Genomic DNA, 576,716 nt, shown 5'->3' with positions numbered 1-576,716 from the left:
TTTCTTAAATAATCAATTACTTTTAAAAGGATGTGTATACCAAGTGGGCACCAAATATCTTCTCAAATTTTGGAACCCTTGTGGACAAAGAACCTTCACCTCTTATTCTACAGTGATTTGTGCGTGATACTTACATTTTATAAACAACTGCTGAAAACCCAGCTTCTCAAAGATAAAACATCTTTGCAAGGAATGTAGCACAATCTAATGTTGAAACTGTGAACTACCTTTAGCTAGTAATTCACATGTTGTCTAACAGACAGCAAGTAACACTGTTTGCCTCTATACATAAATACGCACAGCACCCCAGGACTCTGCCATGGTGCACTGGGCACCCAACACAGAGTTTGGGAATCACTTGACTCCATTCTTTTTCCATTTTTTAGTCTGTTTATTCATTTGCAAAATATAAGCATCTACTTTAAATGTCTAACAACTACCACTGTTAAAACTAAGGTTAAGCAAAATATAGCATTTCCTGTCATGTTATAACTGACTTTTCTTTCACTCAAGAAGTTGTGTGTTTTCTTCACATTCTTTATCTGTGGGGAACACAGCAGACTAGATGGCCCCCAGTAGCTAGGCATTTCAAATGCATGCCTGAGAGAGTATAATGAAATCTTTTGCTCTATTATGTATTTAAATAAGAACATAGTTCTGAACTATGCTATTTTTTAGCAGATACTTAGATCAAGACTAAAAGCAGCACAGAAATAGGTATAATTTGGGTTGGGCACAGTGACTTATCCCTGTACTGCTAGCACTCTGGAAGGCTGAAGCGGGAAGATCACTTGAGTCAGGAGTTGGAGACTGGCCTAAGCCAGAGTGAGACCCCATCTCTACTAAAAATTAGAAAAACTAGCCAGACATCATGGTGTGCACCAGTAGTCCCAGCTGCTCGGGAGATTGAGGGAGGAGGATGGTTTTAGCCCAGGAGTTTGAAGTTGCAGTGAGCTATGATAATGCCACTGCACCCTACCTGGAATGACAGAGCAAGACTCAATCACAAAAAAAAAAAAAAAAAAGAAAAAGGTGTAATTTGGTACCTGTTTTACTAATTGTTAACCATTCTCAATCACTCCTTGGTCTAATTCTATTTTTTCTAACCAACTGTTATTTCTTTTTTTTTCGATTATATTTATTTCATTCATTCAAATTCTTGTCATTGTAGTCATAAGTCCTTTGGGTAATAAAAGTGGCTTTCACTGCAGTTTTGGGGGGTTTACCATAGCTTGAAATGGAAAGCCTTTGTTTTCTTCATCTGTGTCAATACTTTCTCTTTATGATTACCGTTGTCATCATCATCATCATAAGAACTTTGTATTTTATTGGCTGACGTCAATAGGCAGAGAGGTGACTTCCCTCTATCCTCTGTTTTTAGCTTTTTCCTGATTCATTTCCATAGGCAAAGGAAAAGGGGAAGAGAGAGAAAAAGAGAGAGGGAGAGATCTCTTATATTGCCTGCAAGATTGTCTCTTAATAACAACAAAAAAGACCTCCTCCTTCCCACCCTCCACCCCAGTCTCTCTGCGAAGCTTCTTTCGTCTACTGTTTACTAACAGCTACATACAGCTGATACAATCTGTCTCTGATATTAAGCTACGGAGCTACAAGCTAGCTTGTAATGGAGACCATACTCACCCTTATCAGAAATAAATGCAAGTTATCAGAACATACTTTTAAAAACCTCTTTCAGAATAAACAGAACTCGATTTCAGAGAGTTGCCACAGAGTGGTGTCCCACCGTGCACACCAGGGGGCAGCGCAGCAGTGGCCTCCCCTCCACCCCATTTTGACAGCCTGAGGTTGAACCTCCCTCTTCTTTCTTGCTAGGACTTTTCTATAAATCAGATGTCAACAAATATATTGGATTCTTGACACTTTAATTATTTTAACATTTTGAAAGAGCTAGGAACACTGTCCACTCCACTATAGCTCCTTTCTGATTACCTGAGGGAGAGGGATTAGCTGGATACCTGGTGTGAGCAGGTGATCTAGAAGCCGCATCTGTGTGTGGACACTTTAGCCGGCACACGGCCTTCACTGGGAGGGTTGCTAGATGGTGCACAGTAAAAACTAAAAGCCTAGGAAAAGCACGGGCCTAGGGGCCAGAACAGAGCAGGGTGAGTGGTTCCTTCTGCAGGTAAGGTGGGAATTTTTTCTTATCCTACTCCTGGGGATTAAAGTCTAAACTTCGTTGCAACAGTGACTACTTCCCCATTAGAGGGCCTCCTGCTCCTGCAGAGCTGACTTCCTGAGTGATACAGGGAAGAAACAGAGAAAAAGCAAGACCAAAGTTCTGAATGTGACCCGCTTGGCTGAATGGGAGGGAATTTTCAGAAGTAATGAGGGGGATCAGGCTGCCTTCAGATTCCCCTTGGACCTGTTTTCTTCCTTTTTCTTCCTGACTCACCAGGTTTCTTTAGGAAAGCCTGGTGAGAAGGGATTATGAAGCAGACAAGGGAGCCAGCCTTTTTTGGCAACACACGGCATTTTGATTTCGGATTCTGCAAATCTTCAAGAACAGACTCAGTGTGCTAGGGTTCTAGGCTGGAGTCCAGCGGCAGTTCAGCTGCAGATGAAGCAGATCAGATGGTTGGTGCTGTCAGCCAGACACCCAAGGACATTCCTGCAGCTACACCTCTCTGGAAGTTTGAAGATGTTGGGACAGGTTTGCCTTCTGAAACGTGCAAATATCACCAGCTGGGAGTGGCAGATGCCAAGAGGCCTCAGAAAACAGATCTCCATCTGGCAGTGGGTTAGGCTTCCCGGGACACTGATTAGAATAGTTTGAAACAAAGTGGAGGAAACACCGGCTTGGCTTTTTACATATTGTTATGGTCTCTGGGTCATTTCCTGCCTTTGGGATTCATTTCCTTTCCTGGTTCAGCAAAATTGAGGAATGATAAGAAAGATTGGGGCATCCGGCCCAGTGGAGAGGCAGCTCTGCCACCAAGGAGGGCTCTCTCTGCCACCAAGAACTTTGGCTCTGCATTCTCCCGAGCTCCTGTGCGCTCACAGTGAGCCCAGCGTGGGGGAAGCCTTAGGAATGGAACAATAAATTAGAAAAGGGAGCTATCTCCAGTTGAGTCAGATGAATCCTCTTGTTCCTAGAAAACAAAAAGGGAAACACTAGATTGGAAGGGAGAAAATGGTGTTTTATCCAGGAGAGCTCTTTCCCACCAGCACCCCATTCAGGGAGATAGCCCCCTCAAAGGCAAGAGGCCAAAAGCAGTTCCAAGAGGTCTCACCTCACGCTCTGGGGTCAGCCAGCAGGCCTGCTAGGTACATGTGACAGTGATATCTGCTATACAGCAATGAACTGTTTTGTTTTATTTCACTATGATTTATTTTGCATTTTGTTCCAATAAAGATTTAAAGTAGCAACAACTGCTTTTCTGTCAGCCTTTTCATGCTCATTTGGGGCACTTTGAAGCAAAGATGAATTGTTACAAAATCTCTCTGCAGCTCCCAGCATGCCCTGAGCACTCACTGTAGCTCTGCAGTGTGAAGGCCTCTGGAGGCCAAGGCAGACCTCCTTGCCCCAAGGGCTGCAGTCAGTAGAAGTGCTGTGACTCCTGCTGCCCCTTGCCAGTTCTCTAAAATGGTGTGTCTCCCTAGATAGGGATCCACCATCAAAACTAAGTTCTTTCTGAAAAGCCAGCTTACACAGCCCTTGTATACAGCCCACATGTCCAGAATCAGTCTGTCTCTCTAGACTGAGAGGTCAAAGTTCACAGCTTTAGGGGAAGGGATAATTTTTGCTTCAACTCTCAGTCTAAACACAGCTAACCTAGAATAAGTGCTATAGTCAAAATAAAGGAAGTTGCAACTAGTAATCAACTTTTATCCTAATGCCACCTGGTCCCCAGAAACAAGAACCAAAGCTTCCCCTCTGTCAGTGTAAACAGTCTTTGCCCAAGGCTGCAGATGCCACCACTACAGAGGGCTGGCAGTGCTGGGGCTGCTGCCGTGGGGTTATCACTGTGGCTCAGGCGTCAATCAAACTGACCTTTCCAAATCACACCATCTCATCAAGCGTTCACAGAAACGGTCTCCTGTGACCGTCACAGCAATTGCTCCCAACAACATTAGGAAGTTCTAGACTAAAGGAAGTAACTAAGTAGCTAGGGCAGAGCTGGCCCTAAATAGCAGGGTCAGAAACACGTGTATTTATGTATGAATCCAACAAGAAGTCTGCCCTAATCTCCCCCCAGAAAAAAAGCACTCTGGGAAATTAAGGCATTATATTTGCCTGCAAAAGTTGGGTCTAAAGCATTATATTTGCCTTAAAAAGCTGGGTCGAAGACATTTGTAAATAATTGTTTTAAACTTTCAAGAGTCTGACTGCATGGGTCTGGCAAGAGGCCAGGAATCTGCATTTTTACCAAGCCCACTTATTGTGCTGGTACAGGTGGTCTACGGCTCAAACTGTGGAGAACGGTGCTGTAAAGGATTTGTGAGTCATTGTCGCACTCGCATGGATGAACAGGTGAGCATCGCACCTGGATTCCAGGAGGCTTTGGCACGCTATGTGACCTTGGGCAAGGCAATTAAATTCCTTGAGGCTGAAGGACTCAGGACTAGATGAAGACCTCCAAAATTCTAGCTGGGAACTGGCTTCTAAATTATGGCCCAATGCCTCCAAAGTAGGAGGGCGAGTCCCAAGTGTCACAGAGACCAGGATCCCAGGCATGCCCTGAACACTCACTGTAGTTCTTCAGTTCAGAAAACCCCAGAGGCTGCAGAGCACCCAATTACCCCAGGCCTGCACTCCGAGGATGCTGAGATGTTGGAATGCAGAGAAAGAACACCTTTCTTTGCCCTCAGCCAATATCCAAGTAGGAGAAAGAAAAAAGGAGACCAGATTAACTTAGTGCTTAATATGCTTTTTTGGGGGGCTGTGGGGGCGAGACAAAGTCTCACTTTATTGCCCTGGGTAGAGTGCCAAGGCGTCTTAGTTCACAGCAACCTCAAACTCTTGGTCACAAGTGATCCTCTTGCCTCAGCCTCCCAAGTACAGGCGCCTGCCATAGTACCCAGCTATTTTTAGAGACAGGGTCTCACTCTTGCTCAGGCTAGTCTTGAACTCCTGAGCTCAATCTACCTGCCTCAGCCTCCCAGAATGCTAGGATTACAGGAATGAGCCACCAAACACAGCCTGCTTTATTTTTAAAATCATGATTAATCCTAGTATCACTAGTCCCATTTTGAAGGTGAGGAAATTGAGGATTAAAGAAGTTAAATAACTTTCCCAGGCTCTTAAGTCACATGGCTTTGAATGCTTCAGCTAAAATTTGAATTTATGTCTGCCAAGATCCACATTCTGTACTCTTTCCACATAAAGTTTACTGAAAGTTTAGCTGTGGCCATTCTGAAGGCCTGGATGTTTTGAGACCCTCCAAATAGCCTCACCTCTCCCCGACCTCTCCCCATGCCTGTTGCCCACTCTGCTTCAGACTCTTCCCCTTGGCCTTGGTCTTCACTCCGCCCCTAACCTCCCACTAACCCCTCAGCTGCACTTACTTCTTATTGCCACAAGTACTCGTCTCCCAGGGATAAAACCTACTGCCTCGTGGCCGGGTGCAGTGGCTCGTGCCTGTAATCCTAGCACTCTGGGAGGCCACGGCAGGTGGATAGCTTGAGCTTAGGAGTTCGAGACCAGCCTGAGCAAGAGTGAGACCCCTGTCTCTACTAAAAGTAGAAAAATTATCTGGGTGCTGTGGTGGGTGCCTATAGTCCCAGTATTCAGGAGGCTGAGGCAAGAAAATCACTTGAGCCCAAGAATTAGAGGTTGCTGTGAGCTAGCTGACACCAGGGCACTCTAGCCAGGGCAACAGAGTGCGAGTCTGTCTCAAAAAATAGAAATAAAATAGGCTGCCTCTTCTCCTGGGTCCAGGTGGACTTTCTGGTCTACAGCTACTCCAGCCACTAATTTCGAGATCAAATCAGCAGGGTTCTGGAGAACTCTGTTTATACCCAGGGGTTTCATTAATTGAGAATCTTCAATTGCTTCAGAGGCACTTACAGATTTGAGCACGCACGCACACACATATACACACACAGTTCTCTTCTCAACCGAGGGCAGAAATACAGGAAACTTGGGTTATCCAATGCTCTTCCTTTAGGAGATGGCCCATCAAACCTCAGCCTCCTCATAATAGTGATTATCCTGAGATGCTGGGCACCTCCTAGAGAGAGTAAGGGAGAGAGAAGACAGACTGTTTGGATTCTGTTCTCCATAACCCACCCACCCCCAACTTCCTGCCTCTCAGCTGCCTTCTCCTTCCAGCCCATCTCCTGGTTCTTGAAATGATTCATTCTTCCCACGATTATTGGGCCTTTTGCCCCGTACAGCCCTCTCTGTCTTTATAGATAGAATGCACTAAAATTAAGCAGAAGGCCACTTAGGCGGAACAGCAGGAAAAACTTCCTATGGCGAGAACTCTTAAAAGGCTAAATAGCCTTATAAGGCAAATGAAGGAAGGCCTCACTGCACAAGGCAAAACAATAGAGCATATCTTGGAAAGCTATTTTTAGAAGTGAGGAGGATGAGGGAACAGCTACTTCCTCAATTTCATATGTCAATCTCCTCACTCTTGGCCTGATTTCATAGACTGATTTCACATGAATTAATGCCCTGTGTTACGTCTTAGCCATTCTAAGGCCAAAGGAGCGCTCAACATTTATCCATTTTGAAATAAAAAGATGAAGCTCTGTCCAGCAGAGGGGTAGCCCACTCATGAACTGGGCGCTATATACCACTGTGGAACATTCTGAATGTTGGTGTACTGTCACCACCCTCTCATTTTTTTTATTTTTATGTTTTTATTGAGACAAAGTCTCACCTTATGGCCCTTGGTAGGATGCCGTGGCATCATAGCTCACAGCAACCTCCAGCTCTTGAACTGAAGTGATTCTCTTCCCTCAGCTTCCCAAGTAGCTGGGACTACAGGCACCCGCCATAACGTCTGGCTTTTTTTTGTTGAGATGGGGGTCTCACTCTGGCTCAGGCTGGTCTTGAACAGCTGAGCTCAGGGCAATCCACCTGCCTTGGTCTCCCACAGTGCTAGGATTACAGGCATGAGTGATCACGCAAAGCCCTTTGTCACCATCGTCTTAAAGACCAGTGCCATAGCCCTGCTTAGAAGGAGTCCTCATACATTGTAACCAATAAAGCATTTTCTGAGTACCTACAGTAATTTAGTCTCAGGGATCTTAACATTTTTAAGATTTGTCCATATAGTTTAATCCCTTGTTCAAATGAGGGCCTTAATTTTAAAAGGAGAGCTACGATATTTGAGTACATGCACTAAGAATCCTTGTGGGCATATTCATAATCTATATTTTAGTTAAATATGTGAGAATTTGTTCAGTGGGCGGGGGTCAGCCAATCTCAAGGTGTAGCCCGATGTCTCACCCTAGATGTGACAACTAATAAGCACCCCACCTCCAGGCACAGCTTTGGTTGCTATGCTGTTACATGTTCCTAGATTTGAGTCATTAGCTCATTAGTGTCCATTCAACCTGGCCTTCTTAAGTAATCCCCTAAAACTTTGTACATAATGCTACCAATTCCTGTGCAGAATTTTCTCTGCTGTGGCTCCTGCTTCATCTTAAGCTGGTGGCTTGGACAGTCTAATCTCAACTGCTTATGATGTCGATCCCTTTCATCTTTCTTTTCAGAGCCATTCGGCGATGTCCATCTTTCTGACAGCCAAGAACTTTGGAAGAATCTCTCACCTCAGGCACTCACATTTTTGTGTCCAGATTGGCAGACTTCCAAACTCAACAGAGGCATCATAGAATGAAACTCTCCGTGGAGGGTTGGAGGACAAATTGAACAAGTTCACTGGACATCTGAGAGAAAGAAGAAAGGTCCGGGATGCTCCAGGCTTTCAGACCTGACAGCAGAAACCGGAATTCCTTCCTCTGTTACCTGGGCTTGAACGAAAGGCATTTTTTAGTCCAGAGACCTTTGGCCTGCACTCTGAATGGGACGCTCAGTGGGTGGAGCAATGTTCTCAGTTGACATCAAGGTCACACTGACCTCTGGCCCCACTGCCTTCCCCAACCTGGGAAGATACAAAAGCAGTTGTGAGTTTGCTGAGCCACCTGGAGTGTATCTGCAAGATGTAGGACGTTCTAAATCATGTAATCCGGCCCTGTCTTTATAAGGAAGTGTAACGATGTCTTTATGTGCTCCAGGAGAAAACAAGGAGAGAAAATGAGAATTAAAAGGAAAAACCTACCGGTGTGATGAAAATATGTCAAATTGTATATAAAACCAGTGTATGGTGCCCCATAATTGCATTAATGTACACAGCTATGATTTAATTAAAAAAATTAAATAAATAAAAGGAAAAACCTGACTAGTAGCTGCTTTGGATAGCTGGAAGAGAGGTAATCCTCAGAGAAGAGGTCCCAGTTCTGAGAGTTAGACATAAGGAAACCTCCACTACTTGTCTCTGTTTCAGAAGAAATAAAAACCAAATCATAAATCTAGAGATAAAGGTACATTTATCTGGGGAGAGGACTAAACAAGCTGTTATACTTCAAACTGATCATAGGACTGCAAAAAGGACTTTTAACTTGCTAGTAGATGCATTTCTTTCCTGCAAGTCAGATTAGACACCAAGAGAGGTTACAAAAAATTTGCTTGCATGCAGGCTAAGAAGCATTTTTTTTTTTTATTAAACCATAGCTGTGTACATTGATATGATCATGGGCATCATTCACTAGCTTTACAGATCATTTACCAAGTTTCACATATACCCTTGTAAGATGCACCCCTGGTGTAATCCCACCAATCCCCTTCCCTCTACCCACCTCTTCCCTCCCTCCCCTCCCTTTCCCCCTTCCCCCTATTCTTAGGTTGTAACTGGGTTATAGCTTTCATGTGAAAGCCATAAATTAGTTTCACAGTAGGGTTGAGTACATTGGGTGCTTTTTCTTCCATTCTTGAGATACTTTACTAAGAAAAATGTGTTCCAGCTCCATCCATGTAAACATGAAAGAGGTAAAGTCTCCATATTTCTTTAAGGCTGCATAATATTCCATGGTGTACATGTACCACAATTTATTAATCCATTCGTGGATCGATGGGCACTTGGGCTTCTTCCATGACTTAGCAATTATGAATTGAGCTGCAATAAACATTCTGGTACAAATATCTTTGTTATGATGTGCTTTTTGGTCTTCTGGGTAGAGGGATTACAGGATTGAATAGCAGATCTATTTTTAGATCTCTAAGTGTTCTCCATATCTCTTTCCAAAAGGAATGTATTAATTTGCATTCCCACCAGCAGTGCAAAAGTGTTCCCTTTTCTCCACATCCGCACCAACATCTCTGGTCTTGGGATTTTGTGATATAGGCTAGTCTCACTGGAGTTAGATGGTATCTCAGAGTAGTTTTGATTTGCGTTTCTCTGATGATTAAAGATGATGAGCATTTTTTCATATGTCTGAAGGCCGCGCACCTGTCTTCTTCAGAGAAGTTTCTCTTCAAATCCCTTGCCCAGCCTGCGATGGGATCCCTTGTTCTTTTCTTGCTAATGCGTTTGAGTTCTCTGTGGATTCTGGTTATTAAACCTTTGTCAGAGACATAACCTGCAAATATCTTCTCCCATTCTGAGGGCTGTTTGCTTGCTTTACTTACTGTGTTCTTGGCTATGCAGAAGCTTTTTAATTTGATCAAGTCCCAGTAGTGTATTTTTGAAGCTGCTTCAATTGCCCGGGGGGTTCTCCTCATAAAATACTCGCCCGGCCCGATTTCTTCAAGGGTTTTCCCTGCACTCTCCTCTAGTATTTTTATAGTTTCATGTCTTAAGTTTAAATCTTTGATCCAGTGAGAGTCTATCTTAGTTAATGGTGAAAGGTGTGGGTCCACTTTCAGTCTCTACAGGTTGCCAGCAAGTTCACCCAGCACCATTTGTTAAATAGGGAATCTTTTCCCTACTGAATGTTTTTAATTGGCTTATCAAAGATTAAATAACGGTAAGTAGCTGGATTCATCTCTTGGTTCTCTATTCTGTTCCAGACATCTACTTCTCTGTTTTTGTGCCAATACCATGCTGTTTTGATCACTATTGATTTGTAGTATAGTCTGAGGCCTGGTAGCGTAATTCCTCCTGCTTTGTTTTTATTTCTGAGTAACGTCTTGGCTATTTGAGGTTTTTTCTTATTCCATATAAAACGAAGTATTGTTTTTTCAAGATCTTTAAAGTATGACAGTGGAGCTTTAATAGGGATTGCATTGAAATTATATATTGCTTTGGGTAGTATAGACATTTTAACAATATTGATTCTTCCCAGCCATGAGCATGGTATGTTTTTCCATTTGTTAATATTTTCAGCTATTTCTTTTCTTAGAGTTTCATAGTTCTCTTTATAGAGCTCTTTCACGTCCTTTGTTAGATAAATTCCCAAATATTTCATCTTCTTTGGCACTACTGTGAATGGGAGAGAGTCCTTAACTGTTTTTTCAACTTGACTGTTGTTGGTATATATAAAGGCTACCGATTTATGAATGTTGATTTTGTAACCTGAGACGCTGCTGTATTCCTTGATCACTTCTAAAAGTTTTGTAGTAGAGTCCCTAGTGTTTTCCAGATATACTATCATATCATCTGCGAAGAGCGAAAGTTTGATCTCTTCTGACCCTATATGGATACCCTTGATCACCTTTTCTTCCCTAATTGCAGTGGCTAAAACTTCCATTACAATGTTAAAAAGCAATGGAGACAATGGGCAGCCTTGTCTGGTTCCTGATCTCAGTGGAAATGATTCCAATTTAACTCCATTCAATATGATATTGGCTGTGGGTTTGCTGTAGATGGCCTCTATCAGTTTAAGAAATGTCCCTTCTATACCGATTTTCTTAAGTGTTCTGATCATGAAGGGATGCTGGATATTATCAAAAGCTTTTTCGCATTGATTGAGAGAATCATATGGTCTTTATTTTTTAATTTGTTTATGTGCTGGATTACATTTATAGATTTACGTATATTGAACCAGCCTTGAGATCCTGGGATAAAACCAACTTGGTCATGATGTATAATTTGTTTGATGTGTTGCTGGATTCTGTTTGTTAGGATCTTGTTGAATATTTTTGCATCTATATTCATTAGTGATATTGGTCTATAATTTTCTTTTCTTGTTGGGTCTTTTCCTGGTTTGGGGATCAGGGTGATGTTTGCTTCATAGAACGTGTTGGGTAGTCTTCCTTTTTTTTCTACATTTTGGAACAGGTTGAGTAATATAGGTACTAATTCCTCTTTAAAGGTTTGGTAGAATTCAGACGTGAAACCATCTGGTCCCGGGCTTTTCTTTTTAGGGAGGTTTTGTATGGTTGATGCTATTTCCGAACTTGATATGGGCCTGTTCAACATTTCCACTTGATTCTGGCTAAGTCTTGGAAGGTGATGTGCTTCCAAGTATTGGTCAATTTCCTTCAGATTTTCATATTTCTGAGAGTAAAGTTTCTTGTAATATTCATTAAGGACTTTTTAGATTTCTGAGGAGTCTGTTGTTATTTCATCTTTGTTGTTTCTGATTGATGAGATTAGAGATTTTACTCTTTTTTTCTGATTAGGTTGGCCAAAGGTTTATCTATTTTATTGAGCTTTTCAAAAAACCAGTTTTTTGATTTATTGATCTGTTGTATTATTCTTTTGTTTTCAATTTCATTTAATTCTGCTTTAATTTTGGTTATTTCTTTTCTTCTACTGGGTTTGGGGTTGGAATGTTCTTCCTTTTCCAGTTGCTTGAGATGTCCCATTAAGTTGTTAACTTCCTCTCTTTCCATTCTCTTGAGGAAGGCTTGCAGTGCTATAAATTTCCCTCTTAGAACTGCCTTTGCGGTGTCCCAGAGGTTCTGATAGTTTGTGTCTTCATTGTTATTTTGTTCCAAAAAATTGGCTATTTCTTTCTTAATCTCATCTCTGACCCAGCTATCATTCAGCATAAGGTTATTTAACTTCCATGTTTTTGTATGAGTATGCAGATTCCTGTTGTTACTCAGTTCAAGTTTTATTCCATGGTGGTCCGAGAAGATGCATGGAATAACTTCTATTCCTTTAAATTTACTGAGGTTAGACTTGTAACCTAAGATGTGATTGATTTTGGAGTAAGTTCCATAGGCTGATAAGAAGTATGTGTATTCAGTTTGGGCTGATGAGAAGTATGTATATTCAGTTTTGTTGGGATGAAATGTTCTGTAGATGTCTGCTAAATCCAAATGTTGGATGGTTAGGTTTAAATCTAAGATTTCTTTGCTCAGCTTCTTGTTGGAGGATCGATCCAACACTGCCAAAGGAGTGTTGAAATCTCCGATGATTACGGAGCTGGAGGAAATCAAGTTGCTCATGTCTGTTAGAGTTTCTCTTATAAATTGAGGTGCATTCTGGTTGGGTGCATAGATATTAGTAATTGAGATCTCATCATAGTGAGTATTACTCTTAACAAATATGAAGTGACCATTCTTGTCCTTCCTTACTTTTGATGGTTTAAAGCCTATTGTATCTGCAAATAAAACTGCAACACCTGCTTTTTTCTGATTACCATTTGCCTGAAATATGGATGACCATCCTTTCACCCTGAGTCTGTATTTGTCTTTTAAGTTAATATGTGACTCTTGTATGCAACAAATATCTGGCCTGAGTTTTTGTATCCAATCAGCTAACCTATGCCTCTTTAGAGGACAGTTTAAGCCATTCACATTAATGGAGATTATTGATAAGTCTGTGAAGTTTTGGATATCGAGTTTTTCAAAAGTCCAGTGGGCATTTTTAATCCTTTCGCCAGTGTGGAAATTGGAGTTTGATCTGAAGTTTCTGAGTGAGTTTACTTTTGTGATATAGAATTGGGTTGGTCATTATGGAGGATAGGTCTGAGAATATCCTGAAGAGCTGGTTTTGTTATGGCAAATTTCTTCAACATATGAATGTCATTAAAGTATTTAATTTCTCCATCATAAATGAAACTCAGTTTAGCTGGATACAAGATCCGGGGTTGAAAGTTATTTTGCTTTAGGAGATGAAAAGTCAGTGACCACCCTCTTCTGGCTTGAAAAGTTTCAGCAGAGAGATCTGCAGTCATTCGAATATTCTTGCCTTTCAAGGTAATGGTTTTCTTTCTCCTGGAAGCTTTGAGGATTTTCTCCTTCATATTAACTTTAGTGAAGTTAACTATGATATGCCTGGGGGACGTCTTATTGGGGTTGAGTTGTGCTGGGGTTCTGAAGCTGTCCGCTATCTGAATTTCAGAATCTCTAGGCATGTCTGGAAAATTCTCTTTCATAATTTCATGCAGAAGGGCCTCTGTGCCCAGCAAGGCCACTTCATCTGTTTCTGGAACCCCTATGATTCGGATATTCACCTTCCTCGAATTATCCCAGAGCTCTCGGAGAGAATGATCTATTTTTGCTCTCCATTTCTCTTCCTCTTTGAAAGTTTGGGAGCATTCAAAGGCTTTATCTTCGATGTCAGAAATCCTTTCTTCTGCTTGCTCCATTCTGTTGCTGAGGGATCCTACTGTATTTTTCATATCTTTGAGGGCTGCAAATTCTTGCTTCAGTGTGTCTAAGTCTTTGGTGATTTTGTCTTTAAATTCGTTAAATTCTTGAGACAACTTTTGAATTTCTCCTTGAATTCCTAATTCCACTTTGTTAATCTTGTCTGCAATCCAAATTCTGAATTCGATTTCTGACATCTCAGCCAGTTGTTTATGAATGGGATCGTCAATTGCATCTGCCATATCTTTCCTTGGGGGGGGGGTTGATCTATTCTGGTTATTCATGTTACCAGAGTTTTTCCGCTGATTCCACCCCATGGTTGTTTTACTCCCTCTGATTTTTTCCCCTGGGGCTTTGTCGAGGGCCTGTACAGTGTTGTGGCCTGAGAAACTGGGGCCCTGTCTGGTGTGGTGAGGCTAAGTGGTTCTGTCTTGTTTTCAGCTGGTTTCTGTTCCACCCTAGTGAAATAGATACTTTGGATTGAAGTCTCAGCTTTTGTTTGTATCCTTGTGGTCGCAGCTTTCCTCAGTGGGGTTGACGTGCATTCTACAACCTTATCTCTTAGTGCAGCTCAAATCCACCAGGTTACTTGCTGAATTTTTGTCCTTTAACTCTCCTTCTGGATGGGAGCCTCTGTGGAAAGCTGGCTTCAGTCAGCCATCTTATCTCCTCCCCCCTAAGAAGCATTAATTTGGGCTGTCTGTAGTGAGCTAGATTCCTAGCACTGCATGCTTTCTCCAAAAAAGCAAAAGATGAGCAACCAGAGCAGTTTTGGGAAATTCAGGTGTGTGCTCCATTGGTAAAATGAGAATAGCGTGGTTCAGCTGGCCCAGAGCAGCTCCAAATGAAATCAGTTGTGTGTAGCTTTGGAGGTGACCAGAGGGGATGGGGCCACGGAATCGGGACCTTTGAGAGCAAACATGACACCTCAAGGCAGTGCTATGGGCAGGAGGACAGGTAAAGCTGCCTTCCAGTGCCCATGGCAAGTTAAATATGTGTTATCTGCTAATAACCCCAAGGGACAGGAGTTATGTGCCAGCTAGAGATCTGGCAGGAAAGACAGGTATGTAGCTCTTGGATGACATCCAAGGAAACCAGGTGAGGGCCTGAACCATGGCCAGCAAAGCAGGGTGTGTGACACCTGAGGAAGCTGGGTGGGTGTTAGTAGCCCAGGCAGGGGAGAAAGGGTGTGGTGTGTCCATGAAGGGTGGGTATGAACATTCCAGAGCCCAGAGAATGTTTATGGAAGGCGCTCCAATCAATATGGAACACAAGTCACTCTTGCTGTCCTACAACCTTTCTCCAGCTCAGCGTCTGAGTCTTTTAAATCCACAATACAAGGAAGTTCTCGGTGATGTTGAACCTAAGAGATAGCCACAGGTTGGACAAGACGGCCAAATCTTCAACACGTGGCCAAGAAAGCAAGGTGAGCATTCAAGGAGTCCTGTTTGACCTGAAGAGGTGGCTGCCTGAATCATAGTAACAAAGTTAAAGGACTCCAGGTCTCACACACTGGATTTCCTGTACCTCACTTATGGAAAGGCCCTCAATCACTCTATGGTGTGCTTTCCACCCTTTTCTCTTCCTTCTTGCCCTTCTTTCCACTTTTCCCCAGGCATCTGCTGGGGCCAGCTCATACCATCTCCCAACTCCATGTTCAGTGATGTCCTATAGACAGCTTACCACCAGCCATGGCAGGAGTATTTATACCATGGAAACTGGCAAATGCTGCATTTGAGAGAGAGCTTTTCTTTCTTTTTTTTTTTTTCTGGAGAACCAGTTGTTAAACCTACAAGTGCACCATGCCTATAACTGAGCGTTTTTATGTGGGAGGGCAGGGTAGTGAGCTGAGGGGAACAACGTAAGAAGTTTAGAGAGAGGGATGGAAAGGCCTGGAATGTTTGGAGGAACACAGTGGATTGCCAAGTTTGGCTCTGCCTCCCTCACAGCCACATACACCCACCCCTTGCTCAAGCATTGAATTCAGTATTGAACAGTCATTTAATAAGAACCTGCTCTGTGTCTACAGTAATAGGGAGGCAGTTTTCTACTGATTTGGAGGGTTGGTTACCATCCTACTCAAACATTTTTTGATGTCTGTGGTGCAGAGTACAATAACCCAGGTATACTCTGTGTGTGTTCTGTACACCATGCGATGCATATTAACCATCTTTCCTATTATGGGTTTAAAGTGTTTTCCTATGTATTCAATCTTGCTCTTCCTTGCTCTGTGTAACACTGTGTGTTCTTCTTCCCCCAAATATGCTTCCCATTGACCTTTGGATTCAGTATCTTATTTCTTTTGAGAATATGTCTGAGCCAGATTATTATTACATCTTGTAGAGTAGAGAATTTTTTTTTTTTTACTTTAGAACACAAAAGATCACCTGGGGAATCTTGTTCCAATGCAAGTTTGCATTCAGTTCTACCTCCCACAATCATCTTTCCCTTGTACCTCTTGAACTTTATGAAGTGCCACTGACATATACTGGCATCTCTAGAAGGAACAGCTCCTTGAAAGATATTGGACCAAGAATAGAAATCTGGGCCTAGCACTCGGGGAGGCCGAGGCAGGTCGATTGCCTTGAGCTGACAGGTTTGAGATCAGCCTGAGAAAGACTGAGACCCTGTCTCTAAAAATAGCCAGGCATTGTGGTGGGTGGCGATAGCTCCAGCTACTCAGGAGGCTGAGGCAAGAGGATCACTTGAGCCCAAGAGTTGAGGTTGCTGTGAGCTGTGACTCCAGGGCACTCTACCAAGGGCATCAAAGTGAGACTCTGTCTCAAAAAAAGAAAAAGAAATGTATGTACAGAAAAGCTGAATTTGTCCGGAATAGAATTCAATCCTTATTAGAACAGTTCAGGGACTGACTGCATCTAAACAACCTGAGACGTCTTTGTGAAATATTGATTTCTAAGCCCCTCCCCCAGATATTCTGATTCATTACTTATGAAGTGATGCTCAGGAATCTGTCACTTTATTGTTATTTTAATGCTACCATGTGATTCTGGTGAGCAGCTTTGGGAACCACTATATCAGATTGCTGGAATGTAGTATTTATGCTACACTTATGGTTCATTAAAAATTCCTCCCATGAATCAACTGTACATCTTTAACTACATGTGGCCAGTTTTCAATCCTTCTTAAAGGACCACAGCATCCTACTAGTTAAGTAACTAAGAGCTCCGGGTGATTGTAGAGGCTTGCCCCCCTCTGGCTTCAGTACAGGCCTTCTGGCATTTGTTCGTCCATAATTAAAAAGGATGAAAAGCCAAGAAGAGCAGGGTGAATAGCCTTCATCCTCAGACCAGCCATAATGACTCCTTGTACTTTCCATGAACATCAAGAGCTGTGACAGATTTGAGATTTTATCCTAGCATGATAACAAGTTAGCCTGCCACAGATTTATGGATGCTAGCAGAAGACATGGGGGGGGGGGCCAAAGACAAAGGACTGTATTACACTCAGCACAGCAAGCAACATAAGAACCATGTTCACATCAGTTCCCTTTGACCCCCAGGTCCCAGGGAGGTAATAGAATAGGCTACACAGATACTGTACACACAGATAAATTTACTGTACATCACAGCTGAAGAACCCCAATCTTTTACAATGGGTTTGCAAGCAAACTTAACCAACTTCACCCCCAAAGGAGACATTGTCTTTCTTATACTCTACAAAAAACAAACCATCTTTCTGTTCTTCTTCTAAGGCTGTTCAATACACAAACATCCCTGAAAAAATAGCCATAAACAAAAAGCTATCAATGCCTCTGCTTGAAGACATGTAGAAATATGAAAGACCCATGGAGAATTATCTCCCCATAATATACACTCCATGCTACTATTCTTAGCCCATCTGCAACATGGTGAACCCCTAGAACCCGAACAAAGACTGCAGTATCCATGTAGAGTTCCTTCGACTCCCTCCCAGCTATGATGACTTTCGACTTGACTGTGTCCTCTGGGGGAGGTAGCAATGTGTCATCATTAGAAGTGTTGTCTCTAAAGTCAGACTAGCTGGTCTTACATTTCAGCTATGACACTTATTAGGTGTGTGTCTTTAGGAAATTTATGTAACCTCTCCATCACTCAATTTCCTCATCTACAAAATAGGAATGTAATAACATCATCCTCAAGGTTAGTATAAAGATTGAGTGAGATAAAATATATAAAGTATTTAAATAAAGTTAGGTAACAAGTCTTCCATAAATGGTAGCCATTGCCATTACCACTCATTATTTTTTGTTCTTGAGACAGACTCTCACTCTGTTGCCCCAGCTAGAGTTCCATGGCATCAGCCTAGCTCATAGCAACCTCAAACACCTGAATTCAAGTGATCCTCTTGCCTTAGTCTCCCCAGTAGCTGGGATTGTAGGTGTCCACCACAGACCACTCATTATTATTGTTCTCTCATGACTTTTCATCTCATAGTGGACCTACTTGCTCACATAAGAACCCTAACATCCTTTAGCCTCTTTAAGCTTAATTAAAATCAGCAACCCTAGTTTACACCCTTCCAGTGCAACGTGAGAGCCAGTTGGGTTTTCTCTGTTCCACCATTGGGTAAACTATGGCCCACAAGTCAAATCTAGTCTGTCACCTATTTTTGTAAATAAAATTTTTGGAACACTGTCACATCCACTCATTTCCATATTGTCTAAGGCTGCCTTTAGTGCTACAATACCAGAGTTGAGTAGAAAAGCCTAAAGTATTCACTATTTGGGCATTTAAAGAAAAGTTGGCCTCTCCCTGCTCTAATCTACCACAGTCATACACCAACCCATCCAACAATCTTTAGGATGGGTTCCTGATCACCAAGGAGACTAGGTAAGGGTGGGAATGAATCACTGACACCTCTTTTCATTAGAAAAACAACTCTAAAATACTATTAGAAAGGCACTGATTTAACGTGTTGAGAACATTACTTTATATTACTCTTTCTGAATGAGTCTACTTGCATAGTCCATCAATTGGCTAATGCCCATTTAACAAACATTAGTAAACTGTCTTTGTGTAAGAGTATTAGCTTGAAAACAGAAGACTTTTTTTAAATGGAAACCTCCCTTTATTAAAGGAGTTTATCAAGGAGAACTCTAAAAATGAATTAGCCTTTCAAATAAGAGTAAATATAGATAGAATTTATCACTTTCATTTTCTCCACAAATATCTTTGACAAGTTAATAACCCCCAAATGAAGACAGGCATTAGATGAATATTTACGATGGCTGTGAATATTATCCATGACCTGTGCATTCAGTACGGACTGTCAGAAGTGAGTCACGAGGCATGTCTGGTCATTATAACTGAATATGTTCTGGATGACCACTTTATATGAGCCCTCAACAATGAGGATGTCGATTCCTATGTAGAATTTTCAACTTCTTTCATAAAATATCCTTTCAGAACAGGGATACAGAAAGTTATCTGAGAAACCAAGCTCTGACCAAATGGAACATATAGATACTTTTACCATATTCAGATATGAGACTTTAATAGCCTTCTGAAAACATCCCCAAACCCAAAAATGATAAAAGAGAGAATGGAGAAGAAAGGTTTAATAATTAGTGGGGAGATTGTTATGAAAAAATACAATATTTTATAAATTCTAAAGAAATGTCTTTTATTCCCATACTCTAATATGACTGTTTTCTTTTTTGTGTACTCCCATTTAGACTTGGCCTAAATGCATACAAATGTTCACATTCAGTTGACTCTCAATGGGAGTTTGTCCTGCCAGCAATAATTTTTAAATGTACACAAAGATTTATCTACAGGATTCTTATCGCAAAGGTATCAACAGCATCAAATATTAGAGCTTGAAGTGATTTCCACCCTGGCTTCCCATTCATGTCACTTGGGAAGATTTAAAAATACCCTCTGGGCCCACCTGCCAAAGATTTCAATTTTTTTTTTTTTTGACGGGGTCTCTCTCTATCTCTATCTCCATCTCCATCTCTCTCTCTTCTCCTCTGGGGTAGAAAGTGGTGGTGTCATCATAGCTCACACCAACTTCAAATTCCTGGACTCAATATGTCCTCCCACATCAGCCTCCTGAGTAGCTGGGACTATAGACTACAAGCAGAGCCAATTTCTCCATTTTTTTGTAGAGATGATGTGGGGTGCAAGGTAGGAGGTTGGATGGGGAGTTGTCTCACTCTTGCTCAGGCCATTGTCAAAGATCTTAAGCAATCTTCCCACCTTGGCCTCCCAAATTGCTAGAATTATAGGCCGAGCCACCCTGCACCTGGCCCAAAGATTTTACTTTAATTAGCCTGAGGTGGGATCTGAGTGTGGGTATTATTTTAAAGTTCCCCAGGTAATCTCAAAGTGCTGCCAAGTCAAGTTGGTCTAACCCAACTCTTAATTTTACAGATCAATCACTGAGACCTAGGAGTGCACCTCAAGTTTGCTGCCCTTTTCATAGCCAAAAGTCCCCCAGAACCCCCTAAATCCCAGCACATACACAGCTGGTGAAGGCCATCTTTGAAAAAATATATATTCAGCACTTTCCTTGGGTGGAAGTGTAGAGGTAAGGGTGGGTGGGTTTGCAGGGTTCTGAGAATAAGGATTTAGCCTTTTTCAAGAACAAGATAAAACTACCTTGAAATATTCATCTATCATTCCATAATATAGTACTGTTCCTTAATTGGTGCTGTGCCTTTGACCTAGTTAGTATGCATTGTCCAAATGTTTGAGACTGTGTTCTCTTGGTCATCCTGTCTTCAGTTGAATATTCAACAGGATGAAGACCGTGATTTAGAATCCTCCTGAGAGAGTAGGCCCCCAAACTGAGGGTTTGGCATGCTCCCTCTTTCTCTTCGCCATGTTGTTGCAATTTAAAATGCTTCTGTGTCATCTCTCCCTTTGGGAATTTCCTCTGGAGCTGGAGATTAATCTTTATGCAAATATTAAATACTTTGAACATTCTAGAAAGGGAAGGAATTTGTTTAAGCAATCCTGTTATTGTTGTTTAAAAGAGAGATAAAAAACAGCTGTTATGATTTGTGCTGCATTCAAATTCTACTGTGTGGTTCTTATGATATGAAATTATATTTAATTTTTCCTTGAGATTTATATGTGCCTTTGCCAAAACCTCTCGGTTCCCATGAATCTCCAGATACATCAACTTAGCACCCAGCCTGTTTGTACTCCCTCCGAGAGCTGAAGGTCATTCTGGGAAAAGACAGATTAAAACATTTCTCTCTTGGAATGTTAGTTTGACTGAGATGTTATTTAGATTTTTTAAATAGCCTAAATGCCTGGGGTGATCTGAAAGGAAATGCTGCAGAGTCTAATGTTGCCTAATAAATAGGGCAAGTCATGCTCACTCAGGCACAGCCCTAGAGGAAAAACAAAGTTCTCACTCTTGTCCTGAAGGTCAAAACTCCCTAGCTTAGCTTCTCGCATTCTCTCCTCTGTGTCCTCATGAGTCTCTCAACAGTAGACTGCTGGTTAATAATTCTTTGTATTTAACTTTCCCTGCTCAAATCACCACGTGGTTTCTCTCACCTGGTCTGACTTATGCTGATATGAGATCCATGGTAGACACTGAGCTCTGCAAAAGCAAAAGTTAGTGCTGCAGAGCTGGGACCAGGGCGAGGTAAGTGAGGCCCAAGGGTGTGTGGGTTGTGGGTAACTCGGGGCAAAGTCACCTGAGGGTGATTGGCTCCTTAGTTTTTCTCCTCTGCTTGCTTGCTTGCTTTCTCTTTCTCTCTTTCCTTCTTTCTTTTTTATGATCTGCAGCCTCCACAGAATTCTAGTAGATGCTCAATTAGCACTTAATGGAAAACTGAATTACTTTTTCTTTCACAGAATCATTTCCTTAATGCAGTTTAAGAAAACTCGGGGGGCGGGGGGGAGGAGGCTTGGCACCTGTAGCTCAGTGGCTAGGCCACATATACCAGAGCTGGTTGGTTCAAGCCCAGCCCGGGCCTGCCAAACAACAATGACAACTATAACAAAAAAAAAAAAAAAAATCTGGGCATTCTGGCAGGCACAAGTTCTAGCTACTTGTGAGGCTGAGGCAAGAGAATCGCTCAAGCCCAAGAGTTAGAGGTTGCTGTGAGCTGTGATGCCATGGCACTCTACCGAGGGTGACATAGTGAGACTCTGTCTCAAAAAAATAAAGAAAACTTTGGGGCTCGGCACAGTGGCTCATGCCAGTAATCCTAACACTCTGAGAGGCCGATATGTGGGGATCCCTTGAGCTAGTTCAAGACCAGCCTCAACAAGAGCAAGACCCCATCTCTACTAAAAATAGAAGTTAGCCAGGCCTTATGGCAGGTTCCTATAGTCCCAAATCTTGGGAGGCTGAGGCAGAAGGATTGCTTAAAGCCAAGAATTTGCCGTGAGCTAGGCTGAGGCCACAGCACACTAGCCTGGGCAACAGAGTAAGACTCTTTTTAAGAAAAGGAGAGGTGGGGGCGGCACCTGTGGCTCAAGGACTAGGGTGCTGGTCCCATATACTGGAGGTGGTGGGTTCAAACCCGGCCCCCCCCAAAAAAAAAAGAAGAGGAGAGGGGAGGGGAGGGGAGGGGAGGGGAGGAGAGAAGAGGGGAGGGGAGGAGAGGGGAGGAGAAACATTTGGGTTAAGACATGGTATAGTGTGGTGTTCAAAAGCTAGACTTCAAAGCCCTGTAGTTACAGGTTCAATCCTAGCCCTACTATGACACTGATCAAGTTACTGTCTTAAAAACTCAGTATTTAAGCTATAAAATAGACATAAACAATAATTGCTACTTCATAGGTTTGTGGAAAAGATTAGATAAGATTATGCGTATGTGTGTAAAGGATTTAGCTCAATGCCCTCAACTGGTAGTTTGTAGGGTTAATGGTAGGCTAAAGTCACTCCTCATTCAATTAGCTCAAAATTCTCCTTAGTCTGAATCACACCCAAATGAATTAAAACCCAAAATTAAGTTGGATGTGGTGGCTTGCGCATGTAATCCCAGCACTTTGGGAGGCCAAGGTGAGCAGATCACCTGAGCTCATGAGTTTGAGACCAGCCTGAGCCAGAGCGAGACATTGTCTGTAAAAATAGCTGGGCATTGTGGCGGGCACCTATAGTCCAGCTACTTAGGAGGCTGAGGCAAGAGAATCGTTAGAGCCTAAGAGTTTGAGGTTGGTGTGAGCTATGATGCTACGGCACTCTACTGTGGGCAACAAAGTGAAACTCTGTTTCAAAAAAAAAATTAATTATGCCAGTAGTCTTTCAGATGGGTTCTAAAATCACAAAAATTGAACATTGCCTCTCTCTGTACCAACAGCCAACCAAGCCAAAGTAAACAAAGTTTAAGAAGGAATGTACAAAGATGGAGACCTTACTTCTTTCATGTTTACATGGATGGAGCTGGAACATATTCTTCTTAGTAAAGTATCTCAAGAATGGAAGAAAAAGTATCCAATGTACTCAGCCCTACTATGAACTAATTTATGGCTTTCACATGAAAGCTATAACCCATTTATAACCTAAGAATAGGGGGAAGGGGGAGAGGGAGGGGAGGGAGGGGGGAGGATGGGCAGAGGGAGGGTGATTGGTGGGATTATACCTGCCATGCATCTTACATGTGAAACTTAGTAAATGTAGAATATAAATGTCTTAACACAATAACTAAGAAAATGCCAGGAAAGCTATGTTAACCAGTGTGATGAAAATGTCAAACGGTCTATAAAACCAGTGTATGGTGCCCCATGATCACATTAATGTACACAGCTGTGATTTAATAATAATAAAAAAAGAAGGAATGTACAAAAAGCATAACAACAGCATTGATCTCCTTTCCCATGAGAGAGGCTTGGATTAGAATAAATGTTCAGTCTGTTCTTTTTTTGTTTCCATTTCAAAAGGTTAAAACTTTATTCAAATTCAACTTGGTAAGAATATTTAGTGCCTCTTTCATGTTCCAGGAATTATAGTAGGAATTAAAGATTCAGAAATAAGATATCCTCCTTGATCTCAGTCAAAGGTCTCGAGGTATAGAAATAAGCATAGACACAGAGCAAAGGCTGTTTTGAGTGGTAGTCACTCTAACTGAAGTAGAGTTCACAGACCTCATAGGAGAAAAATGGCAGGGACATGGCAAGAGAATCCTTCCCAGAAGAGAAAAAGGTAATATCACTATTGCCATTGCACTGCAGAAGTAGAAAGGAAACAGAGACATGGTCTGCGTTATTCAAGTGACTAGAGCAAGATGGTGTCTTGTCTGAAACTCGCAGTTAGTGTATTTGTATAGGTTGAGCCTGTCTTGGCCCATCTGGGCTGGTACCACAAAATGCCGTAAACTGAATGGCTCATAAACAACAGAAACTTACCTCTCCCTGTTCTGGAGGCTGGAAGTCCAAGAGCGGGCTTCAGGATGGTGAGTGCTAGGGAGGGCCTCTTTTGTTACAGACTGTAATTGCACATGGAAGAAGGGGCAAGCGGGTTCTCTGGGGCCTCTTTTATAAGGACAGTAGTCCCAATCATGAAGCCGTCATCTATGAAGTGGCCTAATCGCCTCCCAAAGTTAAGATTTCAACATATGAATTTGGGGTGGGGACCCAAATATCCAACCTACAGCCAAGCTGCTAAGATCGACATGATAGCCACCACTTACTGAATCCTTGTCCCATTGCTCAGCCATTTTATATCCCTCAATTCATTTTTAAGGTTTCAAAAAAAAGCTGAACAGTAGAAATTATTATCACAGTTTTACAGATAAAGAAACTACTGGTCGTGGAGGCTCATGCCTGGAGTCCCAGCTCAGGCAGGAAGATTGCTTGAGCCTAGAAGTTTGAGGCTGCCATGAGTTATGAGCACACCTGTGAATACCCACTGCCCTCCAGTCTGGGCAACATAGTGAGACCTTGCCTCTTAAAAAAAAAGAGGGTGGTGCCTGTGGCTCAGTGGGTAGGGCTCCAGCCCCATATATTGAGGGTGGCAGGTTCGAATCTGGCTCCAGCCAAACTGCAACAAAAAAATAGAGCTGGGCGTTGTGGCGGGCACCTGTAGTCCCAGCTGCTCAGGAGGCTGAGGCAAGAGAATCACCTAAGCCCAAGAGCTGGAGGTTGCTGTGAGCAGTGACACCCACAGCACTCTACGAGGACACCAAACTGAGACTCTATCTAAAAAAAGAAGAAAGAAAGGATGGAGGGAGGGAGGGAAGAAAGGAAAGAAGGAAGGAAAGAAAGAGAAAAAAGAAACTGAGGCTCTAAGAAATTAGGTAATTTTCAGTCACACTAATGAAGCCCAAATCATGTTGCCCAGTTCTGCTCTTGACCTTTGTCTGATTTCTAGAAATCCATTTTCTGCTGTACATAAAACCACTCAGGGACAACCAGCATTTGTAAAACTAAACAAACCTGACCTTAATTCCTTCCTTATACCCTAGCAACCATATAGGCTACATTCAACCAGGTTTTATTCACAACTGAAAAATTATATTTTAACAGAAACGTAGACATTCTACCCAAACTTAATCGGCTGCCTATATTACAGTGCTATAACAGTTCTACCAGATTATTAATCACAGCTACAAAGAATAACCTTAGAAAATGTTCTTGGATTTCATACATCCTTAGCCCAATATGTAAAACACCCACAGCACAGAGCCTGACACCGAGTGGGCAATCACTACACATTAGTTCCCTTCTTCTTCGCCCTCTCTGGTGTCAGTTGTAGAAATGAAATAGTGATCTATGCAGGCAGATGAAGAGAAAGACAACAGGGTGGACAATTACAGGCACATGACCAACCCTCATTGGTCATGGCCCTTTCTCCACCACCTCTTGAGAGATGGCATTGACAGTTATGGTTTCACCCAGGAACTGACCTTGGCCCTTCCATTCACTTGGCCAGGGACTTTTCATATCAGAGAGGTCATTCCCAGCCAATAGATATATTTTTCCATACTCCCCTTAAACAAGCCAGTATTAGTGTTAAAATAAGCTCACTATGGGTGACCAAGGGACAGACTTGGAAAGTATGAACCTAGAATAGGAAAAGTAGCCTGCATAAGATAGGAAGCCCTGGAACAACTTCACGCACAGACCCCCAAGAAATGGCTTTGAGGTGGAGAGTGGAGTGAAGTAGCGTCTATATCATGACACATTGGTTTAGATGTTGGTGCTCCAAAAAGAGCACTTATGACAGGGGTAGGGAACCTGTGGCCTTAATCACAAGTGGATTTCTGGATCTTTAAGAGAGTGCAGCTTTTTGACTGAATCCAAATTTTACAAAACAAATTATTTTATTTTTATTCATACATTTTGTTCATCTTTTATATTTTTATTTTATTTTTAAAATGAATGTATTTAAGGTTGGGCACAGTGCAATCCTAGCATTCTGGGAGGTTGAGGCAGGGGGATTGCTTAAGCTCAGGAATTTGAGACCAGCCTGAGCAAGACTGAGACCCCATCTCTAAAAAATAACCAGGTGTTGATGCCCCATGATTATATCAATGTACACAGCTATGAATTAATAAAAAATAATAATAATAACCAGGTGTTGTGGCAGGTGCCTATAGTCCTTGCTATCAGGGAGGCTCAGGCAAGAGGATCTCTTTGAACCCAAGGGTTTGAGGTTATTGTGAGCTATGACGCCACAGCACTCTATGAAGTTGACAAAGTGAGACTCTGTCTCAAAAAATAAAAGAACATATTTAAAATATCAAATAATTCAATTCAATTAATTAAATTAAATAATTCTCCCAGATTGAGCAACACAATTAGAATATTAGTAAGCCCCAAAGACTAAATTGTTGGCTGCTCATAATTTGGTTCTAACTTCCCCTACCTCACTGGCACCACTACCTCAGGAAGCTGGTTGGTGCGAGTTTGTAGGGGTCAAGGACACCAATCTGTTATCAGCTCTTGAAAACAGTGAACTCTGTTTCTGTTTGAATCAGAATTGTGAATAGTTGCACAGCTTGACAGTATTTTTTAATTCTGTCTGCTTAGCAGCCCATCACATCAGAGAAAACCAAGAGAATGCTGAAGGAAGAAAACAGACTTTTTAATGAGAACTGGGAATTACAATATTATCTTGTTTCTGCTAAAAATAAGAAGACTTGCTTGCTTTATGATGCCACAATCTCAACATTAAAGAAATTCAATGCTCATCAGCATTATAACACTTACAAGGACCACAAATAGTTTAAATTACAGGGAGAGGCACAAAGGTTGTACTCATAGTGCAGAAATTAAAAGATATAAAACAAAAGGAAAGACAATTCTTTCCAAGAGCCATAAGACCTGGAAATAATGCCAGTGAAGCAACTTATAAAGCAGCTTATATACTCAGGAATAAAGGGAAGCCAATCAGTGATGTAGAAATTGTGAACGAGTGAATTGTCAAAGTTATAGGACGCTTAGCATTTCAAAGTACAAACAACTGCCTTTCAAGGAAAACCATAACTGATCAGCAGTATGAATTAGTCTTCAACCTCACAAAATAATTCCATATACTCCAAAAGGAAAATATATATTATTCAATCACTTTGGATGCGTCAGCTGATACTACTAACTTGGGGCAAGTTTTAGAGGTCATTTGGGTCATAACAGATTATCTTTGCTACTCATTTTGGGCATTCTTGCAAGCAGACATGGAGAATGAATATCTTCAACAAATTTCAAGATAAATGCAATGAAGTTGGAATGAATTTGATAAATTTATTGTGTGTGTACAGATGATTACCTTTCATGACAGGAAAACACAAAGGCTTTATTGTACGGATAAATTCTCATTTCTTTTCATTGTATGCTGCATCAGCAAAATCTCTGTGCTGAAGTTACTTTTTTTTTTTGAGACAGAGTCTCACTTTGTTGCACTGGGTAGAGTGCTGTGGGATCAAAGCTCACAGCAACATCAAACTCTTGGGCTCAAGCAATTCTCTTGCCTCAGCCTCCCTGGTAGCTGGGACTACAGGCACCCACCACAATGCCTGGCTGTTTTTTTAGAGACAGGGTCTTCCTCTTGCTCAGGCTGGTCTCAAACTCCTGAGCTCAAGTAATCCACCCTCCTCACCCTCCCACAATGCTGGGATTATAGATGTGAGCCACCAAGCCTGGCCTCATAAAGTTACTATTTTAAACTTGTTGACTCTTTGCAACCAGTTATAAGTATTGTTAACTATATTTGCACAAATGCGACACAGCATCACCAGCTTCATAACACCTGACTTATGACGTGTGAGCACATATTTCTTGATTTGGGAAGGAGCAATAATCACATGAAGAGATTATTAGGTATGAAGTATTTTTCCTTTACATAGGAAGTAAGTACTCAATAAAGAAGAGCCACCACTATCACTATTGTTAAGACTTTATAGTTCACTGAGGATGTGACCCAAATACAGTATGCATCTGTACATACAAGGGGCTGCTGAGATGGATATTGTGGTAGGCTAAGAAGTGGCCCTCCCAAAGACACAGGTCCTAATCCCTGGAATCTATAAATGTTACTTTATCTGAAAAAGTAGGGTAGGCTTTGTTAGATGAAATAAAGTTAAGGATCTTGAAATAGGGGAGATTATTCTGGGTTATCTGGATGGACCCTAAATGCAATTACAAGTAACATTAGAAGAGAGAGGCAGAGAAATTTTTCACATGGACACCACACTCGTACAAACACACACAAACATGGGCATACACACAGATGGGGGAAAAAAGCAATGAAAATAGTGGAGATAGAGCAGAGAGACATTTGAAGATGCTTGAATTGAGGCCTAGAGAGACAAAGTCACAGCCAAGGCACATCAACAGCCACTAGGAGCTGGACAAGGAACAGATTCTCTGCCAGAGCCCCTGGAGGGAACATAGCCCTGCCAGTACCTAGATGTCAGCCCAGTGACTTGAGAAAATACATGTACATTACACCATGATTTGTTACAGCAGCTAACAGGAAACTAATACAGATATTAAGTGGCTTTTCAAAACTAGTAAAATTCATTAGTAATTTATTGCCCAGTAAGGGTGAGATGTGCTGTCCCAGCTAATGGGTATTAGTTGAATTTTGCAGTTTGAAGGTAGGCTGATAAACCAGTTTATCTGGAGGAGAGCCCTAATTTTTAGCAGATGCCAATTTCTATGATAGAAATACTTCCACCACAGCCCAATGTCAAAGGTTTTACATCTGGTTTGAAAAATTCCTTACCATTTAACAATTAGCTCTTGCAAAGCAGTATGAGCCAGCTCCAGTCCATACCTGTGGATTTGCTTTAAATCATGGGCAAAATTGCTCTAAAACTGTACTTAGCATAATTTAATTTCTCCTTGATAATTCTGAAGGGCACTTCATGGTATTATAGTTCCTGAGCGTCAACAGGGAAACATTAATTACTGTTGCACTGCGGACGTGCAGAGGTCCTGATCAACAGAACAAGGGGGAGATAGTTTCTGCAGGAGTAAGCAGGAAGAGGCCGCTGCAAAATGTCCTGTCGATTGCCAGTGGCGTGTTTTTATTCCTTGGGGAGCCGTGGAAGGAATCCAGTAGAGGCCACCACCTTCCCTAGGTAAAATTTATTATGGTATAAATTGTAATCGCAGTGACAGAAATCTTAATCATTTTCTTCCAATGGAAAAAGGCTTTATAACTTTCAAAGTGAATTGGACTTTAACCTTAAGCAAAAATAGAAGAGAGGCTTTATCTCAACCAGAAACAAATGGAGTGTGTAAAATGCAGGTTCTCTCTTCTGCCCAGTACTACTGACTTCTGAATTCCATTCCAGCTGTATTTATCTGGGGCTTGGGAAATTTTCCTAGTTCCTGGGAAGAAAGTTAACTAAAACATATGACATCCCTGGCAGGAGTCACAATTTCACATAAAAACTTTCTTGCGATAACTTCACATATTGCTTCCCCTGGTGGAATCACTATCTCTGGGGAAAGCTTGGGTCTAAAATGACAACTCTATTGAACGACAGTGAGGGCTGAATGCTAAATCCAGCAGCTTTTATTTCTCAAGGAGAAGCCTTCATCTCAAAATCACTTTTTATGCATGATGTTATGACAGAGATAAGTTATTCTGAATTGTTTTCTTTTTCTGCTTTTTAAAGCATAAAAGACATTTTGAAACTTTTCAAGTAGCCTAGCAGAGTGACAGGCCTGTGATCCCAGCTACTTGGGAGGCTGAGATGGGAGAATGGCTTAAGCCCAAGGGTTTAAATCCAGCCCAAGCAACACAGTAAGATTTCATCCCTAAAAAATCAAACAAACAAACAATAAAACTTCTCAAATAAACAAATACAATTACTACTTCTGCAACACGACTTCTGTACCCTATAGATGAACTACTACTCTGCAGGATTTGCTATCTACATGAAATTGGAGGTGGAGTCGTTACTGAAGAGAGGGTTGGCAGAGATTTGTAGTTATGTGATTCATTCCTGAAATAGACTGCTTATGAGAATCAGTGTGTTTTCAAATGTCAAAATGTACCAAATATGAGTGTGTGTGACGTGTGTGTATGGGTGCATGTACTTACAGAAATGAAGGTAAGACAGTTATTAGCCATCCTTGCTATTAGAGGGAAGTTAAATCATTTCAACATTAAAGGGTGAGGTTCTCACCTACATTTTACTGTGGATGCGCTACGTGGTATGTATGCCTTTCATGCGGCCAGAAATACAAGGGTTAGGATTTGAACCACTGTCTAGTGCTGGACCTAACAGCATGCCCCACGTATAGTACATTTTCAGAGCACATACATGTTGATCATCACAGGGAAGAAATGGTATTAAAAGGTTTGAGAAATCTCTATTGCAAGCATCACATTTATTACCTATGGAAAGGGTAGGATCTGAGGTAGGAGGGTGAAGGACTAGATTTATAAAGCTTCAGTCTCTTCTTTAGCAGCATGGAAGAAAGGTGAGGAAAAAGTCCAAGCCCCATGGGCTTCGTCATGTAAAAATGAATACCAGGTCAGACTATACAGGCCTCACTGCTGAATAGCACTCCGGTCACCTTCAAAGTCCTCCCCTTGGGAAGCTACACACTGGTGTCAGCACCTAGTCCACACTTCAAAGCAATTTTGAAACTTTTTCTGGAATGGGTATCAGTGCTGTCATTGTACGTGGTCTGACAAGTTCAAGAATTCATTCTAGAAAAAGTTCTTTGAAGGGTAGACCAGGAGCTGATGTCAGTGTGTAACTTCCCAAGGCGGGTACTTTGAAGGTGACCTTAGTGATGTTCAGCATCGTGGTTTCTAGGCTGAGTTTGCAAACTTACTTGTCTGACCTCCTAATTTGCTACAAGCTCAAGATAGTAAAACCAATGACCTAATCTTGCTACTGTACTGACTAATCATTTAACGTGGAAATTACCTTACAGAGAACTTTAAGAAAACCTATGCAGTACACATTTCCATGAGCCCAAAAGTTACTTCCTTCCCTCTATTGCAAGGTTGAGAGATCTCCAAAATCTACAAGTTCACAATTTTAACTAGCACTTTTCCACAAGTGAACGTGTTCAAAAATCCCTCCGGGGACTAATAATCAGGTGTCAAATACATACGTTAGGTCACAGGAGGAAGAAAGGGACAATGTGGAGAGATAGCAATCACAGGTGACTGATGACTCAAGTTTTTTATTGTATTTGAACATTTAATTTCAACTGCTACCTCAATAATTCCATACAGTGTTCTTGCTTTTGAATAAAATCAGTTTACAAGAAGTGAGATGGTCAAAAGTTGGCAACAACAAACAATGATTGGAAGAGATAATGATTTTGTGATACCCCACCCCCATGCCAAAGGGACCAGCCCGAATATAGACCAATGTTTGCATCCTGGTCGCCCAGTTACAATAATCCTGGGCAATTCATCTAATTCCTCTGAGCCTCAATTTTATCACCTTCTTCTTGAATGAGATAATATCACCTAATGCATAACATTTTTGAGAAGAAGCACAGTAGAAGCTCAATGACACGACCGTCCAACTGTCAGCAGGTCCATTGTGTGGGTTTCTTTGAGGCTCTGAGTTAACACAGATTTCTGTAGCAGGTTTCCACCAGAGGGTATGAGTATTCTGAAAGGCAGGAAGGATTGGAGGTGTGTGAAGGCTCCCCCGCTTGTACACGTCATTTGTACACTTCCGTCACCTCCGGGGGAGTCTCCTGGCTGCGGCTAAGCCTTTGCTGTGGTGATTCTTATCACTCGCTGTCCCACAATTTGGGGGAAGCCCTTCTATTCCAGCTCTGCTCCTCAACCAGCTTCATGCCAGATTTCCAGGAAGCCATCTAAGGAGCAGGCAGCCCCTGGTAGCAAGAGACCTTGCAGATGATGGCAGAGGTTCTTTTACCTGCTCTGTTTATCTTGTACTGGAGGCAGAAGGGCACAGTGACAAAGAGCATATATTCTGAAGCCAAACAGATCTCTTTGCAGTCTGCTTCTGTCATGGGCCCTGTCTAAGCCTCAATTTCTTAAACTGTAAAAGATGATCTTAATGATACCTACCCCGTAGGGTCATGAGGAGAATTTACGGCCCACATATATTAAATGCCGCCTCTATGCCAGGTACCATTCTAAGGGTTTTGCATAAATTCACTCATTTCTTATTTGAACTGTGTGAAGCATTGTTACCCCTCATTTGTCTCACAGAGGAACTGAAACACAGCTTCTATGCTTGCCCAAGAACCCAGAGCCATGATTAGTTTGCCTCAGTGTCCGTTTTTTAGCCACTGTGCTACCCAGCTTCTCTCCTCTACAGAGTAAATGAAATGATTCTTGTGCAGCTCTCAACACAGTGTCTGCCACATAAAACCTGTCCGTACATGGTAACCATTGTATACAGCTACTAGGTATCCCAGACTTCTTTGTGAATTCCTATACCTAAATCTCTGTTAGATCTGTTCACAGCGTTTGTAATCTGGTTCATCAATAGATAAGGTCACGATACAGTTCGTTCAGGGCCATTGTGGCTAAATTCTCCCAAGTCATTGGAAATTTCTGTGACTAGCAGAGCAGATTGCCTAACAGCACCTGCAGTAATTGTTATTTTTCATCCCTTGGGTAATTTGGCATTTGATCTCATCAAACCATTGAGAAATCTATTTTATGGGCAACTAATTTCAAAACTAGTGAATCCTGGCAAAGATGTGACCATTGTTTAGGTTAATAAATTTGTATGATAATTATAGGAGTTATAAGCTTAGCTGGATAATTGAAAGGAAATTCTTTTATGTTATGGGAGCATTCAAAGGGAGTAAGAATAGAGGAAAAGTTAGAGGATTAAAAGTAAAAGTTTACAAATATCGTAAGTGGAGAAAGAAAACCAGACGACAAAAAAAAAGAAACTAAGGAAGATGCAATTGCATTCTTACTGGATATACACACACACATTTTGTTTTTGATTTTGTTTTTTTGAGACCAAGTCTCACTCTGTTGCCCTGGCTAGGGTGCAGTGGCATCATCATAGCTCATAGCAACCTCAAACTTCTGGCCTCAAGCAATCCTCCTGCCTCAGCCTCCCAAAGTGCTTGGATTATAGGTATAAGCCACCTCACCCACCCTGTATTTTTATCATTTAATCCATGTCTTGTGTCTTTTCTAAAAGACCAAGACCATCAAAGGGATCATAAAATGATCCACTTTGCATCAATTTTGTTTGTAGAGGAAAGAATGAGTTCTCTTGGGCTCTACCACCAGATGGGCTGGAATTTTAATATCAGCCTTGATATTTACCAGCTGGGCAAGGTTGGGCTCGTTACTTAACCAATCTGAGCAGAAATTTACACATATCTAAAATGCTAAAACCAGCCTTCACCCAAAAAATTTGTTGGAAGGATTAAAGTATATTCATGTTTTATCACACAGCAAAGGTAAGTGATGGTGAGAATTTGGGGAACAGAGAACTCTTCTACACTATTGGTGGTAATGTAAATTGGTACAGCCATTAATGAAAAACTGTACAGATGTTCCTTAAAAAATTAAAAATAAAACGACCACATGATACAGCAACCCCATCTCTGGATGTACATTCAAAGGAAATGAAATCGAGATCTCAAAAGATATCTGCACTCTCATATTTATTGCAGCATTATTCACAATAGCCAAGATGTGGAGACACCCTAAGTGTCCATCAAAAGATAAATTGATAAAGAAAATGTGAAAAAAAATTTAAAAAAAAATAAAATGTGCTGTGTGTATAACACACACACACACACCCAAAATGGAATATTATTTGGCCTTTAAAAAGAAGGAAATCTTGGGCGGCGCCTGTAGCTCAGTGAGTAGGGCGCCGGCCCCATATGCCGCGAGGGTGGCGGGTTCAAACCCAGTCCCGGCCAAACTGCAACAAAAAAATAGCCGGGTGCTGTGGCGGGCACCTGTAGTCCCAGCTGCTCGGGAGGCTGAGGCAAGAGAATCGCTTAAGCCCAGGAGCTGGAGGTTGCTGTGAGCTGTGTGATGCCACAGCACTCTACCAAGGGGCATAAAGTGAGACTCTGTCTCTACAAAAAAAAAAAAAGAAGGAAATCTTGCTATTTGCAACAATATGAATGGACCTGGAGAACATTATGCTGAGTGAAATAAACCAGACACAGAAAAACAAATACTGTGTGCTGATCTCACTTATATGTGGAATCTAAAATAGTCAAACTCATAGAAAGAAAAGACTAGAATTGTGGTTTCAGGGAGGGGAGAGGGCCATGGAGAGATGCTGGGAAAAGGGTAGAAAGTTTTATTTATGCAAGATGAATACGTTCTGGAAATCTGTTATACAATAATGTCACTAGAGTTAATGATACTGTTTTTGTACGCTTAAAATTTGCTGAAAGAGTGGATCTGAAGTATTCTCATTACCAAAAAAAGAAGAGAGAGGGAGAGAAAAGAATGAAGGAAAAGAAACTGGTGACTATGAGAGGTAATGAATATATTAATTTGTGATTATTTGACAATGTATAGGTATATCAAATCATCGAGTTGTACATTTTAAGTATAAACTACTTTTAATTGTCAATTATAACTCAATACGGGAAAAAAGTTTATTGCATAGTAATGCTCAACAAATGGTAGCTAATATTATAATTTTTTATTGGTTTCTGTTTTTATAAATCTCGGCAGCCTAAATAAGAAAGCTTATTTGAGGCATATGTCCAGATATTTCTAAGAGCAGAAGGATTTTTTCATCCAAATTGTATGCATCAATATTGTTCACTTTAGTGGAATAAATTCTAGAATGGAGAATTGACTTCCTAATGACTAGACAAAATTAGTTGAGCAAATTACCCAATTAATTCAGGGAAAAAAAATGATTCAAAGGTTGTTTGTGAGTTTATTGCCTCAACCCTCTAATTTGTTTTAGTTATGGAGACATAGCCATTCCATCTCCAGTTTTGCCTAGAAACTAGAACTATATTTTGAAACAGGGACAATTGGATTTAGAAAATCACTTTCATACAAATAGAACTCATTTACAGCTAGTTATTCAAATAGCCAATGACAGCATAATAAAAATTTAGGGCCTTCATTTAATTAAATGCTCCAGTTTACTATTCCCTGGAAGTAGTTACACATATTTGGAAACTGCTCTCTTTCATGTTTTTAAAATAGCATCTAACGTTAAGACAGTGATTTATTAAGAAGTAACTTGCTGATCTGAAAGTGCTGATGTGATTTCAAAATGCATTTGGAATGAATCCAAGTCAATGAAGTTTATAGGCATAGATTTGGGAAATAAGGAGCTTATCATAGGATTTTCACAGCCACCTCAAAATGGCAAATGAAGATAAATTGCAGAAATCAGGACTGTGTATTGCAATCAAAAAGGAACCTTCCCACAGACTGAAACAAACTTGGACAACAAATGAATGGAAGATTAAACAAAGAAGTCTGAGTAATATTACTTGTTCCCCTGTGGTTAAAGCCTGACAGACACCATGAGTCAAAATGTAAACATATACAAGTGATGGTGGGCCTCAGTGGGTTTAGACTTGGGTAAACCACAGCTGCCTCTAATTTGCCATTGAAAGGTGTTTTGGGGAAATGAAACTAGCCACCTCCTTCTTTCATGCATGTGATATATTATTCATAATAAGTGAGCCCTTCTGACTGGTAGAGAACATTCTTAAAATATTCTAATGGCTTTTCTACATTCTGAAAAGTGTATTTATAATATATATTTCCTGTGCATTTTTTGCACAAAATACTCAAGAATTTTCCATCATGTGCTTAACTTTAAGTTCTACATTTTTAGATGGCTTCCTTTTTCTGAGCTATCAGCTTTATTAATTCACTATTCCAACATATAGATGGAAGCTCTCTCAAAATATACTAAGAAGCACATGGTGTAAATTAGCAGGTGGAATCAGCTAATGATAGTAAGCCGATGTTTATTTGTCAAACATGATGCTAAGTCCTGTAGAAGAATTATTTCATTTAATCAGCCATTTCAACCAGACAAAATCTCAGTATCCCAGATTATAAGAATAGAGTAATTTTTTTTTTTTTTTTGAATCAAGATCTCAATTTGTCACCCTCGGTAGAGTGCCATGGTGTCGCAGCTCCCAGCAACCTCAAACTCTTGAGGTCAAAGCCACTGTCTTGCCTCAGCCTCCTGAGTAGCTGGGACTACAGACACCTTTCACAATGCCTGGCTATTTTTAGAGATGGGGTCTCTCTCTGTCTCAGGCTGGTCTCAAACCTGTGGATTGCTCCAGCAATCCACCCATCTCGGCCTCCTAGAGTGCTAGGATTACGGGCATGATCCAAGAATAGAATAATTTTAAAATCCTAATGGTTGAGAAAGAATGAAAATACAAAACAACAATAGAAGGTTTTTTACAGGTGATTTCTTGTCAATTTGTAAAATTAAGGTTTTCCTAAAACTACATGCTGTACAAGGCAAATGTCTACAGTCAAATTTTAAATGACTTCTCTGCTTTATTAGCCATTTGTACCAACTTTTCTATGAAGCTTCCTTTTTGTATTTCTTATGGAAGACAAAAGGATTAAAAAAAAACTTTTTTCCTATTTTAAGCTAACTTTGACTAAATTATCCTATTTTCAGAACCCCACTACCCACTCTAAAAGATCTCCCATGATTTGGACCATTTATTCATTCCTCATAATTAACTACCTATTGTGCATCATGCCTTGGGAATACAAATAACATGGACTCCTCCCTCAAAAACACATTTCACCTATTAAGAGAGACAAGTAAGCAAACCATAGCAAATGCAAAGTGCAATACATTATATAATAGTGGTAGGGAGAATACAGGTCCAAAGGAGAAAGTAATTTTCACAGGAAAAAAATGGAAAATTCTGGAAGGCTTCATGTAAGCAGTGACAAAAGTTTTCATCTTAAATACAGATGAAAATCTGTGGCATTCAGTGGTTGTTCAGTTTACTTATATGTTCACTCTTCTTTTTAAAAAAATATTAAATACTTTTTTTAAGTATTGGATTATATATCTAATTTATCTACTATTTCATACTATTTTACATCCTATTTCTGACACTCTCTTACAGTGCTTATTATTTTTTTTTTCAGGAAGAGCAGAGGCAGCTGCCTTTATTGGGGTCACAGGCCAGCTGACTTCAATCAAAGGCCACACACTTGATCTTGAAGTCACCATCAGCTGCCATGTAGTTAATGGCCTCCAGGTTGAGGTGGTTAGGGAACTTGAATGTGTAACCATCTGGCAGCTTGATGGTCAGGTCTGCCTGGTCAAAGCTGATGCACACCTCCAAGACACTTCCAGGCTGGAAGGGAAAGACAGCCTCCTGCTGCTCAGCTCCCCAGGCCCCACCATCCTTGCTGTTGCACACGATAGTATTGGCATCCCCGTGGGCATCGAAGTGGGAGTTGAAATGCGGGCACAGGTTGTTGCTGTCTTTGCCCAGATTCAGCACAAAGCTCTTGGTGTTGGGGGCCACCTCGCCCCATACTCTGAGGCACTCCCCAGGTTTGAGATTCAGGTTGCTGGCGACCAGACCACAAGCCATGATTGAAGCAGGAGGATGTTCGAGGACCGGTGCCATCTGAAGATCTGAAGACTCCACCCCAGTCTTTTTCTTTTAAGAAACTAGTCAGATTGTTTTGCAATCAACATAAAAATTCTTTTCAAGATGATTGAAACTTATGATGCAACCTAGTGATGCCACACCTGGGTATATAACTCTCAGAAGGAGGCTTGTACAAGAATGTTTATTTTCATATTGTTTGTAAGAGAAAAATAATGGAAACAATTTAAAGATCCACCAAGAGAATGAATAAATTGTGGTCTTTTTTTTTTTTTTTTTTTTGGCTGGGGCTGGGTTTGAACCCGCCACCTCCGGCATATGGGACCAGCACCCTACTCCTTGAGCCACAGGCGCCGCCCAATTGCAGTCTTTTTATACAATGAAAAACTATATACCAGTTTAAATGAACTAGAAGATATACATAGTGCATGTTAGTGAGAAGTTGAGAAGGAAGCATAGAATATATCATTTAATAAATATGGAAAACAGGAAATTGACACTGTATTATTTATGGATACTACACAGTATGAATATAAAAATACAGGAATTAAAACTTTAAGTTCAGGATAGTTGTTATGTCTGCAGATAACAGGAGAGGAATGGGACACGTTGGTTACAGGGGCTTTAACTACATCTATATGATTTTAACTTGGAAGGGAAGGAAAAAAGAGAAGAAGGAGAGAGGAAGAGACAAACAGAAGAAATAAGACAAAATTTTATTTTATGACTGAGCTATGTGGTAGACATGTAATTTTTTGTTATATTATTCTGTATACTTTTTTGTATGTTTCAAATATCTATAACAAAATAAAAGATGTGGTAATCTTTATGATATTAGTTCATGGTGTTATTAACGAAATCTAACAGCCTAACAAAGACTTAGAAGTAAAAACTTACCAAACAACACATCATTTTCTAGTTCTACTAGTAAAGAAACATTTGCATCTGGGGAAGATAATATTTACAGTATCACTTCCCCACTCCTCTTCCCCACCCTTAAAAGAAAACAAATGGCATGTTCGGGTATTATTTTAAAAATTGCTTGTGCATTAATACTCCTTTACTGCTGAACCAATTTGTGATAGAATGAAAAAGCTCTTGAGAGTGGGGAAGGAGGCACCAGCCCTCAGACTATTTTGCTGGGCAGGCCTTTCTGACTCCACCAAGCACTGGAGTGAGTTACACTTGAGCTGCCAGTGGACCCCCACTGTCTAGTTTCTGGGGACCTTTTGAATTCTCCCACTTGATCTGTGTTTGTGTTGACCAGAACAATTGGTTTGGAACTCATGACCTGGGCCAATCACCCAGGGACCCACCAAGGTTGTACCCTGGTTGTGCTGTTGTGAGAGTGTGGGATTACCCTCTTCCAGTCATTGCCTGTGGGGAGCGGAGTGTCTTAGTTGCTTTTATATTTCCACAGTTGAGATTTCAGCCCAAAGCCATTAATTCACTAGGATTGGACAGAGACTAGCTGAATTCAGGACAGAGCCATCTAGCCCCATCACACCAAGCAGGTCCCCAGAGTTTCAAGCTATAGTACTGAATGGGACCTTTGTAAAGCTCAAGGAGAAAAACCACAATCACCAGTCCCAGTTCTTTGGTAAAGGGCTGTTTAATTAAAACTCCAGGAGCACTCAATTCAATTTCACCTTACCAGCTTCTCTACCCAAACAGTGAAAAATAATCATTGGGCGGAATCAGCAGAAAAACTGGCAACACGGATAATCAGAGTAGATCAACTCCCCCAAGGAATGACAAAGGAAACACAACAGAAGATCCCATTCATAAACAAATGGCTAAGATGTCAGAAATTGAATTCAGAATTTGGATTGCAAATAAGATTAACAGAATGGACCTAAAGTTGAAATTAGAAATTCAAGGAGTAATTCAAAAATTGTCTCAAGAATTCAATGAATTCAAAGACAAAATCACCAAAGATTTTGACTCATTGAGGCAAGAACTTGAGGCCCTCAAAGATCTGAGAAATACAGTAGAATCCCTCAGTAACAGAATGGAGCAGGCAGAAGAAAGGATCAGTGGGATTGAAGACCAAGCTTTTGAACACTGCCAAACACTCAAAAAGGAAGAGAAGTGTAGAGCAAAAATGAGTCATTCCCTGAGAGAATTGTGGGACCACTCCAAAAGAGCAAACATGTGCCTTACAGGAATCTCTGAAGGAGAAGAGGATGTTCCAAAAGACACAGATACTCTACTTCAAGAGATAATTGAGGAGAACTTCCCAAGCATGGCAAGAGATACTGAAATTCAGATAGCAGACAGTTTCAGAACCCCAGCATGACTCAATCCAAATAAAGCATCTAGACACATTGTAATTAACTTTGCCAAAGTTAATATGAAGGAGAAAATTCTGCAAGCAGTCAGACGTAAGAAAAGTATAACCTACAAGGGTAAGAATATTAGAATGACTATAGATCTCTCTGCTGAAACTTTTCAAGCTAGAAGAGGATGAGGATAGTCATCAAACTTCAATCTCCTAAAACAAAACAACTTTCAGCCCAGGATCCTGTATCCAGCTAAATTGAGTTTCATTTATGATGGAGAAGTTAAATACTTTAATGACATACACATGTTGAAGAAATTTGTCATAACTAAACCAGCTCTTCAGGATATTCTCAGACCTATCCTCCATAACGACCACCACAATGCTCTACCACCAAAGTAAACTCACTCTGAAATGCTTGATCAAAACCCTACTTCCACAGTGGTGAAAGGGTTAAAAATGTCCACTGGACTTTCAAAAAACTTGACACCCAAAATGCTACCAGGCTTATCAATACTCTCAATTAATGTGAATGACTTAAATTGTCTGTCCTCTTAAGAGTCACAGATTGGGTGGCTAGATACGAAAACTCAGGCCAGATATCTGCTGCATACAAGAATCTCATGTTACCTTAAAGAATAAGTATAAACTCAGGGTGAAGAGATGATCCAGGCAAACAGAAATCAGAAAAAAAGCAGGAGTGGCAATTTTATTTGCAGATACATTAGGCTTTAAACCAACAAAAGTAAGGAAAGACAAGGACGGTCACTTCATATTTGTTAAGGGTAACACTCAACATGATGAGATTTCAATTATTAACATTTATGCACCCACCCAGAATGCTCCTCAATTTATAGGGGAACCCTAACAGACATGAACAATTTAATATCTTCCAGCACCATAATAGTTGGAGATTTTAACACCCCTTTGGCAGTGTTGGATAGATTCTCCAATAAGAAACTAAGCAAAGAAATTTTGGACTAAAACTTCACCGTACAATTGAATTTAACAGACATCTACAGAACATTTAATCCTAACAAAACTGAATACACATTCTTCTCATCAGCCCATGTAATATCCTCCAAAATTGATCACATCTTAAGTCGCAAGTCTAACCTCAGCAAATTTAAAAGTATAGAAATTATTCCTTTTCAGATCATCACAGAATAAAAGTTGAACTCACCAATAACAGGAATCTGTATACTCATACAAAGACATGGAAACTAACCTTATACTGAATGATAGCTGGGTCATAGATGAGATTAAGAAGGAAATTGCCAAATTATTGGAACAAAACAATAATGAAGACATGAATTATCAGAACCTGTGAGATACTGCAAAGGCAGTCCTAACAGGGAAATTTATAGCATTGCAAGCCTTCCTCAAAAGAACAGAAAGAGAGAAAGTCAATAACTTAATGAGATATCTCAAGTTATCTGGAAAAGGAAGAACATTCCAACCCCAAACCCAGCAGAAGAGAAGAGATAACTAAAATTAGAGCAGAATTAAATGAAATCAAAAACAAAAGAATTATTCAAAAGATCAATGAATCAAAAAGTTGGATTTTTGAAAAATTCAACAAAATTGAAAAACCTTTAGCTAACCTAACCAAAAATAGAAAATTAAAATCTCTAATATCACCAATCAGAAATGACAAAGGTGAAATAACAACAGGCACCTCAGAAATTCAAAACTCTATTGTCAGAAATAGGAAAATCTGAAAGAAATTGACCAGTACTTGGAAGCACACCACCTTCCTAGACTTAGCCAGAAAGAATTGGAAATGCTGAATAGACCTATATCAAGTACTAAAATAGCATCTACTATATGAAATCTCCCAAAAAAGAAGAGTCTGGGACCAGATGGTTTCACATCAGAATGCCACCAAACCTTTAAAGAGTAACTAGTACCTACATTACTTAACCTTTTCCAGAACATTGAAAAATAAGGAATACTTCCCAATACATTCTATGAAGCAAATATCACCCTGATGCTCAAACCATGTTGGATAAAGACCTAACAAGAAAAGTAAATTATAGGGGTGGTGCCTGTGGCTCAAGGAGTAGGGCACCTGTCCCATATGCCGGAGGTGGCAGGTTCAAACCTAGCCCCGGCCAAAAAGCCAAAAAAAAAAAAAAAGAAGAAAGTAAGAAAAGTAAATTATAGACCAATATCCTTAATGAATATAGATGCAAAAATATTCAATAAAATTCTAGCAACACATCAAATGAATTATACACCATGATCAAGTGGGTTTTATCCCAGGGTCTCAAGGTTGATTCAATATACATCAATCTATAAATATAATACATCACATAAACAAAATAAAAAACAAAGACCATATGATTCCCTAAATAGATGCAGAAAAAGCTTTTGACAATATCCAGCATCCTTTCGTGATCAGAAAACTTAAGAAAATAGGTATACAAGGGACTTTTCTTAAACTGATAGAGGCCATCTACAACAAACCCACAGCCAATATCATATTGAATGGAGTAAATTGAAAACATTTCTGCTCAGGGCCAGGTGTGGTGGCTCACACCTGTAGTCCCAGCGCTGTGGGAGGCTGAGGCAGATGGATTGCCTGAGCTTAGAGGTTTGAGACCAATATGACCAGCAGTGAGCCAGAGTAAGACCCCGTCTCTACTGACAACATCAAAAACAGCCAGACATTGTGGTAGGCGTCTGTAATCCCAGCTACAGGGGAGGCAAAGGGACAGAGCATCGCCAGAGGAAAAACATTTAAAAAAAGAAGAAAGAAAATGAACAACAAAAAAGAGTACTTCAAACGAAGACGAATGAACAAGCAAGCTGAAATTAAAAATAAAAATAAATAAAAAGAAAAAAAAAATTTCCTCTCAGATCAGGAACCAGGCAAGGTTACCCATTGTCTCCACTACTTTTTAACATTGTAATGGAAATCTTAGCCATCGCAATCAGGGAAGAGAAGGCAATCAAGGGTATACAAATAGGGTCAGAGGAGATCAAACTTTCACTTTTTGCAGGTGATATGATTTTATACCTGGAAAACCCCAGGGACTCAACCTCAAAACTCTTAGAAGTGATCAAGGAATACAGTAGAGTCTCAGGATACAAAATCAATACAAATCAGTAGCTTTTATATATACCACTAACAGTCAAGCTGAAGAAACAGTCAAGGACTCTATTCCGTTTACAGTAGTGCCAAAGAAGATGAAATATTTGTGAATTTACCTAACAAAGGACATGAAAGATCTCTATAAAGAGAATTATGAAACTCTGAGAAAAGAAATAGCTAAAGATGTTAACAAATGGAAAAACATAACATGCTCATGGCTTGGAAAAATCAACATTGTTAAAATGTCCATATTACCCAAAGCAATATACAAATTTAATGCAATCCCTATCAAAGCACCACTGTCATACTTTAAAGATCTGGAAAAAATAGTACTTCATTTTATATGAAACCAGAAAAAACCTTGAATTGCCAAGACATTACTCAGCAATAAAAATAAATCAGGAGGAATCACGTTACCAGACTTCAATCTATACTATAAATCTATAGTGATCAAAACAGCATGGTACTGGCACAAAAATAGAGAGGTGGATGTATGGAACAGAATTGAGAACCAAGGGATGAACCCAGACACTTATTGTCATTTGATCTTAGATAAGCCTATCAAAAATGTAAATTGGGGGAAAGATTCCCTATTTAACAAATGGTGCTAGGAGAACTGGCTGGTGACTTGTAGAAGACTGAAACTGGACCCACACCTTTCACCATTAATAAAAATTGACTCTCACTAGATAAAAGATTAAACTTAAGACATGAAACTATAAAGATTCTTGCAGAGAGTGCAGGAGAAACACTTGAAGAAATTGGCCTGGGAGAATACTTTATGAGGAAGACCCCCCGGGCAATTGAAGCAACACCAAAAATACATTACTGGCACCAGATCAAACCAAAAAGCTTCTGTGCAGCCAAGAACACAGTAATTAAAGCAACCAGACAGCCCTCAGAATGAGAGAGGATATTTTCAGGTTATGTTTCTGACAAAGGTTTGATAACCAGAATCCACAGAGAACTCAAACTTATTAATAGGAAAAGAACAAGTAATCCCATTTTATTGTGGGCAAGAGACTTGAACAGAAGCTTCTGTGATGAAGACAGGTGCACGGCCTACAGACACATGAAAAAATGTTCATCATCTTTAATCATCAGAGAAGTACAAATCAAAACCACTTTGAGATACCGTCTAACTCCAGTAAGAACAGCTCAGTGCCTGTGGCTCAGTGAGTAGGGCACCGGCCCCATATACCAAGGGTGGCAGGTTCAAACCTGGCCCCAGCCAAACTGCAACAAAAAATAGCTGGGTGTTGTAGTTGGCATCTTTTGTCCCAGGTACTCGGGAGACTGAGGCAAGAGAATTGCCTAAGCTTAAGAGCTGGAGGTTGCTGTGATGCCAATGCCATAGCACTCTGCCAAGGGTGACAAAGTGAGACTCTGTCCCTAAAAAAAGAAAAATTTTTTCAAAAAAAAAAAAAAAGAGTGGTTCACATAACAAAACCCCAAAACTACAGATGTTGGCATGGATGCAGAGAAACGGGAACAGTTCTGTACTGCTGGTGTGTGCAAGCTAATATGTCCCTTTTAGAAAGAAGTGTGGAGAATACTCAGGGATCTAAAGGTAGATTTGCCATTTGATCCTGCAATTCCTCTACTTAGAGTATATCCAAAAGCCCAAAAATCACTTTATAATAAAGATATTTGGACCAAAGTCATGGAAAAAGCCCAAGTAGCCATCAACCCATGAATGGATTAATAAATTGTGGTATACGTATACCATGGAATATTATGTAGCCTTAAAAAATGTAGACTTTAGGGCAGCGCCTGTGGCCAAAGGAGTAGGATGACATCCCCATATACCGGAGGTGGTGGGTTCAAACCCAGACCCAGCCAAAAAAAAAAAATAATAATAATGTAGACTTTACCTCTTTTTTGTTTATATGGATGGAGCTAGAACATATCATACTTAGTAAAGTATCTCAAGAATGGAGGAAAAAGTATCAGTGTACTCAGTACTATTATGAAACCAATTTACAATCACTCACACTTTCATATGAAAAATAGATCACAACTATGGCCCAGGATGAAGAAGGGAGGGGGGAATGGGGGAGGCCAGATGGAGGGAGGGTGAATGGTGGGATCACACCTATGGTGCATATTGCAAGGGTACATGTCGGCTCTATTAAGTATAGAGTATAAATGTCTTAACACAATAATGAAGTAAATGAGGTGAGGATATATTAACCAGTACGATGTAAGCATTCCAAATTGTGTAAGAAATCAGCATAGTGTGCCCCATAAATGCATTAATATATACATGACCTACCTCTTTATGATTTAATAAGGAAAAAAAAAACTGCATACACTTAGACAAAGAACCTGCTAGAGACTCCCCACATGGGTCTTTCCCTCTTTTAGAAGCTCTGGTGCATTTTACTCCTGTATTCCTTTCAGTCTAATAAAATCCTGTCCTACCACTGTGGAGGGGGGGCGGTGAAGGAAGCTCTTGAGAGACAAAGTGAAGAAGAATTCTATCTATTCAACATTTATTTATGCATTTCTGGGGGTTTTTTTCTTTTCAAGCCCCCTCAGAATTTTTAAGAAAGAGGTTCACAGTTTAGTAAGTTTCCAGATTAAAAAAAAATTGCAGTGTTAATTTATTTGCTAATCACTAAAGTATTAGTTTCAGAAGCAAAATTAAAGCCTGAGGTTAGTATATGAAGCACCCAGGGCCACAGCCATATTTAGTCTCTGACAACAAAATAGGATAAAGGTCTAGAGTGGCCAAATTGTAGGGAAAAGAACCCAGGGCTGGAAGGAAAGAGGCTTAGCTCCTTGAGCTAACTTTGCCCACCAACTAGGAATGTGATTTTAGGGTGTTCATTTAACCTTTCTTAGAACCTTCATGTTCTTGTCCGTAGGTGAAATATTGAATCTGGTCTTTGGAAAGTCCTTTTCAAGGTCTAAAAGTCTCTAATTCAGTGTCTTAAATCATAGCAAGATATGAGCATTTAGATTAAACCATGGGTGATAAAAAATCTCATTAGATAGTTTCATAATTCTAATAAATGAGGTTAAGAAATATGTCTTTATGCATAAGTTTAAGAAAATAATTTTCTCCTACTCTCTGAAAGAAGGTAGAGGTGAAGACTATATATAACACAGAAATTAACATGGGCTGTTGATAATCTGCAAGAACTATGGAGAACTCTTGAAATGATATACATGGAGAACTCAAGTCAGAAAGTGGGAAGTATAAACACAGCCCTTCCATAAATCTTTCTGAAGCGTTATGTACTAGGCACAGTTAAACACTAAAAGTTACAGTCCCCGCCCTCAAAAAGCTCAACGTTTTCTAGGAAACGTAGAGTTAGAAGCTAATTCTTCTAATAGAGGCGTATACAGTGTGTGGCAGGGTCAAAGAGCACTTAATCCTAACTAGGGAAGTCAAGAAAGGCTTCCTGGAGAAAGTAAGGCTTAAACCGAACTCTAAAGGATGAAAAGAAATTAATTGAGGGAAGAAACAACTAGGAACCCCATATGAAATGGTACAGAAATGACATGCAAACAGGGTTATTTCAATAAAGTGCAACAGGGCTTACAACGAAACCTTCATTTAGATCATTGCCACATCCCCCACACTCTTGGTATGGCTGTAACTCAGAGTGTCAGGAAGTGGCAGGGGATTGAGAGGGGTGATCTCAGCAAAGGCCAGGTCATGAAAGGTATTGCAAGCTAACAAAAGTTTAGATTTTACTAATGGTAATGAGGAGCCACTGTATGCAAAGGAAAGAGATAAAATTCAATGTGAAGGTAGATCTCTCTGGTAGCTCTGTTGGTGTAGACTGCAGGTGGGAAAAACTAGAGTCAGGAAGACCAATTTTAAGACACCAATACAGTAATCCAGGTAAGAACTGACAAAGGCCTGGATTTAGGCAACTGTTCTGATTCTCAAACGGGCAAAAAGATGCTGAAAATTAGACTGATAAACTACATTTTCTCTCTAGAAAGCTGCAAAAACAAGGGTCTGGTATGGTCTTGAATGTGTCCCCAGAATTCCTATGTTGACAATCATCAATGTGATAGTATTAAGAGGTGGGGGTGTTGGGGTGGTTAAGGTGATTAAGGATGGGATGAGAGCCCTTGTAAAAGAGCTTAGGGGAGTAGCTCCCCCCCTTCTGCTTTTCTGCCATGTGAGGCCACAGCATTCATCCTCTCTTACCCTTCTACCTCCGCTATGTGAGGCCATGGTAAGAAGGCCCTCCCCAGATACCCAATGCCTTGACCTTGGACTTTCCAGCCACTAGAAATGAAAAATAAATTTCTGTTATCAGCTATCCAGGCATCTGTGGCATTTTGTTATAGCAGTGCAAACAAACTGAGTCAGGGTCAATGGGGAGCATCAGAACATGTATTGATCAGTGGATCATTGGGAGCCACTAACAATTCCCCAAAGCATCCAGACCTCTCCTGCATGCTGAGGCTGCTAAGTTCAGAGATCAAAGAAGCACCTGAAGGCCTGTGTGTTTTGACTTTTCCTTGCTGGCAGTTCTGTTTCATCTTGAGGTGTGGGCACACTAGTGCCACCTTTATGTGCTTTGATCTTCAACTTGCCCTTTAGCACAATAATCTAAATGAAGCTTTCTTTGTAAGTATTGTTAGCACTTCACCGAGGCCCTCACAACTCAGAGATGGGTTTTTAAATTCAAACAAGGTTAAACAAAAGACACTGAGCCTTGCCTTAAATTTTTTTCCAATTTCAAATGTGATGGCAGCTCAAGTAATTATGAGCCTTATGCTCTAATATATCATGAATTCAACACAATATTCCAGATGAGATTTGATCACCCTGTCAAAGCCTGTTGATTTTATTTTATATCCATTATTCTCAGGTATCATCCCTATAGGAATTTGTACCAGTTTCCAAGGGATGTCTGTGGATTCCCAAGATACTGCCAAGCCCTCCCTTCCATGCCAAGCTCTTTCCACCTTTGGCTTTTGCACAGCAGGGTCTTACCTAGAAGGCACTTTCCAGTACTCTTCACATGCCTGACTTCCCTGATTTTAGGTCTCAGCTGAAGGCCTTCCCTGACTACCCTTAAGTAGGGCCCTCTTGGTTTTGCTCTGATTGCATATTGCAAGGGTACATGTCAAATCTATTAAGTGTAGAGTATAAATGTTTTAACACAATAATTAAGTAAGTGAGGTGAAGGCTATGTTACCCAGTTTGATGTAAGCATTCCAAATTGTATATAAAATCAGCACATTGTACCCCATAAATGCATTAGTGTATACAGTTATGATTTAATAAAAAAAAAAAAAGATATTCATTACAGCCTGTAATCAAGTTATTTGTCTGATTTCTTGCTTAGTTTGCTTTGGTTTACCTCATCAGTCTTTGCATACATAGTTACGATCTAAAAAAACAAAAAAAAAAGGGCAGCGCCTGTGGCTCGAAAGGGTAGGGCACCAGCCCCAAATGCCAGAGGTGGCAGGTTCAAACCCAGCCCCAGCCAAAAAAAAAAAACTGCAATAAAAAAAGGAAGGAAATTTTATAAGACTATTAAAAAAAGAAGAAGAATTAGAATTCCTTAATGGCAAGGACTAGGTCTGTCATGCTCGCCACTCTCTCAGCAACAGGAAGCATAGTTCCTGGAACACAGTAGGGTGTCAGTTAATAGCTATTGAATGAATGAATGAATCCCTGACTTCCCTGCTCTGTCCTTGGCTCATTTATAATACGCCATCTTCCCTCAGTCTCTCCCCTTTGCTTTCTGACATGACCAGTCACCAACCTTCCTACCCACACATTATCCTACTTTACCCCTAACCCTTCACCCATGCTCCACTCGGTCTTCCAGCCTTTATTTCTCCCCTCAGGCTACACAATAAACGTGTGTTTGTCTTGGTTTCTGTTTGTCTTGTCTCCTGTTTCTCTTGCTGTCCCAGTGATGGACTAGAGGTGTTAACGTCAGCGACTCTTTGCTGCCTCTGCTATTTAAAAAAAAAAAAAAAAAAAAACAGCCAAACTCCTTGGCTCACACTTATAATCCTAGCATCTAGGAGGCTGAAGTGGGAGGATTGCTTGAGCCCAGGAGTTTGAGATTGCAGTGAGCTTTGATGATGCCCAGGGACATAGAGTTAGACTCTCTCTTAAACAAACAAAAAATCAGCCAAAATCACAGCTGCCTTAGGATCCTACAGCAAATTCTTGAGAACTGGCTCTAATTATCAAATTTACAGAAGGCACAAAGTTGTCAGTGTGGTCAATGTGATGGTGAATCAATATTACAATGATCTTTGCAAGTTGGGCAACCACATCCATGACATTATTTTCCAGCTAATTATTTTCCATAACATTATTCTCCACACTTTAAGGAGGAAGTATTGAAAACCTAAAATATATCCAAAAGAGGCTAGGTTTGTAAACTGTCAGAGTAAGAATGAGGCTAAATACACAGGAGTTTCAATCCTGGAGTCAACCCCTTGCTGTGTGATATTTGGTAAATTAACCTTAAGCCTTCGTTTCCCCATCTGTGACAATTAGCTAGTCACAGTGCCCATCTCAAGGACTACTGCAAGGATTAAATGAGTTGGCACACTTAAAATGCTGTCAGGCTCATAATTACCAAGTACTATGTGAGTATCAGATATTATTTTATGAAAAATGGTTAAGAAACTGGCATTTTGGGCGGCGCCTTGGCTCAACGGAGTAGGGTGCCAGCCCCATATGCCGGAGGTGGCCAGTTCAAACCCAGTCCCAGCCAAAAAAAAAACTGTAATAAAAAAGAGAGAGAGAGAACACACACACATGCACAAAAAAAGAAACTGGCATTTTCATTTATTATTCCTCAAGACCCTTGCTACGTAGAGTGTGGTCCGAGGACCAGCAGCATTAACATCACCTGGGAGGTTGTCAGAAATGCAGATTCTCAGGCCCCACTCTCTACCTGCTGAATTCGAGATGGTACAACTGGGCAAGCTGGGAAGGGAGGAGAGACATACCAGTAAGATAATCAATTCCATATAGGAACATAAATTAATTTTTCCATTTTTCTACCCACCCTCTCCTCCCCTCATGTCTCCCTCCTTCTCTCTCTTCCTCTTTCTTTCTTTTTCTTTTCTTTTCTATTATACTCTAAAAGAGAAAGACACACCAGCCAGCAGAAGCAGCACCAAGCACACCTCGGGGGAGGGGGTATCCTCTACCACGTGCAACACCATCTGAGCAGCTGCCCCTCAATGTCTCATGCCAGGGCAGCCTCATACTACAGCAGCCAACACTGCTAGCTTCCTCTACCCTCCACAGAGCAAAAGAGTCAAAGCAGGCTGAGGGGCGTGGGGGCAGAGCACGCTTGGTCTCCTGACAGGCAGAAGCAATACTAGCTCTTCTTACCTCTCTAGTCCCTGAGAAGAGAGCTTCCCAAAATGCAGAATCCCAATTGAGCTGCTAAACTGTGTCCCGCACCAGAGTCCAGAGGAATGTTCTCACCAGAGCTGGCCTCGTCCAACTGGGAGGGCAAATGAATGTAGGCAAGGGAGGAGAAAAGAACCTCCGGCTGCCTAGAAACCTCACACTGAAGCAGCTGGAAAATGGTGAGTCTGAGTTTCCATCACGAGACTTGCGAATGGGAACCCAACCATGCAGTCAAGTCTAGCTCAAGATGGCCCATTATATCTACCGTTGGAGACCTAGTCTCATGAAAAAAATGTGACATGTAAGAGAAACACTAAGAAATTGCTAAATGGACTGAAAGATATGCCAAGAAAACGTAGGAGAAATGAGTTCTTGCTTGACCCCACTTGGCAAGCAAAATACAGCTTATTTTCAGGGGCCATATTTAAAGAGGCTCTGTCTGTAATAGGAATACTGTGGCCATTAATGAGGAGAAATAGTTTCATCTATCTTGCTATCGGGATGAAAGAAATCTTAACCTGTTGTTTTGTGCAATTTTCTAACGTCATTTACAATGCATTGGGTTTCCTAACTACAGTACAAAACACTGTGTATCGGGGGCATGTCTTTTTCTCCCAATTTCCCCAAACAGAACTTAAAACACTGCATTGTATGCAGTGGGGACGCAACACTACTTAAACATATTAATGAATTTCAGGAGATGCTGATCTCACCAGGACTTAAATTGCTTTATAGTAATCAGATGATTAACAGCATTCATATGAAGAAAGTGAATGGCACTAAAAGAGCAGAATCTCTCACAATCCTCTTCTCCCGGTCTTAACCAGGACACTACACAGGAAGGCAGCAGGCAGGAATTGCTAGGAAAAAGTACAAACACACAAGGACCAAGAATCTTTGCTATCCCTCTCATTTGCTATGTGATCCCTTCTCTTAAGTTGCTTAACATTTATGATGGCTTCCATTCCCTTTTCTGGAATGGAGGTGGAAGACAAAAGTAAACAAAGCAAATAAGAATTATGGGATGGGGATCAAAGTGATAACTTGGCTGGGATTCATTTCTGCTGAATTCCTTAGCAGAAGAATCCCTGACCTAATCCTGCAAGTGTCACAGGCTTCCCATACTGTTCCACATAACAAATGTATTCTCCATTACCTGCTTTATTTTCCTCCTTTAGAAAAATAAAGGCAATGAAGGTCAGTGAGGCCTGATTGAATATTTGGAAAAGATCCTAAATCCATCAGAATCAGATCACCTCCACTGTAGCTCCTAACTGGCATTTTCGTACAGATGGAATAGACACAGAGCTCCAGTGGCCCTGAACAGAGGGGCCAGATCCTGACCATAGGGCATAAAGTGATTGTGAGGGAGAGGTCTGGAATGAATGGCTGCAGCTACCCCTTTGGGTACGCCACCCAAGCAGCAAAGATGCTCACTGCCAGGTGAGGGAATGGGATGGATTGTGAGGAAAAGAAGAGAATAGGAATTGCCCTGATTCACTATACTCTCGAGGTGCCAAAGTCACTGTCTTCATCTGTTTTGTGTTGAAATAACAGAATGCCACAGACTGAGTAACTTAAAAAGAAAAGACATTTATTTCTCACAGTTTGGCAGGCTGAGAAAGTCAAGGTTGAGGTACCACCATTTGGCAAGGGCCTTCTTCTTGTGCCATCTGATGGTAGAAGGAGAGGGAGGGAGAGAGAAGAGCAAGGAAGGGGCCAAACTCATCCTTTTGTTAGGAACCCACTCTTGCAATAGCTAACAAATTCTGGCGATAACAACATTACTCCATTAATGAGTAGAATGAGAGCAGAGACCTCATCACCTACTCACCTCTTAAAGATCTCTGTTGATTGAGGATTAAGTTTCCAACACATGAATTTTAGAAGACCCTTTACCATAGCAGTTGCCATGCTAGAGGAAATCAAAAAGGTCATGGAAGAATGGAACTAAAAGATACAAATAAAAATTAGAAACTTTATTTCTCATCATAATCTCTATCAAGTTCAAGATGTTTTTGTTTTTTGTTTTTTGAGACAGAGCCTCACTCTGTCATCCTTCGTAGAGTGCATGGCATTGTAGCTCACAGCAACCCCAAACTCTTGGGCTCAAACAATCCTCCTCCCTTCGCCTCCTGAGTAGCTGGGATTACAGGCACCCTCCATCGTAGCCAATTAGTTTTTCTATTTTTAGTAGAGATGGGGTTTCATGCTTTCTCAGGCTGGTCTTGAACTTCTGGACTCAAGCAATCCACCCGCCTAAGCCTCCCAGAGTGCTAGGATTACAGGCATGAGCCACTGCACCCTGCCTCGAGAGACTTTTGTAAGTGATAACAGGAGCCATTTAGTCCACCCCAAGTAACTGAGGGCCCTGGGAATTTAGCCATGTCAATGCAGTCTCTTCCACATTATTAAGAAAAATGGGAGCCCTTTAGAAAAAAAGAAGTAAGAAGGAGCCAAATCAGGACTCCTGTGTGATGGATACCTCATGATTTCCCATCCAAACTCTCACAAAATTGCCCCTGTTTGATGAGAAGAATGATCAGGAGCATTGTTGTGTTGGAGAAGGACTCTGTGATGAAGCTTGCCTGGGCATTTTTCGGCTAAAGCTTTGGCTAACTTTCTCAAAACACTCTCATAATTAGCAGGTCTTCTCATTGTGTGGCCCTCCAAAAGATCAACAAGCAAAATGTTGAGTGTCTAAGAAAACGTTGTCATAACTTTCCTCTTGACTGGTCTGTTCTTGCTTTGACAGAACCACTTCCCCCTCTTAGTAGCCATTGCTTTGATCATGCTTTGTCTTTCAGATTGTACTGGCAAAGGCATGTTTCCTCTCCGGTTACAGTTCTTTGAAGAAATGCTTTGGGATCTTGATTCCTCTCATTTAAGATGTCCATTGAAAGCTCCGCTTTTATTTTCAGCTCATCTGGTACAACAGTTGTGGCATCCATCAACTGGAAAGTTTGCTCAAATTTAATGTTTCAGTCAGAATTGTGTAAGCTGAACCAATACAGAAGTCTACACTGGCGGCTATTGTTTCTGATGTTGACTGTTGACCTTCTTCAGTTATGTAACAAGCAAGATTAATTTTTTCCTCCCATATTGAAGTGTATGGCCTCCCACTTCATCTTCAATATTATTGTGTTCCTTCTTAAAGCAAGTTAGCCATTTGTAAAGTGCTGATTTCACTGAAACTTTGTCCTCATAAACTTTTTGTAAAGCATCAGTGATTTTACCATTCTTCCACCCAAGCTTCACCCTAAGTTTGACATTTATTCAAGCTTTAATTTTAACAGAATTTATGTTTCTCTGATAGAGACTCTTTTCAAACTGATGTGTTATCCTTCTTAGTGCCTCCATGTAGATCCTGTTCAGATATGTTATAGCAAGTTGGTGCAAGTTCATTTTGATGCAAAAAATCTTTTGAAATCCATGCACAGTTATTTCATAATGAGCATTTTCCATGAGTTTTTTGAAGGCCCCTTCATACTTGAAGGAGTAAAAGAAGATTGTTTTCTTATAGAGCTACTTGTTACTAAGTCAATGGTCAATAATGTGGAGCAAATAGATCATGTATTGTTTTAATACTGCATTGTGGCTTAATCTTGGTCCAAAGAAAATGGGAGAGAATGACATTTCAATATCAGAAATCTGGTGACAAATATGAAAACTATATCAGAAGTGGGCCAGGAAGTAAAGAATTTAACAGGAACATAAGTAATACATGTGACCCCCAAATCTTCAGTTATTTTATAATGAATATTTTATTGTAAGCCATGACTTAGAGGGCTACATTATATTTGGGGGCTATATTAAGTAACAGAGAGAGGAGGAAAAAAGGATGGAAAATAGACTCTTATCAAGAAGGAAATGAACCAAGCAACATCATCAGAATGTGTAGAATACACTGAAGTCAATCCATTTAGAAACCCCAGAGACTCTTCACCCTTTAGGTAGGAGAACTGTTACTCTAGATCAGTGTTTTTCAACCTTTTTTATCTCACAGCACACTCAAACCTATACTTAAACTTCCAGGACACAATTAAATTTTGTTGATCAAAAAAAAGAGTAAAAAAACCAGAATACACTTACTGTGCTTTGAACTTCTTTCAAAAATAATTTAATTAATGAACTTTAAAATTTTTCACAGCGCACCTAAGATCCTCTCACAACACACCAGCTGAAAAATCACTGCTCTAGATGCTTCTTGGTTTATCATTTATAGCGCTGACAGGTAATGGAAGTTCAGTCAGAACTACAGGATCACATGCTATGATTTTGAATGTATTATGGAAGCATCAACTTGTCATTGAAAAAATAATGAATTTCACCAGAGCAAAATATGTAAAACTGAATACAGCATTTACAGATTGATGAATTGCTAATACAAACATTTGCAGGCCCAAATGGAGATCATTACCTAATCCAGGAGCATTATTCAAATAATAAAAGTTGAGTTCAAGGAAGTGGAGCAAGATGGCGGCTGAGTAACAGCTTCCCTGCAACTGGACACCATGAGTCTGGGGAGATAAGAATCCAGGCATCTCTGGCTGATGGGATCTCCCTATAATCATCCCTCTGAGCATACAGGGAGTCAGCAAGGGACATCTGGACCCCAAGAGGAGGACAAAAACAAGGACAAGTTGTTGCATGTCTTCGATCGACCTAATCCCATCGGCAGCCGTAAGTACAAGCAGCAGTGAGACTGCAAACCGGAAAGGCCTTACCTGTGAACTGTTTCAGTGTTTTTGGACTTGGCACTCAGTTGAACTGCCTTGGGGAGAGCATGAGCATGAGTGCGGAGAACTTTGGGCATTGTCTACGGCCCCAGACTGAGCCACTGAGCCAGACGGAGCTAATAGTGTTCAGCTGTGGGCCGCAGGGAGCCATTGTGAGAGAACTGCCCTGGCAAGCTCCGCCCTCAGGGTTGCAGAGCAAGGATCAGGCGGGCTCTAGTAACCTGGTGACTGAGCAGCCTAAAGGCAAGGACAGAGCTGCCTTACAGCCTTAACCCTCAGGGGCAGAGTGAGACCAGTTTTGGTGCACTGGAGCCTCGGGCTGTTGCCCTGGGTAGATTGCCATGGCATCACAGCTCTTAGCAACCTCAAACTCCTGGGCTTGGTGCCACCTGGACCTCCGTAAGAGCTGCGCTGTGACCCCTGACCCGCAACCTGCACCTGCTGGGCCTCTGCATGCCCTGACAAGGAACTGTGGGAGCTGCACAAACCTGCATCCTCCCTCCTGTACCCTCCCTGCCCCCACACTGGCCTGCTTGTCTGGCCAGGGACTCTGGCAGCCACGTGCCCTCTGGAGCCTTCGCTGCCTCTGCGCAGAGCCCTTCTCCTGGCCAGAGACTGCTGGAGCCTTGGGCTCTCTGTTCCAAAGTCACTGGGTGCCAGGCACTCTCAGAACCATGCACACCACCTCCCACCCTGGTGCTGGATCTGGGTGTGTCACACTCTGGAGCTGGTTCCACAACCAGAACTCCCTGGCTGGGGAAGCCCCAGATGAACTACACAGGGTCACTCCCTACAAAGATCCAGCAATAATAGAGTGATCCTGCTGGGGTCTAATCTTGGAGAGACACCTCCCCACCTCTGAGGACGGCTAGAGACGACAGTGAAAAACAAGCATGAGGTGAAATCAACTGAAAAACTCTGGCAATATGAATAATCAGAGTAGCTCAATTCCCCCAAGAATCAATGGGGCAGACACAGCACAAGATCCCATGCGCAAAGAAATAGCTGAGATATCAGAAATGGAATTCAGAATCTGGATAGCAAATAAGATCGAATTACAATTCCAAGCAGTAACCCAAAAGATATCTCAAGAATTCAACAAATCCAAAGACCAAATGACCAAAGATTTTGACACATTGAGACAAGAAGTTGCAGCCCTCAAAGATCTGAGAAACATAGTAGAATCCCTCAATAACAGAATGGAGCAAGCAGAAGAAAGGATTTCTGACATTGAAGACAAAGCTTTCAAACCCCCCCAAACTCTCAAAGAGGAAGAGAAATGGAGTGCAAAAATAGATCATTCTCTAAGAGAGGTCTGGGATAATTTGAAGAAAACTAATATTCATCTTATAGGGATCCCCGAAAGCGACGAAGTGGCTTCACAAGGCACAGAGTCTCTCCTCCATGAGATTATGAAGGAGAACTTTCCAGACATGCCAAGAGATTCTGAAATTCAGATAGCAGACAGTTTTAGAACTCCAGCATGACTCAACCCAAATAAGACATCCCCCAGATACATCATAATCAATTTCACTAAAGTTAATATGAAGGAGAAAATTCTGAAAGCAGCCAGATGAAAGAAAACCATCACCTACAAGGGCAAGAATATTAGAATAACTGCAGATCTCTCTGCTGAAACCTTTCAAGCTAGAAGAGGATGGTCATTGACTTTTAATCTCCTAAAACAAAATAAATTTCAACCCAGGATCCTGTACCCAGCTAAACTGAGTTTCATTTATGATGGAGAAATTAAATACTTCAATGACATTCACATGTTGAAGAAATTTGCCATAACTAAACCAGCTGTCCAGGATATTCTCAGACCTATACTCCATAAAGACCAGCATAATCCTCCACCACAGAAGTAAATCCACCCAGAAAATTTTGATCAAATTCCAAGTTCCACAGTCACAAAAGGATTAAAAATGTCCACCAGACTCTCGAAAGGCTTATCAATACTCTCAATTAATGTGAATTGTTTAAATTGTCCTCTAAAGAGGCACAGGTTGGCTGACTAGATACAAAAACTCAAGCCAGATATCTGCTGCATACAAGAATCACATCTTACATTAAAAGACAAAGATAGACTCAAAGTGAAGGTATGGTCATCTATACTCCAGGCAAATGGAAAGCAGAAAAAAGCAGGCATTGCAATCCTATTCGCAGATGCAATAGGCTTTAAACCAACCGAAATAAGCAAGGATAATGATGGACACTTCATACTTATTAAAGGTAATACTCAATATGATGAGACTTCAATTACTAATATTTATGCACGCAAACAGAACGCACCTCAATTTATAAGAGAAACTCTAACAGACATGAGCAACTTGATTTCCTCCAGTTCCATAGTAGCTGGAGATTTTAACACCCCTTTAGCAGTGCTGGATAGATCCTCCAAAAAGAAGCTAAGCAAAGAAATTTTAGATTTAAACTTAACCATTCAATATCTGGACTTAACAGACATCTACAGAACATTTCATCCCAACAAAACTGAATACACATTCTTCTCATCAGCCCATGGAACAAACTCCAAAATTGGCCACATCCTAGGCCATAGATCTAACCTCAGCAAATTTAAAAAAATAAAAATTATTCCTTGTATCTTCTCAGACCATCATGGAATTACAGTTGAACTCAATAACAACAGGAACCTGCATACCCATACAAAAACATGGAAGCTAAACAACGTTATGCTAAAGGATAGACGGGTTATAGATGAGATTAAGAAGGAAATCACCAAATTTTTGGAACAAAACAACAGTCAAGACACGAATTACCAGAACCTCTGGGATACTGTAAAGGCAGTCCTAAGAGGGAAATTTATAGCACTGCAAGCCTTCCTCAAGGAAATGGAAAGAGAGGAAGTTAATAACTTAATGGGATATTTCAAGCAACTGGAGAAGGAAGAACACTCCAATCCCAAACCCAGCAGAAGAAAAGAAATAACCAAAATCAGAGCAGAATTAAATGAAATTGAAAACAAAAGAATTATATACAAAAGATCAATAAATCCAAAAGTTGTTTTTTTGAAAAGATCAATAAAATAGATAAACCTTTGGCCAACCTAACCAGGAAAAAAAGACTAAAATCTCTAATTTCATAAATCAGAAATGGTAATGATGAAATAACAACAGACCCCTCAGAAATTCAAAAAATCCTTAACGAATACCACAAGAAACTCTACTCTCAGAAATATGAAAATCTGAAAGAAATTGACTAATACCTGGAAGCACGCCACCTACCAAGCCTTAGCCAGAATGAAGTGAAAATGTTGAACAAGCCTAAATCAAGTTCTGAAATAGCACCAACCATTTTCTTGGTGCTATTTTGTAGCAAAATCTCCCTAAAAAGAAAAGCCCAGGACCAGATGGCTTTCCATCAGAATTCTACCAAACCTTTAAAGAAGAACTAGTACCTATACTACTAAACCTCTTCCAAAATATAGAAAAAGAAGGAATATTACCCAACACATTCTACGAAGCAAACATCACCTTGATCCCCAAACCAGGGAAAGACCCAACAAGAAAAGAAAATTATGGACTAATATCACTAATGAATATTGATGCTAAAGTACTCAATAAGATCCTAACAAACAGAATCCAACAACGCATCAAAAAAATTATACACCATGACCAAGTGGGACTTATCCCAGGGTCTCAAGTCTGGTTCAATATATGTAAATCTATAAATGTAATTCAACACATAAACAAACTAAAAAATAAGGACCATATGATTCTTTCAATTGATGCAGAAAAAGCTTTGATAATATCCAGCAACCCTTCATGATCAGAACACTTAAGAAAATTGGTATAGAAGGAAGCTTTGCTTTTGAAATGAAGAGTTAAGAATCAAGGAGTAAATTAGTACAACAGCAAACATGGTTAATAGTAGCCAATGTATGTAAATTACCCTTACTATAGCTAGAAAATTTGTTTAGTTTTATTTTCCATAACCCACCTCAAAAACACCTACCAATAAACCAAGTTACATCTTTGAACTCAACTTTTATTTTTATTTATTTATTTTTTAACTCAGCTATACTTTGTTTTTAAATAGTTTCACTACAAAGAAATGATGAGTATGTGAGGTGATAGTTACGTTAATGAGCTTGATCATTCCACAGTATATACACGTGTCTAAACATCACATTCTACCTCATACATACACGTATATACAATTATCATTTATCAATTAAAAATAAAGTAAAAAGTCAGGCACAGTGGCTCATGCCTATAATCCCAACACCCTGGGAGGCCTGGGCAGGTGGATTGCTTGAGCTTATGAGTTTGAGACCAGCCCGAACAAGACTGAGACTCGTCTCTACTAAAAATAGAAAAATTAGCCAAGAGTGGTGGCACATCCCTATACTTCCAGCTACTCAGGATGCTGAGGCAAGAGATCTAGGAATTTGCAGTTGCTGTGAGCTAGGATGCCCCAGCACTCTACCCAGGGCAACAGAATAAGACTTTGTCTCAAAATAAATAACTAAAGTACAATTAAAAATTTGAAAATCTGTATCTTAAAAATCTGAATTTAAAAAGAAATAATAAAAATAGTCTTTATTCATTACATATAATCTTTACCTGGTATATGTTTCTTTGAATGTCTATTTTTTTTGCATCTAGTATGACTTTTCTTACTAATGTTAGATTCTGTTTCAATTTTAATACATCACAAAAGCATTCACATACATTTCTTTCACAAACTTTTAAGAGAAAGCTTCTCAGAACAAAAGACAAACTAAGAAACAACAAGCAAATTAATTTAAAAATACGCAACTCTTAAAAATGACACTTTATTTAGCTTAATCTTTATAAATTACCATGTTGTAACTGATCCTGTCACACGGTGCTTATTAATGTAAAAATATGTGACAGTTTAATCATTTTCAGTCTTGCAAGTTATTTGCAATAAAATTAGAAATTCGTTTCTGTTCTGCCTTTTTTTTTTTTTTTCCAAATATCTGTTCTTCTTATTCTGGTAGCCTCTGTAGCCCTCTATCACTTGGTGTGTGCTACTTCAGACAAACAGGTCCTATGCAAACCACAAAGATGGGACCTCCCCACCTTCAAAAGCACACTTCATGGCACAGTGGTACACATTTATTATGCCACTGACATTTTTTTTCCCCAGTTTTCAAAGTGATTAATGAAAGAGTGTCCCAGTGGAGGAGGGAAGCCCCCTGAACTTGCCAGGTGGCTTCTTGGCTTTGTGCTGGAAAGAATTGGAGAGCGAGCCAACTAGCCACAGAAATTTTACTTAGAGAAAGAGAAAGACAACAGATCCTACCCGATAGGGTCCTTTCCCAAGTAGGAGATGCAATGGTAACGTTTCTAAATGTTCAAAAGTCCTGTATGTGACCAACATTGTCTTCAGGTCAGGTCATAAACTGCTGTCACAGAAAGGTTAGCACAATTTGTAAGGCATCTGGATTAGTAATTTGCTGGCGATAGGGTCTGGTATTAATCAAAACGGCTGCACTCAGGCTCTCTTGACCTTCATTTCCTGCCTTATCTCTACATTGAGATCACCAAACATCTGGGTTGATTATCCTTAAATTACAGAATCACAAAGTTTTAGTCTGTGGCCCTTGAATTTCACCTCAGAGATTAACTTGACTTGCTGCTCAGTGTCACACATCCCGGAAGGCTTCCTCACAACCAAAACTTGGGTCCCGTTCCCCAATGTGTAATCCTGACTGTGTGTACTATAAGTCAAATACCAATAATGACGTCATGTCCTTTATGGAAGAGAAAATGATAATCAGCCTTTTGAAACACCATTCAGGGTTCCAGGCTATTCTAGTCCTGTTCTGAGTGAATAGGAAATGTGTTGATTGGATAAACAAAACCAAATTTTCCAGTAAGGGATTAAGACAAATGCAGCAGCATGGGAGCTGTGTGTACCCAAAAAAGAAGGTGCCTCTTCTCATCTCAGAAATACTTCCTATACAAGCTAAATTTGATGAAGCACATGTCTGCACCATGACATGAGCCTTCCACTACTACAGAAGAGAGTGGAAACTGAAAGAAATGCCACATGTTTCATGGTGTGAATCAGTTTCTTTCCAAATGACACTTCCTTTGAAAAGGCATAAATTTGGAATTTGACTTTTGGATACTGCTTCTTTTCAATTTTCATATATAATTGTGATGTAATTGATCTAATTTGCATTTCAAAGCCTTGAAAGCTGAGCTGACCACCAAAACCCAGCACGGAGATCTTTGTTTATGGACCAAAATAAACAGTAGTGTACTGAATTATTAGATGAGCTTTTGTTCTTCTCTTCAAATATTTGCATGAATTATTCAGACTTTATATGGATGGAGCTTTGAAATATTCAAATTTCTTGAACCATTTCATTATTTAAGATTCATATTTATTAAATCCCGTAGAATGTACTTTTGCTGGGAAAGTGAAGATTCAGTTCCATTATTCTTTCTTCAATAGGGAGCCTGTACAGGCCAGAGTCTCAGTCGGTAGCCAAGATACGAAGATCTGCAAAAACAATCTTCAGGGATTTTACACATAAAGGACAAGGCAAAGCTGTAAAATACATGTAAAACACAAGTTATAAAGTTGCCAAAGAGAAAGAGATACCTTCCATCCAGGGGCTAAAAGAAAATTTCAGAGAGCAGCTGACATTTCAGAAAGGCCCTGAGGGACCAACAGGAACTTCACCAGCAGGGGAACAGTGACGTGAGGGGGCAGAGAGCTCGGCTTCACCTGTGCTTCTGTTCTCGTCTTTGAAGCCTCTTTTAGGAATGACACCCACGCAGTCATCTCCCCAGCTATGATGCCAGCTTCTCTAGTCTAAACCTTGATCCAGCCTTCTTTCCGCTTTCCGAGGGCTCCCCCTCCTTCTGACTCCTTCACCATGGAGACACCACTCCCACCCATCCCCATTCAGCTCTCCTGGGCATTACGAGCGATCGACATGAAGCAGCACAGAGCAGCAATCACAGTCTCATGGGAACCCCCAACCATACACACCCATTCTTCTTCCCCTTGAATCCTGTTTGGTGAGAGATGGCATCCAAAGCTTGGAAACTTGGCCACAAATGTGGCCGTGTGACCCCACCCTCACCTGCAATGCTTCTGCGACACCCCAGATTATATTACTTAACTTGTCATTTACACAGCTTTCCTTACAACCTCATCACTTCCCTCTACTAGGCTCACAGTAACCTTATTGATCCTTCCACACACACATGAACACACACAACCTCACAGACACCTGGTTGCATTCCGTTCCTGTCTTCCTTGTGCTCTCCCCTCTATCCCTGGGTTGCCAGGATAGTTCCTACTACTTAAGTTCCAGTTCAATTAAAATCTTTTCTTTTGAATAGTTTCTTATTCTTCCTGACATAAATCTATTTAGCCTTTCTGGATTGGAGGCATTATCTGTATCAGCACAAACATATCAATCTTAAGTTTTGGGGATATAGCAAAGACTTCTTCCTTTAAGAGCAGACTAGGGCAGAGAAGAAATCTATGATTATTTATAAGTGAAAATTGTTAAGTTTGCTATGGGAGAAGGAGGGATCCAAATCACAAAGTTTGGACACAAACACTTCAAAATAATGTCACATTTAACTCTCTTGCTTCTCTGAAATGGTCTAACAGAGGGAATAATAAGGGATCATAAGAAGTGTATGCACAGGGCAAGAGAAGGGGTCCAATAGGATGTGTAATTAACTGGCTCTGAGGGAAATAAGAGGAATCAAGGAAGGGTGTAATTCTGGGAGAAAGGTGGTATCTACGATGGGACTTGGGAGATTGCAAGGGGAGGAAATTTGAATGGACAGCTGGGTCCCAAAGGGAATGTGTAGCCATACACAAGCAGATGTGTAGCTGGAGAGCTCATGGGGAATGTCACAGGATACAGACAGGGACTCTTCTGAGAGATTACCGAAGATGTGAGAATGAGCAAAATTAAGTGAAAGAGAGAATAAAGCCAGATCGCAAGGACCAGCCTCTGTGGGCCATCACAGTTACGAAAGAGGAGGAAATGAAAGCAGTTTCAAAAAGAGAAGAGAGAGTCGCAAGAGGTAGTGATCCAGGCTGGGTGGAGCATCCTTCCTATCAGCCAAGGAGAGAGACAGGTAAGAAGAACGGTCGGCATCACTGGATGCTGCAGAGGAATGAAGGGAAACCAGGGCTGAAGCAAAAACGGTTTCTCCTGGTGACTGGGAAACAGCCATGGTGACCAAGCAGAGAGCAGTTACCGAGAGAGATGAGAGTGGAGTTATAGATCATAGATTATATTACTTATAATATAAATAATAGATCATAAATGCCATAGAAGCAAACAAGAGCTTCTATTTTGGACTTCCAGCCAAGACAGTGCTTTGAGGACCACTATAAGCCAAAAGGACAATGATAACAGATGAAATGTAAAGTGGGAGAAATGCAAGGCATGTTCACACTCAAAAACATCTCTGTAGCCTAGAAATGGAGCAGAAACAATATGGTAGGCAAGTCACCGGCTAATATAGACCAGTCACCTGCTGGATTCTGTTAAAAGTAAACTGAGTCAGGGCGGCACCTGGCTCAAAGGATTAGGGCGCTGGCCCCATATACTGGAGGTGGCAGGTTCAAACCCAGCCCTGGCTAAAAACTGCAAAAAAAAAAAAAGTAAACTGAGGCCTTCAGGGGATAGACTCATATGGGGAATTAGGAACTAACCACCCCTCTGGGGAGGCAGAGAACTCACTTGAAATCAAGGGCTGGAATAGAGCTGCCCCTGGAAAGGAGCTATCTAGGGCTACAGGTTTATGCAAATCTGCATACCTCAGGAGGTAGAAGGTCAGATATAGTTTCAAAGCCAAAATCAGACCCTGAAGAAGAAATCTGGATTCATAATACTATAGGATAAAGCCTGTGTTTAGGTCTGGGGGTCCCAGAAAGTAGACTACAGAAAAACTATTACATAGGGAAGGTTGAGCCTGGAGGGACAGGAAGAAAGGAAAGGAAGGAAAGAAGGAAGGGAGGGAACTAATGCTAAGAAAGCCAAAAACGGAAGCAACAACACGGAGAAAAATTCACGCCAGACAAAAAGAAAATAATAGACATTTGAAAGGTACTTTTTAAAAATGAATCTGTTTAAGATTTTCAAAAGAATTAGGCAGAGGAATAATATTTATAAAAATTAAGCACGAACAGGCAGAAATAAAACAACTTTGCATGATTATGAAAAAAGAACCAATTAAAATATTTGGAATTAAGCCTTTCGGCCGGAGATGCCATCTTCCAGTAATTCACCAAAATGACAAACACAAAGGGAAAGAGGAGAGGCGCCGATACATGTTCTCTAGGCCGTTTAGAAAACATGGAGCTGGCCGTTTAGAAAACATGGCCACATATATGCGAATCTACAAGAAAGGTGATATTGTAGACACCAAAGGCATGGCACACAAATGTTACCATGGCAAAACTGGAAGAGTCTACAATGTCACCCAGCATGCTGTTGGCATTGTTGTAAACAAACAAGTTAAGGGCAAGATCCCTGTGAAGAGAATTGATGTTCATACTGAGCATATTAAGCAATCTAAGAGCCGAGATAGCTTCCTGAAACGTGTGAAGGAAAATGATCAGAAAAATAAGGAAGCCAAAGAGAAAGGTACCTGGGTTTAACTGAAGCACCAGCCTGCACCACCCAGAGAAGCCCACTTTGTGAGAACTAACGGAAAGGAGCCCGAGCTCCTGGAACCCATTCCCTGTGAATTCACGGCATAATAAGGATATAACATAGCACACAGGAGTACCAGTGGACCCATATTTTTAGGTGCAAGAACCCCATGAGCTCATGGCATAATAGGTGTATAGCATAGCACACAGGATAACCAATAGACCCCATGTAACAGTGATACAAGGTGCTGGAACCTATTTTCCAGGAATTCAAAAGTCAATCAACACTTTGTCACATTCAATGGCAAGGTGCCTCCCTGAGCTACTGGAACCTCTTCCCTATGATTTCATGGCATGGTAGATACAAATAATAGCCTATTGCTACTGTAAAAATGTTTCTTGTTCATTCACTAAAAGTGTGATATTTTTTTCCCCAAAGAAGTATTAAAGCAAATTTTAATGTGTCCTAAAAAAATAAATAAATAAATTTGGAGTTAAAATATAGTTATTAAAAATTTGTAAATAAAAGAAAAAAGAAAGAACAATGAGTGGAATGAATTAGAGAACTATAAAATTAGAAGACAGTACCATATTGATAAATTGACCCAGAAGAAAACACAAAACATAAGCACATGCAGAGTGGAGCCATGTACAATAAACTGAGGCCTCAACACACCACCACCAGGACTTTCTGATGGAGAGAATAGAGAACACAGGATGTTTCAAGATGAATACATTTATTTATTTATTTTAATTTTTTTTTGTTTGTTTGTTTGAGGCAGAGTCTCACTCTATCTCCCAAGGTAGAATACATTGGCTTGATCGTAGCACACTGCAGCCTCCAAGTCCTGGGTTCAAGTGATCCTCCTGCCTCAGCCTCCTGAGTAGCTGGGAGTACAGGCATATGGTACCACAGACAGTTAATTTTTCCATTTTTTGTAGAGACAGTTTCTAGCTCTTGTTCAAGCTAATCTCAAACTCCTAGCCTCAAAGGTTCTCATACCTCTGCCTCCCAAAGTGCTAGGATTACAGACATGAGCCATTGCATGTGGCCTATTAAAAAAAAAAAAGAACGTTAGCACAAATCCAAATAAAGAGGAAGAAGCTGATAGATAAGGAAAAAGGTTAATAAAACTTCTTAGTAAAGTATCTCAAGAATGGAAAAAATTATCTAATGTACTCAACAGTATTATGAAACCAATAATAAAAACACTTACACACTCATAAGAATGATAAAACACAAATATAGTCTAGCAAGGGGGAGGGGTGAGGAAGGAGAGGAAAGAGGCAGCTGGGAGGGTGATTGGTGGGAGGAGGAAGGGTATTTGGTGGGATCTCACCTAATGTGCATAATACAAGGGTATGTTTCAAAACAACCAAGAGTAAATTTTAAATGTCTTACCACAAAAAATAAGAGAGGTGATAACTATGTCAATCAATTTGATTTAAGTGTCCCACATTGTATATCAAATCATCACATTGTACCCCATAAATATATACAGTTATGATTTTCATTAAAAATTAATTTAAAAAAAGAACAGAAACACACCCATATCCATGAGGTGAACAACAAAACCAAAAGCTAGTACAGCGGGCCTTCATTTTCTGTGAGCTCTGCATCTACAGATTCAACCAACGGCAGATAGAAAATAGCTGGAAATCTCCCAAAAGCGATTCCTCCCCCTCCAGACCGTGCTCCAGTCCCTGTCCACCCTTCATGAGGTACAAAGATGGGGAAGGGGAGTGGTGATGAGTGAGAGAATGGTACATATGATTTGAGATACAAAAATAAAAAATATAAAAACAATCTGAAGAAAGAAAATATTTGGAAAATAATAGAAAATACAACAATAAAAATAATACAAATTAAAAAACAGTACAGTATAATTATATCATTTACATTGTATCAGCTATTAGAAGTAATCATAAAGATGGCTTAAAGTATGTAGGACGATGTCCATAGGGAATCTACAAATGCTACATATACCATTTTATTTTAGGGACTTGCATATCTTTGGATTTTGGTATCCAGGGAGGTTCTGTAATCAATCTCCCATGGATATTGAAGGAAGACTGTACTTTGAAAAACTAATAAAATCAACTCACTTCTATTAATATTAAGGATGATCAAGAAAAAAGAGAAGGCACAAAATACATTAGGAAACAAAAGGCAACATAAATAAGGATTCAGGTAAAATTTACAAATACAAATGTTTTACGTTTTTAATTCTTAAGAAAATATTATTTTTAAAAAACTTCTTGTTTATAAATTTGGACACATAGGTTCATTGGAAAGGTCATAAATATTTATAAACAAATATAAATTATCAAAATTAACAAAAGAAGAAATAGGGAGCCTAGCTAGATAAGAAAAAAAAACAGTAATAGATCAATAATCAATAAGTGGTTTTTGTTTGTTTCTTTTTGAGGTAGAGTCTCAAGCTGTCACCCTGGGTAGAGTACCATGGCGACATCATAGCTCACAACAGTCTCAAACTCTTGGACTCAAGCAATCCTCTTGGCTCAGTTTTTTGTATTTTTAGTAGAGACTGGGTCTCACTCTTTCTCAGGCTGATCTCGAACCTGTGAGCTCAAGCAATCCACCCACCTGGGGCTCCCAGAGTACTAGGATTACAGGTGTGAGCCACCATGCCTGGCCAATAAGTTTTTTTTTTTTTTTTGTCTTGAGATAGAGTCTAGCTCCGTCGTCATCCAGGCTGGAATACAGTGACTAAATCATAGTTCAATATATCCTCAAACTCTGGGGCTCAAGTGATCCTCCTGCCTCAGCCTCCTGAGTAGCTAAGACAACAGGCATGCACTACCACATCCAGCTAATTTTTCTATGTTTCATAGATATAGGATCTCCCTATGTTGCCCAGGCTGATCTTGAACCCCTGGCATCAAGTGATCCTCCCACCTCAGCCTCCCAAAGTGCTAGGATTACAATCATGAACCAGTGCACACAGTCCCAAATTGTTTTTATAAATGAGTTTTATCAAACTTTCAATTAAAAAATAATAGAAACTATAGAAACAGTTTTGTAAAATTGAGAAGAAAGGAGGTGCTATCTAGTTCACTCTATGATCCTAGTGTAGCCTGGATACCCCCCCACCTCCGCAAAATGGCAATTAAAAAAAAAAAAAAAAAAATTAGAGACCGGGCAGTGCCTGTGGCTCAGCGGGTAGGGCACTGGTCCCATATGCCGGAGGTGGCGGGTTCAAACCCAGCCCCGGCCAAATTAAAAAAAAAAAAAAAAAAAAATTAGAGACCAACAGCCAGGCATGGTGGCTCACACCTATAATCCTAGCACTATGGGAGGCTGAGGTGGGTGGATTGCTTGAGCTCACAAGTTTGAGACCAGCTTGAGAAAGAGTGAGACCCTCATCTCTACTAAAAATAGAAAAACTAGCCAGGCATTGTGGGAGGTGCCTATAGTCCCAACTACCAAGGAGGCTGAGGCAAGAGGATTGCTCGAGACCAAAAGTTTGAGGTTGCTGTGAAGTATGAGGCCACGACACTGGACCCAGAGTGACAGAGTGAGATTTTGCCCTCCCCAAAAATTAAAGACCAAACTCACTTGTAAACAGAATTTAAAAGGTCCTAAATAAAATATTAGTAAATTAAATGCAATAATGCACTTTAAAAAATTTAAAGATATCGGCGGTGCCTATGGCTCAGTGGGTAGGGTGCTAGCCCCATATACCGAGGGTGGTGGGTTTGAACTCGGCCCTGGCCAAACTGCAACAAAAAATAGCTGGGGGCTGTGGCGGGCACTTGTAGTCCCAGCCACTTGGAAGGCTGATGCAAGAGAATCGCCTAAGCCCATGAGTTGAAGGTTGCTGTGAGCTGTGACGCCTCAGCACTTTACTGAAGGCAATAAAGTGAGACTCTGTCTCTAAAAAAAGAAAAAAAAATGTAAAGATATAATCAAATATTTTATCCCAAGAATACAAGTATGTTTTGACATGAGAAAACATCTATAAATCTGTTCACAATATTGACTACATATAGGGAAATGAAACTTCGATGGGAACAGAAAAAACATTCTACAAAAGTGAAAAATCATTCATGTGTTAGTAAATTAGGTATACATTTTATTAGGACACTTTGTCCTGTGACAATTTCTTCATTCATTCACTCTTTATTTCCTTTCCCAAACCTCCCCCATTAAAAGCAAGGCTGCAATAAGCATTTTCATCCCACTTTCCTTGTGCACACTTAAAAGAACCTCTCAAGGACATGCTCATCATTAAATATTTGCAAATTGCAAAGGTTTGTACAAATTCACCTTCCTGCCAGCAGCATACAAAAGTTTCTGTGTCCCCACATCACTTTTTAGATGATTTCCCCCAAAACAAATGTGGACACATTTTATTCATGAATTGTACTCATATTTATTTTTGTTTTTTGTTTTGTTTTGTTTTGTTTTAGAGACAGAGTCTCATTTTGTCGCCCTCGGTAGAGTGCTGTGGCTTCACAGCTCACAGCAACCTCCAAATCCTGGGCTTAAGCGATTCTCTTGCCTCAGCCTCCCGAGTAGCTGGGACTACAGGAGCCCGCCACAACGCCCAGCTATTTTTTTGTTGCAGTTTGGCCAGGGCCGGGGTCAAACCTGCCACCCTTGGCATATGGGGCCGGCACTCTACCCTCTGCTAATATTTATTGAGACTATGTTTCAAGCACAAGAAAACAGTAGTAGGAAATGAGGTCAAAAGGTAGTGGGGTGTGGAGGATGCAGGTAGCACCATTGTGATAAATTTTACTTGAAGTGACATGCAAAGCCATTGGAGGATTTGATTCAGAGAAATGGCATAATGTGACTAATCTCTTAAAAGGATCGCCCTGGTTGCTGTGTCAAGAACGGATTAGAAGGGAGTGATGAAAGAAGCAAGGAGACCAGTTAGAAAGTTATTGCAGTAATTCAGATAAAAGATAATGGGGACTTGAACCACTGTAAAAAGTACTTCATTTAAATTTTTTGTGGACTTGGCACCCATAGCTCAGTGGTTAAGGCACCGGCCTCATACACCAAGGCAGGCGGGTTCGAACCCATCCCAGGCCTGCTAAACAACAATGAAAACTACAACCAAAAAATAGCCAGGCCTTGTGGCGGGTGCCTATAGTCCCAGCTACTTGGGAGGCTGAGGCAAGAGAATCGCTGAAGCCCAAGAGTTTGAGGTTACTGTGAGCTGTGATGCCACAGCACTCTACTGAGGGTGACATAATGAGACTCTGTCTCAAAATAAATAAATAAATAAATAAAATTTTTGTGCTTTCCAGAATTGGTGAGACCATGTTTATGACCTTAGAGGTAAGAAGGACCTCTAACAATACCCAAAATACAAAAAGCACAAAGAAAAGGATTAATAAATTTTACTATGTCAAAACTTTAGGGCAGCACCTGTGGCTCAGTGGGTAGGGTGCTGGCCCCATATACCGAGGGTGGTGCGTTCAAACCTGACCCCAGCCAAATTGCAACAAAAAAAGTAGCTGGGCGTTGTGACAGGCTCCTGTAGTCCCAGCTACTCAGAAGGCTGAGGCAAGAGAATTGCCTAAACCCAGGAGTTGGAGGTTCCTGTGAGCTGTGTGATGCCACAGCACTCTACCAAGGGCGATAAAGTGAGACTCTGTCTCTATTAAAAAAAAAAAAAAACTTTAAATTTGTTCAACAAAGTACCTATGAATTAGATCAAAATTTCAGGGAGAGACTGAGTGAAATATGGTAACATACAAAGCAAAGAATTTGCTCTTCTGTGTCCCCAAGAGAAAGACAAAACAGAAAAATGGGCAAAGAATATTAACAGCAATTCACAAAAGAAGAAACATGACTGGCAAACATCTGAAAAGACGCTCAGTCTCATCAGTTTTGAGGGAAATGCAAATAAAAATAAGGGGATACTCTCTTCCATACATTGGATTAATAATAAGTAAAAAAATATGATTGTTGACAAGGGTATGTGAAACGGAGTGTTTTCTCACTCTATTGCTGGGAATATAAATTGGCTGAGTTTTTTTGAAGAGCACACTGGGCAGTGGTCCATACCTCACATGCACCTATCTTTTGATTCAGTAATCCCACACCTACAGCATCCACCCTAGAGATGCTTGCATATGTACAAAAAAGGAAACAGATAGAAGGCTGTTCACTGTGCTACTATTTGTAGTACATAGTACAAACTGATAGCATGGCAATCTAAGTTATCATCCAAAGAAGGGTAGTTAAATAAACAGGATGCATGTGAGTTATAAAAAAGTAAGTAGCAGTTAAAAAGATTTAGAACACACTGACACAGAAAAATCTCCAAGAGACACATGGTTAAATTTTTCCTAAAAAAAGAACGTTGAAGAATATTCCATGCTCTGTGATACCAGTTTAGGTCAAAGCAAAATTCTCTCTTGCTCTCTCTGCATGGATATAGACAGATACATACACACATGCAGATAATGGCACGTATATGCATACAGATAGATAGATAAAAGCATACCCCAGAAAAGGTGCAAAGATATCCCCCAACTTCAGTGTTTGCCCTAAGAAGGAACCTGTAAGGGAGATTGAAAGAAGACTAGAGAGAAAAAGTTTTTATTTACCATCTGTTGTAGCTTCACTACGTGTAAGAAAAGACCTTCCCCTTTCTAAGTCACTGTCCCATGCGCGGCAGGCATCGGCCCCTGCTTTGCATTCCAGACTAGCTGCATTCCTGGTGAAGCTGTGACTCAGCCCAGCACACTCCTCACTGCAGCAATTCTGAGCTTTAGTCCGGGCTCAGCATCCACCCAGACAGACCATGGGCAAATCAGTTTCAGTTCCTTTCTCAGACCCAGCTCGTGCTGTGGGGCATTTACCTCGCAGTGGGGTGAGCATGAGGGTGCGTGCGAAGTATCCTTCTACAGACTGCCTCCTTCCACCTTCTCATTGCCTCTGGTGGCTAGCAAGGCCAGCTTTGGCAGGAGTGGGGGAGAGATTTCAGGGGAAATGCTTGTCTACTTTATGCAGGGCTCGCAGCAAAATGGCAAGCTGGGGATACCATTGCTGGAAAATTTTTAGTTCATCTAAGTGTTTCCCACCCATCTGGCAGACTATATACAATTTTTCTCGCTCTCTTTTTGGGAAAATGTAGGGCAGGCAAAATGGCCTTCCACCCCACATTGCAGCCATGGAGAGATGATCCATACACTAAGTACAGATTGAATTGGGGGACAGAGGAAGGGTCCCAAATGTCATGAACAAACTCCTACAGAGAATGCCACGAATACAAATGAAAACTTCACTCTCCAGTCTGTGGCATCCTAACAGGAGAGGGAGTTAGCTTGTGTACAAAACTGTGTAAATTACAAAGCATAGTATGTGCATACTACTTCCAAAATGCTGGATTCCTTCCTTCCTCCTTCCATCTTCCCTTCTACCCCCCAATAATCTGAAACCATCCTGTAACAATTACAAACTGGGGGAAAGGCAAACCAATCTGGGAAAGAAAAAAATAGCAGCTGCTCTAGATATCTTTTTCAGCGTTTGGCCGGGATTGTTTAAGTTATTTTTCATTTTCTTTTATTCCTGGCTGGCTTGACAGCCCTTTAGGATTTCAGCTGGTTCCAAACTCAGCACAATAAAGATCATTCCAGAGAAGTTTCATATTCCTAAGATTCCTTAAATTTCTCTTTCTTTAACTTAGGAAATGAGGTTGAACAAGGATGAAAAACAGCCCAGATTGCACCATTTCCTATGCAAGTTTCTTGCAAAGCAAGCTGTGCCTGCCTTTCTAACAAGAACAGAAGAGATGCAGTTCTGTATGGGAGGTGGGCGGTTGGGTCGTTTGGAGCAGCAGCCGTAGGACTGTTTGTCTTTTAAGAAGGCCCAGCAGGCCCAAAGGCTGTCTGAAACCTTTTGTAAAGGAAGGGGGAGGAAAAAAGGAGACTGCTCATGTACTAACCATCTTAAAATGCCAGAGGCTGCACTGTGTGAACTTCATTCGTTCACCAAATATTTATTTTGCACCTATGCTGTACCAGGTTCAGTTTCAGAGGCTGAAGAGAGAGCAATGAAGACACCCACGTGTCTGATCCTCTTGGTGAATTTCCACGCCAGGGGGGCCAAACCATGAAGAAGCTGGGAGATCACTGGAAGAAGCCCTCTCCCGGCCTTTGCTCTCAGCGGGGTTTCGAGTCTCTTCCTTCTCCCGTGTCCCTGGCTTATTATACCCTTTACCTTTCCCCTGTGTAATCACATGTCCTTTTGTAAACATCAAAGGAAAATAAGCTGGGAGCTGATGAAAACGAGACCCATGACTCATAGGAGGATGTTTTTCTATTTTTCATTTATATAACTCTCTTCTCAGAAGAACCTAGGTGCCTTTTCTTCTAGCTTGTTTCCTCTATGGTAGTGTATTCTCCCTTCAGCTCTGATTAGCAAAATCTGCTCTCAACCACCCACTGGTTTGGGCCTCCAGCTCACCGGGGCCCTCACAGTATTCTGACAATCATTTCTTCTTTCCCCAAGCAGCTCTTTTTGTTTCTTCATTTAGGCTATGTCAATAAAAAAAAACAAAAACCTTCATACTCCCCAGAGTTCCATACCTATACCCTAACCCAACCACAATGCTCACACCCTGTGTCTCAACAGATGACAGGGTCCGTACTTCTTAGAGAAAAACAAACTGGGAAAAGAACTCCCTCCATTTCCAATCACCCCACGTAGGAGATTATCTGTATCTGTATTTTTTCTCCCATTTAGGGCGAGCCCTGGAACCAGAGCTCGGGGTGCTCCCCTGTTGGTCTCCTCAGGGAAGACGCTCCATCTGTCACACCTTCTTCACCCTTCATCCATGTCTTCCTTCTGCTGGGGACTTTTTTTTTTTTTCAGGCTAACACAAAATTCCTGGTCTTTCCTCTTACAAACTTCCTGGTAAAAACTAGTCCAGAAACTCATCCAAGAAGGAAGAATAAAAAAGAAAGCAGGACAGGATCTACATAAAGATATTATTACTGGACTGTTGAATTTTTCAGAATTACCTCTTATGACTGTCACCTTTTTGTTCATGTTCTACTTTCTAGGATATTTTCCTCAACTCTCTCTTCTAATACTTCCAGTGAAACTTTTATTTGCCAATCACGCTGCTCATCCCAAGATTTCTTTGCATGTGTGATCACTCTTTTATAGCATTCTTGATCTTGTTTTAGGTAGGTAGTATCTTCTCAAATCTCATACTAATTCATGATTGTCGCCTGTTTCCCCTCCCCCCACAAATGACTTCTTCTCCCCAAATTATTTGTCAGTCAGCCTTGTGGGATACTAGTTCTTACTTGGTGTATGCTGATGACCATACACATTCATGCCAGCATTTCGGTATTCCAGACCATGCTCCTGAACTCCAGATATATATCTTTAATTGCTTAATCAACAACTCTCCTTTGACATCCCAAAGTCACCTCTAAATAAACTCACAGATTCCTCCAAAGTTGTTTCTTTCTTTTTTTTTCTCAGTAAACAGCACTACCACCCATGAAGTTACCCATATCAGAGACCTAGAAGTAATTCTTGACTGGTCCAATTTTTCCTCATCTATACCCAATATGTTAATTTCTAAAGAATCTTCCTTATTGTCACTCAATGTTGTTTCAATGTTACTTTGTTGAGAAATGTGGGTAGTGTAAATCCTGGCATCTCTCCACATATTTAATCACTCTATCTCAGGGAAGGTGGAGTGACCCGTGATTTGTACATTTGGAAGGACACACCAGGCATCCTAGTTCTGAGCCACCCTTCCTCCTCTTGGCTGCTAGTCACAGGAGGGCACACATTCTAATTCTCCAGGCATAGTCTTCCCCAGAGGATGTCACAGGATAGGTTCCCTGGGAAGCAGATTCTAAGATGAATGTTAATGTGTAGGAAATGTTATTGGGGGCTGGGCATGGTGGCTCACGCCTGTAATCCTGGCACTCTGGGAGGCTGAGGTGGGAGGATCACTCAAGGTCAGAAGTTAAAGACCAGCCTAAGCTAGAGGGAGACCCGCATCTCTGCAACAAATAGAAAAATTACCTGGGCATGGTGGTGCACAGCTATGGTCCCAGTTACTCAGGAGCCTGAAGCAGAAGGGTGACTTGAACCCAGGAGTTTGAGGTTGCTGTGAACTATGATGACACCACCGCACTCTCACAGAGTGAGACTCTGTTTAAAAAAAAATATATTATTGTGCAATGCTCTTGTGATCAAATTTTGTTGATCCCAAGGGAAAGGAAGAAAAGGAGAAATAAAAAAGAAGAAGGGAAGAGAGAGGATATAATGAAAAGAGTACACACAGGAAAAAGGGATGGGAGCAAGAGTGAGCAAAGGGAGAAGTTGAGAAGGAAGATGGGATTCAGTGTCAATGTAGGCCTCAGTTGAACTCTGGGAGCTCCAAAGCTGGGATGACATTTCAAAGTTGTCTGGTATTTGGGCTAGGGGACCAGACTTCATACTCCTCACTCTGATCAGTCTCTGGTTGTGGGCCACCCCAGGACTGGGGCATGGCCACGGGCTAGTGGTTTTCTTTAGCTAAGGTCATCCCTAAAGAGGGCTGCTAGCTGATGGTGTTTGTGAGCAGCACTCTTAGTAGTCAACGGAATAAGCCCTTTATTTCTGAAGAGGGATCGAGGGCACACAATGTTCACAGTAGAAACACCTGCCCTAATCTAGAGGTTTATTTAGAGTCTGATTTAGCTCTAACACTAAGCCAAGACCCCCATGTTAGATTTTTCCAGCAATAAATGGTATGTTCTAGAGTCCATCTGCCAAACTTTTGTTTTATTGCTTTGTTTGTTCAGAGGCCTACTCTAGGATGAGGGATGCTATTTAAACTTAAAATGTGTCCCAGTATCCTTACCACCACTCCAGTGGCTCAGCCATCCTCATCTCTTCCCTGAAATACAGCAGCAGTTTCCTGTCTATCCTAGCTCCATTATTAGCCCTCTCTAGTTTCTTCCCCACACATTCACCAAAGGGAAATTTCAGAAGCACAAATCTGATCAGCTCACTTCAGGTTGTTTAAAGCTTGTGCTTGCGGGAGGCGGAGCAAGATGGCAGCCCAGTAACAGCTTCCTTGCATCTGGGCACCATGAGTCTGGGGAGATAGGACTCCAGGCATCTCTGGCTGGTGGGATCTGCCTATCATCACCCCTGAGAGCATACAGGGAGTCAGCGAGAGACTTCTGGACCCCAAGAGGAGGACTAAAACAGTGGAAAACCGGCAAGTGGTCGCGTGTGTTCAATCCGTCTAAACCCGCCCGCAACTGTAAGTTCAGTAGCAGCAAGACTGCAAACAAGAAAGGCCTTACCTGTGAACTGTTTTGGTGTCTTTGAACTTGGCACTCAGCTGAACTGCCTTGGGGAGAGCCTGAGCGGGAGTGCGGAGAACTTTGGCCTTTGTCTAGGGCCCCAGTCTGAGCCGCTGAGCCAGACGGAGCTAATAGTGTTTGGCTCTGGGTCACAGGCAGCCATTGTGAGCGATCCGCCCCGGAAAGCTCCGCCCTCTGGGTCGCAGAGCTAGAATTCGGTGGGAGCTGGTAACCCAGCGGGGCGCGGTCTGAGCCGCCTTGCAGCCCTAACCCTCGGGGGCAGAGGGAGACCAGTTTTGGCACACAGGGTAAGTGGATAGCCACTTCAGCAGTGATTCCAGCGACAAGCACTTCCCTGGGAAAGCTGCTCAGCAAGTGAACAAGCTCAAAGTGCCTTTTAAGTGGGCTGAAGAGAGATTTAGGGTGTCTACCTGCTGGGGTTTGAGAAACTAGCAGCCTCCAGTCATATCAGAACTGTGATTAACATCTCATACCCCAGAAGACCACGTGTTGCCCAGACAATATTCAATAACATATACATACTGTTTTGTTTTTGGTTGTGTGTTTTTTTTTTTTTGGTTTGGTTGTTTTTTTTTGTTTATTTTGATCTTGTTGATTGTTGTTTTGTTTTTTAAGTTCAACCTTTTCCATACAGATCCTTTTTCTTTCTCAATTTTTCTAGTTTAATTATACTTCCCCATTGCTGCCTATTTCAATAATTAGAACTTCATTTTTGTTAGTGTTTCTACCATTATTATTTGGTTTTTCCAGCCAATTTTATCCCGTAAAGTTTTCTGTTTGCTTGTTTTGGTTTGATTTATAGCATTTTTGTCTTTCCTCTCTACTTGGTGGAGGTGGGGTACTGTGTCTGATCAGGTTAGCAAAGAGCTGCTGACCTCAAGGGAACCACCCAACTGGGCACCCCCAGAAGGTGGTTTGTTTTTTAAGGTTGTATCAAAGTACCCTAATGTACACCTATATTGCTCTGTCGCCCTCTTTCTGTGCCTCTCTTCTTTTTGTCAATATTCCTTTTACCCACCCCCTCTCCTTTCTCTATTTTTCTTTTTTTTTTTCTTATCACTAAGTCCTCCTTTCTTTCATCCCCTTTTTTGCTCTTCAACCTTCTCACCCTTCTGGTCCTGTAACCCTTAGTCCACAGGCACGAGAACTTAAAGAGCAAGAGGAAGTGAAAAGAAAATTAGGGCAAGGAAACAGATAAAAGAAATCACTCATGAGGAAGAATCAGCAGAAAACTCCAGGCAACATGAAGAACCAGTCCAGAACAACCCTGCCAAGGGACCATGAGGTAGCTACTGCAGAGGATTCAACCTATAAAGAAATGTTAGGAATGACAGAAAGGGAATTTAGAATACACATGTTGAAAACAATGAAAGAAATGATGGAAACAATGAAGGAAACTGCTAATAAAGTGGAAAATAACCAAAAGGAAATTCAAAAACAGAATCAAATAAGAGATGAACGATATGAAGAATATAAAAAGGACATAGCAGAGCTGAAGGAAATGAAACAGTGAATCAGGGAATTTAAAGATGCAATGGAAAGTATCAGCAACAGGTTAGACCATGCAGAAGAAAGAATTTCAGAGGTAGAAGACAAAGTTCTTGAGATAACTCAGATAGTAAAAGAGGCAGAAAAGAAGAGAGAGAAAGCAGAATGTTCACTGTCAGAATTATGGGACTTTATGAAGCGTTCCAACATACGAGTTATAGGAATCCCAGAAGGGGAAGAAGAATGCCCCAGAGGAATGGAAGCCATACTAGAGAATATTATAAAAGAAAATTTCCCAAATATCACCAAAGATTCTGACACACTGCTTTCAGAGGGCTATTGGACCCCCAGGTCGCCTCAACTCTAACCAAGCTTCTCCAAGACACATTGTGATGAACCTGTCCAAAGTCAAGACAAAAGAAAAGATTCTGCAAGCTGCCAGGAGTAAGTGCCAGTTGACCTACAGGGGCAAATCCATCAGAGTGACCGCAGACTTCTCTAATGAAACTTTCCAAGCAAAAAGACAATGGTCATCTACCTTTAATCTACTTAAACAGAACAATTTCCAGCCCAGAATTCTGTACCCTGCTAAGCTAAGCTTCAAAATTGACGGAGAAATCAAATCATTTACGGATATACAAACATTGAGGAAATTCGCCACAACAAGACCAGCTCTACAGGAAATACTTCAACCTGTTCTGCACACTGACCACGACAATGGATCAGCAGCAAAGTAAGAACTCAGAAATTAAAGGACAGAACCAAACCTCCACACTGATGCAAAAGATAAAACTAAGCAATGGACTCTCACAAAATAAGAAGAATAGAATACTACCACACTTATCAATTATCTCAATAAATGTTAATGGCTTGAATTCCCCACTGAAGAGACACAGATCGGTTGACTGGATTAAAAAACACAAGCCATCCATCTGCTATCTGCAAGAAACACACCTGGCTTCAAAAGACAAATTAAAGCTCCGAGTCAAGGGTTGGAAGACAATTTTTCAGGCAAATGGCATTCAGAAGAAAAGAGGAGTTGCAATCTTATTTTCAGATACATGTGGATTTAAAGCAACTAAAGTCAAAAAAGACAAAGATGGTCACTTTATATTGGTCAAGGGAAAAATACAACAAGAAGACATTTCAATTCTAAATATCTATGCACCCAATTTAAATGCTGCCAGATTCTTGAAACAGACCTTACTCAGTCTGAGCAATATGATATCTGATAATACCATAATAACAGGGGACCTTAACACTCCTCTTACAGAGCTGGACAGATCCTCTAAACAGAAATTAAACAAGGATATAAAAGATTTAAATGAGACCCTACAACAACTGTGCTTGATAGACGCATATAGAACACTCCACCCCAAAGATAAAGAATATACATTCTTCTCATCACCCCATGGAACATTCTCCAAAATTGATCATATCCTGGGACACAAAACAAATATCAACAGAATCAAAAGAATTGAAATTTTACCTTGTATCTTCTCAGACCATAAGGCACTAAAGGTGGAACTCAACTCTAACAAAAATGCTCGACCCCACCCAAAGGCATGGAAATTAAACAATCTTCTGGTGAATAACAGATGGGTGCAGGAAGAAATAAAACAGGAAATCATTAACTTCCTTGAGCATAACAACAATGAAGACACAAGCTACCAAAAACTGTGGGATACTGCAAAAGCAGTTTTGAGAGGAAAATTCATCGCTTTAGATGCCTACATTCGAAAAACAGAAAGAGAGCACATCAACAATCTCACAAGAGATCTTATGGAATTGGAAAAAGAAGAACAATCTAAGCCTAAACTCAGTAGAAGAAAAGAAATATCCAAAATCAAATCAGAGATCAATGAAATTGAAAACAAAAGAATCATTCAGAAAATTAATGAAACAAGGAGTTGGTTTTTTTAAAAAATAAATAAAATAGATAAACCATTGGCCAGACTAACCAGGAATAGAAAAGTAAAATCTCTAGTAACCTCAATCAGAAATGATAAAGGGGAAATAACAACTGATCCCACAGAGATACAAGAGATCATCTCTGAATACTACCAGAAACTCTATGCCCAGAAATTTGACAATGTGAAGGAAATGGATCAATATTTGGAATCACACCCTCTCCCTAGACTCAGCCAGGAAGAAATAGAGCTCCTGAACAGACCGATTTCAAGCACTGAGATCAAAGAAACAATAAAAAAGCTTCCAACCAAAAAATGCCCTTGTCCAGATGGCTTCACTCCAGAATTCTATCAAACCTTCAAGGAAGAGCTTATTCCTGTACTGCAGAAATTATTCCAAAAAATTGAGGAAGAAGGAATCTTCCCCAACACATTCTATGAAGCAAACATCACCCTGATACCAAAACCAGGAAAAGACCCAAACAAAAAGGAGAATTTCAGACCAATCTCACTCATGAATATAGATGCAAAAATTCTCAACAAAATCCTAGCCAATAGATTACAGCTTATCATCAAAAAAGTCATTCATCATGATCAAGTAGGCTTCATCCCAGGGATGCAAGGCTGCTTTAACATACGCAAGTCTATAAACGTTATCCACCATATTAACAGAGGCAAAAATAAAGATCACATGATCCTCTCAATAGATGCAGAAAAAGCATTTGATAAAATCCAGCAACCTTTCCTAATTAGAACACTGAAGAGTATAGGCATAGGTGGCACATTTCTAAAACTGATTGAAGCTATCTATGACAAACCCACAGCCAATATTTTACTGAATGGAGTAAAACTGAAAGCTTTTCCTCTTAGAACTGGAACCAGACAAGGTTGTCCTCTGTCACCTTTACTATTCAACGTAGTGCTGGAAGTTCTAGCCAATACAATTAGGCAAGACAAGGAAATAAAGGGAATCCAAATGGGAGCAGAGGAGGTCAAACTCTCCCTCTTTGCTGACGACATGATCTTATACTTAGAGAACCCCAAAGACTCAACCACAAGACTCCTAGAAGTCATCAAAAAATACAGTAATGTTTCAGGATATAAAATCAATGTCCACAAGTCAGTAGCCTTTGTATAACAGTCAAGATGAGAAGCTAATTAAGGACACAACTCCCTTCACCAGTTTCAAAGAAAATGAAATACCTAGGAGTATACCTAACGAAGGAGGTGAAGGACCTCTATAAAGAAAACTATGAAATCCTCAGAAAGGAAATAGCAGAGGATATTAACAAATGGAAGAACATACCATGCTCATGGATGGGAAGAATCAACATTGTTAAAATGTCTATACTTCCCAAAGCAATCTACCTATTCAATGCCATTCCTATCAAAATACCAACATCGTACTTTCAAGATTTGGAAAAAATGATTCTGCATTTTGTATGGAACCGGAAAAAACCCCGTATAGCTAAGGCAGTTCTCTGTAACAAAAATAAAGCTGGGGGCATCAGCATACCAGATTTTAGTCTGTACTACAAAGCCATAGTGCTCAAGACAGCATGGTACTGGCACAAAAACAGAGACATAGACACTTGTAATCGAATTGAAAACCAAGAAATGAAGCCAACATCTTACAACCACCCAATCTTTGTTAAACCAAACAAGAACATACCTTGGGGGAAAGACGCCCTATTCAATAAATGGTGTTGGGAGAACTGGATGTCTACATGTAAAAGACTGAAACTGGACCCACACCTTTCCCCACTCACAAAAATTGATTCAAGATGGATAAAGGACTTAAACTTAAGGCATGAAACAATAAAAATCCTCCAAGAAAGCATAGGAAAAACACTGGAAGATATTGGCCTGGGGAAAGACCTCATGAAGAAGACTGCCATGGCAATTGCAACAACAACAAAAATAAACCAATGGAACTTCATTAAACTGAAAAGCTTCTGTACAGCTAAGGAGACAATAACCAAAGCAAAGAGACAACCTACACAATGGGAAAGGATATTTGCATATTTTCAATCAGACAAAAGCTTGATAACTAGGATCTATAGAGAACTCAAATTAATCCACATGAAAAAAGCCAACAATCCCTTATATCAATGGGCAAGAGACATGAATAGAACTTTCTCTAAAGACGACAGACAAATGGCTAACAAACACATGAAAAAATGTTCATCATCTCTATATATTAGAGAAATGCAAATCAAAACAACCCTGAGATATCATCTAACCCCAGTGAGAATGGCCCACATCACAAAATCTCAAAACTGCAGATGCTGGCGTGGATGTGGAGAGAAGGGAACACTTGCACACTGCTGGTGGGACTGCAAACTAGTACAACCTTTCTGGAAGGAAGTATGGAGAAACCTCAAAGCACTCAAGCTAGACCTCCCATTTGATCCTGCAATCCCATTACTGGACATCTACCCAGAAGGAAAGAAATCCTTTTATCATAAGGACACTTGTACTAGACTGTTTATTGCAGCTCAATTTACAATCGCCAAAATGTGGAAACAGCCTAAATGCCCACCAACCCAGGAATGGATTAACAAGCTGTGGTATATGTATACCATGGAATACTAGTCAGCCATTAAAAAAAATGGAGACTTTACATCCTTCGTATTAACCTGGATGGACATGGAAGACATTATTCTTAGTAAAGCATCACAAGAATGGAGAAGCATGAATCCTATGTACTCAATTTTGATATGAGGACAATTAATGACAATTATGGTTATGGGGGGGACAGAAAGAGGGAAGGAGGGAGGTGGGTGGGGCCTTGGTGTCTGTCACACTTTATGGGGGCAAGACATGATTGCAAGAGGGACTTTACCTAACAATTGCAATCAGTGTAACCTGGCTTATTGTACCCTCAATGAATCCCCAACAATAAAAAAAAAAAAAAAGCTTGTGCTTGCTTTTCCATTGTTCCCAACCTTCTTAACAGGGCTGAGTACTAGTGAGATTTGATTTGGACTTGTCTATGTAGTCCGGTTCTCTTCATTCTCCATGGTTCCTTGCATTTTTTTTTCCTTGAAACAGAATCTCACTCTATTACCCTGGGTAGAGTGCTGTGGGCTCACAGCTCATAGCAACCTCAAACTCTCAAACTCTTGGGCTCAAGCAATTCTCTTGCCTCGGCCCCCTCAGTAGCTGGACTACAGGCACCCATGACAATGCCAGGCTAATTTTTCTATTTTTGGTAGAGATGGGGTCTGACTCTTGCTCGTGCTGGTCTCGAACTCCTGATCTCAAGCAACGCACACTTCTGGGCCTCCCAGAGTGCTAGGATTACGGGTGTAAGCCACTGCACCCAGCCCCTCACCTTTCTATTGATGCTCCAGCAAGAGAGAAGTACTCAAAGTCTCATTAGCAACCAAATTATTTATTTACTTTGCTTTTTCACTATTTCCTCAGATGAGAATATATTGAACTACTTTTTTTTCTGTCTCACTTGACTGTGAGCATCTTAGGAGCAGGGACACTTCCTTATTCTTACAATAGACAATAAGTATTAAATGAAAGCACGAATCTATCTGGAAAGAATTTATGACCTGTTAAATGTTTATTTATTAGCAGTGGCCACTGAACATACCAGAAAATGTTCAAGCTTGCTATTAAGAAATCACTCTGAAACAAGGAGGTACAATCTTTCACCTAGAAATTGTAGCAGTAATACCTAAGGCTAGCAAGAGTCTGGTGAGGGCAGCACCTGTGGCTCAGTGAGTAGGGCACCGGCCCCATATGCCGAGGGTGGCGGGTTCGGACCCAGCCCCGGCCAAAACTGCAACAGAAAAATAGCCGGGCGTTGTGGTGGGCGCCTGTAGTCCCAGCTGCTCGGGAGGCTGAGGCAAGAGAATCGCGTAAGCCCAGGAGTTAGAGGTTGCTGTGAGCCGTGTGACGCCACGGCACTCTACCTCAGGGCCCTACAGTGAGACTCTGTCTCTACAAAAAAAAAAAAAAAAAGAGTCTGGTGAAACAGGGATCTGATACACTTCAAGGATCAGAAAAGCATTTGGGCACTATGCAATAAGAGTCTTAAGATGCTTAAGTCATGTGTCCTAATAATTGCACATGGAGAAATCCATCCTATCCAATCAATAACAGAATTTAAATTTGTGTTCACAGGTGTTCATCATAAGGTTTTCCTATTATACTCCTGAATGGTCCGTGTATTCTATAATGAACATGATTTAATTTAAAAATGAGCAAAATGTTTGTAAAATGCAGACATGGTTAGAGTTAGGATTGCAGTCTGTGGGAGCAGCCCCCAGGATAGCCCAAAGGTCTTGACCTCCTTATATTCACATCTTAGGGCCAAAACCCTTATGTCATCCCCTTCCAATTGTGCCAGAATTTATCTGTGTGGCCAATAGAATACAGCAGAAGTGATGGCAAAATAAGGTTATAAAAGACACTACAGCATCTTAGTGTCTCTCTCTCACTAGGGGAAAGCCAACTGCCATGTCAGGAGGGCACACTATGAGACAGCCACAATGAGGGACAATGAGCCCTCTCGTCAAAACCGCTGGAATCAAGCTTCAGATAGCTGCAGTCCCAGCTAACATCTTAACTGCAATTTCCTGAGAGACCCTAAGCCAGAGACATCCAGCTAAGTTCTTCCTGGATTCCTTATCTAGAGAAATTGTGATAACAAATGTTTATTGTTTTAAATTGTAAAATTTTGAGTAGTGTGATTAACTGTCCAGGTTTTACCAGGACTGAGAGGTTCCTTGGAATGTGGGACTTTCAGTAATAACGCCAGGGAAGTCCTGAGCAGACTGGGATAATTGGTCATCTTAGGATTTTTTAAATGCAGCTTTATTCAGATATAATTTACATACCGTGAAGTTCACCCACTGAAAGTTCAATAGTTTTAGTACATTCACAGGGTTGTGTAACGATCACCACCATCCAATTTTAAAATCCTAAAAAATAAAAATCCCATACCCTGCAGTTATCGCCCTCTGTCCTTACCACCCTTATCCCCATATACCTCCTGTCTTTGGTGACCCTAGTTTCGAAAATAATTTATTATGTTGCAATAATTAATATAGGGTTATGGATAATGGAATGAAAGATTACTTTTTTTCTATTTTACTTTATACTTTTTGAATTTTGCAAAATTTCTTCAATAAGTATATCCTGGTTTAATATAAGAAAAAAGTAGTAATAAATATTCTATCTACTGGAAAGATGACATAAGGTTTCGTGGAACCGTTGCATTGGTCTATTCAGCATCCTCCTGTTCCCTGTTCTTCTGGTCACATCCCTACCCTGCTCCCTCCCTTAGGGAGCAACGTTCCTCAGCTCCAGGTGGTTCTGACCAGGTGGGCACATGACTCAGATTAGAACAATCAGATTTTCTCTTCTGTTACGTTGAATCCTGAGTGGAGGCACAAGTGGATAGAGGTATTTAATTGGGGTGGGGGCAGAACCCTAGAGAGATGGCTAAAGAACTTTTGTTTCTAAGATTTCTGTAATCTTCCTGGGTCCTGTTCTAACTCTGGGTCATTTAGCAACTCCTTTAATTCTATAAGCTTCATAAATCTCATATGGCTTCATAAATCTCTTTTTCATTTAAGTTAGTTTTTGTTGCTTGCCACAAAAAACCTCTAACGAATCCAAATCATAATAAAGAATATTTTGGGAGGGTACTCCCTCTTGTCCCCCCCACAAATATCCATAAATCTACCACTCCAACTCAACCATTTTTTATTTGTTCCCATTACTTGTTGATCCGTTTTCGAGTAGTTAGAATCATGATGTACACATCCTCTTATGTTTAGACTTTTCGTTGTTGTTGTTGCAGTCTGGCCAGGGCCAGGTTCGAACCAGTTACCCTCCGAATATGGGGCCGGCGCCCTACTCACTGAGCCACAGGCACCTCCCTTATGTTTAGATCATTTTACCAAACATTATACCTGCAAAAATATTTAATACTTCTGCATGGTCTTCTGTTCGCAATTTCTAATGTATGTTATTATCTTGTACTACTATATCATAAGTAATTAAATCCTGATCCATTGCTTGGCTATTTGGGCTGATTTTAGTGTTTTGCTAGCAGTTATAATATTTAAAATGAACATACATTGAACACTGCACTTCTGTTGAGTTCTTTCTTTCCTTAGGATAAATTTACCAAATCAAAAAATGGATTCAACAAAAAATTGTCGTTGTTCCTTTTAAGCATTTTACATTGTTGCACTATAAAGTGAAAGGTGCTTTTGTGCTGTAAGTTATTTTCTATTTTATATGTTTGAATTTCCATTTGTAAGATATTACTAGATGATGCAAATTCAGATGAATAGAAATTTGCTGTTTGTACATTATACTCCGTGTTATGACTGTTATATGGGTATTGGTGTGATTACAGCGTTTTAAATGGAAACTTTACTGATTATACACAAATAAAACAGCACAAAGTCAATTTTCACAAAGCAGACTCTCTGTGTAACTACCATGAAGATCAGAGAGGACTACTGACGTTCTAGAAGACGTCCTATGTTCCCACCCAATCAGCACCTTCTGTCAAGTAACCACAATCTTGACATCTATCACAACTTCATATCATCTGGTTTTAAATTTTAAACAGATTTCACCTTTTGTGTATGGTTTCTTTCAAGCAATATTATGCTTACAAGCTCCTTCCATGTCCTGTGTGGTAGTACTTCATTCATTCTCACCGTTGGTACTGCATGGTAGAGATTTACCATAGTTTATCTATCATTTTCTTTTTTTTTTTTTTTTTGTAGAGACAGAGTCTCACTTTATGGCCCTCGGTAGAGTGCCATGGCATCACACAGCTCACAGCAACCTCCAACTCCTGGGCCTAAGCGATTCTCTTGCCTCAGCCTCCCGAGTAGCTGGGACTACAGGCGCCCGCCACAACGCCCAGCTATTTTTTGGTTGCAGTTCAGCCAGGGCCGGGTTTGAACCCGCCACCCTTGGTATATGGGGCCGACGCCTTACCTACTGAGCCACAGGCGCCGCCCTCGTTTTCTTTTTTTTGAAACTGGGTCTCCCTTTGTTACCTGGGCTAAAGTACAGTGGCATCATCATAATTTACTGCGACTTCAAACTCTTGGGTTCAAGTGATCCTCTTGCTTCAGCCTGGGACTATAGGTGGGTGCCACTATGCCCAGCTATTTTTTTTTTCCTCTTTTTTGTAGAGACAGGGTCTTGCTCTTATTCAGGCTGGTGCATTATTTGTAATAATGCTTCTTTCCTTAAAGTCTACTTTGTATGTTGTTATCTAGCTATACCAGCTTTTTTTTTTTTTTAGCTTAGTGTCTGTACAATATGTCTTTTTCTTCTCTTTTAACCTTTTTGTTCTATATCAAGGTTATAACTCTTTTACCTTTTGTAAAAAGCATATATAATTATTTTAACCAGCATGACAGTCTTTGTCTTTTATAGACTATCATGTGTTTTTCACTTACAGTAATTAATGATATAATTAGGTTCATGGTTTACCATTTTACTATTTTTTCTATTTGTCCCACTTGTTACTTGACCCTTTTTATCTCCTTTTTTTCCCTTCTTTTGGTTTAATCAAGTAGTTTTGATTTATTATTATTTTTTTCTCTTTTATTATGTATACATTATATTATTTATATATACTTTACCATTCTCTTAATGCTAACCCTAAAGTTTACAACATACACCTTTAATTTATTATAGCCTAATATAAATTAGTATTTCTTACCACTTCTCAGACGATGTATCCTTGCTGGCATCCCCATCAGTGATCTCTACTACTCTGGTCTATCTGGGAGTGGTCATAAGTGCTCACCATTTATAGAAAATAACTCCTGTCTGGTTCTTTCCACATAGGTTCAAGGGATATAAAGTCTCCTGAAGTGAGGCCATTTCACCTTTTCCTACTGCCTTTTCCATTCCACATAATTGAGTCTTCTGCCCCTAAGGGCTCAAGCATCAGAAAATTCACATCTTTTTTTTTTTTTTTTTTTTGCAGTTTTTGGCCAGGGCTGGGTTTGAACCCACCACCTCTGGTATATGGGGCCAGCGCCCAAAAGATACTCTTTTTGTTGTTGTTGCATTTTGGTCAGGGCTGGGTTTGAACCCACCACCCTCGGTATATGGGACTGGTGCCCTACCCACTGAGCCACAGAAGCCACCTGCAGAAAAATCACATCTTAAGCCTCCTTCCAGAGAGGAAAAGAGAAAAATAATCCAAAAAAGGAAAATAAGATTTTTCAATCAATTTACTCTGCTACATATACTAACACTATGTTAGGTTCTGTGTCCTTGCCTTGGAATCAAACCATAATTAATTACATGATTTCCATGGGGAATTTATTGTAAGTTACCAACAGACTGTAGGAACTTTGAGAACCCAATATATTCAAAATGTATATTCCTTGTCTACCACCATTGTCTTGCTTCTCTTGTATTTGGGCAGAGAAACAGTTGTAGAGAGCAGTAATAAGGCTCATGATAACCACGGGAATGTTCGGGTCACTTTCTTTGCTTTAGGATTTTGCTTCAACAGGAACGTCTACGAATGGAGTGAACATGAGGAAATACACATAATCTCTTACCAAACTGTAAGATATTTCTGCGCCTTTCGTCTTCTTTGCTGGGATACAAATGACATAGGGAGAGGGAAGTAATGATTTTCAGAGACATATTTTCCCTGATGTACACCACAAAGCTAAAAACGCAGTTGTCAATACATATGCAGGTAAGGTTTAATTTAGGAAATTATATTTTGGGTATTATAGCACCTAGGCCAAAGAACCATGAGATGAGGCCTAGATTAATAAAATATTTATTTTAGGGACTAAATGGTGTGAATTTCAATCTAGACTATAGCAAATACTGTTTTTACTGAAAAGTAACCATATTTAATTCCTAAATGTATATTTTTCTTCAATTTCAACTTTGAATTCCAAAGAAAAACAAGGTAGTCCAGAGCCCCTACTATTTCTTATGCTCATTACCTTTCACCTAGACTAGTATAAACTCACCTTTTACTCCGAGGTTTCAGGCAAACTTTAATTTCAAGTGGTTGCCTCACACATCAAGCACTTTTTATAACGTGTACCAAAACTAAATTGAGCTCAAAGTAATTTTTTTTTTTCCAGCTAAGACGCCAGACACATACACCTGAACTGGCAGATTCGAATCCAGCCTGGAGCCCGCCAAACAACAATGATTGCTGTAGGATGGCGCCTGTGGCTCAGTGAGTAGGGCGCCGGCCCCATATACTGAGGGTGGCGGGTTCAAACCCAGCCCTGGCTGAACTGCAACCAAAAAATAGCCAGGCATTGTGGCGGGCGCCTGTAGTCCCAGCTGCTCAGGAGGCTGAGGCAGGAGAATCACGGAAGCCCAAGAGCTAGAGGTTGCTGTGAGTCCTGTGACATCATGACACTTTACCGAAGGCGGTAAAGTGAGACTCTGTCTCTACAAAAAAAAAAAAAAAAACAATGATCGCTGCAACCAAAAAATATCCAGGCATTGTGGTGGGTGCCTGTAGTCCCAGCTACTTGGGAGGCTGAGGCAGGAGAATCGCTTGAGCCAAGGAGTTGGAGGTTGCTATGATCTGTGATGCCACAGCACTCTACTCAGGGCAACAGCTTGAGGCTCTGTCTCAAAAAATAAAAAATAAATATAAAAAAACTAGCCAGGTGTTGTGGTGAGCACCTGTAGTTCCAGCTGAGGCAAGAGGATCACTTGAGCCCAAAAGTTAGAGGTAGCTGTGAGCTATGATATCACAGCACTCTACCCAGGGTGACAGAGTGAGACTGTGTCTAAAAAAAAAAAAAGTAATTTTTTTTCTCCAAAATCTCTCCCTGATTCCGCAGGTAGAATAATACTTGTCTTTTTGTTTCCCCAGACCACCATTCCCTATAAATGTTGACGCGAAGGCAGGACAATAAAGAGGTGTGTGCCTTGTGTGTGATTATGTGGCATATCGTAAGAGCACTTTGTTTCTCTAAAATAATGTGTAAGTGTGGCCTAGGAAGCTCTGAAAACTGGAATGATCAATAAAACATTACCATGGTCATAAAATGAGTTTTCAAAGCCTACTTTTCCCTATAAGACATCTTCCACACTTCATCATTCAAGAACTGATTATCCAGAATGTGTAATATACAAACCCTTTTTTCTTTTTCCTTCTTTCCCCGTCTGCTGCCAGATTTTTGGTCATTTCACAGCTCATTAGTAGTCTCTCTGGGAAAATAAAAGCAAATATAAGCCAGACTAGTATTTTCAACTTTCTATGTTCAGGTTTTGCAGGAACAGTTCTAATTATTGGTTAATATGTCACTTTTCCTTAGTAAGTATTTGGTTAGGCTCTTTTGGGCACTGAGGAAGAATTAACAAAGTTTAAAACATTGTCAGTACTCTTAAGACTCTTGCAATATTGGGGGCAGTGCCTGTGGCTCAAAGGGGTAGGGCACTGGCCCCATATGCCGGAGGTGGTGGGTTCAAACCCAGCCCCTGCCAAAAACTGCAAAAAAAAAAAAAAAATGACTCTTGCAATATAATTGGAGAAACAAGGTTTGTGTATAAAGTCAAATACTAATGCAAGACAATGTATATTTAAACAACAACATGAGAGAAGTTTGGTCACACAAACATACTATAAAAGAGAACTTTATAACAACAAAAAGAGAGAGAGAACTTTATAGACATAGTGGTTTAGAAAAAGGGAGAAAACAGTATGGACTGGCTAAGTCATTATGGAAATTCCCCCTAAGGTGGTGAGACTTGAGCTAGTTATCAAAGAATGGATGGAATTTCAACATAGGAAGGGGGGAGGGGTGGGGAGAAAGAAAATTCTGCACAAAGAAAAAAATTCCAAAAGGCTAGAATTCCAGAGTCTACAGTCCAAAGTCTATGCCTTTGAATGAAAAATTTTAAGCATAAAAAATATAGACAATAATATAAAAAGCTCCTGTCCTCCCCACTCAGCTTTGTCAAATATTAACTTATTGCCGTGTTTACTTCAGACCCACTTTTTGTTTAAAGTAAAGAAAAAATACAGAGTCAGCTAAAACCTTCTGCATGCTACGTCATCATCCTTTTTCCTCAGCAGGGGTAACCACTATCCTGAATATAGAGTTTATTATTACTATGAATATTTTCAAATGTTTATCACACATGGAAATATCTAGGATTGTCCCTGTGTTTAAGCTTAATATAAGTGGTAGGATACTTTAGGTATTTTCCCCTACTTTTTCTACTCAATTACCTTTTTTGAGATTTGTACATATGCTAGTTCCAGTTCTAGTTCTAGTTCTCATTCATTTTAACTAATATATAGTGTTCTACTGTGTGATCACTCAACAACGTACTTATTCATTCTCAGGTCGATGAAAATTCACGTCATTTCCAGATAGTTTCCTGTTGGAAACAATGCTTCAGTGAACATTCATTTACATGTCTCCTTGTGCATTTAAGGGAGTCTCTTGGGTATACATGGAAAAGTAGATTGTTAGATTATAAGATAAGGACATCTTTAGCTTATTAAATCTTTTTTTTTGTTGTTTTTTTTTGTTTTTTTTTGGCCGGGGCTGGGTTTGAACCCGCCACCTCCGGCATATGGGACCGGCGCCCTACCCCTTGAGCCACAGGCGCCGCCCAGCTTATTAAATCTTAATAAATTGACTTTTTAAGTGCTTGTACCAATTTATATCCCTCCCTGTAGCAAGAGTTCCAGATCTTCTCTACCTTCGCAAATCTCACAATACATCACAGCCTTGGAACTGCTGGAGTGCCCTTGAGTCAGTATTTCCTATAAGCTAGCTGTTTATGGGGGTGATGTTCAGTGTTGGATCTCACTATAAACCAGCCCAACCCAAGCTAAGAGGGGATATCAAACTCTGGGAGAGAATTTGGAAAGAGTAATGAAAGGAATGGTGTAATGGTTAAGGACTGGGTGCATATCTCATTCATTTTTGCATCCCCAATATCTTGTACAACCTGAAATTCAGATCAACCTTCAGTAGATGTTAAATTGACTAGAACTAATTATAAATCCTGATCTGTTTCTGGCTTTCACTTCTCTAAGCTTCAATTTCCCCATCTATAAATTATGGATGATAATAATTTAAGAAGTCATTCCAAAGATAAAATGAAATATAAATGTCAAGATATTTATAAGCTCTAGAGAGCCATGCAAATTAAGTTATAAAAGATTAGAAAGCTGTTTCTCTGTTGTGACTTTTTAGATATGGCCAGATAACATGTTAGTGGTTGAAAAGCATTGCCAGGCTTCTCACTGGCATTTTTTCCTGTCACCCTAATAATTCCTGGAGTCCCACATACCTAAGACTCTGTTTCAGGTCACATGTAAAGATACATAACAATCGAAAAGAGGTATTCTAATCTTTAGTTGCAATTCTGAAAGAACATAAAAAAGGAACCCATTCATGGTATAGAGCTACATTTGAATTCCATTCTATTCTCCCTACTCCTTAAATAAAAGCATAAAATCTATAGTACTCAATTTATTGGGCTTCTATTTTCTCCCTTCTCCCAACATTTTAAAGATTGACAGCTTCTGTCTGATCAAATTATCCTCTTTATCTTCTCACTTCTCCAGTCAGACCTCCACTATCCATTCCCTAAATTCCACTTCACAAATACAGCAAGGCAAGGCTGGGAAGCATTTGCCTGGAAGAACGAATACTTAACACCTTACTACATCATCACACAGCATACATTTCTATCCTGGAGTTTCAATGACATTATTTTTACTTTGTTTAAAAAACGACGTCTCTACCATGGAATACTATTCAGCCATTAAAAAAAATGGAGACTTTACATCCTTCGTATTAACCTGGATGGACGTGGAAGACATTATTCTTAGTAAAGCATCACAAGAATGGAGAAGCATGAATCCTATGTACTCAATTTTGATATGAGGACAATTAATGACAATTATGGTTATGGGGGGGAAACAGAAAGAGGGAAGAAGGGAGGTGGGTGGGGCCTTGGTGTGTGTCACACTTTATGGGGGCAAGACATGATTGCAAGAGGGACTTTACCTAACAATTGCAATCAGTGTAACCTGGCTTATTGTACCCTCAATGAATCCCCAACAATAAAAAAAAAAAAAAAGACATCTCTTTCTATTTCTTTTAAGAGGCCTTCTTTAAAGGAAAGGGAAAAAAGATTGCTCCCATCACTCTGCACCCTCAGACCTCACCCAGAGATATCATGTATGGCTCTTGCACTTCACATCTGAATGTGTTACTATCCTTGCAACAGCTCCTCTGTGAATGCCCTCTAATCTCCTCTAACTCAATATGCCTGAATGTGAACTCATATTTATTCCAAATTTAGTCTCCCCTCAGGACTTCCATATTTCCATTGTGGGCAAGAAGCTTGTGTATCGGCCAGGTGTGGTACTATCAGAAGAGGAAGAAGAAGAGAACGGGGCCAAAGAGACTAATTAAGCGCCACATAGCAGAAAACAAACTGCACTCCAATGTGCAGACACATGTTTGGGGTTTATGTGGAAGACAGAACACTCTCCTTAGGCAAAAGGATACATAAAGCCTTAATACTGGCATCAACAATACAAGCCTGTTACACTTTTAGACATTCTAAGTTCCTAGAAACATTTCCCAACGTTAAGACAGACATAGCTCCATATTTTAAACTTGAAAATGGTTATTCAGAGATTTCAAATAGAATAGGAGTTTATCCATTTGTAAATAAAATACAAAGTAGCAGGGGAAATTTCATGAATTTCCTTCCCGTTGTTCCTTTTACAATGAGAACAATTATTCCATTAACACATGTTAAAGCTATTCTGATAGTATCAGATGCTCAAATGAGAAAGTTCATACTACTCATTTTACTATTAACTTATGTTTGACTACTAACTTAAATATGTAGTTTTAAAAAGTATCTGTAAGTAACCCAGATGATTAGATCCCAGGGAGAAAGTCTGGCTTTAATACAGAGAAGAGGCAAGCCTTGATCCAGATGGGCTTTGCCATGAACTCAGTCTCAGTAAATGGCTCTGGAGATCTGGGTGGGTCAGTTTCAGAAATGGGTTTCCTCATAATCCACCTTGTGCTGTGAGCAAGTATCTTTTTGAGATAATGGAAAATCCTGGTATTTGAACTATTTAACTGGCTTTAAAAAAAATTTTTTTTTAATTTAACTGAGCTTTTATTTTTACTTTTCTGTTTTGATTAAGAAAAAATCCAGTTGATTAAACCAAATTAATCAATTATTTATTCAAAAAGATGAACTTCCTGCTTGGCACCTATAGCACAGTGGTTACGGCACCAGCCACATGTACCAAGGCTGGCCGGTTCGAGCCTGGCCTGGGCCAGCTAAACAATGACAACTGCAACAAAAAATAGCCGGGCATTGTGGTGGGCGCCCTACTTGGGAGGTTGAGGCAGGAGAATTGCTTAACCCAAGAGTTGGAGGTTGCTGTGAGCTGTGAAGCCATAGCATTCTACCAAGGGAGACATAGTAAGACTCAGTCTCAAAAAATAAAAAGAAAGAATTTTGGGTGGCACCTGTGGCTCCGTGAGTAGGGTGCCTGCCTCATACACCAGAGGTGGCAGGTTCAAACCCAGCATGGCCAAAAAGTGCAAAAAAAAGATGAACTTCCTAGATCTATGAATAGATTGCTTTACTACTATATAGGTTTTGTTGGGCAAGGGTGATGGAGTCCTCCTAGGGGAGTGATAGTAACATACAATAAAGCTTCTAATGAAAAGGCCAGCAGGATAACACCCTGGGGCAGTAAGCTACTCTGCAAACACAATATGTGTAACTATATTTGTTCTGGGCCAGCTCAGCCTGGCCCAAAAGTGGCCTCACTCTGTATTTGGGAACTAGGACATGAGGCAATGCTTCTTAACTGAGGGCGTCTGAGGGAAATGTTAGGCTGGATGTTATGTAAAATGGAATAGGGGAAACACTATGTTCTCCTCTGACGTGGGATAACATAATTAGGATTTTATCAAAAAGATGATCTCAGCCATCTCTTAGCCGTCACTTACCAAGCCTGTGCTTCCTTACAGTTCTTCAATACAGTCGTGCATCACCTAATGACGGGGACACATTCTGAGAAATGCATCATTAGGCAACTTCATGCTTGTGCGAACATTTATAGAGTGTGTTTACACAAACCTGCATAGTATAGCCTACTATACACCTTGGCTTTATGGTATAGCCAATTGCTAAAGAAGAAAGGAGCAGAACTAGGAGGGAGGAGTCTCGGACTGTAACACAGGTCTTAATACCTGTGAAGCCAGTGAGAAAAGGTGAAGGATTGGGTAGGAAGAGCTAGTGGGCAGAGCAGCTCTAAGAAAGCCTCCGTCAGGCCCGGCTCAGTAGGGCTCACGCCTGTAATCCCAGCACTCTGGAAGGCTTGAGTTTAGGAGTTCGAGACCAGCCTGAGCAAGAGTGAGACCCTGCCTCTACTAAAAATAAAAAAAATTAGCTAGGCATTGTGGTGGGCACTTATAGTCGCAACTATAGGGAAGCTGAGGCAGGAGGATCACTTGAACCTAGGAGTTTGGGGTTGCTGTGAGCTAGGCTGATGCCAGGGCAACAAAGTGAGACTCTGTCTCAAAAAGAAAAAAAAAAGGAAGAAAGGAAGGGAAGGATTGGAAGGAAGGGAAGGAAGGGAAGAAAAGAAAGGAAGGGAAGGAAAGAAAGAAAGAAGAAAGCCACTGTCGGGCCAATGGGGAGTCCCAGAACAATGACTGCCCAGTAGAGGAAACTGGTATTGGGTGGGAGCATCTGGGGAGAAGGCGACTTTTGTTATGTTATAATGGATCCCCAAAGTGTGGTAACTGGAGGCTGTCAGCCAAGTCACACTCCACATAGCAGGTACTTCCCTAAAGGGAGATCTGAGTGGTTCATTCTTGTGGTGCTATACCAATTTATTCCCATACATCATACTAAGTTCCACCTTCCTGGGATTCTTTGCTCAATTCTCTTACTTTTTTCTTTTCTTTTTTTCTTTTTTGAGACAGAGTCTCACTTTGTCGCCCTTGGTAAGAGTGCCATAGCGTCACAGCTCATAGCAACATCCAGCTCTTGGGCTTAGGCGAATTCTCTTGCCTCAGCCTCCCGAGCAGCTGGGACTATAGGTGCCCGCCACAACACCCAGCTGTTTTTTTGTTGCAGTTTGGCCGGGGCTGGATTTGAAACCACTATCCTGGGTATATGGGGCTGGTGCCCTACTCACTGAGCCACAGGTACCACCCATCTCTTACTTTTGTCACATCTAAATGGTGGAGTTTTCTAGAAACCCACTTTCTATCTATTCCATACATCTTCCCTATGAGGATTTATCTTGGGCGGCGCCTGTGGCTCAGTGAGTAGGGCCCAGGCCCCATATGCCAATGGTGGCGGGTTCAAGCCCAGCCCCGGCCAAACTGCAACAAAAAAAAAAAATAGCCAGGCGTTATGGCGGGCGCCTGTAGTCCCAGCTGCTTGGAAGGCTGAGGCAGGAGAATCGCTTAAGCCCAGGAGCTGGAGGTTGCTGTGAGCCATGTGACACCACGGCACTCTACCCGAGGGCGGTACAGTGAGACTCTGTCTCTACAAAAGAAAAAAAAAAAAGAGAATTCATCTTGATCTCCAATATCAAATACTGCCATTGCTGTATGTTGAAACTCTGTCCAGTGGTTGATTTAGGCCCCCATTCTCTCACTACGGTGTGAGACTTCTAACTGTTCTCTCATATGGACTCCCACCTTACCACCTGTCTGCAATTTAACTAATAGGCTAGTTCTAAGTCACAAGTAGATCACGTTATTCATGTGCTGAAAACCCATGAATAGTTCTCTTTTATTCTCAGTAAAAACAAAAAATCCAAGTTATTTAACACAATTTATATATTCTTTCATGGACTGCTCTCACTCCAGAAACTTCTGTTACCACATTCACCATGAACAGAACTACTTTTTCTTTTTTTTGAAGCAGAGTCTCACTGTGTTGCCTCAGCCAGAGTGTCTTGGCATCAGCCTACTTCACAGCAACCTCAAACACCTGGGTTCAAACAATCCTCCTGCCTCAGCCTCCCTAGTAGCTGCAACTACAGGTGCCCCCCATTCCCTCCCCAATGCCTGGCTAATTTTCTTGTTTTTGTAGAGATTGGGTCTTATTCTTGCTCAGGCTGGTCTATAACTCCTGAGCTCAAGTGATCCTCTGAGAGTGTTAGGATTCCTGGTGTGAGCCACTGCCCCTAGCCCAGAACTATTTCATTCCTAACACTTTGGCATGGAGTATATCATCTTACCTGGATAATTCTCTAAGAACCAGCTTAGATGGTTCTTTTGTGAAGACTTCTATAATCTAAAAAGACTAGATTTGGTGCTCTTCTAAGTGATTTTAGGAACTGTGACAAGGGGCAGGTGGAATCTTGGATGTGAATCCAGAGAGGGCAGTGAAACATTATGTAGATGTTAAACATTGGAAATGTAATACAAGGGAAATAATTAACATATCAGAACTTTTCTCAGCAAATATACTGTATGAGATAGAAAAGTACACTGATAAACAGTTTAGTGTGGGTGACAGTTTTCCTGAGGGGCATGATAGGCAAACATTCTCTTTTTTTTTTTTTTTTGTAGAGACAGAGTCTCACTGTACCACCCTCGGGTAGAGTGTCGTACAACCTCCAACTCCTGGGCTTAAGCGATTCTCTTGCCTCAGCCTCCGGAGTAGCTGGGACTACAGGCGCCCGCCACAACGCCCGGCTATTTTTTGGTTGCAGTTTGGCCGGGGCTGAGGTTTGAACCTGCCACCCTCGGCATATGGGGCCGGCGCCCTACTCACTGAGCCACAGGCGCCGCCAATAGGCAAACATTCTCAATCCAGCCAACCCCACACACACCCTCTAGTAGAAATCTGGGCGTTCAAAAATATGTGTGGCCACTTTTGTTGTTGATGTCATTATTGCTGGGAGCAGTATTGACATACGGGGGCAGGGACATCATAATGTATAGGGACCATCCCACACAAGAAAAATTCATCCCACCCAAAATGCTAATAAAACCTCCATTGCATTAGGATGTATGCAAATCTGAAACTGAGCTGGATTGCTCATAGTAAGAGTGGGGGCTGGGAACTGGCACCTGAGGAGCTAGGAGCCAGGCAGAGCCCTGCTGTGCCTGTAAATACATATTGAGTACATGTTTTAAGGAAATAAAAAACATATATTGGTCCCAGGCTGGGCGTGGTTGCTTATGCCTGTAATCCACCTCTGAGAGGCTGAGGTGGGTGGATTGCTTGAGTTCAGGAGTTTGAGACCAGCCTGAGCAAAAGTGAGATCCCTGTCTCTAACAAAATAGAAAAACTGAAGCAAGAGGATCTCTTGAGCCCAAGAGTTGGAGGTTGCTGTGACTCCAAGACAGCCTATCCAGAGGGACAGCTTGAGACTCTTGTCTCAAAAAAAAAGACCAACATATATATATAGGTTCCAAAAAAGAGCCAAATTATTAGTTCTAGGGGCATCTAATATTTCCCTTCTTTTTTGGGCAGGGCTGGGTTTGAACCCGCCGCCACCTCTGGCATATGGGGCTGGTGCCCTACTCCTTTGAGCCACAGGAGCCGCCCTTGGGGCATCTAATATTTCCTTCGGATTCTGCTCCTCTGTACCCATCTCACTGTAAAGTAATTCCCTGAAAACTTGTCTGTATTCTCAATCTGAGTTCAGAGAACATGTCCATTGCATCATTAAAACCTAATGTAGGGCGGCGCCTGTGGCTCAGTGGGTAGGGCGCCGGCTGTGGCTCAGCGGGTAGGGTGCCGAACCCATATGCCAAGGGTGGCGTGTTCAAACCCAGCCCCGGGCCAAACTGCAACAAAAAAATAGCCGGGCGTTGCGGCGGGCGCCTGTAGTCCCAGCTACTTGGGAGGCTGAGACAAGAGAATCACCTAAGCCCAAGGATTTGGAGGTTGCTGTGAGCTGTGTGACGCCACAGCACTCTACCGAGGGCGATAAGGTGAGACTCTGTCTTTACAAAAAAAAAAAAAAAAAAAAAACCTAACGCAGTATCTGGCCTGTGATAGGTGCTCAATATATTTTTTAGAATTTTGACTGCTCGAATCTAAAAATCAGCCCTGAGATCTTTTTGTTTCAGATCCACATATTTATCACTAATTTTACATTTCTAGTTGAGCATCTTATATATAGGTACAAAGCAGAATCTACTTTGATCCAGTGCTAAAACACTACCCCAGATAATACCAGTTACCCTTTTATGGTAAATGCTATCACAATCCTCCCAACTGCCCAAGCTAGAAGCCTGCATGCCCCTCACGACTCTGCACTTACTCAACATCCCAAGCCCATGAATTCTATCTTCCAATTATCTCCTGTATTCTTTCCCTTAGTAAGGGAACAGGGACAAGATTTAAACCAAGGTAGCCTGGGTGAGAGCTGTGCTAGGCTAGGCTACATAACCTCCTAGACCTCTGCAGCTAAAATGCATGATAACCCAACCAACTACAAGGTCTTCATGAGTCAGTTCCTGACCTTTTTAAAGCGTAACTTCCTATTCCTTTTTTTTTTGATATAGAATTTCTCTATGCCGCCCTCGGTAGAGTACTATGTGGTCACAGTTCACAGCAACCTCCAACTCTTGGGCTTAAGAGATTCTCTTGCCTCAGCCTCCCAAGTAGCTGGGACTACAGGCGCCTGCCACAATGCCTGGCTATTTTTTGGTTGCAGTTGTCATTGCTCAGCAGACCCGGGCTGGGTTCGAACCTGCCACCCTAGGGGTATGTGGCCTGCGCCCTTGCTGACTGAGCTACGGGTGCCTCCATCAGATTTAACCTTATTCCTAAACCTTCCTCATGTCTAGCCCCTCCTATTTTGTGAGATTGCAAACTCCCTGAGGACAGGCACTGTGGCTTTTCTTGTCTGTATTTGATAGCACCAGAATCTAATCCTGGGCTTTAACTAAATCTCACGGAGATAAGATTTTGGTTTAGCATTAGGGAAATTTTTTAAAAAGAATATTGTACACAGAGTATAGATCAGTGGCAAAGAGTGTGGTGTTTGGTGTCACACTGCCTCTGTTCAAATTTGAGCTTTCTGTGATGCTTTCAGCAGCTTAATCTGTCTGTGCCTCATAAAATGGAGATACCTAGGCCATCAGGTTGTTGCACGAATTAAATGAGGTAATACATGGAAAGTACTTGGCTCAGTTCCTTGTAAGTAGTTGGTAATATCAGATATTATTATTTTTCTATTAGTTATTATGATCAGTCACTAATACTATCTCACAATGAGATAGGTTGCTTTTGAGAATCAGTTGAGTACCCTTTTATTAACGGTAGTCAAGCAGCAGAAAATCTAGGAGAGATGCTATAGAAGCAACTCCTGAATTGAAAAGATCAGATGACTTCTAAAGATACTTCTTATCATAGAAAGAGGGAAACTCTTTCTCTGATTCTAGGAAAAGTATGATCATTAGTGGCACATCTATCAAAGTTGAGGAGTGTTAGAACAGGAAAAAAAGGCGCTAGATTTGGCTGTATGTATATATTACAAAGAAAAAATATTTTATTCTTTGTGAGCAGTTAAGTGCAAAAGCTTTTTATTTATGTTGTAACCCATAAGGTGAATCAGGCCCTTACATGAAAATCCACTTCTTTTCAAAAGGACTAGTATGGCCCTGCCAAAATGGAACAAACAAAACTTTAAAGACTGGTCCAGCCCTACTGAAATGTCTTTTCCTTTTGAAAGAAGTCTATTAGTGATGCGAGTGCTGAGTTATTTGAACAGATGATAATCTCAGCAAACAAAACAGTGAAACCATTAGAACTTTCTTGTGCAGTACTCAGTCCCCAGAATTTGGCTTGCGGGTTTAAGAAGGCAGAGAAAGGGAGTAGAACTGGTTTCTATTTGGGATAGTTTGTTAGGTCTGCTTATCTGAATCCTGGGCTAATTATCTTGGCCAAACAATTCTCCAAATGTGGACAAGCTGAAGGAAATCCTACTCTCTGGGTCCTAGGCAAGTGCCTTACACAGGTTTTCTTGTTTTTCTAAGAAACAAGGGTACTCACTTTTTTTATGTACAAAAATGTTAGCATGGTTTCTTTCACTGGGGATCCCTGGATAATCCATTCAAGGAAGTTAACAGGCAAAAGCAGGATCCTTAGCTATGGAATAACATTCATAGTTAGGAGCTGAATTCTCAAAATACAATAGCCTTAAGGTAAATCTATCAGAAGAAATTCAATGTTATGTACTTCTAGGGTAGGAAGCTGATACTCTCATATTACTGATTCTTTAAAACAATTAAAAACTAGATAATTGAAAGGCTATTTGTACAGATGAAGATGACCATCTTTCCAACTTCTTTTGGTCAGATACTCAATACAAGCAATTTGAGAATGTATTAAGTATACAATTTTACCGTAAACAAAAGGCCTGAAAAGATCTTCATTAAATACATAAAGCAGTTATCCACAAGAAGTTTTCTTGACTATTATTTGAATATATTGTTTGGCAGGTTCGATGAGACCTAGTTTCTCAGGAGCCACAAGGCATTAGGGAATATTAGTGGCTGGAAGCTGTTGCCTAAAGGGATTAGGAAAGCATTTCTGAAGCAAAAACCCAACCCTGGCATTGCTGTGCAATGGCCATCACCCAGTTGATTAAAGCTTTGGAAATGCCTACTAGGCAGTTTACTGACAACAGAGTTAACCCTGCATTACGTATCAACAGTAGGAGCTGGTGTCCACATAGTTTGCATGCCACACTCGCAATCTGGGTCCTAAGCAGGGTGGAGCCTTGGTAGGTAAGGTCAGAGTTAAAGAGCTTCCGGATCACCAGGTGTTTACATTTCAGGTGCGGTAGTGGACCTGGTCCACACTCCACCCTTTGCAGGTTTGCTAGAAGCTTGTCCAGTCGCCGCCAGTCTTTGATAATCCAGGGAGGTCAGTCTTGCTTTAGTTCTGCGCTCTGCCTGCCTCCCACTCCCTGCCCGCGTGGGAGTGGACAGCTGCTCAGCCAGCCTTCCCCGGAGCTTTCTTGCCCTGCCCGCTCCATACACCTCCCCTCTCCCGCACCCCGGCGGGCCAACTCCCGCGGCCCAAGTGTCCCGTACAGGAGTAAGCACAGCTCACTTTTCTAGGGGCCTTTTCTCAGGGTGTGTTGGGCGACCCCTCCCCGCAGTGCCAGAGACGCTGCGGTACTCCGTTGTAAACTATGTGTAGTTGATTCTAAAAATAATCATAATAATAAACGTTTGGGACACTAGCTGCCTTGCCAATTATACTACCTGCTTAGGACAAGAACCAGATACAGAAACGTCAAACTTTGTCGATGGGGGGAAAGAAGCGAAGAGGAGCCGCTTTCCGCCTGTCCTTTCCGCGGTCCCGGGGGCAGGCAAGCCTTCCCAGCGCCCGGCGTCCGGGGCCGGCGCGGGTCCGCGCTCTGGCACGCCGAGGCGGCTCAGCTCCCGCGGGCAGGCGCGCCGAGGCGGAGCGCGCACGGGCCGGGCGCGCGCGGAGCTTGGGAGCGCTCCCTCCGGGATCGCGGCTGCGCAGTCGGGACGGAGCCAGGAAAAGGGGGAGGAGGGCGGAGGAGCCGGAGTACGAGGAGGGGGAGGAGCGGCGAAAGCGGAAGCCATGTTGGAGTTTCACCCCGAGCGAGGGGCTGCGAGCGTTCTCCTCTCCTTGTGGGTGTGACCCGGCTCGGCGCGGCGGCCGGCTGCGGGGGGCGGGGACGGTTAGGCCGGCGGCGGCGGCGGCGGCGGCGGCGGCGGCTGCGTGAGGGGAGCGGCGGCGGCCGCAGCGTGGAGCCGCGCGATTGTGACCGCCAGGGGAGCAGGGGGCCGGCCGCGGCGCCCACTCTCCGTGTGGCCCCCTGAGCGCCCCCCCTCCCCTGCGCGGGAGGGAGGCCGGGGGCACCCGGGGCCCGCCATGAACCCCGGCTTCGATCTGTCCCGCCGGAACCCGCAGGAGGACTTCGAGCTGATTCAGCGCATCGGCAGCGGCACCTACGGCGACGTCTACAAGGTAAAGGCAGGGGCCGCGCGCCGCCGAGGCCGCGGGGTCCCGACTTTCCACGGGGAGGGCCGGGGGCTCCGCGAGCCTTGGCGTCCGAGTCCGCGCTGCCTTGGGAGACGCTGGCGCCTGGGAGCAGTGGGGAAGGAGGAGGAGCGGGCGCAGAGGGTTCTGCCGCCTCGGGTTGAACAAAGGGACAAATGTTTGACCCCGAGACCTCCTCGTCCTGACCTGAGCCCTGCCCTGGACGTGATCTTTGACACCTCCCCTCCTGCGCACATTTCCAGGGAAGGGCTGAACGGGAGCGAGCCACTGCGCTCTTGGCAGTGCAGAGGTCTGGGCGTTTGTTGCATTGGCGGGGTCAGTGCGACGAACCAGGCAGCCGGGGTTGGCGTTGTCAGACCTGCGTGCTTCCCAGTCCTGGGTTGTGTCCGCTGTAGGTTGAGAGCTCCTGTCTACTAGGTTGGTAATGGTTAATACGCTGCGCCCCTCCATCGACCGCCCTCAGCCTTTAGCTTCTTAGCATCTGCCTATCAGTTTATTTTAAGTTCCCAAGTAATGACTTTTCTTTTGTAAAAGAGATCTAGTTAGTATTGTGGGAGGGGGGATTTTTGAGGGGGAAGAGGAAAGAGCAACATTGTATTTGCCTAGTTGAATTGGACTGTGATGCCTTTCAAACTTGTTTTTGTCAATGACACATAGGAATCAGCTTTTTTTTTGTTTGCTTTTTGTTTTTTAAAGTGAATTGAGTACTTAGGATAGGTACTGGTTTGGCAAGTTTAGAATTCAAAGTCCATTAGTAGCATTCCTGTTGCAGAGGGACCACTTCTAAATGTGGGAAGATAAATCACTCTTCCCTGGCCAGCTCAACTTTTGGCCTCCCAGGGACTGCCAAGAAGAGAGGAGGATGGTGCCAAATGTGGCAGCAGTTTGGATTTAGTTGTGTATCTTATTACTGGTAACTGAAGTTGAACTCCTGCTGTTTCACTAACACCTGAGGATACACACAAAGAAACTTAATTTTACCTTGGAAAGTTTAGCCTCAACTTTATTATTTGAAACAGTGCATATGTGTTCTGAATTAGTCTTGTTTTGTGGATGGTTTGCTTTTCACCATTGTGGTTATGAGATCACTTATCCGGGTAGAGGATACAGGTGTATTGAGTACACCTACGGTATATAAGGCACTAAGCATCTGAGCACTTGAGTTGCAGCAGTAAAAGACATCCCAAATCTTACTAGGAGTTTCTGTTATTTTAGGCAAGAACAACATTCAGCAGCCATTTGAATACTTTATTGCAGTTTTATTTTGTGCTGCAGAGTATTCGGATTAGAGTTATGAGAGCATGTAACAGGCAGACCTGTTCTTGTTTGGGGAGTCAGAGGCTCATCACCTTTTAGTTGAGATCTGAAAGGTGATTAGGCATTCTCAGGGCAATGGAGAGAAGGGATTATGTCTGATAATGGAAGCTCTGAGGCCTGGTTTTGAAAGAAGGCCTGTATAGCCTGAGCAGCCAGAGAGGGAGAAAGGCCCTAGATCTTGCAAGCCTCTTAGCTCTGGTAAGGAAATTGGACTTCTCTTTAGGACAGCCGGGAGCTACTGCAGGATTTTAAGTAGAAGAGTAAAGTTAGGTTTAGATTTTAAGAGATCACCATACCGCAGTGTGAAGAGTGGAATGGAGGGAAAGAGCAGTTAGGCGGCATTGTGATAGTTCAGGTAAGAATAATGATGTTTTAGAACATGGTGATGACTGTGAAAGTAGAAGTGGATGGATGCCAGTAGCTAATGGCTGGCTGGGTAGGAGGGGAATTGTCTGATTATATTCAAGTGAAAAGTTAACTAAAACCTTACGAGTGTATAAGTCTTAGTGGCAGTGTGTGTGGTAAGTTTAGAGTTCTTTACAAGAATAATTGACCATGTATTTGCAATACAGAAGAACTTCCATAGTTGCCCACCTCCCTACATTGACCACCTCCTAAGTTTTCCTACTTTTCATAGACTAGACACCTACCCCATGTGTGTATCTGTACAGAAGGCGTAGTTTATGTTGACCACTTCCGTATGTTGACCAGTTTGTTACAGTGTCTTGGGTGGTCAACTTACCAAGGTTCTACTGTATTTAAAAATAAAAAACAGTTGAGCCACATGATTAAAAAGTAAAAAAAAAGGGCCTGTAATTTTTTAAGTGCAATAGAGACATAATAAATTGATTAATCTTGTCATTTGCTTAAAATAAATACTGGCTGACATTTATGGAGGGCTTATTACTTGCCGGACACTTTCCTAAGATTTTTCTGCTTATTCCTAACACTGACCTTGTGAGATAGATGCTGTTACTGACTTCATTTGAAGTTGAAGAAACTGAGACCCGGGGAGATTAAAGTAATTTGCCAAAGTTGGTAGTTAGCAGAGCTAAAATTCAAATCAGTTAAAGTCTACTTTCTTAACCACGGATGCCTCTCTAAAGATAGGATATGGGCAGATAATGTATTACCTCATTTCCAGTGGGAAACTGAGGGCGCACATTTAGTTCAGTGTTTGAGTTGTAGTCACACTCTAAGTTACTAGGGATCTTTAAGTAGTGGTTAATAATACCTAACTCCTGCTGTGCAGCCAGACCTCAGAGTTTTTGTAGTCTGCCAAGTGGACATCAGAATAGATGCTTGATCCCTGCCTGCCAGACCTTTCTAATACAAGGGACCAAAGTACAACTTACAACTTCATGTAGTTTTTGGCATCATACCCCACCTGCCAAGTCCCAATCTTTTTATTTTTTGAGACTCAGTCTCACTTTGTTGCCCTTGGTAGAGTGCTATGGTGTCATAGCTCACAGCAACCTCAAACTCTTGGGCACAAGCGATCCCCTTGCCTAAGTTTTTTTTTTTTTTTTCGATGTTTAGTGGCAATAGGGTCTCACTCTTGTGCAGGCTGATCTCGTACTAGTGAGCTCAAGTGGTCCGCCCGCCTCGGCCTCCAAGTGATCCACCTGCCTCAGCCTCCCAGTGTGGTAAGATTACAGGTGTGAGCCACTGCGTCTGGCCTCCCAATCTTAAACTATTGTATTTTTGTCTATAATCATGTTTACACTATAAAGATAGATACTTTTTTGTATTTGTTTTGCTATTTTATATTTCTCTTATTTATACTAATTGTGTTGATTAATTGGAGAGCACTACATTTTGTTTTCAAAAACCAGTGTGTATAATTTGCTTCTTAATTTGTTAGTATTTAGGTACTAAAAATAGAATGATTGGATTAAGTAGTGAAGTTAGATGCCTAATTAATTGTAGTCAATCTTGGAAGGTTGGTGTATTAAGGGGTTTTTATTTTGAAAATAGTATCCTACTCAACGTAATACAGTATTTATTATACTTAGGTGTCATGGTTTAGTTAAAAAGTGCTAAACTATGATGTGAATGATCTGGGATTTATTAGCTGTGTGATCTTGCAAAATCACTTAGCCTCTCAGAGCTGTTTTGTTGTGAAGGTATTTTTAATACCATAATATGCCCTTCTGCTTTTGTATTAAATAAATGACTCAAGTTTAACTCAAAGAATAAGTTATCTTCATTTTTTTCAGGTCAATGGAAGTAGACATTTATTTTATTTCTACAGTCTTAAAGTACTTAGATACAGTAAACAAACAAGGAAATCGTAGCTTACTTTTTTGTATGTGTGTTAGACAGAGTCTGACTCGGTTGCCCAGGCTAGAGTGCCCTGGTGTCAACCTAGCTCACAGCAACCTCAAACTCCTGGGCTCAAGGGATCTTCTTGCCTTACCCTCCTGAATAGCTGGGACTGCAGGTGTACACCACCATGTCCAGCTAATTTGTTTCTGTTTTTAGTAGAGATGGGGTCTTGATCTTGCTCAGATTAGTCTCGCTGAGTACCAGTGATCCTCCTGCCTTGGCCTCCCAGAGTGCTGGGGTTATAGGCCTCAGCCACCTCCCCTGGCAGACTTTATCTGTCATGAAGTATCTGCAGCTGGGGTTGCGTAGGGACCTAGCAGTTGACATTTAGAGCTCTTTCATTGAACCTCAGGAGGCCTCTGAGGTGCTCTGAAATTAGTAGGTGTCATGTTGTATGTATTCTTACTTTTCTGTAGAGATGTCTTGTAGCATTCATTGCATTCTCTACGACATGAAGGATCCAAAAAGGAAAAGAACAAATAATTAGTAGATTAATCTTTTGAAAGAGTTTTCTTGGCAAAAGTAGGTAGTTCGGTACTAGATCACAATGTCAGTATTTAATATGATTTTCATATGCATTGTGCCATCTTTTCTCAGTTTCCTAGTTTAAATTTGTTATTCCTACCCTTAAAGACATCATGTCTTTACTTCTAGAAAGAAACGGGGGATAGTAAAGCTAGAGATAGGATAAAGGCTAAAGAGGCTTTTTAAGGAGTGTTCTAGGAAGTAGCTCATCTAATGTCATGGCTTTAGCCTGGTCCCTGTCAGAAGCTCCCAGCACTGGTCTCCTGCTGGTGCTTTCTCCTGCCATTGTCTCAGCTGACATCCTTCTCCAAAAGGAGGCCTTTCCTCATACCCAACTTTTGTCAAAAGTCCCGGTAGTGACAATTTACTAAAAGGCTGGAACCCTTAAAATCATCTTTTACTTCCAGACTGGAGTTCGTAGACATTTGTCCAAGAATATACACAGGCATTTTCCAAGGGTTGGACAGGTTGCTTCAGGGAAAGCCGTACCATGCGTAAAGACTGAGGAGTCTCTGGTAAAGAAGTCTGCTAAACTTTGCTTAACCTAGCAAACTCCAAACCTACGAGTTTCCCCCCCCCCGCCCCCCCCCGTAATATCATTCCTTGTCCTTAGTACTAGTGTCTTGAAGAACATGCTTTGGAAACATTGATATTGGTTTTTATCTGTGTGTGTTTGGAAGCTGTTCCCTTTACTTGAGAAGGCCTCCAGGTAGCATTTACCTGGTAGTCTAGATTTGAAGTTGCTGTGAAAACTGAAAAGAAGAAAAACTGAAGTGTGGGGCAATGAAATCAGGAAACCAACTTGTATGTATTTAGAGAATTATGTGTTGGCTTATTGGTAGTTATGCATCTTTCAAGGTATTCTGTTTATCAAAGACTAATTCTTTCGTTATAATCAGCATTTGTAAGAACCTTTTTTGGAACATTTTCCTTTGATGAAGAACATGAAGAGCTTAAGCATTTAGAAAGGAAACTCAAACATGGTTATCTGCTGTTATGCTCACTTTCATTTCCATGGAGGATAAAGTCTAGGGAGATAAGAGGTAATGACCCCAAACTTCAGTAAGATCATTTCAAGTTGATTCAAATAGAATTTTCCAGCATCAGTAGCTGTTTGAGGTGAGGATTGGCAGTGGAACAGATAGGCAGGTAATTTCTCTAGAAAGCTTTAAAGCAAACGAATAAGACCCCAGATTGTCTGACTTTGATGTAGATCTGATTCTCTAAAGTAGATCTCTTTAGATTCTCTTGGAGATACTTACCTCCAAGCTTTGATCTGTGTATTTATTTGTGAAAGCACATCTAATACATTATTTTGTATTGAAAATAAACAGTAAGTTCTCTCATAAGAATACATTGAAAAACCATCCTGTATTGAACAGCTGTAATGAGAGGAAATGTGTCAGGGACTGTGAGTAGAGTAGCAAAAATGGCAAGGCTTGGAACTTGGTATTTATAGGAACATAAAATGTGTACCTGCTATTAGCTGTTGTAGTTTGAGACCAGAACCTTGTTGCCTTACTTATTCCTGTTGTATTAAACCTCTTACTTGGCCCTGAGAGATTTCCTAGACACTTCGTAATCTGCTCAACCTACCTTTCTGTAGCTTAGTATAGTAATTTAAGAACAGGATTCTGGAGCCCAGCTCCAGAAGTAAGTAAGGCCAGTTACTTACTCCCTCTGTGCCTCAGTTTCCCCCGTTGTAAAGTAGAGATGCTTAGGACAGTGCCTGATACATAATACTCAGACATTGTTAACTGCTGTTAGTATCTAGTATTACTTCTTATTACCTATTTCTTCTGCTACTGTTCTTCTGTCTGATCTGTTCTGCTCATGATGCTCTGCCTGCACTTGCTGTGTCTGTCCTGGAATCCTCTTCCTCTTTTTCCCTAGGTCTCATCTCAAATGTTGCCTTTTTTTTTTTTTTTTTTTTGAGACAGAGTGTCACTATGTCGCCCTTGTTACTAGTGCTCTGACATCACAGCTCACGGCAATCTCCAACTCCTGGGCTTAAGCGATTCTCTTGCCTCAGCCTCCCAGGTAGCTGGGACTAGAGGTGCCCGCCACAACACCTGGCTATTTTTGGTTGCAGTTGTCATTGTTGTTTAGCAGGTTCAGGCCAGGCTCAAACCCACCAGCCTCGGTGTATGTGGCCGGCACCCTACTCACTGAGCTGTGAGCACCGAGCCTCAAATGTCACCTTTTCATGAGGTCATTCCTTACTCTCTACATAAAATAGCACTCCTCCTCCCACTTTCGGGGATCCAAATTAGGGATGGATCCAGAGTTTGTGGGACCTAAAGTTGATACAATTTGGGGGGCCATCATTAAGGAAACAAATAGAATAAAAACTTTGGTTTGAAAGTAAATATTTAGAATGAGAAAAGATATCCCACTAAAATACTTTAACCTTGGGCAGCGCCTGTGGCTCAAAGGGGTAGGGCGCCAGTCCCATATGCCGGAGGTGGAGGGTTCAAACCCAGCCCAGGCCAGAAACTGCAAAAAAAAAAAAAAAAAAACTTTAACCTTAACGTCAGATCCCTTTCTTGTGAGATTTCTTTAGGCACTGAGTCAGAAATGCTCACATGAAATGCTTTTGGGGAACAGCTCCTCTTCTACCGAGCATGCTCGGTGTGTCTCAGTAACTCTCAGCTCGCAGAGAGGTTGTGCAGGCAAAGAAGCCTGAGCTTTAAGTTTCATTAGCTTCATGGAAAATTCAACTCTGCTCTTAATTTTTCTTTTTTTTTGAGATGAATCACTCTGTCACCTTGGGTAGAATGCTGTGGCATCATAGCTCACAGCAATCTCAAACTCTTGGGCTTGAGCAATCTTCTTACCTCAGCCTCCCAAGTGGCTGGGACTACAGGCGCCCACCATAGCACCTGGCTAGTATTTCTATTTTTAATAGAGATGGGGGTCTAGCTCTTGCTCAAGCTGGTCTCGAACTCATGAGCTCAAGCAATCCATCCCACTCTGTCTCCCAGAGAGCTAGGATTCCAGGCGTGAACCACCTTGCCTCGCTTGCTCTTTAATTTTTCATTATGGCATGTATCACACACATTTATTTGTTCATTGCCTATTTCTCCCACTAGAGTATAAATCCTGGTAATTTTATTTCACTCACTATTGTATCCCCAGGATGTAGAAGGGTACCTGACACAAGTTAGACACTGAATAAATAATTTGTGGAATGAATAAATGAACTGACATGGGAGATACAAACCATGACTACGTGAGTTTAGAGGAAGATCGTTGTTTCTGGTTGGGAGGAATTATATAGGCTTCACAGAGGAGGTAGCACTGGGCTAAGAGTTCTGGCAGTTATAAGTATAGGGTGAGTTAAGCGTGGTTTATTATTAGGCCCAAACAAAATCAGTGGGCTTAATGTGAATGTCTTCTGCATATTAAACAATGTTCATTTCTGTTGTATCCATTTGAAGTTACTGTCATTTTAAACCAAAGACACTTAGTGATTAGTGAATATGTGCATCACTAGGCTATTACATAGTGCTTTTATTTTGTTTTTTGAAAATGCATGTATGATTAAATTGGGCTCTTAGGAAGAAGTCTTTGTTCACCAATACAAAAAGGCCTTATGATTCAAGAGATGAAATCATGTTTCTTTTCTGCTTTAGTTTTGTTTTTTACAGTCGATTTTTGTTCTGGAAAATGCCATGTTTCAGAGTGCCAACCACCTGGACCTGAGATTGTAAGTCTAGGTTCCTGATGTAACAGTGTACTACCTACCTTAGTCTTTAAAGTCTGTAGAAGATTTATTTATTTATTTATTCATTCATTCATTCTGTGGAAGAATTTAAGATTTGACTTTAGGTATGTTCAAGTAAGACATTTATTTTGTTTGTTTAAACCAGGCATCCTCAAACTGCGGCCCGTGGGCCACATGAAGTGGTGTGAATTATATTTGTTCCCATTTTGTTTTTTACTTCAAAATAAGATATGTGCAGTGTGCATAGGAATTTGTTCCTAGTTTTTTTTTTTTTAAACTATAGTCCGGCCCTCCAACGGTCTGAGGGACAGTGAATTGGCCCCTTGTTTAAAAAGTTTGAGGAATGCCTGGTTTAAACTCTTAAAAAATTCTTTCTGTATAAATCATTCACCTTCCCTTGCTCAAAGAATCTTCTCTTCATTGTACACTAAAGTATAAACTTTTAAGTCTAACGCTCAACGCACTGTCCTTTTGTCCTGCGTTCCCTAGGAATGAGTGGGGTTTAAATGACTTGGAGGAGGCAGGGAGAGAGAGGAGGAAAGCAGAGATGTGAATGGGTCATTCTTGGTGAGTATAACCACATGGGAGAAGTCTTGCAGACTAGAAAAGAGGATTGACTGATGTAGAGGCTTGTGTAGGGAAGCATGGAGAAATAGATTTGCTAGACCAGGTAGGGCCAATTTGTAAACTTGTTGAAATTTTTCTTATGAAGTAGTAGGATGCTGGGCTTTTGTACAAGAAGTAACAATGTTGAAAGTGCTCAGTATTGTCTGGCAATTAGAAGACTGGATCAGAGAGGAAGGACAGAAATACCTGCCAGGTAGAATCTGTGGTTCTTAAATTTTTTGGTTTCAAAACTTGTTCACATGCTTAAAAATTACTGAGAACCTCAGAGTTATTTATGCTGTACCTATTGCTATTTACCATATGATGCATCTGAGATATTTAAAAACTATTAATTTGTTAAAAAGAATAAGAAATCTGTCACATGTTAACATAAAAAACTTTTTTTTAGAAAAATACTTTATTTTCCAATAAATAAGGAGAGTGGCATTGTACATTTTGCAAGTGTCTTTAATATTTGATTAAATAGAAGACAATAGCTTCTCAATTCTGCTTTTTCATTCAAAGTACTGTGATACTTTGAGCAAAAATGGTGTTCTGTGAAAAAAGTGGCTCTGGCAACTTGTATCTCACAGTCACACAAGTGCTGTTCTTTGAGACAACCTTTGTACTTTGCTGTGCACCAGCTCTGCTTTGTGCCTGGTTCCCATTTCATCACATGGAATTTTAAAATGGCATATATTCAAGGGTCAAGATTTAATAAAACTTACATTTCAACAAGGACATTGTTAAGTGAAACCTGCTATCTCTCCACCCCTCCCACCCAGTGCAGGGCAGTAAAGAATTTGGTGACTGCTGATGCATTGTGGGGCCATTTCTTTGATTTGTGCTAAGGCACCACCAGTTTTACTATTGTTGCTTTTGTATCAGAGTGCAAATGTCAACACAGTAAAAGGGAGCAAGTAACATTTTTGTATGAATGTGAAAATAGTTTTGACCTCTCAGACCCTTAAATCCCAGAGACCCCTAGGGAATCATGAAATTGTTCTGGAAGTTTATATAGAGTAAGCTAAGTGATGTAAATGATGGGTCAGGCAGTGAAAGTGGTAGTCAGGAATTGAAAGGAAAGAACAGATGAAAAGCATCTTGGAGAAAAATTTGATAGGACTTTGTGGGTAGATGGGGGGGAAGAGAAAGCTGATTCAAAGGAGACTTCAAAATTTTAAGCTTGATTTAGGAGCATGTTACTGCTTTATAAACGTTTGCTTAAATAAATTAATAGTGGGAGAATGATATCCAATGCAAAGATAGTACATAAAGTTGAGAAGGGGGAACAGTGATGAATTCTAGCTATGTTGATAGAAAATAAAGCTGTAACCTGTGGGGTTTCTTTTCCTTTTTTTCTTTTTTTGAGATAGAGTCTCACTTTGTTGGCCTAGGTAGAGTGCTGGGGTGTCATAGTTCACAGCAACCTCAAACTCTTGGGCTCAAGCGATTCTCTTGCCTCAGCCCTCAGTAGCTGGGAAGCTACAGGTGTCTGCCACCACACCCGGTTATTTTTAGAGATGAGGTCTCTCTCTTGCTCAGGCTGGTCTTAAACCTGTGAGCTCAGACAGTCTGCCTGCTTTGGCCTTCCAGAGTGGTAGGATTATAGGTGTGAGGCACTGTGCCTGGCCTGCTTTCTTTTCTTTTTTCTCCCTTCTCCCTCCCCCCTCCCGTGTGTGTGTGTGTGTGTGTGTGTGTGTGTGTTGTGTGTGTGTCAGAGACAGACTCTGGTTACTCTTAAGAAACACTAATAATGAGTTACTTCACTTTTCTATGAAAAGTAACAATTCTTTAGCAGTGTCTTAAGGACTAATAAGAACTAAAAAGAGTCAGTATCTTTCTCTCAGATTTTACTGAGGGATCACCAGAAAGATGTACAGAGATATGTCCTTTTGAAGAAAAATGCTACAGATTTGGAGGGTAATAATATAAACTATGAGTGGAATAGTAGAGTACAGGCTAGATATTTTTATTCTGGCATAAGTTTTTAAAATGCCTATTTTCTGATGATAGCACATCTTTTAAATAATAGACAATAAGAAAATTATAATAAAGTAAAATAACTAGTAATTTTATTTCCAAGAGATACTCCTAATATTTTGATGTATTTTCTTCCCCTTTTTGTATACATATTTTGCTAAGCTCGTATACTGTTGTATTTTTATGATTAAATTATAGTTTACATATAGTATACTCACAGATCTTAAGTTCCAGTTAGGTGAGTTTTGACAAATGTACACAACTGTGTTACCTATGCTCTTAAGAAAGAACATTTCCTCAACCCCAGAAAGTTCTCCTGTCCCCTTTCCCAGTCAGTCACAACCACCACACTGCCACTCACCACCCACTTACAGTCACTGTTGTGATTTTTATCACTATAAAAGCTCTTTTAGAACTTCATACAAATGAGTCATGAATGAGTTGCTTTGACACCTTTGATGTGTCTCTGTGCACATTGAGCTCTGTGTCCTTTCATCAGTAAATGCCTCCCTTGCCTTGCCTACTGTAGTTTTTTTTTTTTTTTTTTTTTTTTTTTGGCCGGGGCTGGGTTTGAACCCACCACCTCCAGCATATGGGACCAGCGCCCTACCCGCTGAGCCACAGGCGCTGCCCGTGCCTACTGTAGTTTTATAGGAAGTCTTGAAATCAGGTAGTGTGAGTCCTCCAACTTTGTTTTACCTTTTCAAAATGGTTTTATCTGTTCTAAGTCCTTTGCTTTTCTGTACAAATTTTAGAATCAGTTTTTTAAGCTAAACATAAAAGCCTGATAAGGCGGTGCCTGTAGCTCAGTGGGTAGGGCACTGGCCACATACACTAGAGCTGGTGGGTTTGAATCCAGCCCGGGCCTGCTAAACAACAATGATGGCTGGAACAAAAAAATAGCAGGGCGTTGTGGTGGATGCCTATAGTCCCAGCTACTTGGGAGGCTGAGGCAGGATAATGGCTTAAGCCCAAGAGTTTGAGGTTGCTGTGAGCTGTGATGCCATGGCACTCGACCGAGGGTTACATAGTGAGACTCCCAAAAAAAAAAAAAAAAGCCTGCTGAGATTTTTCTTTTTTTTTAAGACAGAGCCTCAAACTGTCGCCCTGGGTAGAGTACTCTGGCATCACAGCTCACAGCGACCTCCAACTCCTGGGCTTAAACGATTCTTCTATCTCAGCCTCCTAAGTAACTGGGATCACAGGCACCTGCCACAACATCCGACTGTTTTTTGGCTGCAGTTGTCATTGTTGTTCAGCAGGCCCAGGCTGGATTCGAACCTGCCAGCTCTGGTGTATGTGGGCTGGCGTCCTAGCCACTTGAGCTACGGTGCCGAGACTGAGATTTTGTTTTTACTTTTATTTCAAAATATGTAATTATAAACTCATAGGAAGTTGCAAAAAGTATAGAAAGATCTGCTGTACTCAACACCCAACTTCCCCCAGTAGTGATATTTTTACATAATTTAGTGAATTATCAAAACCAGGAAATTGATTAGCACAATATAATTAACTAAACTTTAGTCAAATTTTACTAATTTTTGCATGTACTTTATTTATTTATTTATTTATTTTCAGTTTTGGCCAGGGCCAGGCTTGAACCTGCCACCCCTGTTATATGGGGCTGGCGCCCTACTCCTTGAGCCACAGGTGCCACCCCTGCATGTACTCATTTTTAATGTCTTTATTTATAATTTGGTGATATTTTACCACATACATAGCCTGCTTGGATTTTGATTGAGATTGTATGAGATCTGAAGCTCAATTTGTGGATAATTAAGATCTTAAAACACATCGAGTCTTCTAATTTATGAATATAGTATATTTCCAATTATTTAGATCTTTATCTCATCAGTGTTTTGCCTTTGTTTTTCTTTTCTTTTCTTTTTTTATTTGAGACAGGGTTTTGCTCTGTGTCCTGGATAGAGTGTGTGGCATCATAGCTCTAGCTCACAGCAACCTCAAACTCTTGGGCTCCAGTGATACTCTTGCCTCAGCCTCCTGAGTAGCTGGGACTACAGGTGCCTGCCACAATGCCCAGCTAGTTTTTCTTTTTTTAGTAGAGATGGGGTCTCTCTCATGCCCAGAGTGCTAGGATTACAGTTTGCCTTTGTTTTTTATTAATTCATAGATTTTATTACTAGCTTTTTCTACTAGTATTATAGTAAAAGATATGGAATACTTCTTCAGGGTCACATGGTAATTACATTGTGAGGCACATTTTCAGTTTTTATTAAAATCTTCATTGTACTAGTGGTATTTGACTTCTTTTGGCTTAACCTTGTTCATTTTCAGCCCTGAACATATGGACTCCTTTTAAAATTGGCAAAAATGAAAGGAAAAGAAGTCTGGGAAAATGACTCTTTAAAAAGATAACCACTTCTGTTATGTGTCCAAAAATTAAAACAAAGACTTCATAAACTTGGTTTATTTTCACATTTGATTTACATGTGTTTTATGTTATATATATTTTAAGCTTATTAAAGGAAAATACACTTAGAATTTGCTTCATCCTTAAGTGAAAAGTAAACAATATTGTTAGATCGTTTAGGAGATTTAAAAAAATTTCTTTCTGATTTTGAGGAGCTTATGCTCTGAGATAAGGAATCAAAATATCCACAAATGTGGATTAAGCTCTTAAATCTAAGACAGCAGTTCTCAACCTGTGGGTCACGACCCACAGGAACTGTATTAAAGGTCTGTGGCATTAGGAAGGTTGAGAACCAGTGATCTAAGACAAGAAACTATGAAACTTCTTCAAGAAACATTGAGGAAACACTGCAGGACATTGGTCTAGGCAGAGATTTATTTGTGTAAGACCTCAAAAGCACAGGCAATGAAAGCAAAAATAGACATTTAGGATTGCATCAAGCTAAAAATTCTTCTGTACAGCAAAGGGAACAATCAACAAAGTGAAGAGAGAGCCCACAGAATGGGAGAAAATACTTGCAAACTATTTGTCTGAGAAAGGATTAATAACCAGAATATATAAGGAGCTCAAACAACTGAATAGCAGAAAAAAAAATCTGATTACAATGGGGAAAAGATTTAAACAGAGATTTCTCAAAAAAGGACATATAAATGGTCAAAGAAATATATTTAAAAATGCTCAGCATCACAAAGCTTTAGAGAAATGCCAGTCAGAACCATGACATCATTAAAATGGCTTGTATCAAAAAGACAATAACAGATGTTGGAGATGCTGGCGAGGATGGAGAGCAAGGGGAACCCTGGTTACACTGTTGGTGGGAATGTGAATTTAGTACAGCTAATTGTGGAGCTGTATCAATTATGGAGAACAGTATTGACATTTTTCACAAAACTAAAAATAGAACTACTTTATGATCCAGCATTTCTACAACTGGGTGTGCATCCAAAAGAAAGGATAATCAGTATATCAAAGAGGTATCCGCATTCCTATATTTATTGCAGCACTATTCACAATAGCTAAAATACAGAATCAACCTAAGTGTCCATCAGTAGATGAATGGATAAAGAAAATGTGGTGTACATATACAATGGAGTATTGTTTAGCCATAAAAAAAAAATGAACTGTCATTTTTAGCAACAGGAATGGAACTGGAGGCTGTTAAGTGCAATAAACCAAACACAGATGTTGCGTGTTTTCTTCATATCTAGGGACTAAGAAATGGATCTCAGGGGGATACAGAGTAGATTGGTGATTACCAGAGGCTGGGAAGGGGATTCCACAGGGTGGGAGTGAAGATGGAAGAGAAAAAGGGCCACTAAACTGTACCCTTAAAATAGTAAAGACCGTAATTATGTGTATATGTATATTTTAACCCTATACAAATAAAAATAAAGCTTGATAAGTACCATAGAACTTTAATATAAAGTTGAATTGATTTCCTGGAAGAGTGAATCTTGACCTGGGACTTAAAGAAAGTTGGGTTTGTATTTGTAGAGAACTGTGAAGTCATACCAGAAGAGTAAATATGGATAAAAATACTGCTAAGTGGGCAAAGAGGTAATAGACAGCTATTCTGACTCAGGAGCTATATTGGGAAATGTGATAGATAATATTTCAGATATTCAAGATACAGACAATGCCAACTAAAAAATTTGGAACTCTTTTGACTTACAGTATTTTACAAATTCATCAGAGCCAATCTTTCGAACCTTCTTGGATTGCTATTTGGATGGTATTCAGTGAGATTTCTTTTATTTTATCTTTTTATTATCGGTTGCTTTAAAAGTTATAGATTTTATTTTTATACTTTTGGTGGCTATCCTTAAAATTTCAGTATGCACAATTAGTCTAAAGTTAATTATCTGTCTCTATTCTCTTTCTGGTCACTATGCAGACTTCAGAGTTCTGAATTTCATACACCACCTTTTGGTTCTGTGCTGACTCTTTATTTTTGTTCTGCTCCTTTTACAGTCCCAGATAAATCTTTATAGTCATTTATAATAACAATAATAATATAATATAATATAATATAAATATATAAATATATTATATATATTATAATATAAATTACAAACATAATTTATAATAAATGATTATAAAGACTTGCTTTTGTACAGTCAGTGCCTTTTATTTTTTAATTACCTATGTGAGTTTTCAAGTTCTTCACTTACTATTTCTTCTTTACATCTTCTTCCTTCACTCCGTTTTCTTTGGTATTGACCAATACTTGGTAGGGTTTTTTCCTTCTTTTTTTTTTTTTTTTCCTTTTTAAGTGAGGGAATATGTAAGTTAGACTCAGTCTTTTTTCACCAAATGTCTTTACTTTTAAATCATAATTTAGTGGAATTTAGGACTCTCGGCTGACAATTGTTTTCTCAGCACTTTGTAGATATTTTGTTGTCTTCTAGTTACTGTTGCAGCTTAGAAGTCTGTTGTCAGTTTAAGTGTTCCTTGTAGCTAATCTATTTTTCTTCTTGGATTCTGGCGTCCTGCATTTTCACAGAGTTGCATATGGATTTAAATAAAAATATTGTTATTTTTCTGTAATCTGAACTGTAGCATATTTCATCATGCACTGGAAAATTGTGGACTGCTTTGTTTATTTACTTATTTTGAGGTAGAGTCTCATTGTGTCGCTCAGGTGGATTGTAGTAGTGTGATCATACCTCACTACAGCCTGTAACTCCTGGGCTCTAGTAATCCTCCTGCCTCAGCCTCCTAGTAGCTGGGACCTTAGGCATTTGCCACCATGCCTGACTATTTTTTTTCTATTTTTCTATTTTTAGTAGAGAAGGGGCTTGCTCTTGCTCAGGCTAGTCTTAAACTCCTGAGCTCAAGTAATCCTTCTACCTCGGCCTCCTAAAAGCGGTAGGATTATAGGTAGGGTTATAGAACCACCATGCTCAGTCTGTGAACTGGTTTATTTTTGGCTATCATTTCTTCCCTCATCTCTTCATTGTTTCTCGTTAGAGCTTATATTATATTCTTTATCCCTGTTCTATTTCTCTGTATCATATAATGTCATAATTTTTCCAAGTCTTCATTCTGTAACTTCGTTTATTAACTTCAGTTGTGTCTGTCTAATCTGCTTTTTGAAACTTGCAGTACTTTTCAAGAACTTTTTTTTTCAGTAACTTGAACTTACAGGAGAGTAGCAAGAATGATAGAATAATAAAAACAAAAGAATTCTATATACCCTTACCCAGATTTACCAGTGGCTATGCTTTGCCACGTTTGCTCTATAACTTTTTCTTTCTTTCTTTTTTTTTTTCTTTAAGAGACAGAGTCTCTCTTTGTCACCTTTGGTAGTGTGCTGTGGCATCATAGCTCACAGCAACCTCAAACTCTTGGGTTCAACTGATTATCTTGTCTCAGCTTCCCAAGTAGCTGGGACTACAGGCGCCCGCCACAACACCTGGCTATTTTTAGAGACGGGTTCTCACTCTGGCTCAGGCTGCTCTAGAACTCATGAGCTCAAGCAATCCACATACCTCGGCCTGTCAGAGTGCTACGATTACAGGCATGCACAGCTCCCGGCCTATATAGGTATATTAATCCTCCTCACAGCTGTATGAGGTAGGCATTATTTCCATTTTATAGAATATGGAAACTGAGACACAAAAAAGGAGGTCAAAATAGGCCCCAAAACATATATCTTGTAAGTGGTGAAACCAGAATTTGAACTCAAGTAGTCTTAACTCAAGAATTCGTGTTCTGTATTCACTGTGTTTTGCTATAGAGAGATAGATGAGACCAGAATATGTCTTGAGAAACTGTCTCCAGGGTATAAATTAAATATGATAGATTAAGGCAACCATTGAAGCTGTTTGAATAGAAGTGTATATAGTGAGCTGCTTGATAGCAGGGACTTCTTAGTCCTGAGGGGAATGGATTTGATGTAGGGTGGAGAGTTAATCCTCATTCTTACATTTTAGCTTATCTGGGAGATGGTGAATGGTAATGATGTGAAGTAGATTATTGACAGAAGTTTTGGGCGTAGATGACCTGGAAAGATGGGAAAGTTGAATGAAGCAAGATGTGGAATTAGATTTTGGACAGACTGGTCGAGGTAATATATTCAGGTAGAAAGATGCCCTCTGTCCCTTTGGGGGAAGTTGCAGACTAGTGTATTTGAGGAGACCTACGGGGAGATATAGTCAATAAGGAAAGAGCACACAGGAGAACGAGAATTCTTCAACGATGAGAGTGTTAAGAGGAGACATCTTTTCCTGAGTTTTTAAAGGAAGAAAAATTCTTACTTCTTACACTGAATATCTAAAGAATTCATTGATTCATGGTTTCAGTTTTTCCTTTGAAGTGTGATATTTGAGTGAATGAATCAAATTGTGATAAAAGAATTTTTCTTTTAAAGGAAGAAAAATTCTTACTTCTTACACTGAATATCTAAAGAATTCATTGATTCATGGTTTCAGTTTTTCCTTTGAAGTGTGATATTTGAGTGAATGAATCAAATTGTGATAAAAGACCTATGCTTTTAAAAAAATAGTTTATATATTTTTAAAATTTCAGAATATTACAGGGGTACACATGTTTTGGTTATACAGTTTTCTTTGTACGTATCGGGTCAAAGTTAAATGTGTACATTTAACTGTTAGGTGTGAATTAACCCCCCAACCTACTTGATTCCCATTGAGTTTTACTTTCCTCTGTGCACATGTAAGTGTTGCTTGACTAGTTCCCATTTAGTTTTGAGTTCATGTGGTGTTTGTTTTTCCATTCTTGAGATAATTCACTTGGAAGAATGGTCTCCAGCTCCATCCTGGTTGTTAAAAAGATACTAGGTCACCATTTTTTTTTAATGGCTGAGTAGTACTTAATGATATACAAATAGCACATTTTATTAATTCATGGGCATTGGGATTATTTCCACATCCTTACAATGGGGAATTTTGCCGCTATAAACATTCTAGTGCAAGTGTCTTTATGATAAACTATCCGTTTTTCCTTTCAGTAAATACTTAGTAGTGGAACTGCTGGATTAAATGGTAAGTCTACTTCTAGTTCTTTGAGATGTTGCCACCCTACTTTGCGTAGAGACTGTAGTAGTTTGCAGTCCCACCAACAGTGTGTAAGTGTTCCTTTCTCTTTGCATCCATGCCAGCACTTGTTACTTTGGGACTTTCTGATAAGAGCCCATTTGGGAAGGGGATCTATTTGGGAAGATGGTAGGTGATATGTCATTATAATTTTGATTTTCATTTTCTTGATGATTAGAGATGTTGACTATTTTTTCATGTGTTTGTTGGCCATTAGACAGTCTTCCTTTGAGAAGTTTCCGTTCGTGTCTTTTGCCTACTTTTTAATAGGGTCGTGTGATTTTTTTTTTTTTCTTGTTAATGTGCTTGAGTTCTCTGTAGGTTCTATTTATCAGGCTTTTTTTTTTTTGCAGAGACAGAGTCTCACTTTGTCACACTTGATAGAGTGCTGTGGCATCACACAGCTCACAGCAACCTCCAACTCCTGGGCTTAGGCGATTCTCTTGCCTCAACCTCCCTAGTAGCTTGGACTATAGGTACTCGCCACAATGCCCAGCTATTTTTTTGTTGCAGTTTGGCCGGGGCCGGGTCTGAACCTGCCACCCTCGGTATATGGGGCCAGCACCCTACCCACTGAGCCACAGGTGCCGCCCTATTTATCAGGCTTTTGTTGGACGTATAGCATGCACATATTTTTCTCCTATTCTAGTGGTTATCTACTCTACTGATTATGTCCTTGGCTGTGCAGAAACTTAAATTTGATCAGGTCCCACTTAGTTTATTTTCATTGTTGCTGTGATTGCTTTGGAGGTCTTCTTCATAAATTCTTTCCCAGGGCTGATACCTATATGAGTTTTTCCCGTGTTTTCTTCTAGAATTTTTATAGTTACATGCCTTAGGTTTAAGTCTTTTATCTATCCTGAATTAATTTTTCTAAGTGGTGAGAGGTGTGGTTCCTGTTTTAGTCTTTTATATGTGGCTTTCCAAGCACCATTTATTGAATAGGATTTTTTTTTGACAGTCTCTCTCTGTTGCCCCAGGCTAGATGCTGTGCTATCATAGCTCACAGCAACCTTAATCTCCTGGGCTCAAGAGATTCTCTTGCTCAGCCTCCCAAGCAGCTGGGACTACAGCCATGTTCCACCAAGCCTGGCTAATTTTTTTTTTCTTTTTTCTTTTTTTGAGACAGAGTCTCATTTGCTCACCCTCGGTAGAGTGCCATGATGTCTTAGCTCACAGCAACCTCAAACTCTTGGGTTCAAGCGATCCTCTGGCTTCAGCCTTCCAAGTAGCTGGGATTACAGGCACCTGACCCAACACCTGACTATTTTTTTTGAGACGGGGTCTGGGTCTTGCTGAGGCTGATCTTGAACTCTTGAGCTCAAGCAATCCACCTGCCTCGGCCTCTTACAATGCTAGGATTATAGACATGAACCACTGCTTGAATAGGGTTTATTTTCCCTGGTGTATGTTTTCTTGGTTTTGTCAAAAATCAGATTGAATATGAGGATGGTTTCGTCTCTGCATTCTCTGTGCTGATCTGTAGGTCTGTGTCACTGTTGGGTGCCAGTAACCGTGAGGCGATGCCTCCCACTTTGTTCTTATTAGGTAAAATTGCATGGGCTATTGGGGACCTATATTTAAGTACACAAGTCTATGGAAGTCCTGATCGTAGGTTTGGCATTACAAGTTACTATTTTCTAGTTGAAACATATTAAGAACGATGGAGTAAGTAGGTGTAGTAAGAAAATTACCCATGGTTGTTATCAGAGTTTTCTTTCAACACCTGTGCATTCTTCAAAGCTCTTTGTGGATTGCTGTATTTCTTTCAGTGCCTCAGAGGAGTTGGTGACTTATGATCTGCCTCTGACCCCATGCAGGAAGGTTCATGCTCTTCTCCCTTCACGTCATTCTTAGAAGATGACAACCCGGGAAGAACAAAATATGAAAGGTGCAGAATGATAGGAGATGCGGATGGGATATGTCATTATTAATTTTTTTTTCATCTTTCCCTTTGTACTCTCTGTTTTCCCTGTTCCTATCCCATGCTCCACCACCCATTCTCCTGTCAATAAAATCTCAGAAACTCCAAATCTTCAAAAAGCATTGAGTAGAGAACATAAAGCCTTTTGCAGAAACAAACCACACAGTGGTGCTTACTTTTTGAATGTCTTTGAGCTTGAGTAGTTATTCATTTTCATTTCGTAGTTATTGTGTTGATATTTTCCTTTTGGGGGCTCATGTTTCTAGTTAGTGCTATGATGTTTATTCACTAACACTGCTGGTCTCTGCTAATCATGTAAAATGTTTTGATTTGGAATGGTGAGGCTTTTTTCCTCCAGTAAACCGTGGTTATGTGAGGTTTGACAAACATTTTTTGTCTTTCAAAAACCAAAATTAGAGGTTTCTGTTGATTACTGGGGAGAGTTGCTATTTTTACAGTAGGTTTGTATTGTTTGTGTTAAGTTTCTTTAGCTCTTTCTATCATGTTATGATGCAACGTTTGAATTAAAATTTAGAGACTATTTCCATAATGTAACATTACTTTTTAAGGAAGGCATATATTAAAAAGGTGTGAAATTTAGAGTGTTTTATAAGATTTCAGGCAAAATATTTTTAAAAATATAATTAACTTTAGTGGGCTTCAGAAAAAACATCTGAAAACTATTTTCTATAGTAAAAGGATCTAGTTTTTTTTGTTTGTTTTTTTTAGCAAAATTGTAGAAATTATTCATTTACATAAGATTAGCAGTGTTGGAAGAGAAATACCTTTTCTTTAAACTTTTTAAACTTATAATATTTAAAACATTAATTTATTATTTCTTTAACATTAAAAAAACTTTAGAATGCTTTAGATTTACAGAAAGTCAGAACACTTTTAGATTTACAAAAACTTACAAAGACTCATATCTCCGTTTTCTTTTTTAACATTTTACATTACTGTGATACATTTGTCACAATTAAGGATCAGTTTTGCTATTATTTTTGTTAACCTCCACATTTTATTTGGATCTCACTCATTTTTCCCTGACTCTTATCTGTCCTTAGGATTTCATGAAGTATACTATATTGCATTTAGGCATTAGGTCTCTTAACCAGAATTTTCTGGTCTGTGACAGTTCCACAGACTTGTTTGGTTTTTGATGACCTCAACAGCTTTGAAGAGTACTCAGCAGGTATTTTGAGGAGTGTTTTCCACTTTAGATTTGTCTGATGTTTTTCTCCTTGTTAAGTTACTAGGGGGAGGATGAAGTGTCCATGTTAACATGACCTATGACTGGTGATGTTAACCTTGGTCACGTGTCTGTGATAGCGTTTTCAGGTTTCTATACTATTACATATAGCTACTACTTTTCTCGACTTTTCCATGCTGTATTCTTTGGAAGCAAGTCACTGAACATAGCCTCATACTTAAGGGGGAGGAGTTACATGTTACATTTTATCTCCTTGAGAGAGGGAGTGTTACATAAATTCCTTGGAATTCTTCTGTAGAAGTGTATCTTTGCTCCTGTTAATTTACTTATTTAGCTTATTTTATATCAGTATGGATTTATGAATATTTAATATTTTGGATTATAATCTTGTACTACATCATTTACTTTGTTGCTCAGATTGCTCCAGCTTAGCCATTGTGAGCTCTTGGTACGTCACCATCAGTTTTTTTTTATACTTACTTTCTGGCACTGTAAAGTACTTCAGGCTCATCTTGTATATTTCCACCATAGCCAGATAATCAGCTGTTTTTTCTCCAAGGAGCCTTGGTTGCTTTTATTGGAGAATGGCATTAGAAACCAAGATCTGGGTTCTGGAGTGTGATTGCTTTTAAGCACTATCGTAGATAGAGCTGGGAAATATAGGAAATGTTACTAACCCATGTATGCATACATATCAGTAATTATTTTTGTATTATATGCCTGTATCTGTTTAAAGCTAAACATGAGTTCGTACTGATGCTTCTTTTTCTGGGGTAGTACCACATGATTTTTTCTAGCTTATCTGTTGCTCTTCTCCCCAGTGGTAAGGAACCTGGGGTCCAGCATCTGCCATCCATTTACGTATTTGCTCAATCTCAGTATATGAGAAAGCTTTTAAGGAATTGCCATAACTCTGTTTCACAAATTTACAAACCAAACTGTTCTTATAGTATGTTTAAGTTGCTCATTTACTCTTTGAATTATATCATTTACTGTGTGCTGAGCATTGTTGTGCGAACTTTTACATATAATAACCAATTTTAGTCTTAATCCATGCTGTAATGTAAGGACTTTAATTATCCCTATTTTGCAGATGAGAACAGAAGGGCCCTGAGACAGAGCCAGCAGTTGAATCTGTCTCCAGAGTCCCTACATTTGTCTGTGCTGCCAGAAGTAGGTGTGTGAAAATGTGGGGCTAAATGTCCATGGTACTGATCATCATTTTTTAAAAGTGTTTTTTTGCTAAAGAAGGAGAGTTGGAAGTGATTCATTGATATCAGAAAACTCCCCAAAGTGTTTCCTCTGGATATTGAGGGGACAGTGGTTAGAAAAGAGCAAATTTCCTTAAAAAGGCAAACATGCAGAAATGGAATTATATACCATACCCACTGAATTAGAGATTGTGCTTATGAGGAAAGTAGTTTATGCTTTTGAAAATGTTACTTATTTTTAATTTTTTTTATCTTTTCTAAATCATTCCACGATGATTGCCAGATTATTTTTTCCGTCTGGTAGAGGCATGTGGTCCTCACCCTCTGCACATATGTCTCTTGCACAGAGGGGTAAGGAGTGGGTCAGAACTGCAGCTAGCAAAGGCGTTTTGTTGGCTGCCAATTAAGTCAGGAACCAAATTAGTGGAAGGGATTTCTTTATTAACATGCCAGAAACTTCTCATCTATTCTGTTTTACTAGAGCCTGTTTAACATTAGTTTCATTGCTTAGCTTATATAGATAAGCTTAGTTATTCTGGAATTTTGTTTTCAAACAGTGTAACTCTTTTCCTCAGCATCTGACTTAAAGTTTTTAACAGATTTATTGAGATATGATTACTAAACCATATAATTCAATGAGTTGCACAATCAGTATGATTCAAATTTGAGTCTTAAAGTCAGCTAAGATAGTGATAGACGGAATTTATTATTCTAAATGTTGTTGACTTAATAATTCTCTTTTGATATTAACTGCTGATAATGAACACCAAAAGTGATTGTTGTTGCCTAACATTATTAACTTGTAAGGATTGGTGTGACATAAAAACTATAGAAACTATCAGGACATGGATTAGTTTGTTTGGTCCTCATTGAAATAATGTGCATAGTTGTCTTGTTTTCACCATAATTCTTTCTGTTTTCTTTCTTTCTTTTTACTGGCTATCTCCTTTCTTCTACTCAGTTAAAAGGACATTTAATCCTATAAGCCTGTTTCAACCAAGTCATTAATTAAGTTGCAGCTAGATTGAACTTACTGCTTGTCTACCATAAATGCAAAAGGAAGAGATTTTTTTTTTCTTGTGTACTAAGAATTCCCATTTCTTTAGTGTGGAATGTTAAATTTCCCTTGTTGTTTAAAGTTAACCAGTTAGCATAGAAAATATGAAGAGAAGAAAACTTTAATCATTAATTCTTTTGCCTGTCCAGTTGTCCTACATACTTTTAAAGTGAAGTCTATTCATTTGGAGCTGTTTGAGACCCATAACTGTTTTTTTTTTTTTTTTTGGGACAGAGTCTGACTATGTTGCCCTTGATAGAGTACTGTGGCATCACAGCTCGCAGCAACCTCCAACTCTTGGGCTTAAGCGATTCTCTTGCCTCAGCCTCCCAAGTAGCTGGGACTACAGGTGCCTGCCACAATGCCCGGCTATGTTTTATTGCAGTTTTCATTGTTGTTTAGCTGGCCTGGGCTGGATTCGAACCCGCCAGCCTTGGTCTATGTGGCTGACACTATAACCACTGTGCTACAGGTGCCCAGCCGAGAACCATAACTTTTAAATTGCATCTAGGAGTAGTTTGGACTTTGAAAAGTATAAGCTGTCATTTCACAGAAAAGAAAACCTGATTGTCAATTGTACTTAAGTTATAGGCCATTGTGCCTGGCTCATGGAATTGCTAATAGCTTCTTGAACTTCTTAGTTCTCCAAAAAGTTGTTAGTGATAGAATTTAAGATTCTCTATAAAGTTTATGGCTTAGTTTTGGATAAATAAGTTACTTTTTATATACTGAATTACCATATGCATAATTCTTGATTTTCATACATGGTTCAAAGTATTAGATTGGTACACAGTCTTAAGAGGATTGAGGCACAGTAGGCAGGGTGGGAAATAGAGATGTACCAGCAGGTGGCAGTGGGGGTGGGACGTGGGGGCAATGTCTCAAAAACATTACTGAAATATTTTCTAAAGAAAACATATTCTTCTGAAACATTTGCCAAATATCCTTATAAGCTAAGGTGTTCTGGGATTGCTTTTCACTTCTTATCTCCCCCAAAATGGTTTCTGGAAATTATTTAATAGAAGGTTTTAAAATTCCTGTATACTAATTAGGATTTGGCAGTAAGATATATAATAAATTTTAAGTTTTAAGAGCAGGATGTTTCTTCCTGCATCTAGGGCGCACTTAAATTCAGAGAAGATAGGTGTATCTCTCTGCTTCTTGGTTTTGGCTTTTGGTGGGAGAGGTTGGTTGGGTATGTTTCTGTTTTCTAAGACTTGGCTTTTTCTATAGACATTAAGAATGTGTTGCTTATTGTGAAGTATCAAGACAGAGAGGAAAAAAATCATGTTTAACTATGAAGTGTCTTGATGCTTGCCACAATGATCATGTTGTTCTCCAGCAGATATTCCTTGAACTGCTCTTCTGTTGGGGTCTCCTTGAGAAAGTGTAAGGAATCTAGGAATAACTGTGTATGGTATTAAAGATGTAGAGACTGATATGAGGGGAAGAGGAATAATGTACTTAGGAAATATACCAGAATCTTGTGTATTCCTTGTAAAGAAACAAGAGATTAAAAACCCCTCACGGTGACAAAGTGAACAAGCTGGGCTTGCTCAAGATTGTTAGCACATATAAGGAGCCTCTCTGAGCATCTCATATGCCAAGAACTTTACAATAGCTCTCTGAAAAGACAGTTAGTTAGCAGACTCCCTTGTCTGGTGGCACAGTAGACCTCCCTCTACTCTGGTCTTGTTTTTTTCTTAAGACCTTTTCTGATTGTGTCCACTTTCTGTTTAATTCTTCTTTCTGGAATCTGTACTTTTTTTTTTTTTTTTTGTAGAGACAGAGTCTCACTTTATGGCCCTTGGTAGAGTGCCATGGCCTCAGACAGTTCACAGCAACCTCCAACTCCTGGGCTTAAGCGATTCTCTTGCCTAGGCCTCCCGAGTAGCTGGGACTACAGGTGCCCGCCACAGCACCCGGCTATTTTTTTGTTGTTGCAGTTTGGCTGGGGCTGGGTTTGAACCCGCCACCCTCGGCATATGGGGCTGGCGCCCTACTCACTGAGCCACAGGCGCTGCCTGGAATCTGTACTTCTACCATGTAGCTATTGCATGTACAGCAAGTGGATCTCATAGTTAATCCCAGTCTTTCTACTGACTGCCTATGACAGGTTTTGGCTATCATTTTTGGTTTCATATATTTTGTTATTGTGTTTGTTTTTCTCAACAATATCAATATCTGACCATAGTCTCTGTACTCAGTTCATCCTCTAGGCCAGTGGTTCAACAAAAATAATTTTGTGGTTGGGGGTCACCACAACATGAGGAACTGTATTAAAGGATCACGGCATTAGGAAAGTTGAGAACCACTGCTCTAGACCATACCGGAGTTTCCAGATTTCTGCTCTGATGTGGTCCCTGTCATCAGGGAATGAAGGTAATGGTAGGGAGATATTGGGGAGAACTTTGGTTCTGTTCCTAGTTCCCTCATTAGTTGGATAGATGGCTGTCATTTATAAATACTTAACCACCTAGAGCTGTAATTTTCTCTCCTTTTGCTTAAGTGCTCTGTGGTGTCTCTGTTGGAACTTGGTCACTCATGTTGATTTCTTTTTCTGGTTCAAGGGGTTTAGCCTGGCTCTTTCACTGCTGCTGTGTGCTCTTTCATGAATTTCCTTACACCCCAGTTAAAACTGAAAATCAGGATGCAGTTCCTACTTGTACTAAGAAAAGAACTTGGCTTCTATTAATACAAACCTTTGTGAGGTCTCTGAGCTGGTCACTTCAGAGACAGACAGAAGTTAATTCCAAGTAATGAGATAATGCAAGAAATCTTAAAAAATACTGAAACGGCAGTTCAGTACCTGGCAAGTAGATACTACTTAGATGGCCAAGTAATTAGGAATTTGACCTCTTAAGGCAGATTGCTAGTTTTAATTCAAGCTGTACCAGTTTTTAGCTTTATGATCTCGGATGTGTGATTTAACTTCTTTATGGTTCCATTTATCCATTTGCAAGATGAATGGTTAATGATACCTAACCTCAAAACGTTATTTTGAAGCATAAATAATAAAGCATTTGAATGTTAGCATAGTAACTTACACATAGTCAGTGCTTTATAAATGTTAACTGTTATTGTAATGATATTCCTGCTTGCCATTGTCATATAAATTTGGACCTATATTTGTGGTCCTGTTTTAGGAAAGCCCTTCTAGTTATTCCTAGAATTTTATTCGTCTATTTATTTTTATTTTAATATCAGCCTATGTCAATCATAGTCTGTTACATGATTCAAATTTTTTTGTTTTGCTATCCCACATAGCACTAATCAATCTGATGTTTTCTTTTCTTTCTTTTTTTTTTTTTTTTTTTTGCAGTTTTGGCTGGGGCTAGGTTTGAACCCGATGCCTCTGGTATATGGGACCGGCGCCCTACTCCTTGAGCCACAGGCGCCGCCCCATCTGATGTTTTCTTGTTTTTGTTTCCCCTAATTGGAATGTAAGCTTCATTGGATCAGGGACGTTCTCTGTCCTGTTTGTTGTTACACCTCTATCTTCTAGCATAGTACCTGAAACCCAGTAGAAGCTCAATAAATCTTTTAGAGTAAGATATTAATTGCTATAGTGAACTGTTCAGGGTATATATTCCTGAGGGGAGATGGTGGTGACTGCAGCTAGGTATGGTGGACATTTTGGTCTTCTCTGGAGTCATTTTGTGATCTTTTCCAGGTCCCTGACCCTGTGGCTGTCAGTTGATTTTGCTTGTGGAAATATGTTCTCTGACTTGATAATTTTTTTCTGGTTTGGTACATCACTGCAGTTTCCTAAAGTGTGTTTTCTGGAACATTAGATCCTTAAAGTGATCCTTAATTAAAGGATTAAGAGTCTCTAATCAGAGGAGTTGGGAAATGTTACAATTTGCTTCCTCCATTTGGAATTCACATTATATATTAGCATATTAAAGACTGACCAGTTGTGGTGGCTCACTCCTTTAATCCTAGCACTCTGGGGAGCTGGAGGTAGGAGAATCAAGGCTGCCCGGTCATTGAGGCCAGGAGTTTGAGACCAGCCTGAGCAACATAGTGAGACACGGTCTGTACAGAAAATAGAAAAATTTGTCAGGGGTGGTGGTGCATGCCTGTAGCTTATTCAGGAGGCTGAGGCAAGAGAATAGATTGAGCCCAGGAGTTGAGGTTGCAGGGAGCTATAATGATGCTACTGCTCTCCAGCCTGGGCAGCAGAGTGAGACCCAGTCTCCAAAAAAAAAAAAACCCCAGAAAAAAATAGCCAGGTATTGTGATAGGCGCCTGTAGTCATAGCTACTGGGCGTAGGGGTAGGAGTGAGACTGCTGAGGCTGGAGCATCACTTGAAGTCAGGAGTCAGGAGTTTGAAATTGCTGTGAGCTAGGCTGATGCCAATGGCACACTAGCCTGGGCAACAGAGTGAGATTCTGTCTGATAATTAAAAACAAATAAACAAAAGAAAAAACAAACAAAACTCAGAGAAGTCTTGCTGTGGATGTACTTTTTAACTTTGAACAAGTGTTTTCCTAAATTATTTGATTATGAATCTAAACAAATTATTTTTTATTTTTCTACCTAATGATTTTAACATCTAATTTCATGGAATATACTTTGGGAAGTACATAGCAAGCTACTGCTGAACACCTATTTCCTCCTTTTGTAAAATTATAAGATCAGGAAAATTAAAATGAAATGATGATGTGAAATACTTTATGAACTCTATATAGGGTGCCGTAAGGATTGTTGTCAAGTATTTAAGCTGCCTTTTATTAGTTACCATGTAAATACATAGCTAAAATCCTTGGAATCTAGAGGCATTGCATTTAGTTACTTTCTCTGCAGACTGTCAGATTTTTTCATTGCTAATAAGCCCAGTTCTTTCCCTTAGCATTGGTTTTTTAATTCTAATAGACTTCTGTGCTCATGAAGGTACTTGATGGATACCTGATATACTTACTGAATGAATGATGAAGCTCTTGCCAGATGAAAGCTACTGGTTCCATCCACTGTCTCACCAATCTCAGGTGGTCATCCAGAGGAACGAATCTTCAGAATTGCAACAATATAGTGTTAACACATAATAAAGACATTAGGCATAAGCATAGCAATGAACATAGCATACATAATAAGCATAAACATAAACAGTAGTTTTGTGTTCCTGCACCTAACACCATACCTGGCATGTAATTAAATCCTAGTAAATACGGTAGACCCTCCATAGTTGACCTAATTTTCATAGACTAGACGTGTACCACGTGTACATATCAGTAAAGTAGGCCTAGTTACTTATGTCAACCACTTATGTATGTTGATCAGTTTATTACGGTACCTCAGATCGTCAACTTACACAAGTTCTATCGTATTTAGTGACTAAACAAGATACTGAAACCATACTGTGTGTTCCCTTTCCTCATCCTTACTTCATGAAATGGAGTCATTGTTTAGACAGGGAATGTAAATTGGTACACTCATTCTGGAATATGCACCATGAAAACATTTGCATTTATGTCAGAGTGAGGGAGTCAAACTTACGGGCTTTCTGTGTACTCTACTTTAAAAGTAGACCTCAAATAACAACTTTAAGAATAGACATAAGAAGATACTGCTCAGATGTAGATGTCCATTTCCTAGTCCTTGCAGACTAGGAAAATTTAAGGTGTAAATTAAGGTGTAAAATTACATAGAGTGTATCTTTTAAGAATTACTATTTAATTACTGCCTTGTATTTATAAGGATGTTGGAGTCTGTCCATTTTTCTCCACGTTTAAGTAAAAAGAGACATAAGACATCAAAAGCTTTTGTTCTTTTAATCAATCTCTCTCTTTCTCTCACACTCTCTTTCTTTCAGCATTCGGGTTGTTTCCACATCTTGGCAATTGTAAATTGAGCTGCAGTAAACAATTTAGTGCAAATGTCTTTATGATGAAATGATTTTTTTTCTTCTGGGTAGATAGATACCTAGTAGTGGGATTGCTGGGTCAAATGGAAGGTCTATTTTGAATTCTTTTTTTTTTTGTTTTTTTGTGGTTTTTGGCCAGGGTTGGGTTTGAACCCACTACCGCCAGCACATGGGCCAGCACCCTACTCCTTTGAGCCATAGGCACCACCCTATTTTGAATTCTTTGAGGGTTCTCTGTATTTCTTTCCAAAGAGGCTGTGTTAGTTTGCAGTCTCACCAACATGCAAAAATGTTCCTTTCTCTGCATATCCATGTCAGCATCCATATGTAGCTTTGGGACTTTGTTATGTGGGCTATTCTCACTGGGATTAGGTGAGAGCTCAGGGTGGTTTTGATTTGCATTTCTCTCATGATTAGGGACAATGAGCATTTTTTTTGTATGTTTGTTGGCCATTCGTCTGTCATCCTCAGGGAAGATTCTGTGCATGTCTCTTGCCCAGTGATTTATGGGATTGTTTGCTCTTTTTTTGTCGATTAATTTGAGTGCTCTATCAACTCTTTGTCAGATTTGTGAAATGTAAATGTCTTTTCCCATTCTGAAGCTTGCCTTTTTGCTTTAATTGTTGTGTCCTTAGCTGTGCCGAAACTTTTTAGCTAATTAGGTCCCATTTGTTTATTTTTATTGTTGTTATGATTGCCACTGAATCTTCTTCATAAAATCTTAACCCAAGCTGACATCTTTAAGAGTTTTTCCCACATTTTCTTCTAGGATTTTTATCATTTTGTGTCTTAGATTTAAATATTTTATCCATTTTGAGTTCATTTCTGTAAGTGGTGAAAGGTACAGGTACAGTTTTCATCTTTTACACATGGTTATCCAGTTCTCCCAGCACCATTTATTGAATAGGGATTTTCTTCCCCAGTATATGGTTTTGTTTGGTTTATTGAAGATCAGATGGCAGTAAGATACTAGTTTCATCTCTTGGTTTTCTATTCTGTTCCATGTGTCACTGTCTCTATTTTTATGCCAGTGCCGTGCTGTTTTGATCCCTGTGGATTTGTAATGTAACCTGAAATCTGGTAGAGTGATGCCTCTGGCTTCGTTTCTATGATTAAGAATTGCCTTGGCTATACAGGTTTTTTTCTGGTTCCATACAAAATGAAGAATTATGTTTTCCAGTTTGTCAAAGTATGATGTTGGTATTTTAATGGGGATTGTATTAAATCTGTAGATTGCTTTGGCTAGCATAGACATTCTACCAATGTTGATTCTTTCGCCAAGACCATTTGGTCAGTAGCCAAAACCACGGTATGCGTTTCTGTTTGTTGATGTTTTCTGCTGTTTCTTTTCTTAGGCTTTCTGAATTCTTTTTATAGAGATCCTTTACCTCCTTTTTAAGGTATATTCCTAGATATTTCATTTTATTTATTTATTTATTTATTTATTTGAGACAGAGTCTCACTTTGTCACCTTCGTTAGAGTGATGTGGTGTCATAGCTCACAGCAACCTCAAATGCTTACTTTGGCTCAGGTGATTCTCTTGTCTCAGCTTCTCAAGTAGCTGGAACTACAGCCACCCACCACAACACCTGGCTATTTTTAGAGACGAGGTCTCATTCTGGCTCTGGCTGGTCTTGAACTCCTGAGCTCAGGCAATCCGCTTGCCTCAGCTTCTCAGAGTGGTAGGATTACAGGCATGAGCCACTGTACCCCAGCCTTAGTATTTCATTTCTTTGAAGCTACTGTGAAGGGAATTGTGTCCTTGATTTGCTTCTCAACCTGGCTGTTATTGGCATAACAAGGCTACTGACTGATTGGTGGCCATTTATTTTATACTTTGAGATATTACTATATTTTTTGATCACTTCCAGGAGTCTTACGGTTGAGTCTCTGGGGACTTCTACATATGTCATCAGCAAAGAGTGAGAGTTTGACCTCCTCTGTCTCTATTTGGACGCCCTAAATATCCTTCTCTTGCCTGATTGTATTGGCTAGAACTTCCAGTTATGTTGAATAGTAGTGGCGATCGTGGACATCCTTGTCTGCTTTCAGTTCTGAGTAGAAAAGCTTACAGTTTTATGCTATTCAGTATGATATTGGCTGTGGGATTGTCATACATAGCTTCAGTGAATTTAAGAACCACACCCCCATGCCTATTTTCATAAGTGTTCTTGTTAGAAAAGGATGCTGAATTTTGTCAGATGCTTTTTCTGCATCTATTGAGATCATATGGTCTTTGTTTTTGCTTCTGTTGTTATGGTGAATTACATTTATGGATTTGTATATGTTATACCAACTTTGCATCCCCGAGACAGAGCCTACTTGATCTTGATACATAATTTTTTTAATGTGTAGCTGTAATTTGTTTGCTAAGATTTCATGAAGTATTTTTGCATCCATATTCATTAGTGAAATTGCTTATAGTTCTCCTTTTTAGTTGGGTCCTTTTCTGGTTTTGGTATCAGGGTGAGGTTTGCTTCATAGACCATGTTGGAGAAGGTTCCTTCCTTCTCAGTGTTTTGGAATAGGTTCTGCAGTATAGGTACAGGCTCTTCTTTGAAGGTCTGGTAGAATTCTGGTGTGAAGCCATCTGATCCATGGCTTTTTTTGTTGTTTTTGGAAGCTTTCTTATTGTTTCTTTAATTTCAATGCTTGATATTCATCTGTTTAAGAGATTTATTTCTTCCTGGTTAAGTCTAGGGAGATGGTGAGATTCCAGATATTGGTCCATTTCCTTTACATTGTCAAATTCATAGAGTTTCCTGTAGTAGTTAGGGATAATCTCTTGTATTTCTGTGGTAACTATTGTTATTTCTCTTTTTTTCTTCCTTAGTGAGGTTACTAGGGATGTTACTTTTCTGTTTCTAGTCAACTTGGCCAAAAGTTTATTGATTTTATCTTTTTCAAGAACCAACTTTTTGTTTCATTAATTTTCTGAATAATTTCTTTATTTTCAATTTCATTTATTTAATTTTAGTTATTTTCTTTTGGGTTTGGGATTGGATTGCTCTTCCTATTTCATTTCTTTGAGATGATTCATTAGGTTGTTGAATGGCTGTCTTTATGTTTTTCGGATATAGTCATCTAATGCAGTAAATTTCCTCTTAGGATTGCCTTTGCTGTATCCCACAGGTTTTGGTAACTTGTTGCTTTGTTTTTCATATGTTTGAGGAATTTAATAATTTCTTCCTTTATCTCCTTTTTGGCCCAGCTGTCAGTCAGCATAAAGCTGTTTAATTTCCATGTCTTTGTGTGGTGATGGAAATTTTTGTTGGAATTCAGTTCCACCTTTATTGCCTTGTGGTCTGAAAAGATACAAAGTAAAATTTCAGTTCTTTTAATTCTATTGAGGTTTGACTTGTGTCATAAGATACTATCTCTTTTGGAGTATGATCCATGGGCTGATGAGAAGAATGTATATTCCTTAACTTTGGGATGGTATGTTCTGTATATGTCTAATAAACCCAGTTGTTCTAGGGTTGCATTTAAGTCCCTTGTTTCTTTGTTTAGTTTCTATTTAGAGGATGTGTTCAGTTCTGTCAGAAGGGTGTTAAAGTCTCCAGGTATTGGTGCTGTAGAATGACATATTGTTCAGGCCAATTAAGATCCATTTCATAAATCTGGGAGCATTTAAGTTGGGTGCATAAGTATTTAGAATTGAAGTATCCACTTGTATTGTTCCCTTGACTAGTATGAAATGACCATCTTTGTCTTTCTTAACTTCAGTTGCTTTAAGTCCATTTATATCTGAAATAAGATCATGACCCCTCCTTTCTTCTGATATCCATTTGCCTGAAATAATTGTTTTCTAACTCTTTACTCTTAAGTCTATGTTTCTTGGAGACAGCATATAAATGGTTTATGCTTCCAATCAGCTTGTGTCTCTTCAATGAGGAATTTAAGCCATTTATATTTATTGAGAGAATTGATACGTATGGTGAGGGTCTATTTGTCTTGTCTGGTGAAAGTCCATTGCTCAGTTTTGTCTTTTGTGTCATTATGGAAGTGAGGCTTTGTCCCTTTGTTTCTGGGTGTTTACTTTGCTAGTGGTCCATTGTGATGGTCAGTGTGGAGAATAGGTCTGAGTATTTCCTATAGAGCTGGTTGTGGCAAATTTCCTCAATGTTTGCATGTCAGTAAACAATTTGATTTCTTCATTGATTTTGAAGCTTAGTTTTAGCAGGATACAGAATTCTGGGCTGAAAATTGTTTTGCTTAAGAAGGTTAAAAGCAGGGTAGCTCCTGTGGCTCAAAAGGAGTAGGGTGTGGGCCCCATATGCCAGAGGTGGCAGGTTCAAACCCAGGCCCAGCCAAAAACTGCAAAAAAAAAAAAAGAAGGTTAAAAAGTAGATGACCACTCCCTTCTGTCTTGAAAAGGTTCAGCTGTAAAGTCCGCTGTCATCCTGATAGATCTGCCCCTGTAGGTCAATTGGAATTTATTCCTGACTACTTGCAGAATTTTTTCTTTTGTCTTAACTTTGGACAAGTTCATTACAATATGTTTGGTAGATACTCTGTTTATTTGACTTTTTTTTTTTTTTTTTTGAGACAGAGTTCTACCCTATGCCCTTAGCAGAGTGCAGTGGCATCATAGCCCACTGCAACCTCAGACTTGGGCTGTGGGCATCCTGCTGCCTCAGCCTTCCGAATCCACTGGGATTACAGGCTCTTGCCAAGGCGCCTGGCTGGGTTTTTCTTTTTTTCATGAATCAGGATCTCACTCTTGCTCAGACAAGTCTTGAACTCCTGAGCTCAAACAGTCCTCTGGCCTCAGCCTCCCACATTGCTGGGGTTACAGGTGTGAGCCACTGCATCCAGCACTTAGATGCTCTTGTTTATGTTGAGATGACCTGGGGTTTGAGATCCCTCTAAAAAGAATATGTCATAATCTTTGGCGATGCTTGGGAAATTTTTGGTTATCATATGCTCCAGTATGGCTTCCATTCCTCTGGGTCATTCTTCCCCTTCAAGGGTTCCTTTAATTCATATGTTTGAACACTTTGTGAAGTCTCATAATTCTCTTAAGCTGTGGTTCTGTGTTTTTGTTCTTCTACTCTGCCTGTTCAAATGCCCAGGTTAGCTCAAGAGCTTTATCTTCTAGCTCTGAAATGCTTTATTTTCTAAGGTCTAATCTGTTATTGATACTCATCTTTAAGTTGCCTGATTGACTCCTTCAATTCCTTGTATATCTTCGATACATCTTTTCTAATTTCTTTATGTCTGTCATTCATTATTTGGATTTCCTTTTGGTTGTTTTCCACTTTCCCTTTAATTCCCTTCATTGTTTTTGCCATCCCATATTTTAAATTCCCTTTCTGTCATTTCTATAATTTCTTTATAGATGGGAACCTTGTGATCCCTTTGGGGCATTGATCTGTTTTGGTTTTTCATGTTGCGAGAATTTTTCTCGTTTCCTCCTCATATGTGTTTTCTTCTTGTTTACTTCTTTCCCCTAATTTTGCCTGTCACTTTCTGCTTTTCTTTAAATAACTTTGTATCTGGGCTTAGGTGTTGAAGTTTCCCATTGAAGAGAAAAGTAAAGAGCAAGAAGGGATAAAAGAAAGAAAAAGCGAAAAAAAGAAAGGAGGGGGTGAAAGGAAAAATGTTGATAAAAAGGTGAGCAGAAGGACAGAAAGAGGAGTAATTTTGGTGTTCATCTGGGTGTTTTGACCTACACCCACAATTCCAGGACTCTGGGAGGCCAGGTCTGTCAAGGTTAGGAGCTCCTTACTAGCCTGAGCAAAAGCAAGACTCCCACCTCTGCCAAATATAGAAGAAAATGAGCAGTATGTCACAGTGGGGACCTACAAATACCACTCTTCCAAAGGCTAAAGCTAGAAAGACACCCTAGACTAGGGGCTCAAGGACTCCTAGAGCCTGGCCAATGCTGCGCCACCCCAGCCCAGGCCTCAGAGTGAAGCTTTGTTGCATAAATAGAATACAGAATGAAGTAGAATAAAACATCAGAAAAATAATGAAAATATAAGTTTAGAAGTAAAATTATAAAAGATGCAAAAAGGGGATATCTTAGTTATTGGCTGAGACTTTTATGTGGGAAACATGAGAAAAGTAGAAAAATCTCTATGAAAAGAGAAAAATAGAAAAGAAAGAGTAAAAGGGGTAGAAAAACTTAAAACTATGGATCCCTTGCTATCAAAGAAAGTAAAAGTAAAAAAAAAAAAAAAACAAAACAATACCAAAAAACTAAGAAAAAAATTGAAAATAAGAATATATATATGTAATATAACAGCAGTTGGTACTCTAAGAAAATGGAGAAAAGAGAAAAAAGGTGTATAATGTCATACATTGCTTGGGCACCAAGTGGTGCTTTTTGTTTAGGAGATTCAAAACACACATGCTGATTCTGCTGTATAGTTTGGGGTCCAGAAGCCATATCTAATTGCCAAGGAGAGGTTTTCCTGATTTATTTGTCCTCAATTAGGACTTGGTTGCTTTGCTAGCATTCGGTCCCTTATAGGGTTGGGAGTCTGAAACTCTTGCCAGACTACTTTTTCGAAACAGTACCCCTTGGCCACAAAGTGGCTTTCCCAGGGGAGCAGGAGCCTCCCAACTCACTCTAAGGGTGACTGCCTGAGCTCAGCAGGTATGCCAGAGCCAGCTGTGCACTAGGACCCTGAGGCTACTTCCTCTGGGATGGTGCTCCCACAGTGGTGGCACCCTGCCAATAGCCAAACTGATGAGAGCTCTCCCTCACTGGGCCACGGGCACTGTTCAGGATTATTTACTCACTTAGTCCCTCCCAAAGCAGCCCCAGCGACAAGTCCAGAATAACTGCAGGACAGGCTCACCCTTCTCTGGCCCTTCACTGGAGGACTGGCTAGCCTCTGCCTGCACCCTGGCACTCACCTTCTGTGCTGGTTTTCCACTGCTCCTGACCTCCTCGTTGGCTTGTGGAGACCCCCTGCTGATTCACTGTGCTCCCAGAGTGATGTTTTTGGGCAGGACACCCCTGCAGAGGTGGCTGGACTCTTCTCTCCCATCTCACCACAATAGCTGCTAAGGAGATGTCTATAGAACCTACTACCTCAGTATATGGGGCCGGTGCCCTACTCCTTGAGCCACAGGCACCACACGAAAATAATCTTTTAAATATCATTTTTATTATGTTTTAATATTTGTCTCTGGAAGACAAATACTGTTTTTCTTCACACACTTGTGTATTTGTTTCAAAATCATGTAATACAGTCTTTGGGTGTTACAGTGAAGTGAGTATAATGGTTTCCAATAGAGTTTATTATTATAATGTGTAGGCACAGAACCAAAATTTATGTAGATAGAAAGCATCGCAAAAAATTTAAGATCTTTATGGTATTACCAGTTGCTTTGTTATGATTATATAACTTTAATTTTCTGCAAGTATGAAATTCTGTCTGAATGACTGATATGGGTGCAAATTGTTGCATGAACACAGGGAACTCCCAATTCTTGATTCTGGCTTTTTGTGTTGTATCTTGGCAACCTATGAGGATTCCACTGCCTCTTTCAGTTAGATGATGCAGTATCCTGTTTTTGAACTAGGAGTCAGGTTTCTTGTTATAGGATGGGTTAGCGGCTCCCTCCTCAGCCATTCTATATTACCACCATGTACCCAAAACCTAGGTGTAAATAATAACTTAAAGGAGATCAAAGTTATTTCTCTGATGTAATCAGAAAAACTTAAAGAATATGGAAAAAAACATGTTGGGCATAAGCATCATTCTATTTTTCAGATTTGTGGTAAGAAGTACCTTTCACAATAGAAATACTTTTCTGCTGTTTTTAGTCTGTTGTTTGAATTAACACTTAGAAATTATCTACTTAAGTAATATTGATCCTCTTTAGTTATTTCTGCCTTTAATTGCACTGTCCTTATCTTAGTGCCTGTGAATCAGAGGTCTGTCTTTACATTTTTATGCTACTAGGTAAATCGCCATTTATATAGATGATAACATAAGCAGAGATTGCATGTAGAATCTGAATAATTACTTTTAGTCTGTTTCTGTCCACAATGTTTAAATTACCTTGTTTTCTTTATTACATAACTGAATGTATCTCAATATCTGCTACGTTTTATTTTTTCTTCTGATTTCTGCTCTCTGCATTTTAAACTTTGTTGGAGAAATTCAGACTGGCTGAATATCTATACTGAAACATGCAAATCCAGCTTAAAATAGATCTTTATTGAGGTTCAGTGCTATTACAGTTGACCCTTGAACAACCTGGGTATTAGGGGCACTGGCCTCCTACACAGTCAAAAAACTGTATAACTTTGCCTCCCTTGAAACTTAACTAATAATAACCTACTGTTGACTGAAAGCCTTATTGCTAACATTGAGTCAATTAATACATATTTTGGAATACTGTATTCCTTTAATAAACTACAAAAAAAATGTTAAGAAAATTATAAGGGGGCCAGGTGCTATAGCTCACACCTGTAATCCTAGTACTCTGGGAGGCCACGGTAGGTGGATTGCTTGAGCTCACGAATTCAAGATCATCCTGAGCAAGAGTGAAACCCCATCTCTAAAAAACAGCCAGGCATTGTGGTGGGCACCTGCAGTCCCAGCTACTTGAGAGACTGAGGCAAGAGGATGGCTTGAGCCCAAGAGTTTGAGGTTGCTGTGAGCTGTGATGCTACAACACTCTACCTGGGGCAAGAAACTCAGACTTTGTCTCAAAAAAAGAAAAAAAAAGGAAAAATTATAAGGGGTAGAAAATATATTTATTTGTAAAGCAGAAGTAGTTTATTGTAGAAGCCTTCATTCTCATTATCTGTGTGTTGAGTAGTAGGATGAAGAAGAGGAGGGGTTGATCTTGATGTCACGGGAGGAAGAAGTGGAGTGCCATGGGGAGAGGCAAGGGAGTCCAGCACTTGCAGAAATACGCTGTAATTTCTGACTCTTTTGCTTTTTCATTTCTCCAAAAACGTTTCTGTATGGTACCAGTCTTTCCACGGTTTGTTTTAGTTTCAGTGCCTGTATTATAGAAGGGTGCACTTTGTGAAAGAAGTCAAACGCAGTCTTGAGTAATTGACCCTCTTCTGCGAGATTGTCTAATGTCAATTTGTTTTTTGGCACTGACTCTTCTACATTGTCTTCTTTGTTGTCTGGCACTGGTTCAAAAGTATTCGTCTCCATCTAGTCATCTTCTGTAAATTCCTCCAGTGTGGTGTCTATATTTACTCTTTAACTTCTCCAACATCTGTTATCTTAAAATTCTTCACCTCCTGCCTTTTTTGCCATATCCACATCTCTTTCATGATTTCCTTGATTGGCTGTGTCAAAAATCCTGGGAAGTCGTGCACAATATCTGGACCTCGTTTTCTCCAGCAGGAATTTATTGTTTTGGTGTCTTTCACAGCTTTTTCTATAACAATTATATCTTCAGTGGTGTAATCCTTCGAAACTTTCATGATGCTCTCTCTATTGGAGTTCTTTTCCATAATATTGGCAGTCTTTTTACATAGACCATGTGTAATGACCCTTAAAGGTCCTTGTTAGAGGCTTAATTAGAGACAGAGACATTGTGTTGAATTCCTGGGGTTCTGGGTGGCCAGGGACATTGTTTAATATCAAAAGAACTTTAAAAGGAAGTCCCTTACTGGCCAGAGGACAAAGCATTGATGGAACCAGTCCAGAAGAAGGCTCTCTTCTTGTGTACAACCAAAAGACTAGCAGCTGGTGTTTATCTTTTCCCTCCAAGGAATGAGCATTAACAGCTTTGTAGATAAAGGCAGTCCTGATCATAAACCTGAGTACGTCTGTACAAAACTGTAAAGTTAGTCTGTTCCTTCCTTCCTTAAATCATGGTGCTTGCTTCTCCTTACTAGTAAATGTCATTTGTGGCACATTTCCCCCCAGAATGGGGCACTTTTATGTGCATTAAACACTTGTTCTTGCTGACCTCTAACAAGAAAAGGCTTTTTTTTTTTTTTTTTTTTTTGCTTTTAAACCCCAAATAGCTATTCAGGCAGATATCCTCAGTGATTTTCTTAATGGCATTTGGGAACTTTGCTGCCTCCTGGTTGGCAGAAGCTACCTCTCCTATTATCTTGACATGTTTAAAGCCAAACCTCTTTCTAAAATTATCAAACCATCCTTTGCTGCCATTAAATTTTCTTGCTTCAGATTCATCACTTTCCTTTTGCTTGATGTAGTCATATAATGACTGCTTTTTCTTGAATTGTGTCAAGTTTATAGGTATTTCTTCCATATATTACTTCTACACTCACCTAAAAGCAGCCTTTTCAGTAGCACAGAGTTTTCAAAATGCAAGATTTTTCTGCCTGTTATTGCAAAAAGGGCTTAAGAATTTCCTTTCCTTTTTTGTAAACACCTGTCCTTTAGCTAGATCCCTTTTTACTGCTATATGCAATTTACTGGAGAGACAGAGATGATTAGCATCGCAAGGCATTTTAAGTGGATTTTTGAAACACTTGTGCTTACTACTATAGCAACAAATAGTAGCTACAAAATTATTAAAGTAGGACAGTATGTACTACAGTTAATTTTATACAGTTATAATTTAATACTGTGTCTTTATACTTGCTTACGTTTCTCTTGACTGGGAATGGTGCCATGTACGGTCTGTAATGTATGGACAAATCTTGATGAATCTTAACTCTTTATAATACTTCGTTGATATTTTATGACAGTAAATGATAAAATAGCCTTGTATCTACACTTATTTCATTCATTCATTTTATAGCTTTCTGTTAATTTTTTGTATGTTTCTATTCTACCCAGTTCACCTGTGATTTTTCAAATTGTTGTAAATCTCCAAAAAGTTTTCTAATACATTTGTTGATAAAAATCTGTATATGTCCAACAAACATGAAAAAATGCTTAACATCTCTAATTATGAGGAAATACAAATCAAAACCACCATGAGATATTACTTAATTCCAATCAAAGTGGGTTTTATCAAAAGTCCCAAAACAACAAATACTGGAGTAAATGCAAAGAGATAGGAGCCCTCATACACTGCTCGCAGGAGTATAAACTGACACCACCTCCATGGAAAGTAGTATGGACATATTCAAAGAACTACAAGTAGATCTACCATTTGATCCAACAATTCCATTACTATTCTTTTTCCCAAAGAAAGAAAAGACATTTTATAAAAGCAACACCTGTGCTCAAATGTTTATAGCAGCACAATTCACAATTGCAAAGATGTGGAAACAACCCAAGTGCCCATCTATACATGAGTAGATTAATAAAATGTGCTGTATGTATGCCATGGAATACTACTCAGCCGTAAAAAAGTAGCGAACTAATATTTTTTTGTAACAATCTAGTTAGACCTAGAGACCATTCTTCTAAGTAAAATATTTCAAGAATGGAAAAACAAACACCAAATGTACTATCTATTAAATTGGAACTAATCAATCAACACTTAAGTGTACATATGGAAATAACACTCATCAAAAATCAAGTCAGTAGGAGGGTGGAGAAGGGGATGGGTAAATTCTCACCTGACAGGTACAGTGCACAGAAACTAGGGGACACTTACAACTTTAACTCAAATGCTAGAAACACAATTTATGTAACTAAATATTTGTACTACCATAATATTCTGAAATAAAATTTTAAAAAGGAAATAAAAAGAAAAAAATCTCTATATAAGTGGACCCATATAGTTCAAACCTGGTGTTGTTCAGGAGTCAACTGTACTCATCTTTGACTCCCTTTCACAGTCTCATCCAACACTTATTTTTTCTTCATCCAATACCAATTTTTAAGCCCTTAATTCTTCTCACTTAAGACTCTGCATTTGATTTTAAGAAATTAAGCATAAATCAATGAATTGTATTTGTATTGAGCACTTACTGTATATGTATAAGTGGTACCCTCATGTCCTGAGTATTAAAATATAAACAAGACAATGCAGGAGCTCACAGCCTTAACAGGGAAGAAAAATATACAAATAAACATAATACAGTGTTATTTTATTTGAGAAGCAAAGTTCTGCAATATGGTATAAATACTGATTCTGTCTGAAGACACCAAGAAAAGGTATGTGGAAATGCCCCTAAAATTTTTTCTTCTTTTATATTAAATGTCCCTTTCACCTTCATGAGAGGGGCCCAGTTCCAACTCTCTTTGGAAGTGCTCTAAACTTTCCCTTTGTTCTTAAATAAAATTTCTCTTTGTTACACTGAAAAAAATCAATAAATAAAAATTAAAAATACGCTTTATTGAGGTATAATGCTATATAATAAATGTTCGATAAAGTACATAACTAATATATTTAAGTTGTGTGACTTGATAAATTTTGATATTTGTATATACCTAAGAAACTGTTACCATAATCAGAATAATAAACATAATCCTCAAAAGTTTTTTTGTGCCTTTATAGAATCCCTTCTTTTTTTTTGAGACAGAGCTTCAAGCTGTCACCCTGGGTAGAATGCTGTGGCATCACAGCTCACAGCAACCTCCAACTCCCAGGCTAAAGCGATTTTCCTGCCTCCGCCTCCCCAAGGAGGCGTATTCTTGCTCCTGGTCAGGCTGGTCTCAAACTTCCTGGCCTCAAGAGATCCTCTCACCTTAACCTCCCAGGAGTACTAGGATTACAGGTCTGAGCTACCATGTCCAGCCTTATGCATGGTTCTTATTCATGCTTTTTGTGTTGTATTCAGAAAATATTTTCTAAACTCAAGGTTACTAAGAACATTTTTAGAAATGATATTGTATTTTTTATAGAAATTGTTCTTTCTATGTTCATGAGAGATATTTGTAATTTTCTTGTAACATCTTTGTTTTGTTCTGTTACCAGAATAATATGGGTCTTGATACGTATTATTTTCATTTTTGTGAAAGAGTTTGTATAGAATTGGTATTATTTTTTCTTGCAGTGTTTGTTGGAGTTTATCACTGAAGCCATCTGGGTCTGGAGGCTTCTTTGTGGGATATTTTAAAACTACAGATTGATTTCTTTTATAGATATCGGGCTATTCAGATTATCTATTTCTTCTTCAGTGAGCTTTGGTTGTTCATGTCTTTTAAGGAATTTATCTGTTTCATCCTAGTTGAAATTTAATTGCATTAAGTTGTATATAATATACTATCATTTTAATCTCTGTAGAATCTATAATGTTATCATCTCTCTCTTTTCTCTTTTTTCCTGATCAATCTGGCTGGAGGTTTAGCTTCTTTGAGATAATAGACCCTCAGTTTTATTGATCTTGTCAAGCCAACTTTGGATTTTATGGATTTTTTCCTTATTGTTTTTCTCTTCTGTTTCCTTGATTTCCACTCTGATCTTACTTTCTTTTACTTTGGGTTTCATTTGCCATTTGTTCTACTCTAGTTTCTTAAGATAGAAGCTAAAGTCACTGATTGCTTTTATTCTTTTCTTTTCCCCTAATATGGGCATTTGATGCTTTAAGTTTCCTTCTATATGGTAATTTTAGCTGTGTATCACAAATTTTGACATGATCTAATTTTATTTTCACTCACTTAAAAATACTACCTAATTTCCTTATTGATTTCTTCTTTGATCAATTTGTTTAGAAGTATTATTTAATTTTCAAATACTTGGAGGATTTTCCACAGATCTGTTAATGAATTTCTACTGTATTTGCATTGTGTTCTAAGAAAATATACTTTTATGATTTTGAATCTTTTCAAATTTATTCAAACTTGTTTTATGGCTATGAGTATGGCATAGTTTGTTAAATGCTCTGTTTGCCCTGCAAAAGAATGTGTGTACAATGGGAAAGGATGTTTGCATATTTTCAATCAGACAAAAGCTTGATAACTAGGATCTATAGAGAACTCAAATTAATCCACATGAAAAAAGCCAACAATCCCATATATCAATGGGCAAGAGACATGAATAGAACTTTCTCTAAAGACGACAGACGAATGGCTAACAAACACATGAAAAAATGTTCATCATCTCTATATATTAGAGAAATGCAAATCAAAACAACCCCGAGATACCATCTAACCCCAGTGAGAATGGCCCACATCACAAAATCTCAAAACTGCAGATGCTGGTGTGGATGTGGAGAGAAGGGAACACTTTTACACTGCTGGCGGGACTGCAAACTAGTACAACCTTTCTGGAAGGAAGTATGGAGAAACCTCAAAGCACTCAAGCTAGACCTCCCATTTGATCCTGCAATCCCATTACTGGGCATCTACCCAGAAGGAAAGAAATCCTTTTATCATAAGGACACTTGTACTAGACTGTTTATTGCAGCTCAATTTACAATCGCCAAAATGTGGAAACAGCCTAAATGCCCACTAACCCAGGAATGGATTAACAAGCTGTGGTATATGTATACCATGGAATACTATTCAGCCATTAGAAAAAATGGAGACTTTACATCCCTCGTATTAACCTGGATGGACGTGGAAGACATTATTCTTAGTAAAGCATCAGAAGAATGGAGAAGCATGAATCCTATGTACTCAGTTTTGATATGAGGACAATTAATGACAATTAAGGTTGGGGGGGGAGGAAAAGCAGAAAGAGGGAAGGAGGAAGGGGGGATGGGGCCTTGGTCTGTGTCACACTTTATGGGGGCAAGACATGATTGCAAGAGGGACTTTACCTAACAATTGCAATCAGTGTAACCTGGCTTATTGTACCCTCAATGAATCCCCAACAAAAAAAAAAAAAAAAGGAGGGCGGCGCCTGTGGCTGGGTGGGTAGGGCGCCGGCCCCATATACCGAGGGTTGCCGGTTCCAATCCGGCCTGGGTTGAACTGCAACCAAAAAATAGCCGGGCGTTGTGGCGGGCGCCTGTAGTCCCAGATACTCGGGAGGCTGAGGCAAGAGAATCGCCTGGGCCCCAGAGTTGGAGGTTGCTGTGAGCTGTGTGAGGCCACGGCAGTCTACCGAGGGCCATAAAGTGAAACTCTGTCTCTACAAAAAAAAAAAAAAAGAATGTGTGTATATTGTGCTGTTGTTGAGTAAGTGCTGTATAAATGTGAGTTAGGTTAAATTCATAGTATTGAGTATTGTTTATCTTTACAGATTTTCTTTCCACTTATATTAATTACTAAGAGAAGGTTGGAGGTCTCTGAATGTAATTGTAGACTTGGCTATTTTCTCTTGAAGTTCTACTGGGTTTTGCTTTGTGTATTTTGAAGCTTTATTTTTAAGTACCTAAGTATATAGGATGTTATTCCCTCTAAATGAATTGACCCTTTTATCAGTTATTATGAAATGAATACTTTATCTCTGATTATATTGTTTGTTCCAAAATTTATTTTGTTTAATATTGACATAGACATTCTAGCTTGCTTTCTACTAGTGTTTGCATCCTATGTCTTTTTCCTTTCTTTTACTTTTTAACCTACTTTCTCTTTTATATGTGCATTTTATAGGCAATGGACGTTATTAGCTGTGGATTACTGCGTCTTTTTATTGCTTTTTTCTTTTTTAATTCAATTTGACACTATCAGCTGTTTGAATTAGCTTAGTGCTAATTTTATACTAAATGTTATTGATATAATTGGGCCCTTGTATCTTACCATTGTTTTCTGTTCTTCCCATTTGTTCTTTGTACCTTTATTTTCTTTTTCCACCTTCCTTTGAATTGGGTATTTTTTTATGGCTCTATTTTATCTTATCTATTAGTTTAATAGCAGTATCTCTGTTTTATATTTTTAGTGGTTGCTTTAGGGCTTTTAGTATATGTCTTTATGATTGTCAATCTTCAAGTAATTTTATACGATTTCACATGTAGCATAAGGACCTAATAAACATATATTTCCATTTGCTCGCTTCTGTCATTTGTGCTGTTATTACCATGTATTTACTTATAAACATATTTACTTGTACGTAAGCTCCACAATATGCATTATTGTTTTTATTTTGATTGGTTATTTATCTTTTTAAAAGAAATTTTAAAATTCTTTTATATTTACTATTTCTAATGCTCTTTAAGTTCTGTGTGGTTATATATTTTTGTCAGGTACCATTTTCCTTCTGTTTGAAGAATTTCCTTTATTACTTCTTACAGTGCAGATCTGATGGTGATTTATTTTCTCAGCTTATGTGTGTCTGACAGTATTTTGCCTTAATTTATGAAAAGATTTGTTAATGGAGTATATAATTAAAGATTAACTTTTTTCCCCCAGTATTTTAAAATTTTTTCCCCAGTTTTTCACTGTGTGCTGGCTTGCCTTTTTTTCTAACCAGAAGTTTTCATTCTTATCTTTGTTCCTCTGTAATTGTAATTTTTCCCTCTTGCTTTCAATATTTTTCACTTTATCACTGTATTAAGCAATTCGGGTATGATGTGCATTACTGTCGCTTTTTCTCGTTGGGAGTTTCTTAAGATTCTTATATATGTGGGTTTATACTTTTAAAATAGATTTAGAAAAATTCTGGCAATTAATCCCAATATTTTTTTCTGTTTACCTGTTTATTAGGCCACTTGGAAGTATTCTACCAACTGATGTTCTCTACTAATGTTATTTCAGTTTTCTCTTTCATTTTAAAATTTCTATTGCTATTTTTTCAAGTTCACTGCTCTTTTCTTTTGTGGCATCTAATTAGTTGTTATTCTATCCAGTGTATTTTATATCTCAGTTACTTTAGTTTTTATGTATTAGTATGATTTGGGTCTTTTTCAGATTTCATGTTTTTATTTAACTGGTTTAATCTTTCCCTTCTTAACATATAGAATGTAGTTATGATAGCTATTTTAATGTGTTTGTTTACTAGTTCTGTTCTTAGATCTGTTTTATTGATTTTTTTGTTATATTTTTCTGTTTCTTTATATGTTCAATATTTTTATTGGATTCTAGACATTACGAATTTTACCTTATATGTTGGACATTTTTACATTCCTATTAGTATTCTTGAGCTTCCTGTGGTACAGTGAAGTTAATTTGGAAACAGATCCTTTTGAGGATTATTTTGAAGCTTAGGAACAGAGCAGCCTGTATTTTAGGGCTAATTTTTCCCTAAGTCAGTATTCTTCTGAGTGTCCTACCTAGGGCCTCTTAAATTTTGAGGTTCATGAACCATTTCTAGTCCTTGATGGGCTTTGGGAATTTTTCTCTCCTCCTCTTCTCGGGTTCTGTGCTAGGCGTTGTTTCCTCACAAGCATGTAGGGATCAGTATTAAGCAGAAATCTTGAGATGAAGATGGTCCTTCTGCAGATCTCTGAAGTTTTCATGTAGTTCTCCTTTGATATTCTGTCCTGTGAATTCTAGCTGCCTTGGTTTTCATGTATTCCTGGCTTCACCTTCTCAATTCTGCTTTGCCCTGAGGCCTGGAAACTATCTCTAGGCTATAAGCTGGGACAATTACAGAGCTCTGTAGGGTTTCATTTTTTTCTGTTTTCAGAGATCACTGTAATGCACTACCTAATGTTCCATATTTAAAGACCATTAACGGTTTAATATGTTTTGTTCATTTCTAAAGTGCCCCCCGCCCCCCAGGTAGAAGGGTAAAGCTAGTCTCTGCTACTGTATTTTGGCCAGGTGCTATACTTTTGGAAGCTAAAACCACTATTTATTCATTAGTTAAAGAGGAAATTACAGTGAAAGTTACATGGTATTTATGTCAATGAAAAATGATCAAGACTATGGATATAAATAAAGCAGGACTTGCTGAATAATTTACAGTTGTAAATTCATTTTATTAGAAAACAAGAACAACGGAGGTAAAATGATTAAGCATTCACCCCAAGGAATTAGAAAAAGCAGAATAAACTCATAGGCCCTAGAAATGTAAATAATAAAGAGGAAGAGGAATTAAATAGAGGGAAAAAGAGATGATTAATAAAACCCAAAGCTAGGCTGGATGTGGTGGCTCATACCTTTAATTCCAGCACTTTGGGGTGCTGAAGCAGAAGGATTGCTTAAGGCCACTAGTTCCAGTTCATCCTGAGCAGGCAGAGACCTGTGTACAGAAAATAGACATATTAGCCGAATGTGGTGGCATGTACATATAGTCCCAGCTGCTACTTAGGAGACTGAGGAAGGAGAATTGCTTGAGCCCGGGAGTTGGAAATTGCAGTGAGCTATGATGATGCTTCTGCATTCTAGCCCAGGTGACAGTGAGACCCTGCCTCAAACAGGCCCCCCAAACTAAAACAACCCCCCCAAAGATGTGAACCCCTATGACTATAATCCTAGAACTTTGGGAGGCTGTGGCAGGAAGATCACTTGAGATAGGATTTCGAGACCAGTCTGAATAACATAGTGAGATCCTACAAAAAATAAAAGAAATTATACGAGCATGGTGATATGTTCCGGTAGTCCCAGCAACTCAGGGGGCTGTGGAGAATTATTCAAGTCCAACAGTTTGAGGTTGGAGTGAGCTATGGCAGTGCTCCTGTGTAGCCCAGCCCAGACATCAGAGGGAGGCCCCTTTTAAAACGAAAACAACAGGCTCAGTGCCTATAGCTCCTGTGGTTAGGGCTCTGGTCATATGCACCGGGGCTGGTGGGTTCGAACTGGGCCAGGGCCTGCTAAACAACAATGGCAACAATAATAAAAAAATAGCCAGGCATTGTGGCGGGTGCGGCAAGAGAATCACTTAAGCCCAAGAGTTTGAGGTTGCTGTGAGCTATGATGATACGACATTTCTACCAAGGGCCACATAATGAGACCCTGTCTCAAAATAAATAAATAAATAAATACTAAAACAAAAACAAAAAGAAAACCAAAGCTGGATATTTGAAGATAGTGAACAAGACAATCCTGAGAAAATCATTGAAGAAATAGAAGAGAAATTATTTATTTGTTAATTATTATTGGGAACTAATTTAGCAGATACTTAAAAACTTATAAAAAGGACTATATGATCAATTTATGTTAATAGAAATGAAAGCCAGCTCGGTGCCTGTGGCTCAAGTGGCTAAGGCGCCAGCCACATACACCTGAGCTGGCAGGTTCGAATTCAGCCGGGGCCTGACAAACAACAACGATGGCTGCAACCAGAAAAAAGAAAGAAATGAAAGCCTAGAACACAGATTATTGTGTCTAGACTGGAGACTTGCAGTTTTCGAGAAAAGAGTTGATAATAGCCTGAACTCTAGGGCACTAGGAGTGGAAACAGAAGTAAAATGATTCAATAGACATTTGTGAATGGAAGGATGGGAAGTAATTGGGTTAGAGAAGTATTTTTAATGTTTTTTATCTCACATTATACTTGAACCTATAGTTAAACTTCTGGGGCACATTTAAAAAAAAAGAGCAAAAAAAGAATATACTTACTGTGTTTTGAACTCCTTTTGAAAATGATTCAATGAATGTTCTTTAAAATTTTTCATGGTACATCGAAGATCCTCTCCCAACACATCACCGCTTGAAAATCACTGGTTAGAGGGTTCTAGCTTGGGCAGTTGGAAGGTGTTGAGTGTTGTCATTACCCCTAAGAATAGCAGAGTTTTGGGGGATGGGGAGGGGAGGGTGAATCCAGGTACATGGGTATCAGTGGCATCATTGTCTGATTGGTTATACGCACCCTGAGCTTAGAAGAGAGGCCTGGGTGAATTGTGCCTGGTTAATGTTGCCACACAATTGGGTTCATGTATTTAAACTGACAAGTTTGTTTTTCTTTTTGTGAGCATGCCTTTCTTTAAATGTTTCCAAAAGTGTAACTTTTTTAAAAAACCAGATTAAACCCTCCCCCATATAAATATTATTTACCCAGCTAGATTGTAGATATGAGGACAAAGATCCCACTTAGAGCAGTTTCTTGTAATAAACACTAAAATGTATGCTTGTAACAGGAGCCCTTAACTTTTTGGCACAGTTACTACATAAGTGCTCAGATTTCAACGAGTGATGTGGCTGCAACTTAGATTTTGATTCTTTAAAGTCATTGCCAGGCTTATCTGACCTTACTGCCAAGCAGCTAGAATGGCCTTCACTGGAAGATAGCCCAATGTACCTTTCATTTAACTAAGTTCCTAAAATACTTAATACTTGAAAATGAGCTGCTCTCACTTACAGTAGTGAGGTGCTGCCTGCACATTCTTCCCTCCTCTTTGGCCTAAACAAAAATTACCCCAAAGTTAGAAGCAAAATGGTTCCCATGTTCTTTTTTTGTTCTGTTAAAAAACCATGTGCCATACATTGGAAACGGCCTTTCCTCTTATGCTTTTATTCTTTGGATTGAAGGCTGCTGCTTACTATCTCAAGCCTGCCAGTTTTAGCATAATCCCAGTCTGACCTGCATTAAACTGGCTGTTACTAAAACCTTTATCCACATTGTCAGAAGTATTTACTTCCTGTCACAAGTGGTTACTCTTGCTGACTTCTTAATGACTTACAAAGTACAACTATGTCTTGAACAAGGTAAACAATGTGGCCTTTTGTTACATAGTACAACATAAATTTTCAAAGGGCAGTGTGTTCTCTAGTTCTAATAGCTTGCTTGGAAATTTAGTACGAGCATATAGACAAATGTGATTGCATTTGTGATGTTGATGTTTCACAATTATTATTATTACTATGATTTTAGTTATTGCTTTAACTATCAGAGGAAAGGCTTATGCCATGATGGTATAAATTTTTTTTGGCCAAATGTTAACCAAGCCACTATTATCTTTTCATAATTGTATTTCAAATTTAATTACTAATTTATGATGTTTTGAATAAAGAATACATTGATTTACATGGCTCAAAAATCAAAATACTGCTTTTTAGAAAGTGTACCTTTCTAAAGTAATCTTGCTCCTACCCATCCTTGTCTACTCTCTTTTTAAGCCCATTTCATATAATACTTCTTATTAATTTCTGTTTATTCTTTCAGACTTTATGCAGAAAGCTAGTTCAAATATATATTATTTCCTCCTCTTTTTACTCGAAAGGTAAGATACTACTATTTTACACCTTGGTTTCTTTAAAAAAATTTTTTTTTGTACCCTGTAGTGCTTTCTTTATATTGGTCAGTACATAAAGATATTCCTTATCTTTTTGTTTTATTTTTACTGCATAATATTCATTTGTGGATATATGCCATAGTTTATTCAACTAGTCTCCTGTTGCCAGGCACTTTAATATGTTCAGCCATTTGCTATATAGATAATTTCATAGTGAATAACCTTGTATATGTATTATTTTGTATGTATGTTGGTGTTGTGATTGTTTAGATTCCAAGTGTGCTTCGTGTAAAGATAAATGCACCTGTAATTTTGACTGATATTATTGAATTCCCTTCATGCAAGACTTGTACATTTTGCATTTCCGCCAGTAGCATATGAGGATCCTTGAAATGTTCTTGTCCTTAATAAGAGAGTGGTTGGACTTAAACAGCTTTTGCCAATCTGAAAACAAATGCTATCTCACTCTTTTTTTAAATTTGCATTTCTGTTTTCATCAGTTAGATCAAGTAGCTTATCATGTTTGAAGGCCATTCGTATTTCTTTTCTTTTTTTTTTTTTCATGTACTTGTCTAGTTTTCTATTAGATTGTTTCCTCTATTTCTAAGAATTCCTTGTATAAGTTTGTATCTGGATTTTCTGTGTTGTTCCATTGATCTGTCTGTTCATTTGCCACTTTCATACTTTTAATTCTTAAGGAAAATTGATATCCTTATGATGTTAAAAATTTTCTAATAAGATTATAGTTTTTTCATTCGACTCTTCCATTTCTTTAAATGTTTTAAAAGTTTTCTTCATAAGTTTGTACATTTCTGGTTAAATGAAAATATACATTGCTGTTGGAATTGAAGTCATCTTTTGGGGAGCAACCTCTTTTTTTTTTTTTTTTTTTTGTAACCCTTGGTAGAGTGCTGTGATGTCATAGCTCACAGCAACGTCAAACTCTTGGACTAAAGTGATTCTCTTGCCTTAGCCCCCCGAGTAGCTGGGACTACAGGTGTCCGCCGCAGTGCCGGGCTATTTTCAGAGATGGGGTCTTGCTCTAGTTCAGTCTGGTCTCGAATTTTATAAGCTCAGGTAATCCACCTGCCTTGGCCTCCCGGAGTACTAAGATTGTAAGTGTGAACCACTATGCCTGGGCTGCATCTTCTGTTTTTGTATGCATGTTGTATATATGGAGACTATTGATTATATCTATATATTCACTTTGTAGCCTACTATTTTACTGAGTTCTCTATTGTTTGTAGTCACTAATTCTTTAAAGCACATTTGAAAGAGTTGGTAGGTGCTATATAGGATTTTTTTTTTTTTTTTTTAGTACTAAGTCAGTTGAGAGACCTGAAAGGTGGTGTGGCAGCGCCCAGAGAGGAGACTGGGAACAGAGAGGTTCAATGACTGGCCTGGGCAAGGCAGAGGTGGCATCTGCGCCTGGGGGCAGTTAGAGACCCCTTTTATATGGGGCTGTAGGGGGAGGTGGGCAAATTCCACAGCTTGCCAGGGCTTTGCTGAGTTCTTTGGCATGAATTTCTTGGGGTGAGGGGATAGGGCTAACCAGGTCTTTTGTGTTCTTTGTTTTAGGAGAAGAGAAAGAGGGGTGAGAGTTTGTGTGTGGTCACTTTAGGTCCCCCAAACATTCCGACTTTTGTTAAAGGGGTGATGGGGACTGTGGTCAGTCTTATGAAATGCTGTTGGCTGAATAGGATCACAGTTGTCCTCAAGGAGATGGATGAGTCAGGTGTTGGTAGGTGTGTGTGGGTGCGGGTTACATTGGGAAAGGGTTTGGTAGTGGTAGAAATTGGGTGGCAATTGTGGTTGATACCTTTTTTACCCCATCTTGAATAAATGAGGACAGGAATTGGATGGCACAAGGGGTAGTGGTTAATAACAGGATTGTAGTGAGGGACTCAAGAGGGGTAACATCCAGTATCCTTATGGACGGTCCAGCAGGGATCTCTCATTCTGAGAGCACAGGTGGCTAGCTTGTTTCTGGAGCCAGGTGATGTCCTCTTGGACCAGATCAGATTTGTTGGTATAGAAATAGCAAGTCATTTGTAAAAAAGCACAAAGGCTCCCTTTCTCTGCTGTGAGTAGATCTAAGCCTCTAAGATGGTTGGAGGAGGGGTAACTGGAAAGTAATAAAATCATGAGCAATTTAACTTTATCTCCTAGAGAACTGAGAAACTCTGGAATATATAAAGGGGGGTTACATTTTATTTTTTATTTTAATGATGGAGATAGGAGAGCGAAATAGAGGTCTTTAAAATTTAGGAAAAATAGAGGACATGGCTTTGGTATTTATTAGAATTAATTTGCTTGCCTGTGTTAGAGAGTAGGTTGTTTAAGGCCATCCTGGTGTGACGGAGTTGAGCCCATTTGCAAGTCAGACATGTTGGGTAGATGGAAGCCATTCCCACGGTTCATGAGTATAGAAAAATGGGACCACAGTTCCAGGAGGCAAAAGTAATCTCCTATTCTAAGGAGATTATACTCTGCCTTCTCGGACCTTTCTCTTTTGCTGAGAGGACACAATTCTGGGGTTTTAGTCAGAGATGCCGCTTGGGCATTTTATTTTAGGGACCCAGAGTTGTGGGCAATAGGGCTGTTCTGTAGAAGGGTGTGATCTTCTCAGGCCTTTTGAGTAACTATTTCTGGGGAAGTTTTAAGTAGCAGACAGTTTTAAAACTTCACTGCTTTGGGGGCTGCTGTCAGTCCTGCTTTCTCTGTTTTTCTAGCCTCTCTCCATTTTAGTTATAAAAAGACTATGAAGGCAACGTTCAAAAGTTCTGGTTGAGAGTCTTGAGGCCTTTTTCAAGTTTTTGGAGTTTATATCAAATATTGGAGCTAACTGTAAGATGAGGCATGTTGTTAAGATAGTTGGTCCTTTGCTGGTATTAAGATTTCAGTTAGTAAAGAGTTGAAAAGGCTTCAGATAGAAAAAAGGGCTGGATTTTTATCTTGCTTCTGAGAGATTTATTATGTCTTTTGATCTTTAAGATAGAAGTTGGGGGTGGTGCCTGTGGCTCATTGAGTAGGGTGCCAGCCCCATATACCGAGGGTGGCGTGTTCAAACCCGGCCCTGGCCAAACTGCAACAAAAAATAGCTGGGTGTTGTGGCGGGTGCCTGTAGTCCCAGCTACTCGGGAGGCTGAGGCAAGAGAATCGCCTAAGCCCAAGAGTTTGAGGTTGCTGTGAGCTGTGATGCCATGGCACTCTACCCAGGGCAACCAAAGTGAGTCTCTGTCTCTAAAAAAAAAAAAAAAAAAGGATAGAAATTGGTATGTAGTAGGTAAGAGAGTTTAGTGAGGTTAGACTTTTGCCAAACTCTGGGGCAGAGGGAGGCTGGCGGGTGGGGGGAAGCTGGCCAAAGGTGGGGTGAGGTGGTGGCCAGGTGGCCAGGCCTGTGAGCATTTTCACCTTCTCGGTGAAATTTCACCAGGCCTGCCACACTCCTGCTGGTGTTGTCTGCCGCCTGGGGAGCGTGATTGCCACCATGTCTGCAGCCCTGTGGGGGTGGGTGCAGCCCTGTGAGGAAGCCAGAAAGGTCAACAGCCAAAGGGTAAAGGGATTGGTAGTGGGAGTGGGAGGGAGGCCTGGAGGCCCAGGGGTGGGTTAGGAGGTGGAGGAGTGGTAGGAGCTCCAGGACTCCATGGAGGAGGGAAGGTGGAGAGGAAGAACGGGGAAGATAGAGGGGGAGGTGTTGGAGCAAGGAGTATGTGGTGAATAGAGCACAGTTTGCATAGGGAGTGGCAAGAGCGTAGGGAGGGAAGGGCCTGAATAGAGGGGATTTTATTTCATCTGCCATTTGTTTTTCTTTTGGAGGAAATTATTTAAGTCTTCTAAGATATTGAAATTAAAGGTCCCATTTTCCAATTGAGGTCAAAGGAGACAACGCCGGGGTGTTTCTGTTGAAGAGGTGGAAGGGCCAGCTCCCAAATCTCAGATGTCCTTCTCCAACCTGGATGAAAATAGGGCATGCCCTGATTCCCAAGATCCAAGATATAGATGAGAGAAGGAGACTCTGAGAAGGTCTCAGAGACTTGAGGTCCTGAGGACCTCACAAGAGGGCACAGCAGTGGGACTGAAATGAAAAACAAAGGAAGATTCAGAGAAGTCCAGTGTCCCCTATTTTTCTCAGACATTTGAGGTCCCCAGGACCACAGAAGCCTAAACTAGCATGCAGTGGTGGTAGTGAAGCAAAAAAAAAAGAAAAATAAAAGAAATGAAACCCCTGGTTGGGAGTAAACGGGAAGAAGCGAGAGCAGGTGAAGACATAGAGGCCTAGAGCAAGCCAAGGAAGCGTGTGTTAGAAGTTTTTAGGGACTTATTCACCCTTAAATGGCAGTTGGTGTAAAATTCTCGAGAATTCTCTCCAACAGGCAGATCGATGGCGTTGGATCTGGGCATGACCAGGACCAGATTCCAAGGAAACCAGGGTGGCTACGGAGGCTGGCAGCCAGCCTCCAGTCCCGGGTTTCAGCATCTTATGAAAAGTAGTGCAGAGATGAGACGGGAAGTGGAGAGGTTCGGGCCAGCTTTGTTGAAAGGAATGGTCAGCAAGTGCCCTGGGCAGGGCAAAGGTGGTGTCTGTGCCGAGGGCAGGGAGCAGAGACCCTTTTATGGGGCTGTAGAGAGTGGGCAAATTCAACAACTTGCCCAGAGGGCTGTTGGTGAGTTAGGGTCCTTTGGCATGAATTTCTTTGGGGCGTGGGAGAGGGCGAACCAGGTCTTTTGTGTTCTTTGTTTTGGAAGAGAAGGAGGAAAAGGGAGGTGGGTTCATGTGGGGCCACATTAGGGCTCTCCCAACAAAGACCTTATTACACTATACATTTTTCCTGGTATAGATATTGTCTCATGATGAACCCTAGCAAGTTACAAAGGGATTTTTTTTTTTTCATTTTGACTTGAAATCTCAAGTTTTTTACTTTATGAAAAATGGCCATTTATTGTGTCAAGGGTGATGTAAAATCCAAACACTGGTATATGTTAGACCTTAGTAAAGTCAAATAACAGAGTCAGTGTCTTTATTTTTTAATGATTTAGTAATATATTTTATAGAATCTTTATCAAGTGTGGTACAGTTCTTGTGATATTTTTTCCTTATACATATAGCACGTATAGGTGAGCTATAAGACTCCACTAAATTTGAATGTTTCAAGGCAGGATTATATGGTGAGTAACCAAGGGCTTGCACCAGTCGGCCCTTCTTTAGCTGGGCATTGTGGCAGGTGCTTGTAGTCCCAGCTACTTGGGAGGCTGAGGCAAGAGAATCGCTTAAGCCCAAGAGTTTGAGGTAGCTGTGAGCTGTGACGCTACGGCACTCTACCAAAGGGCAACATGGTGAGACTCTGTCTCCAAAAAAAAAAAAAAGTTTTCTGGTCTTTTACATTTTACCTTAGTAAGAAGGGTTCATTGGTATAAGAAGTGAAGAGAGACACTTGGTTCTGGGCTAGTGTTTTTGCTAAAACTGTTTTATGAAAAGTGCTTACCCTGGTAGATTAATAATTTGTGGTGTGAAGTTAAGGCACATTGTCTTGAGTGGAAAGTATTCTTAAAAATTCAGAAACAAACTAAATTGACTTTTATTTTACCCAAGGGGACTCCAGATTATTAGGCTGTTTGTATACAAATACTTAGAATGCCATTCCTTGTTCTTCTGATATTTTAATATTTTAAGTATCCAATATTTAAGTATACCTGTACATACTATATCATCTTGAATTTTTTAACAGCTCTAGTCATATATATACTAAAGTTTTCAGGCTTTAAATAATGCATATGTATCAAAATAGTTTGAAGAGTAACTGAAATCTCCTTCTTTCCTCTTCCATTTAACTGAACAGATGAAAGGAATTATTTGATAAAGTGTTTCTCAGAGTCCTTTGTAATATAGCATGCTTGGATTACTGATCCTTTAGTTTTTTTTTTCCCTGGAGACAGTCTTACTTTGTCTCCCTCAGTAAAGTGCTGTGGCGTCACAACTCAAACTCTTGGGCTTAAGCGATTCTCTTGCCTCAGTCTCACAAGTGCCTGGGACTACAGGCACCTGCCACAGTGCCCGGCTATTTTAGAGACAAGGTCTCACTCTGGCTCAGGCTGGTATCAAACTTGTGAGCTCAGGCGATCCACTCGTACTAGGATTACAGGTGTGAGCTGCCACGCCCGGCCCAGGATTACTGATTCTTTGTATGATGAGTGTGAGAAAATTGAAAATTGGACTACGTATAGAGCATTCTGGTAGATTTTAGTAAGTTTTGTTATGTCATGGTAAATGGTAATGGGTAAATAGAGTAATATGAATGTCTTTATGTTGGGGAAATTACATTTATCTTAAAGAATGAAGGCTGTAAGCCATTAAAGATGAATTAGGAGACACCTAATAGTAAAAAAGGGAGCTGATAGTTTAGTCAGGTCACTTTTTTTTTTTTTTTTTGTAGAGACATAGTCTCACTTTATGGCCCTTGGTAGAGTGCCGTGGCATCACACAGCTCACAGCAACCCCCAGCTCCTGGGCTTAAGCGATTCTCTTGCCTCAGCCTCCCGAGCAGCTGGGACTACAGGTGCCCGCCACAGCACCCGGCTATTTTTTTGTTGCAGTTTGGCCAGGGCTGGGTTTGAATCCGCCATCCTCGGCATATGGGGCCGGCGCCCTACTCACTGAGCCATAGGCGCTGCCCGTCAGGTCACATTTTTAATTGCTCTATTGTAAGAAGTTTCAGAAGCACTCCATTTTCTTTTTTAGATAAAGTAGATAAAAAAGCAAGTACAGATAATGGAAAAGACTGCTATATAGCCTGATTAAAACCATTATGAGGTAACTGTGTGTATGTGCGTGCTCGCGGTCACTCACGCAGATTCTTTGATAAAATTCACTTTTATGTGCTTGTTTAGATTTGTCAACAGCAAGCTATTAGTTTCCACTCTTAATTATTTTTCACAAATACAGAGCCTCTTGCAGATGGGTTTGTTGCACATTATGATATTACTACTTTATTATGAGTTGGTATTATTTCTTGAATAGCCACAGTGGCATCTTTAAAAAAAAAATTAAACTGGGTATTAGAATACAAGAAGGTTGTTTAATTTCCTCAGTGTATATCTGAACCACTAGCAGTATTTGCTCTTGACACTAAATTAAATGATACATTCTAATTAATATATTAGAATTAATCTTTGGTCTGTTTTCAGTTCAGATATTAAGAGTTATATTGTGAGTTTCCTATTTCTGGGAGAATAATCAGAGAGCTTACAATCCTTCTGCAGTATATGGGGCTGGCGCCCTACTCCTTTGAGCCACAGGCACCACCCAGTAATCAGAGAGCTTAATGGATTCAAATTCCTCTGGAAGGAATTCTTGAGACTTCCAACTTCCTTGCTTTAGCACTAAAGATCTGTGTGAGATTTTCATGGGAAAACACTGTCACATCAAAATGTGGTACCTGAAAATATTATTTGTGAGCACTGATGAGATTAGTTCAAGTTACTATCAAAGATCTGGGTTCTAGCTGCTGCTGCATCCAGCTCTGTTTAGTCTTTTTTATTTTTTTGAGACAGAGTCTTATTATGTCGCCCCTCGGCAGAATGCCATGGCGTCACACCTCACAGCAAACTCATACTCTTGGGCTTAAGCGATTCTCTTGCCTCAGCCTCCCAAGTAGCTGGGACTACAAGTGCACTCTGCATGCTCAGCTTTGTTTTTGTTTGCAGTTGTTTAGCAGGCCCGGGCCAGGTTTGAACCCGCCAGCCCCGGTGTATGTGACCAGCACCCTAGCTGCTGAGCTACAGGTGCTGAGCCCTCTGTTTAGTCTTATCTTTGTCCACATACCTGCATTCTCCCTATCTTATTCTCTGAATTGGTCCACTTCTTTTTTTTTTTTCCCCCATAATCTTTGCTTACGTTTCTTTTTCCTGTCCCTCTGGCCAAGCTCTTTTAAACTTATTTGAGAATATGCTGTCTTGTAACTTGGCAGCCTGAGTGAACTCAGGTCCCACTTTGTTGGAGGGGGATGGCCCTGCTCTGTTATAGCCTGCCCTTTAAAGACTTTTCTACATACCGCTGGATTAAAAGTGCAAAAATAATTACCTGAGCAAATATAATGTGGCTGTTGCTAATTGTTGTTCTGGAGAACCACAGCCTAGAGAAAACCTAGCATAGAGTAGAATGTTAACTATTTATTTGTCTTCATTCCCATTAAGTTACCTTAGTTTAGGTCCAACTAATGGACGGCCATTAGTTTAGGCCGTCCTCATTTCAGCCTGCTCTGATGCAATATGTCCTTAGAAGTTGTTCTGCCTTTCACTGGCCCTTCCTTCAGTTTATCCCCCGAAATTACTATAGTATAGTTAAAGCAAAAGCCCAGAGTAACCGAAAGAAGTTAGATGTTGAAGAATGTTGGGAAACAGAGGAGAAATGTGAAAAAAAGTGGTGTTCATATTGATCAACCTCTTGTGTTAGACAAATTTTTAGCGAGAGGAAGAGTAAAGTTAGAAGAATTTTTGTATAGTGTGACAAAAAAAATGTTTTTAACATTGCTAGGAGTGCTTTATAAGAGTAACATTCAATAACTAGATGAAGTTAAGTCAGACGGACTACCTGTGGAAAAGCACGTTTGTCCTTATTTCACTGATTTTTATGAAAGGTACACAGTTAACCCTTGAACAACACGGGTTTGAACTGCATGGATCCACTTACGTGGGTTTTCTTCAAGCAAGCTGAAGGTGTACAACTCATCCGGAGGGGCTGACTTTTCATCTGTGCAGGCTACTGTGAGACTTGAGTATACACAAATTTGGGTATATCCAGGGCTCCTGAACCAAGCTCCGGATTATACTGAGGCACAGTTGTATATGCAGCACTGAAATGTAGGCACATATTCCAGTAAATTTTTTTATTTATCCCAGATTTAAACATAAGTGGGTTTTAATTAAAAAGTGAACTTTCCAGTTACATAATCTTTTGTGTTATATAAATCAGATAGATTCTGATTGCTATAGGCAAAAATGTCATTCTGAAATGGACAGATACTAAGTTTATGACTGATATATTCGAAAGGTATATTCTTTCGTAAGATAGAAATTATCTTAAGAGGCTTCTAAGAAGTCAAAGTTTTTATTGGATAGAATATTTTGTGTGTTTTTATTATGTACTTTATTTGGACACCATTATCTGCATAAAGTTTTAGTTTATATATTTGGCACCAGTTTTGATAGTTTTATTTTTTACCCATTATATTTATAGGTAAAGCTCTTGGTGATTTAATTAAAACACATTTTCTAACAAGCTCACTTACCAGTTTCTCGGTCCTAAAGCAGATTAGAAGGGAGAGGGGAGTGCTTTGTCTAAGAATCACATTTAACAGTAAGAAGTAACCGCTGACAACCTGATGAGAGAAAACTAAAACATGTCACATTAAATAAGCAGAACAGTTCAGATTTATTTACAGAAGTGGTTGTTAACTTTGAGTTATGGGTACCTGTCTTACTCCATTTTATGTTGCTATAATGGAATACCTGAGACTGTAATTTATAAAAACCTAGATTTTTATAAACTGGAAATTACAGATGTATTATTTTGCATTTGCATTAAATAAGCTACATTTTACCATTTAAACAGTGATGCCTTGGAATCTTTTTGTACTAGTGAGATTATAAGTATTTTTTCCCAATTCCATGTTCAGAAATGCCATGGTGGTAGCTTGGGATCTGCCTTGGTGGGAGTGTTTACACTATCAAAACCGTATAAATGAAGTTTCTCTCTGCCTGCATTCCTTAAGCTGGTTTTTAAACATTTACCAGCACACACAGATTTTCATTTACTCATCCAGCAAACCTTTGAGTGCTTATTATGTTTCAGGCACTGTTCAGGGTGCCAAAGATGTACGGGGAATAGATAATGTTTAAGTGAATATACTTTTCCTAAATCTTGAATTTCATAATAAATTATGGTGGTTTTGAGAGTTCCTTAATTAAATAATGGTGGGAGATGCAGAGTCTAACAGCGAAAAAAAAAAGTCAGTTTTCTTTATTGCAGAACCTTCATCATCTTTTAATGTGCTGTTGTGTACATTACAGGAGAAGAGAATATAATCAGTATTATTTTCAATACTTAACCAAGGAAGTCTCTCTTTTTTTTTTTTTCCTGAATATATTTCACATTTTTCAGAAATACTTTTTGCTGGTGCAAGGCAATCACATCCCAGAGGCCAGGAATTGGTGAATAAAGGCCTGGGATGTAAGGTCAGAGTAGGGGTGGGATTTCTGAAGACAGAACCTGGCCACTGTCTGTAAATCTGTGGTTGATTTGTGGGTTGTGGATTAAATTATTTTATTCATTAACAGTATTTAAAAGAAAAAACATTTTATGTAATGAGAAAGCACTGTTCTATTTATATTGTTATTGTTCTTAGAATATTGTTTTCCCTTCTAATCTGCAGTTTCCGATTTGGGGACACGTAATGATATGTGCATGTGAACTTCTGCCGCCACCTGCTCTCTGCTGCTTTATTTCTTCTCAGCCCCAGGCGTCTGTTCTTCCAGAGCTTCCCCCTGTATTAGGAGTCTCTTAAACCCCATCCACCTCCCATTTCACTTTTTTACTTTTTTTGGTTCATTTACCAGGCTACAGTGTTTCTCAAGGTGTGGTTGATATTTATTCATCCGTCACCTGGGTGGTACTGAAACCATAGGCTCCTAGGGCTCACCCCAGATCTGCTTGTGTGGTACTGTGTCTAAATGTGGATTCATTTTTTTATTTATTCTCCTTGGGACTGTGTCTCCTGAATCTGAGGTTTTATCTATTCTGAAAAAATTTCAGCCACTGTGTCTTGGGATACTGATTCTCTGTTTTTTTCTTCTGAGACTTTAATTACATGTATATTAGATCTCCTTACCCTATTCTTTTTAAAATTTATTACATTTTTTTGGAGACAGAGTCTCACCTTGTCATCCTAAGTAGAGTGCTGTGGCGTTAGAGCTCACAGCAACCTCAGACTCTTGGGCTCAAGCAGTCCTCTTGCTTCAGCCTCCCAAGTGGCTGGAACTACAGTGCCTGCCACTACACCCAGCTAGTTTTTCTATTTTTAGTAGAGAGGGAGTCTCACTCTTGCTCAGGCAGGTCTCAAACTCCTGAGCTCAAGCCATCCATCAGCCTCAATCTCCCAAAGTGCTAGGATTTTAGGTGTGAGCCACCACTCCCAGCTAGATCTTATTCTGTTCTTAATGTCTCTTAATCTTTCATATTTTCTATTTCTTTCTCTCTGCTGCTTCAGATCTGTCATTTAGTTTACTACTTTTTTTCTGTCTACTCCAATTAATGTCTCTAATTTCAAGTATTGCATTTTGTATTTCTAGAAATTCTATTTTGCTCTTTTTCCCCCTGTCTGCCAAGCCATATATATTTCTTAAGAGTCTCACTCTGTTGCCCTGAGTAGAGTGCGGTGGTGTCATCATAGCTCACAGCAACCTCAGTCTCTTGGGCTCAAGAGATCCTCTTGCCTCAGGTTCTCTAGTAGCTGGGACTATAGGCATCCACCAAGATGCCTGCTTATTTTTCTATTTTTAGTAGAGACAGAATCTTACTTTTGCTCAAGCTGGTCTGGAGCTGGAGAGCTCAAGCAGTCCACCTGCCTCAAGTCTGCCTTCTGGAGTACTAGTATTACAGGCATAAGCCATCATGCCCGGCCTGCCACGTCATTTTTGTTAGCCTCGTTTCTGGCCCTTCTTTTATTTCTATAAATCTTAAAAGCATACTTAATTATAATTTTATATTGTGCATCTATTAATTCCAAGATTTTAACTTTTGCAAAGGGTGGGGAACCTGTGGCCTTAAGGCGACACCGTCGTCTTCTAGGTACTTAAGTGTGGCCTTTTGACTCAATCCAAATATTACAGAACAAATCCTTTTATTAAAAGGAGTGCAGCAGAGAAAGATGAAGCCTTTTTAACTCGCCTCCTTTGGTGTTTGAAAAAGAACAATCTTGTAATCAGAAGGTTCCGCACCTCTGCCTTCTGTTTCTGGAAGGTGCCTTGTGTTATTACCAACCCAGAAACAACTTAAATTTATTTCTTGGCTTGAGGCTTCTGGTCCTGGAAATAACTATAAATTTTAACCATATACCCAATTGAGGACAAGCTTGTAACTATGGATTTCCAAGAAAGATTCCTCATTCCAGCAAGACCTATTTCAAACAAATTGTTTTTGCTTGTATTTGCTCTTTTTATGGATGGATAGAACCCACACCTGTGGGCTGAGGGGGTGTGGCCCATCAGGGGTGTTGGTTTTATGTGGTGTCCTCAATTCTAGCTTTCACCACATCTAGTAAAAATCAAAACTCAAGTCTCTGGACTTCAAGTTTAAGCTCAGGTCATGACTTTAGCTTTGCTTGCAACTCTAGTATTTGTTCAGTAAATACATTTGACAGATTTTTTTGTTGTGCTAATTACTGTGTTATTTTGTTTTGCTACCTAGAGATTTTTTGGGAGTTCGGCTCTGCATTTAAAAGAGTGTTTTTTATGTCTTGCTTACCATTTTTAGGTATTTATAATGGGAAGGTATTTCATATCTAAGCTAACATATTTCCAAAAGAAAAACTTTGAGAGATTGCTATGCACACTGGGGTGTGATCACCATTGGCCTGGAGATATTGCTGCTTCTATAGTGAGAAGTTGGATTTGGTTACTTGGGGTCCCTACCCCTAGGCCATGGATATGGTCCATGGTCTGATAGGTACCAGGCTGCACAGCAGGAGGTGAGCCACAGCTCCACGACTGAGCAAGTGAAGCTTTATCTGTGTTTACAGCTGCTGCCCACAGGGTCCATCACGCCTGAGCTCCACCTCCTGTGAGGACTCCTGGCGCCTCACCTCTCCCTCAACTCTTGGAAAAATTGTCTTCTATGAAACCAGTCTCGGGTGCCAGAAAGGTTGGGGAGCACTGTAACTTGTTCTTTCCCAAATTCAAATGCCACTGTTAAGTTTTATTTGTTTTATTAGTTACATTGACATTTGTGGTCTGCCAGTCACCGTGTAAAAGTGTCATTGATATGGACAAGTCCATTTTGAACCCCAAGATTCAGAATGGAACTTTGAAATACGTCTTACTAATATGCTGGGACTGCCTCTGTTGTCTTTCATTATTCACAGGTTGTTTTCTTTGTCTGTGTCTAGTCATTATCACTGATAAGTGCATTTTTTTTTTTTACAAATTAATTAATATCATGGCCTCAATCAGTTTATTTTCTTTTTTCAAATTAGGATCATGTCCTAGAAATCTAGATCTTTATTATCTGGTTTCAAGAAACAAAGAGCTATTCAAGTTAATTCAAGAAAAGTAAAGCTGTTGTAAAGATACATGTGATATGGAACTGGAAAGTTGGCAGTAACTGAGGGCAGCTTAGAGATCTGTTCTCTTCTCATGATCTCTTACCTTTCCCTGTGTATCTGTTCTTTCTTTGTTCTTTATTGTCTCGTCATTGTGTCTTTTCCATTTCTTCAAACGGAAAAGTCCTGTGTGCTGTGGCACCAGCATAGTTTTATAGTCTTGTTTCACAGTGAGTTACACTGCATGGTGCTGCTATTCCTCAGTATTTCCAGTTTCAAAGTTTATAGCTGTGCTGTCTAATACATGTCACTAGCTACAGTGGCTTTAAAAAAACGAAATTAAAATAATGTATAGGATTTGTATGTTAATAATTACAAAACACTTTCGAAAGATGTCTAAGAAAATTTAAATAAACAGACCTTCCAGTAGTGTTCATGGATTGAAAGATTCTACGTAGTAAAGATGTCAGTTCTCCCCCAGTTGATCTATGCACTTAATGTACTTCCAATAAAAATCCCAACAGTATTGTCTTTAAAATACAGACAAGCCGATTTTAAAATTTGTATGGAAAGGCAAAGGACGTGGGATAGTCAAAGCAACTGTGAAAAAGTTGGAGGAATCACAATTCTTGATTTTGAAAACTTGCTATAAACCTACAGTAATCAAGACTTTGTAGTATTGGTAAAGGATAAAAACAGGGTCAATAGATTGATATTAGAGATCAGCGTAGAGTCGAGAAATAGACCCATGCTAATGTAGCCAGTTGATTTTTGACAAAGGTGAAAGGCAGTTCACTTTTCAAAACTAGTATTGGAATATTTGGACCTATGTATACATAAAAAAAGAATCTCAACCTAAACTTTATACCTTAAACAAAAATTAACCTCAAATTTATCATAAATCTAAATTTAAAAATATAATACCTTTAGGAGAAAGCACAGGAAAAAAATCTTTGTGACCTATAGTTAAGCCATAAGGTTTTAGATGTGACACCAAAAGCACAGTCCATAAAAGAAGGTGTTGATAGATTGGAGTTCATCAAAGTTAAACTTTTGCTCTGTGTATCAGTTTGCCATAACAGAATACCACAGTTGGAGGTGGTGTTGGAGCTTTAACAATAGAAGTTTATCCAGAATCATCAGAGAAATGCAAACCCAAACCACCCTAAGATATCATCTAACCCCAGTGAACATAGTCCTCATCACAAAGTCCCAAAGCTGCAGATGCTGGCATGGATATGGAGAAGGGGGGACACTTTTACCTTGTTGGTGAGACTGCAAACTAGTACAGCCTATTTGAAAAGAAGTATGGAGAATCCTCAAAGAGCTCAAAATAGACCTCCCATTTGATCCTGTAATCTCATTACAAGGCATCTACCCAGAAGAAAATAAAATTCATTTTATCATAGGGACATTTACACTGGATTGCTTTCACAGCTCAATTTATAATCACCAAGATGTGGAAACAACCCAAGTGCCCATCGTCCCATGAATAATAAACTGTGGTATATGTATACCAGGGAGTACTACTCAACTGTTAAACAGATGGAGACTACATCTTTTATATTAACCTGGATAGAGTTGGAGAACATTCTCTTTAGTAAAGTATCACAAGAATGGAAAAGCAAGTATGCAGTGTACTTAATACTAGTATGAAGCCAGTAGATGATCTAAGCACCCTCACACAAGAGAAAAACTCCATTTCATTCAAGTTGGGGGAGGGGAGCGGGGGAGAGGGTTGGCGTGCTCCCAGTTAATGGGCACACGTCCTGTGGGTGGGACACAACTACTTCAGGGACCTTATCTAAGAAATGCAAACATTGTATCCTAATCGTTTGTACCCTAGAGATTTATTTTCTTATACTTCCGGAGGGTGGAAGTTGAAGGTTAAAATATCAACAGGATTGGTTTCTCCTGAGGCCTCTCTCCTTGGCTTGTAGCTGCCTGCTACCTTGGGGTGTCTTCACTTGGCCTTTTCTGTGTGTGTGTGTGTGTGTGTGTGTATCTCAGTCATTCTTTCCTCATTTTATGAGAACCTTAGTCCTATTGTATTAGGGCCCAACCACGTGATTTCATCTATCCTAATTACTTCTTCAAATGCCCTTTCTCCAGTACATTTTAAGGTACTGAGTTTAGGACTTCAACATGTGAATTTTGGAGGGGGACACAATTCAGTCGATGTATTATGCAAAAGACACAGTTAAGAGAATGAAAGACAAGCTACAGACTGAGAGAAAATGTTTGCAGAGCATATCTGATAAAGTCCTTGTTTCTAGAACATATAAAGAACTCTCAAACCTCATCCGTAAGAAAATAAACATCCCCGGGTGGCGCCTGTGGCTCAGTGAGTAGGGCGCTGGCCCCATATACCGAGGGTGGTGGGTTCAAACCCGGCCCCGGCCGAACTGCAACAAAAAAATAGCCGGGCGTTGTGGCGGGCGCCTGTAGTCCCAGCTGCTCGGGAGGCTGAGGCGTCGCGTAAGCCCAAGAGTTAGAGGTTGCTGTGAGTCCTGCGACGTCATGGCACTCTACCGAAAGCAGTAAAGTGAGACTCTGTTCTACAAAAAAAAAAAAAGAAAAAGAAAATAAACATCCTAATTAAAACATGGACAAAAGATTGGAAAATAGTTCACCAAAGGATGGCAGATGCGTACAGGATTAGCCACTATGGAAATGTAAACTACAGCTACCATAAGATACCATTACACACTAATTAGAATGGTTAACATTAAAAGTTACAATACCCACTAGTGGCAAAGATGTGAGCAACTGGAACCCCCTCATATGTTGGTCCTGGGAAGGAACAGTGGTACAGTCTCTATAGAAGGAGTTTGGCAGTTTTTTACAGAATTAGATGTACACCTCTCATATGACCTAGTCCCACTCCTGGGTATTTATGTAACCTGTATAATACCAAAGTTTATAGCAATTTTGTTTATATTTGCCAAACACTGAAAACAACTCTGATGTCCTTCAATTGGTAAATGGAGAAACTGTGGTAAATTTAATATAATGGAATGCTCCGCAGTAATACAAAGGAATAAATTAAAGATACATGCAACAACTGGGTAAAAGAAGAGCCTCAAGTGGTTACATAATGATTTAATTTATATGACATTCTCAACAAGAAAAACTGTAGTGGCAGAGAACAAATCCTTGGTTTTCAGGGAGGACATTACTCCCAGTGGAGTTTTTGCAGTGATTAAACTTTTCACCAGGTTCCTGATGATGGTGATGGTGGTGGTTATACAAATTTGTACGTTTGTTAAAGCTTCTAAACTATATCCAAAAAAGAATCTATTTTGTCTAGTAGTCTCAAAAGGTTAAAAACTTCAAATTTTAAATATTTTATTGTATACACCCATAGCAGAATTCAGTTCTTCAGTTGCACTGGCCATATTTTGAGTTGTCAGTAAGTACTTGTGCTATGGGGCTAATGTACTGGACAGTGCAGATACAGAATCTTTCCATCAGTGCGGAAAGCTCTATTGGAGAGGGCTGTCTGAGAGTCGGGACCAGAAACTTTTTCAGTAAATAATACTTAAGGCTTTGTGAGCCATGTGGTCTCTATCTCAGCTACTCAACCCTGTCACTGTACTGTGGAAGCAGCCACTGACCAGTGAGCATGGCTGTGCACCAACAAAACTTGATCTGTGTGATACAAATAGGCATGCTTGCTGACCTCTATTTTAGAGAATTTGATTGGCCCTATTTTTTTTTGTGTCTGCTCAGGGTTTATTGGTAGAATGCTATAATTTGTAATCCAAATTTAATAAAATTTTGATTGTTGGAGACTGAAAGGGGTACTACTAATAGTTCTACTGGAATGATAGGTATAAACCAAGGGTGTCCTGGGCAAACCAGGAATATGTCACCCTATCACTCTTCCTAGGAATTGGTTGCCCTTCTAATGGACACATACCTAGTTCAATCAACCATGGAAAAGCGAATAAAACTATTCCTTCAGCAGTGAGTGTGGGTTATCCATTTCCCTCTGAAAGGGAACATTTGTATGGGAGGCACTCTGAGGTTTTGCTGGCCCAGTGTACACTCAGAATTGTGTTTTCTGTCCCTAAGCCTTGGCTCACGCTTTTCTATGCCTATCTCCCATCCTTTTCCTTTATGTTTGTTGTAATCCAGGCCATCTTTCAAACCTCTGCATAAATGGTACCTTCCATGAAGTCATCGGTATATACCCTTTTCAGACTTAATAAGCTGGTAGTTCTATTTAAGTGTCTTGGTGCTTTAGACTGGGTCCCCAGACGGATTGTTTATCAGCAGCACTTGAGTAGATTTAAATACAGATTCCTGAGTTTGATTTGTAATCTACTGATTTAAAATTCAAAATCAGTGCCAGTGTCTTGCTGTTGTTTTGTTTTGTATTTAAACTCCTTATATGATTTTTTTTTTTTTTTTTTTTTTTTTGAGACAGAGTCTCACTTGTTGCCCATGGTAGAGTGCCATGGCATCCTTAAACTCCATATGTGATTTTCATGTAAGCACAGGGAGAGGTCAGAGGAGCAAGCTGCAGCCTGGTGCTATTCATGGTGTGCAGGTGGGATACTTTTCTGGGTCACCCTCACGTGGGTGACTGCACATCTAACATTTCCAGACCGTGGTTCCAAGGACAGAGCTCCTAATATTCCATCAGGCTGTGTCCTACTGACTCAGGTCTGTCCTGCAAAGGCAGAGACTTAAGGAACAATGATTGTTTTGTTGTTGAGATGTGGTGTGGCTGAGGCAGGCAGGGACTCACCTTACCCACACCCCTTCACTATTATTATTTAGATTGAAATTATTCATATACACATTGACTTTTAGAATTAGAAGGAATTTTAGAAATAGTCCAGTTTCACCTTCTTGTGTTTAAATTGTGGACATAGGGGTCAGGTAGAGGACACAAGGGAAATTACTAGCTCAGATCCCATCACTTGTTACTGGCATAGCCAGTGCTAAACTTTGCATTCCTTTTTTTTTTTTTTTTTCCAAAAATAATAATAATTTTTAATGTGTCTCATGCAATATTTTGCACATACACTCAGATATTATTTTCTTTTTTTTTTTTTTAACATTTATATCCTGGATATCCCAGTTAGGATACCCAGGAGACTTTTTTTTTTTTATTGTTGGGGATTCATTGAGGGTACAATAAGCCAGGTTACACTGATTGCAATTGTTAGGTAAAGTCCTTCTTGCAATCATGTCTTGCCCCCATAAAGTGTGACACACACCAAGGCCCCACCCACCTCCCTCCGTCCCTCTTTCTGCTTTTCCTCCCCCCCATAACCTTAATTGTCATTAATTGTCCTCATATCAAAATTGAGTACATAGGATTCATGCTTCTCCATTCTTCTGACGCTTTACTAAGAATAATGTCTTCCACTTCCATCCAGGTTAATACGAAAGATGTAAAGTCTCCATTTTTTTTCATGGCTGAATAGTATTCCATGGTATACATATACCACAGCTTGTTAATCCATTCCTGGGTTGGTGGGCATTTAGGCTGTTTCCACATTTTGGCGATTGTAAATTGAGCTGCAATAAACAGTCTAGTACAAGTGTCCTTATGATAAAAGGATTTCTTTCCTTCTGGGTAGATGCCCTGTAATGGGATTGCAGGATCAAATGGGAGGTCTAGCTTGAGTGCTTTGAGGTTTCTCCATACTTCCTTCCAGAAAGGTTGTACTAGTTTGCAATCCCACCAGCAGTGTAAAAGTGTTCCCTTCTCTCCACATCCACGCCAGCATCTGCAGTTTTGAGATTTTGTGATGTGGGCCATTCTCACTGGGGTTAGATGGTATCTCAGGGTTGTTTTGATTTGCATTTCTCTAATATATAGAGATGATGAACATTTTTTCATGTGTTTGTTAGCCATTCGTCTGTCATCTTTAGAGAAGTTTCTATTCATGTCTCTTGCCCATTGATATATGGGATTGTTGGCTTTTTTCATGTGGATTAATTTGAGTTCTCTATAGATCCTAGTTATCAAGCTTTTGTCTGATTGAAAATATGCAAATATCCTTTCCCATTGTGTAGGTTGTCTCTTTGCTTTGGTTATTGTCTCCTTAGCTGTACAGAAGCTTTTCAGTTTAATGAAGTCCCATTTGTTTATTTTTGTTGTTGTTGCAATTGCCATGGCAGTCTTCTTCATGAAGTCTTTCCCCAGGCCAATATCTTCCAGTGTTTTTCCTATGCTTTCTTGGAGGATTTTTATTGTTTCATGCCTTAAATTTAAGTCCTTTATCCATCTTGAATCAGTTCTTGTGAGTGGGAAAAGGTGTGGGTCCAGTTTCAGTCTTTTACATGTAGACATCCAGTTCTCCCAACACCATTTATTGAATAAGGAGCCTTTCTCCCAAGGTACGTTCTTGTTTGGTTTATCGAAGATTAGGTGGTTGTAAGATGTTAGTTTCATTTCTTGGTTTTCAATTCGATTCCAAGTGTCTGTGTCTCTGTTTTTGTGCCAGTACCATGCTGTCTTGAGCACTATGGCTTTGTAGTACAGACTAAACTCTGGTATGCTGATGCCCCCAGCTTTATTTTTGTTACAAAGAACTGCCTTAGCTATACGGGGTTTTTTCCGGTTCCATACAAAACGCAGAATCATTTTTTCCAAATCTTGAAAGTACGATGTTGGTATTTTGATAGGAATGGCATTGAATAGGTAGATTGCTTTGGGAAGTATAGACATTTTAACAGTGTTGATTCTTCCTGTCCGTGAGCATGGTATGTTCTTCCTTTTGTTAATATCCTCTGCTATTTCCTTTCTGAGGATTTCACAGTTTTCTTTATAGAGGTCCTTCACCTCCTTCGTTAGGTATATTCCTAGGTATTTCATTTTCTTTGAAACTATGGTGAAGGGAGTTGTGTCCTTGATTAGCTTCTCATCTTGACTGTTATTGGTGTATACAAAGGCTATTGACCTGTGGACATTGATTTTATATCCTGAAACATTACTGTATTTTTTGATGACTTCTATGAGTCTTGGGGTTGAGTCTTTGGGGTTCTCTGAGTATAAGATCATGTCGTCAGCAAAGAGGGAGAGTTTGACCTCCTCTGCTCCCATTTGGATTCCCTTTATTTCCTTATCTTGCCTAATTGTATTGGCTAGAACTTCCAGCACTACGTTGAATAGTAAAGGTGACAGAGGACAACCTTGTCTGGTTCCAATTCTAAGAGGAAAAGCTTTCAGTTTTACTCCATTCAGTAAAATATTGGCTGTGGGTTTGTCATAGATAGCTTCAATCAATTTTAGAAATGTGCCACCTATGCCTATACTCTTCAGTGTTCTAATTAGAAAAGAATGCTGGATTTTATCAAATGCTTTTTCTGCATCTATTGAGAGGATCATGTGATTTTTATTTTTGCCTCTGTTAATATGGCGGATAACGTTTATAGACTTGCGTATGTTAAACCAGCCTTACATCCCTGGGATGAAGCCTACTTGATGATGATGAATGACTTTTTTGATGATAAGCTATAATCTGGGCGGTGCCTGTGGCTCAAGGAGTAGGGCGCCCGTCCCACATGCCGGAGGTGGCGGGTTCAAACCCAGCCCCGGCCAAAAAATCACAAAAAAAAAAAAAAGAAAGATAAGCTGTAATCTATTGGCTAGGATTTTGTTGAGAATTTTTGCATGTATATTCATGAGTGAGATTGCTCTGAAATTGTCCTTTTTGTTTGGGTCTTTTCCTGGTTTTGGTATCAGGGTGATGTTTGCTTCATAGAATGTGTTGGGGAAGATTCCTTCTTCCTCAATTTTTTGGAATTTCTGCAGTACAGGAATAAGCTCTTCCTTGAAGGTTTGATAGAATTCTGGAGTGAAGCCATCTGGACCAGGGCATTTTTTGGTTGGAAGATTTTTTATTGTTTCTTTGATCTCAGCGCTTGAAATTGGTCTGTTCAGGAGGTCTATTTCTTCCTGGCTGAGTCTAGGGAGAGGGTGTGATTCCAAATATTGATCCATTTCTTTCACATTGTCAAATTTCTGGGCATAGAGTTTCTGGTAGTATTCAGAGATGATCTCTTGTATCTCTGTGGGATCAGTTGTTATTTCCCCTTTTATGATTTCTGATTGAGGTTACTAGAGATTTTACTTTTCTATTCCTGGTTAGTCTGGCCAATGGTTTATCTATTTTATTTATTTTTTCAAAAAACCAACTCCTTGTTTCATTAATTTTCTGAATGATTCTTTTGTATTCAATTTCATTGATCTCTGATTTGATTTTGGATATTTCTTTTCTTCTACTGAGTTTAGGCTTAGATTGTTCTTCTTTTTCCAATTCCATAAGATCTCTTGTGAGATTGTTGATGTGCTCTCTTTCTGTTTTTCGAATATAGGCATCTAAAGCGATGAATTTTCCTCTCAAAACTGCTTTTGCAGTATCCCACAGTTTTTGGTAGCTTGTGTCTTCATTGTTGTTATGCTCAAGGAAGTTAATGATTTCCTGTTTTATTTCTTCCTGCACCCATCTGTTATTCAACAGAAGATTGTTTAATTTCCATGCCTTTGGGTGGGGTCGAGCATTTTTGTTAGAGTTGAGTTCCACCTTTAGTGCCTTATGGTCTGAGAAGATACAAGGTAAAATTTCAATTCTTTTGATTCTGTTGATATTTGTTTTGTGTCCCAGGATATGATCAATTTTGGAGAATGTTCCATGGGGTGATGAGAAGAATGTATATTCTTTATCTTTGGGGTGGAGTGTTCTATATGCATCTATCAAGCACAGTTATTCTAGGGTCTCATTTAAATCTCTGATATCTTTGTTTAATTTCTGTTTAGAGGATCTGTCTAGCTCTGTAAGAGGAGTGTTCAAGTCCCCTGTTATGATGGTATTATCAGATATCATATTGCTCAGACTGAGTAAGGTCTGTTTCAAGAATCTGGGAGCATTTAAATTGGGTGCATAGATATTTAGAATTGAAATGTCTTCTTGTTGTATTTTTCCCTTGACCAATATAAAGTGACCATCTTTGTCTTTTTTGACTTTAGTTGCTTTAAATCCACATGTATCTGAAAATAAGATTGCAACTCCTCTTTTCTTCTGAATTCCATTTGCCTGAAAAATTGTCTTCCAACCCTTGACTCGGAGCTTTAATTTGTCTTTTGAAGCCAGGTGTGTTTCTTGCAGACAGCAAATGAATGGCTTGTGTTTTTTAATCCAGTCAACCGATCTATGTCTCTTCAGTGGGGAATTCAAGCCATTAACATTTATTGAGATAATTGATAAGTGTGGTAGTATTCTATTCGTCTTATTTGGTGAGAGTCCATTGCTTAGTTTTATCTTTTGCATCAGTGTGGAGGTTAGGTTCTGTCCTTTAATTTCTGAGTTCTTACTTTGCTGCTGATCCATTGTGATGGTGAGTGTGCAGAACAGGTTGAAGTATTTCCTGTAGAGCTGGTCTTGTGGCGAATTTCCTCAATGTTTGTATATCCGTAAATGATTTGATTTCTCCGTCAATTTTTAAGCTTAGCTTAGCAGGGTACAGAATTCTGGGCTGGAAATTGTTCTGTTTAAGTAGATTAAAGGTGGATGACCAATGTCTTCTTGCTTGGAAAGTTTCATTAGAGAAGTCTGCAGTCAATCTGATGGATTTGCCCCTGTAGGTCAACTGGCGCTCACTCCTGGCAGCTTGCAGAATCTTTTCTTTTGTCTTGACTTTGGACAGGTTCATTACAATGTGTCTTGGAGAAGCTCGGTTAGAGTTGAGGTGACCTGGGGTCCGATATCCTTCTGAAAGCAGTGTGTCAGAATCTTTGGTGATATTTGGGAAATTTTCTTTTATAATATTCTCTAGTATGGCTTCCATTCCTCTGGGGCATTCTTCTTCCCCTTCTGGGATTCCTATAACTCGTATGTTGGAACGCTTCATAAAGTCCCATAATTCTGACAGTGAACCATCTGCTTTCTCTCTCTTCTTTTCTGCCTCTTTTACTATCTGAGTTATCTCAAGAACTTTGTCTTCTACCTCTGAAATTCTTTCTTCTGCATGGTCTAACCTGTTGCTGATACTTTCCCTTGCATCTTTAAGTTCCCTAATGACTGTTTCAGTTCCTTCAGCTCTGCTATCTCCGTTTTATATTCTTCATATCGTTCATCTCTTATTTGATTCTGTTTTTGGATTTCCTTTTGGTTATTTTCCACTTTATTACCAGTTTCCTTCATTGTTTCCATCATTTCTTCCGTTGTTTTCAACATGTATATTCTAAATTCCCTTTCTGTCATTCCTAACATTTCTTTATAGGTGGAATCCTCTGCAGTAGCTACCTCATGGTCCCTTGGCGGGGTTGTTCTGGACTCGTTCTTCATGTTGCCTAGAGTTGTCTGCTGATTCTTCCTCATGAGTGATTTCTTTTATCTGTTTCCTTACCCTAATTTTCCTTTCACTTCCTCTTGCTCTTTAAGTTCTCGTGCCTGTGCAAGTTGCAGGCGGATTTAGACGGATTGAACACATGCGACCACTTGCCGGTTTTCCACTGTTTTATTCCTCCTCTTGGGGTCCAGAAGTCTCTCGCTGACTCCCTGTATCCTTGCAGGGGTGATGATAGGCAGATCCCAGCAGCCAGAGATGCCTGGAGTCCTATCTCCCCGGACTCACGGTGCCCAGATGCAAGGAAGCTGTTACTCGGCCGCCATCTTGCTCCGCCTCCCCAACTTTGCATTTCTTAACTCTCATTTGAGAACCTCTCTTCATATTCATGTTTGATATCCCTTTCTATTGTACATGGTAGATAGTCACATTAAAAAAATTTTTTTATCTGGTTTTTTTTTTTTGAGACAGAGCCTCAAGCTGTCCCCCTGGGTACAGTGCTGTGGCATCACAGCTCATGGCAACCTCCAGTTCCTGAGTTCAAGCGATTTTCTTGCCTCTGCCTCCCAAGTAGCTGGGACTACAGGTGCCCGCCACAATGCCTGGATATTTTTTGGTTACTGCCATCATTGTCGTTTGGCGGGCTGGGGTGGATTTGAACCCGTCAGCTTAGGTGTATATGGCTGGCGCTTTAGCCGCTTGAGCCACAGGCACTGAGCCCATGGTCATGATTTTTACTGGTAATGACTGTCTCACTTTATATAGTACCTAGCACATTTTTTGGTGTTTAATGATTGCTTCTTGATTATGTTGTTTACCTCTAGTTACACTTAAGAAATTACTTTTCTGATAGTTGGAGATAACTACTTAGCACGTAGTTTCTGAACCCATCTCAGAAAATTTCTTTCCAAAACTAGTTCTAATCTGAATGTCCTCTGAAAGGCTCACTGAATAGACTAAATTCTGAAACAGTGTTGAAGTTTTGTGTTTTCTAACAGCCCCTCTATAAAAAGATCAGTTCTAGACCCGTGGGGTTTTACACTAGGACCACTTGTGTTTCAGAAATGTTACTCACAGTCTCTGGGAGGCTCTGTGGGATGCCTTAAACCAGAATAAGGTGTGGGACTAGGATTAGGAAAAAGTTTATGGAAAGTGATGATAGCCTAAGATGAGCTTCAAAGGATGTCTTTTAGGCAGGGGATGGAATTTGGGCCAAAGATGTGGGTAGCATTGGGGAATGGCAAGTTGTTTTGTTTGCTTAGAACATTAAAGCAAGTTAGAGAGTGACTAGGAAGATAAATGAGGGTGGGGGCAGATAAAAGTGTTTTATAGGTAAATTGCTATATTTCACAATTTGATATCTGTGTGCAAAAGAATGAAATTGGATCCCTAGCAACATCAGGTAAAAATTCACTCAAAGCGGATTATAGACCTAAACATAAGAGTTAAAACTATAAAACTCTTAGGAAAAAAGTCATAGGAAAACACTCTTCGGGATCCTATTTAGGGAATGGTTTCTTAGCTATAACACTGAAAGCACAAGCAACAAAAAATTGGTAAGTTGGACTTCATCAAAATTGGTAAGTGTGATTCAAAGGATACCATAAGAAAATGAAAAGACAACCCACAGAAAGGGAGAAAATATTTGCAAGTCATATAACTGATAAGGAATTTTTATCTAGAGTATCTATAAAGAACTCTGGGCCCAATGGCTCACACCTGTAATCCTAGTATTCTGCTATGCTGAGGTGGGTGGATTGCTTGAGTTTGGGAGTTGGAGACCAGCCTGAGCAAGAGCAAGACCCTAACTCTACTAAGAATAGAAAAACTAGCCGGGTGTTGTGGCAGGCACCTGTAGTCCAAGCCACTTAGGAGGCTGAGGCAGGAGGATTACTTGAGCCCAAGAATTTGAGGTTGCTATGAGCTGTGATGCCACAGCTCTCTACTCCTGGCAACAGAAAGAAAGTAGCAGATACTGGCAAGAATATGGTGAAATTGGAATCTTATACATTGCTGGTGATAATTTAAAATGGTATAGCTACTTTAAAAAATAGTTTGACAGTTCTGCAAAAAGTTCAACATATGTGATTCAGCACTTCCACATTCTTATGTGTCATAGAAACTTGAAAACATAAGTCCACATAAACATTTGTATGTTTAATTTTTAGTAGCATTATTCACAGAAGTTGAAAAGCAGAAATAACTCAGATGTCCTTCACTGATGAAGGGATTAACAAAATAGTGTATTTTCATGCAATAGAATGCTGTTTGGCAATAACATGGACGAGTGTGAGACATAGATGAGTCTGAAAACGTTATGCCAAGTGGAAGAAACCAGTTACAAAGGGCCACTTACTGTTTGATCCCTTTTACATGAACTGTCCAGAAGAGGCACACCTATAGAAATTGAAAGTAAATTAATAGTTGCCAGGGACCGAGGAGAGTAGGAATAGGGACTGACTGCAAATGGGTCTGGGTTTTTTTGAAGTGATGAAATGTTCTAAAATTAGATAGTACTGATAGTCATATAATTCTGAGTGTACTAAATAGCCCCAAATTGCACACCAGTAAAAGGGTAAACTCTTTGTTATGTCAATTACTGTCAATATAAAGGTGTTATAAAAAGTGATGTATTTAGTGAAAAAAATTAAATATTCTGACAAGGAATTTGGATTTCATCTTTAAAATAATAGCATGTCCTCCTGAAGAGTTCTAAACTTCAGAACGATGGGATGGGAACATAACTTTGGGAGCATGTCAAGAATGGAAGTCAGCTCAGTGAGGTAACGGAAGATTAGCTCTAGAAGATGGTTAGATGTTTAGCGTATTAATCCTCAGTTTTTTGCTCTTAACAAGTATGAAAATTTTAGATTACCAGTTCTGAATTAAAAATTTGACTTTGTACATGGCAATATTTTCTAATTTCTACCTTGCTCTCATTTTAAAAAAATACACTGCACAAGCTGATTGACTATAGAATAGCAGGCTGGGCGCAGTGGCTCACACCTGTAATCTCAGCATTCTGGGAGGCTAAGGTGGGTGGATTGCTTGAGCTCAGGAGTTTGAGACCAGCCTGAGCAAAAGCGAGACCCAGTCTCTACTAAAAATATAAAAACTGAGGCAAGAGGATCGCTTGAGCCCAAGTTGGAGGTTGCTATGAACCATGATGCCATAGCACTCTACCTAGGGCGACAACTTGAGACTGTCTCAAAAAAAAAAAAAAGAATAGCAATTGTAGAATGTTAAATATAATATTGATTTTGAAATTTACCTTGGTGTGTCACCTTGACCACTGTTAATTTAGAGACAGCAAAATATGATTTATTTTAGCCAGAAGACCAGGATTCTTGGTGGATCAGAATGCTGTAATAAACATGAATTTTAATGAGAAAAAGCCCAGAAATTCAAGTTTCCAGAGAGCTTTTTTGTTATCATTTTCCTCCTCCTTTTTGTGAAGTATCTTAATACTGCCAAATAAACTACATACCAGAAAATATTTCAAACAGCATAGTAGGCAGAGAAAGCAGTAATAATTTTAGCTGTCTGGTTTTTTATTGACCCTAAAGAACTATAATTTAAAAACTGTTATTCTTTAGGGAATTCTGGACTGATTTGCCTTTTAAAATATTGTATTCAAGTTAAGCCTTGTAGTAAATATTGACTTTGGTAAAGTACTCATCAGTAGTTACTGTTAGGGTTTTTCTATTAAATGTGTGTTGGTGTTAACTATTAATAATTCTATTTTTAGAAGAGTACATTGTGCACAGCAACCATTTTGGACACTTTGTGTAACTTGTATTGTCAGTTGAGAGTGTGCCCTCCTGTGGTCATTGGGAACAAAATTTCAGCTGTAAATAATCATCTAGCTTTCCATGAGTTCCCATTTCTCTGCTGTTCTGTAATAGAATCACACATACTCTGATTTTTTCTTTTAATAAACAAAAAACAAAACTATGATGTGATTTTAAAATGTTGAGAACTGGAGAGAGTGGCATTGTATCTTATTTGAAGGAGATGCTAAAAGGAATAAGGCTTGAAGGACAGAGTATAAAGGAGAAGCCTACTAGACAAAAGATAGCGAAGTGTGAGAAGAGGCAAGTAGTGTGACAGCATTAACTTGGAAGTTTTATGACTAAAGTTGATGTGGTATCCCTGAATATTTTTCAGGTGTTCCCTGCCACCCTTTACAGAAGGTTTCCAGAATGATATTCTGGTTTTATTTCTATTTCATCATTTATCTATCTTTTCATCCTAGGGAGAGGAATAAGTTATCTATTCCAGCACCCTTTGTTTTAAAACATCTCTTTCATACAATGAAAATTAAGTTTAGTTTGAAATAAATGTCCAGACCTGGTTGCAATACCTCATATAAGTGGGATCAAAAGTGCTTATTGGTTATGGGGATTTTTTTTGAAGGACCAAGTTTTAAGTGAATTTTCTCTGTGAATTTCACTCTGAAATTTAATTTTTCTCTGAATTTGCATGAGGAGATTTTTTTAAACTTTTGTTCTTCCTTGAATCACAATGTTAAATTTTATATTTTCAACAATGGCTGTGTCTCAAATCTACCATTTTAGATCCTTGGCTGATATTTTTAATGCCCTAGTATTCTTAGAATGAGTCCACTATTAATGATATTAATCAGCTTTTGGCAAGTGGCTTTACCTATCCATTAATAAGTGAGTGTTGCAACAAGGAATAATCCTGGTCACATGACTGGATTTTTTTGTGGTTAGGAAATTGCATATATTATTCTTCAGTTGTTGTTACAGAAATTAGTTTTTTAAGTTTGAACTATTTATTACAGTTAATGGTTTAAACGATTTTGAAAGTTCTGGTCCAATTTTAAAGTATTTTATTTATTTATTTATTTATTAGACACAGTGTCTCATTTTGTTGCCCTCAGTAGAGTTCTGTGGTGTCACAGCTCACAGCAGAATCCAGCTTTTAGGCTAACGCGATTCTCTTGCCTCAGCCTCCCGAGTAGCTGGGATGACAGGCACCTGCCACAATGCCCAGCTATTTTTTTGTTGCAGTTTGGCCAGGGCTGGGTTTGAACCCGCCACCCTCAGTATATGGGGCTGGCGCCCTATTTAATGAGTGAGCCACAGGTGCCGCCCAAATTTTAAAGCATTTTAAATTGACAGAGTTATTGCCATTTTTATACAAATTGCTGCTTATTTATACATGATTACACAGCTGTAAATACCAGGAATCTAATATTGTGTGTTCATTTTAAAAAATAATTTTTATTTTTAATACATGGCTTGCAAAAGTATATTTATTTTGTATTGAACTACATTTATTTGACTGTACCGTCAAGTGTGTTTAAAAAGATGGCATGGGGGCAAGTTTTCATAATTATGTAGGTGATTGCATTAGCCCTTCATGTTCTAACACCTTTACAGGGAAAAATTTAAGACTAGTCTGTTCACCTAGCCTTTAAATGAATTTCAACACAGTGTAATGCTTCAAGGCTTAGCTTCTGGAGTCAAGACTGCCTGGATTTGAACCCCAACACTTGTCACTTACCAGCTGTGTGATCTTGATGAGTTCTTTTAACTTGTCTGTGCTTCAGTTTCCTCATTTGCAACATGGGAATAATATCAGTACCTGTACCCCTATAAGATTATCATGAGGATTAAGTGAGTTTATGTAAAAACATTCAAAATAGTGCCAGGGACACACATGCTAACATTTGTATGTAGATTAGCTGGGTTGTTTTTAATTGTCAGAATTAAATTTGCACATGAATTAATGTTGAAATTTATTATGAAGAACATACTATTGTTTGTAAATATAAATCAGTTTTGTGTTTCTTTAAAAATATTTTTGTAAAATTGAAAATAACAGCTAAAATGCACTTTTAACCAGCTTTTTTAATGAAAGCTTTCTTTACAGTAATCTTTTCTCCTTCTTTTTTAGGCACGGAATGTTAACACTGGTGAATTAGCAGCAATTAAAGTAATAAAATTGGAACCAGGTAAATTACTGGAAATTTGATGTTTCTTATTGCTAGAATGCCATTGGATATCTTAAGGCCTATTTTAATAATATTTGGTCAATATTCTCTTGGTTTTTCCCAGTGTCTAGGGTCAGTAGAACTGGCTGTGGACTCCTTCCTCTAAGTCCTACATACACCTTGTTTAGTTCTTCCCTGAAAAAGAATTGATTATTGGGGGAGGGAGGAGGACTCCTAAAGAGACTTTGTTCTTTCTGAATTCATTTGAGCTAACTTGTGACCAGCTGATAGTGGTGTATTTCCAGGTTCACATTGTCCTGGGGTTAGGGGCAGTGAGATGCAGGGGAAAGAACAGAACTCTGATTTGGGATGTCGTAGCCTAGTTCGTGGCCTCCCAGCCCCTTGCTCTGTGATCTCAGGCAAGTGTAATAGCTTCTTGCCTCTGAGTCTCAGTTTTCTCAGTAGACCTCTCACATTCTGGGTCATTGGTTATCTTCCAACTTGAGCAGCTTATTATAAAACCCCTTAAGAGTACTCCATATTTGTTGTTTGCTTCAACTGTATTCTGGAATCCCCTACCTCTCTCAAAACCCACATCTTTCTGAGGTAACTACTCTTGTTTATTTTCTCTTAGGAACCCATTTTCACTCTCCTTCCTACCATATGCAAGTATGAACCATAATTTGCCGTGTATAACCTGCACTTTTTTGCCTATATTTTTGAAAATGTGAAAATTGAAAAATAAGGATGCACATTATACATGGGTAGTACTAATTTTGTGTCTACATAAATGATTTAATTTTATTTATGCTTCTGTGTTAACTCTAGGAAGCAATAATGTTATCTGTATGCAAAATAATACCTGGAATATGGTAATTGTGCCCCTTACTTGCTCCCCTGCTCCCCAGCCCCTCACCAGGCAGGCAGTTCAGCTGCAGGAGCCTCTAGCCGGCTCAGCTGATTGCCCTGGACACCACCACCTCCACTAACTTGGAAGCAGGCTCACCACTGTTAGCAATGCAACAGTTAGCGTGGAGACTTTGGGCAAAGGAGGGCAGCAGGGGCCATGCTGTGGTGCCTCCTTCTCTCTCTCTCTTTTTTTTTTTTTTTTTGTGGTTTTTGGCCGAGGCTGGGTTTGAACCCACCACCTCTGGCATATGGGACTGGCGCCCTATTCCTTGAGCCACAGGTGCTGCCCATCCCTCCTTCTCTCTTAAGAGGCACAAGGCACAGACCAACTTGCTGTGGAGAAGCTGGGAGCGAGCCCCAGACAACAGGTGAGAGTGATCCAGATGAGCTGAGCCCCCTGCTCCCCAGCCCCTCACCAGTTGCCCTCTTCCAGCCTGCCCTCGTCCTGACATCCTCTCATTTCCTATTCCCATCCATGGTTGTTAGTGGAAAGGTGAACATGGCTGTTCTGAAAACTCCAGCAGGCTTATGGGGTACTCAGTAACATGAATGAATGACACCAGCCTTTCCCAAATTTGCAAATCCTACAAATCACTCAAGGAATTAGTTAAAACGAGACTCTTAAACCAAACCCAAACACACTGAATCAACTGTCTAGGATAAAGACCTTGGTATCCATTCTATTAACAAACATGCTAGGTGATTTTTCTACAGGCAAGTTTGAGAAAGAATTACCAACTCAACACCTTGGAGATTCAGATAAGTTACTGGCTCAAAATTACTGTCTATGAGCCCAGGTAGTCCTGAGCTTTCATGCTTCACTGTCAGGTATCCAGGCAGACAGAAACTTCATGGGGACTGAGGCCCAAGGTCACTATAGAAAAATACTAGTATAGCTGGGTCACAGAACCCAGGTCTGTCAGACCCCAGCTCAGGGATCTTTCTCCTCAGTCTGGTGTCATGGGGTCCTCAGAATAGGGTCAGCTGTGGGAAAGATGAGGCAGCCCCAGAAGGGCAGGGATCTGCCTACCATTAGGAGCCCAGATCAGCCAGGGCCAGCCCTGACCCCTCACACCAGCTTTCTGGGTAGTGAGCCTGCTAGGCTTCTCAGCAGAGTGGCTATAGCCACATTCCCACCAACAGACATGGGAGTGGGTAGGAAAGAGAGGATGTGGGTATGAAGGTGGGCAAGAAGGGGACCAGTTAGGGAGTTTGGGTGCCCAGCTCATCTGGACAACTCTCACCTGCTGTTCTCCCCGTCTTCTCTGCAGCAGCCAGCTCTGCACCTCATGTCTGTCACGACAGAAGGAGGCACCCCCATGTGGCCACTTCTTGTCCCCCTTTAAAAAATAGAAATGACAGATTACAACAGACTACTAAATGCAATGCAGGGTGGATCCTAGTCCAGAAGACCGATATTGATGGAAAAGACTGAGGAAATCTGAATAAACTCTGAAGTTAACAGAGATGTACCAATGTTAATTCCTTAATTTTGATAGATGTGCCATGGTTGTTTAAGATTTTAACATTAGGGAAAACTGAAGAACTCTCTGTACAAGCTTTGTAACTGGTACCAATAAAGTTTATTTGAAGGGAAAAATAAATAAATAAAAAATAGAAATGAAAGGTTTTTCCCTGAAAGTTTGGGTCAAGAACATGGGAGCACCTTATACATAGGAGATGGGAGTATATTATACACAGCAAAATAACAGAAATTACAACTGGGTCCAGACTGAGTTCTGCAGCAACAATAGTGCCTTGCTGATGACTTCTTCCATTACAAATTGATAATCAGAGTTTATTGGTAAAATAGGTTTGAACAAAAAATTCCTTCAGAGATTTTTTCAGGGTGAGTAAACTTTTTTTGTAAAAAAAATAAAGACCAGATAGTAATTATTTTAGGTTGGTGGGCTATGTGGGGTCTCAATATATAGTTCTTTTTTATAGTTTGGCCACCTCTGATTTAGATGTTCAGTAAACTTTTTAGAAGTGCTACTAAAAGGAAATGTTCAGGATGTGCTGATTTGATTGACCGTGATCAAACCACATCGAAAGATAATGAATAAATAAAACCTTTCCAGTTATACATATTTATAAATTTATATACACTAATTAATTTCTAATATCACAAGACAAGGTGTTTTTCTTTTCTGTGAGTCTCCTCTTTAATTTATGAGAAATTTAAGAAGGATATTTGAAATTGTTGAAATCTGAGCTACTTAAAGAAAGATTTGGCATTCAACCAACTCATTCAGCATATCTTTGTGTCCTTAAAAACTTTGGAACTTGTAAAATCTTATTGTTCATCAAGTCAGCTCTTTTCTTTTTTTGGAGACACAGTCTTGCTCTATTGCACTGGCTGGAGTATAGTGGTGAGTGGTGCCCTCTTACCTCACTGCAGCCTGAAACTACTGGGTTAGGTGACCTTCCTGCCTTAGCCTCCCGAGTACTTGGGACTGTAGACACATGCCACTGTACCCAGCTCATTTTTCTATTTTTAGTAGAGATGGGGGTCTCACTGTTGCTCCGGCTGGTCTCCAACTCTTGAGCTCAAATGATCCTTGGCCTCTCAGAGTGCTAGAATTACAGGCATGAGCCACTGCTTCAGCAAGTCAACTGTTTTCAGATTCATGAAGTTTGAGTGGTTTACACTGTCAGTCTTGAACACTTTGGGTATATACTAATCAATGTATTAAAAGTAAAATTTACAACTAAATAAAAGGAAGAAAATAAGGATTCATATTTTACTGCCTAGAGATAACAGGGTTATTGCCACATATTGAATATATACTTATATTTAGTTAACATTTGATTTTCTGCTTAATATTTTCATAGAAGCCTCCTAAATTTTTATGTTTAATTTCTTTGTTTTTCTTTGCTTATACTTGGGAGAAATGTTTACTTCTTGGTGAGTTTGGGCCAGTGTTTAAGAGCACCAACTCCAAAGGCTGTCTTATGTTGATTCTAGTCTTAACCACTTTCCTGAAGGTTTTGGGACCTCTGCTTTCTCAGTTCTAAAATGATAATACCCTGTTCCCCCCAAAATAAGACAGTGTTTTATTTTAAGGTATGCTCCCAAAGATACGCTAGGTCTTATTTTCAGGGGACGTCTTATCTTTCCTGTAAGTAGGTCTTATTTTCGGAGGATGTCTTATTTTCGGGGAAACAGGGTAGGAGCTTTCTCTTAAGGTTATTGTAGGATTAAATGAGCTAATATGTCTGAAGTACTTAAAATGGTGCCTATCATAGCATATACCGTAGTACTTGCTGGGGTTAAGTGTTTGTTGTCACTACTACCAGCGCTGCAGTTATGGAGGTACAATCAACCCTGTTTCATCTATACCAGCTACCCATTTTTCTACCACCAGTTATTTTGAATCAAATCTCCCAAATTATATCATTTTAGTCCTTACTATTTCTGTATGTATCCCTAAAGGATAAGAACTCAAAATATAACCACAAACAGGAATACTCATATACTACTGGTAGCAATGTAAAATGATGCAGTCACTTTAGAAATATTTATCTTTACAACATTGACAAAAGATTTGCCATAATGATCCAGCAATTCCACTCTTGTGTATCTACCCACATACAAGCATTCAGAGCAACATTACAGATAATATCCCCCCAATTGGAAACAACCTATCTGCCCATCAATTCGTGAATTAATAGACAAACTGTTATGTCTATACAATACAAAGAAATTGCTAATTCATGTAACATAGATGAATTTAAAAAATGCACTAAATGAAAGGAGCTAGGCACAAGAGTATATATTATGTGATTCTGTTTGTGTGAAGTGTTCAGAAAAAGTAATTCTATAGAGACAGAAAGTTAACCCAGTGAGTTTGGGGCTGAAGGGTGGACTGACAGTTAATGGACATATTCTAAAACTGATTTCTGATGCTGTTTAGACTTATATTTTTCTAAGGGAAAATTTTGATGGTCAATCTAATTTTTTTGGAAACAAAAATTAAATCTAAAATAGTCAAGTGTGATGTGCTGGATTTTTAGAATTTCCATCTCAAGTTTGTTAACTTTTTCCATTTTTTAGAACTAATAACCAATTTGAACCTGAACTTAAGTAGACATTTTTATTTATTAATTTTTTTTTTGCAGTTTTTGGCAGGGGCCAGGTTGGAACATGCCACCTCCGGCATATGGGGCCGTCGCCCTACTCCTTTGAGCCATAGCCGCCACCCTAAGTAGACATTTTGAAAAAATTATTTAAATGTGAAGTTAGTCCAGGGTGTCTCACTGTAACTTCTAATTTTACTTACAGGGCGTTAATGTATATTTGGTTTTCTCAGTTGTCCTATGATTAACCATCATTCTTTGCATAAATTTATACCTAAGTATTTGTTGTTTTTGATGCTGTTAAAATTAGGATTATTTTCGGAATGTTTATTGCTCATGTATATAGAAATACAATTTTTTTGTGTATTGATCTTATATCAAACTTTGTTGAACTTGTTTATCAGTTCCAATAATTTTTTAATGGATTTCTTAGGATTTTCTACATACAGGATCATATCATCTGCAAATAGAGTTTTACTTCTTACCTTCTAATCTGGGTGCCTTTTTTTCTTAAAAGAAATGCAAGCTTTGCACACTAAAAACTATAAAATACCTGGTGGCACCCATAGCTCAGTGAGTTGGGCACTGGCCACATACACCAAGGCTGGCGAGTTCAAACCAGCCCTGGCCAGCTAAACAACAATGACAACTGCAACAAAAAAATAGTCGGGTGTTGTGGTGGGCACGTGTAGTCCCAGCTACTTGGGAGGCTGAGACAAGACAATCTCTTAAGCCCAAGAGTTGAGGTTGCTGTGAGCTGTGATGCCCCACCACTCTGCCGAGGGGTGACATAATAAGACTCTGTCTCAAAAAAAAAAGAAAAAAACAAACTATAAAATATCATCAAAAAAATAAAAAAAAAGATTTAAATAAGTGGAAAGACATCCTATATTCATTTAATACTGTTAAGATGGCAATACTCCCAAAATTGATCTATGGATTCAATCTAATCTCTATCATAATCCAAGCTTATTCTTTGCAAAAATTAAAAAGCTGATCCTGAAATTCATGTGGAAATGCAGAAGATCCAGAATAGCCAAAATAATCTTAAAAAAGAAGAACAAAGTGTGAGGGCTTATTTCAGAAGTTAACTGCAGAGCTACGGAAATCAAGAGACATTATGGTACTAGCACCAAGACAGACATATAGATTGATGGAATAGAATCGAGAGCCCAGAACTTAACCCTTACCTTTATGGTCAATTTATTTTTGAGAAGGGTGCCCCTACCTGTACCATACACAGAAATTTATTCAAAATGGATTATACTGCTACATGTAGGAGTTAAACTATGAAACTCTTGTAAGAAAACAGGAATAAATTTTTACCACCTTGAATCAGGCAATGCTTTCTAGATATGACATTAAACATGTAATTGAAAAACTAGATCAATTGAATTACAACAAAATTAAGAATTTTTGACCTGGAAAATAACATCAACAACGTGAAAAAACAGTGTACACAATGGGAGAACTAGAAAATCAAACTTTTGGGCAGTAGAGCCATCACTTAACGAGCTAAGTGATTTTTAGGCACATTAAGTGAGTAAATGAACTTCATTAGGGTGAGATATAAATATTTCTTCAAAAACGGTGTGTATGTCCAAATTGGACATCTTCGGAGAAACTGATGCATAATAAACCAAAAGGTAAACCAGCAAATAAACTCCTTTAAGAGTATGTTCTTTATACTCTTAAGATAAAATAGTACAGGCATCTTAGGTCCCAGGAATCTCAAGCGGATAAACAAAGAAAGTAAAAATCTGTCTGGCTGTTTTATCAGGCTGGACAGATACAGATAAAGCCTCAAACTTAATAGGAAACTATTTCTCCCCCCAAAATGTGAAGCTATAAAGTGTTGTAACAGATTTTTTGAGTGACTGTGTGTCTGTGGGTTACTTACTCATGGAGAAGCATTCTTAAAGACCATAGACTGTCAGAAACTTGGCTGTGTAATTATACAGGTTAGGTATGCCTTATCTGAAATGCTTGGACCAGAAGTGTTTTGGATTTTGAGTACTTAGTGATTGTGCATCCCTAATCTGAAAATCCAAAATTCACAATGCACCAATGAACATTTCCTTTGAGTGTCATGTCAGCACTCAAAAAGTTTTAGATTTTGGAGCATTTTGAGTTTCAGATTTTTAGATTAGTGATTTTCAACTTGTATCAGCAAAAATAAAACATTTCAGCTGGGTATGCCTATAATCCTAGCACTCTAAAAGAGGCCACAGTGGGAGGATTACTTGAGGTCAGGAGTTTGAGAGCAGCCTGAGCAATAATGAGACCCCTATCTCTACTAAAAAAAGAAAAAAATTGTCTGGTGCAACATTGTGCCCCTACTCGGGAGGCTGAGGCAGGAGGATTGCTTACACCCACGAGTTTGAGGTTGTAATGAACTATGACGATGCCACTGCACTCTCTCCTGGGGGACAGAGCCAGACTTCGTTTCAAAAAAAATAAAATTAAAAATTAAATAAAGCATTCTACTTATTCCCAGAGAATCTAGGTCACTTTGACATAAAGAAGCAGACTTGATTTACAGCTCTAATGCAGAGCTTCAGGTAAGGGACCTGAGCATTCATATCTATCTAACTTTGTAGTTTATAAGGAAAGACCTTGCATTCACTTTACAGTCCAGTCCTGAAGTAGGTCCCTTTCTTTACACACAAACTTGCTTTGCTCTAAGGCTATCAAAACACCATTTTTTTTAAATTTCACCACAATTCCACTCGTCCTCAAAATCTTACTATCACTTCTATCTTTTTTTTTTGCAGTTTTTGGCTGGGGCTGGGTTTGAACCTGCTACCTCCAGTATATGGGGCCAGTGCCCTACTCCTTTGAGCCACAGGCACTGCCCACTTCTATCTTTTTTGGTGAGATGATCCAAGATTCCCTTGATAACATTGTTTTCCTAATTGCCGTGGGTCAGTAAACCTGATTTTGTCAGATTATAGGTTTGTTCTGTAATCTTAAGAACACTGCCAATGTTTGAGACCCATTTTAAAGAAAATTAAAAGTGGATCAAGAAGAGAAGAGCTTATGGCAGAGCTTACCAGTAGAGTAGGACAAATGTATAGTATGTACTTTGAAGCTTTGCCTTCAAGTTCTGATAAGGTGTTGCAGATTTGTTATGGGTCTCTTGAATCTTTTTTATTTTTGTGATTTAAAGTCAGAATTTTAAAGTTACTTTGAATCATTCATTTGTGGTATTGTTTATAGCACAAGTTACTGAAATAGGATACAAATGCAGACAGGTAACAGTGATCAATTAGGTAGTTACTCATAGGAGAGACTCTTCTAAATGGAGAAACTCACTTCTCTTCCAACATAGTGAAATAGACTGAGATTGATACGCCAAAGAATTCATAGTGAAGAAATAGGGCATTATGGTTTTTTTCATGAGAACATGTCTTAAATTGTAGGGCCAAATTTATAAAGCATAAAAAGGTACCAATAAGACCTCATTTCATTATTTTTTCGTAGATCTCCACAATTAAATTTTATGAATCTTCTTCCTGTCAGATTTTAGACATCAGTTTTTTGTGTCCCAGGAGGTAGGAGAGGCATTTTCTTCTTTATCTTTCATCATAGAGTGACAAGACATTAGGGAAATCATTTACCTGGGGCCTTTTCCTGTCTCCCTGGAGTGCTTCATGAGATCCCTTACCACCACTTGTTTATTCAGTGCTGCTCTGTGTGTGTTGCCATTGTGAAGAGCATAGTTACATCATTTATGATCATTATTCTTCAAAAGTTAATTGTGTACTGCTTCTGTGCCTATAAAAATTTTTTTCTAAAAAAGTTACTCACATATTGCTTAGCTGCTCTTTAATATACTAGAACCATATTATCGCCTTAAGGCTGCTGGACAGATCAGATGTTTCCACATTGAAAAATAATGCTCCAAAATAAAAATAAATGATAAAGGACTTTTGTTTATCTGCAGTTTCTTATTTTCAATCCTGTGTGTCTGATCAGTGATTTAGTTCATGTTTATTTCATATGAGGACTTGTGAAAGCAAAAGTGTTGTTGAAGTACTAGACCTGTTTGGGAAATAATTGGTTCATTTGTCTTAGGAAATAAGAGGTGGAAAACATATTGATGGTTGTTTACAGAGAACCTTAAATGCCAGCCCAAAGGTTTACCCTATTGATAATGGGATTTATAGGAAGATTTAGTGTGTGCAGACAGATCGGAGTTAGAAGTTAGAAGTTAAGAAGTTAACTTAACCTGGAGTTAAGAAGACCCATTACTGTTATGGCATCCATACTTGAGTTGCATGTAAAGGGAGGGAAGGGGTGACTGTATGAGATTGTAGGGTGGAAGAACAGGACTTACAACATGACTGACAGGTTACAGGGGGTAAGGGAGAGGTACCATATATGTCAGAATTATGGGGGAAATAGTTTTGCTGTATTGTTTTGATTTTAGGGACTATTATTTTCATAAGTTTTATTCTGCTTTGGTTGGGCTTGCCTGGCCTCAAGAATAGATCAGGAACCCCTAGAAATTTTTATCTTAAATCAAGCCTGGTGAAAGAGAACTAGAAAGTTCACAGAAATTAAAAGATCTCAAAGCCAGAGCTATATTAAATAATACGCTGTTGTTCTTGGGAGGCATGATTGTTCTTGGTGGGATTCTCGCCCGGTATGTTCTTCACTTACCTTAAAATCCAGACCACACGCTGGTTTTCCTTTTTCTGTCTTCACTCCAGAAACATTTTTCGAGCCTACTGCAACCTACTTTACATACAGAAACTCTAGGTATACAGCCATAATAATGAGTGGCGTGGAAGGGGTATAATCCAGAGGATTTTTATTTGGTACCTGCCTTATTTTGGGACTTCCACCAGAACTACACAAATATGCCTGGCTCTCAAAACAAAAGCTAGATGCAGGTAAGAAAATGAGACTCAGCAGGTTAAGTCAGGAAGCTCAGGTTAAGCCATTCTTCTTTGACTAGTGGACCCAATCTGTTCACAATGGAAAATATTTTCTCACATATTCCTTTATAAGGAAGGGGTAGGGTTCTTCGGCTTGAAAAAAACCTTACTCTTTTAATGTATGAAGCACAGATATGCACAGTAGAACTTCTATAAGTTGACCACCAAAGTGACTATAACAAACTGGTCAACATAAGGAACTAGGCCTGCTGTACTGACAATGTACATGTCCAGTCTGTGAAAATTAGGTGAACTTAAGGAGGTGACGCAGGCAGGGAGCTTCTGTAGTGTATGTGTTTATATCCAACACATAAACATGCAGAATATCTGTGATATTAAGATTTCAGGGGGGTACCAGATTAGGAAAGCAAAGTTGAGAAACACTGCGTTAGGCATTAGCATAGGACTTTTTAAAAAAAAGAGGTGGGGTTTAGCCATGTTGCCCAGATTAGACTCGAACTCCTGGGCTTAACAGGTTAGTCTCAAACTTCTGGGCTCAAGTGTTCTTCTTGCCCTTAGACTCCTGAGGGACTACAGGCACACCACTATGCCCAGCTCTAGAGTGGGACTTTTTGCAAGCCAGGACCCTGGTTTCTTTAATCCAAAAACTAAGCCTAATCATCTACACATAAATTATTTTGGTACAGTAGTCAGGATATTTCGGTACTGTTTTAGGTAATTCCTTCTTGGACCTCAGATAGTCCATATGCAAAGTGCATTCAGTGACAGTTTATGCAGATGTGACTCATACTTACATAAGCATTGTCCATCGGGAACATTATATTAATAAAAGATGGCAGAAAAGGCTGCAAGTTACTTTCTTGAGAAGTATTTAAGTCATTAAGTCATTTAAGGCTTATTCCTTCAAAACACTAATATTGCTATTATATAAAATCAATTTTTTCATTTGTTTTGAAATATCTAAGCCATTTCATATTGAAATATCTAGGAGTCAATAGAATTTTTAGATACTTCCTATGTATTTCTGTGCAGTATTAATCAGCGCTTGAATTTTTCTACAAAGACTAAAAGGAGGGTGCTGGTTCTGTAGTTTAAGAAAAAATATTTTCTAATTATATGTTGTAATTACTTAAGCCAATTTAGCTTTTAAAATCAACCATTTGGTTTCTTGATGCTCTAGTAGTTTAATGTATTGATTGAATTTCAGAGTATTTCCTGGTATGCTGGTAGTTTTGAGACAATAATTGACAGCTTATTTAAGAGAATCATATAGATCGCTGAAGTACTGTTTATTTCATTTGTTTCTGTAATATGAAATGAGTTCAGAAATTATATATTTTGAGCAGTACCATGCATCAAATTAAAAGTTAAATTAAAACTGGCCTTAAAGTATTTTTACATGTAACATAGATGTATGTTCTTATTTCTCTGTGTTTAAAATAGAGTGAAAGTGGGAAGATTTGAGAGGGAAATGTCTTCAACACAGGCATGAGAAACTTGTTTAAATTTGTATAGTAAAAGCACATAACATGAGATCTAGTCCAGTATTTTTAATCTAAACCGTAATGTCATACATCAGACCGCTACGTCCTTTCAGTCTTGCATGCATGACTGCGATTCTATACACATTGAACAGCAACTGCCCGATTCCTTCTTCCCGCCGGCCTCTGCCGGTGACCATTCCACTTTAGAAGTTTCTATCACTTTGACTACTTTAGACACCTCATGTAGGTGAAATCCTGCAGCATTTTTCCTTCTGTGTTTATTGCATTTAGCATAATGTCTTCCAGGTTCAAGTATCTTGTAGCATATGGCAGGATTTCCTTTGTTAAGGCTGAATAATATTTCATTATACGTGTGTGTGTATACATATGTATACTTTATATATCACATTGTGTGTATATATATTATCCAAATATATATAAAACATTTTCTTTATTTGAGCATCTGTCAGTGGATGCTTGATAGCACCTCTTAGCTATTGTCAGTAATTCTGCAATGAAGGTATAAATTCTTATTTCAGTTCCTTTGGTTATATCCCCAGAAATGGGAGTGCTGGATCACATGGTATTTCTGTTTTTAATTTTTTGAGGAACCTTCATATTGTTTTCTGGGCTCAAGTGATCTTCTTGCCCTTAGCCTCCCGAGGGACTACAGGCACACCACTATGCCCAGCTCTAGAGTGGCTGTACTGTTTTATATTCCCATCAACAGGGGACAGAGTTCCAAAATTACATCCTTGTCAACACTTGTTTTTGTTTCTGTTTTTTTTTTTTTTTTTTTTTTTTTTTTAATAATGGCCATCTTAACAGGTGAGATACCTCACTCTGTGTGTGTGTGTGTTTAATTGAGACAGAGTCTTACTTTGTCACCCTAGGTAGAGTGCCGTGGCATCATGGCTCACAGCAACCTCAAACTCTTGGGCTCAAGCGATTCTCTTGCCTCAGCCTCCCTAGTAGCTGGGACTACAGGCCCCCACCACAATACCCAGTTATTTTTTTATTTTTTTTTTATTTATTTTTGTTTAGCAGGCCTGGGCCGGTTCTGAACCCACCAGCCCCAGAGCATGTGGCCAGCACCCTAACCACTAAGCTACAGGCACCCAGCCCTCACTATGGTTTTGATTTGCATTTCTTCAATGGTTAGTGTATTCAGCATTTTTCCATATACCTGGTGGCTGTTTGTGTGTCTTCTTTGGAGAAATGTCTGTTCAAGTCCTTTGCTCACTAAGAATGCCCTGGGCATTATTAATATATAACTGACAAAAAGTATTGTATATTTACAGCATACAACTGGATTTTTTGTCACATGTATACATTGTGGAATGATTAAATCAAGGTGATAGATCCATCACTCTTTGGATCTTCACTCCAGAAACATTTTTCGAGCCTACTACAACCTACTTTACATACAGAAACTCTAGGTATACAGCCATAATATTGAGTGGCTTGGAAGGGGTATAGACCAGAGGTTTTTTGTTAGGTACCTGCCTTATTTTGGGACTCCCACCAGAACTACACAAATACGCCTGGCTCTCAAAAGAAAAGCTAGATGCAGGTAAGAAAATGAGACTCAGCAGGTTACTACTCCCTCTGGAGGCTCTAGGGGAGAATCTGTTTCCCTTCCCTTTTTCCAGACTCTACAGCTGTATTCTTTAACTCTTGTCTCCTTCCTTCGTCATCAAGGTGTGCAGTTTAGCATCTTGCTTCAGATGTCACGTTGCCTTCTTCCGTATCACGTCTCCCTCAGCATCCTCCTTAGAAGGACATCTAGGGTGCCACTTAGGGCCCACGAAGATACTCAGGATAATCTTTCCATAGCAAGGCCCTTAATTTAATCATATCTATAAACCTCTTTTGGCATATAAGGTGACATCCACAGGTCCCAGGGATTAGGGTCACTATAACTTTGAAGGCCATTATTCAATTTATTACAAATAATTGACATTATTGAATACATACTACATGCCACATATGTTCTTACAACTTTACATGTATTTTTAGTTTTTTGTTTGTTTGTTTTTGCCTTATCATTATGCACTCTACTTGTAAACTTGCCTGTTTTTCTCAGTTAGGGTTTTTAGGGGGGGGATCATCTTCTGAAAGGTGAATTCTTTAATGTCTAAAAATTTTATCAAAGAGTTGTACTGTCAGAATTGGAGTTTTAGAGATTGTCTAGTGTAACCTTTTGCTCTACAGTGTCTAAGTGTGCTAGGTTTTTCCCTTGGGCCTGTTGATTTTCATATTGTTACCTTTGAAAATTGAGTATGTAGAATTTTTCTTTGAATTTTTTTCTCCACCAAAATGTTGAGTTTAATTTGGCCATTCTCATAATCACATAGAGTTGACTTAATAGGAAGAAAGGATGCATTTTGGATCAATATTTTATGGGAAAGTTGTAGTTGAAAACCTAAAGCCAATAATAGGTCTTAATAAAATTAAATGAATAGTAAACAGACGATTGTTGGATGAAATTAAACGAAATGGTGTTATTCCTGATTTAAAGTTGTTATGGAAAGGAATCAGTTCTTTACTAATATTAGGTGCAAAGGATATAAAGATGATTAAAGAATAAGGACTTTATATTCTAGTCAGGGCATAGTCAGGCAGACACTCATATAGCATAGTGAGGGCTGTGATTTGTACAAAGATAGCTATAGAAGTTGTGAAGCTTCTAGTCACAAGTAACAGAGCAACTTAAACAACGCAGGGAATTTATTGGTCATGTATAGACAGGTTTATGTGAAAATTACAGAGATAGATGTGGCTTGCTACGGTAGCTCAATTATGTCATTTAAATGCTCTCTTTTTTCTTGTTTTTGCTCAGTGCTTTCCACACATAAACTTTATCTAAGTCTGGCTCTGTTTGAGTTTTCATTGTTACAACTCTCAGGGTTACCCCAGAAAGAGCTTTTGTCCTCTAACCATCAAACTAAAGTCCTGGGTTCTCTCTGGCTAAACTACTTCAATTGCATGTGGCCTTTTCACTAGATTGAAATAAAGTATAATTTTGGGGGGTTGAAAAAATAAAAGTCCAGGACCTCCAAATGCAGTAAAACCTCTGTAAACTGACCAGCTAAGAGACTTTTACAAACTGGTCAACAATGGGAACTTCCATTGTTACCTGTGGTGCATGTCCAGTCCATGGTCAGCTGTGGAGAGTCTACTGTATTTAGTATAACCATGAAAATTGGTATTTGTCTCACTATGGCTTTATGATTTCTAATATGGATTTCTTCTTAATATACTGAAAATCAGGAATTCTTAATGGTGGGGAGAAAACTCATAAGAGGATCCTAGTTCAGTGATTTTCTTCTGAAGTTTTGAAAGCCTAAAATTCTGTTCTTGCTTTGGAGATCTTTGATTTTATGCCCACGTTACTGTGAAAATTAAGAACCTGACATACGGATCATTTCTTCTCCATTACTTTTCCCCTTGTAACTGGGACAGTAAGGCGGGTTTTGATATTGGGTTCAATTGATCATAACTGGACTACTTCTAGGCTCAGGAATTGATCAGTAATTGAGGGAAGCCTTCTACTTTTTACCTTGCCACTAATAAACATTTAATCAGGCTTTTCATAGTATATAATACTTTAAAAATTGGATTAATAATACAAAGACTGGAAACCAGGGTATGGTGCCCCATGATCACATTAATGTACACAGCTATGATTTAATTAAAAAAATAATAATGCAAAGACTGCTTTTATTTACACGTAAGCACTCCATTTGTTTTCCTGCACAGTCTCTGGTTCACTGCATTTGCATTCACGGCAATTCTGTTTCTCTCCATGACTAGTGTTCATTCAGAAGCCACAGCATGTGACAGTACTATAGGATTGCCAGATCTTACTTTAGAGAATTTGGGCAGGGAAGGAGTAGGAGAGAGATTATTTGCCAGTAGTTTGACCAGGCTCAAATACAATCCCATTTTGCATCCTTACACAGTTGGAACAAGGCCGTTAAATACAAGATAAGTCTGTGTATGTGGGCCATCTGGTAACCCAGTACTGCTAGAGTGCAGGCCTCTCAGCTCTACAAAGAGCCTGTGGAGATACTTTGTACACTGGTATATTAGTTCCTGCCCTAGCTTAAAAAAGAATTACTTCTTTGTACTAAAATTATATTAAATATTATATAGTAATAAAGGAAAAAGTAATATGTATTTACTAGTGATGAATCATACTGACATTATCCAAGGCATAGTAGTAATAATAGCCAATTCTTAGATAGAGCTTTCTCTGTGCCAGTCCCTGTTCTAAGCATTTTACATGTATTAATTCATTTGACCCCTTACAATAGCCTTTTAAGATAGGTTATTATTCTTTTCCTGAGGAGGAAATTGGCACATGGAAGTCAAGTAATACTTGCCCAGGCTCGCAGAACTTAGTGAAGAACAGAGTTGATATTTGAATCCAGAAAGTCTGGGACTACAGTTCATACCTTTGATCGCTATGCTTTCTGTGAAGTTGGGGCTGAAATTGGTTATGGTTTATTTATAACTTATTAATGATATAACTCATTAATTATGGTATACTTGTTAATAAGTGTAATTATCTTATTATGTTTTGAAATAAATGAGCATTTTGAAACCAGTCTTACCTACTAAATATTCAACATGCTTGTTTTTTATTCCAGGAGAAGACTTTGCAGTTGTGCAGCAAGAAATTATTATGATGAAAGACTGTAAACACCCAAATATCGTTGCTTATTTTGGCAGCTATCTCAGGTACATTGTTTCCTGTTTGACAAGCAATGATGCTTTCATCACCTTATACCTTTAACAAAATAAAGATAGTTTTAATAACATGTTTGTAGTTTTCTTTGTGCTTTGAAGTTTTTATTTATGACCTATCGTGTTAATTCTGAAACTAACGTCACAGTCTTATGATTTGAGAATTCTGGATGTGGTTTCTGTGAGGAAGCTGGCAAGTAAAAACTGACTCGTCTGGGTAATCGTCCTATGGTAGACCAGGGATCTGTCTGTGCCACTCCATTGCCCCTTCCTTCCAGACTAAGGTGAACTCAGAGTCTGGAGCACCTCTCCCTATTACATTTTTAATCAGGGACTTCTGTGTGTGTTTTGTGCTTCTATTCTGAGTGCTGCATTGCCTCATCCCTTTCGTTTTGTCTGAAGGACTAGGACCTATAATTATTTCAATAACTTACTTTTCCAAATCCTAAGGTGAACTTAAAAGAACTGTGAATTTTCCTCCTCTTGTTTTGTTTTGGCAGGATCAAGCCAAGTTCCCAAGTCACCTTCCATAGGGGATCACCTCAGGGTCAAATCTTGTTTTTCCCTTTACTTCTGTGTGCACCTGTGTGTTGAACACTGTGCTCTAGTTGTTTTTAAGCTTCCTCCAGAGGGAAGGCTGGAGAACATTTTTCAATGTTTAAAAAACTCATATACTGTACCATCCATTATACTGTAATTTATTACAGGCCCCCATTTTCATATGACCTAGCTACAAAGCACTTTTCTCCTTTGGGTGCAGCACTAAAATGGACAGGGAATTCTGCTGTCTCATCCTTCCAGGTTATGAATAGCCAACTAGACCAGCTCTTCTTGATTCTAACCGCTCTTTGATTGCCTCACTTTGGTTAAGGTGGTGAGGTGGGTTTAATGGAGTTTTAGGAAGTTAACTATACTAACCCTGGGTCAATGACCATTATACGTTGTAAAAGGTTTCTTTAACAGCCGATTTAAAGCTACTTTAGTGGTGAGTGGTTTTTCCAGCAATCTAACATAGTTTCTGCATCAATTTGTGTTAGAGAGCAGACCCAGCACAGGCAATTACTGTATCAGTTCAAAGAAATAGTCTCTTAAAAACATTTAAGTTTGATTGGTGGGATCACACCTACGGTGCATCTTCCAAGGGTACGTGTGAAACTTACTGGATGTAGAGTCTAAATGTCTGAACACAATAACTAAGAAAATGCCAGGAAGGCTATGTTAACCAGTGTGATGAAAATATGTCAAATGGTCTATAAAACCAGTGTATGGTGCCCCAGGATTGCATTAATGTACACAGCTATTATTTAATAATACATAAATAAATAAATAAACATTTAAGTTTCTGCTACCAAATAATTGATTCCTGCCAATATGGTTAAAATCACTGTATCAAAACAATTTGTTTTATTGCTATTAGGCCTAACAAAATGACCTACCTAGGCTCAATTGGGGGAAGCATTACAGAATTCCTCTACCACCCCCCCAGCCTCCGCCCCCCCCCCCCGCAAGCTGGCCTTTTTTAAAGAGAGTTTTTTTGTGTTTCCCCTGGGATATTGATAAAAGAGTATTTCTCAAATGTGCTCTGAATCTTCCAGAACTATGAGTTCTTCCAAAGCCTAACCTGTTATTTCAGGATAGCTCTGTCCATTTATGTAGCACCCGTAGGATGGTAAAATGAGCGTGATCTTTTCCCCATGAAGATAATAATGTCTTTGGTAGTTAAGAGCTTGAGTTCTGGAGTCAGATTGTCTGGGTTGAGTCTTTATCACTGATGAACTATATGACTTATGGCAAATTATTTAACCACTGCCTCTGTTTCCTCTTCTGTAAAAAGAGGATTATTATAATATCTACATAATGGGATCACAGAGTACTTAATGGGTAAGTATGTGGAAATTTCTGAGAATAGTGCTTGGCACGTAATGAATGCTCAGTAAATGTTAACACATGTTACCCTACTATTGCTGCTGCTGTTGCTACTAGTACTATTTCTTAACTGTTTTTAAAGTACTATTATTTTAGTGCCACATTGGGTCTTTCAACAATAGTTAGCAATATAAGTCTGTAGTAGAGGCTATTTCCATTTTCTAAATAAAAATGCTTGAGTTTAACATCAAGATAATATTTTGTAGTTTTCCTTTATTCCAAATATAAAGAATATAGAAAGCAAAACTGCAAAGTAAAACACAAAATTAAGATCTTTTTTTTTTTTTTTTAGTAGAACTATGTTCTTTTAGTGTTGTGTAATTTAACATTAGGAAATACTAGTTTAAATATATGATTTTATTCTGTAACTAGTGTAGCTGATCAAAGTGACATGAAAGCAAATATAGAACAGCAAGTAATCTTCCCTTTGGTTAGCTCTTTACTTTTGTAGAGGTTCTTCCCATATTCTCTTGAAGTTTGGACTCAGCCAAATTTGGAGTAGGGAATCCTAATGATTAGACTTAGGTTGTCAGAACTCTCTGGGACTTAGACATCTGTCATACAGTCCACTCTGTTTTACAGAGGAGACAGAGGATGCTGAGTAAATGCCTTCTTTGCGTTACCCACATTCTCCTTATTATCACTGGATTTCAACCTGCGCTTACGGGTATGCAATCTGATGTCTCTTTGGTATACCATATTGCTTAGCCTAGGAAGGCCAGATTTAGTCTCAGAGGGAATATGGTTTCTTGGATTCTTTCTCTTTACTGAATAATTTTACAAAAGGAGAATCTTGTTTGTTTGAAATTAATAGAAACCTCTTAAAATATATACTGTTTCCTGCAACTGTCTTCCATCCATGCTGTTGCTGTTTTAGTTTGTTATAACAAGTTTAGACAGGATTGAGGAACCTGAGTAAATGTAGTTACAAATTTCACCTTCAGGGAATCATACTTAGCCTATGAATTTTCTTAATAGATGGCTAGCATTTAATTACGCTCCAGAAGCCCATCTAATAACAGGATAGCTGTGCTCACTTCCGATGAAATACTGACACTAAGCTCTTATAAAGGAGAATACCTGGCAGTCTTCTTAACAGGGCCTTCCCCATTCTGCTCTTCAATATCGTTAACATACACACAACAGGAACTAGTCAGTCAGCTTTTCTCTACAGGTAAAATACAAAGTAAACTGTCTTGGTTTAATGTATATGTGTAAAAATGTTGTGTTCGTGCATTTCTAAAACGAAAGAATTAAATCTTTGGAGGCCTGTTCTTTACTCTCAGTAGAGCTTACCTATTGTTTCTCTTTTGTGGAGGAAGGATTTTTTTTTTCTTTTCTTTTCTTTTTTTTTTTTTTTTTGAGGCAGGCTGAAGTACAGTGGTCTGATCCTCAGCTCACTGTGGCCATGATCCTCAGCCTGGCTAAATTTTACATTTTTTATAGAGACCGGGTCTCTCTATGTTGCCCAGGCTGCTTTCAAGCATTTAATCTGTAGTGATCCTTTTGCCTTTTGCCTTCCAGAGTGCTGGAATTACAGGCTAAGGATGAGTTTAACTTTCCAGTTCCTTCTAAGTATTCCTTAGCCCAGCATATCTTTTAAGAATAAGCTAAGAAATTTAAGATGGTACTTTCCAGTTTGAACTCAGTACATGTAAAGCTTAGGTTGAAAAACAACAAATGACCCTTAAAAGATAGGCCAGTAGAAGATCATATTCATATAATAAAAATTATATTTAGATTAGATGCTTTAAACCTTCGAATTACAGAGTACTAGTTCAAATGAACACAGTTTATCTCATTACAACAACTTGTATTTGTAAATCACCACCATTGATACCATTACACGACTGCTTATGAAGTGTCTTACCTTATTTTTAGTGTGTAGAATGTTGTATTGATTTTGCAGATAAAAAGATAGAGAAGTCCATGTGTGGTGACTCATGCCTGCAGAAGGCAGAAGGATTGCTTGAGGCCAGGAGTTTGAGACCAGCCTGGGCAATATAATAAGACCCCATCTGTACAAAAAAATGTAAAATTTGCCAGTTGTGGTGATGTGCACCTGTATTTTTAACTACTCAGGAAGCTGAAAGTGGAGAACGATTGACCCCAGGAGTTTGAGGCTGCAGTGAACTACAGTTGGGCCACTGTACTCCAGCCTAGTGCAACAGAGTAAGATCCTGTCTCTTTGGAAAAAAAAAAAAAGAGATATGAAACCTAGTCTTTGCCTTTAATAGGAGAAATAGGCTTGAGCAGACTATTGCAACACAATATGCTAAATGCAATAACTATTGCAACACAATATGCTAATGTAAGACACAGAAGTGCTAAGGATGGTAGAAGGCCTGATTTTGTCTAAGTTGGGGAATCAGAGAAATATATATGAATGATGTAATCCCCAGATATTTGGTGTGTATAGAAAACTGGAATATTTGGCAAAGGGGATACATGAATGAAAAATCATGAAATAAGCAAGAGATGGCTACTAGTCTCATGCTAGAACCTGAGAAGGAAGAGAACATTGATTTCTTGGTATATACAGGGCATTGATTCTAGAATCTGGATACCCAAATCCTCAGATGCTCAAATCCCTTATAAAAAACAGTGTACTATTTGCATATAACTTATGCACATTCTCTTGTATACTTTAAATCACCTCTAGATATAATACCTAAGACAACATAAATGCTGTGTAAACAGTTGTTATATGTAGTTCCAAATTGTGGTTTGTTTTGTTATATTGTTATTTTTATTGTCCCCTCCCCCCCAAATTTTTGATCTCTTATTGATTAAACCTGCAGTTGGTTGAACCTGCAAGTACCAGACCCATGGCCTTCTGAGAGCTGACTGTAGTTATAGTAGGTAAAGCTGTGGAGATTGAAGCAAAAAGGAACCTTTTATGTCTTAATTAGGACCTATAGCGATTGAGCATAATTTGTTGAAAGGTTTTAACAGTGAGCTAGTATAATCTGTGGAGGTTGGATGTGGAGTATAAGGGATTGAGACAGGGAGTACAGTGTACTGATAGTACATTTATTAAAATAATCCGGGAAAGAGATGCTTAGATGTACAGAAAAGTTACAAAGATAGCATGGAGTTCTGTGTATATCAATCACTCAACTTCCCCTGATGTTAACACCTTAACATAAGCATGGTACATTTGTCAAAACTAAGAAATGTAACATTGGTACAGTACTATTAACTAAACTGAGATGCTTCATTTAGAGTTTGCCAATTTTCCTCTGGTACCCCACTTTTCAGTTTTGACAGGAATTAGGAATATATTTTAAAGTTGTTTGTTTGAGCCAGGTCTTCTCACATTCAGCACTGTCCACATTTCAGGCCAGATAGGAGAAGCTGCCATGCATTGTCGGATAGTTAGTGTAGCCCTGTTCTCTGTTAGATGCCGTAGCTAGCTACTCCCTAACGCCCCCCCACCCCAGTTGTGACAGCCAAAAATGTCTCAGGACATTGCCAAGGACAAAGTCACTCCCAGTTAACAACCACTGCTGTAAGCAAAAAACTTTTGTGGAATTAAAGATCACCTCTCTATACCAGTATTGCTAGTGTATTTTCTTCACATCATTAGTTCTGAGGGTTGCAAATATGTACTGTATTTTGCAAAAAACAGGTGGGTGGAAAAATTAATTTGGCTAAATAATGAACTAACCAAAAACAGAGAAGTTTTTCTCCTCCATCTTCTCGACCTTCCCAGTCTTCTCCCCCCCCTTCTGCTCTTCTTTCCATCTTCTCTTCCTGCCTTTTCCTCCTCCTTTTACCCTTTCTTTTTCCATTTTCTTCCCTTCTCCCTCCTCTTACTCCTTACAAAGTTTCTCAGGGCTTTTGATACAGCAGTGGCCTTGCTGGTTTCCAAGAAAAGACTGTATAGTACATGATATTTCTAAAACCAATTTAACTGTAGTTTTTTTCTGGAAGCACACTTATTTAGGATTGTTGTCTAGTGGCCATACATTGGAAATATTATGCTGAACTGTGAGGGTTGCTAGGTATGGTTATAGAGAAATAGGTCACCCTGTTGGTACTAAGTACAGAGATCATTCCCCCTCATTGTTAAAGGAGAAACAGATACAGTGGGTTACCTGTAGCTTTGAAATGCAGTTGCTTTTGCATATCTGTTTTTAAATGATCCAAAACATTTTAAATTTAAAACATCTAGCAATTATTGAACTTTTAATTTTTCACATTGATGATTAAAGTTGAAGTTGAATTACTGCCTAAGCCCAGGAGTTGGAGATTGCTATGAGCTGTGATGCCACGACACTCTATTGAGGGCAATAAAGTGAGACTCTGTCTCTAAAAAGAAAAACAAACAAACAAAAAATGAATATAGTGGAATAGTCATTGGCCAAAAGCTTCGGTCACAGACAACCCCATAGTAAAGGATTGGAGTCAGGGAACTCTGGTTAGGAGTAGAGCTAGCCATCCTGCCCAGTGTCTAGCAGACATTATAGAGCTGCTGATTCTTACTTAGTCACGCTTTATTTTACTTACTAAATTATGCTATATTTGAGAAAAATGTATAAATATACTTAGTTTGTTCAGTCAGTTTTAAGTCTGTGATATGCCGTAAGGTATAAGAAGACTAAAAAGGGTGTTTTAGAAATTATAAATTTTTGTAGGTCCTTGAAATAGCTATTAGAATTTTGGTCCCTGTATGCTGTAGTGACTGAACTAGAAGTTTAAAATAATGAACACTTCCTCACCCCCACTCTCCCTCCCCCACTCCCCCCACACACTTATTTTTCTGTTCCTTGTAATATAGAAAGATAATTTTATAAAATAAAAAATTTTGAGGATTTGTTGAGTCAGGAAATTGATATTAATACTTTGAACATTTACCTTGGTGGTTAATTTTATTCCTATTTAGATACCTGGGTACAAAGGTTTAATAGTTAATTGACTTACACAAAAGGAGCTGATTGACTCAAGTCCTCTGGGCAGATGGCTTGGTGAATCACCAAAGCCAATGCAGATTTATCATCCTAAGAATTTATAGAACACATGAGAGTCATTTTTCTAATAGACTCTGACCATTCAACATTTTTTTTATAATACCAGACTTTAAATAAATAGAATGTTAAGAAGGTGAATCCTCGTAACATAATAAGAATCTTAAAAACTAAAGCTTTAATATATATAGTTCTGATTTTCTTTTCTGCCTTTAAGCTGGAAAGTCATTTTATATGGAATGAATACAAAATTATAAATTTAAGCAAGGAGAGAAAAGGGAATATACCAACTTCAAGTAGAAGGCACTATAATATTGAAATATGTACAAAAGCAGAGAACTCATTTCCTGCATTCCTTTTCTCTACTAAGGAGAATTGTTTTCAAACTGGAAAGGATAGGAAAAACATTATTAAGATGGAATTGAAGCATAAAAGGTAAGTAGATAATTATAGAGCAGCTGGACACTTTGAATGAATTTAAGCTTTTAGATTTATTTAAATTATACCTCATACTGAAAACTTAGTAAATGTGATTGTCATTCACTATCTCTTGACAAATAGATGTCAAAAATTATAGATCAGCAATGACCAATTTGCAAGTGAAGGGGAAAGGCAATTTCTAGAAAATATAAACTGTTAAACCTGATGTTAGTCATCAATCCCCAGCAAAACTCTAGGATAAATTATTAATTTTATAATTAGTGAACAGTTACAAGAAAAAAGTGATTAGCGTGACTTTAATAAAAGTCATGCCAAATCAATCCTATTTGTCTGTTTTTCCCTTAAAAAAAGATAATTTTATTTATGCTTTCACTGAGTTCTGGGAGCTCTTTACAATTACTTACATAAATATACTATGAAATATATGTATTGTAACAAACAAATTATTGTGCTGTATTGCAGGTCCTTCACTAAGCATTTATATATATATGATATATTATTTCACTAATCTAAGCAGACCCCAAAACAATCCTTCAGCCTGTTTTTGTAAGATATGTGAAGTCCCAGCTGCCTGTTTCTCAAACAGTTGGGATAGATGTTTTGCATGAAACATTGACTTATGAATGTTTTCATGTGAAGATGAGAGGCTGCTTTAGAGCTGTCGTTCTCAAATATTTTTGTCCTTAGAATCCCTTTTATTTTACACTGTTAGAAATTATTGAGTACCCCAAAGAGCTTTGGTTTATGTGAATTACATCTATTGATATTTACCATACTAGAAGTTAAAACTGAGAAATTTTTAGAACTCCAGAATACATAAACACATATTCCAGTAGCCGTCAAGGATGGTCTCATCATCATACTTCATGCAGCCTCTGGAAAGCTCACTGTACTCTAATGATAGAAAGATCATGCAAAGGGCAGATAATTTCTTAGTGGTAATGAAAATGGTTTTGACCTTGCTGATGCTCAGAAAGTGTGTATGGGACTCTTTAGTATATCCTAGACCATACCTGGAGAACCTCTTTTCTGGAGGAAGTATTCAGCTAACCTAGAGAGGTCATGCAATTCCACATTCTAGTTGCCGAATTGGACCCTAAGCATCATTCTAAGGAATGATGGGTCTTTCCCATGGGAAAGACTGATGGGTCAGAGTCTTAGGCCTCAGTTTAGGCAAAGGCAGAAGAGGTGCCAAATGGTAGATTCTAAATAATTTACATAGTTATTGCATCATTTGTATTACCCGTCAAAAATATTTCTTATATTACTTGAACTCACTGGTAAACCTAGTATTGCAGATTTAAATAGATTATAAACCAAGACCTTGGTAGTTAGTGCCTCTAGAGGACAAAGTCCTGATTAGGGTCTTTCAGATGCTAACCAACTACCTCTGGAGAGAGTGTGTGTGTGTGTGCATGTGTGTTTGGAGGAGGGGCAGAGATGTGTTCAATTAGAATACTTAAAAATGTTAGCTCACTGCTTCAAGTGTGTGGATTAAACTGTATGTCCTTGTGTCTACGCTGAAACATTTTAAAGGGATACACAGGGAGAGCTAATATGTTGCGTGTCAGAAATGAAAGGATATGAATCAGACCTACTACTTTGTAACAAATACGGAAAAAAAAATTCTATTCTTAGTTTCAATGAACCAGATATACATATACAAAGCTGAAAAGAAAAACTCACCTTTTAACTACAAAAAGATCCAGGGTTTGTTTTAACCACAAACTGGGAACCAGCAGCTTAATGTAGTTGCTATTAAATTGAAGATAGCTTTCAGGCAAGTTAGTGGAAATACAGTGTTCGATTTCCCTGGGAGATTTAGACTTCTAAAAGACAATTGTTAGATTTCCCTGGGAGATTTAGACTTCTCCCCGCATAGCAGTCATTAATCATAAGTGCCTTCTCGGTTCTGATAAACCACACACATTTGCCAGCCTCAGATGTCCATTCTGAGAGTTCTTAAAACCAGGCTACTAGGCAGCTGGCTCATATTTATGTAGGTTATGTCTGTTGATATTTACCATTAAATTGTATTACTTGTTAGAAATTAAAACATTTTATGTCAGCTGTTATGCCTCAGTTTCATTGGTACTTAGACCCCCTGGAATTATAGATTTTTTTGAGGGGGAGTAGCTTCAGATTCCTACTTTTGGGCATCACTCTCTTCAACTTTACCTTCTAGAACCATGGTGCCTTGCTACTTCATACCCTTAGTTAGCTGACCTTTGCATTCTGATAGCTTGTGTTCTGCAGTTGTATGCTGTACTGTCTCCCACACCCAAGCAAGTCAGCTAACCGTCACCACATTTGAGCTACACTTCTTTTATTTTTTATTTTTGAGACAGAGTCTCACTGTGGGCTCACATACTTTAAGACACAGTGAGACTCTGAGAGTGTCATGGTGTCAGCCTGGCTCACATTAACCTCAAACTCCTGAGTTCAGGTGATCCTCTTGCCCCAGCCTCCTGCATAGCTGGGACTATAGGCACCTACCACAACTCCTGGCTAATTTTTTCTCTTTTTAGTAGAGACTGGGTCTCACTCTTGTTTAGGCTCGTCTCAAACAGCACTTAGCCTGAGCTCAAGAGATCCTCCCACCTCAGCCTTCTGGAGCCATCACCCTGGACCAGTGACCTAGTTTTTTTTTTTTTTTTGAGACAGAGTCTCACTATGTCACCTTTGGTAGAGTGCCGTGGCATCACACCTCACAGCAGCCTCAACCTCTTGGGCTTAAGCGATTCTCTTGCCTCAGCCTCCCAAGTAGCTGGGACTACAAGTTCCCACCACACCATCCAGCTATTTTTTTGTTGTCGTCGTCGTCGTTTACCAGGCCCAGGCTGTGTTTGAACCCACCAGCCCTGGTGCATGTGGCCAGCACCCTAACCACTGAGCTACTCTTGATAACAGGAACTCCCATTTTTTTTTTTTCCTTAGAGACAGGCTCTCAATGTGTTGCCCAGGCTGCACAGCAGTGGCAGGATCACACTTCATTGCAACCTTGAACTCTGAGCTCCAGCAGTCCTGTCAAGTAGCTAAGCCTACAGGCATGCACCACCATACCTGGCTAATTTTTTTTTAATTTTTTGTAGAGATGGGAGTCTCACTTTCCTGGCCAGGCTGGTCTTGAATTCCTGCCTCAAGTGATGCTTTGGCCTCCCAAAGTGCTGGGATTGGTGAGCCACTGTACCCAGCCCAGCTCATTTTTTACTGTTCTCTGTTCATGCAACACTCAGAATGGCACTTGGTTCTGGGTGCCACATTTTGAGAGAGAGATTGACAAACTAGGAACATCCACATGAAGGTAACTCAGCTCAGGAGTCCACAGGGTAAGCAGTGTTTCACAATGTGACCCCGGCCTATTCCAGCTTCATTTTCTGCCACTGTCTCTTCAGGCAGTCTCGGTTCAGCTCACACTGAATCACTCAGTTTCTAAAATGTGGCATTTTCTTTCAAGTTTATGTTCTTTTGCACAGGTCCCTTCCCTGTCTATCCCTGGTGAATTTCTTTTTTTAACTTTAAGACCAGATTCAAATGTTACTTCCTCCCTAAAACTTTTCACTTGATGTTTGCAGGTGTTTTTATCTCTGGGTTCCCACAGCCCTTTATACATCCCTCAGTTATGCATTAACCAAATTGTAATGTTACCTAAGGGTGAGCACGTCTTCTATAAAGGTGATACAGTAAATACTGTAGACTTTGTGGACTGCTCAACTCTGCTATTTTAGAGCAAGGCAGGCATACAGATAGTGTATAAATAAGTGAGTGTGACTTTGTTCTAGTAAAACTTGATGAGCACCAAAATATGCAATTCATATCATTGTCATATATCAAGAAATATTTTTCTTATTTTTTTCCCCAACCTTTTAAAAATGTAGAAACCATTCATACTTCCAGAGCTGCACATAATCAGGTAGCAGGATAGATTTGACCCACTGGCCTTCTTTTGCTGACTGATGATCTAATTATTTGTTTATTCTTTTAGTCAGACATGCACACATTCATTCATTTATGAAACAAATAATTATTTGCTGGATATTCTTCTAGGCACTGTGAAGGCAGTGGTATGAGAGACGTATATTAAGGCAGAATCTTTTTTCTGTATTAGATAGAGCTGTGTTCAGAGACTCTATTCTACCTCTGCCCCTTAAGAATAGTACATTTCCTGGTACACCATAAGAGTTGCAGTAATGAATTATTGAACAAAGGGATAAGCTATATAAACCTTGCTGATTATTTTCTGTATGACTGTATGATACTAACAGCTCAGAATGTGAACGTGAGAAATGCTAGGTAGCATAGACAAACATAGACAAGCAAGTGTTAAGTTTTAACAGAATATTTTGGGAAGATTGTGGCTGAGTCTTAGATGTTTGAGGGTAACATTCACATTTTGTCTGTTGTTGGTGAGAGCACTACCAAAGTAATATACTTTGAGATACATTGCCATTTTTCTGAATCTGGATAGATTTTCAGGGGGAGGGATTTTTTAACTATTTTCTCATTATTTGGAGTTACTGAAGACACCTGACAAATGGTATATTGTAAATTTTAGAACTTCAGGTTGAGTTACAGTAACACATTATGTTAAGTAATTTATTTACTTATAAAGATTCATTAGCATTTTCTTAGAAAACTCATCATATTTGTGTTGTTTTTCAAGGTTTCAGCACACAACCTTACAAAATACTTTTGACCTCAAACAGACCATTTTAATTATGAAGATATGAAACATGCTTATTTTCTTTTTATAGGCGGGATAAACTTTGGATTTGCATGGAATTTTGTGGAGGTGGTTCTTTACAGGATATTTATCATGGTAAGACTACAGTTATATTTGTTTATAGATTAGGTAGAATTTTTTAAAACAGCTGTTTACTATATTAAAACATTATCATTGTCTTAAAAGAAAGATATGTTTTATCATTATGTTTGGATATATAAAGGTATTTAAGATCTGTATGGAGGAAAGAAGCATTTGCTTTGTAACTTGGAAAATTATATAGAATTGGATAATTTCCCAATTCTGAAGAAGATATATTGTAGTTAGTTCAAAAATTTAAACTCGGACCTGTGAAAATACAAAGGCCTTGGTGACTGTGCTAAGCCAATATGAGTATCCAGTTGGTACATACGTAGTGATGATACAAACGACGTCGATTTTGTGACACCATTCAAGAAATACTGATTAAATGTTTACTCTTTTAGATGGTACCAGATTATGAAAGATTAAAAATGATTAAAATATTTTTCATTGGGCTTCTGTGGAGAATATATAGTATAAGAGAGACTGTAAAGTAAAATAAACAGACTTTACTGTTTCTTATTTCTTTTTGCCTTTCTGTTTCTGTTAATAGGATATTATCACAAACTGCAGAGTAAGCTTACTCTTTTGCTGGAAGTGTGGTTTTTCATTAATGTAACATAATGTCTAATTATTGGAAGTATTTTGGAAAATTTTTCTTATTTTTTAATAGTATTTGGGCTCATTTTTTAGTGTGGGACCTCTTAAGTAATTTTAGGAGTAGATTATAATAAAGCAAATATTGAAAGACTTTCGATGGGACTTTTGTATTTATTTTACTGTCCTTAATTCTGTTACCTTTTCCATATGATTTTTAAAAATGTTTAATAAACTTTTCCTATTTACAAAGATGCACTTATCTATTGGTATACAATAAATGATCCCCAAATTTGTCAGCTTAAAAGAACATTTATTATCTCACAGTTTCTAAGGGTCAAGAATTCAAGAATGGCTTAGTTGGAAGATTCTAACTTACTGTTTCTCATAAGATTGCCCTCAAGCTATTGGCTGTGACTGCAGCCCCTTGACTGGGGCTGGAGAATTTCCTTTTGAGATGATTCACTTATGAGGTTATTGGCAGTGACTTCAGTTCCTTTATGGCTTTTGGCTGGAGGTGTTAGTTCCTCACCCACCTGGATCTTGCTGTAGGACAACTTGAGTGTTTTCACAATGTGGGAGCTGTCTTTTTCCAGACAAGTGTTCCCAGGGGGAGCAAGGAGGAAGTCACAAAACCTTTTATGATGTAGTCTCAGAAATTGTATACTGTCGTGTCTGCCATATTTTGTTTTTTAGAAGCAAGTCACTTAAGTCAAACCATACTCAGGAAGGGAATTAAGTTCTAACTCTTGAAGGGGGAAGTATCAAAGACTTTGTGTACATATTTTCAACTACCATAGTAAAAAGCACATCAAATGTACATTTTTTCACAATCTCCTTCTCCCTGTTTTTCTCCTTTTTCTTTTTTAAAAGAACTAACATTTGATTCTTATCATTCCAACATTATAGATGGTTTTTTTTCTATTTTTCATTGAATGTTTTTGTTTAATATTATCCTTTAATAGCTCTTCACAACTTGTTATTACATTACAGTAAACTATTTTCTCACTTATAATTTTGGATTGTGAAATTTATTATTATTATTATTATTATTATTATTATTTTGGCCTGGGCTAGAGTACAGTGGCATCATCATAGCTTGTTACAATCTTGAACTCCTGGGCTGAAGCAGTCCTCCTGCCTCAACATGCCTAAAAAATTAGGTGGGCATACACCCACCTAAAAAATTAGGTGAGCATATTTTTTGTACAGAGGGATCTCACTATTGCCCAGGCTTTGAGAGCGTCTTTAATGGGGTTTGTCATTGGAAATTCCTTATGGTGTTCGAGGGTATGCCCTTATAGAGTGTTTTTTCCCCCTGGGACCTCAGTGAACTCGTTTCCAATGTACATTTGAACCCTAAACCTAAGTGAAGAAGCCAGTGGTGACAAATTCTAAGAGGAGATATTTACCCCGCTAGATATTTATCTAGATCCTGGGCTGTGAAAGCCAAAATTCCTAGTTACTCCCTTTGCTTATCTACTCTTAAAGAGTATGTAGCCCTTTGGGTTTTTTGTGGGTGTTGGTTTTAACTCTTTTTCTGCAGACGAGGGCCTTGTGGTTCTGTACCCATGAAGGGAATAAAACTAAAGCCTTTACATACTAAGAATGGCCTTCTCCTAAGAAACAGGTAGAATATTCTCTCACATTTTTACCTTTCCAATTTTCATTTTACTTTTTGTTTTTGTCCCCTGGGAAAGTCTCTTACTATTTGTAAACCTGGCTAGGCATTTAAAAAATTACTAAGGGTTTTTTTTTTTTTTTAATCTTTCAAGGGTGTTATTTTTAGGACTTTCAGCTTATTGTATTTGTCATACTATAGAAACAGAAATCTCAAGGTGGCATACCTAGCTGAATGAGAATGGACTTAGAAGCCACAGAAATTAGTTATATGGTTTGTCCATAGACATTTAAACCCAGCTTTGTCTTTAAAAGAATCTAAGTGGAATGGATTTCTCTATTCCTTAATGGTAAAATACCACAAGTACTCCAAACTCAACATGTTTATGAAGCTGTTAAGTTCGTATAGATGTGAGTTCAATGCCTAGCAAAAATTTCTATCTTTGGAATTTAATTTGATGTCTAGACTAGTCTCCCACCTGAGGTATTTCTTTATTCTAAAGTGATATAATAATGAAAAAAAGAAAACTATTTAAATGTGTTTCATAGTGGACAGATGCTGTCTGAACCTATTTGTGCTGCTATAGCAAAAAAAAGAACCCTGAAACTGAGTCATTTATAAACAATAGAAGCATATTTTTCACAGTTCCAGAGGCTGAGAAGTCAAGGTGTGAGAAGTCAAGCAGACTCATTGTCTGGTGAAGGTCCGTTCCTTATAGATGGCACTGTCTAGACGTCCTCACATGACAGAAGAGGCAGAAAGGCAATAAAAGGATGCAACGCTTCTTGAAGCCTCTTTTATTAAGAGTCTCCCCATTTGCAAGGGAGGAGCACTGATGACCTAATCACTTCCTCAAGGTCCCACCTCTTAATACAGGTGCATTGGAGATTAAGTTTCAACTAGAATTTTGGAGGGACTCAAATATTGAAACCATAGCAGATGCCCCCAAAGGAAATACTATTAGAATATTATAACATTAGTCCATATATATTGGTGTAGGAAGAAGTTTCATGTAAATGAATAGAGCAAGATTTCAAAGTGTATTTTGTAATATAATTCCACTTATATATGTGTGTGCAATACACATATATTTTATAAAATGTTTCTGCATAAAATCATCTGGTAAATTATAGACCAAACTGTGGATGTTGCTTACTGTTGAGTATTATTTTGGGTAGGGAAGAGATCTTTATTTTCCAAACTTCTCTATTGATTGGATTTTTTTATAGTGAACATATACATATTAATTTTATAGCTATAAAGCTAATACTTTTAGGGGAAAGTATTGTCTTAAAAACTAGCCATAATACCTATTACACACCAATTTAAAAGTTTATTAAAAACTAGCTAACCTGCTTGGATGTTTTTCTCTTTATATTTAAGAGGTGCTATTATCAGCAAGGTATAAAAATGAGAATATAATTAATTTTAGTATTTCAGTCATTCATTTATTGTGGATTTTTTTTAAAAAGAGCCTTCCTCTGTCACTCAGGCTAGAGTGCAGTGGCACAATCATGGGTCACTGTAACACCAAACTCCTGGGCTCAAGGGATCCTCCTGCCTCAACCTCCTATGTAGCTGGGACTGTAGGAGTACACCACCATATCCAGCTATTTTTGGTATCTTATGTAGAAACAGTCTCGGTATGTTGCTCAGGCTGGTCTCAAACTCCTAGCTTAAAGCATTCCTACCCTGTTGGCCTCCCAAAATGCTGAAATTAGAGGCCTGAGCCACCATACCTGGTCCATTCTGGAAATATTTATTGAGCAGTTTCTCCCTGTCAGGCACTGTTCTAAACACTAGACATACAACAATGAGCAAATCAGATTTAACAAACCAAAAACCCTGCCCTCATGGGGCTTACATTTTAGTAGAATTGTTTAGGTTTATTGAGTGTATTGCTTAGTGGAACTTTTAACACTTATTGAAAAGCATACATTGACTAATACTATTAATATTAATTTTCTTCTTTTATAGTAACTGGACCTCTGTCAGAACTACAAATTGCATATGTTAGCAGAGAAACACTACAGGTAAATCCAATGCTAATTAAAAAGCAACATTCTTAATTCAACTAAATATTTGTTATTGTTAGAGTGAGGATTAAATATTCTAGTTTGGTAAACTCTTGAACAGTTTTTTTCATTCTGTAACAAACTCAGATTGCATTTACAAATAAACACTTCAAAGCCTAAAGGTGATGATACAACTTAAAATTCAAGCACTATGAATTTGTTATTTATTTAATATTCCTCTTACTACCAAGGAAGTATTCAAGAAAGGCTTGAAAATTAAAATACTATCGTGGAAATTGAAACTTACTTTGATGCTAATTGGATATGCACTGTTTAGAAGTTACTTCAAACTGTTTATATAATTTGCTGAAAATTATCTTAGAAAAAAAAATTACACATTTTCTTGATTTTATTGTCTTTTACCATATCTCATTAAAATGTTAATAATTACTACTAGATCATTTGTAAAGAGTAAATAAAATATATAGAAATCTATTTACTTGATTAGTTAAAATTCCAAAGTGTGTTCTCTGACAAATATTGTTTATTTTTTCTGTTTTTTTTTAAACTCTAGGGATTATATTATCTTCACAGTAAAGGAAAAATGCACAGAGATATAAAGGTATACATTATATTTTAAATCTGGTAACCCTCTTCATTTTAAAATATTCTTACCAGATGGTTGAGTAAAAGTGTTTTGATTGATTAATTTGTTATCTGAAATGTGTTACTATACTAAAAATGGGTGATACTTTGAAGAGTTTGAATAGTGAGATGTAATTCACAGTATAAAGCTCATGCTTTGAAAATGCATAATGTAGTGGGTTAATGTTTAAATAACTCATTTTAGCTTCTTTGTAGTTATTTATTTATAAAATGCTGATTGGGTCCACAGCTTTCATCGTTACAATTTTTAGTAAGCTTCATGCTTTAAATATTCTGATATGTTTTGACAATCATAAGGAGCTGTCATTAATAACATATCAAAATGGATAAATTAAACCTTGTGTTTCCTCATAGTCTTTTATTTATTTAGCTGGCAGAGGAGAGTGAATGCCCTGGATGTGCTGGGGTTGCTCAGTGGTTAGGGTGCTATGGCCGGGCTCCTGAAGTTATTTCTAAAGATACCACCATTCTCCCAAGTTTAGATTTTTTTTTTTTCATTCGTATTTCTTGTCCCTTTTTACTTGATCATCCTTCCTCTTACTTTTCTCTTCCTCTCTGTTTTCTAACAAAGTTTCTTAACCTTTTTAGGGACTGGGGGTAGGGGCAAATCATGTTGCTCTTTGAGTCTCTGATGAAGACCATGTCTCCTAGAAAATGCCTATATGCACATGCTCTCAGATTTTTCATGAAATTTCAGTGGACTTGTAGGTAACCTAGTGATATCTCTTTGCTTTAAGAATTTTCCTAAGTCACTTAAAAGACATAAAGGGCTTTGGAGTTCAAAGGTAAAAGAGAGCATAAGATAATGAGTAGTGACTCAAGAAAAGCTCTTTGTCATTGGCCTGTAGATGACCTAGAAGGATTGGCAGGTTTTTGTTAGAAATGGAAACTGGAGTGCATTTCAGGCAGAAAGCAATATGAGTAAAGATACAAAGATTAGAAAGTAAAAGGCCATTTTAAAGAACATGAAACTGTGTCGTGTTATTGAAGAGAAGAGAATCTATGAGAGTAGTAGGAGGTAGGGTTGACTGGGCAGTTTGCTGTTCTGTTATGCAAAGACTTGTGTGCTGGACTTCAGAATTTGGGTCTAATTATGAAAATCCTGACCATCATCACTGTTCTATCCTTATCTGAGCTACCATAGTATATTTCAACTAGACTTCTGTGATAGCCTTCTAACTGGTCTCACTGCTCCCATTACACCTGGCAACTAAAGTGATCTTTTTAAATCATGTCTTATCACTGTCCTGCTTCTAAACCATTGGTTTCCCACCGTACTCAGCATCAAGTCCAGATGCTTTTAGTGTGGCCTAAAGGGTTACCCTGATCTGGCCTCTGCATTGCTCTGTGACCTCATCGCACACTCCATGCCTCTCTCTTTTCCTTATTTTGTTCCAGCCGTGCTAAACTTGCCATTCTTATTTTTATTTTATTTATTTATTTTTTTTGTAGAGACAGAGTCTCACTGTACCGCCCTCGGGTAGAGTGCTGTGACGTCACACGGCTCACAGCAACCTCTAACTCTTGGGCTTATGCGATTCTCCTGCCTCAGCCTCCCGAGCAGCTGGGACTACAAGCGCCCTCCACAACGCCCGGCTATTTTTTTGTTGCAGTTTGGCCAGGGCTGGGTTTGAACCCGCCACCCTCGGCATATGGGGCCGGCGCCCTACTCACTGACCCACAAGGCGCTGCCCTAACTTGCCATTCTTAGAATAGAGCTCATTCTGGCCCTGCATCTTTGTGTTTGCTGGTCTCTTTTCCTGGAATGGTCTTCTCCCAGATTTTGTCATGGTTCTCTAGCCTCACTTCATTCAGATCTCTGCTCAAATATTACTACCTTAGGAGAAGCCATCCCTTACCTGCTTTATTTGTTTTCAGAGTACTTACCTCTGCCTGATTTTGAATCATAATCGCATGGTGGTTCATTTGTTTGCATGTGGAAAAACAGAGAAATGGAAAATATGTTTATTTTTAGATTTTCCTTCTTTCCTACTTGCCTCTAAACTCCTGAGAGTTGGAACTTATTCATTACATAACTCGAGATTAAAGATGTACCTCGTGACTACAAGTAGTCTTCTCAAGGAAGGTAGAATGGATGAAAGGAAGGAAAGAAAGCCAGACATGATATTCAAGTAACATTCTATAAGGTATAATTTAGGAAAATTAATCTGGAGCTGGGGAGAGGTTAACTGAAGACCCTGGCAGAAGCCTAGATTGCTAAGGACCTAGATCAAGTGAAAAATCCCAGCTCTAGTTTCTTCTCTTTCCTTTTTCCTTTTCTGCCATTATTCCATAGAACTACAGCAATATCAGTAGATGAAGGCCATGCTTCACTGGTGACATTTAGGGTCTAGGAACCTTCCTGTTTATTTTTATTTTTCTCTTTCTTATTTTTCCTTCCAGTCTGCTCCTGTTTCTTCCTTAACATTGGTTGGAGGTGGGAGGGTTCACAGTATTTTTTGCTACAAAATCTATACTTACATGATAGCACCTTAGACTATAAAGAGGTTGCTTACTTTGGCTTTCTCATTTAAACATTGTAGTCAAAAACAGAAGTGGAAAAAGAAACCTGTAATACCTTTGGGATACAGACTTTATACCTCTTCCAAAAGCTTTGAGCTTATTGAAGTAGCCATTATCTTCTTTGAGTTTAGGTTAAGAAGCAAAAATGGCTAAAACAGGCCTGGTTTAGTGGTGCATACCTAGTCCCAGCTTATTCAGGAGACTGAGCGGGGAGAATCACTTGAGCCCAGGAGTTTGAAGCCAGCATGGACAACACAGAGCAAGACTCACATCTCTAAATAAATAAAATCCCAAGACCAGAGATGTTGGCATGGATGTGGAGAAAAGGGAACACTTCTACACTGCTGGTGGGAATGCAAATTAATACATTCCTTTTAGAAAGATATTTGGAGAACACTTAGAGATTTAAAAATAGATCTGCCATTTAATCCTATAATTCCTCTACTAGGCATATACCCAGAAGACCAAAAATCACATCATAAAAAAGATATTTGTACCAGAATGTTTATTGCAGCCCAATTCATAATTGCTAAGTCACGGAAAAAGCCCAAGTGCCCATCAATCCATGAATAGATTAATAAATTGTGATATATGTACACCATGGAATATTATGCAGCCTTAAAGAAAGATGGAGACTTTACCTCTTTCATGTTTACATGGATGGAGCTGGAACATATTCTTCGTAGTAAAGTATCTCAAGAATGGAAGAAAGAGTATCCAATGTACTCAGTCCTACTATGAAACTAATTTATGACTTTCACATGAAAGCTATAACCCAGTTATAACCTAAGAATAGGGGGAAGGGGGAGAGGGAGAGGAGGAGGGGAGAGGTGGGCAGAGGGAGGGTGATTGGTGGGATTACACCTGCGGTGCATCTTACAAGGTTATATGTGAAACTTAGTAAATGTAGAATGTAAATGTCTTTAACACAATAACTAAGAAAATGCCATGAAGGCTATGTTAACCAGTGTGATGAAAATGTGTCAAACGGTCTATAAAACCATTGTATGGTGCCCCATGATCACATAAATGTACACAGCTATGATTTAATAATAAAAAAAAATTTTCTTTTCAGAAAAAGTAAAATAAAATGCTATGAGGCATGTAGATGAGTAATGTTTTAATTCTGTGAGTCTGAGGCTAGTGGTTTATATACTGGATGGCCTTAAGCTCTTGGCAAGGAACATTAGGATAGACAACCTCATGTATGAAACAGCAAGATAAAGTCTTAGCAAGCAGCACTGACAACTAAAGGTGAGTTCCTAGAAAGGGAGACTTTTAAAACTGGAAGTAGTAATCAACTTTAAAATGTGGTACAAGCAATTGAAAATGCCATTGTAAAGTATCATTTTAGTATAGTGATGGTGTTGATAAATAAGAAAATAACATTTAGATGAAAACTAATATATCACTTTTATATTAACATTCATACAATGTTAATATAAAACATTATATTAAAATATAAAAGGCAGAACATAAGGATAGTCAAATTGCCCAAAAAGTGGATAATAAATTTTTCTGTGAATATAAAGATTTAACATTTTAATTGAGCATACTTCAAGTAAATCTAGATAAAGATGTGATTATTTTTAATACGTATATGAGTATTTATTATATGTGCTATCTTATAAAAATGTGTTTCCGAATTTAACTAAAATGTTCTCACTTTGAAGGGTGCTAACATTCTATTGACGGATAATGGTCATGTGAAATTAGGTAAGTAAATTGGAATTTTGTCACATTCATAAATGCATTCTAAAACATAGTTAAGTTTATGTTTTCCTTTGTAGGGTCAAGTTTTCCCTCCCCAGGAAACATTTCTGTATTTTTAGATGGAAATCTCACTGCAGAGCATGTTACTTCTCTATATCCATTTTCTCTTAAACAAGGATAAAGTCTGTCCTTCACATGGACAAATTTATTATAAAAATATTGTGAAATAATATCCTTTGGGAATTCTTTCACCTCTAAACCCAGGAACATGACTTTTAGTAAGAAATCTGGACAAAATTATAACAAAAAAAAGACAAAAATTAAAAAATTAGAAACTTTGCAGATTCTACATTCTTTACATACGCTTTTAAAATAAAATATACTATTAATTGTATAACAATGGTTGCTTTGTTTCAAACAGTAACTTATATTTTTATGGCTGTTGGTTATTAAAGTTACAATTAAAATAGAGTTCAAAACCCAAATAATGACTTAATTTGAAAAGTTTAAGACAGAATAGATGTTCAATATAGTATTTTCATGAGTAAAGTCGTATCTGTTAGGTATTAAATGAAGTATTTAATAACAAGTGTGAAACAGTTATTTTAAGCTATTAGAATAAATCAAAATTTAAACTATGTATTTGATAAAAATGTAAATAATACTATTTTGAACCATAGCCTATTGTAAGACTAATCACATTTTAAAATATGTATTTAATAATTAACATATAATAAAGTTTTCCTAAGTGACCTCTGAATATGTGGCTCGGTGAGTAGGGCGCCGGCCCCATATGCCGAGGGTGGCAGGTTCAAACCCAGCCCCTGCCAAACTGCAACAAAAAAATAGCCGGCTGTCGTGGCGGGCGCCTGTAGTCCCAGCTGCTGGGGAGGCTGAGGCAAGAGAATCGCGTAAGCCCAAGAGTTAGAGGTTGCTGCGAGCTGTGTGACATCATGGCACTCTACCCGAGGATGGTACAGTGAGACTGTCTCTACAAAAAAAAAAAAAAAAAGAAAGAAAAGCAAAAAAGATAAGTCTTCTTCTTTTCAATTATTTAAGTCTTAATTGCCAAGTAAAAAGTTCCTATCAGCAGTTTAATATTTTGTGGCAATGTTATTTGCCTCACTCAAATACATACTATTTATATCTTAGTTAAGAAGGATTTAGAAATCATCATTACTAAACTAGAAAATATAGAACTCAACCTACTTATCTAAAGAATAGTAACAAATTGTACATCAAAATGTTATTAATAAAAAACTTCCTGATAGTAATTGATACTGTTACTAGAATGTATTGCTAATTTAAGATTCTGGGAATATTGTTTGAATGTTTTTTCAAGCTAAATTGATTGACCAGTAGAATTACTGATTTATTTGATGTCAGCCATTATAGGTAAGCAGAGAATGAATGGAATATACCATTACATGAAGGTCACTTCCAGTGATGCTCCTGGAATTTCAGGTCCTAGGAATTAGAAATTTTAGTATTAACAAATCTGGCAGTTTAGAGTCCCTCAGCCGTCTCTTTCTCATCAAAATTATTTCATCCTGCCCTTTTTTGTAATTTGGTTTATGTGTGGATACGTGTGTATGGGAATCTATTTGGTTATTGATACATACTGGCTGCTTTTGTAGTAGTTTGATGCTAGTCTATTAAAGTTAAAAAATGTAGTGTTATATTTAAGAATATCTTCATTTCTGTGAAATTAACTTAAAAATAATTACTGGAAGTTTCTATTCCTACTGCCTTAAATAATTTTATTTTCTCTCAGTTTTCTTTTTTAAAGGTTTCTCATTTTTTTAACAGCTGACTTTGGAGTATCCGCACAGATAACAGCGACAATTGCCAAACGGAAGTCGTTCATTGGCACACCATATTGGTAATTATATTTTAACTGATATTTAGGTTTTTATTCTATGACCATTAGAAACAACATTTCTAAAAATTAGACTGGTTAAAATTTTTAGGACTAACCCATTAAGGAAAAGGTGATCAGTAGTAAAGTAACTTAGACGTGTACACTTGCAGATGGAGTGTGTGGCCAAAAAATGTTTTCCCCTGCTGTTTTTCATTAATCTGAAAATGCTTTTAAAGACTGATACGGCTTTCGGGAACCTTGGTATAGTTCTAGCTTTGTTGGAGAGACCTGATCCTTGCTCTTACTCCTGACACATGTACTTTCACAGGTGTTTTTTTGTTTTTTTTTTTTGTAGAGACAGTCTCACTGTACTGCCCTCGGGTAGAGTGCCATGGCGTCACACGGCTCACAGCAACCTCTAACTCTTGGGCTTACGCGATTCTCTTGCCTTAGCCTCCCGAGCAGCTGGGACTACAGGCGCCCGCCACAACGCCTGGCTATTTTTTTTGTTGTTGTTGTTGTTGCAGTTTGGCCGGGGCTGGGTTTGAACCCGCCACCCTTGGCATATGGGGCCGGCGCCCTACTGAGCCACAGGGCACCGCCCTTTCACAGGTGTTTTTATACCTTTCTCTGCTCTCGTTTCTAGTTTCTGTTGTGATTAATCTTTCAGCATTACATTGTTCACAGTACCCCTTTATTCAGAACTTTTCAGCATGTCTTGGTTGCTTATAAGATCAAATGCAGATTTATTGGCATCTAGAATCTTCCATTGTCTGGCCTCTGCCTACTTTATTTACCTTAATTTCTACTGATCTCCTCCACAGACCTTACTGAATAGCTTCATTTGTCTGCTACGTATTCTTTGCCCATCTTATAAAAACTATCCTAACAAGGTACAATGTAGGGATATATGGCACATCTCCTGGGTGAAGGACTCAGCTGCAAATCAGACTTGACTTTACAAATGAAAACTGTGCAACCTAATCATACGTACCTTCATATTAATCCAAAATTAAAAAAGAAAAACCCCTGCTCATGTACTTATTTCCTCAGTAGTTTTCAGCCACTTACTCTGTGATAGATGTGATATTAAGCCCTCTCATTACAGTGGTAGATAGGTATAGAACTTCTTTCTGGTCATATCATTACTTTGAAGCGACAGTGCTCCAGGAGTCCTGCTGTGTCTTCAGCTCATGTGCTGCTCACTCCGCTGGTGCCCTCATCGGACTCATCAGCACTAATGGTTACATCTTAAATTTGGAATATGATACATGCCATTTTAATGTAGATTTTTTTTTGTCAAATATATGTTTACAAAGTAAGATAATGCTAAAAAGACTTATAAGAAAAACTCTTCTAGTATCTTCTGCTGTCTCTAGCATTATCCATTATTTATATACTTTGTATAATGATAAGTGAAAATCTTGGCTGTTTTCATTCATCTTATCTTTCAGTGACTTGCAGAGTCAATTAATACACTATTATACTTAAAAATCATTTTCTGCGTTTTAATAATTTCATTTTAATTTTCTTAGTTTTCTGGGAATTTTTAATTCTCAGATTTCTCATCCCATCTCACATTTTACAGTTTTGTAAGATGCCTCCATATAATTTTCCAGGCCATGAAGTCTATCGTCCTGATTTTTATCTAGTTGGTTGGTTTTGCCTTTGTTTTTTTTTTCCTGGAATCCTTTTTCCTCTTAGTCCAGCCTGGACTGTTTGTTCTCTAGCTATTTCGCATGGTTCTGCCCTGGGAGTTTTCCATCTTCAGTTTAGAATTACTTTCTTAGATTTGTTCATGATTTACTCCCTCTTTTTTTTTGAATTAATATATTTTATTGTCTTCCCGGAAAAGTGTGCAAAAAGAGTAAAATTTTTGAGACTTTGCATGTCTAGCCTTGCATATGATTGTCGATTTGGGTGAGTATAGAATTGCAGGTTGTCATTTTTTTTTTTTAGCTATTGTACTAGTATCTTCTTTTCTGTGGTACCCATGGAAGTATGATGCCGTTATGGTGCATAGTCCTTTTAGTGTAACTCCTTATGCCAGAATCTTTCCTGGTGTTTTGATATTGCATAATGATAGACCACAGAAGATTTTTGTTTGTTATTGGTTGTTTTTACTTGTATTTGTTGTACTTGACATTTGTGCTTTTTAATCCAGAGATTGTTTTTTCAGTTCTGAGAAATACTCTTACATCACTTGATTTCTTTACTACACTTTTTCCTGCTCTTTCTTTCTGGAACTCATTGGTTATATGTTGGACCACTTAAATTAATTCATTAATTTTTTTCTTTCACTTAAAAAAATTTTTTTTGTTCTACCTTCTGTTAAGAGTTCCTCAAATTTTTCTCTTACTTTCCTGAAGGAGGCATCCCTCAAATGTCTGACAATCCTTGTATTTTGGTTCACTCTGAAGATCAAGATACTAAAAATTGATTCCTCTTTGTGCATGGGAGGTAGGGAGTAGACCTGGTTGTCAGTGTCCCAGATCTGGACAAGGGAAGGAAGCTGGGGACTCATTGTTCTATACACATACTTTTATTTAATCATGTCCTCTCCTCTTAATCCTTGCTCTCCTTTGTTCCTAGCATCTTCGTCTGGAGCCTTTCTGGTTTGTCTTGGTCCTTATCCAGTGGGAATGAGGAAAGAGTAATTGCTGGGCTTTACTGCATGAGAGGAGGAATCTGAAGGACTGTTGACACTTTCAAACACTCCAGTTGAATTTCAGCCTAACCCGAAAGTACTTTTGCTACTTTTTTTTTTTTTTTTTTTTTTTTTAACCTTAACTTGTCAACATTTCTGGAATTCCTCAGGGCTCATTGGCTTGCTGGTTGTTTTTTCCTTGGCACCCACTAAGGTTTTCCCTCCTGTTTGCTACTTCATTTGTTTACAGTCAGTCCCCAGGTTACAAACATCCAACTTAACATTCAATTTGCACTTATGAAGACTATTACCATAAGTCCCTGAGTTACAAACATCAATTGTCATATAACTCGCACTTATGAACAGAGGCTATTACACATAGGTAAATGTGCCTGTTCCAGCGTACATCCAAAATCAACTTGAAAACAAATCTATAGAACCTCTCTTCTTCATAACCCAGGGACTGCCTGTGCTCTTAGTCTTTGTGTGCTACGGTTCTAGGTAAAAGATGTCTCTGGGACTTTTCAAAGATGAAGTGTGTTTATATTTCTCTTAGGTATTTTTATTATTGGGGGTTGATTTCTGAGAGGAGTGAGGGCTTAAAAAGCTATCCATCATCATTTTACGTACTCCATCTTTTCACTTTTATTTTAAACATCTGGAGGAATTCTCTCATTTAGTCTCTAGGGTCTAGCCTGGTGTTACACATACTCACTAAATGTTTACTGGTGATGACTGATCTCCAACTCCAGTTGCAGAGATTAAAAACTAACATCATTCCCCTTACAGTAGTATAGGAAGTAGCTTGTGAAATAGGTAAAGTTAATTTTTGGAATACTCCTCTCTCCCCTTTCTAGTATCATGTTTTTCTTGCCTAGCCTCTGAGGCTATGGAATCTCTTTCTTTCAAGTGAATAGGTTGGTAATTATTTAGTTATTAAAAAAAGTCTGCTGAAGTGACAGTTCTCAAAAGTAATACTTATGTACCCTAAACCTTTTGTTTCAATATAAGGGATATATATACATTTATTCAACAATCTTTTGATGCAGAACCACGTCCTATTCTTGGAGTGGATGACTTTTAGAGTTCCATCTTAGGAGTGCAGACCACACCCATCATGCATGAAATATATTTCATGGTTTGGTTTTTCCTAAGGTGCATTGAGAACTATTAGACATGTAAAGCATGTGATTATTTTTTCCCTGGAGATTTACTGAGGTATAAATTTCCCCTCGTTAGATATGTAAGTGTATGGATGTTGAGAAACTTGTATGCTGTGGTGCTTAAGAAACACCACCACAATCAAGATAAAACAGATTAGCATCATCAAAAATAATTTCCTTTTTTCTTTTTTAGTAAGTTTTCTCTCAGCATCCCTAGCCTCTGTTAACCCCGGATCTGATTACTATCTCTTCAGTTTTACTTTTTCTTCAAATAACATACAGATGGTATAGTTTATATCCCTCCCAGTCTTTTGTAATTGTCATGTTCTTACCTAATTGCCAGACTTTTTTGGTTTGTCTTCAATACATTTTTCTCTAAAGGATTCTTTTTTTTTTTTAACCATGTCACCCGTAGGCATTTTACACCCTACTAGGACATTTCTAAGAGCTAGCTAGAATCTAGCCATCAATAAAGTAATAACTGGCATACTTTAAAATTTACTTTTCTTATAATTTAAATTTTTATAAGAGCCCTTTTAGATTAAAAGATTTTAAAACCAAGCATTTGGAAAGTTAGAGGGTTTTTTGTTTTTAACTTTACTAATTTGACTTTTCCTGAAATATCACAAGAAAGATAAAAGCACATTTAAATTACTCTTTGATATGAGTTGGAATATCTCAATCTCAGTCAGTTGTTTTCAGAATGATTGTTTAGGATTTCAGATGTTTATATTTGAAAATTAATCACTTAAATACAAATTTATAGAAGTATAATTGGAATAAGACTATTGCAAATTTAAAAGAAACAAACAAAAAAATTACTGAGATTCCATATTCGTAGAGGCTAGGCAAGAAAAACCTGAATTTGGGTAATTTTCCTCTAGATAAATATATTTTTAAAAAGTAGATGCTCAGCTTTTCTATTCTTATAATAAAACTGAAAAAGTGCCAATAAATTTATAGTAAATACGAATTAAATACTAAATATGAAGATTATTGGTAGCCCAAGGAATAGTTTTGGGGGAAGTAAGAACAGAGGCCAGCTTGCAGTTTATTAATACAGGAGGTAGAGCTTAAAATTATAGATTATTTATTGCAAATGTTATTTCTTTATAAAAGTTTATATGTATAGAGAAGATGAGATTGGGAATGTGGACAAACTTTTGGGCATGTTGCTCTATTTTAATTGTATAACTTTATAAATCTTAGTAAGTGATACAGTGAAGTAACAAAAAAAATCACCAGTAGAGGCTTAGGGTTGAAGGTCTAATGAGATGTCAAAATCTTGGAAAAGGTGAACCTTTTAAGTACTATGTATTTTTGTTTTTCTGAAGTCAAGGCCTAACTATTCCTTAATTTAGGCAGTGTTAATTCCATGTGCCCTTGGGGGAGTATGAAGGAAAACACAGTAACCAGAAGGTTTTTCTTCTCTGGAATATCTCTTTCAGGATGGCCCCAGAGGTCGCAGCAGTCGAGAGGAAGGGTGGTTACAACCAGCTGTGTGATCTCTGGGCAGTGGGGATCACGGCCATAGAGCTGGCTGAGCTGCAGCCTCCCATGTTTGATTTGCACCCGATGAGGTCAGTGTGTCACACGGCTGAAGAACCCTAAGCTCAGATTCAGATTCTCTTCCTTTTAGTATTAGTTATTTTGTCATGAACAAATAATTTTCTTTGTCTTGCTTTCCCTTATTTGGGAATAAATATTAATAGAATTTATATTTATGTTAAAATATGAAATGTTAAAACTCTGTGTAATGATTTGTTAATTTTTCAGAGCATTATTTCTAATGACAAAAAGCAATTTTCAACCTCCTAAACTAAAGGATAAAATGAAATGGTAAGTATCTTTGTGTTACTTACTTTTATAGTAAGATGAGCAAAAAAATAATTGAAACGTGAAAGGCTAATTTTCAAAATTTCTTAGGTCAAATAGTTTTCATCATTTTGTGAAAATGGCACTTACCAAAAATCCAAAAAAAAGACCTACTGCTGAAAAATTATTACAGGTATTATCTTTGCCCTGAAATACATATATATTTTTTTCAAAAGATAAAATATCATTCAATCAGATTTCTAATAAGTGTTTTGTACTTCTTTTATTTTTATAGCACCCTTTTGTCACACAACCTTTGACACGGTCTTTGGCAATCGAGCTGTTGGATAAAGTGAATAATCCAGATCATTCCACTTATCATGATTTCGATGATGATGATCCTGAGGTAGGAATTGTTTTTTCTAACTGATGTGTATAGCGTGTGTGGTTGTGTGTGTGTTATGAATGTATATATGGATATCTGAATCAAGTCTTAAAATTTGTGGGTCTAGTTTAAGTTTTAAAACTCTTGAGGGAACAATTCATTCTCTGACTTGGTCTCTCCTTGGAAGTCATGTGGTAGATTTTTTTTATTGGCTACTTACAGGTGACTATTGTCTGAAGATGGCAAAGGCAGATCATTTAATCCACTTGTTGAAATTACGGTAATTATTTCAAAAGCAGTCCTTTTAGATGAACTTGCCAAATAAATCATCCACTACAGAAGGGAAAGCAAATGGGAAGGAAGCACCTGAACAAAATGTTGGAATACTCAAAATTTTTAAAAAGTTTGCTTCTCAAAAAGAATGCTCTTACCATACTTCATGAGTTATTAGAGACTCATGAAGTACAGGATTGAACTTTTTGGTGACTAAAACTCTAAATTATCCATCATTGAAATGTTAAAAAAAATGAGCCAGTATAGTTGTTAAAGAATAAACTAATCCTAACATACTAGAAGCATTGATATTAACGGAAGCCTCACTTCTGTTAGCATATTTAACCTTCCTAGCACCCATGATAAACTCAATGTATAGGACGTGACAGAATTCTCTTATGGGACCTGTATGAAGAGTAGATGTCCTTGAACTCTCCTGGCTTTATGGAATGCACTTAAAAATGTGCTAAATTTCATTGATGATACTGAAGGAATGATACCTTTCAGTGGTTAGAAAATGGTCACAGATTGTTATAAATCAGAGAGAACCTTTCTATCAACTAAGCATTGTTCCAGCTTGTTATCTTTATACAACTCTGATAAATAAGCTATTTGTCCTTTCTCTGGAAAGGAGTTTAGAACATAAAAACTTAAGAAATTTAAAGCAGTATTGACCTTACCAATACACTAGAGAGAAAATTATTTTTTGTTTTGCTTAATTTTGTTTTTAAAAAACTTAGGTTCTGGCTCAGCGCCTATGGCTCAAGCAGGTAAGGCCTCAGCCACATACACCTGGGCTGGCGGGTTCGAATCCAGCCCAGGCCCGCCAAACAACAAGGGCAGCTGCAACCAAAAAATAGCCGGGTGTTGTGGCGGGTGCCTGTAGTCCCAGCTACTTGGGAGGTGGAGACAGGAGAAATGCTTGAGCCCAGGAGTTGGAGTTGGCTATGAGCTGTGATGCCACGGTACTCTACCCAGGGTGACAGTTTGAGGCTCTTGTCTCAAAAGAAAAAAAAAAAAACTTAGGTTTTATAAACTCTTCTACTCCTAATCAATATATAGATTTGCTTGGTAGTATGGAACTATAAAAATGACTATGTAACCAGCAATCCCCTTACTGGGTATATACTCAGAAGAAAAAAAAATCATTTTACCATAAGGACATTTGCACTCGAATGATTATAGCAGCTCAGTTCACAATTACAAAGATGTGGAAACAACTCGAGTGCCCATCAGCCCATGAATGGATTAATAAACTGTGGTATATGCATATCGTGGAATACTATTCAGCCATAAAAAAGATGGAGACTTTGCGTTTTTTATATTTATCTGGATAGATTTGGAGAACATTCTCCGAAGTAAAGTGTCTCAAGAGTAGAAAAGCAAGCATCCCACGTACTCAGTTCTAATGTGAAAATAGTAGATCAACAACTACAGGCCTACACAAGAGAAAAACACAATTAAATTCAAGAAGTGGGGGAGAGAGGGGGAATGGGCCTCAGTAAGTTTCCACCTATCAGATGCAATATGGGGGTATGTGGCACATTTCCTGAGTGAAGGACTCACCTGCAACTCAGACTTTGGACTTTACCTTACAAACGCAAATATTGTAATCTAATCCCATATGCCCTCATATTAACCTGAAAAAAAAAAAAAAGACCACATAAGCTGAAACCCTGCAAAACAACCTTAATCACTGGGAAAAATTACGATTGTTTTATGACCTTTGAAACATTTTGTCAAAACATTAAAAACTGTGTTATTGTCAGTTGTAAATGTATAGGAGAAATAATAACATTTGTCTTTCTAAAAAAAAAAAAAAAAAAAATTTTGAGTGTCCAGTTGCCCTAAGACACATTGGTTCCTAGACCCCACATATTCCAAAATTCACACATCCTCAAATCTGACAGCAAGCCCTGCAGAACCCACGTGCAGGAGAAGTCAGCCCTCCATACATGAGGCTTTCACTTCCCCCAATAATATATTTTCATTCTGCATCTGGTTGAAAAAAAATCTACATACAAGGGTACCCATGCAGTTATTCATGGATCAACCTGTATGTGGAATGAAGAAATAATTTAATAAGGTCTTCTCATATTTCCCAAAATCCCTTGCAAATTTAAGGGAGAAAATTTTGTGTGTATGGCTGGGGTGATTTCTTTGTGGTTGTATTAAAAAACGTAAGTAATTTGTACTTGTAGGCTTAAAAAAGCTGAGGACCTAAAAATAAATTTGATAAAGCTAAATAACTGTTACAACTCACTTGTCTTAGATTATTGACCTTGAACAGAGATTGGAAACTTTTCTCATAAAAAGCAGACAAATACATTTGGCTTTGTGGGCCACTTTGTCCTCTTTCATGGTTACAAACTCTACCAGTGTGGAGCGAAAGTAGCCATAGATAATGGGAAAAGGAACATGGCTATGTTTCAGTAAAACTTTATTTTCGAAAACAGATGGCAGTGCGAATTTACAGTAGACCATAGTTTTCTAATCCTTGACCTAGAAGAACAAACCAAGTGCTTTTGTTTTTTCTTATAGCAGGATTTCTCAAATCCTTCGTCATAGTGGCTGGCTGCCTTGGGCACTGGGGCAGCATCCCTGGATTCTTTCCATTAATTACCAGTAGCAACCTTTGATCTCCAGTCATGACAACCAGAAATGTCTCCAGATATTCCTGAATGTCTCCCCAGCAACAGAATTGCCCCCTGGCCAGAAAACTACTTGCTTATGTTAACTAAGATTTATCATATTGTCTGTATCTTTCCTTCATTCTGTACAATCTCATCTAGCTACCATTGCAAAGGGCCTGTTATTTGTTTATTTGATGACTGAGTAATCACTGAACTTTAGAATTACAATAACTTGAATAAGCATGAAATAGTTTAGAAGAGTAGGGTTGTGATTTTTAAACATAAAAAGGTTTAAACATATACCTGCAATAGTACATGCAGGTTATACATGTACTAATGGTACATAAAGCATTGTTTGAAGAAAGAACATTGGAAATCATGCATCATTATAAACAGTTTATTTCTTTAAATATATTTATCATCACTTCTCTAAATATCATTTACTAGAGTGAGTATAAACTCATCATAGCAGATTTCCATGACTAGTGTGTGTTAACATTTATAGAGGAAGAGTATTCATGTTTAGAAATGAAAGCTTACTTTTTGGCAGTGTATCTACATGTTCTGTGTCAAACTAAATGGTACTAAAGGGTATCTTTTTAGAGATTCAACTTTTTAAGTTCAGATGTGTTATTTTAGAATCACTTCTGTTTATTGGAAATTCTAGTAAATGTAAACCCTTTGTAGAGAAGTTAAGCAAAATCTATTGTTATAAAACAAATAGCATCACGATGGATTGTGCCTAACTTGGTACTACCTACTTTAATTTCAGGGTGGGCATCCTTCATTGCCTGGGCCCCATTATACAGAATTTGTTGGCATCCCTTTCTCCTTTTATACACGAAATATTTCCTTTTCAGTTTGGGATTTTGGAAAAAATACTATACTTATCCAAGCATCTGAATTAGTGTATGTGAAAGGAAGACTCAGCCAAGTCTTTACTTCACCTCTGTTCTAAAAGATGGAATATGGTTTCTAGGAAATGCCTACGTAGTCTTTCTTTTTATAATCATTTAACTTACTAAAATATGTATCCATTTTGTTCCTGACATGCTAGAGGTTCCATTTTCAAAGGGTTTCCTTAAATCATATTTTTCAGTTTATTCTTTTTCTGATATTGGAGCCCTTGACACATCACATATTGAGACATGCAGACTAAGTTTACCAGTATTCTCTGTGATCACATTTAACTAGTTAGGTTCTGTAAATTATTACAAGGTATAAGTCTTCTTTAGAAAGATTTCTTTAAAGGAAAAGAATTGAATATTAGCATGTTTTCTGCTCATGGAAATTATAATTGTATACCAATAACCGAGAGAAACAGAGATGGAATGAAGGGCACTTTTTTTAATGAAAAAGTCTTCTGAAAAACATAAAATGCTGTGAGTCTACCTAAGTTACATGGTTTTTGACAATTACTTGAATCATGTATGATTAAAATTGTGGCAAAGAGTGAAGTACAAACCAGTATCTCCTAATTATCTATAAATGTGTGTATGTGTGTGTTTTGAATATTATTTTTGAAAAATTTAAGCTGAAGTATAAACCTTACAAGAAGAGGCTTCTGAGTTGTCATCATCAAATGATAGACACAAATGGTAATCTTTACACTGCTATCTTTCCCTTCAGAATTTCCTTTCTTTCAGGGAGGAAGATTGCTTGAGCCCAGAAGTTTGAAGCTTTAGTGAACTGTGGTTGCACCACTGCACTCCAGCTTGGGCAACAGAACAAGACCCAATCTCTTTGAAACAAAATCAGAATACATTATTACTTGTATTTCATTTCTTATGTATTACATCTAGTCACACAAGTGCTCTCTATAGTACAAATAATGATTTATGTTAAGTGGATAATAAAAACACATTTTCACCTTCATAGCTTGCTCTGTGGATATGATTGTCCTTATAATATTTTTAAAGTTGTTATATTTTGTTTCGATTTTTACTTAAAATGAAGTATATCTTCATATTTCGGTAATTTCATGGACCAAACTGACTTGATTATCAAATGCCTCATATTGATTTCATTCCATTCTAGCCACTTGTTGCTGTACCACATAGAATTCACTCAACTAGCAGAAATGTGAGAGAAGAAAAAACACGCTCAGAGATAAACTGTAAGTATATACTGTACACAGTTCATAATTTAACAATGGGAAATAAGATTTCAAGTTATAATTTAGTTACAGTTTCTTTTTGGGTAGCAGGGTATAGGGTGGTATATTTATGTTGTTACTATTTGGGAGAAGAAATAAAATTCTTGGAATGAGCAGGATGGGAGTCATCAGGCAGTCTTAAACTCATATGTGCACGTAACTCACCTAGAGAGCTTATTAAAGTGCAGCTTCTGCTGGGTTAGATCTGGGATGGGGTCTGAGAGCCTTTGCTTCTGACAAGCGTCCAGGTTATGCATGTACTAATGGTCTAAGGACCATCAGGATTTTCAGTGCCAACTGGCCTAGCTGCTGAGTAGCCTGAGAGCTTTTCAGATGGATTCTCAGGCCCCACTTTTTAAAATTTAATTTAATAGGTTTGGGGTTGGCCCAAGAAACCTTTTAAAATAGGCCTCCAGGTTATTCTTATGAGTGGCCAAGTCACGGACCTCCTGAGACAAACTTAAGACTGACCAGGACAATTAATACAGTCAGGGCATCAGTGATACTCTGCCAGCAGAAGTTCCTGGAACAATACTGCCTTAAGTTTTTATCGGTTAAAAGCGCTTACTCGCAGTGACTTAGAATGCTAATGTAATGCAGTCAGGCTCATGGTAATAGTTTTCTGTGAGCTAAAGATTTATCACAAAGGACCTGAAGTCCAAAATGACCTCACTGAAACTCAGTAAACAGTAACATTAAGAAGACTGCTATCAATACTGGTAATTATCTCATAGTTTTATTAAGATGAATCCATCTCTTCATCTCAAAATCCAGGTAAGGTAAATAGGGACAGGCCCTATCACCATTTGATAGGAGGGAAAAAAAGAAATGTGAAGATGAAGAGATTGGCTGTGAGATTGAGTCAGACGGTGGATTGACAACAAGTTATGCATCTCTGGACATGCGTCCAGTTCACTGGTCTTCCACAAACACCACTCCATTCCAGGAATCACCTCAATGTACTTGTTATATGGCTTTTACACTGGGAGCTGTTTGAGTTCTTTGTGAACCTCCCTGGGGATTTTGACCAGACCATACAATGTATATTAAGTTCTTGAGCAAAGTTTTGTGCTTGTGATATCTGGAAATGCTCTTAAAGGAGGAAGCTCCAGAAAGAAAGCACGGTGGCTTATATCAAAAGCCTGGGAGTGGGATTTGGTAGTTGGCCAACAATTAGTTGTGTGACCATATAAAATTAAGTTTCTTCTAAAGCCACAGGATTTAAATTTCCTAATTTTTCCTTTCTGAAAATGACAACCTTGGCACACAAGAGCATTTCCCATTATTTTTTAATATACAAAAAGTAATTATGAAATGTCTTTATCATTTCTTTAATATATAGGAAGTAATTAGAGGTGTTTCATAGTTGATTATTAAAACTTTATGTGTTCAGTACTTTTGAGAATCTAATTTAAAGTACCTCTAAAGTACCTCTTACCTGATTCTATTAAAAATTATTTCCAGGCCCTTTCTACTAGAAAGTGTGCTTATTATCACTGTACTAAACTGTACAGGTATCAGTAGTTCTCAGCTTCTCAGTGCATATGCATGTGAGTTTTCTGAGATTCAGATTTTGCCTTCTGGATATGCAAGTGATACATAATGAACACCTCCCTTTTCTCCTATTTGCCAGTAATGTGGGTGTCATATCCCTCTGATATGTTGAGGTAGCAAGAGGATTAAAGCAACTACTTGTAATAATTTGTGGGTTTGGAATTTGAGGCTGTCAAGTCTTATTCAGTGCTCTAACAAATGTCTACTTTTCAGAATGTTTTATAATTTCATGTGAGACATGATATATAAGAGAATGCTCAGTAATCCTATTGTCTATAAAGGCAGCCTTTGGAAAAATATTGTAATAATGGTATATATTTATTCCTTTTGATAATGGTTTGCTTTTACCATTACTTGATGCTTCTCCATGCAACCAGTGTTTTCTCTTTACTAAACTAAATGGTGTTGAGTTAGCCTATTTGTAAAAATGGATTCATTTGCTCAGAAGTTGGGGACTGTAGAGCAAGTGATCCAGCAGGGAGAGCCCATGACAGAAGCCTCATCTTGGAAATAGTATAGCATTGCTTCTGCTATGTTCTTTCCATCACACTGACCAACCCTGATCCCATGTGGACGTGTTGTGAACACTGGGGGCCTTTCTGTAGGCTGCCTTCCATAAGTACTCTAGGGTAACCGCTGCCTACCCGCTTAAATACTGAGTTCAGATCGTCTCTATTTTATGTACAACCGAGACCTTTTTACTTACTAACTTTATAACATACCACGTGAAATCCTGACTATATATCATACCGTGTAATTTTGCTCTTTTTTTTTTTTTTTTTTTTTTTTGCTATGGAAAAGGCCTAGGATTAACATATTAAGCTTCAACAGTTTTAAGATTTTCTTGGGCTTTTCCAGCTAGTAGATTATTTATTCAAACATTTGGATTGGGTTTTAAGATTTTCTTGGGCTTTTCCAGCTAGTAGATTGTTTATTCAAATATTTGGATCGTTTATTCAAACCTGTGGCTCAGTGGGTAGGGCACCAGCCCCATATACCAATGGTGGCGGGTTCAAACCTGGCCCCGGCCAAATTGCAACAAAAAATTAGCCGGATGTTGTGGCAGGCACCTATAGTCCCAGCTACTTGGGAGGCTGAAACAAGAGAATCACCTAAGCCCAGGAGCTGGAGGTTGCTGTGAGCTGTGATGTGTGCCATGACCAAGGGTGATAAAGTGAAACTCTGTCTCTACCAAAAAAAAAAAAAAAAAAAAAAAAAAATATATATATATATATATATATATATATATATATATAATGGTATATAAATATTTGGATTGAAAAAGTCTTACAAATGGCCAACAGGTATATGAAAAAATGTTAACCTCACTAATCATAAAGGAAATGCAAATCAAAAAACATAATGAGATACTATTTCATTCCAAGTTAAAATGTTTATCAAAAAGCAAAAAAATAACAGGATGCAGAGAAAAGGAACACATTGTTGGTGGGAATGTTAATTAGTAGAGCCACTATGGAAAGCAGTATGGAGGGTCCTCAAAAACTAAGAATGGGACTACCATATGATCCAGCAATCCCATTGGTTGGGTATATATCTAAAAGAAACAAAATCACTGTATCAAAGAGATATCTGTGCTCCCATGTTTACTGCCACACTATTCTCAATATCCAGATAGGGAATCAACCTAAGTGTCTATTAACAGACAAGTAGATTAGGAAGATACAGTACACATATACAATGGTATGCTTTTCAGCAATAAAAAAGAATGACAGTCTGGAGGTCATAATGTTAAGTAAAATAAACCAGACACAGAAAGACAAATATCACTTGTGCTCAGTCACATGTGGTAGCTAAAAATATTGATCTCATTAAGGTGGAAAGTAGAATGATGTTATCAGAGGCTGGGAAGGGAGCAGGGTTGATGAAGAAAGGTTAGTTAATGGGTATAGACATACACTTAGAAGGAATAAGTTCTAGTGTTCAATAGCAATGTAGTTAACAATAATTTATTGTGTATTTCGGACTATCTGGAAGGTTCGGAATATGCCCTACATGTGAAAATAGCTGTTTGAAGTGATACATAGCTTAATTGCCATTTTGGTCATTATGCACTGTATGCATTATTAATACATCTGTAACTATTATGTATCCATGGCATGGTGGCTCATGCCTGTGATCCTAACACTCTGGGAGGCCTAGGTGTGTAGGGAGCTTGAGCTCAGGAGTTCAAGACCAGCCTAAGCAGGAGTGAGACCATGACTCTACCAAAAATAGAAAAACTATCTGGGTGTTGTGGTGGGCACCTGTGGTCCCAGCTATTTGGGAAGCTGAGGTAGGAGGATCCCTTGAGCCCAAGAGTTTGAGGTTGCTAAACACAGTGAGACTCTGTCTCTAAAAATAAAAATAAAGTAAAAATCTTTACTGTAAGATTTGAATTGTGACCAGTATGGGGTAGACAGTAAAATTAAATGTGTCTTGCTGTGGAGTAACTTTTTAAATTATTACGTCATTAAGAACATAGGAGCAGATCCTGGCTTTACTTTTTTTCTTTTTTAGTTGGCCAAGTAAAATTTGATCCACCCTTAAGGAAGGAGACAGAACCACATCATGAACTTGTAAGTAGTGTAGTCTTAGAATGTTAACACTGAAAATAAATGTTTTAATTAGTCTATTTAAGATATTAGTACTGAATAAAAAAGCTAGTCATTAATATTTTCAAAAGCATTTAGGGAAACAAAAAGGTAAGTAATTCTAAAATTCAGAATAAATAAATCTGTGTTGCTGAGATTCAATATTTTAAAAAACTATTTTAGGAGGTACTTACTAGTTTTACCATTCTCTGATTAAATGTTTTTAACTTTTAAAAACATTAGCCTTTTAATTATTTTTTTCATTATTTTTTCCATTTTTGAGGGGTTTTCAGGGATTTTTATTAGGATAACTGCCATGGTTTCTAAGCATCAGTAGAGTCAGATGTGTTTAGAGTACTACAGCTCAGGAAGATGAAGCATAGATAGTATACAAACTTTTCATTCATTTAAGGCTTATAACTGTATGGATATTATTTTCATGATCCTTTAATGCCCCTTTCAGACATATGAAATATAATATTTACCTGATAATATATTAGGTATGGTCTTAGAAGCAAAACATTTCATAAATATTTGACATTTTAATATTCTATGAAAGAATATAAAAATGAGACATTAAGAAAAACAAAATGAATCCTAATGATATTACTTTACTTTTTTCCCTTTGCTATTTAATAATGAGAAGAAAGTAACTGTTACTAAGTACTAAGGATTGAGGTGGGAACTTTCTTCTTAACTTTAATATTATTTTAACTCACTTAACTAAAGCATACCAGGGGAGTAGCCTTTGTCTTATGGAGTTGTTATAATTCAGTGTACCAGCATGGAGGAAAAGAATGTGAAAGAAAAATTTTGTCTTTAAATTATCTTCTAATACTAAAACCTGACATTTATGGAAAGGGAAGGAGAAGATTAAGAAGATAAAGTAGTCATGACGTTTATAAATGCTAATTGTATTTTGTTAAGGCAGTTTATTTTCTGTTTCCTTTTTTAAGTTGGCATTGCATGTATTTAAATTTCATACTAATTTAGTAACTGCATTATAGAGCAAAGTTGTTGCAGTGTTGCTTTTTTTAGAAGCTACTTACTATAATTTGACTTTCCATTTGCCTTAATAAAATTATGTTAGCAGGACTTAACTTCATGTGTGAAAGTTTCCCTTTGTGAATTTGTGGCTTTTAGTCTAAGTGTAAATAACTTGGGTTTCTTGGTCTCTGCTAAACAGCCCGACAGTGATGGTTTTTTCGACAGTTCAGAAGAAATATACTACACTGCAAGATCTAATCTGGTATTTCTCATCTTCTGATTTTCTTTGTCAGCATTATTTTAGTCTTAATTGTTTTTTTTTAAGATCAAACATTTTGTACAGTTTTAATGAACCAATTTAAACATTGTTTTATAAGTTACTGTCATTTAGGAAGTTTCCATATTGTAGCAGGAAAAAATTTAGAATATAAAGCATTCCCAGAGTTACAAATGTTAAAACTATCTTGCCATTATATAAGAAAAGATGGTAAATTAATGCTGGTAAACATTAACTAAATAGTATTTTAATAGTTATTATTGAATAAATAGTTCTTCCGTGACTGGCTAGGGCCCCAAGTTGCCTCCATATTTATTCCCAGAATTTACCTTTCTGCCTTTTAAATGGAATGTTTTCTTTTCTTTCTTTTCCAACTTAATAACATACCTCTTCCAATTTGGGTTTGCTTAAAGAGATTTTAGACTTTTTGTTTTTTTTTTTTTTGAGACAGAGTTTCATTTTGTTTACCTTGGTAGAGTGCTGTGGAGTCACAGCTCACGGCAACCTCAAACTCTTGGTCTCAAGCTATTCTCTTTCCTCAGCTTCCCAAGTAGCTGGGACTACAGGTACCCACCACGATGCCTGGCTATTTTTTCTGTAGAGATGAGGTCTCACCCTGGCTCAGACTGGTCTTGAACCTGTAAGCTTACGTAATCCATGTGCCTTGGCCTCCCAGAGTGCTAGGATTACAGGAGTGAGCCACCGCACCCAGCCCTAGAAATAAATTTTTTTTTTTTTTAAGGAAGTTGCTGTCTTATTAAACAGAAAATATTTGTATGTATAAACTGTTAGCCGTGCAACAAAATTTATCATGGATTGCCAGGTGACAACTATTGATGAGGAGAAGCTAACATACATGTAATACCCTGTTTCCCCAAAAATAAGACATCCTCCGAAAATAAGACCTACTTACAGGAAAGATAAGACGTGCCCTGAAAACAAGACCTACCGCATCTTTGGGAGCACACCTTAAAATAAGACACTGTCTTATTTTCGGGGAAACAGGGTAGTTACTGTGGATATTGGAGTAGAGCCTTTTGGCTATTGTGACTTACTTGGTTTCTGGAAAGGGACTAAAACTGATTTCAGTATTATGTTGGAACCATTGTAGATTCTTCAGGAAAAAGGACAAATGTTGCCTGTGTTTTATGGGAATTGCTGTGAGGACAGTTGGCAGCACAGACCACAGTTTTGAGAGACGTTAGCTAAGGGGTAGAATTATGAAACTGTCTTTCAACTACCAGAAATACAGGATTAGCACAAAGAGGTAGATTTAAGTCATCAGAAAGGAAATGATTGATGAATCCACGACATTGCATGTGTCCCTCATAGTGAGCTGTGATGGTTACCACAGTGGGTGGGGCCTGTGTTCAGCAACTACTACCAACTACTGCCAACAAACTGGAGGGAGGGAGGAAGCAGCTGAAAAGTTAGGAGAACCAGACGCACTGTCTCAAAAAGCAAGAGAGATGTGTCAGACTTAGGCCAGAAAGTCTGAGGATTGAAAGTTCACCATCATGGGGGCAAGGGCGATAGAAGGTCTGAAGAAAACATGATTTCTGGATTGAAAATATCTTCAGAATTAGATACATGTAGGCTAGAATGGCAATTAGTGAAATTTGTTATGGAAATAAAAGAACACAGAATTGAAAGTTTAGGGCGGCACCTGTGGCTCAGTCGGTAGGGCGCCGGCCCCATATACTGAGGGTGGCGGGTTCAGACCCGGCCCCGGCCAAACTGCAACCAAAAAATAGCCGGGCGTTGTGGCGGGCACCTGTAGTCCCAGCTACTTGGGAGGCTGGGGCAAGAGAATCGCTTGAGCCCAGGAGTTGGAGGTTGCTGTGAGCTGTGTGGGGCCACGACACTCTACCGAGGGCCATGAAGTGAGACTCTGTCGCTACAAAAAAAAAAAGTTTAAATAGATTCCAGTATTTATTGATATTTATTAATATCCTCTATGCAAAAGATAATAAAACCAGGAACATAGTACTTTACAATTACTAACACTCTTTTTTGTACCACATGTGGAATTAGGCTAGTAACTTGAATAAGTTGTCATATCATGATTTCATTCCCCAGAACTGTTCCCTTTGGCCTATCCTTAATCAGGAATCTTGTGGTACAGAGGATCTTGTGACAGAGGAGAGCTTTAGGGACAATTAACTTGTACATAGTTCTGGCAGGAGAGAGATGAATGAAATATTTGTCAGGGTCTGTGATTTATAAAGTCAACCTTAAAGCTCATTTCTCTTGATAACAAATGCTAACATTTATCTCAAGGATTTTATATACCAGGCATTACTCTAAGCACTTTAAATGTGTTAACTTATCATTATTTGCAAAAGAAAAGATTTAAGGTACAAAGAAGCTGAGATTCATTACTGTTTAGCTAAGAAGAGCAGAGCTGGGATTTGACCTAAGCAGCTTGGCTCAGGAATTCCAACCTAAACCTCCATATTATATTGATTCTCCCAACATCATCAAATACAGGGCTCCTCTTCCCTCTCTTTTTTATTATTTTTTTTTTATTAAATCATAGCTGTGTACATTGATATGATCATGGGGCATCATTCACTAGCTTCACAGACCGTTTACCAAGTTTCATACCCTCTCTTTTTTAAAATCAACATACTTGCCCCATAAATGTTTTGATTTTTTTTACTGTGGTAAAATGTACATAACACAATTTATCATTTTAACCTATTTTAAGTGTACAGATCATTGGCATTAAGTACAGTTGCATTGTCATCAGCTGTCCCCACTGTCCATCTCCAGAATGCTTTCATCTTTCCAAACTGAAACTCCGTACCCATTAGATAACAACTCTCTTCTCCCTCCAGTTCCTGGCAACCACCATTCTACTTTCTGTCTCTATGAATATGACTGCTCTAGGTACCTCATTTAAGCAGAATCGTACCGTATTCATCCATTTATGACTGGCTCAGTTCACCTAGCTCATCTTCAAGGTTCCTCCACCTTGCAGCGTGTGTTGGAGTGTCATTTGGGGGCTAAGTAATACTCCGTAGCGTGCACTGCCACATCTTCTGCATCCCCGGATGGACAGTGGGTTGCTTCCACCTTTTGGTACATGAATGATGCTGCTATGAGCACCAATGTACAGATATGTTTGAGTTCCTGATTTTCAATTGTTTTGAATTTATAATTAGAAGTGGAGTTGCTGAATCTTATGGTAATTCTATCTTTAAACTGCCACAGTGTTTCCGACAGAAGGTTTACATTCCCAACAGCAATGCACATGGGTTCTGATTTCTTCACATCCTCAACACTTGTTATTTTCTGAGTTGTTTTTTTTTTTATTTTTATTTTCTGGTATCCTAATGGGTATGAAGTATCCATAGTTATTTCATTCTCCTAATTTTATGAATCCCAAAATCTTGGCACGTGAACAAGATTTCAACTCTTAACAAATGCTTATTGCTGGCCACTAAAAACCTGATCAACACAAAACGTTGGGCCTTCATTTTAATAGGCAGTTGACCCCAGGATGTCAACCCTAGATCTTTTGGGACCCAGAGGAAACATTTACTCCCTTAAAGATGTTGCTGCTGGGTGGCACCTGTGGCTCAGTGGGTAGGGCGCCGGCCCCGTATACCAAGGATGGCGGGTTCAAACCCAGCCCCAGCCAAACTGCAACAAAAAAATAGCTGGGCATTGTGGTGGGTGCCTGTAGTCCCACCTGCTCGGGAGGCTGAGGCAAGAGAATCACCTAAGTCCAGGAGCTGGAGGTTACTGTGAGCTATGACGCCCCGGCACTCTACTGAGGGAGGCAAAGTGAGACTCTCTTAAAAAAAAAATGCTGCTTAAAAGTTGTGTGTTGGCAGAACACAGTGGCTCCTGCCTGTAATCCTAAGACTCTGGAAGGCCAAGGAGGGAGATTTGCTTGAGCTCAGGAGTTTGAGACCCATCTGAGCAAGAGTGAGACCCCATCTCTACTAAAAATAGAATTAGCTGGGCATGGTGATGGCTGTCTGTCGTCTCAGCTACTTGGGAGCTGAACTGTTGGGAGTTTGAGGTTGCAGTGAGCTGTGATGGCTCCATTGCATTCTAGCTGGAGCAACAGAGCAAGACTCTGTCAAAAATAATAATAATAATAATTTATTTCATGTTACCAGTGATTTCTAATTGTTTAAAATGCTAAGTTTATTCATTTTATGATTTTGTAAATGAATTTAGAATATTACATCTCAATTCTTGTTGCTATTAAATAGGTGATATCTTAAAACAAAAAATCAGGTAATCAATATAATATGAAGCCAGAAAAATAGAGCTTGATTTTTAGGATTGATAGTGAGTAAGAAAAGTCTTTACAATTTTGAATGTAGTCTGAGTTTTTAATAAAGACAAAAAATTCACTATAGTGTGACAGTTAAATAAATAAAAAAAAAAAATGCCCGTAACCATAAATGGGTTTAACCTACAATGTGCTGTCTTCAGATTAAAAAATATTATAATCTATCTCAACTGATGCTATTTTTTTCTAATCTGCCAAGTTTTACTGAATAATTTGGCCCATATACCAAAAAATACTAAAATTATTTATATGTAAAGACATTATATTAATTGCTATGGAGGGTCATAAAAAAGTAGTGACATAACCATTGCTCTGAAGAAGTGTATGCTATACTTAACCTATTGATACTCATTTCTAAACTTCCAGCATAAAAATGATGTTATCCAAGTCAAGGCCCCTTGATCTGCTTTTATTAGTCAGAACCCTGCTTAATAAGTTAATATTCTGATTGCACTTGCTTTTCTGACTCTTAAGAAATAAAAAAATCTTTGAATTATCCTGGATTCACTTTTCATTTCTATAAATCATCTACCACATTTAAAAAGTTTCTCTCAGGTGGCACCTGTGGCTCAAGGAGTAGGGCGCTGGTCCCATATGCCGGAGGTGGTAGGTTCAAACCCAGCCCTGGCCAAAAACCACACACACACACAAAAAAAAAGTTTGTCTCACTAACAACCTTATTCATGCCATAATTTTCTCATTTTTTGATGAGAAAAAAGTTCTCCTGTTCTCTTTTTCTTCATGGTTAAGATATATTGCTGAAGTGTTTTTTCTTTTGTGTTTTTGTAGCCAACTGTATCAATTCTATTGACTTCTGCTGTCAAGTATAGATGTAATCTCTCAAGGGGATTTTCATAAAAACTACAATAAGATACTCTCAATCTTGGATTTCCCTTTTCCAGTGTTGTGCATTACATCCTTTGTTCCTTGTCAGTTCTTCCTCACACTATGTTTTCTTAGACGCTCCATCCTAGGTTTAGAAATCATTTCCCTTTCAATTAAAGAAACACTGAAATTAGAACTTTCCAACCCCAAAGGCACTTTAATTGGAGGTAACCATCTTGAACTTTTGTTTGAGCTTTCAGGTTGAATCTGTAGTACATTATTGCATGTTTTGAGTTTGGTCTTATTTGACTCCAGTGTATAGTTTACACATTGTCATTCACTAAGAAGTTGATGCCTAATAACACCCACTAATTTTTTTATGATTGCATGCTCTACTGTATTCTTATTTAGCCTTTAAAGGATGGATATATGATACAGTCATCTTGGCTTATGTTCAGCGCTTTTCCAAGCTTAATTTTGGTAGCATTTTTCTGATTCAGAATAGCTTCCAAGTACTTTTTGAAAAGCACTTTAAATCAGTCTTCTTAGACTGCCCTAAAAAATATATGTATTCAACTACTATAATAACTTTGCCTTGGCTTTACTTTTGTTCTTTTTTTTTTTTTTTTTATTTCTTGTCATTTTCCTTATCCAATTTGCAGTCTGAGTTCCTGTCATAAAATAGATGCTTGATAAGTAATGGTTGTATTAAATGCGATTAGACGCTTTTGAGAAGGATTTAGTATAATATATGGAATGATGTGCCTAGCAAGTAGTTCTTGTTCCATAGTTGGCATAACACACCTTGATTTAGGTGTGTTATGAGATTGAGAGTTGAAATTGAGAGAGAAGGAGCCCCTTTCGATTTTACCTTTCCTGATGGGACATAGCACTGTTAATGATACAACTTCTTCCCCACCCTAAATGTTACTCTGTATATGAGCTTGTGCTCAATTTTCTATTACAATGTTACTTTAGTTATTTTAGTCACTTCTCTTACCTTCCTACTAAGTACACTGCTGATTACAACTAATTTTTTTTAAATCATTATTATCAACCTGCTAATTGTCATGTATCAGATGAACTGAATATTCTTAGGGCACATTAATGTTTCTGTAATAGAAGCCATGGCTACTGTGCATAAATGAGTACTTTTGAAAGCTTTTGTTTGATTAAAGACTTAAGGGATTATATTGGTTAAAGATGTTGCTGGTCTGGTAGAGAGCTCAAAGCTCTACCTAAAGCTGAAGAAAATAAACTTGAATATAGGAATTAACATTTCACTTTACCGAATACTAAAGTTTAAAGATTCCTGTATAAAGTCATGACCACTTAAATTATGCAGTGTAGTAATTGTGTGGCAGTTTTGTGGTGACAGTGCTTTTATCCTATTAAATTATATCATTATAAATTTAAAAGAACAGGTGTCCTTTTTCATTAGAATTTCATTTGATACCAGTGTGACAGTTGAATAATCTTTTTTTTTCATGATGTATTATCTTCTCTGTCACTGGTAAGAACACTTATTACACATGGAAGAACACAAATGTTGAAGAAGACAAAATTTGAGTTGTCTAACCAGGATTTTGATTTTATTTTCATCAGATGGTTTTAAGTGTACTTAAATTTTAAATTTATTTTCCCTTAAATATAATATATTGTTTAGAATCCTTATATTCTTAGACTTAATATTTTTATGATCTGGAATTGTCTTTATCTTAAGGCTAAAGTGTTTAGTTATCTATTTTCAGGAAAATAAACAATTAGCATTTGAAAGATCATTTATTTACAGTACCATTAATGTGTGCCAAGTACTTTGCTGAACCATGGGCTGTAGGAAAGGAAAATACATTGGACCATTTCTTTCTTTTGAGGAGCTCACAACCTAGCCACTGCAGTGGAACCTCCATGCCTGACCCCTCCCTCCACTGACCACCTCCTGAAGGGGACCTAATTTTCATAGACCACACATGCACCTGTCCAGTGCAGTAAACCTAGCTTCTTCTCTTGACCACCTCTGTATGTTGATCAGTTTGTGGGTAGTCCCTTGGGCAGTTAATTTACAGAGGTTCTACTGTATTTTTACAGACTTGTACACAGGTTAAAATCCAATCTAAGTGCTAGAGGAGATGTATATGTTAAATGCTGTGGAGACATAGAGAAGGCTGCAGTAATCTTCCTGGACAGTTTTGGAAGGCTGCTCCAAAGTGACCTTGGTGTTAATCCCTGATTGTGAATCTGACAATATCTTCTAAAATTAAAAAGCGCTTAAGTACACCATATTCTACTGTAAATAAGACTCATTCAAAATGTTAAACATTCCCTCTTTAGAGTTAAAATGGTACTTAAAATACACTGGCTTTTTTAAAAGGGGACAAAAGGCAACTTCATATAAAAGTTATTTGAAATTTTGCTATTTTTACCCTTTAAAAAATTCCTAAAACTTCTGCAGTGCAGCTTACAATCTGGTACATGTTCACATGATGATACAGTTTTAAAATATTACCCAACTTTATGTCTTTAAAAAATTAATACCTGCATGAAGCAGCAGTAGAAATTTGTGAATGTGTGAATATGCACACATATGTACATACATAATTATTTTAGGTCCTATATACAAAGAAAACCAAGATTTTTTGTTACTTATTTTCTTCTCTGATCATTTTTGCTTCATTAATAACTTGAGAATACATATCTTATTTGAGTTTTTTTTTCCTTTCTAAAAACTGAATTTTGTAAGTGTTAATTATAATAGCAGAACCATAAATGAAACTTTGCACATATTATTTGGAAAAAATCCCCAGAAAAATACTCAACTTAAATAATAAAATACTTAAATCAGGACTACAAACTTCTGAAATCTTTTATTGTTGTAAGTCCTACTTGCCTCTTTTCAGAACATACAGCAATACAGATTTATTTGGGATCTGAGGTTTATACTTTTTAAATAATGTATGTTAGTGTAATGTGTTGTGTGGTATATTACTATTTTGCTAAATATTTTATTTTGTACTATTAGGATCTACAACTAGAATACGGACAAGGACACCAAAGTAGTTACTTTTTAGGTGCAAACAAGTAAGTAAAGTTTTTCGAAAATTTAATTCAAGAATTAAGTTACCTTTCATATGGTAATTTAATATTTAAAGTAGCAAATTGTATTGGTCTGATAGATGTTTTTAAATAAGCTTTTTATTTTTTCCCCACTGTTTCCCTGCTCATCATTTAGTTACTAATAAGGGAATATCATTCAGATTGACAATTTTCCAGCAGTATATATACTATTTTAATAATCAAAACAACTTAAAACTTGACAAAATACTATTTCACTTGCATTAGAGAGTTTGTTATCAAAACTCTGAGGTGGTTTTGGCCTGGATCAAGGTGCTTGCTGCACAGAGATCCACTTATTCAGAGAAGGAGGATTGCCCAGGAGGAAAGGAATTTCAATGCGAAAGCTGTCTTGTCAGGAGAGAAATAGTCTCAGATCTGTCTCTGAGCAACAGAGATCGTGGGCTTTTTAAGGAGAGGCCAAGTGCCTTAGGGCAGATGGTGGAGGTTGGTGATTGTTGGCATCAGGAATTTTGCTCATGGGCCTTCTAAATCTCTTGTAAAAAATCCACTTCCAAGTAGGATTTTTTTGTCTAAAAAAGAAATTGCCTAAAAAAGAAAAAGAAAAATCTACTTCTAAGAAATATCTCAGGCTCGGCACCTGTGGCTCAAGAGGCTAAGGCGCCAGCCACATACACCTGAGCTGACGGGTTCAAATCCAGCCTGGGCCTGCCAAACAACTATGACGGGTGTAACCAAAAAATAGCCGGGCGTTGTGGCGGATGCCTGTAATCCCAGCTACTTGGGAGGCAGAGGCAGGAGAATCGCTTGAGTCCAGGAGTTGGAGGTTGCTGTGAGCTGTAATGCCATGGCACTCTACCCAAGGTGCTAGCTTGAGGCTCTGTCTCAAAAAAACAAACAAACAAAGAAACATCTCAAAAAGTTCAAGTAGTTAATTAAGGAACAAGACAATAAAAAAAAAAAACCAGGGATTATTGAAATTTGTTCATAGGGCTGGTTACAAATTGAGGCATATATATTCCCATATTTTAAGTTAAGCAGATGAAATGGTGACTAAAAACAAATAGGTTAGTTTTAAGGATAATAAGGCAAAATAATGTCTTTGTCTTTTTTTTTAAACTAAATGTTTTTTACTTAAATGCAATAGAACCTCCATAATTGACACCTCCCAACATTGACCACCTCCTTGAGTTGACCTAATTTTCATAGATTGGACATGAACCACGTGTACGTACCAGTACAGTAGGTCCAGTTCCTTATGTTGACCATTTTGTTGTATAGTCAACAAACGGTGGTCAACTTACGGAGGGTCTCCTGTATACTACCCTTTCCCAACTCAGAGAAAAGGCTTTGATTGACAACCTAGTGAAATGTATTAGTTTTGATTTAAGTGGGCCTTCAGTTAAATACTATGAAGGCTTTTTTATATTATGTTGTTGTTAGCCTTTTGCTTTTTAAAATGGAAAATAAATGTAAAATTTCCCTGGTAGAAAAATGAAATTTTACCCAAATAGTAACTATTTGCTCTTTATAACTTAGCTTGTTGGTGGACAACAAAGGAAAGTTTGTCTCACAGTGAGTTAGCAAATAAAAACATTCTAAAGTGTTCTTTATATTTTTTTCTTTAAATATGAGATCACTGGTTTTAAAGACCTTGTTAGCAAATGTTGCTGTATTTTAAGATACTGAATAATATGAAAAAAAATTATTTACCTTTTTTTGATTCATTTATAATGTTTTAAAATTATGTACTTGAAAAATACAAAACATATGGCCCATCACTAAATGCTTTTCCAGATTCGTTCCTCTTGTCTGATTTCTGATTGTTAGACATTTTCATAGTATTTAGTTATTTTGGCTAGGTAAAATGTTAATAATTTGCCCAACCTTCATTTTTTGATTAATTGGATCCCTGCTTAAGGAACTGTTTTCTATATAACGAATCATTGGCAAGGTAGGTTGGCCAAAAGTCTGACATCTGGCTGTGTTCCGTGTGTAGGTATACACATACATGTGACGTGAGCATGGATGTAGCACCTCTTTTGCTGTATTGATATGTCTGCTTTATTCTTGTGACCAGGCAGTGTTTTAAAACTCACGGGATTTCCTGCTATCCAGACCATGGTAATCAGGCAGACAGATTTCCACCTATCCAGACCATGCAGGAATTATGAAATAAGAATTGTTACATAGGATTTTTCTTTCTTTTTTCTTTTTAACAGAAAGCATATGTGTTTTGACTTACACTTGGTTGTTGCCTTTTTCTTATATTGCTGAGGTCAACTTTTCTGACCATTTATTTAAAACCAACAAAATACTATTTTTAAAAGAAAATTCTGGCTTGACACCTGTGGCTCAAGCAGCTAAGGCGCCAGCCACATACACCTGAGCTGGTGGGTTCGAATCCAGCCTGGGCCCGCCAAACAACAATGACAGCTGCAACCAAAAAATAGCCAGGCATTGTTTTCAGGCGCCTGTAGTCCCAGCTAGGAGAATCACTTGAGCCCAGGAGTTAGAGGTTGCTGTGAGCTGTGATGCCACAGCACTTTACCCAGGGCAAAAGCTTGAGGCTCTGTCTCAAAAAAAAAAAAAAAAAAAAAATTACTACAAATAGAAAAAAAAAAAAAAAAACCCCAGCCAGGTGTTGCAGCGGGCGGCAGGAGAATCCCTTGAGCCCAGGAGTTAGAGGTTGCTGTGAGCTGTGATGCCACAGCATTCTACCCAGGACGAAAGCTTGAGGCTCTGTCTCAAAAAGAAAAAAGAAAATTCTAATTATTTCTGATTTTGTTTTAATGTAGAGCAAAAATTTAAAGATACCCTATCTTCTAATAACTTAAAAAGTAGAGAATAGAGTAAATCGGATTATACAATTCCTGTCACAATTGAGTGTTGTGGTAATAAATGCCAGATCAGAGACAGAACTGGCTCTTATAAACTAGGTGACTTGGAGAAATTTACCTTCATATCTCATGTAAAATGGGGATTACAATAGTATCTGCCTCCTAGGGAGCTAAAGATGAAATGGAATAATCATTGTAACGTATTTAGCATATTTAGGATTTAGTAAATACTTATTAGTTGCCCTTATTTATAGTAAGTTACTTGGTAAGTATAAGCAAGTGAATAAAATTGATCTTTGGTTTTACAGAAAGGGAGTTTTGTTTTGAAATACAATATAGGCAGTATTTACAAATTGTTTTGGGGCAGGTAGGCAATTGTGAAAATTTTAGGTAATGTGTAGCGTGAATTTCTTAGCTAATTTGAATATTTGAATATGCTGAGTATTTTAGGTGTGGTTTTAAACTTCACCGATGTTTCTTCACTTTATCAGTTAAATCTGTGTTTTGTACATTGTTTCATTCTTAACCTTTTCATCAAAATTTCCTAGTCATTTTAGATGGGCTTAGTAATTCAGTATCTGAAGGCATTATTTTTTTGTTCTTTACTTCCTGAAAATTCCATAATGAGAGAATTCTGGGAGACAGTGAATAGTGACACTGTTTGTTGTGTAGCACTCAGTCTTCCAAAATAAATCACTATCATATTTTCTCCAGTGCTCTCAAGGTACAATATTTGCTGTGAACAGAACCTTTTAGCAAATTTAGCCGTGTTTTATTTTCTCTCATATAAAGCCTAAAATCATACATTATACTTTTCATTAAGACTTTATCCTGTAACTTAAAATACAGTGTCACATAGTAGATTTACAAGTAAATGAATAAAAAATATACATGAGTTCCTAGGCCACAGGCTAGCTGTTTTTCCATGTTCACTTATTCAGCCTTTCTCTTACTGTTAGAGCACTCCTAGGAGGACTTTTTTTTCAAAAGTAGAATGCCATATAAATCCAAATAAACACGGTGACTGAAAGTAAAACTACATTTTAAATTGTCTTCCTAAATATTTTTAAATCCTAATATTTTCTACTAGAGAAATAGAGGAAAAAAGTCTCAAAAAATATTGTCATGTCCTTAAGGAAAAGTATTTTTTCACATATTTTTTCTTTGTTTTTTCTTTTGTTATTGCTTTTTTCACATCTTCTAAAATGATTAAAGCCCACTCACACAGTTCAGAGACATTATGTTTAATTTGGCAAAATAATTTAAAACGTCAGTGTATACTAAAGAGAAAAGAAGAGTGACAAAGAGGTTATGTATTGTGAAAAATAGTTTTGACCTTGTAGATCCTCCACGGGAGGCAGAGATGTCAGGATCTCTGTACCACAGTTTGAGAACTACTCGTTTACAGTCAATAATAATGTTGAAGAAAGCACTAATCAAATTCTTACTCTGTTCGGAGTTACTCTTCTAAGTGCTTTACCTGTGTTAATTCAGTATAACTTTGAGATAAGTTCTGTGGCAATTCCCATTTTACACGTATAGATGGAAAACTGAAGACATAGAAATCGAAATAACTTATCCAAGGCCCTGTACCCTGTTGGTCCATATACTGCAGAGATGGAGGCAGGAGTCAGATTCATGCAGTCTTGCCTTTAAAGCTTGTCCTCATTGATTCTATTGCCTCTAGTAGATGAGAGCTCCTACTTGGAGAACCCTTCAAGGGCTTTGTGAGTAAGATACTTGACTGTGGTACCTCAATTTTTCAATTTACAAATAGCACTTGCAATTAGCTTATGCTTTTCCTATGGCATTTACCATTCCAAATTCACAACTCTGTTATTTTTTAAAACTTAAATTGGTGTTAAGCTGGCCTGATTAAAATACTTGATGGCTAAAAGCTATTCTATCAGTTGCTTATAGTAGATAACCATATCTTTAGTTTCTCTAGTTTTATGTTTTGATAATTCTAAAGGCAGTTTCTCCCCATATGTTTTAGGAGAGAAGATAATTAAAGGGTGCTACCTTATAACTTTTACAGAGAGTGAATTTTTTGCTGACCTGCTTTTATCCTAGTAATTTATTTGAACTGTATTTCTCTCTATCCCATAAGCTAGGAGAAGGCTACTGAGATTTTATGTTTGAAGAGTATAATTTAGGAGATAAGCTGCATGAACTTGCAGTGAAAAGAAGTAAGGGAACTTTAGGAATGCCTAAGTTCTCTCTTACATTCCTGAAAATTAAAGTTTTGTTTACTGCTCCTCATGGTAAAATCCTCGCACCTGGTCTGATACAGGCTTAGTCTCCCAAAAGTGTAAATGTGTTTGCCCATGCACCCCTGGAGAACAGATCCTTCAGGTAAGTGAGTGTCTTCTGTGAAGCAAAGTGCTACTACATTCCTGTATTCACATCACATGCATGCGTGCTTCTGCAGAGAGATCCAACATGGTGAGTTTCATTCTGTAGGATTGCCTGAGAGCATGATGTTTTTTTAAAGTGTGTCACCTTCCTTATGTTAAGAAAAAGAGAATATAATTTCCGGTGTCAGGTATAATATTCCAGGTAAAATTTGAATCCTGGAAACTCCTGACTATTGACCCTGCAATTATTGTTTTGTCGGTACTGTTGTGACATTTCAAGTGAGTTGTCTTCTATTTGAGTTGATATTTTTCAGTAAGCACTAGGATTTATTTCACTCTTTCAAAATACAAAAGACATTAACAACAAAAAATAGAGGTATCTCATTAAATATAAGTTGACATTGTATGGCTACAGAGGTGATCATTATAGCAAATTTTCAATAAATGATAAAAAAATAATTATTCAAAAACTTACAGGTAAGGTTAAAGTGGTAAAAATATATACTTGGTATTCTTCTGTTTATCGACTCACATTGTTTTTTGTGGTTTGTTTTTTCTTTTAAGGAGTCTTCTCAAGTCGGTTGAAGAAGAATTACATCAGCGGTAATTTTAATTTTTAACTAAATTTAAAATACTTCATACTTTATGTCACAGATGAGTAGTTTGCCCCCTTCTTTGTTGTGTCACCTAAGATTATTTTGCATTGTTTGTTTAAATTTTGAATTTATCCTATAAAGATAGAGAAATAAAATCCTGTCTACTATAAACAGCCTTTCTTGTATTTTCCAAAATTTCTTCCTATACTGTTTTGGTAAAGTCCATTTAATAATGATGACATTATCCTTCTTTAGAGGACATGTGGCACATTTAGAAGATGATGAAGAGGATGATGATGAATCTAAACAGTAAGTCCTGTCTCTGTTTCTGATAAAAAGAAAATGTGTCATTTGACCTGAATTTCATAAATGTAGCAACTTAATATTGACAATAATTTTAATATCATTAGTAACACAATATTAGGGATTGTACCCTAATATTTCTTGTTTCTTTCCTTTTCTCTATCCCAGTTGTATTAGTCAGCTCAGGATGACATACAGAATACCATAATCTAGGTAGCTTAGTCTAACAGTAGACGTGTATTTCTCATAGTTCTGGAGGCTGGGAAGTTCAAGATCAGGGTGCCAGCCAGCTTGGTTCCTGGCAAGGGCTCACTCCAGGCTTGCAGAGAGTCATCTTCTGGCTATGTCTTCATGTGGCCCTTTTTCTTTGTGTGCATGTGGGACGATGTGGGGAGAGTGATCTTTCTTCCTCTTTTTATAAGGCCACCAATCCCACAGATTAGAACGTCAGTGTTAACAACCTCATTAGCTCCTAAAAGCCCTATCTTCAAATACAGTCATGTGGGAGTTAGGACTTCAGCATGTGAATTTGGGGGCAATACAATACAGTCTGTAATACAAGTCGATAACAGAGAACTTTGAAAAAAACTAATTAACAAGGATAATAACTTTTTATTGTAGATTAGTAATTGGTAGCTGCTATAATTATTACTATAAATACAAAGAAGTTTTTATATGTTTGATTAAATTTCATTTGATATATTTCAAATAAATACTTTGACTATAAATGTATATTTTTAAAGATGGGTTATTTTATAAAATGAACGTACATTTAGCTACAATTTCCCATTTTTCCTATGTATGGCAACTTTAGGGGTGACTTGGCACATGCTGTATTATTTACGCATTGATGTTTAGTCCTTTTAATTGAGTTTTTTGTTGGGGGGAGTTTTAAAGATGCAGTTTCTTGGTAGAATGACAAGAGCACCTGGTTAGCAGTAGGGGGCATAGCTGTGTGGTCTTGCCTGAGGTCATGGAATCCCTATGGGCTTCAATGACCTCAGCCAAGAAGTTTGTGTTTCATCATCTTTTCTTTCTATTTCTAAAACGAATCTTAAGTCATAATGAATTTTAGCTTCAGTCAAATTCTGCCTTTAATTTTATACAGCACATACAGGATATATAGTTTTTGAGCTTCATCAAAGATACTGCCTGTTGTACAAAAGCAAAAATGAGGCTTACAGTGTGATATATTTTATATTATACCATATTTTCCTAAGCCAGCTATTGCTTATATTCTTAAATTATTTACTCTTTAGTTGAAATAACTAGAATTATAGTTCTTTTTCAATTTTAATTACAATATCGTATTTGAAACCAAGAAAATATATATATTTTTTTTTTTTTTGTAGAGACAGAGTCTCACCTTATCGCCCTTGGTAGAGTGCCGTGGCGTCACACAGCTCACAGCAACCTCCAAATCCCTGGGCTTAGGCGATTCTCTTGCCTCAGCCTCCCAAGTAGCTAGGACTACAGGCGCCTGCCACAACGCCCGGCTATTTTTTTGTTGCAGTTTGGCCGGGGCTGGGTTTGAACCCGCCACCCTCGGCATATGGGGCCGGCGCCCTACCCGCTGAGCCACAGGCGCCGCCCCAAGAAAATATATTTAATTATTTCTTTTTTATTTCTTTTTTTAATTGACAATAATTGTGCATATTCATGAGGTATGTGGTGATGTTTCATTGTATGTGATGTATAATGATCAGATCAGGGTAATTAGCATACCCATCATTTCAAAATTTATTATTTCTTTGTGTTGGGAACATTCAGTATCCTTGTAGCCATTTAAACTAAATAATGCATTACTGTTAACATAGTCATCCTATAGTGGTATAAAATACTAGAACTTACTTCTCCCATCTAAGTGTAATTTTGTATCCTTTAACAAATCTCTCCCCACTCTTCCCGTCCTCCTACCTTTTCCAGTGTCTAGTCTACTGTACTTTTTGCTTCTATGAGATCAGCTTTTTTCACAGTATTTGTCTTTCTGTTTCTGGCTTATTGTACTTAACGTAATGTCCTCCAATTCCCAATTACTTCTAAATAATACCTCATTTAGGATCATTTGAACTTGGAAGTTTTGAAGTTGGAGTGAGCTGTGATGATTCCATTGCATTCAAGCCTGGGCAACAGAGCAAGACTTGTCTCAAAAAAAAAGAACTTCATTAAGCATAACTTGAACATTTCACAACAACTTGAGGAAAGACTCATAAACTTAGAAAGTGGTTCTTGTTTTGACAGGGTTTTTTCCGTATCTTTGGAAAAATTGTATTTTAGTAATTGATTCATTTGTAAACTGAATAGTTCTGATTCTAAACTCTGTATGTTTTTAGGTCAACCATGAAAGCAAAAGTTCCACCTCCTTTGCCACCAAAGGTAAATTTATTTTTCCATTTGAACTGTGTATGTATTATCCTTCCGTTTCTTTAATACGGCATTGATACTTATTCTAGCTTTTCATTTGCAATCCACAAAGAAAAATCACCAAGCTGCTAAACTGGGATTTAAGTAGATGATTATGATTGTTATTGTCTTTTTTAAATGCCAAGCCTGTCCTTTAGTGTTCATGCTAAGTAACAAGTTCTAGAAATTCATATGCTGACAATGATTATATTAGCGGATTGGTGTTATTTCACATGTTAGAAAATTCATACTTTCGTAAGATTTTTTTCCCTCAGAATCTATAGTATACTAGGTAAGAGTGAGTGGAGAAGATAGTGATTTACCATCATAGATATTTAATTTTCAGATGATAATTATTAATTAAAAATACAAAATAGGGTGGTAATTGTCAAACAAATTTTAACAAAATTCTTTTTCCAACCAAAATCATTATAAGATAATAAAATAATTATAACTGTTAGGATTTTTTAAAGAGTATAATGAGTTATAGTGAGGGATAATATAAATTTATTTTAATTCAATTTCATATGCATAGCAGATTTTAGTTATAAAATGAGCTGCTTTTACAGTTAAGATCTAACTGAGAGTTGGAGTCCAGTTTTTTGGCATCCAGTTTATTTCTCTGTTTTCTTACACTATTGAGAAAATCATGAAATAGTGCTGTTACTCGTTTTGTTTTATGTTAGCAGAGGTAGAGAGATCTGAACTTCAAAGCAGTAAGTGGTGAGCAATCTTCCTAATAAGGAACCCACTTGTAAGACTTTCTAAATTCTCTAAACCTTCAGCTAGTTTGAAAGATTAAGTGTTTACAACATAAAAGACATTGCATCATCTAAGAGGCAGTTTATTAGCCTTGATAAGGGACTGAACTTTGATTAGCTTGCATATTTAAAATAAAAAGAGAATCATTTAAGTTGAAGGAGGTAGGAAACACTAGAATACTTTCATTTGTCTAGTCTAAGTGGGAAGGCTTGTGAGGAATTGTTAGAAAGACATTGGCCAGGCAGTGGATCAGAAGGCTGAGTGAGAGGATCTCTTGGGGGCAGAAGTTTGAGACCAGCCTAAGCAAAATAGCAAGACCTCATCTCTATTAAAAAAAACAAAACAAAACAAAGAAGCATTTTTAAAAATTACCCAGGTGTGATATCACACATCTAGTCCTAACTACTTGGGAAGCTGAGGCTAGTGGGTTGTTTGAGCTCAAGAATTCAAGGCTACACTAAGCTATGATTAGGCCTGTGCATTCCAGCCTGGGCCACAGTGTGAGACCTTGTCTGTTAAAAAAAGAAAAGAAAAAGACATAGAGGCCCCTCTCCTTTTTTGGCACAGCAGCAAAATCTGAGAAGTGTACATATTTGAGTGTACGTTTTTAGAATATATTTTCAATAGTGCCCTCCCCCTACATGCCCTGAGCTGACCCACGTCTTCTTAGGCAAAGCCTTCATTCAGTTCTCTGGCCAGGGACCCTATTTATGGCTCTTTTATCTTCCTCCTTGTCATTTGAGGTTTCATCTCTGGGTAAAGAGGCTGTTTTATCTTTGTGAACACAAAACATTTTTGCTTTTTCCAGTTTTCTGCTAATGGTGAAAGCATGGAAGGGAATAAAGTTTTACTGATTTTTGAGACACTAACAAAAAAAAAAAGAATATGTTTTAAATAGTAAGAATCTGAACTGGATAGTTGAATAACCTTATAATTAATCTGGCAAACACAGTTTGAAAGCCTCTGGTATATAATAATATTTACTTCAGGGAGGTAATTTCATGTTTAATTTTTGGTCTCTTTTTTGTATTATTTTAGCCTAAATCCATCTTCATACCACAGGAAACTCATTCTACTGAAGATGATAATCAAGGAACAATCAAGAGATGTCCCATGTCAGGGAGCCCAGCAAAACCGTCCCAAGTTCCACCTAGACCACCACCTCCCAGATTACCCCCACAAAAGCCTGTTGCCTTAGGTAATAGGGGAGGGGGACAGCAAATGTGTTACCAGGTTTCCATACTGGGGGTGGGGGAGAAATGGAGGAAATGTTTCTTTTAATGCAGTGTGTGTAATGTCTTTGAGGGAGGAGAAAAGGAAGGCAATGACTAGGGAGATAGTTTCTGCTTTTTGCCTCTTGATTCAATGTTTTTGTGACCGTATTTCCTGTGACCCAGTCTGTCATATTTTGGCCCTCATTTCTTATTTCATATTTAGCCTTCCCTCTTCTGCCCATTCCTCATTGAACTACTGTGTAGGGACAAAAGAAATTAAACTCAAACCAAATAAAGAAAATGTGTTTGGGTTCTAAGGCACTTGATGGTACTTCGACTCTTTTTTTTATTTTAGTCACTTTTAGAAAAGTGATTGTCATTGTTTGTTAGGTGTTTGGCTCTATTTGGCTCTAAATTAATACTAGAAGGTAATGTTTTAACAATGTAAGTTTCTCCTGTGTTATCCAAGATAACCAATTTAAAAAAGCAACTAAAGGCTGGATGGGATAGCTTACGCCTATAATCTTAGCACTTTGGAAGGCCCAGGCAGGTGGATCTCTTGAGCTCAGGAGTTCAAAACCAGCCTGAGCAAGAGTGAGACCCATCTGTAATAAAAATAGAAAAATTATCTGGGCATTATGGTGAACACCTATAGTCCCAGCTACTTAGGAGGCTGAGGCAAGAGGATCTCTTGAGGCCAAGAGTTTGAAGTTGCTGTGAGCTATGACGCCATGACACTCGACCCAGGGAGACAGAGTAAAACACTATCTCAAAAAAAAAAAAAAAAAAAATGGAAAGAAAAAAGGCAACTAAAGTTTCTTGGATAACATAATATTAATCAGCCCTTGAAAGTAGTTGTGAGGCTGGGCACGGTGGCTCACGTCTATAATCCTACCACTCTGGGAGGCTGAGGCGGGTGGATTGCCCGAGCTCACAGGTTTGAAACCAACCTGAGCCAGAGCAAGACCTCGTCTTTAAAAATAGCCGGGCCTTGTGGAGGGCGCCTGTACTCCCAGCTACTTGGGAGGCTGAGGCAAGAGAATCGCTCAAGCCCAAGAGTTTGAGGTTGCTGTGAGCTGTGACGCCACAGCACTGTACTAAGGGTGACAAAGTGAAACTCTGTCTCAAAAAAAAAGAAAGAAAGTAGTTGTGGATGCAGTATTTTTTTTTTTTTATTGTTGGGGATTCATTGAGTTTTGTTTGTTTGTTTAATGCAAATAAATACATCTACTTAAATTCAGCCTGAATTTAAATTTGCTTAATATGGCGGAAATAGAGGTATAAGTAGAAGAGTGTGTGTATAAGACTGCTTTCTTTCGTACTAAATATTCTGATTGGGTGATCTAAAAGAATAATCAAACTGTCTCAGTTAATATATTTCTTTCCTACTTGATCATTTTCTGAAAAATTTTTATGAAAAGTAATTTTTTTTGATGTATTTAAACATATCTTATTAAAGGAAATGGAGAGAATTCCTTCCAGTTAAATGGTGAACGAGATGGCTCATTATATCAACAGCAGAATGAACACAGAGGCACCAACCTTTCACGGAGAGAAAAGAAAGACGTACCAGTAGGTATTGCTGTTCATAATCTCACACTTGTAATTAGTGAAACTGTGTATTTTTTAATTATTATTTTGCTATTTTAGTATATTATAATGAATAGATTAATTCTTAAAAAAAAGAATAACTTTGCTGTGGTAAACTTGAATGATGGCGTTCTGGTATTTAAATTATTTAGACCAATTTGTTATATATTGTATTGCAATATAAAGCATGGTCTTCTTCATACAGGTAATACTTAGTGTTCTAGTGATTGTTCTCAAAATACCTATTTCTATTCTCACTGGTGAGACTTGATTCTTAAAATTTTCTCTTATACTCTCAAGAAGTTATGGAAAGAAGGACATATTTAATGATATTGCTGATCTTATGCAAAGGGAATAGCTAATAAGGGGGAAAATCTAGCGGATATCACTTTAAAAAAGGTGAAATTAGCCTTAGCAGCTACTTCTGGCACAAATGTTAGATAAAATGCCACAACTTAACAATTAAAACGTAACTGTTACTTATCAGGGATCATAAGAGATGACATTTTTTAAACAGTTGAAAAGAATCAACTTCTGATCACTGGATTACATTCATATATCATAGAATTTAAAACAAAAGGCAAAAGTCCTTAAAATCCCTATTACTTTAAGAAATGTCAATGAGATGAAAGTATTTTTTGAAGATTTTTATATACTAATATTGATTACTTTTATAGAAATGTATAATGTAAGTTTATGTGCACATATGTGTACCTCACTAGAAGCATTTTACTATACTTAACTTTTGAAAAAGATTTCACTATAGAATATGGCATACCATTTTTCAGAATTCAAGTTAGGCATTTGACTGGGGTTATTCATTTTAATTTGTGAAATTTAGGACATTTTTAACGAAAGTATTAAAATGTCCTTCAGGAATAGGTTTTATGAAACTCTGTCCAACTGAGTAGTGCCTTTTTGCTTTCAACAGTTTAAATTTTAGCAGTCCTGCTAATGTAAAAATATAGAAATGCAGCTCATTGACTGTAGTGCAGTTATAATCACCTTTGGGAGACGTTAAGCATTACTTATGTATGCATTTTTAACTCACTTTTTCTCCTACCTTACTTCATTGAGGTAAGGAACTAAGTTAATTCTGAGATAAATACCTTCATGGCTCTATCATAGGATAAGCAGTATCTGTGGTATATTGAAGCACGCTTTTAGTTTTTGCTGTAATTCTTGAAATTATTTACAGCCAGTTTTATTAGTGCTTAAATGAAATCTGAGAGTTATAATATTCAGACTCTAATTAAAATTGATGTTTTGCTAAGATAGATAACATCAGATAATTTAAGAACGTCAATATGTGAAAAAAGTATATAAATTATTTACAAAATGGAATAAAAAGTTGTCAGAAATGTTGGCAATAACGTGTTCTACATCCTCAAAATAGTTCTACAAAGTAAGATGTCATATAATAATTTCAGAAAAGTCATTTCATATTTTTGTGTCTCATGTATGAAATTAGTTAACAGTAGGGTTTTTGTTTGCTTTTATGTCATTGTTTAAATGATTCTGATTTATATCAGAAATTACAATATCATTTCTTAAAATGCTTTTGTTAAGGTTAACTTTGAAAGCACTCTAGGCTTTCATAAAATTCATGTCTAAATATAACCAAAAGAGCTTCCCTCTCTAGGGGACAGTTCAGATACTCAGCAATGTGACCCTTTGGAAAAATATCTGGCATTTTTGATGATGCTGTGGGTGAGCAAATGTGCTTCTTTTGCTTTCCTTATAATTGTCTGTATATTCTGACCAAGGATTTATATACTTGAATTAATCAAAATTTAAAACTTCATTTGACAAAACACATTGTAAATAAACATGTTTAAAATGATCTACATACAGACTAGGGGAAAATATTTTTTTTATATTAACAAAGTATTCAAATCTAGAGCATATCTTTAAAACATCAATAAATAGCTATGAAAAAATCAGTAACAAAAAAATGGGAGAAGACAATACACAGAGGAATAAATACAGATAGCAAAGAAATAGTTTTTAAAAAGATTCTCAACCTTCCCAGTAATAAGAGGTACAAATCACTGAGAAACACATGAGAAGTTTGTTACTGCTCAGCTTGGTGCTTCTGCTGTGAGACCATGAGGAACCAAGAGCTCTCAAAGGTTGTTGGTAGGTGTGATGTGTGATACAGGCACTCTGAAAGGCAGTTCGATGGTTAATATCTGCCAAAATGTAAAAGGGATAAATCCTGTATACCAGGGATTTCACTTCCTACAGTATATGCTGGAAAAAAAACATTCACATACTGCATAAGAAGGTATTCACAGGAGTTTTCATTTCAGCATTGTTATTTTAACAAAATATTGAAAATAACCCAAATTTCCAATAGCATTTGTGAAATATCTAAATAAAGTATGTTATGTTCATACTATGCTGAGTTAAAACAAATGAAGTAGGTCTGTATTACTGACAAGCAATCCTATCCAAAACCCAGTTTTAAGGCAGAGAGCAAGTAGATAAACAGTGCATATGTTTTATGTTTTAAAATGCACAAAAACAGTATTTTCTATGGAGACACTATGTAAATATATACCAAAAAAGTCTGGAAAGCTGTACAAACATACAAGTACATCTATCTAATTGCCTAGAGAAAGATTTGGAAGGTTACACACCAAACTGGTTTGGGGAGGACAAGTAAATAAGTGTACTGTGAAAACAGTACAGGGAACTACAGCCTTATCTATAAGGTTTTAGTTTACAGAGAATGTATTTGTGTATTTTATTTTGATAAATGTGTTTGAAATACAATATTAGTATACCAAATTGCAACAGAAAATATGTAATCACACGCATTTTCTTTTTTTAGAAGCCTATGAGTAATGGTCTTCCCCCAACACCTAAAGTGCATGTAAGTACTAAGTATCAAATAGGCAAGTTTTCAAACTAAGCACAATGACAAATAATTGCTTGAAGTATATCTTTAGATTTTTTGCCTGTTTGAAAGAACCTTCATTATTTTTGAAGTAGTCTATGAGATTGCTACTTGAAATATTATTTGATTATATCTGAAAAGTAGCTTTTCAAAATAAAATTATGATAAATTATGTTTTATAAAGCTCCTTGATTTCAAAATTGGTTAATATCCTATTTGCAGCTATTTTTGAAGACATGTTAAAAAGGCCCATGAACATACAAAATGTAGAAGTTCAAAATGTAGACATGACGTGTTTTCTGAAATATTATTAATGAACAAAATCATGTAGTTTTAGAATAAGAAGGAGCATTGAAGGAACATTTGGCCCAAACTTTTATTTTGCTGATGAATAAAACTGAGACTCAAGACCTTAGTTACCAAGATCACAAAACTCCATTCAACTCTAGCCAGAATTTAGGGTCCAATATTATTTTCTGGGTTATTTTGTTTGTTTAAAGACAGAGTCTTGCTTTTTCCAGGCCAAAATGCAGTGGCCCAGTCATAGCTCACTGAATCTCCAACTACTGGGCTCAAGCACATGCTACCATGTCCAGCTAATTTTATAATTTTTTGTAGAAATGAGGTCTTGCTATGTTACCCAGGCTGATCTGGCTTCAAACAATCCTCCTGCCTCAGCCTCCCAAAGTCCTAAAATTACAGATATTAGCCACCACACCCAGCTCTGGTTTTTATTTTTTGTTTGTTTTTTTAAATCATTCATTCTATCTTTCTATTTCTCTTTTTTTATTTGACAGTTAAAAATTGTATGTTTTTAGGATACAGCATGCTCTTTTGATATATGTACATGTTAGAAAGACTAATCAAGCTATTTAATATATGCCTTACCTCACATACTTATTTTTTCATTGAAATCTACTCTCTTAGCAATTTCCAGGTATACAGTATATTGTTATTGACTGTAGTCAACATGATGTACAATAGATCTCTTGAACTTACTCCTCTTGTCTAGCTGAAATTTTGTGTCCTTTGACCAACATCTCCACAGCCCCTCACCCCAGGCTCTGGTAACTACCATTCACTCTCTGTTTCTGTGAGTTCAACTTTGTTAATTCCACATATTAAATCAGATCATGCAGTATTTGTGTTTCTGCATCTGGCTTGTTTCACTTAGCATGATACCCTCCGGATTCATCTATGTTGTCAAAAATGATAGGACTTCTGTCTTTTTAAAGACTGATTAATATTCCATAATGTGTATATATAGTTGTTCCTCCATATCAGTGAGAAAATTGTTCTAGGATCCCCCCACCCTACAGATTCCAAAATCCAGGGATGCTCAAATCCTTTATAAAAAATGGCATGGTTATTTGCATATCACCTACACATACCCTCCTATATCCTTTAAATTAGATTACTTTTATTACCAACGTGTAAATAATTGTTATACTATATTGCTAAGAGAATAACAGCGAGGAAAACAGTCTGTACATGTTCAGTAGAGATGCAGCCATCCATTTTTTCTGAATATTTTTAATTGGATGTTGGTTAAATCCATGGATACAAACACATGAATATGGAGGGCTGCCTGTATCACATTTTCTTTATCCATTCATCTAATAGTGGACACTTAGGTTGATTTCATGTATTGGCTATTGTGAATAATGCTGCAGTGCAACATGGTAGTGCAACTGTCACTTCAACATACTTGTTTCATTTCTTTTGGCTATATATCCAATAGTGGGATTGCTGGATCATGCAGTCATGCTGTCTTTTTTAGGATTAAAATTATATGAAGTCAATGTTATTTTATGTTAGTAAGGGTAGAAGTACATTTCCATTGCTGCAAATCTGGAAAGCATTTCTTTTAAGTACTGGAACAAGACAAGGGTGCTCAATGTAACTACTTTTATTCAACATAGTATTGGCAGTACTAGCCACAGCAGTCAGGCAAGAGGAAGAAAGGGCATTCAAATCGGAAAAGAGGAGGTCAAACAATCCCTGTTTGCTGACAGTATGATCTTGTATCTCAAAAACCCTAAAGACTCCACCAAAAACCTCCTAGATTTGATAAATTCAACAAAGTCTCAAGGTACAAAATCAATGTACATAAATCAATACCATTTCTGTATACTAATAACAGTTAAGCTGAGAGTCAAATCAGGGGCTCAATCTCATTTGTAATAGCTTTATACAAAGATAATAAAATACCCATGAATATACTTAACTAAGGAGGTGAAAGGTCTCTACAAAGAGAATTACAAAACACTGACGAAATCCTAGGTGACACAAATGAGAAACCATTCCATGCTCGTGGATTAGAAAAATGGATACTGTTAAATGTTCATACTTCCCAGATGAAATATAATCTCCATCAACATACCAACATCATATTTCACAGATCAAGAAAAAACGATTCTAAGCTTCATTTGGAATCCAAAAAGAGCACAAATGGCCAAAGCAATCTTAAACAAAAAGAACAAATCTGGCGTGGCGCCTGTGGCTCAGTGGGTAGGGCGCCAGCCCCATATACTGAGGGTGGCGGGTTTGAACCCGGCCCCAGCCAACTGCAACAAAAAATAGCCGGGCATTGTGGCGGGCACCTGTAGTCCCAGCTACTTGGGAGGCTGACGCAAGAGAATCGCCTGAGCCCAGGAGTTGGAGGTTGCTGTCAGCTGTGACGCCACAGAGCATTCTACCGAGGGCAATAAAATGAGATTCTGTCTCTAAAGAAAAAAAAAAAAAAAAAGAACAAATCTGAAGGCATCACATTACCTGACTTCAGATTATACTTCAAGGCAATAGTAACCAGAATAGCATGGTGCTGGTGTAAAGGTAGACACATAGACCGGTGGAACAGAATTGAGAACCCAGAAATGAAACCATCTACCTACAACCGATTCTCAGCAAAGCAGACAACATATGCTAGGGAAAGGAAAACCTTTTCAATTAATGGTGCTGGGAAACCTGGATAGCCCTATGCAAAAGAATGAAACAGGGCTCCCATCTCTTGCCAAATATAAAAATTAATGCACAAAAGCCTTAAATTAAGCATGTATCTAAAACTTCTAGGAAAAAACCTAGGAAATAGTGTACTAGACATTGAGCAAGACAAATTTATAACTAAAACCCCAAAGGCAAATATAGTAATAAAATTAATTAAGTTAAAAATCTTCTGCACAGCAAAGGAAATAATCAACAGAGTAGTAGATAGACAACCTACAGAATGGGAGAAAATATTCACAAACTATATGCCTGATAAAGGGCTAATATACAGAATCCACAAAGTACTCAAATCAGTTAAAAAAAAATTAGAAAGTGGGCAAAAGACATAAATAGAAGTTTTTCAAAAGAAGATAAACAAATGGCCAACAAACATATGAAAAAATTCTCCACATCACTAATAATGAGGGCAATGCAAATTAAAACCACAGTCAGATGCTACCTACCCCTGTCAGAATGGCCATTATTAAAAGTAAAAAACAGATTTTGGCATGGATGAAGAGATGAAGGAATGCTTACACTCTGTTGGTGGAACTCCAAGTTAGTACAACCTCTCTGGAAAATCTCTAGAGATTCCTCAAAGAAATAAATGTAGATATATCATTCCATCTAGAAATCTCACTAGTAGATATCTACCCTAAGGAAAGTCGTTTTATGGAAAAGACACTTGCACGCAAATGTTTATCACAGCACAGTTCACAGTTGCAAAGATGTGGAATCAACCCAAGTGCCCATCAGTACATCAAAGGATAGAGAAAATATAGCACATGTATACCATGGCATACTACCGAGCTGTAAAAAGCAGTGAAATAACATCTTTTGCAGCAACTTGGATGGAACCAGAGACCATCATCCTAAGTCAGTAGTTCTCAACCTGTGGGTCATGACCCACAGGAACTGTATTAAAGAGCCACAGCATTAGGAAGATTGAGAACCACTGACTTAGGATGATGGTATGTCAGGAATGGAAAAACAAACGCGTGCGCTCACTAATAATTGGGAGCTAAACGATGGGTGTGCATGGACTCAAAGAGATACAAAGGACATTGAAAACCAAGAAGTGAGGAGGAATAAAAATTTACCTGTTGGGTACAATGAACACTATTCTGGTGACAGGCACACTAGTAGCCCTGACTTAAACATTATACAAGGTATCTATGAACAAAAACATTTGTACTCCCTTAATATTTTGAAATTGAAAATATAAAAAGAAAAAAAGGAAATCTTATATAGCACTACTTTAAAAGCTTTGTTTAGTTTTTCTAGTGTTTGACCTTCAACCTTACCTTTTAGCCTTTTTAGTTTTTAACTCTACTTTTTAATTAGTATAGAGTATACTTTATATTATAAAGTACATACATCTTTAAAACTTGTATTTATATTATAAATACTTAATTATTTTAATACTAACTTGTAAAGTATACTTTATATTGTATAACATATATATATGTGTAGCAGAAGTATATACTATAGGACAAACTTGCAGCACAGGTATACAGTTGGATGGGGAAAAGCTGCTGACTGTGCACTGCCAGCTGGGATCCAGCTGTGCAGGTTAGCTGAAGGCTGGGATCTGGCTTGATTGTTCCTCATTTTGTCATTTGGATTTCTAGGGGTTTAGCAGTACCTTAAATTCAAATTTTGGTAGCCATCTTAAAAGGTAATTAGGATTAATTAAGTAATACCATTTCTGCCCTATGTCAGAAAAACATGTTTTTATTGGTCTTTTTCTCTTTTAACACCTGATGGTATTGTCAGGCTGAGTCGTTCTTTTCGGGTACTAAAGTCTTTTAAAAAAGTTGGTTGGTAGACTTATATTATTGAAAGAGAAAATTTTATGGTTTTTGTCTTTATTTTATGTTAATATTTTTAATCCATTACAGTCAGCTAGTCCATGTGTTCTCTTGGCATGTTGCCTCCATGTCTCTGAGGAAGCTATTCCTGATATAAAATGATGCACAGTGGTGTTCTTCTAATTTAGGACCACATGGCAAATAAAGAAATTTCCTCTAACCAGATATTTTTTGTACCGTTTTCCTTCAAGTAGTAAAAGTGATTACATGAGCAAATGTACTTTTGAGTATATAGTTGAGTTCAGGTTTAAACAGAACAGTAATTTCAAAATTAACATTTTGATCTTTGACGATACATGTAAAGTTCAAATGAGTGATATTATATTTCATTATGAAGTATTTATGACCCAAAAGATTTGTAAATAGGCTTGATAAAATAACATCAAAGAGGAAAGCTCTTCAGTGAATCAGACTACTTAATTAAAAGAAAAAGTTGGTATTTTGAAGGTGGAAGCACATATGTGAATTTTAAATCCTAGCCTGAGCCAAGAGCGAGACCCATCTCTTGAAAATTTAGCCTAGCATGGTGGTGGCACGCGCTTGTAGTCCCAGCTGTTTGGAAGGTTGAGGCAGGACGATCATTTGAGCCCTAGAGTTTGAGGTTGCTGTGAGCTATGATGACACCAATGCACTCTGGCCCAGGCAGCAAAATAAGACTCTGTCTTAAAAAAAAAAAAAAAGAAGAAGAAGAAGAAAAAGAAAAGAAATATATTCCAAATCAATTATAGTCTTTTGCTTTGTAATGTGATTTAATGATTCATACCATTTTTAGGCTCATGAAATGAAACAAGAAAAATTTCTACCTTTATAGAGGTTATCATTTCCCTTTTACTGGGGAATATTGCATTGCTGTCAATATAGGACATGTAAGTGATACTTGTATTAGCAAATTACTGTGCAGAATTAGTTGCTGTTACTGCTGTGATTATTAAGAAAAAATAAAATATGACTGAATTTTTTACTGTTTTTCTTAAATAAAAATCATTATGGTACCACTGTTAGGCAAATAATTATGATTTGATACGTTTTTTTCTGTAAATATGAAGATGATCATAATTCCAGTGTACTCTATATAGTCTCCCACATTAAAATAGGAAATAATTACATTATGTATGTTATATTAAAACCTGTTATTTGTCACTGTTTCACTTTGATTATTCTTTATTTTTATAGATGGGAGCATGTTTTTCAAAGGTTTTTAATGGGTGTCCTTTGAAAATACATTGTGCAACATCGTGGATAAACCCAGATACAAGAGGTAGTACTGTATATTGGTATTAAACTGGGACTGTGAAAGCATTTGATTTTATTCATTTTCTGTATATTTCTGAAAAAAGGTTTATTTTTATTAAATCATAGCTGTATACAACAATGCATTTATGGGGTACAATGTGCTGGTTGAAAAAAGGTTTTATTATAATTTTTCTTAAATTTTAATGTAAATATGTTTCTCTGTACTATTGTCAGTTTCAGGTGACACATAACATTAAAATTCCACCTTATAGTCACTGTATTAATATAGCAAAGTCATATACTTGGTGCCACCCCAACTTCCTCCAGAAATGTTCTTCTGCTACTGTATAGCGGTTTAATAACATTTTTTTTTGAGACAATCACTACTGCAGGTATTAAGCTACTGAGGGTCCAGTGTTTAGTGACCACTTCAAAGGATCTCTAACCTTAAAAGGGGTCATAATAGTTGTCATTAGGCACTAAACACAGTGTCTTCTTGCTATATATCTATAAATTAGTATCTATCTGTCTAAGACACATACAGTTGCGGATATTTTTATATAGGTGCTGTGTATATATGTGGTGTTTACACACACACACGTTCTTATTAAATCTTCTAAAAATCCACGGTTCATTGTTTCATAGCCAGTTGGCAGTAGAGAGCTGTGGTTTAAACCTTGTTCTGTATGACCACAAATCTGATGCCATTAATCTAGCAGTACTAATCTTAAATGCCGGGCAGTTTAAGCATACTCTTGGCACTCAGTGTTGTTCTCAATGCTTCTGTTTAGTTTGGAGAAGTTCTTGACCTTTGTCTTATCAACAGATCAGGCAGGACCATGGCTAGGCTTATTGAATGTCCTAGTAGCTATCCAGGTTTTAGTTAATTTTTTAATAGGCAGTGATCAGATACTGTTTTTTTAAATCACAATGTAATAACCCTGAAAAAATAATATTGTGTAAAAATACTTTGAATCTGTATTGGGCGATCATGATTTATAGTCTGTATGTCAGTTGCTCATGATACTCTATGGAGGTTTTAGGGAAAAGAACTGCAAAGTCTCCACCAGTCATTAGCACTGTCTGAAGAGTGAGTCTAGCATACCTCTTTTCAGAAGCTCTCTCACGTAAAAATGTTCAGCACTTTTGAAAGTTTTTGAGGCTAATATTTACATATAACTCAACTTATTAGTCTAGAGTGTTTAACCTCTTCTTAAAAACACTGCTTCTAAATCTCAGTAATATTTTTTATATATCAACACATATTTACTGAATTTTAGATTGTATAAAGCCTTTTTAAAAAGTATCTTATTAATATTTATCAAAATCAATTAATTTATCAAATCATTCAAAATCGATTATTTCTGTTTCAGATCAGTACTTGATATTTGGTGCCGAAGAAGGGATTTATACTCTGAATCTTAATGAACTTCATGAAACATCAATGGAACAAGTATGTTACTTTGTAAATTACTTCTTAAAAAATTTTTAAGTTATTATAAGCAGACAGTAAGCCAGAAATAAGTTTTAGTTTTGTTTGCTGCCTCTTTTATTTGTAAAATCTTCATGAAGCACGTTTTATTTACTGAATTGAGAAGACAGGCTCTCAGAATTAGGCCTTAACCTTGAGACACTCTTAATCTAATAGGGAAAGCAGACATACAAACCAATAACTACAACACTCAGAGTTAGATGTCCTGCTAGGAATGAGTGCACAGTCTGGCCACAGAGGTGGATGTCACCAGCATCCCCTATGGAGAGATGGGAAGAAGGGACATTTGAGGAATAGAAGTTTGCCAAGCAGACAGAGGATAAACATGGTGGGATAGAGTTGTCAAGTAACTTGGCAAGTATGGGGAACAGTGATTGGACAGTTTGGCGTATAGAACAGTGAGGCTTGATAGTTCTCACTGGGTAGTGGATGCCAAGCCCCAGAGATTGGTGTACCATGTTAAAATTCAGACCTATCTGTGTTTTAGAAATATCTGTTTACAGTGTGGCTGGAGAAAAGACAAAGAGTATTGATTGATACAGGGCAGAGGTGGAAAGGACAGAGAGGAAAAGATGGGGTTTGGAATTATATGGGGACTTTTTTTAAACAGCTTTATTGAGAGATAATTTACATATAATACAGTTCACCTAGGGACGATGAGCATTTTTTCATATGTTTTCTAGCCATTCGTCTGTCTTCTTTAGAGAAGGTTCTAGTCATCTCTCTTGCCCGTTGATATATGGGATTGTTGGCTTTTTTCTTATGTATTAATTTGAGTTCTCTAGATCCTAGTTATCAAGTTTTTGTCTGTTTCAAAATATGCAAATATCTTTTCTCATTGTATAGGTAGGTTGTTTATTTGCTTTGATTGTTGTTTCCTTAGCTGTACAGAAGCTTTTCAGTTTAAGTCCCATTTGTTTATTTTTGTTGTTGTTGCAATTGCCGCAGAAGTCTTCTTTATAAAGTCTTTTCCCAGGCTATCTTCCAGTGTTTTTCCAATGCTTTCTTTGAGGATTTTTATCATTTCATGCCTTAAATTTAAGTCCTTTATCCATCTTGAATCAATTTTTGTGAGTGGAGAAAGGTGGATATCCAGTTCTCCCAGCACCATTTATTGAATAGGAAGTCTTTCCCCCGGTGTATGTTCTTGTTTGGTTTATCAAAGATTAGGTGGTTGTAAGATGTTAGTTTCACTTCCTGTTTTTCTATTCGAATCCAGATGTCTATGTCTCTATTTTTTGTGCCAGTACCATGCTGTCTTGACCACGATGGCCTTGTAGTACAGCCTAAAATCTAGTATGCTGATGGCCCCAGCTTTATTTTTATTACTAAGAACTGCCTTAACTATATGGGTTTTTTTCTGGTTCCATACAAAACATAGAATCATTTTTTCCAAATCTGGAAAGTACGATGTTGGTATTTTAATAGAGATGGCGTTGAATCAGTAGATTGCTTTGGGAAGTATAGACATTTTAACAATGTTGATTCTTCCCACCCATGAGCTTGGTATGTTTTTCCAATTGTTAATATCCTCTGCTATTTCCTTTCTTAGGGTTTCATAATTTTCTTTATAGAGGTCCTTCACCTCTTTTGTTAGGTATATTCCTAGGTATTTTATTTCTTTGAAACTATGGTGAAGCTATGGTGAAGGGAGATTTGTTCTTAATTAGTCTTTCATCTTGGTTGGTATTGGCATATACAAAGGCTATTGACTTGTGGACATTGATTATATATCCTGAGACATTACTGTATTTTTTGATGACTTCCAGGAGTCTTGTAGTTGAGTTTATGGGGTTTTCTAAGTATAAGATCAAGAATTTGACCTCTGCTCGCATTTGGATGCCCTTTATTTCCTTGTATTGGCTAGAACTTCCAGCACTATGTTGAATAGTAATGGCGACAGATGTCAACCTTGTCTGGTTCCAGTTCTAAGTGGAAAAGCTTTCAGTTTGGGGGGTTTTTTTTTTGCAGTTTTGGCTGGGACTGGGCTTGAACCCACCACCCCCGGTATATGGGGCCGGTGCCCTACTCCGTGCAGTTTAGCTCCATTCAGTAAAATATTAGCTGTGGGTTTTTCCTAGATAGCTTCGATCGGTTTAAGAAATGTGCCGCCTATGCCTATACTCTTCAGTGTTCTAATTAGAAAAGGATGCTGGATTTTATCAAATGCTTTTTCTGCATCTATTGTGAGGATCAGATGGTCTTTTTTTTTGCTTCTGTTGATATGGTGAAAGTGCACAGCAACCTCAAACTCTTAGGCTAAAGCAATTCTCTTGCCTTGGCCTCCCAAGTAGCTAGAACTATAGGCACATGCCACCAGGCCCAGCTAATTTTTCTGTTTTTAGTAGAGACAGGGTCTCGTTCTTGCTCAGGCTGGATTCAAACTCCTGAGCTCAAGAGATCCTCCTGCCTCATCCTCCCAGAGTGCTAGGATTGTAAGAGTGAGCCACCGCACTCAGTCCAGCTAAATTTTTTAATTTTTATAGAGATGGGGTCTCAAACTCCTAGTTTCAGCCTCCCAAATTATGAGCCGCTGCACCCAGCCTTAAGCAAATGAAGGCACCTATTAACCCCACCCAGCCTCTGTGTGCAATAACTTGCATTCTTAGTTGCTTTAACATTTTAAGTTACACTACTAGAGTAATACACTCTTAGTTAAGCGTTGTCCTTCAAAGTGAAACACTTCTCCCTCCCAAAGGATACCTATCAGAGTATAGAATGAGTATATGTGAGATCTTGAATTTTTTCATCTCATTGTATAATTGATTATTAGGTTGGTTTTCTGTGGACTCTGGGAGAAAGAAACTGTAGCATGAGTCTACTAGATCAGGGAAGATGCTAAAAGGCAAGAAAATGAAACAAAACAGAGTCCTGATTTTAAATTTTTTATTTGCTATTATTGTTTATAGCTAACATTGAGTACTCATTGTGTGTCAGATAAAAGTGCTCTTTTAAGTGCTTTATAAAAAATACCTTGTTTAATTACCACTCATCTCTGTGAGATATCAGTGTTCTATTTTGTAAATAAGAACACCGAGATATAGATATTAAATAAATCACCCGAGGTTGCACAAAGTCATTGAGAAAGCAGATATACAAATCTAGGCAAACTATATAGAATATATTCTTTGTAACTGTTACATTCTTTATTTAACAGGCTGTATCACCCAGGGTCTAACTTGCTAAAGGAAGAAGGCATTAGAAATCTAGAAAAGCTTTAGCATTTTAAAACATGTAGTTAAAAATGAAAATTCAAAATGAAATCCAACACCTTAATAAAACTCCATGAATACCTTTCCACTGTCCCTGTGTTGATAATATGAAAGAAATTTGTGTCTTGATCTGGTACTTTATATATGCTTGTATTAAATAAGCAAACCCACTATATTTATAAGTGTTAAGATTTGATAATAAACCGAAGATGTGGTACAAGAGAAATACTTTTAAAGTATACATTTGCATGAAAATAAACTCAGTTCAACATTGAATTAAATAAAAATCAGTTTCTTGCGACTTTGGTAATGTGTATGTAGTGTGATTTGGAATAAGTCATTGCCCCTTTTTCTGCCTTGTTTTCTCAATGTAACCAGTGAATTCTTGATTCTGTTGTGGATTTTTTATGGAAAGGAAGAAATGTGATTTGATATCTTATCAGTCTGTGGTGCACCTATACAACTTTAAAAAACTATATGGGGCGGCACCTATGGCTCAAAGTAGTAGGGTGCCAGTCCCATATACTGGAGGTGGCGGGTTCAAGCCCAGCCCCGGCCAGAGACTGCAAAAAAAATTATAATAATAAAAATAAAATAAAATAACTATATGGCAATGCCATATTTTACTTGTTTGGAAAAATTAGACATTTTATGTACATAGTATATAGACCGTGTTTCATGAAATTCCCTTCTCTTTGTCCAGAATACTAACCACTTTGAAGTTTCCAAAGGCGCCTCTCAATTCTTACGTACTAAATTTCAGTAGTGAATTCCAAAGATATACATATATCCTTTAGGATTTATGAGTTTTTCATCGTATTCTCTCAGCATTTTTTCCCAACACATCTAGTGTTTTCATACCCTGAGTTTCACTCCACCATAATCCTTTTTTCTGTATCTTACACTCTAGAAGCCATTCGTGTGCAGTTACCTAGAGAAATACATTCAGGGGAGAATGCCCAGGAGAGTGTAAATTATTCCATCCCAGAACTAAAATGAAGGGATAGACATTATTTGAAAATGTTCTTATTTCTTGCATAGTTTCGGGTTACATAGTTGTCATCATGAGGGAGATTTACGTTAATCATATGTTAGGGTAAAATTGCATGACTATTTTTTTCTCCCACATAAATGTGTATATGTGTGTTATCATCTTGTTTTGACTGCTTTTTAAAGAATTATCCTATTGATATGACAGTTTACATGGTTAGTATGTACATATTTACATTACTGTTACATATTATCCTTTATAAACTGTGTTTTGTTTGTTTTTAATCAGCTATTCCCTCGAAGATGTACATGGTTGTATGTAATGAACAATTGCTTGCTATCGATATCTGGTATGTATTTCATTTTTTACATACCTTACAATTGTTGTTGTTTGTTATTAGTTTTTATGTGACATTTATTTTTCTCTACAGGTAAAGCTTCTCAACTTTATTCCCATAACTTACCAGGGCTTTTTGATTACGCAAGACAAATGCAGAAGTTACCTGTTGCTATTCCAGCACACAAACTTCCTGACAGAATACTGCCAAGGTAAGGACGCATTATGCTTCTGTCCTAACACCCTATAGTGTGTTAATAACATATTGTAGTGAATACAGAAAATAAAAACACGTAGTTTGGGTTAAGAGAAATCATGTGTAATGAAAAAATTCTGAGTAATATATTTTAACAAATGTTTATTGATCACAATCTTGTTCTAGAATTTTTCTACTTTCTACTTTGCAATTACATCAAACAATTTTCTCTCTGAAGTTTTAATCCTGTGTTTCTGTAGGGTAAAAAAACTAGTTTCTTTCTGTAAGTTGCTGTAATTTTATACATATAATGTTTTTGACAGATGGATTTGAGTTAACTATAACATTTATCTCAAAGAACAGTTTCTAAGCCAAGAAAACCAAAATGATTCATTGAATTTTTTGCATTACGAGATGATTACTTAGAAATCGAGGGTTTTTCTTTTTACTTTCAAGAATTTTTTATTATGCTATCTTCTTCGTTTTGTTCATTATAATATTAGACCATATTTGTTGACTGAAAGATTTTTCTAAGTCTGGCATAAATTAAATTGTATTTTATAAAAGTTTATAATATAGCCATTCCTTCTCTGTAATATTTGTTGTAAAGCAATTAATATAAAACCTTAGCTTTTAAGTACCTTAAGAATCTGTTATTCTCAACTGCTGAGTTTATATTATAGCCAAGATTTGCCCCTTTGTGCACAAAATCTTTATTAAAATTAACCTTTTTAGGGCCAGGCATGGTGGTTCACGCCTATAATCCCAGCACTTTGGGAGGGAGGCTAAGGTGGGCATATCGCCTGATCTCACGAGTTCGAGACCACCCTGAGCTAGAGCAAGACCCTGTCTCTAAAAATTAGCTGGGTGTTGTGGCAGGCACCTGTAATCCCAGCTACTCAGGAGGCTGAGACAAGAGAACCACCTGAGCCCAAGAGTTTGAGGTTGCTGTGAGCTATGACTCCAGGGCACTCTACTGGGGGCAACAGTGTGAGACTCTATCTCAAAAGAAAAAATTAACCTTCTTGATGAAAATCATTTAAAAACTACTGCTTTTTTCTGTTTTCTTAAAATACAGGTTATATTGAATTTAATTGAATCTTTGATTCAATCTTTTAAATGATTTCTTTAAAAATCATTTAAAAACTTTTTTTCTGTTTTCTTAAAATGCAGGTTATATTGAATTTAATTGAATCTTTTCATGATTACTTAGAATTGTGATTATGAACTTGATTTTTTTTATACTACAGAATATAGTTAGAGTTTAGGATGTGGCTTTTATAACTAGTCTCAAGAACTGTGGTTGGGAGGTTTTTTTATTCTTCCCAATAGTTTATCTGCCCCTCTTTTTCTCCCAGCTGCCATTTGTCTGCCTACCTACACCATCTTTTCATCAAAACTTCTAACTTGATAATCCTAAATTCCTATGGACATAGAAACTGACCACAAAGCTTTTGCATATATATAAGGTGCATATGAAGTCCTCCAAGGAATATGAGGCACATAAACTAATGCATTCGTGTTTTGATATCTTTTTAATATAATAAAAAGCTTTTCAGCTTATTTGTTTTTAGCTATGTTTAATTCTGCCAAATTTTACTGAATATACCAAATGGGCATGAAGAGTCCATATATAGATGAGACAGATTTGAGTAAGATTTCTTCCCTGAGGGAGACTTCATACAGTATGATGCTACCTCTGAGGTTTTTTACCTCCAACTTATTATTACAGGGATTTCATAATAGTCACTTTTTTTTTTTTTTTTAAGAGACACAGTCTCACTTTGTCACCCTCGATAGAGTGCTATGGCATCACAGCTCACAGCAACCTCCAGCTCTTGGGCTTAGGCGATTCTCCTGCCTCACCCTCCTGAGTAGCTGGCCCTACAGGCACCTGCCACAACACCCAGCTATTTTTTGTTGCAGTTTGGCCGGAGCTGGGTTTGAACCCGCTGCCCATAATAGTCACTTTTTAGCCAAAAAATATATCCATCCTACTTTCTTGTAGTTCATTATCTAGTAATTAATTACTATAAAATCCACTCCTGGTTCTCTTACTTATTGGCAGGATATCTAAAAACTCTATTAGGGGGTTATTTTATGTACAAGTACCACTTCTTCTGCTACAGTGAACACAACTTACACATCTTCAACTGAGCATCTTGTTCTTATTCTGAAAATTGAGAGCCTTGTAGTTCTCATTCCTGAAGATAGATACTCGTACCAAATTAAAATTCCTTAGTGAAGCATAAGCTTTGGAATTTGAATAGACTTGAATTTAAATCGTGTATCATTACTAGCTATGGGACCCTTGGGTAAATTACATAACCTCTCTAAGCATATTCAGCTATACATGGAACCAGTATACTCATCTTGCAGAGTTGTTTTGAAAATGATAAATTATGTAAAGTACCTACATGAACTAGTGTTATATATGCTTGGTTATTAACTCTGTTGTCAGTTGTATAAGTGACAAAAACATCCACCAAGAAGATTCTTCTGAGCTTGTTTGGACTTACAGTGAAGGTCACCCATGTGCTATAAAATTTGTATGTAAAATTGTACAGCTTTATTTAAAAAAAAAAAAAAAAAAAGACCAGTACAGAGCACTGACATCTAATCTTTGGCACATTTATGTATTTAAAGGAAGTTTAAATAGGTGTACAGAAATGGAGACATTTGAGGTTTGCACAGCTTGACGCACTATCATTCTCCCTTATTTTAACTTTCGTTATAAATGACATGTGAACGTGTATTTTTTAAATTGTAGCTGTAAAATAATTCAAAATGGGTTTTTACCTATTACAGTTGAGTCAGATGTTACTGCAGGACTCCTAAAGTCCTTTTGTAGAATATCAATATTCTACTTTTCCTGAGTAGAGAAATAAAGATGTCTACATAAAAGAAGTTCTTAAATTGTTGAAGCAGTAAGACAACTTTTTATATGGCTTAAATTTATTATAAGCACTAAAAATATCTTTTCACAGTTTTTGACTTATCTTCTCATTTGTATCTTTTAATAATCCAAACTTACTAATTCAACAAATTGAATGCTACCTATAAATTGAGGTGCCAGAAATGTATCAGTGGAAAAAAATATCAATTAAAATTCATAGGTATTTTCCTTTATGATTTGTTCTTCTTGTGTTTTTTAAAGGGATCCCAAGATCATATACTGCTATAGGTTTTTTTTCATATTTAAATTTTTAATCCGTTTGGAATTTCTTGGAGGACATGAGAAACAGATTAACATTTAACTCTTCTTTTTAATGTGAGACCTATTTTGTCAGCACTAGTTTTTGAACTCTTCCTTTCTCTACTGATCTGTAATAGCACCTTTATCATATGCTGAGTTTGTCTATATGTACTGTACACTCATTTCTATTTACATTTAGGAAATTTTCTGTATCAGCAAAAATTCCTGAAACCAAGTGGTGTCAGAAATGTTGTGTTGGTAAGTAACCTGTCCAGTAGCATGATGAAGCTCCCTGGTTTTGCAGTGGCTAAGAAAACCCCATTTCATTTTTTCACTTTTAAATCTAGTTTAAAACAGTGCTAGTCCAGAGCATTCTGCCAGTAGCAGTTCATCACCCCTCAAGTAAAATAGATTTCTTGGCCATTACCTTGTACTTAGCAGGTGTTTAGCAAATAATTTGGTGACTAGAGAAATGAATGACTTTTTGTGTTGCCACACTTTGTCCTTAACTGGATGCAAGTTTTAGAGAGGAGAATGGCAGAACGCACGCACGAGCAGTTAGATAGAGATAGATCATGAGAGGCCTTCTGTAAACATGCGCTATGCAGTAGGGAAGAAAGTCTTGAGCTAGAGCAGTAGCAGCGGAAATGAAAGGAGTATCCAGGACCAAAGGGGAAAGATACCAGAGATGACTGAGACCTCAACCCCAGAAGACTGGCGGGATGGCAGGGTGTCGTTATCGGGAGACAGGAAGAGCTGCTGGATTAAGACAAAGGGGAGATGACAAGGTTAGGTTTATACATGCTAGCTTCAGTAACTATTAGAACATCCAGCAGACCAACTTTATAGGAGTAGAAAGGGGCCGGGTTTTTCTTCTGTTTGCTTTGGCTGGGTGATTTTGCTGTTTACCTCCTCTCTACCATTTAAATATTTCAAATCTATGTGAAGTTTGTGGATTTTACTGTTCTTTTTACTGATTAATTTTTTTGTCTTTATTTCAAATAAATTCACTTTATATATTAACCAGAAGAAAAATACAAAATAGGAAGCGATACAATTTTATTGCTTTTAAACCTGTATTTTTAAGGTTTGATTACTGTCTATAATGCTTTCTGGTGACCATGACAGTTTCATAAAAAGGAGTGAGATGGACAAGTGTTTTATTTTTAGAAACAAAGCATTATTGCCACCAAATATTACTACAAAAAACACCCTGTGAACCACCTAAGTGTGTTGTATCCCATCATTTTGACAACTTTTCCACAAATTTAGTTTAACCCTTTTTTAGGATGTTGCTACTTAGTTAATTTCCCTGTTACGATAAGACCTGAAGTCCTTCTCCCTGGTCTCCCAACTCCATTATAACTGGAGATTTTATTTGTGCATACAAATAAAAATCCTGCATATGTTGAGGACATTTCCTACTATTACCTGAAACAGCATTTCTTTTTTACTGTGCTGTCTTAATTAAGAAATCACATTGGCATCTAGATTTTGTTTCTGTTTTGAGCATGGAACTATAATTTATAAGGACTTTGTAGGTATTGTGAGAGAACTCATATTTACTTTTTTGCCTTGACAGTGAGAAATCCTTACACAGGCCATAAATACCTGTGTGGGGCCCTGCAAACTAGCATCGTTCTATTAGAATGGGTTGAACCAATGCAGAAATTTATGTTAATTAAGGTAAGCATGAAAGCCAACATGTCACATTCTTTGTATAAAAGCTTGTCAACTGGGCGGCGCCTGTGGCTCAGTGAGTAGGGCGCCAGCCCCATATACCGAGGGTGGCGGGTTCAAACCCAGCCCCGGCCAAACTGCAACAAAAAATAGCCGGGTGTTGTGGCGGGCGCCTGTAGTCCCAGCTACTCGGGAGGCTGAGGCAAGAGAATCGCTTAAGCCCAAGAGCTGGAGGTTGCTGTGAGCTGTGTGATGCCACGGCATTCTACCGAGGGCAGTAAAGTGAGACTCTGTCTCTACAAAAAAAAAAAAAGCTTGTCAACTTTTCTATTCTTTAGAAATACATTTTTTTAGTTAATTCTCAAGTTAGTGTTTATAGTGATTTTGGATTACATGGCAGGGTGTGAAAATCTGCCCAATTATAAGCTACTCAATTGGCCTGATAACAGTTTTGAAAGAATCTAGAGAAACAGTTCAGGGGTATGATATTAGGTTGGACAGGTGACTTATAAAGCTCCCTTCCAGCTTTCATATCTTAAAATTGTGTGATTTTAACTTTAAAATTTTTTACAGTGATAAACCTAACAGTCTTCATAAGGAAACTTCCTAATTTTGATTTTTCTGCATACTCTGAATTTCTGTGACAAGAAGCAGTCTTCTTAGAATAGACTTTATTTTTTATTGTATATATATATATTTTTTTTTTTTTTGGAGACAGAGCCTTAAGCTGTTGCCCTGGGTAGAGTGCCATGGCATCACAGCTCATAGCAACCTCCAACTCCTGGGCTCAAGCGATTTTTCCTGCCTCAGCCTCCCAAGTAGCTGGGATTACAGGTGCCCACCACAACGCCTGGCTTTTTTTTGGTTGCAGCTATCATTGTTGTTTGGCAGGCCCAGGCTGGACTCGAACCCGCCAGCTCAGGTGTACGTGGCTGGCACCTTAGTCGCTTGAGCCACAGGCACCAAGTCAAAGAATAGACTAATAAAACAAAATTGTTTACAGTATTCTCATAGAATTATTTGACTTTTGTTTTCTTACATTTAATGTATTATTTTTTTTTTTCTTTCTCTAGCACATAGACTTTCCTATACCTTGTCCACTTAGGTTATTTGAAATGCTGGTAGTTCCTGAACAGGAGTACCCTTTAGTTTGTGTTGGTGTCAGCAGAGGGAGAGACTTCAACCAGGTGGTTCGATTTGAGACTGTCAATCCAAACTCTACCTCTTCATGGTTTACAGAATCAGGTTTGTGATTTTTATGGAATTATTATGGCCAGTGCATATGCTGGTTTTCTAAGTCATGAGTTTACATGTCTCTTTTTAAGCAAAAACTACATTAAAAGCCTATGTTCAATAACTATAAACTGGAAGAAGATGACTTTAAAATAGCTAACTCGTTTGGTACATTTAAAACGATTTGACCAAGCATGTACATTGAAGGCACATACATCAATTTTTATGTTTGGTAATGAATATGGTAAGAATCTGATCCTCAATGGCCTGTATTTAGTGCATATTAATAAACAATTTTGCAGGAACACATCTCTTACTATAAAATAAGATAAACACCTGAGTCATTTTATGGTTTTTGAAAAGCATATGACTTTTAAATAACACAGTTTATCTTGAACGTCATTTTGTGTAGGTAGCAATTAAAGACACATTTGTATTAATCTTACTTGAAAATAATTGCACTTTCCCTCAAGGCTCGACACCTGTAGCTCAAGCGGCTAAGGCGCCAGCCACCTACACCAGAGCTGGCAGGTTCAAATCTAGCCTCAGCCTGCCAAACAACAATGACAACTACAACCAAAAAATAACCGGGCGTTGCGATGGGTGCCTGTAGTCCCAGCTACCTGGGAGGCTGAGGCAAGAGACTTGCTTAAGCCCAGGAGTTGGAGGTTGCTGTGAGCTGTGATGCCATAGCACTCTACCCAGGGCAACAGCTTGAGGCTCTGCCTCCAAAAAAAAAAAAAAAAAGCACTTTCCGTCAATAAAAGTAAATAAGTTTATGTATATGCTAATATTTTTAATACTTCATATGTTTCACATTTATTTTTTATTTTTTTGAGAGAATTTTGTTAAAAACATAGGAAACATTTAAAACATATTAAAGCATATTAACATGGGAAATATTTAAAAGTGTAGGCACTTAAAAATTTCATAAATGTCAAAATTTTCGGGTATTTTATGTGATTTTAAAAGGTATGTCCCTAAAAATTTACATATTATATAGCTCCACTTGCCCTGCCTCTTTGAAAACTGTCAGGTGGTGTTACCTTTTAATCACAGTCACTCACTTTAGTAGGAGTGTTGGTGAGGAGATCATTGCGTATTTAGTATATACCACTGCTGCCCAAATTTGAACATGCATCAGAATCCCTGGGAGACCTGTTAAAATACATTGCCAAGCCTCACCCCAGAATCTCTTTAATCAGTAGATCTAGAGTGGGTCCTGGGAATATTCTGTAAATTCCCAGTTGATGCTGGTGATGTTGATATATGAATCATAGTGTGAGAACTACACATAGTATACACAAATCTCAGGCTAATAGCAAAGCTGATCTTTGAAAAATAAAACAGAAAAGCAGCATTATAGAATGTTTGAAGTACTATCAGCCCTGCATATCTGTGGGTTTACGTCACAGTAGCATTGACAGTAGCTAACGTTTGCTGTGTTGAACAATTCCATGTTTTAGTACTTGCATCAGCATTTGAACCCAAGTAGTCTGGCTCAACTACTATGTATGTGTTGTAAAAATTTATATCCATTTGAAATACTATTACCATTAAAATTCTTTCTCTTAGATGTTTCTGTGCTTTAAATATTATGGTTTTCTATAAGTTTACCAAGCTTTGTTTGCATTGTAGATACTCCACAGACAAGTGTTACTCATGTAACCCAACTGGAGAGAGATACCATTCTTGTGTGCTTGGATTGTAAGTTTTTATTTATGAATGTCTTATTTTAATAAGACATCTTTAATCTTCATTTCTGAGTGACTGTTTTCCCTCCTAGGTTGTATAAAAATTGTAAATCTCCAAGGAAGATTAAAATCTAGCAGAAAATTATCATCAGAACTCACCTTTGATTTCCAGATTGAATCAATAGGTAAATCAAAGTTTTTATGTTTCTTTGCATTTTGAACTGCTTAAAACAATTTATTATCTGGGTCTCTATTAGCCTTCACTTTTATACATTCTTGAAAGTAGTTTAGTAATGTTCTTTTCCTTGCAGATTTGGCATTTTCAAAAGACATAGTTAAGTATCATTTCTCAGATAGGTACAGTGGCTTGTGCCGATTAATCCCAGCACTTTTGGAGGCAGGGGTGGGAGAATCATTTGAAGCCAGGAGTTTAAGACTAGCCTGGCAACATAGTGAGACCTGTGTCTCTATGAAAAAAAATTTTTAAAAACTTAGCCAGGCGTGATAGCTTGTATCTGTAGTCCTAGCTACTCAGAGGCTGAAGTGGGAAGATTGCTTAAGTTAAATCTTAAGTCCGAGGTTACAGCAAGCTATGATCATGTCACTTACACTCCAGCCTGAGCAACAGAGTGAGATCCTGTCTCAAAAATGAGTAAATATTATTTCTCCTAATATAGTTATGAATTCCCATTTCTTCCTGATCATGGAGAGTTTCCCTGTAAGCACTTTAAAATTTAATATGTAGTGTACCCTGTTGTATTTTTGCTGTTGTATTTGCTGACCAGAAAAATCTATGGAATTTCCTTGCCATTTTTAGCATTTTGCTGGATAAGAATTTTTTCTGGAAAAGCATTTCAGACAGAATTAGTATTCTAAAATGATTACTTCCAGGAAAAATAAGGTGAAAATGATCATATATAGGATAATGCTAGGAAAATGAATGATAATCAGTTTAACTGTATACACATTTTCTGGTGTCCTTTATCAGTAGAATAAAGGATTGGCAGTGGGTAAAGCCAAGGGCAGACAGTTCGCTTGTCTTTTTCCTAGTTCTGTTTTCTTTAGCTAGAATATCCCTCACCCAACAAACAAATGATAATGGTAAGTCAATTTGGGAAGACATCTGATTCAAGGTATTAAAATGGAATCCATGCTTTAAAAAGACATAGCAAGGGGTCAAAAACCAAGGTGAACAACAGAAACTCAAAAAGCAGTGTTCAGGCCTAGCAGGCCTGCTGGGCTTGGAGTGTAGAAGCAGACCATAGCTGGGCTCTTGAGTAATAAAGAAAACTGAAAATGCCCCAGAAGAGACAGGAAACCACAGCCAGGCTCTTGTCACCTACAGGCATGACGTCTCTGTAGTTGATTTTTACCCACCCCTAATGAAAGAGAAAATCCTTATCCTGGGCCCGTTGTTTCAGATGATAGACAAAGAAAAAATTCTGAACAAAAATCAGTGTTTAATACTAATGCTAAACTCAAATAAGATTAGCACAGAGAACAAAAATTATGATCTAATCTTAATGAAAATTGATTTTTAAAAAACATAAATACACGTAAAATATTAGTAAATGGGATTATACATTATCAAGTAATAGACTTATCCCAAGAAAGCAAGGATAGTTCAGCATCAGAAAATGTGTTCATGTAATATACTACACTACTGAAAGAGAAAAATCATAAAATTTTTCTGTAGATACATAAAAAAGCATTCTGTATAGTTTAAGTTATTAATGATTTTTTTAAAAATGCTTCTTAGCATATTATGAATAGCAGGAAATGTCCTTTACTTAGCAAAACTGATTAAATATACCATGTTTAATGGTCAAACTAACTTCTGTTAAAGTGGAGAACAAGAGTTGTTTGCTATTAGTACATTTTAGCATTGTCTCATTAGACAAGAAAAAGGAATTATGAATATTAGGGGGGGAAAGTAGATTCCTTTTTGTTGATAATGTGATCATCTGCGTAAAATATAAAACTCTATGAATTGCTAGAGCTCATAAGAGAATTCAAAATTGTTAGAAGTAATAGGGGAAACACTTGAAGAAACTGCCCTGGGAGAACACTTTATGAGGAGGAGCTCACCACCCCCCCACCCCCCGCCCCGGGCAATTGAAGCAACACCAAAAATAACTTTACCGGGATCTGATCAAACTAAAAAACTTCTGCACAGCCAAGAACACAGTAAGTAAAGCAAGCAGACAGCCCTCAGAATGGGAGAGGATATTTTCAGGTTATGTTTCTGACAAAGGTTTGATAACCAGAATCCACAGAGAACTCAAACTTATTAATAAGAAAAGAACAAGTAATCCCATTTCGTTGTGGGCAAGAGACTTGAACAGAAGCTTCTCTGAAGAAGATAGGCGCATGGCCTACAGACACATGAAAAAATGCTCATCATCTTTAATCATCAGAGAAATGCAAATCAGAACCACTTTGAAATATCATCTAACCAGTAAGAGTGTCTCCCATAACAAATTCCCAAAACTACAGATGTTGATGTGGATGTGGATGTGGAGAAAAGGGAATACTCCTGCCCTGCTGGTAGGAATGCAAGCTAATCTGTCCCTTTTGGAAAGAAGTATGGAGAATACTCAGGGATCTAAAGGTAGACCTGCCGTTCAATCCTACAATTCCTCTACTAGGCATATATCCAAAAGACAAAAAAATCACATTATAACAAAGATATTTGCACCAGATTGTTCATTGCAGCTCAATTCATAATAGCCAAGTCATGGAAGAAGCCCAAGTGCCCATCGACCCATGAATGGATTAATAAATTGTGGTACATGTGCACCATGGAATATTATGCAGCCTTAAAAAAGATGAAGACTTTACCTCTTTCATGTTTATATGGATGGAGCTAGAACATATCCTACTTAGTAAAGTATCTCAAGTATGGAGGAAAAAGCATCCAGTGTACTCAGTACTATTATGAAACCAATATACAATCACTCTTACTTTCATATGAAGAATTGATCACAGCTATGGCCCAGGCTGAAGGAGGCGGGGGGGAAGGTTAGATGGAGGAAAGGTGAATGGTGGGATCACACCTGTGGTGCATATTGCAAGGGTACATGTTGGATCTATTAAGTATAGAGTATAAATGTCTTAACAATAATTAAGTAAATGAGGTGAGGGATATATTAACCAGTACGATGTAAGCACTCCAAATTGTATATGAAATCAGCACCATAAATGCATTAACGTATACATGATCTACCTCTTTATGATTTAATAAAAAATAAAAAAGTAACAGATAATGAATAACTTTCCTAAATAATCAGTGAAAAATTTAATAGGAAAAAAGATCCCTTTCACAATGACAATAAATAATTTGCAGAAGAATAAGTGTAATCCAAACATGTTTAAGACCATTATCTAGGAAATTTCAAATTATTTCTTAAAGACATAAAAGAAGATTTGAGCAAATGAAGAACTGTATCATGTTCATGGGTAGAAAGACTCAATATGAGAAAGGTGTCAGTTCTTCACAAGTTAATCCACAAATTCTGTGCATTTGCGGTAAGAATTCCAGTGAGGTATTTTGTGCCACCTGAGAAGCTCATCCTAAAATTTGTATGGACCTCAAAAAACTAAAAATAGAACTACCATATGACCCAGCAGTTCTGCTAGATATATATCCAAAGGAGGGGAATTCAGTATATTGAAAAGATACCGGCTCCGCGTCTGTAGCTCAAGCGGCTTAGGCGCCAGCCACATACACCAGAGCTGGCGGGTTCGAATCCAGCCTGGGCCTGCCAAACAACAGTGACAGCTACAACCAAAAAATAGCCGGGCGTTGCGATGGGCACCTGTAGTCCAGCTACCTGGGAGGCTGAGGCAAGAGAATCGCTTAAGCCCAGGAGTTGGAGGTTACCACAGCACTCTACCCAGGGTGACAGCTTGAGGCTCTGTCTCAAAAAAAAAAAATAAATAAATAAAAGATATCTACACTCCCTGTTTATTGCAGCACTATTCACAGTAGCCAAGATTCAGAATCCACCTAAGTATCCTTCAGAAGATGAATGGATAAAGAAATTGTGGTACATACACGCAAGGGAATAGTGTGTAGCCTACAAAAAAAAAAATGAAATTCTGCTATTTGCAACAGCATGGATGGAACTGGAGAACATTATGTTATGTGAAATAAGCCAAGCACAGAAAGCCAAATCTCACTCATGTGGACACTGAATATGAAAAACAGTCAGTCTCATAGAGGCAGAAGGTGGAATGGTGGCTGCAAGGGCTAGGGAGGGTAGTGACATGGGGATGAGGCAAAAATTGTGCATGGAGTGAACAATGTTTGATAGCACAACAAAGTGATTGAAATCAACAGTAAGTTAGGGTACACCTCAGAATAATTAAAAGAGGGGAACTGGAATGTTCCTATAACACAAAGGAGTGATAAATGCCTGGAGTAATAAATACTCCTATTACTCTAATTTGATGAATTCACGTTGAATGCATGTATCAAAACATCACATGTACCCTGTAAGGATATATAACTAATATGCGCATATTCCATAATAATTAAAAATGAATATTAAAAAAGAAAGGAATTTACATGGGAAAGTCAAAGACCAAGGATGGTAACATAATAAATGTTGACAAGTGCTTGCTCTACACAATATTGAAACTTATCTTCAAGCTGTAGTAATTAGGACAGTGTGATATTAACACGGGGACAGACAGAAGAGAGGGCCCACGTGTAAATGGAATTACAGCATTATGCGTCAGTAGAGAGATGATGGACTGTTTGACAAGTGATGCTGGTACAGTAAGTTATCTGCAGGAAGCTGAATTAGATTGCTTCCTTGCTGAATATGCATAAAAATATGTATTGAATATATAAATATTAAAAGCTTTAAGTTTTATAAAGTTTTACTGTATATATTATACATGAGAATGAAAAGTACCAAATTTATAATGATGGTTATCTCAGGGAAGAAGGAAAGGCTGGAATGGGATCAGGGAAAGGGTACATAGGGGATGCCAGCTGTATTTGCTTTTATTTAAAGCAAATAGGCAAAATGTTAGAATTTGACAGTTGAGTGGTAGATACATTTGTGTTTTTATGCTTTTCTCTATATTTTTCTATATGTTTGTGGTATTTTTAAAAATTATTTAAGAAAAAATATTTTCAGTGAATTTTCCTTTTGTCAAAAAGATGAATAAGCTCTGTGTAGTGTGTTTTGAAACTTTCAAATGTAAAGATGCACTGCAAGTATGGAATAGCTGACATTAGTTACTAATTGAAATACTGCTGTCCAAGATAGAAAGAGGAGTGAAGTGATGCTTATCAGTTGAACTTTTGTACTATTAACAGTAATTGAGCTGTTCTTGCCTGCTAGTTTGCCTACAAGACAGTGTGCTAGCTTTCTGGAAACATGGAATGCAAGGTAGAAGTTTTAGATCTAATGAGGTAAGTAATCTTTTTAAAGTTACAGCCATTAAATAGTCACAAGACATTATCAAATTTCACTCTTAACTTTGCAGAATTCTTTTTTTTTTTTAAGGTTATATAATATCTCTTTATTTATTTATTTTTTGTTTTTTTAATTTTTTTATTGTTGGGGATTCATTGAGGGTACAATAAGCCAGGTTACATTGATTGCAATTGTTAGGCAAAGTCCCTCTTGCAATCATGTCTTGCCCCCATAAAGTGTGACACCCCCCTCCCTCCATCCCTCTTTCAACTTTGCAGAATTCTTAAGTGATACAAGTAATGCTTGATTTGCTAACTTTACTAATACTTAGCGTATTTGGTCTACTGATAAAGCCAATAGACCATGCTTTATAGTCTCTTTCTCTTCATTACTCAAACAACGTCAGTGCATATTTAATGTTTATTCTAGATTAGTCTAGATGATCACCCTCAAATTCAGAACAAGACCTTCCTAGTACTGCTAAAAGTGAGCCAACTATGATTTTCTTTCAACTTCCCCTGGCCATTGCCTGGATTTGGAAAAAGAGAGCTGCTGTGGGCTCTCCCTGTCCTGAAGCACTTTTTCTACCTTGTATTTCAGATAATGACCAACACAGGCTATATGCAAAGGGTTCTACATTTCTCTTAAGCCAACTTGCCCCCTGTTTCTGTTATCCCTATTCAGTTGACATTTATTAAATTCTTTGCCCTTTTCTCCTCCCTTTTTTATTAATGTTTTATCTGTATCACATGAGTCCTTCCATCCTTACAGGAATAATATGGCTCCAAGCCATGTGACATATTCAGTACAGTTCACCATTTATGGCAGGAAGTTTCGGAGTTATAAACATGAACAAGATATGGTACTTAACCCTCTATAATGTTAATAGGCAAGTAAAATTATCAAAAAATTCTTCCAGTACCCCACGCCAACTTTTACTTGATCCTTGGAAGAAGAGAATCCTCCAGTCCCTTGAGCAGGAAAATAGCTCATTGGTTTCCTGAATTTTCGTTCATTAAGCTGAGAGCATTTCTTCTCACAAAGTTAGGAGTGTGGCGTAGTGATCATGAGCATGGGTTCTAGAGTTGAGACACTCAGATTCAAGTCTGAACCCTTAGGACCTTGTGACCTTGGCATGTCACTTAGTTGAGAGTTGTTAAGATGAAATGAACATGTAATGTGCTTAGGCACCTTCCTATGGTGCGGAGCCCATAGGAAGTGTAGAAGAATGGTAGTTGCTAATATGTTTCCAGCGAGCCATTCCCCCAAGTGAGCGCACTTGTCAATAGGATCTTCTAAAATTACCTGAGGGACTGAAGCAAGGAGGTTAAGAACAATCAACAGCCCATGAACACTAGTCAAAGAAAAAAAAGCATTATAGACAGAATAGAATGTTTTTAAAAACAAACAAACAAACAAAGATGGGTGGCACCCATAGCTCAGTGGGTAGGGCTCCAGCCACATACACTGTGGCTGGCCAGATCGAACCCGGCCCAAGCCAGCTAAAGCAACAATGACAATTGCAACAAAAAAACAGCCAGGCATGGCAGGCACCTGTAGTCCCACTACTTGGGAGGCTGAGGCAAGAGAATCACTTAAGCTTAAGCCCAAGAGTTTGCTGTGAGCTGTGACACTACAGCACTCTACCGAGGGCAACTAAGTAAGACTCTGTCTCAAAAAAAAAAAAAAAAAAAATGAAAGAAAGAAAGAGAAGTTTGTCAAAAAATCACCTGAAGGACTTTCTCAGGCAATATAGGCAGCCCTTCAACACAGCACCTCCAAAAATGTTATGTCCCTCTAATAGGCCCCAAAATACATTGGGAATCACTGTCATAAGCCTCTGTCAGGGAAGTGAGCATGTTGTTTTCTTTATGCTGAATTACAATGGAAGTTAGGAATCATTAGTGAGAATCACTAGTGTTTGCAGAAAAACTAATTGTGGGGGTATTGATGGAATGAATTTAGTTTCAAAATAAAATTGCAAGAGAATGAACACTTCTTTAGGTAGGTTTTATACCCATTAATCTATAAGAACACTCCAAAATGCTGCTTCAGGATAGATCTTTTCTTTCCCATTTTTAAAGAAGGCAGAACCATTTCTAACAAATTACATATCTTGCCCAGTGTCACAGCTAGTAAGTGGGAGAACTGAGATTAAAACTGAAGTCAGGTATGACTTTGAAAGATCTCCTAGTGTACCACATGGCAACCTAAGAACCAGATTTAAGTGGCCTGACCCATGGCTACCAGTAGCCTTGCTGTTAACATTGACATAAATGGCAAAGGGCTCTAGTAAATAAAATGAACTTGGTGCTTTGTTTTTAAGTTTTTCCCAGGAAATCTGGGATTTAACAAGTATTTTCCTTTGCCTGTATTTTGTGATTAATTCAAAATTAGCCTCATTCTTCCTAGACTTAACAAATTGATGTATCAACATGCTGACTTAAATAATCATGCAGGGATGTATTTCCATCTTAGGGATTATATTTCTTTTCTGTAGAGTTATAATGAAATGCACATATAAATTTTTTTATCTTTAATTTCAGAAATTAATTTATATTTTAACTGAACAGGTAACACAAGAAATTTCAGATAGCACAAGAATTTTCAGGCTGCTTGGATCTGACAGGTATGAAAACAGGCTGTTATTAAATACACAGTACTAAATGTTTTTATAAATCTAGTATGAAACTGGTTTCTTTTGGAAGAGAATTGAACTTGTGCAATAGTATGTTGAACACTGTATTTTTCACACTATAAGAATTCACAAGTCAGAAGCTGTAAAGCATTTGAAAATGTACCTGATCTTCCAGGTAACAGGAATTTATACATCGGTCAGTACTAATTTGCATTAAACGTACCATCAAAAGTCTGATTTTTAGCAGAAGAGGAAATACCACATAGTGACAAAACAGAACTTTTTGGTTTTAGTGCCAATAGGATTTTAGAGATCTGTTCTAATTTAGCTTTGGTTCTTGAACTGCAAATTACTTTTAGAATTTGCCATAAGCACTGAGTTTCTTTCTCCCCACCTCTGATTCTTAGAAGAACACTGGCTTAGAGGTGGGAGGGAGTAGGCAGCAAGAACTGGAGCTAGAACCGGCCCTGTAATCACAGTGAAAGCAAATGATTTGTAGCCACAAAACTAATAAGTAGCATTTATAGAGACATATAATGGAAAAGAAATGGAAAGTTTTTCTGCTACCATTTGTTTTTAAGAATAACTTTGTTTTGTTGTATGTTTTTTGTTTGTTTATTACTTTTAGGGTCGTGGTTTTGGAAAGTAGGCCAACTGATAACCCTACAGCAAATAGCAATTTATACATCCTGGCGGGTCATGAAAACAGTTACTGAGAATTGTTATGCTTTGACAGTTAACTGTAGAAAGAAAGAACACTACCGCTGCAACATTAATGGATGCGTGAAGCTGTACAAAAGCTGCAGTAACCTGGCTTCAGTTACTTTGTAATTTATTGTGGCATGAGACAAGATGGGGAAAATTTTTGTTTTAAGTGGTATGGATATGTTTAGCATATTGAACCACACAAGTGCTTAATTCATTGTTATGTAATCTTTGTACATATAGGCAGTATTTTTCTGTGAAACTTCATATTGCTGAAGACATACACTAAGAATTTATGTAGATAATGTACTTTTATGGGATGTACAAGTAAGTGTCTTATCTGTACAGATGTAAATGTTGACAAAAATGCAATTGGGGTTAATATTTTAAGAATTCTTTAGTATATTCTTGGGTATGGTTATATTACAAAATGGGATGCTGGAAAAGAAGCAGCACATTTAACACTATTGTATTTTTATCATATGTAATTTAGAATATGAATACAAATATGAATACAAATCTTGTAACTTTTAAAATTGTAATGGAGGCTGTAATCATTTTATAATCTTGTTTTTAATTTTAATGCAAGTACACTGGTGTTTATATTTGCACAAAGTATTGATATGTGATGTATTAAGTCACAAAAGTAAGCTGTGACGTCTATATGCATTTGGCTCTACAACTTCTTTTTTAAATGTATTTGGATTGTTTTCTATGTTAAACAAACCAATTACAATAACCATCTGTTGTAGTAACTGGTCTTTTTATATCTGAGCAGAACCCTATAAGATTGCTTGTCTGTGCAAAAAACAATACCTTTGAAAAATTTGAATCACAGAATAGCGGTACCATGATGTTAACATTGCGATCGTTGTCTGAAGTACAGTATGCACAAAGAATAAATTAGCACAATTAAAGAGTCCACACTAAACATTTCATATAATCACATTGAAGAACTATAACATTCCATAGAGTGAAGTAGTTCAAATTTCTTGTGGAATTTTTACTTTGGTTGGCCTTATTTTATGATCTCTTTCTTATTTCTTTTGATTTAGAGTATTAACACATGGCCAAAATAATTTAGTTACTACCTCATACAGACAATATATAATGGTTACTACGCATCACAGGAACCTAGTTTTGCTTTAAGTCATTTTTGATTGCTTTTTTCCCAATGGAATATGTATATACCAAGTTTTAGCAAAATGCACACTTTGGCTCTTTTTGTTATATGTTCTTTATAATGTAAGTATATACGCTAAGAACAAACTAAATTGTGATTTATGATCTTCATTTATTTTAATTGATAATGGTTTTAAATGTGTTCCGCATTGTATATATTGTAAAATAAACATGTTTTTTAACATGCTGTTGTATAGTACCTTAATGTATATACAGAACACTAAAACATATTAAGAGGAAGGAACTTTATTAAATTGTTTTGTATTTAAATTCTGAAGTACCAAGTTCTGGGCCCTCATGATTTGATTTTTATTTGATCTGATCTCAAGTTCATGAAACAGTAATACTCTCCCATTTGAGAAAAGAGCGTGTTTTGTAGAATTTTTAACTTTCTGATCAGAAAAGTAATTAAACATTTGTAGTTTTTTGGTTAGAGCAGGAGTGGGCAGACTACAATCCTCAGCCCAGTCCGGCCAACTGCCTATTTTTGTAAATAAGGTTTTACTGGGACACACACCACATTCATTTGCATGTTGTCTATGACTGCTTTTGTGCTACAGTGTTGGAATGGAATGGTTTCCAAAAAACCGTACGGCCCGAAAAACCTGGAATGTTTACTGTCTGACCCTTTACAGAAAAAAAATTGCCAGCAGCTGGGTCAGCGAAAGGAGGTAAGGAGAGGGAAGATAAGTGAGAAGAACGGTTTTGGGTGCCAAGAGGCACGGTTTCTACTTTTGCTTATGCTGCTACCTGTCACAGTGCCTTCAATAAATTGCCTTGACTAAAATAGTTTCCACGTTTAAAACCTTACAGATGCTAATAATTGTAATGATTGTTATGTGTTCATTTATCACTTTTCCCAAATACATCTTGAATGATCTTAGCGTTTATGACTGATTAATGACTATGATTTAAAACACATCTTGATATAGTATAACAGTGTCATCAATTTGCTAAAAACCAGACTCATGGAAAAAGTTTTCAAGAAATTAAGATTCTGTTCTTGGCTCTTATTAACAAAGTTGTTAATCCTTTTTCTGGACTTTTTTTTTTTTTTTCCAGTTCCAAGATCTGTGAAGTCAATATAAAGGGTCATATCTCGTAAAATGTTAATTGCCACATTTTTCTTTTTCTGAGACAGAGTCTGACTCTCACCCTGGGTAGAATGCTGTTGCATCATCATAGCTCACAGCAACCTCAAACTCTTGGGCTCAGGCTACCCCCTTGCCTCACCCTCCCGAGTAGCTAGGGACTATAGGCACTCACCACAATGTCTGGCTAGTTTTTCTATTTTTAGTAGAGATGGGGTCTTGCTCTTACTCAGGCTGGTCTTGAACTCCTGAACTCAAACTATCTACCCACCTCAGCCTCCCATCGTGCTAGGGTTACAGGAATAAGCTACCCTGCCTGGCCTAATTGCCACATTTAACTGTCAAGCACTCAGAAACATTTTCAAAATATAAAATATACAATTGGTTATAACCAAGAGACTTTTTAAAAACATCCCTGAAGTGATAATCTTTGGGGTGAGGTCCAGCAACATACAGGGTGGCCATAAAGTTTGTGTGCAATTTTACAAAGTTGTATAAATCTGATTTCCAGCTCAGCATAAGAACCACTGGTGGGCATTAAATTTAAATCTGTGTTTCCAAGTATGTCTAAGGATTACCTGCCTCAAAAAGAATCATCTTCGATGACTTTTCAAAATGCAAATTTAGGGCCAGGAGCCGTGGCTCTCACCTGTAATCCTTGCAATCAAGAGGCTGAGGTGGGAGGATCCCTTGAGCCCAGAAATTTGAAATTTCTGTTGCCCAGGTTAGAGTACAGTGGCTACGCTGATGCCACTGTACTCTAATCTGGGCAACAGAGTGAGACTCTGTCTCTTTAAAAAAAGAAAAATACAAATTTCTAGGCTCCACCCAAGAACTTTTTATTATGGATCTTTATAAACTCCAAAGGAAGAAAGTCACTTACTTAAATGTTGGAATAATCTATTCATCTTAATTGAAATTCAAGCTATCTTAGCTAATTGCATAGACATTTTTGAGAAGAATGTGGTCAGTTGTTTACAGACGTATTGGCCTGTGGGCTTACAAGTGTGTCTCTGATTTATCTCAGAGACCAAGATGTAAAGGACAGATCATATCAGCTTTCACCTTTCCTGATAGAGAGGGGAAAGGATATGCCATACGAAATAATGGATAAATACTAAAAGAGTATGTAACAGTAAGTTCCTAGTGCACAAATCATGCCAGGCATGAATCATGCCTGCTGTTCATCGTCCCACGTTAGCCTTAGAACACCTGAGGAGGGTGAGTTCTGTCAACCCCATTTTACAGAAGAACTTAGGCGCAGAAAGCTTGAATAACTTGGCCAGGACTATAGGTGGTAAGTGTTAGGGCTAAAATCTGAACCTAGGCACTTGGTTCAAAGTATATTCTTTTAACCACTGCCAGACTATTTACATAAAACATATGCAGTATATTCGCTTCCCCCTAAAATACACTCTAGCATTTTTCCCTATGAAATAGAATTTTTCCCCCAAGTGTTGGGTTTCAAATTCTGATTTTCTCTTTGCTACAAGACAAATTAACTTTGTGTCTTAATTTCTTGCTTTAACAAAAAGCATTTTTCTTATCCAAAGTATTGTTTTGTTTTCATGAGACAAGGTCTTGACCCATTGCTTGGGCTAGAGTGCAGTGGCATCATCCTAGCTCACTACAACCTCAAACTCCTGGACTTAAGTGATCTCCTGCCTCAGCTTCCCAAGTAGCTGGGACTGCAGGTGCCTGCCACCATAGCCAGCTAATTTTTCTATTTTCTGTGGAGATTGAGTCTTACTCTTGCTCAGGCTGGTCTAGAACTCCTAGCTTCAAGTGATCCTCCTACCTTGGCTTCCTAAAGTGCTAAAATTATAGGCTTGAGCCGCTGTGCCTGACCCAAAGTGTTCCGTATAAGGATAAAACAATTTACAGAAAATGAACTTTAGTTAAAGCATAAGAAGTTTGCTAACCAGGTGTAGTGGCTCCCTCCTGTAATCCTACCACTTTGGGAGGCCAACACAGGATAATCCCTTGAAACAGTTCAAGACCAGCCTGAGCAACACAGACCCCTATTTCTATAAAAAACTTAGAAGTTAGTGGAGTGTGGTGGTGTGTCCCTGTAGTCCCAGGTACTCAAGAGGCTGAGGCAGGAGGATTGCTTGAGCCCATATGTTTGAGGTTACAGTAAGCTATGATGAGGCCACTGCATTCTAGCCCCACTATCAAGAGCAAGACACTGTTTAAAAAAAAAAAAAAAAATTGCATCAAAGTCTTTTTTTTTCTTTTTACTTTTGTGAGACGATCACATAAGCAACATGTATTGATCATTTACAGTTTATCCAAGCATTTTACTGGCACTGGACTAAAGGTGGAAAAGGCATAATTTTTTTTTTTATTAAATCATAGCTGTGTACATTGATATAACCATGGGGCATCCTTCACTAGCTTCACAGACCCTTTACCAAGTTTCACATATACCCTTGTAAGATGCACCACTGGTGTAATCCCACCAATCCTCTTCCCTCTACCCACCTCCCCCCTCCCTCCCCTCCCTTTCCCCCTTCCCCCTATTCTTAGGTTGTAACTGGGTTATAGCTTTCATGTGAAAACCCTAAATTAGTTTCATAGTAGGGCTGAGTACATTGGGTACTTTTTCTTCCATTCTTGAGATACTTTACTAAGAAGAATATGTTCCAGCTCCATCCATGTAAACATGAAAGAGGTAAAGTCTCCATCTTCCTTTAAGGCTGCATAATATTCCATGGTGTACATATACCACAATTTATCAATCCATTCATAGATCAATGGGCATTTGGGCTTCTTCCATGACTTAGCAATTATGAATTGGGCTGCAATAAACATTCTGGTACAAATATCTTTGTTATGATGTGATTTTTGGTCTTCTGGGTATATGCCCAGTAGAGGGATTACAGGATTGAATGGCAGATCTATTTTTAGATCTCTAAGTGTTCTCCATATCTCTTTCCAAAAGGAATGTATTAATTTGCATTCCCACCAGCAGTGCAAAAGTGTTCCCTTTTCTCCACATCCACACCAACATCTCTGGTCTTGGGATTTTGTGATACAGGCTAGTCTCACTGGAGTTAGATGGTATCTCAAAGTAGTTTTGATTTGCATTTCCCTGATCATTAAAGATGATGAGTATTTTTTCATATGTCTGAAGGCCACGCACCTGTCTTCTTCAGAGAAGTTTCTCTTCAAATCCCTTGCCCAGCCTGCGATGGGATCCCTTGTTCTTTTCTTGCTAATGCGTTTGAGTTCTCTGTGGATTCTGGTTATTAAACCTTTGTCGGAGACATAACCTGCAAATATCTTCTCCCATTCTGAGGGCTGTTTGCTTGTTTTACGTACTGTGTTCTTGGCTGTGCAGAAGCTTTTTAGTTTGATCAAGTCCCAGTAGTGTATTTTTGAAGCTGCTTCAATTGCCCAGGGGGTCCTCCTCATAAAATACCTGCCCAGACCGATTTCTTCAAGGGTTTTCCCTGCACTCTCCTCTAGTATTTTTATAGTTTCATGTCTTAAGTTTAAATCTTTAATCCAGTGAGAGTCTATCTTAGTTAATGGTGAAAGGTGTGGATCTAGTTTCAGTCTTCTACAGGTTGCCAGCCAGTTCACCCAGCACCATTTGTTAAATAGGGAATCTTCCCCACTGAATGTTTTTAATTGGCTTGTCAAAGATTAAATAACGGTAAGTAGCTGGATTCATCTCTTGGTTCTCTATTCTGTTCCAGACATCTACTTCTCTGTTTTTGTGCCAATACCATGCCGTTTTGATCACTATCGATTTGTAGTATAGTCTGAGGTCTGGTAGGGTAATTCCTCCTGCTTTCTTTTTATTTCTGAGTAATGTCTTGGCTATTCGAGGTTTTTTCTGATTCCATATAAATCGAAGTATTGTTTTTTCAAGATCTTTAAAGTATGACGGTGGAGCTTTAATAGGGATTGCATTGAAATTATATATTGCTTTGGGTAATATGGACATTTTAACAACATTGATTCTTCCCAGCCATGAGGATGGTATGTTTTTCCATTTGTTAATATTTTCAGCTATTTCTTTTCTTAGAGTTTCATAGTTCTCTTTATAGAGATCTTTCACATCCTTTGTTAGACAAACTCCCAAATATTTCATCTTCTTAGGCACTACTGTGAATGGGATAGAGTCCTTAACTGTTTTTTCAACTTGACTATTGTTGGTATATATAAAGGCTACCGATTTATGAATGTTGATTTTGTAACCTGAGACGTTGCTGTATTCCTTGATCACTTGTAAGAGTTTTGTAGTACAGTCCCTAGTGTTTTCCAGATATACTATCATATCATCTGCAAAGAGCGAAAGTTTGATCTCTTCTGACCCTATATGGATACCCTTGATCGGGAAAAGGCATAATTCCCAGCCAGTATCATCCAAGGACCATGCTTGGATGAATGAAGACAAACATCAGTAAGTAGTATAGTAGTATTAAAAAGAGGTATAAAACGTTTCATCTAATTCTGTTTTGGAAAAAGGAAAATCCTATGTAGAATTGTATAGAATATGTAAACCAGGGAGTTGACAGATGAAGAGTTTATCATGAGTGGGAAGAAAGCAGGGTAGGAAGCTGTGGCCTAGATAAGGTATTTGAGAAAATAACTGTTGGAGGAATGGTGATGTTGAATGGGGCAGAGCTTACAGTGAATGGGACATGGAGCATGAAGCTGGAAGACCAAGTTGGACCTGGTTGTGAAGAATTTCCTATAGAAAAGTAGGTAAGAATCAACAGTTCAGAAACTGTAGATCAAGTATCATAAAGATGAAAATAGGCTGATGATTATTTGTGTACTTAATAAAATAATTTTCTATAGCATTATGAAGGCAGAGATTAGAAACAGGTAGATGTAAGTTTATGAAAAGATTGGAATTTAGTGAAGTGTTTTCGGACTTGGAGGCCAAGGAGATAAAGGTTTCTGGTTTCATTTTCTTTGCCGAAGATAGAGATTTAAGATTATTTCTAAGCAAATGAAAATGGAGAAGAATTGAGCTGAATGAGAAAAATGGGAGGATGAGTCAACTGTGGGAAAAAAGGGAAGTGTGGACGTCCACTATGTGGGAGATTTTGTTGATGCTAAAATATGGTATGCATGTGCTCATTAGCAAATATTGTTTTTAAGTTAATCCTGGAAACAAAAATCCTCTTTCCCAGCGTTTATTCATCGCATTGTTTGCTTGACTTTCTTTTTTTTTCCTTTTTTTTTAGTTTTATTAAATCATAGCTGTGTACATTAATATGATCATGGGGCACCATACACTTGGTTCATAGATCGTTTGACACATTTTCATCACACTAGTTAACATAGCTTTCATAGCATTTTCTTAGTTATTTTGCTGAGACCTTTGTATTCCACATTTACTAGGATTCACATATACCCTTGTAAGATGCACCGCAGGTGTAATCCCATTAATCCCCCTCCCTCCCCTCCATCCTGTAATCCCTCTACTGGGCATATACCCAGAAGACCAAAAATCACACCATAACAAAGATATTTGTATCAGAATGTTTATTGCAGCCCAATTCATAATTGCTAAGTCATGGAAAAAGCCCAAGTGCCCATCGATCCACGAATGGATTAATAAATTGTGGTATATGTACACCATGGAATATTATGCAGCCTTAAAAAAAGATGGAGACTTTACCTCTTTCATGTTTACATGGATGGAGCTGGAACATATTCTTCTTAGTAAAGTGTCTCAAGAATGGAAGAAAAAGTACCCAATGTACTCACCCTTATTATGAAACTAATGTAGGACCTTCACATGAAAGCTATAACCCTGTTTGCTTGACTTTCTTCCCCAATGAGTGTCAAGCCTGTTGATTCTGAATCGGCCCCGGATACTAGTACAATGCCTGGTGACTTAGGAAAATGGCATCAATGAACTACCTGATATATAGTTGCTTTTCATGGAAAAGCCTACAGAACTGTGCAGGAAAGCTATTGGGGTAATAAAGCAAGACTGAAAAGTAAAGACTAATGACAGGGTATTGCAAGCTGACGGCTCCGCTCAGGCAGGGAAACGGATTAATCAGCATTCACATTATGCGCACTTAATTTAAGGTCTCTTCATGCCTTGGGAAGGAGCGGGACTTAGCATAATTACAGTTGTAATGGCAAAGTAGTTTAAATGCTTCCCAAGAGCCTACACGCATCTTGCTGCGCCCACGCAGACTGGGGGCAGGGACCGCCAGCCCGAGCTGAGACCCGGCCGCGGGCACGCGCTCCGGAAGCCGCCCCGCCGCGCGCGGCCTGAGCGTCCCGGTTGCCCCGGAGACGGCGCGACGGTGCGACGGTTCGCCTCAACCGCGAGTTGCTGGGCCGGCGGCTGCCCGCTGCGAGCGACCTGCGAGGCGATTGGGAAGCTCCGGGCTGCAGGAGACGGCGCCACCTGCGGCACCGTCGCCCGGGTCCGGGCCGTAAGTGCGGATCCCCGCGGGGGGACGGGGGTCGGCGCGAGGGTGACGGGGAGGGAGGTGGAGGCTGGATGGAGGCTCTGAGAAGGGAACCGGGAGTCGGCCTCTGGAGGAGCAAGGAGTGCGAGGGGGCAGGCGGCTCCTGCCGGCGCACGGCCCGCCCGGTGCGTTTCCCTGGGGACCGACGGGAGAGGCGGCGAGGGGAGGGAGGTCGAGGCAGGGGCGCCGTCTGCGGAGACGCATGTGACCGGGAAAAAGAGACTCTTTAAATGAGCTCCGAAAACAAATGGGTTTATACCAAACTCCCGGAGCTGTTCTCTGCACACATGAAATGTGATGTATTTAAACAAAATTGCCTCCTTGGATTCTGTAAATGATGTGGGAATGCTTGTGTTTGTTTCTTTTGTATTTGGGATTAGGGTAAGGGTGCGTCCTGTTGGGTTATGCAGTATTTGCATCTGTTGGGCAGTCCCGGAGCTGTAGCTGAGCCTCTCACAGGGGTGTGCCACATACCCCTGCACAGTACTCTGCGCGTATTGTCCCCAAGACTAGTTTACATATAGGTATATGTACTTTTGAAATTCAAATTCAGTGACTCAGTATTTAGCAGCCAGATCAGAATGATCTAATAGCCCATTTTCCTCATCAGTTTTATTAAATATAATGTCACCATCCTGCCTCAGTCTCCTGAGTAGCCGGGACTACACGCGTGTACCACCATGCAGCACCACTCTTTTTGTAGAGATGGGTTTTGCTCTGTTGCTTAGGCTGGTCTTAAACTCCTGGCCTAAAGCAATCCTCTACCTACGCCTCTCAAAGTACTAGAATTACAGGAGTTAGCCACCAAGCTCTGCCCTTTTGTCCATTTTTAAATTGGGTTGTTTGACTTTCTATTGAGTTCTGGGTATTTGTTTTTTTTTTTTTTCCCCTTCAGTTTGTAGCTTATCTTTCCATTGTCTTAATGGAAAAATTTTAAAACACAAAAATGAAAACATACATAGTAAAAAAATAATTTTAATGAATTCCATTCAAATTTTTCTTTTATGAATCATGCTTTTGATATTATATCAAGAAATCTTTGCCTAACTGAAGGTCATAAAGATTTTCTACCCTATTTTTTTTCCTAGAAGTTAAATAGTTTTGACTCTTACAGTTTGGTCTGTGATCCATTTTGAGTTCATTTTGGTAGATTGCCTGAGGTAACTGTCTACTTTGTCCATATGAATATCCAGTTGTACTAACATCATTCTTCAAAAGACTATTCTTTCCTCATTGAATTACTTTAGCATCCTTGTCAAAAGTCAATTGATCGTGATTAAAAGAGTTTATTTCTTGACTCTTATGTTTCATTGATATGAAACTTTTGTTGTTATGCTAATACCACATTTTCATTTACTAAAACTTGATAGTAAAATTTGAAGTCAGATAATATAAATCTTTTGAAAAAGTTTGTACTTTTTCAAAGTTGTTTTGGGTATTCTGGGTCTTGTGCATTTTCCAGGTAAATCTTAAGTTCATGCTGTAAATTTCTACCAAAAAAAAAAGCCTATTGGAATTTTTATAAGGACTTCATTTAATCTATAAATGAATTTTCAGTGTACAGGTCTTGCACTTTATTTGTTAAATTTATTCTTAAGGGTTTAATTCTTATTTTACATTATTATGAATGGATTTGTTTTCTTCATTTTATTTTCTAATTGTTTATTGCTAGCATATAGAAATACAATTTATTATTGTATACTGATCTTGTATCCTACTACATTGCAAACTTGTCATTAGTTCTAGTAGTTTTTTTATAGATTAATTAGGATTTTCTACAAACAATCTCATATCATTTCCAAATAATGATAGTTTTACTTTTTATTTCCAATCTATATGCCTTTAATTTCTTTTGTTTGCCTTACTGCACTGGCAAGAACTTTCAATACAATGAGAAATGGAAATGGTGAAAGCGTATTTTTTTCTAATATTAAGATTAAAACATTCGATCTTTCACTATTAAGCATGATGATAACTGTAGATTTTTCCACTGATACTGTTAGGGAAGTTCCTTCTATTCCTAGTCTGTTGAGATAGTTTCTTTCTTCTTTTTTTTTTAGATAGAGTCTCACTCTGTTGCCCTTGGTAGAATGTCGTGGCATTATAGCTCATAGCAGCCTCAAACTCTTGGGCTCAACCAGTCCACTTGCCTCAGCCTCCCAAGTAGCTAGACTACAGGCAACTGCCACAACACCCAGCTATGTTTTAGAGATAGGGTCTCTAATTCCTGAGCTTAAGCAATTCACCCGCCTTGGCCTCCAGGAGTACTAGGATTACAGGCATGAGCCACCATGCCTAGCCATCTATTGAGATTTTTATCATGAATGAATGCTGGGTTTTATCAAATGATAATGTGGTCTTAGCTTTTGTTCTATTAATGTGTTATTTGACATTACTAATTTTCAATATTAAACCAGTCTTGCATCCTGAGATAAATCTCACATAGTCATGATATATAATCCTTTCTACATTTCTTGTGATATTTTACATTATTGATTTTCAGTATTAAACCAACCTTGCATTCCTGAGATAAATCTCACAGTCATGGTATATAATCAATTCTAGATTTGGTTTGCTAATTATTTTGTTTAGGATTCTTGTGTCTATATTCATAAGAATAATCATCTATGATCTTGTAATTTGTTTGTCTGACTTTGTATCAGGGTGATACTGGCTTCATAGAATTAGTTGAGAAACATTTCCTTCTTTTTTATTCTTTGAAATGATTTGTGAAGGATTGGTATTAATTCCTTTTTTTACTTAGTAAAGTATCTCAAGAATGGAAGAAAAAGTATCCAATGTACTCAGCCCTACTATGAAACTAATTTATGGCTTTCACATGAAAGGATACATGTGAAATTTAGTAAATGTAGAATATAAATGTTTTAACACAATAACTAAGAAAATGCCAGGAAGGCTATGTTAACCAGTGTGATGAAAATGTGTCAAACAGTCTATAAAACCAGTGTATAGTACCCCATGATTGCATTAATGTACACAGCTATGATTTAATAATAAAATAAAATAAAACCTCATATTGACATAATTACCTCTTAATAAAAAAAAAATTTCTTTTTTTAATGTTTGGTAATATTTACTTGTAAAGCAATCTATTCCTGAGGTTTTCCCTGGGGGGTAGATTTTTAATTATTAATTAAATTCCTTTATTTGTTAAGGATATAATTAGATTTCCTATTTTTTTCTTGAGTTCATTTTGATATTTTGTGTCTTTCTAGGCACTTATCTAACCTCATTGACTAATTTGGTTGCACATAGTTGCCTAGAATATTTTATTTTAATTTTTAAAAATTTCTGCAGAGTGATCCTAATTTTGGTAACTTTTTGTTTCTTTTTTTCTTGCTCAGTCTAGCTAAAACTTCAATTTTGTTGATCTTTTCAAAGAACCAATTTTTTGTATATTGATTTTTTTTTCCTACTATTTTCTGGCGAGGAGTCAGCCATTGAACATATTATCGTTGCCTTGGATGTGAATGATTCCCTCTTACTGTTTTCAAATTACTCTCTTTGTCTTTGGTTATTAGCAATTTGGCTCTGATGTATTAAAATATGGATCTCTTTGTTTTTATCCCACTTGAAATTCATTAACACTTTTAAATCTATTAATGTTTTCCATCAAGTTTAGAAAGTTTGGGCCATAATTTCTTGAAATATTTTTCTGTCCTTTCCTTTCACTTCTCTCCTTCTGGGTTTCTCATTACATATGTGTTGGTCCTACTGATTTTGCTCCACAGGTCTCTGAGGCTGTGTTCATATTCAGTCTTTTTTCTCTCTTTGATATTGGTCATTTTATATTGATCTGTTTTACCAGTGTTCTCCTATCTTGCTATTGATCCCATCTACAGAATTTTTCATTTCTATTTTATATTTTTGCTCTAAAATTTTTATTTTGATTCATTTTCCTATTGTAGACCCTCTTTGTTCAGTCATTGCCATCATATTTTTCTTTACTTCTTTATAATTTGCTTTAATTATTTGACCATAATTATAAAAGCTGCTTTGAAGCCATTGTCAGCTAACTCCAACATCTGGATTCATTCAGAGTCGATTTTCATTGACTTTATTATTTTTGTATCAGTCACATTTTCCTTTTTCTTAGTATGTGTCATAATTTTTTGTTTTTATTGAAAATTGAATGTTTTAGATAATATGGCAATTCTGGATTCTGATTTTCTACACTTAGGGTTTGTTTTTGTTTTTGTTTTTTTAATTTCTTTTGGTGTGAGTTTTTCTTCATTTGTTTGTTTGTCTTTTATTTTGCAGTCTACCTGTATGTGGCTGCCAATGTCTCTGTTCAGTTTTTAATTTTTTTAGCTTGACTTTTTTAAGAGTCACCACTGTGTCTGGATAGCTTAGTAGTCACCCATGATTTGGGCAGTGTGATGCGTAATCTCCTCTAGCCATAAATGTTTCATCCTCTTCCAGTGGATCAATGTATGAGTTAGAGCACATTCAAAGTTCAGTCAATTTTCAAATGGCTTCAGCCATAAGTTTCCTCCGGGCCTTCTTGGGTCTTCCCCTGCTCATGCCTCTAATTTTCTAATCAGCCAGAGATGTGTGGAGAGCTAATTCAGCTCTTCTTTAGATGGATTTGTCATTTCCAGGGTCTTCCCATAAATTCTGTGTAGTCTATTGCTAACCTCACCTGGAACCATATTGTCAGGCTTGCAAAGCTGTGAAGGTTTTTTCCCATTTATTTTTCACTGAATTTGTAAGAATTTTACTGACAAGGATAGTGTTGCAGGTCTTCAGCCTCTGAGCCTTATCAAGCATGTCCTCTCTGGGAGTAAGGCTGCTGGTTTTCATGACCAGTAGACATTGGCAATATGTCATACTACTGTACCCATTGATCTAGGTTATGGGGGTAGAAGAGGAGGGGTAAGAGCAGCCTCAGGCATGGAAGCCACTAACTCCTGCTGTTCTTAAGTGGAGTTCTAGCACCTTATTGTAAACAAATACTTCTCAGTTTTGTTTTTTGCCTTTGGTTGATTTCCAAAGTCCCCAAATTGTTTTTGTTTTTGTTTTGACAATTTTGCCTATTCTTGTATTTTGGAAAGAGGCTTTTATCAGTTGTTTTACCATAATTGAAGTTCAACCCCTGGTGCCTTTTTGTGAGATTTCTTTTTAAGATAACTTTCTCTATTCTTATACAAAATTAGTCTAAATTTTTAATTTTTAATGGAGTAAATTTTGGTAAACTCTATTTTTCTAGGAAATTATCCATTTCATCTACTTAAATTTAATTTTGTAGGTGCCTAGAAAGTAGTCTTATGATTTAAAAAAAAAAAATCTGACTGGGGGTGGCTCACACCTGTAATCGCAGCACTTTGAGAGGCTAAAGTGAGATTTTCAATTAGAAATTAGGGATTTATTTTCACTCTTAAAAAAAACAAACAGGGTTTTGGTATGTTCCCTAAGCTGGAGTGCAATGCTTTGATTTAAGCACACTACATCCTCAAACTCCTGGGCTTCAAACTATCCTCCTACATCAGCTTTCTGAGCTGTGTCCAGTTATTTTCATTCTTTTAAAAAAAATGATATAATTGGGCCAGCCACAGTGGCTCACACCTGTAATCCTAGCACTTTGGGAGACCTAAGTGGGAGGTTTGCTTGAGGCCAGGAGTTTGAGACCAGCCTGAGCAAAAGCAAGACCCTGTCCCTATAAAAACTTGAGAAATTAGCTGGGCATCTAATACTGGTGGTGGCATCTGTAGTCCCAGCTACTCTGGAGGCTGAGGCAAAAGGATTGCTTGAGAATTTGAGGTTGCTATGAGCTATGATGACCTTGCTGCACTCTAGCCCAGGTGACAGAGCAGGACCCTGTCTCAAAAAAAAAAAAAAAAAAAGTGACATAATTGTATTAATCTCTGGATTTTCTTCTCCTCATTGATTGATGTCAGAGTGTCTCAACCATAGCATTATTGACGTTTTTGGATGGAATAATTGTTTATGATGGGTTCTGTCCTATGCAGAGAGGGATGCACAGCAGCATCCCTGGCCTCTGCATACTCTTGGTAATCAAAATGCTTCCAGACACTGAAAAATTCCCCTGGGCAAACAAAAATCACCCTTAGTTCAGAACCACTGCATTAAATATATCTCACTGATTTTTATATACATCATCATTATTTTCATTTTCCATAATTTCAGTTTGTATTTCTCCCTGTACTAAAGAAGTATTTAATGTAAGGTGGAAGTTTTGAGGTGGAAGATCTTTCTTGGTTTTTTGTTTTTACTTTGTTCTGATTTCTAGTTTGATAGTATTGTGATCAGAACGTTCTTTATAGTATTCCTACTTTATGAAAGAAACTTCCTGCTGCTTTCTTTGTCATCTAATATATAATCATGTGAATATTCCACATGTGCTTCACAATAAGGTATATTCTCTATTGTCAGAGTATAAAATTATACACATATATATGCATATATTATATATGTGTGTCCAGAAGGTCTACCTAATGTTTACAATGCTTAGGCCTTCCACAAAACTACATTTTTTGTTCACTAGTCTTGTCTTTTACTGAAAGTGATATGTTTAAGTCCAGCCCCTCATTACTCATGTCTGGTATATATGTCTCCTTGCATTTTTTTTTCGTAATTGTTGGGGAATCATTGAGGGTACAGAGAACCAGGTTACTGATTGCATTTGTTAGGTAAAGTCCCTGTTATAATTGTATCACTGTGACACCTTGTGACTCCCCTCCCCTTTCCTCCTTCCCAACTCCCACTGTGTACTAGGTCATCAATTGTCCTCATATTAGAATTGAGTACATAGGATTCTTGCTTCTCCATTCTTGTAATCTTTACTAAGAATAATGTGTTCCACTTCCATCCAGTTTAATACAAAAGATGTAAAGTCTTCATCTTTTTTAATGGCTGAATAGTATTCAGTGGTATACATATACCACAACTTGTTGATCCATTCCTGGGTTGGTGGGCATTTGTGCCATTTCCACATTTTGGCATTGTAAATTGAGCTGCTATAAACAGTCTAGGGCAAATGTCCTTGTGATAAAAGGATTTTTTTCTTTCTGGGTAGATGCCCAGTAATGGGATTGCAGGATCAAATGGGAGGTCTAGTTTGAGTTCTTTCAGGTTTCTCCATACTTTCTTCCAAAAAGGCTGTATTACTTTGCAGTCCCACCAGCAATGTAGAAGTAAGTGTTCCCCTCTCTACACGCCAGTATCTGCAGTTTTGAGATTTTGTGATGTGGGACATTCTCACTGGGGTTAGGTGATATCTCAGGGTGGTTTTGATTTGCATTTCTCAGATAATTTGGGACAATGAGCATTTTTTCATATGCTTGTTAGCCATTCATCTATCTCCTTTAGAGAAGATTCTATTCGTTTCTCTTGCCCAGTGATATAAGGGATTGTTGGAGGCTTTTGTTTGTTTGTTTGTTTTTGAGACAGAGTTTTACTCTGTCACACTGGGCTGAGTGTTGTGGCATCATAGCTCACAGCAACCTCAAACTCTTGGACTTAAGCAATCCTTTTGCCTCAGCCTCTGAAGTAACTGGGACTACAGGTGCCCACCAGGATGCCTGGCTAGTTTTTCTATTTTTAGTAGAGATGGGGTCTTACTCTTCCTCAGGCTGGTCTCGAGCTCCTGAGCTCAAGCAATCCAGCCACCTCAGCCTCCTAGAGTGCTAGGATTACAGGTATGAGCCACCGCACCCGGCCTCCTTGAATGTTCTGAAGTTTATGCTATATAAAGATAATTTCCCGTGTTTCTTTCTCTAGGAACTGTGTTTGCTTTTCGTTTTTAAAATTGTATAATAAAGAAAATTTATATTTTTGTTCAAGTAGTTCTTTTAGACTTATACTTTTTTTAATGTTCTTAGTCCTTATTTTCTTATTTAACCTTACCCTCTGGTTTGTCAATTTTTTAACAGCATTTAACTCTCACCTATTGCATTTTCAGTTTTCAAAAAGCCTGTTCTTTCTTTCCCTCTCCATTCTTTTAATGTATTTATAGTTGCATTGCTTTCTACATTGCCGGAACTTTTAACATTTATGTATTATTCTTCCACCTTCTTTTGTACCTTTGTTTTACTCTTTAATTAAATATATTAAGTCCTCACTATAAGTCTTTTTTCTGAAATTTTCCAAGTCAACTTTTAGTTGGATTAAAGTCATTCTCTAAGGAATTCAAGAAGGGCTCCTGAATACAATATTACTGGAGTTCTTACATGTTTTAATAGTATTTCTAGAGTTCTTGCATGTTTTATAATGTTTATGCATAGCTTTGATACTTAAAAAACAGCTTTGTTGAATATAAAATGCTTGATTTTCACTTTCTTCCTTTGAGTTCCTTCAAAATGCTCCTGTATTTGTACTTTGCATTGTACATTGTTCTTGATAAGTCTTATGTCACTCTAATTCTTTTATACTTATATTATTCAGTCTTTTTGTCTGAAGGCTCTGAGAGTATTTCTTTATCTTTGTTTTATTTTATATTTATTTTACTCAAATATGCCTCAGAGTTCATATTTCTCTGTCATGAGTAATCAGGACAGTCTTTCAGTATTTTTATATTTGTGATATATTTTCTCTTTGGGAGAAGAGGTAATTTTAAGTCTATCTTAGGCTTTTCTCTTCTGTCTTTCTTACAGTTTTTCCAGATCTCACCCCACACCTATCTTTGCTTTCTGCCAAGGGTTACAGTGGAAGCTTAAGAGAGATCTCTTCCAGAATTTGGGCTTCACTTTTCTACTTAAGTTTGTAGACTCCTCTTTCTTCTTATTATGCCAAATGCATTGGATTTTTGTGGTTTTGTTTATTCTGGTTGATTTGTATTGCTTTGTGGGCAACATATGAAGAGACTAGATTTAGGCAGTAGTCATCATCCTTGGCTACCTCCAAGATCCCACCATGTGTACCTTGACAAGCTATTTAGGTGTCATGTGGAGCACATTTGTGAGCTTTGGGGAGGTTTAGACTAGAGCATAAGAAGGAAGAAAGGCATTTTGTTTAGAATGTAGCAATTTTGAGATGATTTTGTCCAATCATATAGAGAGTGTTCATTAAACATTTGTATAGTTGGTCTGGATCTCAGGTAAGAGATTAGAAATTACTGCTTCTAAAAACTCTGATAGTCCTCGTAAACTGGAAGTAGAGCTGTAAATTCCTTTGTGGAATTCCTGCCTTGGTCTAATTCCTGCTTGCATATTCAGATTCATGTCCTATGAACATGTTTAGAAAACAGATAACATTAAGAGTTTGACAAACCAAGTAACTATTTTCTGGAGATTTATATTGTATTTAGTAGTTTGGTTGACGTAACTGAGAGCTCTAAATAGTCGTCTGAGGAATCCATCATTATTAAAACTGTTGGGAAAAAAAGAAAAAGCATCAATCAATAGATCAAATCAACTACCTAGGGGAATAAGACAACCATGCAGGGCGGCACCTGTGGCTCAGTGGGTAGGGTGCCAGCCCCATATACCAAGGGTGGCAGGTTCAAACCCGGCCCCAGCCAAACTGCAACAAAAAATAGCCGGGCATTGTGGCAGGTGCCTTTAGTCCCAGCTACTCAGGAGGCTGAGGCAAGGGAATCACCTATTATTCTCCAGGAGCTGGAGGTTGCTGCGAGCTGTGATGGTACAGCACTCTACAGAGGGCAATAAAGTGAAACTGTCTGTAAAAAAAAGACAACAATGCAAAGTTTAAAACTGCATAATTAAGCTCTTTGTCATATTTGTAGTCTCCCTTAGTAATTGTAGTACTTACCACGTAGGTTAAATTGATAAATCTACAAAATTTTATGACAATACTTTCTAAAGCGATGCCTCGTTTCACCTATTTTCTTTTCCACCACCTGTAATCACTAAAGAAAGGCAAAGTGTGCATGCTTATATCCAAATACCTGTGAGATTATAATACTAAGTAAAAACATGGTATAATCCATAGGGCTCAATACATGATCTTTGACGTATTTTCCCTGTGTTATTTGGGTATAATGCTTGAGTTTTCTCCCTTTAATAAGACAGGAATAGAAACCACTAAAAAAAAAAAAGGCACTGTAAAGTAGAATGAATGTTAATTGTCATTTACACAGCTGAACACTTTTCCCTACCTATTGTATATTTATATAGTGGCAAGTGACAGTAGGTGGTTTCTTTTGCTGTTGAGATAATATGTAAATGGAAAAGGGTAATTATTGATGAAGTTAAAAAAATATGTACTAGGCCACATGCCTTGGGTCACTCCTGTAATCCTACCACTCTGGGAGGCTGAGGCAGGAGGATTGCTTGAACTCAGGAATTCAAGACCAACCTGAGCAACAGCAAGAACCTATTTCTACTTAAAACAGAAAAAACTAGCCAGGTGTTTTTGTGGAAGCACCTGTAATCCCAGCTACTTGGGAGGCTGAGACAGGAGGATGACTTGAACGCAGGAATTGATGTGAGCTAGGCTAACCACACGGTACTGGGGCAATAGAGTGAGACTCGGTCTCAAAACAAACAAAAAAAGTACTGATTTGAAACATGAGAAATTGTACAGGCAATCCACTCTTTCACTTGACATTTTATTAATACCAAGACTGAATGAGGTGGGTCTTTTAAATTGTGCATTTGTTTGAATTAACTGAGAGGTGGTGTATAGGGATTAAAGTTATGTTCTTTGAAAACTGTTTGAGTTTTAATTCCATATCAGTTTTCTCATCTGTATACCTGGATAAAGATAACACTTACTTCTTAGAACGTTTGTGCAGGTTATATATAATTTGCATAGAACAATGTTAAGTGTTATTCTTGTTATCATTAGATTATATGTATTAACAAGGTTCTGCTGGGTAAAGTGGGATGAGACTTTTGAGACTCATTAGAATTTTTGTATTTTTCATTCCTAGACTGGTTTATTTAAATACGTTGGCCTTGTTTATCATTTGACATGTAATCCAGTCACCAAAAAATTCAGGAGAGGGTGATGCAAGACAGAAAAATTAAACCCAGTATTTCTATAGAGATCACCATGAAAAGGAAAAAGCATTCCTAAAGAATTAGAGGAACCTACTTCTTTTTGTGCTTTATCATTATTTTCTTTGGTGGTTAAGAATTTATGGGTCTGTTCCTCCATAGAAAAAAAGCTAAGAGCAATAAATGAAGCCCGCAAAGGATTTTGTTATCATTGCCTTTAAAGGCTGCTTTGTTCAACAGCCCACATTTTCTTTTTCTTCCCGCCACCAGGTGGAAGCGTAACTCTTTGTATCAAGTCTTGTTACACACCTTTTCCCAGTGTTTGTGGTAGTCCCGAGGGATAGAAAGGCAAAGATAAACTCCACATGCCCAAGGGTGAGAGGGTGACGCGCTCCTTCAGGTGGATTTTACAGCATCATATTTCAATTATTAAATTGAGGTTGATGAAAACATTAGATTGGATAAGTTTTCTTTCCACAAATTCTTTTATTTCAATTGAGGTAAATGCAAACCCGTTGTCAGAAATAATATACGAAATCTTTGTGATAGCTGGAAGGACTGCTGAGGCCTAAACTAAACTAACAAATAATGTCCAAATATTTTTAAGTGGATTCCAAATTAATCAATAGAAATAAATCTTTGGCACACCGGGCAAATGGGTTTTGTATAAACTGTGAAAACAGTGTCAATTACTTGATTAAGGCAAGTCGATCTTATTTTCCAGCTGTGACATTATCCTGCAAGTCAATCAATATAACAATTTAAGTCACTTCAATCATAATGGAAAAATATGAAAAAATAGCTAAGATTGGAGAAGGATCGTACGGGGTTGTATTCAAATGCAGAAACAAAACCTCTGGACAAATTGTAGCTATTAAAAAATTTGTGGAATCTGAAGATGATCCTGTTGTTAAGAAAATAGCACTAAGAGAAATACATATGTTGAAGGTATGTTAACTTTCTCTCTATATACCTGTAAAATCATGGTACTGGGTGAAATATGTGTGCTGAAATTACAAAGAATATTCAAAGTTATCTTTTCCCCATTGGACTTAAATTCCTTTGTGTCAGCAACTTTGGGAAATAAGTTGCTCCCCACTTTGGACTTTGGCCACTCTGATGTTTATCTGCCACCTACAAGTACAGCTGTAGGTTGTTATAGTGAAGTACTGCCGTTCTGGTTAGTGAAATCCACACTGCCCTAAGTCCTATCCTATTGTCCACGCTCTCCCCAGGCCCCCACAACACTGGCCCTGCTCTGGACATCCCCCCACCCAAATACTTCCCCTCACTAACCAGCAACTAAAAGAGCGCCTGCTGACACAGCGGGTCCCACAGGCCTGCCATTGCCCAGCTGGGCACAGACATTACTTGGTCCTTGTCTGTGCTGTATGGCAGGTGCCCAGATGCACTGAATATTATTACCCCAGTGATGCATACATTTTTTAAATTAAGGTTTTTATTATAATTATTTTTACTCTGATAGGATTGGATATGTAAGGTTTATAAATTCTCAATTTGAATTTTTCTTCTCCTAAAAACCTCACACTTTTAGAACCATCAGGAACCTTAGAGATGCTTCTTAACCAGTGTCCTTATTTATCACAGAGGAAACTGACCCCCAGGTAGCCCTTCTCAAAGGTTAATCTGTACTCTGGAGCATTCTGGGAGGCCAAGGAGGGGCAGATGGCTTGAGCTCAGGAGTTCAAGGCCAAACTGAGCATGAGTGAGACTCCAGTTCTAAAAAAAAAAAGAAAGAAAGAAAAAATTAGCCAGGTGTTGTGGTGGGCACCTATAGTCCTGGCTACTTGGGAGCCTAAGGCAGGAGGATCACTTGAACCCAAGTGTTTGAGGTTGCTGTGAGCTATGATGGCACAGCACTCTAGCCTGGGCAACAGAGGGAGACTGTCTCAAAAAAAAAAAAGTTAATGTGCATAGGAATCCTTGGAGGTCTTGTTGAAATGGTGGTCTTGGGTGGGCCTGAGATTCTGCATTCTAATAAGTACCCAGCTAGTGCAGAAGCTGCAGGTTTCTGGGCCACACATTAAGTAATAAGACCTTGTGATTTGGCTCGGTGTCTGTAGCTCAGCGGCTAGGGCTGCAGCCACATACACCGGAGCTGGCCGGTTCAAACCCAGCCCGGGCCCACCAAACAACAATGACAACTACAACCAAAAAATAGCTGGGTGTTGTGGCAGGTGCCTGTAGTCCCAGCTACTTGGGAGGCTAAGGCAAGAGAATCGTTTAAGCCAAAGAGTTGGAGGTTGCTGTGAGCCGTGATGCCACCGCACTCTTACAAGGGCAACATAGTGAGACTCTGTCTCAAAAACAAAAAAAAAAAAGACTTTGTGGTTTTCTCCAGGACAGCAGACCTTCACTTTGACATGTGATCTGTTTTTTTAAAAAAAAACAAAAATCTAGTTTGTGTAGGGGGATAATAATTACCCATAGTAATTATATTATCTCTTTATTTCAAATATTATCTGCAGTAGGTTTTCTCAAATAATACATTCTGGTGTTTTGTTTAAAATATAACTTGTGGCCAGGTGTGATGGTTCACATTTGTAATCCCAACACTTTTGGAGGCTGAGGTGAGAAGATCGCTTGAGCCCAGGAGTTTAAGACCAACCTGGCTAACACAGCGAGACACCTGTATCTACAAAAAAATAAACGATTAGCTGGACATATGTGACTGTAGTCCTACTATATGGGAGACTGAGGCAGGGATTGCCTGAGCCCAGGAGTTCAAGGTTGCACTGAGCTATGATCATGCCACTGCACTCTATCCTGGGTGACAGAGCAAGATCCTGTCTCTAAAAATAAATAACTATGATATGATATGACATGATACACAAGGGTTTTCAGGATCACATCCATCATGTAAAAAAAAAACAACAGTTTACTATTACCTCTTAGCCAGCAGAAGGCTCCAGCCAGCCGGCCGGCTCTGGCATCTGTGAGTGGGCTAAAGAAGCTACAGGCAGGATCTGAACCAGGCAATTCTGTTTTCTAAAAAAAATAATGGTTTTACCCTTCAGCCTGTCCTTCCAAGTCCGCAAATAAAGTTAATGCTCAGCCTGAACCTCTGGGTTGCAAGTGCCCCAATTTGAGAACGAGCTTTAAAGTAAAAATGTAGCCGGATTTCAACTCCGGGTGGTCTCTGGCGACGTTTCTCGGGATGAATTGTCTTTCTGTGTTTGGTATGTTGCAGCATGCATGCCATGAACAGATTCCTTCCATGATCAGTCGGGCTTACCTTCTCCATAGACTCCTGTTCTTTAAATTTGATTTGCCTCCCCTCCTTACTGCCTGTTTTACTTTAGGTAAGTCACTATTTTTCTGGTTTAAGTTAACTCCATTTGGAAAGGAGATACAAATTGCTGGCTCGCTCTGAGAGGAGATTTGGCCAGGTTAAGCTGTGGAATTGCCTGAATGGGTAGCACCTGTGACTCCCCTAGGCGCCCCTGAAAGGGACACTGCTCTGCGTCCATACTGAGGTTTTGCGGCAGCACAAAGCAGCTGGCTTTCTGTATGACCTGTCTCATCCACTCTTTGCCTTGCTGCTCTTTTGGGCAGTGAAGCATGTAGAAAGTAAATTGGTTCCGTGCTCTTGGAATTTCTTTTCCTTTTTTTTTTTTTTTAAAGAGACAGAATCTTACTATGTTGCCCTGGCAGATCCTGAACTCCTAGGTTCAAACAGTCCTCCCTCCTCAGCCTGGGCATATTTTTAAATGTACAATGGATTTTCTTTCCTCAGTCTATTGACCAGGAGACACACAGATGTAGGGTGGTATTTTTTGTTCAAGCCATTTTTATAGATACTGAAGTAGAGGCATACATACAACGCAAGCCCCTGTACCCAAAACTCTTTACAGGTCCTGCAAAATATTTATTGAGTTTCCACTATATGTGAAATACTGTGTTCTCTTTATCTTTCTGAGTGAGTGGTATAGGACTTGGAAAGTTGATTGGTCTACTATATGGGAAAACAACAGGGAAGATGAGTTATGAATAGGAGTAATCCCCTCTTCTTTTCTTTTTATAAAAAGAAAAAAAAAAAAATAGGAGTAATCATATATCCTGGTTTGCCCAACACAGTCCTGCGTTTTAGTTTGCTAGTCCTGGAAAGCAGCACAGTCCTGCATTCTAGTTTGCTAGTCCTGGAAAGCAGCACAGTCCTGCGTTCTAGTTTTTATCCCAGTGTCCCATCAGGTTCACATCCCCTTTCAAAAATGTCCTGGTGCGTATGCTAAACTATATGGCCACCCTAGTCATAGGCAGGGTGTCCACATGTGCTGCTTTGTCTGAGATAGTCCTGTTTTATACCTATTACCCTGGTTTGGATGGTAAACTCACATAGTGACTCTAGCAATGGACTGTCTTACTTGATCAGCATTGTTCTTTGGTTTTACAGTATTGAACAGAAGCTATTATCAAGTGTTTTGATCTGGGAATAGAATTGAACACATAAAACATCTAAGCATAAGCCTAAGAAAGAACAATAGAATCAAAGAACAGAGCTGAAAATATAATAAATAAATTTAAAACACAGACAAACTGTAGAGACGCCTAGAATAGGCAGTTTAATCAGATTTAAGGGCTGAGATCTGGTACTGATGAGAGCCAGTGCTAGGATCCAGATTGAGTGTAAATCTTGCTAATATTTACAGTCAATCCAGGGTAATATGCAAGCTAAGTGAGTACTAATGATATTTATAGCCTTCATGCAATCCTTCTATTGCCTCAATTTTTATTTTAATTTAAGGTTTAATTTATGACTTGGATATTTAGAGTCTTCATAAAATACATAAACTATTTTCTGTTTTAATGCTTGTATTTTTGTTTTGTTTTGTTTTGTTTTCATTGAGGCATTTTATTTTTCAGTATGTATTATATCCCTAGAAAAAGAATCCCAGGATTTTCCCTCCTGTGTGTTTTCTTCTTGCTTCTTCATGGTCCATGATGCCAGCTGAAGTTGTCAGTAGAATGAAACCAAACTGGCGGATGGGAGCGGATTATTCTGCCATCTTTCTAGATCTTTGAGTTGTACACCAACCCTGGGCCGATCACTCCACACTTGTTTAACCTGCCTGTGAGGTTCACCACAATTTTCCCAGCTCTGCAATCATCGATGATTTCAAATTCGCCAATGTAACCATGCTTCATCATCACAGTTATAACTGGGCCTACGGGTGCCCGCCACAATGCCCAGCTATTTTTGGTTGTAGTTGGCATTGTTGTCTGGCAGGCCCGGGCTGGATTTGAACCCTCCAGGTCTGATACATGTGGCTGGCGCCCTAGCCGCTGAGCTACAGGCACTGAGCCTGTTGATGCTGTTAAAGAGCATCAGCCAGGACATTCATGGCACCGTTACGGTGGCACAGAAAGACGGCGGAAAGAGGGCAGGCAGGACTGATATTTCTGCCCTCTGCCCTAGACCATAATGCTTGTATTTTAAGTTGTATACTTTATTTGCTATCACCAAAGAGATACAAGCATCTACTATAAGTACTTTTGATGAATTCTTAAATTGCTTCCAACTTTGAGTTTTTATGATTCTTGCTAAGAACAGTTTCTATTATGAGTAACCGTAATAAACCTCTCCACAAGAGATGCACACAGCAAGCCTTGTGTTCTTAAAATTATAAGGCATCTGGGGAGAAATGGTTACTAGAAACAGATGCTAAATTTTTGTCTGCCTTGTATTTCGATTCCTTTGCAGCAATTAAAACACCCAAACCTTGTGAACCTCATTGAGGTGTTCAGGAGAAAAAGGAAAATGCATTTAGTTTTCGAATACTGTGATCAGACACTTTTAAATGAACTGGAAAGAAACCCAAATGGGTAAGTAATCTAGAAACTGCAGTTGTGTTTGGCCAGTTCTCAGTTTTATTATATGTGGAATTAACCGTGGCAAACTCCAAATCCCAACCATAACTCCCTTTTCTACCTGATGCCTCTGGCTCCCCCATCCCCATTGTCAGGGTGCGCGCAAAGGGCAAATAAAGATTTGCCTAGAGGAATTATAATTAGGAAGACAAATCTATTGCAAATATAAATCTTGTTGCATTTTGAGGCTAACTTAAATATTGGATTATCTGAATTCAAGGAACAAGCCATGATTTAATATTAGGAAATATATTCATATAATTCACTAATAAATTTAAGGATAAAAAATGTTTGATAAACCTTAAAAATTTGAAATGTTGATAAATTCAGTATCATTGAATTTTCCTGATCATTAAAAAAAAAAACCTTAGTAACTAGGATTAAAATAATAGTTTCTTAACACATGTGCACACATACACACACCTCTTCAAATCAATAGCACTTTTACCCTCAATGATAAAACACTAAAGGAACTTCCACGAAAATAAGAAACAAGACAAGGATGTCACTTATCACCATTATAATTTAACATTGTTCTTAGAGCTCTAGCCAATGTAATGCAGTAAGAAAAACAAATAAAATGATATAGCTTTTGGAAATGAGATAAAATTGTCCTCTGCATGGTATTATTCTACAAAATCTAAGAGAATCACCTAAAGCAGTGATTTTCAACCAGTATACCACAGCACACTGGTGTGCCATGAGGAGCTTAGGTGGGCCTTGAAAACTTTTTAAAGATCATTAATTAAATCATTTTCAGAAAGTTCAAAGCACAGTAAGTATATTCTTTTTTTTTTACTCTTTTTTTTTAGTCAAAATTATTTAAGTGTGCCACGGAAGTTTAACTGTAGGTTCAAGTGTGCTGTGAGATTTAAAAAAAAAGGTTAAAAAACAACTGACCTAAAGAGTTATTCAAAGTAATGGAATTCATTATAGTAACCCCCATACTATTACACTTAAAAAAATAGCAATTACCCATCAGCACTTTGGAAAATCTAGTGGAGGGAGAGGCCCATTCAAATATTAACTGTAACAAAAAAGGTTAGTATTAAACATAAAAAGAATTGCTCAGATTCTACATAAGACAACTATAAAACTTAACTGAGTTACCTAAAGGATTTTATTTAAATGAATACATATTTCTGGATGGATAGATATATTCATTATTGTAAAAATATTACCTTCCTAATTTATTTATTTATTGATTGATTTTTTTTTTTTTTGAGACAGTTTCACTGTGTCACCCTCGGTAGAGTGCTGTGGTGTCACAGCTCACAGCATCATCAATCTCTTGGGCTTAAGCAATTCTCTTGCCTTAGCCTCCCAAGTAGCTGGGACTACAGGCGCCTGCCACAACACCCAGCTATTTTTGTTGTTGTTGTTGTCATTGTTTTATTTTTCAGACAGAGTCTCACTCTGTTGCCCAGGCTAGAGTGCCATAGCGTCATCATAGCTCACACCAACCTCAAGCGCCTGGGTTCAAATGATCCTCCTGTCTCTGCCTCCCAAGTAGCTGTGACTATAGGCACCCACCACAAAGCCTGGCTGATTTTTCTTTTTTTTTTTTTTTTTGTAGAGACAGAGTCTCACTGTACCGCCCTCAGGTAGAGTGCTGTGGCGTCACACGGTTCACAGCAACCTCTAACTCTTGGGCTTACGTGATTCTCTTGCCTCAGCCTCCAGAGCAGCTGGGACTACAGGCGCCCACCACAACGCCCGGCTATTTTTCTGTTGCAGTTTGGCCGGGGCTGGGTCCGAACCCGCTACCCTCGGCATATGGGGCCGGCGCCCTACTCACTGAGCCACAGGCGCCGCCCCTGATTTTTCTATTTTTAATAGAGATGGGTTCTCGCTCTTGCTCTGGCTGGTCTCGGACTCAAATCCCTGATTTTAACGGATCCTCTTGCCTCGGTCTTCCAGAGTGCTAGTATTGCAGGCATGAGCCACTATAACCAGCAAAGAAATTTTTTAAAAAGAAGAAATAAAAAACTGGAGGGGGTCTTTATTTTTTTTTTTTAATTTTTTTTTTTTTTGTAGAGACAGAGTCTCACTTTATGGCCCTCGGTAGAGGGCCGTGGCCTCACACAGCTCACAGCAACCTCCAACTCCTGGGCTTAAGCGATTCTCTTGCCTCAGTCTCCAGAGTAGCTGGGACTACAGGCGCCCGGCTATTTTTTTTTTTGGTTGCAGTTCAGCCGGGGCCGGGTTTGAACCAGCAACCCTCGGTATATGGGGCCGGCGCCTTACCAACTGAGCCACAGGCGCCGCCCCTGGAGGGGGTCTTTAATTGCCAAATTTAAATCATGGTAGTTTTAGAGATTCCCTTTGACAAAAAAATACCATCCACAAAAGTTAAAAAAAAAAAGGAAAATTGAGCAAACTGCCAAAATTAATAAATTTAATAGCTGCATATGCAGGTTTTACAACTAATTCTTTTTTTAAAAGACCAACACCCAAATAGAAAAGATATTCATTCAAAAAATCTTTGATGAACGCATACTATGCACCTGGCTACGTGCCAAGTCTCAGGATCCAGCAATGAAAAACTTACAAAAAAGTAGCCTAACCTTACAGAACTTACATTCCCAAGAACCTAAAAAAGCAAATCATTAAAAAAGTGAGAGGAAATGACAAATCCAGCTAAGAATACATGTTTATCCTCTCTTAATCAGGAAGTTCAAAAATTTTAAATAAGTTATCATTTCTCACCAATTAAGTATTGCAAACATTTTTCAAAAATCAATATACTTAGTGTCATTAATAGTCAGGGAATCAGACCTCATTCACATCTAGAGAGAGTGTAATTAGAAGGGTACTTTGCTTGAAGAGAAACTTCTCTGAAGAAGACAGGCACATGGCCTACAAACATATGAAAAAGTGCTTATCATCCTTAATCATCAGAGAAATGCAAATAAAACTACTTTGAGAAACTACTAACTCCAGTAAGATTAGCCCATATCACAAAATCCCAAGACCAGAGATGCTGGCATGGATGTGGAGAAAAGGGAACACTTCTACACTGCTGGTGGGAATGCAAATTAATACATTCCTTTTGGAAAGATGTTTGGAGAACACTTAGAGATCTAAAAATAGATCTGCCATTCAATCCTATATTCCTCTACTAGGTATATACCCAGAAGACCAAAAATCACATCATAATAAAGATATTTGTACCAGAATGTTTATTGCAGCCCAATTCATAATTGCTAAGTCATGGAAAAAGCCCAAGTGCCCATCGATCCACGAATGGATTAATAAATTGTGGTACATGTATACCATGGAATATTATGCAGCCTTAAAAAAGATGGAGACTTTATCTCTTTCATGTTTACATGGATGGAGCTGGAACATATTCTTCTTAGTAAAGTATCTCAAGAATGGAAGAAAAAGTATCCAATGTACTCAGCCCTACTATGAAACTAATTTATGGCTTTCATATGAAAGCTATAACCCAGTTATAACCTAGGAATATGGGGAAGAGGGAGGGGAGAGAGGGGAGAGGATGGGCGGAGGGAGGGTGATTGGAGGGATTACACCTGCAGTGCATCTTACAAGGGTACATGTGAAACTTAGTAAGTGTAGAATATAAATGTCTTAACACAATAACGAAGAAAATGCCAGGAAGGCTATGTTAACCAGTGTGATGAAAATATGTCAAATGGTCTATAAAACCAGTGTATGGTGCCCCATGATTGCATTAATGTACACAGCTATGATTTAATAAAAAAAAAAGGGCAGTTTGATAAAATGTATGAAATTTTTTTAACCGTTTTTATCCTTTGACCAAAAAAATCCATATAGAGAAATTTATAGCAAGAAAATAGAGGCAAAAAGTTATACAAATGAATGTTCAACGTATCATTTATAACAAAAATACTGAGACTGACCTAATTTTCCAATAGTAAAGAGTTGGTGACATGTATTTTGGTATAGCCAAAACAATCCATTAGAAAGCGTGCAGGAGAAGAACAGTTAATTTTCTGGGGAAATGTCTGTGAGATAGAGGGAGGGTTAGTAGGGGGACCACACCTGTTGAGCATATTGCAAGTACAAGTTGGATCTATCAGGTGGAGAACACAAATGTCTTAACGCTGTAATTGTGTAAATGAGGTGAAGGCTATGTTGATTAGTAGGATGTAAGCACTCCAATTTGTACAAATAATCATTGAATTCCATAATGGCATAAATGTATTCATGATCTATGTACAAATGACTTAATAAAAAAATAAAATGGAAACAGATAAAAATTTAAAAAAAAAAAAAGGAACGAAAAAATGAGGCAACATAGCAGAATGTAAAGTTAATCAAAAATTTTATTTCAGCCAAGTGCCGTGGCTCACACCTGTAATCCCAGCACTCTAGGAGACCGAGATGGGCGGATTTCTTGAGTTTAGGATTTGGAGACCAGCCTAAGTGCAAGACCCTGTCTCTAATAAAGAAAATAGAAAAAACTAGCAGGACATTGTGGTGGGCACCTGTAGTCCTAGCTACTTGGGAAGCTGAAGCACGAGGGTGGCTTGAGCCCAAGAGCTTGAGGTTGCAGTGAGCTGTGATGATCCGGCAGCACTCTGCCCAGAGTGACAGAGTGAGACTGTCTCAAAAAAAAATTCTTTTTATTTTGAGTTTTCCCAATAGTCTGTGAATATACATATATTACTTTAAAAATAAGAATATAAAACACAGCTAAAATGTCATATTAATTCATAATTCAGCTTCATTAGGAGGTAAACAGGGTGTTGTGGGCGGCGCCTGTGGCTCAGTTGGTAGGGCGCCGGCCCCATATACCGAGGGTGGCGAGTTCAATCCCGGCCCCGGCCGAACTGCAACAAAAAAATAGCCGGGTGTTGTGGCAGGCGCCTGTAGTCCCAACTACTTGGGAGGCTGAGGCAAGAGAATCGCTTAAGGCCAGGAGTTAGTGGTTGCTGTGAGCTGTGTGATGCCATGGCACTCTACCGAGGGCCATAAAGTGAAACTCTGTCTCCACAAAAAAAAAAAAAAAAAAAACGGGGTGTTGTATGTTGACTTAGAGGACAGATATGTTTATACTATCTAAATAATAAATAACATACATTTTCACTAAGTTAGAAATTTATGCTTACTTCATGTATTGTTCCAGGCTCTGAAACCAAAACATACAATACCTACACGAGTTTAATTGAGCCGAGCGTCTTTCTCTTTGCTGTATGTCCCTTAGGCCTCTTCCTGGTGTAGACTTAGCTCGTGCCCTTCTTTCTTTAGCCTGGAGCAGCAGTTCTCAACCGGTGGGTCACAACAATGAAAATACATCCTGCATATCAGATATTTACATTATGATTCATAACAGCAGCAAAATTATAATTATGAAGTAGCAGTGAAAATAATTTTATGGTTGCAGAGGTCACCACAACATGAAGCACTGTATTAAAAGGTTGCAGCATTAGAAAGGTTGAGAACCACTGGCCTAGAGTATTCTAACCTTTTTTACTTTTTCTTTCTCTGCCGTAATCTTTAAAATTAGAGCTCCTAGATAATAATATCTCCAAGATTCCTTCATCTAGGTGGAATTGCTTCCCTCCTTTGAATCTCCATGGAGTTTTATTTTTATCCCTGTTATAGTACCTAGTACATACTATCTTATTTGTTTTTATATGCATACTGTCACCAGTGTGTCAGTTTTTAATGGCACAATTCGTATCTAATTTATCTTAATAGCTTTGTCCTCAGGGCCTAGCATTCTTTCACTCATTCACTCAAAGACTATCTAATTGAGCCTTTACACTGGTACAGAGGATACCTAGATAAAATGGCACAACCTTGCCCTCAAGAAGCTTAAAATCTAATGAAAAGACAGGTATTCCAAGTAACAATTACAAATGGTCAGGTTGGTTGGGTTAATGTTGATGCCAAAAATATGCATGAGAAGCAGCTCCAACTTCTGCTGGCTCTGGGAAATCAGGCAAGTTGCTGCAGAGACGGCAACATTTAGGCTGAGACTTTTGAAAAGGGGGAGGCGGTAGCCAATGGACGCAAGAAAGAGCGAGGCATGTTCAAGCAACTCCTGTGTTGTATGTATTTAGCGGTGCCATCTTGGAACTACCCTACTTTTCACTCCTTTAAGTTTCACAAAGTTTAGTTAGCAATGCCAGCATGTAGCAGTGATTTAGGTCAGCCCTGAGACTTGGCTCCATACAGGGGAATGCAAATAGGAACAATCTAGAACATCCCACTCTTTTTATAAAATGTCACATACTTGTTGATAACAATGTTTAATTTAAAACATTCATCTACTTTTACTCCCCTCCTAAAATCTACTTAAATAACAGTCAAGAGAGTGTTAGTAAAGGTCTAAATCTAGTGGCAAGCAAACAGCAATAAACAACTAAATGCACACATACCAAGCCTTTTGGACCTGTTCTTTATTCAGGGAAATGCACGGTTAGGAGAAATAAATAGTTTGCAGGCATAAGATCATCAATGTAGTGGAGGAGGGATGAGTTATGGGATGGTGAGATAATGATGGGTCCCAAGGACGAAGTTATAGCATGAAGAAGAGTTAAAAGTGCACTGCCTCCGCTCCTGGACAAAAGCTTCTAGTGTTCTTTACTTAGTAGATAGAGAAAAACAAAATGTTAGATCAAGAGCTGCATACCAATTACTGGAACTGTGTCGAATTTGCTCCAGTAAAGACATGACACGTATAAGAGCAACTACAGTGAGCATCATATGACTAAACTTAAAATAATGTGTTCTCATTCTCTGAGATCAATTTCTCTTCTACAAAATCCAATAGGTAAGTTATTAAAAGGAACATGATAGGAGGTATCACCCCTGCCAACAGGGTAGATCTCCCTAAATTGTTGCTATGCTACAAACGATGGACTAATCCTGCCATCAAGAAGTTTAAAATTTAATGAAAAATCAGATTACAAAGGAACAATTATAAATGATTATAGTGTTATAAAACTACTACTAGAATTTATAAAACTGTAGCTGTGTACCCCTGTCTGGTGACAGCACATCATGTACATTGATAAATTAGGCTTGAATTTTCTCCTTAGTTAGCTGGTTGTAGAATATTTCCCGTAACGTTATGGGTGTGGGTTGGTGGAGGGTGATAGTGAATCAGAAGGATTGAGAAATACATTAGAGCAGGGAGAGGGATAGGCGGTCATGGTGTATGGCACACCTCTTGTGGGCGGGACAAAATTCTAAGAGGGACTTTACCTAACAAATGCAATCAATGTAACCTAATTCTTTGTACCCTCAATGAATCCCAAACAATTAAAAAAAATTAAAACAGCAACGAACCTGTGAAAATCGAGAAAGGTGAAAGTAATAAAGTGCAGAGACTATATTAAAAAATTCTGACACTTTAATTAAAGGTCCATAGAAACTGAATAAGTTCAGAATATTTCATATTCTGAATATTTCTGAGGGGCTCCTCTACAAATGGAATTTTACCCTGGAAGTGAGAACAATGTAATCTAAATATTATACCCTCATATTAATTTGAATAAAGTTAAACATTTTTTTAAAAGAAACCTTTGCAATATAGAGATGTTAAATCTTCTCAAATTAATTTTATTTTTTAATTTTTTTATTGTTTGGAATTCATTGAGGGTACAAAGAATTAGGTTACACAGATTGCATTTGTTAAAGTCCCTCTTAGAATTGTGTCCTGCACCCAAGAGGTGTGCTATACACTGTGACTTCACATTCCCCTCTCCTCTTCCCTCTCCCCCCTCTTTCATCCCCCTGCCCCCAACTTCGTATTAGATCATCTGCCTTTGCATTAGAATTGAATACATTGGATTCTTGCTTCTCCATCTTTTTTTTTTTTTTTTTTAAGACAGAGTCTCACTTTGTAACCCTTGGTAGAGTGCCGGGGTGTTATAGCTCATAGCAACCTCAAACTCTTGGGCTCAAGCGATTCTCTTGCCTCAGCCTCCCAAGTAGCTGGGAATACAGGAGCCTGCCACAATGCCTGGCTATTTTTAGAGAAAGGGTCTCACTCTTGCTCAGGCTGGTCTCAAACCCGTGAGCTCAGGCAATCCTCCCACCTCAGCCTCCCAGAGTGCTAGGATTACAGGCATGAGCCACTACACCCAGTCCTTCTCTATTCTTGTGATGCTTTACTAAGAAGAATTTGTTCCAGCTCAATCCAGGTTAATACAAAAGATGTAAAGTCTCCATCTTTTTTAATGGCTGAATAGTATTCCATGGTATACATATACCACAGCTTGTTAATCCATTCCTGGGTTGGTGGGCATTTAAATTGTTTCCACATTTTGGCATTGTAAATTGAGCTGTGATAAACAGTCTGGTGTAAATTTCCTTATGATAAAATGATTTTTTTTCTTCTGGGTAGATGCCTACTAATGGGATTACAGGATCAAATGAGGGGTCTAATTTGAGTTCTTTGAGGGGTCTCCAGACTTCCTTTAAAAGGGTTGTATTAGTTTGCAGTCCCACCAGCAGTGTAACAGCGTTCCCTTCTCTCCCTATCCACACCAGCATCTGCAGCTTTGAGACTTTGTCATGTGGATTGTTCTCACTGGGTATAGGTGACATCTCAGGGTGGTTTTGACTTGAATTTCTCTGATGATCAGGGATGGTGAGTATTTTTTCAAATGTTGGTTAGCCATTCATCTGTCTTCATCAGAGAACGTTCTGTTCATATCTCTTGCCCAGTGGTAGATGGGATTGTTTACTTTTTTGTTGAATAACTTAAGCTCTCTGTATTTTGTAGTTATCAACCCTTTGTCAGATTGATACTCTGCAAATATCTTTTCCCATTCTGAAGGTTGTCTTTTTGCTTTACTTGTATCCTTACCTGTGCAGATACTTTTCAGCTTAATTAAATCTCAAATTAATTTGAGATTAACAAAAAAATTTGTTAATTTTTGTTAATTTAATTAACAAAAAAATTTGTTAATTTTTGTTGTTGTTGCAATGGCTGCTAAAATCTTTGTCATAAAATCTTTCCCTAGTCCAACATTGTCAAGAGTTTTTCCACACTTTCTTCTAAGATTTTTTATCGTTTTGTGTTTTAGATTTAAGTCTTTTATCCATCTTGAGTCAATTTTTGCTAAGTGGCGAAAGATGTGGGTCGAGTTTCAATCTTTTACATGTGGTTATACAGTTCTCCCAGCACCATTTGTTGAGTAGGGATTCTTTTCCCCACTGTATGCTTTTGTTTGGTTTATCAAAGATCAGACGGCAAGTAGACTCTTGGTTTTCTAATCTGTTCCATATGTCTCTGTCTCTATTTTTGTGCCACCATGCTGTTTTGATTATTGTAGACTTGTAATATAGCCTGAAGTCTAGTAGGGTGATGCTTCCAACTATGTTTTTATTACTAAGAATAGCCTTAGGTATACAGGTTTTTTTCTGGTTCCATACAAAATGAAGTACTATTTTTTCCAGTTCCTCATAATATGATGTTGATATTTTAATAAGGATTGCATTGAATCTGTGGATTGCTTTGGGTAGAATAGACATTTTGACAATGTTGAGTCTTTCCAGCCAAGAGCATGGTATGTTCTTCCATTTGTTAGTGTCTCCTGAAATTTCTTTTCTTAGGGTTTCATAATTCTTTTTGAAAAAATCTTTCACCAATTTTGTTAGGTATATTCATAAGTATTTCATTTTCATTGAAGCTACTGTGAAGGAAATTGTGTCCTTGATTTGCTTCTCATCTCGGCTGTTATTGGTGTATACAAAGGCTACTGATTTGTGGATCTTGATTTTATACCCTGAGACATTACTGTATTTCCTGATGACTTCCAGGAGTTTTGTGGTTGAGTCTCTAGAGTTTTCTAAGTATAAAATCATGTCATCATCAAAGAATGAGAGTTTGGCCTCCTCTGCCTCATTTGGATGCCCTTTATATCCTTCTCTTGCCTGACTGCATTGGCTAGAACTTCCAGAACTATGCTGAGTAACAGTGGCGATAGTGGACATCCTTGTCTGGTTCCAGTTTTAAGTGGAAAAGTGTTCAGTTTTATTCCATTCAGTATGATGTTAGCTGTGGGTTTGTCATAGATGGCTTCAATCAGCTTAAGAAATGTGCCACCTATGCCTATTAAGTGTCATTGTTAGAAAAGGATGTGGAATTTTGTCAAGTGCTTTTTATTGGGAGGATCATATGGTCTTTGTTTTTACTTTTATTTATATGATGTATTGCATTTGTGTATGTTAAACCAGCCTTGCATCTCTTGGAAGAAGCCTACTTGGTCATGATGTATAATTTTTTTAATGTGTAGCTGCAGTTTATTAGATAAGATTTTGTTGAGTTTGAGTATTTTGCATTTATATTCATTAGTGACATTGATCTGTAGTTCTCTCTTTTAGTTAGGTCCTTTCCTGGTTTTGGAATCAGGGTGGTGTTTGCTTCATAGAACATGTTGGCAAAGGTTCCTTTCTTCTCAATGTTTTGGAACAGGTTCTGCAGTATAGGTACAAGCTCATCTTTGAAGGTGTGATGGAATTCTGATGTGAAACCATCTGGTCCTGTGCTTTTATGTTGTTGTTGTTGTTGTTGTTGGAAGATTTTTTTATTGTTTCTGCAGTCTCAGTGCTTGATATTGGTCTGTTCAAGAGATCTAATTCTTCCTGGTTAAGTCTAGGAAGATGGTGTGATTCTAGGTATTGATTGGTCCCTTTCCTCCACATTGTCAAATTTCTGGGCATAGAGTTTTTGGTTGTAGTCAGAAATTATCTCTTGTATCTCTGTGGTATTGGTTGTTATTTCCCCCTTTTTGTTTCTCATTGAGGTTATTAAAGATTTTACTTTTTTTTTTTTACTTTTACTTTTTTTTTTCTTTTTTTTAGAGACAGTCTCACTATATCACCCTTGGTAGAGTGCCATAGCATCACAGCTCACAGCAACCTCCAACTCTTGGGCTTAAACTCTCCTGCCTTAGCCTCCTGAGTAGCTAGGACTACAGGCGCCCACCACAATGCCTGGCTATTTTTTGTTGCAGTTTGGCCAGGGCTGGGTTGGAACCCGCCACCCTCAGTATATGGGGCTGGCGTCCTACCCACTGAGCCCCAGACACTGCCCAAGATTTTACTTTTCTATTTCTGGTTAATCTGGCCAATGGTTTACTTATTTTATTTACCTTTTCAAAGAATGAACTTTTTCTTTCATTAATTTTCTGAATGATTCTTTTATTTTCAATTATCTCAAGAAGTAGAAGATAAAGGATTTTCAGTTATCTCAGAGGTAGAGGATTTATTTCTGATTTAATTTTGGTTATTTCTTTTCTTCTGGTTTAGGATTAGATTGTGCTTCCTTTTCTTTTTCTTTAAAATAATTTATTACATTGTTGATGTTTTCTTTTTCTGTTTATCAGACGTAGACGTCTAATGCAATAAATTTCCTTCTTAGCACTGCTTTTGCTATGTCCCTCAGGTTTCGGTAGCTTGTGTCTTCATTGTTGTTATGCACAGGGAAGTTAATGATTTCCTTTTTTATCTCTCCCTTGACCCAACCATCATTCAGTATAAGGTTGTTTAACTTCCATGCCTTTGTGTGGGGATGGAAATTTTTGTTGGAATTGAGTTACACCTTCATTGCCTTGTGGTCTGAGAAGATACAAGGTATAATTTCAATTCTTTTGATTTTGTTGAGGGTTGGTTTGTGTCCTAGGATATGATCTATTTTGGAGAATATTTCATGGACCAACAAGAAGACCATACATTCTTTAGCTTTGGAATGGAGTGTTCTGTATGTGTGCATTAAGCACAGTTGTTCTAGGGTCATGTTGAAGTCCCTTGTATCTTTGTTTAGTTTCTGTTTAGAGGATCTGTCCAGCTCTGTAAGGGGAGTATTAACGTCAACTGATATTATGGTGTTATAGGATATTATATTGCTCTGACTAATTAAGGTCTGTTTTAAAAATGTTCGAGTTTTTAAGTTGGATGCATATTTAGAAATGAAAATGTCTTTTTGTTGTATTGTTCCCTTCACCAATATGAAGTGTCTGTCTTTGTCTTTTTTGACTTTATTTGCTTTAAATCCACTTGTATCTGAAAACAAGATTACAGCCCCTCCTTTCCTCTGATTCCCATTTGCCTGAAAATTTGTTTTCCATCCCTTCACCCTGAGTTTTATTTTGTCCTTCAAGGCTAAGTGTATTTCCTGCAGGCAGAAAATGGGTGACTTATTTTTTTTATCCAATCAGCAAGCCATGCCTCTTTAGTGGAGAAGTCAAGCCATTAACATATATTGAGATAATTGTTAGGTGTGGTGGAGTTCTATTCATCTCATTTTATGAAAGTCCCATGCTTAGTTTCATCTTTTGTGTCATTGTGGAAGCTAGGTTTTGTCCTTTAACTTCTAAACAATGGATGGTAGTCCACTGTGATGGTCACCGTGGAGAATAGGTCTCAGTATTTCCTGTAGAGCTGCTCCTGTTGTGGCAAACTTCTTCAGTGTTTGCACATCAGTAAATAACTGGATTTCTCCATCACTTTTAAAGATTAGCTTAGCAGGATATAGAATTCTGAGCTGAAAATTGTTTTGTTTAAGTAGGTTAAAGGTAGATGACTATTCTCTTTTGGCTTGAAAATTTTTATTTGAAAAGTCCATGGTCACCCTGATGGATTTGCTCCTGAGGGTCAATTGGCATTTATTCCTGGCAGCTTGCAGAATCCTCTTTTGTCTTGACTTTGGACAGGTTCTTGACAATGTGTCTTGAAGAAGCTCTGTTTGAGTTGAGATGACCTGGAGTTCAATATCCCCCTGAAAAGAGTGTGTCAGAATCTTTGGTGATACTTGGGAAATTTTCATTTATGATATCCTCCAGTAGGGCTTCCATTGCTTGAGGATGCTCTTCTTCCCCTTCGGGGATACCTATAATTTGCATGTTTGAAGGCTTCATGAAGTTCCATAATTCTCTCAGGGAACATTCTGTTTTCTCTCTCTCTCCTTTTTTTTCTGTCTCTTTAACCTGCCTGTGTTAGTTCAAGAACTTTATCCTCTAACTCTGAGATTCTTCTGCATGATCTAGTCTGTTATTGATACTTTCTACTGCATCTTTAAGTTCCGTGATTGACCCTTCAATTCCTTAAGATCCACTATATCCTTTCTGTATTTTCATATTATTCATCTCTTATTTGATTCTGTTTTTGGATTTCCTTTTGGTTATTTTCCACTTTCTCAGCAATTTTCTTCATTATTTTTACCATCCATATTTTAAATTCCCTTTCTGTCATTTCTAACATTTCTTTATAGGTAGAATTTCCTGCAGTGGCTACCTCATGATCCCTTGGGGGGAAGGGGGTGTTGCTCTATTCTGGTTTTTTATGTTGCCAGGATTTTTCTGCTGTTTCTTCCTCATGAGCATTTTCTTTTTGTCTATTTCCCTGCCCTTCTTTTTCCTTTCACTTCCGTCTGCTCTTTAAGTTACCGTGCCTCTGACCTAAGGTAAAGGACTCAAAGGATGAGAAGAGTGAAGAGCAAGAAGGGATAAAAGGTAAAAAAAGAGAAAAGAAAGAGGGTGAGTAAAAGGGAAAATTGACAAAAAGAAGAGAGGAACAGAAAGAAAAAGGAATAATAGTGGTGTACAGTAGGGTACGTGACCCACGCCACAAATCCCAACCTCTGCGGGGCTGGGTTGGGTGGGTCCCTTGAGATCTGGACCTCTTTGCCAGTCTGAGCAGACACGAGACCCCCATCCCTACCAAACAGACAAGAAAAACAAAAATACTATAAATCAAAACAAAAAAACCTTAAGGGACAAAATTGGGGGGCAGAAAAACTAGAAAAAATGAATCCCTTATTATTAAAGAAGGAAACAATGACAAATTATAATTATATAAGGAAAAAAAGAAGAAAGAAAAAGAAAAACCTGGGGGGGAGTCAGAAAAAAAATTTTTAAAGAAAAAAACTCTCTCTCTCTCTGTATATATATATATATATATAATAAATTAATATAATATAATATTGCTATATATTACCTGAGCAACAGGTGATCTTCTGGGACATGAGATGCTAATCACAATGCTGACACTGATGTATAAGATGGAGACTGGAAGCCTCTGTCTTGCCAAGGAGACTTGGTCCCATCTTCCTGACTTCTTTGCCCTCAATCCCCACAGGGTTGGGAGCCTGAAGCTCTCTTCAGCCCACTTAATGGACACACCTTGACCTTTCCAAATTGTGTCCTTTGGCTACACAGTGGCTTTCCCAGGAAAGTATGTGTCACTCAGATATTCCCAGGAATGGCTGCCCTGCTTATTAGGTGTGCCAGAACCAGCCTCACACTAGGACCCTGAGGGCCGAGCCTGCAAGGCAGCCTTTCCACAATGGTTGTGCCTGGCCTACAGCCAAGCAACAAAAGCTCCGCTCCACCTGGTGGCTTAGTCCCACCTCCTGGGCACTGTTCAAAATCGCTTGCTTGCCCAAGGTACCTCAACCAAGTACCCAGGTCCAAAAAAGAACCTGCCGGGCAGGCCTTCCCTGTCTGCAAACTGTCATGGCCATGGCCATGGCCATACCAGCTGTCCTCATATGCAAGTACTTGCCACTCCTCTGTTTCTGACCTCCTTTTGGGGTCCTAAAGTCTCCTGCTGCCTCTCATGCCCCTGAAGGGATATTTCTGGGCAGAATCCACAAGCCAGGAGTGCCTGGAGTCTTTTCTTCCCAATCTTACCATGCACAGCTGCAAAGAAGCTGTTTCTAGTCTGCCATCTTGTTCTGCCCTCACAAATTAATTTTAAACTTTAAACAAAATTAAAAGACAAATGATAGACTATAAGAAAAACGTAAGAAACGCATTGATACTGTAATTTATAAAGAGCTAACGAATTTTTTAACAAATCAATGATACAGAAAGTTTAGCAAATAAATAGTGTATTTTTGTACTCATATCTTTATAAGTATACAGAAAGAAAGAAATACATTACTGGGGGAGCACCACATCCTGACAGCAGTATGGTAGTGAGTCTCTGATAATGAAGGGGTTAGAGTCCTTTGAAATGGCTTTCCAATTTCCATGGGGAAAATGGGATCCCTGGATGACAGGGACTGCGTAACAACAGTACTTCACCTACAGAAGCTGTAAGAGGCAACAACAGAGTGACATCAGAATATTAATGTAACCATAGGTTCTCTCAAACCAGAATAGATGGGCAGATCACTAAATTTTCATTTGTTCTGTATGAACCAGTGACTAGAGGCCTGGCTTGAGTGACCACAATAACCAGTTCACAGCCAACAGAGCTTCATGAATAAAGGAGTGACAGCTGACCTCAGGCAGCTGCCCTGCAATAGTAGCATGCATGTGTATTTATTGTTCCTCCTACCCTACCCTAACATGACCCTGGCTGTTTACCGTGACAGTCGTGTACTGGGAAAAGAGAAGTCTTTCAGGAATTATTGAGTAATGCTCTGAAGTACAGCCAGTCACCAGTTTGAAAGCTGCTGTTATTCCCCATTCTAATTCTAAGGGGAATTAGACCTTAGTAATGGTCAGGGATGAAGTGGAATTTTGACTTAAATCCATCCCATGGTAGTTCCCGTGAAATCCATCCTAGCAAACATTTCCCCATTTCCTATGAAGATAGTTGTAATAAATACACTAGTAAAAGGAAAAAGAGCCAGGTGGCCCTCTGATCCAAGAAATGAAAGCTGTCGTGGAACAGGAGAGTAGTATAAGTATTTGGAATGCTGCTTTTGGGGTTTTTTTTGTTTTGTTTTGTTTTGTTTTGTTTTTAAGACAGAGTCTCACTATGTCACCCTCAGTAGAGTGCTGTGGCATCATAGCTCACAGCAACCTCAATCTCTTAAGCAATTCTCTTGCTTCAGCCTCCCAAGTAGCTGGGACTACCCACCACAACACCCGGCTATTTTTTGTTGCAGTTGTTGTTTTAGCTGGCCCGGGCTTGAACCCACCAACTTCAGTGTATGTGGCTGGCACTGTAACCACTGTACTACAGGCACTGAGCCGTTACCAAAATTGAAAACTGAAAGCAATACTGCAGATTTGGGGAAAAGCATAGATTAGCGCTACCATTAAGTGCTTTGAGGAGACATAGTTGAGAACTTGGGCATATTGCCTATGACAAATTCTCTCCAATACTTTTATCTCTTCCAATCTTTGGATTCCTTCCTCCTCTTTGTATTTATGAATTTCTGGAATCTTAGCTTCATTTGGCACAGGTAACCATTTAATGCAGGCTTCAACCAGCCAGTTCAACAATCAGCTGGAATCAATCCAGGCAGTCTGCTGAAACAGAATCTCTAATAAGTGTGTCTATATTGTTATACTCAACCCAATCTAAAGTCATGTTTCTTCCTCTCTGGTCTACCACTCATGAAATCAGTTTTCTCTTACATTTCCCATTATAAATCAGCAACATTTAGTAGGTTTTTTGTTATATAAGTCTTCTGTTCTTCTGTTTCACTTTGTAATAGGCCCCCCTATTTTAGGCTCCCACTGTAATAAGCCGGGTCCATGCTTTAGTTAAGATTTGGAGACTTTGTTTTTTGTTTGTTATTGTTGGGTTTTTATTTTTTTCTCTTTTTCTTTTTTTTTTTTTGAGACAATCTCACTTTGTCGCCCAGGGCAGAGTGCCATGGCGTCATAGCTCACAGCAACCTCAAACTCATGGTCTCCAGTGATCCTCTTGACTCAACCTCCTGAGTAGCTGGGACTACAGATGCCCGCCATAATGCCCAGCTATTTTTAGAGATAGGTTCTCACTCTTGCTCAGGCTGGTCTCAAACTCCTGACCTCAAGAAATTCACCTGCCTCTGCCTCCCCAGAGTGCTAGGATTACAGGTGTGAGCCACTGCACCCAACTTTGGTTGTTTTTGAGACAGTCTCACTCTTTTGCCCATGCTAGAGTGCCATGGCATCAGCCTAGTGCACAACAACCTCAAACTCCTGGACTCAAGTGATCCTCCTGCCTCAGCCTCCCTAGTATCTCAGACTATAGGCACACACCACAATACGTGGCAAATTTTTCTATTTTTAGTAGAAATAGGGGATTCGACTCTTGTTCAGGCTGGTCTCAGATTGCTGGTCTCAGATTCCTGGCCCCTCAAAGTGCTGGGATTATAGATGTTAGCCACTACACCCAACCCTTTGATTTCCTTTCAAAGGCTTTGAATTTCGAGTAAAATCTAAATTTCTTACCAAGATCGTGATCTTTAAGGCCCTCCATCCATCGATCAGCCCCTGTCAGCCTTCCCAGCTCCTTCACCCATACATCAGCACATGGGCCTCCATACTGTTTTCCCCACACTCCAGTTCATCTGCACCTCAGGGCCTCTTGCTATTCTTTTGCACCTGTTCAGTCCTTGTTCGCAGGCCTTAGTCCCAACCATCTACCAGCCTCATCTGATCCCAAACCTTTGTCTTCTGAGCCCATGTGCGTGTTAAAACCTAGATGTTTAGGGCATACTCTTCTCCATAAACTTCTGAAATATTATTTTATTTTTACACATGAGGAAAACTGAAGACACAGAGAGCTTAAATAACATGTCCAAGGTTATAAAACTAATAAGCAGCACAGTTGGGATTTGAACTCTGGCAGCCTATCTCACTGTGTTCCAAATAGCACTATTCTTCCTGCCTCTTATTAAAAACATGTAAGCAATGGTCTTTCCATTGCTAGGTAATGGAGGTAGGTAAAGGAGGGGGAAGAACAAAGTTATATCAGAATTCATTGCAAGAAATAGAAATTTCACATAAAAAGGGATGTAATACAGAGAATTAAGCGCTTTCATGAGTCCTTTCTAGTTAAAGGACTAGAATTGGTAGGGTTGCCACTGGGCCAGTGATGTCAAGGGCATGCCCTTGTAATTGTGATCTGAGATGGGGAAACTACTCTGAAAAAAACACCTCTGTATGTTGGTTACTATTTCTCTACACTCACTCCACCCTCACACGATGGCATCTTGTAGCTAGTGTCTTAACTGAGTCCTGCACAGGCCATCTCACCACTCTGTAAAGCCAGCACATCTGCATACATGCAATTTTTAATAAGTTATCCAAAAGTACGATTTAAATGTCCAAATGTGATAAAATATTAAATTTGAGTGATAAATATGTTTGCAGTATTACACAATTATAATTTTTTTAATGTAAAAATATCCTTCCAGTGGACATTTAGTAAAAGAAACCCTTGTGTTTCAGCTTTTTGAAGCTATGCAAACATCTCCATCAACAGGGCTGAAAGACAGACAGCATATAGAGAAAAATATTTGCAGCATATATAACAGGCTCTGATATACATCGAGTCTTCACAAATCAAAAAGAATAAACGGACCAATTTAAAAATCTGCGAAGGCCATGAAAAGAACATAACACAAAAGAAGAAATGTAGCATCCCATGATCATTTGAAAATTAATCATTACTAAGAATTAGTGAAATGGAAATACAAATGAGAATGAGATATCTCTTTAACCACAGATTGGCAAACATGATATTGACAAAACCAAACGTTGCAAGACAAGGAGAAGACGGGGATTTGTGTGCACAGATGTGCGGTGGGAGTGTAAACGGGCATAACCTTCCCCGGGAGAGGGTAGCTTGGCATGGTAAATGTGAAGGCATCGTCATGGGACAGTGATGTGGGTGACACTAACAGAAAATTTAAAGGGAAAGTAATTGTTATAATTTGCAGAGCTGGTTACAGAAAGTAGAATACTCCCAGACAGAATACAAATTTCCCAGATCCCCAGTTCCCCAGTGGAAAAGACACCTGCCAGGATATTTTCCAAAAGTTTCTACACACAGTGATGACTCTGCCAGCGACAACACACTCACACCTCCCATTCTGCTGGGTCCTTTATTCTCCCTGGCCTCCTCTGTAAACCTGCCTGTTTGCCAGGTACAAAACTAGTACAAAACAACTCCAGCACATGCTTGAATGTTGACCACCACCATGAGTTGGATGAATTGAAGAGCCATCTGCCAAGTGTACCTTTTTTCCTCCAAAACCAGGTCTTAGATCCATCTAAAGTTCATTCCTATAGGATCAAAATGTAATATGTGCCTACTATTGATCTCAGAAATCTCACTTCTAGAATTTATCTTAAGAAGAAAAGTTACATAACTGTAGTAAAAAGGATGATTACAGATATTCATTGAAGTATTTCTAGTACTAAAACTTGGCTCAACCTAACTGCTAAACAGTGGACACTAAGTAAATCATGATACATCCATAAAATGAGCTCAGTAACTAATAGGGATACATGTTAGGATTTGACCTTCATGCATAAAATGTTTCTCAGAGAAGAAACAGAATGGGATGGAAGAGCAGAAAATAAATGGGCGGCTAGGCAGGCGTCAAGAGAAGACACCATGGAGATACTCATAATTTTTACATTTTGAACCATATGAATGTATTTATTTAAAATTAAAGTTAGAAAGTAAATGCAGAAAGGCTCGGCGTCCATGCTCAGTGGTTAGGGCACCGGCCACATACACCAGGGCTGTGGGGTTTGAACCCGACCCGGGCCTGCTAAACAACAATGACAACTACAACAACAAAAAAAATAATAGCCAGACGTTGTGGTGGGTGCCTGTTGTCCCAGCTACTCGGGAGGCTGAGGCAAGAGAATCGCTTAAGCCCAAGAGTTGGAGGTTGCTGTGAGCTGTGACACCGTGGCACTTTACTGAGGGCAACATAGTGAGAGTCTATCTCAAAAAAAAAAAAAAGAAAGAAAAGAAAAGAAAGTAAATGCAGAGAGAGAAGAACAAAGATGCCTGAAGAGATAGTCACTGTAAGTTACAACAGCTATTTTAGGTGTAGCAAGATTTTAGTCAACAGAAAGGAACTTTTTGCCCCTTTCTTTACTTTTCTATATTGTTTGAATTTTCATAAGCATATATCATTTTATTGATATAAAAATTTTGAATAACAAGAGAAAATTAAGTCGTAATAACACTTTTGCACGGTATTCTTTGGCCATGATAAGCTCCTACCCTTTTACTTCTGTCCCCAGGCCTTGCTTCTGGAAAGCCATCCTAGGAGTTTTCATTTCCTTTTTTTGTTTTTTCTCTCAGAGTTGCTGATGGAATGATCAAAAGTGTATTATGGCAAACACTTCAAGCTCTTAATTTCTGTCATAAACATAACGTAAGTAACATTTTCTGATGTTTTTATTAATTTCTTCATGATAACTCTTTTATCCTAAATAGCTCAGAGTCCTAAATTTGAAGAGCTAAAAGCAGAGGAAATGTGAGGCAAAAAAGATGCATTGTTTATGGCCCCTTTCTAGTTTCTATAAAATCAAATTAATGATCCTTATGAATTCAAAGCTTGGGTAAATATGTTTCCTTTTACCACAGTACTGATGACTCTGATGATTATTTTTAAATTTGGTTAAAATCATTTGTCAAGATATGGGTAGAAGAATCCACCATGGTACTTCTTTTGTTTTTACATCTTTAATGTCTTTTCTCTTCCTGTATCTTTTTTTATTTTAATTTTTCAGGGCATTAATTTTTTAAAGCCACAGTTCTCAAACTTGAGCGTGTAGCAGAATCACTTAGAGGGCTTTTAAAAACACAGCTGGCTGGGCTCCATCTCCAGAGTTTCTGCCTCAGTCGGGACTGATAATTTGCATTTCTAACATTTTCCCAGATGATACTGAAGCTGCTGGTTGAAGAACCACACTTTGAATACTACCATGTCATAGAAATAATTTTGGCTGATTACATCCCGTGTGTAATTTGACTCATCACTTCACCTTATTTCCTATAAATTAGAATTTATATCTAGAGGCTTGATCATACTCAAGTTTGGATTTTTTAGATAAGAACACTTCACATGCGGTGCCCTACACTTCATCATGTTAAAATTGATTAGTGAGCTTGCATGGTATTCGTTTGGCCCTCTTCATTGTTAATGTCCCTGGGAGGTTTTTTCCTTCATGGTCTAACATCCATTGAAGACTTTTGCCTGCATCTAGTATCTCATTAGGGTTAAAATACAGCAGTTTTCTAATTCTGTTATCCCTTCCGAATTTATTAATTGAAACTATTTGGGAAAGAGCTTACCCTAATGGACTCTGGCTGCTATAAAATACAATAAGACGAATATGTGATGATTCCTTTTGTCATTACCCAGGGCAATGAGTTGATGTCTTTGCAGCCTCCAGAAGTGAACAGTGCCAGGTCTTGGGGGTGCGTGAGGCACCCTGTGAGTGTGGATCCTAGCACTCTGGGGCGTTTTCAGTCCTTTGCAGTCATTGTTCTCTCTGATGCTTGACTCGTCCTATATCAGGCCAATGAGCACTCCTGCAAGTTGGCTCCTCGGTACTTTTGCTATAAAAATAGCTTTTAAAAAATATCTCTAGACCTTTTGAGTTGGTGCCTAGACAGAACAGCGCTGAGGCAATGATACAGAGTACCATATGGGCCGTTTTGATGCCAGTCGAATGCCTGCCATAGTAGGCTAGGATTGCTGAAAAAGAAATTCCAAGACCATGGAAATAAACTGCGATACTTAGAGGAAGCTTTCTTTAGATTTAAGAAAGTCAGTGAAGTTTTTATTAGCTTGAACCAAAAGCTTTTATTTTCTATTAATGTAGAAGGATGTCATTCATAAAACGCACAAATCTATTTTTCATAATGCAAATTGTGCTTTCAAATACTTAATAAAAATGATGCCAAATTGAATTCCTATCTCTGTCACTTTCCACCATACTAGAGGGCACCTGAGTTGCTACAGGAGTTTTATGGGCAGTTAAAATGGTTTGCTAAAATATTATTTACCGGAGGTTTATACTTTATCCCTATATAACCAGAAATTTTCCTGTGTATTAGGTGATAAGGTTGAATGCAATGTCTGTGGCTGCTTTATCTTTGTATCTCTTTAGTGCCTAGATTGGATCTTTTAATGTAAGAGATGCTCACTAAATATTTATCGAGTCTCTGGGTGAACGGATGAATGAATGAATGAATTGATCAATCAGTAGTAAACTTGCTAGTGACTTACGATTTCCAACAGACCCAAACATTATTGTAGCTCAATGCAACTGCCATCATTTCTCTGTTTGCAATAACACATTCTATATCTTGAGCTTGAAAATATTGAAAACATCCTATAGATAATCTATGTCCTCTATTAAAAATGGATGATTTTTCAGACAAACTTCTGTTCCTTCCAAGAGGGAAATGACTTCTGAACTCTGGTTATCTTATTATCTTAGGCTATGATAAACCTTTGTGTATCTATCTTGTATTTTATCTACAATTAAGATGCATACAGGCTGGGCACATTGGCTCATGCCTTTTATCCTAGCACTCAGGGAGGCCAAAGTCCAGAGTTCGAGACCAGCCTAAACAAGAACTACCAAAAAAAAAAAAAAAACTCTACCAGAAAAAAAAAAAAATAGAAAATTATCTGAGCATGGTGGCACACACCTGTGTTCCAGGTACTCAGGAGGCTGAGGCAGGAGGATCACTCAAGCCCAGGAGTCTGAGGATGCAGAGAGCTATGATGTTACCACTGCACTCTAATCAGGGCAACGTTGTGAGATCCTGTCTCAAAAAACTAACTAAATAGGGGTGGCTCCTGTGGTTCAAGGAGTAGGGCGCCGGTCCCATATGCCGGAGGTGGCAGGTTCAAACCCAGCCCTGGCCAAAAACCACAAAAAAAAAAAAAAACTAACTAAATAAATATAAATTAAATAAAATGTATACAAAGGAAAAAAACTAAGTTAAGTCATATATAAGCTGTTACAATAATATATCTAAAATCTTCATACTCGGCTCACTATGTCACCCTCCGTAGAGTGAGGTGGAATCACAGCTCACAGCAACCTCTAACTCTTGGGCTTAAGTAATTCTCTTGCCTCAGCTCCCCAAGTAGCTGGGACAAAAGGCGCCTGCCACAACACCTATCTATTTTTTTGTTGTTGTAGTTGTCATTGTTGTTTGGCAGGCCCAGGCTGGGTTCAAATCCACCACCCCCAGTGTATATGGCTGGCACCCTAGCAGCTGAGCTACAAGCACCAAGCCTAATCTGCTTATTTTTAAAATGACCCTTATGATACTCTCAAAGCATAGGAAAGGCAGTCTGGGTGTGGTGTTGCTGCAGACGCACAGCTGTCAGCCTGTAGAGACCGTGGGCCTCTTACCGTCTCCAGAGATGTGGTCCTAAGTAGGACGGTGGAGGAGGCTAAAGTAGTCAGGGGTTACTGCCTTGCTATGCAAAGTGTGGTGCGAGTGCAGTGCTAGAGATCCCCTGGGAACTGGTTAGTATTGCAGAAGCTCAGGCCCACTCCAGATCTACCGAGTCAGAATCTGCATTGTAATAAGAGCACCAGGTGATCTGTGTGCACGTTAAATTTTGAAAAGCACCGGACTTAAGAAAATAGATAACTAAAGTGATCCATTTAACATTGTTATGAATCCATGGATTGTTAAATATTTGATGTGCTAATTAGAGAACATCTGCTTCAACTCAGGCAAAACTAGAGTGATTTCTGAGCTATGAAACGTCCATCAGCATCTTGTTGATACTCACACTTTGGCTGCCAAGAAGGAGTCTCTTTTCTCTCTCTTTGCCACATGAACTTCCGTCCCTAAGCTCAAAGAGAATGGCTGTCTCAGATAATAGAAAACTATTTGTTGTTTAGTTGAGCTACGTAAGAAGCAATTTTTGGTGTGGAAGTTTCCAGAGATGATTTTTTTTCTTATTTTTTTTACATTTATTTCTCTTTACCTTGTTCCATCATTGGTGTTTAATGATTCTCCAAGTTGAAGGTCAGGATACTGTGGGTACCTCTTCTTGCTGGCTTGTGGGCCATTAAAACTCAGTGCCTGTGGCTCAAAGGAGTAGGGCACCAGCCCCACATGCCGGAGGTGGTGGGTTCAAACCCAGCCCTGGGCAAAAACTACAAAAAAAAAAACAAAAAAAACAAAAACAACTGAGATTGTACATTAGCCACAGTATCTCAACCTGAGCAATGTTTGCTAAACGCTGTGCATAAAACTCAAGTTTATTAAAACTCTTCTGTTAGCACAGACTTGTATGTTTCTTGTTTTTTGGTGGAAGCTGATTATAAGAAGTCATTGCCGAGAGTTTATCTTGAGTGTGGCTTTGCAGTGGGGAAAATGGATGCTGTGTCTAAGTGCCTTCTGGCCCCCAGCTTTGTTTCTTAGGGCTCCAATTATTTTACTCCCTTTTTTCTTTGTTCAATCCATCCTATCCAAAGATGGATATCCTAGCCATCTTTATCAGCAGCTTCTCTTACCTACACCAATACCAGTAAATTTTTCTGTTTCTTTGAGACTTATCAGTATTTCATTTGTCTTTGTATATTTTTGTTGAAAAATAAGTGCTGTAAATTTCATTGGATTTTCATTAGATCAAAAAAATACAAATATCAGCATGAAGTCATTTACTTTGTAATGTCACATGTAGTCTAGAAATTTTAGAATTTGATGCAGACTCCTTTGAGGGGCATTTGAAATTAAATAATGAAATCACCAACTTTTGTAAATGAATTACAAGCTTAGAGTGTTAGTCCATGTTTCATAAATATGTTGTTTAAAAGACAGGATATTAAAACTGCATTGGTTTACATTCCAACAATGTGTTTTTTAAAATTAGTATCTAAAGCCTTAGGATTTAAGAGGCCTAAAAAAGTTTCTTCTAACTATTTTTCATATAAATTATGAAACAGTTGACAGTGATTAAGACTAACTGGGAAGAAGCTTCTGTTCCCAGTGCCATTTTTGTGACTTAGAGTGAATTTAGGGTTCAGTTTTTTCTCTTCCTAGATAGCTATTATAGATGCAAAGAAAATTATTTCAGAATTGTCAATTTGACAGGAATACTAAAGAGACTGACAGTGTGGCAAAGAAGTAAGGCAGAAAGAGTTGATTATTGTGACACTTAATTTGTGGACTCTGTCAGTAGCCACCTGCAGTCACAGGATTGTGGCAAGGATGAAATAATTGTAGTGAAAGTGTTTTGAGAAGTACAGAGCTCTGTGTAAGGGCCAAGATGTAGAAGATCAGTATCTTTTTCATCCATTTTCTTTATTGAGAGGGCAGACAAACTGGAAAGAGAAAGTTCTGAAGAGTAGGGCTTACTACAACAGAATTACTCTGCTGTTTACTCACAGCACTTCCACTCCATGGAAAACCATTTCTGGAATTACGATGCATGAGCTTACTCAGCCCCCAGCTTGGCCTCCTCATGTCCAAGGAGCAGTATCTGCTTCATTCGGAGTCATTATGATGAGGCAACAAATCATGAGGCTGCCACCTATGAGAGAAGAATGGGAACTTCTTTGAGATGAAGGCACATTCATTGTGGGCCCTGCTCTCCCAGGAGGGACTCTGGCAGCATTGTGGGGGTATCTTAGAAGAATTTCTGATCATTCCAGCCTAGGTCATTATTGAGGATATCTAAGTGAGTAATACCCATCCGCTGGTGCTGAATGCTTAGGAATCTTTGAGAAGTAGGCAACTGTTCATCCCAACTTACCCAAGAGAGTTCTGGTTTGTGCCCATTGTCCTGGCATGATTATTAATTAGGCTCCCTTTCACACTTGAAAGCACCGTGACTGGAATGATGCATAGAAATATAACATGGTCATGTGAATTATAAGTGAGTTCTGGGTTTTGTTACCATTTAAATGCTTTTTAATTTCTCAGATCTACAGTAGTTTTTCAACCTGAGTTGTGATTCTTGAGTGGCAGCAGTTTTTATTAGAGGTATACTGAATCTAATCTTGTTTAGGGTTTAACCTTTTACAGTTTAAATAGGACCCAATAAAAAAGGGAGAGAAATAATTATATGATCCTTACTTCTCTAAAAAACATCAGGCCAGGCACAGTGGCTCACACCTGTAATCCTAACACTTTGAGAGGCCAAGGCAGGAGGATACTTAGAGGTCAGGAATTCAACGCCAGCCCAAGCAAGAGAGATCCCCATTTCTACTAAAAATAGAAAAATTAGCCGGGCATCCTGGATACTCAGGAGGCTGAGGCAGGAGGATTGTTGAACCCAGGAGTTTGAGGCTGGTGTGAGCTAGGCTGACACGATGGTACTCTAGTCTGAGCAACATAAGACTCTTAAAAAAAACTGAAAATTTTCATATACAACTATTATAATTTTTATTTCTTAAATAACATAGCACCATTTATATATGTGTGTGTATATCTGTTTTTCTCTCAGTACAATAAGATTTACAAGTGAAAATTAGCAATTTAGTCCTTTCAGAGAAAAGAAGGAAACCCATGATTGTTTTCATCTCACAGGCTTTTCTTTTTGAGACAGAATCTCATTATGTCGCCCTTGGTAGAGTGCGGTGACGTCACAGCTCACAGCAAGCTCAAACTCCTGGGCTCAAGCGATTCTCTTGCCTCAGCCTCCTGAGTAGCTGGGACTACAGGTGCCCGCCACAACGCCCGGCTATTTTTAGAGATGGGGTCTTGCTCTTGTTCAGGCTGATCTCAAACCTGTGAGCTCAGGTAATCCACCCACCTCCCAGATTGCTAGGATTACAGGCATGAGCCACCACACCTGGCATCTCACAGGCTTTTTATCCATCATTTAAACTAGTGGTTTCATTCTGATGGCTCAGAAAAATAATCAAATATTATCTTACAGTGTATTCACAGAGATGTAAAACCTGAAAATATTCTAATAACTAAGCAAGGAATAATCAAGATCTGTGACTTTGGGTTTGCACGAATTCTGAGTAAGTAGCAATTTTTTACTGACTTTATCTGATTCATATTAAATTCTTATTTTAGATATTGGGTGTATGTTAATGTTATATTATTGTTATTCAAAAAAGAAAATATCTCTTTAGCCTTTTAGTACATTAGTTTGCATTTCAACTTTGTTCCATTCAGCTAAAATTTATTGGATCTCATCTTTATATGCTTTGTCCTATAAGAGTGGGAAAGAATTATAATAGCACTTCTGCTCTTCATGCCTTTATAATTTAAAGTAAAAGAAACAAAGACTAATACAAGATGATTAGCAATATTGTACTAAAGTGAAGGTGCAGATGGTTCCCTGGAGGGAGATATTAATGTGGGCAAGAGTGGATGAAAAAAACTTCACAGAGCGGGTGAGACTAGAAGAGTAAACTGAAAATTAAAGAAAAAGGATGCAAAGACAGTGCTAAGGAAATCTGCCCAGACAGGGAGGACCTCAAGGGAAAAGGAGAGACAAATAATGGTTTTTCCCTCAATCTGGAAATTTGCAGCAGTATTAACAACATACAACTTGCAATATGGGTGCGGATGTAATACTTCCTAACAGGACCCAAACACAGGTGACTTGGCAATGCGTTTTTTAGGGTTGGGCAAAAATCAAAAACTGATCAAAGCTTTCTGAGGTTGGTATGCTTCGTAGTGTAAGGGAAAATAGGACTTCGTAGAAAATAGGACTCTAAAGATAATTGGTCCCTGTGCCACGTGGCTGAAAAGAAACATAGACCAACACTGGAAGACATCAAGCTTTGAGCACTGCACTTGGTACCATGGTACATTCTCATCATGAAACGCTGGGCAACCGTTAGCAGTGATGTTTATGGAATTCTCAGTGGCATCAGAAAATGTTAAAATGTGGTAAGTGAAAAAGGAAAGCTAAACTTATGTTTACAATGTGATCTCAACTATTTAGGAAATACAAAAAAAGAAAAATAATAATTGCCAAAAAAAAAAAAAGAAAAACTAAGGCAATACATAGAAAAAATATTGCTGGAATATGTATGATGCCCAACTTAGGAAATTAAGTAGGTAATAGTCGTATAATACAGTGGATATCTGTAACATCATAGATTGGGGATTTTTTCTGGAAATCTATTTTATACTACAAAAATACCTAATTTAGTCACAGAAATAAGTGAAAACCACATATATGACATTACAAACGTTAAGAACATAAAAGAAACATTCCATATAAAAGTTACCTCATAAATAATACTTTGGGGGGATTTTTCTTCATGGGCTGGCTTCTTAAACTGGCCATTCTTCTGAAAGTATAAATATATTTTATTTTTTCATGAATATGCATTCTCGCTTTCCTGCCACGTCTCCCCGTAGCAAACAGCCAATCTCCTGTGAATGAAGACCCTTAGCCCTAAATTCAGTGGCAGGGTCATCTGTCTCAGAAATTTTGACAGCATGAACCCATCTGAAAGTCTCTGATGGTGAATCCACTGGCAATTCATAATGATACCTTCTGCCGTATCATTCTAAGCAGAGTAGTAGTACAAGACTCTGCCGGTGTTGGCTAAAAGCTCCACAGGATACAAGCTCAGCTAGTAGTTACGTCTCTAAACGTAAGTAGTGGTTTGGATCATTGTTGGGGTCATAGCTGGTCATTTAGAATGGGAAAGGCAAATGAGGGGGTCCCATTCTGTGCCAGAATGCAAACATTGGGTCAATAGACTTAACCACATAAAAATGTAAGCTCCAACTGGATATTCAGGGGTGTCCAACCTTTTGGCTTCTCTGCATTATATTGAAAGAAGAGTTGTCTTGGGCCACACACTAACAAAAGCTGGTCCATGTATAATTTTCATGGTACCCAACACCACAGATAAGAAAAAAAGTCCTCCACAAAATCCACATGCAGCCTTTGGGCCACAGGTCGAACACCCCTGTGCAGCTTATATCATATACAAAAATTCACTTGTAAGAGGTAAACCTATAAAACTCATAGAAGAAAATATGGAAGGAAATCTTCATGACATTGGATTTGTCAGTGATTTCTTAGATGTGACATCAAAAGCATAAATAATAAAAAAATTAGATAAATTGGACTTAATCAAAATTAAAAACTTCTGTGCATTAAACGACACTATAAACCTAGTGAAAAGACAACCCATGGGAAGAAAGTATTTACAGATTTATATCTGATAAAGAATTAATATCCAGAATGTATAAAAAACTCCTGTAACTCAACAACAAAAACTAACTTAAAAATTGGTAAAAGTGGGCGGCACCTGTGGCTCACTGGGTAGGGTGCTGGCCCCATATACCAAGGGTGGCGGGTTCAAACCCAGCCCTGGCCAAACTGCAACAAAAAAATAGCCAGACGTTGTGGCTGGCACCTGCAGTCCCAGCTACTTGGGAGGCTGAGGCAAGAGAATTGCCTAAGCCCAGAAGTTGGAGGTTGCTGTGAGCTGTGATGCCACGGCACACTACGCAGGGTGACAAAGTGAGACTCTTGTCTCTACAAAAAAAAAAAAAAAATTTGGTAAAGGGTTAGAACAGACATTTCTTGAAAGATGATATAAAAATGGCCAATATGTACATGACTCATCATTAGGCAAATGGAAATCAAAACCCCAATGGAATACCACTTCACACTCATTAGGATGACTATTGTTAAGAAAAATACACAAAACAATAACGAGGGTTGGTGAGGATATGCATTGCTAGTGTGAATGTAGAATGATGCAGCTGCTGTGAAAAACAGTATGGCAGTGCTTTAAAAAATTAAACACAGAGTCACTATACAATCCAGCAATTCCTCTTCTAGGTATATACTCCAAAGAATTGAAAGCAAAGACTCTCAGGTATTTGTACATCAGTGATCATAGAAGTATAATTCACAATAATCAAAAGGTAGAAACAATCTAAATGTCCATCAAGAATGAGTAGATAAACAAAATGTGGCATATACATATAATGGAATATAATTCAGCCATTCATAAAGAAATGAAACTCTGGTACATGGTATAACATGGATACACCTTGGAAATATTAAGCTAAGTAAAATAAGCCAACACAAGAGGACAAGTGCTGCCTGATTCCACTTATACGAGCTGCCTGGAATAGTCAAATTCATGGAGACAGAAGAAACAATAGTGCTGATCAGGGCCGAGGGAAGAGGGAATACCCATTGTGTTTACTGGGTACAAAGTTTCAGGCTAGGATGATGAAAAAGTTCTGAAGAGGGCGGTGCCTGTGGCTCAAAGGAGTAGGGCACCGGCCCCATATGCCAGAGGTGGCAGGTTCAAACCCAGCCCCAGCCAAAAACTGCAAAAAAAAAAAAAAAATTCTGAAGATGGGTACACTGAATATGTACTTGATGCCACTAAATCGTACCTTTTAAACTAGTTAAATTTTATGTTTTATATATTTGACCCTATGTATATATATGAAGGAGGAACTTCAATTGTATATGTGTATGTATAGATAGGTATGTGCAGATATGTGTCTATGTGCACAAGTATAGATATACATACAGATTATAAAAATTTTAAAGTAAATAATCAAGGGAGAGAATAGTTCAAAATTGATAATGAATAAGTTAATATAAAAGAGCTTATGTAGATTGGAAGGGTAAAAACCCAAAAGCTCAGAGTAGAAAAATTAGCAAGATGTTATTAGCAACGTGAAATAATCTCCCACCTCAGTGATAGCAGGGAAGTGCGTGTTAAATATTACTCTTCTCCAGGGAAGCCGGCAAAGGTTTTTCAAACAACAACTACTCAGAGCTCACAAAACTGTTTCTAATGAAAACACAGTTTGGAACAAATCCTTGAGAAAACAGTCTATTAACATTTATCAGAAACTTTAAAAAGTGCCCTTTGAATCTTTAATTCTACTTTTAGGACTCTCTCCTAACCCAAGATACTACCCCCAAAAATATGTACATCGGAGAACCATTGATTAAAAAAATTCAGAGGAACTTAACCATTCAGGAAAATGGAAATGTCTGAAGAATTGATCTGATTTAATAGCATACATTAAAATTTGTATTTTTAAAGAATTTTAATGACACAAGAAAATGTCCCAGCTCACAGTGTGAGGGTAAGTGAGACAGAACACAGAACCACACATACCGAGCGGCCCTAATGCTGCATGTGTGTTGGGTGTGTTTATATTAAGAAGAGACAAGAAAGGAAGGAAAGATACCGGAATAGTAGCATGGTTCCCTCTGGGTGGTAGGAGGTTTTTATCTCCTCCTCCTCCTCCTCGTCCTCCTCCTTCCATGTTTTCTACAAATAGCATGAATTACCTTAATAATTTTATAAATTATGCTTATACATCTCAGTCTAATAATTCCACTTCTAGAAATTCATTCTAAAGAAATAATCCTAAATATTAAGAAATATTTAGGATTATTAAGAAAAAGCTTTGTATAGAGATTTTCAATTTGGTGTCATTAATAATGACAAAATACCGAAAAATTTGGGGACGGTAAAGTATGCCCAAATCATGGCATAGGCACTTGGTTAACTGTTCTGCAGCCATTAAACTCAAGGGTGGGAAGAGCTTATAATACCATGCTAAGTACACAGAATTAAATGAAAAAAATTAGAACATCAAATTATATATAGCATCTGACCAAAAGTACTGGAAAAATTATGCTAAGACTCAAATGAAAGACATCAAAAGATTGACACAAGGTATCTTTGGGTAGAAAAGCTTGGATTTATTTTCCTTTTTCCTTACTTTACATTTTCGTATTATCTATAGTGAGTATATATGATTTTTATGTAGAAAAATGTTCCAAACAAGTAGAACAGCTGACTTAACCTATGAACAGAGAGAATTATCAATAGTGATGATTTTCTTTCTTATTATCCATTTTCCAAATTTTCTATATGGCATTTATTAATTTTTATAATGTAAACTTGTATATAATTTTATAAAAAAGCAAGGGGTAAGCAAAGGTCATTCCCTTTTCTCACTCCCGTGAGGACTGCTCTTTGCTGAGGTCTGCAACTCACTGTTTTCTGGGCTGGCTTTTGTGCAGAGCCACGCGGGCTGCCTGCAGCCTTTACCAAGCGGGACTGCCCATCAGCTCCTTCCTGCAAGCCTGGCTGGTTTCCCGTTATTCTCCTCTGTCGTGCTTGTGTAGGGTTCCTGGTCCTTCAGGGTCAGGGGTTGATTGTGGAATTGGCTTCCACCTCCTTGGGAGGCAGGTGCTTGGCCCCAGGAAGCCCATACCAGGGCAGGGCAGTGAGGGGGAACCCAGCTCTGTCCCCTGCCTGTCACACACCACCACAGTCAAATTGAGGTCTTTGTCAGAGTATGTCCTAAGGAACAAATTTGGGTAAAAAATTGGTGGGGAGAGTTTCTGGATTTTTTGAGTTGTTTGTTTGATTTTTAAGACAGGATAGAGTGCAGTGGCATCATAGCTCACTGCAACCTCGAACTCCTGGGCTTGAGTGATCCTCCTGACTCAGCCTCCTAAGTAATTGGAACTACAGGTGTGTGCCACCACACCCAGCTAATTTTTCCTGTCTTTGATAAAGATGGAGTCTTACTCTTGAGTTCAAGTGATCCTCCCATTTTGCCTCCCAAAGTGCTAGGATTAAAGGCAGGAGCCATTACACCTGCCTGAAAAATTAGTCTAACACAACTGTCCAGGACTACATTAGTTTCCTAGAGCTGCCTTGATAAATTACTACAATCTATGTAGCTTAAAACAACAGAAATTTCTTCTCTCACTGTTCTAGAGGCCAGATGTCCAAAATCAACTTTTCTTTTTGTTTTTCAAAGTGTCACTATGTCACCCTCAGTAGAGTGCAGTGGCATCACAGCTCACAGCAACCTTAAACTCTTGGGCTTAAGCAATTCTCTTGCCTCAGCCTCCCAAGTAGCTGGGACTACAGGTGCCCACCACAACGCCCAGCTAATTTTTTGTTGTAGTTGTCATTGTTGTTTGGCAGCCCTAGACTGGGTTCGAACCCACCAGCCCCGGTGTATGTGGCCAGCGCCTTAGCCACTGAACTATGGGCGCCAAGCCCCAAATGGAATTTTCATCTGAGCCGCGCTCCCTCCTGGAGGCTCTTGGGGAGGAACGTTCTGTGCCTCTCTCCCAGCCTCTGATGGCTGCGGGGAACTCGGTGCTTGTCGGCTTGCAGCTGCAACACTCCTGTCTCTGCCTCCACCATCACTTGGCGATCTCCCTGTGTCTCTGTGTCCCTGTATGGCTTTCTTGCAGGAAGTCACTGGATTTATGGTCCACCCTACTCTAGTAGGACCTCATCTGAACTAATTATATCTGCAAAAACCCTGTTTTCTAATCTGCAAAAGCCATGTTCACAGGTACCATGAGTATCTTCAGTCTATCTTTCAAGGGGACACAATTCAACCCACACAACCACCATGATGATAATAATGAGGAAACAAATAATAGTTGGCCGAGACTTGAAGTTGCACTACCGAAATCCTCATTCCGTTCTCTATGTGGAATGGCATAGATGTTAACGAGCTAAGGTGCCCTTGAAAGTGGAATTTACCATCTCTATGCACCGCGTCCCTGTTTCGTAACTGGTGCCTCACTGCGTTAACTGTCAGGAGTATCAGGACCTCTGACAGTTTTGGAGCATGCCTGAATTCCTGACCCAGTCTGGTGAGTATTTCACATGTTCGTATGTTGGGAGAATGTGCCTCACCTGCTCTGACTGATGCATTTGCAGTTCCAGGAGACGCCTACACCGATTATGTTGCAACGAGATGGTACCGAGCTCCTGAGCTTCTCGTGGGAGATACCCAGTATGGTTCTTCCATCGACATATGGGCCACCGGTTGTGTTTTCGCAGAGCTCCTGACAGGCCAACCGCTCTGGCCTGGGAAATCAGATGTGGACCAACTTTATCTGATAATCAGAACACTGGGTATGAGCCGCTAAATTGTGATTGTGTTCGTGTTATTGCAATACAGAACAGGAGGATGGTTGCTTCTCCAAAGTGCTACTCTGCTAACTCAGGATGGTTGCTCTGGGTTCTGGGTTATCGTCAAAGCCCAATCCTTATCTCAATATGTGGACCCATAACTCCCCTCAGTGAGTTCTCAGATGCTTTCCAAGAAAAGGCAATTAGCCATGGGGTAAACTACATGCTTACTTTCCATATCAGACCAGCACAGAGATAAGGATGTTAGTCAGCTGCCTAGAGTTTACACTAAAGACATTTGATCAAATGAAATAAAAGATGTCCCCCTCCTTAATTCTAGAGCAAGGGTCAATAAACGTTTTCTATAAAAGGCCAGATGGTAAATATTTTACGTTTTGCAGCCTTTACAATCTGTTGCCACTCCCTACCTCTGCTATTATAGTACAAAAGCAGCTGTACACAATATGTCAACCAATAAGTGTGGCTGGGTCCTAATAAAACTTTACGTGTGGACATTGACATTTTAATTTCTTATAGTTGTCACATGTCACAAAATAATATTCTTCAGATTTTTTAAATCTATTTAAAAATTTAAAAGCCATTCTTAGGTCACAGGCTATACAAAAATAGGAACTAGACCAAATCTGGCCTGCAGGTCACAGTTTGCAGACCCTTGTTGTAGGGCTTAAGAGTCTGATTTTACTTCCTGATAGGAAGCTACTAACAGAGTTTAAATAATATTAGCATGTCTTCTTTGCTTCGTACTTAACAATTTGTGGGTTACTTTCATACACATCGTCACTCCCAGTCTTAAGAAAAACCCTGCTAGGAAGTTATAATACTTTTAATTACGCCACAGTTTATAAATGAGGAAACAGGCTCAAGAGCTTCCATGATTGGCCTAAAGTCGTACAGCTAGTTAAGTGCAGAATAGGAATAGGACTCAAGGGGTTTGTTTCGTGAGCTTTCATCATGTGTCAGCTTCATGCCAGCAGCGTGGATGCAAAGAGAGTGATACAGCTACACACAAAGATGAGTGTTTATTAATTCTGTCCCACAGGCACACTTGGCAGCACGGCTAATGGACAGTGCCATGTTTGGTTCCAAACCATGCTTCTAGGAATTCTGCAGCATGAAAAATGGAGGGTAGATTACCACTTCAGCCCACACCTTAAGTGTATGTTGTTTCATTGATTCCCTAAAAAGATTCTGGAAATTGACACTGTACAGTCTGAGCTGAGTGTGACATTAGACAGACCTGAGTTTGGATCCTGGGTCTCTCGCTTAATTACTGTGTGATCCTGGGAAAGTTATTATTAAAACTCTCTGAGCCTCGTTTTCCCCATTGGTATTATGGCGATTAAAGAATAGCAACTATGGCAAGACTGTTAGGAGATTAGACAGTGTGTGTAAAGCCCCTAATACCATTTTCTCACATTGTCTTTTGATGAAGGCTGAATGGCGACCACATCACCTGCGGCAGAGTTGCTTGGGGGAATTGGCTTTACCTAACTAAGAAAGCCTGGTCTGCAGGCACCCACTGCTCCCACCTGGAGGGAACAGCCAAGGACAATATTTATTTCATACCTGCACCTCAGAAGTTAACCATTTACACGTTTTATTATTCTTTTCCAATTTTATGATGAATTATGTGGTTTGTATTTTACAGGAAAACTAATCCCAAGACATCAAACTATCTTTAAAAGTAACCAGTTTTTCCATGGCATCAGTATACCTGAACCAGAAGACATGGTAAAGTGCTCCATTTGGATATTTTGTTATTTATGTTGCTACTTTCTTTAAATAGATAGTTATTTCATGTTCACTATGTGTGCTTTTGGTTTCTATTTTCCTTATAACATACTGACACAGATGGAAGAAACTGTACAATGGCTCAAAGGAGTAGGGCGCCGGCCCCATATACCGGAGGTGGTGGGTTCAAACCTGGCCTGAGTCAAAAACTGCTCAAAAAAAAAAAAAAAAAAAAAAAAACTCAGTAAAAATGAGTTAGGAAAATGCTTTACAAGTTAACCTATCCCATCCATTCAAAAATTCATTTAATGTTAAATGTAAAGTAAAAGTCTATTTAGTATCTCACAGACTACCTCCTTCATGCATACATTTGATCCTTTTGGTCAAAGCACTAGGATAACTTTCCCTGAAATAATTAGATTCTCATAAATAGTACAGTTTCCTTTGTTTTGAAAAATCACATTTTCTTACTTTTTTTTAACTTGTGAAACAAAGCTCAAATCAATTAAAAAATGTTTTTTAACAATTGCATTTTCACACGGAAGGTCATTTTCCCCATTAAATTCCAAATTACAGTGATCGTCTTCATGCTCTTGCTATGGTCTTTACCTCTCTTTGAGGATGTATCAATATATCAATGACTGCTTGACCTTCTTGCTCTCTGTAGACATTGATTCCTGTCTGTGTTACCTAAGTTCAGGCTATGATCTTTAAAACTCCACGTGGTCTAGAATCTGCCTATAGAAAGAAAAGACTGTCAGGAAATTCAGATGTCCACACTCAAGCTGTGTCACAGTCAGAGTGGTGCAAGGCTGGGAAAAAGTCTGAGAAGGCCAGGCCATGACCATGACAGGTGTGGATAATCTCGGTTCAAATGGACCCAACTATCTCTAGATACCGTGTTCTTTTAAAATCAACTATTTCATGTAATACCTTGAGTTATATACTGGTTTTCTTTTTATTGTGTTGTTAAAACCTTTAACAAATATAATACAAGATTAAGTATTGAATTACAAAGTTAAAGTTTACAGAAATATATTTATATAATGTGTATAAATTAAAGAATAAAATACAACAAACTCATACGTGTCTGCTGCCCAGTTAAAGACATATATTACCATAATCTTTTTTTTTTTTTTTTTTGAGTCTCACTCTGTCCCTGGGTAGAATGTCATGGCATCCTAGCTCATAGCAGCCTTAAACTCTTGGGCTCAAGAGATCCCCTTGCCTTAGCCTCCCAAGCAGCTGGGACTATTGGTGCTCACTATAACGCCTGGCTAATTTTTCTATTTTTAGTAGATACAGGGTCTTGCCACTTGCTCAGGCTGGTATCGAACTCCTAAGCTCAGGCAACCCACCTGCCTCAGCCTCACAGAGTACTAGGATTACAGGCACGAGCCACCACATCCTGCCAATCTTTGAAGCTTCTCCATCCCCTTCCCTCCTCACTATTCTGAATTTTGTTTTTCATTCTGTTGATTTCTGCAGTGCTCTTATATATGTAGTTCAATGAATGCTCTAAGAATCCTACAACAGCTATAGATCAGACACAGATGTTATACATTATAGGATCTCAGATGGGAATATTTGGGGCCCCAATTACCAGCATCAATTGTAAGACATCATGAAATTAAGGAAATAGCTCTAGTTTTATTTTTCAGAACTTTCAGTGAAAATTATTTAAAAAAAAAAAAATCCTTAAAAGGAGTATCTAACATAGGAGAGAGTTTTTCTCCAAAGTGTTGTTATTATAGATATATGTTACTTTCTTGTTATGTGGCATCAAATGTTTTAACTTTGTTTTTTTCAGGAAACTCTTGAGGAAAAGTTCTCAGATGCTTCTCCAGTGGCTTTGAGTTTCATGAAGGTACTTAAGAATCAATTACAACTATTACTGACTACAAATTGTAATGACCTAAGCTGGTAATCCTGGGAGGTGTGGTCAGTGGAGCAAATGATGCCAAAGTAGGATGTAGTCTTTGAAATCATAAGGAACTATAAAATAATTACAGTTCATAGCACCAATTAAAGGGACATGGGTGGTTTAAGCAGTAATAGTTCTAACATGTTCATTAACATTAGTAGTAGATGAGGCAAGGTCAGAGCCATGGAGACACCAGGCCAAGCCCCTGCATCAAGCCCAAGATAGATGGTTCAAACAACAAATTCTAATAAAAAGCAGAAGAAACTTGTCTGTGACCAGTCCGTTGTTCATGCTTGACTAACTAAAGCCATACTAGAAGCTATGACCCTGCCCTTTACTGTGTGGATCCTGACAGCCCTTTGGAGGAGTGAGTATGAAGATTCTAGAGAGAGTATCTATCTTTAAAAATCAATTAAGTTCTGTCTATAACAGTGGTTCTAAATGTGACTACTCAGCAGAATGACTTGAGAGATTAAAAAAAAAAAAAAAAAAAACAGATTCCAGGCCTGGCATGGTAGCTCACGCCTGTAAGCCGTGAGGCAAGTGGAGTGCCTGAGCTCAGGAGTTAGAGACCAGCCTGAGCAAGCATGAGACCCCATCTCTACTAAAAGAATAGAAAAACTAGCCGGGCGTTGTGGCAGGCGCCTGTAGTCCCAGCTACTCAGGAAGCTGAGGCAAGAGGATCACTTGAGTCCAGGTGTCCTCAAACTTTTTAAACAGGGGGCCAATTCACTATCCCTCAGACCGTTGGAGGGCTGGACTATAGTTTAAAAAAAAACTATGAACAAATTCCTATGCACACTGCACATATCTTATTTTGAAGTAAAAAAACAAAATGGGAACAAATACAATCACACCGCCTCATGTGGCCTGTGAGCCACAGTTTGAGGACCCCTGCTTGAGTCCAAGAGTTTGAGGTTGTTGTGAGCTGTGACTCCACTGCACTTTACCCAGGGTGCCAGAGTGAGACTCTGTCTCAAAAAAAAAAAAAAAAAAATACAGATTCCATATTTATCTCAGACTCACAGATTCGGAATCTCTGTGAGTGGAACCTTGGCATTTGTATCTTTAAATGATAACCATCTCAGTTTGAGACTCATCTGATCTAGGCGGAGGAGTCATTTTTATGGCCAAGAGTCAACTTCATGGATCTGCCTTGGTGCTGGTCCCTGCCATGGTACTATCCAGTCTCCCTGAGAGCTCAGGGACTTCAGCCTGAGTCCCTAAGACACCTCTGTGCTCGCAGACTTCCCATCCCGCTGCGCCGCCTATCCTCTGCGGCTCTCGGGCCTGGCTCACTGCCTGATGTGCCTTCGCCCAGTCCTCTCCTGGTCCTGTCCCAGAAGCCCAGCTCTCTGACCTGGTTCTTGGTAGCTTGTTCTTACCCCCTACACTTTAGCAAAACCTCCAAGGCAGTGGGGAGGTGTCAAGTACTACAAGCCCAACCTATTCTCAGGTGGAGACTAGAGGAGAGTACCTGTGGTCACTCCTCCCATTAACCCGAAAACTCCTTGGGAGGCGGCTCCAGGGCATAAAAACTCCAAGGTGTAGGATGAGTTCCCGTCCTCATCTCCAAAGGTAAAAAAACCCTATTGGCTGCCTAAGATTCAAGGTGAAGTTAGGTGTGTTATTCAACTATTTTATTTAGATCCATTAAGTTCAACCTAAGGCCCAAAGATCCTCAAAGTGCTATTCCATGGACTGTGCTCTTCTATGGGCCACAGCATCTCTCGTCTCCTGCCCCATGTTAGATGAAAGAAGACTTTCCTGAATTACTTGCAATTGAGACTTCGTTAGCAACAACTAAGTACTGGCTACCATAACAGGTAGCTGCCTCGTGAGACTGGGTTATATCAGATGGAGGGAGCTGCTCAGGCTGATGAAGTTGTGACGAGTGACAGTGTCAGGGATAGTGACGGCATGTGGTGGCCAATCTGTAGCAGGGCTTTAAATGGGAGCCCAAGCACAGTCTTTATTATTACTCATTTGTTTCATAGTTATGACCATCCTATCACTTTATCAGTTTAATCTGGTTATCAAGAAGAACACCATAGACTATTAGAAATTTTATTAGAGAGCTTTCTGTGAAATTTGAAGTTTTTGAATTTAAGAAAAAGATCCTGAGTTGGACTCTGCAGTACCAATTTCTCATCTCCCTTCTTCAAGATTTTTTCCGGGTTAAGAGCAGGTCTGTCAAGAAGAATTCATCAGCTTCTGGATGTACAGAAAGTTATTAAACCATGCAGGCAAGGACGCAAAAGCATCAGCTCTACTCAGTTCATCTCAATGCTCATAAAATTAACCGAGCAGGACATTGTGTAGCCCAAGCCCTAAGGAACAGCTCAGCATTGGCTCCCTCATCGTAGAATCTAAGAATGTTCTTTAAAATAAAAACTCATAGGCATTTAGTGATGGACTAGATTTCAGTAGATTGAAAGTCCATAAAAACATGAACAAATTAAAGATATATTTGAAAGTAAAACTGCTAGAAATTTATTATGATTTATATCTGGGGAATAAAGTAGAAGAGGTGGCGAGGACGAGGTGATTGTATCAATTGCCCAGGTGTTGGCAGGTCCACACTTTCTCTAACGACTCTATGAGGATCCTTCCTTGGCTCTTAGAGCTTCTGGTAGCCACAGGCATTCCTTAGCTTGCAACAGGATAACTCCAGTTTCTGCCCACTCCATAGCATGGCATTCTCTCTATGAGAATGTCCCCCCGTAACAGTCTTTACATCTTCTTCCCTCTTCTAAGGATACCAGTGATAATTGGATTAGGGAATCCATCAATCCACCCCTTACCATCATGATTTCATTTTCACTAATCATATCTGCAGAGGCCTTGTTTCCAAATAAGATCACACTCCGAGACACAGGGAGTTAGAACTTCAGCGTACATTTGGGAACAAGGAGGACACAGCTCAACCCATGACAGCACTGCCCTTGAGACTGAGATAATTGCATATGGAGGTCTGGAGTTCCCTTGAGCAGTCTGAGTAGAATGACAGATAGCAAAATCTCTGAGAAACTTTGATAATTGAACCCCAGGCATCCATGAGGTCAGCTAGAAACTGAGAACCAGTAAGAAAACAGGGGAAGCTAAAATTGAGCCTTGCAGGGGTCCTCAAACTTTTTAAACAGGGGGCCAGTTCACCGTCCCTCAAACCATTGGAGGGCTGGACTATAGTTTAAAAAAAATTCTTATGCACACTGCACATGTCTTATTTTGAAGTAAAAAAACAAAATGGGAACAAATACAATTCACACCGCGGGCCGTAGTTTGAGAACTCCTGCAAGGAATTCCCTCCAGCCACTGTGGAGAAGAAGGTAAACTAGCCACAGCTGGTTTGAAAACAAGTGGCTAAAAGGTAGGAGGAAGGAAACTGAGAGAGCAGAGACGCCAAAGAGTTTCAAGGAGCGTGGTCAGTAGTGTGTTAATACTACGGAGATGAGAACTCACCACACACACTGGGTTTAAGGATGTGGAAGTGGTGGTCATAGATATTAATAACAAGAGCAACTGTAGTGGAATGATGGAAACAGAAGCTGGACTGAGGGGTGAAGAAATGGAGACTATCACAGTTTGCATTCAGAATTCTCTTTCTGTCCTGGTTCTAGCCCTGGCAGTATCAGGGTTTGAGGAGACTGCTTCCCAGTAGCAGCAGGGGTCAAATACACTCAAGTGCGGTGTGGATGGTGTGGCTCTTCAGTTAGGCCATCTGCTTGGAGAAGGCAGTGACACACACAGGCAAGTCTGGTTATGCTGAGCAGGAGAGTTTCGTGAAGAACAGGACTAAGCAGATACTGCTCCAAGGGGCAGGTGACACTGCTCAGGGGCAGGCAGCCTTGTCAGGGATCAGCGATCTGAGGTCAGCTGGGGTTAGTCAGGGAGCAGCAGACACCAAGGGGCAGTCCACAACTAGGGCAGCCTCAGGCAACACACTTGTCAGGACACCTGAATGCCTCAAAACAATGTTTCTGATGTTGGTGAGCCTTCTGCCTCTCCTCTGCGTATGAGACCAGAAATTTCAGGTTGTCAGTGTCTGCGTAGAGGTTGTAGAGCTCCTGCAATTCTTTATGAATCATAATCTGTCTCTTTTGATGGGAAATGCCTTATACTGGTTAAAGAGAACCAGGGCTTCTCGGGGAAAACCTATTTGTGTCAGGACTGCCCCTCAGCCCTGGGCTTTCATCCCACTCTCGGAGGCAGAGCTAGAAGCTTCCAGAGTCCTCACATATACATGGTCATAGGGCCGCCTTTTCCTTTTTGCCTGTTGGTATTCTTATATGAGTAATTATTCCATTTCCCTTTGTTTTAGGTTCTTTCTCATTACTGAGGTTCACATTTCCTCAGCCATCTCCTCAAACCAGTGCTTCTCAAACTTGAGCACAAGTGCATCAGAATCACCCAGGGGGCTTGTTAAACTGCTGGGCCCCACCGGGTTCTTTGCATCAGTTCTGTGGGTGTGGAATAGGATCCAATAATTTGCATTTCTAACAAGTTCCTGGTAGTGCTGACCTTACTCCTGCAGAGACTACACCCTGAAGACTCCTGCAAATGATCTGCTGTCACTAGTGTTGGAAAGATGTCCTTGGTGGGAAAAGAAGAGTGATTCTAACACAAACAAATTTGAAGTGCTTGATAATACACACATTTGAAAATGTTCTAAATTCATATTTACTCTTAAGTTATTACTCAGTTTTTGGGTCACAGTAACAAAGTAAGTCTCTCTTTTAAAATCTTCTTTGCTTTTCTCTTCTTCCAAAGGGGTGTCTGAAGATGAATCCAGATGACAGATTAACCTGTGCCCAGCTCCTGGAGAGCTCCTACTTTGATTCTTTTCAAGAGGACCAAATTAAAAGAAAAGCACGTAATGAGGGAAGAAATAGAAGGCGTCAGCAGGTACCTCCACTCAAAAGTTAAAGTGCTATAAAAATAATTGTTCGTTTGTTTTTGTTTTTCTTTCTTTCATTTTTTCTTTTTTCTGCGTTTTCTTTTTTTTGAAACAGAGTCTCACTCTGGTGCCCTGGATAGAGTGCCCTGGCATCATAGCTCACACCAACCTCAAATTCTTAGGCTCAAGCAATCCTCTTGCTTCAGCCTCCTGAGTAGTAGTAGCTGAGACTACAGGCATCTGCCACAATGCCTGGCTTTTTTTTTTTTTTTTTAGAAACCTAGTTTCACTCTTGCTCAGGCTGGTCTTGAACTCCTGAGCTCAAGCAATCCACCCAGCTTGGCCACCCAGACTGCTAGGATTATAGGTGTGAGCCACCATACCTGGCCTGTTTTTGTTTTTCTACCTTTCAGTGTGAGACGAGGTGGATACCAAGACTTTTCCTTTGTGCTGGTTTAGATGTATTTGTTTCTCTTAATAAATATTGGTGATTGATGTAATAAAAACCATAGAATTATGAAAATACACAGATTGTTGCAAAATCTTATTCCCAGTCCACTTAAATTGTAACATGTTTTTGCTACTCTGATTGGATATCCTACCCACAAGATCTTATACCCAAAATACAACAATTTCATACAATTCGACAGGACTGAGTGTTTTCGGCATTACAGTGGAATTCCAGCACTTTTCTGTGGCCTTCACAGAAAGGGAAATTCGACTCTTCGTCTTTTCACCCATAGCAGGCACCTAAGTCTGCCAGGCTTTTTCTGGAAACCAAGAACCAGCTCTTCCACATACAAAGAAATGAAACTCAGATACCTGGGAACCAAATTCTATCCTAGGGGACAATATCACAGGACATGTGGTGCCTGTTATGACAAACATTAATTCTGCAGTTTATTAGGTGACCGTTCCTCACTTGCTTTCAGAAAACTTCGCAGTTAAAACACAAACTTCATAGAAGTAGGTTTGTTTTGTTTTTTTCCTCACCTTATAAACCCAGCACCTAAAACAAGAGCTGATACATCGAAGTTACCTAATAAATATTATTCAAATAAATAAATAGATGGATATTGCTTCTTAATAAACCAAGCTGGTAATTTTCAATTTATGGGATGCTAACAGTCATGTTTTGTATGTGCTTAATCTCCCACCTCAGTCTGATGCCATTGATCTTCTCATTAGTGTATCTTCCATTCAGGAAGAGAATGGTCTTTCTTCATCTGATCATTAATAGTTAAAATAGTTTGTTGAGAAAGATCAAACTAATCAATAAGATGAAATCTTAAATTATTTCTGTGTATCCAAAATCTCTGGGTATCCAAGTTTTTATTACATGGGCCATTTTGCCTTTTACTGCTAAGTGTTTGCGAATCAAGCCCAGTACAGCTTACACTTAACAAAAAAGATTAGCGTTTGTTCAAATAAGTCTGACAATGTGGACTGTGTGTAAAAGGACACTGTCCTATTAAAAACCCCTCACCAGATTCCCCATCAGCCTGCGAGGGTAAACAGTGCCACTGCCCCAGCCTGTCTCTCAGTCCCCTGACTCCCTTTCCCATTAGTCACCTCAAGAGGCTTGGGGCCACTTTGCCGTCACAGCTCCGTTTTCAGCCTGGGTTTATAGCTGCACTGCCCCATGCTTTCAGACTGCAGCCCAACAGATACAGGGCAAGGACTTGGACTAGGCCTTCCAAGGGGCCCAGGGACAACAAAAGGAAAAGAAACACCAAGGGCAGCGTGTGCCTAGAGAATCTCATTTACAAAGGTCAGGTCCTTAGTAAACTGCCTGCTGTTGGGTCTTTGTGGTGGGCTCCACTGTAGCACCCACCTTGAGGCCAGGCCTGACAGCTCCCTCCGTCAGCTGAGGGCCAGAGAGCAAGGCCAAGAGGGAGACAGGGATGGCTTTCAGGTTCTGGTTTTCTTTCAAAGACACACCTCTTTCCTAGACATTTTCCCATATTGGAAAATAAACTAAAAATACAGAAATAATTTTTCATTCCTTGTGGTTTCATTTTGCAAATTCAAATTTCTCAGAATATCTTTTGCTTGATCTCAGCTTCTGGATCTTTGAGTGGATGAACAACAATTTCCTTAAGACCAAGTAGTGTTTAAAGTTGATAGTAAAGAGTTTTTAAGCCCTGCCTGTTCTGCCACTATCCATGCTATCAAAAATTTGAAATGGGTGCAATGTAGATTCCTGGAATTATTGTTTAATAGCTGGTGGCCATCTATCTTTTAAACACTGACTAGGTACTCAGAAATAAGTAATAAGAAAGGAATAATTTTAAATAAATAATTTAGATAATATTAAAACAAATAATAAATAGTACATCCATGAGAATCCTAGAATAAGTAAATAAAACTTAATATTCAAGTATCAGAGGATCACAACTTTTGGAAAGGTAAAAAAAAAAAAAAACTGCTTAATTTCAAAATTGATGTTTTTTGACAGCTTTGTACCGTAAGTATCCTTTTTGTTTTGCCATCATTAAATCACACTGTACAAATAGAAATTGTTTTCAATTTATCTTCTTATTTTTGTCTCATTCTGCTATTAGAATCAACTGTTGCCTCTCATACCAGGAAGCCACATCTCCCCCACACCTGATGGAAGAAAACAAGTCCTCCAGTTAAAATTTGATCATCTTCCAAACATTTAGGAAAATGTTCTTTCAAGTGCAAAGTAATTTAATATGTACACATTTTTGTACAAGTGAGATAGGAATTCTCAGTGTTTCAAATGCAAATGAGCCATATGAAAATTAAGATGCCTTCTAGAATTGTTTTGCTCTAATCATTGCTGATTCCTTTCCTCGTGCTTTTTATATGCCAACTTTATCTTTTAGAACATTTTCTTTAAATGTTATAGAGCATAAAACTGCACATATGGAGGAGACATTTTTGATTTCATCAGAGCAGCCCTTCCACTTCATATTGAGAATTTGTGGGCTTGTACTTTGACTTATGTCAAAGACTTACACTTATCATCTTGCTTCAGCTGACCACATTATATCCACAAGTAAACAGCTTGGCAAGCTGTTCTTTAAGGGATAACATTACATTCCCGCATTTTAATCCACTGTTATTCTAACCAGGTCTGTTGAGTAATGCTGATATTTTATTCGTGCTTTTATATTTGTATAGGAAGGGAACCTTGAAAGGTCATCTAGGTTTATCCCTTGATTCCAGGGCAGACTCTACTTTCTGTGTCTCACAAGACATTGATGATTCTATTTTTAAAGCTAGCTAGAGAAAATTCCTTACAAATTCTATAAATTAGAAAATAGTGGGTGAATGACAAGAAATCTGCACCCTCATGGCAATAACACCTTGGATAATTGACTCTAAGCTGCTGTCCTGTGCCACATATAGTTCCTTTCCCTTTCCTCCTCCTGGCTAAATCATCTCAGTATCTTAACTAATCCTCCTGTGTGTTGTCTAAATAGTTCATTGCCAATACTCTCTTCCTACATTTGCATCCATAGCCTCTGTGAACTTGTGCAGTCCTAAACAAGTAGTGCATCATGATTAGGTTGGTTTGCAGTTATGTATGAGGGCAGCAAGATTATCTGTCAGTTAATTTCATTTTGTGTCTCTTACAAAAAAAAAAGCAAAGCAAACACTTTAGTAGATGAGCTGAATTTACTTTGGGTTATTTTCCCAAATAGATTTGACATAATACATAGATGAACATACATTTATAAATACGTGCATATAACTTTTGAAGCAAAAGTAGATGCAGACATCCAAAAATGATGCAGAATGTTTGAAAGTACTTTTGGTTTGCCAACAAAGAACGCATGTAAAATAATAGCACAGGGCTGTCCACCACTGTCTGGCAATGTGCTCAAATTCTGCGTAGACATATTATTCCAAAAATCTTTTGTGAAAGGCACCAAAAGTTAAGTGTATATTGTTATGAAGGAAGCAGTAACACGTCATCTTCATCTCTAGAAGTCTGTTGCACTTATACAAGTTGCACTTATGCAACTTCAAGAGCTTCTCGCCCAGTGATTTGGAAGCATCCATTCAGTAAGCAATATGGCATCCACCAATAGTTCTTTGCTCATAGGAAAGACTTTTTAAATGGACTGATTAACTTACATTCCTAGTATAAATATAAACTATTTGAGCCTTTTATTTTTATTTTGTTATCAAGAATCTGTCTCTTCAGATTTGTATGTTTCTTGCATTTTTAATAGCATGATACCACAGATGCAAGAAAAATGAGAAATGAAAGATAAGAAGTAACTGCTGACAGATTTATTTTTAGCTTTCGTAGTGTTTTTCTCATTTAAGCCTTCTTATTACCAAACTACTCACGCTTCCCCAGCCCTCCTAAACACACACACACACACACACACATCATATGTCTGTATGCAGAAAATAAGACAGCACATGATTTCCATTACCCATTTTGCTTGTAATTATGCTTCAAACAATAATGGAGTTTTTGGCAGGGTTTGGTGAGGGTGAGTGGCTTCCCTTGTTTTTGTTTATATTCAAAATTAATTCAACTTAGCATTTCTCTTTTTCATTTTTCTTTTTTTTCTCAAACAAATCTGTCACATATGTATCCCCGGGGAGAGGAGAGATTTAATGCTTAGAAAGATGTTCAGATGCAGCCATGTGACCATGAAATAAAGCAATCTCTGGCAGCATTTGCCTGTTTAATTGACCGAGGCCACATAGCGTTGCTGCTGCCTGTATTGCTCAGGGCACAAATCTCAAGCTGCAGCTTTCTGTTCAAGTTCACAGCTCTCACCTCTGTGCTGCACCAATTTCTTTGCACTTCTCAGCCCTGTGGAAGGCAGCTAGTACTCAAAGTATGTAATGACTTCTGTAAAATTTATTTTTAGCAAATAGTCTTGCCTTCTTCACAGAAGCCCACTTGACTCCATAACCATGCACAGTCTCAATCACCTGGGTCTTGTCTCATTTATGCCAAATTTCAAGCCTTTGAATTTATTCATGTAGCTCTGTCCTGATACTGTCCAAACTTTGCAGCATCATGGGGAGTAGCACCATCCAAATACTCTTTCATACTCCACTCCTCATGACCTCTTCCCACCTTGGTTTCCTCAGACTTTCCATGCTCCGGTACCTGAGAGTCTCCAAACAGTTTTGTTTGTTTTGCAGAGTATTTTCAGACCACTAAAAAATATAGACTTTACCTGTTCTTAGAGCTCCCATAGAAAAGGACATTTGTGACAGGCATGCCTATAATCCTAGCGCTCTAGGAAGCCAAAGCAGGTGGATCGCTTGAGCTCAGGAATCCAAGACCAGCCTAGCAAGAGCGAGACTCCATCTCTAAAAATAACAGGGCTTTGTGGGGGACACGTGTAGTCCCAGCTACTTGGGAGGCTGAGGCAGGAGGATCCCTCAAGCCCAGAGTTTGATACAGTGGGCTAAGATGATGCCCCTGCACTTTACCCAGGGTGACAGAGCGAGAGTATGTCTAAATAAAGAAAGAAAGAAAATATTTTTTAAAAGAAAAGTACAGGACATTTATTAAGACCTCTCTCAGTCCTGGAAGCCTGTGTACTTGGACACTGTCTCAGTTTCAGTCCTGATGATAATTTGAATGTAATTGTTACAACTGGCCTCAACTACAAAGCCCATTAGGAGGTCACTTTTTGAAGATAATTTTAACTAGACTAAAATCATTAAAACATTGTGTTCAAGAGGCTTTTGAATCCTTGGGATTATAGAGATGATTGAGTAAAGGGCAAAAACTAAGTTCTGAGGGTAAAAAGAGTTGAAGCAGAAAGTAGATTTCTTTCTTCTAAATGAGGTAGATCACTGCTCTTCGTTGCTTTTGCAGATTTCCCAAACTACAACATATAAGAAAATGAAAGTTACTTTGAAACTTTTTTTTTTTTTTTTTTTGTAGAGACAGTGTCTCACTTTCATGGCCCTCGGTAGAGTGCCGTGGCCTCACACAGCTCACAGCAACCTCCAACTCCTGGGCTTAAGCGATTCTCTTGCCTCAGCCTCCCGAGTAGCTGGGACTACAGGCGCCCGCCACAATGCCCGGCTATTTTTTGGTTGCAGTTTGGCCGGGGCCGGGTTTGAACCCGTCACCCTCGGTATATGGGGCTGGTGCCTTACCGACTGAGCCACAGGCGCCGAAACTTTTTTTAATCCTGAAGATATTTATGTTCCTTTAGCTTACTTGCTACAGAATTACAATGTTTCAGAAGTTGGCACTTTATTAGTCATTTGTCACTACCAATGATTTCTAATCCAGGTTTTAGAACAGTTTAAGTGGCACAGAATTCTCAAAAAAAAAGATTTTTTTAAAAACTAAAACATACCATCAGAAAAAGAATGTTCCTAAAATTCCATGAACAATAAAATCTTGAAAAAACTGGGTCGTTATTGTTAAGTATCAGCTTACTCACAATACACAGATTTTTAATGCAGGTAGTTAGGACTTAAAGATAAAATGTCACAAGTTAATGTTCTAGATATGTATTTGTTTGTTTTCTATGAAAATAATTAACAGCTTCATTCTAGTTTTGATAGAAGACTAAATGACTCTAAGAGCGATAGTTAAAGAAAATAAAAAGATCTGGAAATTAGGAGAACTGGGTTCTACACCTGGCTTGTAACGCTCTGTGTAGCCTTGGCCCAGGGTGTAACTTTTCTGTGCCTTCATTTTCTTATTTGTGAAATGAAAGAGTAATTAGGCTAGATGATTTTAAGGCTCCCCTTCTGCTCTGAATTTCTGAGATTCTCTATACCATGTAATGTTTGGGCCCTGGTCATATCTCCCGCTAAAAGAGGCTTTCTAGAGATTTTCATTAATAATACCAAGATCAAATTTTGGTGTTTAAGATCTAGCCAGGAGCTAGGAATCATCTTTCTCTCTCTTCTTTCTCTCTGGCTTACTTTCTTTCATGCTCACTCAAACATACACACACAACCACACCCTCCTAATTCCATCAAGTCAGTAATAGTTTACATAGTTCCTGCACAGTGACTGTAAAAAAAAAGTAGTAGTTTACAGATAACTATCTGGCACAGGTTACATTTTATAAATAAAAGTGGATTTTGAAGCTGATTATTACTATAAATAAAAGAAATGTGCTTTAAAATGCAGAATAATTATACAATCACTCTTTGACGTTTTAATTTAACTTTGCTTACCTTAGAAATGACAGTGAGATATCAAGCTATCCATCAATGCAAAGAACAGTTAGTCAGTTTTTAGCTTCAGTTTCAGTAAAGGATAACTTAATGGAATTCTACAAATATATCTATCTGAACTATACACATTTGGTATTTTAGCAACAAGGACTTGGGCTCAGTTGACTTTTTCGTTATGCACATGACTTACTCAAGCTCAGAATTGTTAATGCTATCCACAGACATATATAAATGATTTGTATTTTTAAAGTTCAAAGTTTTTCTGTTGTGAACACTACTCGCTGACAATATATGTAAATCTTGTCACTCTGAAGATGCTGTATGTTTACTTATGCTTTTAGAATATATTTGTATAGTAGCAGGTCTATTTCAAATCACTTGAAATTGTAGCTGTATGTTAATTAGCATTCAGTGATTAGCATGATGGTAATTTAAACTACTAGAAACCATATACTACAATGTAGTTTAAGTTATATTATGTTAAAAATACATAATATAATACATTATAAAATTTGGTTTAAGATTTCTAGAAAAACCATATTTATAATCAAATACTTTGGTCACTTTGTATATGTAATTTAACCTGTATATCTTCTGTAGCTTGTTTTAATAAAAGTTAGAAATATTTCTGTCTCCTTATTTCTATTCAACTCAACTAATAGTTCATTTAAATGAGAGAAACTGTTACCTTCATATATAAATTCCACAACTTGTTATTTAATGTCCTATTGTTTGAAATATCTGAACAGCTGACATGAAAAACTTCATTTTTGTGCCTTGGGTTGGAAATTTTTACAAATGAAAAAACTAACAAAATCTTTTCCAGTCTGACTAGCTAGATGTTTATCCCTAAGAACGTCTTCACAATTTTACCTTGAGGCTATAAGATTCTTTTTCTTTCAATTTGTCAAAATATTTCTCTGACCCTTTACAATACTGAAGCTATAGGATGTGAAATTTTCTTGCATCTGCAAACCCAGGCTATCACAGAAGTTTCTGTTGTGGGTTTTAAAAAGTGAAAAGGGCTCAAGACCAAACTCTAAGACCAAAAGAGAGAAAAGCAATTATAAAATAATGAATGAGGTCACTATTTAAATATGCTGCAGTCCTTTTATTTTCTTTTTGAACTAGCCTCCCTACTTTTGTTATTTGTAATGCCTATGTTTGAAAGAGCATAGTCAACTGCTTCTAATAATAACTGCAATAATTTCTCTCATCCTGCATGCCTTTCACAATGACATTTGCCATTCCTTTTATATACAAGAGGTGAGTCGCCCTCCTCCATCCCCACGTTAACTCTAGGTTGGCCTTATGACTTCCTGAGGTGCACAGATGAAGCAGAGGAGACGCTGTGCCATTTCTTGACACAGCCCTGGAAGGGTTTTGCAGCCACTGTTTCCTCTGTCTGGGGAAGCCAGCTCCCCCATGCAGAGGGGCTTCGGCTGGACCCCTAAGACACCAGGTGGAGACGAAGAGTCACTGGAGGAGCACCAAAGAGCCAGACTCCTAAGCAAACCCTTCATGGACCTTCCAATCCAGTGCAGTCACCAGCCAATAGCCTAGTGAGTGTCCCTCGCCAGGACAAAGTAGAACAGGATAACTGCCCGCCTGCAGTCAATCCACAGGAATTAAAAAATAGTAAATCACTCTTATTTTTAGCCATGTGTTTCAGGATGATTTATTATGCAGCAATAGATAACTGAAGCAGAGTATTTTTTAAATTGCATATCATTACAGTTGAAACATGTTCTCAAATAATGTGCACAGAAGGTCTGATGTTATTTAATCTAGAACTCTAAGTATATTCTAAGGATCATTTGTCCTTGTTACCATTGAATCTTATTTATCTTAGTTAAGGCTGCTCTGCTTCCAAAGGGGACATTGTCTTCTCATAAAATATGTATAATCGCCCTTTAGGGAAAATCTAAAGCACTCTAATGAAGAAACAGTCAAGACATGACATTGTATTTTACCAATATAGGAGCATATTCTTCTAGAAATTTGCTCAATTTTTTCACAGTGACCTAAAAGAAAATGTCCTTTTTTTTTTTTTCTTTTGTAGGGACCCTAGTGGGTCTCACTAGGTTGCCCAGGTTGGACTTGAACTCCTGGCCTCAAGCAATCCTCCCATCTCAGTCTCCTGAGTAGCTGGGACTCCAGGTGCACCACTCATCTGGCTGAAACTTCCTTCTTTTTGCAGGAAAAATACCCACATCTGTGTAGGATAGCAGGCTAGATGCCAGACTGCTCGTTTTCCACCTTTGCCCAACAACAGTCAGTAGACGTGGGTCCTGAATGCTTCTGAGCCAGCACTCCTCACCCTTCCCACTGTAGCTAGCGAGGGAGCATCTTCAGTGTGCTCAGGAAAAAGGCTGATCTTAAGGCAGAGCTTCTCCTCCTACCAGAAAGGTCTCTGGCAGCACTGAGTGTTGAGGATGGCTGGTGTCACTGTCTTTCCACACTTGCCCTCTTCCTCTCCAAATGGAAAGACATCCAACCAAGGTCAGGCTTTGGCTTTGGGAAGATGACCTCTGATTGTCAGTGTCTTCAACTCTAAAACAAGAAAAATAACACCTACCTCCTGAAGTTATTAGAAGTATTAAAGAGAACAATTATATTCATTTCTTTTGCAATACATATGAAAAACTCTATAAATATTAGTTATTATTCTCATCATTCCCTAGAATATTTTGAATATATTAACTTCCACAGTTAATATTTGGTTCCTTGAAAGAAATGCATTACATTTTTTAAATGTGGTAGTTGGCATGTTTCTATACCCCAAAAGAAGTCTGAGACCTCGCCCTACTCAGCTGCTCGTATCTTCCATTTGGTGGCTTTGCATTCCAAACGTGAAAAGGCTCTTATCTCCTGCAAGCAAATACGTCAGGCTGTTCTTTTTACACTAATTTAGTTTATTGACACTCCGAAATGTTTGCTTATTGTATAGCAAACCCTATCAACCGAAGAATATGCGCCTCCAACGGACACGTAGCCACCGAGAGGAAACAGCACAGATCCAATAAAATCTTAAAGAAGACACAGCAACAGCATGACTATCGTGACATAAACCTGACCATGACCCTAGGAGATCTTCTGAAGGACCAAAGTGATCAGAGATGGAAGAGTTGATTGTGCAGGGATCAGTAAATTTTGAAGAAACATTTTAGGTATGGAAATACAGAGAACAAATTTATGTCTGTTGCAGTCTAAGGTGATTAACTATGAGACACAAAGCAACTAGAGAAAATGTAAGAGATCCAGGCTTGAGACTCAGGTCTTAACTTAAGCTGTGGATTCTGGTGACTGAAACCAGATGAGCAATTCATTTTCCTGAGGCACTAAGGAAGTGCTGTAAATGGGAAGAAAATTCAGTCTCGATCCTTGAGAAATACTTCCAGAAAGAGAAAAATGGTAAGAATAGGAACCATCAGAAGCACGAGCTAGAAAGAATCCCCATTTCAGGATCTCCTTCCTAGTGTTTCTCTCCGCTCTTTCCTAATTACCCTCCTCTCCAGCCAATGTCTACTGCCCTTGGATTTGAATCTCTCCCCTGCCCCGTCAGCTTTATCCTCCCCCGAGTTCCCAGCACTCCACTCTGTGCTTTGACAAAGACCCCCGCTCTGTTATCCAATTTCCTTTCTCCTGAATTTCCCAATCCCCTCCTTCAACTACCTGCAATTTTCAGATCAGAGAAAAATCACTCTGTACTTAATCTCATCTAATATAAGAACTCCCTGTAAAACACCAGTACTGTCTTACATAAACTAAATTTGAAAATCATCTTAGAATTAATTCAAATGAATTCCTACAGTGTATCTTAGAGATTGACATCTCTGTGGATGCAGTATACCCTCTTATTCCTTAAATGTAATCTCGTTTAAGAAAAAAAAACCTAAGTCACCAAAGCTGACTCCATCAAATATTCCCACTCAATCATAGGGTTTTAGCCATGAATTGGGCTCAAGGGATCCTTTGGAAGTCCCATTTCCAAATCCAATTTCCAAATGTATCCCAGGACTACTACTGCACCAAACTCCCAGAGGGCTCTGCTGGGTTCACGCTTGGACAGCTCATAATGCTTCCAATCTGGAGCAAAATTCTCCTCCCGGGCCCTGCTATGTACCAGCTTGCTATTCCCTTTCTGTTGAGCCATTTATGACTTGAAATTGGGCAAGATCATAATTAATTCTGTGCTACTGGCTGACTGACCTAGAAGAGATAAATGTCTCTTCCTCATTCTTTCTGCTGTAAATATTTAACATTTAAAATTAGAACATTTCTAGAATGTAATTAGAAATTAGAGTTTCAAAGTAATCCCACTGTGAGGATTAGGGAGATCAAGTACCAGTTGCAACTGTTATGTGGACTTCTTTAAAGGATCAGCTTTCTCAAGAGCTGTTTGTCTGGGTGGCATCTGTGGCTCAGTGAGTAGGGCGCCAGCCCCATACACTGAGGGTGGCGGGTTTGAACCCGGCCCTGGCCAAACTGCAACAAAAACATAAAAAACATAGCCGGGCGTTGTGGCGGGCACCTGTAATCCCAGCTACTTGGGAGGCTGAGGCAAGAGAATCACCTAAGACCAAGAACTAGATGTTGCTGTGAGCTGTGATGTCACTGCACTCTACCAAAGGGCGACAAAGAGAGATTCTGTCTCTAAAAAAAAAAAAGAAAAGCTGTTTGTCATCACACTGAGAAAATGTAGTGGGTGGGGCGGGCAGAGGCAGGACTGCTGGGAGTCCAGAGGGCAATGTGAATGTACTGAGTCTGTCTTTAGGAATTGGGAGGGAAGGGTTTCCCAAAGGATCTCCTTCCCGCTGTTTCTCTCCTCCTCTTTCCTAATTACCCTCCTTTCCAGCCAATGTCTACTTCTCTTGGATTTGAATCTCTACCACAAAAGAGGAGAAAGTGAACTAGGAATGGGCCCATAGCAAACTTTCCTTTGAAAATCTACCATTGCCAGCCTTGGCCATCTTTTCTTCCAAAGAAATTCATCAAAGCAGTGTACAAGGTGGAAAAAACCTTGTCTGGGGTCTACAGCCAATTCTGCTCACTAAGTGCACTGTTTGGGGCATAATCCCCTCTCTGGAAGGCCTCTCAGTCTGTAATAAGGAGAAGTCAAGCCAGATGATGTCAAGGATCTCTCTAGCTGAGATATTTTGGGAAATGACATAAACAAAGAGCTATGATCTGTCAATTGTCCTGCTGCTGTGCCCTTTTCCATCCTCCTCTTCTCAGGTCTGTTGCAGATTGGATAGAAAGGCAAGGGCCTAGCTAGGGAATCATGCTCTGTCCACTTCACAAGGAACTCCTGCGTCCTTCCACCTTCCTGATCTATTCTGAGATCTCTATTCTCTATCCTGTCTGCCATAGACAGCTCGCTCCACATTGCCAAATGCAAGATCCTGGGAGTGCAGTTGCTTGGTAAGAAAAAGCCTGGCTTTCATTTTTTTAAGCAAGCCAGAGATATAGAAAATGTTTTATGTTATTCAACACCAGGCTTGGTTTTTGTTTTCTTGTTGCTGTTGGTTGGTTTTGCCCCAGTAAGCACTTTAAACTTGTGTGCCCTAGATGATGCACACCATAAATAGACGAGCTGGACGCCACTCTGAAGAGGAAGACGACCCATTCTTGCCTAATAAGTGCACTACAGGCCCTTTGATCAATAAAATTGACAAAGAATAATACACACGGCAGAGAATAGCTATTAAATACAAGTGAAATTGAAACTTCAATTTCTAAATTGCACAATTCCTAAGGATTAAATGAAATCCTTGGCCAGGATCCCAAGAAGGCTTCATCTAGCAACATCATTGCCAAGCGATTTTCGGGCATTCTCTCAGTATACAGCAATCCCAGAACATTATTTACAGTGTTTTGGATTTCATCTCATCTTGCTGACCACCCATTACCTTATCTCGCAGAGATGTACATGGTATTGATGTGGGTTTTTTTTTTTTTTTAATTTTCAAAACATTTAAACCCTTAAGGGAAAGGTAATGACAAATGCAGTTTAATATTGTAGAGAATTTGACAGGACCAAGCTAGAAAGACACCTTAAATAATAGTAGCGATCTCAAGCCTTCTGTAATAAAAAGGAAGAAAATAGTAAAAGTCGATATTCTAAATATAAAGCAACTATCCTATGTTGAAATACAAATCATTAATACATTATGGAGGCAAATTATGGCTTTCTCCATTCATATTAACTTCACCAAGTTATGCAAATGTTGTATATTTACGTATACATACTTTTCTTTTTTTGAGACAGGGGCTTGCTCAGTCATGTGGGCTAGAGTGCAGTAGTGTCATCATAGCTCACTATAGCCTCTAATGCCTGGGCTTAAGTGATCCTCCTGCCTCAGCCTCCAATACTTATTTTTTTTTCTGTGATGAGAACACTTATAATCTATTCTTTTAGCAGTTTTCAGAAATGTAATACATTGTTATTAACTATAGTCATCATGTTATATAATAGATCTCTTGAAATTATTCTTTCTATCTAACTGAAACTTCTTTGACCAACATCTCTCCAATATACATGTACAATTACTTTCCTTCTGATGACCTTTAAGTTCTTGGAAGATTAACTGGTTCAAGAACTAAATTGCATTAAGCCTTTATCAGATGTCAGGCATTGCACTGGAGGCTTTATACATATTCTCTCCTGTACTGTCTCAGACAATGTAGGAAGTAGGTTTCATTATCCACATTTTACAAATAAGAAATCTCAGGTTCAGAGAGGTAAGCAGAAAGTGGCAGAGATAGCTTTAAAAATTTCAGAAAATTTCCACCAAAATTTTCACTTATTCTTTGCATTTAAAATTGGGAAGCAGTAACTGTCTAAAGCCAAGTCCCCTGCTTTGGGACATCTTCTACTTTCACTCAACTTTTACATCTTGATATGTTTGATTTTTCTAATGCAAAGCTGAAAATAACTGTAAAAAACACTGTGTTCTTAGCTAAGTGACTAGCTCCAAACTACAATAAAATGCTTTCTTTCCATGGACACTGCATCATATTGGTAAGTGAAGTCATTTGCATATTCCTCTTCTGCACGTGCAATGCTGCCTATAACCAAAATGATGGTGTTAAAATTATCATGAAATGTGAATGGTCACATGACACTACAGAAAAAGACAGAATTTAAATCAGGGAGTCTTTTGTAAGATCCCGCCAAAGTTCTGATTATACAGGTAAGGAAACCATGATCTTGAAAAAGTTAAAGGACCCAAAGAAATGTCAAACATAGATTAAGTAGGTAGTCAAAACCATATTTACTTAAGTATTTATGTCTCTTTTTTTAATTTTTTGAGACAGTGTCTCACTATGTCACCCTTGGTAGATGCTGTGGCATCATAACTCACAGCAACCTCAAACTCCTGGGCTTAAGCAATTCTCTTGCCTCAGCCTCCCAAGTAGCTGGGACTATAGACGCCTGCCACAACACCCTGCCATTTTGTTGTTGTTATTGTTGTTGTTGTTACTATTGTTTGGCAGACCTGGGCTGAGTTCAAACATGCCAACCCTGGTGTATGTGGCTGGTACCCTAACTAAGCTACAGGCACTGAACCAACTATTTATGTTTCTTTGTTGCCTTCTTTGATAATGGATTTGAGGCAGCTTTTAAGTGTAATTATAAAATAAGATAGAAAAACAATTTTGAGGCAGTGCGTGTAGCTCAGTGGGTAGGGCGCCGGCCATATACACCGAGGCTGGTGGGTTCAAACTCTGCCCAGCCAGCTAAAACAACAAGGACAACTGCAAAAACAACAACAAATAGCCGGGCTTTGTGGACACCACCTGTGGTCCCAGCTACTTGGGAGGCTGAGGCAAGAGAATTGCTTAAGCTCAAGAGTTTGAGGTTGCTGTAAGCTGTGACGCCAGGGCAACATAGTGAGACTCTGTCTCAAACAAAAAAAGAAAGAAAAGAAAAGAAAAATCATTTGGAAATGCAAGGATGATGAAATTGTTCAAAAATAGATAGTGGTGATGGTTGCATAACCTGGGACTATACTAAAAAACTTACTGAATTATATACTTTAAAGGAGTGAATTTTATGACACATAAATTAATGTTCAATGAAATGTTTTTAAAAGCATGGCTGTATTAATTCTTAAAGAACAGAATAGATGATAAAGCCATGGAATGATGAGATCTCTCTTGTCAATTCTATGTTAAAATATCATCATTGAATTGGCCCCCATCATATTAGCATAATCAATGGAGGACATTGACCCATTGCCTCCATTTCTGTTAAGAGTATTAGGCCAGACTTTGAAGCTTCTACAGGGTTGAGAAATTATTTCCAAATAAGAGTCTGGAATATATTTCCAAAGAGGATATATTTTTTCCCATGAGAAATTCTCAGAGGAAATTAAAAACTGTGAACTAAAAGGTCTTTAGTTAAGAAATAGAAAGTTAAATCTGTTGTTCATTATATATACATGCATACAGGTCAAGCAAAATGCTTTAGGATTATTGGTCACAAATTGATCTAGGAATTTTCCCCTTCTTCAAATTTATCATAGAATGTAATGAAATCAGAAAAAGATTTGAAAACAAAGATATTCATTACAGCATTATCATTATTCAAAATAATGAATAGATGGAAATAGACCTAAATATCTAAAAACAGAATTTTAGAGTAGAGTAAAACATTATGCAGACCTTAAAATGGGATTTTTATTTATTTTTAAATCTATATTCTTTTTCAGATTACACAGATAATATATAAAAATCACCAAAAAATTAAACCTTCAGATATTAAGTGCTTGGTGAATATTTTACATGATCATCCTATAACAACACTTTGCAGTTTGCTTTTGTATTTTTCACATTTTCTGTGGTGAGCATGTTAAAAATAGTATTGGCTGGGCAGCACCTGTGGCTCAAAGGGTAGGGTGCCGGCCCCATATGCCAGAGGTGGCGGGTTCAAACCCAGCCCTGGCCAAAAATTGCAAAAAAAAAATAGTTTTGGCTTTTTACCTCCAAAAATAATGTAGGTTTTTTTTGTTGTTGGAAAATCAGATAAACTGAGGAAATTTATCAGGAAAATTCAGATAAACTCAAATAAGAAAATAGGAAGTAACTATAATCTCACTACCCTAAGATAATATCTATTGCCATTTAGATAATACTGTAAATCAGATAAACTGGAAGTTTATCTGGAAAATTCAGATAAACTCAAATAAGAAAATAGGAAGTAACTATAATCTCACTACCCTAAGATAATATCTATTGCCATTTAGATAATACTGTATACATGTATATATATATATATTTTAAAAAGCTTTTCTGTGTGTATATTTTACATAAATAAAATTATACTAGCCATAATTTTTGTAACTGCCTTTTGTCACTGAAATGTATTGTGAACATTTAAAAAATTTGTATTAAATGCTCTTCTACAAAATGATCTTTTGTCTACATAGTACTATAATTGATATTTAGGTATTCAGTTGTTACCAGGTTTTGCTTTTATACTATAATTGATGCACTGAACATTTATGTGGATAAATCTCTGTATGTGTACGCTGTACAATATTTTCATTTGGATAAATAGCTGAAGTGGAATTGCTGAGTCAGATAGTCTGCAACATTTTAATGCTTATGATACTTATTGCTAAGACACTTCAGAAAAGATTTATCAAGTTTTCTTCCCAGCAGTGGTATGAGATAGTGGTCATTTTCCACACTTTCAGGAGTGCCAGATGTTATTAATCTAGGATCTTTTATTATTTTTTATCTTATTAAAAAAAGATAAAAAGGTTTATTATAGAAAATTTAGAATGTACAAATAAAGAGAAGAAAATAAAAATAACTAATTATATCATCAATCTCTGATTTTCTGTTTGTGTGTACACATATGCACATGTACGTATATATTTCCTAATTTACTAAAATTAAATCATGTAATAACGCCTAATATTATATATTAATATATTAATATGTGTTAGACCCTATGCTATTGACCTAAGGTGAATTATCTCACTGAATCTTTACACCCCTGTCTAATAATAGTATCGTTGTATTTAATATCTACATTTTTTAAAAAGGAAAACTAAGTAGAAAATTAAGAATCTTGCCCTAGGTGATACGGCTGATGTATGGCAAGCTGAAATTAAACTAGTTTTAGAGCCCCTATTCCTGTTCCCAGCAGGAGCCCCTGGAGGAGCCTGCATTCTGTCTCGCTGGCTGGTCATCTTTGCTAAGAAGCAGGAGAGGAGGCTTTGCCGGGACGGCGGCCCCCAGCCGGGTTCCCCTCCATCATGCCCCCACCTCCGGGCGCCCAGGGCGTGAGGGTGTAGGGAGGGAGGTCCAGGGCAGGTGCGGTGTCCTGACCCGGGTGTCTGCCACCACCCAGGCCGGCGCGGAGAAGGTCCAGCACCAAACCTCTGCGACCAGGGGCGCCTGGCCCCCTGAGCCGGGAAGCTGCAAGTCCCCCAGAGCCCCAAGGCTGGCAGAGAGGTGACCGAGATCATGCTGGCCACATACAGGGGCATCCAGGCACGGCTCTCCATGTGCACCTCTGCTCCTGCCCCCGTCATTGTGCTGGACTCTAAGGTCGGGTCTCCCACAGGTGCCCATTTCCAAGGACCCTACGTCTGGCCCCGGCTGGCAGGAGCCTGATTACTACCTCACGAAGATCCCACCGGCGTGTGGCTACAGCTTCACCGCCGTGAAGACTGGGCAAACGCTATGAGCTGCCCTTTGGCGAGGTGACCACAGTCCGCAGCGACTGACTCTGCGTCCTGAGGCCCAGGCTGGCGTCTCTTCAGCCCTCCTTCCAGGGTACAAATTCCTGCAGGATCCCTGAGCCACCCTCAGCTTCGTCATTGGGAAGCAGACGTCCACAAGGACCTGTGTGCCCACACTGTGCCGTTTAGTGCCATCCTCCCGCCCGGCAGGATGCAGAATTCACCACCCTGGTGCCCGGCGCCATGAAGATTGAGATCATTGCTTGTCCCGAGAGCCACACGGGGGCTCCACCCTGGCCCCCATCCTCCTTCCAGGCAGTTTAACTCAGCAACCAGGAGTGCGGCCTGTCCATCCCCTTCGCAATTGCTTCAAAACGGACTACGAGGTAATTTAGAAGTATAAATTCAGGGCGGCGCCTGTGGCTCAAAGGAGTAGGGCGCCGGCCCCGTATATAGGAGGTGGCAGGTTCAAACCCAGCCCTGGCCAAAAACTGCAAAAAAAAAAAAAAGTATAAATTCAGTCCTGCAAATGTATACATCACATCCCAGTCTCCCCAAACTGGAATTATTCTTTGAACAGATATTTGCTCTTGAAGCCTGTATCAGGCACCAGCACTAGATTGTAGAACTTGTTGCTAATTTAGACGTGGCCTTCAAGTTAACTGTTTCTTTGATATATGTTTAATACCCTGTATATATCTTTGATTTGAACACTTAGTCCCTGTGGCTTTGTCACTTTGGGGCTGAGGTGAGAGAACCTTCCCCTGAAAGAGAAATCCAAGGCCTGGTGGGCGCGCCACCAGCTTCTCCATCTGCGCAGGTGCTAATGCATCACTGCAGACCAGTCCAGGATTTCTCCGGAGGCTGGCAAGAGTTCCTGAGCAGGCTGTCATTTTTGTCTTGCCATCTTACAGGGTTGGAAAAGTCCACGCCTCAGGACCTGGTTTCCTTTTTTATATGATATTTCCCTGCTGGAATACCATGGGAAGCATGAGCTGGAAGTGGTTTGCATTTCCCCCTATAAATGTACTCATCCTTTTAATTTATATTAGGTTTCTGTATGAATTCTTAATTCTTTAAGAGATGACAACACATGTTGGTTTTCTACCGTTATATGAGAATATTAGGCCCCAGCAACTTCATTTCCTTGTGCATTTTTCCTTACACAAAGGAAAAACGAAGTAAACCGGGGTGGGGGGGGGGAAATTAAAGTATGAGTAATGACCTGGCCCCTTTTACTTCAATAAAAAGAATGTATTTCTTTTAATTTAAAGGACATTTGTATATATAAATAATTGAATAAATAAGAATTCCAAATAATATTATATACTTAATTGTCAATGCCACTTCCTCCAAGACATGGAACTCATTTTCCTTTCCCCCTTGAGTATGGGTTGGAAGTAGTGAACCTCTCCTAAAGAAGAAAGGATGGAAAGTTAAAAATAAATAGTGGCTTTACATTGGAGAACCTGGCAGACTCCACCTTTATCTGTGACCCAGGCTAATCTCACCAGTACAAGTCATGGTGATGGCCTGTACCCTGGATTTACAGCTGGTATTCTTACCACAACCCATGACCCCAAGCCAGTGTAATTGTGAGAACAGAACATTAAGTAAACCCAAATAGAGAGATAGTCTGCAACATACTTAACTAATCCTGCTCAAAACTGTGGAGGTCATGAAAAACCAAAAAACTATCACAGATGAGAGGAGACTGGGAAGATAGGACAATAAAATGCAACGTGAGATTCCAGATTGGATACTAAAACAGGAAAAGGACATGTGTGGAAAAGCTGCCAAAACCCAAATATGATCTGGAGTTTAGTGTTTCAACATTGGTTTTTGTCCCAAAGTAACGTAAGATATGAATATTAGGGGAAACTAGATGAAGGGTATATGTGGGATTATCCGTGTTACCTTTGCACCTTTTCTGTAAATCTAGACTTACTCCAAAATGAAAAGCTCTTTTTAAAAAAAAGATACTTGTTTCAATGTGAATGCCATTGTGGACAGCAAAGATAGGGTTCTGGCTGAGGCAGGCTCTTCAGAATATTGGGATCTGAACTGGGCTCCTCTCTTCCTGTTGCTGCCCAGTGAGGGCCCAGCCCCCGAGTCAGAGTGACGCCAAGAGGGAAAAGTCAGAAGGTACAGGGCAGACTGATATTTTCTAACTCTAAATATTAGCAAGCAAAGAAAGACGAGGAACAGTCCATTCTTTGGTTTACCTCAAGCATGGAAAAGAAAAGTATGTTAAGAACACAAAGTACCCAGGGAACAATAAAACTCTGTGTGTTATCTTTTGCTGGATGATCTCCCTAATATTTTCTTAGATCAGGAAGCAGGGCTGTTTCCCTGACTACAAAGGCCAACTCACTAGGACAAAGGGCATAGTGGATGTTTCATTCCAGAAATTTATAATGGCAAGTGCCACGCTTTTATGTAAGAGAGTGTGTGTGTGTGTGTGTCCTAAGCATTTGAAAGAGACTCCTTGTAAACTTATACATGAAGATAGTTCTTCGTCACTTTGTACTCTGCTTCTTTATTTTTTTCACTTGATAAATCATGAATATTTATCCATACTCTGCATGTTCTCCTACATACCTTCCACAAATGCGATATCATCAAAGATCCCATGACTTCAGGGGTACACACCAAATCTCTGTGTTTGTTTAAAAGAATGAGATAGATCTTTATGTGCTCATATTAACAACCTCCGAGAATTAAGTCTAAAGGGCCAAAGGCAGAACAATGTGTATAAAATGCTACTATGCAGATGAAAGAAATGATGTAGATATCCACACAGACGAGGGGCCAGGATGTCTCTGGACAGGTTGAAAGGGAAACTTGTGTCAGTTGCCTTCAAGGATGGAATTCAGTCATTGAAGGGCAGGAGTTGGAAAAGTTTCATTTTTTTACAGAACGCCTTTTTGTATCTTTTTAAATTTTATGACATTCATGAGTTATTTATTTTAAAGGAAATAAAATTTTAAATAACAACATCATAGTTGATGCCTGCTGAGTATGGACATTAGTCTCGTTCTGTTTATCTCTATTATATAAAAGGCTGAATGCCACATCTCAGTAGCTAAATCTTAGCCTACACTGAGGCAAATTCTCTTCAAATAATTTACTGCAAATACAATTGCTGAATCCAAAGTTGGGGAACATTTTTAGAATTTTTTATATGTTTTACTAAATTCCCTACAAACAAATTATTGATAATTACATCCCCACCATCATATTTCCCTATACCCTCATTAACAGAAAAGGTTTTTTTTTCTCTTTCAATTTTCATATGATACAAATATAAAGAAATTATTTTGTCTTAATGAGGGACACATGGATGGTAAACTTTCCAAACCCTTGGCGTGCATCTCTTCATAATTTTGTCTGTTACAGATGTTTATTTATTTATTTATTTTTAGAGATGGAATCTTGCTATGTTGCCCAGTCTGGTTACAAACTCCCGAGCTTGAGCAATCTTCCCTCCTCAGCCTCCCAAGTAGCTGGGATAACAGGCATGTTGTCCACCATGGCTAGCCCATTACAGATTTTAAAGTTCAGGATAATTTTTGTCACAACTTTGAAAACAGGGCTCCCTTACCCTCTAATACCCGGCATTGCAAATGTGGAGTCTGATGTTATCTAACTCGGCCCCCTCATAAGTTACCAGGTTTATCTTTTTTTTTTTGCAGTTTTTTTTGGGGGGGCGGGGCTGGGTTTGAACCCGCCACCTGCGGTGTATGGGGCCAGCGCCCTACTCCTTTGAGCCACAGGTGCCTCCCGTTACCAGGTTTCTTATCTCCCCTCTGGAAGTGCTTAGAGTTTGGACTTCCTATTTGTTGCATTTTGCTAGATCATATAGATTACACTGCTTACTGACCTCAAAATCTTAGTAGCTTACAGCAACAAATATTTATCTCCTGCTCATGTTACAGGTGGTGGTTGTGTGTGGCTGCTGCATCTCTGCTCCAGGCTGCATTTGAGAACAAGTTCAGGTGTCTTCTCGCTTAGGGATCCAGGCTAAAGGAGCCGCTCCTATAGAGGACAAGCCCTTCTCATGGCAGAGGGCATAAAAACAAAAAGCCCAGTGGAAACTTGCAATGCCTCTAGAAGGTTCTCTTCAGAGGTGATGGATGTCATGTCCATTTTTCAAAGCAAATTAATGGGCCAAGTTCAAGTAAAGCCCACCCACAAGGACGGAGGGAGTAAATAACCCTTGTCCTTGGATTTCTGAGTTTTTCCTTAAGAAGTACCCAGCCATGAATTTGGCTCTTTTATTTTTACAAAACTTCTGCTAAGGTAAAGCAATCTGTGGGTAGTAGTCTTTTTTTTTTCTTTTCTTTTCTTTTTTTTTTTTTTTTTTTTGAGCTAGAGTCTCACTTTGTCATCCTTGGTAGAGTGCTGTGGCATCATAGCTCACAGCAACCTCAAACTCTTGGGCTCAAATGATTCTCTTGCCTCAGCCTCACGCCACAATGCCTGGCTTTTTTTGGAGATAGGGATCTCACTCTGGCTCAGTCTGGTCTGGAACCTGTGAGCTCAGGCAATCCACCTGCCTCAGCCTCCCAAATGCTGGGATTACAGGCGTGAGCCACCGTGCCCAGTGCCTACCCCACTGTTGGGTAGTAGTCTTAACTAAGGATTGAAAGAAAATATGAAAACAGAGGCAGGGTATGTATGGCTATGGTGAAAAAAAAAAAAAAAAAAACTTCAAATTTGAATTGTTGTGCTGTGTGTTTGACATTGATTCCCGGAGCACAGGAGGTCTTTTCTGCTTCCTCCTCACCCCATACCGCAACCATACATCTTGCTATCTTCTCTCCTCTCTGCACTCCTGTCTCTTCTTACTCCCTCACTTTCTGGTTTCTTGGGATTTGGGGCTTGATATTCCGGAACTTGAGCAGGAAGTGGGTGACCTGACAGAAGATTAAACATGCCTATTTCAGTTATCTGTGGCTGCATAAGAATCCACCCTAAAACTTAGTGGCTGAAGCAGCAGCCATTTTATTATCTCTCAAAATTCTGTGGGTTAGCTGGAGTTCAGCAGGATGGTTATTGCCGGTGGTCTCATTGGGGTAATGCACGCTGCTGCAGTCAGATAGTGGTGGGGCTGAAACCCCTGAGAGAGCTTCGCTCACAGGTCTGATAGGAGCCTGGGATTGGTGGGGGCGCCGGGCCTCCCACCCATATGATCCCAGGGCCTTTTTCTGTGTCTCTCTCCCGTGGTCCCTTCAGCAGGGTAGGAGGACTTAGTTGTTAGCTCAGCGTTCCAACAGGTACAAACAGAGAAACTGCCAGACCCTTTTGAAGCCTCGGCCCTGCACGTGGACAGGTGTCACTTGTGCCACTTCCCGCTGGGTCAAGTGAGCCTCAGGCCAGCCCAGACCCAAAGCGGCAGGGGGACCACACAGAAGCATGAATAACAGGAGGCATGCTGCCACAGCCCTGTCTTTGGAGAAAAATACCACCGTGCTTTAAAAACAACTAATAGGGGGCAGCACCTGTGTCTCAGAGGAGTAGGGCACTGGCCCCATACGCTGGAGGTGGTGGGTTCAAACCCAGCCCCAGCCAAAAACCAAATAAACAAACAAACAAAAAAAAACAGCAAATAGGACTCATACCTTTGTAAGCTGCACTTATAAAGTAGTAAGAAAAGTTAAAACTTAGTCGCAGCTCAATTTACAATCACCAAGGTATGGAAACAACATAAGTGCCCATCAACCCAGTAATGGATTAACACGCTGTGGTATATATATATGTACATGTACACCATGGAATACTATCCAGCCATGAAAAAGGTAGAGACTTTGCATCTCCTGTGTTAACCTGGATGGAGCTGGAACACATTCTCTTAGTAAAGTATCACAAGAATGGAAAAGCAAGTATTCAATGTACTCAGTACTAATATGAAGCCAGTAGACGAACTAATACATACCCACACAAGAGAAAAAATTCAATTCAAGATGGGAGGAGGGGGAGCAGATTGCTGTGCTCCCACCTAATAGGCACAATGTAAGGGCTATGGCCCACCTCCTGAGTGAGGGACACAGCCACAGCAGGGACTTTACCTAACAAATGCAAACATGGTAACCTAATCTTTTGCACCCTCATATTAATCTGAAATAAAAATAGAAAAAGTTAAAACTCACCACTGGCAGCATTAAAAATTAAAGTATTGATATTATCAAATCACAGATTGGTTAAAAAAGAAGAAAAAACATATTGATGTTAAACTAAATCCTTTTGTTACTTTGTTCATTGAGGATTTCAGTTTTTGATACCTCTCATTTCTATCTTCCTTCCCTTCCAAGTACATATAACATTATTCAGTTTCTACTTTGAATCACTGTATAATTTTTTTTTGTTTTTGGTGAGACAGGTCTTGCTCTGCACCCCAGCTAGAGTGCAGTGGCATGATCATAGCTCAAGCAATCCTCCTTTTTCAGCCTCCCAAGTACCTGGGACTACAGGCATGCATCACCATACTAGGGTAATTTTTTCTAATGTTTGTAGAGACAGGTTCTCACTATGTTGCTCAGGCTAGTTTCGAACTCCTGGCCTCAAGTAATCCTCTTGCCTCAGTCTCCCAGATTGCTAGGATTATAGGTGTGAGCCACCCCACCCCACCCACTTCATACTTTTATATAATATACTTACACTTTTTTAACCAATCAACTGTATGTAGTTAGTAAGATGGGCGATACTATCACACCTGGCCCTCCTATAACCTTTCCTTTCCTCTTTCTACCTGCTGACTTCAGTCTGCTGTAATTTGCATCACAGAGGTTAACATTTCCAGTGTTCTGTAATTATACTTGTTTTCCATGCTTCTGTATAGATTGATCTAAATGTTCAAATACAATTAGCAGAGTTTGCATTATTTTCATACAGCGCCATTTGTAAGACGTGTACAGTCTAGGTATTGAGATTGTATCATTCCCAAGACACACAAAGCCCCCACTTTTGTGACGCTTACAGTCTAATGAGAGAAAGGAATAATCAACTAGAAAATAAATGCAAAATAGAACATTAAGTAAGTGCAATGAAGAAAAATAAAGCAGGAAAAAGAGATAAAGACTGACAGAGATGGAGTTAAGTTTTAGGCAGAGCAGTCAGGCAATTACATCTGATTTTGAAAGAAGTGGTGGTTGCAAAATATTGTGAACACTCCAAAGGCCTCTGAATCGTACACTTTAAAAGGGTTAATTGTATGTGATAGGAACTTCACTTCAACTGAAAAAGAAAAAAAAAAAAAAAAACAGGGAAAAGATGTCACATTTGAACAGAAATCTGAATGAGAACAAAGCTATGTGGCTGTCTGGGTGAGGTAATGTTCCAGTCAGAGAAGGAGCATGTGGGAAGCTTAGAAGCAGGAACAGGCTTGAAATTGGGAGGCGGCGGGGTGCCTGAGCAGACGGCGCAGGGGAAGGGAGACACTGACATCAGAAGGCGCCTGCGCAGAGGGCGCAGGGGGAGGGAGACACTGACATCAGAAGGCGCCTGCGCAGAGGGCGCAGGGGAGGGAGACACTGACATCAGAAGGCGCCTGCGCAGAGGGCGCAGGGGGCGGGAGACACTGACCTCAGAAGGCGCCGGGGCGGGGCGCAGAAGGCCTTTGTAGACCTCTTCAAGAACTTGCAGTTGGACTTTGACGAAGGCGAACCCTTCCCTTTAGCCCTGACTCTGCTGGCCACCTCCTCAGCCCTAACACTATTGGTCACCTCCAATAAAATTTCTTTTTTTAATAAAGGTAGGAAAAGGGAGGGAACAGAAGAGAAAGTGAAGTGAAAGTTTGTGGCAGTTTTTAATCTACCATTCCTGCTGCACAGAGTGGAAGCTAAAGGTGGGGTGGCCTCCCTAGGAGTGCCAAGGACCACTACACGGTATTGCTCATGGCGCACTTCAGTAGAATACTAAAGAAAGTTACGCTTTCTTTATTCTAAGTCTTGTTTGTCAAGAAGAAGAGTCTTTTACTCTTATTTGGTAGATGGTTTAGGTAGGTATAGAATTCTGAACTGAAAGCCAGGTGCAGTGGCTCACATCTATAATTCTAATACTCTGGGAGTCCAAGGCAGGAGGAGTGCTTGAGGCCAGGAATTTGAGACCAGCCTGGGCAATCGTGAGACCCCATTGCTACAAAAAAAAAAAAAAAAATTAAAAATTAGCCTGGTATGGTAATGCCCACCTGCAGTCTCAGCTGCTTGGGAGGCTAAGGTGGGGAAATTTCTTGGGCCCAGGAGTTGGAGGCTGCAGTAAGCTGTGATATTACCACTGTTCTCCAGCCTACATAACAGAGCAAGACCCTGTCTAAAAAAGAAAAAAAGAAGAAGAAAGAAAAAAGGAAAAGAAAAAATAAATTACTCCCTCAAAATTTTGAAGGCATTGCTCCATAATGTTCTAGTGTCTTATGCTGATAAGAAATTCGAGCTCAATTTGGTATTCGTTTCCTTTCTTTCTTTCTTTCTTTTTTTTTTTGACGGTCTTTGTCACCCTCAGTAGAGTGCTATGGCATCATAGCTCACAGCAACTTCAAATTCTTGGCTCAAGCAATCCTCTTGTCTCAGCCTCCTGAGTAGCTGGGACTACAGGTGTCGGCCACAACACCCAGCTATTTTTTAGAGATGGGGGTCTCATTTTTGCTCAGGCTGGTCTTGAACTCCTGAGCTTAAGCAATACACCCATCTCAGCCACCCAGAGTGGATTACAGGCATGAGCCACCATGCCTCACCTGATATTCATTTCTTTATAGATGACCTGTTTCTGACTGAGTTTGTTTTTGCCACTCACTCTAAGCTTTTAGGACACTTCCCCATCCTTAGTCCTCCAAATTTGTACAACACTGAATCCTCTATTCCTCCCTTCCACCTTACCTCCTTTCTTTTTTTCTTTCCTCCCTTTTTTCATGTCCTTCAATGTTAGAAAATGCTTGTATTACGTCTTTTATAATTGTCTTTTCTCTACTTTCTCTTTTGTAACACTTTGGAGATAGATGTCGGGCTGTTTGAGTTGGTCCTCTGTTTTTTTTTTTATTGTTGGGGATTCATTGAGGGTACAATAAGCCAAGTTACACTGATTGCAATTGTTAGGTAAAGTCCCTCTTGCAATCATGTCTTGCCCCCATAAAGTGTGACACACGCCAAGGCCCCACCCCCCTCCCTCCGTCCCTCTTTCTGCTTTTCCTCCCCCCCATAACCTTAATTGTCATTAACTGTCCTCATATCAAAATTGAGTACATAGAATTCATGCTTCTCCATTCTTGTGATGCTTTACTAAGAATAATGTCTTCCACGTCCATCCAGGTTAATACGAAGGATATAAAGTCTCCATTTTTTTTAATAGCTGAATAGTATGCCGTGGTATACATATACCACAGCTTGTTAATCCATTCCTGGGTTGGTGGGCATTTAGGCTGTTTCCACATTTTGGCGATTGTAAATTGAGCTGCAATAGACAGTCTAGTACAAGTGTCCTTATGATAAAAGGATTTTTTTCCTTTTGGGTAGATGCCCAGTAATGGGATTGCAGGATCAAATGGGAGGTCTAGCTTCAGTGCTTTGAGGTTTCTCCATACTTCCTTCCAGAAAGGTTGTACTAGTTTGCAGTCCCACCAGCAGTGTAAAAGTGTCCCCTTCTTTCCACATCCACGCCAGCATCTGCAGTTTTGAGATTTTGAGATGTGGGCCATTCTCACTGGGGTTAGATGATATCTCAGGGTTGTTTTGATTTGCATTTCTCTAATATATAGAGATGATGAACATTTTTTCATATGTTTGTTAGCCATTCGTCTGTCTTCTTTAGAGAAGGCTCTATTTATCTCTCTGGCCCATTGATATATGGGATTGTTGGCTTTTATCATGTGGATTAATTTGAGTTCTCTATAGATCCTAGTTATCAAGCTTTTGTCTGATTGAAAATATGCAAATATCCTTTCCCATTGTGTAGGTTGTCTCTTTGCTTTGGTTCTTGTCTCCTTAGCTGTACAGAAGCTTTTTAGTTTAATGAAGTCCCATTTGTTTATTTTTGTTGTTGTTGCAATTGCCATGGCAGTCTTCTTCATGAAGTTTTTCCCCAGGCCAATATCTTCCAGTGTTTTTCCTGTGCTTTCTTTGAGGATTTTTATTGTTTCATGCCTTAAATTTAAGTCCTTTATCCATCTTGAATCAATTTTTGTGAGTGGGGAAAGGTGTGGGTCCAGTTTCAGTCTTTTACATGTAGACATCCAGTTCTCCCAACACCATTTATTGAATAGGGAGTCTTTTCCCCCATGGTATGTTCTTGTTTGGTTTATCGAAGATTAGGTGGTTGTAAGATGTTAGTTTTATTTCTTGGTTTTCAATTGGATTCCAAGTGTCTATGTCTCTATTTTTGTGCCAGTACCATGCTGTCTTGACCACTATGGCTTTGTAGTACAGACTAAAATCTGGTATGCTGATGCCCCCAGCTTTATTTTTATTACTAAGAACTGCTTTAGCTGTACGGGGTTTTGTCTGGTTCCATACAAAACTCAGAATCATTTTTTCCAAATCTTGAAAGTACGATGTTGGTATTTTGCTAGGAATGGCATTCAGTAGGTAGATTGCTTTGGGAAGTATAGACATTTTAACAACGTTGATTCTTCCCATCCATGAACATGGTGTGTTCTTCCATTTGTTAATGTCCTCTGCTATTTCCTTTCTGAGGATTTCATAGTTTTCTTTATAGAGGTCCTTCACCTCCTTCGTTAAGTATATTCCTAGGTATTTCATTTTCTTTGAAACTATGGTGAAGGGAGTTGTGTCCTTAATTAGCTTCTCATCTTGACTTTTATTGGCGTATACAAAGGCTACTGACTTGTGGACATTGATTTTATATCCTGAAACATTACTGTATTTTTTGATGACTTCTAGGAGTCTTGGGGTTGAGTCTTTGGGGTTCTCTAAGTATAAGATCATGTCGTCAGCAAAGAGGGAGAGTTTGACCTCCTCTGCTCCCATTTGGATTCCCTTTATTTCCTTGTCTTGCCTAATTGTATTGGCTAGAACTTCCAGCACTATGTTGAATAGTAAAGGTGACAGAGGACAACCTTGTCTGGTTCCAGTTCTAAGAGGAAAAGCTTTCAGTTTTACTCCATTCAGTAAAATATTAGCTGTGGGTTTGTCATAGATAGCTTCAATCAGTTTTAGAAATATGCCACCTATGCCTATACTCTTCAGTGTTCTAATTAGAAAAGGATGCTGGATTTTATCAAATGCTTTTTCTGCATCTATTGAGAGGATCATATGATCTTTATATTTGCCTCTGTTAATATGGTGGATAGCGTTTATGGACTTGCGTATGTTAAACCAGCCTTGCATCCCTGGGATGAAGCCTACTTGATCATGATGAATGACTTTTGATGGTAAACTGTAATCTATTGGCTAGGATTTTGTTGAGAATTTTTGCATCTATATTCATGAGTGAGATTGGTCTCAAATTCTCCTTTTTGTTTGGGTCTTTTCCTGGTTTTGGTATCAGGGTAATGTTTGCTTCATAGAATGTATTGGGGAAGATTCCTTCTTCCTCAATTTTTTGGAATAATTTCTGCAGTACAGGAATAAGCTCTTCCTTGAAGGTTTGATAGAATTCTGGTGTGAAGCCATCTGGACCAGGGCATTTTTTGGTTGGAAGATTTTTTATTGTTTCTTTGATCTCAGTGCTTGAAATTCGTCTGTTCAGGAGCTCTGTTTCTCCTTGGCTAAGTCTAGGGAGAGGGTGTGATTCCAAATATTGATCCATTTCCTTTACATTGTCAAATTTCTGGGCATAGAGTTTCTGGTAGTATTCAGAGATGATCTCTTATATCTCTGTGGGATCAGTTGTTATTTCCCCTTTATCATTTCTGATTGAGGTTACTAGAGATTTTACTTTTCTATTTCTCATTAGTCTGGCCAATGGTTTATCTATTTTATTTATTTTTTCAAAAAACCAACTCCTTGTTTCATTAATTTTCTGAATGATTCTTTTGTTTTCAATTTCATTGATCTCTGATTTTGGGGATTTCTTTTCTTCTACTGAGTTTAGGCTTAGATTGTTCTTCTTTTTCCAATTCCATAAGATGGCTTGTGAGATTGTTGATGCGCTCTCTTTCGGTTTTTCGAATGTAGGCATCTAAAGCGATGAATTTTCCTCTCAAAACTGCTTTTGCAGTATCCCACAGGTTTTGGTAGCTTGTGTCTTCATTGTTGTTGTGCTCAAGGAAGTTAATGATTTCCTGTTTTATTTCTTCCTGCACCCATCTGTTATTCAACAGAAGATTGTTTAATTGCCATGCCTTTGTGTAGGGTCGAGCGTTTTTGTTAGAGTTGAGATCCACCTTTAGTGCCTTATGGTCTGAGAAGATACAAGGTAAAATTTCAATTCTTTTGATTCTGTTGATATTTGTTTGTGTCCCAGGATATGATCAATTTTGGAGAATGTTCCATGGGGTGATGAGAAGAATGTATATTCTTTATCTTTGGGGTGGAGTGTTCTATATGCGTCTATCAAGCACAGTTGTTCTAGGGTCTCATTTAAATCTCTTATATCTTTGTTTAATTTCTGTTTAGAGGATCTGTCCAGCTCTGTAAGAGGAGTGTTCAAGTCCTCTGTTATTATGGTATTATCAGATATCATATTGCTCAGACTGAGTAAGGTCTGTTTCAAGAATCTGGGAGCATTTAAATTGGGTGCATAAATATTTAGAATTGAAACATCTTCTTGTTGTAATTTTCCCTTGACCAATATAAAGTGACCATCTTTGTCTTTTTTGACTTTAGTTGCTTTAAATCCACATGTATCTGAAAATAAGATTGCAACTCCTCTTTTCTTCTGAATTCCATTTGCCTGAAAAATTGTCTTCCAACCCTTGATTCGGAGCTTTAATTTGTCTTTTGAAGCCAGGTGTGTTTCTTGCAGACAGCAAATGGATGGCTTGTGTTTTTTAATCCAGTCAGCCAATCTATGTCTCTTCAGTGGGGAAATCAAGCCATTAACATTTATTGAGATAATTGATAAGTGTGGTAGTATTCTATTCGTCTTATTTTGTGAGAGTCCATTGCTTAGTTTTGTCTTTGGCATCAGTGTGGAGGTTAGGTTCTGTCCTTTAATATCTAAGTTCTTACTTTGCTGCTGATCCATTGTGATGGTCAGTGTGTAGAACAGGTTGAAGTATTTCCTGTAGAGCTGATCTTGTTGTGGCGAATTTCCTCAATGTTTGTGTATCCGTAAATGATTTGATTTCTCCATCAATTTTAAAGCTTAGCAAGGTACAGAATTCTGGGCTGGAAATTGTTCTGTTTAAGTCGATTAAAGGTAGATGACCATTGTCTTCTTGCTTGGAAAGTTTCATTAGAGAAGTCTGAGGTCACTCTGAAGGATTTGCCCCTGTAGGTCAACTGGCGCTTACTCCTGGCAGCTTGCAGAATCATTTCTTTTGTCTTGACTTTGGACAGGTTCATCAGAATGTGTCTTGGAGAAGCTCAGTTAGAGTTGAGGCGACCTGGGGTCCGATATCCCTCTGAAAGCAGTGTGTCAGAATCTTTGGTGATATTTGGGAAATTTTCTTTTATAATATTCTCTAGTATGGCTTCCATTCCTCTGGGGCATTCTTCTTTCCCTTCTGGGATTCCTATAACTCGTATGTTGGAACGCTTCATAAAGTCCCATAATTCTGACAGTGAACGGTCTGCTTTCTCTCTCTTCTTTTCTGCCTCTTTTACAATCTGAGTTATCTCAAGAACTTTGTCTTCTACCTCTGAAATTCTTTCTTCTGCATGGTCTAACCTGTTGCTGATACTTTCCATTGCATCTTTAACTTCCCTAATTGACTGTTTCAGTTCCTTCAGCTCTGCTATATCCTTTTTATATTCTTCATATCGTTCATCTCTTATTTGATTCTGTTTTGGATTTCCTTTTGGTTATTTTCCACTTTATTAGCAGTTTCCCTTATTGTTTCCATCATTTCTTGCATTGTTTTCATCATGTATATTCTAAATTCCCTTTCTGTCATTCCTAACATTTCTTTATAGGTGGAATCCTCTGCAGTAGCTACCTCATGGTCCCTTGGCGGGGTTGTTCTGGACTGGTTCTTCATGTTGCCTGGAGTTTTCTGCTGATTCTTCCTCATGAATGATTTCTTTTATCTGTTTCCTTGCCCTAATTTTCCTTTCACTTCCTCTTGCTCTTTAAGTTCTCATGCCTGTGGACTAAGGTTTCAATGAGTCCTTTTGGTACAGGACCAGAAGGATGAGAAGGTTGAAGAGTAAGAAAGGGATGGAAGAAAGGAGGAACGAACGAAAAGAAAAAAAAATAGAGAAAGGAGAGGGGGTGGGTAAAAGTAATATTGAGAAAAAGAAGAGAGGCACAGAAGGAGGGAGACAGAGCAATATAGGTGTACAGTAGGGTACTTTGACACAACCTTTAAAAAACCCCACCTTCTGGGGGTGCCCAGTTGGGTGGTTCCCTTGAGGTCAGCAGCTCTTTGCTAACCTGGTCAGACATAGTACCCCACCTCCACCAAGTAGAGAGGAAAGACAAAAATGGTATAAATCAAACCAAAACAAGCAAACAGAAAACTTTACGGGATAAAATTGGGTGAAAAACAAAATAATAGCGGCAAAAATGAAGTTCTAGTTATTGAAAAAGGTAGCAATGGGAAATTATAATTACACTAGAAAAATTGAGAAAGAAAAAAATCTGTACAGAAAAGGTTGAAATTAAAAAACAAAACATCAAAATAAACAGAAAAACAACCAAACCAAAAAAACACAACCAAAAACAAAGCAGTATGTATATGTTGTTGAATATTGTCTGGGCAACACGTGGTCTTCTGAGGTATGAGCATTAATCACAGTGCTGATACGACTGGAGGCTGCAGACTTCTCCAACACCAGCAGGTAGACACCCTAAATCTCTCTTCAGCCCTCTTAAAAGGCACTTTGAACTTGTAAACTCACTGAGTAGAAGCTTTCCCAGGAAAGTGCTTGTCACTGGAATCACTGCTGAAGTGGCTATCCACTTACCCAGTGTGCCAAAACGGGTCTCACTCTGCCCCTGAGGGTTAGGGCTATAAGGCGGCTCAGACCCTGCCCTTAGGCTACTCAGTCGCTGGGTTACCAACTCCCTCTGAATTCTCGCTCTGCGACCCTGAGGGTGGAGCTTGCCAGGGAAGATCACTCACAATGGCTCCCTGTGGCCCACAACCAAACACTATTAGCTCCATCTGGCTCAGCGGCTCAGACTGGGGCCCTAGACAACAGCCAAAGTTCTCCACACTCCTGCTCAGGCTCTCCCCAAGGCAGTTCAACTGAGTGCCATGTCCAAAGACACCAAAACAGTTCATAGGTAAGGCCTTTCTGTTTGCAGTCTCGCTGCTACTGTACTTACTTACAGTTGCTGGCGGGTTTAGACCGATTGAACACACGCGACCACTTGCGGGTTTTCCACTGTTTTAGTCCTCCTCTTGGGGTCCAGAAGTCTCTCGCTGACTCCCTGTATCCTCACAAGGATGATTATAGGCAGATCCCATCAGCCAGAGATGCCTGGAGTCCTATCTCCCCAGACTCACAGTGCCCAGATGCAAGGAAGCTGTTACTCCGCCGCCATCTTGCTCCACTCTTGTCCTCTGTTTCTTAATCTTTCTGTTGTGTTTGTCATCTTCTTGCTTTCCTCTAAGGTCATTTGTTTCTATCAAGGTCTCTTGTTTCAAGTTTTGCTCATAAATCTGTCTATGTGAGCCAAGCTTGTTGACTGATGGCTCTCCTGAAGGGTGAGCCTAGAAGAAATGGCTGGAGTTCCTAAAGCCAAAATACAGAGCTTAGTTGCATGATTGTAGCATTATTCCCTTTCGAGCAAACACTATTTTGTTTCAGGGGGTGACTGGGGGAAGTAAAGGCATCCAAGTAAAGGCACTTGCTCCCTGGTGTGGTGTGTGTGGTGTGGGGAGGAAGGTGAGTGTGACTGATGGTTCTATGCTCATGGATCTGAATTACTACCACAGTTCCCAGCTCCCTGTCACACTTTCTTCCTCTGTGTACCTAGCATTTAAAGTCATCTTTCCTAGGACCTTTGATGCATATCAGCTTTCCCCTGAGCTGCACTCCCTTGGCCTTTCTCTGTGCCGCGGCTCTTAGCACAACCCATCACTGGTTATCCTCTTGTCAACCATTCACCATCTTTCACAGACCTGTTGAGATCTCTCAGCTGCTGTGGTTTCCCCTCCAGTTCTCTTTGTCATGGCGAGTTTCTCTGAAGCTACTCAAGCAGAAAGCCTGAAGGCTATCATACCTCTGCCTGAAGAACACGACCTCACATAAAGAGAAAAGTGGAAAACATCTGCTATTGGAGAAGCCATTTTCTTCCTCTCCCTGTGTTCCTTTCTTGACTTACAAAGTAGCATCGACACTCTCCTGAGAGTTCTGGGAATGAGTTTCTGCCCTTTCCCACTCTTCTCCTGCAGAGAAGTAAATGGCCTGATGAGTAAAGTGAGACGAAGGATCTGAAGGTGGCTGGGTCCCAAAGTTTCTCTCTGGGATCAGCTTATCCTCCCCAGGCCTGGTCCTCTTGTCCTGGGAGAGGCATTGCTGCTGCTTCGGAAATGGGAAAACTTAATTCTGAGTAAGACACAGCGGGAAACCTTATTCTGATCAGAGGCCAAGCTACATTCTCTGATCTAGGTGTATAGTAGCAAAAATTAAATATAAAAAAAGTCATCTCTCAGCTGAATTTAGTTGACAATTAAGAAACCACAGTGGAGAAGCGACAAAACTTAATTATCACCTCTCAACTCCATTGCCTGGAATCTCTACTGAATTTAGAATTATCTTGAAAACTTTATTAACCTGTTTACTATAGGATTAATGTGTGTTAATTAAAGAAAATTGGAAAATAGAAAACAGAATATCACCATCCAAATCCAACTTCTTTAATATTTTGCATTTTCTAAACTTATTTTCTTAAAGAATTCTAACCTGGTTTTACAACACATTTAAGTAAACCCTAATGTTAGTTTTGAAACTCATATTTGTTACGTGCACATATAGCCTGAAACATACAACATGGAAGTAGAAAAAGAAAGTCACACCCTAAACCCAACTCCTTTTACCATTTTGGTGTTTTCTATTCTTACCTTTCAATTTTTCTTCCTACCCTTGAATTCATAACTTGCCTTTATAACATATTTTGATGAGTCCTATAGAGTGTTTTTGGAATCTAGAACTCATTTAAATTTGCATGTCACCTTAGTTGTGGGCTTGATTTGTCTTATTTTCCTAATGTACCCTGTTCTCTTGTTGAAGAAGACCACTTGTGGTGTGGGGAGTTCTTCAACACCTGGCAAGTACTTCTCTGGAGACCGAAGACACTTGGGGTAGGAATATGGAAGGCATTTGTGACTAGGACTCCCCGGTCAAGTCAGAACAAACCAAAAAAATGGTGTGTTATCCATCAAATTGACATCAAGTTCTGTGCCAAGTGATTTGGTATATCCGGGGCTTATTTTGCCCTTACCTTTGTTTTTCTAAATGGAATGGGAGTATTTATTTGCCTCTTGAATCCTAATGGGATGGGGAGAGGATGTAGAATCTTGGCAGAACCATAGCCAGTTCAGGAAGAGCTGTCAGTCAATAAACTGACAACAACATGGATGCCTCGCACCTGCCTCTCCCATCACATGAGTCAGATCCAAATCAAAGTCTCTCAAAGGTGAGCCTCACACATGGAACCTAAATCCAAAATCTGCACCATAACGCAAAGGAGGCTGGAAAATGTCGTTTTTCACATTTTATACTGAGAAGTGGGGTTTACATTTTAGGAAACCATCAAAATGTGGAAAGGATGTTCTAAAGACTTCGGGTAGTTCCAAAAGAACTACCTATGTTCCCCCTCCACCTCATTACAAACTATTATAAATACTAAAGTCACTTGATAGTCTCCCCTAGACTCCAGTATCCCAAAAATACTCCAATATGCTGAAAGCCAAGGACTGAATGGACATCCCGCTGCCTTAGTTCATTTTTGTATTGCTATAAATGAATAACTGAGGCTGAGTAATTTATAAAGAAAAGTTTATTTAGCACATTGTTCTATAAATCATACAAGCATGATGGCACCTTACTTGAGGATATTTAAGGATTTAAATTAAAAAAAAAAAGATAAAAAAGAATCATGGCATCATCTGCTTTTGGCGAGGACTTTAGGCAGCTTCCTTTCATGGCGGAAGGTGAAGGGAGCCAGGGTGTAGAGATCACAGGGTGAGAGCAGACGACAGTGAAAAGGAGGTGCCAGGCTCTTTTCAACGACTAGTTCTCATCGGAACTCAGAGGGAGATCACTCACTCCCAGGAGAACGGCACCAAGCCATTCATGAGGGATCCACCCCCATGATTCTACACCTTCCAGTATGTCTCCCTCTAACACTGGAGATCAAATTTAACCATGAACCTTGGTGCGGCCAAACAAGTCATAGCACCCCACTCTCAAACCATCCGTGTCATAAAACCCTGTTCTCTCAGATGCAGCTGAGTGAGGGTACCACATTTGGCCTATATGCTAAGCATTAGAATGCTTCATTTCTTTCTTATTTTCCAGATAAAAAACTGAATAGGAAGTTCTGATATTTTCCTTCCATGGGATCTTCTTGTACACCTACCCTGGGAGCTTGTTTTTCCCTTTGGAGATGCCTACTCCAGACCAGTGTGGAGACTGTGGTCTCAAAAACCAATATGGGGGCCCAGAGCCAAAAGCTCAGTAGTTAGGGAGCCAGCCAGATACATCAAGCCTGGCAGGCTCGAACCTGGCCTGGGCCTGCTAAACAACAAAAACAACAACAAAAAAATAGCCAGGCATTGTGGCAGACACCTGTAGTCCCAGCTACTTGGGAAGCTGAGGCAAGAGAATCACTTTAGCCCAAGAGTGTGAGGTTGCTGTGAGCTGTAACACCACAGCACGCTACCCAGGGCAACATAATGAGACTGCGTCTCAAAAAAAAAAAATCAATATGGGTTTTTCCAGACCACAATGAATGGGAAAAATATGAACAATAAAATAGGTTTTCCTGAAGCTAAATGAATTCAAATGGCTCTCCTTTATTTGGGGGTTATTCTCTTGTTTTAAAGCTCAAGTATTTTTTCATTATAAAACAATGATAGGACATGGTAGTTTTAATTAAGCCCTTTCTTGCCCACAAAAATAACTATCACATAATAAGTAAATCATAAGTCAATCCCTCTAAAATATTTTTAAATTTAACTTCTCTGTGGAAATAAAAACTTTGCAATTTACTGTTTTTTTAAAATATAGGTTTATATACATATATATATATATTCTTTTGAGTCAGAGTCTCACTACGTTACCCTCAGTAGAGTGACGTGGCGTCACAGCTCACAGCAACCTCAAACTCTTGGGTTTAAGCAATTCTCTTGCCTCAGCCTCCCAAGTAGCTGGGACTACAGGTGCCCACCACACGCTATTTTTTTGTTGCAGTTGTTGTTGTTGATTTTAGCTTGCCCTGGCCCAGTTGGAACCCGCCAGTGGCTGGTGCCATACCCATGGAGCTAAGGGCCCCTCCTAGGTTAATATATTTTAATAGCAAACTTACAGAGAAAGCACAGAAAATAGACAACATTAAAAACACATACTCGCATGTAGGAAAACTTAGCTAGAAAAATATCACGGATGGATGGAATCTCCTGTATGATACAAATGCTATAAACACCATTTAATTGGGGTCAATAAGAAACTTATTTTCGGGCGGTGCCTGTGGCTCAGTGGGTAGAGTGCCGGCCCCATATACCGAGGGTGGTGGGTTCCAACCTGGCCCCAGCCAAACTGCAACAAAAAATAGCCAGGTGTTGTGGTGGGCACCTATGGTCCCAGCTACTCGGGAGGCTGAGGCAAGAGAATCACCTAAGTCCAGGAGTTGGAGGTTGCTGTGAGCTGTGATGCCACAGCACTCTACTGATGGCGACAAAGTGAGACTCTGTCTCTTAAAAAAAAAAAAAAAAACTTACTTTCTTTTAAAAAATCCAAATGCTGGCACTGTCCATGAAAATTTAACAGCTTTATTTATAATTTTTATAAATTTGAACTGCTAGAACTTGTTCACTGAAACATTTTAACTTGCATTAATGCTTCACATCTCCACATTTAAATTAAAAATTCACACGCAAATGAAAATGGAAAAACTGCCAATACCAGATTTCTGTCCCGTATTTTTCCTCTCGCAATCACGTACTTAGGTAACAGGAAGACTTTTCTTTTCTTTCTTTCTTTCTTTCTTTTTTTTTTTTTTTTTTTGAGGATGAATTGTTTTCCCATCACAGTGGATTCTTAAGCAGTTCTCCACGCATGGGTCATGCTAGGTGGATGTCTTTTCCCATAACTGTTACTCTTTTGGCATGGATAGCACACAAGTTGGTGTCCTCAACACCAAGGCCAACCAGATAGGCCTTGCTTGCCTCCTGCAAAGCACCAATGGGTGCACTCTGGAAGCATAGATGAGCTTTGAAGTCCTGTGTCATTTCTCGTGGATTGGAACGAGAAAGGAAAGTTTGCCACGACAGCTAATTTGGCAGAGCCCCGCGGTACCAGATTGTATCCGAGGTTTCTTCACCCCTCCAGTAGAGGGCGCACGCTCCCCAGCGGCCTCACAGCCTGTTCCTCCCTGGGTAGCCCGCCCTGTGTGAGCTGTGCTGGGAAGACTGTATCCGAGGTTTCTTCACCCCTCCAGTAGAGGGCGCACGCTCCCCAGCAGCCTCACAGCCGGTTCCTCCCTGGAGGAAGACCTTGTGTGAGCTGTGCTGGGAAGACCTCCTCCCTTACACTCTTCTCCTTTGGCTGGAGCTTGGTGGCTAAGAGGCAGGGCTGGTGTTAAAGAACGACAGCAGTCGCCCCCAGCTGCAAATACAATTTTGTCATTTATGATTAAATGCAAATTAATGTAAAGTTGTGTGGCCACTGTAGAAAATGTGGTGGTTCTTCAAAACGTCAAAAACAGAATTACCATACGATTCATCCATTTTCTAGGTATATACTCCTAAGTATTGAAAGCAGGAATTTGAACACATGCTTGTATGCCGACGTTCGTATCAGCATTATTCAAAATAGCCAAAAGGTGGAAAGTACCCAAATGCCCATCAGCAGATGAGCAAAATGTGGTGTATACATACAATAAAATATTATTCAGCCTTAAAAAGGAAGGAAACTCTGACGCATGCTACAGCAGGAATAAACTTTGAAAACATGCAAAGTGAAAGGAGTCAAATACAAAAGGATTACTGTATGGTTCCACTTACATGAGGTACCGAGAAAGGTCAACTTCCTATAGAGACAAAGTAGAAGAGTGGTTACCAGGGCCTGGCGGTAAGAGGGATAGGAAGGTTTTTATTGTTTGTTTGGTGTTTTTTTGTTTTTGTTTTTGTTTGTTTTTTGAGAGAGTCTCACTTTGACACCCTTGGTAGAGGGTCATAGGTCACAGCAACCTCAAACTCTTGGGCTCAAGTGATTCTCTTGCCTCAGCCTCCGGAGTAGCTGGGACTATAGGCACCTGCCACAGTATGGGGCTATTTTCAGAGATGGGGTCCCTCTCTTGCCTCAGGCTGGTCTCAGACCTGTGAGCTCAGGCAATCCACCTGCCTGCGCCTCCCAGAGTGCTAGGATTACAGGCATGAGCCACCCCGCCTGGCCTAGAAAGTTATTTTTTAATGAGTACAAAAAATTCTGTAAATGAATAATGGTGATGGTTGCACAATACTGTGAATTTATTTAATGCCACTGAATTATATGCTTAAAATGGTAAAATTTTATGTATATTTTACCACAATTTTTAAAAAACAAAAAGAAACAAACTATTGATACATGCAACAACACGGACGAGAGATTTGCCGCCTCAGAGAAATTATGGTGAGTAAAAAATTCCAGACACAAAAAGAGTGCATGATTCCATTTATATAAATGCAAAATAGCTATATCTACTGCTAAATAAAATTTATAGGAAGGAGGCCTTTGGCTTGGACTGAGCTTCTGTACTAGGCCCCAACACACCAAATCAAAATGGAGCCACTCACGCCACAGTTTCATATCACCAAATGAAGTTGTGTGTCTGCCCTTCCTCGAAATCAGGAGAGAAATAGCCAAATCCCCAAACAGGCCAATTTTAGCCCAGCATGATAAGGAAGTCCCCTCTGCTTTAGCTCTGTGAAGGAAAGTAACTTTGAAATTATCAATCTGCTTTTTGTTCCCTATTTCTGCTGTCTTCAGCCTTTTTATGCCTATAAAGCCAAGTTTCTCTGCTTAGCTCACTAGAGCACCTTTTCTGAATTTTTAGAGAACATATTGCCCCTATTCATGAATAGAATCCAAATAGATCATGTAACTAAGTTTGTTGTAATTTTGTCTTTTGATACTAACTTATAGTGACAGAAATCACTGCCTATAGATAGGCTAGGATGAATAAGATTGATTGGAAAGGGGCACAGGGAACTTACACAAGTAATGAAAATATTCTATATTTTGACTGGGGCAATGGTTACAATTGGTGGTTTATGCAACTGTCATAACTCGTGGAAATGTACATGTAGTACCTGTGCATTGCACTGTATGTAAAGTTTATGTCAATTAAAAGTAAAATGGACGGCTGGGCGAGGTGACTCATGACTGTAATCCTAGCACTCTGGGAGGCCAAGACAGGTAGATTTGCTTGGGCTCAGGAGCTTGAAACCACTCTGAGCAAGAGTGAGACCCTGTTTCTAAAAAATAGCTGGGCGTTTGTGGCGGGCACCTATAGTCCCAGCTATTTGGAAGGCTGAGGCAAGAGGATGGCTTGAGCCCAAGAGTTTGAGGTTGCTGTGAGCTGTGATGTCACAGTACTCTACCTAGGGGGACAGAATGAGACTCTGTCTCAAAAACAAAACAACAACAACAAAATACATAAATAAAAGCAAAACAGACAAAACCATATGATGCAAAAAATAAAACCAAAGTAAATTTTTTAAATTAAAAATAAATAAAATGTTAAAAATAGAGGTGTGGGACATTACAAAATATAAAGTTATAACAAAATACTGCTTCAAGACTTTAGGTTTTTCTGAGTAGTCATCATTGGTCTCTTTACTGGCCCATAACCGTCAATATGAAAAACCCATACATATGGCTCCGCGCCCATAGTTCAGTGGGTAGGGCGCTGGCCACATGCACCGGCCACATGCACCAGGGCTGTCAGGTTCAAACCCAGCCCGGGACTGCTAAACAAAAATGACAACTACAACAAAAAAATAGCTGGGTGTTGTGGCAGGCACCTGTAGTCCCAGCTACTTGGGAGGCTGAGGTAAGAGAATTTGAGGCTGAGGTAAGAGAATTTGAGGTTGCTGTGAGCCGTGACTCCACAACACTCTACCCAGGGCAACATAGTGAAACTCTGTCTCAAAAAACAAACACACACAAATCCACAACTCTCAAGAAGAACTTCAAATAATTTTTTCATTGTTTCTTGTTATTAAAGTAAGTTAGGATTTATCAGAGAAAGAGTTTCAAAATATTGCTTTCCCAAGTATCTCCTTTCTGGCCCATGTATTCTTGAGAATTTCCTGATTTTAGAAAAATAATCCCCCTACATACTAGTTTTACTCTATGGCATCCTATCCAATGAGGTTTCAATTTTGGGACAAACAAATTTGGTTACAAAAAAAATTCTGCTTGGTTTTCTGCTGAAAAAGACCCAAGCAATGGATTAAATCACCCATGCAAACTAAAAATGTAAACCTCAACAAAACCTTCTCAGAACCACACTTGACTTCTGAGTGCAGGGTTACAGGGCATAGTCCGGGGAAATAAGGGAGCCAGAACTGCAGGACGGTAGGAAAAGACAGATGGAGGAAGCAGTAGCACATGTGTTTTCCGTGCCATGTACTGTCTTAGGAGCTTTACTGTAATCATGTCATTTAAGGAATATAAACAAGAGTAAGAAAAAGAGATCCAAATAGGGGTCAAGAAATGTCTTGCCTAGCTTTACCCAGCAAGTACAAAATCATATCTTAGCAGAAACTGACAATGACAGATTCCAGGAAGAACTGGGTAGAGGTGGCTGCCAAGAACAGTCACCTCCTAGCAAGTCTAACACCTCCCCCCTCCCCACCCAACAGGTGGCTGGGCTTTTGCAAGACTTGGCTAAACAACCAGTACAAGCAAACGTGTGTTTAATTTTGGAGAAAGGGCCTGCTGTTTTATATGATTATTTTTAATTAGCTATTTTCTGAGGTTTGATTAAATTTGGAAATAATTGCACCTTGGGAACTATTTCAGAACCTATTGTAAACCTAGGGTTGCCTCAGGAATGTGAGGACGGGTTGTCACCCTGTGACCAACTAACTGCCAGTCCTGAAAACAAACATTCTTTGTCTACAGAAAAGGTCTTGGCCATGCAAATGTTTCTAGTTCTTCTCTGCCTGGAATCCCATCTGGCCAACTTCTCTTTTTTCACTATTTTCTTATATGAAATATGCAAAACACAAATGCATGAGCCGCCAGAGCAGCAGATTATGTCGCCTGAATATTGCAGATAAAATTGAAACATAACAAGATGTTAAGATTTTCCCTTGGGAAAAAGCATGTAAAAGACACTTTATTTACATAATGATATTATAAAAATTTTAATAAATCCAGAATAGGAGGTCACATAATATGGGGGGAAAAAAGAAAATTGCCAGTTTGAAAAATTCAGTCATAAATGTACTATAAGAGGTATCGTTTAAGGATCTGGAAGATTTAAAACTAGGATGTGAACTCGTTGTTTTATAAATAGAAAAGCCTAAGTCTTTTTATACTGTTAAGATTATGTAGTCTGTGGGCGGCGCCTGTGGCTCAGTGGGTAGGGCGCCGGCCCCATATGCCGAGGGTGGCAGGTTCAAACCTAGCCCCGGCCAAACTGCAACAACAACAAAAAAAATAGCCGGGCATTGTGGCGGACACCTGTAGTCCCAGCTGCTTGGGAGGCTGAGGCAAGAGAATCGCGTAAGCCCAAGAGTTAGAGGTTGCTGTGAGCCGTGTAATGCCACGGCACTCTACCGGAGGGCGGTACAGTGAGACTCTGTCTCTACAAAAAAAAAAAAAAAAAAAGATTATGTAGTCTGACCCATTTCTATTTATCCGTTTGCAATTTACAAAGCACTTTCACACCCATTATATTATCTGATACTCATGACGATCTCTGAGCGAGGTAGGAGAGCTATTATTAGACATATTTTACAAATGAAATTGAAGCTCAGAACAGTTATGCCCAAGGTCATACACGAAGGTTCTGGACATCTAAAATTCCTGGACTCTGTACACAGATTTCCACTGCTTCTGTTCTCTTACTGAAAATATTATGAAACTAAATAAGCTAATCATAGAAGAAACTCCTTAGTTAATTATTAATATACTTGCAAGTAAAAATTTAGAGAAAGTGCTCCAGTGGCACAATTGGTTAGCGCACGTGGTACTGACAAAGTAAAAATTTAGAGAGGTATTATAATGTGGTGGTGAAGACCAGGGAGTGTGAAACTGCTCTTATCTGTATGACTTGGAACAAGCTACTGAACATTCTGTGCCTCAGTTTACTCACCTGTAAGACAGGAATAATAAAATCACTTCCCTAACAGGGATTTTGAAAGCAATACACGAGTTAATTACACGTTAAACACTTGGTAGAGTACTGGCTCATTTAATCATTTAGTAAGTGCAAAGTATCATTGTCTTTGCAAATTGATTTTTATGTTTGAGTTACTCTGATAAGCACTGAGATATTTTAAGTAGCCATGTATGCATTGTACATTTATTATATAGAGCCCAAAACTCTTATCTATCTAAATATCTTATTTCTCTATCTCTAGTTTGCTCTTGCCAATTATAAATAAGTTTCTCTGTTTCTGATCAGACCTCAGAGTCAAGTGAACTAATCTTAAGTCATAACAAAACACTGCAGTTTACATCAATCCTGAATCATCCTAGTTCAAGAATAATGGTGACTTCGGTATGATTGTGAACAGCTTTTTGCCATTTCTAAACTACTCATCAAACACCTCCCTTGCTCAAATACATTATAGAGAAGATTATTAGATACCAAGTCCCCTCAGGGAAATATTAAGTAGTAGACTTTGTTTTTATCCTCAAGATTCAGTATATAAACACGCAAAGTCTTCTTGTATCATACAGCAAGGATGTTCTCCACAGCCCCTGGGGCCAGGTGGGGAGACACAGGGACAGCCTGAAGGAGATTGCATCAGATAAACAGGGAACTAGTTGGATATGGTGGTACGCAAGAATTGGCACATTGAATATCTGAAGTCTATGAATCTAGTCCCTTACCTGGGTTTACGAAAAATCCCCTCCAGATCCCCAAACAAAAAAGAAAACCCACTCAGTCTATGAATCCACAGTGATGGCAGGGGTCTGCAGAGAGAGAAGGAAAGGTTTTCTGTATAGAAGAATGCCAGCTGAAAAATGTTCAACAAATAATGAAAATTCACTATTTTGCAAACCCAGCGTTAGAATTAATTCAAGCAAGTATTATCGAAACCAGTGGTTCTCAAATGTTAGCATGCATTGGAATCACCTGGAAGCTTGTTAAAACACAGATTACTGAATGCCACCCCCGGAGTTTCTAATTCAGCAGGACTGGGGTGAGATCCAAAGAATTTGTTTTTCTATCAAGCTCCCAGATGATGCCAGTTCCAGGACCACTGAGAACCACTGATCTGAACAATCCCATGCGGGGCGAGGGGGTTTGAGGAATAGGATATTCACATAAATAAGAGTTTTTCAAAACAAACATTTAGAAGGAAAAATAAAAAAAATCAAAGTAAATTAGAGTTGTAGAAATTACCAACACCTTTTTCTAACTAAGTTCGTACATTGCTGAACTTGTATGACCAGATGTTGTTATCTGGCCCTGGAATCACGTGATCTGGAAAGGTCGGACCTTCCCTTCTTCCAGGCAAGATGACATCTAAGCTTCAAGAGTATGTTAGAACTGAGGGTTCTAATTTTGGTTCTGCTATTAACTTGTTGACCCTTGAACAATGCAGTTGAAAATCTGCATATACTTTTGCTAGCCTACTGTTTTGACCAGAAGCCTCATCAATAACATAAACAATTGATTAACACAGATTTTGTATGTTATATGTATTATATACTGTATTCTTACAATAAAGTAGGCTGGAAAAAAAGAAAATGCTATTTAAAAAAATCATAAGGTCCGATTCCAAGAAAACAAAACAAATCCTAAGGAAGAGATAATAGACAGGAAGTGGTGGCTCAGGCCTGTAATCCTAGCACACTGGGAGGCCGAGGTGGGTGAACTGCTTGAGCTCAGGAGTTCAAGACCAGCCTATATAAGAGTGAGACCCTGTCTCTACTAAAACTAGAAGATAAAACTAGGTGGACATTGAAGTGCATGCCTGCAGTCCCAGCTACTCTGGAGGCTGAGGCAAGAGGATCACTTGAGCCCAGGAGTTTGAGGTTGCTGTGTGCTATGATGCCACAGCATCAGGGCAACAGAGTGAGCCTTAGTCTCAAAAAAAAAAAAGAAAAAGAAAAGAAAGAATAGAAAATATTTTTACTATTCATTAAGTTGAAGTAGATCATCTTAAAGGTCTTCACCCTTGTCTTCACGTAGTACTAGGCTGAGGAGGAGGAGGAGGAAGAAGGGTTGGTCTTGCTTTGTCAGGGTTAGCCAAGGCAGAAGAAAATCACGTGGAAGGGCATCTATGCCTTTTAAACCTGCCTTGTTCAGGGGTCAGTTGTACTTAAGCTTTGTCTACTATCCTTTTACTTATAAAAACAATAAGGGTCCTAAACTAAGTTTTCCATGGGCCTAATGGCAGAAAGTTACAAAACCTGCAGAAATTACTGCATCCTACAGCTTTGAAACCAGCAAATAGCAATATAGAGACACCATCTCTAGTGAAAATTATTTTTATAACATTGCATCAGAGGCTTCTTTAAGAAAGATGCTTTTCTTTTCTTTCTTTTTTTTTGTTTGTTTGTTTTTTTGTAGAGACAGAGTCTCACTTTACCGCCCTCAGTAGAGTGCCATGACATCTTAGCAATATAGATTTTTAAAAGAACGTGAAAGATAAATGCTTTAAAGACAAGTTAAAAAATCAATGTTGCTGTAGCCACTCTGCTATACATGGGGGGCTAGAAATCTATTTACTCTGCAAAAACAAATTAACTCGGTTCTTTTGAACTGGGTATTATTTTCTTCCTAGATGTAAAACCACAAACCATTTTTGTCAAATTCTTTATGTGATAATGAGGTAGATTAAGGAGACACTACTCAAAACATATGATTCTTTGCTCTGTACTATCTATAAAAAGCAGCTAGTTTATACTTAGTGCAATTCAGACAAGTCCCAAGCTTCTCTCTTTTACAGACTTCCTGTCGCAATCTTGAAGGGCTCCCATTTTTTTTCTTGAGAAAAAAAAAGTGGTGGCATCATAGCTCACAGCAACCTCAAACTCCTGGACTCAATCGATCCTCCCGCCTCAGCCTCCTGAGTAGCTGGGATTACAGGTGCATGCCACCACACTCGGCTAATTTTTTCTTTCTTTTTTTTTTTTGTAGATATGGAGGTCTCATTATGTTGCCAAGGCTGGTCTCAAACTCCTGGGCTCAAGTGATCCTCCTATTTTGGCCTCCTAGAGTGCTAGGATTACAGGTATGAACCACCATAACCAGCCCTCAGGCTCCTTTGAAGAACAAATGAAGTCAGAGCTACAATGGGCATAACTTGAAGGGTGCCTCAAAGAACCTTCTTCACCACCTGCCTTCTTTACATGAAACTTATTAAAGATCCTCTCGGCTGGGAGAGGGTAGGTCATCATGATGGGTACATATGGGGGAAGGATGATTTCCCAAAGGAAAGCTCTCACTGGAAAAAGGGGAAAGAAAAAAGAAGAGGCAAAAATGCAAATTTCATGTCAGCATTTGTTTCTGAGGAAACAGAAGTTTGGAGTTAGGTAAGTGGAGGGCTGGGGAAGCAAGACTTGGGTAAGGAATAGGGAGATACATTGTAGAGGCAGCCAGGGGGTGATAAGGGTGGAGTGAAGCTCTGGGCAGTCTGAAGGCTGCGCCTGTCTGCCAGGCGGGGAAAAAGATGACCCAGAGGCTCGGCACCTGTGGCTCAAGCGGCTAAGGCGCCAGCCACATATACCTGAGCTGGCGGGTTCGAATCCAGCCCGGGCTCGCCAAACAACAACGGCTGCAACCAAAAAGTAGCCGGGGGTTGTGGCAGGCACCTGTAGTCCCAGCTGCTTGGGAGGCGGAGGCAGGAGAATCACTTGAGTCTAGGAGTTGGAGGTTACTGTGAGCTGTGATGCTACAGCACTCTAACCAGGGTGACAGCTTGAGACTGTCTCAAAAAAAAAAAAAAAAAAAAATGACCCAGAGAAACTGGGTCTGCTGTCCTTATGTTGCAAGTGGATTAAAAATATCACTTTCAGCAAAGCTGATAAGGCTGAAATTATGCAGTTCTTAGCTAAATGTTTTCCTATATTTTTATCCTCAATAAAGCATTGCCTCAATCAGCATTGCCTCCCCTCCCACTCGCTCACACTCCTTTACCCCAGCGAGATGTCCTTTTGTCACTCTCTGTTGTGGCAATGGGTGGTAGAGCCAGGAAAAGTAGGCAAGGGAAAGCCCTTAAAGCTCTGTGCCCCACTCCACTTGCAGTGTCCAGCTCCTTAGCTCCAGTCTCCCAGGGACCTTGCAATTCCCCTGGTGGTCCCAAACTCTAGTTGGGATGCTGCCCTAGATGGATAGTCGAAATCAGATGTGCCAGTTGAGACCCAGAGGGGAAAGTGTGTCCAGCCTTCTGGGCTCAACTGCATTCCAGGATAATTAGCTACAACAGAAATACATAATTAAAGACATTGCAAAGTGCACATAAGCATACATGTTGTATTTATTTGTCTTCTAAAAAAGTCATATTATTACATAATTGAACAGATGTATAAAATTTTTTCCTTTCGATGGTATTAACATAGCATGAGTCTCATTTTTGTGAGATTTAGTGTTGGTCTCATTTTTTACAGTGCTTTGGTACAGAGTGGTTCGTGTATATATCATGAACAGGGAAATATGTTTTTTTGTTTCACAAACTTAAGTCAAGGATTCATCTTTCTAGTGCTAAGTTTTAAAGGTAAGAGTTGAATGGTGACTAACGATCACACTTACTACCTAAAAACAAAACGCTGAAGAACAAGAAAGGGATTGAGCAAGGGGACCTCATCACATCGTAGCCCGCCCTTCTCACCTTGGTGTCCTTCACAAGATTAAAGAACAGCATTGTTGGAACTTTCCTCTCTTAAACAGTCTTATCTTTTAAACAGATAAATCTGAAACAGCAAGGTACATACAGTGCTTGCCGGCAGGGAGCCACTGGGATGGAGTTAGCCGACAGCTTTGTTCTGGGCCATGGAGGGTAGAGTGCTTATGTTCACTGAGCCTCAGTTTTCTCCTCAGAAAAATGGGGAGATTCATACCTGCCTCACAGAATAAAATGTAAGTACCTGGGATGTGAGAGAAGCTCAAAACTGTTAATTTTCTTTCCTCACAGCCAAATCAGTTCTTTGAAAGAGGCAGCACTGGGTGATATCTTTGTATTAAGAATGAAGGGCGGCGCCTGTGGCTCAGTCGGTAAGGCGCCGGCCCCATATACCGAGGGTGGCGGGTTCAAACCCGGCCCCGGCTGAACTGCAACCAAAAAAAATAGCTGGGTGTTGTGGCGGGCGCCTGTAGTCCCAGCTACTGAGGAGGCTGAGGCAAGAGAATCGCTTAAGCCCGGGAGTTGGAGGTTGCTGTGAACTGTGTGATGCCACGGCACTCTACCGAGGGCCATAAAATGAGACTCTGTCTCTACAAAAAAAAAAAAAGAATGAAGTAGAGGGAGGCGCCTGTGGCTCAAGGAGTAGGGCGCCAGCCCCATATACCAGAGGTGGTGGGTTCAAACCTCAACCCTGGCCAAAAACTGCCCTCCGCCCCCCCCCAAAAAAAATGAAATAGAAAGTAATGGCAAGATGAGGGGTAATGGTTTTTATTTTCTTGAGTAAAAGACAAGATGGGGAACAAAGGCAAGTGGAAATGGGTGGAGGAGATAGGTATAAAAAAGAGGAAAAGGTGTAAATTAGATATTCTGAAGACTGAGTGTCCCTTGTGGCTTGTGATCAGGAAGTTAAAGTGGGGCAATTACATGGGTCTCTAGCAATGTTCAGGTGCACAGAATTAGTGGATGGTTGGCCTTCACTGAGGCTGGACTTCTGCAAGGCAAATGTGGTAAAAGCAGAGAGGCAGGGGGGTGGAAAGTATTTTTAAGGGAGTAATCATAATAGTAATCATGGAATTTAAGCTAACTAAAGAGAAAAGACAGCAGGAGATTGCCCTGAAAGTGAAGGGGAGTGGTGTGGATCTTCATTCTGCCTCTGATATGAATCATGTTACCTTTCCCCTTAAGAGGTAGAAGCAATTAAGAACAATTTTGTTGGCTCAGCACCTGTGGCTCAAGTGGCTACGGCGCTAGCCACATACACCTGAGCTGGCAGGTTTGAATCCAGCCAGGGCCTGCCAAACATTGATGGCTGCAACCAAAAAAAAATAGCTGGGCGTTGTGGAAGGCACCTGTAGTCCCAGCTACGTGGGAGGCAGAGGCAGGAGAATCGCTTGAGCCCAGGAGTTGGAGGTTGCTGTGAGCTGTGATGCCACATCACTCTACCCAGGGTGATAGCTTGAGGCTCTATCTCAAAAAAAAAAAGACCAATTTTGTTAACAAAAAATAATACAACATGAGCAAAGACAATTTATTCTAGGAGTATATGAGTCCATAAATATTACATCAAATGTTGAAAGAATTCCCAAATGATCTTATCACCAGATATTATCATTTATCTATTATTGAGTAACAGCTACCCTGAAACTTTGTAGCATAAAGCAACCAATTTATTACACCCATGGATGCTGTGAGTCAGTACTCACAACCGAGCACAGCAGGGACAATTTATCTCTGCTCACACTGTCCAGAGCTTCAGCTGAAAAGACCGAAACTCTGCAGTGACTTGATCATGGAAGAGAGAATCATCTGGAAGCATCACCATTCACTTGATGCTGGCTATCTACGGGGAACTCAGCTAGGCTGGTAAATAGAAAACTTACACACAGCCTCTCCAAGTGCTTTCTCTATAGCAGTGTTTTTCGACCTTTTTTTTTTTTTAATCTCACAGCACAAAAAACTGTAGTTAAACTTCCACAGCACATTTAAATTATGTTGATCAAAGAAAAGAGTAAAAGGGCTAAGTACAGTGGCTCATGCTGGTAATCATAGCACTCTGGGAGGACGAGGTGGCTGGATCACCTGAGCTCAGGATTGCCAGACCAGCCTGAGCAAGAGGAAAACCCTGTCTCTACTAAAAATACAAAAACTAGCTGGGTATTGTGGTGGGCACCTGTCATTACAGCTACTTGGGAGGCTGAGGCAAGAGGATCTCTCTAGTTTGAGGTTGCTGTGATGCCAGAGCACTCTACAGAGGGTGACAAAGTGAGAAATCTGCCTGCAAAAAAAAAAAAAAAAAAAAAAGAGTAAAATGAGAATACACTTACTGTGCTTTGAACTTCTTTAAAAAAACAATTTAATTAATGATCTTTAAAAGTTTTTGCAGAAAAATAAATAAATAAAAAAAATTAAGGACACAACTCCCTTCACCATAGTTTCAAAAAAAATGAAATACCTAGGAATATACCTAACGAAGGAGGTGAAGGACCTCTATAAAGAAAATTATGAAATCCTCAGAAAGGAAATAGCAGAGGATATCAACAAATGGAAGAACACACCATGTTCATGGATGGGAAGAATCAGCATTGTTAAAATGTCTACACTTCCCAAAGCAATCTACCTATTCAATGCCATTCCTAGCAAAATACCAACATCGTACTTTCAAGATTTGGAAAAAATGATTCTGAGTTTTGCATGGAACCAGAAAAAACCCCGTATAGCTAAGGCAGTTCTTAGTAACAAAAATAAAGATGGTGGCATCAGCATACCAGATTTTAGTCTGTACTACAAAGCCATAGTGGTCAAGACAGCATGGTACTGGCACAAAAACAGAGACATAGACACTTGGAATCGAATTGAAAACCAAGAAATGAAACTAACATCTTACAACCACCTAATCTTCGATAAACCAAACAAGAACATACCTTGGGGGAAAGACCTATTCAATAAATGGTGTTGGGAGAACTGGATGTCTACATGTAAAAGACTGAAACTGGACCCACACCTTTTCCCACTCACAAGAATTGATTCAAGATGGATAAAGGACTTAAATTTAAGGCATGAAACAATAAAAATCCTCAAAGAAAGCATAGGAAAAACACTGGAAGATATTGGCCTGGGGAAAGACTTCATGAAGAAGACTGCCATGGCAATTGCAACAACAACAAAAATAAACAAATGGGACTTCATTAAACTGAAAAGCTTCTGTACAGCCAAGGAGACAACAACCAAAGCAAAGAGACAACCTACACAATGGGAAAGGATATTTGCATATTTTCAATCAGACAAAAGCTTGATAACTAGGATCTATAAAGAACTCAAATTAATCCACATGAAAAAACCCAACAATCCCATATATCAATGGGCAAGAGACATGAATAGAACCTTCTCTAAAGAAGACAGACGAACGGCTAACAAACATATGAAAAAATGTTCATCATCCCTATATATTAGAGAAATGCAAATCAAAACCACCCTGAGATACCATCTAACCCCAGTGAGAATGGCCCACATCACAAAATCTCAAAACTGCAGATGCTGGCGTGGATGTGGAGAGAAGGGAACACTTTTACACTGCTGGTGGGACTGCAAACTAGTACAACCTTTCTGGAAGGAAGTATGGAGAAACCTCAAAGCATTCAACCTAGACCTCCCATTCGATCCTGCAATCCCATTGCTGGGCATCTACCCAGAAGGAAAAAAATCCTTTTATCATAAGGACACCTGTACTACACTGTTTGTTGCAGCTCAATTTACAATCGCCAAAATGTGGAAACAGCCTAAATGCCCACCAACCCAGGAATGGATTAACAAGCTGTGGTATATGTATACCATGGAATACTATTCAGCTATTAAAAAAAATGGAGACTTGGGTGGCACCCGTGGCTCAGTCGGTAGGGCGCCGGCCCCATATACTGAGGGTGGCGGGTTCAAACCCGGCCCCAGCCAAACTGCAACCGAAAAATAGCCGGGCGTTGTGGTGGGCGCCTGTAGTCCCAGCTACTCGGGAGGCTGAGGCAAGAGAATCGCTTAAGCCCAGAAGTTGGAGGTTGCTGTGAGCTGTGTGAAGCCACGGCACTCTATTGAGGGCCATAAAGCGAGACTCTGTCTCTACAAAAAAAAAAAAAAAATGACTTTACATCCTTTGTATTAATCTGGATGGAAGTGGAAGACATTATTCTTAGTAAAGCATCACAAGAATGGAGAAGCATGAATCCTATGTACTCAATTTTGATATGAGGACAATTAATGACAATTAAGGTCATGGGGGGGGATGGAAAAGCAGAGAGAGGGAGGGAGAGGGGTGGGGCCTTGGTGTGTGCCACACCTTCTGGGGGCAAGAAATGATTGCAAGAGGGACTTTACCTAACAAATGCAATCAGTGTAACCTGGCTCATTGTACCCTCAATGAATCCCCAACAATAAAAAAAAAGAAAAAAAAATTTTGCAGAAAAAAAATAAATAAAATAAAAAAAAAATTTTTGCAGAACACCTAAGATCCTCTCATGGCACACCAGTTGAAAATCACTGCTCTATAGGTTAAACTGAATTACCTCTTAACATGACTGATGGGTGCTGAGAGTGAGCATCCCAAGAGAAGAAGGTGGAAGTGCGTGGCACTTTTATGATCCGGCCTCAAAAGTAACACAGCAGCACTTCTGCTATACTCTTTTCAGCCAGGTAGTCACAAAGATTTTCTCAGGTTCAAGGAAAGAGGATACCAATTTATGTTAGTTAGGGTTCTCCGGTGAAAAAAATAGTACGTATATGAGAGGGGATTTATTATGGGAATTGGCTCATCCAATCATGGAGGCCAGGAAGTCCCACAAAACATTGTCTGAAAGCTGTAGAACCATGGAACCCAACAGTGTAGTTCATTGTAAACCCAAAGATCTGAGGAACACAGAAGCCAATGAGACAACTCTCGGTGTGAGGCCAAGGTCCTGAGAAACTAAATGGCCTCTGTTTAAGTCTTAGAGCCCCAAAACCCAAGAACCTGGAGTTTTTATGTAAAAGGGCAGGAGAAGACGAGTGTCACAGCTCCAGAAAAGAGAGCAAATTTGCCTTGCCTCTGTCTTTGTGGTCTCTCTGGGCCCTCAGTGGACAGGATGGCGCCTGCCCACACTGAACAAGAGCAGACTTTCTTACTCGGTCTACTAATTCAAGTGCCAACCTCTCCCAGAAACACCCTCACAAACATACCCAGAAATTAGGTTTACCTCGAGCTTCCCTTAATCTAATCAAATTGGCCCCAAACATTAATCATCCCAAGTCCACCTTTTGCCAACTTGTCACCCACATGCATCTCCTTAAAGACAATAGCCAGGTCATACTTCGGTTTGATGATACAATTATCCTCCTACAACAAAACGAACACGCTGATCCCTTTCCCAGAAGGGAAGATAAAGTCCTTGAGTGATGTTCACTCTTTTCCTGATATCCCATCATTTAAATAGTATGGTATTTAATTATGAACACTTAAATATGGATGTAAAGTCAATACACCTTATGTTATGTGATAAAAGAAAAAGAATAAATAAAACAAAAACATTTGCTTCATATACAAAACACACACACAAATGTATTAACAAAATAGGAAAGAAGTTGTCACAATTAGAGTTCTGCATCTATAACTAGTAATGTGGTTGTGGCTGGTACATATTATTACCCATTCTGTATTATCTTTGCCTTTTAACAAGCACCTCAGCTGGTCATGGTTCTTTAGCTGGTGGGGTGACCCAAATCCTCATCCCTAAAGGGTTTGGACCATTTATAGTCCTGCCTGATTTGGGTTGTTGTAGTTTCCCATTGATCTTAATCGTGGGGCATGGTAATACCGAGAGACCCTAGGGGATGTCCTGTATTCAGACATACTCTTTCTTGACAACATTATAGAGTAGTAGTCCAATTTGGTAGTCCAGATCAATCACTCTAGCCAATGCCATACTCCGTTCTTGGTCTGTTGACTCAGAGGCATCAGGTATCCAAAGTGGCCAATGGCAGTTCTAACTTCCAGTTCAGTGGAATCACTGTTGCATCCTCTGGTGGAAGCATTGCTCCCTCTGGAACTAAGACCTGTAGGCCAGCAGAGTGTATGATGTGGGAATAGAAAGCAAAAATTTTGCTAATAAATCACTAGGGGAAATGGCGAGTAGTGCCATCTGCATTTCTACCCCTTGATTCCTGGACCAGTGAGTTCTGGCTCTGGGAGAAAGAGAACTATATATTGGATGCTGATTCAGAGACTATACAGCCAGCCATACAAGGTATTGCCATGTAATGGGCAGTATCATTTCATCACTGAAAGGCCACTCCACCACTCTAACCAGCCAGCTACTTCAAGATGGTGGAGTGGCCACCATACTTCAACATCGTAATGTAACACCGGTGAGTGACACGAGCAGGGCCCATTGCTGTACTTCTTTGGCTTTGAAATGGGTTTGTTCATCAGAAGTAATGCTGTGTAGAATTTATTATGAAGGATGATAATACATGGATGACACATGATAATACATGGAATGGATGATACATTCTATAAGCCCACAGATGTTAGTTTTAGCAGAAGAAGGGAAACAGTGTTAAGCATGTAGGATGGGAGGTATTGTTGTGGTCATCTTAAAAAATACAACCTACAGATACTGAAAATGTTTTTTAATAAAATTGAGCAGTCCTTTCCTTTTTAAAGCTTTTACATCAAAAATAGAAGGATGGATATATATGCAAAATGATTGAAAGCAGCACATTCAAAAATACTTGTTCACCCAGGTTCATAGCAGCGTTATTCACAACAGCCAAGAGGTGAAAGCAGCCTGAGTGTCATCCACAGATAAATAAATAAACAAGTGTAATATATACAAACCATAGAATATTATCAAGCCTTTAAAAGGAAAGATGTTTTGACACATGCTATAACCTGGATGAACCTTGAAGACATCATGCTAAGAGAAATAACCTAGTCACAAAAAGACAAAATTGTGTGATTCCATTTAAATGAGCTATCTAGGGTAGCCAAATTCATAGACATAGAAAGTAGAATAGTGGTTACCAGCAGCTGAGGGGAAAGGAAAATGGGAAGTTGTTTAATGGGTTTAAACAGAGTTTCAGTTTTGCAAGAGGAAAAATTCTGGAGATTGTTTTCACAATAATATAAATATATTTACTACTGAACCATACATTTAAAAATGGTTACAATGATAAATTTTATGGCATGTGTATTGTACCGCATTTAAAAAAAAAAAAGAAATATGAGAAAACTTTCTAGCTACTCTAAAGAAGGCTATGGCAGATATTGCATATTGGCATGTTTTAGAATGAATGCACAGACATAAGCTAAAAAACCCCCAACATTTTCCAGATTCTCTTGTGACTAGAGTTTGAGACATGATTTGGATCCCCTAAACAGGAACACTCATCTTAAAGTTTGATTTGAAACTGAGTCATATGCAGAGAGAGGCGGTGTTGAGAACCTCTGCTGTAGACCATGGCAGAGGTGGCATGGTCTGCAGCCAGCTGCTATAGCAGCAGCTTATTAATTTGGCAAATGACTTCTTGATTCAGCAGCTTTCAACATCAGTGATGGCTGCATTCCCAGCTTCAGTCAAGACAGAGTGGTAATAGGGTCTAAGAGTTGCTCTAGAATCCTCAGCCTAAGGTCCATTCTTTCTGCCTTTATGAAAAAGCTAGAGGCAAAATCTCATGATCTGCACATAAGATGCTTATATACATAGAGAATCAGAGACTGCATTTTAGAAAGAAAATGATTAGCACTACTGAAAGAGTTCAATAAGGTGGCCAGATTTAAGCCAACTATACAAAAACAATGTTTTTTCTTTAATCCCTAAATAGGTGGAAATGTAGTTTAAAAATCCCATTTCAAATGACAACAAAAGTTGACGAGAATCAGGAATAAACTTATAAGAAATGCACCAAACCTATTCATTCAGCAGAAAGGTTTCACTTCAGTCCTCTTCCTCTTGGTTTCACCTTCAAAATATGTTCCACATTCTCCAAACTAAACCATTAAACAACTAAGAGGAATATTGTAACAAAATACTTGGTGAAAACGGTTCCCACCGAGGTCTTCGTAATAAGAAAATCTCTTTTTGCCTGATCAGCTGGGCAAATTAAAACTCAATACTTCTTTAGCTGTTATTGTTTCCCTTCCCAAGGTTTTATTGCTTTTGTTTTAACTTCTATGTTAGAGTTATGAAAAAAAAAACTATGCACTCCATTAATCAAGGCAAACTTTTTCATTTTTAGAGAAAGGGCGTTAAGAGGAAAACAATTTTGAAGCAGCAATGTTTTTGCCTCAGGGAGAGAAACCTTTAATATGATCCTTATGAAACTGTGTTCCTGGAATTCTCTTCATAAATCATGCATGTATAAGTAATTTGCAAAGATTTTGGTAAATGAGCTGTTGCACAAGGGATGATGGGATATGTTATTTTGTTTTTGTATTTGTGTTCTTTCCCTTTTTTTTTTTTTATAATTGCCAGTCATTTGTTGGGCAAAAAATGAAGAGGGTATCTCTGTCAGAAACAGTCAAAAAAGAATAGATCTGATAAAATATGGATGGATGCCTGAGCTATATTTATCATAAGAAAACTCTGTTTAAGAAACATGGCTAAAATTGGGGTAAACTGCAAGCTCTTTACTTACTGATTTAGAGCCATAGCAATTTCTGCATGTATTTTGAGAAAGAAATCAGTTTGGAAATTATAGGTATATTTCTGTAATCAGTGGATTTGAGGTATTTATATAACTGCATCGTGATTAAAACAATATACATATACAAATATATTGGCTGGGTTCTCTGGGAAGCAGATACTGAGACCGAATTAAGAATGCAAAGGCCAACTGAAGAGAAAGAAAAATGCAGAACTGGGCAGGGGAGCCATCTGACCACAAAGCAGATCTGTTAAGGACTCAGCCAGCACAGTGGGGAGCTCCAGAGCAGAGATTGCCTGTTACAGGAGTCATGTATTGGGCAGAAGTGGTCAGGCTCTTGTTCTGCCATCTTACTGACTCACCGATTGGGGCCACCCTAAGGAAAGTATGACCTTGGCCCAAAAGCTGACAGTTCTCACAGGTGGGCAAGAAGTCCTTTCCTGAAAAGTGATCTGGGCTGCTTATCTCTACGTCTGCTGCAGCGAGTTAGCATCAGTGTTACATACAAAGTAAACGTGCTACTTCCTTATAATTTCCTTCTTTTCTTTTTCCTTTGTATAAATTCAAGGGTTACAAGTGCAATTTTGCTACATTGATATACTGCTTTGTGGTGAATGAAGGCCTTCAGTGCATATATCACTGAAGCAAGCACATTTTACCCACCAGTTTTCCTACTCCCTTCCTAGCTCCGCAGCCCTCCGCCTCTCTGAGTCTTCATCGCCTATCAGTCCACACGCTGTTTCCATCTGTACACATTATTCAATTCTCATCTGTAAGTGAGAACACGCAGCGTTTGTCTTCCTGTGTCTGGGTATTTCACTTAAGATGATGGCTTCCAATTTCATCCATGTTGTTGAAAAAAAACATGATTTCATTCTTTTTTATGTAGTCCATTGTATTTATATGCCACGTTTTCTTTATCCAGTCCTCTCTTGATGAACACTTAAATTGATTGTGTATCTTTGCTGTTGTGAATAGTGCTGTGATAAACATGTGAGTACAGTTATCTTTTTTGTATACTGATTTATTTTCCCTTAGGTAGATACCCAATATTGGGATTGCCCGGTCCTGTGGTAGTTCTATTTTTAGTTTGTTTTTGTGAGACATGGCCTTACTCTGTTACCAGGGCTAGCGTGTAGTGGCATCATCATAACTTACTGCAACTTCAGACTCCTGGGCTCAAGAAGTCTTGCATATCAACCTCTGAAATTCATTAATTTGCCACCAAAATTTCCCACCAACAATTTCCCACTAACAATTATACATTATCCCTCTTACACAGAGGTTCCTTTTGTCTATATCCTCATCAATATCTATTATTTTTTCCTTTATAGTAATAGCCATTCTGATTGATGTAAGATAGTATCTCATTGTGCTTTTAGGTAAGTTGTTTGTTTTTTTTTTTTTTTTTTAAGGGGGGTTGTTTGTTTGTTTTTGAGACAGAATCTTACTCTATTGCCCTGGGTAGAGTACTGTGGCATCATCTTAGCTTACAGCAACCTCAGATTCCTGGGCTCAGGCAATACTCTTGCCTCTCAGCCTTTGGAATAGCTAGAACTATAGGTGCCCACCATGATGCGTGGCTAGTTTTTCTATTTTTGGTAGAAATGGGGTTTCACTCTTGCTGAGGCTGGTCTCAAACTTGTGAACTCAAACAATCCACCTGCTACGCCTCCCAAAGTGCTAGGATTATAGGTGTGAGCCACCGACCCAGCCTCGTTGTACCTTTAATTTGCATTTCTCTGATGATTTAATCACACTGAACATTTTTTTATATGCTAGTTGGCCATTTGTGTTCTACTAAAATAATGTCTATTCACTGTCCTTAGCCACTTTTCAATGGAATTATTTGTTTTTGATATTGTTGCTGCTGTTGGAGTTGTTTGAGTTCCTTGTGAGTTCTGCCTATTAGTTCTCTGCATATGGTTTGCAAATATTTTTTCTCATTCTGAAGGTTATCTTTCATCCTGTTGATTATTTCCTTTGATGTGTGGAAACTTTGTAGTTTAATTAGGTCCCATTTGTCTATTTCAGGGTTGTTGTTTTTTTTTGTTTTTTTGTTTTTGCCTGTGCTTTTGTGCTTTTGAAGTCTTAGTCATAAGTCCTTTGCCTAGACCAAAGAAATTTTCCCTGTGTTTTGTTCTGGTATTTTTATAATGTTGGGTCTTACATTGAAGTCTTTAATTCATCTTGATTTGATTTTTGTATACGGTGAGAGATTTGGGCGGGGGGTGTCCACTTTCATTCTTCTGAATTTGTTAATCCAATTATCCCAGCATCATTTATTGAAAAGGGTGCCCTTTTACCAGTATATGTTTTTGTTGACTTTGACAGTCTTCAAAGCTATATGAGACTTTATTTGAATCTATTTTGTTCCATTATGTGTCTATTTTTATGCCAGTACCACACTGTTTTAGTTATGATATCATTGTACTACTATTTGAAGTAAAGCAATGTGATGACCCCACCTGTGTTCTTTTTCTTCAAGGTTGCTTTGGCTATTTAAGCTTTTTTAGTTCCATATGAACTTTAGAATTTTTTTTCTAATTCTGTGAAAAATGTCATTAGTATTTTGATAGGGATTGCACTGAACCTATAGATTGCTTCGGGCAGTATGGTTATTTTAATAATATTAATTCTTCCAATCCATGAGCATAGGATGTTTCTTCAATTGCTTGAGTGAGTCATCTACGACTTCTTTCATCAGTGTTTTATAGTTTACCCTGTAGACATCTTTCACCTCCTTGGTTAAATATATTCCTAGGTATTTTACCTTTTTACCTAGAATTTTACCTTTTTGTAGGTATTGTAGATGGGATTGCCTTCTTGATTTGGCTGTCAGCTAGAACATTATTATTATTAGAGTATAAAAATTTTACTGATTTGTGGATGTTGATCTTGTGTCCTAACATTTCACTGAATTCATTTATCAAATCTAAGCATCTTTTGTGGAGTCTTTCGGGTTTTATAGATGTAAGATCACATCATCAGTGAACAGGGGTAATTTGACTTCCTCTTTTTCAATTTGCATGCCTTTTCTTTTTTTCTCTTGCCTAATTGCTATGGCACTGACTTCCAGTACTATATTGAGTAAGAGTGGAAAGTGGGCATCTTTGTCTTTTTCCAGAACTTAGAAGGAAGGCTTTTGACTTTTCCCCATTAAGTATGACATTGGCCGTAAGTTTGCCATGTGTGACCTCTATTATTTCAAGGTATGGTCATTCTATGATAAGTTCATTAAGGATTTTTATCATGAAGGAATGCTGAATTTTATTGAATGCTTTTTCTGCATCTTTTGAGATAATCATATGGGTTTTTGTCCTTAAAGCTGTTTATATGATGTATCACATTTTTAAAAATTTTGTTTTAATATGAGGGTACATACAGAAGGTTACAATATTTGCATATGTTAGGTAGAGTCCCTCTTGTGTTCCACGTCCAAAAAGTGTGCCAATACTCTTACATTGTGTCCATTAAGTGGAAGCACACCAATCCCCTCCCCTCCTCTCATCTCCCTTCTCCTCTCCGCTTTATTCCTCGCCATCTTGAATTGAATGGAGTTTTTCTCTTTGTGGGCGTGTTTAGATCATCTACTGGCTTCTTGTTAGTATTGAATACATTGGATATTTGCTCTTCCATTCTTGTGATACTTTAGTAGGAAGAATGTGTTTCAATTCCATCCAGGTTAATACAAAAGATGTAAAATCTCCCTCTTTTTATGGCTGAATAGTATTCCATGGTATATATATGCCACAATTTGTTAATCCATTCCTGGTTTGATGGGCATTTAGATTGTTTCCATCTCTTGTGATTGTAAATTGAGCTGTGATAAACAATCTAGTGCAAATGTTTTTATGATAAAATGATTTTTTTCCTTCTGAGTATATGCCTAGTGATGTGATAGTAGGGGTCAAAAGGAAGATCTAATTTGAGTTGAGGATTCTCCATACTTCCTTCCAAAGAGGCTGTATTAGTTTGTAGTCCCACCAATAGTGTAAAAGTGTTGCCTTCTCCACATCTATCCCAGCATCTGAAACTTTGGGACTTTGTGAGGTGACCCATTCATAATGAGGTTAGGTGATATCTCAGGGTAGTTTTGATTTGCATTTCTTTGATGAGTAGGGATGATTAACATTTTTTCACATGTTTGTTAGCCATTCATCTATATCCCTTAGAGAAGGTTCTGTTCATTTCTCTTGCCCAGTGGTAGAGGGGATTGTTAGCTCTTTCTTTGTTGATTAATTTGAGTTCTCTGCAGATTCTACTTTTCATGCCTTTGTCAAATTCGTAACATGCAAATATCTTTTCCCATTCTGTGGGTTATCTATTCACTTTAATTGTTGTCTCCTTAGGTGTGCATAGTTTTTTGGTTTAAAAGAATCCTGTTTGTTTGTTTGTTTGTTTGTTTGTTTGTTTGTTTAAGACAGAGTCTCACTCTGTCACCCTGGGCATAAGCAATTCCCTTACGCCCTGGGTGTAAGCAATTCTCTTGGGCGTAAGCAATTCTCTTGCCTCAGTCTCCCAAGTAGCTGGGACTACAGGCGCTTGCCAAGACGCCTGGCTATTTTTTGGTTTCAATTGTCATTGTTGTTTAGCAGGCCCAGGCCAGGCTTAAATCCACCAGCCTCAGTGTACATGCCAGCACCCTACCCACTGAGCTACGAGCCCTGCCTATTTATTTTTGCTGTTGCAATTGCCACTAAAATCTTCTTCATAAAATCTTTCCCCAGGTGAACATCCTCAAGAATTTTCCCCACACATTCTTTTTAGAATTTTTGTTTCATGTCTTACATTTAAATCTTTTATTCATCTAGAGTCAATGTTTGTAAGTGATGAAAGGTATGGGTCTAGTTTCAGTCTTTTATATGTGGTCATCCAGTTCTCCCAGCAACATTTATTGAATAAGGATTTTTTATTATTATTATTTTCTTTTTTTTAAGATAGCCTCACTTTATCTACCCTGGGTAGAGTGCCCTAAGGTCATCACTCAACCTCAAACTCTCAGGCTCACGTGATTCTCTTGCCTCAGTCTCCTGAATAGCTGGGACTACAGGCACCCACCACAATGCCTGGCTATTTTTACAGACAGAGTCTCGCTCTTGCTGAAACTCTTGAGCTCAAGCAACCCACCTCTGCTTCTCAGAGTGCTGGGATTACAGTCATGTGCCATAGTGCCTATCCCCAAAAATAGAGATTCTTTCCCCCAGTGTATGCTTGTGTTTGGTTTATCAAAGATCAGATGCCTGTAAGAGATTGGTTTCACCTCTTGGTTTTCTATTCTGTTCCATATGTCTATGTCTCTATTTTTGTGCCAATACCATACTGTTTTGATTACTGTAGCCTTGTAATATAACCTAAAGTCTGGTAGGGTGATACCTCCAGCTTTGTTTTTATTACTAAGAATTTCCATGACTATGTAGGTTTTTTTCTGGTTCCATATGAAATGAAGAGCTATTTTTTTCAGTTTTTCAAAGTATGATGTTGGTATTTTAATGGGGATAGCTTGATTCTATAGATTGCTTTGGGTAGTATAGACATTTTAACAATGTTGATTCTTCCCAGCCAAGAGCATGGTATGTTCCTCTATTTGATAATGTCTTCAGCTGTTTCTTTTCTTGGGGTTTCAAAATTCTCTTTCCAGAGGTCCTTCACATCATTCGTCAGGTATATTCCTAGGTATTTCATTTGTTTTGAAACTACTGTGAAAGGAATTATGTCCTTGATTTGCTTCTCAACTTGGGTGTTGTTGGCATATACAAAGGCTACTGATTTATGGTCATTGATTTTATACCCTGAGATGTTACTGTATTTCCTGATCACTTCTGGGAATCTTGCGGTTGAGTCTTTGGGATTTTCTAAGTATAAGATCATATCATCAGCAGAGAGTGAGAGTTTAATCTCCTCTGCCCCCATTTGGATGTCCTTTATACCCTTCTCTTCCCTGACTGAATTGGCTAGAACTTCCAGAACTATGTTGAATAGTAGTGACAATAAAGGACAACCTTGTCTGGTTCCTGATTTAAATGAAAAAGCTTTCAATTTAATCCGTTTGGTATGATATTAGCTGTGGGTTTATTGTAGATGGCTTCAATCAGTTTAAGAAATGTGCCACCTATGCCTATATTCTTAAGTGTTCTTGTTAGGAAAGGATGCTGAATTTTATCAAATGCTTTTTCTGCATCTATTGAGAGAATCATATAGTCCTTATTTTTTAATTCTATTGATATGGTGAATTACATTTATGGGTTTGCATATGTTAAGCCAGCCTTGCATTTGCATCCCTGGGATGAAGCCTACTTCATCATGATGTATAATTTTTTTTTTTTTTTTAGAGACAGAGTCTCACTTTATCGCCCTCGGTAGAGTGCCGTGGTGTCACAGCTCACAGCAACCTCCAACTCCTGGGCTTAGGTGATTCTCTTGCCTCAGCCTCCCAAGTAGCTGGGACTACAGGCACCTGCCACAATGCCTGGCTATTTTTTTGTTGCAATTTGGCCTGGGCCAGGTTTGAACCCACCACCCTCGGTATATGGGGCCAGCACCCTACCCACTGATCCACAGGCACCACCCAATGTATATTTTTTTTAATGTGTAACTGTAATCTATTGGCTAAGATTTTATTCAGTATTTTTGTATCAATATTCATTAGTGACATTGGTCTGTAGTAGTTCTCCTTTTTAGTTGGGTCCTTTCCTGATTTGGATATCAGGGTGATGTTTGCTTCATAGGATATGCTGGGGAAGGTTCCTTCCTTCTCAATGCTTTGGAATAGTTTCTGTAGTATAGGTTCAAGCTCCTCTATGAGGGCTTGATAGAATTCTGGTGTGAAGTTATCTAGTCCAGGCCTTTTTGTTGTTGTTGTTGGCAGTTTTTTTTATTGTTTCTTTGATCTTAGTGCTTGATATTTATCTGTTCAAGAGATCTATTTCTTCCCGGTTATGTGTACAAAGATGGTGTGATTCTAGGTATTGGACTATTTCCTCCACATTGTCAGATTTCTGGGCATAGCGTTTCTTGTAGCAGTGAGACATAATCTCTTGTATCTCTGTGGTATAAATTGTTATTTCCCCTTTTTCATTTCTGATTAAAGTTAGTAGAAATTTTACTTTTCTGTTTCTAGTTAATCTGGCCAAAGGTTTATCAATTTTATTTATCTTTTTGAAGAACTAATTTTTTGTTTCATTAATTCTCTGAATGATTATTTTGTTTTCAATTTCATTTATTTCTGATTTAATTTTGGTTATTTCTTTTCTTCTGCTAGGTTTGGAATTGAACTGATCTTCTTTTTCCATTTCCTTAAGATGATTCATTAAGTTGTTGTGATATCTTTCTTTTCTTTTCTTTCTTTCTTTTTTTCAACAGTTTCATTTTGTTGCCCTCGGTAGAGTGCTGTGCCATCACAGCTCACAGCAACCTCAAACTCTTGGGCTAAAGTGATTCTCTTGCCTCAGACTCCTAAGTAGCTAGGATTATAGGCATCCGTTACACTCCTAGCTATTTTTAGAGACAGGGTCTCACTTTTGCTCAGGCTGGTCTCAGACTCCTGAGCTCCAGCAATCTACCCACCTCACCCTCCCAGAGAGCCATGCTATCTTTATTTTTTTCAGATGTAGGCATCTAATACAATACATTTCTCTCTCTGGACTGCTTTTGCAGTATCCTACAGGTTTTGGTCACTTGTAGTCTTGTTGTTATGCCTGAGGAATTTAATAATTTCCTCCTTTACTTTTCCTTGACCCAACTGTCATTTAACATAGGGTTGTTTAATTTCCATGCCTTTGTATGAGAATGAAAATTTTATCTTTTACTTTATTGCCTTGTGGTCTGAGAAGATACATGGTATAATGCCAAGTCCTTTAATTTTGTTGAAGTTTGATTTGTGTATTATTTTGGGGTATGTTTCATGGGCTGACAAGAAGAATATATGTTCCTTAGCTTTAGGATGGTGTGTTCTGTATATGTCCATTAAGCCCTTTTGTTTTAGGGTCGCATTTAAGTCTCTTGTATCTTTGTTTAGTTTCTGCTTAGAGTATCTATCCAGTTCTGTCAGAGGGGTGTTAAAGTCCCAAGCTATTAGGGCGTTATAGGATATCACAATGCTCAGGCTATTTAAGATCTGTTTCATAAGTCTGGGAGCATTTATGTTGGGTGCATAAATATTTAGAATTGAAATGTGCTCTTGTTTTATTGTTCCCTTGACCAGTATAAAGTGACCATCTTTGTCTTTCTTAACTTTAGCTGTTTTAAATCCACTGGTGTCTGATAATGAGATTGCAACCCCCCCCCTTTTCATTTGCCTGAAATATTGTTCTCCAACCATTCCCCCTGAGTCTTTTTTTGTCCTTTGAGGTTAAATGTATTTCCTGGGGAGAGCATGTAGATGGCTTGTGTTTTCTTATTAAATCAGCCAGCCTATGCCTCTTCAGTGGGGAATTCAAGCCATTTACATTAATAGAGAGAATTGATAAATGAAAGTCCATTGGTTAGTTTTATCTTTTGTACCATTGTGGAAGCTAGGTTTTGTCATTTAATTTCTGGGTGTTTACTTTACTGGTGGTCCATTGCGATGGTTAGTGTTGAGAACAGGTCTAAATACTTCCTGTAGAACTGGTTTTGTTGTGGTGAATTTCCTCAATGTTTGCATATCAGTAAAAGATTTGATTTCTCCATTAGTTATGAAGCTTCATTTAGCAGGATACAGAATTCTGAAAAATTCTGTATTGAAAAAAAATTTTTTTTTTAATGAAAATTGTTTTTAAGAAGGTTAAAGGTAGATGATCATTCTCTTGGCTTGGACAGTTTCAGCTGAAAGGTTCACTATCACCCTGATGGATCTGCCCCTGTAGGTCAATTGGCCCTTACTCTTGCAGTATTTTCTCTTTCATCTTGACTTCAGACAGGTTCATTACAATGTGTTTTGGAGATGCTCTATTCATGAGATGACCCAGGATTTAATATCCCTCTAAAAGGAGAATTTCAGAATCTTTAGTGAAACTTGGGAAATTTCCATTTATGATATCCTCCAGTAGGACTTCCATTCCTTTGGGATTCCCTTCTTCCCCTTCAGGGATCCCTATAATTCATAGGTTTGAATGCTTTGTGAAGTTTCATAATTCTCTGAGAAAATATTTTGCTTTCTCTCTCTTCTTTTCTACCTCTTTAATTACCTAGATTAGCTCAAGAGCTTTGTCCTCAAGTTCTGAGAGTCTTTCTTCTCCGTGGTCTAATCTGTTATTGATACTTTCTACTGCATCTTTAAGTTCCCTGATTGACTCCTGCAATTCCTTACACTCTGCCATAGCCTTTCTGTATCCTTCATATCTTTCACCTATTTTTTGGTTCTGTTTTTCCACTTCCTTGTCAATTCCCTTTATTGCCCTTGCCATCCATATTTAAAATTCCCTTTCTGGCAGCACCTGTGGTTCAGTGGGTAGGGTGCTGGCCCCATATACCGAGAGTGGCAGGTTCAAAACTGGCCCCGGCCAAACGGCAACAACAACAAAAATAGCTGGGCATTGTGATGGATGCCATAGTCCCAGCTACTGGGGAGGCTGAGGCCAGAGAATCACCTAAGCCCAGGAGTTGGAGGTTGCTGTGAGTTGTGACTCCATAGCACTCTACCAAGGTTGATAAAGTGAGACTCTGTCTGTAAAAAATAAATAAATAAAATAAAATTCCCTTTCTATCATTTCCATTACATCTTTATAGGTAGAATCCTCTGTAGTGGCTACCTCATGCTTCCTCAGAGGGGTTGCTCTGTTCTGGTTTTCTTGTCAGAATTTTTCTATTGGTTTCTCCTCACATGTGCGTTCTTCTTGTTCACTTCCTTTCCCTACTTTTCCTCTCACTGTTTCCTTCTCTTTAAATTACCTTGTCCCTGAACTTAGGTGTTGAAATTGCCTAGGCACTAGCCTCTGTGCTGGTTTTCCTCAGCTCCAGACCTCCTCTCTGGCTCCTGGAGTCTCCTACTGCTTCACTGTGCCCACAAGGAGATGTTTCTGGGTAGGTTCCCCCTTCCAGAAGTGGCCAAAGACCTTTCTCTCCTGTCTCACCAAGAACGGCTGGCAATGAGATGTCTCTAGTCTGCCATATTGCTCTTCCCCCTCACTTTTATTGTTTTGCATATATTGAATGTTCCTTGCATCCGCAGTATAAAGCTCTTTTTTTATGTGCTTTTGGATTCAATTTGCTCACATTTTGTGGAGGATTTTTGTGTCTATGTTCATTAAGAATACTGGTCTATAGGGTTTTCTTATTGTGTGTCTTTCCCTGGTTTTGGTATCAGGGCAATACTACCCTCATAGAAAGAATTGGGAGAATTCTCTGCTCCTCAATTTTTTTGAGTAGATTCAGTGGGATTGGCACTAGTTCTTCTTTGTAAGGGTACAGTTTAGCTGCAAATTCTTCTAGTCCTGAGCTTTTTCTATTTTTTTTTTTAATTATGGATTCAATCTTAGTCTTCATTATTGTTCTGTTCTGGGGTTCTATTTCTTGCTGGTTCAATCTTAGGAGGTTTATGTTTTCAGGAATTCATCCATTTCCTCTAGGTTTTCTAGTTTGTTAGTACATAGTTGTCCCTAATAGCTTCTGGTGACCTTTTGTATTTCTGTGGTATTACTTGTAACGACTCCTTTTCCATTTCTGATTGTTTTCATTGGAACTTATCTCTTCTTTTCTTAACTGGTCTAGCTAGAGTTTTCTCAATTTTTTTTTATCTTTTTGAAAAATCAACTTTTTTGTTCATTGATTCTTTATATTGTTTCTTGGTCTCTATTTCATTTAGTTTTGCTCTTATCTTTTTATGTATTTTCTTTTGCTAATTTGGGATTTAGTTCTCTCTCTTTTTTTTTTCTATTTTGTGGAGGTGCAATGTTAAGTTGTTAATTTGTGATCCTTGTGAGCCTTTTTGATGTACATATTTAATGGTATAAATTTCTCTCATAGCACTGCTTTTACTGTATCTCATAGGTTTTTTAATATAGTATGTTTTCATTTTCAATTGTTTTCTTTAGTCTTAGTTTATTTATTGAGCCAGTGATCATTCAGGAGCATGTTTTCTAATTTTCATGTGTTAGCATAGTTTCAAAAGTTGCTCTTTGTATTATTTATGGTTTTATCCCACTATGGTCTGAGAAAATACCATGTGATTTTGATTTTTTTTAAATTTCTTAATTTGGGCTCGGCACCTGTGGCTCAAGTGGCTAAGGAGCCAGCCACATACACCTGAGCTGGTGGATGTGAATCTAGCCCCGGCCTGCCAAACAACAATGATGGCTGGAACCAAAAAATAGCTGGGCGTTGTGGTGAGCACCTGTAGTCCCAGCTGCTTGGGAGGTAGAGGCAAGAGAATCGCTTGAGCCCAGGAGCTGGAGGTTGCTGTGAGCTGTAATGTCACAGAACTCTACCCAGGGTGACAGCTTGAGGCTCTGTCTCTTAAACAAACACACAAAAAAATTTCTTAATTTGTTCTGTGGCTTAACATATGGTCTATCTTGGAGAATGTTGTGTGTGCTTGTGAAAAGAATGTATATTCTGTAATTTCTGGGTAGAATGTTCTATAAATGTTATTAAGTCCATTTGATCTAAACTTTAAGTCCAATATTTCTGTATTGATTTTATGTCTTAATGATCTGTTTAGTGTTGAGAGGGGAGCATTGAATCCCCCCACTGTTATTGGATTGCTATATATCTCTTTCTTTATGTCTAGTAATATTTGTTTTGCCAATCTGGGTGCTCTGATGTTGGTTGCATATATATTTAGAATTATTATATCTTTTTGCTAAATTTATCCTTTTATATTATATAATTACCTTTTTTTTTTTTTTTTGAGACTGAGTTTCATTTTGTCACCCTTGTAGAGTGCTATGGCTTCACAGCTCCCAGCAATATCAAACTCTCAGCCTCAAGCAATTCTCTTGCTTCAGCCTCCCAACTAGCTGGAACTACGGCACCCACCACAATGCCCTCATTTTTGGATATGAGGTCTTGCTCTGGCTGAGGCTGGTCTCGAATCTGTGAGCTCAGGCAATCCACCCACCTTGACCTCCCAAAGTGCTAGAATTATAGGCATGAGCCACGACACATGGCTTTTTTTTTTTTTTTCTGTTTTTTACTTAAAGTCTGTTTTATCTGATGTAAGTATAGCTCCTCCTTCTTACTTTTGGTTCCTGTTTGTGTGGAATATCTTTTTCCATTCCTTTACTATCAATCTATGTGTGTTTTAAAGAAGAAGATGAGTTTCTGGTAAACCACAGATAGTTGGATTAAGGTTTTTTTTTTTTTAAGACAGTCTCACCGTGTCACCCTCAGTAGAGTGCTGTTACGTCACAGCTCACAGCAACCTCTAACTCTTGGACTTAAGCAATTCTCTTGCCTCAGCCTCCCAAGTAGCTGGGACTATAGGCACCTACCACAACACCCAGCTTTTTTTTTTGGTTGTAATTGTCACTGTTGTTTGGCAGGCCCAGGCCAGCTCTGGTGTATATGGCTGGCACCCTAGCCACTACAGGCGCTGAGCCAGATTAAGTTTTTCTTTTAATCCATTCTGCCAGTCTCCTTCCTTCCTTCCTTCCTTCCTTCCTTCCTTCCTTCCTTCCTTCCTTCCTTCCTTCCTTCCTTCCTTCCTTCCCTCCCTCCCTCCCTCCCTCCCTCCCTCCCTCCCTCCCTCCCTCTTTCTTATCTCAAGCTGTCACCCCAGGTAGAGTGCCATGGCATCATCATAGCTCACAGCAACCTATAACTCCTGGGTTCCAGTGATCCTCTTGCCTCAGTTTTTCTATTTTTAGTAGAGATGGGGTCTCACTCTTGCTCCGTCTTGGTCTCAAACTCATGAGCTCAGCCTCCGAATCTTTTTTTAATTGCAGAATATTATAAAGGTACACATTTTGGTAAACAATTTATCTTTATATAGGTTGAATCAAAGTTATAGGTATGTCCTTCACTCAGAACATGTGCAATGTGCCCATGCAATGTATCCATTGTGTGGGAATTTACCCAGCTCCTGCTCCCCTCCCACTTACTTGAATTTCCTTGAGTTTTGCTTCTGTATAAGTACATAGGTGTTGATCAACCAGTTTTTTTTTTTTTTTTTGTAGAGACAGAGTCTCACTTTATGGCCCTTGGTAGAGTGCCATGGCATCATACAGCTCACAGCAACCTCCAGCTCCTGGGCTTAAGCGATTCTCTTGCCTCAGCCTCCCGAGTAGCTGGGACTACAGGCGCCCGTCACAACGCCCGGCTATTTTTTTGTTGCAGTTTGGCCGGGGCTGGGTTTGAACCCGCCACCCTCGGCATATGGGGCCGGCGCCCTACTCATTGAGCCACAGGCGCCGCCCAATCAACCAGTTTTAATTTAGTATTGAGTACATGGGTATTTGCTTTTCTATTCCCATGGTCTCCAATTCCATCTAGGTTGTTACAAAAGATACTAGATCACCATCTTTTTTAATGGCTGAATAGTATTCCACTATACACATGTACCACATTATATTAATCCATTCATGTTTTCATGGGCACTTGGGTTGTTTCCATGTCTTTGTGATTGTGGATTGTACTGCTATAAACATTTGTGTGCAAATGTCCTTTTTATAAAATGTCTTTTCTTCTTTCAGGTAAATATCTAGAAGTGGGATTGTAGGATCAAATGGTAGTCTACTTTAATTTCTTTAAGGAAGCTCCGTACTGCCTTCCATAGAGGTTGGACTAGTTTGTAGTCCTATCACAGTGCATAAGTGTTCCTTTCTCTTCATGTCCATGCCAACAGCTGTTGCTTCGGCAATTTATGATATGAGCCATTTTCATTGGGGTTAGGTTACATCTTAATGTGGTTTTCATTTCCATTTCCTTGATGATTAGAGACATTGAGCATTTTTTTAATGTGTCTGTTGGCCATTAATATCTCTTCATTTGAAAAGTTTCTGTTTATGTCTTTTGCCCACATTTAAATATCTTTTTCTTACTGATTTGCTTGAGTTCTTTTTTTTTTTTTTTTGTGGTTATTGGCCCTTTATTGGATGTATAGTATGCAAATAATTTCTCCCATGATGTAGGGTGTCTATTTGCTCTATTGATCATGTCCTTGGCTGTTCACAAGTTTTTAATTTGATCATATCCCATTTATTTATTTTTATTGTTGCTGTGACTGCCTTTGGGGTTGTCTTCATGAGTTCTTTGCCTCAGTTTATATGTATAAAGGTCTCTCTTTCTCTCTTTCCTTCCTTCCTTCCTTTCTTCTTTCCATTTTTTTCTTTTGTGACAGAGTCTCACTCTTATGCCTAGGCTACAGTGCCACGTCATTGGCCTAGCTCATAGCAACCTCAAACTCCTATGTTCAAGCAATCTTCCTGCCTTAGCCTCCTAAGTAGCTGGGATGCCCACTTTGATGCCCAGCTAATTTTTCAATTTTTAGTAGAGATTGGGTCTTGGTCTTACTCAGGGAAGTCTCAAACTCCTGAGCTCAAGCAATCCTCCAACCTTGGCCTCCCAAAGTGCTAGGATTATAGTTGTGAGCCACTGCACCCAGCCTTATAAGAATTCTTCCAACCTCTTCTTCTAGAATTCTTATAGTTTCAATGCCTTAGGTTTATTTATGTATTTCTTTGTTTGTTTGAGAGAAAGTCTCACTTTGTCACTCTCAGTAGAGTGCTGTGGTATCACAGCTCATAGCAACCTCAAACTCTTGGGCTTAAGCAATTCTTTTGCCTCAGTCTCCTGAGTAGCTGAGACTATAGACATCCACCACAATGTCTGGCTATTTTTAGAGAAGAGGTCTTGCTCTTGCTCAGGCTGGTCTTGTGAGCTCAGGCAATCCACTTACCTCAGCCTCCCAGAGTGCTAGGATTGTAACTGTGAGCCACCACTCTTGGCCTTAGGTTTAAGTCTGTTATCCATTGTGAAATAATTTTTGTGAGTGGTGACAAGTGTGGATCCTGTTTCAGTCTTCTACATGTGGTACCAAATTTTCCTAGCAGTATTTATTGAATAGAGGTTTTTATCTTTTTATCCCCCATTGTGTGTTTTTGTATGCTTGGTCAAAGATCAGATAGCAATATGAAGAAGGTTTAATCTCCAGCCTCTCTGTTCTGATCCTTAGGTCTATGTCTGTTGTGTACCAGTATCATGCTGTTCTGATTACTACAGCTTTGCAGTATAGCTTGAATGCTGTACCTCCTAATATAGATCAGTGATACCTCCTGATTTGTTCTTTTTGCATAAGGTTGCATTGGCTATTTAAGGTCTTTTCTTTCTTTTTTTTTTTTTTTGAAAAATTTTATTTTATTATTATTATTATTTGCAGTTTTTGGCTGGGGCTGGGTTTGAACCTGCCACCTCTGGCATATGGGGCCAGCGCCCTAGTCCTTTGAGCCACAGGCACCACTCTGAGGTCTTTTCTGATTCCATATGAAGCATAAGATTATTTTTACTAGGCCCTTAATAAAATGACATTGATATTTTAATGGGGATTGTGTTGAATTTAAATCACTTTTGGTAGTATAGACTTTTTAATAATGTTGATTCTGCTAATCCATGAGCATGGTATATTTTCCCATCCATTTGCATTCTCTGCTATTTCCTTTTCTGGTGTTTCATAGTTCTTCTCCCCGTAGAGATCTTTTACTTCATTAGTTAAATATGTCCCTAGGTATTTTATTTTCTTTGTTTCTACTATAAAGAGTATTTGGTACTCAGCCTGATTGCTATTAGCATATATGAATGCTACTGATTTGTGTACATTCATTTTGTAACCTGAGACTTTGCTGAATTTATTTATCAGTTTCAGGAGTCTCTCGGCAAAAATCTTTGGGGTTTTCTAAGTATAAGATCATATCATCTTCAAAAAGCAAAAGTTTAACCTCTTTATTCCTCATTTGGATATCCTTAACTTCTTTCTTTAGTCTGATTGCTCTGCCTAAGACTTCCAGCACAATGTTGAATAGCAGTGGTGATAGTGGAAACCTTGTCTGGTTTCAGTTTTAAGTGGGAATGCTTTCAGTTTTTCCCCCATTTGGGATGGTGTTGATTGTGGGTTTGTTTCACATGGGTTTTATAATTTTCAGAATAGTCCTGTCTGTGCCTATTTTGTTAAGTTCTTATCATAAGGGAAGCATCATTAGTGAAGTATCATAAAAACCAAAACAAAACACCACATGTGCTCACTTTTAAACTGGATTTAGATGATCAACACTCATGTACATATGGTAGTAAAATTCCATATAAATCAAACAAGTGGAAGGGAGTAGGAGAGGATAAGGTCACACTATCTAGGGAGGGATATAACTGTACTCGTAACAAACTGTACAAAAGTAAAGCATGTAAATGAAACATTTGTACCCCTGTAACATTCTGAAGTAAAAAAAAAAAAAAAATGGACAAAGAATCTGAATACACGTTTCTTCAAAGAAGGTATACAGTACTCCACAACAGATGTAAAGTAATAGAAAAAAAGAATAAGATACACAAATGACCAAAAATTACAAGAAAAGATGCTCAATATCATTAGCTATCAGGAAAATGCAAATCAAGATCATAATGACACATTACCTCATACCTACTAGGATGCCTAGTAAAAAGACAGATAATAACAAATGTTGTTGAGGATGTGAAGAAATTGAAATTCTCATACATTGCTGGTTAAAATGTAAAATGGTGGAGGCACTTTGGAAAACATTCTGGCAGGCTCAGTGCCTATAGCTCAGCAGCTAAGCCACCAGCCACCTACACGGAGCTGGTGGGTTTGAATCCAGCCCGGGCCTGCTAAACAACAATGACAACTACAACAAAAAAATAGCCGGTGTTGTGGCCAGTGCCTGTAGTCCCAGCTACTTGAGAAGCTGAGGCAAGAGAATGGCTTAAGCCCAAGAATTGGAGGTTGCTGTGAACTGTGATGCCATGGCACTTTACCGAGGGTGACATAGTAAAACTGTCTCAAAAAAAAAAGATAGTGAAATTCAAATAAGTAAGGTCTATAGATTAGGTGATAGCATTGCATCAGTGTTGGCTTTCTGAATTTAATTTTACTATCCTTATATGCAAATGTCCTTGACTTTAGGAAAAGTACACAGACTCACTGAAGTTTTCAAAGTAAAGAGGGATGATGTATGCAAATTACTCTCAAGTAACTCAGGAATAAATTATTATTGCATGACTGGATACTTTCTGGACCATCCTTGCATGTATGTATATATAGTATATATTTTAATGTATTTATTTATTTACGGAAAAACAAGGACAGACACAGAAAGAGACAGAGATAGAGAGGAAATGATAAAGCAAATGTATAGGCCAGGCAAAGTGGCTCATGCCTGTAATCTTAGCACTCTGGGAGTCCAAGGTGGGAGGATCACCTGGGCTCAGCAGTTCAAGACCAACCTGAGCAAGAATGAGATCCCTATCTCTACTAAAAATAGAAAAATAAGTTGAGCATGGTAGTGTGCATCTATAGTGCTAGCTACTTGCAAGGCTGAGGCTGGAGGATCACTTGAGCCCAGGAGTTTGAGGTTGTTGCGAACTAGGTTGAGGCCATGACACCTTAGCTCAGGTGAAAGAACAGTCTCAAAAAAACAATGAAAAAAAGAAAGGATAAAGCAAATGTGACAGGTGTTAAAAGAAATTGTGAATGTAGGTGAAAGGTATATAGGAGTCTTTGTAGTTTTCAAAAAACTTTTCTATTAAAAAATTATACTTGTGTTTGCATTGAGAAACTCTGAAGGAATATTTAAGAAACTAATACAAATAATTACCTGTTATTGTATAGTGTAGACAACTAGATTACTTATTTAAAATTTTAATTGCCAAATTATTTTTAATTAATCTTTGCATTTCCTTGAATTACATATCATGGCCTTTAATATTCAGATATTCAACTCCTTATATAGTGGGACTGAATAAATATTATTGATTGATAAAATTACTTCTTCTGGACACAAATTATCTCAGTTGTTATAATAAATATCAAATAATTTGCTTGAGGCAACAAAGAGTAGTAAAGGATTTGATTTGGCTGACCTGTGTTCAAACTATATTGTAGCTCTTATTTGCAGTCTGCAGTTGTCTCTCTAACCCTTAGTATCTGAGGTTGAACAGCTTTTGAAATGTCAGCCTTTTGTTGCTGGAGAAAGAAGGAGAAAAGGGAAAACTGGCAGTTAGCATGGATGCTTCATAAGATTTGTCTTTAAACTGTTGTCTACTTGTATTTACTTCTAGCTTCTTCCAACCTCAGATCTATAATTAAGATCAGGAAGATATTTATTTATTTATTTATTTATTTATTTATTTATTTATTTGAGACATGGTCTTGCTCTGTTGCCTGTGCTAGAGTACAATGATGTCATCATAGCTCACTGCATCTTCAAACTCCTGGGCTCAAGCAACCCCACCTTAGCCTCTCATGTAGTTGGGACTATAGACATGCACCACTATGTCCAGCTCATTTTTTAATTTTTTTTAGACATGGGGGTTTTGCTATGTTTCTCAGGCTGGTCTCAAACTCTGGGGTTCAAACAATCCTCTTGACTCAGACTCCTAAATTTTTAGGATTAAAGGCATGAACAACTGCACCTGGCCATATTTATTAAGTGTACTTCTGAAACTGTTTCATTGCCCTGTTCAGCATTACCAATGAATCACTTTGCCCTAAACATTGGTCCATTGTAGCTTTTATCACTCTTTTGTGTTTGGTATGTGCTTATACCATACATACAAAAAGAATACATATGTCAGTATATATACATATATATATATATATATATATATACACACACATGTATGTATTTTCTTTTTGTTTTTTGAGACGGAGTCTCAAGCTGTCACCCTGGGTAGAGTGCTATGGCATCACACCTCACAGCAACCTCAAACTCTTGGGATTAAGCAAGTCTCTTGCCTCAGACTCCCAAGTAGCTGGGACTACAGGTGCCCGCACAACGCCCAGCTATTTTTTGGTTGCAGTTGTCATTGTTGCTTAGCAGGCCAGGCCAGGTTTGAACCCGCCATCCTAGGTGTTTGTGGCCGGTGCTCTGCGACTGAGCTATGGGTGCCGCCCATATATGTATTTTTTTTACCAGTAACTCAGCAGACCCATGTATAAAATCTCCCCAGATGGATCCACAGTTCCACACTGCTTTTTATACAATTAACAATGTATTTTGGCTGGGCAGTGTCTCATGCCTGTATTCCCAGAACTTCAGGAGGTCAACTTGGGAGGATCACTTGAGGCCAGAGACCAACCTGGGCAAAACAGTGAGACCCCCATCTCTATAAGAAATATAAAAATCAGCTGGGGACGGAGACTAGGTGCGTGTAGCTCAGTGAGTAGGGCGCCAGCTGAGCTGGCGGATTTGAGCCCAGACTGGGCCTGCTAAAACAACAATAACAACTTCAACCAAAAAATAGCTGAGTGTTGTGGTGGGTGACTGTAGTCCTAGCTACTTGGGAGGCTGAGGCAAGAGAATTGCCTAAGCCCAAGAGTTTGAGGTTGCTGTGAGCTGTGACACTACTGCACTCTACTGAGGGTGACATGATGAGACTCTGTCTCAAAAAAAAAAAAAAAATCAGTGGGGGTGGTGGTGCCCCCTGTCGTCCCAACTACTCAGGAGGCTCAGGAAAGAAGATCACTGGAGCCCAGGCATTCAAGGTTACAGAAATCTACGATTATACCACTGCATCCCAGCCTGGATGAGAGAACAAGACGCCATCTCTAAAGCAAGCAAGTAAACAACAAACTGTGTACACACACACACACATAAAAGATCTCTCCATATCTGTACATCCTTCTACAATCACTATCATAAACTTAATATTAATTATATATTTTATTATAATTTTACCAATTATGTATCTATTCAATAAAACACTACTTTCCTAATGCTACATAACATACAACAACACATATTAACTGTCTTACAATTTCTGTAAGTCAAAAATTTAGAAATAGATGAATCAGGCTGAGGATCTCTCAAGAGGGTGTAGTCAAGATTGAATTGAGTTCCAGTCATCTGAAGGCTTAACTGGGGCTGGAGGTGGTTCATTTACATTGGTGATGGCCTCAGTTCCTTTACACAAGAGTTTCTTCATGTGGTTGCTTTAGTGTCCTCACAACACGGGTAATGGGCTTCCTTCAGAATAAGAAATCCAACAGAGAGAGATTAAAGGCACAATGTCTTTGAAGACTTAGCCTCAGACATTACAAACACAATTTCTGCAAAATTCTATTTTATAAATTGCCTATCAAATGGGATTATTTGTTCAATATGGGAGTGGTATACATACCAGGCATGAATACCAGGAAGCAAGGCTCAGTGGGCCATTTTGGAGGTTGGATTCCATAGTAAATAGCACATAATTCAGTTCTACTTTTTTTTAAACTTTAAATAATGAATCATATAGTGAGTATTTTTCTGTGTCTTTCTCAGTGTTACATTTTTAAGATTCACCTATGTTGATGTATATAGCTATAGTTCATTAATTTTTGCTTCTCTATAGCATTATATAATTTATTTACTCATTTCACTGTTTATGTTATTACAAATAAAGAAAGGAATTTTCTTTGTTTGTAATAGCTTAAACAATGAAATGAAAATTCTTTTCTTTATGTATATATAAAGTGAGGAATTCTCTGGCCCAAATATAAAAGGGTTTCTTTGGGATATATATGCCATGGGAATGTACATCCCAAAGAATATATATAGGACACACCTATGTTTACTTTTAAGACAAGACAGTTACTTAATGTGGTTGTACTCACAGTGGATAATAAACAATTGCTTTACATTCTTGTGAAAATTCAGTTCAACTTAAAAAAAATTTTTTTAAATTCAGGTTAATGTGAGGGTAAAAACAACCAGGTCAAAACATTTGAATTTGTTGTGGAGAGTCCCTCTTGTACTTATGACCCACACTCAAAACGTGTACCAAACACCCCCATACCGTGCCCATTCAGTGGGCACACCCCAACCCCAGATCTCCCCCCCTCCTGATGCTCCTCCCCACAACTTGAATTGAAATGAGTTTTTCTCCTATGTGGGCATGCATTAGATCATCTACTGGCTTCATTTTAGTATTGAGTACATTTGATAATTGCTTTTCCATTCATGTGATACTTTACTAAGAAGAATGTGCTTTGACTCCATCCAGGTTAATATGAAAGATGTGAAATCACCATAGTTTTTTTTATGGCTAAATAGTACTCCATGGTATGCATAAACTACAATTTGTTAGTCCATTCCTGAGTTGATGAGCATTTAGGTTGTTTCCACATCTTGGCAATTGTAAATTGAGCTGTGATAAACAATCTAGTGCAAATGTCTTTATGATAAAATGATATTTTTTTCTTCTGGGTAGATGCCTAGTAGTGGGATTGCAGGGGTCAAATGGGAGATCTAATTTGAGTTCTTGGAGGATTCTCCATACTTCTTTCCAAAGAGGCTGTATTATTTTGCAATCCCATCAACAGCATAAAAGTGTTCCCCTCTCTCCACATCCATACCTGTATCTCTGGCTTTGCGACTTTGTGATGTGGGCTAATCTTACTGGGGTTAGGTGATATCTCAAGGTGTTTTCTATTTGCATTTATCTGATGATTAAGGCTGAGGAGGATTTTTTCATGTTTGTTAGCCATTCATCTGTATTACTCAGAGAAGGTTCTCTTCATGTCTCTTGCCCAGTGATAGATTGGATTGTTAGCTCTTTCTTTGTTGATTGAGTTCTTTGAAGATTCTAGTTATCAAGCCTTTGTCAGATTCATAAGATGCAAATATCTTTTCCCATTCTGAGGGTTGTCTATTCACTTTAAGCGTTGTGTCCCTAGCTGTGTAGAAGCTTTTCAGTTTAACTTTATAATTTTTGTTAATTTAATGGGCACAAAGTAGTATTTCATTGTGGTTTTAATTTGCATTTTCCTGACTACTCATGAGATGAACATCTAGTCATCATTTCCTCAAAGTAAACTCCCTGTTTTAGATACTGATTCCTCTTTGGTTATGAGAGTTACAATAGCTTGCCCCTCCTGTCCCCTTCCCTCCCTTCCTCTTCCCTTCCCATCTCATCTCTTCTCTTCCCTTCCCTTCTCTTTTTTTCTTAGAGACAGGATCTCATTCTGTTACCCAGGCTGGAGGGAAGTGGTGCAACTTTTAAGGTTGCAATTTGCAACCTTGAAATCCTGGGCTCAAGCGATCCTCCTTCCTCAGCCTCCCAAAGTGCTGAGATTGCAGGTGCAAGCCATCACTTCCCACTTCCTTTTACTTTCTTTACAGTATATTTTATTTTCAAAGGTTCTTAATTTCAATGAAATAAACTTTATCTAATTTTCCTTTACGGTTTGTGTTTTTTGTCTCAGAAAAATCTTTCCTACTTTGAGCTCATAAAGATAGTCTTTATTTTCTTCTCATAGTTTTAAAATTTTGTTTTTTGCATTTAAGTCTTTAGCCCAATGGGATTTTGTGAAAGGTGTGAATTAGGGGTATACTTTTATTTTTTTCTATATGTATTTATCAATAATCTATATTTCATTTATTAAATAGTACAGTATATCCTTTCCCTACTCATCTGGAATGCCTGCTGTATCACAAATCAGTTTTCTATATATTTGGCTGTCTATTGATCTATGGTTTATCTGTTTCTGTGCTAACATCCATTGTTTTAATTACTTTAGTTATATAAACAGTTTTTATATCTTGTAAATTAAGTTTCCCTACTTTGTTCTTTTACAGGAGAATTCACTTTTTGCTCTTTCACGTACATATTAAAATCAGTTTATCAGATTCCGTAACAAATCCTGTTGGGAATTTCATTAAAGTTGCACTGGGTTTGGGTGCAATTTGAGGGGCTATTACAACATGAATCAACTTGAGATTTTGCAAAACCTGGACCCCGCAAGAACCTGAAAAAGAACTGTGAGGAATAGTCCCCTCTATCATGAAGAATCTTTGATAATTTCTTTTAACTGCACCACATTTGCAAAGGGAGGGAAGAAGAGAGAGGGAAGGACTCTAAATATCGATCAAAGGTGAGTAAAGGGTGGACATCCAGGGGCCCTCTCTGGCAATACTTTCTTTGGTGTATTTTCTGGGGACATGTCATTTGGAGAAGTAGTTGAAAGTAGAGACTGGAAAGAAAGCGAGGGTGAGGGAAAAAATGAAAGGCGGATACGCTCTGGAGAAGAGAGTACTTTAACTTTGTTGATGGTTGAAACTGCTGTTCTATCTGCTAGTTTGGCTCTGAAGTTCAGGGGAAGGAACAGGGGCTGAAAAAGACTTTAGGGAGAAGATGGCATTTGATCTGAGGGCTTGCAGAGTGGATGAGTTCCACCGAGAGTGTGCATCTGAAAGCTGGGGTGGGACTGTGGCAGGTGGGATTGGACAAAAAGGGTAGGAGCATTCCAGGCACACAGAACAGCATATGCAGGAAACAGAGACAGAAATGATAGTTTTGGAGGAGGCAAGGATAGTTCATTTTAAGTGAGTGATACAGCCAGAAAAATAAATAGTGGCACGATTGTGCAAGGCCATGAATACCAGGTTAGGGACTTTGGACTTCATTTCTATTCTGGAAGGCCTGTGGAAGCTCTTGTTAGGTAGGGATAAGGAGGGAGAGGAGTAGATGTTGCTAGGAGATGCTTTATCTATCATAAGAGGAACAATTTGGCCAGAGGAGACTCCTAAGAAAAAACAGATGACTTGTCAAGGGGGCTTCCAAAGACTAAACAGATATTTGGTTTATGATAGGGGTCTTCAAGAACTGACCAACCAGAAAGAGGTAAAGAATCCATAAAGCTGAGATATGATCAAGGCCACAAAAGAGGGTCTTTTGAGGGCGGTGCCTGTGGCTCATAGGAGTAGGGCGCCAGCCCCATATGCCGGAAGTGGTGCAAAACCTGAAAAAAAAAAAAATAGAGGGTCTTTTGAGCAGGCCTACAATTTAAGTGACAGTATCATCAAGTGACGTACCCTCATTAACGTACTAAAAATCTCACCCACCAGCACCATGTCAGCTTACAGATACCATAGCACCCCCCCCCAACTGCCTTATAATGATGGGGTGGGGGAGGGGACTTACCATTCTGGAAATTCTCCACCCCTTTCCAAGAAAAATCAAGAATATTCTACCCCAAGGTCGGCATATTATTAGGGATTAGCATAAAAGGACAGATCCTAACCCTGGGGGTTGCTGTTCCTTATTAGAGCACTTTGTTCTCTATAGACTTTTTCTATACTCCGTTCTCTGCTTCAATAAACTTTGGTGTTGCACCTGCTTGGTCTGCTCATTCGCTCCGTGCACTCAGTACCAGTAACCATTCATGGGCACTGGGAACCAAGAACCGGGAACACGGACTGACATCTGATCCCTACACCTGACCCTCTAGAATAGAAAAATAAGCAGGTGGATTCTGTTTGCCTCAGGATGCTAATCGTGGCTACAGAAAAGGAAGGAACCCAGCGGCCGCAACCTGGTCAAAGGCACAGGGAGAAACACAGCATGCCTCACTTCCACCTGCAGGGGGCACTCAGAAGGACCCAACGGCTTCCCCGCCCCCTTCTCCACATCCTAGTTCTGACGCGCCATGCTCGGAAACCGGCTAGCCAGCCTGGACTCTCTCCCTCTGGCTTCGCCTAGTTCGCCTTATGCGCCCCCGTACGTCACGTCCGCCATGGTACGGGGTTCGTTAGATCTGAGGAGGGGCGTGAAAAGAAGCCTCTGCGCTTGCGCTTCGGGGCGCTAGTCGGCAGCTAAAGCAGAGGGGCCCCGGGGACTTTTACGTAGACGGGCACGTACACACCTCCACGCTTCCGAATATTCTCGGCTCTCTTTTCTTGCGGAATGCCTTAAAGCGTTTTGTCCCGAGAGATATAGGCAAATAGTACCGAGAGTCTCAAGTGCTCCTTGACCTTAGCGGTGCTGACCCTGGTACTCCCTCTAGGGAAGCCCCGAGTCTCTTCACTGCAATTCCCTTAGTCTGCAGCCAACACTTTGAAGCTATCGAAACCTTACCCTGGCCGCTAAACATACCCAGCTCGGGCTGGAGTTCATGTTTTTAGGACTTGTTTTCGTTTGCAATAAAATTAGATTCAGAGTTGAAGGGGTCCTTGGAGGTCAACAAATCCAACCTCTTCCCCGACACAAATGAGTGTCTGTACAGTTTATACTTGCATACACCAGAGATTGCCGGTTACCTGGGAACAGTTTTGACTATTCAATCTTCTGCATGCAACTTTCATTCCCTGAACGGTATTTATTGCCATCTACTGTGCAGGCTTTGTAGTCCTGGGGATTCGGTGATGAAGTAGACACACAAGATTGTTGCTTTCTTGGAGTTTACCTTTCTAGTTGCAGGAAGACGGGGGAGACCAACAACTAAAAATAGCGTCTTAATTCAGTGTTAGCCAGGAAATGAAGGACTTATGGTATAAACACACAGGTGGGAACTACTTAGAATGCTCAGAAGAGGCCTCTTAAAGGTGGTGACATTTATGGCCAGCCAAGTGAGTGGCTAGAGGAGTTTCAGTCTGAGAGAAAAGTCCTTGAAGCAGGGAAGGGGCTGGAGTTTTCTAGGAATAGACAAAAGGCCAATGTGACTGCAGTGTTGTGAGCCAAGGTTGTGAATGGTGAGAAAATGTTGAGAATGTAAGTAGGAGCCAGATACACAGCTTTGTGGGTTATGGTAAGAAGTTTGAAATGTATTCTAAGAGCAATGGGAAGCCAAGCAATAGTTTGCAGCAGAGGCTCGGTCTTGGTTCAGTCATTTAGCAACATATAAACCAACCATTTCCCCATATCACAACACTTTAAATATTTGAAGATGGCTGGCATGTTCTCTTCTGAGACCCTTTCTTGTGTCCCCAGCTCCTCTCCAAGCTGTAGTTTCGTCTACTTCTTACCTAGAGGATTTATGGATGGATTTACAAAGGCATTCCGAACACTTTGAAAGTGTGGGGAATTTTAAAAATGTAAATCAGGTATGAGTACTTTCAAAGGAAAGAACCTAAGACTCCCCGCCTCCCAGAGACAGGGTCTCACTCTGTTGCCCAAGCTGGAGTGCAGTATGAGGAAAGCTCATTTCAGCCTCAAATTCCTGGTCAAGTGATCCTCCCTTCTCAGCCTCCCAAGTATCTGGGATTACAGTTACAATTCATCGTAGGCTGGGCTAGAATCTAAGAATTTTTTCGGATTCCCAAAGAGGGTCTGTAAAGATCAAGAACCGCTGCTTGAATATTTCTCATCTGTGTGATCCTGGCTATTGTTCTCAGTAGTTGCAGGATACAATGTAGTTTCAACCTAGGCTAGGTTTGTAGCTGCTTCTCATCTGTGAAATGAAAAGTGATGATAAACCACGAGGCACCTGCCACCAAATGCCACTATTATAAACAAATATCTGCATCCCTGGGATGGAGAGACAACTTACAGGTATTGCTCCTTTAGCACTCCACAAACGTTCACTAAGTACCTATTTTATGTTATAGGCCCTGGTATAAAAAGATCTGCCTTCCAGGGGTTCATTATCTAGTGGAAAGAACCACAGAAGACACAAAACATACTAGAATAAATGCCCTGAGAAGGGAGTAAGTGCAGCTTAATCAGTGGGGGATAAGTCCTTATTGTAGTTCATATTTAAGTGAGCTTGAAAATGAACAGATTGAATCTAAAACACATAGATAAAAGCAGTATCACACGTACACATTTTATTCTTGATGATGTGGAAAGACGGATTGGAAAACATGGCAATCACTTCCACTAGCCAGAAAGTATTGAGCAGTAGGTTTCCTGATTAGGGATTCTATCTTTTGTCTGGTCTATTTACTATACATTGCATGCTCTGGGCAGTCCTTATCTACATGTTCGAGAACAAAGTACACAGCACCCCGTTCGAAAGGCCCTGGAACTCGGAGAGAGGGGTGGGATCCCTCAAGGCCCGACCACACAATGAAGGGCCTCTTTACCGTAGCTCTAACCTCCACCGCAGGCCCACTCGGCCAGGGTTCGATATCCCAGGCCCTTTCGCCCCTCCCCTGCAGCCCCCAGGAGCACAGCCACTGCGCTGCCGGGCGCCCCCCCTCTCTAGTGCCTCCCTGCTCCTTCACTGGGAGCCGGAAAACCCGGAGCGAACCAGCCCAGCCCGGCGGCGCATGCTCAGTAGCGAGCAGGTTCAGTTCGCTAGTAGGAAGCTCCAGCCCTACACCGGCGTCGGCGGCGGCACCTCAGGGCAGCCAGATTCCCCAACAACGACCTCGGGCCCTTCCCCTCCCCGTTAGACCCCCGCCCCAGCTCCGCCCCGCCGGGGGGCTCTTGCGTTTCGGAGTCTCAGCTGCGCGGAGCGGTCGCCGCGGCCGGAGCGTCCCTCCACACGCCCTCCCACAGCCGGCAGCCCAGCCGCGGGGCCAGGCCAGGCCCGGGAGTGCAGCCCCGGCGGGCGGGCAGCGGCGGCGCCGGCGGGCCGGGGAGGGGCGGAGGGGGCCTGGCCCCGGGGCGGTGGTGCGGGATGCCGCCGCCTCCGGGCTGCATTCGCTCTCCGCGGCTGGTCCCCGTGTTGGGTGGGTGGCCAGGCGCGGGCCTCGCCCCCCAGCCCCTTCGCCGGGGCTAGTCCGGCTGCGCGGCGCCCGGAGGGGGCCGGGCTGTCCGGTGGGGCCGCGGCCCTGTTCCGTGCTGCGAGCTCGCCCTCTCGCGGCTCCCCGGCCCGGCCGCCGCCGCCCCTCTCTCCGCCCAGAGGCGCCCCGGGGGCACCATGCAGGCGCAGCAGCTGCCGTACGAGTTTTTCAGCGAAGAGAACGCGCCCAAGTGGCGGGGGCTGCTGGTGCCTGCGCTAAAAAAGGTGAGGAGCGCGCGAGACCCCGCCACCCCGCTGCATCCCCCAGCGCGGGCGCCGGGCCGGGACTGGGAAGGGCTGGGGAGGCGGGGCGCGCGCAAGGCAGTCTTTCTTCCCGGTCTCGCCGCCTCTCGCAAGGGACGGCGCACACGGAGAGGTTCCTCCACACTCGGCGTTGACATTCACCCGGTGTGTGGGAAGGCCGCGGGAAGCCAGGGAGAGTTTGCCCGAATTATCCAGCCACCGAGAGATTAATGTTCTGCCCTTTGATTCGGGGACAAGAGTTGGTTGGAGGAGGCTAGTTTTATTTTCAGTGGAGGTCAACCCAAAGCAGGCCACTTCTCCGCCTTCTCGGTCGTACCCCGGAGCTGCTGTCTTCCTCCCGTTTTAGGTGCACAGGATGCCCGTTTTGGTGGCTTGAGAACGCTCTGGCCATAATGCTTGCTTTAAGTAATTGCGAGCTCGCCTGCCAGCAGAACGTGACCTGCTTTGCTCGCCCGCAGAAATCGCTCTCCTTTCTCCTAAATTCCCCCGCTTCTCTGATTAACAGGGGCCATTGCTCATGCTAGTATTTTCAGAGTTTGAGAATATTGGTACTGCCATTTCGTTTGTTGTTTAGAATTTTTAACATTTTTTTTAAGTTTGCCTTATTGTTATCTAAAGTTATGTACCCTATGATCTTCTCTTTTAAATGTTTTAGTGTATTAAGAAATGTTACATTTCAAAAGCTTCTAAAGCAACATTGTGACTACTAGACTATTTTTGTTTCCTTTTCTTCATTTACCTTTTCTGTAGATATTGCTTTACTCTTTTTTTTTTTTTTTTTTTAATTTTTTTTTGTAGAGACAAGAGTCTCACTTTATGGCCCTTGGTAGAGTGCCGTGGCCTCACACAGCTCACAGCAACCTCCAACTCCTGGGCTTAAGCGATTCTCTTGCCTCAGCCTCCCGAGTAGCTGGGACTAGTGTTTCTAAGTCCCATATACTTGTTGTTCAAAGAATATTTCATGCTCTGGTTAAAATGTAGTTTTGCTTCTACTATGAATTGAGATTATGTTATTCCTTTTATGCTAAACATTGATACTTTAGCAAAACGTCTTAAAAAGGTCTGATTTCTTAAAGGCCAGCAACTTTTACTTTCCCTTTTGCCCTGCTCTCCCCCTTCCCCCTTTTGGTATCTTGTAGTGGAAACTATTTGGTTTGTTTGAATTTGTGCATATATCATATTTCTGATTTAAGTTACTGACTTTTTCCTCAAGTACCTGACTAGTCACAAACATCTCTGGGATTTTTTCCAAAAAAACTAGAGAGATGCCATATACCCAATATCTTTTATTCCTTAGAAAGCCCATTAGGCTCTATTTATTTTTCCTTTACCTTCAAGCTTGACTTCTTAGGGGAATAGGAGGTCTCAGTGATGTTAGAAGCTGGTATCCTGAGGAGGAAAAAGGAGACAGGAAAATTGTTTAAAAACATACAAAGGAACTCATAAAACATTGCGCATTTGGGGCCCTTTTGCTTATAAGCAAGCAGCCCCTGTCCCAGGCGGGTCATTAAGAGACCAGCTGAGGATCCTTTGAAGTAGTGGAAAGCTCATCATAGTAGTTGGCAGATCTGCTCTAACTCTGCCACAGTGGTGGGTGGCCCTGGCTGAATTCTGTCCATGGAAGCATTTTGTTTGGCTGGCACAGTGTTGTTTTATTTTTAAATGTGATTAGTTGCCAATATTTAAAAATGGGAGATATTACATAAATTCTGAATTTTCAACTTTGCCTGAAAAATGGTAAGATTTCTCTACTGAGGGCCTGTGTTAAAGCAAGGCAGTAAACTTCTGGAGGTGAGTAAATGGCCGACCTCTTTAGACAGGGTGTGTAGCTCCAATTTACCATGGGCTCCACTAGACCTCTTTGTTATTTACATAAAACAGCTTTTGACTTTATGTAGAGATACCCTTGCAGTAAAAGTGATGGGAGGAGGTAGAAGTGTACATAATGTACCTGATAAGTAAAATTCCCCTAATATTTATTTATTTTTGAGATAGAAGATTTAAGAATTAAATTTTAGCTGATAAGAATTAAAATTTAGCTGATAAGAATTAAAATTCTTCTAATATTCATTTTCTACCTCTGTGGCCCTGACTTAAGCGCAGTGACACAATCGTAGTCCTCTGCATCCTCAATTGCCTGGACTCAATTGACCCACTTGCCTCAGCCAGGTGTGTGCCACCCTATCTGGCTAATTATTCTTATTCTTTATAGAATAGCCTCTGTTGCCCAGGATGGTCTTGAACTTCTATGCTCAAGTGATCCTGCTGCCTCAGCCTTCCAAAGTGCTGGTATTATAGGCCTGAGTCACCTGACCCAGCTAATACTTATTTAAATATCCACTAGCAAATGATTCTAAGATGCCTAAAACAAGGCTGAAAATGTAGTGTATTTCATATCTGGATATGCTGTTGATAGCTCAGAACCTGCATTTTTTACTTGCCTGCTGGGCATTTCATATGGATATCTCCATATCTTGATCTCTTCTTTCAGACTTATTATTGGACTATTTGTAGATGTATCCTACTTGCGTTCTTTTATTTCCTGAGGCTCTTAGGACATGCTAGTCCCTTCACCTGGCCTAAAACTACTCATCCTTCTGGACTCATACAACCTTATTGAGAGAGTCCACTCAACAAGGACTGTCTCAGGCTGAATTGGCTACCACTCCTTTGCTTTCTTTTCACACTTTATCCTCTCTCTTAACAGTGAATTTAAAGTTCCTATTTACTTGTCTCCCTCCACCCTCACTAGATTGGGTGCTCCTTGAGAACAGGGATGATATTTTATCCTGCCTACCGTGCTTATCACCCGGTAGGCACTCGATTTGAATAAATGGGTGAGGGAATACCCAAACTAAAGCCATCACCTCCCTGTTCTACCTATCATTTTAAAAATTTCTTCCTGATTAATAGCTTTACTATTTCAATTCACTTTGGAGTCATCTCTGACTTCTCTCTTTATATTCCTGCTCACACCCAAGTAGAGCCTGTATGTTCATTCCCCTTTGACATGTTCTTCTATTTCCTCTGCCAAGAGCTTTAATTGAGTCTCTTTTCCCAGACTACTATTTTAGCTTCTTAACTGATTGCACTGCCCTTCTCTATCCCCCCACTTTAAATTTCAGAATTTATAGCTTACTTGTGAACATGTCACTCTCTTGTCCAGAACCATTGATATCTTTTGAGCTTAGTATAGGCTAATTTTTAGCATGGAATTGAAGGTGATTGATGAACTGGTTTCCTCTCACTTTTCTGACTGGATTGCCTCCCATAATCTTGCATGTTCTTTATGCTTTAGCCAGACTGGACTGCTACTTTTCCTGAATATACCCAGAATATCCTTCTGCATCTGGCAGTCTAAGTCCTATCCTACCTATTACACAATATGTCGTATTTTCTACAGACCAGGTATTGCCCTTGACAGTAAGGATAAAAAGGTAAATTACATAATCAGAAAAGACTAAACTAGAATATGATGGGAAGTGGCAGAGAATGAATCTGGAAAGATTGGTTTATAGACCATTTTTGATATGTTAAGCTAAAAAGTTTTAATTTTATCTTGAGGAAAATAGAAGTCATTGAGGAGTTTTAAATAGAAGAGTAACAGCAGATTTGAATTTTAGAAAATTCGTTTTGGCTATAGAATGGAAATGGATTGGAGAAGAATGAGACCTGAAGTAAGGAGAAAAGTTTAATAATTCTGCCAAAGAGATGATATGCATTTGAGTTAAGGATACTTTTGAACTAGGATGGAAATGGGATGAATTTTAAGAGATTTTTAAAAGGCAGAACTGACATGACCTAGTAACTCATGAAATAACTGGGAGAATGGTAAGGGAGCAGAAAGAGTCTTGTTTCTTTCTTTCTTTTTTTTTTTTTTGCTTTTTTTTTTTTAATTAAATCTTAGCTGTGTACATTAATGCAATCATGGGGCACCATGCACTGGTTTTATATACAGTTTGAAATATTTTCATCAAACTGGTTAACATAGCCTTCCAGGAATTTTCTTAGTTATTGTGTTAAGACATTTATATTCTACATTTAGTAAATTTCACATGTACACTTGTAAGATGGCACCGTAGGTGTGGTCCCACCAATTACCTCCTCCATCTATCCTCTTCCCTCCTCTCCCTTCCCTTTCCCCATTCCCCATATTCTTAGGTTATAACTGGGTTATAGCTTTCATATGAAAGCCATAAATTAGTTTCATGTAGGGCTGAGTACATTGGATACTTCTTCTTCCATTCTTGAGATACTTTGCTAAAAAGAATATGTTCCAGCTCCATCCATGTAAACATGGAAAAGGTAAAGTCTCCATCTTTCTTTAAGGCTGCATAATATTCCATGGTGTACATATACCACAATTTATTAATCCATTTGTGGGTCGATGGGCACTTGCGCTTCTTCCATGATTTAGCAATTATAAATTGGGTTGCAATAAACATTCTGGTACAAATATCTTTGTTATAATATTTTTGGTCTTCTGGAAATATACCTAGTAGAGGAATTGTAGGATCTAATGGCAGGTCTATTTTTAGTTCTCTAAGTGTTCTCCAAACATCTTTCCAAAAGGAACTTATTAATTTGCACTCCCACCAGCAATGTAGAAGTGTTCCCTTTTCTCCACATCCATGCCAACATCTCTGGTTTGGGGATTTTGTGATATGGGCTAATCTTACTGGAGTTAGATGATATCTCAAAGTAGTTTTGATTTGCATTTCTCTGATGATTAAGGATGATGAGCATATTTTCATATGTCTGTAGGCTGTGCGCCTTCTTCAGAAACTTCTTTAGAGAAGTTTCTCTTCAAGTCCCTTGCCCACCCTGAGATGGGATCCCTTGTTCTTTTCTTTTCTTTTTTTTTTTTCTTTTTTGTAGTTTTGAACCTGCCCCCTCCCGTATATGGGGCCAGTACCCTACCCCTTTGAGCCACAGGTGCCGCCCCACTTGTTCTTTTCTTGCTAATACGTTTGAGTTCTCTGTGGATTCTGGTTATTAAACCTTTGTCAGAGACATAACCTGCAAATATCTTCTCCCATTCTGAGGGCTGTCTGCTTGCTTTACTTACTGTGTTCTTGGCTGTGCAGAAGCTTTTTAGTTTTATCAGGTCCCAGTAGGTATATTTTTGAAGCTGCTTCAGTTGTCCAGGGGAGTCCTCCTCATAAAATATTTGCCCAGACTGATTTCTTCAAGAGTTTTCCCTGCACTTTCTCGTAGTATTTTTATAAAAGGCAGAATTGACATGACCTAATAGCTCATGAAATAACTGGGGAAATGGTAAGGGAGCAGAGTCTTGTTTCTTGTTTGAGCACCTTTAGGATGGATGGAGAATGTAGGAGGAGAAGGCTTTAGAGTGAAGAGAGCATAGTAAGATGATTTTTGGACATGTTGATGTAAAAGTTCTTTGGGGCTATCCAGGTGGACTGCTCTAATTAACAATTGGTTTTTGGTATTTGGAGAAGCAGATTTGGAACTTCTAAGTGTATGAATAAAGCCGTAAGTATAGATAAACCCTATATCTATACAAAGACTTTTACATGAATGTTCGTGGCAGCTCTATTCAGTCAAAAACTAGAAACAGTTCAAATGTCCATCAGTAAGTGAATGAACATACAAATTGTCATTAATAGTCAAGTGGTGGAATACTACTTAGCAATAGAAAGAAATGAACTGTTGACACATGACAACATGGGTGAATCTCAAAATAATTATGCTGAAAGAAAGAATCTAAATTATGGTTTCTGGGGTGTGTACATATGCCAAAATTTGTCAGATCATACAGTTGAAATATGTGCAATGTATTGTGTGTCAGTTGCAACTCAGTGAAGGTGTTTAAAAAAATAAGTGAGACACCCACTGAAAATGTTTAAAGTGAGACAAATAGGGCTGACATCAGAATTGGGAGAGGGGAGAAGAATATCATATATAGGGAGAGAGCAGAGGGAAAGGTGTGATCAAAAGAGATTGCGAAGGAAGGAATGGGGCAAAAGGAATGAGACTCTGGTGTCTGAGGAAAGAAAAGGGTAGTTAACTGTGACAGGCCACAAAACAAAATCCAAATGAGGTACCTAAGAAGTGTGAGGTTTGATAGAACTAAGAGGTATTTGGTTACTGTGTCAGAACGGATTTTAGTGTGAAGGTGAAAAATGGAAGAACATGGAAAAAGTAAGAATAGTAAGGGTGGATGAAGTCCCCCTCCTTTTTTCAATTATTTTTTTTCTAGAAGGTTGGAAGTGAAGGGAAAAGAGATACTGCTGAGCAAGAAGGGGATTCAAGACTGGGAGCAACATTTTTATTTCTTATTTGAAGGTGACAGAAACTTGTTAAGAGCATTTGGGGAAGGAGCTGGTGGAGAATGCTGGTGAAGGTACCCAAGTGTTCAGGTACACAAGCAATGGGATTTGCCTTAAACTGTCAGATACTATTTAAACTGCTGTACACATGTTCTCATTTAATTCTCGTGGGATACTATTATTGCTGCCATTTTACAGGACAGAATACCGATGCTTGGAAAGTTTAATTTGACCAAGTAATGTGGTTACAGAGTTTGCATCATCATCATCATTATTATTTTTTTATTATTATTTTTGAGACAGAATCTTTGTCATAGTTCACAGCAACCTCAAACTCCTGGGCTCAATCCTCTTGCCTCAGACTTCTGAGTAGCTGGCACCATAGCCACCTGCCACAGTGCCTAGCTGTTTTTTTTTTTTTTTAGACTGGGTTTTCGCTCTTGCTCAGGCTGGTCTCAAACTCCTCAGCTCAAAGGATCCACCCACCTCAGCCTCCCAGAGTGCTAGGATTACAGGTGTGAGCTACTGCAGCCCTAAGAGTTTGCATTTTTAAACATATTGTGCTACCTCTGTCAGGGGTGATGGCATCCTTTTTTATGAGATGGGAGGGAAGGAGCTAAAGATAGGTTTTTAGGTTGGGTAGCAGGAGCCCATGCTGAGTAGCATCTATTTTCATGATGAGATGAAAGGCAAGGGTTTTTGTTTTGTTTTGTTTTGTTTTTTTTACATAGATTGAAGAAGGGGAAATGAGTAAGACGTTTGAGAAGAACCTTGAAGTTCTGGAATTGCTGCTGTGAGTGGAAAAGGGGGCCAATTGGTGTCTTAGAAAGGAATTGGTGAGCAGTTATGAGTGTGGAGTTGGATTAGTCTGGCAGTTGTGAGATTTTCCTTCAGGAACACTTATCAGTTCAGGTAAATGGGAAAAGAAGATAGTTGGTTGCAGGTGACTGCAGCAGAAACTAAGAGGGTAAGGATATTTCATGTGATAGACAGGAAGAAATGCTATAAGACAGCTAATGGACTGGAAGAAAAAGGAAGGATGCATAGATCAGAAATCTTGATAAGTTAGAAAAGGAGGGGAATGGGAGCAGATAGGGGTTTATGATTAGAGACCATGACAGTTACTATATTTTAGATGTTTAAGATTCCATAGGTGGAGATGCAACGTTAGGAGTTTTGAAGCTTAGTGTTTTGAATGATGGGGTCCAGGAGGATCATGGTATGTATCGTAGTGGAGAGGAAGACTGGAATCCACAAGTGGCGGGGAGGTCCAGAGAAAACAGCAGTAAGGATGGTGTAACCAAATAGTAGTAAAAGTAGCAGCTATTCCTTGCCTCCTCTAAAATATTGTTTATTATGCTAGAGATGGAATAGGAAATAATTTTGCACTTCATTTTAGAATTCCTTTTTGTCTTGTGATCAAGTTTCTAACTCTAACTCTTTTTTTTTTTTCTTTTTTTTGAGACAGAATCTCAAGCTGTTGCCCTGGGTAGAGTGCCATGGCATCATAGCTCACAGCAACCTCCAATTCTTGTGCTCAAGCAATCCTCTTGCCTTGCTTTTTCTATTTTTAGTAGAGACGGGGGTCTCGCTTTTTTGCTCAGGCTGGTCTTGAACTTGTGACCTCAAGCAATCCACTCACCTTGGCCTCCCAGAATGCTAGGATTACAAGCGTGAGCCACCAAGCTGAGCCAACATTTTATTATGAAAATTTTCAAATACATAGGAAAGTTGAAAGAATTATACCTATACCCATTGCCTAGATTCTATATTACATTTTATCACATGCCTATCCATTGCCTCCTCCGCCCTTCGATCCAGCTTATGTTTTGAAGTATTTCAAAGTAAGTTGCAGACATCAGTGTACTACACTGCTAAACACTTCAGCATGTGTATCATTAACTGCAGTTCTTTTTTTGCTGGGGGAGGGGTGACATTTGAGACTTTTGTGTACAATGGAGTACACACGTTAATTATACTGTTCATTGATGACTTGACAAATGCATACATCTAGGTCTTTACCACGATGTAGAACATTACTGTCACTTCTAAAATTTCCCTCATTTGCCGCCTTGGTCAACTCCTGTCCCACCTCCCAGAGGCAACTGCTGTCCTGATTTTTTATTATTAGTATTATTATTATTATTATTATTAAATCATAGCTGTGTACATTAATGCGATCATGGGGCACCATACACTGGTTTTATAGACTGTTTGACACATTTTCATCATAGTGGTTAACATAGCCTTCCTGGCATTTTCTTAGTTCTTGTGTTAAGACATTTATATTCTACATTTACTAAGTTTCACATGTACCCTTGTAAGATGCACCGCAGGTGTAATCCCACCAATCACCCTCCCTCTACCCATCCTCCTCCTCCCTCCCCTCCCTCTCCCCCTTCCCCCTATTAGGTTATAACTGGGTTATAGCTTTCATGTGAAAGCCATAAATTAGTTTCATAGTAGGGCTGAGTACATTGGATGCTTTTTCTTCCATTCTTGAGATACTTTTTTTTTTTTGCAGTTTTTGGCCAGGGCTGGTTTTGAACCCACCACCTCTGGTATATGGGGCTGGCGCCTTACTCCTTTGAGCCACAGGCACCGCCCCATTCTTGAGATACTTTACTAAGAAGAATATGTTCCAGCTCCATCCATGTAAATTGTCCTGATTTTTTTTTTATCATCCTGCCACAGATTGATCTTATCTGTTTTAGAACATACAAATAGAATCTTAACGTATATTTTTGTGGTAAGGTTTTGAGGTTGTGTTTATCAAGAATTCAGTCCTTTTTTTCCAGCATATGAATATGTCATGATTTGTTTATCCAGTAGGTGAACACCTGGGATATTTTAAGTTTGAGGCTATTATGAGTAAAGCTGCCATAAATGTTCTTATATAGTTCTTTCTGTAGACATATGCTTTCATTTTTCTTGGATAAATACCAGGAGAAATATCGTAGGATAGGTGTCTGTTTAGTTTTAAAAGAAACTGCCAGACTTTTTCCTGAAGTAATTATACCATTTTACATTCCCACCAACAATGTATGAGAGTTCCGGTTGCTCCACATGCTTGCCAATATTTGGTGCTACCAGTCTTTAGTTTTAGTCATTTTGATAAGTTTGTAGTAGGGTCTCTTTGTGGTTTTATTTGGATTACCCTGATGACTAATGTTCTTATTGGTTGCTTGCATATCTTCCTTTGGACTGTGTCTGTTCAAATCTTTTGCTCATTTAAAAACCTGAAAGCCAACTACAGTGGTAGTTGTAACTTAGGGAGGAAGATTGCTTGACCACAGGAGTTAGAGGCTGTGATGCCTGTGAATGGTCATGGTACTCCAGGCTAGGCAAGTATCTGTCTCTTTAAAAAAAAAGAAAAAAAGTTGTTTTTCTTTTTAGTATTGAATTATAAGTGTTCTTTATATATCCTGAATAACTGTCCTTTGTCAAATATATATTTTATGAACATTTTATTCTAGTCTGTGGCATGCCTATTTATTTTCCTGATGATGTTTTTTGATGAGCAGAAGTTTTTAATAGTGGTGGAATCAAATGTATCGTTCTCTTTTAAGGTTATGCTCTCTGTGTCTAAGAACCCTTTGCCTACCACCATATCATAAGGATATTTCTAGTGTTGTTTTCTAAAAGCTTTATAATTATAGTTTTAGCTTTTATAGGTCCGTGGTCCATTGAAAGTTAATTGTTGTTTTTCATGCTGTTATCTACTTCTTTCAGATTTGTTGAAGAGACCTTCCTTTACCTATTAGATTGTGTTGGTGTTTTTATGAAAATTATACGATTTTGTGCATGTGTGTATGTACATTCGGCCCTTTGAATTCATGGATTCAACCAACCATTGAAAGTATTTTAGGGTGGTATCCGTAGCTCAGTGGGCAGGGCTCCCACCACATATACCAAGGCTGGTGGGTTCAAACCCAGCCCGGGCAAGCTAAAACAATGAGAACTACAACAACAACAACAACAAAATAGCCTGGCGTTGTGGCAGGTGCTTGTAGTCCCAGCTACTTGGGAGGCTGAGGCAAGAGAATCTCTTAAGTCCAAGAATTTGAAGTTGCTGTGAGCTGTGACACATCAGCACTCTACCAAGGGCGACAGCTTGAGACTCTGTCTCAAAAAAAAGAACATATTTTAGGAAAAAAAATATGTATCTGTACTGAATTATGTACAGACTTTTTCTTGAGGGGGGGAAGACCATTATTCCCTAAACAATATGGTATAATGATTATTGACATAGCATTTACATTATATTAGGCCTTGTAACTAATCCAGAGATATTTTAAACTATCTGCATTTAAAGTATATTTTAAAGTATGTGCCTATGTGAATAGGCTCTGTGCAAATACTGCACCATTTTATATTAGGGACTTTAGCATCTGCAGATTTTGGACTCTGAGGGAGGTCCTGGAACCAATACCCCACGTATACCAAGGAACATCTATAGATACACACATGTACCCCTATCCCCGTATCTGTCTATTGGTTTATTTCTAGGCTGTTCATTCTATTTCATTGATTTGTTCATTACTATAGATTTATAGTAAGTCTCAAAGTTGGGTTATATAAGTACTCCAATTTATTCTTTTGAAATGTTGTTTTACTGTTTCTATATTTTTTTGAATATTAAAACTATCTGGGATAATAAACCATGGCAGATAGTATTTTATTGAGTTCCTGCTATATGCCAGTATTCTGGGAACTATAGTTTACATACTTACCTGTGTTTTACCTATTGACTTTTCTTTTCTTTCTTTCTTTTTTTTTTTTTTTTTTTTAGAGACAGAATCTTATTTTATTGCCCTCAGTAGAGTGCTGTGGCATCACAGCTCACAGCAACCTCCAACTCCTGGGCCTAGGCAATTTTCTTGCCTCAGCCTCCTGAGTAGCTGGGACTACAGGCGCCCGCCACAACGCCCAGCTATTTTTTTGTTGCAGTTTTGGCCGGGGCTGGGTTTGAACCCGCCACCCTCAGTATATGGGGCTGGTGCCCTACCCACTGAACCATAGGTGCCACCCCTACCCATTGACTTTTCAAGATGGGAATACCCCAGTTTTATAGCCAGGGAAATGGATCTTTAGGGGGCAAATTGGTTAGAATCTTATAACTAATAAGGAGTAGAATCAAGATTTGAACTTAAGTTTGTCTAGCTCCAAAGACAACTCTCCCTTCTGTACTGTGTTTCCTCTTTTGAGTAGGAAGTATACTGCAGTACAAACCTTGGATTTTAGGGAAGAAGTGCCTCAGGAGAGCAGGACGAATGAACAGGAATTTGAAACCACTTTTACTTATGCCTCAGCCTCCTGAATAGCTGACACTACACCACCACACCCCACTAATTTTTAAAGTTGTTTTGCAGAAACAGGGTAGTCTTGAACTCCTGGCCTTAAAAGAGCCTCCCAACATATTGGGATTACAGGTATGAGCGACCATGCCCCACCAAAAGCCCCTATTTTTAGCTGAAGAGCAGCCCTTTTACATTTTGGGGGTCTGTATGAGTTTTATTTGGGGAAAAAGGGGTTCTGCTGCATAAAAAAGGGTAAGAATTTAAAGATGGCACAGATTGTAAAGAATGGGCCGAGGATAATTGTCTTGGGGTGGCAGTGGGCAGCTAGGAAACTGTCCTTGTTTGCTTATGTTTGGGAATGATGGAAGTGACATTTTAAATGGAAATGGGAGTTGTTAGCCAGCTAAGGTTTAGGAGGAAATAAATTCCAAGGATTTATCATAGCTTAGAGGTCAAGAGGAACTCAGTATTTTAGGAATTCTGAATAGATGGAGTTTGGGGTGTGGGGCCAGATCTTGTGAACCAAATTAATTACATTTTATCTTATGAGCAGTGGGGAGCAACTGGAGGGTTCTGAGCAGGAAATAGGCAAATATGAATTTTGGAGGATCACTGTCGGCTCTGTGGGGCATGAATTAAATAAATAGGGACTGAACTGTAGGCAGGAAAGCCAATTAAAATTTTGCAGCAATTCCAGGGAAGGGATGGTGGTGGTCTTGGCTAGGGCAGTAGCTGAGAGATAGAAAAAAATAGACACATTTTAGAGAGATTTAGAGGTAGATTGGTGATTGAATGAGCAGAGCAGTGAGAGAGGAGTCTCAGATTTCTGCCTGAGGGGTGTAAGTGATGATGGTGATAACAGAGGGAATACTGGGAAAGGATCACATTTGGAGGGAAACTAAGAGACCATCAGAACTGTAGCAACGAGAAGGTATGAGAGAGTTGTGATTAGGAGGGATTTACACTTTGTGGGGTAGCCAAACATGGCAACTATGGAAGGTGTTTCTGTTGGCCTGTCCTTGGTAATTAGAGGCAGCCTGGAAGACTGATGCTGATGGCTTTCAAAATAAATTTCAAATGCCACCTTCTTCACAAAGGCTTTCTACCGCAATTCCCTCGCTAAAACAGAATGCATCTCTTCATAGCCTTTGTACCTTGTACCTCAATTTTAGCCCTTAATGGCAATTCAATTTACCTTTTACACAAAGTTGTGTTTGCATCTGTGGTTTCTTTCCTCTTCTAGATCAGCGGTTCCTTCAGGGCAAGAATAGGGTCCTACTTAGCTTTGTGGTCCCTGTACTGCTTAGCATATTTTTTTAAAAAGTGTGATGCTTCAAAGGAAAACGTTGTTAATGTCTTAGTACGAATACTTTTAGAAGCTGATACCAAAACGGGACTAGGCATGTATGAAGCTTATTTGGGGAAATGCTTATGAGGGAAAAGGGGGAAGATGACAGGGAGAGTTGTCAGGCTGTGGTACATGTTTGACTCCAAGTGAAGAAGAAAGGTAAGGAAGGAAGGAAGTTTGGGTGAAACTATCTTAGACTGCAGTGCAATACTAAAGTTTGCCAAGGCCCCAGGAAGTCTTTGAGTAAAAGTTCATGTCGTAAGAATTCCACACTTCTCAGGAAGAGACCTGCCTTAGAATGCCTGCCATACTCAGTGATTGGGAGGAGCCAGTGAAAAGCATGGCCTCAGCACACACACAGTGCTGGATTTCAGAGTGCTGCTGCCAGGCCCTCTGTCAGTTATGCTCCCTGTAATCAGAGGTCTGAGAGGCTCATGCTCATGGCCAGCCGTGGTCATCTCCGTGGCTATGAATTGCCTGATTTGGGATAAATTACAGTTTTTCTCTACTTGAAGTGTTTAATTTCTTCCAAAACAAAAGCAAAACTCCGTATACTTTAAAAAAAAAGATGTCTCAGGGTGAAAATATATATATATATTTTGAGACAGAATCTCACTTTATTATCCTCAGTAGAGTGCCTTGGCGTCATAGCTCACAGCAACCTCCAACTCGTGGGTTTAGGCGATTCTCTTGCCTCAGCCTCCCGAGTAGCTGGGACTACAGGCACCTGCCACAACGCCCAGCTATTTTTTTGTTGCAGTTTGTCTGGGGCTGGGTTCAAACCCATCATCCTCTGTGTATGGGGCTGGTGCCCTACCCACTGAGCCACAGGCGCCGTCCCTAGGGTGAATTCTTAAGTTCTTAAAATGAAAACTTAATTTTCATTGAAATTGTACATGATTTGCTTCAGTAGCTAATCAAATAAGTTTTGCATTTAATATTCAATGTTTATGTAAATCTTTAATGTACAGACCTACAAATAGAACAGGGAGACAAAAGAAAACAATGGTACCCCAAATTATTGCTGTAGAAACTAGTGAATAAGGAGTGCTTCAGGCAAACCAACAGTAAGTACCCTGAGTTCAACCGTACAGCCACAAAGATGACTGTTGGTTTTCCTTTCTAGTCTGGGCTACCTCATAGGCAGACATACACAAATCAGTAAAGGAAATTCCTCATAAAGTCAAATTCTGGTAACTTCCCATTGGAATTAGGGGTGGGGATGTACATGGGAGAAAAGAAGTAATTTACAGTTTTAGTTTTGTGGATCCCTAATTGCTCATTTTAAAAATAGTTATTTTTAAATCATAACAAGCTGATTTAAGAAGTCTCTTTAATGCTATATTCATGTTGATTTTTACTAATTTGATTTTATTCATCAAATTGGTTGAGCACTTATTGTACAGCAAGTATTATGGATATAAAATTTAAAAATATAATTGTTGCTTTTGTAAACTTTACATGTATTGATTAAAAAAAATTCTATAGGCTGGGAGCTGTGGTTCATGCCTGTAATCCCAGCACTTGGGAGGCTGAGGCAGGTGAATTGCCCTGAGCTCACAGGTTTGAGACCAACCTGAGCAAAAGCGAGATCCCCGTCTCAAAAAAATAGCTGGGCGTTGTGGTGGGTGCCTGTAGTCCCAGCTACTCAGGAGGCTGAGGCAATAGAATTGCTTAAGCCCAAGAGTTTGAGGTTGCTATGAGCTATGAAACCATGGCACTCTACCAAGGGCAACAAAGTGAGACTCTGTCTCAAAAATAATAATAATTATAATTCTGTGATCTGCCCATATGTGTTAATTGCATATAGCCCAATTGCAAATAGGATGAATCTTAGTATATAGAAAGTAGTTTGGTTCAGGGTTAAGAATAAATCAAAAAATAAAACAAGTTTTGAAATTAAAAAATCCAGTTGTTTTTAATAAGTACAGACTTTTTATAATAAACTAACCTAAATTTTAGTTATTCTTTTATAATTCCTAAAATAGTTATTTTCTTGTATGGCTCATTGATTGGAAATGGAATGTGCTTATAATTATATTCACAGCTATTTTGGGAGGACTCTGATTTCTATACATATATTTAATAACTTTTTCTTTGAATTTTTTATTGTGGTAAAAATACATATATAAAGCATTAAACTTATCATTTAACCATTTTTAAGTATATAATTCAGTACCATTAATTACATTCACAATGTAAGACTAATTCACACACATACTACTTTCTATTCTTAAAACTTTTAAAACTCTTTACACCAAATAGAAACTCTGTACACTTTAAGCAGTGACTTCCCACTTCCCTCTCTCCCAGCCCCTCTAACCGACTTTCAGTCTCTATCAATTTGCCTATTCTAGATACTTCATATGAGTGGAATCATAAAATATTCGTATTTTTGTGTCTGCTTGTTCACCTTGTTTTCAGGGTTCATCTATGTTGTAGCAGGTGCCAGAATTTCATTTCCTTTTAAGGCTGATTACCATTCCCTTGTGTGTATATACCATATTTTGTTTATGCATTAATTTGTTCACCTGGGTACTTTCAACCTTTTGACTAACGTGAGTAATGCTACAGTGAACATTGAGATATTGGCAAGTATCAATTTGAGTCCCTCTTTGCAATTCTTTGGGGTCTGTATCTCAGAATGGAACTGCTGGGTCATTTGGTAATTACTGTGGTTAGCTTTGAGGAACTGCCATACTGTTCACCACAGAAGCTATAGCATTTTACATTCCTACAGGCAGTGAACAAAGGTCAGTTTCTTCACCTTCTTGCCTATACTTGTTATTTTATTTTCCTTTTTTAAAATTCCATCCTACTTGGGGTGAAATGGTATCTTGTTGTGCTTTTAGTTTGTATTTTATCGATGAATAATGATGTTGAACATCTTTTCATGTGCTTATTGGCCATTTGTATGTCTTCTTTTTAATTTTTTTTATTGTTAAATCATAGCTGTGTACCTTTGTGCAATCAAGGGATACAGTGTGCTGGTTTCATATACGATCTGAAATATTCTCATCAAACATTCTCATCAATGTCCATGTAAGTTAACTGCCCATTTTAAAACTGGTTGTTTGTATTTTTGATGTTGAGTTTTAAGAGATTTTTATTATATGTTGATATTAGACCATTGTAAGATATGATTTGCAAATATTTTTTCTCCCTCACACCCAATTTGTGTTGTCTTTTTAGTTTCTTGGTATTGTCTTCTGATGAACAAGTTTTTAATTTTGATGAAGTCCAGTGTATCTATTCTTTCTTTAATTGTTAATGATTTTGATGTCATATCTTAGAGTCCATTGCCAAATCCAAGGTCATGAAAATTTACCTCTATTTTCTTTTAAAAGATTTATGGTTTTTAGCTTTTATATTTAGGTCACTGTTACATTTTGAGTTAATTTTTGTTTTTGGTGGGACTTAGGAGTCCAACTAAATTCTTTCACATGTAGAAATCCATATGTCCCTACATAATTTATTGAAGAGACTTTTCTTCACATTGAATGGACTTGACACCTTTGCCAAAAACCAGTTGGCTGTAGGTGTATGGGTTTATTTCTGGACCTTATAGTACCACACTGTTTTGATTACTGCAGCATTGTAGTTAAGTTTTGATATTAGAAAGCGTGAGTCTTCTGGTTTTTTCTTTTCTTGATCATTTTGACTCTTCAAAACAATATTGGCTTTGCAATTCATATTAAATCAGCCTAGGCAACATGATAAGACCTAGTCTTTACACACACACACACACACAATTAAAAAAGATTAGCTATCTCAAAAAGGATTCTGGAATTTTTATAAAGATTGCATTGAGTCTGTAGATTGCTTTGGGTAAGGATGAAATCTGAACAATATTAAGTCCTTGTGGAAATCCGTTGGTGATGGGCCATTTAATTTGTATTGGCATACCTTAATGCAGTAGATATGTTTCAGAAAAAAAGAGCGAATAAATCAAATTTCTATTAAAGAGAAAAGAAATCTTGGCAATATTAAGTGTTCCTACCCATGAACACAGGATAGCTTTTCATTTATTTAGCTCATCTTTAAAAAATTTTCTCCAGGAATGTTTTTTAGTTTTCAGGGTAAAAACCGACTGCCTTGGTTAAATTTTTTTCTAGGTATTTTATTCTTTAAATACCTAAATGGGATCTAAATGGGATCATGTTCCTAATTTCCTTTTCAGATTATTCACTGCAGGTGCATAGAAACACAACTACTTTTCGTGTGTTCACCTGCAGTTTTGCTAAACTAATTTATTAGCTCTAGTATTAATTAATTTTCTTATGGATTCTTCAGGAGTTTTCAATATATAGGATTATATTATTGGCAAATAGTTTTACTTCTTTTTCAATTTGGATGTCTTTTCTTTTTCTTCTATTACAGTATTTGAAGAGAAGTGGTGAAAGTAGGTATCCTTATTTCAGATCTTAGGGGGAACGTTTTCAATCTTTCCCCATTGACGATGATATTAAATGTAGATTTTTCATAGATGCTTTTTATCATATTGAGATGATTCTCTTCTATTCCTAGTTTTCTGAGTGTTTTTATCATGATTGGGTGTTGGATTTTGTCACATATCTTTCTGAGTTAATTGAGAGATTATGTGCCCCCCCTTCATTCTATGAATGTGATACATTACTCCTATCCCTACCCCTGCAACTGAACCATCTTTGCAAATCTGGAATAAATCCCACTTGGTCAAGGTGTAAAATCATTTTAATGTGCTGTTGGATTCAGTTTGCCAAATGTATTAATTAAGGATGTTAGTCTGTAATTTCATTTTCTTTTTCTTTCTTTCTTCACTGTTTTTAGATTTTTTTTTAGGGACAGAGTCTCATTTTGTTGCCCTTGGTAGAATGCTGTGGCGTCACAGCTCACAGCAACCTCCAGCTCTTGGGCTAAAGTGATTCTCTTGCCTCAGCTTCCCAAGTAGCTGGGACTACAGGTGTCTGCCACAGTGCCTGGCTGTTTTTTTTGTTACAGTTTGGTCGGGGCAGGTTCAAATGCCACCCTTGGTATATGGGGCTGGTGACTTACTCACTACCCACAGGTGCCGCCCCTCGTGTTTTTTGTTTGTTTTTTTGTTTGAGATAGAGTCTCACCTGGTCAACCTTGGCAGAGTGTCATGGGGTCTTAGCTCACAGCAACCTCAATCTCTTGGGCTTAAGCGATTCTCTTGCCAAGCCTCCCAAGTAGCTAGGACTACAGGTGCCCACCACAACACCTGGCTGTTTTTAGAGATGGGGTTTTACTCTTGCTCAGGCTGGTCTTAAACTCCTGAGCTCAAGCAATTCACCCACTTCAGCCTTCCAGAGTGCTAGGATTGCAGGCATAAGCCACCGTACCTACCTTTTTTTTTTTTTTTGGAGACATTGTCTCACTCTATTGCATAGGCTGGAGTGCAGTGACATCATCATAACTCACTGCAACCTGAAACTCCTGAGCTTAAGCAGTCTTGTCTTTGCCTCCTAAGTAGTTGAGACTATAGGCCCATGTCACTGCATCTGGCTAATTTTTTTATTTTTAGCAGAGACTAGGTCTCACTCTTGCTTACGGTGGTCTTGAACTCCTGAGCTCAGTCCTCCTGCCTCACCCTCCCAGAGTGCTAGGATTACAGGTGGAAGCGCCTGTGCCTGACCCTATAATTTTCCTTTCTTCTGATGCTTTTATCTTACTTTGGTATCAAGGTAATGCTGGTCACATAGAGTGAGCTCAGAAAATGTTCCTTCCTCTTCTGTTTGTTGAATGAGTTTAAGGAGATTGCTATTAATTTTTTAAATGTTTGGTGGAATTCACCAGTGAAGCTATCAGGGCCTGGACTTTTCTTTGTTGGGAGGTTTTTCATTACTAATTCAATCTCATTATTTGTTATAGATTTGCTGAGAATTTTTACCTCTTCTTGAGTCTGTTTAGGTAATTTGTATGTTTGTAGGAAATTGTGCCCTTATTCTATATTATCTAGCTTGTTGGTGTACATTTGTTCATAATATTTGCTTATAATCTGCCATATCTATTAGATTAGTAGCAGGGTCCCCACTTTCATTTCGGATTTTAGATATTTATACATTCTTTTTTTTTTCCCCATAGGTGTTCTATCTAAAGGCTTTTCAATTTTATTGATTTTTTTTTTTTTTAAAAGAAGCAACTTTTGGTTTTATCAATTCTATTTTTTATTTTATTTCTGCGTTAGTATTCATTCCTTTATGTCTGCTAGCTTTAGATTTTTGTTTATTCTTTTTGTAGAACCTCAAGGTGTAAAGCTCTTTTCTTTTTTAATGTAAACATTTATAGGTATGAATTCCCATCTGAGCACTACCTTTGTTGGATCTCATAAGTCTTTGTATGTTGTATTTTCTTTAAGAGTAGGTCCTGAAATATTTTCTAACTTTTTTGTGATTTCTGTTTTGACCCATTCAATATTTAAGAGTGCATTATTTCATTTCTACATATTTGTGAATTTTCCAGTTTTCTTTTTGTTATTTTGTTTTATTTAAAGAGCCACGGTCTTACTCTGTGCCCAGGCTGGAGTGCAGTGGCATGATCATAGCTCATTGCAGCCTCTAACTCCGAGGATCAAGAGATGCTCCTGTCTCAGCCTCCTGAGTAGCTGGGACTATCGGTGCCCACCACCACACCTGGCTAATTTAAAACAATTTTTTTTGGTAGAGCAGTGGTTCTTAACCTTCCTAATGTATTTTCATTGTTACAAAGGGGTCACGACCCATAGGTTGAGAACCGCTGTTGTAGAGGTATAGTCTCACTATGTTGCCCAGCCTGATCTCATACTCCTGGCCTGAAGTAATCTTCCTGCCTCAGCCTAAGTGCTGGGATTACAGGAATAAGCCACTATGCCTGGAAGGGTCAGGAAGAAAAGGAAAACCTATTATTTTTATCCACATTTTTTCTCACCATAGTGTTCCTCTCATCCTGATGCTCTGAAGTGTCTTTTATTGTTTCCCTTCTAGTTATTAGCTATTCTTTTAAGGTAGTTCTGCTGCGACACATTTTCTTAGTTTTGTTTCTGCTGAGAGTGCCTTGATTTCTTCATTCCAAATTCCTTGATTTCTTCATTTATTTTTGTTGGGTATAGAATTCTGGATTGACAACTCTTTTCTTTTAGCACCTAAAAAATACTGTGCCACTTTCTTCTGACCTATATAGTTTTTGAGAAATCTGCTGTTATTTTAACTGTTTTCCTCTATTGTTTTTCTCTGGCTGCATTCAAATGAGTTATTTAGAAATTGTGCCATGCATTTGCATATGAATTTTTGTGAAAACAATTTTTCCTATCTGATGTTAAGTTGTGTTGTATTATGTTTGAAAAATAGAAATAACTTAGAAAGTTTTATTGAAATTATTTTGTAATGAAACTACCTTTTAGATGGCAATGATAGGTATATTTAATTATTCGTAGCAGCTGTGCAAACAAACGCTTGGAAAGAAAAATCTCTAGTGAAGGAAGAATATTTTATTTATATGCCCCCTTCATTGTAAGTTGGGGTACTTTACATTTTAAAATTAGCAAAGGTCAATTTTTATCCCATTGACTGTACTTGAAATTTGTAGTCCAACATCTCAGTATATAGAATATGTTCTATAAAACTAGCAGGACTTGAGTGCAGTGTATTCTCTTTTTTACTCTGTTATACACGATCTGTGTTATATTAGCGTTTTACCTGAGGTAGTGACCCTTGAACAACATGGGGATTAGAGTCACTGAGCTTACACATAGTCAAAACTCCACATATAACTTTTGACTCCCCCTAAACTTTACTGCTAATAGCCTGCTGTTGACTTGAAACCTTACCAATAACATAAACCGTTGATTAACACGTATTTTTTTTGTATGTTGTGTGTTTTATATACTGTGTTCTTACAATAAACCAGGCTAAGGAAAAAATTCACTAAGAAAATCATAAGGAAGAGAAACTGTTACTATTAAGTAGAAATGGATTACCATGAAGGTCTTTATCCTTGTCTTTATGTTGAATAGGGTAAGGAGGAGGAGGAGAAAGAGGAGAGAGTGATCTTGCTATGGCAGAGGTAAAAGAAAATTCACATATAAGTGGACCCATACAGTTCAAACTCTAGTTGCTCAAGGGTCAGCTGTAACTAGAAGTATTTTTAGATCTGTATAATAAGAAAATTCTAATTGGCATTGGCTTGTGTGTGTGTGTGTGTGTCTGCTAATGAGAGTTCTCTTACAGTATTAGATTAAACAACTTCGAAGTTGGCAAAATGAACCTAATATTGATATTAATATTTTGTTAATAGTTTTAATATATGGAAAAAATTTTAGCTTTTAGAATAAATTTTAAAGTATCCAACTAATTTTACATAAAATATTATTGTGCTACCATAAAGTAATTCTAGTTTTTTTATGCAGTCACCATTGTGGAACAAAAAAATTGCACTTGAGCCAAAACATTCCATCTGTGGTTTCTTAGTATTTCAGTGTGTAATACTTTTTAGCAATTCATAGTACTGAGCTGTTTTAGTCTTAACACTTTTGTTACAGTAAAAAACCAAGTTTATTTCTATGTTCTATTAAATGTAAGTTTGAAATGGCCAACATTTAAAAGTCAATATGCTGGTAGCTGTGGACACGTTCATAATGGTTTTGCAGCTTGCTTTTTCATTCCCCTATTTTGCTGTGTTGCTTAGGCTGGTCTCAAATTCCTGACCTCAAGTGATTCTCCCTCCTCAGCCTCCCAAAGTGCTAGGATTTCAGGCACGAACCACTGCTCCCAGCCAGTTTTGTAGATTTCTCAAGAAAAAGTGGAACTTAAAAAATTAAGACTTTGCTTATGACTGACTTTGCGGGAACTTGTTTCCTTTTTATTTTTTTACTTAACTTTTTTAGTAAGTTAAGTTGCCCTGGGTAGAGTGCCGTGGCATCACAGCTCACAGAAACCTCAAACTCTTGGGCTTAAGTGATTCTCTTGCCTCAGTCTCCCAAGTAGCTGGGTCTACAGGCTCCCGCCACAACACCCGACTATTTTTTTGTTGTATTTGTCACTGTTGTCTAGCAGGCCTGGGCTGGGTTTGAACCTGCCAGCCCCAGTGTATGTGGCCAGTGCCCTAACCTCTGAGCTACGGGCACTGAGCCCTTATTTCCTTTTTAATAGTAATTATTTAATATTCAAATATATGTACATACATATTAAAAGTGAAAAAAAATTTTTCCTACATTCCATCAGTCCCTGCTCCCCAGAATTTATATAACAATCTTTTGGACTTCAAAATCCTTACTCTTTCCTCTCAACAATGATTAGCCCCCCAATCCTCTTTTTAAAAGAAGCAGTACTTTTTAATAATACTTAGAAAACTCAATTTAAATGAAAACTCAGTATATGAGTAGATCACAAAAAAGATTTTTATTTATTTTGTATAGGCAGTAAGTAGAATCAAGCTGCCTCATTACCAGATGCCTGGTGGTATCTGGAGTACCTTAATGGGAAGCCCTCAGCCCTATGCTCATGATTTGAAAATATCTGGTTCCTCTGTGCTGCTGGTAATTGACTAAAAGCAATAAATAATTCTAAAGTGTGTCGAGCATTTTATGAAGGAGACATACTGCCAGATCATTTTCTGTTTTTTTAAAGGTACACTTTAAAAGTCTCCTTCTATTTGTAATATAAATGTTGCTCATCAGAAGTTTCAACACTTGGAACAAATTTTAGTAGTTTCTAAATAAATATAATTCAAAACAGGCTTAGTTAGGATGTGGGACCAGAATGCTGTCAAGATGCATATAATGCTATATATAAAATTTATTGTCAGTGTATCATGTAGTTGTTCAATAGTTGATTAAGGCATACTAGTGAAACTACTTTGGCAGCTAATTCATAATTTTTCTTCATATCCCTTTGCTATCTTCTTTATTTTTCTTTATTTTGGTAGGAGCTTTATTGAAATAGAACTGATCAAACAACCCATCTTGTTTTACGTATATATTTAAGGTATACAACATGATGTTTGGACATATTTGTACATATACACATAGTGCAGTGACTGCTACTGTCAAGCAAATTATCATATCCATTATCTCACCTTTGTGTGTGTTTTTGTGTTACGAGCACCTGAAATCTACTCTCTTAGCAGATTTTCAGTATACAATACTAATTATTTATTTATTAATTTTTTTTGAGACAGAATCTCACTTTTGTCACCCCCTGGAAGAGTGCTGTGGTGTCACAGCTCACAGCAACCTCAGACTGTTGGGTTCAAGCAATTCTCTTGCCTCAGCTTCTCTAGTAGCTGGGACTACAGGCGCCCAGCACAGTGGTCAGCCGTATTTAGAGACCTGGTCTCGCTATAGCTCAGGCAGACCTCCTGCCTCAGCCTCCCAGAGTGTTGGGATTATAGATGTGAGCCACCTCGCCCAGCCTACGATACTAATTATTAACTGTAGTACTCATGCTGTGCATTGGGTCTCTAGACTTATTCATCCTATTTATCTGCAAGTTTGCACCTTAGGGTCTACATCTTCCTATTTCCTTCCCCTCTTTGCCCCTGGTAACAACTGTTCTATTTTGTTTCTATGTTTTCAGCTTTTTTAAGATTCCATATGTAAGTGAGATCATCTTTCTGTGTCTGGCATGTTTTACTTAGTATAATGTTTTCCAGGTTTATCTATGGTTACTGCAGATGGCATTAAGGCTGAGTAATGTGTGTGTGTGTGTGTGTGTGAGAATTTCTTCATTCATCTGTCATTAGACATGTTGTTTCCTTATCTTGGCTACTGTGAATAGTGCTCTAATGAACACAGGAGCACAAGTATCTGTATGACGTGCTGATTTCATTTACTTTGTCCACCCAGCAGAAGGATTGTTGGGTAATATGGCAGTTCCATTTTTAATTTTTCAAAGAAACTCCATGCTGTAGAGTTTCCATAATGGCTATACTAATTTATATCCCCCACCAATCTACAAGGTTTCCCTTTTTTCCCAAACCCTTACCAACACTTACTATCTCTTGTCTTTTTGGTAATAGCCATTCTGTTAATACCAAGTGTGAGATGATATCTCATTATGGTTTTGATTGCATTTCTCTGATGATTGTGGTATTTTGCACTTTTTCATACCTGTTGGTCATTTGTATGCCTTCTCTGGAAAAAAAGTCTTTGCTCATTTTTAATTGGGTTATTTGTGGGGTTTATTTTTGTTTTGTTTTTTTGCTATTGAGTTGTGTGCATTTCTTATATATTTTGTATATTAACTTTTTTTTTGCAGTTTTTGGCCAGGGCTGGGTTTTTATCCCACCACCTCTGGCATATGGGGCCGGCGCCCTACCCTTTTGAGCCATAGGCGCCGCCCTGTATATTAACTTCTTATCAGATAGATGGGTTGCAAATATTTCCTCCCAGTCCATAGGCTACTTTTTCATTTTGTGGATTCTTTTGCTATACAGGAACTTTTTAGTTGAGTAGCACAACTTGTTTATATTTGCTTTTGTTGCCTGAGTTTTTGATGTGATATCCAAAGAATTACTACCAAGGCTAATATAAAGTGGGGGTATTATTCTATACACTTCAGTAGTTTTTAGTGTATTCATAGAGCAGCGCAAACACCATCATAATAAATTTTTGATCATTTACACCTCAAAAAGAACTCCATACGCTTAGCTGTCATCCTTCAAACGTCCAGTCCCAGGCAACTGTTAATCTATTTTCTGTCTTTATAGATTTGTCTACTTAGGACATTTCATATAAATGGAATTGTATATAGCTTTTTTTCACTTAGCACAGTGGTTCTCAACCATCCTAATGCCATGATGTATTTTCATTGTTACAAAGGGGTCATGACCCACGGGTTGAGAACTGCCGATTAGCAAAATGTTTTCAAGCTTCATCCATATTTTATCACATATCAGCACTTCATTCCATTTCATGGCCAAATAACATTCCATTGTATAGATGATACTATATATCTAGCTAGTAAGAATAATACTGCTATAAACATTAGTGTACATGTTTGTGTTTTTTTTTAAAAGATGGAGTCTCCCTGTTTTCTAGGCTGGACTTGAACTCCTGGGCTTACGTCATCTTTCCACTTTGGCCTCCCAAGCAGCTGGGAGGGGACAAGTGTGCATCACAACACTTGGCTTTTATGTACAAGTTTTTGAGCGGATGTAGTATTTTCATTTCTCTTGGAGTGGAATTGCTGAGCTATAAGATAAATTTATGTTTAATTGTTAAGAGGGGCTGCCAGCCTGTTTTCCAAAGTGTCTGCACCATTTTACATTCCTACCAATGGTGTGTGAAAGTTCAGAATTTACCACATTCTCACGAATACTATTGTCTTTTTGATTCTAGTCATCCTAGTGAGTATGAAGTGATCTCTCACTGTGGTTTTCATTGGTAGTTCCCTAATAATTAATGATGAGCATTTGTTCATGTGCATGTCGAACATTTGTGTATCTAATTTTGCGAAATGTCTTATTCAGGACCTTTGCCCCTTTTAAAATTGATAACTGGGCATTGTGGTGGGTGCCTATAGTCCCAGCTACTTGGGAGGCTGAGGCAAGAGAATTGCTTAAGCCCAAGAGTTTGAGGTTGCTGTGAGCTGTGACACAATAGCACTTTACTGAGGGCAAGATAGTGAGACTCTGTCTCAAAAAAAAAAAAAAAATTGGGTTACTTGTCTTTTTATTGTTGGGTTGTAGGAGTTCTGAAGATATATTCTCAGTAAAGTTTCTCGTGAGATATATGAATTGCAAATATTTTTTCCCATTACGTGAACTAGAGTCTTCTTATAAATATGGTATTGGGATAAATAAAGAATAGTTAGTTTAAAGTTTATATAGACATTTGATTACCAGTGAGTGAAAATGTTAGCACTTAAACTGTTTTAATCAAAGGTTATGAGTTAACTTAAGGTCTTAGGCCTTAGAGCCGTGGTCACCAAACTTTATCAAGCATCAGAACCACCTGGAGGGCTTGTTAAAACATACTTTGCTAGGCCCCATTCCCAGAATTTATGAATCAAAATGTCTTGGGTAGGGCCCAAGGATTTGCATTTTTAACAAGTGATGCATTTGGTTCATGGGCCAATGATGCCTATGATCTGCTATAATGAATTACAGAAATGCTGACAAGTAGGAATTTCTACCTGATACAAATGATAAAATTTTGGCTTATAGCTTGTATTGGTATATATGTGTATCAGTTTGCATATATTTGTGTGTATAAAGTTCTTATATTTAGCCATAGTGGTTAAATTGTTTGGTTTTTTTCAAAACTCTTGCCATTTAATGTACAGTTTTCTTCATAGGTTTGTCTTCTGTCAGATCATTATGAATTTCCTTGAGTTTAGGAAAATATGTAATAATTGAAGAATGTTAGAACTTACAGGAATTTTATAGATCATCTCATTCTTTCTTCCCTTCCACCTCCCAGATAGAGATTAAACTGCTTAATCCAAGATCCCATAGCTAACTATTGGTGGGCATAAATAGTTTTTAGCGATTTACTTCTGGCAATTCTTTATTGTTTGAAGAAAAGTAGAAGTTTATTTTAGCTAAAATATTTTTAGTGACTTTCAAATGCAGATCTCTTCGATAACTTATTTTATTAGATAATAAATAAGCTTAAGATTTTTGAAATGACTTTACTCAATTCTGTGCTAAATGCTATTTGCATTTATAATAAAACATGAATTGAGCCCTTGATAAATAAGTTTTAAAAGGTATCTCTTATATGCGTCCCTTTTATTCTGCTCTTAAAGCATATGAAGAAGATGACGACAGTTGAAGAAATTATAATAGTGGGACAGATTTCCATCAATAAACTCATGTAAAATTGAGTAGAGTCAGCAGGCTAATTGTTTCTTGGAGACAGCTTATACCTATTAGAAAGTTCAGAGAGGGCCAGGAACAGTGGCTCATGCCTGTAATCCTAGCACTCGGGGAGGCTGAGGTGGGTGGATTGCTTAAGCTTAGTAGTTTGAAACTGGCCTGAGCAAGAGTGAAACCCTGTTGCTGCTAACAGTAGAAAATCTAGTTGAGCATTGTGGCAGGTGCCTGTAGTCCCAGCTACTTGAGAGGCTGAGGCAAGAGGATGGCTTGAGCCTAGGAATGTGCTGTTGCTGTGAGCTGTGATGCCATGGCACTCGTACTCTACGCAGGGTTATGGAGTGAGACTGTTTTTTAAAAAAAATGAATAAACAAGAAAGTTCAGAGGGAATGATAAGAAGTGATAAGTAATAGGAAAAATATAAGGCTACCCACTCACCCCCTCTAAAAAATTATCTCCCTCGCCAAGTCTACTTAGGGAGAAAGATAGCCTATTTTGCAGACCTGTTCATTTTAATAATTACAGAAATACTAAAATCTATTTTCTCTTAGCCCTTCACCTTAGTCCGCCCCTCCCCCCATGAGATGTTCTGCTTCCTAGGAGTTTGGGTAGCCAAATAGATAACTGCACATAAACATCTGGCTTCTCAGGTACCAACTGTAAAATGCATAGAAAATGCTATTAAACACTAAAAACTGATTGCAAGTACTGCTGACTGACTTGTAAAATTTTTTTGTCATCACCCTTGGTCATTTCATGCCTAGACTCCTATATAGCTAATAGCCTATTCCAACCATTCTGTAATGTTGCTAAAATAATTTTCCTGCTTCACTATTAAAACTCTAATGATTCCTCTCAGTCTTCTTTGCACGTAGCTCTGTCCTATGTAAATTTCAGATGGAACTAGAATAATTTTTATCTCAGAAGCAAGTATTCCTAATGAGGCTTCAGGCTTGATGTGTTTTCATTGTTTTAATTTTGCCTAGAGTAAAAAGTAAGGAACTCGTTAGAGTAGGAAATGAGCTTCTGCCTCAGATTCAGGAATGGGGTTATTTCACTGTCTCAAACACAAACTTTTGAGTGTATCCCAAGGAACTGTAGTGCTTGAAAGCCACATACTGGCTGGGAAATATGCCTCGTTTTACCCTTTCCAAGCAGAGCATCTCATTTCTGAGTTAAGACTTTTCTCTTAGCTTAATAATCATAGTATGTCTTCCTCCAGGGAGCCTTTTCAGATCAACTTCACTCAAGTAGTTTCTCAACCTGGAATCCTTAGACATTTTCAGGGATCCGAGACTTCTCTATGATTTAAAGTTTTGTGCTTTTCTGTATAGATGCAAGCACCATACATCTGATGTCTACTTGAGTGTAGAGTTGAAAATGATCATTTTGAAACAAGGGCAGAGTCTTTCTGAAAGTTTTGTGTGTAGCAAATTTGAGCACCTTGTTTAAAATAGGGTTTCAAACCTCATTCTGTAACTGTATGAAGTGGTTTAGCTTTTACGGTAGCTGAGAGGAAGGGTGAACTGGAGACTAAAGACACCACTCTATCTATCTATGACAGTCTCAACTTTGTCACCCTTCGTAGAGTGCCATGTCTTTGCAGCAATCTCAAACTCTTGGGCTTAAACGATTGTTTTGCCTCAGCCTCCCAAGTAGCTGGGACCATCCGCCACGATGCCAGGATATTTTTAGAGACAAAGTCTTTCTCTGGCTCTCAAGCTGGTCTCGAACTCATGAGCTTAGGCATTCCACCTGCCTTGGCCTCCCAGAGTGCTAGGATTACAGGCATGAGCCACCATGCTGGACACCACTCTCATTTTAACCAGGTTAGCTCTCCTTTTTATTTATTTATTTATTTATGTGCAGTTTTGGCCGGGGCCAGGCTTGAACCTGCCACTCTCCTGGTATATGGGGCCGGCGCCTTACTCCTTGAGCCACAGGTGCCACCCAGCTCTCCTTTTATTTACATTATACCTATATATTGTGTTTCAAAGACAACTCTTGGGAGCTCTCCTCCCCAATTGAAAGTTTGAAAACCACTGGACTAACTGGTCTGTGGTTTGAGGTTTTGGTAAGGGAATAGGAATGGTGTGCATGGCTATTTATTTGTAAATAGATTTTCTGTAGTTAACTCAAAAAGAAGTCCTCAGGAATTGATAATGGCATTTGAGAATGCTATTCCAGGGTATCTTAGATTGTTAGATATTAGTTCCCAAGTTTTTGACTTCAGGACCTCTTTGCACTCGTAATTGTTGAGTCTCCCAAGTAGTGCTATTTATATAGGTTATACCCATCAATTAAATGAAAGTTTTCAATATTTATTCATTTATTTAAAAATAATAAACTCACTGCACGTTAACAACAGTAACTTTTTATTAAAATAGCTATTTTACAAAACACAAAAATTTAGCAAAGAGCAGCATAGTTTTACATTTTTGCAAATCTTGTTAAGTCTAGTGTAATTCATGTGTCTGCTTCTGCATCCAATCAGTTGTGATAGGCTGTTTTATTTGAAATATATGGAGAAAATTTAGCCTCATGCGTATAAATATTTGAAAAGGGAGAAGATATTTAACAGCTTTTTCAGATATTATGAATACTGTTGACATCAAACTCCTAGAGTGGTAGTTTCTTCAAGGTTACTGAGGTTGCAATGTGGAATCCGAAACCATAGCAATGAACTTTTTGTTCCCTGCAGTAAAAGTAGTAATGTATACTTTTTTTTTTTTTTTTTGGCCAGGGCTGGGTTTGAACTCGCCACCTCCGGCATATGGGACCGGCGCCCTACTCCTTGAGCCACAGGTGCCGCCTTGTATACTTAATAAAGAGACTGTAAAGGCCTTCCAATTGCTTTCCATAACTGCCGCTCCATAACGCTTTTTAAAAGTCAAAATCCCTAAGTGATTTGGCCTCCTACTCTCTCTGATCTCATCTCCAGCTCTCTTGTAGTCACACTGGTCTCCTTTTGTGTTCCCTTCCTATTTGGGAGCTTTTGTGCTTCTTGTTCTCCCTCACTTTTTAACAAATAGATTAGACGTTGTGTTAAATGATTTTAATTTGGTAAAAACCTACCAGCAAAGTAATTTGTATTTGAGTATGAAAATAGAAATCCTTGCTTAGAACTGCTTATACCTGGCAGTGTCCAGAAAAATTTACTCAACACCTTTATGTCAGACTCTTACCCGTCCTGTTTTGGTAGAAGTGGCACCAGGCCATTTGGATTGCTAATACTTCGCTATGGAGTACACAAATGTGCCTCCCCATTGCAGTGACACTGCAGATTCTTTACTATTGTCGTTTACTAACTACATAGATGATCACGTATTTCAGGAAAATGCAATAGAAATAGGGAATAATTATTTTATACATTAGGGTAGATTTGATTTAAACCTGATGATTGAAACAAGCTAGCAATCAGGAACATTCAACATTTTTCTTTACAAGTACATTTTTATTACGTGATGTATTTAGTAGTCTTCACTTGGAACATACAAACTGAATAGATATAAACTATGACATTTTCAGGAAGTTAGATTTTTCAGTTGATTTTGGATGTTTCACAAAATTTATCAGTTTATTGAGCAGTAGACCAAAGGATACAGGGGTTAAAAAGGTGTTGCTTCTGTTCCCAAGATTACAGAATTGTTACAATATTATATTGCATGACTAGAGACCCCAAGTCAACAAGGTCAAATTTTTTCCTCAGTTTTTGGGAAAAGGCCTATCTTTAACTTAACAGGTTTAAGATGATGAACATTTGGGAATTTTTTTTCTTGTTTCTTGTTGAGTTCAACGGATGTAGAAATATTTTAATAATATAACTTTATCTTGAATATAATGACCTATAGATTATTAAAAAAATTGGTGGCACCTGTGGCTCAAAGGAGTAGGGCACTGGCCCCATATACCAGAGGTGGCGAGTTCAAATCAAACCCAGCCCTAGCCAAAAAAAAAAAAAAATTCAATTTTAAGGAAATAATTATTGGTATACCTTAATAATTAGAAATTTTAGTCAAGTCAGATGTCAGCATGAGAAAGAAAGTCATCCACCTTCTTTACCCATTTTATTCCCATCTTTTAAAAAAGAAACCTTTCTTTTTCTCCATTCATATGTCAGCTGTGGGGTTTGGTTACAATTATAATAAAAGGAATTCGTTATAAAAGGAGGTGTTCTTCAGAGAGGACAGCCCCCTCTGGCAGAGAAACTGGAGGTGCAGAAGGTGCTGCGTCCAGGGCCTCAGTGTTCACAGCAGCAGCTTCTCAGCAGAGAAGGCCTGTGGGAGCCCCGTTCTACTGGGAGCGGCCTCCAACCAGGCCTTCCACAGATTGACCAGCCAGTTTAGGGAAGAGTCTCTGTGCCCACACCCTGGGCTTTGCTAGAACTGGAAGAGGTAGGATCTAGCCTGTGGGCTTTTATGGTGGGAGGTGGTCACCAGAAATGCTTCTTTTACCAAGACTGCCTAGAGGGGAGAGGTTTTTCCTCAAAAAGAAGTCATGGGCCTATTAGGAAGGAACTCAGGTATGACAGATATTTACCTTAGTTAAAGGAAGGAGAACTATCAGTATAAACCTGCAGAAGGAAGAAGACTTGGTTAAAACTAGATCACTGCCTCAGTTAAAAAAAAAAAACAAAACAGATTATGATTGAAAACGGTACTTTTTGCATAGCAGTCCAAAACACCCTGGGTGACTGCATTAGTAATATGTAAAAATATGTATACTTAGGTGACCACTTAACTGATGTTGATGTTGTTGAAAACCTTACTTTGTTTGTGTTATGTGTGTGTGAGAGAGAGAGAATTTATAATTTTGTTGTTTTTACTAATCAAAAGCAAGCTGGAACAAGATACAATTTATAATGAAGGGACTTCAGAAACTTCACTAATAATAGTAGTGTTACTTAAAACTTTATAGGCACATTCATGCACATAAAATAATAATCGCTTAAAGTTATATAGCATATTTGCATCCATTGTTTGTTTGTACAATATAATATAGGTATTATATCCAATTTATAGAATGGGGAAACTGAGAAGTTAAATCTCTTGTTCATGTAACTGCTGACTTAAGGAAGCAAGATTTTAATCCAAGTCTTAATTCACAGATGGAATTTATAGATGGTATAACGTCCTACCCAAGAACTACTGAATCAGAATCTGTATTTCTAACAAAATTTCTAGGTGATTGATATGCATGTTGTTAAAGTTTGAGAAGCACCTTTGTACATAAAACATAGTAAGATGTGATAAGCACTACAGATTCATATAAACAAAATACTGTAAGAGCCCATCCTCCCAAAAGAAGAAAAATGTTTATAGAGAAAAAAGTTGGATCAAACATGTCCCTGGATTGGCATATTAAATGTTGCTTGATATAAGTTTTTAGTTGAACTAAACTAGCCCTAGGCAGTACTACCTTAAGATTGTTTAGTAGTCTGCATTTAGTGTTTATGCACAGAGTTTTTGTAAATATATTGTTTCAGTGAAGTGAATGAGACTCAGATCATAAAAAAGAGGGGAAAATGAAGCCAGATTACATCAGTTCACTGCAATTTATTGACTCTTTGTGCTAATGCAGTGAACATAAAAAGTACTAGAGGCTGGGCACAGTGGCTCATGCATGTAATGTAATCCTAGGACTCTGGGAGGCGAAGGCAGGAGGATCCCTTGAGCTTAGGAATTTGAGACCAACTCTACTAAAACTAGAAAACCTAGCCAGGCATTGTGGCAGGGGCCTATAGCCCCAGTTACTACGGAGGCTGAGGCAAAAGGATCTCTTCACATCAGGAGTTGGAGGTTGTTGTGAGCTATGAGGCCACAGCACCCTACCCAGGGCACAGAGTGAGACTCTTTCTCAAAAAAAAAAAAAAAAAGTGCTAGAATATTAAGGTAAGTGAGATAGTCACTGCCATCTAGTAGGAGACTCAAGGCCATTTATTTTGGGGGTCATAACCTAATACAAGGGTGTCCAGTCTTTTTTTCTCTGCTGAACATTGTTAAGTATAAGGGTTGTCTTGGGTCACACATTAAATACACGAATGCCAACAGAAGCTGATTAGTAAAAAAAGTCTATGCATACTTTTTGTGACATTTGACACAACAGATAAGAAGAAAACGTCCTCACAGAATCAGCATGTTGGACTCTCCCAATCTAATACTGTTGCTATTTATTTTGTTGCTTTAATTACTGCAGCTGGAGTTTGAAGCTCTTTTAGGTTGGCTTCTGTTGAAAACTATTTTTTGAGTCAACTTTTTGTTTATTTCGTCCCTATTTTGAGAACTAATATTGGGTCAGTGTTTTATGAAAAAATATGATCTTCTGACCAGCCATCTATATTAGTATCATGTGGGGTGTTTGTTTAAAAAAAAAAAAAAGGTACATTCTTATCACTAATCATTAGAAAATGCAAATAAAAACCACAGAGAGATACTACTTCGTGCCAATTAGGGTGGCCATCATCACAAAACCAAAGAACAACTGATGTGGAGAAATTGGAACCATTATGCATTGCCATGGAAATGTAAAATAGTATGAAAACAATATGGTGAGTTCACAAAAACTATAAGTAGAGATACCGTATGATCTAGAAATTCCACTGCTAGCTAAATACCCCCAAAGAAATGAAAGAGACTTGAACAGACATTTGTACATAGGCAAAACTATAAGGTGGAAACAGCCTACATGTCCATTGCTAGATAAATGGATTAAAAAAAATGTGGTATATGCATGATAGCCTTAAAAAGAATGAAATTCTGACGATGCAACATGAATGAAAATTGAAAACATTTTGCTAAGTGAAAGAAGCCAAAACCAAAAAGTAAATACTATATGATTCCACTTATATGAGGTACTTAGAATAGTTAAATTCATAGAGACAGAAAGTGGAATGCTTCCCAAGGAGTGAGGAGTTATTGTTTACTGAGTACAGAATGTCAGGCTGGGATGATGAAAAGTTTTGGAGATGGCCTGTGGTGATAGTTGCATAATGAGAATGTCCTTAATGCCACTGAGTTGTACATTTGAAAATGGTTAAATGATAAATTTTATGTATATTTTACAACAATTGGGGGAGAAAGTCACATTCCTCAACTCCATTCCAGGCATACTAAATTAGAATTCTAGTGATGGGGTCCTGAATGCTACATTAAAAAAAAGCTTTTCAGGCTCGGTGCCGGTAGCTCGGTGGCTAGAGCGCTGGCCACATACACTGGGGCTGGTGGGTTCGAACCCAGCCCGGGCCTGCCAAACAACAATGACAACTACAACAAAAAAATAGCCCAGCCTTATGGCAGGCGCCTGTAGTCCCAGTTAACTTGGGAGGCTGAGGCAAGAGAATCGCTTAAGCCCAAGAGTTTGAGATTGCTAGAGCGCCCTGGCACTCTACCCAGGGCAACATAGTGAGATTCTATCTCAAAAAAAAAAAAGCTTTTCAGATCATTGTTATGCATGGTTTAGGTTAAGACTCACTGATACATGGAATTATCTAATGGAAGGTGGGGTAAACTGGATTTTGTTGGTATATCTTTAAAAAGGAATTTATCAGATTGATGACTTAAAGTACTGTCTTCATCTAGATTTTTATGTTTAGTTCAGCTGTTACCATTTGTACCTTATTACTGATGATAACTAATATTTAGCACTCTTTCACTTATAGTACTTTCAGAAATATAATCTCATTTGATCATCCTGTAATCCTATGGACATGGTTGGTGATGCTACTATTTTCAGGTGAGGAAGTTGAGACTTAGGAGAGATTTAATGGTTTGCCTGAGATCGCATAGGTAAAGTCAAACCTCTAGGATATGTACTCTTGACAAGTCCTGTTATTTCCCTTTTAATGCTTACCAAGAAAATAGCTGTTGTTATTCAGGCTATTATAAATATTCCAGGTTTAATTGTTTTGTGAACTAAAAAATGTGAAGTTATTTGGTTAATCATGAACCATAACATTCATGCCGCTATTTATCTTTTGACAGCTCTACTGTTCTTACCATATTGGCAATGCTTAATATTTATAAAACTAAGGTATACTTATTTTGTATAAGGAAGTATTTTTATGAAGTATTACCATGTGAATACATAAATACGAATTAATGCCAGTATTCAGGAAATCTAAAGCAAGGCTGTCATTCTGTGGTATTGCCTTTGCGTCTTCTCTTGCATCGAATGACCTCCGTACCCAAACAATTTTGTGTAATAGTAGATTTTCATTAATGTGACTATTCTTTTAGGGCTTCCCTTAAGAACATTTTTATCACAGTTGGGCCTAGAGTCAGCAGACTCTTCTTTGCCAGGGACATCCCAGCGATGTTTTAGTAAAACAGAGAGAGATGTGGGGAAAAGCTATTTCTAACATTCCTGCTTTACCCTAGTTACTCTCTGCCTTATAAACTACCATGATGGAATTGGTGGAGGAAGGGCATTTTTGTTTTATAATGATTTAACATCTACACTTCTTATCATGTTATTTTGATAGGATAGAGGCATTATTCTATGTTAAAATTATTAAAAAATACAATCCAGGCTTGCTTATCAAGGCTGTCCCCTATTTCCATGTCTCAGAGGTACCTCAGCATAATGAAGTCCAGAACTGTTTTGTTAGTTTCTTTTCAAAAGAAACAGGTCTCACTAACGTTGCCCATGTTAGTTAGTTAATTCAGAACTCTTGATCTCTTAGTTCCCTCTCCCACATCTTCAAAAATCTACTCATCTTATAATATTCTTCATTTTAGTAAATATGTCTGCATCTGGCCAGGGATCTGGGCCTATCTATCTCCAATTACATTTCCTTCACTCCCCGCTTCACATATGAACATGCTGTCTCCTTTGCCTAGAATGTTATCTCTTTTGTGTCACCAAGACACTTTTCACCTAAATTCTGCTCACCCGTCAAGTTTCAGCTTTAATTTTTGCAGAAGCATTAAATTAATTTAGGGCCCCATTTCGTGGGCTCACAGTATCCTGAACTTTAACAAGAACATCAGTAAAGCTACAGTTAACGTTTATTAAACATTGGCTGTGTACTGGTATATAATATTATCAGTAGGATTAAGTAATTTGCTCAGTGTTACACTTTGATAATTCAGAGAACCAAGATTTTAATTTAGACAATTTAGTCCATACTTAACCCTTTCACTACTCTGCCTCTTAGTAGGTAGTTATTTTTGTGATTGTTTAGTTTCCTTACTATATACTTCTACACTCTGTGAGGACAGGAACTGTGTCTCTTACACTAGCTGTTAAATATGTGCATATGTCATACTTAGGGTATAGCCTCTCTATTACTCAGAAAGTCTGAAAATGGATAAAATTCATAGATGGAATTTACAGATGTATCTACCTTTTTGCCTTCTAGAAATAATGATGATAGTTTCTGTAAATGTGGAGAAACCTGTTCAGTTCATCTGGAAAATTAATTTACTGTAAAATCATATATCAAGGAACCTGATCTATTTGGCTATTTGAATTTCAAAAAAAAAAAAGTTTTTCCTTGCTCTTATAGCTTTAGAACTTAAGGGCAATTAATTGATGAATCTTACTAGAAAGGTAATTCGTGTCACAAATTGCATCTGTTGGTATTTTAAGGAAGACTGCCAAAGAGAGACAGTAGACACATATGTATTGTAAATTGCTTCTCCAGCTTTAAGCATGCCTCTTAAAGTGGGATTAAAACTTAAACTAGGCGGCCTAGGGGGAAAGAACTGGGAATTTGATGAAGAGCCCCTACCTATGACAAGACATCGTTGATAAAGGGATGTCTGCTGCTTTTTGAAGACTGAGGATGAAGATTAAAAAAATGCTTGAAGAAGAACTAAAAAAAATCTGAGATTCTTTCTTGAGTCAGTTCCTTGTTTTATTGGTAGGAATTCTATCACTTTGTAATACTAAAAAAAAGAAAACATTTTGTTTAGGAAGGTCATACAGTTTTAAAAACAAAACCAATGAAAATGATATGAATTTAGCACTTAATGTATGTTTGGAATTTGATGCATGTAGTTATTTTTTATGGGAAAGGACTTTAAATATCGTCTTTCCTATAACTAACAGACACACAGGAAAAAAATCAACCATGTGCCCATGAAAATTTTTAATTAAATTTATATTGCATTTTATATACACAGTACATAAAATATTTTAACTTCATAAATATGGTGCAGTAATTTTTAGTACAGTTTTGGAGAGGGGATGGTCCACTTTTTCCACCTTTTTTCTTCCCTTTCATCTGTGTCCCTGCCCTGCCAGGACCCTTTAACCTGTGTTAACACCAAGGTTATAGCATTCCACATTTTCCTCCATGCTGTCATACTGATGTACAAATAGATATTTATAATATATTATGCACACGTGTGTGTGTATACATATATGTATTGAGCATTCCCTATATTATAAAATTTTGTGTCTTTTCTTACTTAAGAATACCTTATAGAGACTGGTCAAAGGGCATAGCTTTAATTTGTATTTTAATGGCTACAAGATAGTTATATTAACTTGCTGGGGTGCCATAACAACACAGAATGAGTAGCTTGAACCACAAAAATTAATTTTCTCACCATTTTGGAGGCTAGAAACCCAAGATCAAGATGTTGGTGGGTTGTTTTTTCCTGAGGCCCCTCTCCTTGGCTCGTAGATGGCTGTCGTCTTCTCCCTGAGTCTTCACATGGTCTCCCCTGTGTTTATCTGTGTCCGAGTTCCCTCCTCTTATAGGAATACCTATATTGTCATATTGGATTCAGGTCTACTTTAGGACCCCATTTTAACTTAATTACCTCCTTAAAGAATCTATCTCAAAATGCATCCACTTTCCAAGGTACTAGAGATTAGGATTTCAACATATGAATTTTGGGGGTGTTACATTTCAGCCCATGAGAACATTCCCCCACTGATGGGGATTTACTTTATTTATAGTTTTATGCCTTATGAACAGTGGTACAATAGAATCTTTGTGTGTATATCCTTTAATTTTCAGAGGCTAAATTCCCCAAAGTGGGTTTTCTGTATGATAGGGCATATTTACTTTTTATTTTAACCCTTTGACTGCAGAGAGCTCAGAAACGAACGTGCCAATTGAATGTGCAACAATCACAGCAGCCTTTACAATACAGGCATGCTTCTGAATGTTCTTTGGTTTCTCACTCATAGATACAGGCATGCTTCTGAATGTTCTTTGGTTTCTCACTCATCAAAATAATTCACCTGGCCAGGTGTGGTGGCTCAGGTCTGTGATCATAACACTCTGGGAGGCCAAGGCAGGTGGATTGCTTGAGTTTGAGACCAGCCTGAGCAAAAAGTGAGATCCCCATCTCAACTAAAAATAGACAAACTGAGGCAAGAGGATTGCTTGAGCCCAAGAGTTGAAAGTTGCTGTGAGCTATGATGTTACAGCACTCTACCCAGGGCAACAGCTTAAGACTGTCTCAAAAAAGAAAAAAAGAACATCACTCAAATTGGTTTCAGTTTCAATATTTTATATTCATATTTATAAAAAAGTAATGTGCAAATAAAAATTAGTATGAAATGATAAAGCTTTGCCATGTCAATAGAAATTTAATGATTTTTTTTTTTTGGAGACAGAGTCTCACTATGTTGCCCTCCGTAGAATGCTATGGTGTCACAGCTCACAGCAGCCTTAAACTCTTGGGCTTAAGCTATTCTCTTGCCTTAGCCTCCCAAGTAGCTGGGACTACAGGGACCTGCTGCACCACCTGGCTATTTTTCGGTTGTAGTTGTCATTGTTGTTTAGCAGGCCCTGGGTGGATTTGAACCCACTAGCTCCGGTGTATGTGGCTGGCTCCCTAGGCGCTGATCTACAGGCACTGAGCCTTAATAATCCTATTTTATATGGTACAACTCAAAACATGAGTCAGCGAATAATTCAATAGTACCTTTTATGCATTGATGTCCTGTGTCACTTCACCTTTTATATTTTCTGCAAACAACACATTTCTGGAGTGTTTTGCTGTTTTCCTGTCGGAATGCTATACTTTGATGGAAAGTGCCTTTCTGTGAGACTGAATGGATTGTTACCAGAAACACTTCTTCCTCCAGAGTTACATAATATGATTAACCAAATGTTCTGAGAAGAACAGCTAGAAGACTTAAAACTGATGAATCATTATGAATATTAGCTTTTATTCCTGATATATTGGCATTAAAATCATATATTTTTGGATTCAAATTGTCTTCTCTCCATTGAAGTTGCTGAGGATTGACGTCTTTCAGATTTGAAGTAGATAATACGTATACTTTAGTTTTCCAAATCAGATTCTGAGGTACTTGACAGTTTACGTTTTTTGTGACAAATATTTTTAAAGCTACTTATATATCCAAATTCTCCACTAATGATCAAGTCTTTTGAACTTGACAACTCTTCGAATTTTTTGTATTCCATATTTTTGTACCCTCCCACAAGAATCCACTATTTGTACAAATTATTTTGGGCAAAACTGTGAAAAATGTTGAGAACAAAGTGTGTGATGTTTACAGACTCTAATCAGGTAACATAACTGTAATGTGTACTCAAGGTTTTGTTTGCAAAATGAACAACGCCTGTCAAATGAACATCTTGTTTGAACGTCTATAGGCATTGTTTGCAGTCAAAAGGTTAATAATGGTGCCAGATTACTTTTCAGAAAGTTTGTATCAGCGTTTCTACTTATAAGGTATGAGAATAACTTTCTTCAAGAACAGTCTACGTTTAGGATCCCTCTTTCCCTCTGTCCTCTCATTTACTCCTCAACTGCTTTCAATTTGGGTCTGCTTCAGCTACTCTATTCATATTCTTCTCTCAAAAGCCACGGATTATAGTAGAATCTCTGTAACTTGACCACCAAAGGGACTATAACAAACTGGTCAACATACCAGGTCTGATAATAAAGTTTCTGAACTCATCCTAGAAAAAGTGCTACATCCCTCATTGATGGATATTGTTATGGTAACATTTGAAGTTACCATACTCCCCTTGGGAAGCTAAGCACTGACACTAGTGCCTAGTCTACCCTTCAAAGCAATTTTGGAACTCTTTTTTTGGAATGTCCATCAAAGCTGTCATTGTATTACCCTTGATGTCCTGAATGTCATCAAAATGTCTTCTTTTTAGTATTTCTTTTACCTTTGGGTAAAGAAAAAATTCACTGGGGGCCAGATGAGGTGAGTAGGGCTGGTGTTCCAGAACAGTTGTTTGTTTACTAGCTAAAAATTCCCCCATAGATAGTGCCATGTGAGCTGTCATGATACAAGATCCATGCATGAGTTGTTGGCTAAGGATTTTCAGTTTAAATTTTCCTATTTTTCTATCAATGTTTACTTGGTCTGCTGTGCTTCTCACAGTTAGCCTACAATTTTGATGATCAAGTCAAGGAACTTTTGCAAAGCTTTGTCAGTTCTGCTTGTTACTGGTTGCCCTGACCTCTTCTTCAGTGATGCTTTCTCCCCTCAGAAAAACGTTTAATCCATTTATCCACTACTATTTTTTTTTTTTTTTTTTTAAGAGACAGAGTCTCACTGTACCGCCCTCCGGTAGAGAGCCGTGGCGTCACACGGCTCACAGCAACCTCTAACTCTTGGGCTTACGCGATTCTCTTGCCTCAGCCTCCCGAGTAGCTGGGACTACAGGCGCCCGCCACAACGCCCGGCTGTTTTTTTGTTGCAGTTTGGCCGGGGCTGGGTTTGAACCCGCCACCCTCGGCATATGGGGCCGGCGCCCTACTCACTGAGCCACAGGCGCCGCCCTATCCACTACTATTTTATTCATGGCATTATCCCCCCAAATTTGGACTAACATGTCCCTGATTTCACTTCTACTTTTGCCAAGTTTAACAAGAAATTTGCAAATGTTTGTTCAGTTGCTCTAATTCAAGCTCCAACATTCTCGTGATGACATGCAAAAATGTGAGTGCTACTTAGCAAAACATTGCCGCATGTCAATTTGAACCCAACTGTGAGACACTGATATACCAAGGTTATGAAAACTTACCAAGTTGTTTGTACAGTACTGCCAATGTAAATGCAAAGTTATCAAACTTAATTGTCAGACCTCATGGAGGTGAACAACATAAGGAACTAGGTCTACTGATACATACTTGTGGTGCATGTCTGGTCTATGAAAATTAAGTCAACTTGAAGTGGTCAGTGTAGGGAGGCGGTCAGCCATGGAGGTTCTACTGTATGTGCTAATTGCCTCATTAATTGGTCTTTTAAAAATATTCTGATTGAGTTTTGCAGCATTTAAAGCTTCTGGATACTGGTTTTTGTACCTGTTCTTTGACTTCCTTGAGAGGATTACCCTAACCACCCCTTCCTAACTCTCTTTTGCCTCATCTTCATCTGCTTGATAATTGGATGTAGGTGCTGCCCAAGATTCCCTTCTGCCCTTCAATGCTTCTTTGTTCACTGCAGAATGGGAGATTTTATCTACCTCTACTGTTTCTGCTGTTACCTGTCAGTGACTGGATGAATCCCAAATCCATATCCTTGGTCTTAACCTCTTTGTTGACCGTTAGACCTACCTAGATTTCAGCCTATTCTCTAGTAAATTTAAAGTATAATTTGATTAATGCCTTAAGATACCTCTGTTTGTCTTTTCTTTCTGTTCCTTGCTATTCTTTCATTAATTAACATAGATCCAGTCTTTCTTTGCCAGAAATGTAGAGGAAAAGGAAGGGAGAGACACAATAATACAAAGCTAACATAGAGCAAAAAATGTAAGTTCTGTGAGGACTGGAACTTTGTCTTATTCTGCTTTCCCCAGATGTCTACTATATTGCTTAGTGTATGTGATGTTCAGCAAATACTTGTTGAATGGAAGAAGAAATTTAGGGAGTTGGGGTAAGAACAGCTACTAAACATTGTGTCAGGCAAATTGGCTTGTACTCATAACTCTGTTTATATAGTACTGGTTATTTGGTTTCTCCTGTGGCCTGAAGCTTATGAATTCAGATTTTTAACAAGTTTTTTAAAGTAACCTAACCTTCCTTTGGCAATATAACAACTAAATTGTTATATATATATATAACAATATAAGGCTTAAGTCCTTATTTCAAGTTTTATTTATATTACATTTTAGGTATAAATAATAAAATGGATAAATAGAATAGTTCATGATACATGCATTAATTAAATCAAGTTAACTTTTCTTCTTAGAGTAAACATTAACATTAGAAATAGGATGTTTCTTAAGGCTGAGCATCATGGCTCATGCCTGTAATCTCAGTCCATTAGGAGACTGAGGCAGGAGGATTACTTGAGTCCAGGAGTTTGAGACCATCCTGGGCAACATTGCAAGACCCCCTATCCACAAAAAAGAAAAAGAAAAAAAGAAGTAGTAGTATGTTCTGTATCCTTTAATATACTACTGGTCCAAGCTTGTATTGAAAATATGACTAAAGGCTAATAGGATGTAACAAGCTACTGATAGGCAAAGAAACTAGGCAATTGTGCTTAATTAGGTAACACTATGATTATTCTTAGTACTCTTCATTTTTTTAGACTTTTCAATTTTTTGAAAGTTGTTTTTTTTTCATGCTTTTTTGGTAAGACATCCTCCTCAAGTGGGAATTTCAGCTTCAATGTCACCGCTAGCTTGCTCTTTCCAACATTTAAGCTGATATAGTTGTATGTGTTTGTGTTTCATTTTCTCAGCTTTACTATCAACTCTTTTTTTTTAGAAACAGAGTCTCACTTTATTGCCCTTGGTAGAGTGCCATAGTGTCACAGCTCACAGCAACCTCAAACTTTGGGGCTTAAGCTATTCTCTTGCCTCAGCCTCCCAAGTAGATGGGACTACAGGCACCCACCACAATGCCTAGCTATTTTTTAATTGTAGTTGTCATTGTCTGGTGGGCCCAGGCTGGATTCGAACCCGCCAGCTCTGGTGTATGTGGCTGGCGCTCTAGCCGCTTGAGCTACAGGCGCCGAGCCTACTATCAACTTTTAATAGGTATAATTTTCTGTATCCTTTATATAAAACCTAGAGAATATTCTTCATGGAGAGCATTTAATACATGTTTTTAATTAATCCAGAAACTTATAATTAGATGCTATATATGAATTACAAATCAGTGTGTTAGCCCTTTTAGTAATCTTTATTTGCTATCTGTCACACCTTATCTTTCATGTTCCAGTTTAAGTCTTTATCTTTCCTGTGAAGCATTCTGATACTCCCCACACACACCCACACAAAAAATGACATCATCGTATCTCAAACATAACTCAGTTTTAGCCCTCATCACACTGTGTTGTTGTAATTGTTTACATGTCTAGCTCTTCTGTAAGCTGAGATGTTTGAGGGCAGATGCCACGAATCTTCATTCATCTTTATGTCCCCAGGAAGTAATGGGCTCTCAGGAAAAAAAGAGATTTTTTACATGGGCCTAATGGCTAATTCATAGGCACCATGAAAATGAAAAAATATTTTTAGCTAATTTTCTTCGTGGGAAAAATGGAAGTTCTCTGATTTGATTTTTGTCTTTTAAAATTTTTTTATGAAAGATTTTTGCCTTGAATTTTAAAATAACCTCATGGTGAGGAGAAATACATGCAGGTACAGGTATTGAGAATGCTAGTTTTATTTCAAATTCTCCCATTATATTTGTAAATAAAAGTAGCAGATCTAGGCTCAAGGCATGACGGAATACAATGTAAAAGCCTTTCCAATTCTTCAGAGAGCCATTAGCTGGAAAAGGCTATTAAAGATTCATCAGAATTCAACATGATGTTTTCTGGCAGTTTACCCAAGGGGTTCCCAGATACACTTGGAGGACTCATGTATCAAACAAGGAGGAATTGATATCAACCCCATACTTTGCTTTTTCAAATTCCACAAAATCTAGCAATAATAGTCAACAGAGTTGCTTCAGAATTTACTAGAAATTACTGGAGACATAAGGAACTATCTAGAATCAAGTAGTCCTCAAGAAAGGTTTAAAATGCAAAAGGTGTCATCTTTAATTATAAATGATGATTGTACCTTAAAAGAAAAATCAATATTATGGTCATAAAAGTCTTACTCAGACTACCACTAACTATTTAGTGAAGGATTTGCATTTATTGGACTTAAATTAATTGCATTAAAGAAGTATATGAAATTTTTTGTCAAACGTAAGCACAAAATGTAATATTTGTGTAAAACTATATATAAGGGAAAACCCATATTTAGTTTAAATTGCTCTTACAAACACACATCAGTAAACATCAACTCTAGATCTAGATGGTTCTGAAGGCTGTCATAAGATTAGGCAGACTAAACTATTCTGTATAGACTTGAAAAACTTCAATTATTTGATCTATTAAATGTCTTTAAGTACCACTTAGATGGAATGGAGCACTATAGCTATAACACTATCTCATAGAAGTGTTTTTATTTCATCTGTATATGAAATATAATACTTCTGTTTGCTCTTTAAAGAAACATCTTAGTAGCATCTTCCTTGAAAGAATATAGAATAGCTTGTGTATTTTTAGGAAATGACACTCTGCTTGCCTTTCAAGCATGAACTATTGCTTATGTTTTTAGTCAGGTTTTGAAGATTTGTTTTTGTTTTTAAGGAAGTAAAACAATTTACTGGTCTCAAAGAAGACCCCACTGGTAATCGTAGCAGCAATAAAAATAAATTAAATGGGACATGGTCAAGTTAAAAAGTTTCTTGCACAGCTGAGAACACAATCAACAAAGCAAAGACACAACCTTCAGAATGGGAGAAAATATTTGCATGCTACCAATCTGACAAAGGGCTAATAAGCAGAATCTGTAAAGAACTTAAGCAAATTAACAAGAAAAGAACAAACAACTCCATTAAAAACTGGATAAGAGCAAGACATGATTGCAAGAGGGACTTTACCTAACAATTGCTATCAGTGTAACTGGCTTATTGTACCCTCAATGAATCCCCAACAATAAAAAAAAAAAAAACTGGATAAGAGATATAAGTAGAAACTTTTCTCATGAGGATAGAGGAATGGCCAATAGACACAAGAAAAAACACTCATCAACCCTAATCATCAGAGAAATGCAAATCAAAACCACTTTGCAATGTTACCTAACCTCAGTGAGAATGGCTCCATCACAAGGTCCCAAATAGATGCCTGTGTGGGTGCAGAGAGAAGGGAACCCTCATGCACTGTTGGTGGGACTGCAAACTGGTACAGCCTCTATGGAAAGAAGTATGGAGAGTCCTCAGAGAACTAAAGATAGACCTAGCATTTGATCTAGCATTCTCCTTACTTGCTATTTACCCAAAAGAAAAAAAGACATCTTACCAAAAGGACTTGAATGTTTAAAGCCTCACAGTTCACAGTCACAAAGATGTGGAAACAACCCAAATGCCTTTCAGCACCTGAATGGATTAATAAATTGTGGGATATGTATACCATGGAATACTATTCAGCCATAAAAGATGAAGATTTTTGTATCTTTTGCAACAACTTGAATGGATTTGGAGAACATTCTCTTAAGTGAAGTATCACAAGAATAGAAAAACAAGCACCATGCGTACTCAATACAAAATTAGAACTAGTACATGAACGACTACATACTCACATGAATGAAAAACTCAGTTAAATTCAAGTGGGGGGATGGGTAAGTTTCACCCCATGGGTGCACTGCACAGGTACTGTGTATATGGTGCCCCTCCTGGGTGACAGTCCAACTAGAACTTGGACTTTAACCTTACAAAAGCAAACTATGTAACCTAATTGTATATACCCTCTTTTTAATCTGAAATAAAAAAGAATTTTGTGATCCTAATTTGACAAATTTAAATGTAATAAAGGTTATTGTCCAGAAACTTAGAACAGTTAACACCATGCATAATTTTCTGTCTAAGCAAACTAATTCTTGGATTTATTTACTTAATAGGTTTTATTCGGGTATTAGTAACCATCAATAAATAAAAATGTTTGAATGTGAATTTCTAAAATATGATTGATCATACAGAGGGCCAAACTTAATTGTATGTGCTACAGTTATAAACAATATCAAGTTGTTATTGTTTTTAACCACTGCTGTGGATATATATTAATACAACTTATTTGATTGTATATAATGGACATCTATTTTAGTTCTAACTGCCTTTGTATGTTGAATGGTTTCTGTTTTAAGGGGTTATGTTCCTGAAATCAACCAAACAACCAAATGGACTCTCTACCCTGTTTAATTTTGATTTTCAAAAAGAAATATTTTATGCTCCCTGCTTCTACAACACAGAGGCTATGATTATTCCCTGAATGTCAGGAGTTTGGAATGAAAAGTAAGGAGAAATGGCGTGGCCCCTGTAGCTTAGTGGTTAGCTGGCAGGTCTGAACCCGGCCCGGGCCAGCTAAACAACAATGACAACTGCAACAAAAAAATAGCTGGGTATTGTGGTGGACGCCTGTAGTCCCAGCTACTTGAGAGGCCGAGGCAAGAGAATCGCTGGAGCCCAAGAGTTTGAGGTTGCTGTGAGCTGTGATGCCACAGCATTCTACCGAGGGTGACATAGTGAAACTCTGTCTCCAAAAAAAAACTAAAGTAAGGAGAAATGATTCTCTAGATAGATATACCAAGCCCTACCCAGTTGAAACTTCACTGCCCAGTAGAGAAAATAGACAAGGGAGCATGTAATCATAATACAGAATGATAACCCCAATAATAAAAATGTGAGGCCCATAAGAGCAGGGACTGTGTTTGTCCAATCTCTGTATATCTGTTCAGCAGAAGGTCTGGTATTTAACAAATTTAATAAATCAGTTAACTGAATGAGATTAATTTTGCCTTGGAAAGAGATGAGAAATAAGGAAGTCTTTCCAAAATGAGGTTAAATCCAGGTTTTAAAGGTCAAATAGGCAGATAAAAGGGAAAGAGAAGGAATGACAGGCATGGAGAACAGTGCGAGTATAATGCCATATTACAGCAAACTGCAGACAGTTTAGATTGCTTCAGCATAATGTGTAAATTGAAGAGTATCTAGAGATGGGGCTATGTCAGTGAAGAATCATAATATTTACATAGGTTTCTTTGAAAAAAATGAACTTTTAAAAGCTTTATACTTTCTAAAACATGTTTTGGGATAGCTGAATCACTTCTTGAAAGGACTTTGACATTTTAAAAGGATAATAAGCATTATAGTTGATGAAGTATTTTCATTTTAATATTATCTTTAACATTTTAGTTTTATATCATTTTTAATATATTTATAATTGTATACAATTTTAAAACATTGGGATCCTTTGTTTTAAAATCAATGATCATTTTATATTCCCAAAGTATAAAGAGTTATAGGACTGTATTTCCATGTATGGCATGCAATGTTTAATAAAGTATGACAATAGACTTCAAGCTAAGTTATATAAATACATGGAAACCACTATATAAATAGATATGGTCCATGAGCCCTCACTACTTACACTCATGGGCCTACTAGAATACTCTGGAGATTCTTCCAGGTTTGATAGTGAAGGGCTTATGGAAAGAAAAACTTAGACAACAGGAGACCCAGGTTCAATATTTACATATTACTAATTAGCAACAGGATTGTGATTGTCTCTTTTTCCTCATCTGCTACGTAGAGGTGCTGAGTTGAATGACTTCTACGGTCTCTTTAATTCTAAAAGTTAATGGTTTTATACATCTGTAGTTATAGTTTATGTGATGCCAGAGCCTAAGACTGGAATATAACCCCCATGTATAGCTACATTTTCCAAGACTGTGTTTTTTCCTGAAATACTCGGAAAATATTAAGTACCTTCTATGTGAGATGTAGTTTTTCTTGTTCAACTTTTGTGAGGTTCTTTTCTTCATCTTAAATTTGATGTGTTGGTAGAATAGGTGGAAATATCCAGCATGTAATTTGAAGGATGGGCCTAAAACTTAGGAGAGAAATTAGAGCTAGGGATAGATCCATGTAGGTGATTGTTCAAAATAAAGCAGATGAGATTATTCAGGGAAGGGAGAAGGGGAAGAGGAAGATATGGAACTCTATAAGGGTATGGAAAAGGAGTAAGGAAAACAAAGAGGAAAGAGAATATAGTAAATTGTACTATTAATATAAGAGTTCAAAAGTGAAAGGAGCTTGACTGAGAACCGGATAATCTAAATAGCCCACCATAGTGTGGTAGGATTCACTACAAAATGAAGATGTCAGCCATTTGTATCTGGGAAGATAGTGTAAGCTATGGGGGCATGCAATTAAATGTACAAAAGTAAAACTATTGTCAAGTTCCAGTTTTGTTTGTTTTAAGTGGTTCAGTCATGCTAAGTGTTGAAGAGGAGTAAGTTTATAAGGTTTGATACCTACACACATTAGTCAAAATGTGATGATGTGGTGAATGGACAGCCCTGTACTCAGAATTACAAATTCTGGGTTCTAGTCCAAACTTGTCATTATTTTAACTATATAACCATTCAGTCATCTTCTAGGTGGAGACATTTGTAAACAGACAAATTATTAAATTGGTGATTCATGTGCTGAATATGATCAGAAGTGCTTAGGCAAAGGATTTAATCCTCAAGGAGCTCAGTTTCTTCACCTCTAAAATTAAGTGGTAAATTTATGTAGTAGCACCTCATGCAGTTCTGTTTTTTTTTCTTTTTTGAGACAGAGCCTCAAGCTGTTGCCCTGGGTAGAGTGCTGTGGCATCATAGCTCACAGCAACCTCAAACTCAGGGACTCAAGAGAATCTCCTGTCTCCACCTCCCAAGTGGCTGGGAATACAGGCACCTGCCACAACACCCAGCTATTTTTTGGTTGCAGCTGTCATTGTTGTTTGGTGGGCCCAGGCTGGATTTGAACCCGCCAGCTCAGGTGTATGTGGCTGGCGCCTTAGCCGCTTGAGCCACAGGCACCGAGCCCCCTCATGCAGCTCTGAATTGTTACAATGCTATGTAACTCTAAAATATTTGCCTTTAAAGTATGTGAATACCTATGTGTGCAGATGTACATATACATACCTTTAACATACACTTTTACAAATTTATTACATAGTACACTGTTTATAAAAATTTCTCTATTCACCAAGACTGCCATACCCTTTCTGCTAATGAGGTGGAGTAGGACAAACCATATTGAACGTTCTGGGTCACTGAATATGGTGCACTTTGATCTGGTAAGCACTCTACCACCCTTTGGAGAATTCAAAATGTTTTGAAACATGTTTTTATCTCCTGGAACTACCTTTTCTCGCCATTTAGTGAGGAACAATGTAGACCTATGGTGAGTGATGAAGACATAAAAGTAAAGATTATCATGCTGATTATTAAAATGTAAACTTTACTAAGGTCATTTCTCTCCAGAGAAATGACTGAGAAAAAAGAAGGCAAAGATTGTTAGGCCACCAGTCTTCCCAAAGTATAGACAAAGTGATAAATTGTCAAAGTCCTATTTTGTGTCCTTTAATATAGGGACTTTGTGTTCACAAATACTTACCAAGCTTATACTATGTGTGCCTCACACAGTGCTAGATTCCAGAGATACATTGGTGAACCTGATAAGACATGTCCTTCTTGGATTTTATCATTTACCCTGTTTCCCCGAAAATAAGATAGTGTCTTATATTAAGGTGTGCTCCCAAAGATGCGCTAGGTCTTATTTTCAGGGGACGTCTTATCTTTCCTGTGAGTAGGTCTTATTTTTGGGGAAACAAGATAGTAGGAATGAGATAGCATTAAACAAGGGTCAGGGAACCCACAGAAGGTCAGTTTTGCCCAAGTACAATGTTGAATAAATGTTCTACCTGGTTGCTGGCAAAAATTTTACAAACCGCATCTTTGATCACCACCTCAGCCTCTCCCCGCCCTCTCCTCATTTCTGCATCTCATTGTAATGATGGTGTAAGAAAAAATGTATTGGAATTATACAGTTAGGTAAAATGAATCTCCAGGAGCATGTTATAAGTGTATGTAGTACATGTGGTTGGGAGTAAAGGCTGAGAACTCCTGACTTGTGAGTCAGTAACTTTCAAATCTGTATTTGCAGGCTAGACCACATGCTTGAGTAAAAATCTGCGTTTCTGAAAATTTTTTTGCTTGTTTAATTAGGTGAAACCCACATTTTTATTACTTTTTGTTTATAGGTTCAAGGACAAGTTCATCCTACTCTTGAGTCTAATGATGATGCTCTTCAATATGTTGAAGAATTAATTTTGCAGTTATTAAATATGCTATGCCAAGCTCAGCCCCGAAGTGCTTCAGATGTAGAGGTATGATAAATTTTGTTTTGTATTTACTTTATATATATGTAGCCTGTGCATTTTTTTTTACATCAGTGAAGGGGAAAGAGTATATGGTATATCAGAAAATGAAGACTGGATTTATTTTAACTTTGCACAGGTTGTATATCCCTTATTTGAAATGTTTGGGACCAAAAGTGTTTTGGGTTTTGAATATTTTCAGATTTTAGAATATGAATATTCATAGTACTCATACTTAACCAGTTGAACATCCCAAATCCAGAAATCTGAAATGCTCCAAGAGAATTTCCTCTGAGCATAAGGGCAGCACTCAGAAAGTTTTCGATTTTGGAGCATAACAGGTTTCAGATTGGATTAGGGATAATCAACCTATATGGTATATGATAGCTAATATGTTTCTATATTTTGCTTTTAAGCTAAAATGAACTTCTTGATGTTAGAATTATATGCTCATACCTGTGAGAGTGGGATATGCCCAAGTGTTTCTAACATTCCAAAAACATTCTCGTTAATCTTTTTAGATGGTAAGTGAATTCTTTCTCCCCAGTTAAAAGAGAGGGAAACGTAAACACGTAGAAAGGAAGTTCTGTAATCTCTTATAGAGGTGGTCTGGCCTCTGTCTTTTAGGACTTTAAATTTAGTGGAGATACAGACAGGTCTATAGGCAATAATGTGATACACTGTAAATAAAGAGTGTGTGGGAAACCATGAAAAGGGAAACTAACAGATTTTGGGGTTCAAGAAAGTTTCTCAGAGGAAGAGACATCTAAATAGAGTTCTGAAGGAGTCAAATGTTTGAGAGGAGAAAAAAAGAGATTTGAAGTTGTACTAGTAGAAAATGGAAACTAGAACTAGAAATATAAAAGGAGTTTTCTGTAAGGATGAAGAATCATTTGATTTTAATGACCTCAAGTGTAGCAGTGGTTGAAATCTTTGGATTTCTGTGACTATGCTTTTGTAGCATTCAACTGGAACACAAAAAAAGATAAGTGGATTGGGTCGTGTTTTACCAGGGAAGTGGGAGAAGAGTAGCAGGGCAAGGGAATTGTAAAAACTGGTAATAGCAGTGTTTCCTGGAAAATAGCTTTTCAACTAGAGTTGAAAACGTTTATAAACTCCATTTTTAACTACAAAAAGTTTTTTCAGTATGCTTCTAATACCATTAATTAGAATTAAAATGATCACTTTTTATTTGGCAGCTAATTTAGTCCTAAACATAGATAAAGAGAAACTTTATGAAAATTGAATGAGTAAAACTACTTAATTTATAAATCTGTTCATATTATTTTAGAATCATTGTGTTCCTCCCCACCCCCACCCTCAGTATCATATAGCTATGTTTATCATTTTACATTTTACTACCAACAGACTTTTCATTGAGATTTATCATTAGGAATGGATGTTTAATTTCATCTAGTAGTTTTAAATACTATTAGTTGAAAACGGATCAATTCAAAGTATACACGTTAAAGTTATGTAGTGGCGACCTCTACTGGTTTTAATTATAGTATTATACAAGTGGATTTTTAAAATTGGGAGAGTGGAAGCACCTATTGTTTGAAATAAATTACATTAGCTTGTTAAAGTAAGGAAATTCAGCTCTTAATAGTTACCTGTGTTCTTTCAGTTCAACGGAAATTTTGACAATAACTTCTAGAAATTAAATTGAAGTATTTTATTAAACCTGTAGAGGACTTTAAAGATAAAGTACAGTGAATTAGAATTGCTGATTTGTAAATAGTTTTAAAGTTATATCTGCATGATGCATAAAGAAAAAATTCTTAGAAGTTTCATTTGCAAAATGCTACTTGAGCTCGTAATTAGTATTGAAAGTAAAGACAAGTGAATGAAAATTGGATTTAGATACTTGCTTCTTGATCTTAGGCCTTGTTCCTTAAAATTTTATGAGAGTATTGCTTAAACTGGTTCCTATTCATTCTTGTCATTAGTTATCAGAGTGAGGAGGAAATTCAGGATGAGATTTCCCCCCCTCGATAATAGAATAATGTTTAGTCTCTTAATTGTCCAATTAAGAAACCATCACTGATAATTATAGTGTTTTCTCTTGCCTTAAGTATGTTGGTAATGTAAATTATACTACCTGTGAAAAGCTCCACTTTTGGTACTCTTTGATATCAAAGTATATTTTAAGTGAGGAGCACTGTTTAATACATTTGTTGCTTAGTTGTTATTTTCCTATTTTCCAAGGAACGTGTCCAAAAAAGTTTCCCTCATCCAATTGATAAGTGGGCAATAGCTGATGCCCAATCGGCTATTGAAAAGAGGAAGCGAAGAAACCCTTTATCTCTCCCAGTAGAAAAAATTCATCCTTTATTAAAGGTAAAGCTGAAATACTGCCTTGTTGCCTTTTAAAGGAAAAATAAAACCCACCATTTTTATACAGTAAAAATATATATTGTGGGTAGTAGACAACTGCAAAGTAAAGTTCTCTTGTAAGTTTTCCTGAGATCCTTGTGGTTGGGGAAGGATATTATGATAAGGAAACGTAAATCGGGAAACATGATTTAAAGTAATTTCACACCAATTGTAATTGGCAAATTGAAAGTACTAGGAAAGTTATTATTGTGGATTTTGTTTGTCTCAGGTGATATTAGAATCACAAAGAAAATTCATAAAACTCCTCCTTTCTTGTTGATTAGACCTAAGTGTTCTTATAAGTCCTTCTGAATTTCAGAAGGACTGTAGGGAATTTTGTGTAGGGAACTCTGTGTAACTGCCATAGAGCTATGTGTAATCTTTGAACAAAAAGATTTGTTCAAACTATCCTGTCCTGCTTATTATTTAAATAAGTTTGTCAATCAGTTGAGTTTCCCCAGAACTAATAGAATAACTGTTGGAGGCTCGGTGCCTGTAGCTCAGTGGTTACATCGCCTGCCACATACACCAGAGCTGGTGGGTTTAAGCTGGCCCAGGCCTGCTAAACAACAATGACAACTGCAACCGAAAAAATAGCCAGGCATTGTGGCGGTGCCTATAGTCCTAGCTACTTGGGAGGCTGAGGCAAGAGAATCGCTTGAGCCCAAGAGTTTGAGGTTGCTGTGTGCTGTGATGCCACAGCACTTTACCAAGGGTGTGATAGTGAGACTCTGTCTCAAAGAAAAAAAAAAAAAGAAGAATTGTGGGAAACTAAATAATATGATTTCTATTTTATTTAATGTAATGAACAAATTATTGATTATCTCAACAAAAATACAGGTATTATAACAAAGTGATAATGGTAGAAAATCTAGGTCTGCTTGATCTTTTCCAAAATTTAAAGCTAAACACTTGGATGATGTTAAGATTTTTTTGCATTCAGTTCTCAGGCTAGAAATATTTACCTATATTTTACTAACTGGTCTGAGAATATTTGCAAGTTATGGAAAACTACCACATTTTTAGTAATTGCATGTCTTTACAATTCTTTTCATGAGCTTCACTGGCCATACATTGAGTTATATTCAAAGAGAATTAAGAAATTGAGGTATATATATATTGTGTTGATGATCCTAAATTTTGACTTTTATTATCTAATTGTGAATATATTATTTCAATTTATTTTAAAACATCATTATCATGGTACATTTAATACTTTTTACGTATCTTAAAAGGTAAATGAAACCTGTCCCCAGCTTACAATAAACTTCTTTCTTCAAAGATTCCCCCCCCTTAATTGGATTGTTTAGAAAATAAAATTCGTGGGCAGCGCCTGTGGCTCAAGGAGTAGGGCGCTGGTCCCATATGCCAGAGGTGGCGGGTTCAAACCCAGCCCCGGCCAAAAACCACAAAAAATAAAATAAAATAAAATAAAATTCGTTATCCAATAGGAACTAACCAGTCCCACAAAAGCTCATACTCTCTGAAGTCTAAAAGCAGAAGTATTTAATGTGCTCTTAACAACTACCTCTGTTCAGTGGGACATAGCATGATGTTTTTTTTCATAGCAACAGCCGGGGATACCAGGCATGTGTCACTAAGATTTTGGGAACTCCTTCATAGGTTAAGGATTATCTATTTAGTAATCTGTCCTTTTCAAGTATTTACATGATCAGAAGTGACTTTTTGTCTTGCCTTTTCTTAGCTTACATTTTCAATAGTTAGTACATATCCATAGTTGAACCACTTAAAATTAAATGTCATTGATAATCACAGGCCTCAGTACAAATTAAGCTAAATTGTATGTTTTTTTATTTTTAGCCAATGTGTTCTATTTATAGTATATGATGTTTAAATGTGCTTTTCTTTTAATTTTGCAGGAGGTCCTAGGTTATAAAATTGACCATCAGGTTTCTGTTTACATAGTAGCAGTATTAGAATACATTTCTGCAGACATTTTAAAGCTGGTGGGGAATTATGTGAGAAATATACGGCATTATGAAATTACAAAACAAGATATTAAAGTGGCAATGTGTGCTGACAAGGTAGGAAACTGAACTTCTGTGTTCTTAAATTTCTATTCGTGATTATTGGATGCTATCATTCAGACAGAATAAAATTCTTTATTATATGTTGGTTAATATTTCCAGTAATCTAATACCAAGTATTTAAGATACCATTTAAGACGTTAGATTTATAATACTAAAATATGTTTAAACATGCCATGTAGTTTTTTCTTATGTACTGCTGTAAATAGGGTTAAGTACAATAATAATCTCTTAATAGTGAATTTCTTAAAATTTAATTTGGATTGGAAGGTTTAAAGGTTATGGATTTACCTGAAAACCATTTTTGAAAATGTAAAAGCACTAAACAATAATTTTACCTCCGTACCTAGCTTTCTTTAGATATATGACTTTACAGTAATGATAAGAACAAACATTTATTTAAAGTTAAGTATATTTATGGGCTTATTTCATTTGGTCCTTTCAATATCTCTCTAAGGTCGGTTATCCTGTTTATAGTTTATAAAAGGGAAACAAATTTAGAGAGATAAAGAAATTGCTCCAGAATTTTCTGAGAAGTTTCAATGCCTAGTCTTGAACTCCAGATCTATACTACTCTAAAGCTTTTAGTTATTGCTGTGGGATTTTTGTTTTATGAAGCCAGGCACGGTGGTTCTAGCTACTCAGGTGGCAGAAGTGGGAAGATTGCTTGAGCCCTGGAGTCAAGACTGCAGTGAGCTATGTCCATACCAGTGCACTCTAGCCTGGGAGACAGAGCGAGACCCCATCTCTAGAAAAAAAAAGAAAAGAAAAAAGAAAATGACTTTGCAGAAATGAAAATATTTTCTGATGAAGCATTTCATCCCATTTTTCTCACTGTGCTTTTATTGATTTCAAATAGTCTAATTACTGACTCTGCTTAATTACGGTTTAGTGTTTATTTGTACTTTTGGAATGTGGCCATATAGACTTTTTAAAAAATCACCTAATCTAAAGAAGAATTTCAAATGGTTTAAATGAAAAAATATTTGGCTTTTGAAACATCTTTAAAATGAATATAAAACATTTGATAATTTTTAATGAATTAAGTAAATAAAATATTTTAAGTATCTACTGTGTATGCACGCAAAGGAGATACAAGGGAAGCATAAAGCAGGGCTCCAGAGTTGATGGAGGACTACTTCTGTTCATAAAAACAGCAGAAAATATAAGATAAAATATTATCTTACTGTGCTTTAAGGGTAATGATACTGTGGAAGTTCACAAGAAGGAGAAAGATGATTTTCAGCAAGAGTAATCACAGTAAACTTCTTGGAGAAAATAGGGCTTGTTTTGATGTATTCCCAATAAATGTAAGAAAAGCGGCAACTAGAGGGCCATAAGAATCACTCAAATATGAGATAGCATGGCCACAGAAAAGGTGACAGTGGCAGGGTATGGAACAGAGAAAACCAAGTCAGAAGATTCAAGAAAGGATTTGAAGCAAATTAGAGGTAGAGGTTAAGAAGACAGACAGATGGACACTAGTAATGGTAAGGAACCTGCAGGGGTCGTATGTGATACGAGATGTAGAATTTTGTTTTAGAGAAGTTCTGGAGGGATGGTGGCAATGTACTGAAGAGGAGACAATTGTACATCTGCTTTTTATCGTTTAAGGACTGTAAGAACTGAGGGCCTTTAACTTCAAATTTGACTAGAGATTCATGTTCTTTTATACTTTTTCATATCTCTGACTATATAGGTATTGATGGATATGTTTCATCAAGATGTAGAAGATATAAATATATTATCTTTAACTGATGAAGAGCCTTCCACCTCAGGAGAACAAACGTACTATGATTTGGTAAAAGCATTTATGGCAGAAATTCGACAATATATAAGGGAACTAAATCTAATTATAAAAGTTTTTAGAGAACCCTTTGTCTCCAATTCAAAATTGTTTTCAACTAATGTAAGTATCATTATATGTATGTCTATCATTGCATGTAGTGTTTAACTTGCATGACCGTTTCAAAATTGTTCATGAAGACTAAATTTATTTTTTTAAGTTGTGGGACTTAATTCAGGATCACAAATAAAGTGCTACAACAGTTTTAAGAGATTAAAACAACAGAAACTGAAAGACAAAATCCAAAGTAGACTGATTATGTAAATAAATTCACAGAATCTTCCATGTACTCAAAAGAATAAAGCCTCTTATTTAGGTAGAGATATTTTTATTTAATTTGACTCATCTGTCAAGTCTTTCAACCAGTGCCTCATCAATGCCAATTGCATTGTCAGGTACCATGCTTAGCAAAATGGTAATTAGAAACAATTCCTTCAAGTTTAGTATGGTCGAGACAGAGATGCAAACTTTGAATTGTAATACGATATGATAATATTACCATAATAGAAGTATGATAGCAGTATTATTGAGGGCACAAAGGAAGAAGCAGTAACATTGAAACTTAGACAAAGGATTGTTGATTTTATAATAGTAATCAAACTAATCTAATTGAGTTCTGATGAAATGTTGAATGACAGCAGGTGAGATTGTCAAAAGGGGTTATATACTAGTAATTCCTCGAATTGTAGCCACACAGCCAAGTGACAGAGAAACAATGTTCACTATAGAGACTGAGACTAGAGTTCAAGTTATGGCAATGAGTGAACATTAAAAAACAGAGCATTAGGTCATGGTGGTTGTTCTACAAATCTATAAATATAGGGCGACATCTATGGCTCAAAGGAGTAGGGCGCCAGCCCCATATGCCCAAACCCAGCCCCGGCCAAAAGCTGCAAAAAAAAAAAAAAATCTATAAATATACTAAAAGCCATTGAATCATTACTTTAAGTAGATGAATTGTATGGTTTGTAAATTATATTTCAAAAGAAGTTGTAAAAATAAAAGAATAGGCCAGGCATAGTGGTTTATATCTGTAATCCCAGCACTTTCGGAAGCTGAGGCAGGAGGATCACCCAAGGCCAAGAGTTTAAGACCAAGTTGGGCAATGTAGCAAGATTCTGTCTCTATAAAAAGTGAAAGAAAAAAATTTGCCAGTCATGATGGTATGCACCTGCAGACCCAGCTACTTAGAGGTTAAGATGGGAGTTCAAGGGTGGTGCCTGTGGCTCAAAGGAGTAGGGCACCGGCCCCATATGCTGGAGGTGGTAGGTTCAAACTCAGCCCTGGCAAAAAAAAAAAAAAGAAAAAGATGGGAGTTCAAGGCTTTAGTGAGCTATGAATGTGCCACTGTGTTCTAACCTGGGTGACAGAATAAGACCCTGTCTCAAAACAAACAAATAAATAAAACACAAAAAAATTAAAAAATACGAGTAGAGGAAAGGCAGAGATTTCCCTGGACACAAAAATCAAAACACAAAAATGGCCGAAAAGCACACCAAAGGTGCTCAACATCAATAATCATCAGAGAAATGCAAATTTCTCAGTAGAGAGCTAAAATTAAAACAGACTTGTAACACCAAATGTTGAAAAGAACGTGGAGCAAGTTCTCGTAGGACTATAAAATTCTCACTTTATTTATGAGAATGTAAAGTAGTATAAACATTTTAGAAAATAGTTTGGCAGTTTCCTACATTAATAAACATAAATTAACCATACTACCCAGCATTTCTATTCATAGTATTTTACCCAAAAGAAGTGAAAACATGTCAATATAAAACTTGTTCATGAATATTTGTAGCATATTTAATATTTATGGCAATATTATTTGTCATATTCCCAAACTAGAAACAAATGTCTATCAACAGGTGCATGGATATACAAATTGTGATGTATCTATACAGTGAAATGTAGCAGTCAGGTATGCAGCAACATGAATGCATCCCAAAAAATATGAGCAAAGAAACTAGATACAAACAAAAGATATGATTCCATATATGTAGTATTCTAGAAAAGACACTTCTATGGTGACAGTAGGCAGATGACTAGTTTCCTGGGAGTAAGAGGAGGGATGGCTGATGGAGACTGGGGCACAAGGAAGCTTCTTAAAATTATGAAAAGATTCTGTATCTTGATTATGGTAGTGGTTACAATGTTCTCACCAAAAGAACATTTAAAATAGGAGCTGGGGACAGCGCTTGTGGCTCAAGGAGTAGGGTGTTGGCCCCACCCTGGCTAAAAACTGCAAATAAATAAATAAAATAAAATAATAATAATAAAATAGGAGCCAGGTGTGGTACCTTATGCCTGTAATCTCAGCATTCTGGGAGGCCAAGGTGGGTAGATCCCCTGGGCTTAGGAGTTGAGACCACTCTGAGCAAGAGCAAGACCTCATCTCTAAAAAAAATAGCCAGGCATTGTGGTGAGCACATGTAGTCCCACTTACTTGGGAGGCTGAGACAAGAGAATCTCTTGAGCCCAAGAGTTTGAGGTTGCTGTGAACTATGAGGCCATGGCACTCAACCCCGGGGCAACTGAGACTCTGTCTCAAAAAAAAAAAAAAAAAGGAGTCTCTTATGGTATGTGAACCATTCCTCAAGTTGATTTGATGAAAGTATATAATAACTGATAAAAATAATCAATTCAAATAATAGTAACTAGTAGATTATAATGTTACAAAATTGTTGTGGTTTAGATTCTACATTGCAATTAATGTTTAATAACTGACATTTGTTAAATTTTGGAATAATATCATAAAAGAATATGCACTCTACTTAAATATGAAGTGTCCAGAATAGGCAAATCCACAGAGACAGAAGTAGATTAGTGGTTGCCAGGGACTAAGAAGAAGAGGACAATGGAGAGTGACTGCTCCCGGGTACAGGGTTTCTTTGGAGGTAACGAAATGTTCTAGAATTTGATACTGCTGATGGTTGTACAACCAATACTGAAAACCACTGAATAGCAAGTACACTTTAAAAGGGTGAATTTTGCCAGGCACTGTGGCTCACACCTGTAATCCCAGCACTTTGGGAGGCCTAGACAGGAGGATTGCTTGAGGTTAGGAATTTGAGCCTGCAGTGAACTATGGTCATGCCACTGTATGCCAGCCCAGGGGGACAGAGTGAGATCCTGTCTCAAGAAAGGGAGACAAGGGGTGAATTTTATGGTATAGGAATTATCTCAGTAGAAAAATTACACAGAAAAAATAGGATATTTACAATTATTTGAGAATACAACTACATGGCTCGGCGCCTGTAGCTCAAGCGGCTAAGGTGCCAGCCACATACACCAGAGCTGGAGGGTTCAAATCCAGCCCAGGCCTGCCAAACAACAATGACAGCTACAACCAAAAATTAGCCACGCATTGTGGCAGGAGCCTGTTGTCCCAGCTACTTGGGAGATTAGGGCTTAATCCCAAAAGTCTGAGGTTGCTGTGAGCTGTGATGCCATGGCACTCTACCAAGGGTGACATAGTGAGGCTCTGTCTCAAAAAATAATAATAAAATAAATAAAATGAAGCTAAAATATCAATTCATGCCTTCTCTAAAAAAAAAAAAAGGAAAGAAAATACAACTACATATCTGCATAAAGCTAGATTTTTTTCATATACTTCAAAATAATGTATCTTAACAAATTGAAAGCACAAATACATAAGAAAATCTTGCTTTTATTAAGCTACATGTTAGAAATATGTGAAATGTGAAATAATGCCATTCTTTTCTGGTTGTAGTTACTTTTCATAAAAATTTCATAAAAATGAAATTTATATTAGCACAGTAGGTTCTTCATCATTTTTAAATGAATTAAATTTTTTTAAATTTCTTGATTTTAACTTCTAATATGGCAAATATTAGTAGATATATTTATAAACAAAAGCTTTTTGGAATCTTAAATAATTTTTGAAGGAGTCATAAAACCAAAAAATTTGAGGACTACTGACCTAGAGAAATGTATCTGCAAGTTGTATATCATTATAAAAGAAATTAGTGAATTATCTTTTGTTAAAATTTGTAAGTCATTAAAATTTCTTACTTTACCTGCCATGTTAAATGACTTCTTGGCTCAAAATTTGTTTTTTATCATTATACAACCTTACTGAATTAATCTGTTTCTCCCCAAACAGGATGTAGAAAATATATTTAGTCGTATCGTAGATATACATGAACTCAGTGTAAAGTTACTGGGCCATATAGAAGATACTGTAGAAATGACTGATGAAGGCAGTCCCCATCCACTAGTAGGAAGCTGCTTTGAAGACTTAGCAGAGGTAAGTACTTCAATTAATATATCAAGAAATGTCTGCATAAAAGGTTACATTTGTATTAAAATTGGAAGTTTTAATTCTTGAGTCCAGCTAAAGTCATGGGTATTAACTGATGACTACTTGTTTATTATTGCTCCTTCTTCATAGGTCCTTGTCAACATTTGTTATCTTACCAAAAATAGGAAACATAGTTTCTTATTAATAATAAAGGCAAAAGATTTTTATGATCTGAAGAGAAACCCGAGTATCTCTCTTATTAATTATAGAAAAGCAGATACCACCAAGGAAGGTGTCAGAGCTGCTACCTAATGGCCTACTGTAAAATCTTACATAATAAGGCTAAGAAAAGCCAGTGAGTGACCTATCAAGGAAGAAGCTGTAGAATTTGGATCTCGGGTCAGACTATTTGTGTTCCAGTCTAGATGCTGCTGTATATTAGCTGTATGACATGGGCAAGTTTTTCACTTTTCTAAATCTCCATATCCTTATTTGTAAAATAAAGATGATAATACAGGTTGAGTATCTCTAATCTGAAAATCAGAAATCTGAAATGCTCCAAAATCCAAAATTTTTTGAGCACTAAAAGATGCTGAAAGGAAATGTTAATTGGAGCATTTTGGATTTCAGATTTTCAAATTAGGAACGCTGAACCAGTAAGTATACTACAGACATTCCAAAACCAAAAACTCCAGAATCTGAAATACTTCTGGCTGCGAGATTTTTGGATAAGGGTTATCAAGCTATAAAAGGACTCAGGACTTTTTAAAAATTAAAAATAACCTATCTGAAGTATTTAGGTAATCTTCACACAGTAAGCTACTCAATATGTGATGACCGCATTGTTATTTAGAACAGGAAGAATTAAGTGACTAGGAAAAGAAGGTCTAAGGGCCTAGGTGATTTAGACACTATCGCCGTGGGGTAGAAAAACAGGTAACCTTCTCCTTAGATATTTCAAATATTAAAATATATGAGTAAGTCCTAGTAAGTTAGCATGGAGAGTCATTCTGAGGTTTCTAGCTTTTTCTGTGTTCTCTCTCTAAAATCCAGTCTTCTTATAATATAGTATTGAGCTTGTAAAAATTTTTTTCTTGTAAACTTCTTTTTTAAATTAAGATTTAAGACAAAATCAAATGTTAAGTTCAGGCATCACCACATCTACTCCTTTCTTGCTCCAAATACACAGAAGTAATAAAATACAAAAACTGACAACATTTGGCTGATTAAAAAAAAAAGTATAATACACATAACTAGCCTTGAGAACAAGATCAAAAATGGAATAGTCATTCAAGGTAGTGAGCTCTGATATGTGGGTTTTTAGGTTCTTAAGGACAATGAGGACTAAAGGTGCTCCATGAAAGCCAGAGCAAGATTTCTTGCTCCAAGTCTCGGCTTATGATAAGAAGCTAGGAAAATCTGCCATCTTGGTATTTACAGTAAGGTTTTATAGAAAGTTGTAGACTTGAGGTGGGAAGACAAAAACACTGCCTTACAATAGTAACGTAAAGTTTCCCTGTACTCCCAGCTACTTGGGAGGCTGAGACAAGAGAATCACTTAAGCCTAAGAGTTTGAGGTTGCTGTGAGCTGTGACAGCACAGCACTCTACCGCGGCATAGTAAGACTGTTGCAAAAAAAAAAAAAAAAAAATCCCAATTAGGCAAATTCTAATTCTCAGAATATCCAACAAAATCAATAATCGCAACATTCCAGATGAAATTAATTTTGTACAGTTAGACACACAAAAGTTTTAAGAGAAGTTTAGGATGTTCATAGAAATAAGTGAAGATATATAACCCATTTTTAAAGAAGACATTGTGAAACAAAGGCAGAAAAGAAACAAAAACAGGTACCAAAAGAAACAAGAAATATCAAAAATTAAATATACAGGCAAAGAACTCATTACATAGTATAACATTTGCTAGGCTCAGTGAAAGTTAAAATTAGCCAAGTGAAGGTTAAAATTCTCGATCTGTAATCTTAGCATTTTGGGAGGCTAAGATGGGAGGATTGTTTGAGGCCCGCAATTCAAGATCAGCACAGGCAACATAGCAAGACCCACGTCTCAGCAAAATAAAAATTAAAAACTTAGCCAGGCATAATCCTAGCTACTCAGGAAGCTAAAGCTTGAGGATTGCTTGAGCCCACAAGTTTGAAACTACAGTGAGAAATAATTGCACCACTGTACTCCCAACTGGGTAACAAAGTGAGACCCTATCTCTAAACAAAAAAAAAAAATGAAATAAATGATTTGAAAAAAAGGATAAAATTAGGTTCTGTGCCTGTAGCTCAGTGGCTACGGCTCCAGCTACATACACCAGAGCTGGAGGGTTCGAACCCCGCCCGGAACTGCCGAACAATGACAACTACAATCAAAAAATAGCTGAGCATTGTGGCAGGCAGCTGTAGTCCCAGCTACTTGAGAGGCTGAGGCAAGAGAATCGCTTAATCCCAAAAGTTTGAGGTTGCTGTGAGCTGTGATGCTATGGTACTCTACCAAGGGTGACAAAGTGAGACTCTGTCTCACAAAAAATAAAATAAAATTAGTAAACTGGAAGATGGAATTGAGTATTTCACTGAGAATATGACATAAGACCAAGATAAATATGCAATTAAAAGTAATAAAAGCTACACTGAGAGTCCTAATATACCTCTAATAGGCATTCCAGAAAAAGAGAACAATGGAGAAGTAATATTTGAAGAAATAAAAACTGAGAATTTTTTAGAAATGACATTAGTTTCCAGATTAAAAATGCACTCCAATTAAAAATTGTTCAGGAGAGGGCGGCGCCTGTGGCTCAAGGAGTAGGGCATCGGTCCCACATGCCGGAGGTGGCAGGTTCAAACCTAGCCCCGGCCAAAAACCAAAAAAAAAAAATTGTTCAGGATAAATAAAAAAACTCACAGCTAAAAACATAATAGCTAAACTATAGAATATCAAGCATAAAGAAAAAATCTTAAAAGCTATGAGAGAAAAAAGAGAATATTACCTGCCAAGGAATTAGAACAAGTTTCTGTTTAACAACAGAGTCAAGCAGTCGGTTAAGTACTACTGTCAAAGTACACAGAGGAAATAGAATCTTCTCCCCAGCTGCACTGTTATTAAAGAGTGAGTACAAAATTTAATAAAGTTTGCAGAGGAAAACATAAGTAATCTTCATGATGTGACCTTAGAACAGACAGAGATTTGTTAAACAGGACACAAAGCACTAATCATAAAAGAAAAAAATTGATAAACTGAGCTTCCTACATTAAATTTAAGAACATCTGTTCAATAGATAAGAGTGTGAAAGCAAGCTGTAGACTAGGAGACAATATTTTTAATATACATAGCCAATGAGAGACTTATATCTGAAGTATGTAAAGAACTACAAATCAATAAAAGATAGCTCGGGTTTTTTGTTTTGTTTTTTTTTTTAGAGAGGTAAAAGACTTGAGTAGGTGCTTTACAAAAGAAGAAAAGTGTGCTCAACACTATTAGTCATCACGAAAATGCAATTTAAAACCACGGAGCAATTGGAACTCTACATTGCTGGGGGTAGGAGGTGAATTCATAATGGATGATTAGTGATATAGTCACACAATGAAATGCTATGTAGCAATAAAAAATGAATTATTGATAAAAACAGCAACATAATGTTGGCAAAATAAGAAAAAATAAAGTATATGCTACATATTTCCATCTATAGGAAGTTCAAAAACATGTAAAATGGATTTTGGAGAATAGTGGTTATTAGACTAGTGGCTGGGGAGCAAGAAGGAGCTTTCTGAGGTGCTAGAAACATTCTATTTCTTTATCTGGGTGGTGGTTACACAAACGCATTTGCATACAAATACAAAAATTTACCAAATTTTGGACTTTACATAAATTATACCTTCATTTATCAGAAAATGAAGAAAAGAAAAACATTTCAAACATACAATGTATGTGCCCAAGAGAGGATATTCCACATAGACACTCATTGTAAGAAGTATTTAATGATGTTCTCGAGCAAGAAAAAGTTGTACTCAAAGAAAAATCAAGAAATATAAGAATTAACTAGTGAGAAACTGATCAATAAATGTGTTGGTAAATTTATGAGCCACTGTCTTCAAAAAGGAAAGGTTAAACTCTATTTCCAGGTATTGAAAACACAATGTACTGTATGTAAAGTAGACTTCTATTTGTGATTGAGGAACAACTTTTTATTTATTTATTTAAAGACAGAGTCTCACTTTATTACTCTGGTGGTAGAGTGCTATGACATCATAGCTCACAGCAACCTCAAACTCTTGGGCTCAAGCGATCCTCTTGCCTCCACCTCCTGAGTAGCTGAGACTGTAGGCACCCGCCACAACGTCCAGCTATTTTTAGAGACAGGATCTTGCCCTTGCTCTGGCTGGTCTCCAACTCCTGAGCTCAATCAATCCACTGGCCTCAGCCTCTCAGAGTACTAGGATTACAGGCGTGAGCCACTGCTCCCAGACCCTGAAGAACAACTTTAAAATGTTTGATAAATTAATATTTGACTAATTAATATTGACAAATTTTTAAACTTTTATTTATTGACAAAACTTTAAACTGTTTGATAAATTAATATTTGACTGATATTGACAAATAACCATATTTGACTTTTTAAAGCATTTAGAAAAATCAGCAAAAGAATAGAAATACTACCTTTGGCTTACAGATAGGGAAAAGAGAACTATAATAACATTTTCTATCATTTCCACTGATAATAGGAAAGAATAAATGAACCAAGGCAAGTAGTGATAATGAAAACAAAATAATGTGAAACAAATAAATCTAATTACCTTAGTAACTCAGCATGTATAAACTGATGAAACTCAGCCTTCCCTAATCTCTTGAACTCTGGAATTGTGGGTTGTAGTAAGCTATGACAATACCGGTATACTCAAGCCAGGGCAAAAGCAAAATAAAACAAATGTATTACACACATATATACACGTCTGGCCCATAAAATGAATTCTTAAAAATCAAATAAGATAATCACTTTAAAAACTCAACCTATTTAAAGGAAGTAATTTTATTTTAAAATATTTTCTTTAAATAGGTTGAGTTTTTAAAATATCTTTAAAGAAAGTAATTATTATATTTGATTTTTAAGAATTGATTTTATGGGCCAAGTATGGTGACTCATGCCCATAATCCTAGCACTTTGGGGTGGGAGGACAGTTTGAGGCCAGGAGTTTGAGGCCAGCCTGGGCAACATAGGGAAAAACCCAGCCCTACAAAAAACTTAAACGAAAAATTAGCTGGGCATAGTGGCACATGCTTGTCCCAGCTACTGGGAAGGCAGAGCCAGGAGGATTGCTGGAACCCAGGCATCCAAGGTTATGGTGAACTGTGATCACACTCCAGCTTGGGTAACAGAACCAGACCCTGTCGCCAAAATAATGAAGAGGCATACGTAAAACATAATCTAGGAGTAAACGTTTAAGATAAAGGGATGGAAAAATCATAACATATAAAAAAAATCAAGGGAAGCTGGGGTACATCAATATTAATTGAAATTAGTTGATATAATTCGTCAAAGTAAACTTTGGCAGGAAATATTAGAGAAGAACCAGGTATTAAAAAGACAATATCATGACAATATGACAACCATGAATATGTGCACCTGATTACAAAAACCCCCAAACAGAAGTAGAAACTGACAGAATTAGGAGAAATGCAAAAATTTGCTATCATGGTAGGAAATTTTAATATGGTATCCAGGAGAAATTAATATGTAATAGATCAAACAGAAACAGATTAATAAGGTTATAGAAGATTAGAAGAACAAAATGTACAGGTTTGATTTTATACACACACAGAGTTGGCTCTCCGTATCCGTGGGTTCTGCATCTATGGATTCAACGAACTGTAAATTGAAACTATTCAGGGGCCGGGGGGGTGGGGAGAAGCTGGGTGCATCTATACTGAACATGTATAGACTTTTTTCTTGTCATTATTCCCTAAACAAAATAGCATAACAACTATTTATGTAATATTTACATTGTATTAGATATTGTAAGTAATCTATAGATGATTTAAAATATACAGGAGAGTGTGCATAGGTTATAAGCAAATACTACACAATTATATATTGAGACTTGTTACCTGCATGTGGCCTTGTAACCAATTCCTCATGGATACAGAGGGGTGATTGTGTGTGTGTGTGTGTGTCTACATAGCCCTTAGTATATGCAGGGCACTGGTTCCATGACCACCTGTGTGTACTCAAATCCTGCATCAGTCCTGCGGAATCCACAAACACTGTATTTTCAATCCATATTTGGTTGAAAAGATCCACATATGAGTGGACCCATGCAAAATTTAATCTATGTTGTTCAAGGGTCAGCTATAAATATTTTAATACTGTTGCACTGGAAATTAAATTTCAACAAAATTTCAGAGGGGTTGCCATCATTCAACCAAAGCAGCAACTAAAGCAGCACAGAGAGAAACGCTTTAAAACAGTGTAGAGTTTTAACACATTTTTAAAAAAATAGGAATAATTTAAAATAAATGAGTTAAGCTTTCAGTCCAAGAAACAGAAAAAATAACAAGGTAAATTGAGAATACAAACAAGGAATTAAGAGAAGAACAGAATTGATGGATTAGAAAACAAACAATGGATATAACAAAACTTCTTGTAAGATTGATCAAGCGGGGAAAAAAGGAAAAGCACAAAGATTGGGAAGAAAAAGAAGCTATAACTGCAGATGGAAGAATACTAAAATCTACTTCAAATTTTTTTAGAGCTATGATGCAGTAATTAACTTTAAAAATGTGTAAAATAGCAAAATGACTTAATGTCCTACTCTTAAGTGTCCTAGCACACTTTGGTGTGCTCCCAAAGATGCGCTAGGTCTTATTTTTGGAGGATGTCTTATTTTCGGGAAAACAGGGTAGATTATACATCATTTCTTAAAATGGATAATTAAAATCATATCTCAAAAGATGACTTGAGGCGAACACTAGGTATTATGAGTGCTATAGTTTATAGTTTGAATATGTCCTCCAAATTTCATGTATTGGAAACTTAATCTCCAAATCTATACATTGATTGGAGGTGGGGCCTATGAGAGGTAACCGGAATTAAATAAGGTCATCAGGATGGGGCCCCCATGAAGGCACTGGTGGCTTTATAAGAAGAGGGAGACCAAAGCTAACATGCTCTAGGCGCTCCCTCCCAACTATGTAATATCCTGCACCGTCTCAAGATTCTGCAGAATCCCTATGAGCAAGAAGGCCCTCTACCAAATGCAGCTGCCTGATATTAGAGTTCTAGCCTCCAGAACTATAATAAATAAATTTATTTTATTAGCTACCTAGTTTCAGATACTCAGTTACAGCATCAGAAAATGGATGAAGACAATGAGTTTTACCAGTTTTCAAGAAACAGTAAATTTTTTCTAAATTGTTCTAATAAATAGGCACACAAAAGGTAATTTAAGTATATCAGGATTATACAAATATGTTATCAAAACTGGATAAGGTAAATTAAGAAAATACAAAATGTTCTCATATATTAACAAAACTGGCAGAGAATACTCATTAGTTTATAATACAATAAAATACTTTGACCAAGTATGATGTAGTTTAGGAAGTTTGCTATTAAATGGTTTTATGATTGCACTAATGTACACAGCTATGATTTAACAATAAAAATAAATTAATAAAAAAATAATGTAATATTCACATTAACGTTAAAATCTCAATAACTAAGAAAAAGCATTTCATAAAATTAAACATTCATGAATTTCTTTAAAATGTTGAGCAAACTGGCTCGGTGCTCAGTGGTTAGGGTGCCAGCCCACATACACTGGGGCTGGTGGGTTCAAGCCCAGCCTGGGCCTGCAAAACAACAATGACAACTACAACAAAAAAAAATAGCCTGGCGTTGTGGTGGGCACCTGTAGTCCCAGCTACTTGGGAGGCGGAGGCAAGAGAATCACTTAAGCCCAAGAATTTGAGGTTGCTGTGAGCTGTGACACTACGGCACTCTACGGGCGACACAGACTGTCTCAAAAAAAAAAAAATGTTCAGCAAACTAGGAATAGAGGAAATCTTAACTAATGAAGGATATTTTTTATCAAAAATCTATAAGAGTTATGGTTAAACTACATTAGAATTGAGAAACTAGGAAAGAATACCTCCATAACCACTTCTATTCATCAGTCTAATAGATGGCAAAAAGACAAAGGAATAGACAAGAAAAGTTACCTTATTTGTAAGCAATATATAATAACTTTATATAACAAATCCAAGAAAATTTACGTAAGAGTTAGAACTAGTAGGCAAGTTCACGATAGTTGCTAGATGAAAGATATGCCTATAAAAAATGGTAGCAAGGCTGGGCACAGTGGCTCACACCTATAATCCCAACACTTTGGGAGGCTGAGGCAGGAGGATCACTTGAGGCCAAGAGTTTAGGACCAGCATGGGTAACATAGTAAGACTTCATCCCTACGAAAAATAAACCAGCTGGGCATAGTAGTGCATACTTCTGGTCCCAGCTATTTGAAAGGCTGAGGCAAGAGGATCCCACAAGCATTCCCCAGACATTGCGGGTTCAGCTTCAGACCACTATAATAAAGCAAATATTACAGTAAAGCAAATCACACCATTTTTTCAGTTTCCCAGTGTATGTAAAATTTATGGTTACAATATACTGTAGTCTATTAAGTATGCAATAGCATTATGTCTAAAAAATATGCTTATCCTAATATAAAAATCTGTTATTCTAAAAAAATGCTAATGATCTTCTGAACCTTCAGAAAATTGCAGTCTTTTTGCTAGTGGAGATTCTTGCTTCAATGTTGACAGCTACTGACTGATCAGGGTGGTGGATGCCGAAGGCTGGAGTGGTTGTGACAATTTCTTAAGATGACAGACGAAGTATGCCAAATTGATTGACTCTTCCTTTCATGAAAGATTTCTCTGTAGCAGGCAATGCTGTTTGACAGCATTTGACCCATAGTAGAACATCTTTCAAAATTGGAGAAAATCCTCCCTGTCGTTGCTTTATCAACTAGATTTGTGTTACATTCTAAATCCTTTGTTGTCATTTCCACAACATTCACAGCATCCTTGCCAAGAATAGATTCCATCTCAAGGATCCACTTTTTTTGTTCATCTGTAAGAAGCAACTCATCTCTTAAAGTTTTATTGTGGAATTGTAGCAATTCAGTCATGCCTCAGGCTTCACTTGTAATTCTCTGTTTTTATCACATCTGTAGTGACTTTATCACAGAAGTCTCTCAGCCCTCCATGTCATCGATGAGGCTTGGAATCAGTTCCTTTCAAACTCCTGTTAATGTAGACATTTTCACCTCTTCTCATGAATCATGAATGTTCCTAATGGCATCTAGAATGGGTAATCTTTTCCAGAAAGTTTTCAGTTTACTTTTCTCACTTCCATCAGAGGAATCACAATCCATAGCAGCTATATAGCCTTACAAAATGTTATTTCTTAAATAAGACTTGAAAGTCACAATTACTTCTGATCCATAGGCTATAGAATGGATATTGTGTTAGCAGACACGAAAACATTAATCTTCGTGGACGTCTTCACCAGACAGCCAGCTCTTTGGTGATTGGGTATGATGTTCTTATTTTAAAAGGAATATTTTCCCGGGGCGGCACCTGTGGTCAAGTGGGTAGGGCGCCGGCCCCATATGCCGGAGGTGGTAGGTTCAAACCCAGCCCCGGCCAAAAAAAAAAAAAAAACAACTAAAAGGAATATTTTCCTGAAAAGTATGTCTCAACAGTGGGTTTTAAATATGCAGTAAACCATGCCATAAACAGATGGTGCTGTCATCCAGGGTTTGCTGTTCCATTTGTAGGGCATAGGCAGAGTATATTTAGCATAATTCTTAAGGGCCCTAGGATTTTGAGAATGATAAATGAGTATTGGCTTCAACTTTAAGTCACCAGCTGCATTAGCTCCTAACAAGATAGTCAGCCTGTCCTCTTACGCTTTGATGCCAGGCATTGACTTCTTTCTAGCCATGTTTGTCCTAGATGGTATCTTTGCCTGATAGAAGACTGTTTCATCCACACTGAAAATCTTCTGTTTTATTCTTCTTTAGTGATCTTAGCTGGACCTTCTGCATAACTTGCCATAGCTTCTGTGTCAGCACTTACTGCTTCATATTGCAGGTTTATGTTTCGGAGCTGGCTTCTTTCCTTCAACCTCATAAACCAAACTCTGTTCGCTTCTTACATTTCTTCTGCAACTTCTTCACCTCTCTCAGCCTTCATAGACTTGAAGAGTTAGGACCTTGTTCAGGATCTGTTTCTGGCTTAAGGGAATATTATAGCTGGTTTGAGCATTGAAACTTTTTTCACATCAACAATAAAGTTGTTTCACCTCCTTATCATTTGTGTGTTCACTGAGTGGCACTTTTAATTTCCTTCAAGAACTTTTTCTTTACATTCACAACTTAGCTATTTGGATCAAGAGTCCTAGCTTTCTGCCTATCTGGGCTTTTGACCTGCCTTCGTCACTAAACTTAATCATTTCTAGTTGTTGATTTAAAGTAGAATGTGCAACTCTTCCTTCACTTGAACACTTATAGGCCATTGTAGGGCTATTAATATTGTTGTCACATATCAGGGAATGGGGGCAATCAAGGAGGGGAAGAGACAGAGGAACAGCTGGTTGATGGTGCAGTCTGAACGCACACATTTATCGATAAAGTTCACTGACATGTATGGGCACAGTTTGTGGTGCCCTCAAACAATAATAACATCACAGATCACCAAAACAGACATCATAATAATGAAGTTTAAAATATTACAAGAATTACCACAAAACGTGACACAGAAACATGAAGTGAACATGTACTGTTGGAAAAATGGAGCCGGCAGACTTGCTTGATACAGGGTTACCGCAAACCTTCCATTTGTAATGAAAGACTATCGCTGAAGCACAATGAGACAAGGTATGCCTGTATACCAAGTGTTAATTAAGAGGATGGTTTATAATTTTGAAAAGCAGGAAACAGTTTAAGTGCTTATCAATAGAGAGTGGATTAAAGAAAAGATACATATTCATACAGTAAACTACACAATTTTAAAATAATCGGAAGGAACTGCATGAATCAAAATGGATAAATCTTGAAAACAACTTTGAATATAAAACAACTAGCAGAGGCATATATGTATTTATATGAAGTATGAAAGCATACAAAACAATATATTGCCTTGTTGATCATATGTAATTATGATATAAAAACACAAGGACAGGCTCAGCGTCTGTAGTTCTGCCAGCCATGTACACCAGAGCTGGTGGGTTCGAATCCAGCCCAGGCTTGCCAAACAACAGTGACAACTATAACCAATAAATAGCCGGGCGTTGTGGCAGATACCTGTAGTCCCAGCTGTTTGGGAGGCTGAAGCAAGAGACTTGCTTAAGCCTGGGAGTTTGAGGTTGCTGTTGAGCTGATGCCATGGCGCTCTACCAGGCAACAGCTTAAGACTCTGTCTCAAAAACAAAAACACAAGGAGAGACTTGGTGCACGTAGCACAGTGGTTACGGTGCCAGTCACATGACCGAGGCTGGCAGGTTCGAACCTGGCCCAGGCCAACTAAAACAATTGCAACAAAAAAATAGCCAGGCATTGTGGTGAGCGCCTGTAGTCCCAGCTACTTGGGAGGCTGAGGCAAGAGAATCGCTTAAGCCCAAGAGTTTGAGATTGCTGTGAGCTGTGACACTACGGTACTCTACCGAGGGCGACATAGTGAAACTCTGTCTCAAAAAAAAAAAAAAGAAAAAACAACAAAAACAAACACATTAATATTCAAATTCAGAATAGTGATACTTTTGGGGATCAGAAAGAGAGACAGGCTCGTGAAAGGGAGCCTACTGGGATCAATTATCTCTACCAGAGGGTGCCCAAGAATGTATACACATTTTAAGCAAGGAAAAAACTGCATTTATATTGTAATATTCAATAGGTACTGATAACAAAAGATGAATACAAGTCATGTTGAGCACCTCTTGTAATTACAGGAGTCAAATATTACAAATTGAATAGTTTTTTCCTTTCTTAAAATATGCACACATTTTTTGGTACCCTCTATTTTTTTAAAAAGCCATGCCAAGTATTAGAGAATGTTGAACTTTTTTGAGTTAAATGGTAGATGTAGTTAGATTAGGCTGTTCCCTGTGCTTTTCTGTCAAGTGTGTGTATTAGCAATTTACATTTTTCTGTGAATCTTACTATGCACGTTTTAACCAGTGACCCTACCACAAACTCACCTGTTAACTCGTAACTCGATTCTTAGAAGTGCTTGCCACTCTGCAAATTTGTCCTCAAGAATAGAGCAATGTGAGGAGAGTATGGATTCCTAGTTAATCATCAGTATTTTTTCAGCTATTTTAGAATGATAATCCTCACTGCCATTTATTCATTGCTTACTCGCTGCCATACACTATTATAAGCGCCTCACATATGTTTAATTCCTTAACCCTGTGAAATAAGTATCATCCACATTTTCCAGTGAGGAAACAGGCTTTGGGAGAGTAAGTAGTTTATTGAAGGTCACATAGCTAATATGAGTAGAGTCAGAACTGGAACCTGGGAAATGGCCCCAAAGCCTGTGCTCTTAATCCACGATACTGTGTAAAGTCTGTCTGTCACCTATAATTAATTAGGGCTTACTGAAAGAGGGGGAGGACAAACTTGTCAGCTGCATAGAAAAACTTTTAGTAGTTTGAAGAGACCCAACATACAAGCATCTAATCACATTTTTAATCTCCCCCCTCCACTCTGTTCATACCTGACTCTTTCCTGATGTTATTGTTGAGACCTTACTATCCATTTTGGTAAAATATACAGTGGACTGCCATTTCTGGTATTGTTACAGAAATTCTTAGTTTGTTTAGAAGATAGTTGAAAGAGTTAAAATTAGGAAATGAACTAGAATCCACTCAAGGAATCCATTTCTTAACAGGCTGAACTCAGGTCTGTTTTCTGGTCTGCTGTTGCTACTATTCAATCTTATCTTAACAATCTGAAAAACACTGGGGTAACTAATACTTACTAATCGTTCTTCCATTCCCTCTTACTTCCTTCTACTGTGCTCCTCCACTAGATGTCCTCTTCCTCTTTTAGATTTACCCTTTATGGGAATGAGCTCTTGCTAGAATCTAAAGCAGTGGTTCTCAATCTTCCTAATGCTGCAGTGTATTTTCATTGTTAAAAAGGGGTCATGACCCACAGGTTGAGAACTGCTGATCTAAAGCACCATTTTCATAATAACTTTAAACCTGGAATAAGGGACAGGACAGAAAAGAGTAGCGGCCCTGTTCCTCCTGCTAAAATTGGATACCTTCTCTCTTTTTCTTGAGCAGTGATTGAGACCAGTAGATTCTATTCTTTTAGACCTAGTCATTAGAATTTAGCTTATTAATAATTGGTTATATTAATGGTGATAGCAAAATTATTTGTCAATTTGGATTAAATTGCTGCTTTGTTTTATGAAAGTATAACAATGAATTTTAGACGATTACCTCTGGCTTACAGAATATGAAAGCAAAAGTCTACCACCAAGAAAAAAACTGAAAAAAATAGATGACTGGCATCATTATTCTAAATATTTGCACCTTACCTGTAATTAGATAGATACCTACAGCTATCTGTACTCTTTGCGTTCAGGTTAAACCTTGTTTTCCAGACTCAAAAGTCTGCCCTCTCTTATGGCCACATTTATTGCTGATACTCTACTAGTCTCCTTTAATGAAAGGTATCATAACATATAAGGATCCTATTACTCATCAGAACTGATTTACTCTCATACTTGAGAATTATTTGGATTTATTCTGTGGACATTATAATTAATAGAATTTTTGTTTAGAGGCTTTCAGGAAAATATATAATTGTGTTGGCCTAGACATCCACATAATTTAATCTTTATATGTTTATAATGGTAGGTTATTTATATTTTATCTTGGCAAAAGATTATTTATGTGTTACCCTCTTTATTTTTTAAGGAACTGGCATTTGATCCATATGAATCATATGCTCGAGATATTTTACGACCTGGTTTTCATGATCGTTTCCTTAGTCAGTTATCAAAGCCTGGCGCAGCACTTTATTTGCAGGTATAGTAATTTTTAAATCAAGATATACAATGTCTGAAAAAGTAAACCTTAAAAAAAATTAAATCACTTTCTTTTCTAGTCAATAGGCGAAGGTTTCAAAGAAGCTGTTCAATATGTTTTGCCCAGGCTACTTCTAGCCCCTGTTTACCACTGTCTACATTACTTTGAACTTCTGAAGGTAAGAAAACTCTTATTGCTATTTATAAAATATTCAAGCGTGATGAATTGTTTTTACCACTTCATTTGTAAATTATATTAGCACCACTGCACATTACTGTTTATCCATTTTCCTTTTCCTGTTAAGAACCAAATTAAATATGCAAAAGAGTATTACATGTAATATTTTCTGTTTTAGTAGTAGTGGTGAATTTTAAAGCAGTTGTCAGAAATTTTTATCTTGTGCCCTTATTTTTTGTTTATGTGATCAATTCTTAGAAAACAACCTGGGGGCAGCGCCTGTGGCTCAAGGAGTAGGGCGCCGGTCCCATATGCCGGAGGTGGCGGGTTCAAACCCAGCCCCGGCCAAAAAAATCACAAAAAAAAAGAAAACAACCTGGGATTTATGTGCCCCAGACTTCATTTGGGGACCTCTGTAGATTCAGGGACTCAGATAAGAGACCTAGTATAAGGATATGACTGAAGTAATGGGGAAGGTAGTTCACCTAATTTTCATAACTCAAGTTTACAACTATATTAAACTGCTTATCATTACTTTAGAAACAATGAATTTGTATAATCCCAGTAAAAATTCTCTATTTGATCACAGTTCAAAATATTAAGAAGAACTGACTGAAAGGAAAGGGTTTTGTCTATTTAATCTTTTCCTAATATAGACTGGAGTTAAATACAGGAAAGAGAAACCTTAGTTGTATAAATTGTAATTCAGTGGTATAGCTCAAAATAATACTCTAATTTACTTTTACTGAACTAGCCCCATCAAGAACAAACAAGACATGCATTAATACCATTATCACTTCTTTAGCAAGTGTTTGTTTCATCAAATAACTTCCATTTAGTATCATAATTCCATTATGGAGAATGTATTATTAGAAATCATATTTATGGTTTGTAGGAACAGATGATGAAATGACTTTCATTCATTTAATGAATAGAAAAGCCTGTGAGTTTAGTAAACTAAAGGAACTCTCATCCCTACATTTTCTTTCCGTTTTCCCAGGTCTCTCTGAATTACACTGTAGTTATTTGGATGTCAGATTTCTCAAACAGAAAAGGACTAAGGGAATTACAAGAAATTTTAATCAGTAGGCAGAATTACAAAACTCTTAGCAATCTGTTCCAAATTGCAGACAGCATGCCATTTAAGGATGATTATCTTACGAGGATAATTAAGAGAGAAAGAAATGGTATATAAAATAATTCTTTACAACAAATTCATTGTGACTATAATCATAATCGGACATTTACAGTTTTGTCATATAGAATCTTTCTTCCTAATGGTTTCTCTAATAATGGGATTTTTATCTGAGCCTATAATGAAATCCTGAAAGAACAGTGTCTGGTATTTAGGCATTCGACAAATACTTGTTAAAAAATAAATGGCAGACAGACTCAGTGGCTTGAGTCTGTAATCCCAGTTATTTGAAAGGCTGAGGCAGGAAGATCCCTTGAAGCCAGGAGTTTGAGATCAGCATTGTGAGAACCCCTTCTCTATAAAAAGCTTTTAAAAAAATTACTGGGCATCCTGTGTGCCTGCAGCCCTAGCTATTTGATAGGGAGTGGAGATCACTTGAGCCCAGAAGTTCAGGGCTGTGTGAGCTATAATCATGCCACTACACTCCAACCTGGGCACTGGAGCAAAACCTTGTCTCTACAAAAACCAAACAAAAAAACATATTCTCCTAAAAATTCCTAAAATGTCTTATATTTTTTAAAAAAGCTTAGCTTTCACACACACAAAAAAATAAAAATAAATGAAAAAGTTTAGCTATAAATTTTATATGATTATGTTTATTTTGGAAACTTAGCTTGCCTTAAACTTTATAGATTCAAAAGGTAAGAGCTTAGCTCTTAATATTGTAAGACTTTTGAACTTAGAAACAGTAAAATGGTGTTTAGCCTATACTACTGATTACTGAAAAAATACTGTTTGTTTCATCAGACAAAGCCAGTAGTCAAGTCTTTGGATCCTTTAATTAACTGGAAAACTTAATTTTTTTAGGAGGTAAAAAAACTTCCTTTGTGCCTTTCTGAAAACTACATTGCTTCAATAATGTGATTTTCTCTGTGAAGTTTAATTTGCTTTATGAAACAAATTTAGACTTGTTTCTTGGGGCTAAGTAAATATGTTGACCAGTATTTTATTTTTTTTTTTAATATTTTTATTTGTTTATTTTTTGAGACAGGAGTCTCACTCTGGCACCCTGAGTAGAGGTCAAGCAGTTATCTTGCCTCAATTTTTCTATTTTTAGTAAAGAAGGGGTCTCGTTCTTACTCAGGCTGGTCTCGAACTCCTGAGCTCAAGTAGTCCACCTGCCTCAGCCGCCCAGAGTGCAAGGATTACAGGCCTGTACCACCGTGCCTGGCTTTGACCAGTATTTTAAAGGTTACCAAATTAGTACATGTTTGGTTCAACAAAATATTAACTTTGAAGCCTGGGCATGGTGGCTCATACTATCTATAATTCTAGCACTATGGAAGGCTGAGGCAGGAGGATCACTTGAGGCCAGGAGTTTGAAACTAGCCTGAGCAATATAGATCCTATCTCTACAAAAAAATATAAAAATTAGCCAAGCATAATGGCACATACCTATAGTCCTAGCTACTCGGGAAGCTAAGGCAGGATTGCTTAAACTCAGGAATTTAAGATTGCAGTGGGCTATGATAATGCCCCACTACACAGAGCAACACCATAACTAAAAAAAAAAAAATCAACTTTTTCCTTATTCCTTAGACATATGATTTTTATCTCCCCAAGGTATATCCAGACAAACATTAGAAAAAATCATCCAGGCTGACTTTAATTAATCCCCTAGAGAATTCCCTAGTCTCTAGAATGCTAGGTCCATGTAACCAAGGGAAAAGTAAGTTTCTTTCCTTTACAAATCAGGTCGAACTCTATATTGTTAGGAATACCTTAGTGTATTAGTTTCCTAAGTCTGCCATAGCAAAATACCACAAACTGGCTTAAAAATAACAGAAATTTATTCTTTCACAGTCCACAATCAAGGTGTGGGCAGGGCCATGCTTTCTCTAAAGTCTCTGAAGAATCCTTGCTGCCTCTTTTCTTAGGTTCTGATGGATTCCAGCAATCCTTGGCTTGTAGACGCTATTGCTCCATTTTTTGCCTCCATCTTCACATCAAGTTCTTGACACTTTTATATTCTTTGTGTATCTGCATCCAAACTCCCTTTACTTTCTCTTATAAAGTCACCAAGTCAGTGGATTCAGGGCTCATCCTAATCCAGGATGACCTCATCACAATATGGTAACATCTGCAAAGTTCCTGTTTCCTGAGATCATATTTGTAGGGACCCGAGGTTAGGACTTGAATGTATCTTTTTGGGGGGACAAGTGGATGGAACACAATTCAACCCCTAACAGTTAGTTTTGTTATACTATAAAAAGTATTTATTTTTATTTTTCTAATTTTCTAGTGTATACATTGCCTTTCTTAATCCTACCTGTTTTTTTTTGTTTTTTTTTTTTGCATTAGGCCAATGAAGTTATATCATTGTGACTTTAAATTTTAAAATTTAATTTTAGTTCCATAAAAATCTAATGAAAAGCCAACAACTACAATATTTTTCAAATAGATTAACTATAGGCAGTTAAAAACTCACAGAAATATAAAATTGCTAATAACTTAATTATCAGAATAATTTTGTTCCAATATATAATTTTGGTTGGGGTTATTATGTATGCTTTTCTCTTTAAAAACTAAGTAAAAATTTAACACTTAAAATTGCTATACCTTTCTTAGGTATCATTGACAATAAAAAGTACATGATTAGCAAAATAATTGAGAGAAAACATATCCAGGTTTAATTTTAACATCATAAACATGTATTTTTAGGTAAGAACCAATAGAATAAATTTTGCAGTTGAATGTGAATTTATTACAGTGTTTTTGGTTTGCTGTTTTTCCATAGTGTGGAAGCTGGATAATATAAAACATCCTCTATTCTAGATAATTTTTTATCTACCTTCCCTCTATGCTCTCCATGTTTTTTTTCCTTCAATTTTTTTCTTGTTTTTGTTACCCTAGGTAGAGTGCTATGACATCACAGCTTACAGCAACATCAAACTCTTGGGCTCAAGCTATCCTTACCTCAGCCTCCTGAGTAGCTGGGACTAGAGGCACCTGCCACAATACCCAGCTAAGTTTACCTATTTTTAGTAGAAATGGAGTGTCTTGCTTTTGCTCAGGCTGCCCTTGAACTCCTGAGCTGAAGCAATCCACCCACCTCAGCCTCCTAAAGTGCTAGGATTACAGGTGTGAGCTACCATGCCTGGCTCATGTGGTTTATTTTAATTACTATATACTTTAAACCATTTTCTATACAGCAAATGAGCTGATGTCTTAATATCAACAATAAAAGATTTTAAAAACATGGTTTCTCAGGTGGTGCCTGTGGTTCAGTGGGTAGGGCGCCGGCCCCATATACTAAGGGTGGAGGGTTCAAACTCAGCCCCAGCCAAACTGCAACAAAAAAATAGTTGGGTGTTGTGGCGGGCGCCTGTAGTCCCAGCTACTTGGAAGGCTGAGGCAGGAGAATCACCTGGGCCCAGGGATTTGGAGGTTGCTGTGAGCTGTGATGCCATAGCACTCTACCAACGGCTAATAAGTGAGACTGTCTCAAAATAAATAAATAAATAAAATAAACATAACACTCTTTAAAAAAGGTAGAGTTTAAAAAAAAAAAAAAAAAAAAACATGGTTTCTCTCTGAATATCATAAAAGTAAGCCAGACAGAAGTTTTGTTTGGCATCCATTCCCTTGAACCAGTTTTCTAAATTTAAAGTAACAGACTTCAAATCTCATTTTAGTTAAGAATTTCATCTTCAACTCACCGTGGTGGCTCACACCTATAATCCCAGCAGGGAGGTTGAGGCGGGTGGGATAGCCTGAGCCAGAGTGAGACCTCATACCTAAAGATAGCTGTGCGGGCGTTGTGGTGGGCATTTGTAGCTACTCAGGAGGCTGAGGCAAGAGAATCACTTAAGCTCAAGAGTTTGAGGTTGCTGTAAGCTGTGACTCAAGGGCCCTCTACTGAGAATGACAATGTGAGACTCTGTCTCCACCCATGCCTTGTAGATGTGCTGCTACCACAGAAAAGATAATTAACTTGTATGAATGTTATTAGCTTTCTTACCCTCAGGCTTTAATGGAATGTTTAAGTGGTGACATGACAAAAAAAACAGGAGCGAAAGACTTATTCAGCTGCTGGTTAATTAGACCTGGAATAAGTGGGATGATATTCTACACATTTGCTAAGAGGGCTAGTAGATCAAGTTTACTCTTTGACTGTATTTCCCATGTTGTAATGTGCTCCAGTGTCTCACCAAACAGTATATAAACAAACCATTCCAAAATCAAAATATGAAGTTCATCTTCTCACAGTTTGTGATGAGCTCTTTGTGTGTACACAGTATTCAAGATAAATACAGATCTATTTTTATATCCCAAATCTTATACTATGTACTTCTTAACTGTATCCTTATGTACTACAATTTATCTGTTTTAATAAAATACATTTTCATTCGTGAATAATTCCTAATTAGGTTTTTCAAAGTCATTTCACTTCATTTGGGTTCTAATCCTGTCTATGTCATCAAATAAATGGTAATTCCTTCATTTTATATAATGTCATGCTGAAGAAAATAATTTCTAGAAATAAAAACAAATTTAAGGTGGCTCACACCTGTAACCTAGCACTCTGGGAGGCCAAGGCCAGTAGATCGCCTGCTCTCAGGACTGTGAAACCAGCCTGAGCAAAGTGAGACCTTTATGTTTCTGAAAGGATCGAATTAATATAAAATGCATCAGGTACAATAATTTACTCTTTAAGTACCAAACAATCTTGAGTTTGATTCTGTTCCTTCCATTGTATCCTTTTCCTCTTATATGTGTTAAACTTAATCCCATTTATCTCCAAGAGTTTCCTTTGTCCATGCAGTACACCGTATTGACTCCTGCCCTTCTACTTATTTCTAAGGGACCAAAAAAAGTCACTGGTAAAAGTGGCTTCTTTTTTATGTGAAGATAAAGTTTTGTTATCTCAATAGAGCATATGAGCTTTCATTATGCTTCAGAATATGATTCCTTAGATGAGTTTAAATACAATCTTATGTATGACAATATAAGGGTTTGGTAATTTTTTAAACTACTTAGATAAACTGCATTTGTAAAATTTTATTATTGCTGTTGCACAATGTTATTAAATAGCCACCCATGAAAGGCCTGGTGTTAAGTATCACTTTGATAAGCAGAGGATGCTCTTTTGTTGAATCTCATTTACATGTTAATTGCTACTGTTTTGTCTCTGTAACTACAATAAGCCACCTCTCTGATGGTAGTTAAAATTATTCTGCACCACTGCCCAGTTTAAATCGGCTATGTTAGGTGGAAAGAGGCAAAGGATGCTTATAAGAAAGGTCGTTTATTACACTGAAATTTTTTTAGGTACTTACCTAATGCTATGAAGGTAAAGATGACATTTTAAAATTATTTCATCAAGAAAGTTTTATGAGTTTGAGTTATACTTTGGGTTGGTAGATTTTTAAATATTAACTATATATAAATTAATTTATATATATAATTAATATTTTAAAAATATATATATATATTTAGAGACAGTCTCATTTTGTTGCCCTTGGTAGAGTGCTGTGGCATCACAGCTCACGGCAACCTCCAGTTCTTGGGCTTAGTCAGTTTATCTCAGCCTCCTGAGTAGCTGAGACTACAGGTGTCTGCCACAACGCTTGGCTATTTTTGTTGTTGTTGTTGCAGTTTGGCCAGGGCCGGGTTTGAACTTGCCACCCTCGGTATATGGGGCCAGCGCCCTACTCACTGAGCCACAGGCGCCACCCTATTAACAATATTTTTGAGATACTAGTATGTAAAACGCTACAGTTAAATGGCAGATAAATGACTCAGAAACTTGAAACATTTTTAGAACAGAAAATCAAAGGAAGTCCAAATGACTTTTTCTTTTATAATTATTGTGTATTAGAATTGTATATTTTATGTGCCTTTAGTTATGTCCACCTGAATTGATAATATAAAAATAAAAATGACCAAGGACAAAATATCAAGGGCTCAGTATTCTGCTACCTATTAATGTCAATTCTTTTTTTGTTTGTTTTTGAGACGGAGTCTTACTTCATTGCCCTTGGTAGAGTGCCATAGTGTCATAGCTAACAGCAACCTCAAGCTCTTGGGCTCAAGTGATTCTTTTGCCTCAGCCTCCCGAGTGGCTAGGACTACAATGCCCAGCTATTTTTAGAGGTGGGGTCTCGCTCTTGCTCAGGTTGGTTTCGAACCTGTGAGCTTAGAAAATCCACCCGCCTCGGCTTCCGAGAGTGCTAGGATTACAAGCATGAGCCACTGTGCCGGCCTGTTAATGTCACTGAAAAATTGTCTTATTTTTAATTGTCTTATCTTATTGCTTGACTATCTCTGGACTTGACTTTTGTAATTAAATTCTGAAACAACTCATTGAAGTAGTTCATTCTTCAGTGGTAAAGGCAAATTTTCTTTTAGTGTTAGAGTATCTGCTGCCCTTGAAGCTTAAACTTGATAAACGTTACCTTTATATAAATATAAAATATAAAAATGTCACCTTTTTATAATTTGTCTCTAAAAAATTCTACCATTATGTGTGAGAAGCAAATAGTTTAGAATGATAGGGATGGAAGGTACTTTGAGAGATTATCTAGAATCCAGCCTTTAGCCTACCAGTAATATCTGTTAAATAAAAACCTAGTGTCCTTTTTTATGAACACCTGGTCACTGGCTTTCTTTAATCTAACTGGCCGTAGTGAAAAGTAATGCTGCAATAAAAAGTGTTCGAGTATTCTTTTTTTTTGAGACAGTCTCACTCAGTTGTCCAGGCTAGAGTGCTATGGGCATCAGTTTAGCACACAGCTAACTCCTGGGTTCCAGCAATCCTTCTGCTTCAGCCTCCAAAGTAGCTGGGATAATAAATAGATGCCTGCCCCAACATCTGATTAATTTTTATACTATTAGTAGAGACAGTATCTCACTCTTGCTCAAGCTAGTCTCCAGCTCCTGAGCTCAAGTGATCTCCCATGTTGGCCTTCCAGAGTACTAACTGCAGGCCTGAGATTCCATGCCCAGTCTTGAATATTTTTTTTTAATGTATGTATGTATTTTAAAAGACTTTTGTCCTTTGGAAAATATCTTTTCTTTATTACCTTTTTTATGTTGGGAATTATCATGAGTAGATTTTTCTTTCACATAACACAATTAAGGCTGAATTTTTTTTTTAATGTAGATTATCTTCTAGTGGAAAGTATAATGAATTTTTTTTTTTTTTTTTTTTGTAGAGACAGAGTTTCACTTTATGGCCCTTGATAGAGGGCCATGGCATCATATAGCTCACAGCAACCTCCAACTCCTGGGCTTAAGCGATTCTCTTGCCTCAGCCTCCCGAGTAGCTGGGACTACAGGTGCCTGCCACAACGCCCGGCTATTTTTTGGTTGCAGTTCAGCCGGGGCCAGGTTTGAACCCACCACCCTCGGTATATGGGGCCGGCGCTTTACCGACTGAGCCACAGGCGCCGCCCATATAATGAATTTTTAATAATGAATATAGGAGACTGGGTGTGGTGGCCCATGCCTATAATCCTAATACTCTGGGAAGCCAAGGAGGGAGGATTGTTTGAACTCTAGAGTTCAAGACCACCCTGAGCAAAAGCTGGGCATCCTGTTGGGGGCCTTATAATCCTAACTACTGGGGAGGCTGAGGCAGGAGGATCATTTGAGCCCAGGAGTTTAAGGTTGCAGTGAGCTATGGTGATGACCACTTCACTCTAGCCCTGTCTCAAAACTAACTAAATAATAATGCATATAAGAAATTTAGATAATAAAACCTAAACATTAAATAGATATTACAATATGACATTTATTACTTCTGAAATATTTAAACATTAAAATATTTTAAGTAAATAATTTTTATAAAAATGAGGACATTGAATAAAAATATGTTTTTCATACTTTTCAGGGCAGTGCCTATTGCTCAGTGGGTAGGGCGCCAGCCACATGCACCAAGGCTGATGGGTTCAAACCTGGCCCAGGCCAGCTAAAACAATAGGGACAACTGTAACAACAACAAATAGTTGAAGAGTGGGTTGTGGCAGACGCCTATAGTCCCAGCTACCTGGGAGGCTGAGGCAAGAGAATCACTTAAGCCCAAGAGTTTGAGGTTGCTGTGAGCTGTGATACCACAGCACTGTACCCATGGTGACAGCTTGAGACTCAGTCTCAAAAAAAAAAAAAGTTTTCACAGTTTACAAGACATGTCCATGTATGTGTGCAAGGATGTAACTAATTTTTATCAATTGAAGCAGAAAAGAATGTGGTATTGACCTTTAAGGAATGTCTCTCAAGAATATAAAATCCTGGCTTGGTGCCTGTAGCTCAAGTGACTAAGGCACCAGCCACATACACCAAAGCTAGTAGGTTGGAATCCAGCCCGGGCCTGCCAAACAACACTGACAACTACAACTAAAAAACAGCTGGGCATTGTGGTGGGAGCCTGTAGTCCCAGCTACTTGGGAGGCTGAGGCAAGAGAATCGCTTAAGCCCACAAGTTTGAGGTTGCTGTGAGCTATGATACCATGGCACTCTACTCAGGGTGACAGCTTGAGGCTCTGTCTCAAAAAAATAAAAAATAAAATAAAATCCTTAAAGTACTAATGTACTAATGAAGAATGAAATTCATTGAAAAGTAAACTGCATTATAAATTACTTTAAGTATTTTATGGCTTTCTATCTCAAGTCTTTTCCTTTATGGTAGAGAATAAAGTAGGTGGTCTTAAATAGTTGCATGAAAGCTCTGTTGATAAAATGTTATTTCTAACATTTCCTTTTTGGTAGTTAGAAACTGGTTTAGAATATTTAGAGGATACTGATACATTGCCATTCATACTTTGTTAATTGCTTGAATTATAGCCAATTTATGTGTTGATAACTTAGTTCTTGTTAAGTATACATTGTCATAAATAGATATTTGGCACTAATGGAAAATGTGTTTGAGTTTCATACATATGTATATTGCTAGCTTTATTCAAAATCTTAAGGTAGATACTGACGAAGTTCTTCATGACATTAATGTTGTTAATTCTGTATTACAATTGCAGAGAAAACAATTTACACTTACCTTGTATGTTACCATTTACAAAGTGTTTTGATTTTTAATAACAACACCAAAAAGTAGGCAGGCCGGGCTTTTTATAAGCCTCATTTGGCAAAGGGAAAAAGTAAAGGTTAGAGATCAATTAACTTTCCCCCAGGTCACACAGAAGTAGACACAAACTTTGACCCTAGGTTTTGTGTTTGAGATTCCTCTCCACTATAATGCATCCTTCTCTGAATGTATGTCTTCCTCACCATCCCAGTACCCTACAATGATAATGTAGGGATCAAAGACCTAAGACCAATTCCACACTCAAAAGTCCCATCTACACGCCTAGTGTGTGCTAAATCCAGTGATAGTTATTTACACTTTATGCTCCTCATTTCTTCAGTAATAGGCAACTTGAGGAATTGCGCATTACTGCCTATCACAGGGTATAACCCATCTTTTAACACTACTAGCTTTTTTTGAAATGTGGAAAACTTGTGTATTCAAAAAAGAAACACTTTTGAAAAGAATAATGCCCAGTATTTTATAACACATTTAAAATTTTTATTGTGAAGAGTTGAATGTTATTTTTATCCTTAAATAAAATGAGCTTATTATTATTATTTGGTTCAAAACTGTCCCAGTGGCTCAAATTTGTCATTTTGGCTTTGCAGCAGTTAGAAGAAAAAAGTGAAGACCAAGAAGACAAGGAATGTTTAAAACAAGCAATAACAGCTTTGCTTAATGTTCAGAGTGGTATGGAAAAAATATGTTCTAAAAGTCTTGCAAAACGAAGACTAAGGTGAATATTTTCACTTTTTAAAATATCCTCCTTTTACCCTGAATATTGTTGTATAAATTCAGGGATCCCAGTTCCCTCCTCAAGTAAACAATGAAAAAAATAGTTTTAGTGACAAGTCTGGTCTTTCAGAGGAAGTGACATCAAAGCCAAGAGAATTGTTATTGTTTGAAAAACCTTTCATATTGTGCATTTTCCTTGCGTACTCCCAGACAAGACCTCCTGAGAATCAACTGGTAAGCTAAAGGAGAGACAGAGTAAAATGTACTGGGTAGATTTATCTCAGCATCATTGTTCTTTCAAAGTAAAATTAGTAGTGTCCCTTATTTTAGGGATTATATAACTAGAGTCATTAATTGAGGTAACATTGCTTCCACTTTCCTAATTATAATATGTGCTACATGTTTTTAGGTTTGGGTCTTGTCCATTTAAACTCTTATAAATATTGTAATCTTTTAAATTACTTTTTTCACTAGATTGGGCTACTTTTAAATATTTGTCATTCTAAATATTAAATAGCCAAGGTGGAAATAATCTTTCTGTAGGTAAATTTATAGGGTAGAACTTTGTCAGTAGTCCTTGTTCTTTTTAAAGCACTGTAAAACAAATTCTCTACTGTGTTACTCTAATTTCCAAAATTGTTTAATTCTGTTACATTAATATATTTGGGGAATTAGTGAGCACCTTATCAGTGTGACTTCTTAAGATTTACTTTCACATTATCCCTTATCTACATGAGCTCTAGATACTCTTATCATTTGTGTACTAATAATGTCTTTCCTTTATCCCAGTGAATCTGCATGTCGGTTTTATAGTCAGCAAATGAAGGGGAAACAACTGGCAATTAAGAAAATGAACGAGATCCAGAAGAATATTGATGGTTGGGAGGGAAAGGACATTGGACAGTGTTGCAATGAGTTTATAATGGAAGGAACTCTTACACGGGTAGGAGCCAAACATGAGAGACACATATTTCTCTTTGATGGCTTAATGATTTGCTGTAAATCAAATCACGGGCAGCCAAGACTTCCTGGTGCTAGCAATGCAGAATATCGTCTTAAAGAAAAGTTTTTTATGCGAAAGGTACAAATTAATGATAAAGATGACACCAATGAATACAAGCATGCTTTTGAAATAATTTTAAAAGATGAAAATAGTGTTATATTTTCTGCCAAGTCAGCTGAAGAGAAAAACAACTGGATGGCAGCATTGATATCTTTACAGTACCGAAGCACACTGGAGAGGATGCTTGATGTGACGATGCTGCAGGAAGAGAAGGAGGAGCAGATGCGGCTGCCCAGTGCTGACGTTTACAGATTCGCAGAGCCTGACTCTGAAGAGAATATTATATTTGAAGAAAATATGCAGCCCAAGGCTGGAATTCCAATTATCAAAGCAGGAACTGTTGTTAAACTTATAGAGAGGCTTACATACCATATGTATGCAGGTAAGAAATACGAAGTTGCCTATCACTTTTGTTTTCCTGTTTCAAGCTAATTTTCTTCGCTGCATGGGTTATTGTGCTTAAAATAGAAAACAAATACTAACCAAACACCTCTACGTTGTCAGAGTTCTTTTTGACTAAAAATACTACCACTTTATATTCCTTTGAAATTTTATATTTTCTACCATATTTATAAACATTATTTTTAACCTTATAATCAGACTTATAAATGAGAAATTGAGGTCACTTTGCTAAATTTACCCAGTTAGAAAGTGGCAGAAACAAGACTAAAATTAGTAAACAAATCATTAGTATTGGGGGTCTAAAATTTTTTTTACTCCTTTATCTCTTTTTTTCTTCTCTTTCCCTTACTGAGATATAAAATACATAAAAAATTGAATGTGAATCCACCAAAATTGGCTGATAGTACAAATATATATAGTCTTGCTTTTTCTTAAGTTCCATTCCTAAGCCTATGAAATTTAGCAACCCCAGAAGCCAAGGATTCTAATTTTTATTTTAATTTTTTACCTAGAAACTTCTGTAGTTAATGTATTCATTTTACTGATACAAAAATTTAAAAATAAAGCACAAGTATTTTAAATAACTTTTACTGTCATTTTTTTTTACATACAAAGGTTTTTTTGAGAGGTACAATTTTTAGTAAGTAATGTGACCTACTAATTTAATTGATCTTTATCAACATTCTATAAATTCTTTAAGATCTGTACTACAACTATTAAGATATTTTGTTAAATCAGCCAAAATTTGTGGTTGTAAAATATTTATTTCTTTGCTGCTTCTTAAGGTTAGAAAGTTCAAATTGCCTTTTTGGCTGTATTATCCTAGTTTTGAAGTCCTCAGAGGAATTGTAGAGTTTTTATAATAAGCAATCAAAACTTTATCATTTCCTCTTGAATCAGTGGTTCTCAACCTGTGGATCGCGACCCCTTTGTAACAATGAAAATACATCCTGCATATCAGATATTTACATTACGATTCATAACAGTAGCAAAATTACAATTATGAAGTAGCAATGAAAATAATTTTATGTTTGGGGGTCACAACATGAACTGTATTAAAGGGTCGTGGCATTAGGAAGGTCGAGAACCACTGTCTTAAATACTTCTGTTTTAGGTGCTTAGACTGTTTAGAGGTAAAGTAATCCTTAGATTTTTATTTGTATGTGACAGAAGTTTTAATTTTTTTTCCTGTAGAGCATTATAAGTGGCACTGCTGAAGAAGACTTACTAGTATTTACTGTCACAAGTCAATAATTCTTGTTAGAAAACATTTTCAAATTTCAAAAATTTTAATTAATTGCTTCTATAAAACTTGATCATCAATGACAAAAATTTTCTCTAAATTGCTGTGTTTCACAGGATTAATTTATGATTATTAATGAGGAGTTGCAGAACTACAATTAAGTATTTCTTTTCTGAAGAACTGCGCCTTTTATTTTTTGAGTGAGGACTTGAACAAGCCGATAGTTTTTCTGCAGTTGTGACAGTCTTCTCTCCTTAATGCGCACAATGCTAGCTACAGTCTGCACACAGTACTCCTGCAGTGGTGTTGGGATAGTTATTTCTCTTTTATATCAGTTGTTAGTTTTTGAATAGAATAATATTTTTATAATGCTTTTACTTACATAAAATATTTAAATTTCAAGATTTATAGAATTTTGCCAAAGTTAAATTTATTATTATGCATATCAATTATTTTACTTAATAAAAATTCCTTCCAGCAGTTTCTTGAGACATAAAATGCCAATGTTGGTTTTAGAAGTGTGTGGCTAAGTTCTTAAAAAATGTTTTTCTGTCTTCCTTTGACGCTTAACTGAATATTTATTTTATGTCATAAACATATTACTAGCAAAACTGAAATCTACAAGCAGATGTCATGAGTTGTGGTTTATAGTACACACAAATTAGTGTGATTATTAGCTTATTTGGTCTATTCTGTACAGTCTATTACTGAACTTATTACTGGCAATATAGAAGGTACTCTTAATAGACCATCTGCAAACTTATAAAACATGAAAGTAGTTATTTATAAAGTCCTTTCCAGCTGAAATGGACTTTCAGTCCTTACTACCATGGTAACAGATCAAGTCACCATTTGCTTGAAGAACTATTATTCTGCCCTTTTCCTCTGAACTTCCTTCAGCCTCCCCAAAAACAAATGGGATTTTTGGTTTGGCCAGTTGGTTAGTAGGTATATTTATTGGAGACCACATAATACAGGCTGTGGCTTACACCGAAACAAAGCTAAAATTTAACTTACATATTTTTATGATATAGAATTATAATAAAAGACATTGGATAAAATACACGAAAAAGTCCAATAAATAATAATATAAGGTACCACTTACAAACATCTTTTAGATTATTATAGCAGGTCAGATACTGTCATGAAAAACAGAAAAGAAACTAATTTTAGCCCTACTTAATTCAGGTGTCACTATTGCTTTGACCAACTTTATCCCTTGCATGTTTTAACAAAGAGGAATAAAATAGAGCTATAGATCTCCAGTGCTAGAAGAGATGACCAAGCCCTTACTTTGTAAACAAAAACCCCAAACCCCTGGATTGTATGATTGCTGGAAGTCATAGTACCAGTTAATTGCAGAACAAGGATTAAAAATTACTTTTCTTGAATCAGTAGAATATACTTTGCACTATTTACATATAAGATAAATCACATTTGGTGATTTTTTTGTGTGAATAGAATGTGATACAATTTTTAATTATAGGTGTTAAATAATAAAAACAAAGGGAATTAGTTCCTTGGTTTGAACTGCCAATAATATGAATGGGTTTTTCATTTCTGGGCAAACATAGGTCTACTAAGAAAACATGGAACAATTTTTTTTTTCTTATTGAAATAGTAGGTTAAGTTCCGACTATAGATACACTTTCATTGTAATACATAGATTTTAGTGCCTACTTAGATATTAATCATCATTTTATTTTTTGACAAAATTCTGTCATTAGTCTATTAGTATAATTTGCTCTGTAAAAGGAAAAATTTCTAGAAAGAAAAATTTAAATTTAGGTGAATTAGAAAGTAATTTGCTTAAAAGATTGCAACAGAATCTTACATGGAATCTATTATAGTTTGTCTCTCAGATCCAGTACTTCTCAATAGGTAAAAATTCACTAACTACATCAGAACTTCGGGATTTATCCCAAATGCTGGGAGGAAAATCACCCAGTTAGCTGGGCCGTCCTAAATCTGACAACGATATGAAGAGACAGTTTCCTTACCTAGAATAGGAAAGTACAAAGCAATGTGCACAAAGAAAAGGACACTAAGCATTTCACTTCTGTTACAGCTGTTATGGGCAATAAAGTACCAATTAATTATTGTGACCTAAAACAATGAGTAGAGACATGATTGGTGTTAATATATCCAGCTTGGTAGTCTATTAAGAAAAATGAGATGACTTTGAGGTAAAGAAAATAGTTTAGAACTGACAATTTATGGAAAATAAAAGCTTTGCATATTGAAGTGTAAGGAAAATTTATTTCCCAGGCATTTCTCTTTTACACACAATGGTATTGAAAAAACTTAAGCCAGAAGATATTTTTCATTAAAGCATATATTCCTATTTTATGCCTTCATATAGAAAATGCTCAAAATCCTACATTAGATTTCTTTCAAGTTTGTGTCCTATATAAGCTCACTTTGGGTATTTTAACTTTTTTAATCTTTTCAACAGTTTTTGATCTATAGTGCAGTGTTGTTCTATATTTAAACTCTCTGATTTTTTTTAAATTGTGCGTCAGCATAGCGTCTGTTTCCTTTTTTAAGGAATTCAAGACTGATTGTTTATAAATCCTTTTTAAGAAGCTTATTGTTTCTTTTGGCTTTTTAAACAGCTGAATTAATAGGAGAATTATCACATGAGCAGACATCCTGATTAACAGTGTTTCACTATGGTGGTTGGAGGAAGGGTATTCTTTGCCTAAATAACTTTATGTAATAAATACTTCACAAATCCCACTGACCTTGCCAGATGTCAATCAAATGGGCACATAAGAAAAAGGATTTATCACCTCAAATTTAATGCTCTATTCTGAATACTATTATAAATATATTCTAAGTTCTCAAGATTTTGAAGAATTGTGCAGTAAAATGTCACAGACATACCTAGAAGGGCAGCAGAAAAGGATAACTACAGCTCATGTTTATAATAACCAGGAGCTAGACTAGGGACTTGATGGCAGAGTTAGCAGGTATCTGTATAAAGAGCCTACTGCTGGGAAACAGATCAGCTAAGTAAATGTGGTGGAAATCTTAGTGCAGGGATTTGAGAGTCAAATAGGAGAGTAAAATTACCTATGATAAGGGAGAAGAAACTGTAGAACAAGCTTTTATTGTTGCTTACATTGAAATCCATTAAGGAGTCGTGTTCAAGAAACAGCTTTGTAGAATTAACTCCACAAACAAATGATAAACAGAAAATGAGACTCTCAAAATAAGCTATTTTTAATTTTCTCTACAATTATTTGTTCATGCTTATGTTTTAAAGCCAAACCCAGCCTGGCTTTTTTGTTTTAATGTATTTGCCTTCTGTTTCACTCTGAAACATATTTTTAGAATATAGGTAAATAACTGCTGCTCCAGTATAAAACTTAGCTTTTATCATTGTCTGATAAATGGGAAGTAATTTGTTTTCTTACAAAATTATACATCTGTCCTTATGCTGGATATTCTTTAATATCAAATTAGAAAAACTAGCCGTGCATTGTGGCAGGTGCCTGTAGTCCCAGCTACTTGGGAGGATGAGGCAAGAGGATCACTTGAGCCCAAGAGTCTGAGGTTGCTGTGAGCTATGATGGCACAGCACTCCACTCAGGACAACTGACAAAGACGCTTGTCTCCAAAAAAAAAAAAAAAATTATCCCTTTACATCAGTAAGATAAAAGCATCCAGTAAGTGTGACATGTATATGTTATAGTAATTGAAATGGAAAAATCCATCCAATAGAAATAAAAATAGTTTCTGGAATATGTATACTTTTCTGTGTAAAATTTCAAATACAGATATCATGTCCTGTCAATATAAGTTTTTCATTCATAAGCAATTTTACATTTCTTTAGACTACAACTAAACTCTAAATAAATACGAACCTGTGAAGATATACAGCCTTTTAAGATATTTTTCAAAAGTACTTAAATTGTTGCCAAATTTTCTTGGTTTATTTTTAAAGTTTGCTGTTTTTTTCTTTTTGGCAATACTGCCCTTACTTCCAATCAAGCTAAAAGCAACTGAAACTTGATCCACTCTAGAACCTAGTACAACTGTGATGATTGTAGAAGTGTTTATTTCACTGCCAACTCCAGACACTACTTCTGAATACAGTGTACAGGGAAGTTACAGCTGCTACTTCCTAAAATCTGTAAGGTTTATCAAGAGTTGCAGGATCACAATTAGACTGCTAATTTTTTCAGTGACTTTCTGGTGTCTTTAACCAAGTTGTAGTTACATTCTGAATTAATCACTTACACAAATTTCTTAAGTGGTTGTATAATTCATGGAATAACTCTTATATTTAGATCTTACAGCTATAGAAAGCTTAAGGATTCTTTATTCCAGGGAGATTATATGATATGGTATAAAAAAAAATCACTAAATGAGGCATTGCATGATCTAGATTCTAGTTCCACCTCTGCTACTCTATAGTGTGAGCTTGGGTAAGTGTTAGTTCTCTCTCCCACCTTACTCGCCCCACAGAAATCATATGGAATAAATTATAGGAATGAGCTTTGAGAACATCAGATAACAGACATGTAGAACTGATGTGATCCTGTTTGACCCTGCACTGGGGCACATCATGGCTTTCTCAGCATTATCATCAGTACTAAAGTACTGATTATGGCCAGAAATTTAATGGTTTAAGAAATTTAATGGTTTAAATTTATGGTTTAAGAAGATGAAAAACCTAGTTGTTTGTACCTTCACCTTAACCTGAAATTAAAAAAAAAAAGGATGAAAAACCTGTTTGAAAAGAGTTTGCCTTTAAAAGTAGCCATGATGTTCTTAAAGCATGTTTTAATTTACTTAGAACTTGCTTTTATTCTCTCTTTCAACTTCAAAGTACCATTGATACCCACAGCTCTTTAGCCCAACTTTGGTGGCATTTGAGAAGAAATGGATCTTGATACTAATTTTAGATTTTGAGACTAAAATTTTTTAAAAGGTGGGGGTGGGGGGGTCCCTACATTTGGAATCAACTCAGGATACTCAGAGCACTCTGTACTGAGGGTATGGGCTCCCTCTTCAATAGTGACAGCTCAGCATCTCTCTAGTGGCCACTGCTTTGCTTCCTAAGCATGCTGTTTTGAGTAGCCTCACCTTACAAATACATTTGCAGAACAGGAAGAAGATTCTTGAAAGGGAAGATTGTGATGAAACCGATAAAAATCTCTGTTTTAAAATCTTGTACAGCCTTCTGTTTTAATATCTTTTCTTCTGGATGAGACATTAGTCTTTAACTTTTGAGGAACTCTGTAACTGAAGACAAACAATAAAATACCAACAGAGAGGAAATTATTAAAGAATTATATGTATTTAAAATTACTTTTATCAGTAACTCACTGTAGCTTTAGAAGGTATAAAGCTTAAAGGAGAAGGGGCATTTAAAAACCAATGTATTTTTATGTTGAAAATTTTTAACTTAAAAAAGTATTGTAATTCTAAATTCAAGGATGTATGATATTTAAATAAGTTCATTATCTTGATGACCTTATATAACAGTATACTGGAAATAGATTTCTAGTTTATGATAAATCCATAAATTTGCTTTTGGGGGGAAAAGTTAGCATATTACAAATAGTTTATGGCTAAATTTAGGGTGGTTCCTAATCAGAATCAGCCTAAATAGAAAATTTCTGAACAAATACATTCTGATTTTGCTAAATCCTATACTAATAAAAGACATTGCACTTCTTATAAAGCTTTGATCCAATATGTAACCTAACAAAAATAAACACATTGCTATTCTTGATGAATTTACCATTAAAGTAGTTTCTTAGTCTACAATATAAGGGAAAGAATGCTTCCCATGAAGACTCAATTAAATGTGAACCTTGACAGAATGTGAGTTATAGAAGTGACCTTGTCCCCCTATTACAGGAAAATAGTTTTCTCCCTCTTTATGCAGATGATAACACCCCAGTTCTCTTATGCTAATGACAGCAGCCTTTCTCCACAGCTTGGGAGAATACTGTCAAGGAGAGTCAGGAGTAGGCCAGACCTGGGGAAGTGATCACACATTCAGCCAGCCTCCTATTACACTTGATAAAGATGTGAATGAAAAGTAGGTCCTTTCAAGGACATGGTTGGAGACTCCGTTATGATTAAACTCTCATTGTGATTACTTCAAAGGAATAAAAAGTTGGGTATAGGGACAAACCAACATATTCTAATGCATTTAATAGTTTTAATAACTTACAGGTATTCATAAGCATCTTTTTAGCAGTTGTAAGATTTCCAGCAAATAAAATAATTTAAAAACTGTATTTAACTTAATCTGCACGTCAGGAAAAGTAATGGGTTATTGCTGTGGCCTTTTTCTTTACCAACGATATAAACCAAATGGTCGTGCTCTGAGATCTTGGTAGCAGGTTGGAGCCTTGTTCCATGCTCTGCCTTTGTCTTTCTTCCTTGCATATTCCTGTGGCCAATGATGAGTTTAAGACCAGCTAGTCAGCATGTCCAGAGAGCAAGAAAAAGTTGATGTAAAGTTTTAATATCAATGTTTTGCCACTGATTTAGGAAGCACTAAAGTCCAAAGCATTCTACTTGTCAAGACATTTTAGCACTTTTAAAATTGACTATTTGATATTTTTTGAAAATGTAAATATTAGTTTTAATCATTCTGAATCAAAGACTTTAATTAAAATATTTTTCCTTTTTCTTCTTAGATCCCAATTTTGTTCGGACATTTCTTACAACATACAGATCCTTTTGCAAACCTCAAGAACTACTGAGTCTTATAATAGAAAGGTCTGTCCATTTAAAAATGTTTAAATTCCTTATTTTTTTGAACAACAGCTTGAGCTAAGATCATTTGTGTCTCAGAAATATGTTGAATGAACTTTAAATTGTAGTTTGAGTACTTTTTCAGTAAGTAAAATCTCTTAGGGGACTAGTTATAATAATATGTTCACTTTGATTATTTAAGTATAAAAATAGGTATTTTTTGTACATGGAAATTTGGTATTTGAAATTTCAAATTTATAGAATTAATGAAGTTAAATATCTATATCAAAATGTGTAATTTAGACTCTGGAAATTCAAATTTTGATGATTTAGAGTTTTCAAATACAGTAGAACCTCCATAATTGACCACTTCCGTACATTGACCACTTCCTTAAGTTGACTTAATTTTCATATACCAGACATGCATCACATGTACTCACTGGAAAACTGACCTCTGTATTTTGACCATCTCTGTAAGCTGTAGCTTGACCACTTGAGTCCACTCTATACCAAGGGGTAGAAGGTATGGGCTTTGCCCCCTTGTAGTAGTATTTTGTCTTTAGTATAAATTCTTCTTCATGTTTTATTATTACCCATGTTGGATTATGCCTAACATCCCATTGTTTGTCAAATGTTGCAGAAGATTTTTTTCAATGTGAAGAACTGCTCTGAATTGTGGGTACCTCCTACAATTACTGAAAAATTTTACAGTTAATCGAGACACACTACCCAAAGGAAAGAACTCAAAAAACAGACATTGAAGGAAAAGGTTGATCTACATTATCTGGAAAGCAGCAGCCAAAGAAAGATGAAGGAACATTTGGGTGTTAGCAAGACCACAGTGAGCAACATCCAGAAACATAAACATGAGTACTTGGAGAGATAAGAGTAAGGAAAGCAGAGACCTGTAGCAGAAAAGGAGGAAAGAGGAAAACTTCCCTCAGTGGAATTAAGGAAACCACACTAAGCTGTTTCAAATAAATGAGGGCAGTTCATGTGCAAATCTTTGGAAGGATCCAGAAGTTGCTAAAAAATTCGCACAGGAATTCAGGGGTGGAGGTGGCAGATTTCCAAGCATCAAGTGGTTGCCTCCAGAAATTTAAACTGCAAAACAAGATCTCACAGAAAATTTTACATGATGAATTTAATGAAGTGCCAGTAGAAGCTGTGGAAGACTTTGCCCAGACTTTGCCAGAAGCCTCAAAGGTGACATCTTTAATGCTGATGAGTGCAGACTTTTTCAAGGTGCTACCTGACTATAGCCATGCCATGAAGGGTCACAAATATAAGAGTGGAAAACTTTCCAAAGAACATTTTGCAGTTTTGCTTTGCGATAGCTCTCCCAGAGAGAAAATAAAGCCCTTGGTGATTGGTAAATCAACAAAGCCATGTGCATTCAAGAACCTGAAGCTCAAAGACCTGCCCTATGTGAAGAGTGGGTAAGGGGTATTGACCAAGGAATGAAGACAAAGAAATGGTCTGTTCTACTAATAGTAGACCACTGTCTTGGCCATCCACACCAAATCATCTCACAATTGTAACACTGAAATTTCTGCCTCTAAACATGACGTCAAAATCGAAACTCTTGACCAAGGCATCATCAAAACATTTAAAATACATTACCAAGCCCAGCTTCTACAGTGGGTTATTACTAAAACACAAACCTGTAGTCTACCTGTGGAAGCATCTTCATCCACTGCATCAGTTAACTCTCTGGATTCTGTCCTCTCGATCAGTTCTGCTTGGAATAAAGTTCATCTGGAAACAATACGAAGTGTCATTGTGGCTCAGTGTCCATAGCTCTGAGCTTGGAGTGTCGGCCACATAGACCAGGGCTGGCAGGTTCAAACCCGGCCGGGGCCTGTCGAACAACAATGATAACCACAACAAAATATAGCCGAGCATTGTGGCAGGCGCCTGTGGGAGGCTGAGGCAAGAGAATCATGTAAGCCCAAGAGTTTGAGGTTGTCGTGGGTTGTGATGCCCTGGTACTCTACCGAGGGCGACATAAAATTCTGTCTCGAAAAAAAAATAGTGTCATTGGATTTGTCACAACCCAAAAGCATGATGTCTGGCCCCCATGAGACAGTCCATCTTCCATGACAGAATTCAAAGGAGTAGATTTTGAAGGTTTTGCTGCAATGGATGATGCGGTGGCAACCTGTAATGAACTCAACCCAGAAGCAGTTTTCCAGGTGATACTGACCAAAGTATAGACCAGCGTCAAAGTGCATGAAGCAGCTGATGAAGTGGAAGAAGCAAGCGAGGATGACAGAAATTGCAGGGACTCCAACAGAAGAGGCTATCAGGCATTTGATAATGCAGTTTGAAGTCATGTGGAGAAACGCCCAGCCATGCTGAGTGATGTAGCCAGCATTGAGAGTGCTTTCTCCAGTTAATGTTGTAATAAGAATAAAAAACAGACCCAGATTGATTCCTTTTTCAGAAAGAATGCTTAAACCATGAGAAAACAGTAAATGTATTCATTTTGCATGATACTGTATGTATGTATGATTTTACTGTTTGATTATGTATGATTTTGTATAATCTCTAATAAAAGCTATACAAGAAAAACATGTACAAATCAGTACAGCAGGCCTAGTTCCTTATGTTGATCAATTTGTTATAGTCCCCTGGATGGTCACCTTACAGAGGTTCTACTGTATGCCACATGTTAAGTAAAATGGAACCTGACCATTAATATATACTGTAATCAAGGAAGGTGTTTTATCCACCCAAATGAAGAACCATCAACTTTTCAAGCATTACCCTTAAAATTACTGATTTTGAGAAATTCTATAAACCAAACATGAATACCAGTCCCATAACTTTATAATTGCTTTTTAGAATTTGCATGTATTCTCTTTTATGTTTCTAGTTAGTTTTATCTACATTGGCAAGTACTAATTTAAAATAATTTCATTAGCCTTTACATTATAGAAGTTTCGATTGTTTTCACTGATGTATATATCCTTGGTAATTTTTATAGTATTATCTTGATTTTGTTCACTGGTGAAAAGGTTTGTGGTTTTCTATTTGCATAATTTAACAAAATTAGTATTTTCATTAATTTGTTCTATCGTATATTAGGTTTGAAATTCCAGAGCCTGAGCCAACAGAAGCTGATCGCATAGCTTTAGAGAATGGAGACCAACCACTGAGTGCAGAATTAAAAAGATTTAGAAAAGAATATATACAGCCTGTACAACTGCGGTAAGCATTAAATAAAGGACTGGCTCAGTGCCCAGTGGTTACCGTGCCAGCCACATACGCATACACCAAGGGTGTTGGGTTTGAACCCAGCCTGAGCCAACCAAACAACTGCAACAAAAAAATAGCTGGGCATTGTGTGACAGGTGCCTGTAGTCCCAGCTGCTTGGGAGGCTGAGACAAGAGAATTGCTTAAGTCCAAGAGTTTGAGGTTGCTGTGAGCTGTGACACCACAGCGCTCTACAGAGGGTGACTAATAAGACTCTGTTTCAAAAAAAATAAAATAAAGGACTCAGGTAATCAAGTCTTTATTGAGCTGTTGTCTCAGAGCTGAAGTGTATGAGGACCTTTCCCAAGTAAGGAGGACATAACAAGTAAAATGAGTGAATAAATAAGAGCAATTATCAACAGTTGTGTAATTCTTAATTAACGTAGAGTTTTAAAGGTGTTAGGCTTTTCTCCTCACAACAATGGGGGCCCACTGCTCCATAATCAAAGCCTTTACTATCTATGCATATCTTGCTTTATAAATCTGTATCTTACTCTTACCCTGTAAACCTCTCTTTCTCTTCCTTTATAAACTTTGTTTCACACATGCCTTAAAAAGCGCCTGTGGCTCGCGGGTAGGGCGCCGGCCCCATATGCCGAGGGTGGCGGGTTCAAACCCAGCCCCGGCCAAACTGCAACAAAAAAATAACCAGGCGTTGTGGCGGGCGCCTGTAGTCCCAGCTATTCGGGAGGCTGAGGCAAGAGAATCGCCTAAGCCCAAGGATTTGGAGGTTGCTGTGAGCTGTGTGACGCCACGGCACTCTACCGAGGGCGATAAGGTGAGACTCTGTCTCTAAAAAAAAAAAGAGATTATTTAATTTGGTTAGAGTTATTCTATTTTCATTTGCACCATTCATCATGATAAATATTTCTGTTCAAGCTCTCATGTAATTCAATTCTGCGTTAATACCATAGAGTTTTGAACGTATGTCGGCACTGGGTAGAGCACCATTTCTATGATTTTGAAAGAGATGCAGATCTTTTACAACGAATGGAGGAATTTATTGGAACAGTAAGAGGTATGTTTTTTAGGTGCCTAGTTTTATATATAGTAAAAGTCTCAACATAGTGACCATCAATTAATGCCATTATTGTTGTGTTGTTAAGGGATGTTTATGACAGTGCCAGCATAACTATTTGAAAAAGTTAAAAAGTTAAAAGTTTTCATCAAGCGGCCGTGCCTGTGGCTCAAAGGAGTAGGGCGCTGGCCCCATATGCCGAGGGTGGTGGGTTTGAGCCCAGCCCCGGCCAAAAACTTCAACCAAAAAAAAAAAAAGTTCTCATCAAGCATTTAGATCTACAAATTGCTCAGCAGTTGTTACCCTTTTGATCCCAATATATTTTCATTTAGTCAATCAGCTTAGTGATAGAATGGGTTAGTCTCAATTTTAGCCAACTCTTTATACTTCTGAAAGTAAGAGGGCAGTTAGGAACTGTTGTGCCATTATAACACCACTGTGGGAGGTTGAGTGGGCCACAGGTGAATAGAAACAGAGACAGCAGAGCATATTAAACTGAGACTGTTTCTAACACTGCCACTAACCAGATACGTGACTTTAGGCAAAATCACTTTGATTCTTTAGGCTTCAGTTTCCATATCAATAACGTGAAGAGCTAGGTTTAATGATCTCCATGATTTCCCTTTAGTTTAAAGATTCTGTGATTGTATGGCTCTAAGGATGTCCTACCTAGACAAACTTGTTTTTATTTACATTGTACACTCTAAATGAGAATCAGAAAATAAATGGTTAAGTGATAGTACTTTCACATACAATACAAAAGAGGGCTACATCAAAACTCAGTCTATAAATGAAGGAATCGGTCCTCTAGCACTGTTTGGTTTATAAAATATAATGTTACTTAATAGTGGATATGTATATTCTGTCCTTATAAATATTGTAATTTATATAATATACAACTTTTCTTGGAGGAGTATAAAATAATATTTTCAGTGAAGTTCAGTACAATAGAAGTTGAAAATCTCTGCATATAAATTACTTTTAATCTTACGTAGAAAGGATCTGAAAGAATACACACCAAACTATTAATAAATAGTGTTACCCAAGTGGAGAGAAATGAGGTAGGAAATGGTAAAGGGGAAGTTGCATTTTTCCATTTGATCAATTGAACTTTTTATACCAAAGATATATTCAGGTATCATTTGTGTGATCTTAAACAATTTAAAAATGTAAAATATTAAGTAAAGGATATTCTATATAAAAATATAATGTATTTCAGGTAAAGCAATGAAAAAATGGGTTGAATCCATCACTAAGATAATCCAAAGGAAAAAAATTGCAAGAGACAATGGACCAGGGCATAACATTACATTTCAGAGTTCGCCTCCTACGGTTGAGTGGCACATAAGCAGACCCGGGCACATAGAGACTTTTGACCTGCTCACCTTACACCCAATAGAAATTGCTCGACAGCTTACTTTACTTGAATCAGATCTATATCGGTATGTAATTTGACATTCAATCTGAAAAATCATTTCAAAAGAGTTAAATTTTTTAAATGAAATACTGGTTTCTGTCTTAAGGGTTGTCATAAAGTATAAACAAGATAGTACACGAAATGTTTAGTAATGAGGTCAGGCAGACAGTTTTACTCCCTTGATCTCTCTTGCTCTGTCTGAATTTACACCTTCTTTCTTTCTGCAGTTAATCCCTAATTAGTGAAGCTAGATTTATATCGTGACTTGACTAATTGCTGGCTTGGTATTCTTGGGCAACTTTATTTTTATTCTTCTGACCCTTAGTTTCCTCAAGAGTAAAAAAGGGCTAATAATAATACCACCTCCTCGCTTGAGCCCAGGAGTTGGAGGTTGCTGTGAGCTGTGATGCCATGGAACTCTACCCAGGGCGACAGCTTGAGGCTCTGCCTCAAAAAAAAAAAAAAAAAACTTCCTCCTGGGGCTTTTGTAATATTTAAATTAGTCAGTTGCCTGTCACGAAGTAAGGGCTCAATAATTTTTAGCTACTTCTGTTGCATAAACTGAAATCATGGCCAGTTGTAGCCTTGTTCAGTTTATTTTGCATCAATAAAACTGTCTCAGAAATGTCTATTTCTGGTTTTAAATAGGGACCATTTAGAATGTCAAACTTAATTATTTTTAATAACTAAATGAGAAAAGGGGCTAAATTTATAGATCTCTACCCACCAAAGATCATATTTCCGAAAACTACAGTATTAGAATCCATTTTATTTTATTTTTTCCCAGGACCTTTTGTGGTAGGTTTTTTTCTTCCCTCATTTAGACCCCCCCCCCAAAAAAGGAAAGATTTATGAATCATATTGATTATAAGTGCTGGGAAAGGTGGAGAAATCTCAGCCTTGCCCAAATACAAAATGCTACTAAAAGCAGTAATAAAAATATATAAGTATATGCATAAGAATAACTTTTTAAAAAAGAGTACATTTACAATTTTTTTGTTATACCTTATTTTTCATTTCATAAATCTTTCTGTTGGTAAGAGGAACATTTACATGGGAGTCTAGTTTTTCTTTATTACATTTACTTAATCTCTATCAGCGTCCATATTAGAGGAATAAGTATCATTTAACATTATATATTCATGATTTTAGAGCTGTACAGCCATCAGAATTAGTTGGGAGTGTGTGGACAAAAGAAGACAAAGAAATTAATTCTCCCAATCTTCTGAAAATGATCCGACACACGACTAATCTCACTCTGTGGTTTGAGAAGTAAGTATTCCTGGTATTCTTACATTTTATAGCTGTCAGCTACATATGAATTTCGGTGCAGTTTTATTTCTATATGTCTCGTGTCTTTTTGTTCCTCTGTTCCTTTGTTTTGCATTGAGTGCTTTTCATTGAATAAAAATGACGATATGCAGCATTTTAATTTCACTAATTTTTTAAAAAAATTTTTGAGGTTCTTTTAGTGATAGCCTTGTGGTTTACCACGTAAACCTTCAGATTCATAGTAGCTTAATTCCAATGATATATAGAAAGGTTACTTCTGTATAGCTTTATTCCCTTTCTCCCCTTTTTGTAATATATATTACATTAATTGAATGATACCACAATACATTGTTACTTTTTTTTTTGAGATAAAGTCTTACTCTGTTACCCTGGGTAGAGTGCCATGGCATTGTAGCTCACAACAACTTTAAATTCCTGGACTTGAGCAATCCTCTTACCGCAGCCTCCCAAGTAGCTGGGATTACAAGCACGTGCCACTACACCTGGCTAGTTTTTCTATTTTTAGTAGAGACAAAGTCTGGCTCTTGCTCCAACCGATTGGAACTCCGGAGCTCAAGCTATCTACCCATCTCGGCCTTCTAAAGTGGTAGGATTATCAGCATTAGCCCCTGGGCCTGGCCCATGGTTACTTTACCATTTGCCATCATCTTCTTAGTCCATTAAAGCTTTGCTCTTCCCCACTTCCTTTGTGCTATTATTGGCAATACATTACACATATATTACATTTCTATGTTCTTATCATTTTATGCAGTTGCTTTGTAAATCATTTGAGGGAAGAACTATGGAAAAAACATGCATTTATAGTGTCTTTATAATTACCTTTATTGATGTTCTTTGTGTGGATTCGAATTACCATTTGGGATCACTTGCTTTCCACCTGAAGAACTTCCTTTATTATTTCTTCTAAGGCAGGTCTACTAGCAACAAATTCATTCAGTTTTTGTTTATTTGAGAAAATGTTTCACTTTCATTTTTGAGCAATAATAGCTCCATCTTTAAGTTAACTCATTTTTTTCTTCTACCAGTTTAAATCTACTATTAAGCCCTTCTAGGAAGTTTTTATTTCCATTGTTGTAATTTTCAGTTCCAGAATTTCCATTTGGTTTCTTTCTATAATTTGTCTCTTTAATGATATTCTCTTTTTGATGCACAATTGTCATCAATACTTGGCTTAACTTTTTTATCCTCCTTTCCTTTAATTCTGTGAACATGTTCATAATGGCTATTTTGAAGTCTTTTTTTAGTTAAATCTGACATCTCATTGCTCTCACAGGCAGTTTCTGTTCTCTGCTTTTTTTCCCAATGTAAGAGTAATACTTTCCTAATATTTTGCACACCTTATAATTTTTTGTTGGAAACTTGACATTTTAGATAATATATTGCAATAATAACTTTGAGTGTGAGTATCCCTGCCTTCATTTCCAAGGGCTTATTATTGCTACTTGCTTATTTGTTCAGTGACTAGCTGGATTATTGTAGTGAAACCTATTCTCTCTCTCTCTCTCTCTCTCTCTCTCTCACACACACACACACACACACACACACACACACACAGTTAAGCGGTGATGTACTAAGAAAAATGCAGATTAGGGTATGACCATAGACAACCTAGGAAAGCAGTGGTACTGGTGGGATTCTCATCTACTCCTTCCCTGACCAAACACACCCAGCTATTAAGCTCCACTAATTGCCAAATGGTTGCATTATTGTTTCAACAATTCTTTTGAGGCATAAATTGTTACACAGAATAATCCAATCAAATTGTAGCTCCTTTGAAGGGATGGGTTCTGAGGTCCTTGTTTGATATTTGTTCTGACCCTCAGACAACTCCTCTCTGCTGGGCTTAGGTTTAAACTTCTCCACACTTTGTTGCAAATGACAAGAGATTAGGAGCTGTCTTTTCATACCAGGCTCTGGGGCTAAGGACTATGGGAAGCTTTTCTCTGTGTGACATTTGCTCTTCAAGCTCAGTGCTCTGTTGGTGTAGAGAGTGGCCAGCCCTGGTGCTGTATCCTGAGAGCTTCTTGCTTGCCTCTTTTGGCTTGGAACTACTGCCTCAGGAGTCAGAGGAAGGGCTATTTTCTCCATATTCTCAGCACATAACACCCAAGGTAGAATCTCCATTCCATAAGTAAGAGCTGGGCAAAGGAAGAGAAATCCCACTTCTCAGCTGCACTCAACCAAGACCTACCCTCACCAACAGGCATCTGGGGGTGTGCTCCTCCAGGGAGGAAAGCGGAAAGCTCCACCAGATGTTCTTGCCTGTGGGAAGCTGGAGTGGCTGCTCCCCTGAGCTGGAAGGAAAAGGGGAGAGAGCAGTCTAGATGCAGATACCACAGATAATCTCCCCTCTCTTACTGAATCTTTATAGATTTTCCTGAATAGATGTTTCTTCATTTGCCATTTGCTCTCCATTCCATTTCTAGAGACTAGTGGTTTGAGTGTTTTGTTTAGTTTTGTGTTTTTAAATAATTTTCATCAGTCTCATTCAGTGGAGCTCCTCAGACTATCATGCCAGAAGTCCAAAATCTCAATGCAATTATACAGTTGGGAGCCAGAGATTAGAGTTTTATGTTTTTGTCCATATTTTTCTGAGTAAAGACAATACAGTTACTTGACTAGTATTTTATAAAGGTAATATGAGATTTCCACAGATCATATTGGTTATCAGAACAAGTAACCAGTGACATAAGGGAATGAGAGGTACATGAGCAAGAGCAGGAATGAAGACCTAAAAGCGGTTCCTAAAGAGGAATAAGCAGTCCAAGTCATCTGGAAGTTAGGGTTTCCTTCTATTTTTGTCAGTCAACAAGCATGCCTCTAAATGGTAAAACTTAACATTTAGCCCCTTCTGTGTTATTTTCTGACTTCTTCATTATTAGATTAAATAACATACTAAAGTATTTAAAAGCCCTTTTCCACCATCATAATTAAAACTTTATCTGAAAAGAGGAACATTACTGGTAAGTAGAGAACGTTTGCATTTCTGACCTATTTTTTAATTGGTTATTTAGACAAAGGCCATTCCCTGCCTTTTTCAAAGTGAGGGGTTCTTAATCATTTTGCTGTGAGTCCTCCTTAGACATGGCTGTGTGTTAGAATTAGTGTCAAAAGCTCCACAGGTGATCTTAGTTTATATCCCTTATTCATAACAACTGAAATTGTTTTTTAAAAGGTGTAAGTTAAAATATGTCACATCTTTTTAACTGTCTAACTAGTCAGAATATATTTATAGAGATCTAACTTGAAACATATAAACATGTTATGTTTATTTTGATAATAAGCCAAGTTTATTTGTATAGTTTCAGGTACAATGGTTTTTCCTCAGTGTTAGATGAGCCTCATCAGACAGTAATGTAATCTGCAACTTCATATTTTTAAAAATGTTTAATATTGACATGTTTAATTTTTCCATGTATATATTCAGTTTTTTCTTAGATTTTAAACTATTTAATATATATTAAAACTAAAGTTTAATATCTTTTTTCCTTTACTGATAAGTGATTGATTAGTAAACAAATTCTTTCAAATGCTACTCTATCAGGAAATTTTTTTTTGAACATAGCATGTTTCCTTTTATTTTTATTTATTTATTTATTTATTGAGACAAAGTCTCACTTTGTCACCCCTGGTGGAATTCCGTGGCATCATAGCGCACAGCAACCTCAAAGTCTTAGCTCAAACCTCAGAATCTTAGCTCAAGCAGTTCTCTTGCCTTAGCTTCCCAAGTAGCTAGGACTACAGGTGCCCACCACAACGCCTGGCTATTTTTAGAGATGGGGTCTTGCTCTAGCTCAGGCTGATCTCGAACTGGTGAGCTTAGGTGATCTGCCCACCTTGGCTTCCCAGAGTGTTGGGAGTACAGGCGTGAGCCACTGCACCCAGCCTCATGCTTCCTTTTAGCTAGTTACTGGGAGATACATATCTTCCAAGGATTCTTGGTATTTAAATATAAAGTGTTTTTGTTTTCCATGAGGATTTTTTTTCTTTATAAGTAATATTTATTTTGAATCATGGTAAATTAGTTGTACATTAGTTGGCTTTTTAACATAACAGTGCTTAAGAGCTGTTCCTAGAAATGTAGTCAGCTATTTCTATATATCAAAGAAAGAAATTAAGCATTAATGACTGAAATCTTTTTTCTTTTTTTTGGGGGGGGGGGTGTCTCTGTCACCTGGGCTAGAGTACAGTGGTGTCATTATGGCTCACCACAATCTCAAAACTCCTGGGCTCAAGTGATCTTCCCCAGCCTCCTAAGAAGCTGGGACTACAGGCATATGCCAACACACCCAGCTAAAAATTACTAAAATCTTGCAATTAGATTTAGAATAGGAGGCAACAAAATTCTTGAATTCTAGTATAAATTCCCCTAGAATACACTCACATCACAAAGACCTGCATACATTCAATAAGATCATGAGCTTCATAGTTAATTCTAGTTCTAATAGATGATGCACCAAATATTATAACAGGGAAATGATTGGTTGACTCTACCAGTCTGGACATGAAAGAATAGCATACCTGCCTGGAGGCATTGCCTGATTTCCCAGTCTCCTCCTCTCACTCTGAATGTGTCTTCTCTGTACTTACATGGTGATAGCCACACACACGCGCTCTACATACATCATTTACTAATTTTTTTAAACCATAGCTTTATTAGAAAAACTCTAAAATTTTATTTTTTTTGTTTTTGGTTCCCAGATGTATCGTAGAAACTGAAAATTTAGAAGAAAGAGTAGCTGTAGTAAGTCGAATAATTGAAATTCTACAAGTCTTTCAAGAGCTGAACAACTTTAACGGTGTCCTTGAGGTTGTCAGTGCCATGAACTCATCACCTGTTTACAGACTAGACCACACATTTGAGGTAGGTGTTTTTTAATCAAATTTTCATTCTCTATTGTAAAAAATCAGGATTTTAACAGTTTTGATCTTTAATTTTTAAATGTTTCATCTGTCTTTTCAGTAGCAGGTTGAAAGATGGAATTACCAAAATTGTATATAAATCAGCTGCTTTAAAAAACTAGAGCATTCCCATTAAAATGTATTTATAGGTCCCACCCTAAGTTAGAAAACAAACTTTCATCACTTAATTTGTCACATAATGTACAATTAAACGTACACATAATTGAGTGAGGAGTGACAAGGTAAACTAGACTGATGACACACACACCTTTAAGTTTGTACTGTAGTCTATTAAGGTAGTCTGTCTGAAGCAGTATTAAAGTTATAGAATCAAATTGATAGTGTTATGTTTGAACCTTATTATTAGCTTGGAATTTTTTGGCAAGACCTGTGATTCCTTTTATAAATGTATGTGTCCTAAATATCTTTTTCTTGTAGCAAATACCAAGCCGCCAAAAGAAAATTTTAGAAGAAGCTCATGAATTGAGTGAAGATCACTATAAGAAATATTTGGCAAAACTCAGGTCAATTAACCCACCATGTGTGCCTTTCTTTGGTACGTATTTCTTTCTGAATTTTTATTGCATTTGTGGATGAAAAAAGCACTTTTTTTCATTAAATGACTGAATAATTACATACATAATAAGTAGAGAATACTTCCTTAACAAATATTTAGCACCTGAATCCCCTTATAATTTTTCTCTATTAGGACTTTTTACAATCAAGATAAATATAAGCATTTCATTTTCTATTTTCATTTTGGGGAGCCATCAGATATTATACAATATTTGTGTTCTTATACCTATAGAAAGCTTTTTAATTAAATTTTAATAAATCTGGCCAGGTGTGGTAGATTACTCCTATAACCTAGCACTCTGGAAGTCTGAGGCAAGAGAATCACTTGAGCTCAGGAGTTTGAAAGCAGCCTCAGCAAGAGTAAAACCCTGTCTACTAAAACAGAAAAATTAGCGGGGTGCTGTGGCAGGTACCTGTAGTCCCAGCTACTGGAGAGGCTCAAGGAGGATTGATTAAGCCCAAGAGTTTGAGGTGGCTGTGAGCTAAGCTGATCCCATGGCATTCTAACTTGGGGCAATAGAGTGAGACTCTGTCTCAAAAAAATAAATAAATAAAGTTTAATAAATCAGATACTCTACAGAAAAGGTATGACCAAACTCAACCTATTTATAATCATTTTTTCTGGAAACATTTTCACATGGCTAAAAACCATAGTGTTTGGTGCCTTCAGGCCCACAGCATAAGCACATCAAAATTTTATTCTCCTTACCTATTCTTTTTTCCCCCTCTGCATTAGAAGGAAGTCCTTTTTTCTTCCTTTTAAGATTGGATATGCCATCCAAATCTCCTTTTCTGTAGTTTCCTTTATCTTCTTCCATTATTTATTTCCTGTATCTCGTATCTACAATGTCTCTTTCACACTGGCTTTTCTCTGCCTATGCCCAGGCACTGAAGAGAAATTATGACCCCCATCACACAATTCTTTTTAGTGTGTAGCGTGGTTTTTTCTTTTTTTGGTCTTTCTTTTCCTTGTCTGTATCTATTTTTTTCTATATAATTTTAATTTACATGACACGTAACAATGTTAAGTCCTGATGTTTTTCAGTTACCGTGTTTGCCACATGTTATTGTTTAGGCTTTATATCAACAACTTTTGTATTTACTTCTAATCTTTCTGCTGTGTAGATTGTATTTAACTGTAATTGTATGACATGTGCATAGTATAGTGTACTTTTTTCACTTCCCATATCCTAAGTATATTTTTGTATTTCATTAAATAATCTTTATAATCATTACTTACAATGACTGTGTGATATTCCATAAAGTTGATATCACAATTTAACCATTATCCTATGATTAGACACATTGCTTCCTGCTTTTTTGCTTTCCTTAATAATGTTATGATTAATATCTTCATTTAAGCCTTTTTCTTTCTTTTTGAGACAGAGTCTCACTTTGTTGCCCTCAGTAGAGTTCCATCGCGTCACAGTGCACAGAAACTTCAAACTCTTGGGCTCAAACAATTCTCTTGCTTCAGCCTCCCGAGTAGCTGGGACTACAGATACCTACCACAACGCCCAGCTATTTTTAGAGATGAAGTCTCGCTTTGGCTCAGGCTGGTCTTGAACTTGTGAGCTGAGGCAGGTCTTGAACTCATGAGATCAGGCAATCCACCCACCTGGGCCTCCCAGAATGCTATAGGATTATAGGCATGAGCCACCACACCGAGCTTTATACCTTTTTTCTGTATTTGAGAATACCTTCTTGAGATGGATAACCAGAAGAATTATAGTAGTACCCCTTTATCCTTGGTTTCACTTTCCATAGTTTTAGTTACCTAAAGTCAGCTATGGTCCAAAAACAAGATTATTTTAAGAGAACAAGAAAAAGACCACATTCACATAACTTTTATTACAATATACTGTTATAGTTGTCCTATTTTAAATTAGTTATTGTTATTTATCTCTTACTATGCCTAAATGATAAATACTTATGATAAAGGTTGATTTATCTATAAGAAAAGATGGGGTACATATATGAGTTTGGTACTATTCGTGGTTTTAGGCTTCCACTGAGGGTCTTAGAAGGTATCTCCCTTGGATAAGGAGGGACTACTATACATTGGTCAATACAACTTTTTTAACTGTTAATACAACTCTTAATACATATTTAACACTTAATACAAAAGCTTATAGTCATTTATGCTGTCTTTAGAAGTATATGGAAAAGCAAATATCATCCCATGGTTTCCAACTTTGGGTACTTCTCCCATACCTCTCCCCCCGCAATTTCTGTTATTTGTATGGATAAAAACTGCTTACTACCTATTTATTATAATTTCTATTCTATGGGCATATTTTCCATATATTTGCTTCATATTTTTGTTCCCTCCCGTCCATATTGTTTTGCTTATCTTCTGCAAACATTTTTACCAATCTGCCGTTTAGTTTTTATCTGGTGATGTGTATTAGTTTTAAATTATACAACCTGTCCATCTTTCTTTTTTTTTTTTTTTGCTATAATAACTGTTTATTAGATCTCTTAAAAACACTGAGGAATTTATTCATGTGTCAGTGCATATGAATGGCAGTCTTCAAAGCCATCTTTCTAATTATGATTCCTCTTTTAACCTTAGAAAGTTTGTATAATCTACTAATTTAATATTAATAATATTTTCTTCTACCTTTTTTGATGTCTTTGAAAATTATATTGAACTCTTTTATGAACTGGAAAGTCTCTTTAGATATTATATGAAATACCCAAACTTATTTCTCCACTGAATTGTTTGTTCTCGGTTTATTGAATGATTCTTCTTTTTCCCCATATGGGCCCTCCTCCTTTAGTACATCTTCTATCCCACTGACTTCTTATACCAGTGCCACAGTTTTAATGTCACACTATAATCAGTGATTCCCAACTGGGGGCAATTTTTGCCCCCCAGGGAACATTTAGCAATGTCTGAAGGTATTTTTTATTGATATAATGGGGATAGTGCTGCAGGCTTCTAGTGGGTAGAGAACAGAGTTGTTGCTAACACCCTATAATGCACCGGGGCACCCCCCCACAATAAAGTATCTGGTCTAAAAGTGTTGAGGCAGAGAAACTCTGCTTTGTAGTGTTTTCACAGATGATAAAGTTGGTTCTTTAATGTTTCTTCCATATTTTTTTCTTATTTGGTCTTGACCACCTGGGCGCAAGTGGTCCTCTGGCCTCAGCCTCCCATGTAGCTGGGATTATAGGTGTGAGCCACTATGCCCTGCAAGTTTCTTCAGTATTTTCTTTGCCAATTTTGTCTGTTTATTTTTCCAAACGAACTCTATAAGTTTGGGACCCCAAATATAATTGGAAAAAATAATTTAGAAGGAAAGTGTATGATATTTAGCATTTCCCCTTAATTTTTCCTGGGTATTTTTGGTTTAAATAGTATTCATTCAGTTCCCCTTAATTCCAGTAATTTTCAATTTCCTTGGGTTTTCTAAATATTATTTATTTATAGTTCACATTTACTGTGGGAGAGTTTTCTAAATATTTAATCATGTCTACAAATAATGATACAGTATCTGATCCTTTGATCCTATTTCTCTATTATACTTTATGGAATTGGTTATTAACTTCCTAAACTAAGCTTTAAAAATAATGGTAAAAGTAAATAGCTTATTTCTCCCTGTTTGACACTTCAGGATCATTAAATAAGCAGGTCTATATTAAGCTCAATTTAAGCAGGGATAGGAATTAATTTTGCTGCTTGCTTTATTCAATGCTTTTTAAAATCATCATTAAGAAAGTATCTTTCTTGCTACAGAATTGTTTCGTGTCATTATTTTAAAATACTAGCATTCAGTTGTATCACAACAATGACCTTTTAAGTACCCCATTTACAATATAGCTTTCCCATTTCTGTTTTTACTTTGCTTTTTCCTTCAAAAAGACAAGATCTTAAATTTAATTATTCTCTGATTTAATGGAATTTTTTGTCATATATTACTTTTTAATCATTATTAGTTTCTAGTTTTCCTGACAACTTCCTCCAAAAACATTCTTAATATTGAGTTTATTTCTTTTCTCTTTCTGGTAAAATGTTAAAGCCTATGTACTTGCTGTTAAGTGTGATAACTACGATACCAATTCATATAAGGGGCTGGAGAGGATCTGGACCAGTCTGATGTTCATTTCATTCAGTTGACAAATATTCCTTGGGTACCTACTAACCATTGGGATTGTGTCAGGTGCTTAAAAAAATGAAAAATACAGACAGTGTGCTCACTTAGCTTATATTCATTCATAAATAGAAAGAGGAAGTCTCCAGAGACTATAAAAATTCAAAGAACATAAACAATCAACCTATTTTACAGCCATTTGTTTGTAAGGCTCCTGACTATCTCCCTGGCTAAAACTAGCCCCTGACGGACAGCCTATAGATAAACTCAAGTAAACTTTCCTCACCACCATGTTAAAATCTCCGCCCTGGGAAGTGACATAGCTTCATTACCATAACATGCAGACTGTATGCTGACTCCACAAACTAACCCCAATGCACAGCAGGAATCCTCTCCTACCCATGATGACACATCTTTTTCTTTCTCTGCTGCCCCACAAAACCCTATGCCACTTTCCCTAGAGGAGATGCTACTGTACAAAAATAGCACTGGTATTCTCCTTCCTTACTACAAATAATTAAAAACTTAAGTGGTTAGAGCTCCGGCCACATACACTGGGACGGGCAGGGTTGAACCCAGCCTAGGCCTGCTAAACAACAATGACAACAACAAAATAACCAGGCATTGTGGCAGGTGCCTATAGTCCCAGCTACTTGGGAGGCTGAGGCCAGAGAATCTCTTAAGCCCAAAAGTTTGACGCTACAGCACTTTACCAAAGGCAATTAATTGGATGACAATTTTTGGATAACAAAACCTCAGGGCCCATTCAGTGAACTATTTGGCCCCTCCTACCCCTTCACCCTAACCGGTAGATATTTATTCATACAAACTTAATTCTCCAAAGTACTCTCTCAGGTCTTTATAAACTTAACTGATCTTCATAACATTCTTAACATTCTTAAATGAGAGAAAAAAGGAAGTTTAAGACCTTTATTTTTAAGGTATGATTTTAATAAGGTGTTTTAAGCTGAGCTGGGTGATTTAGTGAATGAATCAAACGCGTAGGTAGTTTGATAGGTACACAGGCAGCCCACCTGCCAGCCTTCCTACCCTTTCTCTTCATCTTTGTGGTTATTGAGCCTCTATTCTTAAGACAGTTTATCTACAACTATTCCTGGTCAGTTCCGCTCTCAGAAGATCTTTGCTATAGTCGGGCAGCCTTTTGTGGTTCTGACCCAGTGGATGGAGCCAGATGTTGTTGCTGCATCTGAATTCCATCTTGTCTATGTAGTAGTTTACAGATACTCCTTCCAGATTCTTAATTCTGGGTACTGTTTTTCAAACCCCTTTATGGGGGAGTGTCAGGGTCAAGATCAAGAGTAGTAATAGACACTTTTACTTCCTCTGTCATTTCACCAGAACAAGTCTTTTGCTAGCATTGCCACCAAGAAAATAGGGCAATTTCTCCTTCTAAACCTATGCCAGTCTTCTGTTCTATATCCTAATTTTTGTCCATGTACTAAAATGTTCTACTGATAACAGGATGACTATGTGGGCAAACTAACATTTCTTCTTAGGTAAAAGGATATACCTTAACCAAATTTGTCATTTGGGCACAAACTATAGCATTGGCTTTGCTCTTTTCTCTTACACAGCTCAGATTTTATGTCCATATATATATATAAATTTGTTTTGTCTCCCCTCAGGTTTCCCAGCTATTTTAGAATTGACTCTCACACCCTAGTCTATTCTATTCTTTAAATGTCTTTCTATTTTGAAATGTGTTCCTTCCTTCATTCAAAAACATTTGTTGAGGGCCACTATGTGTCATGCCAAGGGCTAGGTGCCGAAAATAGACGGACTAGTTGCATAGTTTCTGCTCCCCTGAAAGAGCAGAAAAGTAAATCTCAGTACTGTGTCATAAGTAGTAATGTATAAAACTGAATTGTACAAAGTGCTATGGAAACCTGGAACCCTAAGCAGCCACTCTGTCCTGGGAAGGTTGGGAAAGGCATCAGCAAAGAGGTGAAACTTTACCCTTCTTTATTATTTATGTCATAATCTCTGCTTTCCCTTTCCTTTAGAACAACCATTTCCAGAATAGGGTATGTAAAATTATATATTAAAGTACATAAAAAAGGAAAGAAAAATTTACGCTTTTCTAGTATATAATAATATTCAGGTCTAAATTTATATATACATACTTAAATATAGTACATTTTTATTCAAATTATAAGACAGTATGCTCAAATTTTTTTTTTTTTTTAGAGACACAGTCTCTAAGTATACTGTCACCCTTGGTAGAGTGCCGTGGTGTCACAGCTCACAGCAACCTCCAGCTCTTGGTCTCTTGGTCTTAGGTGATTCTCTTGCCTCAGCTTCCCAAGTAGCTGGGACTACAGGTGCCTGCCACACTACCCGGCTATTTTTTTGTTGCAGTATGGCCGGGGCTGGGTTTGAACCTACCACCCTTGATATATGTATGGGGCTGGCACTCTACTCACTGAGCAGGCACCGCCCTGCTCTAATATTTTTTTAACTGACAATAAAAGTTTGGACACCACTGCTGTGCTCATTTGTTCTTTTAACTAGCTATCAGTTAGGTGTGAAATAATTTCCAAATTTTACCCTGAATTGTCCCAAAGTGATACATTCAGGTGTGCCTTAACACCTGTTACATCCCATCAACTTACCATTCCCCCGTCTTCCAGTTGTCAGTCATCACACCACGACCACCACCCCCAGTCACCCAAGCACACTGCCCCCATCTCCTCCCCAGACCAGTTAATCAGTACTTTGAAAGTCTACCTCTTCAATATTTATCCCCTCCTCTCTCCCCACAGACTCTAGCTCTCATCATCTCACCAGGACCACTGTAATCTACTAACTGTTCTTCCTGGTTGTGATCTTAACTCCTAACCCATTTGGCTTCACAGTACAACTAGAATAATCCTTTTAGAATGCAAAGATGCTTATAATTTCCTAATTACCCCTGCATAAAAGTTAAGCTCCTTGACTCAGGCCAAATGGTCATTACCCAGCTCACACAAACTCTTCTACAGGTGGGCCATAAATTTATGACTAATATGGAAAGTTGATTTTAGCGGTCACTGAATATGCACATGGTCTTATTGACATGTTTGTCAAACTGAGCATTGAGCTAAGTGGATCATGCAACTTAGGTAGAGGAGAGTATGATTGGCTGAAAGTAAAAGAGCCAAATGACAAATGTGGAAAATAAAAAGAACCTGTGTTTACTGAGCATGCAGTAACTTTGTCTTATGAATGTATCATCCACAGCAGCCTAGATGCTAAAAAATAACCAAGTAACTAATGCACTTAATAACTGGATGCTTTTTAAAACCAAACAAGCATTGATGTCAGTCAAATTCTAGTGTTGCTAATTTGTTCTATATTGATTTGAGTCTCTAAGAATGTAGCCAAAAATTCTAGATTAAAAGTACACCTCTATCACAAAAGCCTTGAGAGCTGCTTATCTAGCCCTTGCCTCTGTCTGCCCTCAAATACTGCCACTTTTCCTCCACCCCACACACCAAACCTCTATGATATAGCCATGCCAAACAACATATTTTCTCTAAGCCTCATCACAAATCAGTGACTGTAAACACATGGTTGCTTTTCTTAGAATGCCCTTCTATCTTATTCTTTTCCTTAAACTTCTCATTTTTTTCAGGCTTACTAGAAATGTCACCTTGTCTCTGATACTTTTTCTAATCATACCACATCAAGACAAAATTAGGAACACTGCATCTTACACATTACTACTAATATAGCACCTCCTGATATATAGCACTTACCAAATCACCCACAATTCAAAGTTCTAGACTCCTTGAAGGCTTTTTCATCTTTGTATCTACAGTACCTCATACAGTACAGCAGAAACGCCATACAGGTGTATTGAATGAATTATCATCTATCTATCCATCTATCTTCTCTCCCCACCCCATCCCACCCCTGAGAATCACTGTCAGTACTTTGGGAGGAAAGGCAGAGCATAAGAATATAGAGCAAGACTCAACAGCAGCATCAATAGTTACAGCCACAGCAAATTAATACTTTTGTCAATCCCAATTCTAAGCCTCTATGTAAATTCACTCATTTATTTCTCACAGCAGCAACCCTTCTATCCTCATTTCACAAATGAGAAGACTGAAACACGGAGAGACTCAGCAATCTGCGTAATATCACACAAGTAGAATGAATGCCTCAGAGCTGACTAGAACAGAAAGGGGCTCAAGTGCTTCTGGCACTATCGGGCTGTGTGAAGGACTAACGTGCCTGCTACTTTGCTGCCTCTCCTCATCCTGTGCACACATTGTAGTTATGGGGGGACAGGAACTCAGTTACCCATTGCCACTAAGTCTTAGACTAGATGAAGATTAGAATATACATGTATAAAGTCCTGTGTGTGGTAAGTCGGCAAATCCCACATTTCCACAAGTATCTTAAACACTACCGTCTCTGAATTGCAAATCATGACAACCTGTAGTGGGGCCACCAGAGCAGAAGTAAATAGAAGATGTGATCCTTTGAATTTAGCATTTTCCCCATTTTGCCAAAAATGTGTCATTTGTGATGGACTTATTCTTAAAGTTCTTTTAACAGAATTGTGATTTATGTTCAGTAACATAATGGTTTATTAAACTTAGTCTCCTTTTGTCTTCTTTATCTATAAAATTTAATAAGCCTCTCAGAAGAATTTGCTACTTAACAAAAATTTCCCTTGATATTTACTTAGCTTGCTATTTTTCACAGCACAGAAATCTGAGCCTTGATTCTTTAGGTACAGGTGATTAAAATGATAACAGTGTCATATAACCACAATTAATAGAAAAGAAAAAAACTTGCTTTTGCCTTCCATATCCTTGAAATAATTTCATTATTATCTTCTAGGAATTTATCTCACTAATATCTTGAAAACAGAAGAAGGCAACCCTGAGGTCCTAAAAAGACATGGAAAAGAGCTTATAAACTTTAGCAAAAGGAGGAAAGTAGCAGAAATAACTGGAGAGATCCAGCAGTACCAAAATCAGCCTTATTGTTTACGAGTAGAATTAGACATCAAAGTAAGTTGAATTAAAGATAGATATTTCTGATTAAGTTCACAAACCTGATAAAAGGCAAGTTTGTTTTGTAGGGAAGAAAAAGGAAAATAAAATAATAATTCAAATTTTCTTATGTTAAATGTTTTCTTATTTTCATGAATTTCAAACTAAATTTATAATATTTGATATTAATTATTTCTTTGAATTTATTTTAGCGGTTTTTTGAAAACTTGAATCCAATGGGAAATAGCATGGAAAAAGAATTTACAGATTATCTTTTCAACAAATCCCTAGAAATAGAACCACGAAACCCCAAGCCTCTCCCACGATTTGTAAGCATCCATGTATTTATATTTCTTTTATACTCATGTTTCTTGCACTTGTCGTCTGTGCCTGGTGATATCACTACCATATGTGTTGCGTGATTTTCTGTGAAGGCATCGGGATGAGGTGCACATGTGATGGTTAAAAGTAATGGAAAAAATGCTGAATAAATATACCCAGGAGTATCCTACTCCTTCTAAATAAATGAACATTAATATTAATTAGAATAAATCCTGATATGATAGATGATAAAATTGAGCAAATATGTAAATTTTTTATTGTTTTTGGTTTTACCCCCCAAAATGTTATTAATGATTTATTTTAAGGACAGGAAATTTAATAAATTATGCTAATTCACTTATAATGAAATATATTTACTTACAACTTTTTAAAAGTAATCCTTATTAGAACTTTTTTTTTTTTTTTTTTTGCAGTTTCTGGCCAGGGCTGGGTTTGAATCCACCACCTCTGGCATATGGGGTCAGCACCCTACTCCTTTGAGCCACAGGAGCCGTCCCTATAACTTTTAACCATTAACCATAAAAATATTAAGTTTGGCTAACAATACTCTCCTGGAGAAAATAAAATTTGCATTGTTTTTTATTACTTGACGGTAACTGGCCAGATTCACATACATGTCATCACCTTACTGATGTACTCCGTTCTCCCTTATTCATAAGAAAGTCAAGTGTCAGGAAGTAAACATAAACGGCTTCCAAGTGACCAAGATAAATCCCATAATGTCTAAGAACTAAGTAAGGCATATGCTGTTTGCCTCACAGGAAAATTTCTCAAGCCCTAAAAATAATTTTTAAGAAGATATATTAAAAACTACAAATTGGAAAGAAGTATGCAGTCTGCCCAGACAAGGCACACTGTTATCTCTGAGAAATGATCATCCTGCAAGGAAAATGCCACAAAACTGACATCTACAAATGACAGCTCAGGCAATTTCATGCATTTGTAAATAACTCAAATGGTCCTAATAGCACCACTGTATTACAGCATAGTAAGATATTGTAATTCATAATGATGATTTTGGCTTTTCCAACAAGGTTTAAATTTGCTCAAAATAGCCTGGGTGTTTTTTTTTTCCCCTAGTCCCACGTTCATTGATAAAATAGTCTGCTTTAAAAGACAGGAAGATCTACATTTTAGAATATTTCCACCCCAAAATATTAAAAAAACAAATATTCTGGTATTTGTAAGACAAAAACTCAGTTATTTAAAGAAATTCATTCCCTAACAATTTAGATAGCCAAGGCTTTACTTAGCAAGATGGAATATTAATGCTTTAATTTGGATTGGACACTTTGAGTCATTACGTAACTTCCTTATTAATAATCAGTGATTTTCCTAGTTGTTTGTCGAATTTTACCAGGTACATATAGAACTTTGCTTTCTACTATAATGTTTTAAATATTGTGTCTCTTTTGATATGTCTACAGCCAAAAAAATATAGCTATCCCCTAAAATCTCCTGGTGTTCGTCCATCAAACCCAAGACCAGGTACCATGAGGCATCCCACACCTCTGCAGCAGGAGCCAAGGAAAATTAGTTATAGTAGGATCCCTGAAAGTGAAACAGAAAGTACAGCATCTGCACCAAATTCTCCAAGAACACCGTTAACACCTCCTCCTGCTTCTGGTGCTTCCAGTACCACAGATGTTTGCAGCGTGTTTGATTCTGATCATTCGAGCCCTTTTCACTCAAGTAGGTGCTAACATTTTAAATGCATTAAGGCACTTGTGTTAGTATACATGCTAGAGGTAAAAAAGAATCTGTTCTTGTATGTGTGACCTTATAGACAAGTGCATTTTGAAAGACGTTATAAAATACATAAGACAGATTCTAAACTTCAGCAGCCTTCAATTTTTAAAAAATCTGCTGCAACAGCCTTCTTTAAATTTATTGTACTTTACTGAAAGGCCTGGTTGTAAAATTGTTAATCTACATTTTGAGCATTTCAGATGTATCCCTCATATCCAGAGGAAACTGAGATCATTTAAAATCTGCAAAGAATGTCAGTCCTGTGTGTCAAATGCTGCCTCCAAAAGTATTACATAGGTTGAGTGTCCCTAATTCAAAAATCTGAAATCCAAAATGCTCCAAAATCCGAAACTTTTTGGGTGTCAGTGTGCCACTCAAAGGATATGCTCATGGGAGGATTTTTGATTTTTTGGATTAGAGGTGGTAGGCCTGTAAGTACACATACAATTTAATATTCCAAAATTCAACACAGTTCTGGTCCCAAGCATTCAGATAAAAGATCCTCAACCTGTATTTGCATACAACTCAGGGTATACCACCATCCAGTCCCTACCAAATTCTGCAGTAGCTTTTCATTTTGCAGTGTATGAGATTCAAAGTCCTAGTTAATCCTTTCTCAGTCTACCCCATGGTACTCTGATGGTTTAGAGTGCCTGCTAGTACACTGCCTATGCTTTTCAGTGCAGCCTTACAATCATACAGACTGCATACTGTTGCTTATCCCTCTCTTATTTCTATGTATTCATATTGAGACAGAGTCTCACTGTATTGTCCTGGGTAGAGAGTGCTGTAGCATCATCACAGCTTACAGCAACCTCAAACCCTAGGGCTCAAAAGATCCTCTTTCCTCAGCCTCCCAAGTAGCTGGGACTACAGGTGACTTCCACAACACCTGGCTAGGTCCTCTCTTTTTCTAGACTGGCTCTGTCTTATAGAAATACAATGCAAACCACATGTATAATTTAAATACCTAGTAGTAACATTAATTTTAACTAGAGATTTTATTTAACCCAGTGTATAAAAAATAATACTTCCACATGAAATCAATATAAAATTTATTATGGAGATACTTTACATTCTCTTGGTTCTAAATCTTTAAAATCCCATGTGCATTTTACACTTATAGCACATCTCAGTTTGGACAAGGCACAATTAAAGGCTCAATAATTATGTGTGGCTGGTTTTCAGCTCTACCCTTCGAAGAGGCTGCCTTTTAAATCTAGATCACAAATAATTTTCTAATTAATTTCATGTGATGTTTTAAACCTCTTCTAAGAATACACAACCCTTTTTCACTTGTTCATTGTGAAATTAAAACTTGAATGAAGTCACTTTTAACCCTTTCATAACCATGTCCACAGGCTCTTTCCACGGGCTGTCTTAGTTTAGTGTGCTGGTCAATTTCCACCCTAGCACGACACATGACAGAATCCAGTACTGGATACAGCATGACCTTTTTACAGGAGAGACTAGGAAGGATTAACTAGGAGTTAGAAACCTAGTTTGTCATTCCAGTCTGCCAGTAAGCTTTCTGATTTTAGATAAAATACTTCTTCTGCACTTTTGTGTGGTCAAATTGATTAAGATTCTCTCAGTTGGAAGAAACCTAACTAAAAATCTACTTAAAATAATTCTTTGGAGGTATATTATTTTGACATTTGGTCTAGAATCCTATTTTTTTATTCCTATAGTATGTATGTACAAACATGCATTGCATATATGTACAAACAGCATTCTGTTTTGTCTTTGTATCAACCTAAAATGAATTTGTCTTGAGAATACATACCATCAATACAACGTGGCTTTATTTGGTGACTAGGGATCATGGAGTCACAGACTTTTGATAAGTTAAAGCAGACAACCAAGTAAAAAAATTCCCATTTATTCTCACCAACTTGCCAACTCCCTAAATTAAGTAATAAAATGCAGCACTTTTTTAGTGTATCTGACCTAAAATCCTTATTCTGACCTATATAACTTTTTGCAGGATTTTTCTTCCCTAGAGCAGACAGCTGTGTGTCTATATCCGTGTTTTTCAACCTTTTTTTATCTCACAGCACACTTGAGCCTATAATTAAACTCCTGCAACACTCAAATTCTGTTAATCAAAAAAAAGGTAAAAAATATATATGCTTACTGTGCTTTGAACTTCTTTCAAAAATTTAATTAATGAACTTTAAAAATTTTTGTGGCATGCCTAAGATCCTCTCATAGCACATCAGTGTGCCATGGCACACCAGTTGAAAATCACTGGTCTATATTATAGGGATTCTCAAATATGTGAATTACAGAAACCACATGAAAGCCATTCATTCCAAATTCTAGTTCTCTTAGTTTAAGTAGCTAAAAATGGAAAAGTAAAAACAAGTCTATTAAGTCCTCTACTAATGTTGAATCTTTAAATGATTAATACAACAGGGGAGAATGAATCATAATGAAATGCACTGCTTTGCTGTATGTGGCAGTGGGACGGTATTAACAAACAGCTGGAGGGCCATCCTAGCTCTCTAGGAGGCCGAGGTGGGTAGATGGTTTGAGCTCAGGAGTTCGAGACCAGCCTGAGCAAGAGGGAGAGACGCTGTGGTGGGCGCCTATAGTCCCAGCTACCTTGGAAGGCTGAGGCAAGAGGATCGCTTGAGCCCAAGAGTTTGAGGTTGCCATGAGCTATGATGCACTGTACAGAAGGCTACAAAGTGACACCCTGTCAAAAAAAAATAGCTGGGGCAAGTGGAAAAACATTGTTTCAGGAGTTAGGTTTTATGATCTTAAGACTTGAGGGTTCTCTCAATTTCTCTTCATAATAAAGCAAACCCATATTACTACTCCCTTTGCTATTATTAGTAAAAACTAAAAATAACTGTTTTTGAATTCAGATAAAGCAGCATAATAGATATAAAACCATCCATGTGCTAACTTGAAACTTATCAGTAGCCTATGTGTATGAAAGGTCCTCTTTTTGAGTCCAATGCTGCCTGGCAGATCTGCTAGTGCTGTGGGGATCACCTGAGCCTCTAACTTGCTACCCACTGTTTTGCTGCCAGAGAGGAAAACCTACTTCCTATTTCCCTCAGGGCCTGGCAGGAAGGCTGAAGTCTTATATTATCTGAACACACCCACTCAATACAAAGCAGCAGAAATCTATATTTTTCAAAAGACAACATTTGATTACAATTTTTCTTTTTTTTTTTTTTTTGTAGAGACAGAGTCCCACTTTATGGCCCTTGGTAGAGTGCCGTGGCATCACACAACTCACAGCAACCTCCAACTACTGGGCTTAAGCGATTCTCCTGCCTCAGCCTCCTGAGTAGCTGGGACTACAGGCGCCCGCCACAACGCCCGGCTAGTTTTTGGCTGCAGTTTGGCCGGGGCCGGGTTTGAACCCGCCACCCTCGGTACATGGGGCCGGCCTTGATTACAATTTTTTAATCAGTTATTATACTATTCTTTTTTACTCTTAAGGTTTTTTCCCCAATCTACTTTTAACCTTTAATTAATGCTTTCAGACAATATCTGTTGAATATCTTACTCCTTGCTAAGCATTTACACATCCTCTCTAGGAAAGCCTGCAGTCTTGCTAAGAGATTAAAAATAATCATAGAACAAAGAGAATCATAGTTAAATGCTAAATGAACAGTGAAGACATAAATGCTATAGCAGTTTACAGAAAGATGACCTCCGAATGGGCAAGAATAGTCATGGAAAGCTTTGTGGTAAAGACAGGGAGGGAAGGGAACTAACCACCTATTTAGTGTTGCCACAGACATCCTCAGATTCAAAGCCCTGCTCCACACCTTGCCCTGGCTGGGTCCACCATTGAGGTAAAATGACAGTGCCTAAGAAAAGAGAAAAGACCACCTGGATCACTGCTTTGTTGCTGGTGTTAACACAGAGGGGAGAAAATGAACAAATGCGCATTACTTTCCTGATTGAAAATTGTCTGGTCATGAAAGGGAGACCAGAGGTCTGACCTGGTCCGTGTGCTGGTGATGAATTTTATCTCCATCCCTTAGTAGAGGAAGTTTTAACAAGAAAGTGATGTATCACAAGCATTTCAAGCAAGAAGGTTTTCTTCGTGGAAAATTACTTTAAGGGATGAGTTTCTAATCTCAAATACATTTGCATTTTGCTTTTGTGAGTTTCAGAAGTTATCTATCATTTATGCCATTTTTTTTTCCTATAGGAAAATGCTTGTTTCCGTTTTAAGAATGTTTCCTCAGTACTGTCTCCAACAGCGATTTCAGCCCTGACTGTATTGTATAATCTCTTGGGTAGCTAGAAATAATTACCTAGGCCCAGTACACACTAGACTACAATTGGCACCTGGGAATCAGAATTTTAAAAAATTCCCCAGGGGGGATTCTGATGTTAGCCAAGATTTAGAATAACTGGTCCATCATCCCAAGATTTATACTTAATAAATTAACACTACTTTTTTATTTTATTTTTATTTTTTCTGAGACAGAGCCTCACTTTGTCACCCTTGGTAGAATGCCATGGTATCATAGCTAATAGCAACCTCAAACTCGTGGGCTCAAGTGATCCTCTTGCCTTACCCTCTCAAGTAGCTGGGACTACAGGTGCCTGCCACAGCGTCCAGCTATTTTTAGATAAGTGTTCTCACTCTTGCTCAGTCTGGTCTCGAACTCCTGAGCTCAGGCAATCCACCTGCCTCAGCCTCACAGAGTGTCAGGATTACAGGCGTGAGCCACTGTGCCCGACCCAATATTAATTTTTTAATTAATTAGATTTCATTCCTAATTATCAATAAATTTATTGAGTATTTAGCTGATAAGAATTTCTACCATATATTTCTTGATTAGAGCATATAAAATTCTATAATAATTTTTATAGCATTTTCCAGGCAGTCAGACCAGGCAACTAATATAAAATAAGAAATCAGACGAAAGCCCCAAATTTACCAAGTATGTGAATCTAAGCCTGTACTATATATATAAACATGATCAAATCCAAGTTTACATCTGTGTACGTGTATGCATATGTAGAATTCTTTCATAAGACTTCAGTGGTAATAGTCATGAGCTTCATGTTTTTATTTTGTTCCTGTATTGCTGCATTAAGTGTACTACCATGTTCTTGAGGCTTATCTTCAATAGATATATTTCCTTTTCAAGAAAAGCAGGAAATGGGCAGCGCCTGTGGCTCAGTCGGTAAGGCGCTGGCCCCATATACCGAGGGTGGCAGGTTCAAACCCGGCCCCGGCCAAATTGCAACCAAAAAATAGCCAGGCATTGTGGCGGGTGCCTGTAGTCCCAGCTACTCGGGAGGCTGAGGTAAGAGAATCGCTTGAGCCCAGGAGTTGGAGATTGCAGTGAGCTGTGTGAGGCCACGGCACTCTACCGAGAGCCATAAAGTGAGACTCTGTCTCTACAAAAAAAAAAAAAAGAAAAGCAGGAAATATATAAGCAGGTAAATACTAGAGCTGGACATAGCCTTAATCCCTATTATATCATTAGGTGCCTAACAGTGAAGAAAATCATTGACAAAGCAATAGTTTCATGTAATTTCATAGTATAAAAATGAATTTTAATCTTTGGAGAGGTAATTTATTAGAAATTAGCTGGAATGCTACACTAGTAGTCATAGGTTCCAAATGAATACTAGGATGTATGAAAAGGAGATAATGGGCTCAGCGCCTGTGGCTCAAGCGGCTAAGGCGCCACCCACATACACTACAGCTGGCGGGTTCAAGTCCAGCCCAGGCCTGCCAAACAACAATGACAACTGCAACCAAAAAATAGCTGGGCGTTGTAGCGGGCACCTGGGGCCCAGTTACTTGGGAGGCTGAGGCAAGAGAATTGCTTAAGCCCAGGAGTTTGAAATTGCTGTGAGCTATGATGCCACAGCACTCTACCCAGGGGGACAGCTTGAGGCTCTGTCTCAAAAAAAGAAAAGGAGATAATGGGACAGATTATTTGAAATTGGGGCTCCTAGGGAAATAAAAACACTGTATCTATACAAGCAATCAAGTTAATAAAAGTCATGCTGGCTGAACCTGGAATGTAAAGTTATCCTCTTGACCAAATAAGCCTGAATAAACAAATATTCCAAATAATGAGTTTTGCCTATTGTGCATAAAACAAAGAGAAGGAGAAATCTGAATTTTTTTAAATCAGCTCAGTCTAGTGTTAATAGAAATTATTTTAGTCTCTTGATATTATCTGTTCCATATGTTAACACAAGGTCACGTAACTATAAACAATTATACTGATTTATAACTAGGATAGATCATCCAGCCTTTTGTCTCACTTTTCCTACTTTAATGCTCTTGGGGCTCTGGCTTTTGATTTTCATTTTTTTGTTTTTTTGAGACAGACTCTTCTTCTGTCGCCCGAGGTAGTGTCACAGCTCACAGCAGCCTCAAACTCCTAGGCATGAGCAATCCTCTTGCCTCAGCCTCCCCAGTAGCTGAGACTACAGGTGTGTACCACTGCACCTGGTTAGTTTGGTTTTTTTCTATTTTTAGTAGAGATGGGTCTCACTCTTGCTCAGGTCGGTTTCAAATTCCTGAGCACAAGCAGTTGACTCACCCTGGCCTACCAGAGTGCTGGGATTATGGGCATGAGCCACCTCAGGTGGGTTTTTTTTTTTTTTTTGACACAGAGTCTCACTCTGTTGTTCAGGGCGCAGTGCAGTTACATGAGCATAGTTCACTGTCTAACTTAAAACTCCTGGGCTCAGAGGATCCTCCCAGTTCAGCCTCCCCAGTAGTTGGAACTACAATTGTGTGCTACCACACCCAGCTAATTCTTTTCTATCTTTTTTTTTTAGATGTGGGGTCTCACTATGTTGCCTAGGCTAGTCTCACATTCCTGGGCTCCAGCAGTCCTCCCATCTCAGCCTCTCAATGTACTGGGAGTAGGGTGGTGCCTATGGCTCAAAGGAGTAGGGCGCCAACCCCATATACCTGGAGGTGGTGGGTTCAAACCCAGCCCCGGCCAAGAAAAAAAAAAAATGTACTGGGAGTATAGGGGTATAGTCACTACATCCAGCCCCAATTTCTTTTTAAGGAATTAATATTGTTGAAATTAAACATTCTAAATTTATCAATGAGTTTCCCATATAAAATAAATCTAGGCACCTTTAAAAAAGTTTATTGACTTTTTAAAAAAGTATTTAGGAATATAGTAGGGAAAAAAGCTATATCACTTTCAGTGTCTTAATAGCCAAAGCTCTAGTTATTGTATGATGAGAATATATGCCCCAAGAACATTTTTCAAAGGTATAGAACAATATTAGTAAGAAAACTCTTATTATTTTTCAATTTATATAAAATAAATTTATTGTTTCACAAGTTTGAGTTTTCAAAATCATTTTTCATAAATGACGTTTCTATATGTCCAGCTGAATTGTTTGAATTGAGTTTATAAATTTTTAAAAGTTTTCCAGTTAAGTATTATATTTTAGTTTTTTCATAAATGCTTTTCATTTAATTATAACATCAAATAGTAAATCTAAAGGAATCTTTCAAATTCCCAAAATATTATTTTTTTTCTCAAAAGTAAGTGGTAATGAGGTTTTACTACAAACTGTTACAGCCTTCTTTAAAACTAAAATGACAAGAGTAACATTTTCATCATAAATATAAATTTTCACAGATGAGTTAAATATATCAATGATAGAAAAAAATCTACTTTTTCTTGTTTCCTTTCACAGGCAACGATACCGTCTTTATCCAAGTTACACTGCCCCATGGCCCAAGTTAGTATATTTGGTTTAAGACTCATAATTCTTGCTTTGGCTTTAAAAATCAAACCAAGTGTAACCTTTCCTGCTAAAATTGTTCTTGGGTCTGGCAGCATTGGTACCTTGCTTGCAACATTCTAGAAGTGAGACCTTCACTTGTGCTATCTTTTAATCATAAATGATTTGCTTAAATTATATACTTTTAATGCTTTTTGTGAAACCTTTATTCTCTTTTAAAAGAACATTAAATAAGTGGCTTCCACATTTAACCATTTCTCTTTTCCAATTATAGAGTTCTAGATATATCTTAATGCTCAACTTTGAAAAAAAAAAAAAAGCAAGAGCATGCATGCGCACGTGGGAATGCTGGCAGCTCCGCGCAGGGTCTAACGCACAGATACACTTAGTCTGATGGCAGCAAACAGTGTGCACAAATAACTGCTTGCAGCTTTACAAGAAGTGCCTCGTCATTGTAACTATTTAAATTATAGCCTAAGTATTCATCACTAATAAAATAAATTTCCATTTTAGCTGTTTGCATTTAATTTTAAAATAAACTAACAATTCACTAAATTCCATTAATTTAATTATTTTAAGCTAATAGGTTAATATTCTTTGCTGTCCTGTCATACAAGTTATTTCAAAATGTATACTATGGAAAATACTAGTTATAAGTTAAATTGTATTTAGTCTCTTAAGGAAAATGGTGGGTGATCAAAATGTTGATCATTTGAATAATAACGTGTATCAGTACACAAAGCACTCTTTTTAAGTTCAATATTCTTATTATCATTTAATTGATGAAACGGAAAGCCTTTCTAACAGGATAAAAAGAACCTACTGAATATAATTTTGAATGATTCCTTTAAGTATTTATCAATATCTTTTTTTATAGTGTTTGTAAACTAGCTAACAACATACGTAAGTGTTGTCTTCCAAAGTGTCATTATTTATGTCTACATTATGTCCTTGTCATCATAAATGTCCATAAGATAGGTTCCAGTTAGGAGCATTACTTACCTTTTTTGTGCCAATTCACCAACTTGAATTGGGTTCACTAGATTGTAGTGTGATTTCTGTTTTCATTATCAAGGACTGCCTCAGCTGTTTTGAACAGCTTTATCACTCTTAAAGTTTCTGGATTAGAGTTGGATGAATCTGATTTTGCTTACAGGCAAAGGAGTCTACACCTAAGCAGAATGAGGAGTGACCCTCCTCCAGACTCCCAAATTCCTTCCCTTGCATCCTTTGAGAGAATTGCTGGGAGACATTGGCAAGAGTGGTTAAGATCAGAAACGCTATCCCAGGAACTATCTAGAGGGCAGGGAAATGCTATACTAATAAAGTTAGAGAAAACAATGAGCCCAGCACAAAAGCTTAAAAATTATTCCAGAGATTTTTTTTTTTTTTAAAGATTTGCAAATCATGTATTTCACTACAGGCTTCTGTCTGGAAAATATAAAGAACTCTCTAAACAAGAAAACACACAACCCAATTTATAAATTGGCAAAAGTCATAGTTGCTAAATCAAAGAGAATATACAGATGGAAAATTTGCACATGAAAAGATGTACAACATCACTGGCCGTGTCAGAAATGCACATGACAACCATGAGAGATACCATTACATACCTATTAGAGTCATTAAAAGAAAAAATACTGACAATAGCAAGTAAAGGTAAAAATATAGAACTGTTCGATCTCTTATATGTTGCTGACATGAATGCAAAATTGTACAGCCACTCTAGAAAACAGTTTGGTTCTTATAAACTTAAATATACACATTCTATATGACACAAGAAATTCAGAGATGGAAAGCTGTATTCCAGAGATTTTTAATAACTTGCTGTCTCTCCCAGACGTCTGAGAATCAGACCCAATTAAAAATACCAATAACAGATTAATATGTGTAGTGGGAATGTTTTGTTCATGCATAGTAATAGAATATTTTAGGCAGCTCTTTTCTAAAAAATCTGCTAAAAAAAGTTCTGCATGCTTTTATATAGCAGTTTGCTTTAGTAAGCGAAATACTATTAAGGATTGGTTTATTGAACTACTTAATACTTCTATACATTTCTTTTAATAAATATAAGCAATTTCCAGCTAAGCCTTTTCAAGATTAATAAATAAAGTTCCTGTGAACTTTAAAAAAAAAAAAAAATTGACATCCTACAGGATCTGCTTCAGTGTCATCCATTAGTTTAACCAAGGGCCCTGATGACATGCCCATCCCCCCTCCTGTTCCTCCACGAAGACGGCCAGAGTCTGCCCCAGCGGAATCTTCGCCATCTAAGGTAAAGTAGAAAATCTTGTTATCTAGAAATTGGAATCATTATAGTTAACACTATCAAAAACTGCTTATGTCTACTTTAGTTCTCACTGGGATAGGTTAACATTTTGGAGTATTTGGGCTTAATAGTTTAAATAAGGATTAAATATGGATTTAGCATGCAGTAATCCAATACTGCTTTTCTTTTGAAGGTAGTTTTTGGTATGTCTTTAGAACCCCTGTAAACCTAAAGCTGTGGGTATGGTCGGGGAAAAAAACAAGTTTTAGTCTTAAGCAGTTATTTAAAAACACAGAGGAGAGGAAATTTTATGAATTGGCAGAGCCTCCCATTAAAAACATGGCCAAAATCCCTGTTCACATCTAGCATCTGGCCTGTAGCATGTTTATAAAACCCAACTTAAAACTCTTAATATATTCATGGTACTACATAAATTATTAATAAATGTGTTTTCTATTCTTTTTCCCATTTGTTAGATCATGTCTAAGCATTTGGACAGCCCCCCAGCCATCCCTCCTAGGCACCCCACATCAAAAGCCTATTCACCACGCTATTCAATGTCAGACCGGACCTCTGTATCAGACCCTCCAGAAAGCCCTCCCTTATTACCACCACGAGAACCTGTAAGGACACCTGATGTTTTCTCAAGCTCACCACTACATCTCCAACCTCCCCCTTTGGGCAAAAAAAGTGACCACGGCAATGCCTTCTTCCCAAACAGCCCTTCCCCCTTTACACCACCTCCTCCTCAAACACCTTCTCCTCATGGCACAAGAAGGCATCTGCCATCACCACCATTGACACAAGAAGTGGACCTTCATTCCATTGCTGGGCCGCCTGTTCCTCCACGTCAAAGCACTTCTCAACATATCCCTAAACTCCCGCCAAAAACTTACAAACGGGAGCACACACACCCCTCCATGCACAGAGACGGACCACCACTGTTGGAGAATGCCCATTCTTCCTGAGTTTCTCTGTACTGGGATGTTTGTTTTCCTTGCCCCAAATCCATTGCTGGCAATGGATGCACTGAATGTGCCAGCACTGAGGAGTTACAATGAGAACTCCAAACACTAACGACTCTACTTCAAGATGCAGTTTAGGACAATGAATTTTAACCTAGACATGTAAATTGACAATGGTAATCCCAGTTTAGAATATGGAAAGACTGATCTAGAGGAATGGACAAGTGGTTGCACCTGAAAATCAAGTAAAGGGACTTTTTCCAGCCAACAGGCAGGAGTTCTCTTTTTGTGAAGTGATCGTTATCATTAAAGGGATGGAAAACACAGTCTAGTGTCCAGCAGGCCCACATAATGACAGTTTTTGTAATTCAAAATATTATGCACTTTTAAAAAAAAAATCTTAAACAGGGATCTTTATGTCCTCCTTTGTTTTCCTTTGCTTTACTCTTCTACTTTAGAATATTTTCTTAAAAATCACTCAAAGGACTGTGAGGAAAGGCTGTGGTACCTGGCCTTGTTGAAATCAAGGCCCAGCACTGTACCACAGTCCTGTTTACAGATTATTACAGTGAACTGAGTGGGCACCGAGGCTTCACCAAAGAGGTACTTTGTTGTTGTTATTGTTGTCATTTATTTTTAAGGATAATTATACCAATTTTAAGAGCATTCCTCTACCTGCCCCCACACACCCAAACAAAATTTAGTGGTGTTGCCTTCAAACAAGAGAAGTTTTGTGTCATGAAGATGACAGAAGAACTTTTTAAAAAATGTAGCTGTCAAGTATACTATTTGCATTTAGGAGACTGTTAATCTATGCTGGATTGTCATTTTCGCCCCTTCTCCCACAAAGGTTTACTGGTAGTCCATGTCACAGCTTGTAGCTGTCCCTCTGACCATTCTATGAAAATTCAGGCACCCGCTGTGAAAAGGAGCACTTCTGGGTATCACTGACACCATTCATGTTTTACTAATAGTTGAGTAATCAGCATATCTAGAATTACCTTGCATTGCCTAAAATCACGTGTATATAGTGAATGTTATATAAATATACCTGGCAGGTCTGTTTAATTTAATCAAATAAAGATAACAAATACTTTGTTTGGCTGGCATATATTAAATTATTATATGGAGAAACTGGTTGATTCTTATTTCTTTCAGTTGAAAAACACAAAAACACTAAGCATAAAAAAAAAACATTGTGGTACACCTCGGTTTCTAGTTCTGGGTAATGTATTAATCTTAAAGAGTGATATAAAGTCACAGTTTCGCATGTAGGAAAACATTTGGTTAGAATAGGATGGGTATCTTAAGCAAAATTTTGTAAGTTTTTTAAGTTCCTAAGCAACATGTATACAATTTGTTAAGATTTATACTGAACATTCTACCTTGCTTGAGGTCTTCTGCTCTACCAGAACTATTCATAATACAGCATCTGCCCCTATCATTACTCATAATATGGATTATTTATTAAGCCTGTGCACCACTCTTCTGAGTCTAACAAATACTGTGACTGAAATGCATGCACCTTGTTGAAGAGAAGTTTTATTACTCTCCACTGTAATATCTGTGAAATATTGCAATATTCCACCTTTAATATTCCATCATTAGTTCCTTAGTATCTGCATGTGTCCTCTGAATAATGAAGTAACATTTCAGCAATTCTGTTAACCACACCATTAAAGACATTTTTAGAAGTGCTGCAACATGGTGGAAACCTAGTACTTTAATAATTTCTTGTGATATTTATTAGAGCATTAAGTGTACACCACAATAGTACAGTATATATAGTCTTTTAAGATCAGAAAGTATGTTAATTGCACCATCATTAAGCAGTCCATCCTATCTTCTTATTTGTTAAGAGTTGAACCTTTTTTAATATTATAAATACGCACCGTTCCTATTGTGGTAGCCATCTTTCTCTTAATCTCTTCTTTTAAAAAGTATCCTAAAAAATTAATTTCAAATCCCCTCTTGGATGCAAAGTGTCCATAAGACCATTCATTCAACAAATATTTATCTAATCCTACTTACTAGTGCTGCTACCACTAATCATGATATACATTCCAGAGTCTCCCATGACTTTTTATTGGGCCAGCTTCATTGTCCCTAGGATTTCCCTTTTTATGGTTTATTGATTACTATTCTTTTTAATTACCAAACCCTAGTCCAAATGGGGACTTTGAGAAAAGTTACATTGGAGCCCAGTCAGTATCTCTCTGGCTAGTGTGTTAGTCTTCAAAAAAGTGATAACCCCTATTCAACCTGCCTGATCCCATAAAGAGGAAAAACTCAGATTTGGAGTACTAATGGTATTTCTCCAAAAGGGAACTGTTCTTCAATCTTGTGGTTCTAGGAGACCACTTCACTGTGCAGTTTTGTATGCATTGTGGATAGAGGGTATTTTTATTCTGAAGTGTGAAATTTGGGTAAAAATGTTTTCTGCAGTGGTAACTACAAAAATTTCCAATTGGATGCCCTCAGGTGGAGGTAAGAAAACTATCCTTGCCTTTTCAGTCTGTAACATTAACTAGTTGACAAATTTATACTTTGTAGTAACAAAATATATTTAATTAGGGACAAGAAGTGGCAGAGAAAATAAATGCATCATTACAACATTCGGCTTTTGAACTCAGGATATTGCAAGGGAGTCAGTGCACCATGATTTTTGTTAACCATTTTCCAAAATGTGGAACTATTTTTAAGAAATGGAAATGTTCCTGTTTCATTACTTTTGGATTACAAATGAAAATATTTCAAGGCTGAATGTATTTAATGGGCTGATAAGTCAACATAAATAGAAAGGAGAGCTTTTCATATCTAAAGACTTTTAAAAACAAACAGATAAGAAATAAATTTCTAAATGTCTTAAAAGATTGTGGCTATTTACTCTTCCCAGTCCTCCAAATGTATTTTAAGACTACAGATTATCAGAAACTACACAAATGTCAAAAGTTTGCTTAATTAAAAGTTTTGGGGCATCAAATTATATGTTCAGTAGATTACTACTCTCTTAACAACTCAAGGATGCTTTAATGGATCTATGTTTAGCAAAGAGCATACCACAACAGGGCAATGAACGGAACAGTCTAATGAACAAGTACTTATGTTAGTTGATGGCTATATTCTTCATTAATTTTTTTTCATAGATCAAAAATTACCTTATATAAACAAAAATTTAGTTGGTATTTATTATCATAATCTTAATTCTCAATTTCATCTTTAACCTTGTTTCACTGTTTGCCTTTTAACATAACAATTTAAATTCAAAATTTTAAGTGGCTCAGCAAAATAAATGGGAGAGGGGTATTGTGCATACTGAGGAAAACTTGTTTTCCTTCAGATCTAGAAAGAAACAATTTAACCATTTATTTCTTGGTATTCTGCTGCTGTGGATAGGTTTACTTACTCTTTTAACCTGTACTGACTGTTTGTACAACTGGGGTCCTGTTTTATTGCACATTTAATCCTTACCAGTAAATAAGTATCACAAGGTTAATATTGGTTTGGCTAAAAGAGAGAATTTAATGCAGTAAAATTTATAGGAACATGATGACTTCATTCAATGTATTTCTCTTTCAAATGTCTAACTTTTAAAATAATTTCATAACCCCTCATAAGTGAGCCAATAAAATACTTTGAGCTCTACTTCAGAAGCATGAAGTCAATATAATTCTAAACAGCAAAATTACTTGTAACTTGTTTTGTAAATTCATGCCTTATTTTTCATTTTTGACACCGTAAAGTGCATTTTCTGTCGACTGTGAGCAAATTTCCCTGTTGCCTTTAATGAAAATAGTGCATTAAGTAGCCAACTGCTGCAGAATTATAAAGCAAGTTAGCTAAAGAAAGGTGGGTCACATTGGACTACCACTCACACAAGATACATAATAGATGGAAGGTACATGTGGTGTGGCTTAGGGAGAGCGCACCTGTGCCAGATGCATGCCACTTTCAGTAGCTGCCAAATGTGCCTTTAATTAAGAACATCTCTAATTTTTTCCTTCAGATCAAGTCAGCATTTGGGGGCGGGATTAGGGCAGGGGACTTGGGGGTGCAAATATCTGGTGGAACCACCAGAGAATTTGTTTGTCAAAGTGACATGTATCATTTTAGTTGAGATATGTTTGTGTATATATGTGTATTTGCCTTTGTTTGGTAGCACGGTTATTTGCTAAAATAATTGTCAAAAAAATTGATCTGTCAGTCTTACTTTGATGTAAGAATAAAGTGTGGTCTGTACATCTATTATGGCCTTTGCCTAACCATGTTCGTAGGTAATCTTTGTACTCTGTGTGCAGCAGTATTTGGTTTGCATTTAAAGTGAAAATAATGGCTGTTATTTTTCTGGCATTACTAAGATAAACCGAAAAATAATAAAGAAAAATGCCTTACATAGCCCACAAGTGTATTATTTTGCATATGTTTAATATTTTAGAGGACACTTTTTAAAGTCATTAGTGATTCTCATTTAGATCATACTTGCCATAATAGAAATATTTTGCATTTTATCATGGTCATACTTGGAGGCACTTTTTCTTGTATCAAGTTATTATAAAAGGATAAAAAAAAATACCTATTTCCTTCTGTGTTAAATCCTATGATTGTAGGAGGCCCTTAGGATAAAAATTAATTTAAAATGATCTTGGGGCCGAGTGCAGTGGCTCATGCCTATAATCCCAGCATTCAGGGAGGCCGAGGCAGGTGAATTGCCTCAACTCACAGGTTCAAGACCAGTTTGAGCAAGAGCAAGAGCAAGACCCCATGTCTCTACAAATAGCCAGGTGTTGTGGCAGTTGCCTGTAGTCCCAGCTACTCGGGAGGTTGAGGCAAGAAAATTGCTTGAGCCCATGAATTTGAGGTTGCTATGAGCTGTGATACCATCGCACTCT

The 576,716-nt window shown here is 38.2% G+C and overlaps 4 protein-coding genes across 15 annotated transcripts; 3 read left to right on the top strand and 1 right to left on the bottom strand.

The window, feature by feature from the left end:
- Nucleotides 1-36,983: 36,983 nt before the first annotated feature.
- Nucleotides 36,984-37,719, bottom strand: LOC128584743 (galectin-1-like). The gene has a single exon (XM_053589881.1). It carries the CDS (start codon nt 37,468-37,470, stop codon nt 37,027-37,029), a length of 444 nt encoding a protein of 147 aa, XP_053445856.1. The 5' UTR covers nt 37,471-37,719; the 3' UTR covers nt 36,984-37,026.
- A 62,475-nt stretch (nt 37,720-100,194) lies between these two features.
- Nucleotides 100,195-291,152, top strand: MAP4K3 (mitogen-activated protein kinase kinase kinase kinase 3). 6 transcript variants are annotated; one of them, XM_053587354.1, is made up of 35 exons: nt 102,172-102,301; nt 152,315-152,372; nt 181,934-181,991; nt 198,003-198,093; nt 210,191-210,255; nt 214,436-214,491; nt 215,048-215,095; nt 219,336-219,378; nt 221,185-221,257; nt 226,495-226,626; nt 226,823-226,885; nt 226,973-227,054; nt 227,157-227,267; nt 232,190-232,268; nt 236,379-236,437; nt 237,639-237,701; nt 245,873-245,931; nt 251,687-251,725; nt 251,974-252,027; nt 254,355-254,397; nt 256,225-256,384; nt 257,860-257,972; nt 260,827-260,868; nt 266,922-267,006; nt 268,355-268,434; nt 272,965-273,025; nt 273,107-273,224; nt 276,604-276,662; nt 277,987-278,090; nt 279,158-279,329; nt 280,956-281,024; nt 281,104-281,196; nt 286,369-286,439; nt 289,017-289,072; nt 289,710-291,152. In XM_053587354.1, exons 4-35 carry the CDS (start codon nt 198,038-198,040, stop codon nt 289,795-289,797), a joined length of 2,496 nt encoding a protein of 831 aa, XP_053443329.1. In that variant the 5' UTR covers nt 102,172-102,301; nt 152,315-152,372; nt 181,934-181,991; nt 198,003-198,037; the 3' UTR covers nt 289,798-291,152. The 6 variants fall into 6 exon arrangements, with proteins under 6 accessions (XP_053443331.1, XP_053443327.1, XP_053443326.1 ...); XM_053587356.1 differs by lacking the exons at nt 102,172-102,301; nt 152,315-152,372 and adding an exon at nt 100,195-101,218; XM_053587352.1 differs by lacking the exon at nt 152,315-152,372 and having other exon boundaries at nt 101,887-102,301; nt 256,249-256,384.
- A 7,202-nt stretch (nt 291,153-298,354) lies between these two features.
- CDKL4 (cyclin dependent kinase like 4) lies at nt 298,355-361,838 on the top strand. Its single transcript, XM_053587350.1, has 10 exons — nt 298,355-298,478; nt 310,179-310,402; nt 315,177-315,298; nt 335,348-335,420; nt 341,916-342,006; nt 348,706-348,903; nt 350,570-350,652; nt 352,463-352,519; nt 357,347-357,481; nt 360,038-361,838. Exons 2-10 carry the CDS (start codon nt 310,235-310,237, stop codon nt 360,137-360,139), a joined length of 1,029 nt encoding a protein of 342 aa, XP_053443325.1. The 5' UTR covers nt 298,355-298,478; nt 310,179-310,234; the 3' UTR covers nt 360,140-361,838.
- An 80,132-nt stretch (nt 361,839-441,970) lies between these two features.
- On the top strand, nt 441,971-576,222 carry SOS1 (SOS Ras/Rac guanine nucleotide exchange factor 1). 7 transcript variants are annotated; one of them, XM_053587741.1, is made up of 24 exons: nt 441,971-442,086; nt 491,902-492,027; nt 494,227-494,358; nt 496,275-496,439; nt 498,142-498,351; nt 502,412-502,555; nt 516,539-516,649; nt 516,729-516,827; nt 527,652-527,779; nt 528,568-528,721; nt 529,001-529,223; nt 537,152-537,233; nt 540,300-540,422; nt 541,383-541,486; nt 542,706-542,928; nt 544,056-544,175; nt 548,898-549,060; nt 549,537-549,654; nt 558,626-558,798; nt 558,993-559,109; nt 560,550-560,814; nt 568,546-568,590; nt 570,750-570,868; nt 571,339-576,222. In XM_053587741.1, the coding sequence occupies exons 1-24, from the start codon at nt 442,000-442,002 to the stop codon at nt 571,828-571,830; spliced, it is 3,723 nt and encodes a 1,240-aa protein (XP_053443716.1). In that variant the 5' UTR covers nt 441,971-441,999; the 3' UTR covers nt 571,831-576,222. The 7 variants fall into 7 exon arrangements, with proteins under 7 accessions (XP_053443716.1, XP_053443715.1, XP_053443713.1 ...); XM_053587740.1 differs by having other exon boundaries at nt 528,568-528,859; XM_053587738.1 differs by having other exon boundaries at nt 528,568-528,859; nt 528,953-529,223.
- The last annotated feature ends 494 nt before the right edge of the window (nt 576,223-576,716 follow it).

The sequence above is a fragment of the Nycticebus coucang genome, chromosome 4 (assembly GCF_027406575.1).
Source record: "Nycticebus coucang isolate mNycCou1 chromosome 4, mNycCou1.pri, whole genome shotgun sequence".
Lineage (NCBI taxonomy): Eukaryota > Metazoa > Chordata > Mammalia > Primates > Lorisidae > Nycticebus > Nycticebus coucang.
This window is presented reverse-complemented; position numbering and strand designations above follow the sequence as displayed.

Excerpts from the sequence above, each read along its gene's own strand:
- LOC128584743 (XM_053589881.1), bottom strand. The coding sequence starts at position 37,470 with ATGGCACCGGTCCTCGAACATCCTCCTGCTTCAATCATGGCTTGTGGT.
- MAP4K3 (XM_053587351.1), top strand. The coding sequence starts at position 102,206 with ATGAACCCCGGCTTCGATCTGTCCCGCCGGAACCCGCAGGAGGACTTC. Across the intron at positions 198,094-210,190 it reads TATTTTGGCAGCTATCTCAG|GCGGGATAAACTTTGGATTT; the intron begins GTACATTGTTTC and ends TTCTTTTTATAG. Across the intron at positions 268,435-272,964 it reads ATGAAACATCAATGGAACAA|CTATTCCCTCGAAGATGTAC; the intron begins GTATGTTACTTT and ends GTTTTTAATCAG.
- CDKL4 (XM_053587350.1), top strand. The coding sequence starts at position 310,235 with ATGGAAAAATATGAAAAAATAGCTAAGATTGGAGAAGGATCGTACGGG. Across the intron at positions 310,403-315,176 it reads GAGAAATACATATGTTGAAG|CAATTAAAACACCCAAACCT; the intron begins GTATGTTAACTT and ends ATTCCTTTGCAG. Across the intron at positions 335,421-341,915 it reads ATTTCTGTCATAAACATAAC|TGTATTCACAGAGATGTAAA; the intron begins GTAAGTAACATT and ends ATTATCTTACAG.
- SOS1 (XM_053587736.1), top strand. The coding sequence starts at position 442,000 with ATGCAGGCGCAGCAGCTGCCGTACGAGTTTTTCAGCGAAGAGAACGCG. Across the intron at positions 540,423-541,382 it reads ATACAGCCTGTACAACTGCG|AGTTTTGAACGTATGTCGGC; the intron begins GTAAGCATTAAA and ends TTAATACCATAG. Across the intron at positions 560,815-568,545 it reads TTCGAGCCCTTTTCACTCAA|GCAACGATACCGTCTTTATC; the intron begins GTAGGTGCTAAC and ends TTCCTTTCACAG.